Source organism: Falco punctatus (assembly GCF_963210335.1).
Source record: "Falco punctatus genome assembly, chromosome: 6".
NCBI classification, from domain to species: Eukaryota; Metazoa; Chordata; class Aves; order Falconiformes; family Falconidae; genus Falco; species Falco punctatus.
In genome coordinates this window covers 79918371-80416783 of record NC_137585.1, presented here as the reverse complement: position 1 = coordinate 80416783, position 498413 = coordinate 79918371, and the positions used below count along the sequence as shown (strand labels likewise).

The window sequence follows — 498413 nt, the reverse complement described above, 5'->3', positions numbered from 1 at the left end:
ATGAGGCATGGAGTTGGGAGATAAAGTACCGTGAAAGTACAAGACCTTTCATTCTGGACAGGCAAAATGGGCAGAAGACCACATTTTGATCAGCTCTTACATGGAAATCATAAAAAGAAAAACAGCAATACATCACAAGCTTGATGTAAGAACAGAAGAATAGTTGTGTGTTGGTGTTTAGTGCAACTCATACTGAATTTGCAGAGGTTAATTCCACAGAAACTCCAGACCAACTTCTTCAAAGCACTTCAAATTACATGTAGTTTTCAACAAAAATTATAACATCACACTAGAAGGAACTATCAGAAAAAACTCAGGCATGTTCATATCATGTTCTGTTTTGGGCCCCTCACTACAAGAAAGACACTGAGGTGCTGGAGCATGTCCAAAGAAGGACAACAAAGCTGGTGAACGGTCCAGAGGAAATGTCTTTTAAGGAGCAGCTGAGGGTACTGGGGTTGTTTAGCCTGAAGAAAAGGAAACTCAGGAGGGATCTTACTGCTCTCTACAACTACCTGAAAGGAGGTTGTGGACAGGTGGGGGTAGGTCTCTCCTCCCAAGTAAAAAGTGATAGGCAAGAGGAAACTGCCTCAAGTTGTGTCAGGGGAGGTTTAGATTGGATTTTTGGGAAAATTTCTTCACTGAAAGGGTGGTCAAGCATTGGAACAGACTGCCCAGGGAAGTGGTTGAGTCACCATCCCTGGAGGTATTTAAAAGACATGCAGATGTGGCAGTCGGAGACATGGTTTAGTGATGGGCTTGGCAGTACTGGGTTAACAGTTGGATTCAATGATCTTGTAAGGTCTCTTCCAATCTAAAGGATTCTATGATTCTATATGCTGCCATTTGGTCTGTAAAGTTAGTAACAACTGTAAGAATATATTTTTAAACTGGAAGGCACTTTTAAGACTTTTGAAATTGCTGATGCACAATAGGGGAAGTAAAAACATATTATTTCATTCAGAAGCACAGGATGCTGTGACAACCCATTTCTATTTGTACTAATGGATGAACCCCAGCGCATCAAAACCAGTAAAAACTTCTAGATCTGCTGAACTGTCATCTTGATCTGCCTTGCTACATAATCTATTGAAGTACTCACTGAGGTCTTGCTGACTAAACTTACATCAAATAAAGTCCTGAAGAAACTAGAGTCTGAGAAGGGGAAGTTTAAACTGTGGCCTTGATCACTTAAGAAAGGCATACTACTCATTTTTAAGCATGAATTCTAGAAGATTTGTTAAAATGGTGAAAGCCTGCTGGTAATAACCCTCATAATACCAAGATTTGTGGAGGGTTTTGCCACTTCAGACACAGCTTAATCAGAAATAAGAATTGTCCTGGCAGATAGGGCACCTGCATTAAAAAAAAAATACACTGTTGATAAATATTGAAGCTAATGAAAAAATCCTTGAATCAAGATCATGCAGCAATAGAACAGAACAGTTATCGTATGTAGGGGCACACTCTTGAACTTCACACTTCATAAAACATATTTGGTTCTTTGGAAGTTGCAGCAGAAAATAAGCTGGAGAAGATTTTCTGAAGGTTTCAGGGTTTGTTTGCCTTCAGTCTAGAATAAACGTGAGAGGAGTTAAGAGCCTGAGAATCCAAGTCTGACAAGCTTGCAAGGTTTATGTTTCCAAAGATAGTTCTAACTTCTTCCTCTTCATACTGTCATGTAATAATCCCAGAACAATGATATTATTGAGGTTAAAAGGGCAAAAATCCAAGACTGATACTTCTACGACTCAATAAAAGGCACATGCCAGCAATTTTAAACAGTGGAGCAACAAAGATTATTGAACCACCTAGAGCATAACAAAAAGTGCTTAATTATTTACTACTATTTAAAAGAGGAAGAGCTTCAGTTCCTGACAGAGCAGAGACTGGCATCTTTACTGAAATCTTACCACAAAGATCATGTAGCATAAACCCTGCCATGTGAATCCATGCAGCGCAATGAATCCTTAACCCACTGCTTTTTGAACATATGCTTAGTTTTATACATGCTATTCTTGCCTAAAATAATTCCATATGGGTCCAAATATTTTCTGATCTCAATGGAAAAAAAAAAGTTTGAAACAAAGACCACTGTTACTCAAGTTACAAAAGAACTGTAAGACTTGGTCTTTTTTTCTAGTCTTCATATAGCCTAAAATTGCCCCTGCAATTGCCTCTTCAGTAAGAAAGTTACCTCAATCTTCAGAATAAAAATCATATAAAAAATAAATAAAGGAGGGATAACTGCCCCGCCTTAAAGATACCCAAGGACTTTGAGCTCACTGCAGGGATAAAGGGGGCAGACAGTGCTCCACATGAGACAAAGGGCCAGGCAGCATACAATCCCCATCCTTCATGTAGTTTTCTCAGCATTCTCACCCCACATCCATTCCATTTCCAGAGGAAATGCTGAAATTCAGGTTAGTAGGTTAAAGCCTTGTGTTTAGTCAGGCTTCGGAAAACCTGTTTTCAAGCACAAAAGAACAAGGAATGGGCTCACTGACTACTGACTGACATCTTCACAAAGGATTTTCTCACAGCCAAAATGAGAAGTGATGTCTTTTTTTTTTTTTAAATGGCAGCTCACAGCAGAATATTGTGAGTTAGAGTTTAATTAAAAACCTTTCACACTGGACACAATAGAAAATCTATAAAATGCAGAAAATTTATATGGGATCTTGCAACTACTTGTGCTAAGCTAAACAGGTGCAGCTGTATTTTAAATAGTTAAGATTTTTGAGGCTAACAGCAAAACCTTTGAATTTGTGTAAATTTATGTGAAGCTGTGATTTACTTAAGTGACAGTAAGAGAAACCCACCATTACATAGCTATGGAAGATAACTGACTTCTTTTTTTCCTTTACAAAATACATTGTGATTTTTCTGCAAGAAAAAAAGCTTACATTACAGGAAGGTAAGACTCATGTTAGACAATCACAGCATAGCAGTATTAGTGACAAAGGAGGTATCAGCCTTCAAGTAGCTGTCCACAGAACTGGTTGAAAAAAGCATTCCTCCATTTAAGGAATCCCTGAGATTAAAGAATTCCAATGACACGTTTTAATAAAAAATGCTAAACCACCAGAACATAAGGCTTCATCATCAAGCCCAATTTCAATTAAACCTGCAGAGCAATCCAACACTGCACACCTCCAGATGCTGCAGGCCAAAAAATACTTCCCAGTGTTCTAGGAAACTTAGGGCTTAGTGTAAAATACTGGCTACCAGAGTTAACACTGCAAAATAAGGGAGCAAGGGACATTAAAGGTATATAAGGCAACTCAGCCCCCTGAATTTTCATTTAGTGATTTACTAAGGAAACAGCCTTTACATACTGAGGATATAATGGCTGATATGTAAAGAAATAAAAAGCTGGTCAACAAAGATTAAGGAATTTTGCAAAGACTTAACAGTGATGAAATTCATACTTCGCTATGTTCTGACCATGAACTTGAACCATGGTCTCCTACGCTGTAAGAGACCTACCTAGGTGATCATTCTCAGGTAAGTCTTCTGAGTTTGCTTTGCTAAAGCTGTTCCACTTGAAGACAGCCAAGCACTCACAGTCATGAGCCGCTTCATGGAGCCAAAAAAAAAAAAAAAAAGAAAAAAGGCAAATCCCCCAAACTTGTCAGGTATCTCAGTTTCTTCCCACAGAAGAACGGGAGAATGACTAATCTCACTATCTTTTTTGGTATGAGACTAGAAAGAGCTGGTAACAATGGGGTTTGATAGAAAATGAGAAAAAAAAAGACAAATTTAACAGCATTGAGCACTGAAATGACAGACTTAAACAGTTCTAAAGAGTTTATGGGAGAAAGCATGTTCAGATTAGACTCTAGAATCTAAAAAGGCTCTTTTAAAAGTTTATTTTTCTTTTCCTACTCAGGGCTTTCTATAATTAGCTAGCTACAATAAGGACTATTTTGTTGCTTAATGTCAGCTTTAAGTGGACAAATGTTACCCAAATATGCTTATAATCACCTCCCAAAACAGCCAATATTAGCAATATTTTTAAAGTAGAATTTGAACAAGCCAGGTATACATTAAAATAATAACAACTTACACATTGGCTTTATTACTTAAGAGATGGAAAATATTTGCGGATATAACAGTTTTATTTCAAACTGCATTTAACACAGAAATTAAAAATAGGAATTTAATACTCTACCCTTGGATAGACTTCTCCCTTGCTGGCATATAAAAAATTTAATTTACACTTCCCTGTACCAATATGAAAGGAACAATATGATCTATTCATGCACTCTAATGGGTTATAAATTAGTATAACCATTGAGGGGAAAGAACCAGCTGTGGGTCTAATTGTAGAGCACATGAAACAGGAGCAGACAACACAAGGTGTAAGTCTAAGTTATGAGATAGAAACTAAAAATATTTCATTATATTAGAGAAATGTAACATCTCATCAAATACTTGTTTCAGCCTCATTCATCTTTTCTCAGAAACAATGCAACGATAGAGTAGAATTTAGAGAACAATAAAAAAAATATGTATTTGAAATACTATATGGGAAAGACAAAGACTACCAAGCACTTCTGTTTACACTTGCATAATACATAAGAGGAAATGCTTTTGTTATTCAACATATAATTAGTCAATGACCCACGACTTTGTTAAGCTTACCAGGACTCAGGACACAAACAGATATTTACATAAAAAGGGAAGTATTTAACACATTTACACTGGTTTGTCATCAAAATGTGAAATGCCTTTGTCTTAAGACAATCTCTGTTTACATGAAGTTAGGAGACAACATCCAGTATATGTGGTCTATCACAAAATGTTCTGTAACTGTAGCTTTACTCTTTTTGTTGTGGCATCCTGTACAGGATCCCGGCTAGGGCTAGCAACCACAGAAGATCGGTCTGTCATATGCATTTGGCTGCATGAAACTGAGTAAGTTTTTATTGACAAATTAAGACAATCTTATTCTGAGAGAAATACAGTACCACTTTAGACTTTCCTTCTAGAGCTAGGAACAACATACGTGTACTAGCAAGAAAACTAAAGAACAGAAATACTTATGCATCCATTGGCCATACAATAATTTCATTTCTGAAATCAGTAATAAGAGATATTTTCAGTTTATTTACTCTATTACCTTTTAAGTTGTTTTTCTTATTATTGTGGTACTACCTACAGTCAGCTAAATCAGGATTCTACTGAACACAAGGAAAATTATACTGGCTTTCCTCAAACTACTTCCAGTTTGAAGGAAAGATAAAACAAATAAGTGAGACAAGCTTTCCAGTTGTGAGAAAACCTGCAACAAGAGGCAGCAGCATGAATATTAGAGACCCCTCTTTCAGCTCACCTTTTTCCCAACCTCAGACAGCTTTCTGCTTCTCTGAGTAAAGCAGACCTAATGCGCTTTTGAAAGAGTAGGCCCAACCAGTTAGGGCACACCTGGGATGGTAGGAGGATGCCTGGGATGCATAAGAAGAGAGAAGTCAGAAACAGAATAGACACTTGTGATTTTTAGAAAGAAGTTAAACAGAGGTATGGTGTGATTTCTTACCTCCTTCCTTAAGAGACGACAAAATTAAGAACATCAGTAAAAAAGACCAAAGCTAGAAAAAGCAGTAGAAGGTGGTGTTCCCTGAACTCCATATAGATGCTGAACAGTGAGTAGAAACACTGAAGGCTAGAAGAAAGGGAGTAACACAATTACCTTTTATTCTTCAAAGATTAAGCCACAAAAGGTAATGAAAAGAGATTTTTTAAATAGATACCATGCTGAAAGATACAGCTAAAACTCTACTGGCATGGCTGACACACCTTATTTCATGTATGTAATGATGGGGGAAAAAATACTATAAACAGTAAAACAAAAACAAACCAAAAAAACCCAACACCAAAACTGAAACCAATATATCTGTCTTGAGAATTGTCATAGGAATTCTGAATACTGTACATATGAGGAGGTTTTCCTAAGCCATGAGACATGTCTTTATTGTTCAAGCACCTTCTTGTCTAACTACAAATATTTGTACTCTACTACAAATGCCTAGGGGAAAACTCACTCTTAAACCAGAGTGTTTGTTAGAACATCAAGTGCCTGCACCCAGTCTAACATGTTCATCTATATTCAATGAATCCGAGTTGGTAGCTTGTCATGAATACTCTGCTTCAGCAGACAGGAAAAGCGAACAGATTCCATTGCAAAAAGAAGGCAGCCTTTCAAAAGCAAAGACATAGCTGACCCTCAGCAAGAACCCTGTTATTGCCAGAACAAAATGTTGATCTAATAGTGAAGAAGGAATATCCTCCATACAACACAGCTCACGAGAAGGGAATGCTGAAATTTTCTCTGTAGGTCTATCAGTTTTAAATGCATAGAGACCCATTGCTTCCTACTTGGGATATCCCCCTCGGGACTATATCCATGAGAAATTAAATTAAAATAGGTGTGGATCAGTGCTGCCCCGACAGGGGAGCAACTACTAAGTGAGATTTCCCTGCCCGATCCATGATTTTCAGGCACCGAGTTTCTATTAAAAAATATCCTTTGTGTTCTTCTAGGAGGTTGACATTTTTTCTGAATCATTCCGCCTAACTGGTGCCAGGATCCACACCCATCAGAGGCTTGCAAAACCCAAGAGTCTTCAGATATCATTTGTCTAAAATGGGCCTTTAGATCCTACTTCCTGCAATTTTATATATTTTTTTAAACTGAAAGAATGAAGGCAGAGAAAGGTAAACAATAGCCTATGTGACCAAACCAAATGAGATGTTTCTTAAGTTTCCACTACAACTCAGTAACAGATAAAGCACATGATGCAAACCCCAGCATAATTGATAGAAAAATCCCTTTTTTTACTTTTAATCACCTCTGGACCAATTAGGTCTACTACTCCCACATACCATGCCTGTGATTAACTTAATTTTCAGACAGCAGTTTCAACACTGTTAACTGAACACTACATTACCAAATGGAAAACTCTGCCTTTCTTTATATTTAATCCACTGTTCTCATTATACTTCTGTCATTGCTGTTTTGATCATTAACTGTGTCACTAGAAGCGGCTTAATAATTACTTATTGCTTCTAGAAGCCTTAGTATGAAATTCTTCCTTATTCCTCAGGTCTTCTAGAGAAAAAGAAAAAAAATCCATCCTTTTTTAATACCATCACCTGTTGAAAACTCTTAATACTATTCAAGAGATAGCTATACTTTTAATAGAATCTCCCAGAAGTATTGTAAGAAATACAGCAGCAAGATCAACAATTCAATAGAGCAATCAGATGTTTAGGTTGTTTGATCATAGCACAAGAATCCACCTATACTGAAAAGCAGTCTCTTCCCAGAGGTCCTCTCCAATAACAGTGTAACATGGCATACACTACTGTTTTGCAGAAAACTCCCCAAACAAAGATCTGCGCTTATCATCTTGTGTTCAAATTTAACACATTTCCTCACTGCACCTGCTGATAATTAGACATTAAATACTTCAGGTGATTAACATTATTCACTCACATCTGAAAATACTTATTCTGTCCCTTTATAAAAAGTTTAAAAATGTCAAACAGACCATGCTAGTATTTTTATATTTATAGGAAGTCAGGCATTCAAAATTCTACTTTAGTGTTGCAGTCAAAATGGCTTGTTTGCACTTGTATAGTTCTATCTTTGTAGAACTGGTGTAATAAACTGGGAAATTACAACAATTAATAAGGAACAAAATAAGGTGTAACTGTTTGATGGTGTTGAGCTACATGCTTCCTCCACATTTACAAAACAATCATCGCTGTAGCAAACCTTGAATGTCTAAGAATTACCTTCCCAAATCGTTACACATTACATTTAAACTTACATCACTGATTGCCATTGAAATCAGCAGATGAAGGTTCAAATTTACAAGATCACGAGTACATGTTTTTTCCCATTCTTTCCAGATGAGATTTTTTGTGACTAGATAGGAAAATACGTATTAAAAAACTAAGATATAAGAAAGGAAATAGACAACAAACGTACAAAAAGGAACATCCACTTGTTTATTCACTGCTACAAACAGGAACAGTGTTTTAAAGGAAGATAAACTTCAGTGTCATATTCAATGTTCAGAACCAATAAATCTGTAATGTGAGCAAAATTATCTTGATAGAGGAGAAAGCATGTGAAATTACACATAAAAATACACAGGACAAAGGACATCATATAAGTGATGTGAAATAATACAACTTGAAATAAACCAACACTGAAACACCAAGTAGGAAGGAAAAAAAGATAAATAATCAAGGGCACAAATAAGAAGCACAAATACCCCACCAGTTCTATGGAAAATACTCTGGGAACTCAGACTCAGTAATTCAACAACGTGGGGGTAAAGATGCAAACGGAGTAGCGAAATGTGTTAACAGAAGTGGGGTATATAGACCATGCAAGGTAGTTATAGTTACATTTGGCACTGCGGTTATAGCTCAGGCACTGAACATGTTTATTGGGCAGTACAGTATAAAAGAAAGATTGTGGCATAGGGAAAGACCTAAAGAGTGATGCAATCATTTTTTTTAACCTATAAGACCAAAATCTTCAAATATTTCTAAAAATGACAGTTTATCCCCCAGTCTACTAAAGACAAGAACTACAATAATTTGCAATAGAGAGGACTAGAAAAGTCTTCACCTTCTAGAGGTAGGGAAGTAATGCAGGTCTCCCTTTCAAGGCACACTGCACAAAATAACTGTCAAGAAATTCATAGGTATACTGCATTTTGTTTCAGTGCAAGAGTTGAGCTAGATCACTTCTTGAGGTCTGTTATGACAAGTTAACACCACATTTTGAGAATTCTTCCCCTGAGTCAGTTATGATGTTGTGTCAAGTATATGAACTCACAATCATCCTCAGATAAAGTCTTGTTATGAGCTTTTAAGAAACACAGGCAAAAAGATGTGGTCCCATTCTTACTCCTGGCAGAAATCGAAAAATTCTAAGTATGCAACCATCAGAGCACAAACAGATATAGCCCATCACATCTCAATTTACTGCCTTCCTATACCCCACGTATCACGTTAATGACTTAATAATGGGGCTTTTTGCAAAAATGCCAGCGTATGACTCCAAACAGAGATGGGATTTTCAGATACCAATCGAGAGTCCCTGTATTGTGTAGATGTACCGCATGGAGCTGCAGGCATAATGAGGACATGGTCATGGCTCACTAAGTCTTTGTTCACTCCCTAATCTAGCTGAAGAAAGTAAAAGAAAATTTGATAGATGGGTAACTACTCATCATCTCCTCAAATTGTTTAGCTTCTCTCTAAGTTCCCAGGTAGTGAACTTTTTCCTCAACAGCTCTAAGTTTCACAGACATCTGGACAAAAAGAATTTATATAGGCATTTAAGCTAGGTGCCTCTGTATAAAAAAGACCACTCACACTTGAGCAAGACAGGGCAGAAGACTCATCAGACTTTCTATTGGCAGCATTCAAAGAAACTAAATCATGTCAGCAAAAACAACAAATGGGAAAATTTACCTTGATCCAACAGGATTGTTTATTGTTTTTTCTCAAATAAAAATGAACAGTCTGAAATTAGACAGTACGGATACTAGAAGCAAGCACTCCCACTAGAAACCCCTAGGAACTATCATTTCATGGGGATCCTGCCCTTCATGCACTCCCAAGGGGAAAATCTTTGCTCTTACTCTCACACTGTATTCACTACGCCACCTTTTGTCTCACAGATCGGAGAAAAGTTGGAAGTAAAGTATCTTGGTATCAACCCAGGAAAGATGAAAGTGATCTGACAGGTCTAAACAAGCATGCAAACAGCAGAATTGTAATGGCATATTCTGTGAATATATACATACTCAATACCTTTGCATTATGGTCCCTGTGTTATCTGGGGCTCTGCCATTCTAAAATTGTCAGTTAACAGCCACGATATGACAGGAAATGAAATTAATGCTTCTTTGGTGTTGACTGTGATATGGTCTTTTCTACACAGTGACTTGCAGCTTTGTAACCTCGAAGTTAGAATGTGTTATGAAATGATTAGTGGATGTCAAAGGCAAGTAAAAGAAAAGACTGTTTTGTTAATGCATTAACAAAAAAAAAGTCCTGAATAACAAGTAGATGTTAAAAAGAAGTCATATTTACATACCAAAAGTACAAACAATGCAAGCAGGCAAAATATAATAATTAATTCTAAATTATTTGAAAGCATAAAACATCTTTAACACTGATTCCAGATGTAATGGAGAAATCTAATTCCTTTTTTCTAGGATAACTCTCTACAAGCCTAAATTACACTTAAAAGGTCACATTAATTACTTACAAATTAGTCTCTTTCAGCAAACACTGGTGTCTGCTCATGTATTTGTAACCAGTCATGCTATGCTGTTTAGGTTATGTAGATGAGACTTACATAAGGTTTGAATGTCATATTTAACACATTTTTGAAAATGTGGTTTTCCAGCATGTATTTCTTGGTATAGGACATCAAACATACATACAGAAAATTCCAAACTCTATCTTAAACTGGTTAGGATCAAAGTAAGTTTACAAGTATATTTAATAGTCCTGAATGATGCTGAGGCTGAGACTGGAACTTCCCTGTACTCACCACCTAAACCTATTCATAGTGTTTAATTACAATAGTTAGTTTTAGCACTAGGCAATTTTTCCTACAAAGAAATTATTAGCCCAAGTTAGCATAAATCTGGTGACGTATTTTCTTTCCTGCTATGTCTTCCCCTATGTCTGAACAGGTACAGTGATGGTTTTAGACTACAGTACAGAAGAACACATGTTTAGAAACATGTAACAGACTACCATTCTCCACCATTTTTTTTAAACAAACATCTGGCAGGGTGAAAAAAGCAGCAGAAATTTCATGAACTGTTCTACATGAATGACTGTAATGTACTGTAATGTTATCTTACAACTGAAGATGAGAAAATGGCACTATTATATTACAAATACAAAAACTAAATTTTGTTATCTCTTAGAACTGGAGTTCTTACTACAACTGTGCCAGCTACTGCTATCTTCATGGCTGACAATGAAACTTCCTTTGACTTTAGACAGTAGCATTTTTTGTACTAGGGGCTAAAGAAAGTGTATTTCTTTAGACTGTTGCACAATGACAGAAAGCTACATCACACAACCCATATGCCTCATTCACTAAGATTAATAATAATCATGATTTTTCTGCAAGCAGGCCTACGACCAAATTATCTTATTAAAAAGTAGGCAACAAAACTTCAGATTTGATCACCTTTACCGAAGCCAATTTGTAAAGCAGTACAGGTGAGTTTTATCCTAACACTGCAACAAAAGAAATGGGTCCGATATGAACAAGACCCATTAAATATCACACTATTGGTAAATGTTGTAGAAAACAACAAAATTGCTAAAACATTTTTTAAAATGTTACCAGAAGTATATGTGTTGACATTTATTAGCCTCGTATGATACACTTCAGAAGAAACCTATGTGACTTACAGATTCTTACCTACTACTTGTTACAACACTCGGTGCATTTAACTTAGTATCTCAGAATTACATAACTGCTTTACTTTGAAGATCTCAAGGTGCTTTGCAAAAGTTAACAGATTAGGTAAAGTATGCATAAGCAGGATGCTGAACACCACTGAAAAAAACAGTTATCTCTTCAATATATAGTTTTAAAAACTCTTTCTGATGTGCAAGCGTCCATGACTCCTATGGAAATCAACAGAAACCTAAATACCTCCATACATCAAACTCAAGGCTTTAAATATTATTTCTAGGTGGGTACAGAAATCCTAATGTAAAAGATCAGTAGCCACTCATTAGTGTTTACTGATAGTACAGTAACCACCCTACACAGCAGTAATTGCTACTCAATGCTTGTGAATCATCCCAGACCAGAACACTGATGTTTCTGGCATTTAATACCTACTGGGCAGCCTCCAAGTGCTACCTTGGAGGTATAGGCTAGGCTCAGGTTTGATAATGCCTTTAGTGAAGCAGGTTTATGCTGAGCTGTTATAATAATAACTCTTGGTAAACAGCTGACAGCACTTTACCTTCCTATATCTTGCTTTGCTTGTGTCCTTTGACCACACTACTAAACAAATAAGACTACAACTTCAGCATGAACTATACATATTTTCTAGAAAAAACTATTGTGGAATGATGTAAACATAATTTTTTCTCCTCCAGATTGCCATACTATTCCTTCCATCACAATCTAGTGAACATTTTTTAAAATGTATTTTCAATATTGTACTTTTTTAGTCCTGGTTCTTTTTAAATATTCAGTGTGTAAAGGCCTCAGTTCAGTAAAACACAAAAATTCCATTCTTAATGTACTGATCTGACCTTACTTTAGCCAAAGCAAAGCCTAGAGATGCATGTTGTGTTTTTAATGTTATCTTGTACAGAAAAAAGTCTGTAAACATGACTTCTTTTTTGTTTCCAAAAGCCCTATCAAAACTGTTCTGCAGCAGTCTCATCACAAGAAATGAAGAGATTGAAAAGGGAATAAAAATAAACATGGAAAGGAAACGTGAGAAGTTGTTTACATGTATTTAGCTTTCTTCAAATTTTTAGTTACTGATGTAACAGAAGGCTCAAGGAAAAAGAGATGACTTGTTGCACAATGGAGAAAATCTCAAAAGCTCTTCTGAATAGCCACTACTGCTAAGCTGCACAGGAATATGCCTTGTGTACCGACCTCCTCCTCCTGACACTGGGAACCTCCTCTGCCCTCAGCGTGGTAGAAATCAAATGTTACCTCTACTCTGAGTACAAAGACCAACTGCCTTTCCTTCCTCCTTTGGATAAGCCTATGTGGAAACTTCATAGGTACTGTATAATGAGCACAGCTTCCTTTCTAGCTGTGATGCTTTTAGCTCCCGGTAAAATTAATCAGGATCAACTAGAGAGGCAACAGACTCTCTCATGCAAGAGAAAGACTGAAATAGCATGCCTTGTTCTTCAGAGCTTGGATGGAAAGGATGGTTAAAAGCAGGAATAAACAGGGAAGCAGACCAGGTAAAAGCAAGGTGAAAGAGCAGTGTATTTGTATCTCTTCTGAAGCCTTTACACTTTATTTTCCTATTTGGATATAGTGTTGAACTTTGAAAAACTCCAAATCTAGTAAGAACTAGAACATATACACTGAACACCGCAAAGATAAAAGTAAAAAACCAATCACACTGAAATCCTTTATTGTGTATTTTTTCCCCACAGGATTATGATACAGACTTTAATTATATTTTCACCTGTACGTAAACCTGCCCATCCCACTCCAGGTAACAGAAACCAGGTATGTAGACAAAGTCAAACAAAAAACAAAACAAAACCCAACCAAACAATAAGATCACTAGGATCACTCATTCCTCAAGGACTTTTTCTGAACTCAGAATCACAAATTAGATATCCTCACACGCAGCTGAAATTTCAGCTTCCCAGGAAAATAAGATTTAAAGCACACTGTCTTGTGTCTGCTCTTCTACATGATAACAATAGTAAGAATCCCGTAAGTATCACTGCTGCAAGTTATTATCCATGATAGTTTGGATGATCTCATTAAAGGAATGGGTATTTCTAGGAGGAACACAGGAAAGAACTGTATGGGACAGAGGCAAGTCTGTTCATTGCAGAGTCTTACAGTCAGGCAGTTGGGATTCCACAAGTTCAGTGCAAGAGAAGTTTTGTAGGAAAGTGTTAGGAGAAAAAAAAAATCTAAAGCAAACAGCTGTTTTGGCAGCTTATAAATCTGCATTAACAGAGAAGAAAACATATCTTTGATAACCTGAATATTTCCAGTATATAGGATGATTAAGACTCAGGGCATTTTTACAGTACCAAAGTGGGTAGGAACTGCTGAGGATTTTGCTGCACAAATTAGACAGGAGGTATGGCTTTTAATATACTAGTGCCTGGTGATAATTCTGAGATTTCATGCTCTGAAACTAATGGTTTAAACTAGGAAAAGGTTTTTGTAACAAGAGAACCATTACAGCTATGGTAACAGCAACTTGAATGAAGGAGTTACATTACTGGTTAGAGACTTGGGGAGAAAAAGATGCAAATACATACACAGGATCTTATGTAACAACATGATTCAGTATGGGTACACAGGAGACTGGACTATAGCCATTTAAATACTAAGGAATTACTAGAGGGAGGGAACCTTCTTCTGCAATATCAGTAGTCATTGCTTTAGCCAAACAGTCAGGGCATCCCCAGTGCATAACTGCTTCCACCTGGCCAATAAGGAAGTCTTATGGCTTCCTGCTATTGGGCCAGCTGTGACAGAGTACCTGGAAATGATCACGAAAGTCTCTTCCACAATTAGACACTTTTGGGAAAAAAGTTTGGACAGTATCATAAGAATGGAAGTATAAGATCACTGAAAAGAGTGCAACATCTTTGGACAGTTTTCCCACACAGCATGTTCTTAGGATCTAAATGTTGGTATTTGTAACAATTTTAGTTCATACCGCTGGGGATGTGGACGGTATCACAATTACCCTCAAAGAGAAGAGCTTAAAGCAGATGTAAAGGAGGTGTTGACTTTGCTGGAGGAGATGAATGAGATAAAAGGAATCAGTAGCAAAGTCCAGTTAGCACATCCCAGGAATTCAGTAAGGGGCTGAACAGTTCCTCTCAGAAGAGAGGCTGTGAAGTCTTAGGAGCTCTGAATTACTAGTATCACTTTGGAGAGCCATCAACACAGACCACAATGTAAAACACCACCCTGATTTAATAAACAAAAGCAAAACAAGTCCACAAAATGGTATATGTGTGGGAGCTGTCACAGTGCCCAGAGACTACTGATGAGCAGCCCCAGCAGCTGTAAAAATAAGAGATAATCATAGACTTAGTATCTCGTGGTAAACCTATGATAGCAAGGCAGTTCAGTATGCAAAAATTACAATTAGATTGCATGTTCTGCTAAGAAAAAGGAAAAAACCACCACTCACCTAACGTGATAAAGCAAAAAAAAGCATTTGATTCAGTCCCTTTTTTCAAGAAGTCGTATTCCTTTTGAATTGGTCAGAGCAAAATAAGAATGTGGTGACTAACAAAAATATATGTGAATATACTGAACTATCTGGATAACCTTCAATCTTGATAGAAGTGATAAGTGATATATCAGAATAAAAGGTAAATGGGGTAGAAATTTCAAAGCACCACTTGATCATATAAATAGCCATTAGTATACTCAAACATTTGAGTTTCTAAGAGACAGCCATTACTATTAGAAGTGGCTGCCTGAGGATCAGCAGAGAGTGAACACCCTGAAACAAGAAGGTACTCACCATTCAGCAATATGATAACAAAGTGGGAGTACTACCAGTCAAGATTAAGGGGACGAAACTGTAGAACAGAGCCAAGATAGCAGAGGAATGAGGAATTTTTAACAGAAAGGATGCATCTAGTAATAGCAGGAATCATCTGCTATGGACTTGCTATACAGACCAAAGCTTCTAAGTTACATAGGAAGAAGCTAAAAATGTGCCTGACTGACACTAAAAAAAACCCAGAAATTATCTTCAACATCCTAACTGCTGTTCTAGGTTTTTTATACATTACTATGATAACAGATATTTTCATGATGCTGGTACCTAGGAGGTCCTGAAAAGGATTCAGGTTTACACCATGTCCATAAATTCCCCACTGATTAGTTTATGTGGTCTCCTTTTGACGATAGTTTAAGGCTTCTACCAGAAAACAAATTTCACAAACAGAAAAACAGTTGGTATGCAACCTATACTCAAGCTTTTGGCAGCAGATTTAAAGTTTTACATCACGTACTATCAGAAAGATTTGGCAAAGTGAACAGGATGAACATAGCTCTAAAAAATGAATTACCAGAAACAAACCAGCTGAAATTAAATGCTTTCCATCTATTCTAAGTCCATTAGAACAATGACTGAAATAACTATGAATAACTCAACTTGCTGTAGCGCAGCAGCTTATAACAAAATTTCAGGATGGCAAAACTAAAGCTGGTTTAACACAAAGGGTGATTTTACAGACCACAGAAAGGACACAGATCCCTTTAATACTTTTTACAGGATAAATGCCTTACAGTCCAGAGTGAAAGTCTGTAATATTAGCCCTTCTTTATACTTGAAATACCTTTAAAATAAAAGATACTACAGGTATATACAGGTCAGCTGAAAATTCATCCAGGACAACCTAAAGTTTGTTTCCCATTTCTTTCATGAATGTGACCTGTGAAATTGCAATCACCTGTGCTACTTTACAGGATATTTGGCAAATTATGCAAATTCCTGTATGATATTCTGCCTTTCACCATGGAACTGGCACAGCTGGTACTTCACCATCCCGCAGCTAAAAGTTTACTGGGAATTTGCCAATTCAGTAGACCCAGAGCTACTAAACCTCTCTGGGAATGATAAACTCAGAATTATTAAGTCCCTTCTTTCTGGAGCGCTTCTTGCTTGCACAAGGACTTCTTTCCTCCTCTGTATGAATAAATTAGGAGAACATGAAAGGACTGGATTCAAGACCTTTTATCACCTGTCCCACAGTTCAGTTGTTTTGTCAAAGAATCACTGAGTTTTCACTCAAAGTATTTTTGCCACAAATGAAAATTACATAAGAATAATACCGAAAGGGCATAGACTGTTATTCAGAGTAATAGCTGTGATAGAAAGCTATGTAGAATTGCACTTAAAATGCTACTGCTGTTAAACCTCTAAAGTATTAGCTGCTGTGTTGTTAGTAGAACGTTACTGCAGTAGTTAAGATTTACATCATTCTCTTTAAACATTTACCAATCCTGATTTTCCTCCCAAGAGCATTACTTTCCTAACATCAAAGCCCTTACATATTTGCTGATTCAGCCTTTTGGTCTGAAACAGAGGAAACTGAACTAGTTAAAATACTCTGGAATTGTTTGAATAAAAGATTTTATCTTTGCATGTATCAGTCCCACATGAGACAAATCATAAGGTACAGATAAAAACAGAGAAGAAATTCAGACAACTAATGAAATCTATTTAATATCAGAAGTAATGAGAGAAGATTAAAATTCAACTGGTGAATAAAACAAGCTGAATGCAAGTATGGCTGGCAAAGAGGCTGACTGAAGACAGACAGAAAGTGTATTAAGGACGTTCTATTATTCAGAGCAAAAGTAGGTTCTTACAAGAACACTGTTATTTACTGCACCCAGTGATTGCTATCCTTACTATTCACTGTATTTTCAACAGGTATGTTTAGTACAGGCAGACATGCAAGTACACGGAGCTAGACTACACACAGATTAGGTACTTATTTTAGAGTTGGCTTTTAGTGCTTGCTCTGATGCTCCTTGTGATAAAGGAAATTAACCCAAGATGTTTTCCCAGCTTGAGCCATCTTGTAATTGCCTCCTGCATGTAAAATGAGTACTGCATAGCAATAAGGAAAAGATGTTGGGAACTGTTCCTACCAGAGTAAGTAAAAACATACTGATATTTGGCAAATATGGATGATAGCCAGGACCTACCATACTGTCAACCAAAATGAAGAGTCTGCTTAGCTGAAAAATGTAGACAGACTTCAAGGTCACAAATGAACTAGAGCAAGAAGAATGTTGTGAAAAAGAAGAGGGAAAGTCCACACTAACAGTAACGTCTGATTTACAGTTCCAAGCAAACACACAAGGAGACATCATCTGCTACCAACTTCTGCATGATCAGCATGTTCACATTTGAAACAGCTACCAGGTACACGGGTTGCAAGGCTCTTCTGCACTATGAGTTTTTGCAGGTTGGGTTTTGTTGTTGTTTTTTTTAGTACTGGGGACTATCAGGCCTGCTACTGAAGGTTACTTTTTTAAAGAGAGGTGGCCTCTGAGCAAAGCAGCAGCATGCAGGTTCCATTTGAAGCATCTGTTGTGGGATTTTAAATTGTACATGAGATGGTGCAGAGAAAAGGGGGGGGAAAACAACACACCAACCATTCTCAAACCTTGAAACCTGAACCAGGACAAAGAAATCACAACTGTCAAATAAAAATAATTGGTAGCATATTTAAAGTAAGGAATCTATAGAGAGTACCACCATCAGTTAGAAACAACTCTCTTGCACTGCAGTGGGTCAACTGCAAAAAAGTCATGCTAAATTGACTTTAGAGTTCAGCAGCTATGGATATAAATTCTACCAGCAAGCCCACGTTCCATAACACAGCTGAGCCAAACAGAATACTAGGGAAGCTTGATCCTGGATACAGAAACTATAATGTTGAGGACTAGTAGACTCATATAGATACCAACAACCTAGATGATAATGCCATAATTTCTACTTTTCCTCTGGAGGCAGAAAGTGATACTAAAAATCTTCAGGCTAGTGATCAGAAAACTGAAACCTCTTCAGAATAAAATTTACAATTTCATAAGAACTGACATGGCTATAAAATATTTAATTATTTCATCCAGTAAATTTTTTATCTTCATTACCAATCTAACTTAAACAGACCTTTAGTACATGCAGGTAAATCCAAAACAAGCACATAAAGCTAAGCCTTTATATAAAAAGGTATGTATTACAGTTGACTCAAATGTAGCATCTTTTGTTCCAGGGGGGGTGTGTGACAGGAAAGGTTTTGCATTTCTATCAAGTTTCCAGAACTGGAAGTTTCTTTCATGGGAGTTCATTTAAAATGTTCAGCTAGCTCTATACCAGAGTTCCTCATTGTTATTAGCCTGACTTTCATAATACTTTTATGCAAACAGGTTTTCATACTTTACAGACAAGCAATTAAAACCCAGAAAAAACAGCTGTTAAAAATGCCAGGAGTACACAACTGAAATATGCGGATCATGTGGGTTTTTTCTAATACATGCAATTTTTATAGTACTTAATATGTTCTAAGCGCAGTTCTAGCTAACCTGCAAATTCCCAACATAGTAAAAGTTGCCTTACACAGGAAAAAATACAGTCATTGCAGCCACACTGCCCACAGCCCCAGCCACGGCATGCACCAGGCTGTTGTAGGAGGCGATGGAAGACATGGCCGCGGCTCTTGCGGGCTCCGCTGCCAAAAAGAAGAAAGAAAAAAGGAAAAGAGGAAGAAATACTTCACAAGCCACTTTCTAATAAAGATGAGTGAAATCTTTGTTTAAACGAATTTCCCAAAAATTCCATTTCTGTGCTGTCATGGGTGCAAGGACTACACTCATTATTCCATACAAGCACTTGCCTCTTCTCCAAGACCAGGCGTTTTCCCTTCTCTGTTCTCTTTCATTCAGTGGAAGACCAAATTAATTTCAGACTGGGACAAGGTCAGCGCTGAGCTCGAAAAGCAGTTTTGCCCGTGGATGAAATACAGAACATTGCTCCTCATCTGTTCTTCAAAGAGTTCCATGTGAACCTCGCGATGGGTAAGACATTATTACCTGTCATTAGAAAGAAATCAAACTATAATTCTGAAATTAAAAGTAATGCCCATGTATACCCAGGTGGGAGGAAGCAGGGTGGAATTTTAGCTCATTATGCTAACGATGTTCAACCTTCCCCTCATTAACTGTCACCACCACAGGCTTTGGCTATGTAACAATGCATGTACATACACATAAGTAATGTAACTGACTGCTATTAGGATAGGTGGCATTTTAAGAGTGTATTAACAACAATTTAATTTATTTATTAATTATTAATAATATAATTATTAAATAATTAAATAAAAAATTAAAGAGAGAAAACCTTCTCTTTTACCTTAGATTTACACATATATACTAATCAGAGATCTAAAGAGACAACCTCACACGCAGCCCGGCCAGGTTTAACTAACACCTCACAAAACAGCTGAGCCGCTCATAAGCTGCGTTATGTGCCCATATACTTATAACCGTGATTTTTATTGGTTTCTTTTACCTAACACTGTAACGCACAGACCGGGCTACCACCTTCACCTCACAAATTACAGCTACCCAGCCCCGAAACGGGCGCAGAGGAGTGTGTCCCTCACAGGGCTGGCGAGGGGCCGAGGACCCCAGCGCCCGCCCGCTGCTCCCACAGGCGCGCACGCAGCACGCGGCGGGCCGTCCGCGCGCCGCCCAGCCCTCCTGCGCGGGAAAGCGGCGCGGACGCCGCGGGCCACGTGACTGGCCGGCGCGGAGCGGAGCGGAGCGGGGGGCCATGGCCGGCCTGCCCTGGGGGTCCCGCGTCGTGGCGGGCGGCGACGAGGACGGCGACAGCGACGAGGACGGCTGGGATATCGGCGTCGTGAGGCATGAGCCTGAGGTGGGGCTGAGCCTCTGCTCCCGGCTCCCGCGGGCTGGCGGCCGGGTGGCCTCAGGGTGGCGTAAGGCGAGGGAGGGCGGTGTTGGCCTGAAACCGCGGTGAGGGGCGCGGGGCTCGGCGGGCCTGGCTGAGGAGGGTGGCCTCGGGAGGGGCTGCGGCTGGTGCCTCCTCTGATGATTTCCTAGCAGGGTAATAGCGTTGTACCTTCAACCCAGGAGTAAATAAAACCTAAATTTTGAGGCTTTGTCTTATGTAAAATCTTAATGTTTATTCAGAACGCTTCTCTTCCCCCTTAATAACAGGCCCTAGTTCCTGTGTCAGTATGAGAATAAACTTGAGAGCAACTGGAGCCAATAAAACTGTTGTCTATCATAAACTTCTGAGCGTTTTTTTGCAAATATGAAGGTTTAAGTGATTTTATCGCATCTAATGGGTGTGAGGCATATGGTTGTGTGAGGCAGAGGGAGATTCTACAAGGCTTTTTAGCCATCAGTTTGTTTCGTGCCTGGAATTGGAAGAAGGAAGTAACTGAATATTTGCAATATTCATGCTAAAGGTTATGGTCAGTTTTTCAGGGGGTTTCATCTTTAACTTGGTTCCTATCCAAAGGTGCGCGTTATTTGGAAATCATTGGCTGAGTAGAACAAAAATAAGGCTAAATTATTATATTGGCAGTTTCTCACCTCTGGTTTTCTAGACAGTGAGCATTTACTGAAATCTTTACAAAAGGTGTTGGAAAGATAGACTACAGTGTGCTGGGGAAAATTGTGTAAGTCTGAGTTGTCATGTTATGATTTCAAAACTTAACATGAAATACAACTTCTCTTCCCATACCCACTTCTGTCAACAAAGAAACTAGTGAATAGTCCTCCACTTAGCATTGTATGTAAGTGCTTTGTATAAAGTACTTGGTATGTTTTGTATAATGTAAGGTAATGCCACCACCAATCTTCAGCTGCATTTGCAGCTTTAATAGAGAACAACCCTGTGATGCTTTTGAAAGGAACTTGATTCAGGGAACTGCCTGATGCATAAACTAGCCTTCTGGTCAGGGTATTTTTCAGCCAAATCATTCATGATGCAGCAACACAAACACCGCTGTCACCACAGGAGTAGGAGAAAAGAGGAACGGTAACCCTTTCCAGCAATGGATTCATGCTGTACTAAGGCTCACAGCTAGTCATTTGAGCTCCGATGCCCCAAAGTCTAACTTTTATGTCTGATACATTTTTTGATGCAACCTGTGAAATGTACAAAAAAAGGTACAGAAATGTGTTGCTATGTTTTTCAAGTGCCAGAAGGTGAAAAAGAATTTTAATTTAAATGAATCACCGTTAGGAAAAACTGAGAGCAGTGTAGGAAGATAGCAGATCTGTTGAGAAAGAAGTTATTTACATTTTCAAAGAATGGAAACTTTCTGAAAAGTTAATTTTAAAACTTCAGTTTTACAGTAGAGCCTAAGCAGGTGTATAGAAGAAGGAAAGTTCTACCTTGCTCCTCTCCCACCCCACCTTTGCTTTGTCCTTGCAGAGATCACTAGTGCTTCGATACTGAAACCAAGTTTTTACAGTGAAACATTTACTAGGTTTTGACTTAACTTTTCTTTGCTGATCTAGGAGTTGGATCAAATGTTGCAGGCGAACAAGAATGAAGCTTTAAAGAAGGCTGTGTTTTGTGGTGATGTGTCATTAATTGAAGAACTCTTAAACTCCGGTGAGGAAAGTCATTTATGTAGTTGAATATTTTTAATTGAACTTGGCAAGAACTCTAAAGCTTCAGAGTTTCTAGTTTTAAAATAACGTGTCAAGTGCATGTAGGGATATGTGAATGTTTCCAATACATGATATAAGCTCTTACTTTAAAGATGGAATTACTTTTTCAGTGACTCAGCATGCAGTATTCCAGCAAATTCCTTCTAATTTATATTCCCTTTGTCAGTCAGGAGCCCTGAAAATTGAGAAAACTATAATGTGTGAACTATGAAATGTATGAAATAAACTTTGTTTTCAGATGCATCCTTAACCTGAACATATCAATTACTGAATTTGAGGTGGTTTAAACTGAGAGTGAGAATTCAGTGGGTAGTCTTGCTTTGGTGTTGGAAGGTTGCTGGGGGAGGTAGGGAGGGGAGACTGGCTTTCTTTGTTTTAATGCCCCCCCCCCCCAGTTAAGAAATTGCTTTTTTTTTTTGTCACTCACAGCGCTGTTAGGTTTCTGGTATGTGCTCTGTGTAATACTGCTGTCCTGGCAACATCAGTTGGACAAAGATTTTGTGATTCTGAAAGGTCTAATAGGGTTTATGTGGCATTTCTCTCTAAAAAGTAGTTTGTCTTAACGCTAAAAGCTTTTCTTCCTGTTCTGTTACTCAGTATTTGTCTGTAATGTGTTTCTGTTACTCAGTGTTAGGAGGATTGGATCACTTACTGGAGCATCCACAGCAATCAAAAACCACATAGCTGAGTTGACCTGCCTAGTGATAATTGTCAGGAAGTTCTGCTTCGGCAAGAAAGCAGAATATCGTAGCCAAGAGCTTGTTCTCCAAGAAAAAAATGTTTTATGGCTGGACAAAATTAGTTTCCTAGTTAGCAGTGATTTTTTTATGAGTTTTTAAACAATTACATTACTTGCCCTTTTAGAATACTGTTTGTCACTACAGTGGGGGAATGGTTTTCTTTTTAAAATAAGTAAAAAATATTGCACAGGCTGAAACATAGAGATGTAATACAGAGTAAAATACATCTTCTCCCTTGCTTTGAGAAAATATGTTCTTATTTATAGGTAGAGTGTTTAGGGGTGTCTGTGCATCAGATTGCTTAATTTTTTTGTAGCAGCCCTCCATTTTTAATTGCTTTTTTGTAGTCATACTGCAATATTTCACTTTCTGTGTTAGTGCCTGGTACATACTGAGCAGTTCTGTGCTGTCGGAAGACAATGATAGATGTCTGTAAGAGCATAAGGTCAGGCCGAAGATTCCTGTAGTCTAGTGGCCTGTCTCCTGAAATGCACAAGGTATTATCACAAGAGAATCTATGATTTCCTGAAAATACTATTAACAGTAAATTTTGACCCATGCAGTGCTGTCCTGCAAAGCAGTAGAACACAGTGCCTCTCTAATAGGAGGCCTTTCTGAAGAAAGGTAACATTGTCCTTCAGAGCATGGGTGCTCAGTCAGATTAAATCTTTGCCTCCAAAGTTGCCTTTAGTGTATGTTCAGTAGAGCTTGTAGGAGGCTCGCTACCAGCACTCAACCAAACTCAGAGTTTGTGTTGGAAGTGGATTACCTAGCAACAGCTGGGGCCATTCTTGCAGACAGTGCGAGAGCCTGTCTTCCGGCTTGCTTAGCCATTGCCTTAAGAATCTTTGTACAGAGCTCCTTTAGGAAATGAACAAGTGCAATATCTTCTCTTACCCCGACTATAAAATGGCAACATACTAAGAACAACTTGGTTCTTAGGGCGGCCCCCGACATAAGAAGGACATGGGCCTGCTGGAGCAAGTCCAGGAGCACCACAAAGATGACCAGAGGGCTATAGCACCTCTCCTGTGGGGCCAGGCTGAGACACCTGGGATTGTTCAGCCTACAGAAGAGGAGGCTTCAGGGAAACCTTAGAGCAGCCTTCCAGTACCTGACGGGGGCCTACAGGAAAGCTGGAGAAGAGTTTTGACAAGGGCTTGTAGTTCTAGGACAAGGGGGAATGACTTGAAACTGAAAGAGGATAGATTTAGATTAAATATAAGGAAGAAACTCTTCACTATGAGAGTGGTGAGGCACTGGCACAGGTTTGCCAGAGAAGTTGTGGATGCCCCGTCCTTGGAAGTGTTCAAGGCCAGGTTGGATGGGGCTTTGATCAGCCTGGTCTAGTGGAAGGTGTCCCTGCCCATGGCACGGGGGTTGGAGCTAAATGATCTTTAAAGTCCTTTTCAGCCCAAAACATTCTATGATTCTGTAAGCTTCTGAAGTCTGTGTCACAAAAAGTAATGTAAGTAGTAGGGTCAAAGACGACGAGCATTTTAGTCTGCTTTGGGAGTGGAATATTTAACACCATATAATTAATATGTTCATTTTCCTCAGATGGAATTAAAAGTTAGGACCTCATGACAGTTTAGGCTGATCAAAGATAGAGCTAGTCAATTCCTCTTGCCAGTTTTCATTCAGCAGTCAGTTCCACTCCTGTCTTTGCATGAGTGATGAAGCTCCTCTGATCTTTTGTGAGCTGGTGCAGGGAATGAAAGTATCAATAAACTATAGGAGTGAGAGGGATGTGTGCACAAATAATTTTTCAACCAGTCTAGGAACTCTGAAGGCTGAGTCAGATGAGAACCATAGCTGGCCCAACAGTGGGAGACATCAGCAGATCTGATGTAAGTCAGTTTTAAGGTATTGTGAAACCACAGCACAAACTGCTGACAGACTTAAATCAATATTGTCTATGAGAGAGAAGGCTTCTAGAATCGAGTGTTTTAGAACTTTTTCCTCAGCTAAATTGGGTGTGAATGTAAATGGATTCTAATATGAAGAGCTGTTCTTAAACTATTCAAGACCTTATTTTTTTGGTATCAAGCATGGAATTTTTCACCATAAAAAGCTGTAGATAGAGGTTGGTTGTAGTTTTTTGGACATTACCTTGTTAGCCTTTTTGAACTTGAGGTTACATTTTCTGTGTAAAACCAGCCTCTATACCATAACTATCATTAGCCACAGTCAACAAAATATCTGAAAGCAATATGAGAGAAACTGTGGTAATCACAGAAAGAGCATAATTCTTCCTTTGCTGTTCTTTTGCTTCACCATTATTTACATGCTTCATGTGATTTCTGCTGTAGAGTTCATCTGGGTCTGGAACGTATTTCTCCGCATTCCTAGTTAGAGGAGAATATTTATCTGTAACTCAGATTGTAAGAAAGCGTTGTATCTGCTTTGCCTCCTAGACATAATTTGTGAGATTATGTGACTGAAAAGCTCCTCTGCTCATGCCCACAAAGGAGGTGGAGGAACCCAAGGCCCATCATGGAAGCAATCAGTCCATCACAGGCACATCTGCACCAGCCCAGGGGAGCAGAGAAGCCCAAGGGGTGGCAGGAACCCAAGTTATGGACTCAGAGGAAGGAACTCCCAGGGCCGTCATAGGGCCCTTGCATCTGGGTGGCAGTGACTGTAGAGACAGGAGTGAGTGAAAGGATATGTCAGCTATAGGAGCTGGGTCCAGGGGTCAGAGGCCTGGTCTGTCTGTGATGCCAGTAGCTGGAGGAGGTAGATCTGCCCCAGAGGGGAGCAGGATGGGACCATTGGTGCTATTGGTGTTCATACGAGTGCACTGTCTGTCTTTGTGTGTGGTGTGTGTGTATGTGTGTGCCTGCTGTGAACACACGCACAGCACTGACACTGGTTGGACCTGGGGTTGTGGAGCTGCAGCAGCCTTGCCTCTCTCTGGCTATTGGATATGGCCTGATTTTTCACTAAAAATTTTTTTCTGGGCTTCACTGTTGCCTTACAGGACTTCTTAAGGCCCTTTTTAAATGCTAAACTAGCACAATTTACTTCAAGAACAATTCATGTAATGAGGGAGTCTGAGTAGTAACCAAGGGGAGACGTTTCTGGTTCAGTCAGCAACTATAACCATGCAGCCAAGAAGCAACACAACCATTACAGTTTCAGTTGTCCTTTCTTTGTCTTCCTTTAGGACTCAAGCTGGTTTGCATTGTGACTTTCACACTGTGTAGTACTTCAAGACAGTCACTACAAAGATGGCAGGAGACCACACAGAACAAACAAGCTGTAACACAGCTTAGACCATTGTACTTCCAGTATTTAGAGTTTATTAAGTCTCTATATGCCTGCCAAATAGATCTTTTGTCACTATTATTCAGATACATAGTAAAATAAAAAGCTTCAAATGGGAGATCTAGTTACATGGACTGCTTTTCTTAAGAGGAGAAGGGACTTCTTAAGGCTGATGGAGTGCCAGCTTTCTGGTGTTCCTTTCTTGCTAGTGTTACTTCAGTGGACTATTGGATATCAGACTAAGTTCTTGAAGTGACTCATCTACATGGAAGTTCAGATACGACTTCTAAGGGATGCTTGCTGGCTCCCCTTGTAGAACTTGGCTGTGGGCTTCAATGAAACAGTTTGTATACTGCAGACAAACTGGCATGCTGTGACGGTAAGGACTGCAGCTAGTATGTATGCATTACTAAGATTTGATCATGAATTCTGTGGCTTGCAGGTGTTTGAGGTGTTAGAACACTTCAACACCTGGCTTTCATTGAATGTTACCTCTGTTCTGATGGCTTCTACAGTTCCAGTGATCTTAAACAGTTGAAGAATCAATCCAAGAGCAGTGACCTTTTACTCCCTTAGCTTGAATGACTGTAAGTTGCTACACTGACTTGAGCATGTCTTTGACAAACTACCAAGGCAGGGAAAGTAAATACAAATTTTGCATGAGAAGGTATGCATGTAGCTTGACTGTCACAAATTTCTTAGGACAGTTCTGATTTTTTTTCAGAGCTGTCTCTTGTAAAGAAGTATTTTTGATTATCCATAATCACCGTTGGACTAAGTTGGAACCAGCTGATGGAAACTGTTCTGGAGGAAGTAATATTTGAGGAAGAATTGAAGGAAAGATGATTCCTCTTATTGCAAAAATGTATAGAGATTTTTATTTGAAAGTTGTTAGATCACTGTCTTGATCTGGTACTTGGTTCTTGGTGGATTTGGGGAGGCTGTCTGACAAGCTTACTTCTAGCCGCAAAGGAAGACATGGCTATTACAAAGAGTAACAAACAGATCCGGTGGTTGTGACTGAATCTTGAATAATCTTCTATTTCTTCTTTCTGTCGAACTAATATTTTGTTAGTACTGTATGCAAAACTTGTATCTGTTAGTTAATGATATTGCAAGGCAGAGAATTAAAGGAAATGTGGAGCAGGAAAACCCTAGTCACTATGATCTTAATTGCTTGACAAACAGTTTGCTGCCACAGCAGTCCACTTGGCTTGGCAGGAATCAAAATTTTTAATTTTGATTGAAGAAAGCGATTACACATAAGTGGAGAAAACAGAGATTCTGTGCACTTCCCTGAAACTTAAATTTGTTGGTTACATTTTCTTAAACGTAGTCTTTCTGTGGTACTTAACTTGGATTGAGAATTGAGCTTCCTTGCTGTCAGTTTTAGAAGTTTTCTGATGTTCTAGATAAAGTGTATTACAAAAATGGAAATGGTATAAAAAACTTTTCTCCCTAGGACTAAATGCAAACAGTGTGTAACCTTTGTAATGATACATATTGAGAGTAAGGTTTATAAAAAGCATGTTTATTGTGGTGCAGTTTTATGATTTCAGTGTCTTAAATTTTGATAGGTGTAGGCGTAGAATCTAGCTTTCAGTTTGGATGGACTCCCCTGATGTGTGCTGCCAGTGTGGCTGACTTTGCAGTAGTGCGTCTTCTTCTGGACAGAGGTGCTAATGCATCTTTTGAAATAGGTAAGATGTGAATGAAAAATACTGGCCAGGAATGTTCAGTACCAGACATTGTCCTATCCTCATTATCTTTTTACATATGTAGGGTGGAAAAAATCAAAGTTCACATTGGAACTGAGACCTAGACTAGCTTTCACAGTTTTGAAGGAAAAGTAGGAGTTTTAAAGTAAAAATCGTGTTTTTGGAACTGATCTGGAATCATTCGATGGGTTTTCTTGTTTTTCTTCAATCTGTCTCCCCACCCCCCACCCCAAGTACTCCCAGTCCCAACTACTTCCTTGTTCAGGAATTGTAGGATAAAGTTATATAGTTAAAACTTCCTTTATTACATGCTGTTATGAAGTACACATATGCAGAAACCAGCTAGAATCCAAAACAACAGGTAGCTTCCAGTTCATGGGAAAGTAACGTAGACTTCTCTGAAACAAGAGAATTTTTCTGTTAAGTGAAAACTTTTTTTCAGTGTGTTGCTAGATCACCTTTTTCTGCAAGAGTTCAGTGGAGCTTCTAAGTAATACCAGTTCCTCTGTCAATTTTTATGGCTTAATAATAACTTTTTCCTACTTAAACTGTGGTTAACTTGCCAGTATTTGTAATAGTAGTAGACTGAAATGCTGATGGTACAAATCTGGCTCTGAAAATTTTCTTGAACTTCTTAGCAGCTGATCAGAGTATGAGATTGCAGTAGGTTGTCTACACCAAAAGCAGTCATGCCCTTGAATAACTGGCCTTGTAGCCAACTTCAGAAAACTTCCATGTGGCTGCCTACAGCTGTGGCAGCCTGCACCTCGGACCTGGTGCTTGTTTATAGCTGTAGAGAGCTATAAATGGGGCAGAAGCTGCCGTGGACAGCAGTTTCAGCTGACTGGTTAACCAACATGCATGGCTTTTTTTTTTTTTTTTTTTTTTTTTTCAGTGTGTGTTCGACTGTTTGCCCTAAGTGGCACCTTGGTTGGATCAGGTTTCTAGGCTTGTTTCTGTTAGTCTGTGTAGGGAAACAGTAGCTAGGGCATATGCACAGCAGAGTACTGTCCAGTCAGGAACGCCGGTGCAAGTCGTTGATTTATGTGAGACCACATATATTCAGTAAAACTGTGCCATCCTAAAGTGGTACTAAATGTCACTAGTCCTGCTGCTTTTTTTTTTACATCAGCAGGCAATCACATAAGTGATCCTATACTAATTATCCTGTAATCTTTGAATCCTAATAACAGCTATACTGTTAATCCCCTTTTGTAATGTTTCAGTCATTCTTCGTAAGTGGTTACTTAATTTAACCCTTTCTGGTAGTTGTGAAGAACAAGGAGCTGATGTAGCATTCACTATGGGATGAGATCAGTGCCACATCCTTGAGAAGTAAATTCACTGGCTCTTCTGGGTGTTTCAGCTAAGCTGAACATAAACTGATCTTCTTTGCAGTCTCTTACCAGTTTTTATCTGCAAGAGAAACCTGAGAATTTTAAGGTGTTTCTTCCTTCTTCTCTTGCTGACATGTGTGAGCTATAGTTAACACTAACAGAAATAAATTTCCCACTCTTTCTCGATACCTGAAATACCAAATACAAATATAACTACAGGTTCTTCTTAAGTATCGTTCCCAAATTAATGGTGCTTATCACTACCTTTGTTCAAAGTCCTGCTATCTTTCTATTCATGTTACTGATAACCAGGTTAAACATTTTGAGTAAAAGTCTGTCAGTGTATCAGATAATTTACTGAAATGTTAATTGATTACTGTTAGGAGTTTAAGTGACTCTGAAACATAGTTTTTCATTTAACATACTGATTTATGTGTGTGTTAGAACTTCTACATGAGGTAGTTGAAAATGTATATTTAAAAACCAGACAAATTTAAATGTAAAACTAAGGTCTTTGGTTGGAGGGGTGGGGGAGAAGAAGTGGTGAGAAATAAAGTGGGGCAGAGGGGGATAAAGTATATAACAAACTTCTTATGTTTAAATATAAAATCTGACCTCAGTTAGCAATAAAGGTGTTAATATATACATGGTCTTAAAACTTCTAAAAGAAAGAAAATATGTTGTAACACTTCATGGTATGGTCTGAAGTAGGTACAGCTAAAAGTATACTTATTAAAACAGATGGTTAAAGGCATGTTTGAACTTGTGAACAAGTTTGTGCAATAAGCAAAACAGGCAGTTATTCAAATGGCAGCCTTCTAATAGACTCTAGGGCCAGCTAACTCACTGAGGTCCTTGAGGTGTGCTGCTTCCCATATCTCTCTAGGACAACCATGGGAAAGGAAATCTACCCTGTTCTGTGGGCAAACAGCAGTAGTTTACAGTTCTGATTTGTGAGCAAAGGTGGCATGTAACACCCAGCTGGCCTCAAAGCTGGAGCAAATACACTGGTTCCTCCTTTATGGACTGTGCAGATGTTCTTTAAATCCACATCTAAAACTTCTAATCCTCCTCCTGCCACTGCCGCACCCTGGTAGTCTAGTTGAGCAAACTTGTTTTTTTCCTGAAGCCCTATATAATAAAGCCTGTTACTTATACTGTCCTTTTTATGGGCCTCTTTCTCCCTAAAATTGATGCTGCTGTGTGCTTATAATACATTTCATGCACTTCTTTTATCCATTGCAGTTAACTTCCTGTAAGCTGTTTCTTCCCTTGAGCTGTGTTTTGGGGAGAGGTGGGGAGGAACAGGGAGTGAATCTACTGGTGTGGAACAAGATTTGAGTAATAAACATCTATAGATAAGCTTCTACTGGGGTTTTTGGGTACCTAAGAAGTGTCCTAAACTTCAGTAGGAATGGATGCTTTACTAGTGCCATTCACTCTCATCTTTTTGAGTGTCTTCGGTTCTCAGAAGGAAAACAGTTTTTTTACTCTTAAGATATTTAGAAAAGAGTATCAGAACACAATTAACAACTCTAGTAAATGTAAGGGCTTTTAAAGGAACTTCTGGATTAGCATGATATTTACATTTACGTATGTAATTCTCTAACTGCAAGTTTCAAAACAGATAAGTACACGGTGCTGATGGCAGCATGTACTGCACATGCTTCAGAGGAAAACATCTTGAAGACTGTAGAACTGCTTCTATCAAGGAATGCTGACCCTAACCTTACTTGCAGGTACCAGAAAACCCCAAGTCTGTGAATACAGCATAAAATGTAATACTAATATATTGCAACATTTCTATAGATGTAGCTGTTGTTGATTAAGATGATGTGCACTTCATTAGCTTTTTTGTAGCTTCGCTGCTGTCTGTATAAGGAGAGATTAGTGTCCAGATATTTATTTCTCCTACTATAGTCATTCATCTGAGTAAGGCTGTGATCAGTTTTATCAAATTTTAAGTATGTTCCTCAGCTGACAATATAAATTTAAGATAAAAACTAATCATAATACTTCAGTTGACTGCATTATAAGGGGAAGAAATATGTCCTCTGCCTTTCCAAAATCATACTGCCTCTTCTCTAAAAGGATGTAAATTAAATCAGTTATTCTTTATTTAAATTCATGTCCTCCTTTTTAGCTTTTTGTAGGTACTGCGTGTGAAAGGAATATAGCTAGCCTCCAATGGAAATAGAAAACTTCTCTGTAAATAAAATACATGTATTCCAGTGCAATCTCAAATAATCCAGATTAAAAGGAGATATAATCTCCTTTTAAAAACAAGTAACAGCTTGTTTCTTGAATTACCCTTTGTATCTCAGCAGTCTGAAGAAGAGCATTGTGAGATATCTGTAGTTGCCTAGTCTGATGCAGTGTTTCATTTTGCATAAAAAAGAAAGAAATTATGGCCTGACCCAGGATAAGATGTCTTCCCTCTGCTAGAAAAACAAGATATTTTTTGGTCCAATTGAAACTTTGTTTTTCAACTAACTGAAACTCATTTTTTACACCACAGTTCTTGTTATCGCATTACCTGAGATATGTGAACTGTCTAACCCTCTAAAAAGAACAGAATTGGAGGCCTGTTGGTTCTTATTAATAGAATTCAATTACTCTGGGGCCTGAACCTCACTGGGAGCATAGTACTGATACACAAGGAGGAAACATAGTTGTGCTGAAATGCCACTAATATCTAGTACCAAATTTAAATGCCATTCATTTATTTTTATCAGAAAGGTTAAAAATTGTTCATGAAAGAAGAGAAGGCTACAGACTCTGAAATAATTACACTTCTTGCTGTCAGATAGCTGGGTGGTGGGTTCAACATCCTGCTTTTAAAAATGGGAGAAGTTTTTGCATTATTAAACTTTGTCCTGGGTGTTTGAAAATGTAAGCCAGAGTACAAAGCTGCAGGTTTACAATTGGAAAAGCCTTTGGCTAAAATTTGAAGGGGGGGTGGAATTTGGGTTCTGACACGAGAGATGGGAATTTTAAGGGGAAAACTTTATAAGCTTAGAGTATGTTATGCATAGTTGGTCTTTATATACAAATATTTGTTTGCTATCTTTGTTTCCTGAGACGTTGTGCTAACATATGAGTTACACTTCCATGCATCAGATACAGTGTCCAGTTGTGGTTTTTTCACTTTCACAATAGTAATTTTTCTCAAATGAAAATATAAATTGACAATCAGAAATGTCATATTTGTACCAAACAAAAGTAGAAATTAGATGACAAGGTCTGGATTTTTCAAAAATCTTTGTGCTGCTTTATTCCTTTCCAGTATTTGACATTTGTGTATACCACTCCATCGTTAGATCTGAGCAGGCAGCAGCTGCTGCTTCTTGTGGGCTTCTTCCACTGTGCTCTGAAATAGGGGGATGAAATGCATCAAAGCATCTTCTGTGAAGATAAGGGAACAAAACACAGCCTCTACGTGGCACAGCAGTCCCATTTCACCCATTTCATCAGAGCAGGCAGGACGTTCTGTAGGAGAGCATCAGAACTGTCACTGAGTTGAGGTTATTGTGAGAGTACTTCCTGTGTTATCAGTTTACTGCAGGTGTTAAAAACAAGGTTCCCATTATTTGGCTGTCTCAGCTTTTAAGAACCAGAATGATGCTTGTCTTTTGTCCTCTGTCAACTGGAATGTGTGTGAATGCAGAGCAGAATACTTCACTTGCATGTCAGGTAGGGTTTACTATTTATCCTTTGCACTGTCAGGGCAGCCAGTAGACTTTTTTATTTCATGTCATCTGGAGATGATACACAGAAACTTGCAATGTTTTTGGTGTGATTCATGAAGCATGCATGGAGTGGGGAAGGACTAACGAGAAATAAACTCATTTTTGAAATGTAGTCTAAGAAAGAAGATGTGCTTAAGGCTGGAGTAGGTAAGTGGTTTCTTTGCAATAGGATAGAGTACTGAGGAGAAAGTATTCAGTAGAGTAACTTCCGATATTTTTGCTAAATTACAATTGGGAACTGCATACTGATGGCTGTAAAAACAGTTTTGTTGGTGAGAATGTGAAATATGAAAGCATAAGTGCTAGCTGAAGAGTTTTGAAAGAGGAGTAAGGAGCAACGTCATGGCTAGGTGAAACAAACAAGGCATTGTAAGACCTGCTCTCTATAGCCTTTGTAGAGCTACTGTAGCCTGAATGCTTCATTTAAGTGAATGCTACCTTGAAAAATTTGTTCTGCTTATCTTGCATCATTCACCTCCCTCTTGCTCCAAAATGTAAATTATATACTATATCCTTTTGTAAGGCCTGGAAATATTTAAGCAGTCTTTTTTTTTTTTTAACATCTCTTAACCTGCAGTGCTTTCTTAAAGGTACACTGGTTTTATTAATATTAAGCTATGATTTCTTTTTAGGGAGAAGGCATGGCCAACTGATAACCAAATTAATGCTGCTAAGGTTTGCATGTCATAGGTTGTTCGGTAAATATGGATTTTAGCAATTACATGCTCCAAGTTCTTGTTTACATAGAGTAAAAGAAACCTAATGGGTTTTCCAGTAAGCAGAGTATTTTGAGTTGATGTTTCATGCCAATAGCTCTTTGTTAGAAGAAGGTACAAATAGGTGAATGACTGAAACCTCCTTTATTTTGATATAAGCTCTTTGTCTCTTGTTCTGTATGGTATAGATGGAGGTTTGGTTTTGTTGTGTGTGGCTTTTTTTCTCTCACTTCTAAAATGTCTGGCAAAATTGAGTCCTGGTCAATGACCAAGCCTGTCTTCAGTGTTTCTGCTCTAAAATGATTATGAATCTTGTGTATGTTTAAAGGAAAGTCTTCAGAAAGTCTTTGATTTTCTTTTTTCTTTTTTTTTCAGGGTGAGTATTATAAGAACTAGACCTTTAACTGTCTTTTTTCATTGTACAGATTAAAAGTTGAGCTTGAAGCATACTGTAATGTACATGAATGCATATACATGAAAATACAGTCACTGCTCAGGTCTGATACTAAGTTGACTATGTATATTCACTTATGCTTACATTCAGAGCAGTTTTGAGGAATATCAGAAATGGTTTCGTGATGAAATTTTTGGTCTGTTTTGCCCTCTTGAGAAGACGATAATAGAGGGGGAAAATTTTCATCGCAATATTGCCCAGTTCTCTCTTCAGGTTGCATACTCAGAATAAAGCAATTGTGTAGCACCTCAATTTTAGCAAGATATTTATTGCTGCTGATAAGATAGTAAGTCTGTACTGCCACATAATAATTTCAGAGACCTTGACATCATTGTGTGATAGTTAACCATGCCAAATTACAAACAGTACGTTTCAGTAATGGTAAATAGCCCAGGAAAAGTTAAAGTGCTACAGTGCATTTTATGACTGGGCCAAGAAAATGAGAGAATTTAGTGCTAATTGAGTCAAGATCTTTGATCCACCTCAGAGCAAAAAAAACACCTTGTGATGTTATGCTCTATTACATTTCATGCCTTTCAGAGCGTTTTTTATTCTAGCACCATGAACTCAGGACAGAAAGACTTACTTTATTATGTTGGTCAAACATCAGTACAGAGGGACTAAATATAAAAAATTACATGCAAAATTACATTTACCAAAGCACTGTATTCATCTGGGCTATGTCCATAAATCTCTTCTCTCCTCTTATCTGAGTTAAGGAGAAGTCAAAAGCATGGTAAATATGTGAGTTCTGTGAGTTTGGAAGAGTGGCTTTTGAATGTAGGTGTTGAGTCTTGTTCATCAGATCTTTTGGTAGGAGGAAGGAGTCCAGATACTGAAGTTGATGATTGTACTTTTCCCAGTTAGTAGTGACCATACGGTGGTACTGACAGGCTCACAACTGTTAATCACAGTTTCTGGGCAGAGGTATAAAATACTAGGGGACAGTAACCACATCAGGTGCTATTTTTAACGGAGGCATTCTGACAGTGTCTCGTGGTGTCTTGGAATGTCACCTGAGCAGCGGTTGCGTAAAACGGAAAAAAAACGGCACTGAAATCTGTTAGCATTATATCAGCAACATTCTATCCCAAGTATATTAAAGTTCCTATCATTGCCACTAGTTTACCCTGATTATGGGTTATTTGAACGGGATTGGTATTACATGACAGGGAATTGCCCTTTCATTAGAAAGGTGGAGTAGATTTCACACATACGTGCTGAATTTCTGGACTGCAGACTTTACCCCCACTTTGAAAGTAAAGTTGAGAACGGTCTGAGAAGTTTCTGATTATGGGGATAACTTTTTTTTTTTCTACTTTACGTCCAAGTGTGCGTGTTTTTAGCTAAGCCAACTTGCTTGTAAAAATGTGGTGGAGTGAGGATGTAGGAGGACAGTGTAGGATAATTGGGAATGTCATAGCATAGAGTTCTGCCATCCCTATTGTTAATTTTTATGTTAATCCCTTTTATAATCGTATCCTTTGTATTTTTCTAGTCATATGAAGATGGCTTTGTAGCTGTCTACCTTCCCACCTCCGCGTGCTGTACAACTTACATAGATGCCGGTTTTTAATTTTAAAACAATCATGCAAACAGAGTTCAGAAGCAGGAAGGTACAAGAACTGGCAATAAAGCCTAAAACTAGGGAACCTGAAACAAAGATGTCAGCTTTTCCAGCTCAGCCTTCTTACTAGAGCTGTATGTTCCATTCTCCTAAAAAGTTCTGCTTCAAGAAGGTTGAGGACTCTCCTACTTGCTCCAGCAGATAATGCCTGGAAAAAGCATCTTGCAGCTCACAGTACACTAAAGTATGTTCTTCCACTACTACTTGATGTATAGTGTTTCCCACTTCACCACTTAAAACCCCAATAAACCATAAAATGGGCAAGTAGCTTTCATTCTCTTGCTGTGGACACACTATTACCGCTTCATTTCTCAGTTTCAGGCTTTTAATGTACAGCACTGGAGTGGTGAAACTGGCTCCAAAAGCTTCCAAAGAGACTTCCTGATTATCTGAAGAAGTGTTCAGTTTGAGGATCAGTAAACTAAAATATTAGTGTCTTGTAGCATCGTGTCCGTGCTTTGGGGTCTCAGTAAAAGATTGAGACTAAACCGTAAGGTTAAAATGTTTTCTACCTACTGTATTTTTTATATTAGTAATACACTGGTGTAGTTAATAAACATATATCCAGTCATGAGACTTCACATACATCTTGTATTTCTCAAGATCACCAACCCGAAATACTGAGTTTTCTATAGATATCTCCCCAGTGGACAGAAACCTGGGTCTAGATGGAAGATGTCATCTCTTCCTCTCCTCCTTCTTCAGGAATTTTCCAGGAAGATGAACTTTGTCTTGCTTGAGAGCATGATCCCAAACATAAGAATGTGTGTTTGTCAAGTGTGGTGAATCCTGCACTGCAGATTCAGCTTGGTGATAACAGACAGGTACTTGGGACATTTTTGGTGACATAGCTAGGTATTGCTGTTATCAGCTGGTTTTATCATGGCTTGTGGTTATCCAGGGTAGGAGGCTCCAAATTATGGCTTTTAGGACTGTTCCACTCAGCTTGCTCACTTGTGGTTATGTTTTGCCTGGTTTTTTTGACAGGATGAAGATGAAGTGAGCCTGTAAGAACCTCTGGTTGTACCTTTATGTGGATGTCACATACAAAGTTTTGGATCACCCTAAAAACTGAAAAACCTTTTGGTTTTGTCTTTTTCTCCAGCCTTAACATAAAAGCTGGGAGACCTAAAGATAAAAACAAACAAAAACCCCCACTTCATTTGTGTGAGACCAGCGAATTCCTTGCTTTTTATTTAGGTGCTGGCAGGAGACATAGTTGGAACAGACATCATGCTTAATTAATAAATTATTTATATGACTTTTAAGATTTATTTTTCTTTTACTTACTGATTGTGACTTGAGTATCATGTTCAATATGGGAAATGTCATGTGGCAAACTGTGCCATCCAAAAGGACTTCACAGGTTCTTGGACAAGAAGGTCATCTGCAAGCCAGATGGCTGAAATGTGGATGTCTGCATGGTTCGTCAAAATGATAAAAGGATTCTTCAGATCTTTTATGTGGATGCTTATCACTACAGCTTCTGTGTACATTTTTAGATTGCAGTAAGATGAACCAATACATTTAATTTCTTTTCAACTTTAGCAAGGAACAGTGGATTTTGCGTCTTTTGTATTTGTAGAAGACAAGATTTGTTTTCCCTAATGCTCTGGTCTCCCTCCTGTGGACATAGATGTAAATGAACCTTGCTTTCTGAAGCGGTGCAGCATGTGTCCAAGACATTAAATGGTACACCCTCATATACAGTGGTATGTAAATGCAGTTGCAGATTTATGCAGCTGTATGTATGTTTCTGTCCTGAAACAGCTTGTAGCCTTTGAAAAAAACATTAAAACGGAGTGCTGGAATTTTTGCATATTTATGTTAGTGGATCTTTTATATGTCATGTTTATTGGGTTTTACTTTAAAAATGGAGGAACTTTTTCAGTGGCTTTAAATGTCATTGAGGAGTTGCTTTGATTTCAGATACCATGTCTGCAGTACTGTACAGCTGTAACCCCTACATGATGTTTCTTGGAGAAGAATCTTCTGTAGCCAGTGAACTTTGTTCAGTATTTTTCCTTTGAAAAAGCAGGAGGTGGTAGTAGTGTGCAAGTTCAAAAAAAAAAAAAAAAGTTGAAAGCAGAAGAAACAAAAATGAAAACAGGCATGAACGGACTGTTTCTGCAGTCAGATGTAAATACTTCAAAGGTGATAGCATGCAAAGTGTCAAAAGCTACTTGCCACTGAATAGAAATATGCGCCGGAATGAGTGTTCACATTAGGCAAACAAATTTGATTTCTGTTGCTCCAGTTTATTAGGTTGTAATCAACTTCGGTTCATTCTTTAAAATACAGAGATCTATAGATCTCTGTATATGTAGATAGATAGATAGATACCTATATTGCTATCTTACCAGTTGTTAAGTTACAGGGGCAGATTGTAGAGTCTTTTTCTCTGTTTTTATGGTAATCTTCATAAGATCACAGGGTAATTCAGGTCAGAAGGGACTTCAGGAGGTCTCTAGTCCAACTTCTTCCGTAAAGCCACCTCTGCAATGACATTGGGCTAGGTTGCCATCTGATCTCGAAACCTACCAAAGGTGGAGACTACAGAACTTCTCTGAGTGACCAGTTTCACTGACTGACATATTAAAAATGCCTCCTTAAATTCAATCAGAACTTCTGCTTTTGCAGTATTGATGGACTGAATTAGTTATAGACTGATGCAAGTCTCTTCAATTCATGAGCAAGTTCCTTTCTCTTATTGACTGTATGTCTCGAAGGCCTGATTACCTTTCATTTTGTTTATCTCCAGGTAATTTACTGGTGTTTTTTTTTCCCCCCATCATAAGGCTCTTTCCAGTTTGTAATAGACTGGATTTTTTCCAGTGACCTTTTAGCTGTGTTTGCATAAGACAAAATATTATCCTTTTGTGAATAAGCAATAACAAGGAAAGGTGGGCGAAGTCTTAGAGCAATACTTAGGAAGGAGGCTGAAGTCTGTATTTTGAGACACATACTCTGGTATACATATGCTTTTGGGGGTCCCTCTAGTGCTCAATACTGAACTTACTATTAAGAAACAACATTGGAAAGAACAATCCTCCCTTCAAGTGTATACTAACAAGATAGAATAATCTTCTGACAGCGGATTTTTGACACAGAACTTTACATTAAAAGCAATACATGATAGTTTTTCAGGAAAAAATACTGCATTTTAAGAGACAATAAATTTTAATTGAACATCACTAGTAAAATACTTTAGCTTAAATTGATTACTTCATATCGACCAGAAATTGCACATTTTTCTCCTCCAATACTGCATTTTTTTTAAATTCTACAATCTTATTCCACCAAATAAGAAGTGTCAGGCGTCTGGAAAGATCTTTTCTAGCAGAAGCTTTTTGAGCAGGTTTTTTTTTTCTTCCAAAGTATGCAGAGCAATTCACAATGGTTTCACAATTTCACAATTTTACAAGCATCTCAATAGAAGCATAAGATCAATGGACTGTTGTCATCATGGTTTGGGGATATAAAAAAATGAAACAATAATGGGAAAGGTGGTGTCTAAGTACTCACTTCTTCAGCAATTGTAAGAAATAGTATATGTAGGAGAGAAAGAGTCAACACAAACACTTCTGGGAACAGAAAACAAGAATGGGATAAAGGACAAAAATATTTTTATAAACAATTAGTTTTAGTACTTGAAAAGTTAAGATTTTAAGTATGGTATTTTTATGTAATTCTCTGAAGACTACTGTTGGGCATACTTGGTGGGAGACAGGTCTAAATGTTGATAATATGTGTGTACTGTGTGCTGTGTCACTGCACCTGTGCACATGGGCAAGAGGTGTGTGACCTGTGATTCTTTTGCTTACGCTGTTTTTACCAGAGAGAGTTTTGCAAGTATGTAGTTGTTCTTCTTAATATTCTTCCTCTTAAATATTTGGTTGTGATCTACAGCTTGCCCTCCATGAACTGCATGTTTCTTTTCAGAACTTAGGATTTAAATTAAACTGCATATAGAATTCATCACTTAAGCTGTGTCTTTTAAAAATAATTTTTGAAGTAAAAATTAAAGTCTTTGCCACTTCTTTTTTTTTTTTTTTTAATTGAGGGGAAGAATGGGTGATTTGCTGATACTCACTGGTTTTAGTAGAGTGAAAACTGTTATGCCCATTCCCTTTTCTTTCAGGAAACAAATGACTCCACTGATGTATGCAGCTAGAAAAGGCTATCCTCAAGTTGTTGCTCTTCTTGCTGCTCACGGATCACACATAAATGCCCAAGATGAAAATGGATATTCGGTAAGCGATTTACTTCTGTGTTGGAATTAATGGTAAAAATTTTAAAAAGCAAAGCCCCAGAAACTTGCTTCTAAGTACAACTATCAGAGATACTCATCAGTATATTCTTTTGCTTTAACACCGCTTTGAGATTCTTTTGCATTAATTGTCTCCAGATTCTGCCATGTAAGAACTTACAACGGTTGCATTATTGACTGAACCTCTGTTCTCATTTGCTCCCTATGTAAGCTTGGTAAAACAAAATTGTTCTTTACAGGCATTAATATGGGCAGCACAGCATGGACATAAAAGTGTAATTTTGAAGTTGCTTCAGCTGGGAGCTGACAAAAATCTAAAGACGAAACGTGAGGAAACAGCAGCAGAGCTAGCAAAAATCAATAGACATTCAGAGGTATTTAATTTCTCTTTGAAATGGAGTTCTGTTGTCTACCTCAAAAATCTGTTCATTAATTTTATAATTTTCTGTGGAAGTGTTACTTTATTAACTAAATTATAGTGGCTAGTTGAATACTTTAGCTATTACATCTATACATCTATATAGACTGTTTTCTGTTATATTGCAACTTTTCACAGGATTTTAAATGCTATACAATAATGTTTTGGGAACCATTCTTTTTTTTATCAGAATCCTGTACTTCAGATTTAGAATACAGAGCAAGGGGATTATTCATGTTACTAATGTTGATATGAGAAGTAGAAAAAAAAATGGAAAAAATGTGTTGTTTTTTTCCTGTCTGCCAAAGTGTGTGAGAGAATGCAGGTATCAAACTAATTTGCAGTGTATAGTTTCTGATAGAATTTGGAAGTGAAAAGGCTAAAGCTAAGAAGGGGGAGAGTTGATACTGGCCGTCTTCAAAATCAATTCTTGGGAGGGAAGAAGGTGTAAAATAATGTAAGGTGGTCATCAGATCATTGGAAGAGCAGCCACTAATTAGCAGTGGGAGAGAGTGAGCTGCTGAAGACAACATATATTCTTCTAAAATAAATCTGTGTACTGCTGTTACCAGATGATGTATGGTGGATCAATCAGACCAGATTTCTATTTGCCTTGAGTAGCTCTTGCCAGTGATGTGGCTGTTTGCAGTGGCTCTTAAAAAAAAAGTATAATTCACTCTAGTGAATTGTAATTCACTTCACAGCTTTTTTCTCCCTTTCTCCCTCCCTTTTTCCCTTTCTCGCTTCTCCCTCCCTTTCTCCCTTTCTCTCGCTTCTCCCTCCCTTTCTCCCTTTCTCTCGCTTCTCCCTCCCTTTCTCCCTTTCTCTCGCTTCTCCCTTTCTCCCTCCCTTTCTCCCTTTCTCCCTCCCTTTCTCCCTTCTCCCTCCCTTCTCTCTCCTCTTTCTTTCTGTTTTGTTTTGGTTTGGTTTTTTATTCCCACCAGACTCCAGGGCTAGGCAGGAGCAAAAATGGTAACTATGCACGAAGCTGTCAGTGTAGGCTAGCAAGATCAGTGTCTGTGACTCAGTGGTCTGTTAGCTCAGGTTACTTGAAGGGGGTATGGATGCTTTCTGCCTTTGATAAATGACTTGTTCAGCAGGCTGTAGCCATATAATCTTATAACACAACTTCCTCTGACATGGAGGGAATACAGGCTTCTCACACTTCAGAGGTGGACTTCACTTGACCTGTGAAGCGCTGACTCTCACACAGTTACTGCAGAGTCGTCCAGATGGTATTAAGATATTTAATGGTCACGAGCTTCTTCCAGCTTGGGGGTCTGCTTTTTTAGGCTGTTGACAGCCCAAAGGGCTGTCATATAGACTGTCTACAGAAACTGTGTCTGGGAGGGGAGGTATTTTTCTTAATTATTGTACTGGATTTGGAGTGGGTGGAGTTATTTTTCTTCCTAACAGCCTGTATGATGCTGTGGTTTAGGTTTCTGACCAAAGCAGTGTTGATAACACGCCAGTATTCTAGCTATTGCTGAACAGTGCTTGTGCAGCATCAAGGTCTTCTACGTTTCTCACTGTGCCCCCCTGCTTCCAGCAAGAAGGCTGGGAGTGAGAAAGAGGTTGGGAGGGGGCACAGGCAGGGTAGCTGACCCAAGGGATACTCCATACCATATAACATTATGCTCAGCGTTAAAATGGGGGGGGGCGGGGGGGAGTGTTAGTGTAGTTTTTCCAAAGTAGCCATTGCTTGGAGACTGGCTGGGCCTTGGCCTGTTGGTGGGAGGTGGTGAGTGACTGCCTTTGCATCACTTGGGGTTTTGGGGTTTTTTTTCCCTTTACTTATTACTCAACTGTATCATCTCAACCCATGATTTTTTTCTAACTTTTACCCTTCTGATTCTCCCCTATCCAGCACCACACATACATGTATGTATATGTTGTATATGTATGTAAAACTGGCTAGTCACCTGAATTTCAGGGAAGTGGTTTCACTGTGCCTTTAGCTTTATTGAGGTTCTCCTTGTTACGCTGAATTTTCTAGTAACTATCTCAAAACTCACACAGGGGCAATTCAGTTTCTGGAGTCCGTGACTGCTGCATAGTGATGTCTGACAGACGGTTTGCTTCTTTAGTCAGTTGAAAGAATCCCAGTCTGTCAGATACAGTTAGCTTAGATTGTCAGTTATAAATTGCTAAGTGTTGGGTCCATTTATACACTGGAAACAGAGATGTTAAAATAATCCTATGCCTCATGCTTTTTTAGACAGATTATTGCCTTGAGTATGTAGAACTATTTTCTACAAACCACAAAAATGAGTAAGTTGGTGTATTGCTGCTTGCGTAGGGGTAGATGCAAACTTCCTTAGACTTCATTATATGTACTGTTTTGCTTTGTGTCAGTTCATTGTTGTGCTGGGATTTGATTAATTCAGAAATGCTCTTGATAGACTCTGTGGGCATTGTGTTAACTCCTCATTGTAGAGAAGTTAACTCCTTGTCTTAATTTCTCATGCTTTAGAGAAGAAGTGGCAGATGTTTCGTGTTCCCTGTAAATAGTAATTTATGGTAGAACTCTTTGTAGTTTTATTCCTGTGTATTTCTTTATGCATTTTGAGTTTGAATAATAATTAATTCATTTTGGCTCTTCCAGATACATAGTTTACTCTCTTTGGCTGCAAATCGCTTTCAAGGGAGATACCATGAAACAATTAAGCAAGAGGTTATGTACAAATTTCTGACAGCTGCCCCTGACCACAGAGCTGGGTAAATACACTATGACTGTAATTTCAGCTTATAAACACTCCTAAGAGACTGTATTTGTTCATATCAATGATTAAGTTGTACTGATATATATTGTTTGGTGCACTCCAAGAGTCCACAGTAAATACATTAATGTACTATTAATTTTATATGCAAGTTCCTTTGCATTATAAACAAAGAACATGCTCTAGATCTTTTCTTCCTCTTACTTAGTGTAAAGTATAGTAGAGCCAGGTTCCAATGGCACTTCAGTTCATTTCAACTCTGTTAAATTTGTATGCTCCCCTGTTGTGTTCTCCTTGTGTGATTATTTTCATTTGATGTTAATTTTTAATGCTTTCACTGAATGCCTGTTTTCAGCTTCATGTCGCCAGGAAGAGCTATGCCTTTTCTTTTTTCAGTGTATGTGAGAGTCAAAATTAAGTATGAACATCAGTTAAGCTCTAGAGCTTTTTGTATAGTGTGCCGCTGACCCTGAAGCTTGCAGGTGTCCTGTGACTGAAATAAGCCCCTGCTTCAGCAGCTTTGAAGATCTCTGGTCTTCTAGTACCCATCTGTACGTAATGGCCTCAGTGTTAGAACAGATCTCTCTCTTTTTAATAAGTTTAGGTTATTTAGGACATTTCCCAGGCTTTTTCTGGTATAAAGAAATAAACTTAACACTGTGCAGCAGTTATCCACGTGGATTTAGTGCTGTTGAAACATGACAGTGGCTAGAGGATGTTCTACCAGTGTTTGCGAGGTCTTGATAAGCTTTTAAAATAAGACAGTAAAATCCTGAAGCCTGCTTGAAGTACTTTGTGACAGCCAGATGTCTAGCTATGCAAATGTAATTCTGTATTAGGCAATTCTTGGGCTTCCAGGATTTCACAGTGTTTCAGTAGTCTTTTTCTAAACTTCACTGGTTTTCTCTGCATCTGATGAGAAACTGGTTTGTTTGTATATTTTTGTCAAGTTCAAGATTTTTTATATTTGCAATAGCTAGTTCTGATGTTTCATAACCTTGAGCATTTCTGGTAATTAGTAGAAATCTTGATTTCAGGAGACAGTCCCCTAGAGATACTAGATGTCTGGCTGTTAAACGCCTGCTCTTAAAAATACAGCTTATCCACTTCCACACAGGTACATACCCAGCCCCTAGTAAGCTGGGTTTTTTTCACCTAGTGGTGGTCAAGAGGTACACTGATGCCCGTGTTTACTCCCATCATAGCTCCTTGAGCTGGATGTCTCCTTCCTGCCGTTTGCCTGTATAATTTTCATCACAGGCATTCCCAGTTGTCTTCTGAAGTCCCTGTTCTTTCAGTTGCTCCTAATGCGTCATCTGGTACTGATATCAGTTGTGGATCACCATGCAGGGTCAGTGAGTGTAACTTTTTCTTGCTGTTACCATCCTTTTGTCATCCTTAGGTAATGAGTGTAGCTTCAGTCGTTGCTGTCTGCCATCCTGATTAGACAGTTGTCCTGACTTCAGAGCCCTGGACTGTGCAAGGAAATGCACATACCTCTCAGGAATTTGCTTTCTTCAGCTCCTGGATTAGGTCCTTTTCTGGTTCAGAGGCTTTCAAATTTTTGTCTGGATGTTGAATAGCCCGTTCTTTGATCTTGGGGAAGAATGTCCTTTCCTTGCACCTTTAACGGAACAAAAAGTCTTGAATTACCCAAGAGCTCCAAAACCTTTGCAAACTGGGCACTTTGAGTGCCTAAATAACAGCCCTTTGCCATGGCAGGTCATTCACACACTGTCTCCTCTTGCCAGTTGAAGGGCATTGGCTGTACATACAGTGTTTGGGTGTATATGTGAATTGCTTACTTCAAAGACTGGTTGTTGCTCTCTGTGTGTTGAGGGAGGAAGAGTTGAGCGGAAGATAACACAATTCTACACAACTTCATTGTAGGGATGATGGGTGTAAATTCTATTAAACTATTTAAAACTTTTTGTATTTTTTTGAAGGGATGTATTTTCATGAAGGCATGCTCACAGAATTATTAACTTACTACAGTGTGGAAGTTGCATAAACTCCTTCATGTGTGATTTAGGGTGTCCATCCTTGTAAAGGAATAGTAATACTTAAATACCAGAAATCCTGGAATGCAAGATTCACAATGTGCAAACCTGAAATATTTTTCACGTATTCAGAACAATTATCAGAGAGGTTTGGTTTTTTCCTGGGAGGGGGAGGTTGGTTGCTTGCTTTTTTTTTTCTTCTTTTTTTTTTTTTTTTGTTTTGTTTTGGGTTTTTTTGTTTGTTAATACAGGTTTTGATGGGAGCTCTTTGAGTCTTTGATGTGAAAAGCAGGCAGCCCATTTCAGGGCCTACAATAAGACAAAGCAAACTTACCTCTTTAACTTGAGGTTTTGGCAAAGAGTCCACTGTAGCAATTGCAGTAGTCCTTTCCGCATTGTGTATGATTTGCTTTTTCATTTAATTCTGTTCATTACAGTTGTTCTTCTGATTGTTGAAAGCTTGTTGAAAGTTAAATTTGTTTTTCTTCCTTATATCTTCATATCTTTTGATAGGATGTGGAATCAACATTTATATTTTATCTTTGTTTATATGTTAAACTCTGAACCTAGGGTGGGTTATACTACTTCCTCAGTCTAGCTTCCAAACAGTAGTCTCCTGACAACAACTTTCTTACTAGACTAATTTCCACTGTCTTTAATTACAGACATTCCTGTTTTCTTGATAACCTTTTTTGGTTTAAATGGAACCTGAAGGGTAACAGTTGTAAGCTGAATCCAATTTACATGGATGTTATCTGATAAGAATACAGTTATCTTCCTTAACTCCACCTCCAAATTTTTCAGGCTTTTGCAACACAACTTTAAGGTTCGGTTGGAAAATTTTGCTACTTAAAATGACATTTATTTATGAAAATAATTTTCTTTAGGTTCAATTCAACTCATTAGACAGAAAAGCCACTTAAAAGATTTTGATAGATAAAATTGTACCCCATGATGCTTGTGAGATACTACTATTATCAGTAGGTGTGTACAACTTCAGGTTGCTCCTAATGCTTTGTCGGGTGAGCTTTTCTATAGTATTCTGTTCTGGATGTCTCCCCACCGCTTCGATTTCCACTCTTTTCATCCCAAATCTCATTACTTATGTTTACAGTTCCTGTTCAGCTTTTGATGACATGGAAGTGTTTTTACATGGTCTTGGTCTAGAGTACATAATAGGATTACTGAAGGTAAGCCTGTGGTGTATCTGCTATCTGTAAAGTAACCCATGAAAGCAAAATGCACCTACAGCATAAAAAAAATTTCTATCACTACTAGTATATTAACTCAAATAAATGTGTTAAATTAATTCAGATAAATTTATTAAATATAAGTTTATATAAAAAGTGTTAAGTTAAACTGCAGTGGACTGAATTGGATTGCTTAATTTTGATTATGTGTGTTAGTCACCACATGATGTTTCTAAACTAGAGAACTCTCCCATTCGATAATGGTGTTGTATAGCTGGTTTTGCTTCTGAAAACTGAAGTAAAACATAACTGGAAAAAATCAAGTAAAAATTTCTTCTGAAATTCTTTTTGATGGTAGAAACCCCTTTGTTTTATGCAGGAAAGAGATATATCTTTAAGACAACTTCTGATCATGCAGAAAGATGAGCTAATACAGGTCAGTTTACTACTTTAGAACTTCATCTGGTTTTTTTCTTTTTTCTTAAATGTTTTAATATCTTAACTTCTCTTAACCTTGTAAGAATTTTTTTTTAATATCTGTTTGCAGACTTCAACTTTTTGAATTTTACTGTGACTATAGACAGACCTTTTCTAAAGTATGTAATCCCACAGATCAGCTTTGAATTCTGTGAGTTGAATTCTTGCATCTTGCTCTGGCTAGATCTGACTATGAAGTGGAATTCCCCAGTATTTCTTTGCTGCGATGATGTGGGAGTTGGGGTGTGAGCAGGAAATAGTTCTGTTTAAAATTTTAATTGTTACCATTTTTAGTATTCAAGTATGTTTTCCCTGAAAGGAAATCAGTGACAGGACTAGCAGTAGGTAATCCTAAACAACTAACTAAACCACATTTGTTAAATGTGGTCCTCTTTTGTGAGGTGGTAATTTCTGTTGGGAAAACAAGAACTCTCTTATATTGTGGAATCTTGTATCCCACACAGGTTTGTAAAACTTCACCCAAAAAAAAAAGTGGAGGAGAGTAGATTTGGTTTCTTACAGTTTACTGCAGCTGGGAAGGTTGGCATTTCACTGTTAGCCAGGACTAAGTGATGCATTATTACAAAGTTTCAGTTTCCACTTGAGGTAGGGTGGTTGCTTTTCCTTAGTCTTTACTGGAATTATTCCTGTGGGAAATGAAAGACTTCCTGTGCTTACAGAAGGATGCCATAATAAAATCCAATTATAGGAGTCTCTTTGGAACAATGTTCAGTGCTTCAGGATGAGGGATTCTTCTAGCACTCTGTACCTGGTCTGGGATACCAAAGATGCCTCATTAAAGTAGCTGCCTCAAGCCTGCACCCTGCTACTGATTCTAACCGTGTCTTCAGCAACATCTTTTTTCCTCTTATTCTGGCACCAAGCAGGTGTGTGTTCTAGCGGCTGGAACCAACATTTGCATACAGATGTTAATACTCCTTCAGGGTTGGTGTAACAAGTATGGTTTATGTGAAGTTTAGTCTTGTAATTGAGTAGAGTTTAAGAGTTTTGACAGAGTTCGGAAGTACTTCTGTGTTCTCAGAGGAAGCATCTATAGGGAGCTTTGTCAATTAAGAGATTTTTAAGAGTTCACTTAGACCTAAATATGCATGTCAGCATGTTCTGATGTTACTGCTTTTCTGAAGCCTCAGGATCATGCCCACTGAAGAGGATCCCAGTGTGGGCTTTATATGAATCTTAAAACCCCTGTTGACAAGAATTTTGCTCTTAGGTGAGATTTTTGTGTCTTTCATCACTGTGTGAGCTGCTGTGTTGGTTATAATTGCATTAAACTGCAAATCTGGCTGCGTATATGTTCATACTCATCACCTCTTTTGATGCTGTAATCATTATTTGGTTTTGTCCAAGGGACATTGCAGGAAGGGGAGAGAATTGTGGACTTTAATGAATGGCTAAGCCTTATTGTTCCTTCACCAGACTCCAACTTCTGTTTCTGTGTTCTAACGTGTTTGAGGCTCCCTATTTTAAAGAGGGCTTTTTTGGACAAACTGAAGTAAATATCTGGGGCTCCTCTTGCACAGGAAGATAATACCTATAGGAGCAGAAGTGTCTTGCCTCTTAGCTCTGCAACAGCAGGAAGCATTTCCTGGAAAATAAGTCATGCTTTGTGCATGGACATAAATTAATTAGTGAGTCTTCAATAGAGAATTTGAAAAATTACATAACACTCTTGGCTTATTAGCACTTCATAAGTTATCCTAAATTCTTGATGCAGTCTAGTTTTAGAGCTCTGCTAACAGTTTGTCCCCATACTACTGATAGAATAAATCTAATCTGTAACTCCAGAGTTAAAGTTTTTAGTGTGATGGCAGATCGTCAGCTAACAGCCAGCTATTTTAAAGAGCCTGGATCTTATTACTACAAAGATTAATGATGACCTCTGATGGATGCCTGTGAACCAAGCTGCTTTGTATCCGGAGAACTAGGGAGAAATCCTGTCACTAACATGAGACACTTGCCTTCATCAAACTATATCAGAAAGATATTTTCTCTGTAAATGTCTTTATCTGTATTCTACAACAGTGCCTAAACAATGACTCTAAAGCTGAAATCCTTGCATTCCTCAAGTTTATAAACTCTTCCATACTGAGACAAGTCTATTCAGTATACTGTGACATGTCTATTCAACATTTGAAGGTTTTTGTCTGATCCTATGCTACTCATAACACTCAGGTCTGGGTTTTTTTTTTTTTTGGGGGGGGGGTTGAACATTGGTCTCACAAGATAGCAATAGAAGTAATTTTTCCTCTGGATGCATTTAGGACTAGGAAGGTTCCTTTCTCTCATGTTTATTAGTTTAGAATAAATCTGCATCCTTTTCTGGATTTGAGAATGCATAATGAAAAGTTGACACATCAGAATTCAAAATATAACCCAGAAGTTTAACTTCATCATTAGAGAATTATCTGGTCTGTGTGCTTCCGTATCACAGTTCCAAGACTCTCCTTCCTCTGCCCTCCCTCCCCACAAGAAAGCATTTAATTTGGCAGGAAAATGTCAGGTTATTAAAAATAGTGGCCACTTGGGCAAGATGGCAAGAATGTAAGAGTCCATGTATAACTTCACGGCTTTTATCTGAGAAGCATGTCATCTTTCATGTGTTGAGGCAATCTGTTATTCACCTTTTCTTTTGTTTCCATCTAAAGGATGACAGAAAAATCATGTTGATGATGGAACATGAGTTTGGGACATGGATTTTCAAGATCTGGGTTTTATTTATGTATTTATTTAAGTAACGAATAAAATAGGTGATGTTAGAGTTGTGCCTAAAATCAAAATCTAGACTGCGCACAATTGTTTTACAGATACAAGCAAGTTCTTGTACACCACTTGTACTTTCTTAAAACATATGGCCACTTCACAATAATGTTTGCGTTATTTAGACTGTAGAGTATAATTAAACCAACACCAACTTAAAACCTTGCTTATCCATAAGGAAGAAGGTCTTCTTGCACTGTGAATGTTCCATACATTGATCACTGCATGAGTAGTCAGGTTCTGGATAACCCTCACGTTCATCAGAGGTGGCCTGGAAAGGGAAATATGTCTGCTTTTGGGAAGTAGTTCGAACTGGTCTATATATTTCTGTCCCTTAAGTTCTGCACCTAGTACCTCTGAGTTCAGAATTACTGTGGTGGTGGAAGGCTTTACCTATGATGACTTTTATCACATCCTTTACTTCCTAAACCATATCTTCAAGATGTGGTGATGCTCAGTCACAAATTCATTTGCAGAAGGATGAAATTGTGTTTTATTTATAGGGGAACAAAGTACAGTGTCTTCCTGATACACTAGTCAAAGCTGTGTCATGATTTGCTTGTTCAGGAATGGGAAGATGGAGTCAAAAGCAAACCCCACGTTCACCGTAGTTCCTGCTTTAAGCATGATAGTTTTAATATTAAAGAATAACTACCATTCTGTTCTTGGAAGAGCTCATTTGATTTGTTAAATCTTGAAAAGTTTTTCTTGAAAAAGAAACTTCCTGCTCTTGCGTAGATCAGCTTACTTCTGCATCATGAAATGACTGCTGTAGTGCTTTATAAGCATTAAGAAAGCATTAGTTCGTACCAGATAGGGCTCCACAAGGCAAACTTGAAAACTAATAAACAGAGCAAACGTACAGCTTGACATAATAACTTCTAGAAAGCCCAGATCTTTCTTTCTTAAGGCTGCTAGTGATATTTACCAAAGAAAGTAGAGTACAATTTCTTCAGGTACCCATGGCAACCTATCAGAAACTCAAAAGTTCTTGACACCTGTGTTTAAACTCCCAATAAATCTTGTTGGGATTTTACATTTCTGAAGAACTTACTTGTCTATAGACTTACAACATGGTTTTGAAATGTTTCAAGATGCACTTGTGAACCCAGAGTAGTATGTTACCTGTGATTTTTGAACACCTGGTAGAGAACCTGGAGGACTGTTTTATGGAGCCATGACAAACACTGAGCATAAAGAAACAATACTTTCACACAAAGCGAGCATTTCTCTAGGCACCTTCTCTTCCCTAGAATTGCTGCTTGGCACTATACAAGAAAGTGAGACTGTCTGGCTTTTTGATCTCTGATGTGTTGTCAGCCATTCATTCAAAATTCTTTCTGCAATAATTACAGAAATATGGGAGACTGCAGACACTAACATCTTCCAGATTTCTGAGGCTGCAGCAGGGAACTTGAGGCCCTCAAAACATCAGTGAGAGTCCCATATATTCTAGCTTCGGACACTGTGGGATCCTTGCAGTCTCAAATTCCAGAGTGGTCCACTCCTCCTGAATCCGGGTGCTCAGCTGGAGAATTAGGAACAAAGTCCTACTTGAAGCTGGCATTATGAGGTTTTTCACTTGTGTGGAGAAGCATCCTTAGGGCTGCTAAGATCAGAAGTCCTGTGTTGCACAGCGGCCTGTTAGACGAGCAAGGGAAAATACTGAATGTGCCACAGAGGCACTTCCCTTTTAAGAAATGAACTTTTTTTCTTTAAGTGTTCTGCAAGAAAACTCTTAGCCTACAATTTAAATATGAGTTAAATTTTCATCTGAAATAGTTGATGGATAACACAGCTGACAATGTTTTGTGTCCCAGGCATCACTTGGAGAATCTCAGTTACATAGTGTTTATCTCCTGAAGAAAATTCTTCAGCTAAAAAAGACAAAAAGCATTGAACACTTCAGAACTTTTCTGTTGTTGTTGGAAGCATTAACCAGGAATATAGAAGATGACCTGATTTGAGCTTAGGGACTTTATAAACTGACGTCAAGTAGTATTTGGGCTTGGTCTTAATTTGAGGTGAGAAATCTATTCTGAGTTTATAAGTATGCTGTCCTTGAGATACATAAAAAAGGCTGCTTTTACAGGCTGTTTCTTGGTAGAAACATCTGGCTGAACGTCTCTTTAACAGATCATATTCTCTCTACTGGTTTCTGATCATTCAAAGTTTTGGAGGTAGTATGAACCAACTAGATTTCTTTGTAGATGTAACATACTTTAAATGAGATTCTGTAAGAAAAGAAGGTTTTAGAAAGGTATCATATCTTATGAGACCAATTTCTCTAACTGGAAAAAAATATAAACCAAAAAGCTTGTAAAAGCCCTTCTTAAAATCTGGCCTCTTTCTGTAAAATTCTTCATTTGATGCTGATTTATATAGTTTCCATTCTTTCTGAGTAAAAATCATGATGATTGGTTATTTTGCTGTAAGAGATGACTGAGATGATTCTGAAATAGATGAGTATAACATCCTAACAACACAGGGATACTTACAAAAACTGCTATGAGTTTTTTTATAATCCTTAAACAGATTTTCAGAATATCCTGTGCAATTTCAGCTTGGCTTTTCCTCAGCTCTTGCAGTTTTGTTTTGCATCATTGAACATTTTCTGTGGTTTTATTTTTTTCTCTTGGCAGTTATATACATTGTATTTTTTGCAATAACTTTAAAACAACTTCTTTTGACTCAATAATTAGAAGCTCACACAATAAATGGTACTATACTGTTATGTCTAATAAGTATTAAAAGTGAATTATATTTGGAATTACTTTTTAAATTTAGATCGGCATTACAAATCCTGGAGATCAACAGAAACTCCTAGATGCTATTAAGGAGCTACAAGTGGAAGAAATAAGTATTGGAGACCTCCCTGAAGTGGTAAAGCTGGAATTGAGGTAATAACTGTATACCTAAGGAAATGGAAGTGAAATATGAACAATCTAAGGTGCCTGCATTTTTTTCTGTAACTCAAAGGTAAAATTCTCTCACGCCTTATCCCATGCATAACATTCATGAGGGTGTATGCCAGTTAGTGGATTATGAGGGCTGGTGATAGGTGTACAAAGAAAGCTGGAAGCATAGATTCCTGCTGTAGGTATCTTTTGATGGGTTATATTGCCATTTTATGCCATTACTTTGGCCATCTTTTTTAGTGATTGGTTCTTTCTTTGTACCTCAGACAGGGTTTCATGGCCTTGCTGTGCCGGTTTTTTACTGCCTGGTGTTCATATCATAAACTATGAAACTGGCTTCTTGGGTTCTAATATTAACTCATTCCTTAATTTCTTTGATAGGCTCCAATGAGCATTGGTTTTTTTATTTCTCTGTGGAAATGGGGTCTTGCCCTGCTTGCTTCTCCGTGCTTCAAGATTGTCATGGCACGGATCCTTACAAACCCCATATGATGTGGTCTCTGAAATTCTCCATCGTGTCTGTAGACAAGGCAGGCTCTGTTAGTCTTGCACTCAATTTTTTCTGATTGTAAGATGCAATAAAAAGATGTGTGAGAGGGAGAGATGCCTATAATTTCTGCATAGGAGTTTAATTTTCAACTAATAAATTAATTACTTGTACATGTCTGAAATCATAAATGCGACTGTTGTAGAGATGTAGGATTTTTTTCCTTGTTTTTCTCTTCCACTGGAAGCAGTTTTAATTGGCTTCCAAAAGACCCTTTTATTAAATTACAAGTGAAAAACTTACTGAGCTGTTTTCCTTATCATGGATTATATTTACCAGTAGAAATAGGTTTATAAGGAAACTTTTTTCAGAAAGTGTTACTCCTTCAGACTTTCATTCCAACTTGATATTTTTCCCATTACAGGTTCTTTTTTACAGCCTTAAGCATCAGCTCTGCAATACCTGTCATACTTCTAGTATAGCCTTGTACAGTCTCATGAAAGCCAGGCCTGAGATGAGAGGGACGTCCCTTAGCAACCTTATTAAACTTCATCAGTCCCCTAAGCCCTGGTAGAGCACTCCCCACATCCAGTTCAAAAAGTAGAATGAAGGCTATATTAAGCATGGAGTTGTCTTAAGATTTGTTTAACCTCTTATCCTCTATTTTGTTGTGTAAATATCATTTTTTCCAGAAGAGAGACATAGGCTTGAATTTAGGTTCTGTGCTCGTATATTCCCTCTTCTTTTTCCCAGAACTGTAGCAGAATAGCTCCTGAAAATAGGAGTATTATGATACTTCAATTTGCAAAAGTTTTAGAAATGGACTCAGGCAGAAAAGGGTGGCTCGCCTTTCAGAGGCTTTAGTCAGCTGAACCACAGTTCAACCACAGTTTGTTTAACGTAGAGAAGAGTGGTTTGGAGATACTGCTCCTTCCTCGTACCATAGCTGCATCACTATTAAGTTAGGTTCTCTGTGCTCGTTTCTCTCTTCCCAGTCCCACCACCATTTGCATAGCATTGTGTTGCCTTACTTGAAGTGGCCTGGCTAGCATAGTACTCGGGGAAACAACCCCTCCTTGCATCCAGTCTGCTCATTAAGTCACTTTATTCTTGGAAAAGTAAAGGATCAGTTCCTCTTTAAAGTGTGTGTATCTCCCTCTTGACAAGTGACCTGACAGCTGTGCTGCAACTCTGCTAGGTATTTCTTCCCCCTCCAGAATAGTGGGGAGAGATGTCTGCGTTATTTAGGTACCATAAGGCTAGACTCTTCATCACTTACATTGTTCGTTGGACCAAAGAATGTCCATACTTGGGTTCAAGTTCATTCTGTACACGTCACCATCCTTTAGAGGTAGCTGAATTGCACTGATTGTGTGTATTAGCCGTCATGTCATGGTGTGGCCCTACTGCAGCATTGTGTTTTGTGTTTTAGTTATGAGTCTGTCTAGTATATACTCCATTCCCATCTAGTCATTCTTACATATGCTGATTGCTCCTTATGCGGATACTGTGCCTGTATCTCTATCCATTACTGTGTTTATACAAAATAAGCTTTGCAGCCTGCTTGAGTTATGTTTTTGCAGCATGATGCCAAGTTTGAGCTGTAGGATGTGGGAGGACATGCAGGGCACTTGGGGAAGGTCTTGAAAGACTCCGGTGGACTGGGAGAGCAGGGTGTTCATGTTCTAGTGCGGGACTTGATGCTGCTTCTAGTCTGTGAGATTTCATTTGACAGATGGACCACTCAGTGGATAAGGAATCGGCTTCGGTGGTTGCAGTCAAAGAGTTGTGGTCAGTGGCCTGATGTCCAAGTAGAGACCAGTGACGAGTGACATTCTTCAGGTGTCAGTATTGAGACGGGCACTGTTTAACATCTTTCTTAGCAACATGGACAGTAGGATTGAGTACGCCCTCGGCATGTTTGCCGATGACACCAAGCTGTGTGGTGCAGTTAACATGCTGGAGGGAAGGGAGGCCATCCGGGGGGAACCTTGCAGGCTTGAGAGGTGGGCCTGTTCGAACCTCATTAAGTTCATCAAGGCCAAGTGTAAGGTCCTGCACGTGGGTCAAGGAAATCCCAAGCACAAATACAGGCTGGGTGAAGAATGGACTGAGAGCAGCCCTGTGGAGAAAGACAGGGTATTGGTGGACAAGCAGCTCAACATGACCTGGCAATGTGCGCTTGCAGCCCAGAAAGCCAACCATACCCTGGGCTGCATCGAAAGAAGCCTGACCAGCAGGTTGAGGGGGGAGATTCTCCACCACTACTCCACTCTCATGGGAACCCACCTGGTGTACTACGTTCAGCTCTGGTGCCCCTGATACAAGAAGGACGTGGACCTGTTGGAGTGAGTCCACAGCAGGGCCACAAAGATGACCAGAGGGCTGGAGCTCCTCTCCTGTGAAGACAGGCTGAGAGACTTGGGGTTGCTCAGCCTGGAGAAGAGGAGGCTTCAGAGAAACCTTAGAGCAGCCTTCCAGTACCTGACGGGGGCCTACAGGAAAGCTGGAGAGGGAGTTTTGACAAGGGCTTGTAGTGCTAGGACAAGGGGGAATGACTTGAAACTGAAAGAGGATAGATTTAGATTAAATATAAGGAAGAAACTCTTCACTATGAGAGTGGTGAGGCACTGGCACAGGTTTCCCAGAGAAGTTGTGGATGCCCCATCCCTGGGAGTGTTCAAGGCCAGGTTGGATGGGGCTTTGATCAGCCTGGTCTAGTGGAAGGTGTCCCTGCCCATGGCAGGGGGGTTGGAGCCAGATGAGCTTTAAGGTCCCTTCCAACCCAAACCACTCTATGATTCTATGATTCTCCATCAAAACCAAGTGTGTACGTTCAGAAGACAATCCAGGTGCAAACTAGTACATAGGCTGTAAGAGTGAAGAACTAAAGTTCCAGCACACAAGAGGGTACAAACCAGTATGATGTGGATACACCATAAATCCTGTTGACAGCACCTGTACTGTTCTTGTTAATATAGGCTTTGCTGCTGAGCGGAGGTAGTAGGCCAGGCGTCTAGGTGTCCGGCTGTCCAAGTTAGACACCTTTAGAAAAGGGTTTTGACTCTTCAGCAAGAGATAATTAGCTGCACTTTAAGATGACTTTGCCTAGTTCAAGCTTCATGCGGTTTTGTGCTAGAAATGTATGCAATGTATGCTTTTTTCAGACTGTTCTGTAGTGGTGTTTAGTATATACATTGAAGCAGAACAGCTTAAAAATGTGAACAGAGGAACTAAGCAGAGAAATATAAAAAGTTAGCAGTTCAGTGCATGTGTGGCCAAATACAATAAAAAACCTACATGATGTCTGGTGCAGTCTCACACACCGATGACATAGCGAATTTCTAGTACAATATGGGTTTAGAACATACGTAGTTCTCAAGACCAGAAAATAATGGATTGATTAAAGATTGTACACAAAATATGACAGCATTTCAGTTATGGCAAGCACTGCATAGTTTTCTAGAAAATGGCTTGACATGTATTCTAGGAATCTGACCTTGAGACTAAAATTATAGGCTATGTTTACATGCTATTATATAAAGATTTTACTACCCACTGGTTCAAAGTCATTCTGTGAGAAGGAAAATCAGTCATTAAGTCATAGAAAAACTAACATAGTAGGAAATGTTGAACTGATTGATTATAAACTCATAGTGTCTAGCACTGTTTAGCCACTGGTGTTTTGACAGCCATTAATTCTTTTAAAAAGTGATTCCTTTTTGAAAACTTTATTTCCATTTGCAAATATAAGAACATGTCACTGCAACAGATACAAAATTCTATGAAAATGGTTTTTAAGACCTATTATTGGTATAATAATGAAGTATGAGAAGTGTAAATGTTAGTCTTTCCTTTTTCCCCCCCTCCCCATTTCATGCCTATGACATATTTTATTTTTCACTGAGAATCCTTCCAGAATTCCTAAAAATAATTTATTTTGTGACAGAACACAGAAGGTACTGTAACTGATCCTAGCCAGCTAAAAAGTTGTTTCTAAGTAGAAGGAAATTTTCATGAACGTGGCTTGACTGTAGTAATGTGGGAAAACTTTCAGACTATCTCCAGATTTGTTTAATTTTTTTTAGGGTTTGTTTTTTTACCCTAAATATTCTGTTCAGTTTTTGTTCTGAAATAAATACTGATTTATTTTATAAAAACAAGCTTACAGGCTTTCTTACTTCCTTGTCCTCATAGAAACTGTGAAAAGTCTTGCTTTTTAACCTCCAGCATCCGTACTGGTGCTTCTATATATTTCTAGTTTAAGTGTTAAAATCTTAACAGTTCAGCAGTGTTGCAAATCACAGATGTCCTAGCAGTGGTGGAAACTTTGATTATGAACTATCTTGTGCCAAAGGTGAAGGAAGACACTGTGGGCTAAATTCAGTCTCTGTTTAGACACTTCCACCACACTGGCATCTAGCTTAGTTTAACTGTTAGGCAAATTCCATGTATACCATTTTCAGAAGCAGCAAGTAATGTGGTGTAAGTACGTTGCATATAGGTTTAGTAGCAGATTGCCCTAAGGAAAAGAGGAAAGTTGTGGTCTGAATTAATTTATTCAGCTTCTTCCATAAATAAAACGGGAAGTCCTGCAGTAGTAACTTAAAATTGTTTCTTCTTTTGCCCGTGCTTGTTACTCACATGAATGGCTTATAGCTAGTGGAAACTTTTCTACTGGAGATACAGGTACTTATCAGGAGTTTCAGGGCTTGCAATCTAACTGTGTAAAAGCAAACAGATGATTTTCCTTGCCCCCTTTTCCTCTGCCCAGTCAGTGGCAACACCTTTCTGGCCAGCACCATGACTTACAACTAATGCGCTCTGAGGCTTCCAATAAAATAAATTGAGTCAGTGTCATGTGAGAGCTCTAGAAATTTAGCATTTAAATTAATCTGTGAAATTTTTCTATCCTTTTCTCCATTCTTCAGAGATGCTGATCAAACTAATTTTCAGACTTGTCTTCCCACTTGGATTTGAGTACTAAGTATAAATTTTCTTCAAAGTAGGTAACATCAGATATTTTAGGCTTTGAGGAGTATATTTCCAGATCCAGGGGCCAAGCCAGTATTACTGGATTCTTTTTTCCTCTACTGTATTGGAGACTAAATGACTCTTAAATTAGTCATTTCAGTCCTAGCTCCAAAGTACAAACCAGATTATTTTTTTTCCCACATCTGCCTCAAAAATGTAAGCTGCAAGTCAGGAATATTAATATGTCAGCATAAAATTTACTATAAATTCTCTGTTTCTGGTGTTGCAAGACTGTGATCTGTATGCACACACGTGCTGGAAAACAGTGTTGTAGTTACTATGCCTAGTGTATTAAAAATTTGCTCATGCAGCAGGTAATGAAATATTTTCATTAATAATACAGGATTGGTGAGAGTTAGAAACAAAAGTGGAAGTTGATAGAATGTTTCCAAAAATATTCTGGGTGACACTTTTTCAATTTTCAGTGCGTCTTACCAGCTGAATATTCCAGATAACTTAATGATTTGTTTTGCTTCCCAAAGAAGGGGGAGAACAACCAAAAAATCCAAAAACTTGCTAAGGTGTTAAATGTACTGTTTTACTAGCCTGTCTTGAAACGACACTGGATTTCTTCTTTATGCAATGAAACTGCATGTTGGTCTCGCTCACTAGCCAATGTTGGTAATGCATAGATAATACTTAGCTTGCAAAAAGTTACAGCCTGTAACAAATAACAGATTAATGTTTTATTTCTGTAGTGAAGATGAATTCCTCAAGTTTCTTCAGAAGTTGAATAAGGAGTGTGCTAAGCTGATTGTTCCTGTACAGACCATGAATAATCATTTTCTCAAAAATTCTCACAAGGTATTCAACCAAAGAAAAAAAGATTGATTTAGAGTATATTATTCTTTTGTAGAATATTGTTCTACCTTGTAAAATGAAAAATATGAATACTTACCAGCTGTCTTGATTGTTATATAGTTATACAGAGCTGTCCAATGTTCTTTCGCTGAAGGACACTTTTGAAAATAATTTATTTCAAAGAGTTAGGCCACCCAATTAAAAGAGATAGGTTTGTTTCTTTGTGCTTCTCGTGATAGGGGACTTAAGGTGACAGAAGTTGCCCACAAAGGCTGATAGAGAGTAGTAGGTTATGTTTGCATTAATTATACAATGAAAACCCAGCATAAATACAGTTACAAACTTTTTCTGACACTGGCTTTTATGATATGTTAACTAAAGAATATTAAATAATAATCTACAGTAATTCTGGCAATTAACTATTAACAGGTAGTACTGCAGTGGGCACCGACTGAATGTTTTATTGAAGTCTGCAAAGACTTGGTTTGCAGTGCTGAAAAGCTGGGAGAAGAAGTTACTAAACTGAAGGACCTGGTGGAGAAGGTGGGTATGTGTGAGTGAGGCTGCTAAATACTGTGTCCAGGTTTCTGCATGCAGCTTCAAATGCAACATCCATCAGTGGAAGGTTTCGTACCTTGGTCTGCCACAGGCTCTTTAGCTGTAGCTTGGACATTGCATCCACCTCTCCCCTTCCACATTTCCGTGAACGGAATGAGAAATAATCTAGAATATTCCACAGCAGCATGGACAGTCTCCACAGAAAGGCACAGTCAATTGTTTTCTTTGTACCGCAGGAAAGAATTAAGTGCAGTGTATCCCTGTGCTCTTGGACAACCAGTGTGGCAGAAATGCCACTCTGAATACTTGCACTCTTACTTCTTAATTAAGGAGTCTTTTGTTTGGAATTATTGACTCACAAGGAAGATACTAAGGTTTTATGGACTGAATGGGAGGCATCCCAGATAACTCTGCCGAGTGACAAAAGAAGAGGGTGGGAGAGGTCAAGGCTAGATGTTAGCACCACATCAGTCATTCTCAAACCAACACAATGACACGCTCTTGTCAGATGGGGTCATTTTAAGTAATAGGCTAGTAAAAGGAATGGCTGCTGGGATAGAGTAAATGGAGCATCAGTGTCAGAAAGGAATCTGTTGCTGAACGAAGCCATGTGGATCTCAGACCTTTAGTATAATGCTACTAACGCAATTTCCTGTAGTTTAAGTAAATTTAATGTGATATAACAACCTTCTCCCAATAAATCACTTAACACCAAATACGGTGTTTTAAGAGGTAGATAGAGGCTGTGGCAAATAACTTTTTAGCTATTTGTGTACCTTTTTTCGCATATGCAGAAATCAATTGTATGTATATGTTTGCCTTCTGTATGTGCAGGCCAGTTACAAGGGCTGGGGAGATCCGAGTTAGGTGCCACTTGACTTTGCTGTCATCTGTACTTTGCTTCATCTTTAGCTGTCAAGATGAAGCATGGTGGCTTAGTGTTAAACAGGGGGTTTAAACATTAGCCTTCTAATTACTTAAAAAATTTAATTCCTGTTCTATTAAAATACTGTATAGTGGTTTATGAATTTCACTGATGAAGGCTTTAATACAAAACATTTGTGTGCTGCTTAATTTATGATGGGGCACTCGAATCAGTAGAGCACTGAAACATTTATTATGAAAAGTGCAAATTCAACTGAAACAGTTAAACCCCTTAGATAATAAGTTCATATAAATTCCCTTAAAATCCACAGGACTGTTTGCCAAGCTTAGTTATTACATGACTGCAAGCAGTATGTGTTGTGTCTGTAGCATAGAATTTTTAAAAGCACAGTAAATGCGGTGGCCTTCTAAGCATTACAAATGAAGGTAGGGAATCGGAACGTAACCCTGCTGCATCTCATGACAAGGCTCCACCCAGCTTCAACATGTACTCAAGAAGGCACTTGTAAGGTACTTTCCGCTCTCCCTTTAATTTCAAGGAAGTCTAATCTGTTACGTATGTAACTTGCTTTTTTAATAAACAGTTGTTTTAGTAATTAAATGACAAAATTTCTGGTTAAAATATTTTGATGATTGGAGTTAAAATGTTATGTTACTAGATGTTTGTAACATCTATTAGCAATGTGTTTTACTTCTGAGGAATTACCTGCGTAAACAGTTTTTCTAATGTGTATTGCAGAATGATTAAGCATCAGGTAAGGTAAAGGTTTGCATCTGTTTATTTCCATTGAAGTAGGGCAGAAGACAGTGAGAAAGAAATAATATCAGTTGTAGATACATGCAAATTCTTAGGACTGGATACTTTATCATATACTTAAGTTTTCACACTAACTTTTTTTTCTTTGTTGCACTTCTTACATGAACTTAACATCTGCCTCAGCATGAACAGAGGAATGACCCCAGCCAACTGAAACCTCCAGAAAAAGCACTCACCTTGGAAAAAAGATTAGTAAAAGTGGGAGCGGTGACATTGCTTGGGTTTGGGGTTTTTTTCTTTATAACTACATTAGTGGTAAAGAAAACCCGACTTGAAGTTTAGTGCTATGAGTACTTTTGGAAAAATTGGTTGCATTATGCTTCTGTTCAATATATGCATGTGAGCTGAGGTCACGTGAAATAGTTTTCATTGTATCTGTAGTATTTGCGTCCAGTAAGTACTTTGATCTAGACATAAAGTTATTAAAAATGAAAACTGCTACTTAAATGTATCTTAGGGGGTTTGTTTTCAAATTATTTTGTATATAGAATGTAGGTCTAAAATCTTGTCAAAGCTGCTTTTCTTTTTTGGCATAAAACTGTAATTATTGCTTACTAATTACTAGTTTCATTTTTACCTTTAGCTGTTGTTCAGATGTGAACATAAGCAAGTAATTCTGATTATATCACGTACTTGTGTTTAAAACTATGATGCAGGTATGTTTTGGGGGTTGGGAGGGTTTAAAATATTTTAATTATCTCGTGCAATTTTATGTTGTTAAAGATCTTTTCCCTTACAGTTTTTCATATGAATCTATCCTATGAAAAACTTCCCAGTAAGGTATACTTTTTTTTCCCCCTTTGTCACAATCACAGGACTGTAGAGATCTTGTTACACATTGCCTAAAAGTCATTTTCCACTGAATGGTGATACTCAAATTATGCCTGCAATCTGTTTCTTTAGGAATACTTACTTCTATTAAGGGTTTCAGCACAGGTATTAAAAGGATTATAGGAGTCCTTTGCTATAAGAATGCAAGCAACTCATAAGGCATAGCAACATGTTTTTTTCTTGGTCTGGTCTTTCACTACAACAACTTCATACTTGGAGTAATCTTTTCTTAATAGTGTCTCCACTTTAAAAGATGGAGTGAAAACATTAATGCCTGGATTTCATCTGATTACCAAACCAGCTACGTTGAGGAAAGGGAATTGGTGTAAGTTACTTCAAATCAGTTACGTTTTTGGAAACTTCAGTAAACATTTGTAAGAATGCTGAATATTTCTGAATGGACATTTTCTATCAAAATCAAACAAAAGGAGTCTAAAACATCTAAACCTCAATGGGTGTGTCATGCTTTAGAGTGCTCTGTTTTCAGAGATGCTGTGTGGACTCTTACTAATCGTTGATGTTCCTTCCAAACACTAGTAAGGAGAAGACAAAAACTTGAATGCTACTCCAATTGTTGTAAGTTGTTCTCTGCTTTTTTTGTTTCAGAAAACTACATTGGGTGTTAGTATGTTTTGTTGTTACTGCAATTGTTTTACCTCCTTTCCTCCCAGGTTTCTCCTTCAATGCAAGGAACATCCTACAGAGTGATGAGGCCAGAGGCAAATACAACATAAGTTGGGGTTTTTTTCCATTCTGTTCCCAACTTTGGGTCAGAGGGGATAAGCAGTATTCACCACCACCACCATTCACCAGCAGAAGTAGAGAAGTGCACCCATGCTATCAGCATACTGACTTGGACCAACGAAGTATAGAAAAGGAAATATCTTAAAAATAATACTCTATTTCTTCATATTACTTTATAATTATAAGGTGTATATGTAAAGTGTACCTTTATAAATGTAAACTAACAGGATGCATATCACAACAGGAAGAATCCATGGAAATACAATAATCTGTAAAGTGCAGTTTTAACTGCTTGTCATACACATGGAACCTTATATATCCACAGCACTCCTCCTCTAATGGGCTTGAAATAAAGCTCCAATGCAGTTGTCCAGTGATGGGATGGCTCACAAGTGTTGCTAGAACTTTGACACCTAACATCTTTTGGGTTTTTCTGTTGGGTGAAGGTGTTGGGGTTTGGGGATGGAGGAGTAGGCAGGCATTTTGATCTCACTCTGTTTCCAACACGTACTTTCTCTTTAGTTAAGTGGAATTATTTCAACCACTACTAAGATTTCTGTGATACTGCCCTTGAAAAGACTGTTACTTAGGTTCACTATTCCTCACTGCTCCACTTCAGTGAGAATTTGCATTAATGACGCCACTTCAAAGGATGTTGAGTGTACCTTCTCTTTCAGCAGATGCATTCCCTACCACTAGTAAATCTTGCCATTTGAGACAGTAAAAATGTGAATTATTTTTTTCCATTAATTTCAAGAAAAGGTCTATTTACATGGAGGCCTTTTAAGCTAACCTTGGTGGTCTTGCAGTTGGAAAGGAAATCTGCTCCAGAAAAGTTTTATCAGTATTTAACTGAATTATAGGTATAACAACGTGAATGATGATATTCCTATGAGGCGAAAAAATAATGCAGGATAGTTGCTGATAATTTTTTTTTTTCTAGTTTGAGATTTACAAAAAAATATTCTTTGCAGAAATGAGTTAGAAGTCTGAACACTTGGAGCTGACCTCCAAAACACAACTGGGAGAAGCCGGTCCTGTTAAGTTACCTTATGGATCACCTATTTCAGATGCTTATAATCATGATTGCAAACATGCATGTGAACTGTATTTTGCTTAAACATAGACTTTGTGCCAGCAGCATCCTTAGCATGGTGCACTGTTTAAGAACAGTGTTCAAAATGGCATTAAACCACATGTGAGAAGCAAGGGTCTCGGAGTAGCCATTTTAAGCTGTCTCATTAATTGGTCGGTTGTGAACTGTGTTGCATGAGTAAGATACGTTAAGAACCAAATAGGGAATATTTTAACATACCATATCATAAAAAAATTCGTGTTTTCCTCTTCAGATTCCAAATTCAGGCTTAAACAATTAGTTTCAAGGTCCTTTATTCACTTTCATGTTGTTCCAGTGTCTTTCAAATTCTATTTGTGAAGGTACCTGTGATAGGGCAGGAAGCAAAGAAAAAGATTCCTGCACCATCTGGCCCTGGAGCTATGCTGTCTAAATTCTCACCCCCACCAGCACCGGGTCAGAGAGCCTTCAGATGAAAATATCCATGCTGAGAGGCCTCCTTCTGTAAATCATCAAATTAAAGTCTATCCCAGAACAGTAAGAATACAATGATTTGCACATCTATGAGGGGATTGGAGGAGAATGCTAAAGAGCTTTGCATGCATTAAGCAGGTAAACTGTGCAGCCCTGTGAGGTATTGTTCTCCTCTTAGAAGTGCAAATTCAGATGCAGGAGGATTGAGTGGATTGGACCTGGGGCCAAATCCTGCCCATACATAGTGGCTAAAAGATGCAGTGAGGTTCCTACCTGCAATACCATTGGATACCTAACTTCTCTTGATACAGATGAATACTCATACTGTGGCCTTTCCTGAATCTTTAGACTGTTATGTAAAATTCGGGTCTTGGGTGTTCCTGTTGAGATCTAAAAGAACCTAAAAAATTTTATTTCTGATTTGTCTTGTCCAAGACAAGCTGCTGGTTGTATGTGTGGTGTCTTATCTTCCTGTGCTTTGGGATTTGCCCTGCTCTTTAAATTTGACTTGTGGAGTACCTGGCCTGTCATAAGGCATTGCCCAGTTATTCCTGTTGGGCACCAGTTGCAAATAATAGACCGTAATTTTGGGGGTGTGCATACTTGAATCGAGGAGTGAACTTTTTTATTACATTCTCCATTGACTTAAAGAAGTCTGTGTTTAGTTTTTCTTCTCCTAATTCATCCAGCTGCCTTGTTGGGGACAAGACTTAATGCTTGAGCTACACAGTTTATTCTTTTTCCTCTTGCCATGTTTGAATCCCTTCAGGTGTTCCCCAAAGCTGTAACCTACTCGTAAGTGTGAGCAGGTGTTTGCTTGCATTTGCCTTCTCTGTTCCAGCAATTCTGCAAAAATTCCAGGTCAGCTTCCCCGAGTACAACTTCTATGTTACAAATAAAGTACTACAAACGTTGCTTTGGATCTTTCTACACAGATAAAAAGCCTTGAAGGTCTAGCAGGTATCACAACTGCAGGTTTCTGCTTTTACAGACTTTTGCTGTCATTTCTTTGTTCTGGAGGCATGGGGGAAATGTGTATTTGGAAGTTTGTATGTCCCTATCCTAGAAATGGGAATTTCCAGGTAATGGGGCTCTGTACTTTACAGACCCGAAATCACAAGCAGTGAGATGTGAGATGGGTTATTACTGGCATTAAATGAATAACATGATGTGTATCCTTTAATAGCGGTTAAATTACTTTTAGTTTTTATCCTGATTGAAGTGGTGTGGTTTCACATAGTATAGAGCTGTAGTCCCTGGAAGTGGGATTCACAGGGATCCCTCTGGGATTGATTATTGGTTCTTTCGCTTTTAAGCTGTGCTGCTGAGTGTGATGTATATGGGAAGATGGCTTTACTTAAGGTGGAGTTGGGAGGGGGGTGTGTGTTCTGACTCATTATTCTCAGATGAGCCTTCCATGCCTTCAGCTTTTCTGAAAACAGTCTATTTGAATCTAGGAATACAGGTTTAACTATATTATTTTCACAATTTTATCGAAGAAACCCACCTCACTTTCATAAGGTGTGTATTCAAAGAATTGGGCTTTCGGTGCTCCTGGCTACTCCGCTGTCATCTGTGTTGCGCATGGCACGATTTCTTGACTGGATGAGAAACTGTGTGCTTAGTACTTGTTGAAGGCACATAACAGCTTTCTAAGTCCAGCCTACCCTTGCAGCAGAGGAGGCTGATGGCCTCTCCAGGGCTGCACTGGGAACAGCATCCCGCTGCCCGCAGGTTGCGGGTGTGATCCTTCCCCTCAGCACTGGGGAGGCTACAGCTGGAGTGCTGGGTCCAGTCCTGGGCTCCCCAGTACAAAAGGGGCATGGACGTACTGGGGTGAATCCAGTGAAGAGCCATGAAGATGCTGAAGGGCCTGGAGCGTGTGAGCTACATGGAGAAGGTGAGAGACCAACCGGGGATTGTTCAGCCTGGAGAAGAAAGGGTTCTGGGGCATCTTATCCATGTGGGTGAATACCTGGAAGGAGGACTGAAGATGTACCTAGGATCTTCTCAGTGGCACCCAGGGGTGGGCCAGGAGGCAATGGGCACAGATTTAAACATAAGGGATTAAAAATTCATCCCGGGTCAGACAGTGGAGTGTGTTGCCCACAGAGGTTGTAGCATTTCTGTCCGCGGAGGTACTCAAAACTGGAGTCGTCCTCGGGCAGCCCGCTGGCTGACCTGGCTCTGAGCAGGGACTGGGACTGGGGGAGGTACCGATGGTGGGTTGACCCTGGCTGGACGACAAGGTGCCCACCAAAGCCACCGGCTGGACTGGGGAGATAAAATGTAACAAAAGGCTCGGGCGTCAAGATAAAGACTGGGAGATAACTCGGCTGTTGCCATCACAGGCAAAACTGACTGAACTTGACAGTAAGTTAAATTGAATATCCATCAAATCAGAGTGGGACAGTAAGAAATAAAACCAAATCTTGAAACACTTTCCCCCCACCATTCCCTTCTTCCTGGGCTCAGCTTTACTCCTGAATTCTAACCCTCCTCCCCACCAGTGGTGCAGGGACGGGGCCTGGGGGCTGCGCTCAGTCCCTCACACGCTGCCCCTGCTGCCCCTTCCCCCTCAGGGGGGCTCCTCACACCCCGCCCGGCTCCAGCCTGGGGTCCCCCCGCGGGGCGCAGCCCCTCAGGCACAGCCGGCTCCAGCCGGGGTCCCCCGCGGGGCCACCAGCCCGGCCAGCAAACCTGCCCCAGCCCGGGCTCCTCTCCCCGCGGGGCCACAGGCCCTGCCAGGACCCTGCCCCAGCACGGGCTGCCCACGGGGTCACAGCCCCCTTCGGGCACCCCCTGCTCCGGCGTGGGGTCCCACGGGCTGCAGGTGGGGATCTGCCCCACCGTTACCCTCCACGGGCCGAAGGGGAAGCTCTGCTCCGGGCCTGGAGCCCCTCCTGAGCAGAGTTGTGCTCTCACAGGTTCGCAGTTCTCTGCCTGGCTGCAATTGCTGTTGGATGGGGTTTCATCGCACATCTTAAATACGTTGTCCCAGAGGTGCTACCACCATCACTGACGGGCTCAGTCTTGGCCAGCAGTGGGTCTGCCTTGGAGCCGGCTGCCATGGGCTCAATCCGATGTGGGGGAAGCTTCTAGCAGCTTCTCACAGAAGCCACCCCTTTAGCCCCCCACTACCAAAACCTTGCCATGCAAACCCAACATAATCCCTCAGGGCCTCTTTCAGTCTTGCCCATTCTGTCATTCGGTGTAACAAGAGAGTGGTTAATGGGGAGAAATAATGGATCCAAGGCGAATTCATGTAAGGCCAGCACAGAGTGGAGGACTTGGAGAGGGAATCTGGACAGCAATAAAGCTGGAATGCAGATGTGGTAGATGACTGTTCTGGAGAGGAAGACGACATTGGTAAGCTGTTGGTGTGGTTGCCACAAGTAAAGGAGCTCCTGTTAATACAGGTGGGTATCTCAGGAAAACCAAACAGGTCAACGTTTTACCGTAGGCTGGTAGCAGGGAGGGCTGTAACCTTCGGTCAGAGGGGTTTGAAGTACTCCTGGAGTTTGCTGTTTTCTCCCTGGCGTTTCTCTTTCTCTTCCTTGCTAATTGATCCAAGGTGTATCTGTTAAACTTAAGAAACTGAAGTTGGCCAGCAGCTGAAAATTGGAGTGTGTTTTTTCACACTGATTATGAAATATATGTTGAATGCTCCTCTGTTGCTTTTAAGACCTGCTGGAGTTACTAACTGGAACTGTAGTTGCCTCTGGGCAAGTAGTACTGTGGAGAAGCAGTAATGTACTCCAAGCTTCAATTGCCCATGACCCAAAATCTTTAAAGCCAAAAGCTTTTCTGATATTGGGGGTGGTTGTGTGTGTGTGTGCGCGCGCTGGTTGGTTGGCTGGTTTCTGTGGGGTTGTTTGGGTTTGGGGGCATGTTTTTAAGTTAAATTGAGAAGTGGGTGAATGTTGCTACCTCAAAAGTTGGTGCAATGGCTTTTTTCTGTTTTCTTTCAGAAACACTAGGTGCTTACATTTGGTTATACATCCGTGATCTCCAAGCTCTACTGAGCACCAGCCTGGAAGCCTGGTACCCTCTCTGCGCACAGTCGTGTCCTGCCTGAAGAGCGGATCTCGCAGGGTGCCTCCTAGCTTGCTTTTCCAGGATTTTCACCTGGAGTTGACAACTGAAGGCATCTTTTAGGAGCAAGGACTGTGCAGTCCCTAAGTTACGCAGCAACCTTCAGCGTGTGTCTTTGTTACAGCCGGCGAGGGCTGACCTGGAGCGGGGGCACCTCCGCCTTGTTAACGATGGTTCGCTGGTTGCACTATCCGTTATCCTGGATTTGCCTTACGCGGATGACAGCAAGTAGAAAAGTTCCAGAATTCCTTGTTCTTGAACTTGCGTCCAGCCCCGGAGGCATCGCCCCGCTCCGCTCCCCCCCCCTCCCCCGCGCTGCCCGAGGCGGTGCGGCGGCAGCGGCTCCCCCCGCCCGGGCCCTGGGCGCCGCCATGGGGCGCGTAGCCCGGCCCCCGCCTCCGGAGCCCACCGGCCGGGGGTCCCCGCGGGGCACGGGAGGACAGGGGGGCTCGGGGCGGAACTGTCCCGGCGCTGGTGCCCGTGGGGAGGCGGTGGTCGGACCGGGGGTGGGTGGGGGGGGGGGCGGCGGGGCGGCGGCGCTCCCGGTACCGGGGCTGCGCTCGGCGCCGGGCCGCGGGGCGTGCCGTGCTCGGTGCCTGCGGGGGAGCGCAGCGGCGTCGGGTCGAGCCCCGAGAGATGCCAAGTGCTGCTGGTCTTGAACAGCCGGGGTGGTCGCCGCTGTAGGCTCCGCAGCGGGTCGCGCAGCATCTGCTGGCGCGTTTGAACTACCCGTCCGCTGGTAGGGTTATTGGGAAGCGGCTGGCTCCTCGGGATTCCTTGCTTAATCAGAGGTGTTACCTCCTCCTGTTCCCCCAGTGTCTCTTGACATCATTTCATCCATCAGAGTTTCAGGGAAAAAAAAAAAAAAAAAAAAACAACCACCAACCAAAGCCGAACCCACCCAGTCTGCGAGCAGCCCGCACCAGCCCCTCAGTTTTGCTGTGACTGCAGGGAAGAGCTGGATCGGGGCAAAGATGAAGGATGGGAGCGGGGCTGAGCTCCTTGTCCTGAAGGATTTAGTGCGGGAGAAATCGAGGGGAATCCAGAGTGATGCACCGATCGGCATCCCCCGTACCCCGGGAGGGGATCTATAAGCCCTGCGGCCGTGCGTGGGGATGCGGAGGCACTTCGACCCACGGAAAATGGAATCCCTCAAGGTGCGGTTCCTCCTGCCGGTCACCGTTGCTCCCTGGGATTTCTTCTGCCCCCCGCGACTGACCTGATGTGGACCGAAGCGCTTCTAACATGAACTTTCTCTCTGGGATCTGGTGGTCTCTTCCCCTGGTCTTGGTCTGGGCGACCCCACCAGTCACCTCCTCATGGTGGTAAGCTGTGCAATTCCAGGAATCTTTATTTGCTCTTGGGGAAGGTGGGGTCGGATTAATTGTAAATTAGGGAAGGGAAGGGGGGCGGGGGGGAGCCTCTCCCTCTCAGGCTTGTACAAGCGGCGCTCGCCGCTGCCAGCTGCTCCGGTCCAGAAAGCCCGGCCCGAAGGAGAGAGGGATCAGACGGTCTCGGCATCTCCTTCCACACCCCGTCCCTGCGTCCCGGCTTAAGCACGGAGCAGCTGCCAGGGCTGAGCGGGTCTTTCGGCAGGGCAGAGGGGTGCGGGGGGGCCGGCCCGGCCCGGGGGGCAGCGGGGCACCTCCCGGGCGGCGGAGGGGGGGGCGCGGAGGAGTGCGCGGAGGGTGTGGAGGGGGGCGCGGAGGAGGGCGCGGAGGAGGGCGCGGAGGAGGGCGCGCCGGCGGGAACACGCCCGAGGTGCGCGGGTGAAGCGCTGCTGCTGGCAGCCAGCCCTCCGCGCCCCGGCGGCTCTGGGATTTGGCTACAGCACGGATTTTTTTTTTTTTTTTTTTTTTTTTTTTTTTTTTTTTGTTATTAATTTTTCTTTTCCCCTTCGTCCTCGCCCTCCCCCGGCCCCTCCCTCCTGCAAAGTTTCTCTCGCTGAAGTGCGAACTGCAAACTGCAAAGGGGTTGGAAGCCCCGCGGGCAGCGCGGGACCCGGCTGCGGGTGGTGGCGGGTCTCGGTGCGGGGCTGCGAGGCAGCCAGCTGCAGGACGGGTCCCTGGAACAGGGCAGGGTGGGAGCACAAACCGGCCCTTCAAACTGGGGACCCCAACCAAGCCCAGGCTGAAGAGTCTTGGCGTAGGAGAGGAGTTAAACCGCTTCTTACAGACCCGGGGAACACACTTAACCTCGACACCGGCCTGACGCGGGATCAAAGCCTGATTTATCGGGCTGAGCCTATTTCAATAAAACGACTATCTGTGTCCGTAGCCGTATAAACGTTATTTATTGCGATGGCTTTCTGTCATGGTGTCTTTTAACTGCCACTTAAATATGTATTTTTTTGGAAGGCAGGGCTTTAACGATTTTATGATCGTATAAAATAATGAAAATACAAGAAAAGGACATTTTCTTCTGTTTGATCCCTTCAAAAGACACCTATAGGAGTTTGGGCTTTATAAAAGGTACCTTTCGAAACATTTCAGGACTAATAGAGACCATCTGGAAACAGATGATGATGTAATTTATTTTTTTGTCAAGGTTTTTTGGCTTGGTTTTTTTGTTGTTTGGTTTTGGTTTTTTTTTAAGTACTGCACGGAGCTGTAATAGCGGGGTTTGGGGTTCTCCCAAACGCTTCACGTTATCAAAAAAACACGGCACCGGAGACTCATTTTGAAGGATTTCCACCAAAAAGGCAGAGGTGGCTGCAGCTCTGGATCCGCCTGAGCAAGGCTCCTGCCCGCAGCCGGGGTGCTGGGGACCCCCTTCCCCCGCAGCCGGTGCCCGGGGGTGGCCGCGGGCCCCCGGCGCTGCCCTGCCCCTTCCCTCCCGCAGGTACATGGGGGCCGTGGGCTCGTCGCGGGTGATGTGCGACAACGTGCCGGGCCTGGTGAGCCGGCAGCGGCAGCTGTGCCGCCGGCACCCCGAGGCGATGCTCTCCATCGGCCGCGGCGTGGCCGCCTGGACGGCCGAGTGCCAGCACCAGTTCCGCCGGCACCGCTGGGACTGCAACGCCCTGGAGCGGGGGCAGCGCCTCCTCGGCCGCGTCCTGCTGCGCAGTGAGTCCCGCGGGGGGCGGGGGGGGCCGCCGCTGCGGGGTCAGGGCGAAGGGGCTTGGCGGGGGGTGGGGGGGGTGCGGGGGCGCTGCCCGGGCAGCGGTGGGGCCGGGAGGGCAGCGCCGAGCGGTGGCCCCCGCCGGTTGCCCTCGGTCCTACCAACGGTGAAGCTTTGTTTGCCGTTTCAGGAGGAAGGGCGGGGGAAATGCAAAATTACCCCCGGGGGCTCACAGGCAGCCGGACAGCGCGTACCATACCGTGCCATACCATGCCATACCGTGCCATACCGTGCCATACCGTACCATACCGAGAAGCGCTACTTTGCTTCAAAACCTGCCTCGAAGCAGAAAGACATGGACAAGCTTCAGAAAGGGAGGGCTGGCAATTAGGGGCTGGCCCTGCAATTCCCAACTTCTCAGTTTTGGGGGACATAACAGACCCCAAACCCACAAATAAAGGGCTACGGAGAAGCTGAGGTGCCAGAATGCGGTTGGGCAGAGGGCCTTCAGCACAGCCCACCCCATCTGGGGACACCGGTACTCGGGGGGGCTGAAAGGAGCAGCTTGCATCCAAACAGGATCCCAGTGTGTTGGGGTGGCAGCCGGCAGCCCCTTCGGTGGGCCGGTTCCCGGGCAGGGCGTTGGGTGCTCTGCCTGCGCTGGGGCAGTGCCAGGCCCTCAGCCTTCTGCGGGGGGTGAGACAGCGGGTCCCTCAGATCAGGCTCCAGGGGAGACACGAGCGGGGACACATCCGATAGGGATGAGCCAGGCTTGTGCAGACCCCACACAACCGAGGTCTGCATTCTGCCTCCCACCCTGGGGGAGGATGGTTAAGCAGGGTGGTGTTGCTATCCAAAGGTTGGACTAAGGCATCTAGTGAGTCTTCAGACAGCTTTTATGTTCCTTTTGACTCAAAGAAATGGCTGAGATCTATTACCATGCCAGGCTGTCCCTACCCGAGTGATAAATGTGCTGAGATTTTTCTTCTATAATGTGTCTCTTTTCACCAAAGGCCACAACGGGGCACACAGCCCTGGTGCACAGCTGGTGAGGCTGACCCTGCCCTGGCACTTGTGCCCCTGAGATGTCCCCAGCACATTTTGAGACAGCCTCTCCAGGCTGTCAGCAGCATGGTGCTGGCGGGGAGAGGAGGAGAGTACCCCGGGGCCATTGCTCCACTGGTGGGGATGGGGTGGAGGTTAGGAGACACTGGGCACACTGACCTGACCAGTGGTACTTCATCCATGGAGCATCATTCAGTGCCAGGCTCTGCTGCTGGTAAGTCGCTGGTTTCCGTAACCAGCTTCGTGTTCCCTTAGCAATTATTAGTGAGTAACCAGTAACGTCAACCATCAGCTGAAGTTTTCGATGAGGTTTGTCTGACTTTCAGGAAAACATGTCTGGCAGAACATGGCCTAATTCTGATGAGGCTATTCCATAAAAACAGTAAAAATGCAGTTTTTCCAGAAGTGAAGTTTTCAGTGTTGGCTCATGGGAGAGAATGAGGCTTCTGAGCTCCACGCTGAGCCTGATCAGGCAGTGATTGCGATGGGAAACACAGCTTGATATTGCTCTAATTTGAAATGAGGTGGTTTTGATTAGTTTAATAAACTCAAACAAAACATTTCTCTTCCAGCAACATCAAGTCTTTCTTCTTAATTAACATTTTACAAAGTTTTGATGTTTCTGAGTACATTTTCTCAGAAGTAAGTCTTCAAAAGAGCACGACTTGTAGCAAGCCTCGATTTCTTCTGCCTGATTTTGAAGGCAGTGTAGGGAAGGCAGGGTTCACCCTTGTCTTTTTGCAAGCTTTTAGTTGCCACTTGCTGAAGGTTTGCACAGCACATGGAAGTCCAGGGCCCATTCCTATTTGAAACATGTAGATGCTACTGGAATAGAAATACTAAATAATAAGGTATATGGCGTAGTGCTGCCCCTCCAATGAGATCACAAATAACAGTCCTACTTTACTGTGCTAACATGACTTAAGGCTTACAAGTCCTCCAAACAGGTCTCACTGCTAATGGTCTTAGATACTGCATAAAAATCTTACTTCTCACTCTTGCCATGCTAAAAAACTTTTAAAGCATGAAAATACCCCATTACCATAAATAGTGTTGTGTGCCAAGATAACACAGCTCCGTATTGTAAATTACTACATCTTAAAATAAGCAATTACTACATTGAAATACGTACCCAATAGCCTAAGAGTAGGCATGTTCTAGAAAGAAATGCAGATAATCTTTGGTATAATAAAGTATCTTTGTCAAGAGAAGGGAAAACTGCCCGAGCAGCTGGCATGTAGAAGTCACAGCTGCCAGGCCAAATCCTGCCTCAAGCATGACACAACCAGTGCCATTGATTTAATGGAACTTGTTTGTGTGAATTACTGTTACTGGGCTTGGTTCTAGGCAGAAAACCTAAATTTAACTTATTTTCAGAAAATAACACCCAAGATTTCTCCCTACTGCCTTCTAAGCAGGAAAGTCTATTCCGAGTGCTTTGGAAGAGGAAAAGCTAGTTTCAAGAGTTCTTTGCAGTATTTTGCAATGTACATGTTGTTCCAGTGTCCCTATTTAATACTTTCTTAAACCTATCTCTGAAATAGCACTTCATATATTTTTCTAAATCGATGAAACATGATAGAAATACCAGCTGTCCTATTCACATATCTGTACAGAATAACCGATCCGTGAAAGTATATTAATCGATATCAGAAGCAAATGTTTAATGTTTTCCAACTCTAACACTATATTGATGAGCTTTTACCAGGGAGGGGTCCAAGTTTAAGCCATGACTAATTCTGGCTCCAGGGAATGTGTATTTTTGTGATTTCAGCCCAGTTTTATCTTTTGCTCAGCAAAAAAAGTCCAGGCTAACTGGCTGGAGTTAGGATAGCCACTCAAACTAACTGCTTCAAACATATTTAAAGTGACTTTTTTTGTTTCAGGTAGCCGTGAATCTGCTTTTGTACATGCCATCTCCTCTGCTGGAGTTGTTTTTGCCATCACCAGGGCATGTAGCCAAGGGGAGCTGAAATCCTGCTCCTGCGATCCCAAGAAGAAAGGCTCTGCCAAGGACAGCAAGGGCCATTTTGACTGGGGTGGCTGCAGTGATAACATTGACTACGGCATTAAATTTGCCAGAGCTTTTGTGGATGCCAAAGAACGGAAAGGAAAAGACGCAAGGGCACTGATGAACCTTCACAACAACAGAGCTGGAAGGAAGGTGGGTGTCCATCCAACAGATGCCTGGAGATGCTCTCAGAGAGCTCTGATGGGTCTGGGGCGGGTAATGGTTGGTCCTTGCTGACTGGTCTCAGCAGTCAGGAAGAAGTATGGGATGAGCAGGAGCCAGAGATGCTCTATCTGTCTCCCTTGGCGGTTCGGTGTGGCAGAGATCTCCAAACAGACTGAATTCAACTTGTTGACAGTGCTCCCGTCTGAGTCAGTTCAGTGGCTCCTTCTGTGGAAAGGCAAACAGGAACCCAAGCCCTTGCAGGATCAGTTTGGATGGAGGTTTTGTTTTGAGCCTAATCCTTATATTTGGAGGAGTTTTACTTTTGTTTAATATAGCATAGAAATTCCCAAGTAAGGCTGAAGACCATACTGAAAAACAGGCTTGACTATTAAAGAGCAATTTTGAAATAGCATTGGAGAAAAAAACCCATCCCATCCATTCCTGTATGTGCACAGTAAACCTAAACACAAAATGAGCAGAAATAAAATACAATTTATTCACTTTTTAAGAAAATATATCCAAAATATGTGTCCCTCCAAAAGGCGTTGGTTCTGGGGCATAACCTGCTCTAAAAAAAATCCCTTTTCTAAACATTGTATGAAAATACCATTCCTGAATTTCACAAAAAGTCTTTACTTTTTTTATTGTAGGTGAGTAGAAGGAGTAGTGGCCGGGTGTATTGCCCACTGCTGGTGCAAGGGCTAAGAAATACATGTATTAACATTTTGTGGTAGTAGCTATAAATAGCAAGAATCACAGAATCACAGAATGGTCAGGGTTGGAAGGGACCTCTAGAGAACACCTAGTCCAACCCCCTGCTAAAGCAGCTTCACCCAGAGCAGGTTGGACAGAGTCATGTCCAGGCGGGCTTTGAATGTCTCCAGAGAAGGAGACTCCACAGCCTCTCTGGGCAGCCTTGCCGGTGCTCTGTCACCCTCGAAGTAAAGAAGTTTTTCCTCATATTTAGATGGAACATCTTGTGTTGCAGTTTGTTCCCATTGCCCCATGTCCTGTTGCTGGGCCCTAATGAAAAGAGCCTGGCCCCGTCCTCTTGACATTCGCCCTTGAGGTATTTGTAGACATTAATAAGATCATCTCTCAGTCTTCTCCAAGCTAAACAGGCCCAGCTCTCAGCCTTTTCTCATGAGGGAGATGCTCCAGTCCCCTAACCGCCTTCATAGCCCTCCGCTGGGCCCTCTCCAGTAGTTCCCTGTCTCCCTTGAACTGGGGAGCCCAGCACTGGACACAGCGCTCCAGATGTGGCCTCACCAGGGCAGGGCAGAGGGGCAGGATCACCTCCCTCGACCTGCTGGCCGCGCTCCTCCTCACGCACCCCAGGGTCCCGTTGGCCTTCTTGGGCGCATAGTGTGTGAAATTGCAGTAAATACATTGTTTCATTATTCAAAATGTATTCAAAATTTGCCTAATCCACCACCTTTAAAACAATGCAGAAAAATATTTGATAATGCTAGACCAATCACTTCTAAAATGATTCACAGAGACTAGTTGTTCCTTGTCTTTGGTTTTCCTTAATATGTATTCAATAGGAAGTAAATTGTTCGTGTTCAGATTTATTTATTTTTTTTGTTTTAAAAAGTTCCTTTTGTAATCTGTAAGATTGTTCTATATTAACTAACTCTTACTAGAAGAAAAGGTCCGATTTTAATGTTTTGTACTGCAAGTAGATGATTTTCCCGACAAATATTTCTCCTTCAACATCTTTTCTCCACCTGTTTATTACCAGCAGGTGTAATTAACATGTAATATAGATAGATGAGGCTATTCAGATCAGTGATACGCATATGCAGTATTATGGCTGTATTTATTTTACTGTCCAAAAGAGACTGCAGTCTACAACACAAGCAAAGGCTTTATAGGGGTGAATGAGCTCCCTGATGGGAAGTACTTTCTGTAATAGTTGAGTATCTTATTAAGTTTAAAAAAATACATATGCCAAATAATACAGTATTGGTAACCAGGTAGTTTTTTTAGAAACTGATCAGGAGACTTTAATAAATATATTTGATTAAAAATAATCAAGACATTCTCATATGCTCTAGGACTGCTTTATAGAAAGGGATGCTGCTTTATATCCCCAGTGCGACAGTGTAGGTTTAGTTTTGCAGGATCTCACTACCTCAGCCTGCCCACAAGCCTGGCATTTGGAACTGGGTAAGACCAGCTGTGCCCTCAGCTTTTTCTCACCCCCAAAAAGGGGTGGTGTTAGGTTTCTTTTAAAACTAGACTATTCCAATTTTACTACTTCAAACCCACATAGAATATAAATCTATAATATTCCCCTACGATTCATACAAAATAATATGCTATGTATCACTATAGGAACATCACTGACAAAGAGTCCTGCATTCCTATGTGCTTCTTCCACTATTCCAACAAATTGTTTGAAATGCACAAGTAGTTAAATTGATTTCTACTCAGATATTTAAACCTAAGCATCTGCTTAAATCCCAGTTTTGTGTTAGCAGGGGCTGTGGGAATGTCAGTGACTGCTTTGAAGTAGTCATATCGTTTACAAGTTGGAAAGAAAATTAAAAGTACTTTGGTTTTATAAAACATTCTTGCTTTATTACTAAGTGCTTGACTGAAAAATGCTGCCCCGCTGTGCATCAGTCTCACTTCTAATCATGGAGCTTTCCTCTCTCTTACCTTCCTCCCACGATGCTGCTCTTCTTGTACAAATGCCAGAATGTTCATATTTCATGAACCCTGAAGGCATAATATTTATAGATCAAATACCCATATCTTCAGAATTAGCATTGAATTATTTATTGCCTATGAACCTATCTGTTGTTCTCCAATGTCATACGGATGGCTCAAACGTCAGAGATGAAGCTGAAATAGCTTTAATGCTACCCAGACATTAAATTAATGATGAAGGTGATCTCTCCAGTGCAAGCTAATGAAGGTCTTACTCGAAAATGTTTGTTAAATGGTTTATAAGCATTTTAAAGATACCATATTTTAAAATTTTGCATGTTTGATGCCTAGCCCAGGTACGATGCTTTGCACAGTCTCTGTAAAATCATTGAAATATGAAGTGCCTACGAGTTCCTGGGCAATATTTGAACCACTGTTCAGGCAAAGGGCAACTTCGTGAAGTCAAGCTAGAGAGGGTCAGCATGGCGATGCTTCAGCTGGAATGATGGGGAAAGGGTGTACCTTCGCCTACCAAGAGGCTGAGGGATTCTGTCCGCTTCCCAGATCGTTTCCTCCTGTCCAGCCTGTGTCCTAGCGTTATGGACCATCTCGGTCCCGGGGATGCCTGCCAGGAGGGCGGAAGGTAAGCCCACCGGCCAGAGGAGGAGGGGGTGTGTGGTTGAGTGAAGCATCCAGAGCAGACCAACCATGCGGGGATGACTTGATGCTACCAGTGGGTGTCACTACAGACCGTGATTTGGAGACCCGTTGCGCTCCTGGCACCACAGAATGAACGGGAAAGGGCCGAGAAGCATAAATTACAGTTTGTTTCACCTGTGTGTATTTTACTGCGTTTCTAAACAGGCCGTGAAGCGGTTTTTGAAACAGGAGTGCAAATGTCACGGTGTGAGTGGATCGTGCACTCTAAGGACCTGTTGGCTGGCCATGGCAGACTTTAGGAAAACAGGAGATTATCTGTGGAAGAAATACAATGGAGCCATTCAGGTGGTCATGAATCAAGATGGCACGGGTTTCACTGTGGCTAATAAGAGATTTAAGAAGCCAACTAAGAATGACCTGGTATACTTTGAAAGCTCTCCAGACTACTGTATCAGGGACAGGGATGTAGGTAAGCCTCTATTGTTACATGTGAATGGTTTTATTTCAGACATTTCTACTTTGAAGGCCAAAAATTATTAATTTTGCATGTATGTATATCTATATCTATCTATAAAAATACAAATCCATGCATGTAACCAGCAGGAAACAGGCAGGAAGATGTTTGGGAAGGATAGCTCTGTAAAAGAACAATAGTTCCTCAATGTCCCCAGATGTACAACAGCCAGCTGTAAAACAACAGAAGAAACAGTTCAGCAGTTTCTCCCAGATGCTATGGAGCCCTGGAGACACTGCAAGGCAAAAGCTGCTTTTAGGACAGGTTTGAGTTACGTTCTGGAGGCAGGTCCCTACTGTGCAGAGCCACATCTATCACACAGCTCACTTCAGAGCTGCCCGATGTAACTACAGCAGCCCCATGTTGTCCCCATGATACCACCTCCTGTCACATTGCTTCTCTTCCATAGTGTTAGGCTGCGGCTGCAGACTCCCAAAGGACCACATATCCTCCTTTATCTGCACGTTCCCCACAGCCCCCTGTGGACTGTGGACCCCCTAAGCTGTAGACACACCTCTCCCCCCCCCCGGTAACGTAGGAGGTACCAGCAGCTTGGCGCAAACCATGCTTGCGCCGGTCAATGAAGCTGTCAGCAACATGGTGCGAGGCAGCTGGAGGACATGCAGGTGGACGAAAGAAGAGCGGTTGGTGGGGCACAGCACACTGCATTGAGCGACACAGCTGTTTATTCCTCTTTACGAGACAGTGTTAGCCCCGTCCATGATAACCGTCGCATTTTCTGAAGGCTTGTGCCAGCTCCGGTGGGAAGAGGTGAAGTTTCAGGGCTGCTATTAACACTGAATTTTTCCGCTGTCAGAGATTTCAATAGATACACACTTAATGGTGTTACAGCATTCAAGGCACTGCCGAGCACCAGGAATCCTGCTAACAGTTCTTGACCCGTCTATAGTATTTCCTGATGTGGCAATTAAAAACTAGCAACTAGAAAACCAGAAATTTGGAGAAGAGAGCCAGACTGAGTAATCCATGAAAGATGTTGTGGAACTAATTAATAGGTTGTATAACACACCAGATTGCACCCGGTGTGACATATCCATAAGTATCTGGATAGCAACGCAGCTCAACTCTTTTTGGCACCACTGAGTATTTACAATCCAAGTTTACTTGGGATAAACATTGCAAAACAACTGCACTTAAATAAGAACAATATGTGAAATCCTGGTCGTGTACTATTGACTTCAGTGAACCCAGAATTCCATCCAGTACGCTTATGTTGTACAGCGTTTCTGGTTAGTTGAGTAGTCAAGGTAATTTTAAGTGTTATTTATGACTTTCGCAGGTTATACTTATTACCTGCACAAACACATATTGTTCCCTGAATAGTGACCAACACTGCAAAGTCTAATACTTTAATCCAAGTGAGTAAATGGGCATACTGTGCCATTGTGCAGAGACTTACTTGGCAGAGTAGGGCTTATTCAAAACTTTGTTTTGTTGAAATTGCCTTGTTCATTGTAAAACCCATTATTTCGTTCTCCCCAAAAGAAGAAACCATACATGCCTCACTTCTATGTCAAAAAGCTGTTTAATAATCTCTGTACTAAGCCTAACCTCATCTGTCAGTCTTGTTATCGTGGAAGAGGGTGGGCATTTTTCACCCCGGTGTATCATGCGCGCTTGCCCAATGCTGTCAAGGTTGCCCAGAGGTGGCAGAGACTGGCACATCATTTGGCTCAGCTCAGGATAAGGCTGTGGGTGAGGTGGTGGCTCTTTGCTGCCCGGAATTCAGAGAACATGGCTGTTTGGAAGAGCACATTTCTGGCAAGCTGCGGTAAATCTTTAATGGGATGCGGGATGCCCTGCTGCTTGTGTGGAGCAAAGAAAGAATCAGATGAACAAAAACTGATCTGGCTTTGGGAGAGGTAATTTTGAACAGCTGACAGCATTTTTTTCTTTCTTACCATTGGTTTGCCCTGTTAAGTGCTCCAGAGTGTCAGCCCTGTTAAATGACTGACAATGAAATGAGATTATGGAAGTCTGTGTTTGGAAATAGGTGGGGAGCATCTCGGCATCAGCTAAATCTAATACCACAGCACTGTAGTGGGTCCTTGAATACAGTTCTGCCTTTCATTCTTCTGGGGAATTCAAGCAATTTAGTGCTTCAGTAAAAAAAATAGCGGTATATCTGCAGATTGGTTAGTATTGGGACTGAACAAAGTATTCCCAGAGCAAACCTTACGAAGTATCATGACTTGACCAGCAAACAGCTTCACAAACTGTAAAATGACCAAGCCAGTGTCTTCTGTGGCATGGGTGTGCTAACACATAGGAACCAGTGAGTTAAAGGTGCTCAGGGGTTTTATCATCAGCGGTCTACCCAAAAAAAGCATGTACCTCATCTTCTGCCATCGGAGCTTTTAGTCTTCTCTCTGGTGGCAGGCAGTCACGCGAGGGTGCTGGGGCTGAGTGAACCCCACCGGGTCTGGCAGTCTGTCTAGGGGAGGCAGCTGGACGTACATGCATATATCACCCCTACAGCGTGTAAAATGTGGTGGGGTTTTTGTTTGGGGTTTGGTTTTTTTTTTTCCCCCTAGAAGGAAAAAAGGAGTAATTGATTTCAGGAGAGAGATAATATGTGGAAATCACTAATAGCAACTCAATAGCACGCGAACATAATAATCTGGCCACCCCTTGTCTAGCATTAGGATTTCACAACTTTTAGAAAAGGACCAAAAGAAGATCTTCAGAAGTGTTCAGAATTCACTTAAATCTGCTCACATTTGCTCACATGGATGCTGAAATAATTTTTGCTCACAATTTCGTACTCATAATTTGATAGAAACAGAGGTAGGACATCCCAGAGGGCTTTTGAAAATCTTGTCATGAATTTAAAATTTGGCACAATTTGCATGGTCTTCTCTTATATTACCATAATTTTCCAACTCCCAAAATGAATACATGCAAGCATATCCAGGACTGCAGTGGGAGAGACCTGTTAGAAATGATAAAGCTGTGAAGGGAACTAAGGTGATGGCTCTGCAAGTGGCAGTCCCACTGTCGCACATACTATCTTACCCTGAACACGGTACTTCACCTTCTAGATGCTCTAAATTATAAGCTTCTGTTAGAAACTTTTAATGTTTTACAAGATTGCAGGCTTGGCTGATTGAAAGCTGTTGCAGGTTTACCATGTTTTGAATGCACCGGTGGGCAAGCCGAGCCTGCTTTTGGAATAAACATAGGAGCAGCTGCAGCGTGGGCATCGCGTGCTGGCCCAGCCTTCCTTACAGGCTGCTCATGGAGACCATCACAGCAGTGTAATGTGGTCTTGCAAAGGGAAACATTTTAGACCAGGTTTATTAAAAATTAATTTGTACAGAGCTACCATGAAACTCTAGGCAGTGTTTGAGTGAAGCGTCTCCCTGCGGGGAGACCCCCACCAAAGTGTGTAGAGCAAGCTGAGCATGTTGAGGTGGTGTGTATGAGCAGGGAAGCCGTGTCCCCAGGCGAGGACATCAAGGCGGGGGGGGTGGGGGTGGTGAGCAAGTGGCAGGATGGTGGTGCTGTGCACATGCTGACTGTTCACAACTGTTCTGGTAGCAATGAGGCTTTGGCAATGTGGAGATGGTGGTGGAGCAGAGATGGGGCACCTCTGTGTGTAGATGATCTCAAGCTGCTGCAGCAGTCCCTTAGGACCTGCTGCAAACCCACATGCCATGTGCTTCAGGTCATCCATAGGTTTCTCCTGACACTGACATGATTCCTCTTTGGGCGGCGTCAAAGCCAGCGTCACTGCCTCTGCCTGTGCATGGGGTGGGGGTCGCGTACCTGGATTGCGGTGGCCATCTCCTGTGGCTCCAACAGGCTGGCAGGGTGCTGTGGCTGTGTTTGCGGACCCTCCACACCTGGTCTCCTGGTGGGTGGAAAGCACTGCGGAGATGCACGTGCAGTGCTGTGGGCAGCCCCCTGGAGCTGCACATTGGGTGACAAAATGCATGCCCGGGATGAGCTGCTTCGGGTCCTTCGCGGGGTTCTTTCTGTGTTAGTTTATTTCCCCTGCCGCCCCACGTAAGCCATTTGCTGCATTTTTGAGATGAACGAGGCCAAGTCTGGAGTGAAAGAAAAATGTGAGATTAAAATGTGGCCTGCAAAGTATTGCTGTGCAAGATGTGTTAGTGCTTGAGGTATGTAACCCATGGAGGAAAACCAATCCTGATCTATGTCAAAAGCTTCTCACTGAGTTTAGCCGCATACAGGCAGTCCCTGTGTGACTTCTTGGCCCGTATCTCCCAATTTATGCATTGCGAACACGTTGGGTGCAGTCCCAGCCTCCTGCAAGCTGACGGTGGAGCTTGCAATGACTTCCATTGCCCCAGGAGCCCCTGGGACCTCAGAGGTTATGACAGCTATCGGTGGCTCGAGACACATGTTTACTCTAAACTGATTCCAGATAAGGGGCTTTTATCAGCCCATTGCCCTCTCTTCGTTGCTGGCCTGGGAAATCCCAGCCCCCTCCCGACAAGGCTGCCTCCCTGTTCTCTCCAGCCCTGCTGTACGGAGGTTCCACATGAATCTTTCTTAACTTAAAACTTCTGGATTTGAAGTAGCTTCAGAGCTGGTTTTCTGTGAATGTTTCCTTTTTATTTTCTCCACCCACCCGCCCCAGACGCCTGTGTGGAAACTAGTTCATTGTTGTTGGGGATTTCACTGTTTTTGTGGGGTTTTGTAGGTGCATGTCAGATAACGAACTTTATTGCTTGAGGCCAGATTTTTAATCAATTGGAAGAGAAGGGAAAATCTCACTTTGTAAAGGAATAAATACATTTTACTGCTTTAGGAATGGGAAAAAATATTTTTCAGCTTACCACATGTTTGCTTAAGAAAACAACCGTGTAAACCAAGAAGAAAGGATTTGATGTATGGGCCGTAAAGTTGGTAGTATTAAAAGCTGTGGATGTTTTGGCAGGCATAATGTTGTGTGTCGGCATGGCAATTCCAACATGAAATAAAAACAAAGACTTTTTACAAGTTTGAACATACTCCTGCCTCTTAAGTGATGAGGACGTGCACTCCAGGTAGCAGGCAAAGATCAGAAAACTCTGCCTTGTTTTGTTTAGTGTCTTCTGCTGTCTTCATCACCTGGGTATCTCAGTGCCCCCCAAGGAGCCCAGTAACTTGCCTGGTTGCTTACTGTCAGCTATTGCTCATCTTCTTTCTCAGGAGAGAAGCTGCAGAGATGCTGAAGATGCTGTTTGAACTTTTAAAAAATGTTGGTTTTGCTCAGAAACTACACCTTTATATGAGCCTGTTTTCTTTTTGCCACATCCTGTGGATAATTTAGTCTCCTCTTGCAGTGCCACAGTAGATGTTGATGTTGTGTTGTGGGCAGTATCAGACGATACCGGCTTCTTGGCTGTGTGTTAGTGGTTGAAATAATTTTGGTTTTGAAGCCAGTGGCAAAACTGTTGAAACCAGCAGCTGTATCCCACTCAGGTTCTCCTTCACTGCTTTGTGATTTCCCTAAACATCTGGAAATGAGAACTTTAGAGTTGGAAACCAGCCTGTGCTTCAGCTGAGGGATGTGGTCAGACCTTCCTAGGGCAGCTCCTGCTGGAGGTGGGGGCTGTGGGGTCTTCCTTCACCTGCAGCAGCCAGGCAGCATGGCCCTGCTCTGCTCCCACTCGGGAGGCACGCTGAGGTGCACGGCGGCTTTGCTTCTCCTGCGTTGGAGGAGGGATGCCTGGCTGGCTGCTGTGCGACAGTGGCACAGCCAAGGCACCAAGTGTCCGGCTTGTGTCACATGAACCACAGGCAGACAGCAAAACGCCAAGCATTTTGAAATCTAAATCACGATTTTGAAATCACGGTTGCTGGAGATTATTGTTCTAGGCGTGTTGCATTATGTAGCCCAGGCGCACTGGGACCTCAGGGCTGGGGCTCGTAGCGGGGTAAGAGTGTGCAGGGCAAGGGAGGTGAGGGGGAACCTGTGCAGGGAGGTAAACTGGAATTCACACCAAATTCCTGATGCAGAACATTAATCATACGAGTCATGAGCTTAGCCTTTGCACGTTTTTTTTTCTGTCTGAGCAAAGAGGGCAGGACAAGCGTCTGACATTGCTGTGGGCTCACACAAGCATGAGCACTTACATTTAGATGTCCTAGCTGTTTGCACAGCACCGTGGATGGAGGAGAACGTGTTGGCTTGGAAGCAGGGTTTGGTTTTCTGCCACAGGCTTCCTATGGGACCACAGGTGGATCACATAGCTCTGCATCCTCCTAACTCCTCAGCCCTGCCTAGATCTGGGGCACCAGGGGCCACCAGAATTCTCCCTTCCCCCAGTGTGGAGTGATTCCTGAAAAAATGATCTGGGAAAGGCCCTTTGGCATCACTGCTTTGCCTGCCATGCAGGTTGCCCCAGTGCAGGTGGCCTTGCAGGGAGAGCTGCGTGGCAGAGGGCTTGCCTGTGTGGGTCGTTGCTGGTGGTACCTCTCCTCCTCCTCCCTGGATGCCCTGCACAGGACCCAGGTGCTGGCAGTGTCTGTGGGGACAGGAGACCAGGAGTTACTGCTGGTTTCCTAGCGCAGGGCATGCCTGATGCAACTCGTCACTGGTTTTTACATCAAAGTGAGGTGCTCCCTTAAAGAGCAGAGACTTACTGTTCAGCTGCCTCCCCAAGGATGCTGCGCAGAGTGCTGCTACATGGGCAGCAGCGTGAGCAGGCTCCTCGGAGCCCAAGGAGGTCGGTATTTACCAGGCTGCAGGTGCAGGAGCCTGTCTGTGGCTCCATTCAGCATGTCTTCTCCTCCCTCTGCCTTTTCCCTCGAGTGGCTGAGCACAGCTCTGCTTGGCCTGTGCAGCAGCACCTGTGCAGCTCTGGACCCTTGGACTGCGGCCGGTGTCTCCGTCAGCGAGCGGCTCCCGGAGCGGGCGGCCGTGCAAAGCTCTTCTGCTCTGCCCGCGGCAGCCCTGGACCAGCGATTTGATATTGCAGCTTTCCAGGTGTAGAATTCTACACGATGAATATTTAAGTATTTAAATAAATACAGGAAGGCTGAGATGCTTTCTAGGGACCTAAACGCTCATCCAGGACAGCAGCTGAAGCCTGCCCTGACTTAGATGCAAGAAGAGGAAAATTTCCCCCCACCATGGCTAAGAGGCTAAATAATGTGTCACATGAAAAAACATAGTCCGAGAAAGTGACTTTACTCAAGTCCTGAGACCACTTGCAGCCTCAGCGGTGGGCCCAGGCCTGGAAAGCCGTGCAGCCTCCCAGGCGCTGGGGACAGCAGGGGATGGAGGAACAGCGAATACTCGTATGTTGTGAGCTGCTTCAGTACAGCAGCAATAGTATATACAACCTCATAGGGGGGGGAAAAGATTAGCATTTATGCAACTTAGATTTTTAATAATTACAGATTAATTACAGCTTAAGTTTTATTAAGATTGGTTTGCTATCCTAGCTCATGCAAACTTGAGTTAATGTCTGCATGCATTTTTTTTCTTTAAGAGGGTAAATTTTTCATGGTTTATGTACACCTGTGAATACACTTTGTAAAATGTTTCCAGTTAATTTAATGACCGCAGTCAATACTTAGGGAAATCCCATGTTGGCCAATAACAGAAGAACGGCGCTATAATTTGGTCTAGGGAAAATGTCAAAACGATATCAATCTCATGGATATACGTGAAATTGATTTACAATAGCAGTACATAAGAAATTAGGTGAAGCAATGAGTATTCATGAAGTTTTCAAATTGCTGGTAATAATCTGTCAACAGCTGTGGTATAGGTCCTAAATTGTACCCTAAGGTAACTTTGTTAGATGAGCAGCGGCTCGTGTATGGTGCAGCAGCTCGTGTATGGTACAGCAGCTGTTCAGGCTAAAACAGGCCTTAAAGAGGCATTTTGTGCCACGTGGAGGTGGGCAGAGGCACTTTAGCCACTCCAGAGGGGTTTTAAGAACATGATGAGGTGTGATATGCTTCCCTACCCCTCTTTCAGTCCACAGCAGGCTATAAATTAATTTCTTCCAATCTCTATCAAGAGAAAGGAGAAGAATCCTTGGTGCTTACCCCACAGAGATGAGAGGTGCACAGAGCAGACAGTCTTCAGCTGCCACCTGAACTGTGGGTGGACACAGCAGTGATGCCAAGCGGTCAGGGTGCTTCTGCACTCACTTCTGCAGAGAATTTTAACTACCGGCAGCACAGTTACTCTGCCCGTGTGTCCCCTGCAGCCACCAAATTTATCAGTCTCCTCTTTCCCAGACCTCCCCTGGCCACCCAGAGCTCCCCTGCAAAGCTCACGCAGTCCCGAGCAGCAGGGGATGCTCCTCTTGGGTGCCCCATGCTACAGAGCCCTGGGGGACTGGACTGCGTCCTGGGGGTAGGAGGGAGCTGCACGGCTGCCTCAGGGAAGGTATCTGCTCACTGGAGAGGAAAAAGTGCTATGCAAAGATGAAGCAAAGCGCGATGATAGTCACAGAATCAGGCAGAGCCTTGAAGTGTGTCATGGTTTAACCCCAGCCGGCAACTAAGCCCCACGCAGCTGCTCACTCATTCCCCCCGCACTGGGACAGGGGAAAGAACTGGAAGAGTAAAAGTGAGAAAACTCGTGGGTTGAGATAAAGACAGCCTAAGAAGTAAAGCAAAAGCTGCGCTTACAAGCAAAGGAAAGCTAGGAATTCATTCACCACTTCCAGCTGGCAGGTGGGTGTGCAGCCATCTCCAGGACAGCAGGGCTCCATCACGTGCAGCGGTTACTTGAGAAGACAAATGCCATCACTCCGAATGTCCCCTCCCTTATTCTTCTTCCGCCAGCTTTACACGCTGAGCATGACCTCATCCAGTATGGAATATGCCTTTGGTCAGCTGGGGTCGGCTCTCCTGGTTGTGTCCCCTCCCGGCTCCTTGTGCACCCCCAGCCTCCTCGCTGGTGGGGTGGGGTGAGAAGCAGCAAAGGCCTTGGCTCTGCGTAAGCGCTGCTCGGCGATAACGAAAACATCCCTGTGTGACCAACACTGTGTCCGGCACAAATGCAGAACATAGCCCCGTACTAGCTGCTGTGAAGAACATGAACGCTATCCCAGCCAAAACCAGCACAAAATATTTGGTCCGTTTTGCTCCTTCTCATCTCTAGACCAGATTTGTAGGAGAAATTTGAGAATTTGAGAGGAACTTTACCTTATAGGTGTTTCTCTGGCTTGATAATGAATCCTGGGTGATGTCATGTCAAAGGATCAAATACATTGCAAATTATGTCTCCTATACTTATTTTCATATGCTTTCTGTCTTTCCTTAAAATCCACCTCCTGACCTTTACTGCATTTCCTTTGTAGGGTCCCTTGGGACAGCTGGTCGGGTTTGCAACCAAACCTCCCGCGGCATGGACAGCTGTGAAGTGATGTGCTGTGGGAGAGGCTACGACACCTCCCGTGTCAGCAGAATGACAAAATGCGAGTGCAAATTCCACTGGTGTTGTGCTGTGCGCTGCCAGGACTGCCTAGAAGTGGTAGATATTCACACCTGCAAAGCGCCAAAGAGCGCTGGCTGGATCTCCCGGACATGATGCACAGGCTACAGATGCTTGATGACCACAGCCCTTTTCCCTTCCTGGTCCATGCAGGGAATGCATCCGAGGTCTCTACTTTTACACCAGTTTCACCTTTGCCTTTCATTGCACAGAAGCTGCTGAATTATTAATACAAACTTTGAAGTATTTACCTCCCCTTTCTGCATGACAGTGTTGCTGCAGGTGTCTGTGCATAAACCGATGCATCTCTGGAAGGGTGTACTTCTGCCAGAACTCTTCCAACACGCATTTCTCCCCTGGACTCCTTGTGGCAATTCATTCCTGCCATCCAGGAGCACAGCAAGATGCAACGATGGAGCATTTCGTACAAAACCACCACCAACAACTGTGTAAGCTGAGCTTGCTCAAGCATCTTCCAAAGGATTTTGTGCTGGTCACAGTCATGCCCTGGATACTGAAGTGCTCGAGAATTTGAGCACCGGTTGGTAATTCCTCCATGAGAGAAAATTTGGGGCCAGGCTGGGTGAAAGGCTTTACTGGAGGGATATTCGTCTGTCCCCAGTGGACTGGAGTTTGCAGTAAAGTGTCCACCTGAGGCCACCCCGACCAGCATGAGCATGCTGCAGCTTCCCGTGGGGCAGCAATTGGCCCATGGGGAAAACCAAAGGAAACTGCAGGAGATGTATTCAACCACAGTATTTTCATAAACTATTAAAGAGTCAAAGCAAGTGTCTTAGTTATATATTTGCGCAAATTTGCCTTAAAAGCTTTTAAATCATCATTAATATTAACTATTGAGGTTTTTTTGTGATCTGAAGGATCGAAGAGAAAGTATTTGTTTCTCAGCTTGGTGAGAGCTGGGTATAGGACACTGAACTACCTAAGGATAAGGTTTCCTATTTTTCACTTACTGAATAAGCATAAAAATGTTTGCAGAAAGCTGACGTAGAAGGAAATACCTTGTCTCAGTTATGATCGGGTTTCTAAAGAATCTATCAAATTCTATGTTCTTTTAAATTTAATAAATCTATTAAATGCATTCCAAATGATACTTTCCATTCGGATGGGGACTTCCAAATCTGATTTTCTCTGAATACTTTCTGCAAAAACTTCTAGCTATCATTAAGGGTGTGCTGGCCTTTGAAGGAGGCAGTGACAGGTTGTGCCATGCTGGGCTGGCAGCAGTGCAAACCAACAAATTGCTGGAAAGATGTGCAGGCTCATGAGGCCCAGAAACCACAACCTCACTGGAAAGGAGCTGAGTCAGAGAGGGACCAGCTGCCTCTGCTCAGAGCTGGGACCAGCAAATGAGCCGAGATGAAAGATGGGTCCTGTGCCAGTAAGTATAATAAGGCTCTGGAAAAGCACCCATGAAGTGCAGAGACAGGCAAGGTAGTAAAAAAACAACACGGGAAAGGAGGCTGAATGAGTGATAGAACACACTGTAGCTTCAGGTAAAATTTCCATATGAAAATGAAAAAGAGTGGAGGAATCCTAGCAGGGGCAAACAGTGCATGAAAAAGCAGCATACAAGCAGCATACCGTGGCAATGGAGTGAGTATTCTGGTTATGTGGGGTTTTTTTTTGTTTGTTTTAAAAAATAATATGTAAAAAGAATGGAGGTTTGCATTCAATGGTCTTGAGAGAGCAGTCATTTACATCTGAAAGGCTTTGGGAAAAGTCTGTACTGTTAATATGAGTAAGTCATCCCCAGAAGGCACAGCTGGCATTAAAAGATTAGGAGGATCCAGAAAGCTATTTATTTGGACAATAAGATAATGTTTCTGTTACTGTATATGGCATTAATGTAATGGTCCCGGCTAGAAGTAAGAATAATCACGCTTCTGGGTATAAACCAGCTGCTGGTGGGAATAGCCCTGCCGGCGTGCTAGTGCACAGTGCGTGCATTGCACACACATGCACGTGCAGTGCAAAGTATACGCACTCCGTTCAGTTGTTATACTGTTGGCCTCATTACTGCTGGCAATTCTGGCACTGGGCTCGATAAGGAAAATTTCATACCTAATTGTATTTAAAGGTGAGCTCCAAGGAGAATTTTTATTATGATTTCATTGTGAAATTAAATCCGCACGTAGTTCACAGCCTGGGCAATACCACATTTTAAGCCTTAAGGAACTTAAAAGTAGTATATTATTTTAATTTTTTTTGTGCGTCAAGTTTTTTGAAAGACTCAGGGACCCTTTGAGTAGTCTACAAGTTTCCCATCTAATAAAGCTGAAAATATTTAAATGTTCTGGAAAAAAGGAAGCCTCATTCTTACAAGGGAACTTGTTCTAGGCAGTTGAATACAAGGTAACGCAATCAGATCACTTCTTAACTCCATCGTTTGCTTAATACACCAATAAACAAACCCACCTGAATTCTGCAGTCCCAGGTAAAGTGTTTCGGGGTCGCTGTATTAAAGATGGAACTTCTATTCCCTGACCTGGTCCTCCTCCTCCTCCTCCTCCTCCACCAAGGTGTATCTTCTTGCTGCACACTTTCCCCTGATCTCAGGGGCCTGGGGTTCCTGAAGGCGAAGATGGTGGCATTGAGTACCTTGGCCTTTTCTGTGTGCTTTGTCACCAGGTCCCCTGCCCCGTTCAGCAGCAAGCCCACCAAAGGTGTGCACAGCAGGCTGAATTTTGTATTTCACACAAGAGCCATATCAATAAGACGTAATGCAATGCCTCCATCAAACCTGCTTCACCAGAGGAGAAACGGAGTATTTTGCAGCGCAACAGATGTGTAACTGCTGAACTAGCCATTTATTTGATTACTTTTTTTTCCTGCATTTATGATTTTTAAAAAAAAAAACGGAGCTCAAGGTAGGCTTCTTACAGCTGTAAGCATTTCTGCTGCCTCTTCCATGAACAAAACACTCCTGGTAGCTTTTGCTATTTCTTAGAGGGAAAAGACGCTCAGAGATGTAAATATTTCTAGGAAAGGTACCTCCTCGACCTTCAGCTAATCAAACAAAGAAAGAAAAAGGGAGAAAAAGAAAAAGAAGAAACAGAAATCAGGCAAGGCAAATGAAATAATCCTCTGTTTTCTTCTGTGCAATAAATTTACTTATGTATTTATTCATGAAGAGGAAACAGTTGTCCCTAGGTAGACACTTTAGTGTCAGAATAATGTTAGCTGAGGTGAAAGGCTTAAAAGGCTGTAGGACTTATTTTTTAAAAATATGCAATCTAATTGAGGGAGTTCCCTTTAATTTGCTGTATGAAATCAGAATGTAGCATTGCTCTGAGATGCTGTTAGCCTGTCAAACTTTTTGGGGTTGCTCCCTTCCCACTGTTTTCTATTTTAACAAACTCTGCCCCCAAAAGTATGTTGAGCTGTTTTAGGAGAAATCTCACTTAAAAAAAAGTGTCATTTTCTTTTACCACAAGGAAAATGGGGAATGACTTCTAGGAACAGTGGTGTATGTTACAGCACGTGGGTATTGTAGCTCAAGAGATTGTGGTGCTGCTTCTTTTTTTCCTGCAAAACTATCTAAACCCAATTTGTGCATCTCACCCTGACCTCCCATCTCTGTGTAACCTTTGCAGATGTGAATTAGAAATAAAATACTGTATTTCTGGTGCTGTGCTGCACAGCTGCTGAAGGGCATCCAGCCTGGATGCCCAAATCACACCCGCGTTCAGCAAGCAGCTGGCGATCCCTGCCTGCAGGCTTCTTGCCCAGCCTCTCGTGGGACTCGGTGTATGGTGGCAAAGGGGTAGTAATCATTTTATTGGGGTTTAGTGAAGATCTGGGGCTGGGGAGGGTGCTTTTGCTAGGAAAAACTGGCTAATAATCCAGCGTGGCAGCATGAAGCGTACCCGTGCTTGCTCATCTCCGTGTATTTTGTCTCACATGCCGAGGAAGGCCTGAAGCCTTCATGTGCAGGTGACGGCCGCCTCTGAGGGCGGAGGCAGTTTTGTGGTCACGTGTAAGAGCCTGCAGGTTTCTCCTGCCACGGCAAACAAGACAAAATTAACTTGTTTTATTATCTGGAATAGAGCAGCACAAACTTGGTTTTGGTTGTGGTTTTTTTTTGTTTTGTTTTGGTTTTTTTGTTTGTTTTTTTGTTTTTTTCTTTAACAGCCCATTTGCCTGATTACGTGGACGTGGCTTCATAATATAAGAGCTCTTGTGTGGAAGAAGCAAACATACATGAATCAATATATTGACTGCTCCTCCTGTGTTGCTCCAGGGGGGCCTCCCTGGTCCCTCAGAGATGAAAAACCAGGAGTTCCACCCTCCCTGGTGGGAACAGCACGTGAGGCTGGGGGCTGCCTCGCACACATGCCTTGACCACAGCCGCTGAGGTGTCCAAGCCCTCTGTGCAGGGACAGCCACACCGGCTGTGACGCGGGGTGCGCGCGAAGGCTGCTGCTGCCTTGGGATGTTTACCTTCTGTAGGCTTCTGCAACACAGCAAAGCCGGTATGTTTTCCTCCTTTCTACTGGGGTAAGGATTTCTGTGCTGTCCCACTAAAAAAAGAAGAGTCGGTGTATTTGCTGTTTGCTTCAAATCACAGCAATTAATCACCAGAGGAAACAACAGCCTTCCACCAGGTGTAGCACTGTGGCTCTCACTCTGGAGCAGCTGTAAATCTACCTAGCGCGAAGGCCAGGTGACCAACTTGATTTACTTGACACTCCTGGGTGTCTCTCTTTTTTTGGTTCTATGCAACTTACAGTGTAAAGAAACACCATCCATCCAAATTGTATTAGGCTGTCTTTAAGGAAAAAAACCCAGGAACTGTTAACTTTTCAAGCTAAAAAGCCACCCCACCCCCACCAAATCTGCAAACTGAAGATTTGGATGACTTATTATCTGAACCAAATTTCCAGAAGTCTCATCTCTGCACTAAGCCAGAGGCTTTCCATCATTATAGTCACGGGCTGTGTTTGCCTTTTGATCTAAGCCATGCTGAACTTCACAGAAAACATGTCAGAGGCAGAAAAGCCTACGGCAACAAACTTTGCTCAATGAAAAAGAAAATCCTTTTGTCTGACTTGCCTAAGTCTCCCAGATGCCTGGAATTATAATTGAAGCTGAAAAGAGATTTTCTAGATAAAATCCATGGTTCATTACTGCTTATAAGGGAGATGGATACTAGACACGGTAGAAACAGAATTGCCTAAAGATATTTTTGAGTTCTAAAAGTTCCCCATCGTTCAAGGGAAGGATCTGATTCTTCCAGGAGTTAAGTATTTCTTTTTATCAGATTATTACAGATAGTAATTTCCACACATCATAATTCACATTATCTCTTCCTCTAACATTAGGCCAAGCTACTACCTTAGCTGGTGACAAACGTGAACGCTGGTATATAGCTAGATAAACACTGACATGCTAACATTTACATATTAGGACTGTTAATCAGAGCAATTTGTTCTTTTGAAATGTAGGGTATATAAAAAATGAACTTTGACAGGTTTTTCAGGTGGCTGGGGAGTAAGTGACACACAGCAGCACAGGACAAGACCTGACTATGCCTGATCCTTCTGATTTTCACCAACCTTAAATAATTCTGACAGCGCTGTTGAGGCAAAATGAATGAATACGATTATCCCTAGTTTTACAGCTAGAGATACACAGGAGCACCTGCTGTAAAGGTGTTCTCTGTAGCTGTTCTAGCAATTCAGAGGCAAAGCAGAGGAAACAAATATTGGCCCATTTCACACTTCCACATGTTGTCCTCTAGCAATCCACTGTCTCTAATCTTATGCCATGTCCCACATTAAATGCAAGCCATACTAATCTCAACATTACAGCGAATTGTTTTGCATGAATAACGGCCAGAGATGAAAAACCTGTATGGAAATCCCCAACAGCAACACACCTCACCAGTTTTAACACTTAGCTACGGGGCTCTCCAGTCTCCTGTGTCCTCCCTTAAGCCTCACTCTTAACAGTTGATTTCTCCTGATACAGGGATGTATTTTTTCCTCACAGCAAAGCAGTGCTTGCTTTAATGCAGTACCATTGCTCACCTGGACAAAAATCTTTCTTCTATGTAGACTAATGTATCTGCAATCAAGAGGGCAAAAAACAATGCAGTGCATCTCCTGCTGTTAGGAAACATTTTCCTTTTATACCAAATCCAATAACGAGAGTTTTGCCTTTTCTTACTCATATCCTCATTGATAAACAAACTTAACAGCTGGTGATCACAGTCCCTCGAGCTGCTCAGCATTTTTAGAATAATAAAGTTGAACTGGCAAAGTGGCATTTTTGATCTGTTGCATCAGGTTCATGCTTCCTTATCTGGGAAAGGAGTTGAAAAAAAATATATTTTTGAGGCACCTGTAAGGATGCACTTCCAATTCTTGACAGACAGGACTACTTGCTTCAACCTCCAGATCAAATTATTGATCTTAGAGCTGGTCTCATGCATCAGCAGAGGCGTCTGTGGGAAGTTACCATCCACAGTGGCTAAGTTACAAATGAATACACAGCACAAGGATAGGATTTCCTGAGGTAAGCACTAATGATGGAACACCAACCTCTCTACTAATTGTGCATGGACTAACACCAATTTTGCTAATGAGCTTCTGGTCTCAAGCAACAGTTTAATTTGTACAGGAAAAAGTACCTTCTTTTTCATACTTGAAAAGTACTTGCAATGCAATAAAAACTCAGCAAGAAATACATAAAAGCATGAATGCAATGATCACTCGCTACAGGTAAATTTGTATTCAGTTCTCTGCCATTACATATGCTTTGTTCTGTAGCCAGAGAACAAAGCACTGGGTTTCTGGAGGTACTTGAGAAAACAGTGGTGTGAAGAAAATCTGTCAAGTACGTGGAGTTTCCTGAAAATTCAAATGAGGATAAAATTGACCTCTGTGCAGTGACAGGAATCAGAAGCCCAAAGTGCCATCCAAACTGCCTGGAGAGCCTAAAGCTGCTTTAAGCAAGAGCTTTAACTGTCTAGAAGCCTTGGCTAGACTGTCTGTAGTGCTGAGGGCTTCACCCGAACTGAACTCCATAAGAAAAGGCAGTGATACAATTGCTTAATTGTAAAGTTATTAGTGTTTTTTCACTAACTGAACGGAAAGCCAAGCCCTAGCTGTGGTGAAGGAGATATACACCACACATGTTTAAGACCACAAAGTACAACTGGAGCTTTGAAGAAGAGGCCAAAAGAGAGCCGTGCTGCAATACACAAAAGTTTATTTTTAAGTTTTTCTTTTCTGAAGGCAAAATATAATAGAACCTAACATCAATGTATTTTGTACAACAAAACAGTTTTTGTATGAGAACAGACAATCCATGAAGAGTTTTAAAGTCTTAGAACTGCTTCCCTTTTTTATCATGCTTTCTTGTGGTCAACAAAAAGTTGGCACAGAAGATGTCATGGCAGTCAGTCAGCAGGCGTGCTCCCTCAGATCCTCGTCAGCTGGTGCCACAGACTGGAGGGCAGGATACTTTCTACTTTTTCCATCACAAAATTTAAAGGGGCAAAGAGGGTGCTGAGAAACTGCAAAGAAAACAGATACACATTCAGATCAAAATCCAGGAGACAAGACCTCATGAGAAAGCTGTCCAGTAAAACAAGAAACTTGCTGCATTCCTCTGTAAAATCCTCCAGCATGACAGAAATTACATAATTCATGTATAAAGACTTGCTGTCAAATTCTGAGCCTTGCATATGTAAAAGTTTCTGGATTTTGCAGTAAAGAAAGCAAGAGCTCCACTTCTATGAAGATCAAAATGATGAACTACAAAGGTTTTCACGTATCTTACATTCTAGACTCAGGCTCGTACTGAAGCCGCTAAAAGCTCTAACCAAAACCTACTGAAAGGAAAGAAAGGCTTTTTTCATAATGGCAGAATCTGACAGACCACCTCTCGGAGAAAAAAAGCGTGTCTTTAGATTCAGGTTTAAAATGGTTCTGGGTTATCTACAGAACTGCTATATACACTGAGGCATCGGTAATTGGAATTTATCTTACCATCCTCTGTTAAAGAACACAGTCAGCAATGTTGAAAGGTTTCAATATATTAGTGCTAGGACAGGCATATATGACAGAAATCAAGTAAATAGAAACCATTTTATCACAGGAAAAAAAATACTGCCAGCTACACATCTCAGAACTCAGGTACTCAAAGCCCTCCCAAAATTTTAGGAAATACATACTAACTGTGCTTTACATTAAATTTCAATTCAACTGTATACTTTACATACAGCTATGTCGGGGCCCTATACATGTGTATACATGTGTACCATACTATGCAAGGTCAGCCACCTCGAGACTGTGAACCCTGTGGCTTCTAACCATTTAGGCTGGCGCGACTTCGCAAAAAATAAACCGTTCTGTTTGAAACTGATTGGCAAAGAGTTGCAAAAGGTTTCTGTTTCAGCGACTGCTCTGCAGTCAGCACAAAACCTATAAACTCCACTTACTGCACTGATGTGTATCTGAAGGTAGGTCAGTATTAAAGCAAATCTAGTGCTGGATGTGTTCTCTTTTTTCACAAAAGAACTCTCTCTCCTGACAAAAGAGAGCACCAGACTTCTTATATAAACACTTACATCCCTTTTCATGTTTTGAATTTGTCCCATATATCTTCAGGCACTTAAAAGGATGCAGACACGGGGGTCTGGTCCCCTTGTAGTCAGCGAAGAGAACTAAGTGCTTCCGGAGAGTCATTCCACCCACTCCAGGACCAGAACTGCCCTTTGAAATTGTCTCTTTCCCCTTAGTCCCAGGGGCAGAGGGAGGCCGCACAGCTGGGCTTTGTCTTCTCCTGTAAAGCAAGGAGAAGTGTGGCCCAGTGCGGGGTGCTGCCCCGACCCGGCACAGCTCCTGACACAATGCTGGCCCATGCCAGTCAGTTTCTCCTCAACAAAGCCCAGGCAGAGTCTGGGGACAGGGCAGGGCAGGGGAAGTTCCCAGCAGCCAGCAAGGACAGGGCCACCCTGCCTCTGAAGGGAGAAGAGGTCGGAGGTACAGACATGAACTGTGATGTGTCACTTGCCTTTGGAGCCACAGAACAAACAATGCTTTATTACGTAATACAGGTATGTCCTTCCTCTCTAACTTAGGCTCCTAATCATCTCAAGTATGAAAAACGCAAGTTCAAAAATTGTTACAGGTCTCTGTGCTGCTGAAACACAGCTATATATGGCAGATGTATTTAAAACATTTCAAAATGTCCATATCCAACAGCTAGAGATTATATGGTATCAAGCAAGAAAGTACCTGCAAACAGTTTCACCGTTTAAGAAAACGGGCTCTGTGGAGAGTTTAACTGTAAAGATGTATGATGTTTACGATGCTTATGCATTTTAAAGACAATAGTAAGCATCAAACTATTTTTTCCCCTCTTGCACGTGTTTACATACAATAGAGACACTACATCACGGACAAGTTTTGTATCGTGGAAAAACCAGGTAACAACATCGCTGGTAATGAGATTTTCTCATAAGCACAGGTCGAAGGAAAAACTTCTGACTGAACAGAGTATTTCAGTTGTAGTGCTAAAGGTAAAGATGTCTAACGTGAAACACAGCTGAATTAATGTAACACCGATTAACCTAATCTTGGAGGTTGCAATTTCTGTTGCAAGCGGCTTAGCCCAAGTAGAACCATTCCCTCTGGTTAAGCTGTGACTTGTTTAAATAAATATACCCTTTTTACTTTGCCAAACGCAAAAGTCTCACCAGAGGATATTTTCTGCTTTTGAGTAGCGCTTGATCTGTGTAGTAAGCTTGCATCATCACATCTACTTGGATAAAACTCAGGTTTGTAAGCAGTGCAAATTACATACTTGTTAAATCAATGAAACAAGAATAATTTGCCTGACAGCAAGTTTTACTGCAATTCATAGGAATTTTGTTGCTAGTCAATTTTCTGTTCTTTTTTTTTTTTTTTTTTGCCTTTCCTTTTGACATAGACTGTTTCTTTTCACATGGAAATGAAAAAACCAGCACCAGCAGTAAAGCAACAACTCAGGGTGGCAGAACTGGTGATAGGAGACCTCTAAAAAGTTTGTTATTATTATTTTGTGTTTTAAAAGAAAACTATCAACTTGGCTATCTCAACCCTGGCAGAAAGCAGCTTTCTGTAGAAGGGAGCACCTTCTGATTAGCCCCATTTGATTAAAACAGATACACAAAAGTATCTTCTCAAGCTTTTATGCTGTGTGGTTGGTGTTTGCACAGAGGAAATGACTATTTATTGCTCAGCCCCTGTGATCAGATCTACATGTTCCCTGCCTCAGCATCTGTCAAGGTCCAAGCGGATGAAATACCTCCCTAAGCAAACCTGCTTGCTGAACTGAGGTCTCATCTATCATATAGGAAATACTGAAACAGATGATGTCAGTGATCTCAGGCAAACAAAGGAATCAAATGACAGAAAAATTAACTAGGCCCCACGTTTTCAGGCATGACTATTGACACAAATTATTTAACGTCCCCCTTGTCAACGCAACTCTCATTTTATTTAAGATACATTCTTATCGTTACTATGTTATGAAAGGACCAGCACTTACATATTTTTCATGACTTCCCAGATATTGTTATACTTCTGCATGACAATAGAAGAAATTCAATACTACCAAGACTGTACTGACAATTTTATCCAAGCCACACATTCAGAATTTTTTTCTGCTTGTATTCATATCTTAAGTGACTTTCAAAAGCCTTTTGTTAGAAAACCTAGCAAAAATTGAAACCACAAGCTATCAACATGCTTCTCCCTAACCGAGTGAAAATGCTAAGATCTAGTGTAATTTTAAAGTTACTTATATTTAGCCTGACAAAACAATCAAAGAAGAACTGGATTATTTCAATTTCATTATGGAAAGAGAGAAGCTTACTTCCAGGTACAACATTACAAAATTGGCTGGATGCAGTGGGGAGTATCTCAACTTGCTACTGAACTGCCAGGCAGCATTCAGAGCAGGTTCTGGCTTTAAAACATGGGTGCCCTGATGGAGTTTGGTGAATTCCATCCTACATGTAATCTCCCAGAAGAGGGAAGTAGCTTTAACACACCTTTGACTTCTGCATCCAGTGGGGGAATGCAGGCTGTCCTAAGGGACTGTCACAGTGGCACAGGCCACCTTTGGCAGTCTCACATGTGGGGGAGGTCCTCAGCGCTCAAGGTCTTCTTCTGCCTTGAAGAACCCAGTATCTTGAAAGACTCATGACAAATGTGCAAGAAGATGCCTACAGGACAGGTCAAAGCCAGTTCCCAACACCCAATCACGCTAACCTATTCAGTTTTTGTGAAATATGGTAAATATCAACTCGCCAGTGACATAAGCCTGGGCCATGATGGCGATATTGCATCTATACAATGGTTTGGGGATTGGCAAGCATAAGAGAGGGAATAATTTTGACCTATTAAAATTAAAGCGTATGTGCACAGTTTCACAATGTAATATACCATATCATAACGACTACCAGCCATACAGGGACAGGTCATTCAATGCACATAACCACAGCAACAGTCGGCAAATTCATCTTTTAGCTATTTATGAAATTAGTTAGTTACGAAGTGGTCTTCCCTAAAACTGAAAAGGAAGAGCCAGGGCTGGCCAACCTCTTCTGTTCTGTTCTGACACAGCTGCATTTCACAGAGATGTTTGTCATGATTTTCTTCAATCTCACCTGGGCTACTTTTCCCGGAGGAGACAACAAAATGAAACTTATGAATCAAAGGCTTTCTACAAGCTACTAAGTGAATGTCACAAGCTTAAATTCTGCCCTTTCTATGTACAATAAATCTCTTCTTCTGCATGTAGTGGTTTATCAAGATTAAGATATAGCTAAACCTATGTCATAATACACGTTACCTTACATACTAACTGAATCCATACAGGTTCAGAGATCTTAAGTCATCTTGCCAACTTTACGCACGTAATGCAGCCCACATTCCAATTCTATTTGTCTGTGCTCATTTTACTAACTAGGAGCTTTATCTGCTTGGACATGCAGAACTTAATAACCACATACAGAGTCTTGGGGTATCTATTCCATTAACACCAATGGCAGCTGCGCTTACACATCAGGGAATTAGAGCCTTCTAGTCTGGCTCTACTCCCAAAATTGCTTTGGAACCTGCAAGCTCCAGACCATGGAGAAACAATTACTGACACACCAGTGTAACTTCTGATATCTCTGATTGCACTCAGCAACCCAAGCCAGGTGAGTTAAGTGCATTAAAACATGCTATAATTTTCTCCAATTCCAGTAGCTCACTGCCTGTAGCAGGAGCATTAAGTACAAAATCTTATCATTCTGCCAGCTTCAGATGTATTCTTTGTTCAGGATACAAGGCTGACAAACACAGGAACAAGGCTAACAGGGACAGATTTGGGGTCATTAACTGGGACAGTATCACAAAACTACAGATTATACTGAAAGAGCCCCCAAACAAGGGTCATGCATTTCAATGACTTAAGGAAGAAGCCACAGAAAAAGTTTTACAAGGAAGTTTAAGATAATATGCCCAAGTTACACACTTACTGTCCACCAAACACCTACATATATGCTCAAGAAACAAGAGAAAGTAATAATATTTCGGGTAGGTTTCAGCACTTATTGCTGGTAGAAGTGTTACCTTTTGCTACCAATAATCTTACTTTCTGTTTTCTAGAGCTGATGAAAGGGAATTCTTGATACAAGAACTGTTGCTGTACCAGACCTCTGTCCCTCACAAGCCTGGGTAGTAGAAGATCTGGTTCACCTGCAAAGGGAGTCTCTTGCCATTTGCAAAGGAGTGAGCGGAAGTACTTACAACCTGGAATTTGCCAAAGCCTTTCAGCCTTGCCTCCTCTACCCCACTCCCTATGCCCCTCAAATCAAAAGCACTAAAGACATTAAAAACAAGGCCAGGAGGCTATTTTGGAAACACAAGACCTAAAAGAGATACATATATTTGAGAAAATATATTACAACAGAAGATTTTCAGTATTTCTTGGAGAAGGAGACAGGTATTTTTATTATTCTAGAACTGTAAGTGAATTTTTCATATCCTAGTACACTGCAGTAGTGGTGTTCTTGGTTTTGCAAAGGAAAAAGCATGTCTTAGCATAATTCATGGTCCTTCCCCTCCATCCTCCAGCATTTATTAATCCTTGATGGATTAAAATAGCAGAATTAGTAGAGACTTCCCTGAATGTAGTTAAGGAAAGTTATGAGGAAAATACTGATATTGCTTCCTTCATGGCAGTTTGGGGAAAGAAACAGAAAGTACACTCTATTTCTGCTCATACTAAGAGTCTCTACTGCACTGGAAAGCACAGCACAGTTGTTACGGCTCTACACAAAACAGACGGGTTCTGCAAGCCATTATTAGTTTATTTTACTGGATTATATATGAAAACGCAGATATTTTCTTCTCCCACCAAGCCTTTTTTTGGCAAAATCTCAAGAGATCTACCCTAAAACAAGAGCCATATAAATCAGAGAAGACAGACAGTAGTGTGTTTTACTGATTAACTCCCTTAACGTTTCTTCAAATGTCCGCCTGCTCAGACATATCTTGATGTTTTATTTATACTACTGAATAGGTAGATGTTTAATACTTGGCAGTATTTAGCTCAGCTCTTCCTGCTTCTGTGTCTATTTACCAGAAGAGAGCAGCCGCACAGAATACTCACAGCTTTTGCGAAGACCCCCATAAGCTCTGGGAACTGATGTGTCAGGAGAGCTAGCATGGCTGTGAAAGAACAAAGTCCAGCAGTGAAGAGGATGAAGAAGGGAAGCTCCTTCTTAGGGTAAACTGAAACTTCATGAAATGCTGTAGAAAAAAAGATGAAGAAAAAAAAGCATTATACATTAAAAAAGCCCCAACAAAACAAAACAACCAAAACCAAACCAACATTCTTACGTGGTTTAAACAGAGACACCCAAAGATGCTTTTGAAGGAAGAAATACATAGAAGGTCTGAAACATCAAAGGCCAACATTACTGTGTCAGCCATCTCACTGCCAAATAAAGATCATATTTCTGGCTTACTCTAGTCCTATGCACGTTACTTTTGCCTTCCTTGCATCAGCACTAACTATAATGCAGCTGTGCAACAGCTAACCCCAGAAAACTAACCTGCAAATAAAATAATCCAGTTTTTTTCCTGCAGGTCATTGACTAGCCACATGGCTGTATGATTGCTAATGCTAATACACAGAGTGCAGAAACATGCACCTAGGAGCAGCAGGGAGATCAAGCGTGCAGAAGCATGGCTGTTGATTGGTTTAAGCAGGCTGTAAAACTAGAGCCTCTGTAACAGTAAATTCTGAGGGTTTCATCTGCAGAATCAAGAAAAGTTATCCTCAAAGTAGGACATCTAAACATGTACTTTAAACTCAAGAGTTTCAGAATTCTCTGTATACTTACAACAATACAACTTTTGTAAAGTGTTAAAAACCTGGAATTTAAATTAATAATGAATTTTAAAGGTGTTTGTTAGTATACACTAAAAGGAATACAGAATTTCCTCAACTCTGGTATGAAAAATTGCTCACTGGGCTTTGGAGAAAGCAGCACTTAGAAGACTAAAAGGGTCAGAAGAGGATAATGAGTATTTTACTGGAAGGATATATCCCTTAAACTTATATGCTGGCTCAGACTCAAGGTGCAAATTTGGCTGGGTTGGCAAAAGGTCTCGTGGACTCTCACCTGTCTGCTTCACTCATTCAGCCCATAGTTTGGAGCTACGGTCACGACAAATGCAAATTTTGAAACATTTTTTCTTAAACAGGACCAACCCCTCAAGGCTTCCCATAGACTCAAATCCTATGATTAATTCATACACACAAAACATTACTCCATACACACAAAACATCACTCTTCCATTTTTCCTACTTTCTTTGCTTCAGTGACCAGCTCTGATCTCACTGTACTTGCAGATAACATAAGCAAGGGTAATCCAGCAATGTGGCAAGACAATATTCTTGACTGCATTCATCCAGAGTGGAGCAGTTTCCAAAACCAACAGCAGGAATTCATAATGAAACTAAAAATACATATGATTTGGGGGTCTCCTAATTCAATCAGTTTAAAAAGAAAAACACAGAGAATTTGCAACTTCTCTTTGATTTAAAATAAATTTAGAGATCAGGAAATACCAGATTATGGACTTCATAAGTCTAAGATATCTTGTACTCAGTTTTTTGCACTTGCTTTTGACGTAGGCTCAAACTTGTTGTTCTGGTCTGTGATCCAGTCACGGCAAAAGTTTTGCGATTGATATTTTTAATTCAGATAGCCTATAAAAACTTAGTGTTCTGATACAATTCCTGCTGGCTCTACTTTAAACCACACACAATTAAAGGGTGTGGACAGGTATGCAAACCCCCTTTAACCCACCTGTGTCTGTCACGGTATGTTAAACCCTTCCCTACTCAAACCCAAGAGATTTTGCAGTGAAAGGCATTTCCCATAACCGCTAGAGCAGAGCATGACTTGTCTGCATATGCTGTTAAAAGAGTCCCTCGCTTCTAACATTTGACAAGAGCCATTAGTTTTGCATCTAAAAAGAGAATGCTGAGCTATTCTGCATGACTTTGTCATTCCTAAATCTCCTGACACTCCACCCTCCCCAGCTCAGCATCCCTCTGAGTAAAGCGAGCAAAGCAGTCTAAGAGGTGTTGTTATAATTAGGGTGATTATAATGGGGTGGGGAGATATTGTCAGTTGCCAAGGATTTCTGTGCAGTACCAGCGAGAATGTACCGTGAAGGAGAGACTCGCAATGAGTGGATTTGCTGTATTATTCTCACCTAATGTTTACTCACATAGGGTCATAAAAAGTGGCAACACATTTTTCAGCCCAAACCAGAGAGGTTCTGAAAGAAAGACTGCAAAGAGTGCAAACGCCCTCGAAACAAGCCTTCACAGCAGAAGCAGGCATTTCATGTTTTGCAGAACAGATTTCTCTTTATTCTTTCTTCAGGACAGAGAGGGTGAGAGAAGAGTCTTCCTCCTTCAATTAACTTGTGTTTCCCCCTCTGCCCTGAGTCACTCCACAAACCCCTCTGCAGTTGTGTGCATTCCGGTTGTGCTCACACAAAGTCCCACTGTGAGAAAATACGTGTGAATGAAGTGCAACTGTTTGCAAGACGGGCTGCTTCGGGTCTTCCTCTGCATTCCTGTGCTTCACTGCATGCACTGCAATCAGGCTCCTTAGTTTGGACTGTAGTGCTTCTGAAGGGCTGGATCTGTCTTAATACCTGTAGCTTGCAAAGCACTGGGAATACTGTTGGCGCTTTTCTAACCCATGCCATAAACACATACAATAAATGACTGAGGTAATTTCACATCAATCTCTTTGTAATAGCACATAGATCATTACACGAAGAAAACCCTTTCTTGCTGTTTAAGACTGCTTTGCAGAAACCATCAGCATAACCTGTCAAAATAACAGCTATGTCAATGATCCAGCTGTCCTCAAGCAGGTTTGATCTTGCCTTGGAATTTAAGTAGCGAGCATGTCTACAAAAGACTAACAAGGCTGTGCCACGGTGCTTTTGGTTTGATGGGATATTACCCTAGATGAAAGTTCAGATGTATTTTCCAGTGACTTGGCAAGAGAGAATAGCAAGATCCAACTGATTTATATCTCTTCAGTAATCTCTCTCCCTGTCCCTACGCCGTCAACAACAATAAAGATAGCTAATCGTCATGAACTATGGCTAGCAGCTGCTTCTTAAACCATCAGGGGAGCTCCAGAGACTCACTGTCAACCTGATTATTCTAATCCAGCATATTCAATTTGAAAGGCATCAATGGAGATCACTGCTGCAAGATTCAGGTAAACAATTCTTTGATGTCAACGGTAAGAAGTGAAAAGTTGAACGTACATGGTAGTAGTTCTCTATCTGCAGTTTCTGTACAAATAGGGTAAGGGTAGAAAAGATGTCCTTTTTCCAGTGGATAGGGGATCATTCTGAAAGCTGAAAACAACAACATGCACAAGTTACTGCGAGTGTGGTAATCACTGCACATACTTCACTACATTTAAAATTTTGAAAAACAAACATAGACAAAACATAACATTTGTATTTGGTTGCAAACAGCATATAAATTGCTTAATGCAATGCCAAAATATAAATCTAAACTTCGCTTTTAATCCTGCAAACACTTATGTTTATCCTTGGGAGAAGGTTCATGAGCATCAAGTGAGACCACATTACAAGTACATACGTAAATGTTTGCAGGATCAGAACTCATTGCATTTAAAATTACATAGCCAAATCTACACATTTTGTCTCAAGCTTTTTAGGCTGCATAATTTTTAAATTTCAGGGGGAAGAAGTGTATCTAATGTAACAGGTATAGCCTACAAAAATGACCAGTCAAGCTTGCGAATTCAGGCCACTACTTGCAATCTCTGTGCATCAAGCATAATAGAACTTTTGCAAGGAAAAAAGTTTAGTACTTTTTTCCCACCACACTCCAGCAAACCAAGACACACTGACGACTCAAGCCCAGAGAACCAGTCTTCCAACGCAGTCATGTTTTCATTTTATATTTGTCAATCAAAGATTAATACTGAATTATTAAAACCAGGTTCCTCACATGCATTCTTTTTAAATGCAGCAGATCAAGTCAGGTTTCCAATATAAATCTTCAGGTCATGGATTAAATAATATTTAATCTTATGCATTTCTGAAATTGAAAATAATAACAGTGAGGAAGAGAAACAGATTACTAAATCTGGATGGTGATGATGTCATAGGCCTTCTAAGTGGGTTTATGGAAACATCAGAATAGTTGACTGAATTGCAGCTTTGCAATCAAGGCATCTTTTCCATTATCCTATATATTATTTTCACTGTTAAAATGTCATCCACGTGTTATCCTCACTACTCCTAAGAACATCACTCACTGAAGCAATATTTTCCTCCACAGAAAACCTAGAAGCACTGTATATTTTAGATGTTAGGTACAGCTAGCCGCCACATGGTAACACTCCATTATCTCTTGCTCACAAGGCAACTGAGAAATTGGTTTAAAATACCCAATACCCAGTATTTTCAGTTGTGCACACTGCAGTTACAATAACGTTATCTGTATTTTTTTGTGTAATTATGTGAGTGTATTTATTCTTGATTTCTATGTTTAAAGCAATAGTAAAGAAGGCAGAAATCCTCAAAGATTGTACACCAACCTGGGCTGTAATGCTTTTCCAGTATTAAACACACCACCCCTCCACAGCCCCCCAAAAAGCTAAGTATAAATACAATAATCCAAGCCTTGTATGATCTTCACAGGCAACAAACTTGAGTGTCTATACAAAAACATACATGGAAGGATGTTCAATGCTCATTACTTCAAAATCGCTAACAGAAGTTATTCCTTCTGATCTGGCTTAATATTTAAACAATCAAGCCTCTTCTGCTTTATCCTAAAGCACAGCAGTACTAAGATTCTAATCAAAATAAAAAGGGACGGTAAAGAGGTTGCTTTTACAAAAAAATGTCTGAATAAATATTCTTGAATTTCAACAGTCATCTTTGACATGAGACCAAATATGGAATATTTACAGCAAAACAGTTTTTTTAGCAATGTTATTAGCCATGGAAGAAAGTGCTCTGGTTCATCTGTATCAGTCTGTGTTTATCAGTATTATCTAATCCTGTGTTACGTAAATCAATTCAGGTAGCACAGAGGCAGTTGGCTATTCATCTGTGTGCTCATGGTAAGAGCTACCATAACATTTGAGAACCCCTAGGATTTTCTTCACATGCAAACAGCAGGAAACATGACACAAGTTTAGAAACGGACAGTGATGAACAAGCACCTCAAACTCTTGAGATGTGGTGACACCTGGACCAAATCCAGAGCAATCTTTCATGTGGCATCACAGGCTTTTTCAGTTGTACTATGAATAAAACTGTACTTTGATCAAATGAAGACAGAGAAGGAAACAACCAATATTCTGGTTTGCTGATGATCGTTGTTTTTATAACCTCACTTTTTTCAACTGTTGAATGCAATTTGGGAAAAATACTCTGCGAGAATTTCAGAGTTTAACAAAGACATTCCTGCATAAATTTCGTTAGAGGCTGTCTTAATTAGGAGTGACCTTATTCTCCTCAGAAGCATTCAAAATGTAACCCCCAAGTGACTGACTAAATGTACTTAATTCTGCCTCATTCCCACAGGGTCAGAACTGAATAGTGTCTATATGTGAGCATTACATTCCTACACAGGAGCTACTAAAGTGAGACTTGTGGTTATTTAAGCACACCGACAGAATAGTACACTTCAAAGACATGACAAGTACGTGAATACCTAGAAAGAAGGCGAGGACAACTGACCATGTACTCTGTGTAGGCTGTTGGTTAGAACTAGTATTTAATTCAATTTAATTTCTCTGTCACATTTCCACTGGTTTTAATTTAACAATAACAAAGAGATGCCAAGGAAACCTCTTGCAAGTAAAGGACATAAGAATGGCATAAATAGTTCACTCTTATCTGTAAAGAGTATTACAGACTAAGATATGGACCAAAAGTTATGATTATTGATTGGACCAGATACACTGAAACCATTAAAATCCAGGGGAGTCCTCATGTGTGAGCAAAATGTGAACAAAATTCTTGAGGACTGGTACACTGTTCATCTCTCTCTGAAATCACTGTGCAAAATGAACTGTGAATTTCTCTTTAAAGGTTATGCAACAATACTAACTTACACCTTACAGGCCACTCTACAACTATTAGCTAATAAAGTACATATTCAGATTGCTGGAGGTAATGAGGAATCCGTCAATATAGATAGATGGAAAGGCCCTACACTGCCTTCATTCACAGATGACTAGATTTCCTAAGTGGCAGGAGGGCTGCAGGGCAGCCAGCCTCCTGTGCCAAACACTGGTCCTTGTAAATAGCTCTTTAGGGACTCCCCAGCCTGAAAAAGCAAAAGAATCTACGCAGGATTCCCTGCAAAATATTGCTCCATAATGATGGGATAACAAGCCTTGGGCTAAAGGACTTCTGCAAGCATTGGGAGGAGAAGAAACACTCTCTAAAAGCCAGCCACTGAAAATAAGGCATTTGGAAGGAAGCTATGACAGAGAAAATAACAGACTGGGAGAAATGACAGCAAGAAAGAGCAAGCAGGTATGACAGAGAACAACGTAGCAGAGCAAACCACAGATGGCAGTGGTATGGAGTACTGAGCAAGGTGTTCTGTACACTTAGAAATAAAGCTATTGCTTCTTCAGGAAGCCTACATTGCAAATTAGGCAAGTTCAGGCCATTTCATACAGTGACGGTGACAGTAAGTCACTTTTACAATGAAGGTATTAAGTGTATTTCTGTAGAAATTAGCATGGTGACAAACTACCTTTTCTAACAAAGCTAAATGAGAATAGCAAATGGAGAAATGGTGGTATAATAACATCTGGAGAGGCTGAAAGAGAACAGAATAAAGCGCAGCAGAAAAGGAGAATTAGATTACATAAAGTAAAATCTGCATTAAAAAAAGCCCACAAAGGCTGATTAAGAACAGTACTTTTTAATTCTCTGAAACCTGAAAAAAGCACATCTCAAAAACAGGATACGACAGGTTGGAGGGTTAGTAATTGACCTCTGGAGGTCATCTACTCCTACCTCCTACTCAAAGCAGGGCCATCTTAGAAGTGAGGTTTGCTTGCCCAGAGCCATGTGTACCTGAGCTCTGAGTACCTCTGGGGATGGAGATCCTACAACCTATCAGCAACCTGTTCCAATGCATTACCACTCTCATTCTGAAAATACTTTTCTGATGTCTAGATGAAAATTCTCTTATTTCAATTCTGTGTGTATCGCCTCTTATCTTTCCACTGTGGTTTTCTGTGAAGACTCTGACTCCGTTTTCCGCATCATCTCTCTGTTGGGTGGCAGAAGACAGCAACTGGATCCCCTCTTCACCTACCAGATGTCTTTTCCAAGTTGAACAAAACCAGCTCCCTCAGCATCTTTTCCTACATCATATGTTCCAGTCTCCTACGCATCCTAGTAATCCTCCACTGGACTCACTCCAGTTTGTCAATTAAAAACAAAGTCATATAATACTGTTTTGTTTTATACCACACATTAATATTTATCCACCTATAAGGCACTTTTGTAATTTCCCCAATATCAAAGCATTCATAGAATCAGAGAATGGCTTGGGTTGGAAAAGACCTTTAAAGATCATGAAGTCCAACCCCCCTGCCGTGGGCAGGGGCATCTTTCACTAGGTCAGGTGGCTTGAAGCCCTGTCCAACCTGACCGTGAATGCTTCCAGTGACAGGACATCCACAGCTTCTCTGGGCAGCCTGTTCCAGTGTCTCACCACCTTTACTGTAAAAAATTTCTTCCTTATGTCCAATCTAAATCTATCCTCTTTCAGTTTGAAACCATTCATTCAAATGATGACAAACAACTCTGGAATGAGGAAGGTAAATTATTAACCCCTTACTCCCGAGTAAGAAAGCATGTCTCAGCTAAGATGGGAAATTTTGTTCAGTATTACACACAGAACACAATCCAAGACTTCAAAACCCTTTTTCTCGTTAAATGAAGTTTGTGTTTTCAGTTTGAAATTCAAATATTTCAGTGCTGGTGAGGATATAACTGACCTCCAAAATTCCCACATACTATACTTCACAAAAAGCTATTATTTTCTCATGACATTCAATAAAAATATTTGATCAGCTCCTTTGTAAGAAACGAGAATTACTTACTGCCTTCCCATGTACAGTGTAAGAGATTCAATGCCCCCTCTACTCTTTTCCAGTGTTGAAGGTGAAAGAAAGCATATGCTATTGCTTCACTGTCCCCTCTCTTCAGAATATGTTCAGGGGGCAGAATTAAGCTTTTCATTTCTAGTAGATACTGTAACAAAAAAGCAGAGCACAATTATTTCAGAGGTAATAAAAAAACCACAAAAAGCTGCCTGCAATTCTACAATGCACACTGAAAGGTCTATTCCCCTGAAGTACTCGTAAGTGTTTCATCAAATGTGTAACATCACCAACTGCACTTCAAGACAATTACCGAATTATTCCCAAAGACTAAGATATGCTGACAGATGGTTAATGTTCTGCTCTTCAGCTGTAGTAAGGGGACTACAGAGAATTTCAAAATGAGATGTCTCTCTTATCAAAGATGGAAAAAAGAGCTCAAAGCAGAAAAGAGAATCTAATTACAAGAGCTTTTTAATTAAAAATGTTTATAATAAAATGAAGGCGACATTAAGCAGTGTGACACACATAGTCTTTCCATAAAGAAACACGCAGTGCTCGGTTTGCACACAGGTTGCTTTATTGCCATCAGCTGGTGGCTGTGTCTAGGAACACACAAGGTTGGCAGCCACCGAAGTAGCTACCAACAAGATACAAAGTAAAAACAGTTAAAAAATGTCAAAAATACCTAGTTCCCAGAAAAAAAAGTGTTTGATGTTTAAGCTTGCTACTTGAAACAGTCATATTGAAAATAGTATGAAACCAAAAAGCGCCACTGACTAAATCCACAAGCAAATTTCCCCATTACTGTATTCCCCATAGCAGAAGCAGATGAAACACACGGAGCGCTCACGCCACAGAGGTCCTGGACATTATCCAGGCAGGTGATCTTTTTCCTCCCCCATACCATGAACTAGACCGCTACCAGTTCAGCAGACCTTATCGTATCACTGCTGTTAACCACATTCCAGTTAGCAGAGAGGAAAGATAGAGCGGAGGGGAAAGATACACCACTTGCTGGCATGCTGTACAAGGGAAGGAATGATAGACAGAAATCACAGGCTGCCAAATCGACTTCTGTTTGTCAGTTCTCCTCTGAGGAAGTGTAACGTTTCCCAGCTATGCACTGACTGCTCTTCAATAGTATAGGGAAGCTGTTGCTCCCTTGCAGGATGCCCAAGAGCAAACGTTCTCCCCACCAGACTGTTTCAGTTAACACAAAAGGCTTGATAAAAAGTTTAATCATCGGCAAAAAGAGAGTGAGTGTGCACCCCCTCCATTTTACCCTGTGCCTACACACCGGTCTAGAAGAAGGATGACTACAGGACCTAGAGACTGACAACAACCCGGTGAGTGCAGGCACCCACAAGAAGACAACCTGACACCAGAGGTGAAACTGAGGCATGGGTGATGTTAACCCTCCACAGCTCCTCCTGAACACTGCCTTTTGTGACAGGGATGAGCTGGTGAAGAAAAAAGGAGAAAGAGGGCAAAATAAATAAATGGGAATTGAAAATCAGCCTTGGGGAAAGGAAGAGGAAAGGCCAGAAGGAAATGAGCACCAATCACATGATGTGATGGAAAGCATCCTAGAGCTAGTCACCCCTTTGCCTGAAGGAGCCTGGAAGGAGCTAGCAAACAGGTCAAGGATTTGAAGAGACTGCGATCAAAACAGAGAACTGTCAAACCTGGAAAAAAAAATACTTTGAAGAGAAAAGAGAAATCATGTTTGTTTCTGATGCAGGTAACAGTATTAAAGGAGGAGAAACTGAATTAGCAGTGGGAGTAGTTAATGTGATACTTGGATTTTCTCTAAAGCCTTTCAGAAAAATCTGAGAGCTGCAGAGCAGGTGGATTAATGGAAGAAGCTGCAATTTAGTAGGCAGGACGGGGGATTAAGAGTGACAGAGAGAACAGAATAAAGAGCTGACAAGAGGGATGGAGCTGCCAGGCTTACAGAAGTACAGCAAACATTCTTAATTCACTGCCCTAATGAATGTGCCACCCTTTTAAAAACATACGTTATATCTGTTCAGCAGAATGGAATACAGCTGCAAAAGCTGCAGGTTTCTGTTTTATTAATTTAGAATACACGTCTTATTTCAGTGCTTTTTTAAAAAGTAAATGAGAAAACAAGTTCTCAATATTTGAGTATTTCAATTAAAGGAACAAAAAAAAAAATCCCAAACCCAAAGCCCTGTCATTATTTATAGGAAAAGGAAAACTAGGAAAGAATGTCCTATTTCTAGGAGCGTTGAGATGAAAACAGGTTATATTGATTCTTATGTATTGCTTGTTACCAGTGATTAAAAACAAATCAAGTGGAAATAGCAGATGGAAGGATATATCTTGACACTTGCAAATCATTCTTGTCCTCACTCACTTGTGTTGGCTTTTCAGCCTGCATTTTTCTCAGTTTCAGAATGAAAAACTTATTTTAAAAGTTCCTCAGATCAACGATGTGAAACGCTCCTCCCTCATTACTCTGTCACAGCTCCTTTCCCAAACAAAAAGTACAAAATCTGGTTTGGTGATAATCAAGAAGATCCAAACACAAAGCTGATGGATGGTTCAAGTCTCACTTGGGCCTCATAATAGTTTTTGTTCTGTGCACAAAGGTCAGCCATACCTTCCAGGCATACAAACTGTCAATGAATTTATTCTGGAGGCATTTCCAGCAGGAATGCTGATTGTACGCAGCCCCGGAGAGACCTCATCTGGAACACTGTGCAGTTCTCATCAGGCACTTTCAGAAATTTAAAGATCAAATTCTACAAGTACAGAAGAGAGCTAATCAAAGAAATGGCAAGCTTGCTTTGTGAGAGTGCACTTGGAAGGCCTCCATCTAACTTCTCTGAATAGGAGTACCAGAAAGGTACCTAGCTGTAGGTAGGGCTTCATTATTATCAAAGGAGAGATATGACTATCCATGAAAATCACGATGGCCTTGATGTCCTAGAATATCATATCCATTCAAGAACTTCTGTATTTTGAAGGAGACTTCAAAAGCCCAGAGGGCATTCAGATTCCCTGGTTTGCTGACAGGGCTCAGGGTCTACTTTGAGACAGCACGGCCAAGGGCAGCCCCTTTCCACGGTAACTGCAGGTACTGGCACCCTGATACTTGACAGGCAGGACTGAGTCCCAGCAACCTACAGGGTTTCTAGCAGGTTGTCATGAAATCATCACAGTCCTCCTGAAATATTTTGGATTGGACAAGCAGACAAATTCCAGGGAAATTCAACTAAATGAAAAACCCCTTTCTTCATTCAGTAACCTGCAGTCCTCATGCTGCCCACGTAACGTGTGAATCACAGTCCTGATGGACGGCTGCACGCAACAAGTATCTCCAGCTCTTGGGAAAATCAGCCAAACACATCGGATTGTAGTTTCCAAGAGGCTGCTATTGCACTTGATTAAAGATATTACACTAGACAGGTACAGTCTTCTCTCCAGCCACCAAAGACTTCAGTGTGGGAATCTGACTATTTATACCTCAGCATTTCCAGTCGAGAGCACAGCCCTTGTTGTTATAGGATTAACGGACACAAGAACCTACCACAACGCTAAAATTCACACTAGCATGAACTCCACCTGGCTTCCCAAGAGAAGAACCTACACCTTTTGACAGACTGCCTATTAACCGTAACTCCTGATACACTGACACCTCAGATTCAACCATGACCTTTACAATTTAAGTAATTAAACTCTGCTACCTTTTGGGAACCCTCTGTCATCCCGACAGGGCTCCCTACCAGGGTTCTGAGCCCAAGCGTGGTTCTAGTTCAGAGGAAGAGTTGAATAACAGGATAAATAAGAAACTCAGCAAAGAGCTAGCCATCCTGAAGGAAACGGAGATGCCAAGCCCAGCACATCTCCAACTGCATTCGTTTTCTGATGATGAATGAAGCAGTTTAACTGGAACAGGAAACAGCATGTCACCACCATCTCAGGTTATCATGTTGCTTTAAAAAAAGGAATCAGCTTGTCTTTTTTTCTTTTTCTGGTCTCTCTCTTCTCTCACCCCAAACTTTTTCCTGTCAAAAACCTGTATTTTAGGAGTTACAACAAGGGCAAAAGTATTTTTCATGTGCTTCCACAGAGCTTCTGGGCTGGTTACATGACATTGTGATGGATATTGCTCAGCTATAGTCATTCTGTACACATATGGTTATATGCCTTTTAACGAGCATTTGGAGGATGACAATGGACCTTGTACACATGACGTGCAACATGGTGGAGTTTATATTTCTCTTACATGAATTGATTGAATGTACATTATTTATTTCATAATATTGACAGCACTCTGGCTACTAATTCTCCTCTGCTGGGACAGCTTTTAACATTCCACATTAATGACCTATTTCAGTGCTCTTTTATAAAATAAATCGACCTATCTCAGGCAGATTTCCTTCTTTTTCCTCAGTTGTGCAATTTACCTCTGAAATTACAGCTCAGGCTGCAAACAGGCAACAGTCAACTCCTGCACCTGTGACAGCATCCCTCCAGGCCAGAATATGAGAATTTAACATTGTTTGGACAAGAACTCTCCTCCTCCCAGTGGGATGAACAGCACAAGCTTAAAACAGTTCCAAAATACTGGTTCCTACATGCCCAGAGAAGCCACTTGTAGGTCACCTTACAAGTTCTCATTGAATTGATGGCAATTAAGAACTTTAGCCCTTTTGCTGGAGATACAAAACCAAATCACTGTCTCACTGAACAGTTGAAAACTCTCCTAAACAGGTCTGGAATAGTTTCTCTCTAATATCATTGGGTGTGTGGAATAGATTAATTTCCCATCTGGTATTTGAATTTGTTTACATTATTTGTTTCTATTAGCAACTACAACTTACTAGAAACCACACAAGCATACAGACACAGTTCTTATAAAAAAAAAAAACAACAAACTAAGTAAGAAAGAAATGAGAAGGGATGAAATGGAGAACAGATAAATCTTTAAAAGTGTTTAAGTCAATTGTTTGTTACATCTTTTTAATATGTTTACAAACAAAACTGGCATGTTTTAAAGTAATATAAATATTTGTCTGATTCAAATGCAGAACACTTCAGCAAGTACTCTTTAAATCAACTCAGCTCCTGGCTTATAGAGCAAACCCATACAACTGTATGCAGAGCACACTTCTGACTCACTTTTAACAATCAGGTATACGGACCGCCGTCTGTTTTCTCTTCCCTTTGACTTTCCTGAATAGCTTGTGTCTCTTAGATCACAGAAAAGAGAGGGGACTTTTCAGAAGGAGTTTGAATGCAGGGAAAGAGCCTTGCAAACCAGTTCAGAAAGGGTATTCCACAACTGAAGAATGTCCCAGAAATAGCTGTAGTACTTTATCAGCATTAGCTTGGGATAGTTGCATTACATGTAAGTGGGGAAGCTCAAAACACATCTAAATAATATTGATGAAGCCTTGTGTGTGTATTTGTGTGTATGCACATACTTTTTTTCCCAGCCACTCCACAAATTATGTACTCTCCATGACATGGGATGCATTACTCTCCATACAAAACCCTCTGGAATTTCAGTGATACCCCAACAGTGTCAGCACACTTCCTTGGGACCAAAACTCCACAGTGCATGGCACTACACTAAAACAAAAGGTTACTAGTCCACAGAATCTCATTTAAGACAAAGATGTTGAAAAAAAGTGCAGACAAATCTTCGCAAACAAGTGATACAATTTGTTGTGATGCTTCTCATAGTGTAATTCACAGCTCCTTGCTTTGTTCTCTTTCCTGCTGTACCGCTGATTTCAATCTTTTACTGGTTATGTTTTTCTTCCACTAAAAAGAACCCTAAGAACACTTTGCCTGGTGAAGTGCTTTTTCTATCAGAAATCTCTGCCGAAATATAAAGCTGCAATTTGGTGTAGCTGAGTTGCTTCTGTAACATAAACAAGACAAACTGTAGATAGACATATCTTTTATCAGTCACACAGTATAGCTTAAAAAAATTAAGCCACTTTCATGAACGGAAACTTCTTTACAGGTAAGATGTCTTCAGCAGTCTTGATCAGTATGACAGCGGTCGCATTTTTACTACAGTCAAGAAGATCAGTGTTTACACACCCGAGCTGGCCTTACCCTGCACAGCTCAGCTTCCAGAAACAGCACAGCCAGGTCGGCTGCCCAGCTTGCTGGAGAGATCTGGCAGGCTGTATTGAACTCTGTATTGCCTTTTTTCACTTAAACCAAATTTTAGTACCTTCTTATGTCACATCTTGACACCAGTGTATTCCAAAATGAGAATTTATCACCTATGACTAAGACTTAACGGATTGACCTCTGGGAATTAAACTGTCATTGAAATGTACTCAAAAACGGAAGAAGCGACCTGCATCAAAAGAAGGTTATTTGCTGGAAGGCTGCCTGAAGAAAGACTGTCAACCATATTAGATCTCTGCAAAAGGCATTTTTGTGCAGACACAAAAATAATGTGATGCATAGTCATCTAGAACCAATGGAAGTGGGTGCCAACATCTTCATGACTGACTTTCTGAGAATTAACCCAGAAGCATGCATATGCAGGAGTTTCTATATGGAAGGCAGGTGCTTTTGCAGGGTTTCTCACCTCTGTAAAGTGGGAATCTGGGACTTTTACACTGTTTCTTCTTAAGCAGTTCCAATATCTTTGGATTACATTTAAAAGGAAGCGTAAGAAATATATCTGACCTCTGCAACATCACTATGGAACACTAGACTGCAATCTGGCCATAATCTCCAAGGGAAAAATCAGCACCATTGTAAGAATCCCATGGCAGTTTTACACAAATCTGCAATAGGTCACAATGGGAGACCCAGTCTCCCTTTATTGCTAAATGCAGATCAAGCAGCATCTCTCAGTGTGTGCAGAGTGTGTTCCTTGCATTCCCTTTGTCTCAGAATCTCATTAACAAAAATTTGCTATTTCCAGTTAAATGTCTAGAAAATGCATATCCAGTAATAATCTTTTTACATGATAATTCTAAATTTTAATGATTTGCACTGCAAATGGTAAAATCTCTTTTTAAGATAAACCAGAAACATATTGAACCATTTATTTCTCTTTAATAGTGCAGTTGCCTGCTTTTAAGGCTTCTGCTGGGAACTTTGCAAATGCTTTAAATCCTCGTCACCTTTGTAATTTATTTCTTCCTCAGTCTGAACAAGAGACTTATTAGTGTTTAAATCCTAAAGAAACTTTGAAGACTTATTCGTATTATTTTTGTGGCACTGTTAGATTTCTTGTGATGCTGCTTGCTAAAACTTCTCTCCATTTCATTAGGAACAAATTGGATATGACTTCAATCGTTAACTGAATGGAAATGAGGTGTAATACCCATACTGTGCATAAAATTATAGCCAAAAATATATTTTTGCCACCTTAATATCCTTTACCTAACAGCAGAAAGAATGTGAAATTAGTAGTGCTGCACATTAATCTGTATTAGGCTACACTGTTTTAATGTTAAAATATGAACTACAAAAACCCTAGGGTGTGCTCCTGTTACTACCTTGCTATCTTCCTAATTTGTATGTTTCACAAAAGTTGTCAATTTCAAAATGACGGACTTCGAAAAACTGAGGGAATCAATTAACAATGTGAACTGACTGAAAAGCTCAGGAACTTAAGTGAGAAAGAGGACTGGAATGTCTTTAAATCAAAAGGACCAAAACTAACACACAATCTGCATTTCACACATGGGGATAATGGTCAGAAAGGAGATTCAGCCTTGTACTGAACAGAAGCTGGCTAGTCAGAAGGAGATCAAAAGTGATGAATAAAAGTACTGATCTACAAGAAAAGCAGGATCTTGGAGGTCTGGAAGCACAGAGGTTATGGAGGAATGGCCACAACTTAGAGTAAGGAAGATTTTTTCCAAGGCAGTCAAACCGATGAAGAGCACACTCTTAAGTATAAACAGAAGTAGTACAAGCAAAAAGGTAGTAAATGAAGACTTAGCCTCAGTTTCATGGCAGTGCAGAGCATGAAGACAACAGCAGGATGGACACGAGGAGCATGTACAGAAGTGGAGGCCACTGCCCATGATCTCTGTCCCTGAACAGTGAAAGAACCAGTCCCAGAAATGGCCAGACTAGCATGACTGACATAAAGCAAAAAGATCCCCACTCAGAATCAAGTGATCCAGTGATGAGAGAAGTAAATGCAATACCATTCATTTAAAGAGGATGGAAACAATACGTGTTAATATGAAAACATTAGTATGCAAACCGTTAAAAAAGATTTTAATGGAAAGAATTATCAAAAGCATGGAGGTAAGTGAGGAAAATGGAACAGGCTCTCAAGGATTGCTCATGACAGGCTAAACTGGTATCTTTGCTTGGAAAGGTATCTCATTTTTTAGATAGCAAGGACAGAATACTCTAACTGGGCTTCAGTAAAACATTCAGGAAGGTTCACCCACAACAGAACTGGAACAGAGAGTTAAACAGGCACCCAGGCAGAAGAGAAATATCAAAGGTTGTGTTGGTGCAAGAACCACCAGGATGGAAGAAAGTACACCGAGTTCCACAGAAGCAGTCCTGGAACCAAACTTCATTTAATATTTTAATTTTATAGCTTGGCACAAAAACAGAAGATCAGCTAATAATACAAAGGGACTTATCTCACCTAAATCTTGTTGTCTAAAAATCAGGCTTTTACTGGAAAATTGTTGCTCCTTTCATAGTCAATGTAGAAACAGGCACCTCGGAGGGAAAGTCTGTCTAGAGATGTCTAAGATAGTTCCTTCTTTCCACTGCCTGTAGAGGAAGTCTAGATGATTTTATTAAACAAACAGCCTAACTTTCAGGTATCTAAACCATGCTATTTAGTGGTTGGCATAACAGACAGAGCTCAAAGAGAAAATATTTAATTCCTGCAATGCATGAGAAGTAACTTCCTGCAATCCATGTGTACATATGGCAGGGGTTTTGGGTTTATCTTGACCAGACTTGGTATTCAGCTGTACCTGATGAATAGGCTCCCTACATTAACACACACCAGTCTTCCACTCTGCAGTTAAGGCTGCTTACTTGGTCCACAGGTTTGTGGGGTGAGTTTCAGAGGCAGATCTCCAAGGGCCAAAAAGCATCTGCCTCTAATTTGCCTTTACAATGAACTTACAGACTGCAATACTGAGTATCAGGTGATGAAATAATAAAATACATTAGCTTTTAGTAGCCCCTGGGCAAGATTCTTACTGCTGAGATACATATCTAGAGAGGTGATTAGGGAATTAGAACATAAATCCCTTTTCTTACTTTGTAGTTCTCAGCAACTCCTCATCTCTGAGCTTTGCATTCTCAAAACTTAATGACAGGGTGCTGCATAAGGAATTACTAATGCAACTTTTATGAAGTACACCATGAACTCCAAACATGTTTCTTTGTATAGCATGCCAAAAATATATTCTTACATGTAATCATCAAAACAAATAAACCATGCTATTTTGAACTAGAATATTTTTAATGGATATTTTGTAAATAATAATCTGTCTTTTTATATGGTTCTGTCCTGCAGTGTAGCATTTAGTGGTGTCTACTACCACAATCCATCATGTAATTGTTGCTCACGTAGATGACTCACTTCAGCTAAAATTTCAAGTTGCACAGTCCAGAGCAGGAGACACTAAATGTGAAAGATCAAACAAAAAACCTGTGCATACTATCAACTTCTTTCCCCTCCTGTTGTTTGTTTCCCTTCCCACAACATCACTTGCTAATCTAACACAGAAATCAGGAGTTAGGTCCTCAGCAGCGTTAAAGCTACAACAATGCTTTCTCCATACTCACTTTTGGCACGTGTGGATTAAATTCTACTGCTCTGTGAATAGCTTCTACTGCATTCATCTCTGCAGTACTCAGCCCTCGCCTTGAGGCAGCCTCTGGAGAAAATCTACAAAAGCAAAGAAACAAACACATTAGCTCAGAAATGCTATTAAGAAAAAGCCAGAAAAGGAATCTAGAACATGGGCCCATGTAACCAAACTGAGTCAATTTCCTATGCTCTCCAAACTTCCATAGCAAGTGGAAACTCTGAGTGATCTATTACATCAAGGCCAATGAAAATCCCAGCAGAAGTGGAAAGCATGTTTGCATCTAATCATGGCAGAAAGTCAGTTCAAACAGTCCTTTCTCTGTCACTAATCTAAATTTGCTCTAGGTACCTTGCTAAGGGGCATATTCAAGGCTGAAGTTGCAGAAAAAAGAAAAGCAAAAAACCCCAACAATGCCGAATTGTTGTTGGAGGGTTTCTATTAAAAACAGGGTTGGGGAGGTTTTAGGGAGGTTCCCAACCCAATGCCCCTGGGTCAGGTTGGGATGGAAGCACGATGCAGCAGCAGTAGCGGGTGGTCTACTGGCCGCAGCACCATTGAGGGTAGCATGCCCAAACTGTGGGCAAACCATCTGCCCCAGTGAATGAAAAACCAGACCATGCAATCTCTTTCTCACCTCACACCCCACGGCTAACTCCAGAGCTGTACTTGGCAGGCAGACACCACAGGGAAAGCTGTGACAACCTTAGCCCTGCCCTCCCAAGCTGGAGTCGCTGTGTAGGGAGGAAAGATGTTGCAGTAGGTACTGGCGATCTACAGGATAAAAAGAATGAAAGAAAATTACTTAGATCTTGATGTGTACATACACTTTAAAAGCAAAAACTGTCAGGATGTCAATCAAGAAAATGGCTTTCCACTCTACTTGCTTTCCAACTTTAGGGAGGCATTTGACTCTCAGGTGCACAGACACAGCTCTGCCTGGGATTTGTGTGAAGGCATCTGAGCTCAGAATTGGGATTTTTGAGCTCCATTTCCCAAGGAGCTGAGCACCCTTTCAGAGCTGGCCAGTGCTCTCAAGTCCACAGGCATCAAGTAGATGCGCTCAGCACCTTGGAAGGTGGAGACCCAAGAGAAAACCGTAACAGGAATGAGCAGATACTTGGGTCTCTAAAAATATGAACATCATCTACCTCTCAGAATCCCTAACATAGTAACGCTAAATCCACCTGCCACTATTTAAGTAGATGAGCAGTCTTCTGGCAGCATTTTAAAATGACATTGCTACGAGTCCACTCACATTTATTTATTACCTTTCTGTTGTCAGGTTTACACAAAGTTGAAGAGGTTCAGCCACACAACACCTTTTACTTCCATCTTCATTATACTATCTAGGAAGCCAAAGCTCACCCGGACAGTATACATAAAACTAAACGAGAATTGAATTTACGCTATTTGTCTTCATTTCTTCTTCTGTAATATTTGAAGTGCAATGTTTGATCACTGCAATTTTTTCTCATATACAAAGTGATTTTATGAATTTACTGCAGGACTGAATTCTCCTGCTAACCCAGCGGATTGTTAGGGTGTGGGCTCAGCTAAGAGAAATCTCGAGTTAAATCAGGAATTTTGCTGGACAGTGGTTCTTATGCACTTACTTGTCAGAGACAGCTCTGGCTTTGAGCAATGCAGCTGTGTAACATATTGTTGCTGATTTTGGTAAGCTTATATCTGTTGAAAAGAAAGAAAAAATTAAACATCTGAAAATTTAAAAGTCTGCAGAAAGAAAAGTGTTTGATTGATACTTTGGAGTATCATGGCATACCCAAAATTATTATGTGAATTCGGAATACTTTCTGATCTTGGGACTTGTACTCCCATGTCACATGGATTTTAAAATTTCCACCCAATATACAGGCTTTAAAACCTGTGTTGATGACCACTGGAACTGCTATTTAAGCAGCAACAGGGTTCACTAGAGAACTAATTCAAAGAATGACATGACAGAGACATAATGAAAGAATTCATTACTTCATATGCAAATGTGTAGGTAACCCAGAATACATTAATTTTTCCATAGTTCACAAAACATCTAAGTAGTAGCTGAGGGCTATCTTATTCACTCTTCTTGTTTTCACTCAGGAGCAGTTGTCTAATATGACTATGTGGCAGCTATACAAGTTAAGACAGCTATTTAAGTAAGAAGGATTTGACTTGCAAGCAAACAACCATTAGATTTATTGCAGTTAAAGATCAACATTAAAATAAAGTGGTTTGCCTCTTAAGGAAATCTTGAACCAAAATATTCACCAGACAGTCTCTGGCCATTTTATGATGTTCCAGAGACACACAGGAGCCATAAACCTAACTTAACCCATTAGTTCAATTTAATTTATACCTGTTCTCTACTAGCAGATTAGCACAAAAGCATCCAAAAGGTAGAGACAAATGCTGTGTAACAGACTTGAGTTACAGCTTTGTTCCCACTTTTACAAAGAATTGACTCTCACACTAGTAATCTACTAAGCAGATACATATTATATAGTGACTGAAATATTGCAGCATTCAAAAGTTCGAGATAAAGCTAAATGAAAGGAAAAACAGGGAAAAAAAAGGCTGGATTCTGCAAACCCTTCTGCACACTGCAGTTATAGGTTCCTATTGTAAATAGCAAATACACAGCACAGTAAACACAAGGCACTGGAGCAGGCCCACTGTAGAAGTGAAGAGCATCTAATCTGACTATTGTTCTGAGAAATTACCTATCCCTCAGTTTGTCATTAAAGTTGATTTGGAAGATGAAATGATCATAGAGCTTGGTAACTTCAGCGTTAAGAGAAACTTGCAATTTACTGAACTCCAGTGCCTTGCAACACAGGGCTCCAAGAAGGAGTTAAAGAGGACAAGCAAGGCATATCTCAGCAAACCCCATCCTTCATTTATTAACAAACAAGTAGAACATTGTTCTGTTAGACAGAAAACATGGCCAGAAATGACTGAGGCACTTTGAAAATGCTACCTGTTAAATCCTCTCTATTGTCTTTGTATGCACTTGCACTTCAAGTATGAGATGTAGAGATCTTGTTGGAGGCTCCCCTGTAATATATTCCAACTATAATTTCACTGGAGTATGTAATTGTAGTGGCTAAAGTAATTAAAATCAACAGCACGCAAAGCAGTCTGGGTGACAGACATGTTAATTACCCCACTAATAGAAGCTATCGACAGACACAGATGTGAGCACATCTTCAATGAGAAGAGGAGAAAATATTTATGAGTGCCTTCAATAACCCTGCTTATACCAGGCTTTCCTTAACACCAGGAGTTAAAAGTTATTTCCAGTAAACAGAAATGATCTTTTCCAGAAGATACTGGTCTCTGTCATTCAGTGTAAAACTCACTCATTAAATAATAAATGGAGTGAAACACACAGGAATGCAAAAGAAAAAAACAAACACCAAGAAACCCAGCAATGTGCTGTCATTTATAAGGTTTTCAATGGGTCAAGATAATACATTATTTTCCTCTTACCTGCAAGCGTTTCTCTGGGCCATCAAGCCACTATTACCTCACAGGAAATATTTTCCTCTGCATCAGCCAAAAACCTAGTAATGTTGGTTCAAGATCTGACCTTTACAAAATTTTGCATGAATGACACAGAACAAAAGGTCTACCTAGAAGTCCCTGGAAATACATTTTCCCAGACAAAAGGCAAACTCCACATGTAAAAAGAGGACCAAGAAGAGAAAGTTTGCCCAGAGTTCTTCTCATAATGCAGTAAGAGCACCACTTCACTTTTCTATCTGTTTGAAGGAGCTGAAAACTAGGAGGAATCAAGAGGCCTGGAGTATATAACTCATGCAGCAGAGGAAAAACAGCTGCTATGCCAATGAAAGCTGCTTGCTCAATTTCATCAAAGAAAGCAGATATGCCAGCAAAAGTCAGAATGACAGCAAGAAAATGTGAATTCAGCTGTCAATACACGATCCATGAAGTGAAACAGTGAGACCACTCAACACACAAAAGCCCTCTAATCACATGTATAAAGGTTAGTTTCTGCATCAGGTCATTGATACTTGAATGGAGAATGTTGTGGACCTTGCATGGACCAAACTGTGAGGATTATTACAATTCTTGGCAAAGGGATTAAGGTATCATACGGTAAGTAGGAACTGAGCTTGATACAGTGTTAAATACACTAGAACAAAACACCGTATCACAAAACAGCTCCTTGAGCTGGACACGTGTGTATACAGACGGCAGGATAATCCACAATGAACTGGTGGTATCTCTAAGGAAGGGAAATACGGTGAGCTGAGGTAAGGCTCAGTACACCACCTGAGTCGTTCTTGCAGAAGCAATGGGATTTCTCAAGGAATGTTGTGTTCAAATCTGATCACCTACGGTCAAGAACAACAAAAGTAAACAGGAAGATTGGATTGTTTTTGTAAAAATCCAAGTGAAATGAAGTCTAAGTGAAGATAGAACTGTTCCCTATGCATACCCACAAGGAACACAGGAAAGAAGGGCTGCTTAGGTAAAGGATAACACTGGCACAAGAATAAACAGTTCAGAATTAAATTTAAGCTGGAGATTAAAAGAAAGTTTCTGAGAAGTGGATTTTTGAGGCAGATTTTCAGGTAGAATAATGGGACAAACCAACCAGGATGAGCTTGCTCTAGGATGGAGCTTGCTTGGCTCATGGAAGGTGTAATATCCTGCAGTGAATGCAGCAGCAGGGGGACCTGACTCACCCAGGAGGCCTCTTCCAGTACTGTGCTCCTAATAAGCAAGCAGCAAATATTTGAGGATAATACCTACAGTCCCTTGGCAGTGGAAGAAATACATACAAACGTTCATGTTTATGTTGCTGTGGAGATAGCCCTCCATTAGGTCCGTGCTGTTTCCCTCCAAAAGTGTTTTACTTTTTGTTTGCTTCATATTAGACTGGAAGTATTTGGTTCTCATATAATTTAGGCTTCAGCTCCAAAACTGGACCCTTGTATTTTAGACAAAAGCATAAAAGTTATATCTGATTACAACTTGAATATAGCAAGAGAATCAAGACTAAACTAGCCCTAGAAGATAAATCCTCTGTCAGGAACCAAAGTGAAGTTTTTCATAAATGACTACGTCCAGTTCTGTGAGCCATCTGGCAAAATATCTTTACATGTACTGTTTCCCACCCTCCTGTGATTACTTATGGAGCTCCCACAATGTGCTGAAAGATGTGACTGCTATTCTGTTGTCAAATCCATCAGGACATTTTTGCCTAATAAGAATGGATGGGTCAGTCTAAAAAAGGCTCCCCTTCTTCCTTATTGCTTGTATCTTAAAGCAGAATACAAAATAGTCTAGACTTGATTTATGACCATTTTCTTTCCATTAGCCCCAGTCAGCTACGGGGAAGGTTGGGAAAGTGAATTCTTACCAGTCATTTCCTTCTTAAGCAGTTGCCTGTGAGAGTGAACTAATGGAAAGGTGCCATGGATAGAGACTTGCAATGATAATATCACTACTTCTCTCATTCAAGATATCCACAATATGCCATATATGATCTAAATAGGTCAAGGGATCTATTGTTCTTATACAATAGCAACTAAACCAAGAAATGATGAATCTGGATATGGACTGGTACAACACCCCCTACCCAAGTTATCCAAAGGCCCCAAAAGTGGTGAGATAGGCATGTTGCAATTGCTTTAGTTGTTAATAAACGCAAAATCTCTGTCACTAATCAGAAATTATACCCTATTTTCACCCCAAAGTGTATGTTATTCCCAAACCAACAATATGGATTTCTATGGGCTTAACTTCAGATAGGTGAATAGCCTTATCAGCATTAATAGGCCTTATGTATTTGCTGAAATAATCTGTAGATTGGGGGCCGTAATTTGGACAGTAGTATCCTTACAGTCAAACTGCTAGTTCTTCTTCATATAGCACTGGAGAGAGACTACATTAAGCTGCTGGAATCATTCACGTATTTCCAAATACATAACTCAAAGTACATCAACAATCTGGAAGGAGTTATGAGAAGAGGTAAAACAAAAAAATGGTGGAATACAGGACATATATTAGGCTATGGCTTGGGGGTGAACCCCCTCTCTGATTTGTCTCTCCTTCAGCCTGTCTGTAGGCTCTAGTGATCGGCCAACACTTGCCCTGTCAGTACAGAACTCCCCCAGTTCTCTGCACCTGGAGGCCTGACTGTCAGCCCTTGCAGAAGTGGTAGGAAGCACTGCTTATGGGAAAGAGCGAAAGTGCTCTAGCAAATAAATATGTGCAGGTTGGATCAGTGATGACAGAAGAGAGACACAGTCGTCTATAAAGACAGAAACATTAAGGAAGAAAGTGAATTAAGCTGATACAAATGGTTAAAAGCAAGAGTAACGGGGTGGAATTCAATAAACTGAAGTATGAACTGAATATGAGGGGAAAAACACTTTGTCAAAAAGATCTAATATCCTGTAGTATTATCTCCCATGAGAACAGTCATTGCATTTTTCCATAAAACACGGTAGAAAACATGCTGGAAGGAGCAAATCTATGAACACAATGATCTAACGCTTACTTTGTGCTTGCAAAATAAAGCAGTTCCGATTCTCTGTACTTTTGACATTCCTCCTCAGTGGTGGGAAACACCTCAATCAAACACAAACACATAGCCACTGTGTATATTAAGGCCTGGATTTTGGTCCCCTGATAGAATGGGAAAAATGTTTCAGCACAAACAACAATGTTTATTTTGCCATGATCACAACTCAAACCTAAACTGTTCAGATACAGAAAGATTTTGAGGGTCACTGCTGATTGTAAACAATTCATACGCAACTCTTGCTGAGATGCGTATCTCAGTGACCAGGCAGGTGTCAGCCCCTTTGATTTGACCAAGTTCAATCTTAAATGCACATAGAGGGGAAGGAATAATTTCTCCTACAGGAGGTGAGAAAGAGCAAGATTAGCATAACTAGTTTAGAGTTTTTGTGCTTGTTCACAAACAGGAGAAACAACCCCCCTCCCCAGAATCATATGGCAAAAAAAGAGACCAGATGGTATGAAGAAGACACAGAATGGATGCAGAGACCTAACTGAAGTGACAAGTCATTTTGACATGGAGGAAAGAAACTGGTTCTTAGAAGCAGAAGCTGAAAAAGATATAAAGAGAAAAAAGACAAACTATTCTCTCAATACTGTTACACAAACTGGAGGTCTTACGTGATTTGCATCTCTTGGAGAAGGCAGACTAGGTTTTGGTACGATCTTAACTAAAAGGAACTTTAAGGTCTCTCTTTCAAAGAAACAAAAGGATTATAGAACAGTGTGCATAAGGTAGTGGCTGCTTCCATACTGCCATGTGCTACACCTTTAACTCAGAAGAAAACCCTTTCTTGCACTTAGAACATCTACCCAGTTAGCTCCACCAGGCAGAACGTCTTCTCAAAAATAGCAAACATAATCATGGTAAGTAAAGAAACTGATGGAGTGGAGGTGTGATCTCAAATGTATACACATATCCAAAAGTCCTAGAGACCATAGCTAATATAGCAGAAGGCTCCGTGTAGTTGTTCCTCAGTCTGCAACTCTGCAAAAGGGATGTCTTTAAGTTCAACGTAAACAGAATTTACCCATTTTGTACATCTGTAAGGGCAAGAAGAAATTGGACAGAGGGGGACTGGAGAAAAGAGAGTAGCCCTGAATACACTACATTTTAGAGAATGAATTTCTCTACATTAATTGTTGGATTTCACTAAGTTGGAAGTATTTCAAGACAAAGAAGGCTCTGATTCTAAAGTGTTTCTTCAAGGGCCTGCATTTTGATTTGACATTAATTTAAAGTAGGCTTCTTTGAAGTAAGCTGTTACTAAATAAAGAAGTGTCATAGCCTAGAGCAGAAGGATACTTTTTGTATTTTAAAATAACTTACTTTCTATGTAACCTTTGGTCTGAATTATCTCAAGTGAACTCTGAATTTGGGACTCCGTATACATGGTGACATAGTCTTTCTCTTTCTTTGCAAGGGGTTAAGTGAAAAGGGAATCTAAGGTGTTCCTCCTGCAAACCAGAAGGTTTGTAGTCTTATGGGAAAACACTGTCATTTAAAAAAAGGAAAGCAAGGACAGGTTTAGGGAGGAACCATTGCAACACTATGACTAAATACATAGACATCCAATCTTTCTAAATCCCACTTTCAATTGCCAGAAAGGTCTGCATTTTCACACAATGCCCAGGTTACCAGATAATAACAATTAAAGCAACTGGCTGCCCAGCAAAGTTAGTAAATCATTTGCTCTAAGCATTGCAACAAAGTGGACCTACTCCACTAGAAAACAATTCATTTAAAAAGCAAGGAAAGAAGTGCAGAGAAACTTTATCTACTATGAATACCAGAAGCTTATTCCATCAAGAATAGTTTCTTTAGCAGCCATAACTATTTCTGCTGTAAATAACATGAATATGTGTTAAATCGGAGCCAAAAATATTTTCAGAATTCATCAGTATTTAGGTCATCTGCACTCTATTGACAGACACTGAACTCTGAAACCATAATGATGTAGCTCAGCAACAGTGCATGCTGTCCCACTAATGAGGCTCTTTTTCCATGAATAATGAGTATAGACATCAGCTCTGTTGCCAGGTACATAATATAAACACAGTTTAACACATGGCTTTTGGTAAAGCAGTGTGTCTGCTTGCAGAGGCTGAGGTTTTGCATAATGTGATCCAACTATTTAGCCCAGGGTGGGAGCAGACTGCTCAAGGAAATAATTTGTTCATATGTTATCAAAATACAATAAATCAGGTTTGGTCCTAGTCAAAAAAAAGGCAGTGGAGTGGGACCAACAGAAACTGCAGATAGGAAAGTATAAATGAGTTCATTGTTTTATATTCCAATAAATCTTACAACACATGAAGCTGATGAGTTCTAAAATGAGCTGAGACTCCCTGAGATGGGCCTTCTGAGACTCATGAACTTTAAGAGTTACACCGGTTAAGCCTGTGATTGCGGAGTCCTTGTGTATACATAGTGTATACACACCTTTGTTCATATATGGCAAAGCAGGAGTTGAAACTGCATGGGTTCAAACAGACAAAGTATGAAGAGTTTTATTTTGAAAAGCCTCATTTGTTACATTTATGACCTCAGTTTTGACTACCAGGTACTTTTGAGAAAACAAAATAAAACAAAACATACCTTCAAGTTTTATCAACTTCCATGACACAAAGTGCCACCATGGTATCATTTAAAACTTGGGATCAGTGCTTTAGTATGCAAAAGCAGAGCTGGCACAGGAGTTTATTCTGAGATTTGGGAGGGTATGGCTTAATTTTCTGTTCTGTCACAGTTCTGCTATCTCCCAGGACTATTATCTCGTAACTACATTACAGACCAGAAGGTGCCAAGATCCTGTGGTGCCTGAGGCATGAAAATGGGCATTTTTCTATTTATTTGCTTCTTAACATGCCAAAAAAAGGTCCATGGGGAACTACACCTATGTCACAGGTACTACCGAAATACAAGAAGCTACAAGAAAAGACTCTGATTTTACCACTTTAACTGCAGATTTCTTCAGCCAGACTAAGCACAACCAAGATCTCTCCCAGAGTCATTACTGCTACTGGATGGCAGTACTCAGGGCCTGGGTGACATTTTGATCTCTGCTTAGAATGATTTGACTCCATAAAGACTTGAAAACATTCCAAGCTGGACTGGTAGCAGTGACTACCACTAATGTTGGCTGTAATCATCTGCATATTTAGCTTTCATCAGATAACCTCAGCTCTGTCATAGTCTACTGCATGGGTCTGAAATTTGGCAGGATGATCATGTTAGTATCAAGCCAATGGTCTATTACTAGCCTCATTAAAATTTATCTTAACTTTCTAAGTTGTAAGATGTTAGAAGAAAGCAGTTAGCACATATTCAGTGGAAGCTTCTGCAATTTTTTCAACTATACCCTCCAAAGATTCTTTGCTCATCAAGTACACACATCTCAGTGCTCCAATAAACTTACGCATCATCCCCTTGCCACTGTTCCATGTGATGGTACGGGGCCAGGTACTGGGCTGACAGTAAGAAGGCTCTGTCTGTGTGAGCTCTTACTGTTCTGCTTTTTGGCACCAAGGCAATGCAGCAGAGAATATCAAATGAGGAACCAGAAGCCACAGAGAAAAGGGTACAGGGAAAAGATGTCTGGTAAGACAGGAGTTGAAAAACGGGTGAGGAGATGTATCGTGACAACTCACTGCCCTGAAGAGAAGATTGGGATAGGTAGGAAGATTAAATTAGATAGGAAGAGAAGATTAGGAGAGGCAGAAGAATGGAATTGGGAATGAGCAGTACTGGCTGAACACAGAACATCTGGTAGGAACTGGGAGCAACCGAAAGCTGAAACCGACCATGCAAAAGAGAACACCACAATTCAGTAAACAAATGGGGCAGAAGACCAACTAAGGGCAGTCTGGAAAAGACAGTAATTCCTTCAAAGATTCAAAGAGAAAGAGGCCAAAGCACTGTGGATATAGGCTCCACAGCCCATACTGGTAGCCATTTATACAACAGTACCTCATCTTCCTTGTCAAAAACTTTGGAAGTGACAAACCTTAAAATCTCTTGTTCAGTGAATACCAGAAAGGCTGTTAAGAGCTAGTAATTAAAAACACTTTAAAGGCTACAAGATCAGCCTAGAGAAGGACTTAAGAAACATGAAAATTAAGGTACCAGTTTCACTTCATTCAGCTATTTGATTCATGCGTGTTATAAGCTCATTATTTTTATTCCTTTCATCAATTCCCTTACCATACTCTAGTGCACAGAGTGAGTCTTTTCTGAGGATGAATGAGGGCTGTGCAGTAACACAACAGGAAACTGATGGCTATAATATTTCTGATTCACTTGTTGAAGAACTTGGAATGTGGATAGTGAGTAAGTCAGGGACTGCAGGAAGAGGATGAAGAGTGGCACTGTGCAGGCTGATCAACACTGCTCAAGAGAACTAGATTGTATTTCTGTTTCTGTCACAAAGTTTCTACACAATACAAGGAATACACATCTAACTTAAACTAAACAAAGTATGCCAGTTGGCGTTTCTTACTCTAGCCTTTCTCTGTTTGAGATCCTGGTGTCTTGAATTCAAGTTCAAAGAGCTAGAGCTGAAGTCAGAAGGAGCTGTGATTTGAACATAAAAAGTGACGTAATGGTGCGTAAAACAATGCTTATTGAAAATTAATGCAAAAAGTGCACCTAGTCTTCTGGGCTTTCCAAGTTTTCCACATAAGACATGAAGTCTGCTACTCACTAGACTGCTGTGCAGTTAAATCAATTAATGTTTGTAAAGCACTTACATGCTACTAAGTCAACATTCATAGAAAAGTCCACAAGGGAACTGATAATACTTTCTTCAGACAAGGCTTGCATAGCATGCAATAAAAAGTCTGCAGAACCTAAATGGTCATTCTTTAAACATTACAGAAAGCAAAGAAAGCACTGAAGAGCTGCTGGCGAATTCCATTACCCTGTACAACTAATTAAGCATGGGTTGGCAGAAAAGATGCACAATATTTAATCTTTGGATTAAGGACTGTGTAAAGGCATCTATGAAGCTCATGCCAACCACCATAATTAAAGTGTTTTCTAAATTTTAAGAGTTTGACTTAGAAACATTGCTTCTGTGTCTACCATATAGAGAAAACATAAATATATATGAACTTACCGTCATACTTTGCTAAGACTGCCTGAACATCTGCATATGCTTGCAGTTCCAATAAAGCCTCTAGCAGGTTTTCATGGATGTTGAACATGCTGAGCAGAGGAAACTCCTTCATCAACTAAAATCAATAACATATAAAATGGTTAGATTATTAACATGAAAAAGAGGTTTTTGTTCAAAATACATTGAAATAACCACGTTAAACCCCCCCCCCCCCCCCCCCCCCCCCAGTTCTCCTTGTTCTTGGCTCTCTCCAGAACTCAATATTACCTCAGAAATTTCTGAGCTCTTGACAAGACATGCTTGGCATAGGATGTAATTAGTCAAATCCAAGAACACAGCTGCCTGAATACATAACTCTCCTTCAATTAACACGCTTCTTCAAGTGAAGAAGAGTTATCTTATTCTACTGGGAAAAAAAATCTTCCAACAATGTAGCTCCTGTATAACAGTAGTAAATAATCTAGCATGTCTCTGGTGTATTAGTGGAAAAAACAGAAAATACATTGAAAAAAATCAGAGTAAAATCAAATAAGAGAAGCTCACATATATGCAACTGTATTATCAAGAATGTGATATTAAGATTTCTAATTGTGGATACTTTAGAACACAATTACAATTGTGGCCAACATGAAAAAAAAAAAAAGACAGCAACAACAGGAAAAGTAATGTTTGTACAAATCTAACACTATAACTATAGAATGTGTCTTCTATGACAAACTAAATGAAATGAGTAGTTAAAATAATGTAATCCTTTTACATGTAAGCGCCTTTCTTTACAAAGTAACCCTTTGAGAGATGTCAGAGATTTGTTCTTAGACATCCTCAGTGTCAGTGCCTGCATAGATTCAAATGACTGAGGCTGATACTCTATTGCATCTCCTTTTTGAAGCCACACTTACTAGAAGCATCTATGGGGTTTTGCTGCAGAATTGATTAAATAATATTTTTTATTGTCAGAGTGATTCTCTAAAGAATAGAAGTGTTGAAAGACTCCTGCTTCCCTGTGTCCTCTTTATGGTTGTTATAGCCTTAACTGTCTATAGGATGTACATTCAGCACAAGAAGGCCCCACACAACATAGAAGCAGGATAGCTGATATTACTGATATTTCTTCATGAACTTGCAGGGGAATGCTATCATTTACAATCTCTCTGAGATGGTTTATAAGAACAGAAATACTGTAACAAGCCAAGTAAAGAAAACGATTCAAAGTCAGCCTTGCTGATTTGAAAATAATAAGCTGGACCTGAAAACTGTCACTTAATAAACCTATACCTTTGAGGATACAAAGAGATAAATTGATGACAACTGGCAAATCTTAAACTCACAAACAGGTAACATAAAAATAAGCCAAGATGGAAACGAGGGGTGGAAATTCACCAATACTTTAGAATATGAGAAACAGGTAATGCACTAGAGCTTCTTCACTCTGTTAAGGAAGAGACCTCAACAGGTAAACAGAGATGCAAAGTGCAAAGAATTTTTCCGTTGTGCTAATGGTCTGGCATAAGCTAATATAAGAACTATTCTGACCTTAAGGGATGAGTCTGTCTAAATTTGGCTATCTGGACAGTACTGACTTTGCTGCAGTTTGCGGATTATTAAAATATCAAAGGCAAGGACGGCAGTGTTTTATTTAATGGATTATATAAATTTCTGGTGAGAATCATGATCATTGAGACAGCAGCAGAAACAGCTCACTGAACTGTTGATGCTAGTGGCATGGGGATGGTCATAAAGCTCCTAGTTTCAATGTCAGAGCTAAACCTGTGAAAAAGGACACCAACAAAACTGGACAATTTGCAGTCTTTTCTCCCTCTCCATTTTTCCATAAAACATGGAACACAGGTTTTGGTGTTCATTTAGGTAAGTGTAAGGATTTGAAAATAAAACAAAAAAATTAAGTCATTGCCCATGAAGAAAAATGACTGCAGGTGAAAATTCACAGTTCGACTTATCAGTTAAAGATCTACCATAGAGCCTACTTCTCTTCATTCTTGTCCCTACTCACTATTGCATTTTTAACAATGGAAGCTACTATTTGGCAGGAAAAAGCATGACAGAATCTGGACCTATGTAAATAGTGATTTAAAGTTCAGAATGAACATACTGCAAAGAAACCCCTCCAAGGGATTAAGAAAGATTATCCCCACTCATTGAGAATGAATAATGGCTGGCAGAATAACATTCCCTCCACCAGTGAAAAGGGAAGAGCTTTAGATAGTTACAGATGTACCGTGTCCAGTAAAAGTTCTTACTCTGGTTCTCCATTTCTCACTGACATCACTCACTGATTATTTTTTTCTGTTTTAATTAGGTTCTGTCAGAGTGATAAACCTTGCCTAAGACAGCAGTAGAATAAAGGTCACTGACTGGACTGCCAGGCCTCCAAACTGACAAGTGTTAATAAGGTTTCATCTGGGAAAGGTTGAACATAAAGAATCCAACCCAGTTACGATGAACTCAGTTGATATTGTAGTTACAAAAATAAAACCCCTTTAAGTAGCCACTCAGCTATTTGAACATTGACTGTGCACAAATGACAGCACGTTTGCTTTAAAGAAAGAGAGGACATGAACTCCTTTCTCTGTCATCTCAGGATGTACAGTATATAGTTTTCACTCCAAGTCATTTTTCAGTCACAGTAAAAAATTGTTTTTTGAGAAACTTCCCAGAAAGTAAAGTCACTTAGATGGAATAATATTATGACAGGTCATCTTTTAGGCCTCATATTGAAAGTAAACGCTGGGGACTTAAAAAAATGCCACAAAGGTTGCAATATAGGCCTGTTGAATGGTCAGGGCAGGCCAGATACTGTGTCGTGCTGAGCAGCAACAGCAAGGGTACTGTGCGCCTGCTCCCCTTCCCACCCTAGCAGACGGAGAGGGAGGCTGGCTCATACCTACCCAGAGATGTAAAGATGGGCATGTCTTCCCTGAACACAAGATGAAGAACGCACCCTTGAGCTCCTCAGACCCGTACAGCATTAAGCTCTAATCCAGACCTGCATGGTCGGTTACCTCTCTGAATTGCCTGTACACCAACGCACACAGCATGGGGAATAAACAGGAAGAATTAAGAGATCCGTGAGTGGTCACAGGACCCATGATGCCACTGCAATTACACAGACATGGCGGGATAGCTCGCATGACTGGAATGCTGTCATGGAGGGCTACATACCTTTTAGGAAAGACAGGCCAGCAAGGGGGGGTGGTGGAGTTGCTCTTCACAAGAGAGAGCAACTGGAATGTATCAAGCTCTGCCTAGGTGTGGATGAAGAACAAGCGGAGAGATTACAGGTGAAGATTTAGGGGCAGGCCAACATGGGTGACACTGTTGTGGGTGTTTGCTACAGGCCACCTGATCAGGGAAAGGAGGTTGATGAGGCCTTCTACAGACAACTGGAGGTAGTCTCATGATCACAGGCCCTGGTTCTCATGGGGGAATTCAACCACCCTGCTGTCTGCTGGAAAGACAACACAGCCAGGCATGCATGGTCCAGGAGGTTCCTGCAGAGCATTGATGATAACTTTTTGATAAAAGTGGTGTAAAAGCCAGTAAGGCAAGATGTGCTCCTGGACCTTCTGCTAACAAACAAAGAATGACTGGTTGGGGATGTAAAGGTTGGGGGCAGCCTTGACTGCAGTGACCATGGATAGTGAAGTTCAGGATCCTGTATGGAGAAAGCAGGGCAACAAGTCGGATTGCAACCTTAGACTTCAGGAGAGCTAAATTTGGCCTATTCAAGGACCTACTTCGAGGAATCCCATGGGTTAGGGCTCTGGGAGGTAGGGCAGTCCCAGAGAGCTGGCTAATGTTCAGGCATCACTTCCTCCAAGCTCAAGATCAGTGCATCCCTATGAGTAAGAAATCAAGCAAAGGGGGAAGGAGACCTGCATGGATGATCAAGGAGATTCTGGCAAAACTCGCACCAAAGAAGGAAGTTTATGGAATGTAGAAAAAGTGACAGGCCACTTGGGAGGAATATAGGAATGCTGTCAGAACATGCAGGGATATGACAAGGACAGCTAAGGTCCATTTGGAATTAAATCTGCTGCGAGCCGTCAAGGTCAACCGGAAAGGCTTCTTCAAGTACATTGGTAGGAAAAGAATGACTAGGGAAATTGTGGGCCTGCTGCTGAATGAAGTGGGTGCTCTGGAGCATCCCTCTTATGAGGAAAAGCTGAGAGAGTTGGGCCTGTTTAGCCTGGAGAAAAGAAGACAGAGGTGATCTTATCAATGTCTACAAATGCCTTAAGGGCAAGTGTCAAGAGGATGGGGCCCGGCTCTTTTCAGCAGGGCCCGGCAACAGGACAAGGAGCAACGGGCACAAACTGCAACACAGGAAGTTCCTTCTGAATATGAGGAAAAACTTCTTTGCTTTGAAGGTGACAAAGCACTAGAACAGGCTGCCCAGAGAGGTTGTGGAGTCTCCTTCTCTGGAGACATTCAAAACGCACCTGGATGCAGTTCTGTCCAAACTGCTTTAGAGAATCTGCTTTAGCAGGGGGGGTTGGACTAGATGATCTCCAGAGGTCCCTTCCAACCCCAACCATTCTGTGATTCTGCGACTCTAATTTAAGAGGAACAGACCTTCCTTTGCACCCGAGGATTTATTTTCTGTGAAGTTACAGACTAACATTTACCAAATCATTTTACTTACAAATTTTAATTCTCTTTACATCTTTACCGTAACCTGACAAACGCTTTCATTTGAGTGGCAAGCACTGCACTTAAAGAAAAGATAAAGGTTCTTGTTATCATCTTTCTCAACACCATAAGATCTCAAGAGACAGTCATCAAATTCAACACTCAAGATTTCTCACCAGAGCCACTACAGCTTTTTACATAAACAGGAGTTAGGACTAAAAGTTTCATCATAAGATTTCAGTTAGTTGCTTTCTCAGCTGGTATGAAAGAGCTCTGCTCCACTGAGCAAAGCTTATTTTCAGACCATATGAAAACAGACACCTCATGGCTATGAATGTATTCCTTCCTTACAATATAAGGGTGTTCAGACAGTTATTGAACAGATCATACCAAATCCATGTTCACAAGGATTTTACTTTGAACTTGTATTGGTCAAAATACTTTCTAGTGATGAAATTCAGACTCGAGGCTGGGTTAGCCCATACTCTGTTCCAATTGCTCTGCCCATTTGGGGAAATAGATAAATATTTAGAAAGCGAAATTGTTTTTCATTGAAAGATTCATTAGGTATACTGCAAATATACAGAAATGGTAACTTTTGCAGATCATTAAGAATTTTAAATTTTTAGATAAATAGTATTTTGGGAGTATAAGTTTGCAGAAAAATTCTGGAAATAAATCTGACACAATTGGATATCTTATCACTGGTCCTGGGAGGGCCATATTCCCAGACTCACCCAATCCATACTGTAGGATGTAGGTTCAATTATTTTGTGACAGGTATGAAAATGCGATGATCACAAGAAATGCTTTATAGTACAAGGAAAACCACATCTGATTTAATGGATGAGAAATAAGTTTTGTCTCTCAAAGAACAGTTTAATGAAGAGGACTCCCTTCCCTGAGATATATTTCAGTCATCAGCACTTTCTCATTTAGATCTGATTTTTGAAACATTTTCAAGGAATGCAGATTTAACTTGCATCCGTTATTCTCCCTCTGATGACATTAACATCATGTGTCAATTAGCAATGGTAGTTTTTTGTGTGTAGAAACCAGCTTTAAGCTACAGCTTAAATGACCAGACCATAGGACTCATGGGAATACGAAGGTGGATAAATGAATGATCTTATATATAACCTGGCGTTGACACATTTATTCTCCATTTGCATTATGGCTGTGTGCATGGTCACATATTTTACAGGCAGTCCATGCAACGGTTCATTGCTGCTTATGCTTATATCTTCTCAGCAAACAAACTCAAATATTTTTAGATCAATGTATTCAACTAAATGGATTCATAAATATGAAAAATGAATTCAGTTTAAAATGAAGAATCCACAATAAGCAAACAAGGGAAATTCAATGCAAACAGTGAAACTTACAACCTTCGTTCCTAGTGTATCTGTTCCTGCAGAGGGTATCTGAAACGGTAAAATCTGTTTCCTAAAAGAGGAATGACTGAGGCTGCCATCTTTCAGGTGCAACTGTCCACCACCACTGAAGAATCAAGCACATAGTATGGATAGCACTGTTATTTTCACAAGTGCTTTGCATAAACTGCTTTCTGGTATATGACTTGTAATCTGTAAGAACTGTTAACTAACAAGGTAGATGAGGCAAAATTCCAAGCCATTTCTGAGTAGAAACCCAGAAACCTCCATTTCTGTGGGCTTCATTGTCTACAGCTGAGCTTTCAGATGTCTAAGCTCCGACTGAAGCATATCCTGGGCTTAAAGCATTTGCAACACGTCACTCCACATTGACCCTGTGATGTCCAATAAAGATACATTAATGTTTAAATTTTTGTCCTGGTCAGCTCACCTGGCAAGGACAGAAGGGGAGAAACATCATTGGCAGACTATGGCTAGCACACAAAAAGGCTCTGTTAACAATGCCAGGTGCTTAAAAATTAGGCTAGCTCCTGGTACTAAAACTGCAACTCATTCCAGTGCAGTCTCATTATGAGCTGGATTCATGTGATGTAAACAGACACTCTCACAGCTCTCAGAGTTGGAAAATGATCTGAAATACACTGGACCTACCTGAATTAAAGCTCTGCTTAATTACAGCAATAGTAGGATTCTGTCATTTAATGCATTTCTCCATGTGCTACATTCCTTTTGGCAGATAATTACTGCTTTGTTTGGAAGCAGCTCCACAGTTACTTTCACAGCTCAGAAAGGACAGAAGCTAAGAATTCAAATCTGCCAGATCCTGTTCTTTTGGAGCTTGGAAATGATTAGCAGTAGGAGCCACATATTTTTGTCTATATGTGGAATTCAGGGAATTTGACATGTCATCTAATAGTTGAATTTCAGAGTGTCAGAAAAGAGATCCAGATCCAGTTTACACTAACTGTGGGATGGCACAGGTATAAAAATTGCTGACATTCCATTTTTAATTTGCCAAATATGAGTTTAGTCCTAGTGCTCCGTGATCTTCATAGATAATATGACTTCTCTTCAATGCAGGATTAACGATGAGTCACTAAAGTGAAAAATATCTTATCTTTAAGGAAATATGCTAGAACATGCAGTCTTTATGTTCTCTTATAACTGGAGGATTAAAGCCTTCAGAGTATGACTTGAGTTCTTTAAGGAATATAATGATGAAAATACTGTTATTTGGACTGTGTCGTAAAAATGCATGTATTTCAGGAATAATGAGAATTTTAAAGGCAGATATGGCATGAAACCAGAAGAGTGCAAGTTGTTCCAGATGTATGTTTACTACTAATCACATCACATAAAAGCACTATCAGTGATAAATTGTGTTTGTTACATCCAAGATTACTAACTTCATAAAGCATTAAAATAAATCCCTCTTCAAAAACATTCCTTATTTGCATCATCCCAAAGTACTTCTTGAAGAACTTTCCCATATTTTTAGAAGTAGATTTTTACATGAAATTAATGAGGAAATTATCTTGTAAGTGAAAAATTAGGTAGGTGCTTCCAGAGAGGAAGATCAGGACAATACAAAGCCCCAAAACACAGAGAGATGCAAGAGGGCAGAGAAAAAGGAGTCCAAGTTACCAGGGCTCCTACCAAGACAGTGTTACTATATTCTAAGACTATGTTCTATTTTAATAGAGTCACAATGCAGGAAACCCATAATTTATATGAGAAACTTTATTATCGCATTTAGGTAGTAGTCACCAAATTTCTAGTTTTTAAGGGTCTTGCGCAGGATCACAGTTATGACAAAAAGTGAGGGGTCTGAGTCATGTGCAGGTAAACAGAAGGAATAAACATCATCAGGAGAATCACAAGAAGCCTCCCTTTTGTTTAAGAACCCACTCAAATGAGGGATGTTCTAACTTGCCCCTCTCACTTACCCTTAACGTGAATCTGTAGCAGAACAAACCACATTTGAATATACGGACATATGGAATAAAATCAGAATTTATCACTTGCTATTATTGCACTGCTTTGAAGTTACAACAAGAATTAACTGAAGATACTGCTCTGTACAGAAACAAAAATGTCACCATTCTCAAGAGTAGCACTCTTCTAAAACTTATGAGATTAACTGTTGGTCTCATTTAACCAAGAAGTACTTTTTCTCCAAATTTTAATAAACGGTACTTTAAATAACTGCTACAGATGTCAATAAAGCTAGAATCCCACTCAAGGCAGAGCAGCCTGCTTAACCTGATCTGTGTAACACAAGCCAAAGACTAACCTCGCCTCAAGCACAGAAGCATTTGGGAGAGACAGACAGTAGCTGTCCAGGCAAGCAGCTGCAGAATTTGTGTTGTTAAGTTGCTAGAGATCCTAACACCTTTATTGGCAATTAGTACTCTCTTGGTTTGGTACAGCTTGATAATTCAAGGTGCAGAACATTGTCCCAGCTATGTATTCCCATTACCCAAGTGGAAGTCAGCAATGCACACAGAAATACAGAATTTAAGAGAATATTGAACAGAAAATCTTATTCAAAGCCCAGCAAAAGAGGCTGCCAAGAAAGTATGCTAGATCTGCAGAACCGTCATACTAGCAAAATCACCAATATCACTGGCCATAAAAAGATAAACACCCAACATTCCCATATCATTAAAATTGATTTAGTGTGGTTGAATACCCTTTTGAAACCTTCAAGTGACATAAACTCTTAAACAATTTTAAATGCTCAGAGCAGCCAAAGTGTTTAAAGAACTCATTATGCAGCATGTTGATAAGCATGCAGCACTCTAACAATACAAGCTGCTTAGGTACTGATAATTCCTTAGTGTCTCCTGTGGCATAGAATACACATTTAGAAACAGCAGGTGGGTACAGAGACGAACACGTAAACACATCCAACTGAAATATCTTCAACAAGGTTCTCAGAGCTAGGTACATAGAAGTAGACTTCTAGGTCATTTACCGTGATCTGAAGAGTAATTCCTCAGCAGGTATGACTGATTCCAGAAATAAGTTGTACCTTTCCAACCCTTAAGAAGTGTTTTCGTTTCTATCCTTCTGCAGAGCTAAGGAAAGGTCTGAAGAGTCTCTTCTCTCCCTAAACCTCACTTGTTTCTAAACAAACCTGCAAAGCTGCAATTCCACTGTGTCTCAGAAATGTATATTTGTTAAAGTTACAAATCAGTCTTCAAAGGGGCACAGGGCCATGGACTGGCAGATAAAACACTCTAGAATGAGTTTCTTTCCTCTTCTCTCTGAAAGAGGAAGCAATTAAGAGCTTCTCTTCACTTTGCCTGTGCCTTCTGCGTGCCACCCTGGTGTTTCCTAAACGTACATCACCCTTTAATGAAAGCTTGTTCTGCAATCTAAATGTTCTCCAGAACAATCCCAAAAAGCTCGGATTAATTCGATAATTCACTTTCTTGCACAATACATTTTCACCTGGATACTCGAGGGACCCAGTCAAGGGAAATACCGTGTCAGACTGCTCCTGAATTCAGTATCTCAGTCACTGATCCAGTTGCCCACAAAGTACAGACAGAAGTGCCTTTGCACACCCTCCACATCATCTCTGCTTTTAATCAATGAAAAACATGACACAGAAATCCAGCACACTTCTATTTTCTTCCATTGTTAACAGCGAGGGAATCTGCAAAGAGCTGACAAGAGAGCAGCTAGTACAAAAGGCTACCCTTGCTCATCAGCGTGTAGCTACTTGGCTTGCAACGTTGTCCACAATAAAGATTCAACACGAAGGGATACTGAACATACCCCACAGCCACCATTAAGGTCTTTCACTTCTGCTCATACCAAATTGTCCAACATCATTTAGAACAAACTGGTTTTAAACCTCCTAACATAATCAGCAAAACGAATGAAACAACCAGCACTGTAGACTTTCTCCTCAGGGACAGTAAAAGCGATCTAGTTCCCTCACAGACCATACCATGCTCTATATAAACCAGAACAAAACAGGAATAACTCTGTTGACTAGACTGGAGTTATTCCAACAATCCACTAATCAAAATGAGATCACAAGTTAAATCAATATATACAAATAGTGACAGCTGCTGGTTTCTATAGCAAAATATAGTAAATAATTATCATCAGAAATACAAGTAAAAGCAACACCTATGAATGATGTCAATTACATGCTTCCATGAAAATTACAGGTTTGCAATTTGCATTAATTCAACCCAACTAAATGAATGACATCCAAGCAGCAAAGCCAGCAATAAAATACTACCTCAAAATTAATCACAGAAGGAATGGGAATTCCTACCCAATTTTTTAAAATTAACCCCCCTGTTTTTAAACAGTTTTTAAAAACAGTGTTTAAAAATATTGTTTTAAATATCTTCAATATTAAAGAATTTGATTTCCCTATCAGTAGTGTATATAACAAAAAAATCAAAATCTCATTTAAGTCACCAACAACTCATTTTCTTTCCATTAAGGCGTTTTAAGCAGGATCTCAGTTTTTTCTTCCATAAAATTAGACAACCTAATCCATCAGTAATGTCCTCAAGATGGCCTCATATATGCAATGAATTAAACACTCTCAAATATTTTATATTTTTCAAAGTAGAAAAGACTCACTACAACCCAATCATATTTCCCAGATGGTGTCATGAACCTCTTAACACTTCATTTCCATCGTGTTCCATGTCTTGAGAAACCTGTTTTCAATCTTTCAAACACAAACAGGGCCTCCACCCTCTGTCCCCTGATGCTAGAGTCAGCAGTCCCCAGCCAACATACTCTTCATATTCTTTTTAGGGTGAATAAATTCATCTCCTCCCTCATCAATCACACAGAAACCTTCAATGACACATTCGTGTTCTTCAAACTTCTTCGTAAGCATACTACTTATTTCTTCCATGAAAAAATGGAGGACATGCATTCATCAGAACTAAGTAACTCCAAGTCAGTTTCAAAAAAGCATCTGCAAAGCTTACTTGACCCTACTCATGTTCCCAGTGTGCTGGAGCTGTGACCTAGAGATACTGCTGCTTTTATATTTCATCTAGGGACCTGCTAATTCTTAGCTCTGCTTACTCACAACAAAGAGCTCTAGAGGCATCTAAATTCCGTTCTGAGGATTTGCCTCAGTGTCTGTATGGGGAAAAATACAGAATGCATTGATCTGAGTTGAAGCTCTAGAAGCTAAAATTCTATCCTTATACCTCCTTTGTCTTGCATCCTGTCCTTTCATTTTAGCAAAACATTCTTATTGAGGAAGGTGTTTTCCGTCCTTCAAGTCTAATGAACAATGACTTTGGGTCTTCCTGTCATCGTTGCCTTTCGAGACCCACGTTGTGCTTCAACAACACGTAATCTTCTATCTTACAGAATAAGCCGTTCATTACGATCAAAGATTTCTAGGTCTCCCCTTGCATAAGAAACCTAGGCCTCCATGGACCACCCAAGTCCCTGGATCCAGTGCTCTGCATACACAATTATCCATACCTATTGACATCAGCAGAAGGCTTCACAGAGAATCTGTTCCACACAGCCCTATCTCCAGATCACAGAACACATTCAGCAGCCAATAGTAAGCTCCAGAAGTTGCCATAATCATAATGTGTGACATTTGAATGTGAAATTCAAAATTTTATCTTTCCTGTGTATTAATGCCAGAACTTTGAATTCTAACATTTTTCCCCAAACATTTCAGTATTTGTCCCAGAGTGCCCGTGTAATGAAATTCATGAGGAATCAGTGGAACTACTTGGACTGAAAACAACACTTTTGAAATCAACATTCTCCCAGCTGACCACAAGACTGCAAAACCAGGTCTTTCTCATCCCTCTCTCCTACACTCCTAGATGTGCAATGGCTGTTTTTTTGACAAGTTCCTTTTCAACACCTCTGGTCTGGAAGCCTAGTGATTCTGGGGAGTGAGAGTTGCGTGCCTGAAAAATCCCAGCTAGAAACAGGCAACAAAGTTACTCAGCACTTGCCATCTGGTAGATTATTTAGGATGAGGACCTGCATTATTACAATGAATTCTGTAATAATACTTTTAAAAAAAGTATTCATGAGTGCTCCAGTTCCAGCAGAAGATGCTGGGTGCTGGATTCCAAGCTGGCAGACATACTTGCCCTATGGCCATTGATGCAAGTGCCTCAGCTCCAGAGAAAGCCACTTGCTTTTTACGTTAAAATTCCCACTGATTGCGGCGAGACTTTCCCTTTTCACTATGCAGGTTTAGGGACCATCCATCTGAGCTGCCTAAAGCACATTTTACAGGTGCTTCATTCTTGTCTGGGATTCCATTTTGTGCATTTAGAATTTAGGTCCTTCAGCGTAACTTGCCAGATTCATCTCTACCTCACTTTTTTTTGGGAGCTGGAAAACAAAGTATTCTTCTTTCTAGAAGAACACAGGAAACTAGTAAGCAGTTTTACCGTCAGCTGTCCAGAGCTCTAGGGCTCCATTCCTGCTTCTGTCACAGGCTTGCTACCTCAGGTAAGGCAAGTCACCTCCTCAAAGAATTGTGGTCCTAATCAACATCCAGGGGATCTAATTTGAAGAAACGCTGGGCATTTGCAGCTACCACTAAACTCGAGCATTTTACATACCTGAAACATACACTGTTCCTTATGTGGACAGCTTCCCCTCCTGCCAACCCCAAAGTAGCTAGTTTGGTGTTTTAGATTTGTAGCTTTGTATCTTACTGACAGATGACCACCACTGGTGGCTTCCCTGCTTACAAAACAGGGATATAGTCATCCTCCATCTCAGAGGGAAATCAGTTCATTATACATTATTTACTTGGTTTTGACTTCTCAGTAATAGGTTTTGCATGAATAAATAACACTGTCCTTAGGTTTAAATAGTGTGATGTAAGCAGTGCACACAGACAAACTGCACCTTTGTGAGGAGGAAAGAAAATACTTAAGACCTGTTCAATAAGGTAGCAGCATTCATTACACGCTTCAGAAAAAATGTTAGTAACTTCATGATCAAATAATTAAAGACTGCACTCCATTGCACGTGTACCACGATGGGAAATTCAGTCTGTATGGGCAACTGTCCATCTGGAATTTTATGACTTCAAAGTGTTGCTTTTGCAATCTTATAAATAAATGATCTCTTAACGTAATCTTTATGTACACTACACATACAAAATCACTACTAGCAGTGCCGCATGCAGGAGGAATGGATGCTAACTTGTAAGGAGATGCGTATCATTTCTGTGCTACTATTATCTAAGTATCACATGTGAAACAAATCCAAACTCACATCTCTCATCATTTTCACTGCTTCCCTGGTCCTTCCCAGCTTTCTTGCACACATTGCCAGCCTCCTCTTAATATAAACTAACACATTGGTGTCCCTTCCTGTATAAGAGGAAAAAGAAACAGCATTAAGATAAAAAAGATAAAACAAAGGTTCATTTAATATTCCAACACAAAAGGAAACATAGCTTTCTTGCCATTTTTATTTGCTATCATCAATGCTTTCACAATAATCTTAATAAAAAATTACCAAATTCTGCTGATTTGGAAGTTGCATAACACCACTTATAATCAGTGGAATTGCTCCCAATACATAGTGTTATCAATAAGGACCCATGGGTTGACCTTACACCTATGAAATATAAGCAGATCTAAAGGTACAGACAATGCTATAGGGTACAGATGATCAAGTAATCGAGTGAGGCAAGGAGAACCCCTATGGAGGTAACATTGGCACAAAACCCTGTGGTCACACACTGCATTCAATTCCTTACCAAATCACGTACATGCTTAAGAGAAGAGTATCCATGCAAATGCATATTCTATCCTGCCTTTTTTGTCTGTTACGATGTCCATGCTTGTTAACAGGAGATGTAGCGAAACAAATCTCCATCCTCTAACAGTCTTTTTCTTAATGATCAGAAGAAAAGAAGTATACCCTCAGCTTTCTGTTTACAGAGCCTTGTTACTCAATTATTGTCTTCAAATCACTCAAACCACTAATTATGGATGGCAAATGAATGCGTTGCAGGTAAGACAATCCTATGTGCTGGAAGATGCCGTAACAGCGAAGATGACAGAAACTAAGCAGCGATAATAATTATTCTCTTGGAGATTTCTTACTCATTTAATTTCTCATTCTCTTCCCTATAATTCAAATGTGAACTCTTAACATGCTTCTGGACCAACAGGAAATGAGCGGACAGCTAATCATCAACAAAATTACCACATCATGAAAATATAAGACACCTGCTACGAATTATCTTTCTGTATAGTATGCAGTCTGTGAAGACTTTAGTGTGTTCCTAACATTTTCAAGTCCTTCATAATAAGAACAAGATGTGCACTGAAAATATTCCAAGTACCTACAAATTGTTTTAAAACTGCGATTACAATTTTCAGATAGATTAAGCAGCAGGTTGAAAGGTCTGACTTTTTAGAAGAAAAAAATATATAAGGGAGGGATTTCTTTAGCTGTATTTTATATTGTGTAATTCCTTATCTCTGTATTGATTCCTACATATTTAATAAACAATTTATTAGTTACATCTGTTTCAACGTGTTTATTTAGTGTAACTAAGAGGTATACACTTCAGGCCAAGCTCCTTTTCAGTCTTTCCAGAAGGAATGGTCAAAAGCCATTTACTTACTATGAAATCAAGATAACCTTTCAGGTCAAAATTTTCTGAGGTGGCTAATGTTTTGGGGTGATGAACACATGCCACCTTAAAAAGGAGATTGCCTGTGCTTTCTGTTAACTAGCACCTTTTGAAAGAGGTTAAATTGGTTACTCAATACCATTATTTACTCTTAAAATCCACAGTCTAACATAAAAAACTGTATGGAGATGGAATACATGAATAAACAGAAATATAGAGCAATATACTGTTGGTCAAGCAGTTACATAGTGTTTTTCACCTGTAAAAGATGAAATGCCCACTCTTCATGCCGAAGTCAACTTTAAGGACCAGAAATGGAATGACAGACAGAACCATGGAACTGCAACACATCTGTCCATGGTCCTTCCCCTCTAAAGAAAGCTGAGCTCTCCACCTTTGTAAACCATGTGGAAGTCCAGCATATAATCAAGAAAACCTACTTGAAGACCCTGTTGTCCAAGGCAATGTCTGAGGCTGGACCTTCTCTAACTTCTGTGAGTGCACACTGACATTATCAAGGGGAGACTGGGTGGTATAGAGAAGTATGACAATCTAGCCCCTCCTGACAGCCCCCCTGAAGCCACAGGCAGAGCTGGCAGTCACTTTTTAGCCCCTTTTGCCCTGTGGCAATGCACTCAGTTTTGAGGTTCAACTGGTTACTTCCTCTGCCGTGATACTGAAGGTTCAGGGTGTGAAATTTCATGATGACAGTAGCAACCTAGTACAGACAGGTTACAAAAATATCATACTTAGATTTGCCTGCACAAACGTAACCAGGTTATCTTGGACACAAGCAATGTGACAGTGTTTAATTATTCTTTTTGTGTAATTTTCATAGAATCACTGTCATTTTCTGCACTCAGAATTCAGTGCACAAATTAAGGTTTCACAGACCACCATAAGCTAGAGCCTGAAAATCGTTTCAAGGGCTCAGCTGCTCTATATTCTTATCTTTAACAAAAATAAGTAAATCATCCTAAATACCGTTTTATAACCAACAAATGTTTAAAATACAACCCCAAGCTTTATAAAATCTCACATTTTCAGGTATAGACATGTGCACACTTTTGAAACCGGAGAACACAAGACAATTTCACTATGTATAATTTTTACTAGTAACCTTCAAATTATGCGAGATAGCTAGAGGCTGTGAATGCAAGTCCTGAGAAACCTGAAGATGCCCAAAGTATGTTAGTGCTTGTGCTTATGTAATTAATTGGTATTACTTTTGCCTGAAGTAGCCATCATAGACTAGAAATAACCTAGACTGATTGCTTTTTTTATCTTTTTGTTCATTTACCGGCAGTGAACTCCCATGTATTTTCAGGTTTACGAAGCATCTAATAAATATCATCACAGCAGCTAATTTTGCTTATTCAAAATTTAAAATAAAATAATAAAAATCTAGACTTTCAATGAGAGCACTGTATTATTCCAGTTGTTACTTTTTATGTTTCTGTGACCTTCATTAATATATGCAATTAACTTTTCAAATGTCACATTGGTTAATGGTTGTCATTAAATTTTACACAGAACAATGCGGTGTATATATTTACCCTCACAGCTGAAGGAAAAAAGCTGGTAAAGCATCACTTCACTCCTGTTTTCATTGTTCTTTACTGCGGGTTCACAATATGAGCCCACGTTTTCAAAATGGCTAAAGGCACTAAACACTAAAACAGTGTCCAGCATTTTCTGAATATCAGAACTGTTTTGGCTCTGCTACCTTTTCTTTTAAGTACATGTTACAGCATTTTCTGCTGCAACAAAGACAAGGTGCATCTGTAATCTGAGCATTGCTCATCTCAGCAACAGAATCAAGCAGAAACACTGAAACAGAATAGTCTGGCTCTAGGGCCATATTCCAGCCAGTGTTGAATACTGAGTACATAGTTCTGAGAGGGAAAAGAAAAAACCCAAACCCAAAGAACTCCCCAGAACTTCCCTCCATTTAGAAATGGCTATTCCATCCAAAGAAACTTACTGTGTTGGGCTTCATACTGGGCACCATGGTGCTGTAACTGCTGGCTGCGCCTGTAACAGCCCTCTCCAGCTTTCAGAGCTTGCTTGAACAGCTTCTCTGCTTCTACAATTGTTGTCGCTTCCTCTTCGGCCAAGAGTATATAGGCAGTAGCACACCTGCAAAAATACCAGACGAAAAACCATGAGAAGGTTGTATGAAGTAAAAGCTATACAAAGACATGCAGACTGGCAAGGATGTATGAAATACAGTGGCAATGGAGTTTTGTCCGTATACCTTTCTGATTAACTGTTCAGATGAATAAATATTCTGGCAACCAGACCATGACTCTTATTTGTAGGTACTGTATCATTCAGCCACTTGAGTACACCTACTGACAACTGCCCCAGAGAGTAAAGGACTGGCTCACTAAGCAATCATGGCTTGTATCACTAAAGCTCCTTCTGGAAACCAAGACCAGTTTTACGCACTATTGTTTTAACAGAAAATGCCTCCGTTGCTGTAATGGTATGAAAAGAATCAACAGAACTATAACACTTGCCATATGCCAAGGACAGATTACAAATTCAATTGTAAAGATTACAAACCAAAAACCCTCCCCCAACAAGAAAGCAGAATTTTTATGAATATGCAGAAAGGTGAAATGCACGGCGGGAGTCACCTTTTAGCTTTTAGCTGTCTAATTTAGATGTCTTAACTACCTGCCTCCATCAAGGTGCATCTTCACAAAGCCATTCATTTCACATGTTTAAACACCTCTCACACAAAGCACACTGCTGATAAGATTATTCTTTATACTGAAATAAAACTGGGCTGCAGCTGCCTCTAATTGTGTTTCAGAGTCACCAGCTGAGGAACAGGAAACAACAGGTCCGGGTGAAAACAAGATTCCAGGCACCAGTACTTTCTGTGGGCAACCTAGCTGAAAAGCAGCTTGGCAGAAAAGGTCTTGGGGGTCCTGGTGGACACCAAGTTCAACATGAGCCAGCGATGTGTCCTTGCAGCAAGAGCAAATGGTATCCTGAGCAGCATTAGGAGGACTGTTGACAGCAGTTTGAGGAAGGTGATCTTTCTCCTCTACTCAGCACTGGTGAGGCCACACCTGGAATGCTCTGTCCAGTTCTGGGCTGCCCAGTACAAGGGGACATGGACATACCGGAGTGAGTCCAGTAGAGGGCCATGAAGATGATTAAGTAACTGGAGCATCTCACATATAAGAAAAGGCTAAGAGAGCTGGGAATGTTCAGCTTGGAGAAAAGAAGGCTCAGGGCGAGCTCATCAATGTTGGTAAATACCTGAAGTGAGGGTGCAAAGAGGATGGAACCAGGTTCTTTTTAGTGGTGCCCAGTTACAGACCAGAGGCGATGGGCACAAAGTGAGACACAAGATGCTCGCTCTGAGCATCAGGAAACACTTTCACTGTGAGGGTGACTGAGCACTGGCACAAGTTGTCCAGGGAGGCTGGAGAGTCTCCCTCCTTGGAGATATCCAAAAGCCAACTGGAAATGGTTCTGTGCAACGTGCTGGAGGTGGCCCTGCTTGAGCAGGGGTGTTGAACCACATGCCCTCCAGAGGTCCCTGCCAACCTCAGCCATTCTCTGACACGTGAGTAGAACTGGATAGGCTTATAGCTCACTCCTGCAAAAGCCTTCTCTGCTACACGCTCTCTCAGTTAAACTGCTGTGCAGGAACAAACAATTCTTTTTGTCCTTCTGATGAAACATGTAAAGGACATTCTGTAAGGCACCAGGTTATGGAATTCGAGAATGCTGTAATCTCTGACAGCAACCTAAGGGACTCTCTCTGCTTTATGCACTTTGGCAACATATATACAGTTTGCCATGCCAGTAAAGCATCGCAGCACTGAGTTTATTTTGGGATCTCAGAATACTATGCTTCTTACTGAGAAAATAGATAATGGACTCAAAGACTAAAGTCCCACAAAATTACATCATATTCTCTCAGACTATGAAATGAATATTTCAGAAGGTGTTTATGAGTCCCTTCTTTCTTGCCTCTGTTCCGGATGACTGACAAACCCCAAAGGGAACTCTCTAGCCTATAAATGCATAGTTCGTATGCTCATTAGGAGACAACTTTATTAACACTTCGCTATGCTGATTCAAAGCCCATTGACATCAATGAGAAGACGCCCATTGTCAATGCTGCCCTAAGGATTTTCTGAGTGGCTAGCACAACATGCAGCTGTGCTTTTTTCCTCCTGTTGCAGGCCTTGCTGTGACAGGCCTGTAATCATCATTAAAAATTACTGTAGCAACCCCCCCTGCCTTAAGCTATCATCAAATGGATTTTTAAATGACAGGAAATAAATGTGAATGTTGTTGTCACTCACTCATTCAATTCCAAAGCTTCATGTGCTGCAGAAATTCGGGCTTGGGGGTTTCTCTCTCTCCAGGCTTTTTGCATTACTGTTCAATAAACAAAGCAGAACAGAGGCATATCAGTCATTACAGCATTAACAAGCAGAATCTACTGCATTATAACAACAGAATTTATTGTGCTCAGCCTGACTCACTCCACAGCACTCAGAGAGGTCAGTGATCCCTCAAAATAATCATAATAGTCATAACCAACATGATATTTTTGTCCCAAATACTCAGCTTTACTCTTTCATTTAATTAAACTCTTTTTCATAGGAAAATCTGGCTGAGAGATCATGCCATCTGCACTGTCACATACAGAGGTGAGAAGCAGCTTTTTCCTCTTGGAGTAGCAGATTCCACAGGACACAAAAGAATACAAGGACAGTTACGATTCTTATTCTAGTTCCTTACTGTGCTGTTGCTTGAGGTGAATGTTAAATGGAAACAACATCCAGGTTAATCAGACCGCCTCATAATTAGCCCATCAAGTTCAGAAACTAGATTCATGTTTATCGCATGTTAAAAAAGCACAGTATGTTCTCTTTTGTAATTATGCCCTCAGAATGGAGTGCCCAACTCTCAGTATCTCTCCTTTCCTAAGAGACAAAGATTTGTCTCTTCAGAGGCGAATTCTGATGATCAAAATCATTGTCGTGCATTTCAACATGTCACAGAACCAAAGCCTGCGTGTGGACTTAACAATAAAGGCTTAACACAACTAAAGCCACTTCTATCAAATTCAGCTGTAAATGTGTTGTTTCCGTTTTCTACAGAGCTTCAAACTACATCTGGGAATGAAACACAGGACTCAAGTTTTACATAAGCTCTCTCTCTTCTGTCCGCATAGACTAAATGGGACCTGGATAATGTAACTTAACATGCCACACTGCAGCCAGAGGCAAATTAAGCTATATATGTTTGAAGCCGCTGCAAGAAACAGGGAAAACCCCAAATCTTTACACTTGCAAATGGTACCTTGAATGACTTCAGCAAGAAAGCAGAACAAAATAGTGACACAAATTAGATAGTTCATACCTACAAAGATATTTGTTCAGATCTAGAATTCTACAAATACAACAGCAACGATTTTCTAGGCATGATCAGACTTTTGCCTTTCCTTATTCCCTAGAGAAATGATGCCTGACTGCATTTTTCTTGCACCAGTTTAAAACAATCATTAACCTATTAGCAAAACCAGTTGTTCACAAGGTTTCTTACTAGCATCTGCAGGCCGTAAATGATCCGTGTCACATGTAAAGAATGTCTGATGGTCCTGTGCTGAAAGATTCATATCATAGTAAGTCAAAGGTTCTCTCCCCGTTACCCATGTATACCTGAAAACATGCCAACAAAGAGACATTTTGGTTAATGAGGTCACATTTGGCAAAATGAATCTAGAAAAAAATCCTAGACATTAGAGATGGGCATAGCCTAATAAGGTCACCCAGCCAATCTCCCAACCAACACATGTTGCATTTCGCTGTACTGTGATGGAGCGACAGTAGTTGAACCTACGCTAATGAGGATGTTGGAAAGTACACACTGGAAATTGGTAACACACATATTCACACACTAAGACTACATGAAACCTAGATGTAATTCATTATGTTGTTTTCTACAACTGATTTGAACAGAATTACTGCCTTAACACTACCAAGTACACCTGGTAGGTTTTTCCTTTTTTTTTATAGGGTCACTAAAAACTGCAGAAGTAACAAGTGCATGAGCATGAATTTAAATTCCTTTTCATTCAGAAACATTTTACAAATGACAGAAAAAACCTGGCATGAACACATGTCCACAGTTGGTTTTGTTTGCCCATCTCTGAGTTAAATTAATGGATGTGCACAGCCAAGGTCCTTAACCCAGTACTATGCCCAAAACCGTAACGCTGTAGCACTTACCGATTATATTCAGCTCCTCTGAACAAATTTAAAGGATTTCGCCAGACTTTGCATTCTGTTATAAACAGAAACACACAATAATGAATCTCTCTCACATTACAATGGTACTTGAGGATTATCAGAAACATCGGTTATCTTCTAATGAGCCTCACCAAATGACTTATTTATAGGGGAAAAAAATATCAAGAGCATAGAGATGCAGGTAATCAGACTGTTCTTCCCTTTTAAAATAATAATTTAATTATAGATTAGTGTCAACAAACATAATCATTCCAGACAAATAAACACTAACAAAGCTCCAAACACCAGATGAAAAGATAATACTGATTAGTGCCAGGACTCACATTTACCGTAATGCAGAATTGAAGAGGGATCACACTGGGTTATTGCAGTGAAAAACAGCAATTAACTTGGTCCCTATGGACTTGTTATTTCCACAGAAAAAAATCAGAAAAACTGTCCAGTTAATACTGTAAATCACCGAGAATCTCAGTTACACTTGCCAAATCAAATTCCTCTTTAGCTCATGAAGTAAAAAATACATGGCAACATCTACTGACCTTACTTAAGTTACAAAGCATACTAGAGTTGACAAAGGATGTTGAAGGTGATTGGCAGAGAAAAGTTCGTTGCATTGCAAAGGTTTGGGAACACTAAAAGCATTTCATACATTTCTTTCAGGGGGAAAAAACCTGTCAATTCTTCACAATGCAGGCAGGAAGAAACTAGAAAATCCACAACAATATAACTCAGAATAGAACTTATCAAAACCCAACCAAACACGTAAAAATGAATTTCTATAGCTTTTGAAAAGTTGAGGTCTTGATTCTGGTTTTTCTTCCTTTAACACTAGACTTGTTCTCTTCATTTCAACAAAGACAATTCACTCCAGTGAAGCTGAGACCAGAACCAAACCCAATACTTGCACAAATATTCACTGAGAGGCAGTGTCGTTCCACCACAGATCTGCTACTGGATGACCCCTCACATGGTGCTCTGCAAAAACTCATCATAGAATCATGAATCGTTTCAGCTGAAAAAGACCTTCAAGATCATCAAGTTCAACTGTTAACCTAGCACTGCCAAGTCCACCACAAAACCATGTCCTTAAGTGCTGCATCTACCACATCTTCTAAATACCTCCAGGGACAGAGACTCAACCACTTCCCCGGACAGCCTGCTCCAAGGCTTGACAGCCTGCCAGCATTTCACCAGCTGCTTTCCAGTACCAAAAGTCAACCAGCACATTTTCCCCTACAAAATCTTGTGACATTGTTTCTACACAGATCGTAGAGACGGTTTTCTGGTGGGATATTGAGGCAGCAGGGTATCAAGCCTTCTTTATACGACACTGCTAAGTGTATGCCTGTTCCCTTTATGCCTGTTCCATTAAAGAAAGGGACAGAAATACAGAACTGCAAGTCAAGACCTTCTCTTTTCTCCTGAATGCAGCTCCCGTTTCTAAGTGTAAGGCTAAAGTGGTATGGAGAGAAAGCATTTTACAGAAATTATCTGCAGTAACATAATGACACCCAGAGCTACACAAACACTAGTGAAGTGGCAAAGGAGGTGGGTCCTCAGCTTGCTGCCTACATCACCTAAAACTATGTATGAAACAGAGACAGGGGAATGGGAAGAGGTTTGGGAAGAGCGAATGCATTGATTATACATCTGCATCTTTCAACTAACCACTTCAGGAGGTAGCTAATATTAGAAAGTTCCACTGGTTTACTCAGCAGAAGTGCTTGATCAACATTCAGCTGTTCTGTTGTGCAGCCGGACAGTACGGCTGTTTGACAAGCTTCAATCTGACAGTTTTTACATAATATGACTTTCAAACTATCATAAATATTAAATCCACATCAGCCTTCTCAGTTCCAGAGGTACAATTCAATGGTTTGGCTTACTATTTGCAACCAACAGGATTAGGCAACTATTTTATCACAGTGACACCATTCTTTTTGTTCATCTTATTTAAGTGGTTATACTTTATCCAAAGTATGCCCTACTTCAGCACTGTAGCAGGGAAAGGTGGAATTGGAGAACAAAAAGAGGAGGTGAAGAAGGGATTTTATTACCACCTCCTGTCCTGGGGGCAGAGTTTGACATCTGTCTAGCTGGTTAAACATGATGTGTTTGTTCTTTGTTGTTTTTGTCTTGGTATCTGCTGATACTGTGGTCTCAGTACAACAACCATGCTTCTGACGACTAAGCTATATACTGCAATATTCTACCATCGTCAAATATCTACATAGGAAAACGGGGTGCACCAAGTGAAAAAGCCATTTTCACCTTGTTGGACAGTGAAAGAAATACCCCAGCACTGATGCAGGGTAAACTGAAAAGGTTGCCTTACCTGTTATGCTACAAGTAATAGAACTGTATCCCGTATTTTATACAAGCAATTAGGATCTACTGAAGATTAATCTTTCAGCTCCTTGTTCAATGGTCATGTTTTGAGCATGCTATCTTTCTGAAGGCACAAATAACAAGCTATCTGTACAGACACACTATCCAGAGACACTGTGAGAGTCCCAACTCACAGACTCAAGTGCCAATGCACTGCAAGGAAACACACTCCTTAACTATTTCTTTACATCAGAAAAGTCAAGATGCTTGGGTGAACCTCATTAGTCAAAATACTGTGCCTTCTGCTTTAAAACAATGAGTTATTTCAGAGCTGCTGAAGTGTGACTGAGCACACTGATGAGTTTTCAGGTGTGTCCAAGCCATCCCATGCTTTCTGCCAGTTCATCCAAATCTAATATCCTGGACCATGCAGTGCTGCTATTCACAGCCTCTCCTCGGATGGGAATGACAGCAGCTGAATTTGCTGTGCTTAAGTAGAAATACTCAGCAGAAAGCAAGGGATTTTGAGGCCACCTATTTCATTGAACTTGTGAGTTCAAAGCTAATTGTTGTTTGCTTGTTTTCATGAACACTGAAGAGCAGAAATAAAATTTGCCAGGTACAGAAATAGGCACCTCAGCTGCTAAACAATAATCTTTTCTCCATAATCAAAATACATATTTTTTCATTCAGTTTTCTGCACTTGTTAATTCTGATATATTTTAAAAGCCTGCAGAGGAAATAAATTTAATGAAACTGTACTTGATTCTAGGTGCATATCCCTAATGAAACCCAAATTAATTTCTAGTATTAAGATTATGGCCTGTATGGCAAGCTAGGGCTGAAACAGGTGGTCTTCATTTCACAGATGAGGAACAAAAGCCAAGATGCTCCTGCCCTGACTTTCCTTTTGCAGTGGGCATCTCCAGCTCAAGCCAGAAGCAACACCACTTCAGCATCTTCATCACCCATGGGCTAGGTCTTCAAATCATCCCCCCCAGGTAGCTGAGTCACCCAAGCACAGAGACAAGCTCCCCTGGGACTCTTCTTCAGTCTGCAATGATCAGTGCTTAGGGGGCTGATTCATTTTAGGCAGGCTGGCCTGTCTCTCAGAGGAACCATCCTCAGGTGACCAGGCACCGGAATCAAAGTGCCTCAGCAGAACCCCAAACCCTGTGACCTGACTAAAGTGACCTGCAGGGATAGTCCTCCTGTGGCAGAGTTGCAACAGGACTCAAGCTGCCTCAGTTCACACTGACATCTTCCCCACCATCACATGAGAGCTGATTTCTTGTGATTTAACATTTCTTCACCAGACCCAAGTAAATATGTGTTCACTACAGTAATACATAAACGCACAAAAAAATGACAACTTGTACATGTATACTGGTCATGTAAGGCTCTCAAAACACCTCCTCAATCACATGCTAATTCATAATAATCACACACACTAGAAAAGAAGCCAGAAAGTCAACTTTAAAGGTTTGAATGGCTGAGTCAGACACCTTCAGCCTGACTTGCAGCACCCACTCCTTGCACTGAAGCTCCCAGCGGCTTGGAAGGCCTGGAAGCTCACAAACATTGCAAATGCCAGAAATCAGGGCCCCTAAACTGGAGGCCTTTTGTTAAAACCTGAAGGCGTTATGATGTGTGCAAAGTCACAAATCAAATCAGTAGCAGAGTCAGGTACAGAACAAGCCTTTTAGCTATCGAAAGCCACTGCGCTTCCACTTACTCGAGTGAAATCCAAACGTTGTTTACATACTGCTTCCATGATCTAAATAATCAAGCGACACAAAAGCAGATGGGCATTCTTCACATCTTTTTCTGATGTTTTTGGTTACAACTTTGTTATTATTCAAAATAATTTAAATAAAAACACTCCCTGCCTTTAGAAACGATATTGCAGAAAGAGCATGTGCATTTTCGCCGGGCTTTCAGAACACGGAGGGAACAGATGCACCGGCAACACAGCCTGAGCAAGGAGCACGGCATGGATTTGGAAAGATATAATTAGCCAGAGCAATTAATGAAGCAGCTCTGCCTTTTATTTGACGAGAGAACAAGTTTAAAGGAAGCCTCATCTGGTCTTACGGCTTCAGAACACGATGGTATTTTGTACCCCGCGCCCGCCCCGGGGCTGCTGCCACGCCGGGCCCGGGGCAGCGGTGGGGTGGGAGGGCCGGCTGCCCGAACCGGCCGCTCTGTCCCCCCTCGGGCATATAACGGCCATTCCCCCCCGCACTGAGTGAGCCAGGGCACGGGAACCTTCACCTTTACACCGCCTGGGAAGCCGAGGGACAGGCGGCAGCTGCCGCCGCCCGCCGCCCCTCACCTGAGACGCTCTGGCGGCTGGAGTCCGCGTCCCCGTTGGCGGCGCTGGCGGTGCTGGGCGCGCTGTTGTCCACCCCGCCCAGCAGGGGGCGCAAGTGGCTCACCGAGACCTGCTCGATGAAGGACGTCCCGTACTTGCGGAAGTACCACCACTCGAAGATCTGCAACAGACAGCGAGAGCGCGCCGCGTCAGCGCCCGCCCCGCCCCGCCCCGCGCGGCCCCGCCCCGCTCCGCCCCGCCCCGCGCGGCTCCTCAGCCCGCTCTCCCGCCCCTCAGCAGGGAGGAGGCGCCGGCGGGGACTCGGGCCTCCCCCCGGACCCTGAGGGAGGCACCGGCCGGCGGGGACTCGGGCCTCGGGCCTCCCCCCGGACCCTCAGGGAAGCACCGGCCGGCGTCTGCCCTGCCCGAGGAGCGGGCCGGCCTCTCTGGCAAGCAGCCAGCCTCCCCGGGGCATGCCGAGTTGGAATTTCGTAACAGTTCGTGCCGAATCCGGCAATTCGCTTTCAAAACCTGGTTTACAGAGAGTGAAAAATCTCAGTCTCGTCAGCAAAGAATGTTTTTGGAGTTTTTTGTTTTGAACAGGTTTTTTTTGTGGGGTATTTTTTTTTTTTTTTACCCAAAGAACCTTAAATGAAATTATTTATTTCAAAGGCGTTTAAAATTGTTAGGAGCATTCCTTTACATTTACTTTTGGGAAAAGAAAACCAAAAACCAACAGCCCAGCAGCTCAGCTCCATCCCGTCTGACATCAATGGGATGCTGCAGTCAGGAGTACACTCTCCCCTCATCTTCCCCGAGCTCCCACTGCAGTCAAGGGAAAAGTGAGGAAAAGCAGGTTTGCCTGTTTTCCCAGTAATGCTTCCAAAGGAATTAACTGAGTTTAATTAAAAAATAATAAAATAATGTTACTCCAGGAAGCTGAATCCTATTCCTTTTACGATTTTTTTTCCTAACTGCACTGTGTTTTGTTTGGTTGACTTGGGCTGATTCCAAATTTATTTTCAGGCTTTTGGTTCACCTAGCAAATCGGAAAAGAATTATTTACAGAGCTCTACTCGGAAGACCATTCCACAGCCTAAAAAAAAACCCTTAATTGAAATTGTATACATAAATATGTATCTGTGGTATTTTCACAGAGAAATTACACTTATTTCAGGAAACTATGTAAACCTGCAAAGGAAGACTATTTCATATAAACAGAGAAAAGATTTTAACTGTAAAAATTGTAAAGACACTTATAGTGAGTTTGTAAAATGAGTGTATTTTGCAGTTCCATCTTAATCGTCACCCAAACATCTATACACCAACAGAAACAAAAGCAAATCAAAGGGTTTTTGAAAAATGGTTATCTATTAATTCTTACTACAACTAGACACAACCAACAGCGAGTGAAATGATTGTGTTCACATCATTGCCACCATCAGTGTGCTGCCAAGCAGGTCCTGGTGGGCCACCCAGGAGCCAGCAGGCTCTGGAAGACCTCTTAGGAGTCCACCTGCTGCAGAGAGGTTCAGGCTGGGCTCCACGCTCTCCCACAATAGTTTCTCATTTTTAAGTTCTCTTGATCTCTTTAAATAATTGAACTGACTTCTGTGTCCATGGGATTGTCTGTAGGCAAGACATACTTTTTTTTTTTTTTTTTCCCCTCTCCCTTTAAAGCGTTCCATAGGGGAAAACCAGAAGATAAACCTTCTGGCATAGTAAGAAAATGTTCCTTTCCAAAGGATACTCCAATGCATTCTGCACTGGGGCTTCCCCTAACTTCAGCTATGTTGTTCAGGCATCTAGAGCACTCGTATGGAGGAAGCCTGGCCCTAGCTGCACTGGAATGGGGCGGGCATGCAGCTGGTCACCACCTGAGACAAGTTCACACAAGAGGGTGCAGCAACCCTGGAAATCACTTGGTCCCCAAAACAGTCTAATGGGTCTTCTAGGGCACATCAGCAACAAGAATGGATCAGTCTAATGAGGAGAAGACAGAAGGGCTATGTGAACACATAGAGGTCACAAGCACTGGGAAGATAAACAGACGGTCACAGAGAAACCTGAACAGAAAGACACCCAGCTGTCTGTGACCTCTACATCCCAGGCAGATCACTGAAACCCCACACAGCCTGGACAGTTCCTCCTTACACAGGCACCACGGTGTGTCTGTCACTGTACTTGGTCCACCAGCACACACTTGCAGCAGTGCCCAGGTGGGACGGCTGGGAGCTAGGGCCAGAATGTCGAGGCTCTGTCACTGAACACTTGCTCTGTGCTGCTGATACACATCCCCTGGTATACACCACTGCCTCCACATGCTGGATATGGGGGACAAGGAGCTGGCACAGGTAAGCAAGCTTTTTTAGCTGTTCTTATGCTCTTAGGCACACACCACCTACTAAAAAGTTTAGAATTTAAATATGATCTAAGAGAGCATCTTAACCTAAGCAGGCAGCATGTGGCTGAACATTACAGAAAGGCTGTGCCATAGTCACAGATCTGCTGTGAGCATGTTTCTGTTTTATCTTTGGAAACTTTGAGGCTTGAACAAATCAAGGCACCAAAGCCACAGTTCTACCTACCCAAGGCCTCAGAGAGAGTGGTTGTTAGGAATCGAAGATCACAGTCTTACATTGAGGCAAGGGACACTCAGTAAGACTATCACTGTAATGTAAGTGAGGGACTGAAGGCTGGATGGTCAAAATTCTTAGCAGTTATAGATGTATCTAACAAACTTTGTACTTTCTTTAGAAGAAGAAGTATAAAAAATTATATTTCAAAATGTGCTAATAAATTCCTGCTCATTCTTTCAATGCTAATCACCTTTTAGACAAAATGTCAGTAAAACCCAGAAGAGGAGAGCAAGCAGCACAAAAGCATGCTTGAACCCACTTGCCCTTCACAAATGTACACCGGCTGGAAAACTGTCACACTGAATTTCAATGAAACTGAGAGTACAAGCAGAAAGAATGTATATAAATATGTGGTCACTACTACAGTTCAGCTGAGTGACAAGAGCTTGCTAGAACATAGATACAACTGTAAGTCTGCCTCCCTAGATTTACATGTGTATTAATTACTTTAAAAAATGGCATTAAAGCTCATAAATGGTTTAAGGCAGCTTTGAAAAATATTAGCAATGTTGAGTGAATCCAGTGCCAGGAAACATCAGCCAGACCATACAGTCTCTTAGAAATTAAAGCCATAAATCATCATCATAACAAGCCTTTGCTTGGAGTCATTTGTTCAGGGTGTATGAGAAGGTAATCTGTAATCTGGTACTGAAGTCAAAACAATACATTCTCTCACACAATTTCTGCAACTTTCTCAGACAGGATCAGCTGTTTTGAAACCTGATTTCTATAAATCAAATTTGATTTCTAACTGTACCAGCCAGTTTGAAAGCAATGTAAAGTCAACAAGCTTTTGACAGTTCAGCAAATGAGAGATCATCTGGCAGAGTAATAGCTGACTATGAGGATTAATTACCCATTGAAAGAGATCTTGATCAGAGAGGAAATTAAAAGGAAAGATAATTTTTGCACCACTTCTGAAAGAAAAGGCCACCTCATTTCTGTCATATACATACAGTGGGAAGGGAGCTCATCTTCACAGACCTTGTCCCCTTCACAGCAGTGGCAAACTTCTCTGGGATCTTTCTAGTTGGTGCCTGTGCTTTGAAATCAGAAAAGGGTCAAAGATCTCCAAACCCTCAAGGGATCTTTGAAACCATTATGTCCACAAAGGCCAAGTTAAAACCCTGTTCTGAATGTTTCCAGCTTTGTGCATTTAAAAAGCCCAATCTAGAATTTTTACTTTTTAATCTGGTATAGATAATGCTTAACGTAAGAGTATTTGATTTTGGAAAATCCTTATTGTTAATTTCATGGCTATAAAAAACCAACTTGTAGGTGACAAATATATTTGGGTTGAGAGCTGGTTAATCATGCATAAGTCTTCTTAATACATTTCAAATACTTGCTTTGGACTTTTTTTTTTTGCTTTTGCTTCTCTGTGCAGGTACTTCGCTTCCCCTGTGCAATGCAAACATTAGTCATTCCCTTTCTTATCTCTGCTCTTGCAGACAGACAATCCCAGATTTTATTTCTCTCTGTAGCAACAAATCTATTCTGCATCATTTTGATATCTGATCTTCCTGCCTGTTTTTTCAGAACAGATATTCCATCATAAATGCATCAATTCACAAGGGATGATTTTGATAGTAGTTCTCACTAAACCAAGTAGTGATGTCTACCAGTGATCTGAATTATGCTTTTCTGTCTATCACATTTGAGACAGGCATCCTCTCTTACAGCGAACACCCTCTGTAGTCCTCTTCTAGTGTGAGTGCATTGAGCCTTCAACAGAAGCACTAAAGGATTTTGTTTGCCAGCAACTTCCACAGCTCCAAGTTCTCATTCAGCTTTGTAATTAGGGTTCCACATCTCAGAGGAGTAAGATTTGGAGCGCTCTTCTAATATAAGGGGTGGTTAACAACCAATCTATAAATAAAACTTACTCTCTTGAGGAACAGGATAACGATAGCACAACTTGATTCCATGGTTAAGCCTATTTGATACATAAAACAGGACCACAGCACAGGTTTGGCTGGCTCAGTCATTTGTGATGTTTTTTTGCTAGCACGCTGCCTGGCCTGTGCCAACTCTCCCAGGCAATGACTGGGCATGCTCTAGGGACAGCACAGCCCAGGGGCTGTACCTAGGAGAAAGTATAGAAAAGATCATCCTGTTTCGGTAGGCAAGTGTTTATCCGTATGGGTGTGATTATACAATGCTACTTGCCTTCTGACAAAGAAAGCCCCTGGTCTGTTTTATTTTAGCTGTTAGGGGTAGGCAGTGACTCAAGCAGATCCTCCTGTCCTGCTCAGCTTAGTTCTAGGAAACAGTACACCTCTGACCACGCTCTCAGTGTTTTTACCAACAGTCCTGAAGTCTATGCAGCCCCCTTCCTTCTGGATGAAATGCACCCATTTAGCATCCTCTTAGACTGCTGCTCGTTACCGAACCCCCACTTGTCTTAACTCAAGGAGTCAGCATGAGAAGATACATGCAGTGCTAACAAGCAGCTTGTTAAAAATAAATAGCTATTTGCTTACACTTCATCTACCTCTGGAAATACAAAAATGGGAAAGAAAATAATATATTGCCTGGACTAAGTATAGTACTTCTCTCAAATTAAAGCCCAGCTACTTAGGATAACTCTTTCTTATCTGTGGACTGGCTTACAGCCTGCCTTCCTACAGACCCCTTCCTCTTTCATCTGCTCCTTGACAAGTGTTTCCAGTTTCTTAGAACTTCCTATAAGGATTCTGCCCTCTCTGACCTGTCAGCCTCCACTGAGCAGAGCAGAAACTTTGAACAATTGCCACGTATCGCTTTTCAGCCACCAAAGATTGTCCCTGCACAATTGTCTTACCTTTCTGGAGCCTGTGGTAACACCCAGAACTCAGTCACCTTTCTGCCCCTCTGCAGCAGGCTACACAGAGGTATTGAAACAAGCAGAACAACTAGTATCTACAGAGAATAAGACAGGTCCCTTCTGTGTTATTCAAGTCTCTGACAGACTTCCTGGACTGGTACCATTGGTTACCAAAGGCTGGGACTCTCGCATACTATACGTTTACTTGAGTAGTAGCAGACAACCCAGCTGCTCAGTGCTAGCCAGTATCTAGACTCAGCACTCATGCTCCACCTCCATAGACTGGTTTTCTAATCCTTCTCTCAGAAAGACCTGGTATTTGTGCATTGCAGAATGTTTCTCATGGTGTAGCAGAAAACTCTTATTATTGTCCCAAGCTCTGCAGTAGAATCACGAGGCATTCCTGGTGGAGATTGAAGACTGGGGTTCACTTCTGCCTGTACTTTGTTAGAACGAAGACTCCATCAGTTTGTAGAGCAAATATCACGCACACTTGCTAACCAACATGTTAAATACATGGCCTTATTTGCAAATCTCAGTGGCATTTACATAGTTCCAGTTCACAGCATTTACTGGACATCAGTTGTGTTTCATGACAGATTTATTACCCTACCTGTGGAAAACCTTAGCCTCTCAAACACTGAATACAATGCAGCTCATTGTGTTCTGTGAGACAGAACCCTGTTTTTTACTGGATTAAAAGTAATTGTGGTGGAACCAAGTTTGCAATACAATATTTCTAATGGAGCCTGGGATTTAATTTGGTTCCTATTTTTGATTTTTGCCAAAAATAGTGCAGATAAATTGAACATATGCTAAATTGTTCATTTTAAACTATGTTAGTCAAGTAATTCTTGAGAATGCTTGAGACAGAAAAGTATTTTCTGTACTGTTCTAAGCTATCCCGAAAAGAAAAAAGGTCTGAAATCCTTGCTTCATTTAAGTCACATTGCCTGCAGCAAGGCCAGAATTTTACCTAAAGAATGAAAACAAAGTAAGAGACAAAATAAGATGGGAGAGTAGTGTTTTGCAAAGGAGTCCCGTAGCATGCAATTGCCCAAAGCTGAACTCTGCAGTCATTGCTTCACAACCCAAACATGAAATAGGAAAAGCATTCACTTTCTCATTGGTTACCACACTTCTGAAATGATGGAATTTTCCATCATTTCATAACCTGCAGTTCTGTGATTTCTCCTTCTGATTAGGAATTGCACCCAGCTGATAATGGAAAGAAATCTGCCAGACCATATGGTGGAAAATTCCAAGGAATATTAGTACATCTAGTCTGGAAAATACCCAAGCAATGTAGATATGACAATAGAATATTTATTTTATGAGCGAGTTTCACTTAATACCATGTAACAGGTGAATGTGTAGTAATGCGGGCAATACAGCATGTTACCGGGCCATTGGTAAACAGCAAGATTATTAAGAATAATTAATCTGAAGCACAATTGGGCTAGTGAAAGGCTAGCACTACCTTACTAGAACTTACTCAGCTGTCTTTCCTGATACGTGGTCTGTTCAACTTGCAGGTTCTTCTCTCCTTGACTGTGTCTGCTGAGTTCCTTTTCCATCATCCAGTTGACAGACCACATGTTCCTCTCAGCACGGACACCAGTCCCTAAAATCTAGGGTTCCTGGCTGTTACCTTCCTGGCCTATGTATCTTTTCCACACTTAGGATGATGGCATATGAACAGCAGGCAACAACTGATAGCAGTAGTGAAGGTCCACAAAAAAGTCTTTCAATCTTCTTTCAGTCTGTGTCTACACCTCCATCACCTCACTGTTGCTTCAGCTTGTTCATAATGGACTTTGTCATGCAGCATTTAGTGATTTTTTTCCAGTTAAGTCTAATCTCTTCCTGGGAGGCTTCTAATGCTGCCCTTTTGCCCCTTCCTCATATCACAGTCTTGAATACTCCTTGCCACTTCCTTCTTGTACTTTCCATCAAAGTACAGCACTCAGAAATGTCTTGCTCGCAAGTCTCCTGCTGAGCTTGCTCCTCAGAAATTACCTTCGTGACTACAGTATAAAATCTATCTACATTTGCAATCACGCACAGAATTAGTTACAGAATCTACAGAATCTACAGATTCTAATCTAACAGAATTGGACACAGAATTCAGTCACAGATAATTTAGTCTCTCTTCAGGGTACTTTGCTCCACTTTGATTCTGTAAGGTATTTCCATAGGGCACAAACCGTGTTTTTCTTGCAACCTCCTCCCACTGCCTTCACTCTAACAACAAATCTGGAATTGTGCTTGTGGGACCCATGTTATTTCTGTCATTCCTTCTCATCTTGATGGTGGGGTCCAGCCTTTCAAACATTTCTTCTTTCTGGCTGACAGTACTGAATGTAACATTCAGTATTTTCCTCCCATGCATTTGAGTAAGTTGTGCTGAACCAAATCCAAGTCTTACAGGTCTGGCTTCTGTTCATATTCTGAAAGATCTGCTGGTGTCTCTGAAGCTCCATCCTGTGCTTTGAGGATCAAACCATATGAGAATGAAGAATGCCCAAGGTGCAGACATTAAGTAATTGCCTTCTGCTACAAGGAAACCTCAGAACAAGGCACAGCAGCAGTGCACCTGATGCTTTATACCTGGCATCATCTAAGTGATGAGAGTCTCACAGGCATTCAGGAGTCAAGGACACCATTTCTTTGTCTACATCAACTACAGGCAACGTGTAAGTGAGAGGTGTGCGTTTCCCACACCAAACTGATAAAGTTTAATTAGGAACCTAGTTTCTTTCAAGTTTCTCTGAGGTCAGTAGATCTGAGGCAATGTGAACAAGCACCTAGCCATGTCTCTCTCTTTCCACTTACCATTACTGTAACTACACTCCTACACAATTGGTCTCATTGGTCTCCCAATTACATGCCTAGTTTGGTATGGTGAGGAGGGTCTTCAGCTTGTATCCAGCATATTTTAAATGTGTACAACTTGTTTTTAGACAAGGACCTAAGACAGATTGAACAAACAAGACTGAAACAAAGAACTTTTCCCTCAGAAGGGGAACTGTAGAGGGAGGTGCTGATGTCTTCTCCCTGATATCCAGTGATAGGAGGCACGGGAATGGTTCAAAGCTGTACCAGGGGAGGTTTACAGTGGACATTAGGAAGCATTTAGTTACTAAAAGGGTAGTCATACACCGGAACAGACTTCCTAGAGAGGTGATCAGCGACCCAAGCCTAGCAGTGTTTAAGAGGCATTTGGACAATACCCTTGACAACATGCTCTAACTTGGTCAGCCCGGACTTGGTCAGGGAGTTGGATTAGATGATCATTCTCTTCTCTCTTCTCTTCTCTTCTCTTCTCTTCTCTTCTCTTCTCTTCTCTTCTCTTCTCTTCTCTTCTCTTTCTCTTCTCTTCTCTCTTCTCTTCTCTTCTCTTCTCTTCTCTTCTCTTCTCTTCTCTTCTCTTCTCTTCTCTTCTCTTCTCTTCTCTTCTCTTCTCTTCTCTTCTCTCTTCTCTCATCTAATCCTATCCTATCCTATCCTATCCTACCCTACCCTACCCTATCCATGTAAGTAGAAAGCCAGCTGTCAGCAGTGAGGAGACAAAACAGCCCAGTATAACACCCTACATACACCATGCAGATTCTTAGATTTTTTTACCTCTGTTTGTTTTTATGAAGACTGAATAAAATCCAGAACAAATGCTCTGCTTTGGACTCCTGCATTGTGATGGTATTATGATTCATTCCACTGCATTGATTTGCACAATGAAGCCCTTGGGGATTACATATGGGAGGAGGGTTTTTTAAATGATTTAAAAATACTCTTCAGACCTTTAAGCAAATAGGCAGATATGTACCTGAAAGATTTTGAAAGTTAAGATCTGAAATAATTAGCTCTTGGAATCTTGGCACCAGAACTGGGTTCATTGCTAACATTCTGCTCGCTGTTTCTCTAGTAAGTCCTGCTGTAACTTTCTAAAAGGACCATGCTAAGCTGAGATAGTTGGTACCTCTCTTCTTTTTTACTGGCCTTTTTATTTCTGTAGTACTTGTCAATAGAAACACCAAACATGCAACCACTTGCTATGAATTACTATAGGGCTGTTAGTGGGGCACGTTGTCTTTCAAGGCTTGTTTTATTCGGAGGCATAGCACTGGAACATTTTCTATCTTTTTTTTTGTTGTTCCCACGGAAAAAGTACAAATAAAGAAATACAAATTTTATGTACTGCAGAAAGGTAAGTTTAAGGGAAAAAAAAAGACACCTATTAATCTGGATAAAGCCTGAAATCCCATTCTGGATAATGAAATCAATTTGTAAAGTGATATAATATATCTAGTACTTACCAAAATAAGTCCCGAGATTAATGAGGAAGTGCCTGTCAGGGCAACATAGAACTTGGGGGTTAATGTGTTCAAAAACATACTCACTGAAAAAGAAAAGAGAGGAAACCATGAGTACAAGAGCAGGACATATTCTCCCAACTGCTTTTCAACTACAGGTAAGTTATTACCTGAATTTTGATATAAAAGACAGTTTAAAAAACATCCTGTCCCATCTGCCTAACCTCTGATAAAGCACAGCACTAGATTGCCACACGCAGAATTCTGTTTTCACAACAGAGTCATTCACAAGGCATTGGAAAACAGTTGTACACACTTTTGGGTCTTCCCTATTCCAGTCAGCACTCCACTGACACCAAATTCAGGATTCCCCATGATATATGGAAGACATTTTATTATCTGCCTTTGCTACTCTGTTGCAGTTAGAAATCTTAGGCATTGATCACAATGTCCTGCATTCAACATTGTCTCAACATCCTGTATGACCTCAGTGAAACTGTCTGGACAATTTTTTTAAAGCCTTTTACTTCTCATTACCTTGGTTCCTTACTGATAAAGTAGTAGATAACAGCATTTCCCTAACTCATTACACTGCATCAAAGTTAGTGGACCACTCAGTATGCCAACAGTGAATAAATGCATAAAACAGATTAGGAAAAGACCTAACTGGCTTTCTGATAATTAGGAGTGAAAACCATGGTAGCTGTCCAGCTTATCTGAAATCTAGGGCAGAAGCAAAGCCAGACAAACTGCAAGGAATGGAAATTCCGTCTGTATGGGTTTCTGGAAATTAAAAGAGCTCTTCTAGTCATATACTGTTTTGGAAGCTGCTTAGAGAATCACCAGGTAATTGTGCTCAGCCTCCCACAGAAAATCCCTATGACTTTAAGAGAATAAAATAATATTTTTAATAGGTTTTGGATCACTCTACAGAAGGTACTAGAGAGAATTGAAGCTCTTTCACTAAATTCTAGGTGTTTAAAGAAAACCCTCAACTTCCCATCACCTCCATCTTCCACAAATTACAACATTCTGTGTTAAACTACATGGACAGTTAGAATATGTTCTGTAAAAAAAATCTACTAGTCTCATCCTTAACCAGTGCCGAAGTATTTCTCATACATATATACATATATGTATATACACACGCATATATTTGTATATATACATGCATCCATGACTCAAGAGGGAGCTGATAACAGTTAGCAGGTAAATTTAAAAGGCTTGTAGCAGACTACCAGTCATTACAAAATGCTGATAAAAGACCTGGATATGTAGGTGGAAGGCCCTCAGTTCATTCTGTTCCCTTTAGAAATGACACTTACTGAAATTAAATAATATGGAGCCAAAGAATGAAGAGAAGACGACAACAGCAGGATACAAATCATCAAACATATGATTAATTTTCCATGACCAGTAAAACAGAAAATTGTTTTCCAGAAATGCATCACTAAAAGAGATTGAAAGCCTTCAATTCGGCTGCTTTGTATGGGTTTTGGCTGCATATTTTTGACTTTTTTTTATTGTAAAAGCCATAAACTGTTAAAATGGAAGTGTCATTTTCTGCTCCACTGGAGTGGCATCAAGCTTCAAGCTGATATAGTAAAGAAATGGTTTGGTAGGTTTTAATTCCATAGTACATTTTCTTTCACAAATGAGCTGGATGCTAGATTCTCAGCTAGTGTAAATCAATACAATATTGCCAATTTTACTGATTTATGCCAGCTCCGGCTCAATAGTTGGGATTTTCCCACATCTTTTTTCTTTCCTTCCTCCTTTCCTCCCTCCCTCCCTCCCTCTCTCTTTTTTGGTCTTTTCTTTCCTTCCTTCCTTCCTCCCTTCCTTCCTTCCTTCCTTCCTTCCTCCCTCCCTTCCTTCCTTTTCTTCCTTCCTTTCTTTCCTTTCTTCCTTGCTTTCTCCAGCCCCTATACTGGCTAGGAAGAAGAATGGAGAGACTGAAATAGCTTTGGCTTCTACCAGACACCATCAATCCTTTACAAGAAACATTCCTCATTCTGGAATGCAAATGTAAGCCAAAGACACAGTCAAACTACGTCACTGGGGAAATTTCAGACCCTCAGTGAAATTACTTCATCTGCTTAGGTCAGGATATTCCTGAGAGAGAATATGGTATGATGGGATAGATGTCCATGTCCCCCATGTAGCACAGTGCTGTTGCAGTGCCAACAATAAGATGAAAAGTGAAGCAGCTGGAGATGTTACAGAAGTGCTTTCTCCATGGAATGCTGGAATTTTTCCTATTAAACTGAAAAAAAATTTCCCATTACCCTGGAAGAAATTTGATTTCCAAAGCTGTGAAGCCACCTAAGTCTCCTGTGTTTCAGAAGATTCCACGTGACAATATCCGTTGAATAAGAATATAGTCTATTTGCTTTAAATCTCTAATGTCTGTTTCACTAAGAAATGCTGCAAAGAGAACAAAGTTTCTCAAGCAGTGATCAAATACTCACTTATCATTACTGACTGCCATCAATAAAATTGGCTTTGGGAAATACATCCCCATTTGGAAGAGCCCTCTCGACAAATTAGCTCCATGGACCTCATCAATGGAGTAGAATGACTGAGGCTCTTAAAGAATGCTGTCAGCTTTATCACCACTCTTCTACAAGCAATGTATACTGATTTTATAGACAAATTCTGGGATTTCAGCGGAGACAGGATTTTATTTATCTGTCATTTACACCACTGCTACTATTTTGTTTGCATGCATACTGGTGCTCCTTCATGCTCTTTACTACAGGCTGCTACAATTCTTCACTTTCACAGCTTAGTCATGGAACTGGCAAGGTAAACAGGTATGGTGCTGGATGCTTTTAGATTGTATGGGCTGGACTCCCAGCTGCGTGGAACAGCTCAGTACATTTGCTGCAGCTGCACTCAACTACCAGAGCTGCTTACGTGGACTGTATCTTCCTAATCCTTTTCCCATCTTTATCCCACTCATTAAATATAAGAATCTTGTGTCCCATTATGAAAATTATCAACTTCTGCCAATTATTAACTACTCTCCCAGTCCCTCTGTCTACGTAAATATTTTTAACAAAAGCAAACACTTTCTAATAGGAAACACATCCCCAAAACAGTAAAACTAAGCACTGGAGGATCTGTGGTCAGACTATTTTTATTCTGAAGTCAATGAGAATTCATTGTTTCAATGGAAACTACATTAAGGCCTAGTTCTCATAATACTAACCCAAAAGTAAAAATTAAACCACTTTTGGGTTATCTGATCTATGTCATTATCCAAAAGAGAACATTTCTTTACATTCAGCATTCTCACACTGGAGAAATCATTATTATATTCAATATCTCTGTCCTGTAGTGGACTCAGGTTTCCTTCAGTCTGCTGCAGTAAACTAGAGCCATTAGATAATGCTAAATGTCCATCTGCCTCCATTTGGATAGCAGTATGTTTCTCCTCTATTTCCATTTGATGAAGTAGCAGGACTGAGACGCAGAGTTTTCTGAGAAATGACAGCTGAAGATACTCAGAGAAGATGACTGCAGAACAAAGAAGCCAAGCAGAATCACCAGTGAAAGGTGGTACTGTATGTCCTTTTTCTGAATTCGTAACACGCCAGTGTATACCTAATTATTTCTGTCCACAAAGGGAAGATGATGCAGCTATTCAGCTTGGAGTGTCATCTCGTCTGTAACTTGGTAGGACTTAAACAGGGCAACTAATGAGTATCTAGAGAAAGAAACCTGCTTGATGTTCCTACAGTGCCAACTCTTCTGAAATTACTGTCAAATCCCAATTATTTCCACAGGCTTTTGACGACCAATGATTTATTTTAGGTGTGTTAGTAGAGATGATGGAAGACAGTACGGCCTGTTTTGTTTTGGGTTTTTTTAAGAAAACCAGCATGACCTATAAATGCTGTCTAAACAAGACAAGCATGTCTGCTTATGAGAGGCTCCTGGCCTTACAAATGTCTACCCCCTCTTTCTTCCCTTCTGTTTATTGCTTTCATTTTAATCATGCTTGAATCATCCACAGGAAGGCACAATTTATGTTTCCAAAGGTGCCTAAGTTACATGGGCAAAGAATTCTATCCTATTGTATAGTATCTACGGACGGACTCTTACTTCATTGTTAACTGTGTATGCTCACAGAGATGAATTTACATCCTATTCAATTAATGCCAGACAAGGTAAAAAAGCACGTAAGTCATGTTTAATATTCCCTGTTGAGGCTAATCAAAAGAGGTGATTGAAATGTTCTTGAAAGCTGATCCCATTTCATTCCGTTATATATATTATTCACTGCCAATACTCGTGATTCATTCTGAAAACGGGAATAAACAAGAGAAGAAAATCCAGATATTTTTCAAGCAAGAAAACCCTCAGATAATGTAAAATGTGTCACTCGAGGTGACAAAACACTATGTCGCTTTACAAATTTCTTCAGGGAGTTGAGGCATTCAGATTTCAAGCATGTGAGGAACCACACTAGCGGGGAAATACTGGGGTTAAACTGCTCAAAGTATCATTGTGCTGCTGTATCAGTTAATTACATTAGAGGAACATTAGGGGAGGGAGCACTGCAAACTACCTACTATTCCCACACGTGGATCTACTAAAATGAGAGCCCCGTTACCTACTTCTGAATGTGAGGCTATGTAGCTTGCACAGTACAGTGCAAATAAAAAAAATAATAGCAACGGTACATAAATCATATACACAAACAGATCAAGCAAAGACAGGACCACATCATTTATGGCACTTCTAAGAGGAAATATAATTCCCTGAACAGAACATTGTCTTAAAATAGAGATAAAATTACATATATCAACAACTTAGTGTAAATAAAAAGATGCACTGCACAGAATTAAAAAAATCAAACATGAACAATCCAAATATACTGAAATACACGTAAAGACACGGGTCTTTTTGTGCCAGTATCTCTACGCTCCTAAGTGAGACAAGGTTTCTGGGTACAGCAGTAACTTTTATAGGAATGTATAGCCAGAAAACATAGAAAAGCTTTTAGTCACAGAGCAATTCTAGTGCATTACTGGTCCTTAAGTGCTAATGGCTACAATACTTGCGTCACTAAGAAGTTTTGCTGCACTTTCTGTCTCCACCCCTCACAGTATTTGCTTGGTATGCAGACCAATGCAAATTCTTGTAACACCAGTGCCAAGAGCCCAAATCCTTTAGACTGCTGACAAGCTAAGAAACCTATCGCTGCAGACCTTTGACACAGCAATTCAGCATCTTCTCACTGCACCCATCCATTCAAGCTGGTGTTCAAGCATGGTACAGAGGATGCGGCAGTGACTGGCCTGTTTCACAGGGGGCTTCATCATGGATTAAAGCAGCTCCCTGATTCAAAGCTGCTGCAGCAGTGAAGAACTCTTCTGCCACAGTGTCAGCAAAGGCTGCAGATTAAAGTTTAATAAACTTATGTTAATAAATGTATAAACTTCCCCTGAGTACGAAGTGCTGCGTACTCTTGACTTTAATTGAACTATTTATACATAACCTTTTTGAACCCTCAACCCATTCTACATAAGAACGTTAACAATACACTTCAGGAAAAGCATGCTAGGGTCAGGCTGAATATGCATTATGTACTATGGTGTCCTCTAGCTCAATATAAATACAAACCCCATCAGATTTAAAGCTAGCACAGTGCATTATCTCAGGAAAAAAACCCAAACTTTCACCATTTACCAGGGTTTTCCCTGGGAAGCTACCAAGATATTTTTTAACTTCTTCAGAGTTCTTGAAGAAATTACCAAAGAAAAGATAAGCATTCAAAAGTTTAAGAATGCGGCAGAGCGAGTTTCATTTTTACTTGTTCCAAATGCTATGCAACTTCCTTCTGTAAGGCCTTTTGTCTAGGTCCATTTTCAAATCTTGAAAAAATTTGTCACTCCAAAATGAACACATGGCCATTCCAGGCAGGAACAGCTGGTGTCTCTGTGCTGCGCACGAGGAAATCCAGATGCCCACTCACTTTGTTCAACCACCTACTCTTGTCCTAAGGCTGAATGAGAGTCACATTCCGACGTCTGGAGCCTAAGCTAATGGCCAGTGAAATTGTCTGTTGCTCTCTTCAAATGCTGGATCACAGCCCACGTGAGAGAAAATGGTGATGTGCCAAAAGCTACCTATTATTTCAGATAAATAATTAACTCAGATTAACTACATAGTTAAGCATAATCAATGTTCTGCCCTTACAGATATTTCTAGTTAGTGAAATAGAACTTTCTGGACTAAAGACCACTGCACTCTCTCTTCCATGTTTCCACATCTTAAATGTAGGTTTCCCCTTTCAACAGAGTATCTTTACCAAACCAAAAAGGAGAGCGAGTAGGAACGGTCTGCAGAGAAGTTGTGTATCACGGGAGAGGCTTTCAGCCACAAAGCACAGCCCAAAGAGAAGAAAGAGTGGAAAACAATAATACAGTGCCAGTTCCAGGTCAAAATAATTCAAATTCATTTACTCATAACTGAAAAATAATTTTGAACATTGCACATGATGGCAATAACATTCTCTCCACTTTGTGACCCAGTGGCCCACTAAGCAAATTATATCCACCACAGAAAACTGAAACAAATCTTAGCAAATTCAGTCCATCTTTTCCCAAACAACCCTGCCTGAGGATTGCTAGCAAATTCAATTTAATAATTCTCAACATTTTAATGCATTAAGTATCTGAAAGCCAAAGTAACACAATGACCAATGCTGGCCTCCTGTTCAACACCAGGTCTATATTCATGTTATAATGTCCAGAAGTTATCAGATCAGTAAAAATTCTGGCTCAGTCCTAGCAGGAATTAGTCTGTGCTGGTTCTGGAGCTTTTGGGACTTACATGAATATATTGTGTCCTTCAGAATACATTAACTATTCAGCCTGTTAGACAATAAGATTGCTCATCCCTACTGAGAATAATATACAGGCAAACATAACTGATAAGAGGCAAGAACCATCACAGAACTGAGGGCAGAAGTATGTACAGGTGAATCAAGGAAAACAGATTTGGAAGAACAAAACCCACTTAGACACTACTGTGACTTGGGAAACAGAAAAGAAAAGAAAACCAGATTAGAGCTAAGCAAGCATTATACAGTGATGAGTTAAAAGAAAATCAAAAACCGGAATTGTGATAAAAATAACCCGTGCAGAAAGAAGATAGAGACAAGAACAATAAAAGAAAAAAAAGACACGTAACATGAATGTAAATAAGGCTAGTTTTACTTTAGCAAAAGATGGTTTGTGATTCAGAATTACCTTTTCACTGGGAGAAATAAGACTGCCAACACCGACAACTTAGGTCATTTAGGAAGAGATACTGTCAACAAATTAGTCCCTGGTTCCAAATACAGCCTAAAGCATCATCTCAAAAACTAAGGCACTCAACACAAGATGTTATTACAGAGTCTTACCCACAGCTATCTTTTCCCAGAATTTCCTGCTAAGGTCAGCTGCTACACCTTCCCCCAGGAACAGGCAGGCTGGATGTAAGGCACAGGAGGCACCATACCCACCCCGAGAAAAACATTCTCTTGTGAATTTAAATGCTAAAAGCAATTTAGGATGGCTCGACTCAAGCACAGTATTTTGCTATTCTGTTTGTCTGAGACCATGACCTTGTGGATTTGGGGAGAATAAAAGTATGGAGGAAAAAAAGATCAACTTTCCCCCATGAAAGCAGCTATTATAAAATGCAAATCTGCTGCCACACAGTTGCCTCCGCAAAGGGACAGGGACAATTCCTCTCGCTTTCACAATGCAGTGGTAAGATGAGTTAATTACACAGCTCCTGTTAATTGCAGAGCATACGGCATGAACACCACCATTTTCTAATATATTGGCAGCAAAAATCCTGTTTCAAAAAAAACCCCAAAACCCACACAACGTTTCCATTTAAAGAAAACAAGGGAGAAACCATTTCCATACACCTTACAGCCCTTAGCTGCCAGGGACTGAACTACTCTGCATTTCTTTATGACCATCACAGTGTCCTAATGCTAAAGGCAGACTCCTGGTATTAATATATATAAATGGAAGGGAGGAACTGCGCCAAATAAAAACGAGGCACAAAGAAAAAGCAATGACATATTGAGTAGAGATACTAATATTTGGATTTTTAGAGATGTGGATGTTTAAAATCGGGATGTTGCTTGGTTCTTGGTTCCAGTCAAATTCTCTTGCAACACTTTCAAGCTCACTTCTTCTAAAACCAGGTTGCTTGCGAACTGATTTGAAGCGCTGTCATTATACATGTCTACCCTGAAGATTTTAAAGTTCAGGAAGCATATGAGTCCTTGTCTTGATTTTTACTTCAGTGTTGCACCGCCTGAGGAAGTGCTCTCTCAGGTTTGTGATCGGGGATTTCCTTCGCCGTGCAATGCTACAAGGTGTCTTTATAGGCAGAACCAGCCCAGATACTGGAGAGGGCAACTTCATAGTTAGCTTGAGGTTTCCTATTCTAATAACACACATATCAGCATGAGTGTGCATCAGCAATTTCCCCAATGCAAAAGCAGGGGAAATCCTGATGTGATGCTACAGTCAAATGAGGATGTACGTCTCTCAAGTGACTGCAGAGTTATCACCGTGTATGGGCATGTTTTACCTTCTTTTGGATAAACACCTGTAAGAGAAAGCAGGAGTATACCGAGCTCTTCAGAGTACAGCTGTTGCAGTTTTATGAGGTAGATGATTTTAAATCTTCAAGACACACAGCAATTGGGCTCTACTGAAAATCAATAGTAACATATTTCATCACAAAAATGTACCTAAGCATTGAAACAAAATGACCTTATTTCGCACTCTGCACCTCAAAGTGTTCAAATAAATCCATATATAAAAATTATTCTTAACATCAACTAATCACTCATGTAACTGAACTGATATGGCTTTATCCAGTCTGGACAGGCACTGTGAAGTCAAACTATCCCTTACCTTAACTGTTGCTTATTCTGAGGCATTACACAGATTGATGTGGTTTAGCCTTTCAAAGCTGTATTAAAACAAAAGCCAATTACTAAAGCTCATTATCTGGAGTCATTTAAGACAATTAATGGCTTTTGTTCCAAGTGCCACATCAGCATAGTTCTCTCAATGGAACAGGGTAAGTTTTGCTGCCTTCTTTCCTCCAGCATTCAGGGAGGTAACAGCTCCATTAAATCTTTTTGACTTTGGTTCATTAGCTGTCTAAAGAATACCCTAAACTAAAAGTTTGCCACAGTGATTAATTCCAATGCCACAGATAACAAAGGCTCACCCACTCTAGAGAGACAAATCATGCTAAGAGTTTTCACCACCAGCTACTGGCATTCCACAAAAGAGAAAATATCCCATGGGTTCCCATTATCCGGGAACCTCTCTCAGAGGAGCTATTCCCATGCTAAGACAAAAAGAGGCACATGAACAAAGCACTCCCTGCTGCCCTGCAGCTTTCTTTTGTGCCTCCTTTTGTTCCAAGCAGGATTTGATACGAACACTAAACCTACAGATACCAGCAGTGCTACATCTTCCATCCCTGCTTGTGCATCGCATTCATAGGCATAAAAAGATGAAGCCCATCATGCTTTGTGCATTCAAGAAAATCATCTCAGTAATGAAAAAAATGGAGAAAATATGGCTGAATTTTGCATCGACTAAAATTTTTACTATTTTTCAGATATATATTTTTTTAAATTCTGCAGAAGCATTCTATTCCAAACATTTCTGTTCCAGCCTTGTTAGCCTCCCTCTAAGTAGCACATCTATTTTGAGAGTCTCTAAGATGCTAATCTCTTTGCATACACGAAATTGCAAGGTGCTTCTTGGAATAGAGGTGACTGGAAAACATTTTCATAATTAGAGCCAGCAACCTCATGAAAACTCCATGGAGATCTACAATAGCCGATACCATTATCCTGTCATTGAAAAACTCATCTATGGTTCCTACTTAAAAAAACAATAGGGTGTTCATGCCATTTTTCTCCTAGGAGAAATTTCTACCTATGATAAATTTCTATATGAGGCAGGGATTTTTTTTCCCAGTAATTGATGGACTGGCTAATGTGGCACAAAAAGAAGAAGAAAAAAGAATTTTCCATCGAGTGTGATTCATTATTCTGATGTATCTAATAATCAGCTTTCCCCTTGAAAGCATTCTTAAAGCTGAGTGACTCACACAGTAATTGTACCAAATGGAAAAGAAGACAAGTTAAGTAGGTAACTTTTACCTCTCTGCCTCCATTTTGGGGTATTTCAAGGAAAGCACAGCAGCAGGTTTGACAAGTGCTGTATAGTTTCCATCGCCTACCAGTCTCTCGGGACACCCAAAACTTATTAAAATGGAAAAGGCTCTGCAGTAACTCTGTAGACAGAACTGCAATCTGCATTCAGGACCTTACTGATGAGGAGACAAACTCTGGGGGAGAATTTTGCATAATATTTTCAGTAGAGACAGCTCCAGAGAAAGAATTTCCAACCAAATGCATGGCAAATGGTGCGGCAGAGGCTGAAGGAGGAGCCCTCTCACACAACCTTACAGAAGTATAGCATGAAGTTAATATATATATACAGAATATACAGAAGTATAGCATGATCGTCTTGTGGCTGGGGTGGTCATCCTGTCCCTCTGAGCAGTGAGTCTCTCTCCAGTGTGATTTCCTCCAAAGGTCTCGTGTGTCTGCTAGACAAAATTGGACTGTCCATAGTTTTGTTTTGTTTTATGAGAAGACAAATAAAATGCCACTTAGACTACCTCATTAACATTAACAATGTTACTTGATTTAGCCTTTGATGAAAGCCCAGGATAAAAGGCAGCACAAGACACCCACTATTTTTCTTGCTGAATATTTGATGGTTTTAACTCCAAACATGAGCCATGGCTGACCTGGCTGAAAACAAGTGTGAAATAGCATTCTGTCCAATAGTGGCTTCTTTAATTTTCCTCTCTTCTGTTTAAAATCACTGAATCTTTTCAGAGGTGGGTCCCCTCATGAAGGTAGGAGAGCCTGCAGCAGGAGCGGGGCAGGACTTGCAGGCAGAACTTGGCAGGGCTGCGTTAGCGTCATGGAGAATGGTCACGACCTATCTCAGCAGTCAGGTCGTTCAGAAACACGGCACAAATACGCTAACCCCAGCACTCTGTGTTACTCAATGGCTACTGTCAGATCTCTTTTCCTCTAAAGCCAAACAGCATGGAGAGAGGAGTGAAAAATGGAAGACTAAATTACCCAAATGTAACACACCCGATAGACAAGAAGCTTGTACTAGAAATAACACCTGTGCAGGACTTAGTAAATAACCTGTGTTCTCACCCCTGTGGTTGAACCAGTCAGATACTGCATTGGCTCTAACTTCTGATTCAAAGCTGTGTTTGGAAGCTCTGGAAGCTCCCATATTTAGGTCCAGCCTGGAACCTGTGAAAGTAAATGCCCGTTTACCTGTCTGAATTCTCAAGGTGGACATCAAGGAGCTGAAAAGTGCACCCCCACATTTTAGTAAATAACTCCAGGAAAATATTCTGCATGTCACGTCACATCAAACTATAGCTGGATTCCAGATACCATGATGCAGAAAGCAGCTTGGAAAAAAAAGTAATTTTTTTGTTCTTTGTGATTAACAGGCTATGTCTTGGGTTTTGCACTGAATTTTGTGCATTGCCCTGTGAAAAAGATACTAAGCTAAAGGGAGGGCATGCCAGAAGCATGGCCATTCAGCAACACTGCCCTGCCCTTCCATGCATCATGCAGACTGGGCGGCTCAAAACCGGCAAGTAATGGCAAGATCCTCTTTGCAAGTTTCCCCCTTTTGAGTTCCTTAAAAATCAGGCCAAGATAGCTCAAATAGAATGTCTGCAATTAGAAACTGGTTTTGAAAGTTTGGGCGGGCGGGCAGTGAATCACCAGGGTGAGACAAACCTCAAGAGCAAAACTTTCCATTCTCCAAGGGTTGGTAAGACCTGAGCACTGAGCAGACCTGGCGACCACCACCTGCACTCATTTGTGAACATGACTGAACACTACTTCACTGCTGCACCCGATGTCCAAAGAAGGCCTTGCTGCAAAAATAGCCCATCAAAATGCTGTATTTTTCTTGCATCTGCTTGTTCCCCTTCCATTCACATTGTCAGTATATCTAGGACTTGTAACCATGGCTATGCTAATTCTCAGATACTGGTGGTTAATTATGATAAGCACTGCGTTGGGATTTTTTTCTGCTGGCCTTTAATTTGACTTACTCAGATCACTCCGGAAAAATTGTCTTTGAACTTGCCATGTTTTCTGTTAATGCAGTATCAAAAGTTTCTGGTTTTGTTTTGTTTTGTTTTGTTTTTTTCCAGGGGGCAGGGAGGGACACCAACAAAAAGATTCAACAAGTGGGAGACCTCACATCTACTCCCAGGTTTCCCTACACCTGTAGTGTACACCTAAAAAAAGGCCCTTGAGGAAGAGCAATAGCACTGTGATCTCCAAGTGAGCGGCACGTGGAGCCGATTTCCCTCTGAACACACACATCTGAATAAGCAACTGCTTCAACAGAAAAATCCAGAAGAAAACTTTAAGAATGGCAGAATACCAAAATCAATACAGTGATACATTCGAAGCATGCTCCGGTACAGAAAGCTCAAAGAGGGAACACAAAATTATTGTGAGAGACTACTTAACTTAATGCTTTTCAAAATGCCACTTGGCTCAGAAACAGAGAGATTCAGAACCTGCTAAGTGTGTTTAAGTGCTTGGAACTGTGGTATTTAAGTGACCAAAAAACCACTTACTGCTCATTATTCAAAGCACGCAATACCACTGAAAGAAGGGCAGCTAACTTTCTGGCTAGAAGTGCCCATTAGGAAGATGCACTTAGGGATATAGAATACCAGAGCAACACGGAATTTGCAATAGAGTTTGGCTTCTGCTCCCAGTTTCATGGCTGGCTTGCCTGCAAGTCTTTCAGCGTAATGTTTTGGGGCCTGGGTTCCCTGCCTGTGTTTTGGGAAGAGACCAAGGTACCATTTTGTGTGCAGAAGAACCAGAGATCTTTGCACTCAATTTATAGCTCCCACTGCTGGTTTCTTCACTTAAATGTCGCACCTTCCTCAACACTGGCAAAATGAACTGTTCTGGCCTTCTCCAAGGACTGTTTCCCGTAGTGTCACCCTCCAATCCAAGAAGGCGTTACAGAAAATAGTTGATTATATCCAAAGGATGCGCTTTCCAGTAGACCTGACCTCAAGTCCAGCCCGTCCCAGGACAGCATGGTGGTACACTACGGTGGTCTGTGAAGCAGACTTGCCTACCGTCACTACATAAAGGGGTTGGAATATGAACTAGAGCATGAGAGGGTACGTAAAAGTGATTATACAAAAAAACCCCAACACCCTTTGCAGCCTTAAAAACACCCTACAGCAGAAAAAGTGAAGACTATTATAACCTACTGTGTTGAATTTGGGTCTCCCTGTATTAGGCAACCATTTCTCTATTTTCTTTGTTACTTTTAAAAAAGAAAAATAGCTCCCCAAAGGAGGTTTCTCTGAGCTCTAGCAACATCAGCACTATTAACGAATGGGTCCCTCGAAGAGCTGTTTTTCATATTATACAATTAATATTTCATATGGTGAAGAGCTGCCACTGAGAGAAAGATCCCATATGTTGAAAATAGGAAGCGTCATAAGGCAGGGGAATTAAGAAAAAACATCTGGGCTTGTTAAGGCATTGCTGCCTGAAGGACACAGTGTGACGCCCAAATACCTGTGACAGCTCACCAGCAAAGCCAAGCCCAGAGTTGATACTGGCAGCAGAAGCCAAAGGCAGGCGATGCCATTAGGTCTGCAAGCTTGAAATGGTATCAAGAAATGTTGAAATGTTACTATTTTGTAGCCATGTTACAAAACTTTATTTGGCTGACATGCAGTGGGGCAAGATTTCTGCATGAATGCATCCATAAAGAAATATTAAATTACACTTTCCCAAAAACATTCACAAATTTCTCACTGAAGCATAACACTAAAAAATACATTTACCTGTTTTTCAGAACCCGTAATTTTTTTTTTCCCTTTTACAAGTCCTTTGCCTCACAGACATCTAAATTTTAGATTAAATAAATAAATCCAGTCCTCTTTTACCTGGGAGTTATGAACATGGCTTTGTGGGAAAAATGCACCTCTTGAATTGGAAATGTTCTAATAGGTTTTTAGACTTCTCCGAAATGGTGGTTTCCTTTGGCTGAAAAGTGAGACTCCTGAGGAAACTACTCCAGGTTCATTGCTCATGAAGTACGCTCCTAATTTGGATAATTAACTGAGTGCCACAGAGTCATTATGTTTTCCCTAAAGCTGAGGGTTTTTTTTCTGTAGGAGTTTTCCCAAGTTAATTTAATATTGTCAGTTTTCCCAGCCTAATGTAATACTGCCAAATAGGTAAATCCTTCAGAGATTAGTTAGTCTCAAACCAGAGCTAGGCAGACAACTTGCAGTGTTTTTTGCTGCGATTTTAAATATGCTGCTCTTACTGGTTTTCAAAAACATGGAAACATTTTTAATCCTAGGCGTGATTCCTGCTATGAGGTAAATCACAATAGGAAGGCAAGGGGACGTTGTTTAAAAAAACAAAGTGCTCTCTGCCCCATCTCCCAGTCCCACTGCTGCCAATGCTGTTCAGCTGCAAGAAAATGCTGACGGCATCGATGTATGCCAGGAGAACCAAAGTGCCACAAAATGCCGCTGACATTTTTCCGATACTGAAGTTTTGGGAAATGCAGGCGAATACTATAGAAGCAGCGATGCCAGATGAGCATCACTGACACAAAATTACAAGTAAACATGTATCACAGAAATTCAAATGAATAATTAAAGCAAGCCCTTCTGAGTTACAGCGTGCTGCCTGGGTGTTTGAAAACAAGCCTCCGAGGAGTGGTTAAGGAGAGGCCTCTTCACTGAAGTGGCCCAGGATGTTCTCAGGGGCTAGAGAACCTCCCTGGCATGCAGAGCAGCCATGCCAGGCAGCGCAGCTTGCCTTTAGCTGGGCTGCAAAGGGGAAACAGAATTTTTATCCTGCAGCTTCACACTTATTTCATATGGAACCAAGTAATTTCTGCCAGATCCTTACTGAAAAGATCAAATAAGCAGAAAAAAAGAAAGCAAAATCAAGAAATAAAATGAAACAAGCCTAGGATTCTCTAGTGACAGTCATTAACTGTACCATTTTCTTTCTGTGTAGGCCACTGCTGCTTTCCCTGTTTCACTCTGAGCAGATTTATTTTCGCCATGGTTATACTCTCTTTGAAATGCTGATCACCAGGAACGCTCCACAGAGCTGACGGGGAAAGCACAGCGGCTCTGCTAGCAGATGGGCTCATTAAGATTTGTTGCTCGAGGCCAGCATCAGTGGAAATGTTAAGTGCTCTCCATACATCAGATTAGCTGAGGTGGTTGCACGGGTCCAGAGGACTGAACTATTTGTTCCCCCACCTCTTCAGGGCACACCTATGGTTTCCAAGTTCATTTCCCTAGCACACCAACTTCCAGCTCATAAGGCCATTTCTACTTTCCTTCATGCTGCAGTAGTTTTAAAGCCTCTTCTTGCCTTCATTTTTGAGATGTGCATCCACTTGCTTGCCTCCATCGCAGCTCCTTCCTCTTCGAGTTGTAGATTCTGGCTGTCATCTAGCTTGATTTAGTTTCAATTTGCAATGTCATTTGAAAAAAGCAGAACAGATCCTCCTGTTCTGTCCTATCTGATCTGCATGCATTTGGGATGGGCTTAGAAAGAAGGAACCAGAGTGCAAAACTTCTGTTTCTGCCAGAAGTAGATAACAGCACCCGTATCTGAAGAGTTCAGCAGAAGTGGCTACTTTTCCTTATACAATCTAATCGTACGGTAAGTAATGATGGGTCAAACGAATAACAAATGCTGATAGGCAAAATCTCTAGTCAAAGTCCCCACTGACACAGAAAAATTTATTTTTCTTCTCCGAAAATAATTTTGCAAAGCTTTCCTTAAAATCAGATCTCCCTGTAGTTCAGCTGAAAAGGCAGGCAAGAAATTCCAGGAAAGTGGTTGATGAACAAACAGATTGGAAGGAGAAGGGGGAATGATCCGTAAATACAGACACTTATTTTATTTAAAGGAAGAATATAAAGTTCCTTTGACCTTGAAAGAGAACAACCCTGTTAAAAGGAAACTGTGCCACTGCCAATGGCTCTATTACAAGAATAAAGTCTGTGATTGATCTCTGTACCGCCTGGTGCGATGAAGGCACCATCCATCAGAATACCCCAGGGAGGTGGCATTGGCTGCCCCTTTCACTTTGGGGCAGCACTGCCCCTGTACAACTCCATCCTGCTTTGAAAGGGAGCCCCAAGAAGCTGAAACCAGTAACTGAAAAAGTTGCCACATGCTATCTGCCAAGCCCAGGTGAGGGACAACGCAGGCCCTCCCTGGACAAGGTCCTTTCACGGGAGTGATGCCACCCGGGCAGCACAGCTGGCAGGAGGAGCAGTGCAGGGGGACCCTGCCTTGTAGCAATGGGTTACAGTGCCCTGCCCCCCAAACCCCATGGATGCAGAAATCGCAGATTACTTTTTGTTTACCTTCACTTCTCTCCATCTGTTTCAAAAGGCATGTGCCTGAAGTTTTGACTACTCTTCCTAGATTTTCCAAACGTGTGTTAAATTCCTAAGAGTAGTGCCATTTCCCACGCCATCCTGAGAGACGTAGCTCCTCCGGTGCCCCACCAGGGAATCGGAGAGCCACGGTGCTCCTTCTTCATTAGAAAGAACTGAGAAAGAAGTTAAAACCAGTTCAGTGTCAAAGGGCTCAAGGTCTAACTCTGGTCCCTTATCATATGTGTGCGATATCTTGCCCTGGGCACAGTGCCTTTTGTGCAGGCGAGCTGCCAAGGACGGAGCTGTAGCTGCAGGTTCAGCAGTCACTGCTCGGGGCAAACACAATGGCATGGGGAGTTCATCAATCACACACGCTACACCTTAGGTAGCTTCATTCCTGACTCACGATTCAAAGAGTGAAACAGTAGGATTTATTATAACCCACCTTCTAATGCCAAAAGAGTACCTGTTAAAATATACATTAGAAACCCCCAAATTCACTACTCGCCTTTTTTTTCTTGTTCCTCCAGCTGTCTTTCCCCTTCATCCATTTCTCACTTTCCACGCAGTTTCCCAACTAACCTGTGCTTCAGACGGCCACCAAGGAGCAGACTTCTAGCCCAGGGGTTTAGTTTTCCATCTCCGATTAACGGTACCGGCAACTCAGCAGCTCAGCCTTTTTGCATAGCACCAAGCAGTCACCCGTACTATTACTTAAGCTGAGGGGTTTCATTTGATTTTTGTTTGCTTGATTCAGCTCAAGAACTGCTCCAAAGCTGTTTGCTCCAGTGGCAAAACCTTCGACAGCTCTACAGCTAGTGATACACACAAGTTACCAAGGGCAGTTGCTCAATGGTTTTCAGGCTCATGACTTCGGGCAGAATTTTCCCCCCTCTTTTTCTGAACCACGAAAAATGGGATAATTTACTGTCTTGCTTCAAGTTAAAGGGACATTGCCATCCTAAAATAATTTCTTAACAGGCACTTGGGGTTTTTTTCTCCCAGCGAACAGAAGAAGATTGTGTTGAGAGCTCTTGGTACTAAATGAAGAAGATAACCTATTTTACTGATGCCAGTTTTTTCCTAATCTGTTTGTCTGTAACCTCTTCTGGATGATTGTTTTCAGCAAGATACTTCCCTATTTTGGCCTTTCATACAACAATAAATGAAAAAAATCTTCCAACAGACTAGACTTCTGTTATCTATTTTGACATAGACATTGTTTTCAATTCATAAGTTACAACATTGTGAAAGCCTGTAAGAAATGATGACAGTCATTATTTTGGTGAGGATTTCCTAAAATGTTAATAAACACCATCTTTTCCACTTGCATCTTTTGACTCAATGCTCAAAGCAGCTAGCAAACAGAAATTAAGACTCTTCCTAATCCTGCAATAATAGCCTAATATTACGCCAATTTCCAAAATGACATGATCAGAGCTAAAGGCACTAAGAGGTGCATGCTGAAACTCTGGATGTCCTTTCTTTGTGCTCATGCTGAATTCTATTTTTAGATTTCTAGTCTGGTCTGAAGCCACTTTCTAAAGTGGGATTAATTGCAGCTGCTAGAGTGCAGCATAATAACAGCGCTTTCTAATATAAAGCTAATAGAAGAATAACTTCTGGATATCTAATAAAAGGAACTTTAGTAATGAAGTGACATGTGTAGAAACATGTCCCTTGCAAGGAAATGTGGGACTTGAGGGAACTGCCAGAATACTCCAGTTGTTTTGTTGTCGGTTATTTTGTCACTTCACAGTACAACATGAAACATCAATGAAAAAACAGCATGCAGGGTATGTTGCCTAGATTTGCAGTACTCGGATCCCTGCTTGCCTATCAGGAGAAAGGACTAAAAGCAAGTATAGGGAGAAATGAAGTACAGAAAGATCTTGCCAACCAAAATCTCCCAGTGTTTGCCTAATTACTCATTTTGCTTGTACTAAACACGTTTATAACACTTTGCAATTTGCCATCATATTTCCATATCCGGTATGTTATTTTGCCCAAGTAAATAGGGAAAATCCAAGAAAATCTAAACAGATTGCAGTATCTGAATGGACTGAATGACATTTGGTAAAGAATCAGTGAAGTGCCTGTCATCTCTTCCAAATGGTCTCTTCCAGTTAAGTTCAAGTCTCTTATTGTATTTTCCACCACCCTTTCGAAAGACTACTAATTCTTCCAAACCTCAACCTCATTTCTGTCTTCAGGCCATCACTATCAAAAAAGCTCTGCAAACACAATACGGAAGATACCAGAATTGGATGTCTATAAGAAAGCCTCTACAACTCAAAGGAAAAAGGAGCCAGAGTAAGTGACATGACTTCTGCTTTAGAAAGGCTTGCATGACTGGAAACTTCTTCGGTTTTTTCCAGCTGTAGCAACTGGTCTGAGCAGATTATCCCTTCTAATAAATTTTGCTTAGCACTTCAGTGTCCTGTCCATTGTAGATCTCAAACTGCATTGCTAAACAGTGTGCATGAACTTCACATTTTAGAAGGGAAAACACAGAAATAGAGAAAGACTAGTATAAACACTGAGTAGGTGGTTGATCTCAGAAGGGAATCACAGGGGAAACCCATCTACCCACCTTGAAGCTAGGGGAAGGTTTGCAACTGGCATTAGCAGGACCAGGATTTCATCCGAGCAATCTGATGCCTCTGCCATTTCCCTGGTAGGGTTAACATCTCCACAAAAATCTCATCCAGGTAAAGCCATTTTGCTTATTTTGCCTCCAGAAGGCTGCCATCATTATAGCAGTAAGCTATGCAGGGGAATAATTAAGTGGCTGTGGCAGGATGCACAGGTCTCGGATGGTATCTTTTCTCTTGCACATCAGTTATGATTAAGTCATATACATGGAACAGAAGAAAGCATCATCTGGGCCTTATTTCCAGGCAATAAAGATCTTAGACCACCCAGAAAGACAGACCTGATAGACAAAAAACCCATCTGTTTCAGAGCTGATTTCATTATTTTGTGCATCTGTTCTGTTCATTTCTTTTGATGTCCATACACTCTGCTTCACAAGAATCTTTTACTAATGAAATAGTTGTTAAAGAATAATAATTTGCTTGATTGACTACTGTTCTCTGTATTGCTGCCTTTTCCGGGTATCTGTCATGCTGCAGATGTTGGGAACAAGCCAGTCACTGCAGGGACTTTTCCAAAGAACCTTACTGAGATGCAAGAGCTCCTTGTTTAAAGAAAGACCTCTTGTGCCACCATGGGAAGACCATCCTTCTGCTCCCTTTTGGGCACTCTTTTTTCCTTATACAATTGTTATGCACTCGTATATAGATTTCTATTATATGATTGATGTGTGAATGCAAGTATGCGCATGTCTCAGTGAAGGAAATTACGAAGACAAAATGGGATAGCTGCAGTTCCCTTCTTTCTTCGTTTGGGTGCCTTCTAGGGTTGGTTTGGTTTTTTTTATTTACTACTTTGATGGTCATTTTCACTTCACTTTCCATTTTCCATCACCTACATTCCTGACATTGTCCATCCTAGTGAGGGACAAGGCTCTCTTGATATTGACTGTCTACAGTAATGCTTCAGTGAAAGGAGAGCTACTTAACTCCCCCTTCTTATCCTCAGGGGATGAAACCTTCACCCTCTTCCACTCTGACATTTGCTGCTGGCTGAGCGCAGCTGGTTAGAAATGAGCCCATCTATCCTGTACAGTCATTCACATACCTACTCTGTAACATATTAAGAAGCATCACACATTGATTACTGTACTTATATGCTAATAAGAATCTACAAGTGATTCACAACGACCACAAAAAATCCCTGCTTCACTACATATCCTAGAGCCTCATACCTGATACTACCAAAGCCTTGTTGATTCACTTTCCTCTAAGAGCAATACAGAACATGAAGCCAAAGGTGTGCTAAGATCACTTCAAGCCTTCCCAGTTCTGATGAAAAGGCAGGAATTTCCTGCTTTCCCGGAACCTGGAAAGCTGTGTAAGTCGAAATGCAGCATCCTGCAGGGATGCCTGGGGAATCACAGGGCAGCTGCCCAGCAGCTTTACTTTGTGATGAAGCTCCCAAGGAAATGCCCCTCTCCACCCTAGTTACGGCATCAGCAAGAGTCCTTGGGAAACACTCAGACAGCTGTCTTCTGCATAAGTTTACAGACAGGCTTTTAAGATCGCTTGGACATCTTTTACCTGAGCAGAGAAACTAAGAAAAGTGGTCCTCTGATACGTGATCGTTATTGGGCATGCAGGAGAGAGATGCCTTTATTTATAGTACAGAAAGCTTGAGAGGTGTTTATTTATTTAGCCATTGTCTTATATTGCACATCCTGGAAAACAATATATAAAGATGTCTTTGCAAAAAAGCTTAGAAAGCCAATCTGTTTTACTAAGACTTGCAACTATATCACTACAATCACACCTGATAGGTTCCTCCAATCTTACCCTTACTGTAATGTAGAATCTTCCTGCCAATCTCTATGCAGGACATTAGAAGTACAAATAGGTTACAGACACATATTTTATTTCCCCAGACTGTTTTTCACCTTCAGAACTTAATTTCATGTTGTCTTGTATCTTTCTGGAGAACAGCCTGGGTGACTAGAGCACAAACACGTGCACACCTCCTTCAGGAGAAACGCTTGAGAAATACCGTGATGCCTCTCCAGGCTGGTCAGAGCTTCTGGTTTTGGAAATTTCCTCCTATTAAGTATGGCCTGGTTTTCCATACATTTGTAGAGGGGTTCTAAGAAATACAGCTTAAATAATTTGGAGACTTCCTTGGCCCTAACTGAACATATTTGAAGATCATACCTCTTTTAGTTAAAAATAATCATAGAATCACAGAATCATAAAATCACGGCATCATAGAATGGCTTGGGTTGGCAGGGACCTTTAAAGGTCATCGGGTCCAACCCCCCTGCAATGAGCAGGGACATCTTCAACTACATCAGGTTGCTCAGAGCCCTGTCCAACCTGACCTTGGATATTTCCAGGGATGGGACAGCTACAACCGCTCTGGGCAACCTGTTCCAGCGTTTCACCACCCTCATTGTAAAAAATGTCTTATCGCTAATCTAAATCTACGCTCTTTTAGTTTAAAACCATTACCCCTTGTCCTATCACTACAGGCCCTACTAAAAAGTCTGTCCCCAAATAATGGCTCTGTCTTTACGTTACTGAGAGGCATATTGACTTTGGGTGAACTCCAAATATGAGCAATTACAGCAACCAGAAGTATGAAATGTTAGGTTAAGACCAATTGTTAGAACTTGCCAGGTCTGGTTCTTCACTCAGTGTACTGATATAAGCAATTTTTTTTTCCATGGAAGGAACAATAAAATGCAGGTTTATTCAGTGTTTTCAAATGCTTATTCAATTTATAACTGTGTGGCAATCCAAGCTCGCGCAAATTAGATGAAAACCAACTCGTTAAATAAACAAATTATCAGCATATTTCGATGATTAAATGGTTCTCAGAAGAGCAGTAAGAAGCAAACATAGATCAAGATTTTTGAAAATACCTTATAATTTTAGAGGTCTAAACCAAGGCACTTTAAAAACTTCTAATCTGAGGAACAGAGTACATCTTCAGTAGAATCCTTTGGAAGGTCTTAGACAAGGAGTTGAACTCGATGATCCTTACAGGTCCCTTCCAACTTGAGACATTCTATGATTCTATATGCTTCTATATGATTCTATAAAGCACCCAATAAAATGGGAATTAAAAAAGATCACTAAGAGTTGGTTTAGAAGAAAAGCAGCAGGGTTTGTTCATGGTATAACAGAAAATAAAAAGCCAAAACCCAACTGCCATCACACAACCTGTATCTATATATAACCTATATACAATATAAATGTAGCATGGATCTGAAAAAAACCTGCCCCTGTAAAGGATGGAGAGAACATCTAAATGCTATGGCAAGGTGTGTTACAGAGCGCCCTGAGCGACTGCTTACCGCTTCAAAAATCCCATGTGGTGCCATAGGACAATGCCATGTTAAGATGCTCATTTTCATTCAAGACAGCTGCAAAACCCTATTAAACACCTTGACAGACTAATTAGCTGGAGCATGGTGCTGAAGAACACTATTGCTTTGGTATTACTCTGCTAGCTCTCTCTCCCCACTGCAGAATATAGATATGCCCTTCACAGGAAAAACAGCTCTGCTTAATAAGTTCCAAACTGCTTCTGACTCAGTTTGTCCCTCAGCCTTTATACTAAATTCCTATCTTCAGCTTTTTGGAGCTAAATATACTGCTGTATGTTGAACGCCATAAACAGCAGCTGAATCTAATGAGGCCTGTATCCAAAGTCATAAAATAACTCAGATAAAATGTCACATCCATATTTATTTGAAATGTTAAAAACTTTCAGTCTTCTCAGGCATAATTAAAATTTATGTTCTGTATATGCCTTTCCCCTGTGGAAAAATAATGACCTATCATTTTAAGGGCATCAAAGCATGTTCGTGTGATTGGCATCTGATAGATTTCATTAAAGTCGTGTTTATTTGAAAAGGGAGATCTGCAATTCTGTTTCATGTAGGGCTCCCTCTGTGTATTTTAAATGTGTAGAAAGTGAGCATGCCTGTATTCTCCTTTTCTGACAGTAAATCTTTTTCTGGTATTAAAGAGCAATACACTGAAACAAGTAGTCATTACACTAATTTTGTCTGTAAAATTAACATACACAAACTTATTATATAAGTGTGTGTATGAATTATATGGATTTTGTATTTAATGGAATTAATTAGTGTCCATCTTACTGCCGGTTTCAGAGAGCTGGTTTAATACCTAAAAGGGTGCTTTGCTGTTCAGAACCTCCCCCCAATCTTTATCTTCAAGATTCTTCAGTTTTCTGTCTTGAAGTGCAACCACAGCAGCCTGCTCCCACCCACCGCTGGACCGGAACATCAGCCTACAGATGGCCTGGATTTCTGTGTGTGAGCATCAGCAGGCTGAGTACCAAAGAATAATGACCTGGGTTTTTTTTTCCCCACTGCTATCGGAGAGATACAAGATGTTCCCCTACTCAAATTTGCATGTCTTGCTTACCAAGTGTACTGCAGTCATTAGCTAACCACAGTTCTACTAATTCCCATATTTGAATGCTTTTTCATTTAGTACTTCCTGCGGCGACTGTAATTACACTTCAGGGCTCGTTGGCTGGGAAAGTCAAATGACATGATATGAAAGTAGTAAGATCAAAGCAAGTTTTCAATTCTGAATGTCAAATATACAGGAATATACTGTGAACTTGCACCAAATGAGACTGTCATTCTTTACCCCATAGTTAGCAACATATAGAAATTGTCCTTTCTAGTCTATTCCTTTTCCTTATATCTATTGGTTAAGTTATTATGCTCTGGTCATTTACTATATTGAACAGGAGGAAAAGGGCATATCAAGATAAAGTATGCCAGGACCCGAAGTATCTTCTACAAACATAAAAACAGGTTTTCAAAAGAGCTGTCTTTCAATGGTCCCGAAGCAAACCTTGCTCACAATCTGCAATCTTTTATGTGTATTTTATCACTATTATTCAGAACCATTGCTAGCAGCTGTATCTATTAATAATTGTTAATAATTACCATTATTATTTTGATCACAGAAAGTAGAGCTATCCACTTGGGATCAAAAATAAACTTGCATCTTTCAGGGACTTGTCAAGGTTTTGCATGTGGATGACACTACTTCAGTCACAGAACAAACACATAAATAAATACAAATGGAAACATAATTGAATATATTAAAATTAAATATATTTGTATGTTATATAAATATAATCCACTATGGAAACTGCTTTTTTTTTTTTTTTTTTTTCTGACAGTAGCTGGGCTGGTTCTGGTTTTCCCTACCGAGGGAGGAGGCAGAGTTAGTTTAGTCCATACAAGGTTGAGAGAGAAGAATTTGTTTTGTGTCAGGGGGAAATAAATGATGAAGGAATCTAGAAGTCTCATCACACTAATACATGACTTTGAATACCTGTGGGGAAGACACAGGCAGTTGCTGTGCTCAGTGTCTCCCCTTCTCCCAGTACTGAGTGTAATTATAGACAGCAGCAACAGATGTTGCCAATAAGCTTAAAAGGAGAAAGGGAAGTGGTGGGAATAGAAACGCAGTGTCATACAGAGAAAAACAACACGAGGAACACCTGAAAACGCAGTGAGTTTCTCTCCCCCAAAGACAGACTGTGGCAGCAGTGCCTATCTCCCTCCCACTGCAGTTAAACAGATGGTTGCAAAGGCTGTAACAGTACAAAGATCACAGAATATCCCGCAAAGCCATAGAAGGAAGGAAACCGGTAGCATTGCTTAATAGTCTGCTTATTTCACAGTCAAGTGGATTGCCAAGCAACTAAGCTATAACAAGTCCCATATTTAGGGGAAGAAATGTTTGTCTTCTGTCTGTCCCTGCTTGCAAATGGCAAGTGGAGGGCATTTCTAAGCCAGATAATTTGAGTACAGCATGTTCCCCAAGCCACAAGCCCATGCTGCAGAGCAGCCAGTGTTAATAACAGCAACAGTTGACACATGCACCTTGCCAGAGTCCAAGTTTATCATCACCACTGTGACTTTTACCCTCTACTGCTCAAAACAGAACAAAAGACCACCGAAAACCCCTGCAGTTACTCAGGAATCTCATATTCCCACGTTACTTAACATGACTGGACTTCTTTAGGATTACATAAATGACAACTCTTGATGGCAAAAAGAGCTTGATTTGATTGTCTACGCAAGTGCATCCAAAGCTGTTTGAGATGCATAGGGGAGCTGATACACTGACATAAGGCACAGCCAGAATACCCCCAGGGACCGACAGCTGGAGGCCAGGTGAAATAGGAATGTCCTAGGGCATCTGAAATGGCTCTAGATGCCTCATTTAGGCAACTGAGCTGAGCCACAAACAACACCTGCGTGTCTTGCACTATTCAGCTGCATCACCCACAAATAAAAATGGTTTAGTATTGCTATTAAAAAGCACTTAATATACGAGTACAAATATGTAGAGTGTGTACATTTGAAGCACTTCTTAAATCACTCAGAAAGATTAGAAATGTAGTATTCCTTCTGAATACAAGCAGACATTGAAAAGTCTCACCCAAGAGAATCATCTTGTAAACACAGCGTTCAAGCCTGAAGAAAGATGTGGTTACAGCAAACGACAGAAGACGCTAAAGGGTAACACTTCAAGACTCCATGTAGTCAGGCATCTATCCCAGAGCATCCTGCTGCTGGAGAAGGACAATGCAGTAACAAAACAAGCCTACAGGTCATACAGGTAAGTGTGGCAAAACGACCCCAGTGTGAGCCATCAGCACCTGTGACATTATTTCAAGGGTAAGTCTAGTTGGTCCATCTCAGCCCTACCAGCCCACAGGAGAAGACGTACTTATCTGAATGCTTTGATAGACATTTACTATCTCATTAGCGGCTTTTCAGGAAGCACCTGACTACCTTTTTTTTCAGAAGATATGTCTCTTTCCCTGGCTCAGCTCTCTAACATTGATGTTTTCCAGGATTCTGTCTAATGGTAATAGAATAAAATTCAAGGTGTGATGAAAAACTATAATGGAAGTGTACAAGTAGTACTACAGCCTAGGCTGTTATCACATTAATGCCCAGCTGAAATATTAAAGAATGGAAAAGAACTGTTAAAAAGTAATGATTTAAAACAATCAGCCAATTTTGAAACGGATTCTTTTTTAAATTTGCTGTTTTATTTCAAATGATAGAACCAAATTAATGACAAAATCACTGTTTTCCTTCAATCGGAAGTGATACTAAGAATCAAAGTAGAATTCAGCAATGGAAACATCCACTGGCTGACTGGTGTTAAAATTTGATTGGAATACAATTAAAATGTCTTTGCTTGGGAAATGACTGCATTTAAAGTTGCTGTTTTCAGTTCCAAATTTACTATACTGCATAGCCTTGACTCAATTCCTCTTTGCATCCCGAAACTCACGTTGACAGCAGAACCCCCCAAGCCCACAAGTGACAGCAAGCCTTCTCCCTGAAGGAAGATGTAATGTAAAAAGGTAACATCTAGCTTCTTTATTACATACAAGCTCTATGTAATAAACATTGTATGCATATGTAAAATGTATATTACATACAATCAGAGCACATAAACATGGTCTTTTTCTTTTACCCAGTAACTGCCACAACAACCACAGAACACAAAAACGGGGTTATCAATAACTGCAACATACAATTCTGACATTGCTTTAAGCAAATGCTGCTCTGCAAACACATCAGGTACCTTCTACTAAGTACAGGTCCTTGCTACTAAATGACTTTTAAATCTTGCTCAGAGCAGATGAAATTAGTGATTGGAATTGGAAGAAGCACCGCATTGTGCAGACATGTATTGGGGTGAAAGTGCTTCCAGCTGTGAAGCTGTTGTAGCTGAAGAGCAAATTCTCTTCCTTACCTTTTAAAGACGACCCTTTCCAGTCTGCTCGGAGACCAGAAAGTCCCACCGAACAGGGAACTTAACTACCTAACAGGACTTGATGCAAAGTCTTCTCTCAGAATTAGGTGCTTAACAAAATAATCCACCACAAAATTTCCAAGGAAACATCATGAACTGTAACTCCACAAATCAGGGTGGCCATAGCAAGGCCTGGAGTGTAAAAACCAGCCAGATGTGTTTGTAGCGGACAAAGTGAGCAACTCTGGTGTCTGAGATGCACCGCACATCACATGGAGCCCCATCAGCCAAACTACATGCAGTACCGGCAGTCAGTCACTAGCAGCAAATAAAAAAAGCGACAGGTTCAAGATAAAAATATGATACGCTGCTCTGAGCCAAATAACTGAAGGCCATGTCATAGATAACAATAACTCTTTTCTCTAGATGCCTGTTTGCTTCTCTTCTCCTGGAAGACAGGCTTGTTTTCCTCTTACTTCTCTTTCTTACCTTTTAAGGGATTCTATCAAAAAAGAGCAAGTCTTTTAGCTTCAGAACAGATTTATATCCACTTTCAAAATACTCAATGCCTGTTAATTGAAAACACAGATGTACCTTTTGGCTACCTACACTTTGGACACTTTGAAAGTCAGAGACCCAGTGAAGCCCTCTCCGTAGCAGATCAAGCTCTCTAATCCTGGTCTGTCCACCACAGACCGAGAAATGGCGTTTTTTAGGTTTACTGAATTAATTCAGTGCACCTTTTTATGTACAGGCAACCTATCTGGCATGCTGTATGGGCTGCAACAGAAAGGAGAGCATCACGCTTTTACAGCTGCGGACTGTGAAGACCAAGCTTCCTGTGAGAAACTGAAACACTGACTGTTGGAAGTGATCATACAGCACATGAAACAGTGGCCCGAGCAGTGCTTTCCTCCAGTCATCTTCGGAGTTCTGAAAAACAGGGAAGAAAATCGAGGCAGGTCTTCCAGTACGTTCCTACTGCGTATGCTGAAAATGCCAGATTTTTCAGAGTGAAGGGAAAACTTTCCAGCAGGAAAATCTTCCTGGGGCTATACTGGTGACGCTGAATGGGTGAATAGGCTTATGCTCAGAAATCCGAGTTCTGAATACAAGTGCCCATGGAGCAGCTGGAAGCTGCAGGAGATCTCAATAAGCAGAGACTTTCAGTTACTTTCTCTGAACTACACGATACTAGATCTAAAGCAAGCAATGGATTGAAAGGGATCTCACAGTAGTTGCAGCTGAAAGGAGGGGAGGCATCACTAAAGAGGGCATAAATGCATTCCCTGTACTCGCTTGTTCCTTAGAGAAAGAGAAGGGGAAAAATTAAATGGAAATGCCTTATTTTCACAGGAGCTGAAAATAACCCGGCAGCCCATGGGAAGGCACAGCTGGTACTCAGGCTTATTGCTGCCATGAAGGCTGAATGGCTAGCAGGATTAGGAGCAAGCCAGGCTCAAACAAAACAGCATCAGGCAGTTTCTCCTCTCCCCCGCTCCCACCCTACCCCAGGTCTGCTCTTTCCTGCTAACTACACCATTAACTCACATCCCACTATTAATTCAGCTTCAAACGGCAGGCTGCGCCGATCTGTGGACAAGATTACAGCTTGGGCTCCTGCCCATTTTGTTACAGCACAGATTGCTTCCTGTATTGAAGAGGGAACCATCTGGGAGGAAGACCAAATGCTCGGCTACTTAATTGGTGCTTTCAGTAAAACAGCCTATAGTCAGGATTGACAGACGGAGAGAAAAATCACAAAAGCAGCCATCAGAAAGTGAGGGAAGGAAAAAGGAGCCTGCCTCCAACTCCAAACTCTGAAAAGATTTGGAAATAAAGCAGGATTTGCGTCAACTCCCTCAATTCTGAATCACCTGGGTCGTCGCAGCTTCACCACACCAGTCCTAGAGACACTGGCCTATTTTCCCACCCCAAGCAGGAGCAGAAGGACTGGCTCCATGGACATTCCCACAGCAGTCAAGGACTGTGTGATAACATCTAGTATGGCAAATTATCTACCACCCACCTTCTCATCTAGATATTGGAGTAAAGAAAGACTGATGTCTTGCTTTTAATGTCTAGAATGGCCTCATTTACGAGAATCGCTTCAATAGCATTTCCAGCGTTTTCCACCACTTCCATTTTACATCTTAAGGATGTCTCTTGATTTCTTCATGTGAATGGCAGCAGGTCTTCTTTACGGAAGGGTGGGCAGGATTAAGCATTCCACCATCAATCCTGTTCACATCTGCCCCTCCTACCGCTTCTCTCACCTTCCCCCCTCTCTTACACATATATACTCCAGGTGCCTATTTGGCATATGAGATTTTAGCTCTCACACTTTTCAAATCCCCCACAACTCAAGAATTTACTATTCCAGGATATTCCATGTTGCAGTCTTCCTTCTCTCTTCTAGCTCATCACACCTCCTCAGGTTTTTTTGTTGCTCAAGAATGAAGATGATCTGACCTCCTCCTTCAGGTTTCCAACTGTTCCTCTTCTTCAGCCTATTTCAGTCTCCACAGATCAGACATCTAGCCCATACTTGATTTTGCAACAGCTTGCAGAATGTACGTTGTGCTCAATTCCTGTTCTTGTCAGAATCTCAAAAGTTTTTAAACCAGCTTAAGTTTAGTATTTAGATCCAGAACAGAACATAAACAGTAGGCTGTTTGGTGGAAAGACTAACTTTTATGCCGCCTTGAACGATGGTTTAAGTGCTGAACTATTAGATAACACCCCCATAAATTTAAGAAGGCCCTTTTTACCCTGCGCGCTCAGAACTGTTCGATGATCTGCCACTATGGATCAATAGACATGTCTCTAGGCCTTCCCACAAGCAAGCATCTCAGGGAAGAATGATTGGGCAATTAACACTACCTAGTACCCATTTTCTTGGCACCCTCCAAATATGTATCATTAGCTTTGTAGAAACATCACCAAAGGGCCCACTGCACAGCCGCAACATGAAAGAAAACAAAGTTATTCATCTGTTACGCTTAGAAACGGTAGTTCACCTTCAGCAAATGTGCTGAATGAACTTTAAACCCTTTATCAAAGGGCATTCATGCTTGTTAAGAAACCTGAGAGCACAGCAAACAACGTGATTATTTCAAGTTTCTGAAAACTAAAAGAAGTGTGATGAAAGACATTTTAAAAAACCAAACAATAAACCATGGTGATGTTTTTACATTAATATAACCTTGAAGTACCTTGATCTGCCTGAACCCACATTCTGATGCAGTACAGTTCATGGATATTCTTATTTCAGCTAAGAGGGTTTATTTCAATTAACCTTAAACCCTACAGCTTGTTAACTCCATCAAGTCCATCGAGAACCTCTGAAGGTTGTACCATCTTAATTAACCTTGTTAAAAAAAAAAAATCCACACTTTTATTTAAACCTATGTAAGGACACATACAAACCTTGTAAGAGATCATGTACTAGTTCTGAAAACAGTAATCACAGAAAAGACCGATCTCATCAATCAGCCTAAGCTCTTAAGAACACAGCACAAAGGTTTTCAACACCTATTTAGCACGGCTCAAACCACCTCAGCATGCTGTTCCCAAAGAAAAGGTGACCAGTGCCAACTGCCAACACTCAAACTCGACTGCAGTGACTTGTACTGTAGGAAAAGCGCCGTTGTTGACTTATTTTTGGACATCAGCATCCTGCTGTAGCTGGTGTGAAGTCACTTGCACAGAAGCGACCAGATAAAACTTTAGTCCGTGAAGGCTGTGTTTTGCCTTGGGCTCATGTGTAAGGTCCTGAAAAAAAACAACTTTAGAAAGAAAAAAGGAAGTTACCTCTACTTTTGCTCATAACTAGCACACCATTCTTCTTGCAAAGAATGAAAACAAATGAAATGTTAGAAAACAAGGTGATTTATAAAAATTTACCAAATAATTTATTGGCCCATCACAACTATCTTGTTCACCAATCATTCTGTAGTTTAATGTCTCAGACTGCTGTTCACAAGATTATTTTGATTAGATTTTATTCTGACTATATCCACTGATAACTTTTGCTGTTATTTGCCTGTCAGTCCTCATTTTTTTTCTTCAAAATTATTTAATCAGACCAATTCTGTGAGTTTGGATGCTAGAAAGAAGCACAGCCCTACAAATATGATTCAAGTTTAGGATTTAATAGTTGCACATCTTTCCCTTTGAAAGGTATTTCTAGATTGAACTTCTGAAATAAAAATGGGACTAACAGCCACGTTGTAGCCAATTAAAGCAACCCAAACCAACAACAAAGCAATCAGTAACCTAGAGCAACTGATTTTCAGAGTTGACATTCCAGTTTCTGCAAGCCAATTTGGCAGCATAATCCTCCCTTACCTGTCCATAAGGCAGCACATGAGTCAGCTGCGATGCGGGCTTGCCCGTGGTGCCCACAATAGACCTCCACCCTCATCTGTCACTATACAACGCTTCTGGAGATGAATGGCTAGTCCAATTTCCAGATATATGTAAGCTTTTGGGCTCCCCACACACAGGAACAACAGGAGTTACTGCCTGCCATGGAGCTGAACTCCCTGGCAAGAAGCAGTAAGACCACATCTTCACATCACCAATTATAGGCTATACGGGGAGAGAGCTCCAGGCTTTTCCTTCACTAGGAAACAACTGAGTCTGTTTTACAATCCCAGCGAAAACAAGGCAGTTCTGCTTTTAACTCACAACAGCTGTCAAAGTAAAAAAAAAATAAATAAATTTACTCACATACTACATACCTAAATACAAACTGGGAGCTTTTTTTAAGTCCTTCATCCATAGTTAGACTGTTCAATGACATAGAGACACCTCTTTCTTCTTGGTGCAAACCAAAACAGATTTGGAGTACATACAAATCAGTGAACTAGCGGAGAATAACTGAAAATGCAGACGCCATGTGTTTACTGCCAGACTCGCTCTACAGTGACGGTGGCTGCACTGATGTTCCAGATCAGAGTCACATCGCTTTGTTCCCCCAGGGAAGCCCCTTGTGTTTAAGGGGATACTATTAAATTTGGGAAGTCCATACATGAGCCTTTTCTTCTCGTCTTTTTTCATAATTCTGTGTATTTATCTATATTTTATGGAAAAAATAACTGAATGTCACTATAGACACACAAACACGTCATAGCCTAACTAAATGCCAGGCACGTAGTTCACTGAACTCCTGCAGTACAGGGCACTGATTTTAAATCTACAGCTTCATCCCTCTCTGACACGCAGCCAAGATCGGTAGGGACTCTAAGTCATTAGCATACACGCAATGCCCCAGAGCGAGCAAGCTAATGTCTCTCTGCATCCAGATGGATGCTGCAGGCTGTGACACGCAGTGCCCACAGCAGTGCCACCTTCCATGGCATGGAGGTGTATCCTAGCATAGTGAGAACCCCAGCTGTGAAAATATTTGTATCTACGAAGATAACTCTAGAAAAGGTCCTGTGTAAAGGCCTTTGATTACCTGTTCTTTGTGGGACCTCTCTCTGTTGTGACAGACTACCAGTGCTTTATCCTGGGTAGGCAACTTAATCTCTTGGTCATCATAGCTGTTGTGTCCCTATGGGCTGGGGCAACACCCTGTAGTCCCACTATAGCATGGCAACTGTAAATGGTACTAAAGATGATGCAGTATGTCTTACCACACTTGAGAAATCCTTCCTTTCACTGCCATCTCCTTGTGCTACCATAACACTCCTGCTGAAGCCTCAGAAAGACATCGCTAGCAGGTCAGCAGCTGTAAAGGAATCTGCTCCCCCTTGCAGTGCCACAGAGCATCTCTTCTGTCCTGTGACTGATTTGGGACACCATATCCTCCTGTTCATGCTTTACGCCTCTCACACTTGGGTGGTTTCTTGGAGGAACTTCCACTCTTGAATGTGATGCTTACATCTCAGATCTTGCTGCTTTTTATCTGGCTGCTCATCTCCACCATTTGGAGCTTTTCTCCATCCATCTGCACAGGCAGCCTGATTATCACCCTCTTCTCTCTGTGCATAGTAACCACAGCTTATCTGGATTTATCACTGTGGACCACACAAGCAGCAGAGGACACAGAGAATAGCCAGGCAGCTAGACCTTGCTGAATTACAGGAACACTTTCCCTGGCTTATTTAACCCTCTAGCAGATCTCTGCCTCTACTCACCGCCTATAAAACTTCCAAGGGTTTTTAGTTGGACTGTTCAGGCTCATGTCCTCATGGATGACAAAGCACAGCACGGAATCTTCACACACATCTTGGTATGTTTCTTTACCAGCTAATTTGACATTTCTGATCTACTGTATTCTCTTTGATAATCTAAATCAAAGCCTGAGAGTATTTTATCAGCAGATGGATGGATTGAGTGACTGGTTATTACCTCCATGCAAATGTAGTGGCAATTTACTGCCACTGCAACAGTCCCAGATACCTTACCAATGCAGCTGTCAGGAAAAAAGGTTAGCGGTGCTAGTATTTTCCACATTAATCTCTTTTCCTGAATGTTAATCCTTTTTAGGATTTTTCAGTATTGCTAATTATGGTGCTTTTCTTTTCTTTTTTTTTTTCTTTTTTTTATTTATATTTTCATATTTGTGACTGGCAGTATTTACCTTGCGCCCAGTCACTTCAGGGTCAGTGTGACACATTAAGTATCAGCAAGCCAGTGATTTATGCAGTTCAGGTTCTGCTTGGGATGCTATCTTCTTACAGCAGTTCTTCCTTTTCTTGTAGCAGAGATCTTACAAGTGAAGTCAGCTGCCATCTTCTGAACTCCATGGAGCTGTAATATATGTCCTTCCCCTCAGAATTTGCTTTCTAGGGTGTCCTTATCATACAATCGCTTACTACTCTTAAAAAATGCAGCAAACGCACTAAATGAATATCCGATCTCCTTTTTCTACCCCCATCCAGGAACTTCTAAAATATGTAATTGAGTACATTTTCCTTTTGCTGCACTTGTACAACAACATCTTATCAATATAAAGACCATATCCTCTTAAAACTCCTCGATGCACATTTTAATGGGTACTTCTACACTCGGACAAGTACAGCAGGGAACCCAAATGTGCAACAGCTTTCCAAGCTGTTTCTAGCAGTCAAATAAGTCGGCATTTGCTGGAGTGATGACATGGTATGAAACCATATAATCACTGTAGACTGCAGAATCACTGGGCTCGTACGTGGCACGTTAAACATGAGAGGCCAAGGGGGATGGATAAGCTTGCCACTGGCATCTTAGGAAACCTCCTCACGGCTTCTTAGGCTAAAGAAGCTTTTGAGCACAAGGCACATTCTTCAAGAGCTCATTCATTCTCTCATCCTTCCCTGCTCAAACTTTTACAAAAGCTATTGTAAGGGCTATACAAATGTGGAAAGTCCCCACTAAAGCAATATACTTTCTCTGAAAAGCTCACCAACTTTGTACCGCTTTCACCACAGGCTCCTGCTTTAGGCTGGAAATGCTATCTAGCATGCTTTGAGGGTCAGTCACCTCAGCATCCTTCGTTTCACTGCACCAAGGAAAGATCTTCCCAACCACTGGATTTCTCAAAAGAGGAACACCTAAAAATATTTCCCATCTAATGCTGGGAAGCAATGGCACATTCCTTGGTCTAGGCAGAATATGGGTTCACTTGCACTCCCACTCCCGGTTTCTGAGCATCTCAAGTTGATCTTTCAGCATAAGCTTCACCTTGATCAAACACAGCAAAGCTAGCCAGTCTTCCACTGAGCTACACTGGATTGTGGGTAGCAAGTGGTTTTCTCTGTAGCTGTACAGCTTACTTTCCTAACACAGAGCCTCAGCATCCTATTCTTTAAAATTGGAAACATAATAGCATTTCTAAGATTCTGTAATCTCTTCATTATAGACACTGACCTTCATATGAAAGGGTCTAAACAGTGACGTTACATCAGTATTTTCACCAAAAAGGAAAGATATCCATTTATCTTGAAACCTGGTAACTCCCTGAATCCCACATGCTCTTCTCGTAGCATTTTACAGACCTTTTCCTGGAGCTTCAAGGATCAAGCAGGGTGTTCTAGCTATGATGAAAGGAGAGGACTTAGATTGTTCCATGAATAAGTTTTTTTTACCAGGCATACACATTAATTGCCCCCAAATTATATGAAACTCTACTGCTTCTACCCCAGTTCAAACAATCCGACGCAGTCCTCACTGCATGTACTGCACTCCCTATCTGGGTCAAACGGCCCAAAGGGACGTTCTTTCAGTCGTCCTCGGGCATAAAGATTTATCCCAATCTCTGGTCCTGTAAATCAAACTGGTCAAAGATGAAGCTTGTTTTGATCTCATACCATTTCATAAATAGGCAGATGCTTTGAGATGGTATCTTTCACCGGCCCTAACTTGGAGATCAGTCCTGCTTTGAGGGAGGTGCTGGTCTCGTCAACCTAACTTATTCTATGATTTTTGTCTTCCATCTGAAAGATCTTTTGTCACCTTTGACCTATCACAGACCCCTTCCACTAATTATAGCTCACACTTTTAGCTACGGCAAGGACCAACCAATTCGACAATCTGAAAAACAAGGTTAGCTCATTCACTCCATGAACACTGAGATTTCTTCCGCGGTCGAAAAGCTCGCGTGTGGACACAGCTACACTGGAGACTAGCACTGCATTTGGTAACTTTGTATCAGATCCTTCCAACTGTTAAACCAACGAGATAGGAAAGGTGAAGCAAGCTGCAAGAACCAAATTGTCCAACACTGTCAAAAGCACGAGCCAAATCTAGCCTGCGAGATGTCTCCTTTCATTTTTTCTTTGTGGAAGAAGAAACGGCAAGGTGCACTGAGACTTTCCCAACAGCTGCCTGCCTGTAAACAAATTCAACTGCCGTTAGTGCTCCCTGAGAAGGAGGACTGAGCTTCATGCCCCTGCAGAAGCTCAGAACCTCCAGAACCCTCTCTTATCTCATGTTTCTGTTTTTTAAAAACACATTTGTTTAAAAAATAACAATAATGGCACACAGTAAATCCTCAAAATCTACTGTAAAGTAGGAGGTGAGATGACATTTTCCCCACAAATATCTTGACGTTTCACTGATGAATTCATCAAGTCTATCCCTTTCATAATCTATGTCTACTCTGGCATTTGATGCTGCTGTAGCCAAGCCTCTCTTGGAGGCTTTGCCTCTTTTGCCTCTCTTGACCTGGTTCTGCAATTTGTTCAACAGCCCTGACTCTATGGGGAACAGTGAGAACCTCAATAGCCAAATAGATGGGTGTAAAGTTACAGCTTCTGGTATGTTCCTGTAACCTCTCTTTGACGTAGAGTTGCCTGAGAAACCAGCAAAACATCATTGTGAAATTGTGGCTGTCACTTGATGCCAGGTACCTGTACTTGCTGTTACTACCAGCCCTGGAAATTCAGGATGGCAGTGGGCTATTTCTGCTCAAGAAAGAAGCCATGTCGTCACCTGCCAGTTCAGTGGAGCCCGCTCTCACCAATGCTGCCATCCCACTAGAGTTTCAACAGTCATGCCCCACCTCTCCTTGTGCCACTGCTCATTTAACCACCCTGTGACCCAGCCTGGGGAGCCAACTCTCCTGCAGGCTGGGGTGGGTACTGATGCTGCAGAAAGGAGAAGGCAGGCACACCAGCCCCCGACAGCAGCACTTGTGCCCATCAGATTGTCCTTGCTCTTAATAACTGATGCTAGGATGTCTCACTTCTCCACTGTTGGCTGCTGCTGTTTTACAGGGGTTTATAAAACTACTTTTCCAATCAAGTACTTTGTGCAGTCTTTCCTATTTATCACATTCTGGCTGGAAGAGGGTTTCAGGAAATAAATCCCCAGGAACAAAAGCACTTTCTGAACAGACAAAGCAGAAGACAGTACAGTGAGCCTGGGACAAGCACAGCAGCTCTCCCTGGCACACTTAGGTGGACAAGTTTTCTCCTTCTCCACAGCATTCCCCAGCTCCCTGTGGAGAGCAGCCTTTCAGCATTAGCTTCGCGGTGGACGAAACCTGCACTTCCCCCTGATTTTGCGCTTCTCCTGCCCTTTGGTCAGCTCTCCTTCAGTCCAAAGTTTCTGCTCTTTCCAGAGTGCAGCTGCTGACTGGGGCCACCATAAGCATCTCCCTGAACAGCACAGGCTGGAAGAGCACCTCCCAGACAACCTCCCATGTATCTCTCGCAGTTTAGCATTGCTGCTAGGTTAAAATACCCTAGCATGAACAAGCACAGCAGTACTGAAAACATCATGTCAGACTTTCACAGCACGGATCTGGGTCCTTTCAACAGTGCTGGGGTGAGCGGCGTACACGCGTGTGTGTGCTTGCAGCTTCGTACTGACTTACTCTGGCAGGGGTATGTGAAGCACATGTGGTGCACACTCTCAGACATGCATGAAATGGCTCTCTGAGCACCTCTTTGCTTGCTTTACAGGCTCTGAACGGCACCCTGTACCATTTCTCCCCATTAGACAGACAGATTTGGTGAAGCCACGTCACCATGACCTCCCTTGGCACTGGTGAGCCCCACTGACTGTGGCTGCTCTCACATTTCGCTTTCATTTGTGCCTGTGTCGTCTCTCCTGTAGGCCTGCAACTGCCAGTACTATGAGTTAGAGAAGGGATGTTTGGTGGTTGCAGCCCCTAGGCTTGGGGTTATTGCTTCTCTCTGAACTGGTATCCTTCTCACGGGGACCAGCCTGTCGCTTGTTCAGAGCGCCACCGCTTCCCCACGCAACACCACCTTCAAAAAAAGTCATTCTCAACTCAATGCTTTATCAAACCAAGTTTTATTTACCCCCCACAGAATACGAAACAATTATGGCGAGCAGATAAATCTGTCAGGTCAGCAGGAGAAGTGGCGCGGGACAGAGTCACCCCCCTCCCATGCATACAGCCCCCTGCCACCAGCCTGGTGACGCAGCTGCAAGTGGATCGACACAAAAGCACCAAAGATGAAGGGTCTCTGGTGCATACATTTCCCATGGCGATTATAAAGAAGACACGTGACTGATGGAAAATACTGGGCATGACTGTACGGCAACTACCCTGCCACAGCACAACCCTTCCCACGGACACTTCATGGGTTTTTGCTCTGTGTACTCTTTCCTCGCTCATCACGCGCCATAGTGTTCGCAGCTGTTTGTGCATGGCCTGCTGCCTTACCCCCCTTTACAAGCTGTCCTTGCCTGCTGTTTGTCTTTCCCTGCATCCAGGAGGCGATAAGCAGATGCCTGTGCTTCTACAATGGCCCTCAGCCTATCTTTTATCGCCCTTCTGACTGCTGTTAAAAGCAAAAAAAAAACCAAACAGGACTGCTGACTGACAGTTGATTTGACATTTAAAACATTTTGACACTGAGTGATAAAATAAAGGTTCTAAACCAGGATTTGCTTCTGAGCATTTTTCTTGTTTTTTTTAATCAGAGAAAAGAGAAATAAAAGCCTACGTACTAACTGTAAACAGCAGGATTAAAAAAAATATAATCGCCTCATTTCATGCCTTTTGGACAGCAGCAGAAGTGGCTTATGTTGCACTTTCAAGGACCAGATGATACTGTATCTCATTCATTTTTCACTTGAATTATTTTGTGTTTTAGATAAACAGAAATATTAATAATTGGTCGCACTGTTGTCACCCAACAGCTTGGAAATACGCAGAAGACAGGAGGAGAGGGAAGGACAAAAAACCCCTAGCTGCGACTGCATTTTGGTTAAATTGATTTTGTTACAGCTTGCTTTCTTTGCAAGCAACCCCGCCATTCCCCCAGCAGCGGGTCAGGCAGGGCTGGTTACGCAAGGGCTGCCCTGTGCAGGCAGGCGTGAGGGGCATCACCAGCAACCCCGCGCCCTGCCCGCCTGCCAGCCCCTGGCCGCAGCAGGCAACGGGACAGCCAGCCCCATCTGGAGAGGAACCCAGGTGTTCCCAGTGGCCCCTGGGGGAGGAGGTCCAGGCCTGGGCAAAGGTGCAGGGAGGACATCTGAACAAAGGTGGTGAGGCCACCACGCTGCCTTCATCTTTGTCAGACCGGGGAGTGCAGGCAGGCACCGGCCAGAGCCTCTGCTCACATCAATGGCAACTGGCCGTGTGGCATTTAACCCCCTTTTTAAAGGCAAATAATACTGGTAGACCCTTCTGGGAAACAGGTAGTGGCTGTTACAGAAGCTCCTAAATTGTGGGAACCATGGAAACAAAAGCAGCCACAGCTGCTGGCGGTCAAACCCCGTGACTTTTGCCCAAAGCCCGATGTGACAAGCAAGCCATTTACTAATGCACCTCCTAAAACAAGAGGACCACAAAACCCAACAAGGCTGGACAATTTGACTTGCCGAGTATGCAGTACACACTTTCTGCAAGAGGGCAGTTACGCCACTGACTATCTCAAAGCACCTTGATAAGCGTTCTGCAGACCCCATAGACACCCAGGTGGGGGGGGGGGGGGGGGGCTTACAGGTCTGGCAGGCTACAAACAGATGCAGCTACAACATTTGGCATCTCTGCTCATGCTCCACTGACCCAGAGCTGCAAATGTGTTTACACCCATGCATGAAAAATGGCCCCCCAAACAAAAGAAATCTAAAGGCACGTTTTGTTTTTACGAAGCCTGACCTTGACCAGGTGTTGTGGCAGAAGAAGGGGGGAGCTTCCAGAGCCAGGCAACGGGACTGATGAACTGTTTGGGAGCATGGGGGTTTGACAGCCAGGAGGACGTGATTATGAGGTATCCTGATGCTCTTATCACTTCTCAGGGAGAGCTGAGCAGCAGAAGTGGCCCCAGCCTACTGGCATGGAGACATTACACCATGCTGCATGTTAAAACCCTCTAAAAAAGCCACCACTTCATATTCAAATGAGGCACATTTTCAACATGCAGCACTATTTGCACACAGAGTACAGTGTAAATGGACTGTTTTCTATTTTTCAGTCACCTGATAATCACTGGATCAGACTGGTAACCACACAGCCGCACTGTCACCAGCAACATTATTTATACATAAACCCCCAGCCTTCCTTCGCGGCCAGATTTGCCAGGTAGGTAATTGTTGTTCCTGTTGAAGCAGAACTGGCTTGCTTTCAACGACATGTGTCTGCACTGCTATTATACAGCAGACTGCCTCAGTTAAGATTTTCCAGCACAAAGATTAGGACGAAAGAAATAAATGATTCTGTTATTCTGCATTTTTCACCTCATATTTAGAAATCCACCTAATTGTATTTTAGATTCTAGTTACAGGAGGGATCCCACGCAAGCCTCCTTTTTCCCAGAAACAAAAATGAAGCAAATACAGATATTCTTTCCCTGCTGATTAAACCATCTCCCCCAGCTCTCACCCATCTAATACTGCAGCATTCCCAGACCCCAAACATACCATCCCAGCTGCGCAGTCATTAGAGCATTTGCAGCTCCACATCACTGACAGATGCAATCTTACCAGCTAAAATATTTAAGCAAATCTGCCTTTTTCTCCCCATCTTTCAGCGGCCTGAATTCAGCAGCACTGACAGCCCTACACTGCCTCGCTGCCGGCATCAAGGATGCACCCACAGTTCGGAGGTAGATGTTTCCCCTTTCAGCATATTTCGCCCCTTCGTAAACAGGCAAGGACCGCAGCTTTTAGCCAGTGACCTACAGCAATGGGAATGCAAGTGTGGTGGCTACAGCGAGGATAAAACAAGTCCTATTCTCAACAGAAAAAGGATGTAAGTGGGATGCATCTACTTACATGAAGATTCAGTGCCAAACATGGCTGGCCCCAGATGCTGCTCTTTTTAAAAGGAAAGAAGAAAAGAAGAGTGGAAGACAGAGGGAGTGCAGGAGAGTAGGGATGAGACTGCTACACAGCAGGGGTCATGAAGCCAGACAATGCAGTCCAGGCTACCCAAGCTGCCAGATTCTCCTCTCTCCTTTCTCCTCCTCTCTCCTCCTCTGCTCCGCACCGCAGACAGCTTTTCCTTGCAACTGCAGCAAAGGTCCTTCTTCAGGAAGCAAAAAGCAGGAGCTTCTGTTTTAAATCCAAGAGATACGGGCAGGCCAGTGTCCTTTCCGTGATACCGGCAGGCAGAAATAGGTAGCAGCCACCAGATACTGCAATCCACAGCCCCTGCTCTCAGTAAAACAATAGCAGAGCTTATGCATACACTGGATGACGTCAGGACACTGCAAAGACTGACGGCTGCTAACCCAGAGGCTCAGAGGGGGCTTGAACGGAGCAGAGCAATTCAAATGGGAAATCCTTTGTCACAAAAAGCAGAGGACAAAGAACCAGACCTATATTTCCCTCTGTGATGATAAAGCCCCAACCTAGGGCTGTAACGCTAGCAGGAAAATATCTGCCTTGGATTCACACTCCTTTTCCCAGTTGCACGAGATGTAAAGTGTTTCTGTGCAAACAGAATACATTTTGGGGCCAAACGTCCTACAAACACTTATGGCGTTTTCAATAAAGAATAACCATGAATTTCTATTACTAACGCTCTTTGTTATTTTCCCTTCAAAGAAAAATTAAAATCCTGGGCCAATCTACACTTCAGACTTAATTTTCACATCCAAGTGCTAGCCAACTTCAATCTATTGTCAGAATACACTGCAGCAATGCAATGCTCTAACCATAATGAATAAGTCACACATCTAAATAAAAAAGAAAAACCCAAACCACACCAATTTCAGTGATAAAAAGGCATCCTACCAACCAAATAAATATTTTCCTTATTTCTTCTTTATTCTTCTAAGCCATCTAGATCTAGTGTTTCTTAGCCTCTGCGAGTGCATTTTTCAGCACATTGAGGTTATTTTTTTCTGATGCTCAGTAATTTAAAATTTTCAAATATAGAAACAAAGCCCTAAGCTGGCTCCTTATCTTCCTCCCGCAGACAAAAGAATTTGCCAGTCTTGTGCTGTTGAGAGCAGCCAAGCAGTAAGCTGATGGTTGGAAGCTACCAGACACTGGGGGCCATCCATAGGATGTATGTATGTCTGTAGGGGGGAAACCCAATAATATTTTTGCTAAGTCTCACTGAACAAGTACATGCAGTCCCCAGGATGGCAAGGACTGCAAAGCACTGCTGATGAGTGAGGAGAACAAAGACAGATACAAGTCCATTAAGTGAAGCGCTTAAGGAAACACACACACATACACACACCCCATTTCTGCACTTTGATGAGTTAACCATTCCCAAATGCTCCTGTGCTAAGGGTGTTTGTGCTGTTTGCCGAACACACAATGCCACCATGAGCCACAGGCTGGAAAATGAGTTACCCTGAAGGCTGGCAGGCCCTGCCACCCAAGGATCTCAACGTGCTTAAATCATTAGGGAACCGAGCCGGTGTTGGCTGGGGCCAGCACTTGCCCTACGAGGAGACTGGAAAGCAACGTATGGGCCAGAGCCACACCAGTCCCTCTGCTCCTGGGGATGAGGAACACAGTCCCTAGCTCATACAACGTGCGGGCCCACAAACATCCATACGGCCCCTCAAAGGTGCTGCGCGGAAGGAGAGAGATCAAGAGGCTGTACAGAGCCTGACCTCCTTGTCCTTACCCTCCTCGTGGGTGGCACCCGCAAGGCACACAGAGCTCCTCTCCCGGTTACCTCTCTTGGTGCAAAACACTCTTCAACTGTTTCCCTGCTTTCCACCCCACACATTGCATGGTCTCTGTGCTTTGCACACACCACGAGAATACTTAGGCCCACCAGGCTTTTGGGAGCGTTTACCTGCATTTCACCTCTGGAACAAAGCCATGGAAGAGGCCGTACCCTCGGGTGAGACGTCTCACAACACGCTCCCCAGCAGGCAACTCTTGTTGTCTCCACTGGCAGACAGCGCACTGGCGCGCAGTGACTCCAATCAACCCTTAGGCCGTGACTAACCAGATGTCCTCTGAGCTTAAGCACCTGAATTAAGGGCCTGGTTGTTCAATCATCATGAATATCTGCAGCACCAATATCATCATCAATATCTGAGCAACGGATGCTCAGCGCCAGGAAGACACATCCGCATTGTTTTTGATCACAGTGCTCTAATGACAGTGCCACAGATCGTCTGACAAGGACCATAGTTTTGCTGTTCCCAGAACTGAACCAGTTACTTTGACTATTTGAGGCTGGTCACACCTCCTTTAGTCAAAACAGCTTGACAAGAAGTTGTAGTGTGCGGAGCAAAGCAAGTGTTCTGGCTTGGCTTTCCAGCAACCAAGGCAAGTTCACAAAAGAAACAAGTCTGTTATGTACCGGTAAGTCTCTCAGCATCTTCACACACAAATCTCTGGAACACAAACCCAAGCGCACATGCAATGGCTGAAGAATAAGTTTAGCTCTGATGAGCAGATCTGAATTTCCCACAGCACTGTTTCCAAGGAAGATGCAAAACCTCAGGGCTTTCCAATGACATCCTTGAAGGTGTCACGGAGCCCAGGCGCTCCGCCAAGTTCTCATTACAGTGACGCACGTAGGCAGTCCAGAAGCCTAAACAACCCATGCGGTATCTGTGGAAGGATTTCGTAATAATCTATTTCATTAGTGTTAGGCTTGCCAGGTCAGCGCTTTCGCCTTGTGTGGAAGGTGACTCCTGACAGGCCACTGAAAGACTTTCCCTGAAATTCTTTCAAGTCTACTTAAAACACTTCATAAAATGACTTAAAGTGTTAAAATCTGTTTCTGATCTGCTGCTTTTCTAAGACCATAACCTTTTCGTTTGCTAACTGGCTAGCAGACTTAGAAATTTCTGTTCCCTCCCCTGAGTTCTGCTGTTGGTTTATTCTGCAAGAAAGGTCAACAAATTTAATCTCTTCCTATGAGAAAGTTTCACTCTCTTACACAGCAGTGAAACTAATGTAAATTACTGTACAGAGAATGCAAAAATGAAATCTCCTGCAAGTGCTGGCATTGCTGTGATTCGCTTACAATGTGCACAAGACATTGTTCAAGTGTTTTAGATTAATTTACAATGTAACTTCCATACACTTCTCCAGAAGCTAGCATGAAATATTTAAAGCAGCAAATACATATGCTATTCAAAGCTCTCTCCTATATGGTCACATTTTCCAGAGAAAGGGATGTGCTCTTGGAACAGATAGTTTTTATTCCTTAGTTTATCACTGCAGAAAAATAATGTATATATTTTACTTTGTTTTGTAAGGAAATGTGTGTCTAAACCCTGAAGCACAGTTTGCGTTTTAATAAAGAAGCTGGATAACAAAATGTTAAATTTTTATACAGATGTACATTTCTGCTTTAGAGTAATTTCTCTCAAGGAAACCAGTGCAAGCAGGAAATCTGAGCTACCAACAAAGGCAGGTTTGTACATGTGCCTTATGCTGATCCACTAAACCAGAAATCTTTACTCTCTCTTGCCACTAGAGAAACATTTCATTTTGAGCTTAACCTCCTTTTCCACAGGAGAAACCCTGTTCCACAGGGAACGGGGAACGAATCCATCCCACCTGTGAGGTTCTCCTGCCCTACTGCCCTAAGCAGCTCACCACAACAAGGGAGGTCTCACCTGTCTCCCCCTGGGGCAATGGAAAGGGTCCCACACCTTCAAGTCTCTAGACAGCAAGTAAAGGATAACCTCAATCCTCCTCAAAGATAGGTAAGAATTTTTATTACATCAGTTAAACTTTACCTTCCAAGTCCCTTTTGATATGATCTAAGAACTTAGAAATAAATGGAGCAACCAAATCAGCACTATGGTTAAATTAAGTATTTAAATAAGCTGCTATTTAAATGCCTTTTTAAAATAATAAAATATTAGAAGGAAAAAAGTGTGTATTTTCTACATGGAGGGAAATACCGGGAGGGTTTGTATGCTAATATCAGGGTAATTTCAAAGGATCTATGCCACAGGACTGCACATAAGGTGCACACAAAAGCCTCAAATGTCAGTGTGAACAGAGGTGGATAACAAATTAAAAAACAGATTATAAACAAATTGTCATCATTTTTTATGCAGCTCTGACGGACCACAAATTAGGATTAAGGCCGAGTCAAAATAAACCGCATGCAGACCGGCATCAGAGGGAACATGTGTGACCCAGAAAAAACACAAATATCCAAATTATATGCATAAAAAATAAGTTGGGCAGACTTAGAAGAGTAGTCCACGTTGCCGACATCGCATTACAATCTGCATTAATACTCTTTGATCTAATGCCAAAACTTCATGATTAGGAGATCAAATTTAAATTACTTCCCTGAGTAAACACAGTAAGAACATTAAATCTGACATCATAAATAGCAATGATTTCATCGTACATATGGGAAAAATCAAGAAGGACTTCTAAGTCTACGAGGGAATACCCACGAAATAAGGTAAGAAGGTGTCCAAAGAATTCAGCTGTTCATGTGAACGTGCTCTGTCTGGCCCTGCTTAGCAGCTCTGGAACCTGCCAGCCATTTCAACCCAACCTAGCCAAGGGACAGGAGAAACAAAATTATCCCCCATGCCATGTGAGAGCTAGGAATCAGATAGGGAACAGATAACTTGGGAAGGTCCCTGCGGGACGACTGAGTGAGTTGTTGAGCTGACCCCCTAGCAGACATAAAAGAATCCATAACATAACCAACCTAAACTGAGGAAAAAACTTAAAATGAGACTTTTTTTGTTTGTTTTCCTAGGTGGACTCTCCCGTGCATAACAGTGGATGCGCTGACATTGCAGCCATATATATAACACAATTGCGCAGTCAGTGGGGAAACCAAGTCCACTGGAAACTGTTTCACTAGTTCCACCGGAAAAAACTGTGGTCATTTAAGGATCACTGTTTTCCCAAGATGCAGCATTTTGGTGGTCAAGATGCAGCATTTTGGTGGAGTCCCAGCACTTTCTTCCAGGATTCCATGCAATGCTAGTCCTGCAGACTGGAGATATAAAATTCCTCCCTTAGAATAAAAAAAGATTAACCACAAAAATTAGTAAATGGCTGGATAACTTGATTATCATAGCTTTTCTTGAGAAAAAAGGCCTTCTAAGAGTCAATAAAACGATCCAAGCAAGAGACCCTCCTGAACCTGCAGCATGATCAGTGTTAGGCTGCTGCAAGCACAGACATCCATCAATGAGGCTCAGAGTGCAGGTTCTAGGCAGCAAGCCTGGACACAGCAGTTTCATTTGCTGAATACTCAACAGCAGAAAAGTGAAATTCCTCCTGGAAATGCAAGGCTCTGCTCTCGAGATCAAATAAAACAGACGTGTGGATAAGGGCCAGCCTGAGGAACAAACGCACGGTGCAGAGGAAACACCCCACCAAAGCACTTCAGCTCTGGGAGCTTTTAGGAGAAGTAGGCTCTTAAACTTGACAGACACCTTGGAAATGCTCTCCTAAACGAAGTACTAGAGAAAACGTTTGACATTTAGTCATGATAACAGAAGGCTTACCTATACAGTTAGAGGAAAATAAGGTTGGAAAGGGTGATGGCATTTGCCTTTCTCATGGCAGAGTCAACAGCACCAACATCCTTTCCACCAGGCATCAGTCACAAAGGAACACTGCAGAGACTCCCAAGTCCAACTCCATGTGGGCTCCCATCTTAGGATGTACAGCAGACCTTTACTAGGAGCTCACGGCACTTACCAGTTTACAGTGTTCCTCTCACAGCAAGCCACCACGTTGCCAGAACACAAAGGAGCCTCAGTAACTATGGCTGATGCCTTCTACCTGGTGATGGTCAACGTATGAACACCATGGTAGAACCATGACGCCAGATGGGCATGATGAGCGGTATCGGCAACTTAGTGGCAATTAAATGATCAGACATTAACACTATTCAAGTTTCTCAGAAATTTTACACTGGATGTGAGCCTCCTGCTGAGCAGACCACACTGCCTAGGACCAGGCTGGTGGCATCCCCCTTCCTGGCCCCTCCCCTGGAGGGGTGGGTGGTGGTCCCTGCAGAGCTGCTGTATTCCAGCAGCACGAGGACAGGATGGAGACATGGAGGTTGCGGCTCCTTATCTCCACAACGCTCATCCCAGGAAAAGGTCCTGGTCAGCATGATTAGAGAGGACTGATTTTCCGAATAGTTTTGTTGTCAGTTCAGCAGTTGCTAACTCCAGCAGTGCCTGTTTCTCTCTGCTGACTACACAGAGAGTATACACAGAGCCAGGCTTGAGCAGCTCAGATGCAGATTCTACATGTGCATAAATGTGCCTTCTGTGTGGCTGGGAGTTTTAGGGGAAGCATAGGAAAAAGGGAAGGTTATTCTGAAGACAGAGGCCCCATAATTCAAGGAAGGAGAAGTAGATCCCTACACTCCAAACCCACCTTGAACTGTGACCTTTGCTATGGGTTCCCCTGAACAGGTCCCAGACTTCATCATCATCGAGTCACCCAAAAAGCAGGTTTCTGCTGAGAGAGACATCATTTTGATCCCTGCAGCTGCATAAATCTCCATAATGCCACCGATGTCTTGGTACTTGGAAGCACTGTGACACTCCTCTGCCTTCAGTGTCATTAAAGATTCGGGCTTGTGTCCAGCACTAGGCAGCCCACAAAAGTTTATCGACTTCCATCAGCCCAGGCAGGAAGATCATGCTGATATCATATTTGCAGATATGCAAAGTGGATAAAATCATGAGGCACCAGTTCACTAAAGAGCAGGTCTTCCCTACCGTCAGAGACATTCCTCCTCCTGACAAATTTAAGCATGCAGATGCATTCCTTTCTTCAAGTCGAAGGGTTTGTGGCCCTCCTGACATAGCTGATTTGTTTACTTAACACCACCTGATCAGTTGTCAAACCAGACTGAAGAGCTTCATCTTGTAGTAGAAGAGCACGTGCATTTGGTCCTGCTCTGCCTGCAGGGTAGGCAGATCACCTCTGAGCTTCCCTCACTGATGCTTCATGAAACTTCAGATGGCTGCAGGCTCTGCTCAGCGCTACTTGTTGTCAGTGTTATTTATCCACTTTAGCCTCCGGCCCTGTTTACACTACAGGCAAGTAGTGTTTGACACCACTTATCCTTCGTGGAAGACGGTTTGGTGGTTGGCCAAAACACAATCTCAAGCACAAGAGAGCACAAGAGAGTGACTCACGTCCTGCATCCGCTTGATTAAGGCTGGCTCCACACCACCACTGCCCTGCTGCAGGAACCCGAGGGCAGAGGCTCGTGGGTCCCTTAAACTTCTGTCAAACAGCCTGAGAAATACATTTTGTGCAAATAGTTTTATCATGTCAAATGAAAATTCTCAAAAAAATGTATTCTGAAAAAAATGACAGACTATTGTGTCTTTCCTCAGCTCACACCAAACACCACTGGAAACAGTGCACTGGACGAACGTGGTCCAGTATGGCACCTCCCCTGATCTTGACCCTTGCACCTCTTTATACACTGGTTAAAAACAGACCGCCAGGCTTCATTACTTTCCCTGTAGCTAATTGTGTGTTTGATTGAAATTGGTACAACACGCTACAGGTAGGGAAAAGCAAAGGGTTAAGGACTTTAATAAGAAAAGGGTATGTGATATCAAGTGTCCAACTATGAACATACAGTCTCCCCTGGCATGCAGTGTCAGGACCCAGGGAAAAGACCCCAGTGGAAAGTCCCATTATGTCTTAACCATGGGCTCAACATGTCCCTTATGCCAACTATTTTTCTCATGCCTGTGCAGAGAGAGTTAAGACTCTTCTGGAACACCGCTTTCATTGTATGCAATAATTGCTTCTTACCAGAGCAATTATTTTCACAGAATATATTCTATGAAAAAAATAGTTCACTCAGTTCAACTTCAGCCCTCCATTACAATGCAAATGAAAGCAGCACACATGTGAATATGTATTTCATCAGCAATCTAACCCTTCACCGACTTTGCATTGTTATTTACTAGCTTGAATTAACATCAATTTAAATGCAGCTAGTTAGATACCAGTCGCTTAAAGGAATGCCAATAACTCCTCTTTTGCTCTGAAACAACATGGAAGATTTCAAAAACCCACTTGTCGAAATGTGCCCTACCTGTCCTTTGACAAGGGCCTGCCCTGGCGCAGGCAGCGGACAGACAAATGCAGCACGCTCACTGTGGAAGCCAAAAGGGAACTGGAATGTTTTACTTGCAATAGCCACAGTCGTAGTTCAGCTCTGCTGCAAGGTGCAGTAGATTTACATGCATTAAGCTACAGAGCCAGGAGATGTCTCCAGGGCAGGAGCTTTCTGGAGGGGTAATTTCCTGGTTAGCAAGCTGCAGTTAAAGCATTTATTTTTCTTTAAAATTGGTCTTTTTCATTTTTCTTGGTTTCTGTTGTTATTAGTATTGCCCATTTAAAACAGTGTGCTTCACTAGTTTATAACAGACAATGACTATGTCACCAGCAGTAAACATGAAACAAAACCAAATGAAATAAAAACCTACAGGACCAGGTGATGGACTATGTGGAGAGCCCCCTTGCAAAAAGTCATGGTGAAGTGATAAAACACCCTCTGCGGATGGTTCAAACAGAGCAAGACAGTCATGTCCGAAGGTCTTTACTCAAGCCAAAATCCAAGTTAGATGACAAGGGTATAATAGCAAGGTGGCTACTTGTTCCACCTACCCAGCCACAGCCAAGCTCAGGTCCCAGCCCTCCTCTTCCCAGACCTGCCCCGCGCTTCCTAACCCAGAGCTCTTGCTGCACCAGGGTTCATCCCTCCCCTTGGGGAGCACTGAGCCCTTCCCAATGCACAGCCAAGTCCCTCCTCTTCTCAAGCCCATAGGAGAACCTTCGTCTTCCCTCTCTTCTGCCTTGCTCCATATCTTCTGCTTTAAGCCTCCCCTAATGACCGCACAGAAGCACAGGTTACAAGGGAGCCCACGACCGCTGCTCAGGCAGGGCCAGCTGCAGCAGCTGGCTCATGGTTGCAACCACCTGGGTTTTGACTGTCTCCAAGGATGGAGACTCCACAAACTCTTTGGGCAACCTGCTCCGGTGTCTGACCACCCTCAGAGTCAAGAGGTGTTTTCTCATGTTTGGACAAAATTTCCTGTGTTTCAGCACGCGCCTGTTGCCTCTTGTCCTGCCTACTGGGCTCCACCAGGGACCCAACGTGTGTACCCGGTCCAGCTGCAAGGCTGCAGCCCCTCTGGCCCAGACAGCACCGTTCCTCACAATCTCCTGATCAAAATACCCTTCCATCTCAGCCAGAGAGAGGCACCTTGGATGGAAAAAAAGAGACAATAATGTGCACGATTTATTTAAATCACAGCACTTAAAGCAGATGTCCATCTAACTTGATTCTTTTTGTCTTCCTTTTCCTAAGATCAGAATATCAAGGGGTTTTGCACCTGACTTCAAAATAACTTCAAACTGAAACTCAGCCTTAACAGCTGAATATTTTTCAGGCTTCTGTAATCTGTCCAAGAGTATTCATGCAAGAAAAGTATTCTGTCCATCACTGCATTTAAAGTTAAAAGACATGTAATAAAGTCAGCAGGTTTTAAGGAGCAGGAAGCCTGGATCCGAGAGCTCAACACTGTGCCTTCTCCTAATGCAGAGCTACTGAAGCATAAACATCGATCTCTGTGAGGAACATTTTACAGTGAAAACTTTTGACAAAGAATCCACAGCTTCTGCCAAATTAAGATCCCAATAATGCTAATGATTAGCCTGAGTTAGGTTTTAGACTGTATAATAAATAGATTTTAATACATTAATAAATACTAGTGGTAAGCCACAGGAAGTGTGTCTTTGCTTTCCCCCTTTTAGCATCTTTTAAAAAATTAGAAATTGCAATACTAACAGGACTCGTTTGCAGACCTAACAGTACAGAAGTAACTTTCACTGCAGTCTAACGAAAAAACACAAACATGCTTTGATGACACAACAAAACATTTTGATGTCATCAAGCCCAATGGAACAGATTGTGTCAGGCAGTTCTGAAGCTTCTGCAGATAAAGGAAGATCATTAGAACCTTTGATTTCCCAAATCAAGGACTTTTCCATAATATACTTTGGGGTACTGCACAGTAAATGGGTAGATAGCAGTTCAGAAATAAGTAACAGTTTATATTTCTTTAAAAGTTACATTACTTTTTATTGTTTCTTGAAAATAATCAGACAACCAAATTACTTATTTCCCTTTGCTGTGAAACAATGGAAAGAGCCTTTCTGAATTTCCTTGCTTTGAGGCATCACTAACGTCAGAGAAAAATAGGATCTTCTTAACCAAGTCTTTGGTATTTTCTTCCAATTGACAGATGAATTACTATACTGTTGGCAACAAACAAAACTTTTCATCCTTTTAAGAAGAATCATTTTAGCTCAGGGTGAATACTGAAAACTCAGTTGTTTAATTTCCTTTCACAATCACATAAAACCATACTTCTGGCAATACTGTGGCATAATTTCTTCTCTTCTGCAGCAGCCAGCTATGGATTTCCGTATTTCTCAGCACCAAAAGTTCACAAAACCATGCCTTTAGAGGCTCTGCTAGAGCTGTTTTATTGCATGCAGTTGTGCCCCGGCACTGCTACCCTGCTTCCAGCAGCCATGTGCTCGCTGAGCCTGCGTGAGCCGGTGCTCCTTACACCCACCTTTTTGTGCTCACTCTCCTGAGCGGCATGTGGGGAACCAGGTCTGGGAACGGACCTGGCTGAGCAGAATGTGGGGAAGAGCACACGGTGAGACCTGCTGCCCACCCGTGGAAAGCTGCTCAGCAGAGCACAGCCACCACTGACTCACGGCCGCCTCTGCCATCTTTGCTGACCTGTGGCATCAGAGCGTTCCCATTGCCTGGGATGCTATTCCTGCAGTAAGTGTTGTCATGATCAAGTTCATTAAAAATACAGCCTTTGGTCACCTTTGTACCTCTACATACCAGACCAGCAGATCTAACATACTGCTCCCCAAACAGGCAGAACTCAGCCTTTGGATAATATAGCCTTTAGATACCAACAGACTGTGTGTATAAGCTATTCTTTTAAGAAGAGTACAGGTCTTACAGGAGATATAATAACATCCTTTTTCATTTCAGTGCTGGTTGAAGTCATTTCTGAATAAAGTTTGAAAAGAAACATAAGGTTCTCTAGATTTAAAGGTGCTGCCTAAACGGGAACGGAGTACTGCATCTCAAATGACAAGAGCTGGTCTAAAGGCACAAGGTAGTTCAGGGAAATGAAGCACATTCCCACGAAGGTGGATCCAGTGCAGTCTCTGAATTCCTGCTGCAGAGCGAGAGCTCACCAGGCATCTATCACTCACTCTAACTGTTCTGCCCTTCCAATTATTTATTTATTTATTTATTTAATTAATGCATAGAGTTCGCTGTCTTCAAGCCGTCAGCAGGACCTTAGGAGGGCTTTTGCCCTTTCAGAGTCTCAGCTAATTCCTCCTACTCTGAAAGAGAAACCATTTCTCTTTCCACTTTCACCCCACAGCTCTCAAGACCTCTTCCTACAGCCTGCACAACTGATGGGAAAATGTTGACTGCAGAATGCAGTGAGCCTCCTAGTGCCTCCCCTACCTCTAGACCCCCAGCCTGGGTAACAGCTTCCCAACAGCTCCAGTACAGTTTCTATTTAAAAGCTTCAGACCCTGCCAGAAGGAGCTGGGTTGTCAAATTTCAAGTCTGTGCTCTCTACAAAGTACTAACATGTGCTTCTGCAGTAATAAGTATTAGCTCTCCCATGTGGTACGCACTTGCCCTTTACACAGACATGATCGAAGCCTCATAGAAGTCTTCCTCCTTGTGCTCCCATTCCTCCCTCATTTTTAGTTCAGACACAACCACCTTCTGACTGAGACAAGGAACTAGTGACCACTCGAGGAATGGGGGACAAGCACCCACCCTGCCAGGGTCCAGAGATTCCTCACCAACCACCATCACTCACTCTGCCCCCCAAAAAAACTGCTCACATCATGAGCCTCCTTGCACGCCTCAGAGCCCACCTCCACTGCCTTGCAATGGACTTGGCTATCCCAGTTTTTCCATATCCCTGATTTTGCTTTGACAGGGAGCTAAAAAGCCTGCCTGCAAGTTGTTCTTACCGAAACTCACCTTCACAGGACTCAACAGACAGCAAAAGCCTTGTCTCAGAAATAACAGGCTAATGAAACCACTATGCAAGAGACTAACTAGTGTCATCACAGCAGTGCAACACAGAGCCCTTTCCAGAAAATAGTGAAGACCCCAAGCTAAATGTTGCTGGATTGCTGCGTGGCAGCAATCCACATATCAGACTGGCATCAGTTTCCAGGTCAGCCAAGGCTTTCACTGCTACAGGAATTCAAAATGTTTGTAAGACTACAATGCAGAGCTGCACTTCAAGGACCAGGCTCTGCTGAAAAGCCAGAGACCTGGCAATCAAAACACACTGTAGAGGAAAGACAGACAGTCAGGACAGACAGGTGTGAGCAACAGGAGAAGAATGGCAGAGGACGGGAGAAGGCTAACAGAGCAATATGGCAGGGAGCATCATCTGCCCTCTCTGTGCGGTCACAGCTGCCTGAGCCACATCCTGTGACTGGAGGGAGCATCAACAACAACCTCCTCCGAACCAGCACGGCCGTCAGAGGAATTTTCCCACAGTAAGGATCACATTCACCACTCCGTGCCAGGAACAATATTGCATTGTAACATCCCCAGGATTCCAGCAGATGGAAGAAAAAACATCCAACCTCAGCCATCAGCAAACTCTGAGCATCAGCTGACGTGATGAGAAGCAACGCTCTATTAGCTGCACTACAGCATGGCAGACTTTATACAAGTTGACCACATGGCCAGCACAGCGGCATGAACTCAAGTGAAGAATGGAGAACAGATCTTAATAAACTTTAAAAGGCTAATGATTAAGCAAACTGGCTTGACCTTAGCTGTAAACTCAAGGGAAAGCTGAAAAAGGACAGAACCCCCCAAGCATTAGACAAAAACAAGTGTCTGAACCTCATGGATTTACATGACCAAAAGGAAAAAAAAAAGAAAAAGGAAGGAAAAAAAGAAACAGAACCACTGAAGAAGATTTTGAAGCACTTTATTCACCTGTACAATCTCACAGATCTGTCAGTGGGAAGGGAACATGGTGATGGCCATGCAGACAACACTGCAAGCTTCACTGTTTAAAAATCCCACCACAGTATTTCCATATGTTTTTTCAGGGTTCCTTTTTTAAGCTTCCTTAATATGTGGCAAAGTTTATGTCCTCTTAAGACTCAGACCTTTTTTCTTATTTGTAATGGTCACTGTTACTCTTCTTCCTACACATTTTTCAAGTAATCTTTCTCAGCATTTGTATGAGAACAGGATTTCACAGCCACTCTGTTTTTCTTCCAGTCTGGGACTGCCCTATGTTTTCTCACAATCCTTACAGCAGGAAAGCCATAGCCTGCACAGACAGGAAAGCATAAATTATGCTATGACAGGTTTATAAGACTAATTCTAATAAATATCTCTCGGTAGCCTCCTATTCACTGTCTCCCTAGAAGAACAAGGAGGGGGTTTTCTGCTGGCAGCCTTTTCAGCTGTATCAACGTGTTTCATCTAAGCACATGAATTTCAACGACACTTTTTCAAGGAAGCCCTGACAGGCTTGCAAGCCAGGAGGAACAAGGAGACCCCCTCAGAGCTCCTTGGTCAGAGCACTGGCCTGGGGTAAGGCAGACCAGAGACTTGACCCTATTTGATGACTAGATGCCTTCAATCTGCTTTTTTTTACCTTGGATCACTGCGAGTGAGGTTTCCATCAAAGCTTTTTCCTCGACAAGCCCCTGCGCTGGCCAGTTCAGCTGACTCGGTGCCCAGCAAGGCAGGGGTGTGAAGCGGGGCGCCTGTCCCCCAGGATGCAGCCACCAGCACCCGCAGCCCAGCCCAGCATGACTGACTTCCTAAAGGTGCCTCACGTGTTCTTGCATCATCTCACAGTGTTTTGCTCAGGTGTGCAGAAAGTCTAAAACGCTACTCAAAGCTCATTTCATTTCGGTAGGAACTTTACACACATCCTATCTGCTGCCACTGGATTTCTGTTGGGAACCCCCCACAAACACAACATATTGCAGACAGAAAGAAATAACAGCCCTGCCAGGAACAATGTCCAATGCTATCAAAATCAGCTATACCATGTGCTCTTCATGTGGTAGATGTCTTTTTTCTCTCAGCCATCCTTTCATGATTGTTTATTGTACTGTTCTTATTGTTTCAAAAAACATTTCATGCCTTACCTACATGTATTTATTTAAATATTGGTTCAGCTGTGTCATTGAAACTCTTAGAAACACAAGTGCCGCTTTCAAAAGTTAATTAGGAACTTCTTTATTCAAGTACCATTGGCTTTCCTAGAAAGTCATGTCACTTGAAAACAGGATTTAGATGCAGGATGATGCGCAAGGAAATTCAGAAAAAACTACATTTAGAGCCATTAACCAGTCCAGTAGCTCACCTGTACCACTGACCCATACCCGTATCATTTGTTACCAAAATCCCTTATCACTGATATTCAAGTGAATGCTGCAGAGGCCAGAGAGGTCTGTGCGTTCATGCCCACTGAAATCATACAAACTATGAAGGTCTAGGATTAAAACCAGAGGCTGAAGGATGACGTCCAAAAGCTGGAAGCATTTAGTACTAAAGCACCTTTTGCAACACTCGCAGAAGAGTTTCTTCATATATTAGACTTGACACAGAACATACCAGATTATGGCATTCTACTCATAGACTAACTCCATTCTCTGTATCATGACCTCAGTACACAAAATAACCAAGTCTCAAAATAGCAACATGAAAAATAAAAATTAAAAGTAGAATGAATTTGGTGACAGAGTTCTTGCCACCTTTATCTATGAACTCTCCTTTTCCAATTATACAGAGAGAGTTGCACCACTTTCAGAAATATTGCGAGAGTCTTTTAAGTTTTTCCCTTATGCAAGACGTGCAGCTGGACTCCTTTGGCTTTCCATTAAATGCCTTTTACCAGCCCCTCTGCACTTTCCCTTTTCAGCCCACACAGAGTATCTGACCACACCCCCCACTTTCTGTTGTGAAACTGGAACATGCCCGACATTTTTTCCTTGGTGGACAATTTATTTTTAAATCCATGGCTAAGAATGCAGCATAATATATTTTAAAACAAATGCTCTTAGTCAACATTTCCATAATATTTCAACCCTTGCACAGGAAATATGATTCAGAACAGCAACAGTATAAAAAACAACAGTTTTCTATTAGCAAGTGTCCACAGCTCTTCATTTCAAATCTCAGCAATAATAAAAAACTGCAGTAATAAAAACTTGGATGAAGACTGACTCTTTGCAATAACACGAATAAACAAGTGGAGATCTGTCTGAAAGGACGCTGTATTTCAGTGGCACATTGTTCGGTCAGCTGTTGAAACGAATGCTTCAATTCTGCTGTCCATGTTAGGAGCATGACAGACCTAGGTATTCAAATAAGTAAAGTTAAATAATTAATAGGAGATAATATAGTTCTAAAACTAGATTGCCTTTCACAAACAAATTCTCACTGATTCCCACTGGTCCATTCTCTTAAGGAAGGTCTTCTATCCCAGATGAGGAGGCAGAAGGTCTCCTTTACCATAATTCCCTGTTACTTCTTAAGAGCACAAAACACAGGCACAGAAAGTGAGGTTAAATGCCTGGTACTTCTAAAAAACTAGCTAATTCCTCCTCTTTTTCTCTATAGCACTTATAAATAAAGTCAAGTGTGTTTTGTGTCAGTGATGCAGAAGGGTAGACGTCAGGTCTGAAGTCTCAGGTTCAAAATTTAAGGTTTTTTAAATTACACTTTTATAAATGCCAAGGCCATGGAGGTACCCCACAAGTCTGGGCAGGCAATTTTGGTCACAATCAGGAATTACTCCTTGCTTCCCTACTTACTCCATTACACTTTGGTGCAAAAGTGCTCCTGCCATATAATGTATAAGCAGATGAATCTCTCCACTGTACTTAGGGATCTTGTAGGTATTAAGATATTGTATCAACTAAACGTATCTTACTGTGTGCATCTAGGGGGGAAATAGGAAGTACTACTGCAAGTAAATTCCCATTAAACTGCTACATTTCTTCTTTCCTTTAGTTGAATTACTACTTTGGCTTTGCCCACTGTCATGATTTTTTGTTTTTAAGTTCTTTCTACTAAACCAAGTAGGAACAGGCTGTATGTGAAATAACAAAAGTTATGCTGCTATTTTTCTTATGAAATTATTCAAAAATACACACAACTTAGGTTCAAACCACAAATTCATGACCAAACATGGAAATACACTTTTATTCATGTTCCCATGAACTTTTACCTATAGAAGCCAGTGAGAAATCAGCCATTGATACCACTGTGAGCGGGTCAGATCATTCAGAAAAAAATGTAACAGGATAATGTCACCCTGGAATTAAATAAGTTCTGTAAAAAAACCACAAGTGGTAATCAAAACGTACAATGGTCTGATCTATATTAAGCATTTTCTCTCAACTCCATCAAAAGGTTAAAGACAGTTATAAATACACTGTCTTCTAGAACTGGCTTAACAGAGGCAACACGGGCAGAATCATGGACCGTGTCTGATGTTTAAAAGCTGTAACATTTGCTGCCCCACTGACACCATGGTTTGCCCAGTGGAAAGAACAGGATTTCTCTTAGAGAATACACTGCACGTGGTAATTTGCAGAAAACAGTATCCGTGTCTCTGTCTAGAATTTACGCATCCACAGATCACACCCTGTTTGAGTACCTGCTGTACTCTGAGGAGAAGAGGACATTCATCTTCAAGGCCATGGAGCTTCCAAAAATACCTGCCTTCCATGGCAGTACTAACAGGACATTAAATAAGAAAAGCAATTGCACCTCCATAGTTAATTTTGCAATTATATTCCCTCAGAAAACATACTGTCATCACTAATGTACAGGCTCTCACCTCATATTCCTGGCAGAATCCAGTAGTCTCAGACTCAGGGCTCAAGACAGAACCTCCCGGAGCCCCTGGGTTTTTAAGGCAGATGTCTCCCAGAGCAGGGGTATGGACATGCCACTGCCCTACTCATACCTACATGGGACAATCTATCCAAAGAAAGTGACTAAATGAAACAAGGTTTCTAGTCACAAATGTCTTACCTTGAAAAATGACATAAATTAAACACACCCTACCGGCTGGACCTTATCGCATCCTAAAGCCCAGGGTTTACCCAAAACCCCAAAACCCAACAGCCCTTTTTGCCTCTTCTGATTTTTGTCCATTAGGATAAAAGAACTCTGTTCCCATAGGACCTCCGTTTCTCAAAGGCATTTCTCTTGCTGTCCATGCAGTTCACAAAGTAGGAATCCATCTCAGCTCAGGAGTGTGGTTGATTTCTGCCAAATTGCACTGGGAGACTTTCTAAAGTCAGGGGCCTTGCTGGCAGAAAGCAACTGCTGCATTTGTATGGAAAAGCTGTTGAGTTGAACTGTAACCTGCTGTGCCAGAAAATGTCCTCTGGCCCCAACTGTCCATGAAGCATCACATCTGGGCTGAGACAGCAATGTTGTGAACCAGAACACAAGTTAACACCTTGGTTTAACTAATGGCTTTCATACACCAGAACAGAATTCATAACTTTATATGGGGATATTTCACACATGGTTATAAATAGGCCTAAAATCTCCTGAGCTGCTCACTTACTTTAAGGAAAAAAGTAACAATGATTCCTTAAGTTTCTGTTTCTGGTTAACGCTGAAGATGAGAAACTGTTAAAAAACCAACAGCAGAAAGAAGACAAACATCTGGTAAAAACCTGTTGAACTAAAATAGAGTCCTACATACTGATCTGAGATAAAGAAGCAGAACCTACTGTTTGGAAATCTCTTCCAAGATTAGGGACTCTTCCAAGTCCACCAAACTAGCAGTGAGTGCATAAAAGGTGTATGCATAAATCCTGGCTTTAGAGAAAATCAGTAATGGAAAAATTCATTATATGTCTATGTCATACAAATTAAGCAGTCAAAACCACAACACACAGTCACGATCTTGTTATGGGTGAAACATTCCTGTGTATGACTTTACAATGTCAAACTTTTAACATCCACAATTATCTATAATTTCCTGACACTGTAAAACACTTTGGCACCTTGTTGTAAAAATTTTCCAGAGACCAATTTCAGGATCATAGAACCACAGAATGGTTTGGGTTGGAAGGGACCTTTAAAGACCATCTAGTCCAACCCCTCTGCCATGGCCCGAGACATCTTCCACTAGATCAGGTTGCTCAAAGCCCCATACAGCCTGGCCTTGAACACTTCCAGGGATGGGGCATCCCCAACTTCTCAGGCAACCTGTTCCAGAATCTCACAACCCTCATTGCAAAAAATGTCTTCCTTATGTCCAATCTTAACCTACCCTCTTTCAATTTCAAACCATGATCCCTTGTCCTGTCACTACAGGCCTTGGTAAAAAGTCTGTCCTCTTCCTTCTTAGAAGCCCTCTTTTTATATTGGAAGGCTGCAATAAGGTCTCCCTGAAGCCTTCTCTTCTCCACACTGAACAACCCCAACGCTCTCAGTCTTTCTTCACAGCAGAGGTGTTCTGGCCCCAGGATGACGTATCAGAAGTGACACCCTAACACATATATTGTGTTTAATGGTCAGACAGTGGAAGGAGATTAATTTTCATCTCCCAAGTGTAAGACTCAGGAAACATGCAGAGAGAGGTGAACACAGTACACAGAGGAGAGCAGTCTCCCGGAGGACAAAGGGACACCCCAAAGGATTCCGGACAGCTACAGTGCAGTGACCAGATTTAGGTTTTTTGCTTGGCAAGCTCTCCTTCAGCTCAGGTAACCACCTTGCTAACTCATCAAACTTTGCAGCCTTTGCCTAGTAATTTGGACAAGCCAGACATTGAATTCCTCAGACTTTGCTTTCAATGACTTGAAATTGGCTTCGCAACAATTAACTCATGGTTATTGTCAAGCATCTGCCAGCTTGGCCTTACTCTCCTAGTGACAGTGATGCTGGATTACCCTTTTTGCTTGCCCCAGAGGATACCTAACACCTATTCACATTCAGCTTTCAGCACTCCCCAGGTTGCCCAAGCAGCATCAGACAGAAGAGTTTGCCCAAGGCTTCAACTACCTACAGCTCCAGAGGAACCTCTGATGCATGACAAACTAAAGCTGACAGCATTTTTAGTAAATAATGTTCTCCATTAGCTACCAGAGCTATAAAACCAAAGCTTCTGGTCAGTCAATGCCCTTCTGTTTCCATTTACGGTTAAGAATGCAAAAACTTGACCGTAATTTCTTTCCCACTTTCCTCAGCCTGTTCCAATTTTGGGACAGAATTCAGTCCAGTCAAAAATACTTTTAAACAATGTGGTTTATTTATAATCAGAAAAGTGGTCTTAGCAATCATCAAAATTACTAGAAGTTACTAAATTTAAAACACAATGACTGCATTTCCTTCTCTCCCCATACAGAGCAACAGATTGAGCAGAAAATCTGAGGGCTGCTGTACATAGCTCAGCAGAATTCCCTCCCTTCACGAACAGCTGCAGCTAGAGCCAGGAAAAAAAACCCCAAAAGCAAAAAATCTCAAACCAGCCAAACAAACATAATACTAGGAATGGCAAAGAATATGAAATAAATAATCTCTTTTAAGTATAGTAGTTCACTTATACTTTCTGAGTACTACCACCTACCCAAAAAAGATGACCGCAAAGGGAGATGTAGCAGTGGCAATAAGAACTGTTAAGATTAAAAGAATCAGTATAATTTGGGTTACATAAGATTTAAAGGAGAGGAGATACTGTAAGCATATGTAGAATAAAGAAGCAAAATTGCAAAAAAGCAGCCACTCAACAAAATAAGGGACAAACTGAGAAAGGTATAAGAAAACAGGCTTTCACTAAGCACATAGTTTACTTGCAATGGTCCTTATGAAAAGATGATGCTGAAGTCAAGAACTAGCAAAACTCAAAGTTAGAATTACAGTAAGACTATCCAGAAGCATAACAAAAGGAAAGCCAAGTGGCAACCTCACATGTGAAAGTAAATTAGAGATGAAGGAGAAGCTGATTACAACTGGCATCTGCTCATTAAGAGTTATTTTACACTGTCTGCTGCATCCGCATCTGGTATTACCTATTCTCAAGAAAAAAAATACACCACCAAGAGAAAAAAAATCAGTCCCCATCTCCCTAAGACAACACTAGAAATGCTCTGAGAGACTCCATCACAGAGGTTTCTCTGTTCCGTGTAGTTTCTGGAGCACAGCCGGCTAGAACACACAAAACCCCCTACACTGCTTGAAAATATCAAGAACACGTTAAAAACCTTGCTTTACAGGTAACAGGAAACTGACAATTTCCAGACTAACCTGAAGAAGTTTTCAACATGCATTACATTACGTTTGAACAGGAGCCTGTCTTGTCTTCCCAAGTTAGCACCGCAATCTGTCACACTTACTCCAGCTAAGGTCACACTCCACAAAAGCAAAATCAAGACTAAGAATGTAGTCTGACAGGTATTTCTGACTGCAGGTCAGGTGTTAAGTGATTTTTCACTGTGAATGGCTGTTGTCTCTGCTCTCCCTACCCGGGGTAACCCCCAAAGATCTGCTGGTGTAACAGCACGCAAGCCAATCTACACATCAGCTCTACCTGAGGGGTGGAATCATAGAATCATTTAGGTTGAAAAACACCTTTAAGATTATCAAGTCTAACTGTTAAATTGAGGTCACAACCACAACCAAGCAAAGCCACTTTATGGAAAAAGTGTTTGAGCTAACTGAGATCACTTCATCTTGCCACATCTGTCCAGATGCATACCTGCTTTTGCAGCACAAGTCTGCTGGTCAACAGCAATGAGGTGTTTCCCACAGAAGGCTTCAAGTACATTGGCCTTCACACTGCATGAAATCTAACCATTATTCAGCTGATTTTTACTCTTTGTTCTCCCAGGTCAGGGCTATATAACAGCCAAGGTTTCATCTGCCTTTGGAGTGAAACTCTCAACATTTTGCCTCCACTCAGATTTTACAGCAATACTACCAATAGGTGTTAATTATATTGCATAAGGGACAAAAAGAGGAAAATCACTGTTTTGGTAATAAAGACACTGCTTCTTAGTAACCTCTGGATGCCAGTCTCCAGCTTATTAAGCATCATTTCCCATTCTCCCATACAACACAATGAACTCATGTGTCTGACCACTGGAAATGAACTTTCATGGCAATTAAACACTATCCTTCCTGCCTATTTATTTTCAATCAAAGGACCTTTCCCAGGAAAGCAGAGAGCCTAGTTCCAACCAGAAGTAGAGGAAATGAAAATAAACGCTAGCGAGGAGGCAATACCTTTTATGTCATCTGCGATGGCTCCTCAAGGGTTTCACAGAGGATGCAAATATGGAAAGGAAAGCTGTTATGTTCTCACTCTCCCTACAAGCTAGATGTTAAAAACTTTTCACCTAAATTTGGTTTTAAAATTGTAAAAAATTTTTACACATAGATTTTGAACTCTTTCCATATCGTCTTCCATGTTCCTCCATGTGTCACAAATTTGGGAAGGGGCTGTGCTGACCTGGCTGAAATGAGAAAAAAGTAAATTCAAATACAACTGGAGGAAGAGCATGTGAGAAAGTTAGCACTCATTTAAGATCTGCAGAGTAAAGGAGAACTTGACACTCAAATGATACTGGTTAACGTTTGACAAATAAATCAATAAATCAGGCATTATTTGCCTTTTCCTTTACATATGAATTGTTTTTAATGAAAAATATGCAGTAAGCCCCACTCATACTTCACATTCACTTATATGTTCTCAGCTTTAGATATTACAATACAATTGGACAAATTTAGCCATTAAAAGTATTTCCATAGGAAACTACTTTACATGTAAATTTCTTTTAATTCTTCTGACCTTGCCATTGTTCAGCATTAGAAGATGTGGTAAGATAAGGAAGGGCCAAGGGCTTGTCTGCCCTTGTCAGCTATTATTTCAAAGTCACTGCCCTTGAAATTATTTTATACCATGTTAAATGCAAAAGAGAAAAAGCCTGAAATATATATTATGCAAAGAGATGTAGGAGATGACGCATCGGAACAGAAAGCCTATCCCTATGCCCTTGACATTCAATATGAGTTGCTGGTAGCTGTACAAATTTGTTTTCTTGTATTCTCTCTTTGAAATCTCTCTACAAATTTTAGTTAAGCTGCTGCCTCGATGGACATTAGCAAATATTTACAGCTGAGGTTGCTCTTACTAAAATACTTCACAGACAAAAATTTTAGGTATTTAAATTGCTTCTAGTATGCCTTATTACAAGTCTCCTTAGCTGAAGTCGTGGTTCACTTACAACAAGCCACATGCACAAAAAAAAAATTAATAACCAGGAAGCAGGTGGGGACCTGGCATTAACAAACCACTGAGACCTGCTCAGCCCTTGGCAACCTATCCTAAACTATACCTGCAGGGTTATTTTTCATTTTTTACCGTTTACATTTATCTCCAGTCTGTCTGGGTAAATCACATAAAGATGGGAGCTAGCATTTAATACACAGCTGTACAAAGACTGGTCACCTGAGCCCCAATGTAGTGGAAACTCCCCAAATAAGCCCATGGATAAAATCCCAATGAAGCAGATGCGCGCTATTCCAGGGGCCCCTGATGCTGAAGAGTCTGTTTTAACTGTCTGAGCAGCTGCAAACACCTACATTTTTGAAGGACACTATTATGTATACACAAAACATCAATGGCACTCCAGAGAAAGAACATAAAGCAGATGGAGAACAAACTGAATGAACAGAACTAGAGCTTGATTGATTTGATATATAAAAGAACAATGATTTATAAAAGAACAAGCTGCTATACAATTCTTTTAGCAAGGCAGACCTAAGAATCAAAGTAAAGCAACAACTTCTTTCCTGACAACTCCCTAATAAAAAATGTCAAATACTAAAAATGAGTGATACACATATTCTTATTTTATAAAGATGATATTGAATCAAATGGGGCATGTTTTAAGACTTGTATCAGTGTCCGTAGTTAACAGGTGCCTGAATGGATCAGCTGTATTTGGGGTGGGGGCGGGGGGAGCCACCACCTTTAATTTGTACATACACAAAACCAATACCGAGAAATATGTCTGAATGTATACAGAAATGGTCACACAGATGACACACAAGATCCACCTAATAACTACTGGGGAGGAGAAGAACCTCCAGGAAATTAAGCTAATTTTGCTGTTTGTACAGAATAAGCCAGCCAGAGACGGGCATGCATCAGGCTGTGCTTGTAAGGGGCTCCACAAGAAAGCGCCCTGAGCCATGTCCAGGAAAGGGCTGTACGTGCAGAGGTGTTCTGCACCAGCCTTCAAAGCCTTCTGCTGTGGGTGAGCCCGGTGGGACGGCGGGATGGCGCACCTCCCGCTGCCCGACCCGCTGCGGCTGCACAGCGCAGGCGGCCTGCGGGGACTGCGGGGCCTGCGGGGCCTGCGGGCAGCTCCTCCGCCATGGCAGGCTGCACCCACACCGCAGGATAAACTAGTGCGAGTTTTCCAAACCTTGAAAAATTAAGTCTGTAAAAATGCTTTGCGGCCTTAACAAAGGCAGTGGGTTGAGCAAAGACTGGTAGGCCGGTACCAGTTACCCCCTCAGCACTGTGAACTGTCCTCACGGTCTCAGCTCCACAGGTACCAGCACACAGACGCAGCACCCATCACCACAACTGTTTCAAACTCACAGCCTAGCTTATTTTGTGGTAATCACTTCAGGAAGATAAATATAAGAACTTTAGTCAGTAATTAGTCTTGATTTAGTCCTCCATTTTCCATTTTTTTCCTGACACAAATAAATTTTTGGTGGCCTTACAGCAGCCACCATTGTTCCTTCAACTTACTGCAGCCCAGGACCTGGGTCTCATGAACCTCCCCTTCCATCTGACCTTGCAAAAGCAATCTAGAGGATGACGTCGCAAGCAGACTTCCGAAAGTCAAAGGTGGGACTTTGTCTTACAACTACATCAGCTGTAGGACAGCCCTACAACTATATTTCTTACCTACCACATGACTGTGTTCAACTTAATACTTCTCCTCTGTGGGTAACCTGATGCAATATAATGACAGTTAAGGGTCTCCCCTTGCCTACGAAGGCACTCCATCACATTCACAAGTTTACTGCGGGGGCGGCTGCCTGTGCGCGCACGCGCCTGCCGTTGGAAACAGACGACAACCCTCCGTTAGGTCTCTGACACACAATCAGACCTATGGTTTTTTCATATTACCGAAGCCGCCTCTCCTTGCCCCTGGATCGCCTCCTGTCTCTTTAACAGGATGCCCTCTAGTGCGTGACCTGCACATGGACTTCTCCACTTTTGCCCACATTACTGCATATCAAATGCAAAATCTGTTCCAGACAGCCTAGGCAAGGCACGGTGCAGGGCCCAGCTCGAGCACTAAGGAAAGGAACTAACAAAGACAAGGGGAAAAAAAAATACCTACAAACCAACAGCACAGAACAAAAGTCTAACCTTACTGTTTCCATCTGAACAACAACCACTGGGAAATGCAAGTGACTCAAATGCAAGTACATTATTATGGCTTCTAGTTAGTTTTCTGCATGATAAACATCTGCTGAGTTGAAACCGTAACTTCATCCCCTTCACAAACAAATTCAGTGAATCCTTTCTACTGAACTTAAACTGCAGTGTGCCAAACAAGCAGTAACGTTAACGGTCTCTGTAAATCAAGATGCAGTTTATTTTGTTCACTATAAATTAAGAATAAAACTCAAATTTCAGATCATTTCCATCTACTGCCATGCAGCGCTGGCAATCCCTCGACCAGAGGGCCCCGCATTTTAAGAACAATGTTGAGGACCCAGATCAGCCAATGTTCATCTTGCTGAACTGCAGCATTCACAGAGAGCAAACACCATAACCAAATCTGTTTGAAATGGTGTGTATTTTTGGTTTATTATTATTTTATGGTGTTCTTACACCTCTCATTAACTTTTATTCCAAACTGACGGCGTAACTTCCTGCAAAAACAACAGCTACAATGCGCAGTACAGAATTACACTAGCATAAAAGGATACTGTGCCACTATATACATGTGCACGTAATATACTGTAGATCAGATATTTTCTTTCAGTTAGCAAAGCGCTTTCTGGTGTATTACTATGCTTATTATAAAGAGTATATAAGTAAGTGCATGTTAATAAGTAAACTAATGGCTGACTAAAGCATCTAGGTGATGAAATAGCATGGGTGCTTCTGAAGACATTGCCCTGTACATTTAATACCAGTCTGCATGTTTAAAACACATACCCCAAATAAACTAAGGCTTTCAACGAGAGAAGATACTTTTAATACCAATTTATTTTCACCTTAAAGACCAAAGGCAGATACAAATCTAAGGAAGGAGAGGGAAGGAAGAGGATGAAGCCCTTAGTTAAAAGGCAGGCTCAGATACAGCTGGTGAGGGCACACGTACACGGCACTGCTTCCATACACAAATAGAAAACACACCCAGAGAACTGCAGAGCCCATCCCGCACAAAACACATCACTACCTGCTCTGTTGAGACAACGGGTTCCCCCTGATCCTTACACAAGGAGAAAGTTTCTGAAAGGCTAAGCCCTGGACCCCCTCTGCCGCAGCCCACGGTGCCTGTGGGGGGATGTCAGCCCCCCTGAGCACTGCCAGCCCCTTTGCTCCCAAAACAAAGGCACTGGTGAGAAAAGGCTTCATAAAATTTCATTGCTTTCAGCATTCTTCTCCCTTAAATGATTCTCTGTCACATTAGATTAGAGAAGGAAAAGAAATGCAAAATTAAACAAGAGATTTCAGTTGGCAGGCCTCTCGTTATTCATTTACTGTTTACTATTGATTTTTGTCCCTGTGCAGAAGGATCACGTACGTGCACGCTGAAAGAGGACGACTGTGATTTACAGAGGGCTGTGTATGTAAGGGAGCACAATGGCTGGAGAGGCTCTCTGGATTATCTCTGTGCCGGTTTTGGGATTGTTGGTTTTGTTTTTTTAAACTAAGAAAGTCTCCCGTGTTCACCCTGAGCTAAACCACAAACTCCCCTGTAGCTCTACGGGTCCACTGCAAAGATGCAAAGAGGTTGTAACTTGGAGTGGAGGATCTAAGATGCTGGGTGATCCCCAGGGTGGCAGCTGCCCTCCCAATGAACCAAGCTGCGTCAGCATTTACAGCCACCGAGCTGCCTTACAATAACCGACCAGCAGCTGCTCTCACTTGCACCAACAAACAAAATGGCCCCAAGCAGCTCCGCAGCAAAGCTGAGAGTCCAGCGGGATACAAACCCACGCACTTCTGCCATCTATAAGAGGAACTCCACCGTATCTAGGGAAGAACAGATCTGTAGTGAAGATATTACAGGGTATTTATTTCAAGCCTGTATTACTAGCTCACCCAAGGGATGTAGCAAGTGATGCTGAGTGGCCCTGCACATCGCTGACTCTGCACCCCAACTACAGAGCACCTGTAGGGCTGTGTATTTATAGACCTAGACCTCAAACACAAGGGGACAGTACTATATAATTATTCAGAAACCTAAATAAAACAAACTACCTAATAAAGATGTTGTTCCAGAACCAGTCAGTGCCAGCTTGAATGTGGCCCATAGAAAAATTGGGATTTTTTGGTCTACTTGAGTTTTAGAAGACAGCAGAATATTACTTGAAACAAAATGCCATTTTCAGCTGAGTGATTTACTCATTACTGTTTTCGGCTTATATTGTGTAAAATTCATCACGTCAGAAAGCTTACAATACTTCGTAAAACTGAAAATTTATCTTGCAACTTCAAGAGCTTAAAAAAACGTGTGTGAAGAGAATTGACTAGACCTCTGTAAATAGAAAAGCACCTGAGAAACTTCGCAGTTTAGGTTTAGATAAGTCAGCTTTTTTAACACAAAATACACACTAAATATCTTTATTTAAACGCTGCCTAACCTGCACTGCTATCCATTCTCAGTTCCCTGATACCTGTGATGTTCCAAACACAGGAAGGCAGCGAACGTCCAGACTTTTTTCACATTGCTGGGGGGTGTTTGGGAAATTGCCCTCTTCTACCAGGACCTAAAGTCTAGGAACTCCCCCGGCAACACAGTTGTTTCATTAAGAGTCAGCAGGTACTTTGCTGACTGCTTCAAGGAGGCCAGAACCGCAACACAGACATTCTCAAAATAATTGTGGAAAGTTAAATTCCATTTCTACCTCACAGACATCAATCTATTAGCTCAGGCTTTAAAATAAAGCAATTATCAGGCATGTACAAGTAACACCCACAAGACCTGGGATGTTCAAAGATTCCCCTCTGCTTTGGTGAGGGCAAAAGGCACAGAAATAAAACTGTATCTGCTAAAAGTCAGACTGAGTTACACCTTAAGAGTTATATAAAAAAACCCTTAAGATGTATCAAAAATCAGAAAAACCAGTAAAATTACTTCAACAACATAAATAATGAGAGAGCAAAGTGACAAATAGGATACAATAGCCCTCAAAACGAACTGAATACTTATTTCACTTTTGAGTGGGAACAAAACTACTGAATGTGGAGGAAAAAAATAATAAAAAGTGCAAGAAAAGAGATATTGTGACAGGAGAAAGAGAGACATGATTCAAAGAGCTTAACATGTCAAGACATGGCTGAGTGCAAGATGAAGGGGATATACACAAACCACCTTACCGAAAGAAGTGGCATTTGAAAAAATTAAGCCCGGCATCAAGGCAGTTCTAATAAACTGATGAAACTCCCCAAACTATGCCAGAATATCTCATATTTTTATATTTAATATGCAGACCCAAGCTACTGCACTACTGACAAAGCAGAATTACGTGAAACTTCAACATTTTAAAGATAACGATAAATTAAGCAACAGAGGTAAATGAAAAATTGGATAAAATGCAAAACAAGTAAATCATGCTAGACCAACCAGATGTGTCTCTTTATTAAAAATAGCCAGTTTTTCAGCCAAGAAAAATGAGCAGCTCTAAACTGTCTGGATTTCAGCAAAGTGTTTGACAGTGCCATAGGAAGTTAGTTAAAACAGGAGACATGGGTAAGAGAGAAAGGAATTGGCAGAAATGGAGAAACCTGCAACTGACCTGGCAGCACTGGGCTATGAGGAGAACCCCTAGCTGCCAAATGAACGTTGTTGAACATTTTCATTACCAAAACCAGAAGGGTACAGAAGGTGGCTGGTATGAGCTGCCAGAGAAGCTGGACCAAAGTTAATGGTGCAGAGGGCAAGGGACCAGCAAGGGCTTCTGCTCACAGCTGACCAGCTGGTGTGACAGGTCCACACCTACTACGTGACCACATACTGTTGCGCTCCACCAAGGAGATACCAACACAAACCCAGGCAGTTTTAACCGTATGACTACATATCTTTCCAGTGCAAGGCAAGAAAGATTAATTAACTATATAAAGCAGTTAACAAAGCCTTACCTTAGCATACGATGTACAACACCGGTTACACAATTACAAAACGGGCAGAAAACTGAAGTAGACTATTACTAGTATGACCAAGGACATCCAGCCATTTCAGGAGAGCAGGCTAGAACAGCCTAACAGACTCAACCTCATAAGGGGAGGACAAACAGGGAAGACTCCACGTGAGTATGCTGGGAACCGGTCCCCATGGCAGTGGTGCGGTTCCTGAAGGTAAAAGAGTGAGCTGCCATGAGCATGAACATGTGCAAGCCAGCCACAAGCACAACTGGGCTGGAGTAAGAGCAAGGTTTCTATCCATCAAGAGTCATCAAGTTCTGGAAAAATCTTTCAGTGCGGTGGTTTATGGGAAGATAACATAAAGATGACAGAGGACTGGAGTCAGGGACCCAGAGAGCCCTGTCCATCTCTCCAGCCCCACACAGCACAGCTCCTACCCACCCCTCACACGAGGCAGAGGAGCTACACTACGACATCAAGGGTGAAAACCCTGGCTCCCGTATAGCCACTGACAAAATGCCCTCAACTGTAACACAGGCCAAATGCTCACTCACCAGGTCCAGGGAAATCTTGCAGTCTGGGCATCTTCAGAAGTCCTGGAGCTAATGAGAGCTCCTCATGGCTTGTGTTTCCCCAAGACTACATGGCTTTTGGGGCTGCTCCTAACACAGCTGTGATCAGCACTATAACTGATAACCACAGAGTCCTGGACAACAATTTCTGGAAGGAAATCCAAGTTAGGAATATGTAGAGCAATATTTATTGCTGGGGGTTTTTTCTTGTGTTTGTATCACTCATCCTTTGTTCTGACCCAAAGAGCTGAACAGACAGACACTGGGACCAGAAGGCACTTCTATGCCACCCAACACTGCAGCCTACTCTGAGCAGGCAGGTAAATCCATGAAGTTTAAGCAGTATCGAGGAGACACTTCTGGCTCCTGAAAGCTGTAGGTCTGCATCAGCGCAGCCCTGCAAAAGGCCTCCTCAGCTCCTTCTCTCAGCAGGGAGGGCTCATCAGCTCAGCTGCAGCATCACGCTGCTGCACAAAATCAGCTTCTGCTCGAGAAGTGGCTTGAGTAGCACTCTGTCCCCTTGTCCCCTGCACAGGGTATGACAGGCCAGCTGCACACCTTCTCCTACTGCGGTCTGGTTTAACCTTCTCTCTGAAAACTGAGGAAACTACTAGCCTGGGACTCTTAAGACGAGATTTGTATAAAACATACCAGCTGGCTAGGCTGCTATCAAGTTCGCTTCGGCATTAAAAATAGCAAGAGAAATTTCACATGGAAGATTAAGTGCATTAGCGGATCATATAACCTTGCTCGAGACAAAGCCACGCTGTAAACAATTTTCAGTCCTCAGCATGAAAGATACAGGCAGTGCCAAGAAAACATTTAGTTATGTGAAGATCAATATCTATGACACTCCCAGGTCACAAGCGTATTTTCTTGAGAAATAAATGGCAGCCTTACAACACAAAATGACAATGATAACATTTCTTGCGCTTTAAATCTGATATCTGAGTGTCTTGCCACTAAGCACAAGACCTAACATATCAACCCAACAGGCTTGACATTTAATAAGCCAAGTTTATTTCTAGAAAGTGAGCTGGAAATTAAATCTCATGGTTGAAGTTGGCACACGGTGCAGAAGAGGAATCTTACGATGGCTGCATTTCATTTTTGCCCTATAGCTTTCATCCTTCTAATTGGTATATTTAAGTGCACTTAATCACTTAAGCATTGAATCTACCACAGTGATAAATCTCCAGTTTAGACCCCACAATAATATATCTTTGTCTTCTCTCAGCAGCTGGCGAGATTTGATTTGGACTTAGAATTTAGGTCCTTTTCTCAGGCTTAACAGTAACAACTTGTTTGTTCTGCCTGCTGAAAGCACGATATTAACTCTTGTCTTTAAATGTATTATCGTTGCTTAAGCTTAGTGTTCTCAGTGTTAAAATTGGTTGCCCTTCTGCAGTGCCCAACTAAGAAACACACAGACAAAAAAAGATCCAATTAGCCTGTGCTGGGAGTTTACAAAGCAACTTTCACTCATTAGTATTTACACAGCATCACTGGTCCGCATGACACTTCACAGGCACGAGGACGAGATGGAGTTTATAACACAATCTTTCAATAGATGCCTCCAGCGCCACAAAGAGCTAATTGAAAAACAGGTGGAAGGGCCTTCAGACACCCCCTTTAACAGCCAACAGAGGAGTAACATCCCAGCAAGCAGCTCATGGTTTGGCCACAGGACCAAGCCAGGTTTTAGCTTAAATTCTTTGACAAGTGCCCTAAATGCGTTCCTGAAGTAGCTCCGGTAAAAACCAGTAACAACTAGATGTGACCATCAAATTACAAGAGGGGAAACTGCCTTCGGACCAAATTGGCTGGGGACTCTATCCCCAGTTTTGTTACCGGTTTCCCACAGTACCCTGGTAAACTACTTAGGCCCCAGTTGTTAAGAATTCATGCATATTACTTACGTTTGCAGCAAGCCCCTGGACCCATGCTTGCAGAACAAACCATGCCATTAAAGACTTGCAGGATCAGGGTCTCACTTCCCTGTGCCTTAGCTCTCCCTGTACAGTTCAACGTAACTCTGGGTTGTACTCAAAATACCAACAAATACCTGGAGCAGGGCCTTATTTTGTTAAATACAAAACACCTTCTTCAACAACTAGCCTTGCTACAAAAAAGCTGAATCCTGACTTGTTGCGGCTGCTGCACAAAAGACTGCATCTTCATCTTTTTCTGACGGTGCTGTTCATTTCTGTAGATTGTAGTCCAGAAGAAACTGCTCAGTCACCCAAAGTTAAGTCACCACTTCAGCGGGTTTGTTTGCTTTACCACTTGCCAACAAGCCAAATTAACTCTCCCTGAAGCGCAGAGCTTGCCAGCTGACCAAGCTACACGCACAGCCTTGGCCTCGGTGGGGACAGTGGCCCGGCACGTGCACAGAAGACCTGGCACATCCAGGGACTACCGGAGCCTCTGCGCTTGCAGAATGTACCTGCACACCCTCAGAAATTGCTTCCAGCTGGCTGCTGGTTTGGTTGGGGTTTTTTGTTAAAATCTCAGCATGATAGTGTTTTTGCTAGTCAGCTCTCCTGTTTATCATGGGCCGTTAGATTTCAGTCCCAGTTCCCCCACTACTGAGCTCAGCAGTCCTCATCACGCTGACAGTCTTAATACCACGATAGCCAAAGCTGCAAAGCCAGAGCATCACTCGCCATATAGCAGCTGGGTCCAAACACGTAAATCTCCAAATCTTTTAAAACATACTTTGTACGTGAATTCCTCTGGATTCAGCTTGCAGCCACCCATTTTTGTGAGATTTGTCTCCCCTGTATTAAAGACTACTTCAGAACCTGCTGGTTTGTTCCCACCGTATACTTTACAGTGCATGCAACCACCTCTCAATTCTTTGTTTCTATTAAAGTGAGGGCACTGCATGCAGCATCTCTCACAGCCAGGCTGCTGCTTCAGACCACTGATAATTTTGCCTCAATTCTGCCAAGTGTAATGCATGCATTTTAATTCCAAACATTTGGGAGTATGTTTGTCAACTAGATTAAGGCTCTTACTCCTCCTTAGCTACCATCAGGGTGCTTCTGTAGCTCCTCTGTGATCAGTCAAACTGTTTGAGCTTCCTTACGCTGGCAATGTGTTTTTGCTAGACTCCGCGTAGCTCCTCTCAGAAATGCTGCAGTTTTCAGAATCCATTTTAAAACACCGGCATATCGTTGCCCCCCAAATCCCTGTTTTATCCAACATCATCATCCTAATTCCTGTTAGGTGCTGCTCTCAAGGTAGACTTCACATCCTTCTGTCTTTCACTTAACGGAGAGCAGCTTTGGCACAGAAATATGTATTTCTCCCTCTTTTCAGTCTTGTAGGCACTGACACCACTTAGCACTACTTGTGTCTTTCACAAACGCATATTTATGATCTGGAGTTCTTGCCTTGTTTACACAATAAACACCTTGTAAATTAAACAAATTTAGAAAAAAATCTATTTTAATTTTTTCCTTTAATTTAGAATTGTAGTATCCTCGTGGCCTCCCAGACAATTAGGACCCATGACCTCTGTGAACAATGGGGCTTATGTTCTTTTGGGCTAAATTTATCCAGGCACTCAGCGGATGCTTTGGGAAAATCCCACTACACATACGCAGTTTTAGGAGCACTTCTGAAGATTTTCATCAGCACATGGAGGACGTTAGGCTTCAGTTAGAAGCTGGCAGTACAACTCCATGGCTGCGTATCAGCCAGTGTTACAGTAAGCTCACTCAAGATTTTATCAAATATTATTTTGAAGGCTCTGGCTTACACACTTCCCCTGAAATATTGGCTGCAAATCTTCTAGAGCTTTTGTAGTATGAAAGTCAGTTTCTTAAAGAAGTATTTTCTGAAAACTTTGCATTTGCTACAAATGCTACAATTTCCTTCATTTGATGCTGACTGAAAAATTAAGCTTAATCAAAAAATCAAAATTCGTGGAGAAATGCCAAAATTCATAGAAAACAAGTATCATTGTACACTGCATCCATCAGGAATTGATCTAACAAGTTTTGTTAGTGCCTTCCCCCCCTCTCCCCAAGAACCCCAAGTTTCATCTATAAAGATTTTTGTCAAAAATAACACACTACTTTCATGTACATCATATTCTTTTCCATAAAAATTAAAGGGAGAGTTTCCGTGCTGAAAATGCACATGCTTAAAACGGTTAAAATCTGTTTTAAAACAGCCTCTAGAATGTTAGTCTATATCCAGGTAACAACTAATTTTTTGCAAAACTCAAAAAGGCAGATCTCTAACACCCAAACCCTGTCTGGAGGCTCAGCAGCCACTACGAATGCTTCATGGTGCTGTAACTGATGCAACTGAAGACAGAGGTTAACAGTAAACAAAACACTGTTTACTTTAATTCCATTAGAGCTGCAGAAAACTTAGGAAAGGCTTCATTTACATTCTGAGAAATGCAAAAATTAAGTCATATGGGGTCAGTGGGCAAACTATGTACCTGTAACTGATTCTGTGAAATCCATATGGAGAATTAATGTTGACCTTGCCTGAAGTGGTCATGTATTTAAAATTTTACTTTCAAGTTCTTACCAAAAAAAAAAAAAAGAAAAAAGAAAAATCTACGCTGTACTTGCAGGGAGTTAAGAGTTTTTCCGTTTCCTTTTGGTAGTATCAGAGTTTTGCCCCAGCTTTTCCATGAACACACCACCACACTGACTTCTGTAGTTTACAAAGCAGACACTTAAAGGGAAACCCATCACAATGATGGGACATGACCTTGAAAGAGGGCCAAACAACTACGAGCAAGTCCACAAACGTAAATGTAATGGTCCTTCAGTATTTCTCAAACAAACGAAGCTGTTCACTCATTTTTAATCCATTTTGTGTCTTCAGAGAGGTTCTTGGATGAACAGCAAGCATTAGAACAGGTTGCCCAGGGACGCAGTGGAATCACTATCCCTGGAAGTGTTTAAAAAACGGGTAGATGAGATGCTCAGGGACATGGTTTAGTGGTGGACTTGGCAGTGGTGGGTTAACAGTCGGACCTGATGATCTTAAAGGTCTTTTCCAACCTACATGACTCTAAGATTCTAAGGGAAAGTGTTGTTATCATAATCTTACAGGGAACAGAGAGGACTTCTGCTGTGTCCTCCTGCCCATGTGTGCCCACACTCTGACTGAGTAACCTGGTGTTGGCCAGCACTGCAAGCGTTGATGCACATCAGCCTCTTCCTTCCCCTCTCCAGACGGCTGGCACCGTGCACGGCATTTCAGGCTGTGGGCTTTAAGAAAAGCCTATTCCATGGTCACAAATCCCCCACTATTTAAAATCCTAGGTAATAACTTGAGGAGCAACGTCACAATAATAATAATGAAATCATAATGAAGAAAGACACCGTGCTCCTCAGAACACAACTTTGTCACAACCACCAGCTCCTCACCAAGGTGATGTGGGCTTCCTCCTCCAGCTCTGGTTCTCTCGGCCCCAGCAGGACCTTGCTCGTTTTCATGCTGTAGGTTTCTAGCCCTCCCTTTCTCTCGATGTTCAACTGGAAACAGTACGCGGCCGCGCTGCGGTGCAGCTGAAGTGGGATGTCCCACAGAAAGCTTTTTACAGACACCAACAGAGCTAGACTCAACCCTGAGCTCATACCCATACCTTTATTATTCACACCTTTAGGAAACCATTTTTTTCTGGTTTCTCCTACCCTCAGCAACCCAAAGGCTTCCCCGCTGCCTGCCTCATCACAACTCAGTTGCACTTACTGCTCTGGTTATTAAATCTTTCTCTTGCACTTTGAAAGGATAAATAAAATAATCAGAAACTGTTTAACTTCTGGGACTCTCTCCTTCTTAAGATATGACTAGAAAACCAAACATGTAAGAAAAACAAGCAGGGTAGCACATTTTTGGAAGAGGTGTGCCTTAGTTCAGATTAATGTGGCTTTCAGAAATTGTGCAAGTGCCAACATGGGAGGAAATACAGCATGTTATATAAAATAATCATGTTTATTCTAATTATTTTGGAGTAAGATTATAACACCTGCTTCCTCAACTACTTATTCTGTATTAAATAAAATAAAATCTGGCATATTAAGTCTTGTCTCTTGGTATGGTACAGTTATAATCATCCAAAGATTGCTACTGATAAAGGATTGTAAGGTTAGATTTGCACATCGAGCTTCAGCGAAATGAAAAAAAACCAAAACCCTGAAACACCACGATCAGTTTTAACATCAATATTTTTATGTGACAGGCTAGATTTCCCTTTGATTATATCACAGTAATGTACTCCACTGAGGATACTGAAATTACATTTGCCCCAACAGCGAGGACTTTCAAGCCTGGAAGCCCAATGAAACACACATGATGTCTGACTTCCACTACCAGAGCTACCCAAGGCTCAGGGTGTGCACACCTGTACAACATTAAAAAGGGGGGGGGGGGAAGACCCCACACTTCATCTTAATAAAACTTCCCACTACAAGTGACCACTGGACTATCTGATGAAACTCTCCGTAACTGCCCCGACCACCGCCGTTGCACAGCCCGCTGCCCAAGTCCTGGCTGAAATCCCATTTCGGGCCACACGAACACCAGGGACTTGCGTTTTGCCAGCTGATTTGAAGACTTGCAGACATGGGAAACCCACAGGTTCCTTTAGCAGCCAGTCCATGGTTTGTTAAACGTTAATGCCCGATTATGACTAAACAGAGTTTGCCCTATTGCTTCCAGTTGTCAATTCTTACTATTTTTTTAATGGTTAAAAGGCTATTTATTTCTCCCCCATGGTAACACCTCCTCACTGCACCCAAGCCACCTCCCAAGCAAAATCTCTTCTTCTGATGCTTCCCTCCAGCCGTTAAATAATTTTTCCACTACCTTCTCCAACTTGTCAACTTCCTTTTAAAACCACTGACATCAGGCATGGGAAAACAAAAATTATACAGCAGCATGAAGTGCTAGTCCTTCTGGCAGGTACTCTCCCTTACATGCCACACTAGTCCTTCATATCACAGCAGCCCACTGTGGACTCAGGTTAAGGTGTTTGATCTAAATATCTAAAACCTTCCTAAATCACTATTTCACAAGGTGCAAATCCTACCTGCAGAACTGCATTTCTCTTACCAGCTGTCTAAGCCTGCGTCTGTGAAAACCAGTTTGTTTGACCTCAACTCACCAAGAGATCCAACTTGTTCTAGGAAAATGCCTGGTCATTGTTTCTAATCACCTTATTATTCTTTTACGTCCCACAGAAGTTTTATTAGAGAGATTTATACTTTTATTTTCACATCGCTGAGATGCATTTGATTAGTTCCCATCTGGGGCCAGCTGCTGTGGTAGTTCATGACCAACCTTAAACCAATGACAGCATCCTATTGTGATCAATTTGGAGAAAAAAAAATAATCCACAATAAGTCAGATCATCTTTAATCCATTCACAAAAGCTTTGAAAAACAAACCAAAACAACCTCATGTTATTGCCAGTGCTGATTTTTTAATAAACCCCATTTAGGAACAGATGATGCATAAAGGCCATATTGTGCCTATTGTTCTCCCCTGGTAGCTCATTTTCATCACGCACTTTGGGACTTACTGGTAATTTCTTCAGTCTTTTTAACCCCCTCAATGCTTAGAACACACAGCTGTGAAAATCTCTCCCATTTACAGACTTCATACTGTCATTTTCCTTCCATTTTGGGACATTTCAATGAAAACCAAGATGACTCAGCTGAAGACGGCTGGAGTAGTATTTCAAATGAGAACTACATCGAGAATTAGTTCATCGAAACTCAGGAAAAAATCAGAAGGGTTTGATTAGGTATCAGATGGGTGCCTGTGATTTTTTTCCAATAGCGAAAATGATAATATAAAGCATTCTGACATTTTTGCTTCACAACCATGGCCTGCAATGTTTACCAGGAACATAAACATTATATAAATTGTTAAGAACTCAAGCAACAAGAATTACATACTGTTCTAATCAGCATATGGCAATGTCAAAAGAAACAAGATACTTGTTCAAAGACATATTGAGAAAATTTGACCAAAACTGTACTTAAAAGTCATTTTTAATTGCATTTACGCTTAAAGTGAAAATTGCAGTATGCTGAACCTTTTTTTTTTAATTCTTCTTTGATGCTAGACTTGCCAAAGACTTATCAAATGAGAACAGGCCAGAAAGACAGGTGAAGAGCGCTCAGATAACGTTCAGCTTCCCAGCAGCAGGCATGCCACATGCGTTACATCTCATCTGCCTCCCAAACAAATAACCTTCTCCAAGGTGGGGGTAAAAATTATATGATCATAGAAATCAGGAAGGAAAAATAAGCAATTCCAAAATAAAGTCACAGCAGCCCAATTCAGACTGGCTAACACTACGTACGTTACTGCTGATTCAGTGCAGTAGCAGCGTACTTCCTTAGTGAGTCTTAACAGTCAATGCAAAGACTATTGCAACAGTGACAACCTTCCAGCAGACTTGTATGCTTACTATTTATTACAACTCAGAAGAATAAGCTGATAGCTAGTTTTCATCAGAAACATAATAAAAGTTGTAATCCTGTTAAAAAAAAACACTCGAGTGTAACATAAATTGTACAGGCAAAGATATTAATTCCACTCCATATACTCCTCAAATCCAAACATATTCCCCGTAACAACCAAGGTCCTTTCTCACCCTTCAAAAAACCAAAGAATTTTCCACAAATATAATTTTCCTTTGGAACCCCTGAAAGCCACATAAACTGCAAACCTGCTCCTAAGAAAGCTCCCAGAAAGAACGAAGTGCCCTGCAACTGAAGACGGGTCTTTATTTACATACTCGGTCTACATCAAAGATAACCCTGTTATGGAAATGCATTGAGACCAGGCGCATACGAGATGTAAATTAATTTTGGCTGTTGCTGACTTAGGCTTGTGAATTGAAGAAGCCACACGTTTTTGCTCAAGCCTCTGAAATTCCCAGTCAGAAGCACAAAGCATGACATTGTGGGGGGAAGCAGCAGTTTTGCTATTTATCATTTACGCGTTCAGTACTTGGAAATCAAACACTTTTTTTTATTATTATTATTATTTTTTCTCAGCGAGCTTGCCAGTCAAAAGTCAAGACGTTGACTCCCTTAGCAAAAGCCCTGCGTGAAACACAGCTCCCGAAAACAGCAAGCCTCGGCCAGGGCATGGGCCACAGTGTGCCCCATACCGCTTCGGTCATCCCTTCACCTGTACTCGGTGTGAAGGAGACAGAGAAGCTTCTCCAGTGCCTCCCAGCCCTCCCAGCCCGGCCGGCAGAGCACGGTGCGCTGGCACAGGGACCAAGCAGAGGGTTTTGCAGCATCCCTCGGGTAAGTGGCTCCAGCAGGGAAGGCAAGCAGGAGGGAGCGAGCGGTGGCCCACCGGCGGGTCACCTCGCTGCACGCCACAGGGACCCTCTGGGTGCCGCCGGGGCACCCACCGCCCGCTCCTGCCGCAGCACAACTACTTGAAGGCTCCCACGCCGGGAGGGAACCCCCGGCTGAGCTCTCCGGGCACTCGCGGGCCCTCCCTGGGCTCGCCGGACCGAGTAACAGTGCCTCGCGAGTTACCGTTGCCCACGCCAGCCCCTCACAACCCCCCCGCACCAGCACCCAAGGGGCTGCGGGAAGGCGCAAACGCCCAGAGCACCTCGGCCGCCGCCCGGCACCCCCTGCACCCCCCAAGGCGGGCGCGTTTCGGGGAAGAGGGGACACCCCTCCCCTACCCCCGGCCTTAACGGGACGGGAGAGCCGAGCGCCTCCGCGCCCCACCGCGGGTTTTACGCCGATCGCGGAGAAGGCGGAGGCGGTGGGGTACGGGGTAGCCGAGAGAGCAGCAGAGGTGCAGCCCCCCCGGGGACAGGGGAAGGGGGCGGGAGGAGAGCACGGGGGGAGGATCGCACCCTACCTGTGGTTAAATTGTCATTGATCTTCAGGGGCACCCTCAAGATGTACACCAGGAAGAGCATGATGAAGAACCACAGCGTCCAGAGGTAAGTCCAGGACCAGACGATACAAGACTTCAGCTGTTCCAAAAAGCCCGTCCCAGCTTCAGCCATGTTTTTGGAGGAGGGGAAAAAGAAGAAAAAAAAAAAAAAAAAAAAAGAGAGAGAGAGAGAGGGGAAGGGAAAAAAAAAAAAAAAGCGCACACAAAACCAACCCAAACCCTGCTCTCTGCTGCCACAACCTCCCAGCGTGTATTTGCGGGCTGATTCACGCCTCCCCGCGCCGGCTCTGCCCACCCCGCCGCACGCCCCGCCCGCCGCGGGGAGCGGCCGCGCCGCCGCTGGGCCCCCCGGCGCTACCGCCCCCCCCGCGCTACCGGCCCCCCCGGCGCTGCCGGCCCCCCCGGCGCCCCCCTCCGCGGTCCGGCCCGCTGGGACGCGCCGCTGCGCGCTCCCCGCCGCTCCGGCGGGGCGGGTGGGGTGTCAGGCACAGCCGCGCTCCATTGTAACTCGCCCCCGCCCCACTCCTGCCGCCGAGGGGCGGGCAAGGGAGAGCGGAGCCCAGAAACTTCCCCCGGCGGCCCCCAAATCTCGGGGGCAGGGGGGTGCGGGGGCCGGGGCGGGCCGTGCCGCGGCTGCAGCTCCGGACCTGCCCCCAGCACCGCTCCCGGCGCGGGCAGCAGCTGCATGATGAAATGCGGGGAAACAGCGAGAGGCTGCGGGCAAACGGGGCGAAGGAAAAAAAAAAAAAGAAAAGCAAGCCAAAAGGCCGTGCAACTTCTCCCACGTCTTTACGATTTTGAACAAGAATTTCAGGCGGTGTTTTCAACATGCAACAGGACTTAAAGCCTAAAAACGGCTCCTGTAGGATGGCTTGGCTTTTTTGTTTGGTTTGGTTTGGGTTTTTTTCAGTGTACTTGTCTGCAGGTCTTGCTGGGATAACATAACAGACTTAAAACTGCAGCTTTGCTTGTGTGTTTGTGTGGACAGTGCCCATCAGAGTCCTGAATTGGAAAACTCTCCCCCTTTGGAGGATACTATATGGCACAAGAAATACATGTGTCTCATTAAAACAGTGTGGATAAAGCATAATCTTCAGGTCATAAGCTTGTACTTTTGTGAAATATGTTTTTCTTCTTCCATGAGTCCCTTGATGAGGTATTTCTCCATGAAATAAGACCATACATACATACAGAATGGGACAAAAAATCAGGGGCCAGTTAAAATAACTCATCGCTACTTTTTTTGTTACACGGGTTACAAATATTTAAGTAGACAGGCACCATATACTGCAATTTGTTTTGATCTCTCTTCCACAATCTCTATCGAGTGGAATAATACTTCCCAGCATTTTAAGAAATGCGTTTCTAAATTCTTAGTGTTTCTTAAGCAGTACCATAAGAACAAAAAATCCCGGAGAATTTTTCCGACTGGTAATAGCCATTCCGTCCTGGGATTTTCTAGTCTGCCAATGAAAAAGTTATCATAGAGAAAAACATTGTAGCTTTTCCAGAATGTTTACAATACCTAAAACATTAACCAAAATAAACATGTAGTTGTACAAATGGATGCTTTCTGAAGTTAGCAAAGGCACCAAATTTGTTCCTCCAAACTGTGCTATGGGACTTGAAGCTGGATGGGGAGCACTGGCTGTGTCTTGTGCATTTGATGGTGACAGGATCTTCTGATGAACGGACCATGGTCCACATAGAATATTGGTGCAAGACTGGCAGAAGTTTTTCCTGCTAATAAATCACAAAAGTTTTAAGACTAGATTAACTACAAAAAGGTCATTTATAATTTAGTTCAATACCAAAGAAAAAAAAAACATTTCAAATATTTCGGCTTCCCCTTCCAGTTATAAAGGCAAAAAATACTTGACATAAGTCACATCTGAAAAAAGTCAACATTATTCCATCATGCAGTTATTTACAAATCAAAATATTCATCTTATGTTCTCTTATGTATTATAGTAACCAAAAAACTAAGCCATTTTCTCACTTTTATATTTTTTCCACTGCATATTTTAATATCCAGAATATTATTGCTTATACTTAAAAATTAAATATGATTATGTCCTTTTATGTACAAAAGGTGGAGCTGGTTTAAGGGGCTTTTAAAAAAATATCTTTATAATAAACTTTTCATATTATTAAGCTGTATTTTATTGAAAAACTGTAGTGGAATGTATTGGTTGCTTCAGCTATGCTTTGCTTATGTCCCCTGTATTACTAGAAGATCAAGACACTGTAAACTGTGCCCACTTAATGCATAGTTATTAATTTCATGCCTTTCTTCCTTTAAGCACTACTGTTTCTTCTTCCCCTGGAATTCCAGCAGTTATTAATATTTTCCAGTAATGTTATACATTTCACTCCTGGACCTCCAGTGTTTTTGCAGTGAGCATAAAGTACTTAAAAACCAAGCTGCGAACAGAGTCCACCTCTTTAGGCTCCCAGTAGCACACTTCTATGGATTCCCTATTGCTTGCTACACACAGAGATGTTAATAATATTAATAACAACATAAATTAACAATACAGAGGAAGAAGAAGAAGAAGAAGCAGAAGATAAAGAACAAGTAGAAGAAGCATAGGAAGCAGAAGCAAAAGAAGCATGAGCAGAAGAAGCAGCAGCAGAAGAAAAGGCAGAAGCAAAAGCAAAAGAAGCAGCAGCAGCAGAAGAAAATGCAGAGGATGAAGAAGAAGTAGCAGAAGCAGAAGAAACAGAAGCAGAAGCAAAAGAAACACAACAGGCGTGGAAGAATAATCAGACACAGAAGAAGCAGATGCAACACAAGAAGAAGCAGAAGAAGAAGCTGAAGAAGCAGCAGGTGCAGAACAAGAACCAGAAGAAGCAGAAGAAGCAAAAGAAAAAGAAGTACCTAGAAGGAGAAGAAGCAGCAGAAGAAGGAGAAGCAGCAGCAGCAGAAGTAACACAGAAAGAAGAAAAAGAAGCAGAAGGAGGAGGAGAAGAAGGAGAAAAAGAAGAAACAGAAAAATAAGAAGCCAAAGAAGAAAAATAAACGGAACCAGAAGAAGCAGAAGCAGTAGAAAAAGCAGAAAAATCAGCAGAAGAAGCAACAGAAGAACTTGCAGAATAGGCAGCAGTGGAAGCTGCAGATAAATGAAGAGAGGTGGAAGAAGCAGAAGCAGCAGAAGAACAAGCAAAATAATAAGCAAAAAAAATCAGAAGAATAAGAAGCAGCAGAAAAAACAGCATGAGAAGCAGAAGAACAAGCAGAATAAGTAGAAGAAGCAGAAGTAGAAGCAGAGGCAGAAGCAGACAAAGGAGAAGAAAATAGTAATAAGAAGAACAAGCAGAAGAAGGAGGGAAAAGCAGAAGAATAAGCAGAGGAAGCAGAAGCAGAAGAACAAGGAAAATAATAAGCAGAAGATAAGCAGAAGCAGAGGAAGAAGCAGCAGCAGCAGAAGAGGAAGAAGAAATAGAAGCGGAAAAAGACCAGAAAAAGAAGCAGAATAAAAGCAGAGGAAGCAGAAGAGGAAGCAACAGAAGTAAAAGCAAAAGCAGAGGAAGCAGAAGAACAAGCAGAATTAGAAGAAAAACAGGAAGAGGCAGGTGAAGAAGCAGCAGAAGAGGCAGGTGAAGAAGCAGAGGCAGGTGAAGAAGCAGAAGCAGGTGAAGAAGCAGAAGAGAAGTGAAAGTAACACAAGAAGAAGAAAGGGAAGAACCAGAAGGAGAGGAAGAAGAAGCAGAAAAATAAGCAGAAGCAGCAGAAGAAAAAGAAGCAGAACCATAAGAAGCAGTAGAAGAATCAGAAGAAAAAGCAGCAGAAGAACCTGCAGAATAAGCAACGGTAGAAGCTGCAGATGATTGAAAAGAGGTGGAAGAAGCAGAAGCAGAAGAAACAAAAGAAGGAGAAGCAGAATAAGGAAAAGCAGAAGAACCAGAAGAAGCAGAAGAAGAACCAGGAGCAGAAGGGCAAGAAAAAAGCAGAAGCTGAACCAGAAGGAGAAGAAGCTGCAGAAGAAGCTGCAGAAGTTGCAGAAGCAGCAGAATGAGAGGAGGCAGAGGAAGCAGAAGCAGATGAAGAAGCAAAATAATAAGCAAAAGAAGAAAAAGATAAGGAGCAGAAGAAGCAGAAGAAGCAAAAGAAGCAAAGGAGGAAGCAACAGAAACAGAAACAATAAGCAGAAGAAGTAGAAGAACAAGAAGCAGAACAAGACCAGAAAAATAACCAGAAAAATAGCAGAAAAAGAACCAGAAGCAAAAGCATAAGAAGCAAAAGCAGACACAGAAGAAGAATCAGATGCAGAAGCAGAAGCAAAATAATAAGCAGAAGAAGCAGCAGAACAAGAAGCAGTAGAAACAGACGCAGAAGGGGAATACGATGCAGAAGCAGCAGCAGCAGCAGAAGACGCAGAAGCAGCAGCAGCAGAAAAAGAACCAGAACTAGAAGCAGGAAAAAAAGAAGAAAAAAAAAAAGAAAAAAAAGCAGGAAAAAATTATGAAAAAAGCAGAAGAAGCAAAAACATAAGAAGCAAAAGAGTAAGAAGCAGCAGAATCAGATGCAGAAGAAGAATCAGATGCATAAAAAGCAGAAGCATAAGCAAAATAATAAGCAGAAGCAGCAGCAGGAGAGGAAGCAGAGGAAGAAGCAGCAGAAGCAGAACAAGAAGCAGAAGTAGTAGAACAAGCAGCAGAGGAATGACAAGCAGAAAAATCCCAGAAAAAAGCACAGAAAAAGAACAAGAAGAAGCAAAATCAGCAGCAGACGGAGAAGCTGCAGACGAAGGACAAGAATCAAGAGATGCAGACAGAGAAACAGCAGGAGAAGAATCAAGAGATGCAGACGAAGGAGAAGAATCAAGAGATGCAGACGGAGAAACAGCAGGAGAAGAATCAAGAGATGCAGACGAAGGAGAAGAATCAAGAGATGCAGACGGAGAAACAGCAGGAGAAGAATCAAGAGATGCAGACGAAGGAGAAGAATCAAGAGATGCAGACGGAGAAACAGCAGGAGAAGAATCAGAAGATGCAGACGAAGGAGAAGAATCAAGAAGATGATGTAGAAGAGGCAGAAGATGATGTAGAAGAGGCAGAAGATGATGTAGAAGAGGCAGCAGCAGCAGAGGCAGATGTAGTAGCAGCAGAGGCAGCAGCAGGATAAGAAGCAAAAGCAGAAGAAGCAGCGGAAGAAGAAGCAGCAGCAGGACAATAAGAAGCAGCAGCGGAAGAGGAAGAAGAAGAAGAAGCAAAAGAAGTATAGGACAAAGATGAAGAAGAAGAAGCAGAAGTAAAAGAAGTAGAGGACAAAGAAGAAGAAAGAGAAGAACAAGATAAAGCAGAAGATGCAGAAGCAGCAAGAAGAAGGACAAGAAAGAGCAGGAGAAGAAGAACAAGATGAAGCAGAAGAAGAGGAAGCAGAAGTAGAAAAAGGAGAAGGAGAAGCAGAGGATGCAAAAGAAGCAGCAGAAGAATCACAACACAGTAAGAAGATGCAGAAGCAGAAGAAGTAGAAGAACAAGGAAGATGCAGAAGAAGAAAAAGCACAAGCAGAAAACAAAGCACAAGCAGAAAAAGAAGCAGAAAAAGCAGAAGCAGCAGCAGAAGCAGCAGCAGATAAATGAGAACAGGCAGAAGAAGCAGCAGCAGCAGAAGGAAAATAAGCAGAAGCAGCAGCATAAAAAGCAGAATAATCCACAGAAGAAGCAGAAGCAGCAGAAGGAGGAAAATTATTAACATAAGAAGAAAAAGATAAGCAGAAGTAGAAGAAGCAGAATAATAAGATGCAGAAAAAGAAGAAAAAGACCAGAAAAATAAGCAGAAAAAAGCAGAAAAAGAACCAGAAGAAGTAAAAGCATAAGAAGCAGCAGAAAAAGCAGAAGCTGAAAAAGTAAAAGCAGAATAAGTAGATGCAGAAGAATAAGCAGATGCAAAAGAATAAGGAGATGCAGAAGGAGACAGAGAAGAAGCAGAAGAGAATAATAAGCAGTAAAAGAAGGAGAAGATAAAAGAACAGAAGAGGAATAAGAAGAAGCAGAAGATGCAGAAGAAGCAGCAGAAGCAGCATGAGAAGTTGCAGATGTATCTGCAAAAGAAGCAGAAGCAGCAGCAGAAGAGGCAGAAGAGGAAGAACAAACGAAATAATAAGCAGAAGAAGAAAATGTAGAAGCAGAAGAATATGCAGAAGAAGCAAAAGCAGAAGAAGCAGAACCAGAAAAAGCAGTGGAAGAAGAAGCAGAAGAACAAACAACAAGAAGTATAGGAAGCATAAGAAGCAGAATAAGTAGAAGCAGCAGAAGCAAAAGAAGCAGCAGCAAAAGAAGCTGTAGAAGAAGCAGAAGAAGCAGCAGCAAAAGAACCTGTAGAAGAAGCTGCAGAAGAATGAGAAGAGGCAGAAGAAGAAGCAGAAGAAGCAGCAGCAGCAGGAAGAAGAAGCAGAAGCAGCAGCGGCAAAAAAGAAGCATAAGAAGAAGAATCAGAAGCAGAGGCAGAAACAGAAGAAGCAAAATAAGCAGAAGCAGCAGAAGCAGCAAAAAACCCTGATGCAGATAAAGAACCAGAAAAACACCAGAAAGGGAAGCAGAGAAAAAACCAAACCCAAAACCCAGAAAAAGAAGCAGAAGCAAAAGTGTAAGAAGCAGACCTGTAAGTAGAAGAAGCAGAAGCCGAAAAACCAAAGCAGAAGCAGAAGTAGATGCAGAAGTAGCAAAAGAAGCAGAAGCAGCAGCAGAAGAGGATGAAGAAGGAGAAGAAAGAGCAGGAGAAGTAGAACAAGAAGTAGCAGAAGACAGAGTAGAAGAAGCAGAAGGAGTAGAAGAATCAGCAGGAGAAGCAGCAGCAAAGTAGAAGCAGCAGCAAAGTAGAAACAGCAGAAGCATAAGCAGAAAAAGCAGAAAAAGAAGCAGATGCAGAAGAAGCAGAAGCAGAAGACAAGCAAAATAATAAGCAGCAGAAGAAGATGACAAAGGAGAAGCAGCAGCAGAAGGAGAAGCAGCAGAGGAAGGAGAAGCAGAAGATGGAGAAGCAGAGGCCGAAGCAGAACAAGCAGAGGCCGAAGCAGAGGCCGAAGCAGAAGAAGTAGAGGAGGAAGCAGAACAAGCAGAAGCAGAAGAAGTAGAGGAGGAAGCAGAACAAGCAGAAGCAGAAGAAGTAGAGGAGGAAGCAGAACAAGCAGAAGCAGAAGAAGTAGAGGAGGAAGCAGAACAAGCAGAAGCAGAAGAAGTAGAGGAGGAAGCAGAACAAGCAGAAGCAGAAGAAGTAGAGGAGGAAGCAGAAGCAGAACAAGCAGAAGTAGAACAAGCAGAAGACGACGTAAAAGAAGAAGCAGAAGAAGCAGAATAAGTAGAGGAAGCAGAGGTAGAAGAAGAAGGAGAAGCAGCAAAAGAAGCTGCAGAAGAATGAGAAGCGGCAGAAGAAGCAGAAGCAGCAGGTGGCAAAACGGAAGTGGAAGAAGTGGAAGAAGCAGAAGAAGCAGAAACTGAAGAAGGGCATATCAAAACCCAAACCTCTGCATTAGGTGAAGAGCAATTCCCTGTTAGGATATCTGGACTCATAACCAGCTCAGTGCACTCATACAACAAATCACATTTCTGTTGTTCCTGTTAAAGAAGCATCTAAGTTGCCATTCAGGACAAGTTCACAGCTTAGGCTCTGTTTACCACAAATTATCTCTCTTTCAATTCTGTTTGAAAGGAGTATCAAGTATTAATAAAAAGCCTTAAAACTTGCATTTCACAAGTCAGAGCAGCAAACTATTCAGTACTATGAAAAGACACTATTTTATTAAGCGTCATCTGGCTCCAGGCATTCATTTGCTAAGTCAAGACATGACAGAATATAGCTGATGATTGGACAAAAATGATTTTGAAAAAAATATTTTACCTTTCTGCTAAGATTTTCCACTGAATTATCTCACTCATTTAAGTGTTTTCTCACACAGCCCTTCAGGTACCTCAGTTTCTACCTCAAAATAACACCTATAATAGTGTTTGCACTTAATTGGCTTGCTATAAACTGAGTTCAGGGTTCCTAGTTTTTCTTACGACTGTTGATGACTTTGCTAAATGAAATCAGGAAGTAGAAGCAACTAGAATTACTAAACAGAAGGTACAATGAAGTTATTGGTTTTTTACAGAAGGAAGAAATGCCCTTGAACTTGGGTCCTGGCAAGGTAGGACCAGTATGCAGCAAAAATCTAGTTTGAAAATTCTGCCCACCAGATCTTTTTATGGGTCAAGATCCAAACTAGTGGTGGTTTTAATGTTTGGGTTTCGGGTTTTTTTTTGTTTGCTTGTTTTTTAGTTTTTATTTTTATTTTTTTATTAATTTTTTTTTTTAACTAAACCTTAAAATCTCTTCTGTCTGAACATTTCAGAGATCAATAACTTTCTCTAGGCCCACAATGTACAATCCCCTTGGAGCCTGGCTATAAAATAAGATTGCATCAGCTTTCTTGGCAGCCGAGAAATGGGCAGGCACATTTGTCAGGGACATTCAGAAAGGGCATGAACAAGACCCACATTGGCTGCAGACATCTGTGAGCACTGGAAAACATTGTCAGCTTGGTTCAAAGGAGCCAGACATCCCTCTGACCTTCAGCTGATGCCTGGTTAGCAACTGAATCCAGCTAAGAACTGTCATGCCCAGCACCTTTCAGTCTAGATATTAATTAAAACACATACATACACGCACCTATGTATGCATGCATATAATTACATGTGTTTCTATATACACATAAATACATATGAATATAGTGCACTTATTAAACATATCAGATGCACATTAAACAATATCAGGGTTGAACTGGAGATGGCAGTCTAAACTGAAATCAGTGATGGTGAGAAACAGCATGCCAATGCGAGTGAAAGCACTGAAGGAGAGGTCATGGGATCCCGTACCCAGCACTTTTCAGACATACCGAAGTCTGAATAAAATGGCTTAAACACTACAAAAAAAAAATCTGTTTTCACCTAAAGCGTACGGTCCTTAGTCACAGCCTAGAGAACTGAAAGTATGCTAAGAAAGACTGAAGCACAAATTCACGATTAATTTACAATTTAATCAAAGTACTTTCATTAAAACAAAGATACTTCAAAAGTATGAAACTACAGACTTCTGAACAGTGTGCCCAGGCTGAAGTTTCTGTTCCCCATCTTAAAAGTGAGATATTATGGTACTACAGCAATATTCTTTGGCTTAAAGGAAGACAGTAATCTTTAAAAGCATGCCACTGTTACTAATGAAGAGAAGTCAAATAAGCGTTCATATGCCTCGAGCACCACTTGTCAAAAACCTTTAAAAAATCGTCTTCCTCATTACTTCCAAAACAGTACGAAGGTGGGAACATGGGGATGAAGCTCTGCCCGTTTTGTTGGTTCAGAAAGCAGGGGAGCCGAGTTTGAGGGAACCGAACCTTCAGATTCCCAGAGATCTGCTTAAACTGGAGGAGGATGGAGAAAACAACAAGGCGGCAAACGCCCCTAACCCCAGGGGTTGTCCATGGGCAGGGGGACTCTGCCAGAAAACAGGGTGACCTAGAACATGCCTGGGCAGTTAGTTGTAGGGGAGGGAAGAAAGACCACCTGAAAGTCATTTTACGATCTTTACTGACAAGAACATCAACCAACAAGCTGCCTTAATTGCAAGACAAGTTTAAACCGGCTCAGTTAAGGGTCCGGTGTCAATGCAAAGACCGGGCAAAGAAAAGTGTTACCAAATAGCTGGTGCAGCTCAGAGCAGTGTTTCAGTATTTTCAAGTAGTGTTAGAAATAATCTTAACCAGAAAAAGAACGCCAAGCCCTGAAACAAACAAACAAAACCCCCAAACCTGTTTTCTTCTTTTGCTTTTTGCCTAACAAATGACTTTCATCCCTAAAAAGAAGCTGGGAATTCTAACCTGACCATCAGCACACTGAAGCATCAGTGCGGGGTAGAATGGCCCATCCCAAATACACACAATTGCTAAAGCACATTGAAATGTATATATTTTTTCTAAATCTATGGAAACATCCCCCAGTAGCACTTACATATTTTTATGAAGCAAGTGGACATACACATTTATTGACACATTTTATGAAGTTCCTTTATAAAACCAGGTGGTGGAGCGAGGCATGTCAGTATTTGTACAAGATGGTATGTGCTTAGGATTCATAAAGGAGTCATGTGAGCTGCAAGATTCACCCCTGGTCAAAAAAGAGCTCTCAGCAGTCAGTCTGGCACCTGCATCCACACGTTCCATACATCGCAGGAGGCAAACAAGGCTGTGGGAGAAATGGGGAGGCAGAGACAGATGGTGAAAAGCCCAGAGGGAACCAGTGCTGTTGTCTCCCTTACCCATTTAGGTTGAGGAAAAGGACAAGAGCTCATTTCCCAACATTCATGCCTTGGACTGAAGCCAAACAGTAAATCTGCTCTTTCTTTTCTTAAGGAGATGCATTTGTGAGTGCAGAAAATAGAGAAGACACGGATTTTTTTTGCTGTTTAGTGTCTTGTCTTTTTTTTTCTTAAGAAGAAAGATTTTCGGAACGGTCTTTAATTTGCTGAGCATTGATACTATATTTAATAAATGAACCATTTTAAGAGAGAAAAAGATCTCACCTCCTCTGAAATCTGCAATTAGCAGAACATAGTTCATCTTTCTCCTATCACTTGTCAACATAACATCTTTACTCACTACGTATCAGTAAAAACACAGAAATCCACCAACAGTTACATTTCACTTAATCTCCAGAAACTCACATGAAGGAAATTGAGCGGTTACAGTGCTGAGTCATGTACAGATAATTATTGCTGCTGGAGGCTGGCAACTATTACAGAGAATAGGAACAGCTCTGACTGCAGGCAGACAGGGATGGAGCAAACAGTACATCCTCTACCATGGAAGCAGGTAGCATCCAAACGTCAGGCAATTTCCTTCTATCACAGATAAACCGTTGCAAAACCAGCTACCAAAATATCCTTTTGCCTTGCCTGACACAATTCATTCCTCCTTGGCTTGCTTGTCTCACCTCTTCACATCCATCCAGTACATCACAGCTGGGAAAACCTCTCTCTGCAGTCCATGGAGCCCTCACCTTCTTTCCCTCCCCACAGATGAAGGTCTTTGTGAGATCTTGTCTTCAAATTCAGGCTACAGAACAATTGTCTGCTTTACACGTTAGCTTCATCATACCCTACTTTCTTTCCTCCTTTGCCCTTCAGTCTGTTTTGCTTGATCTATATTCTTGCTGGTTCACCATGCTGTGAACCAGCATTGTCTCTTCTGCACCCAGCAGTCGTTCTTCACATCCAAATTCCTTTCTCACTGGATCCTTGCATTCAGTCCATCCCGCCGCCTCCCCTTTTGGTAATGATGCAATCACTATCCAAAATTACATTAACCTCACTATATTTAGGTTATAATATCATGGGAAAAGGAGGAACATATTTACTGATGTGTAGTGAAAAAATATACCCAGTAATCTCTGCCTGAACAGTTGACAACCCCGTCGTCAACAGACAAGATGTCATCTCTTCAGGAGAGAGTGTTCTGGAAAGGAAAAGCCATGATGGCCATTTCTTCAGTAAAAGCAGCCCGGCTGCAAAAGTGGGATTTCAGAATAAGCCTAGCCTAAGACTTAAGCTAACCCACCCTCTAAACACTCGTGAAGCAGCAGAATAACTCCACAGGCAGTGTTCCTCACTTCTGAGGTGGCTGGGGAATGCAGCCCCTGTCTATAAAACATTTCCCGCGCAGTTAGCAGGAGCTGACAGACCCTGCAGCCTGGGTGGCCCTGCACGTGCAGGTCCAGGAAAGAGAGAATGAAGCTTGCCACTGGTACAGACACCTGGGTTGCCCAACATCCTAAAAAAAAGCTTGGTATTAATGTTGGTGTTGACTTCATATCTTGCGTTGAAGCGGGATGCTCTCATTTGTTACGTCATTGATTTCACCTCTTAATATTAATCTGAACAGTTCATCTCTCTTTTCATCTACATTATTCAAATAGGTTGTGTGCTCTTTAGCCAAACCCAGACCCAGGTGAATTCTATGTTACAATATGCTTTTATGTAACATTTTTGTGTTTCAGCCTCCTGATTGTGAAGAACGCAGAAGAGTAAGGTGATGAAGTCCCACCTGGTCCGAGAAGATTCTCATCCTTCTCACGCCTGCTAGTGTTGGTAAGCCCAAAGTAAAATGACTTCCCCTGTCACAAATTACTGCTAGCTTATATCCCACTTACGATGTCTTATCATACAGTTCTGAATTTACTGCGCAGCCAAGCAAGTGTAACTAGAGGGCCTTAGCCAGGACCGTTACACACGCAGGGGCGAGGTGGCTGCCTTCAGCCCCAGGAAGCACCATGCATCTCTCTCTCACATACCCCACTGGCTCGTTAGAGAAAAAGGTGTGTTTGCACCGAAGCGCCAGTTGATACCTGGCAGCCCCATTATTCAGTACGTATCCCTGGCCTCATTTGCCGCCTATTATTGAAATCCTGCTGTAGACACAGTATTTTCTATTCTCTGAAGGCTTCTTTCATGATGCTTGCTACTACAGTACCAAGCACTTCATAGACCTCAGGCAGACTTTTTCCATAAACCCTTTTACAAACAGAAAGCTGTGAAGGAGAAGTAATAATACTAAATATAGTCACTAATATGTGATCTTGGGCATTGCTGAATACTCATGACATCATACTTGTTGAATTCCAGACTGATATCAGTTTGAAATAGCAAGTTTCTGCAAATCTGGGCTTCTCTGGGCTTGCATGCCCCAAGGTGAGAGACACGAGCAGACCCATAGCTAGGAGGTTTGTAAGGAGCGTTAAATGAAGACAAAATGCTTTTAAATGCCAGCATCTGCTGCTGTGCGGGCAAAAGGGTGGTGGCTGCGCAGCTGTAGAGTGAGAAGAGGTCTGCAGCGCCTGGGAGGAGGCACCAGGGTCAGGGCAGCAGGTTCAGCTCTGGCACCAAAATGCTCTGCAGTGGTTCTGGGTACATAAATGGACCATAGTTGTACTTGCACCAGAGCTTCATACAGACACAGACTTGTGAGAGGTCAGTGTCACTATGAAGCTCTTTCTCTCAGACTTGTTCTCCTTACCAAACGGTGATCACGCAAGGGCAGTGCACAGCCTCTCGCGACAGACGCGACAGAGGTGATGTGCCCAGCATCAGGGGTGCTCTGCACACCGCTGAGAGCGATACATGCGGCTGGTAGCTATCCGAGAGGCTTTTAATTCCATCCCTTCTCAATATACCCTGCCCTTTCCACACGCTGTCCCTTAGAAACAGGACTCGTTTTAATTCCTGCTTCCACTATTCAGCCATTTTCAGAAAGAGAACACTTTCTTCTGCTTTCCCCATTGCTTTTAGTAGAGATATTAATGTATTTTTCTTGCTCTCAATCCCCACAAAATTAGCTGTCAGACCTTTTCCATCCTGATTATATAGACTGCTCCCAAAGTCTTTATCTTTTCTATTTTGCACTTTCATCTTCTGTGCTCAGGTTTTAAATCCATAAGAACTCCTCTCTTACAGGCTAGCCCCTGTCTTCTCTGGATAATTGGTTTTAATGGCATACCTTCCCCTGTGCTGCTACGACAGGAACTCTTCTGTCCCCACCTTAGTTCCAGACAAAACACACACCTGATGAATCCTCCTTTACATGTGACTCCAGTGTTGCCTTACTTCACCTTCTGTTTGGACCCAATCGGTGCAGCTAAAGAAGCCAGTTTGTCTTCGTTCTGCTGACCCGATCAGTTACTCTGTGTAGCAGCTGGGAAGAGGAACAAGATGAAAACCCTGGTGGGTAAGCAGGGAGCTTCACCTATGCACTTGATACTTTCCTCTCAGCATTTTGAACCTTGCAGGCAGGCACAAATAGCCATTTTGAAGGGTGGTTGGGTTTTTTTTCCTAACAGTTTCATGAATAGACTATGAGAGATTCTGAGCAAAGGACACAGTAATAGTTGCTGCTTCCGTGTTTTCCACCACCAAAGACAGCCACAATTGTAGCAAATCCATCATCTGCAGTGAAAATCCACAGTTACAGGTAGCCTTGGAACCTCTTTCTTTTGTTGGTGACTTTGATTTTTCCTGGAACAGCAATCCCTGATTGTGGGATTGCCAAGGCTGCATCTGCTACTGCCCTCTTTCTCAACCTTATCATCTGTGTTTTGACCGAGGCATTGCGTTACCACACCGTGTCTGCAGCTACAATTAGAGTAGCAACTCTGCTATGTCTGGAAGGATCTTATCAGGAGGGTGAAGTATATAGTAGCAGGATTTATTCTTTGGAAAATTAAATACTGACACTCTCTACCCTCTTCATTTACATTCAGGTAGAGTAACTGATCACACCAGCGGCTGGTAGGACTGCAAGGCCCACGGTATCCAGCTGAAAGCGCTAAGGAGAGGTAGACAAGTTCTTAAATGCAAGATGATGGCTCACTGAGTTTAGTAATGAACTGGGACAGGAAACATACTCATTACTGACTTTAACAGATTCTTTTGCACCCAGAGAATCAGTTACACAGCAATCTCTTCCTTTGCTTTGCAGCAAAGCTCTGAACCAGACCAGCCCTTCAATTCTTCATAAGCATGTGGGATTTACTTTCTTAGCAGAATTTCTCAGGTTGTCTTCTGCAAACGAGCTCACTCCTGGCACCTGTGACAGTTAAAGGATGACAGTTAAAGGACTCTTCATACTCAGTCCATGCCTACAGGAACTTTCAACAGGCTCTTGAATGACACAGGCTTTTCTGATACTCTATGAGAAGTTCTGCCTAGCTTTGTGGAGGATACTACCTATCCCCCCCCCCCCCCCGAGAACTGCTGGGACATAAAGAAAATGCTTGCATAGATCTTGCATTAGCTACCATCCCATCTTCAACAGTGCATAGCAGGAGAGGTGAGATGGCCTTCAGTGCTTCTAAAAACAGGGTAAGTTCTCCTCCTGGACCCCTAGCTTCAGCTGCCTTGTCAACTCTGACTTTTCCTCCACATGGAAAAAACAGGCAGGAAAAAAGCATAACATGCACTTCCTAGCAGAAGAGAGCATGGCACGTTTTACCTCCCCAGTTTCGACTGACATCAACGCCTACCAGGTACTGCTAAACAAAGTGCCTGCTGTTGGCACAAGTATGTCAGATAACAAGGATCCAGCTTATCACCCTGGACAAGTTCACAGCAGGCCCTGACTCTTCATGCCAGAATGCTCTTAGCTCAGAATCCATTTGCTGGCTGGTCCACATCATTAGGATACAGAAAAGTTTCAGTTTTGTACACTCCCAGTGCCTACTTCTCAGTAGAGAAGGATAACATCAGGCACACATACCTAGCAGTTAGGGTTTTTTCCCTCCTTAATTTAGTACAGGCTTTAAAATTATAACCAAAATCTCCTAATTGCTGATTAAGACAATGCTAGAGAATATTATAGCATTCAAGGCCAGAGATTAGCATAAGGAAAGCCTAGCACTATGTTAATATCATGACAGCCTGCAATACCACAAGGACCAAAATGAACAATATGCAGAAAACCCCAAGCTTCTCAAAATGAACAGAAACCAAAAATCAGGATGTAGAGAAAGGACTTCACATGTTGGATTTCATGTAGAAATTAGAGTTGCTGGATTCATTCTTTAGCCTAAAAACTACAGAGCCTGGAGACGCTCTTCAGATACATTCAACATGTTGCAAAGAAAATGGCAACAAGCTGTTTTGTATGCCTACAGCCAAGACAAAAAGAGATAAAGATCCAGCAAGGAAAATTTTAACTTTTCCTACTACCCACCTTAATACTAATAATACCAAAGCCCTACAAAAACTTAGTGAGGAATTTCTTTCAGAGCAAACAAGTCTCTGTTCTGCAACATAAAGTTGAGATGCTCCTGATCCTGCCACACTGTAGAATAAAAAAACCAAGCTTTGCTTTTGCTTTCCATTCAAGTATTTCAAGATTGCCAACACCACTATTGTTCAGAAATCTTCCGGTCAAATATCTGAACTTTGGAGCCTATAACCACAACTGTTTTTTGGCCAATCGTATGCTTTTGCTACCTCATGTTCCTGTTTTCACAATGAAGTGAAAGATTTGCAAACCTTGCCAGTTTTACAGCACTGAAAGCTGTTAACAAAGCAATGTCATGTCAGAAAAATCTGCTTCCCTTCCTCTTTCTGCTACTTAGTTTAAAACTGCCAACAGCTCTTGAAAGCTCAGTTTTCTACTCCAAATGCTTGTGCAGGTATTCATCTTAAGTGTCACAGCAAAGCTGAAAATATATTAAAACAACATCTGTTCAGCTTTTGAATATTTATTTTGTAATGAACTTATTCCTTTTCCAAGCCTCTTTCCCTAATTTCCAAACTATGCGGAAGTTATTACTGCACAGTTAGACCAACAGATGGGAGAAAGAGGTGCTAGGTCACCATGCAAACAGCAGGTTATTAACAGAAGGGCCGCAGAGGCATTTATGGCAGCACCCTCAGGAGTTTTGACTGGGTTAAGACAGACAGTACTGGGACAGGAAAACAGCTCAAGCAACACCTGAAGCGTGCCATTGCCATTTGCAAGGCAGGGGTTCAGAACGGCATGCGTACCCAGGCAGGCAAGCAGGCAGCCTCACGGCACGGCGTACCGAAGACCTCTGTTAGGAGTTAGGAGTGCTCTGCCAGCCTCCATCAGACCTGCGCTCCTGAGTGCAACTTCAAACCGACCCTTTCCTCAGGGCTGCAGCGTAAGGCTCCCACTCTCCAGGCTGAACAGACTTGGTCGAGTGGAAACACGTCACCTTTCTTCCTCAAAATCACATTCTTGTCATCACTTTTATGACCTTACTGACACATCTCGTATTATAACTGGGCATACTGCCTTACCTAGGAGAAGGTGGTATGACTGCATCCCACATCCCAGGGCTGATGTTCAAGACCCTCGCTGCATGACTGGCCCTCTGGCACCTTCACCGCACAGCGAGAATCTAAACATTTCTGCCTTTGGGTACTCACCTTCCAGTACCCAGCTTCTGCAGCAATCCGAGGCAACACACACCACCATCCAGTACCCAAGAAAGCCAGCACACTGGGCAGGGAGACAGCTCAAGCGGGTGGAAGGAAAACATTTTAAATCCATGGCAGCCCAAGAGAATGAAAGGCAAATTATTTTTCCTGCACTTGAAAACTTGTGGCTGTGATTTTTCAGTTAGGTTCATAAACACTTCATTTGCAAAAGAACATATAAAACTGGCTAAAAGAAAACCAGGCTAAAAACATTTGCTCCAGGGAGAGCGATTCCCTTCTTTACCTCGTGGGACCACAGCGCTCTCTGTTTGAGGAAAGTAGCCTAGCTTCCAGGTGTATGAGAGGCAACTTTTGCCTTAGCAGGCAGCTGCACTGTAACTGGCAATCCCTCTGAGGACATTTTTACTTGCCAAGACAGAGACTGTGACCATGTTTTTCTGAACTCCTCCTTACAATGCTGCTTGTCTTGCATCCAGTATTGCGTCAAAGCTGCGGCTCAGCCTTCTACATTATCATTCCCAAGTAACTTCTGAAATAATCTGGAAGGGTAACTCAAACGTTGAGTTGCACACTGAGAAACTACTTATTAAAAGAAGTACTCTGAATTCTTCCACTAATGCCTACAGTAGCTGTACTCAGTATACACTTGACATTGAAAAATATTAAGCACGTTCAAATACAAAACTGAAATTAGTATTTACTGCAAGTCACTATTAGCTTGTGGTGGTGTCCCCGCAAACCAACCAGTAAAAGACTTGAGCAGGCGCATTTACAATCCTGTAAGCTGGAAGTTGTTCCAGATCTGAAGTTATTTCAGACTACAGCTGGTCAGGCAGAAGTCCCTACATGCTCCTCTTAGAGGAATAAACCAAACAGGTTTGCTCCTGCACAACTTTGATTTGCAAGGAAAAGATGCACAGAAAAGTCTAAATGTGTTTACAGAATATATCCTTTAAAGCAATGATTTATCCTCTCATAAGCACATAGATAATACCATGCTGAGCAATACCTGTTAGAGGTAAGCCAATCACAGCAGCAGAGGAAAACACTGCTAAAAAGAAAACCTTCCAAGTATTAAGCATTCATTTTCACAGAAGGAATAAAGTACATATTCACAGTTCCTTTCCTTTAGCTGTGAAAAAAAATATCAAAAAACCACCACATTTTTTGCTTAACCCTGATGAAATTTTCCCCTTTTTCAAAAAAGGAAAGTTCAGCGTTGACATTAGCACACAAAAATTGACACTTCAAGGTTATGAACAAACTTAGTTTAATCTAAACCTAGTTTACAGTTGCATCAGAAGAACAGGTTCAGTCTTGCCACTAAACAAATGCAGCAGAAACTATGTCCATGTCAGCAAGTGATTCAGAATGGTAAGAGTGGATGCATAGAATCAAACTGTTCAATGTCTATACCTACAGTATATACAGTCTGGAAATTCGAAATCTGAAGCTGGTATGATCCTCCAGACATCCTCAACACATAGATGGTTTCAAACTGCCTGAAAGAAACCCGCTGCTATGGACTCATGTCACCATTAGAAGCTGGAGGGCATCTGGAGGGCAACTGGTTCCTAGTTCAGAGAGAGCTCTCCAAAGGGAAATAAGCTTAAAAGCACCAAAACTGCTTTGTCAGCCAAACCAGTACTGGCAAGTGGGGATGAGAGGGGGATTTAATCCCGAACTGCACAAACTACATCACTGCCTTAGACGCAGCTGGAGCCATCCCCTAAAGCGAACACATCTATTAGGATGTTCAGTCTCACACAATACTTTTAACCCAGGGCTGAATCACCATTTACTAATGAACTGTGTTGCAGTGTTCCCAACGGAACCAGCCCACAGAACTATTATTATCAGCATGTAGAATCACAAGCAGCAGCAGTAACGTAATCAAAATTACAATGATATTGAAGTTTCATTCTACCTGCAGTATTGAATTTTCAGACATACAAAAAGGGGCTGCTCAGGAGAACCCAAAAGCAGAATTGCCACTCCTGTTGCAGATGTTCAAAAAGAACAATTGCTTACTTGCAGAAGTTAAAAATTCTTTCATATAAAGGGACACTAAGATGCATAAGATGTAATACACTTCATAAATGCAAGCATTTTACAAGTCCATATTACAAGCCATACTGTCTAGTACATCAACATTGCACAATACAAAGCTTGTCTTTACGTTTTAAAATAGAATATAACAAATAGTAATTCACATTAAGACAACTGCCACAGCAAAATTTCTTAAAGAGAAAGTGCTTCACTTACACAAAATACCCTAAAGCCTACCAAGCAAGCTCTAAAGTTCTCCAATTTACAAGGGGTAGGGGTAGAAACAAAAAAGTGCAATTGACATTCAAAACTGAGAGAAATCAAGAACTCCAAATGTGCCACGTGCCTCAGCTGATACTCAGGTTTGCTTCATCTGCAGAGCCATTACCCCTACACATGATATTTTTCCAAAATGGTGTGCTGTAACAGAACAGTTGATTTACTTATACCTTGGTTTATTGAAGCTATAACTTAATAAATTTGATGTTCAAGGTGTAAAATTACCTCAAACTAAAAATTAACACAACAGGAAAACATGTAACTAACACCAATCTACTTATTTCACCCTTCTGGTGCAATTGAACCTGTAGGATGCTATTCTTTGAAGATAAGGAATTAAGACTATCACAGGACTGAATAAACAGGGAAACACAGTAATACAGTACTTCACAGTAAAATACCTCTTTATTACGAATATATTCAAAACTAGCTTTTTATTTCAGGTAAGAAAAATAGCACGCTGACTTCTAGCCAGTGCTGATTCTGGTCATATGCAATATTCTAACAGTTAGAAAAGTTATTTGCAGTGTTGTGGCCCATTAACAGTTTTCCTAACTGTCCATTCACTGCCTTTTATTTTTAGCTTGTTCTAAAGAACATTTAGACTGTTCTGAGAACATTTCTTCTTGTTGAAGAAATTCTTCAAACAAGGTTTGTATTTAGATCTTAGTTGATTGACAGACTTACTTGACAGTGGCTCAGCATCTGTTATGAGCTCACATACAGCTCATATTAGCCTTCTTGTAAATAACAACGTGGTTCAATAGCTGATCTACGAAGGCAATTAACAGGGCAACTCTCCCGGAAGACTGCAGTAGAACAAATCCCACTCTTCTGCTATACAGTTTAGTACTGTAAAGTAGCAACAATTTCAAGGACTTCAGTTAGTTCTATACCCCTTTATAAGAGAGCACTGAAAAAAAGAATGTAGGGGTATTGCTATTACAATTCAAACAGTAAACTACTTCATATATTTTCATACTTGGTACAAGTTTAAACTCTTTCTCTTGCTATGCTGTAACTTAACAGTTTAAGGTACTTAATTGAATCATGCTGTAAACAAAGATATAAAACCTTTGTGTAAGCTTTACTGGTTTAGGAGTGTGCATAAATACTCGCCTTCTGAAAAAAAGCAGCTGTTTATTTTTCCATCATGAGCGTATAATTACGTAACACATTTTAAAACAGGTTTTCATCCAATTAAAAATGAAATTATGCACTTCACAGAAGCGTTACACAGCATCTGTAATGAAGTCTGTATTTTTTAGATACCTGATGTCCATTTTCAATATGAGATATATCAGACAGGGAAAGTATTCTTCAGACAAATGTATTATTTCTGGCCTTGTAATTTCTTCCATCCTCTGCAGCCCAGTATGAAGCTAGAAGATACCTGTTTTAAGTAGACTTCCATATGTAGATGTTTCTTCAATGCAGATGGAACAATGGATGATGACATTGCAACAATCTCCAAATATGCTGAGAATAGCCAATAAACCACAAGTTTGTGGATGTTTTAAGCAGTATTTAAAAAATATACAGAAGCACCAAAAATAGGCTCTATCAGGAAGTAATCTGATACTCAAATAAATAGAAAATTTGCATTTTAATGTCACATTGAATTTTAGTACATTTCAACCCAAGAAAAAAAATAAACTGACATAGTAATGAGTACAGGATTATATATATTACAATATGCCTTGTTATAATACATTTGTGGCTTTATCATAAAAACCTCAAGGGCAGATGGAGTTTGAGCTCATTTGAGTAACTGTCAGGAACAAAGCATTAAATGCATTTCTCAAATAAGTACTTTTATTTAATTTCAAAATCTTAAAGGAGTGTTAGACCTTGGCCTTTTCTTTAAAAAAAAAAAAGATTAGTTACTACGGAGCTAGCTAAGTAAGTATTCTGAAAGGTTTAAATGACATAGAAAATGCTTTTCCCAATTTTACATACAATGAAAGGATAGATGATTTCAAAAACAGCACCTAAGGCTAACTATGTTGACCTTGACCTAGAAATGCACATTACTGGTCTTCACAAGGAATCCAACAAATTTTGGAAGTTGTCTATTTCACATGAAAGCAAGAGAAAGGGTTATCATATGCAAAAATATTTTCAAACTGTTCTTATTATGTAATTGAAAACTAAAGGCATGGTCTCTTCATTATAAAAAAATAAAGGTACAACAGAAACTCTAAAGGAAGATATTCAGCTATACTGAAGCTGCAACCCTCTGAAAAGAAAGAAAAAGGAAAAAAGCCAATTAGCTAAGCTTTGTGCTCTAACCAAACTACTTACAGTGATTTTCAATGGCAAAAGCCCATGCTGACTGGGTGATTTGACAGTTCCAAATACTTTTTGTAATAATTTTTATTTGTATACAACGACACTAAAATGATCCAGTCATGCAACGTTCACTTTAAGCATTCTGCATCTCTTTTCCAATCTTATAGCTAAGGATCTTGTTCCAGTCAATCTTGGTGCGGGTAACCGGTAATTGTCGACGTAAGGCCTTGAAAGTAGTGTCCGACATAGTCTGGTAATTCTCACTGATAGCAGTCTGTTAAACACAAAGTCATACAAAACAAAGACACGTGAAAAACAGAACTAGGATGTTATATAAAAAGTTGAATGAATAGTCAGTTACCTCCTAAACAGGCTTACTGAAAATACGCTAAATTAAAATCATATTTTATGAAGGAAACCTGTTATATCTAGACTGAAACTATGTGAAGAAAATTGGTGAGACAGATCCAATAAACCTGGCCATAGCCTAGGTGTTTCAGCAAACCACAGTGTGGTTAACCAGCAGCACAAATAAAGTGCTGATCAGATTTCAGACAAAGTTTTTTCTGTGGGGATGGTAGAGTCAGGCCGCAATATCGTATGAACTTGAATATAATGCATATTATACATACTTAGGAAATTTGTGTTAAAGAACATTTTTTTAAAACTGACAGAACATGGCACCTGAAATTTACCTTCTGTTCAAGACCTAAATGAACACAAATCCACTTCTATAGAGGATAACTGGAACAGTTATACTTTCCTAACTTTAAAATGACTAACTGGAATGGATAATGCCTTTAGTCGTATTTTGCAAAGCTGTCTAACAGAGTAGCCTCTGAATAGAATCTGTACAAAAATTCCACTTAAGGAAAGAGATCAGAACTGTTGATATTTATCATGCTAGGGGCTTTTCTGCTCTCAAAAAAATTACTTCTAATGTAATGCTAAGCAGGTGCAGTCACCAGAAGGTATGGAAAGTTAATAGCAGCATGTAATCTATTTGTACGGTACTGCGTTATCTTAATATCAAAAGCTTGCTAATTATACAATACTAGCTTTAGTTAAGTATACGGTAATGTTATAAATGTGAGTAAGGATATAGTGTTTGTTTCCAACATACCTGATACTCATTTTCTGCAGCCTCTACAATTTTTATAAATTCCTTTGCTGTCTGGGCTTCATTCTAGGAAAAAAGCGTTTGAATTAGGTCTGATGTACAGCATGATTCTAAGCCCAGCTGGATTATGTTTTTTCCTATAGTTGGGAATGGTGTCAGGTAGACTCCATGAGAACACATGACCATTTAGAGGCTAAATCAAAACTGAACAAAACATTCATCTGAAAGGCATATACCACATTATTATTATTATACTAAAAAAATAAAAACAGTCAAACTGCAACAAGCATAAAGATTACCATGGCATTAATGAAAATATTTTGATTAAAAATTTTACGGCATGATAAAAAAGATGATTGGAACAGAACAGCATTTGGAAATACGACATTGCACACACACAAGTCTCTAAAAACATGTGAAGTATGGGTATTAGCATTTATCAATGTTAAGTTTCCAGTACAAGTTCGCAAAACTTAAAGAACACAAGCTAACCCAGACGTATTCAGAATACAACTGAAAAAAACCAAAACAAATTTGTTCACCTCTAAACATTCTGAATCTGGAGACTAAGCCAAGGCAAACACTAGACTTCATATACCTGGTCTTCTAAAAAAATCCCTAAGTACATCTTGCAAAATGAGGGTGCAACACACCACAACGTCCAAATTTCATCATGACTGAAACAGTTTCTTGGCTTCACTCCTCACCTTTAAGCATGCGGGTGCGTGTTTGTTGTAAAAATAAAAAATGACCCATCAGTCTATCTGGAGACAAATTAGCTCAAGTGCTTGAAAGAAGTCTCAATAGGAAGTAGGGTTCATGAATTTTGAAACTTCCAATTTGTTGTCAGAGACATTCCTAAGGGTGCTCTTGCAGAAGCTGTTAAAAGTTGGGAGCGTTCTTCCCCCACGTGACCCCTTGCTCCTACAAAGGCAAAGACTGGGAGAAAGATATGGCAGCTTCAACTACAACTACTTCAAAGTTTCAGCAAAACTGCACCTAGCAGCTGCAGCAGCGCTCCTGGACACTGCAGGAAGAGATGAAGGAGGAGGTAGAGACCAAGTAGAACACATGAAAGGATGCTGACGTTTCATTGAACTGAGGCAATGATTTCAAAGGCTCTGCTAGTGAAAGGAATAATTCAGGGGTATGAGGTCTTATTTGACTCAGACAGAAATGAAGAAAGTAACTACAACAAAATTATTCATAGGTCTAGCAACAAGAGAACTCTTCAGTCATTTTAGTTGTGCGCCTTGAGTATAAAATTGCTTCTCTGCAAAACAAAAAAGAAGAGTCATGGGGGCTCCTTTTAATCTACCTACCAATCCTTCTGTGTGAAGTAAGAACTTGTGCAGTCTCTGCCCTCTATGAAGCTCAAAGTCAAGGCTAAAAATTGGTAACCAGCAGCATACTTGCTTTGCTTCTAGTAGGTGGTAGGAAAGTAAGGTAAGAGATGTTTTTCTACTCATAGGTCTTCTGCAGCTTTACTAAATTGTAGAACAGGATTAAGTTTCTTCCCAATACAAAATGAAGCAAAAGCTATTGAAAGGAGAACCTCTTCCACATAATCTTCCCTGAAGCAACTCTTAGTTGAATGAAAGACTAAACCAATCCCTTTGCTTAGGTGGTCAAAAGTAATTTTATATCTACAGCACCAGAAGTGTTATCAGTTGGCACCACACTCCCCCATTCTTTATGGTGCTATTGCAACTGAAAAGCCAACAAGCCTTGCTTTATATTAATGAACAATGTTCTTTACTGATGAATTGAGCTTTTGAGCCAATTTGGTCACTACTAGTCATTAGCATTAAAATACTTCTACTGTTCACTTTTACACTTTCCCTTTGCCAGCTAAACCTCACTGGCTCAAGTTTTATTAAAGAACGCTCCAACAGAAAATCTTACTGTTTATAAATACAATCTCCAGTAGGCAAGAGGAGCACTATTTCAAAAGAAGTAGCTGTTCCTGTTGTAATGTTACCAACTCTTAAAAGGATACATCTTGTACTACTTCCAAACGACTGTTACTTCCACTGCCTGCTCCTGATTACTATAATGATCCATTTAGAAAGAAGTTAAAAAATATGATGCTTTATAAATACAAAGTGTGTTATGCTTCTCAAGATGAAGCACCTCTGAAAGGCTTTTTGTACAGAAAAGCAAGAGGCTGACAGCACCTGTTACAGACAGGGAGGAAATGAACAGAGAACACCCACTACTGCTTCTCAACTTGTAGCATTTGTATACTATTTTTAGCATACTGGTTTTCTCCCAGTGAGCAAAGGGGGTAAGCTCCTAAAGACTGTGCTACTTAAGTGGGTTATTATAACTCAAACCTCCTTCATATACAAAAATTAATTCTATAGGTCACTCTGCAGACCAAAGTTTAAATACAGCAGAAGTGCAGAAAGACTGACAGCAAACTAATTGAAGCTTTACCATCAAAGTTAGCTTATATAAGACACATACAAGCACACATTAATTCTATTTTTTTTAAACAGGAACTGCATGTTAAATAAAAGTAGTAAATATCACATACAAAATATTTATAAATTAGAACATTAATTCCCATTCATGCAGAACAGAAAAGCAGCCTACAAACTTCCGAGTTTTTTTAATCTTGCTTCTTTTTAAATGAAAAAGTCACTTCAATATATACACTAAAGTCTTTAAGATCACTTACAGACACTGTTAGAGAATCTTGTATGTCTTTATGGCTCACCAGCTGAACATTACCATCTTCATAATAGTGAACCTACAGAAAAACAAAGAACCTCATATTAAATGCTACAGACCAACAACATACAGCAAAATCAAAGTACTGTAGCATTTGTCATAACAACAAACCTATAGAAAACAAACAAAACCACACATAAAATAGAACAACAAAAACAAGTGGGAAAACCAAAATGTTGTAGAATTTAAATATTTTTATGGGGGAATAGCAAAGAAGCTACTCTGGAAACATTTTTGTGTTGATGTGTCTCTAGTACTATTTCATGCAAAGCAGTTTAGGTTTTGATTAATATAATGAAGATGACAACATACTATTTACGTGACCTTAGTAGAAACTTACGGAATGAATGGGCTATTCTAAGTGGTGAAAATACATTTAAAATGAGAATAGTTTTGGTGAGGCTTCATTATACTGTGAAGTTGTTTTTCTGCTTTACCCAAACTGTTTTCTAGGGACAGTGTGACATTAAGCTTCCCTTTCTAGATCTGCCTGGCTTTGGTATTTTCCTCTATTAGATATGGCTCATAACAAAAGCTGGTATTTATCTAGACAAAGGAGCTCGTGGGGACAAAGTTTGCCAAGGTTAGATAGCCAAGCAGAATGAAATCTATTTACTCTTGAAGTGTTAGATCTACAGAACAGCTTCCTTGCCTATTCTGCAGAAGGAAGAGACCAGTAAAACTCTACCCAAGCTAACTCAGTATTTCTAAATTCATTTAGGAAGGATCTGAAAACATTCAGTTTCTAATGCAACTGTTGGAAAATGGAAGCATGTACATTGTTACATGTAAAAATTCACAATAACTGATAGAGTTATACAGCTCACTGACATTTAAACAGGTATCCTCAGAGATTTTTAAATAATTTTGATAAAGTCAACATAGTCAATGTAGCTGATGTTATAAGGAATTGAAACACTTGTGTCTCACCCTCTTAGGCAAGATAAAATTTTAATTTGGAGATTAATGAACAATACTATAATTTCATATACATTATGATCATGTGTGCAAGAAACCCTCAATTTTATAAACAACAATAGAGAAAATACGACAGAGTAAGACAGCTATAATACCTAAGCAAAAGAAAGGTTTCCAACATGAGAAAAACATTATTTCCCAAGATTCATCTTACATTATTACTTTGCTTATTGTCAAATGCTTGTTTTTCAACAAAGGGTATAATCCTAAGCGTAATATAAGCTCCTTTTCAAATCAAACATTACTGGGTGAAAATTTGACCAGTCTTTTTCAATCCAGTTCTTAAAAGATGAGAAGTGCTTACTCAGTGCAAAATTCTGAGACTTCCCATGAAACAGCAGAACCCCAAAAAGTATAGATCTCCCTCCTTCTCTGTCACATTCTACTGCAGAGGGCTCAAACCTCCCCTGTGCTCTGAGACCAACATCAGCACAAACATCTTACCTGTCTCACTGAGTCACACTCTTGGCAAACACTCAGGCCTAAAAACTTAACAGGGATGAAGAGGCAGATCTAACTCTGGGATGTGTTATATCTTATACAAAATATGAGAAGTAACTGTTCTGTACTATACCTCACTGCTGACATCCTTCTAGAATGCTAGGTCTGGGTTCAGAAGACTACAAGAAGGATGATGTTTATGAACAGAACCTCTTGGAAAGGTTAACTAAGGAGGGATGAGAATAACAAATTATCTAAGAGATAAAAAAAATTAGTAACCAGTACACTTATCAGTTGTTTTCCATGCATAGTTGGAGCATGTCAAGCACCACAGGGACTTAGCTTTAGTAAAAGGCTCTGCTGTTGCAATTTACCCCTTACATATAATTAAAAGAAAATTAAACAGTGGAAGAGACTACGACAGTTGAGAATCTCCTCTACATTAGAATTTATTAATAGAATTAAAAAAAGGAAGAAATTGCACAAGTGACCTTAAAAATACTGAACACACCTGAAGATAGCAGGTGATGCTGGAATTTCCCCCAACTTACTCACAAAAGGTCTTACCAGAAACAGGGCAATGGCCATATAGCTGTCAAGGATTCTGCAAACACCACTGAAATTTCAGTACTCTGAAATTTCACTGATATTGCAGCAAATTCATATTCTAGAAGATTATTTTGCTCCTTAAAAAAATTAAACCACTTTTGTTTGCTTGGAGATGGTAAGAGGGAACACTCCCACACACATTGAAGAAATCGTACATGATTTCTAAAAATTTGAAACTGAGTTCAAAATTTCGTGGTAAAACAAGCAGTTCCTATACAAGCAAAAAAAGTAAAACACTTCATCACTCCCCAGAACACAGACTTTAATGAAAGTAAATAATGACTTGATTAATTATATGAAATAGTAATAAAAGACAAAAATCAGCTGGTGCCCAAATTGAGATGTTGATTAAAAGCTGACTAAATTCCCTGTTCAGGCTATTTTCTAGGCTACTGGGCTAACCTTTACGAGAATTAGGTAGACACCTGCCTGCTTGTTCTGGAAAATCTGTTAAGACATTTAACCAAAAGTGCATGCTGTGGAGAAACACCCTGTTTTGCTGCAAGATGGATTTAGGTGACAGTTTACTTTGATTCTCCCAAAGTCTTGAGAAGCCTACAAGGTACTTAGGGTGGTTTTACCATGACATTCTTGATCTGACAACATAATGCTTTCCATGATTTGACTATCATTCCAGTTATTACAAAGTTTGCCCCAGACTGGGAATTAGAAATCAGATTCAGGCTCCCCTGCTTGGACAGATCTGAAGACAGCTGCACCACATCCTGAAATAACATCACAGCCTCAGGCTACGGCTAGAAAAACATTCTGTTGCATCTTCCTTCTGAAGTCATCACCGAGTAGTAAGGAAGTGCAAAACTCATGGGGGCACAAAAAGAGCAGGAAAAGGGAACCTGACTATATCTAGTAAAAAGATAATAAAGTACTATGCTGAAAGCCAGACTGCACTAAGATTCTAGGCCCCGATCCCAGAATTGTTTTAATAAACTCCTGCAAAGTATGTGAACACATTCCAGGGAACCAACAGAAAGTCAAGTCCCCCTGCCTACCACATGACAGTCAGCCTTCCTTTGGTCTCAAGATTTCTGCATTCCTGCTTGGACAGTATCTCCTTTCTAAATGCCCTAAAGCCAACAGAGAGGGCAAATTCTGAATGAACGAGAGCTGGATTCAAAAATTTCAGATGGTGAAACAACCGAAACCAAAGGTTCCCACCCTATTGTTCAGAAGTAACATGCAAAACCCCTGCTATTATCAGTTAAAAAGAAAAAAAAAGTTCTACTTCAGAAAGGGCCTAACCTCAGGAAAGGCTGGTGTCACTGTGAATTCAAAAAACAGGAAACCAAAGAGGTATATGAGGTGACTACACCTTAGGAAGTCCTCTGAATCATTACATTAAACACATATTTTGCGTTTGTAAAAATTAGGTAAATATGCAATTAAGTCACTAACACGTAACTGAGTGGGCATCTCTGTTTTGCTTATTGGGTCCCCAAATTCTCTTAGAATATTTAATACACTGGCCTGAGTCTCCCTTCATAATAACTGGAGACTTTACTGATCAGGACACAGTTTGAGATAAGCATACCTGAATTTTCAAGATGCCAGCCACTTGAGTGGTTGAAGGGGTGATCGTAAACTTCCATTCTGACCTCCAACGGCCATTCCTTTAAAAAAAAGAAAACAGAAGTCAGATGTCACCCCACTGGTTAAGAAAAAAACCCAACATACAACTGATAGTCAAAGGAAAAGAGAGAATGAAATATGCTGTGCAACTACACGTGCACAAAATCTTTCCCTAAAGATTCAGCCCCATAATCAGTCAAGATGAGAACAGTTTCCCAAAATATTTAACCTCAATTTTGGATGTGGACCAAGGAGATTTATTAGTAAGGACCTTGTAACAATAGGACTTAACTTCTGAAAATACATGAAGCCTCCAAGGTTCCTTCCCTCCTTTATTACTAATTAAGCATATATAGTCAATACTTTGTGGTTGATCCAGCAAATTGTTCAGGTCCCAGAAAAAGTCACACTTCACATAAGGTTATGAAAAACATGAATGGAAGGAACATTGAGGTAACAAGACTTTCCACTATGCTGAACTATAACTTAAGTAAGCCTTTCAGCTCTTCTAGAATTTCTGTTTCAGAACAACTATTTCCTTCCAGTTTCCTTCCACAAATTCAATATCCTTGCCAAATTGCTTAAAGAGAGTTTCAAACATCTGGAAAACAGTATGGGGTGATAGTAGTTTCACCCGATTTCTTTCCTGTAGACTAGACATTTTCTTATTTAGTTATGAGGTTAGTGAATTAGAAGGTTAGTAAATTAGAGCTATATTTAGAATGTACTGCGTCTGTCTCTTGATTCTTCCTTTGTTTGCATTTAAAGAAGGGAAGAAGTTAATACTATATTGAGTTCAAATCCTACTAATGTTAGGTGTAGATTCCAGTGCATTCAGCAAGGGGAGAGATCAAGTCTTTAAGATTAACAGCTACTAATGAATCTATATTGACACATCTTCGATACTACCAGCATTAAATCAGTTATTATCATTAACTGGTTATTATTTCAGACCCTATCAAAATTACAGATTATTACTAAAAATTCAGACTAAGGCAATTCAGAAGCTTATTGGCATCTCTAAGAAAGTGAAAGGGTCACCCAACTCAGTGACACTAATGTCACTAGTTAGATAGCCTCATAGACCAATACATTAGTTACAAGAAAGTTACATGCTAAACTACATTTTAGGTACAATATTAGGTTTTAGATGCATGGGATTCAATGACTAGCTAACAGATTTGTTTGCTTCTTAGTCACTTTGTGGTCCTTGAACTTAAGATGACCACAGTGTTTCTACTCTGAAGTATCTTTTTTGTCTTTAAGATGCTATTCCAATAAACAGAATTCAAGGTCAGAAAGATCCTTCTGTAGGAAATGCTCTACATGAAAAATAACGTGTCATTACTTTATTTAGCTCTGCTGTCTTAAGATGTTTTCTAAGAGATTAACTGCCCTTCCTTTTCTTTAACATTCTTTACTAAACCACCTACCCTACTTTGTTGACAGTATTTCAGAAATTCATAGAACATTTTTCCTTTGGCATATATTGTTTTTCTATCATCCAACTTCCTTTCATGGTAGGTTGCCAGCCTTCCAAAGGCCTAAAAAGCTGGGACACCTTGAGAATAAATACTGGCTGTGGCTTGGGCTGGATAACCAGACATACAGCTGGATAACTGGTTAAATTTTAATACAATCCTCCATCCCCAAATCCCCCAAACCAATACGCATTTATTAAAACTTGCTAAGAATGAGAATTGAGTCTGACTATCTCCCTGTAAAACTCTCAGAAATGTGGTCAGTGTTTTCCCATAGATGTCTGACCATAACTTTATTACAGAAAACTTTCAAGAAAGATTTTTTTTCCATCTATAAAAGGTTGTTGCATATCTATTCCTCTTTTTTTAAAGGCTACAATATTAAACTATCTATTTGGAATACCAAAATTCATTCGTATTTCCAAACTAAAAAGAAAATTTGTATTATTTCGAGTTACTTTTAATAGTGATGTAAAACATGCAGACTTAACTTGCCAAGTTTAAGCCAGTAGGAAAGCTTATTTATTAACCGTGCAATGAAAATCTATGGAATAGTACACTGGGCAAATAATTTAACTGATACAGATGCATGCTGAAATTACCACACGTATGTTATATTCACCTTCAGCCTCAGAAAGATTTCTGGACTTCCATTCATTACCCATGGGACTGCTAAATATAATTTCAAGCGGATGCAGACCCACAAATAAAATAATAATTTAATACATTTTTTTCAGACAACTGCATATATTAGCTATCTTTAGGAGACACTCCCTTAACCCAGTTCTGATACTGTGGTATTTATCTCAACTCTGGCCAGTTTCCTTCAAGAAGCTATCCAAAGTTCATTCCAGACTGTCAAAAACATCTTTCAACCAAGTACAGGGACCAGGGGGAGGGAATCAAGCTGCAGTTTTTAAAGAGTTAATTTCATCCAAGATCACCTTTACCTACCTCGCCCAAAAACTAATGACTCAAGTCCTACAGTAAATTAATCTTTGGTCATCTTCTTTCTTTGAGACATTGAGCATGTTTTATTCTGTCAGTCACAAAGGAAGCAACAGAAGCAGAAGCAACTGTAGTAGGGAACACGGGGATTGGTATTGGTGCTGATGTGATGAATTGGAAAAGTCATAAGGAATTTTACAAAGTTCCCAAAGTTCTGCAAAGGAGATGCAGATGTGCAGTCTGCCATTTTACTTACCAAAATCAAAGAGATTTCTACATAATTTTGGCAGAAAAACTTGGGGTGGAGGGAGAAAAAAAGTCACATTCCAGATCCGTGAGCACCTTCTCTGAACTAAGGATTATCAGTGCAATGGCGTTAATGCAGTTATTCAGTTTGCTGTACTTTATTGTATTTGTATCCATACAGAAACTTACCAAAAATTTTTTGCTTGGAACTGATGGCTCTCTATGCATGCAATAATGGTCTGCTGTCCATCAATTGTTTTACCATACACCTTAATTAGAAATGACACACAAAAAAAACCAAACCAAAAACAGAGTTAAAGTTTCAGTATCTGTCTTGCTCGAACTGTTTAGATATCTAGTTCTGTCATTGTTACAGAAACTGTAAGATTTAATTTAAAAACCATTATGGTTCTTACATAATAATCCATACATGAGACATTAAAGTGTATACTACAATGCAGAAAAATTTAAGATTAGAAAATCCCAAGGTCAAGCATCTTAAGTTTCATATACTGCAAATTTATTTTTCTGCAACTATAGGCATTTTATGCCTATAGCAGTGACTGCTGTGACTATATATTACTAGTTGGGTTTCAGATACCAGTTACTCTACAACTAAATGATGATTTAAGCTTTTACTGACTAGCAGAAAGGTGATTAAAAGGGTGGGTTTGGTCCTCTGTTCTGCTTTATCCCCTAAAATCAAATAGTACTAAAAATTATCTCAGTGAATACACGATCTGGTTTCCTTTACAAAACCTGGAACTTTTTTTTTTCCTAGTTAGTTTCTTCATCAGGTTAATGCAAAGCACAGGACACCTACCATTAGATAAGTTTGCTGAACTTTAAATAGTCATAGGGCTCCCAACAGCAAATTAATGCTATTTTAGTCCAGAGAGTTTTTACTTTAAGATGTCATTAGAACGCACTGATTCCGGTGGTAAGAATATAGCACTTGAACATATAGGAGATGTGATGGAAAGAAAATAGTTTGCTTTACTGACAGTTTTGTCAGTAAACCAAGCCAAGTCAGACATAAGGATTTTTTTTTTACTTGTTTACTTTGTCAACTTGCAGTAGTCTACAGGTCTTAACGCTTTAAGAAATTTAAATATAAGTTCTTCAGAACTGAGATGCAAGTCTTCACTATGACCTGCAGTAATCACCCACTAATCATCCAATAGTTGAAATATTAAACTTCTGAAGCTTTCCCTCATTTCCCTGTATGAATCCTTGACAGAACTAAAATCTTTACAATTGAAATTGCCTGGTTTAGAAATCTAAAAAAAAATTGTAACTATTTGTATCTACAGTGGTACAGTGGTTATATAATTTAGTACTTACTGTGCAGACACCATTTGGGTAGTGTTCTTTCACATATGCTTTCATTGCTGTTTCAACTGAATTTCTCCAGGATTCTATGGCATTTTCAACTTCGTGGGGTCTAGGATCAGTAGCCTCCTTTCTTAAGTGATCAAATTTAAAAGAAATTTTGTTCTTGGGATCCAAAAATTTTCCATTTCCCAAATCACCATGTTCTGTTATCAAAACCTGTATTATAAAATTTTAGTTAATTACATTTCCTATTGAATAAAGAACAATAATACCATGTCAAATCTAATTATAGCCTACACTCCACTGGAGCTTACTCATATCCAAAGACTCAGATTTTTAAAAAAATATGGATATAGCAGGAAGTGAGGGCAAAGCTAACATGACACACCAACTCAATAAACCTCCCCTGAATCTTACCCTCTTACTGCAACAAACAAATGCAATATAGAAATCTGCATCTTCCAGTATTAAAGATGGAGCAAACTGCTTCTACAGATCCAAATCAGGTCTGACTGCATTCAGGTCAACACCACAGACTGAAATGTCAAGGTTTTTAGATGCCCTAAAGGATTACCTTATCGACTGGTACTATTGGAGGGCCATAACCCCTGTATTTTGGCAAGGAAGATGCACTTCTTTTCATTTTCTTGCCAACATATGTTCCAATACCAGAACATCTTTAACAGTTCAAGGAACATTGCAAGTATTTCATTGTATTCGTACCTGTTCATCGTAACCGTCAATTTTTACTGGAGTAAACTGGTCCAAGTTGTACTGTGCAAATGCACTAAAAGAGGAAAAAAAAACCAAAAGCCTGTATCAAGCACAACCTTTTTCCTCAGTAGCTGTAAGAGATTTAAATAATAGCTAATAATCTGGCCAATGATGCACCAAAAAATATCAATGCTTGATTATCTAGCAGGCCCAAATTCTTGAAATCATCTTGGTTCATTCAGTGCTCACATGACAGATTTCAACCACTATTACACAACGATTTATGTTCAAAAGTATCCTGATACAGACAAACATGTAAGCTTTACAGTAACTCATAGAAACTGAAGGAACAGATAAAGATCCACAGGGATCCAACCTACTAAGCCAGACATCTCCATTCTTACTGACAAAACTAGTTTTGGCATCAAAAGAATACAGTAGGTGTAGTGTTCTGATATTTAAAGGTAGGGTTCTAAGGAAACAGAATCTTACAGATGTTCTGTGCCTATAACATCTACCAAGAAACAGAAAATTAAATCCAAAGAGGTAAAGACTAGTTCCAAAATCCAGGTCATCCATTACCAAAACAGTTGCTCTAATCACTGGGATACAACACAGATCTCTCCTCTGCCAAAAATTTAATCTTGATCAAAGATGCACAACACCCAAAACAGGGTTTTACCTGCCAAGCACACATCTTTTTAAATAAATCGCTTACTGAAAAACATCTTGCTTTTACGGAACTGAGTATGTGGCATCTGGTACTTACTGGGCTGCTCCTTCCCTGAGAAGATTATCATTATTAAGCAGCAACCGAACATCTGAAAATAGATATTTACAACATAAAATTACAGTTAACTTGTTTCAGTCATGTAACAAATGTCAACACACTGTACGACCTAAACCACCCCATACAGATTACTATGTAGGAAATTTATTGCTTCGTATTTCATAATTTGGATGAACAAAGCGAGTAGTACAGAAATGGATCCCTTCCAACACAGTCTGGTAAGCAGATATAATTCATACTCTGAAGGTTGTGTGACAGCTCTAGGAATTTATCAAACTAGTTTTTAGAGAAGTTCTGAATGAGAACCGCACAGGATTCGAATGAATTCACTTTTAAGATGTAAACTACCGAATCCCTCACTCTATACTGATGGTAGTGGTTACTGTATTTTGACTACACTAGTACGGTATGTGTTGTGCTTACCGGTTTTTAAGCCTTACCATTTTTGCTCTCATTCCTTGATGACACAACAGTCAGAGCACAATATAACACACTACCATTTCTTCTACCATCACACAAGAAACATACAAATAACATCAATATTCAGAATGACTTAATATTTACTATGCAGTAAATTTTGATGTTACTTACTAGCTTATTATTTACTAGGCACTATTTTACTAACAAATCAATGCACTGATCATTAGTCTTGCTATTACATTCCAGACTGTACCTTGGTAGTCTTTAGAAGAGTTGAAAATGTATTTGAAGTATTCTTTCTTTAAGAACAACAAAAAACTCAAACCAAAACACCAAACAACTGAACACCCCAAACAAAAAAATCAAAACAACTCCACAAACTCAGAAAACCCCACGGCAAAGAGAATCATAATTTGCAGAATTGGAATTTAAAGCGTTCTCTCGTTTTTCAAAAAGTCAGTCTGAATCTCATTGAACACTGGTCACACACTTACCATGAAATGTTTTGTTATGTGTTTTCAAACATGTAGTATACTCTTGTTATTGAAGAAGTAGCTGAAACTATGAAATAGCTTAATAAAGTTTATAAAAGTAATGCTATAAAAAATTGTATTAACCTTCAGGGAGCTGGGTTAATGAGCTGCTCGCTACCTGCTCACTGCAAAAATGCAGGACAAGCTAAGTTTAAATAATAATCAGCTGGTCAGTTTAACTGAAGAACAAGGTACTTTAAAAACACTACATTCTTCAGCAAATTCAAGTGCTCTCCAATCTGACATTGACTAAAAGTTTAGTATACTAAACTTACTTATGTAAATAGCATCAGAGATATTTGCAAGCTACAGAACATATGCCTTCTTTTATGATACGTATGCCCACACATCTTGATGCAAGACAAACACAAAATTTTTGAAGAAAAACAACAATCTTAGGCAATGTTCAGGCAACAACAGTTGAGAGAAGCTAATTTCAATTTTCCTTTCAGTTCACCAGTACACTTGGTAAAGTGAAGTGTGCCCAAAATTTAAGGGTTAAAATAGTTTGGGTTAAATACATTTGGAGAAGATTAATATTCTTTCCATAACTGGCATCAGGCAGTAGTCCTTTGTATATGCAAGGTTAAGTATTTGTAATGATACTCCTTCAAAAAAAAAAAAAAAAAAAAAAAAGACTACCATTTTAATTTCAGCTGGTTTAGTGTAATTTCTCTTGAAAAATGTAATTGTCTCTTAAAGACCAGGAAAAAAAAGTACATGTGCCTTCTAAACAAAACCCCTAGCAACTGTTAATTCATGACTGATTGAAACCAGAAAGCAAGCTCATTTTCACATCACAAAGTGGTACTTTCCTCCTCTTGCATTTAAACTCCAAGCTGTTATTAAGCCAGGCTACAAAAAAGCTATTCTTACGGGAAGTGAACTGCTAAAATATAAGCTACATGAAACTCAGGAGAGTAACTGGCAATACCATTTTGGACATAGATGCTTTAGAAGAAAGGACAGAGCAGACAGATACTCACCATTGAACACCTCATTGAATTCCCCAGGAGGAGCATGAATTATGAATTTTGCTGCTATACGCACCTGAAACACAAAAACAATTATGTGGTTGTATAAACTTGTATTCATTCCTATTCAAATCAATGACGCATTGTATAACTTTAATACCCAGACATGAAATTGCACAACTCCCACTCTTGTGTATATTTGTTCACATTAAACTACTCTTTGTTTGAAACACAGAATATAAAGTTCCACTTTTTCAGACAGAATAGAAGAGATTGTGTCTGATGCAAGCAGACAGAGAAATGGAGTCACTCATGTTTTGTATTACTGGCAAAAAGGAAAAGATTAATATAAAAAATAAGATCAATAATATATTCACAATTATTTCAGCTTTCAGTCCATGGATGCCTGGGAATCAACACACATTCCACGAAAACCAAAACCCATGACAAAGATACTTTTGCACTACAAAGCTTCTCCTCTAATTTTACTACACATCCTATGGTTCTAAAAAGGCCCATAGTCAGACAGCAATAGATAAATTACACAAGCTTAAAAACACTTGCTTAGACACTAGAACACGTAATTTCACCTGCACCTACCTGTAAGGCCTCTTAGTACCACAGTATCAGCAGATAAAGTTTAAAAAACACTGAGAACTTTAATGCAAGTCCTTGAGCAATTGCCTCCAGCCACAACTTCTTGCAGCCAAGACGCAGCTTAAGCCAGCACTCCCACTAAAAGTACATGCATGGGCCCTGGCCTTCTCCCTTCTTGCGCTTGCCCAAACACTTGTACAACTGCACCGTGAGCAAAATTTGAAAGGTTATCTTCCTTTTTTATTCAGACTGGTTCCCTGAACTGGTTCACTGCACAGCTGCAGACACATTTGCTTGCAAAAGGCACATAAAAATGCTTTTTTTTTTCCATGTGAAGCAACCTTAACACTTTTCAACTATTACTTTACTTGCAGAACATCACTCAGCAGACTCGCTTTCATTCATTCTTCTTTCTTGCTTAAACTGTTAAGGGCATCCATTATAAAAATAAATAACTTAATGAAATCTTGGTTTCCTAACTTAACCTGACAAAAATTCTTATCCTTCACACTTTACAGTCATTTAAGCTCATGAGACATTCAAAGCTCTCTTGCATCCTTCATATGACATCACTATTCAAATACAGGATATTACCTAAATTATAGTTCCCATTTCTAACACCTTCAGTTACGTTTCTATGGAATAAAGAGCTGGGAGATTCAGTGCCTGCACTTTGGGCCTCCTGTCTGAAACGAAGACTTTTGAGAAGCACATACAACATTAAAAATACCTAAAAAATAACAAAATAATGCTTTACATTTACACATGTATAGGTATTTGAAACTACAGAACTGTCTGAGCATGCTGACCTGTAAATAGCTTTTTTACAGTCATAGGTAGTAATACAGCCAGTGCTTGGGCCCCAGGTTCTTGACAGGGCCCAATTTTCAAAGACTGGTCTCTAGAAGAGGTGGTTCAAGCTTACAGTACCCTGAGAGAGCGCTTAGCTGCCTGATTAGTAGGTGGTCAAACCCCAGTGAGATCCCGAATGACTAGTCCAGGCAACTTTCTGCTCACAAACAGTGAGCACATTGCCACTCAGAGATGGCTAATAGAAAGGCTGTCAGTTCCCAACTTTCTAAACCGAATGCTACACTTGAATTGCAGACAGCCCTTATCTGCTGCCTCAAATACCTGAACCAGACCTCCTCTTTCCATGTAAACATAATTTTGCATTATACTGAGATAAATGCCACCGGGTTTGCTCTTCTCAAAAGAGACACACAGAGGCAAAAGCATCTTCTTTTGTGGCAGCTTATTAAAGCACTTGCCCAGATTAAGAAGAAAGCATGACTTGATTTTCTCTTTTGACCCACAGGAACGTAAACTCATCTGCATTGGCTAGATTACCCCAGCCACCAATCTGCACACTTTTCCAGAGTGAGGACATACTCCATACCTCTCCCGCTGAAGTCAGGGCACTCTGTACACAGCTCAACACTCAATCCACTGAAATCCAAAGAACATGAAATATAGCTAACCTACAGTACTATTAAAGCACTTGTGAAGGAGAAGGAGAAGAAATGCTCCAAGGCTCTATTACCAGGACTTTTTATCAAGTGACTGATTAACAGTCTCTGGGATCAGACTGGAATTTAGGCCTCACACTTAAGAGCAGGTATTTAGTTGTGCTTTCAGCATGACTATCAGGCTGACTCCCAGCACAAAGTCAGATGAAGGGACAGTTTCTTGGTTCCTTGACCAAGATGTGAGCAGGACTGCTTACCCCTGCCAAGGCTGGGTTAGCTCTGGGCACATGAAGAAACAAGACTTAGAGACATTCTGAGTTCTGAAACAAAAGGAACAAAAGGTCCATCAGTTTCAGGCTGAGCAGAAGTTAAATGAGCAAAATTAAGCAAAACTTGAGTGCCCCAACTTCACTCTGAATAACTATGTGCTTTAAACTGATAATATTGGTAAAGTGAGATATTAAGTCTGTACTAAAACTGGAATACCACCTCATTTTCAGCTGTTTTCATAATGTAAAACTGGTTTTGTTTCTTTTTTCGTTAATCAGCAAGCACTATTCTTATCAGCCAGATTAGCTACAGTATGAGTAATATCCATTCAGAAGTATTCAATAACAACAGATGCTTCCTCAGAACGACCTAACCTAAATGTTACTTTTAATGAACATTTTACCAGTAAATTTGATTCCTCAATGATAATTTTTTCAGTGTGATAATCTGTTATAGATGCCACTTTTTATAGGACAGATAACCACAATCACCCAACTTTGTAATGAACATCTCATGAGCATTTTGCTAACTTGCCTTTGTGAAGCCCATTTAAAACTATTCCACATTTCTTCAGTAGTTAAACCAAATTATCTGTGGAGATGAGTTTCTGAAAAAGCCGTATTTCTCCAACTCATATATACATGAAGCCCATATAAAAGAATGAAATCCATCAGTCTCACTCACACTGACAGGCACTTAGGACTTTTTTTATTGCCACTGAGTTTTTCCAAAAATAAATGTTCTAAAAGAGACTTCTATTTTGCAAAACCAGGCTGATACCGAGGGATAAAGGAATACTTTCATGAGCCTCAATGTGAATTAAAGAATTAAACTGAACAAATTCTACAGAAGCCGAGAGGAAGATTAACAAAACAAAACTTCTGAAACATTGAGAAGGGAAGCATTCCCCACTGTATGTGTTCTCTTTATCTAATTTTCGCATTTTCATAGTCCTGCTTAAATGGAAGTCTGATATCAGTAGGTAAGAGCTAGTGAGATTTACTTTCTCAATTCAAGTGAAGTCAAATGCTACTCATCACAACAGTTACAAGCTTTTTGATTTTTATAAATTACACTATTTCAATTAAGGTAAAAATTCAAACTGAGAGGCTCAGCAAAAGAGAAAAGGACAGGTTTGTTGTATGTGATGGATATGAGGCATAATAATGCCTAATTCTTCATTCTGTTAGAGATTAAAACAATTATTCTATCAACAAATACCTACACTCAGTTACTAAAGTATTTGCAGGTTTTGGATTACACAAGCACAGAGGTAGCAATGTACAGAACGGTGTCAGTTCTACTAAGTGCCTTGTTCTCATACTTCTGCCTTTATTTTACAATCTAATTTCTCTCAAGGCATGACACCCATCAGATACACAGAGAGATCCTACTTCTTCACCTTTTCTAGTCTGAGACATTCTGAAGTTCTGTTTTATTTTAAATAAGCTATATTTCAATGCCTCCAAACCACTCTTCCTGCTCCTGGCACATCGGAACTGACACTGGTTGAAAAAGCCTGACCTTCTGCACTGTATGTGCCTATATATGGTCAGCAATATGTATGTACTCACAGCAGTGCAGGGGCTCCTCCTGCCGCAGTCAGCTCTGCTAAAATATGCTCATTCCTGATAACCAGCTAGGGTACACCTCACAATAACACTCAAGGTAGCTTGTGTGTCGTCGTTGTTGTCCCCCCTTCCCCTTTTTAACTTAACTGAAATACATCTGTGTTTGCCAGGCACCCTGACAGCTCACTCCTTCGATCAACCGCCAAACTGTGCAGAAAAAACATGCTGGTAACCAAGATGCTGTGAAACCACATACTTTGCCCTTGCTCTTTCCTACACATCACTTCAAATTCAGCTGTGAACTCCTCGCAGCTGGGAGACCCACCCTTCCTCTACATTCAAAACAGGTTAAAGTTTCTGCTTCAGAGCAATAAAAATGAAATAGTGAGGTAGATACTAAAAGCCCTTTCTATTTAAAAACTGCATGAAAATTTGGGGTTGTGGGGTAACAGAAGACCTCTACAATACTTTGTTGCTAATCACAGGAGAAGAAAGAGCTTCCAGAAGTTACTTTTATCAGTGATTACTTAAAGTGTACACCAAGCACAAAGCATGGTATAGCATGCATTTATATTCTGAATTCTTGCGAGCACCCTCACTTCCTCATAAAACAAATCTACTCACAGGAACATATGTCTGGCAAAAAAATAGATAAGAATCACACTTGGGAGAAGGGAGCTCTTTGGTTCTACTCTAGGAACAGTAAAGAGTCCAGAGAGCCCTATTCCCACAGTCATGCCTTCTGCTGTAGTTCTTGTGGGTTCAGGAAGCCTTTCTGCAGGCAGCTAAAGCAGACGGCTTTGTCTTGACCCACTGAACTCTATTTACAGGTAGCTACAGGCATTTCTCACAATTAGCCTGTAGTTACTGAAATATTAACACAGTTAAGCTGATTTGAACTAGTTAAGTTCCAATTCTCTCAAGACCCTGTGATTCACATTCACAATAACATGCAATCATTCAGGGATCTTGCTTGTACTACCTGGAGTGACACTGGACAAAAGACTTGTCTAGTTTTATTGAGTTATGAGTTTGATTCAAACTTGTGTTTTGAGTTCAGCTGAGCCATTATTTTTCAGTATGCAGCTTTACTTTCCAATGAACAAAAGTGTTCCAACATCTTCTATCAGTCACAGTTAATTTTACATTGACACATGTAGCACATCAAGGTTCAATCATCTTCAAGATACAATGCCTGATGCTCTGTCAGTACTGCAAACATCAACATAGTTTTTGAGTCTGCAAACCCTTCAATGTTTAAAAACCACAAAAAAAATATAAGGTAACTGGCTTCTCCTTTAGACAGGAAGATACTTGGTATTACTGGCTCCAACTGCTCATTAAATTCTTAGGTTTGATACTTCCCAGAATGTTACATCAGGAATTACAATACAGCTTCAAAAATAAAATAAAAATGAGCTGACAGTGTTTCCTAAGTGGCATAACCTGATCTAATATCATGCTGCTGTTGCTACGACCAATCTCCCCATCTCCTCCCAAACAAGCCCTGTGATCCATTTTTACAAATTCCTTTCTATCATCAGTGCTCATCTATTTATGTAAGCACCCAGAGAAGCAAACTGATCTAGCTGAAGAACAGCTTTAGAAGGTGGCAAGAACTTAGCAACCAATTCACTTACCAAGAGAGCTTTAAATAATTATTGCTTCTAGCTGCTACCAGTTTAGTAAGGTAAATAAGCCTTCAAACGGCTGGACAAGCACTGAAAAACATGTGTGAGAAAGGGATTACCCCATGTCAGCAGAAAACTGTCTTCTCAGCATCTCATGAAACCTCATCCATACCCATGGGTATAATTTCAAATAGTGAAGAAGCATCCTGAAATATGTAGAATCCCACACAAACATGGAGCAAAGGCAGTGACTGGCAGAGGGAATGAATACGAAAAGCAGTGTTGCAACACTGCTTTCCTACCAAGTTCAATTGAAAAACGCACTGTAGTATTCAATTCACTTCTGCTTCTGGGAGAGCTGAGGAAGAAAACACTGCAAAAATGTGGTTCTGTGGCACAGGAAAGGAGGGGCACATTCCATGCCTATGGCTTTGACTGAACAGACATTTCCTTCACAGTAATGCCTGAAGCTGCACTGCATCTGTAGAACACGTGCTATCCGCAATTATTTTTAATACACAGTATTTAAGAGTATGTAACAGCAGCAGCACTTAACAGTGGTGCAAAAGGTAAATCTTACATAGCGTGAGGTATTCTAGCTGCATTCTTTCTACCTAAAGCAGCAACTTGGATAATGAGGCTTATTTTCACAAAAAGCCATTTTGAAAGGTGCTGACTGTTTCACTGTAGGGTCTTTCAGCAGCAGTGTAAATATTATAAAAGTCTCCAACTTAAAATCAACTTTACACACCACATCATATTAAGGTGAAGGATTAAAAAATAAACCCAAACCAGGACTTCTGAAAGTCTTTTTATCAGGTACAGATAGCAAAGAGGAAGATGAAAGCAATGTGTGTTACTTGGGTCATACACAGGTCCAGCTAGAAAAAAATTTGAGAAGGTAAGTCTCTCCCCCATGCCATTTTGCAGTTACTTTTATTACTCATGACTATATCTAATTGAATACTTTTTTATGTCATGCACTTCCTATATTTTAATTTAGAAACATATTAAAAGAACTGTACTGGTCTCAAATTAGTGAAACAATTATGCTTTGTAGACATCAAAGGATCAAGATCAACCTGAAACTTCAGCTTCAGCTATCACCATCAATTACTAAAAGCTCTGAACTGAAAAAAAAAAAATTGCTTACAATTATAATACAGACAGTAGAATACATTATATTATTTCCCCCCATATCTATATTTCTCTGAAACCCTGTATCTTCTCAGTAGTTGGCTGGAAAACAAATCTAGAAAACCACACACATGCAAAAACGATTCTAAAATTAACAATAGCACTGCATGCTCCCAATTTATCATACAGAACATTCTTCCCTACAGCATCTTTACTGCAAGTTTTTATCTTTAACATAGTAGTGCTTTTTCCAGGTATGTACATGTAAGCTCATAATATGACCAACCGGGGGGGAGGGGGGGGGGGAATTAAGAACATCTCAGGTTCACAAGTTGGGCAAAAGTTGCTTTCAGTAACTTCCAAAGGGGCTTCTGAGAAAATTAAAAAAAGCAAAGGAAAAAAAAACACCCATGTGAGATGGAGGGAAAAAGAAAAAAAAGAGAGGATGAGGGAAAAAAAAATTTAGAGGATTAATGGGAGATGTGTCTAATAAAGTCGCATTAAGTTCCACTCTCAGGAGACTACATATTGGGTGCTTTAAAATAGCAGCATCTCTAACCAAATTCTTTGGTACCTCCTATTTCATTGTGGAGTGAAACCCCAACATATGTAATCAATCCAAGAAACAAAATATGGTTTTGAAAAGCATGCTGCTAGAGGCTAGCACTTCCTTTCTGAAATAGAAATCTCATACCTTTTGACAAAGGTCTAACGAAGTCGTTGGTGTGATGTAAATTTGAGTAAATCTTAGCCATAAAACCTTTAGAAGCTGAGCCATTGCATACTTTGCTTATGGATAAGATAGACAACAAATAATAAGCATTAAAATTTTTTTCAGAATTTCCTTGCAGAAGTCATTAATTGAAAACTGAACTAGTAATAAAATTTAACATTTAGTGAAAAGCGAAAGCATTAACTTCCGTTTGAGAAGTAAAAGCTTTAAGAAACGTCCAAGACTTTTAAAAACCAATAGCATTACCTCCCACATACAGAATCAGGATGTTCTGTTAGCCCAACAAATGTGCTCCACAGTTACAGCAATGAGACCTCTCTCTCTCTCTCAGCAATCTTTAGAGTGGCACCTACTATAACCTAAGCAGCACCTGGTTCACATTTGCAAAGCATTCTTCCACCACAAAGCCTAAATTTTTAAATTTTTAAAGTGACTCTTCCTACTACTCCAAGATCATTTTTTTACAATCAGGTACTCCAAGGACATCAAGCCTGGATTCAACAGCAGCAGGGAGAGAAAAGGAACAATATCAGAGTTTGCTCTATAAAAAATGCCTTTATTAGAAGTCATAGAAAAAGGTGTGACCTTAACTGTACTTCTTCTCCAATTCCAATGTCTTAAAATTCTATCTCAAAGTTACCTGTTAGTTTGAAAGTTTTAATGCCTTCTGTCAAGTTAAGAAAGTATTTGAAATATTTTACATTTCAGAAGCTTTTTACTTAAGGGTAAAAAAAAAAAGTAATTCCCATACGCTGAAAAATCTGCTTTCATTTCTGCATGAGTAGTTCAAACTCCTTTACACTCTTTCAGAAACTGGAAGTGAATATTGTACAGCACTGCCAAGAAGAATAAATTGATTAGCTAAATAATGCAGCTACAATTCTTAGCCTGTTCCTCTTTGACTGCCAAAATTGAAATCAACCAAAGATGGTATCTCACAGCAGAACTGTGTAGGTTGATGACTGTGTTGGCAGGCAATAGGACCTTACCTGTTATATAACAAATTATTGTCTCTGGTTTCATTATTGGATTTGCCAATAATTTGTTCTATTACTCTTCTCTATTGCTGGTTCAATTTGTTTCTCTCATCTACTTCAGCTGTGAGGTTTCCTGGGTAGCAACCTTCCACTAGAGTTCTGCGAGCACAAAGGCAGCAACAACAGGGCTTTCGATGGTCCTGAGGTGCCACTGCATTATGTGACACAGTAAAAGTCATAATCCACACAGAGTACCTAATTTCTTCAAACTACTAATAACAAAAGAATATATGAACTGCAGTTTTAGAAATCATTCATCTTATATTTAGAATAACAGGCTTCATTTGTATTAATCTTCAAGCTTCAGATAATTACTTTTAATTTGTCAAGAACACAGACAATTTTGCTTTGCCTAGTAACTTTCTATGGAGGTGCACAGGGAAGAGAGAAACAGCATTGGACACAAACAGAAACAAATATTAGGAAAAGTTTCTGACCCATGGGCGCAGTCAAACATTGCAACATGTCACCCAGAAAGCCTGTGCAGTCTCCCTCCTTGGATACCCAAAACTCAAGACAGCAAGTCCCTAAGCAACCTGATCTACATTGGCCTGCTTTGACGGAGCAGCATTCGAGTTACCTCCAGAAACTTCTTCCAGCATGTATGACTGCACAAATAAATGAAGTTATTATTTGCAGTTATATATACAGTGTATGATCACTCTTTTAGACAGTGTTGAACACTTCTGTAATTTCCCAAAGCAATTAAAATTTCAGCTCTGTCCTTCAATCTCAAGGGTATTAAAAAAAAAAAATAATTTCTAACCCAAGACAAGACACTGCAATATCTCAGAATGTACATAAAAATCTTAATCTTGGAAGGACTGCCATATTCAGAATTACATGTCAGTCTGAGAAACACTCCCAACTTCCTCATTCTTATTAAATAATTTCCTCAAAATATTACTGAAGCGTAACCGTTGAGTTTAACTTTACCTTTGTAAAAACAATTCCTTCCAGACAACTTCTGCTAGGTTTCACTTGTGGAAAAACATTAACTTTCACAGCTTTGATAATACAGTAAATGAAACAGAAGATGCTTAAAGAGTAACTGACTTATTTCACATTTAAGTATTAAAGGTTTTTCAACCTTTCACAGGAACCTGCTACAGCATTTCCAGTTCCATTCAGAATTTAAATGTAAACAAAAATCAGAGAGCTCACAAGGTCTTCCTGCTACACACACTAGCAAAGCTGTGCTTTTAAACATAAAACAAAGCATACACTGATGAACTACAAAGAACATCAAGGACACTTGCAAAACTATACCTTAAGTTTACCTTACTGATTACAGTGCAATTATACCCTGAAAAGGCTATTCAAAACTTGCTTCTACTCCAACACCTTCCACTTCTAATTGTCTACGGTATCCAAGTGTCATTCAGGGCAATTCTAGAAGTCAGAATTTAAGATCCTTCCAAAATGAACGATTTAGAGCACATCTTGCTTTAATACTTGTAAAGATTTTAAAAAAATGACATTTTTTGTCAGAAAATTCTGCTTATTGCTAATGTATTATGTTTAAATATGAAGTTGCATACGAGAGAACACATTTTACTGGCATAGATTTTTCATCTCAAAGACTAAAGAAACAAGTTTTCCTTAAACAATCTGACAAAACTACGCTGCATAAGACATCCACCTTCATCACTTAGACTTGCAGGTTTTGACACCTAATTTGAGAAGTTACAAAGTTACCCAATGCACTAGAAAATGCCTGGAAGCAGTGCCAGCTCATTTTCACAAATGGAACTACTTCCTCATCAGAAGAGAAGTTTTGCTCCAGTTAGAGCAAGCTGACTTACTGTCAAATCTCACCTTCCTGAGCAAGTGGAACTACTGAGACAACCTTACTGAAAGAGGTGTGGTTCCTTTTTTTAAAATCATGTTTGACAATTCCTGTATTTATATGCTCAGAATTTTAAGGAATGCAAAAGCTAATTGTGCGTTAAAAAACGAGATGTGTTATCCTTTCCTATGAGGATTCTTTGCTTTCCTCCCTGAAGGCATCCTGATTTTCTCAGGCTTTATCTTAACACAGCTATTTAACTCCTGTGCTTTGTACAGAACAGGATTCATATTAATGATATTAAAAAAATATCTACAACAAACACATCCCTTCAAGTCACCAAAACCAGACTGCAGAACGCTAGTTTTATGATTTAGATAGTTTTAGTCTTGTTTTGCACTTGCACTGTTTGTTAATGAATATTTACATTAGTAAATGCAATTTTTACAGTAACATCAGTACCTTCCATTAATCATTGCCTATATTCATGTTGATAAACTGTAGCTTTTATATTCACACTAATATGCTCATTATAAAACGTTTCATATATGCTTATTAGTCTGACAGCCTCTAGTAGGACAACAATTTCTACAGAAACTGCCATAAAATTAGAAGTACAAAACCCAGTTACTAGACTTTAATAAAACTACTTCAAATATGCTGGATAAATAAATAGGTTTTGCATTCAGAACTTGTTAGGTGAGGATGCATTATCCATAGGAAGGGTACAAAAGCAATGACTTCCCATTGCTATCTCTCTTAAGAGTTCAAGGCTTCAAGATTTCCACCTCTCAGACCATATTTTTATTTATAGACTGAAGCAAACATAAGCTTATGTTATTCCACCTATCTAAAAGCTTCTGAACTTTCAGTGACCTACATGAATAAAGCAACTGCAAAACAGTGTGTCTCAACAGAAGCTGGTTTTAGCACTGGAAAATCCCTTGTACTGGATGTGAAAGTCAGTAACTTTCACCGGCAACGGCCCAACTTCAGACCCGTGGATGTACACAAATCTTACGCACCATATTTACTACAGAGCTCTCAGATTATTTTTTTTTCTTGAAAAAAACTTCTGCAAATTTATCCTCACACTTACTATCATCACTGAAAGATAAGCAAGGCTTCAAAAATCTCATGCTAAAACGTGAATCCAAGGAACACAACTGGGTTCAAAAAACCAGTTAAGAAATCATGTTCCTTCTGGTAACTGACTCTCCTCTTCCCTTGGTTTTAAAGCTTCTTTAACTGAACTGTGACTCTGTTTTGCCACTATTGCAATTCATGCCCCTTCTGTATTCTCAATTATGCTAAACACTGCAAGTTTTAAACCTGAATTACATTAGAGCTAAATGCAGCCATCTTAAACTGACTACTAGATAGCAACAGGGAAGTTTAACTGCTAAAAATGGAATTGCTTACTGCCTTCACCACTCAAATCTACTGACTATACACAAAGATATGCATCAAAGACCTTTCAGAACTTGTATCACCACATTACTTGATCTCCTATGTACTTAGCTTTTACAGCATTATTAGGAGTCTGGTACAAAAAAGTGTGTTATTTTGTTCACCTTCTTCCCTCCTTGAATTTCAGCAGTTTCAACCAGTGTTCTAGTTACATCTCTATTGACATTATCCAAAAAACTATATAGCTATACCATCATCATCTGCGTCAGCCTTCAGTACTATCAGTTCCATATCACAGGAAAAAAGTATATGAAGGAGCAACGTGATTTATTCCCCATGAAAATGCATGTTAGTGTCTCTGACTCCACTCCTACATTTATTTATAGTCTCAACTGGATGGGTGAGAAGGGTGTGCTTTTCAAATGCTATCCGGCAGACTTTTTTTTAGCTCAGTAAAACTGAACATCTGAGATAACATTTTTATTGTAAAGTGATAGCACAACTTAAATGTATCAGAATTAAAACCTTAAGGCATCACAAGATCTGCATGGCTATTTGCCTGCTTTTCCAAGAGTTTGCAGTGTTACCCATCTTTGCTTTATTAGCCAAGAAAATATACTGCCAGGCTTGGAAAATTCCACTCACATCGGACAATCAATTTTACATGGGACTGAAGCAGATAAAAGAATCAATTTAAGTTTACAATGGCAGAGATTCTGTTCACTTATACCGAGCCAGGAAGAGTCTCTAGAATGTCTGCACCCATTTGGGGAGAAAAGAAAAACTGGTATTAACAGACAGAAGAAAGTTTGGTGACTTCATTAGTCACAAAAGCCCAGGCAGCACATCTCAGACCATACAGAGGCAAAATAAAACTGTCACTGTATCTTTTATTATTTGACTGGACAAGAGGCAATGGGCACAAAATGAAACACAGGAAGTGCCATCTGAGCATAAGGAAACACTTTTTTACTGGAAGGGTGACCAACCACTGGCACAGATTGCCCAGGGAGGTTGTGGAGTCTCAACCCTTGGACATTTTCAAAAGCCATCTGCACGCAGTCCTGGGCAGCCTGCTCTAGATGACCCTGTATGAGTGGGGGTGGGTGGTGGTGGACCAAAATGACCTCCAGAGGTCCAACCTCAATCATTCAGTGATGCCACGATAACTTGTAGTCTAAGTATTTTCAAGCATACCTTCTAGGAGCAATGTACTGGATTAGTTACTTGTATTTTCTACAACAGGCTAAAAGAATCATGGATTACCACATATACTTCTTGCCTATGTTATTACTTGTAGCAACAGAAAGGTGGCATTTAAATGTGAGTTGAGTAGAGGTGGGCACAGCCTGAAAGCCTCTTGGGGAAGAGAGAGTGAGATCCTGGTAGTGTGCATCTCTTGGCTTATCAGTGCACCTGTAGTTCTGAAACGTGGCCCCGCTAACCTGTTAATCTGCCTTACTGTAACCAATCAGACATTTCAGACATCCTTCTTCTAACATCAAAGAAGTTTGAAACATCATTTATTGATGTGTCCCACATCTAAGTCGTCTCACAGCTTCCACAGCCATGAAAACCTAAGTTTTTAAAGTTGAAAGTGAATACAACCACGCATTACATAAAGAGATGAGCAAGTGCACCATGCATACAAAACACCACACCCTAGCTCTGAAACAGGCAGCTGCCATGAAGCTGGGTCCGAGAGAGGAAGACAAGGAGCACTGATAACTGAGGAGATACCCTGCTCCTCGTGAGATTGTTATAGGAAGATCTGTCTTAAATCTAAAAAGTTTCTAACTGCCATAAAGAGTTCAGGCGTACATCTCGTTAACACAGACCCTTTGCTGCCTGACCTTACACCTCCCTAGTTACTGTCTCCTAATAGTAAGCAAACCAGCCTTCCTCACCCCATGCTCCCCGCTCCTTTCCTAAATCTCCCGTCCCGCATCTCCTCCCGCGGCCTGCGGAGGTGAAAGGGGAGGCGATGGCCGAGGCCGGCGCTGCTCCGGGGCCAGGGCCGCGGCGCAAGCCCCTCCGGGGGCGGGGAGGGCAGAGCCGGTGCTCCAGAGCCGCCGGCTGGCACGGACAGGGCGCCTCGGAAACGGGAAGTGGCGGGGGGGAGGGGAGAGCCCTTCCGCGGCTCTTCTGCCTCTCCGCGCCGTCCCCGCTCACCGTACCCCCCGCCACGCCCCGGGCAGGGGCAGCAGCGGGGAGCCGACTAAGCGCCCACCGCCTCACCGGACCCCGCGCCCCGCCTCCCGCCGGGCCCGCACCGTACAAGGAGCGGCGAGAGATGCGGCGGGGCCGGGCCGCGCCGACCCTCCTCCCGCCCCCCCGACTGACAGGCCCGGGCGCGGGGCGACGGTAAAAATGCGAACCACAGGGCGAGAGGTGAGCTCGCCCCGCGGCCTTCCCGGTTCAGAGGGCCGGCGGACGAAAGGGCGAGCCGGCTGAGCGCAGCACCCCCACCCACCCCTACCTTCTCCTCATCGGACAGCTGCTCCTCCAGGTCCGCCATCTTCCCGTCTGGCTCCGGCCGCCGCCCCCGTCTCCTCCCTCCGAGGCAGGAAGGGCGGGGCCCCCGCGCGCTGGGAGGTGCCGCCCCCACGCATGCGCGCGGCGGGGCCCGGCAGGGCGCGGGGGGGGCGGGGGGCAGTGGCGGGTGGTCGGTGGCCGGCTTCCCGCCCGTGTTGGTGACCGTGTCCGTGGGGCGGTCCCTGTCGCGGTGCTCGCTCGGAGGGAAGCGGAGGCCTCAGCCGGCGGCAGGGGGTCGCGGCAGAGGGAGTCGCGGGGAGCGGGGCGGCAGGGCCTGCTGCGCCCCGCAGGGCACCTCGGACGTGAGCAGCAGGGGTTCCTGCCCATCCCCCTGTGACACTAGCTAAAGGCGTCATTTCAGTCAGGTCGCTGGAGATTTGGGCAGACGGGACTGGGAGCTGCCGGGTTTCGGGCATCTCGGGGCAGCGGCCGTGGCCGCCGGGGCGGGGGCTGCCGTGCGCCCGGCCGGAGGGGTCTGGGGAGCGCCGTTTGGGGCCGGCCATGAGGCTGAGGAGAGGGGTCGTGTGACGTGGTTTGTGCTGTGGAAGGCTGGGCGTGGAAAAGGAACGTGGTGGTTGGGAGGAAATGGGAGAATAAATAAATAAGAAGGGGTTTTTTTTGCCACAAGAGTAAGAAAATGTGAAGAATGTGTGCCAGGGGCATGGTGCTGCAGCTAGACCGAGGGGCATTTGAGATGGCGGCTTGCAAGGGTTGCCTGGAAGAAGACATAATAGAAGTTTTAAGGAGAACGGTAACAGAGGAAAGGCGGCATTTCTGTAGCTCAAAAAACTATGTGGGTTTGAGGCCGGTGAAATTTTGTAAATTCTGTATCCTCTTACAACAGTGACCCAGGGGCAGATGCCCAGGGAGTGGCGATGGAATGAGGCAGCATGTGTTGGCATTTCTTGGGAATGCTTCCTTGCTTCCAGCAAGCCGTGGCGCAGAAGATGGTAATCCTTCTCAGTGGCTTCATCCTAACGAGGATTATTGAACTTCAAGGGTCAGGTAGACAGTGGGATGTTCTGTTTTGTTCCAGGGAAAACGGATAAGCAGGAGAAGCTGCTTTGATAAAGATCTGTTCCGGCAACAGTAAGGCAGCTGCAGACAGCATTCTGTAGGTGAAAAACTTCAGAGGACTGAAAAGGAAACCAAAAGAGGACTCAGATGACCTTTTTGAGAAAATCTTCGTGTTCCTTGGTCGAAAATAGAAAGGACATGGGAAACACTGGTGTTAGCCAAGTAGACTGGGTTTTATGGAACACTGGGATAAAGTCTGAATAAAATTGGAAGTGTGTAAGCTTCATCTCATTAATTTCCTGGACGATACAAGAGCAAGGGCAGTTGAGAAAACAATAAATAAAAAAAGGACAACTCTAAAGCATTATGAAGTAAATCCAAATGTTACATTCTTTGTAAGAGGTACATCTTTCAGTTTACTGCATATTAATGATAGGAAACTCAAATATGTAAGATAATTTGGAGCTTGAGAAAGATTGTATGATACATATATACATATCTATGGTATAACGAAGTTAGTGGGTTGATTCTTTTGTGATGTTGAAATTGATGGTTAGACATTGTTCTTCAGGATGGAAAAGGTAGAAAGGCTCCTGTATTATGCCAGTGTCCATTAGCTGTTTCAAAGTCAGAGAAATTTCAGAAGAATAAAAACTTAATTATTTATAGATTAAATTTCTAATTCATTACATATGGTCTGCCATGGACTACCTGATCTTGCTAGAGAATAAGTTGAACTTCTTAACAGTCTGTTCCTAACGTCTGGGAAGAATAAAGTTATTATTATTACTTCAAACTTAAGGAAATATGGTGGAGTAATTATATGTCCAGTAATAACTCTCTGGTGACATTTAAAAACCACATTTTCTTAATGTCGATCATTCACCCCAGTTGTGATGGACAAGGAAAAGCTGATCGCTGACTGGAAAATCACAGGTTTCGAGATACATCTGAGTCATCTTGGTGGGATGAATGTAGCCAGCTTCTAGTCAAAGGATCTTGTTATGCTCTAGAGTTTATCCACATCTGTCTGTCTTGCATGAGTATGTGCACAGGAAGATTAGTGCTGCCACGTGTACTATGGCAAATTTTTCAAGGCTATAATTCTAGATGCCCTAATAGGACTGTTGCATGTAAATAAGGGAAGGTGATACTGGATAAGAAGTCGTTACTGTCAAGTGGATATGTGGAAATTACAATGGCACCAAAAATGAATATATGAACAAAGGATGGAAATGGAAAAAAGTCAAAATAAGGAAAGTACAAGTTAGACAACATGACCTATTCAAGAATGTTGAAAAGAGTTTTAAAATATCTGTAGCCATGGAGGGTAAAGATAATGGACAATAGTTTATTCATGTCAGGAAGAAAATAAAGGACAACCAAACCTAACGTTTGATAAGGCCGTTGCTAGATGCAGAGTGGTGAAGTGTAGAGCTGAAAAGGTACATTTAAAGGATGTTTGGTTTTGGAACATCTCACATATATTATTTGGATTCAGTAATAAAAGGTAATGGTCTGTAGCAGGGGAAGGCATTGCACAACATTTGGTTTCATGCAACAGGACTTTATAACTTCCACCCAGGAGTCTTAAGAGTAGCTGAGGAGGTCTGTGAAATGCTTCTGTTAATTTTTAACATGGGATTTGCCAGCTAGGGGTTGTTGCCAAGGACGTTGCTTTATGTAATATGTATTAAGAGTATAGTTCAAAAATTTAGATCTTACCAAATAAATATGAATAGTTTTCTCATGAGTTAATGTATCTATCTATTGGATGTACCATGTTTATACCAGTTTTTTTCTGGAAGTTTGGTGAAGTTAGCGTGATGAAGTTGATGATTCAGAGGAGGTCTGTGTACTCATTGTAGATGCTAATGGGAGCCTTCTGTGTAAAGCACCCTGGCAGGTGCTTTACTGTGACCTTAGGACTTAATGGGAAATGAATAATAACACAGAAATAAGTACCGTTCTTGCCTTGTGACTCAGTGTTTTGGAGTGTTTGTGTGTCTTTTCAGGAAGAATATTGAAATTTCAGAGGGAATTTAAAGATGGCCTAAAAATCATCCTGAAGATGCAGAACATGTTTTAGGATGTGAGTCTTAAGGATGTCAAGATTAAGTAGTGACTTAGGTAATAGCAGTGATACCTGACTTAGTTTGGAATTTATATGCACCTTATCTGAAGTCATACATCTTTACTTGCTGTTTTAAATTGAATACAGTCAATTTCCAGCCAGTAAATCTTCTCAGGCTATAAAATTCACCCATGGTAGTGATCTTCTTCATGTGCCTGTGTCTCTACACCATTGATCAAAGGTTAATTTGCACTACAATCACATACAGAACAACAAAACATCCTTCTATTAACTAGCTAGCTAGCTCATGTCTTAGTAGATATCTAGTCCTGCTACATGAATCTCACTGTGGGCTAGCAGACCTGTTTGATGAGCAGTGTGTGGTTTACTGATGCAATGAGGGAAAAATGAATTGGAAAAAAAAGGCAGCTATTGAGTTCTATTTCATCTAATTGGAAGCAATAGAGCTACCAGTCAAGCATCTTGCTATTTTGTTGTACTGCTTCTGTCATTTCTTTCTATATTGACTGTGTAGGGCCAGACCCCTGGCCCTCGAGTGGCACTGGGAGGAAAAGGCCAGCGGTCCTTCCTGCATGGTCTCCCTGCAGGGCGGTCAAATTGGCTTGAGAGAAGTGCAGTTCCTGTGCTAAAGCCCCCCTGAACAAGGAGGCAATGGGATGTAGGAGTTAGCACAGCACACTTCCTCTGTGCTTCTGCACTGGCCCCAAAGACTGTAAACAACGCAAGAAAAAAATAATTTACATTTGCATTTTTCATATTCAAGGCAGGCAATTGGCATTTGACCTATCGCATCTATTCAGAGGCCAAATGGATGAGAGGTTTATTTGGTGCCGACTTGTTTAATCTGGAGGATGTACCGCGCTCTGTTTCCTAGGACAAAGGTGGACTCTGGCCAAGCTCTGAGCCCCACTCAGGTGGTGCTGCTGGCAGTGGGACAGGAGGAGTGCTCAGAAAGGTGTGGCGGGCTGTGTCCCTGCTGCCTGCTCCTGTTTGTGGGAACCATCTCCCTGCATCCCTGCCTGTTGGTATATATCCTCACATTCCTGCAGGTTGGTGGGAGGCATACTCCAGTTGCTGAGATTCCCAGATACATGTCAGATCTTGGGGCCTTGGGAATTACCTGCCAGTTTATGTCCGTATTTTGGGGGAGCTGGTGTTTGCAAAGCTCGCAGTTTGCTCTTTGGCCCTTATAGAACCTTAGCAGCAAAAGCAAGTAAGTTTGGTTTAGAGAAGTTTAATGTTAAATCCTTACAACAGTGTTGGAAGGAAAGCTGTGACAGGAAGAAAACTAATAAAGTGCAACTGTAGAGCAAACCTGAGACTGAGCTTCCTTCTTAGATAACACTTAGGATCTTCTGGGCCACAACAGACATTCAAGAGAATGATTCAGTAGCCTTTCACCTACTGTGGAGGTCCCATTTAGAGTCATAGAACAGCCCAGGTTGGAAGGGACCTTGAAAGATCCTTTTCTCCAACCTTTTGTGGCAAAGGAAGCATAGGTGAGATTATCTAGCGCCCTGTCCAATTGCATCTTGAAAACCTCCAGTGATGGGACTCTAGCACTTCCATGGGGAGTTGGTTTCAGTTATTGATTATTGTCACTGTAAAAAATGTCTTGTCTTATATCAAGATTTTTTTTAATACTTTAGCATTTACTGTCTTTTGGTTTCTTTGCTCATCAAGTTCATGGTCTTGCTTACTGTGGCATTTTTAAGATTGTCATAATATTCTCTATGCTTGACAACCATAATATTTTTACAAGCTTTATTACACTTGCATCATATTCTATGTTTTTCATAGACTATGTATGTCATAACTACTTAGACATAATTACAACTCAATATGTAGAGTGGATTTATTTGATCAGTTTTAGGTCACATTTACCCCAGAAGCTCCTTTTAGTTCCTCTTAGGATTGCATTCAGATCTTATCCAGGCTTGCTCTGTGACTTCCTACTCTCTTTCTATTCTCAGCTTCTTTCTCCACCCCATCCCCTCCAAGAATAGTCAGCTATATATTTTGCCTTATGTAATTTAAATTCAAAGTCTTACATTTGCCTTTCTTTGAACATGTACCTGTGTTTTAGGAATTAAATACCCATGTTGTTTCTTAGATTTATCTTAAAGTGCAGGCCAGTAGTTTACTTCACCGATGACAAGATTTAGTTCTCCCATCAACTGAGGTGCGTCAAATCTGATCTGCTTTTTGAAGAACTAACAGTGGGATTATTTATTTGTGATACAGAGTTTTTATTTAGGGATGGGAATGTGCAAAAGTAGGGTGAAAAAGAGCAAGTGTTGAGCATTTTAGAGGAACGAAACCAAAGGAAGGAAATACACCTAAGTCTTGTTGGCTGCCACTCCTGCTGCAGCAGATGTAAGGAGGTTGCAGATCTTTGAAGGCAACAGGCAATAGTGCAATAGCATCTGCAAAAACAACAAGGAGATGGTAAAGATGAAGTGCTGCATACCAAAACATCTCCTTTTGGTTCTAGTCAGTCCCAAGCTATCCTTTGAAAGGAGCAATGCTTATGTAATCCGAATTATGTATAGATTTTCAGAGGTGCCAAAAAAAATTCATGTTCTACTGATTCCGAAGCCTATAATCTTTATGCATGGTGTATGTGTCTGTAGGTTTCTCCTAACATGTTTGTTAAATCTGCTGTTTTGATGTTAACTATTTTAAAGCCACAGCGTTAGCTTTCAAAATGTCTCTACCTGCTGAATTCTTTTCTTCACCTGCCCTTTGACTTCTTGGGTGTATTGTTTGATAAAGTTGTCAGACTTGCAAAAGTGCTTCATCCAAAAGTCTCTGATGCAAGAATCCTGGTTTCCTTCTGAAATGTAAAATGAAGTGCTGTCAAGCAAAGTGACTGCTTATAAAACATCTTTCATTACAGAATATCTTAATGCTAATTTATTTCATTCTGATGCAATGTGAAGAAAAACAGCATAGTAAAAGTGCATTCTAAAAGTATTCTTGAAGTTAGCAGTGCATGATGGATTGCCAGGACTGAGCAATTTTAGGGGTTTAAATTATAGCACCAGAGTATTCAGGAAAACAGGACAACTAGAAAAGTCTTGTCTAACATTTTTTACTGTGTCTGTGGAAAAGCTGTTAACTTAAATGTAAGTGTGCTACAGTGATAAATATTTTATTAATAAATATATCATAGCCATGTGCTGTGATAGTAAAGAAAAGTATTAGTATGTCTATTTTACAGGCTGTTTTTCAAAGATAAATAAATTAGCTGTAGAGAGTACAGCTAGAGGGTTTCATTCATGTAATGCAAAGGGTTCAAACAATAATCAGGGACTGCAAAATCTGAGCAATCCAATCTGCTTGGTTTATGAGCAAAAAGCTTAAAGGTTTGCGAGTACTTATTGGGAGATCAGAAAGTTATTAATAGGATGTTTTGATATATTGGGATATTACAGGATTGATGGCCAGAAGGTAAAACAGGACAAATTCAGGCTAAAACCCCCCATAGTATTAATAAATAAACTTTGTATCAATTGTCAGAGTAGTTGACTGCTGGAACAATTTAACCAAGGCAACATTGGCACTAGTAATTTTAGACTGTTTTTCTTAAAGATACATTCTGGAGTTCAGCAAGGACTTACGGAGTCTTGTGGCCTGTGTTGCAGAGAAGGTAGCAAGGAAGATCCTGAAGCAATCCTCTCTCACATCGTATGGCATGACTCTCTGAGCCCTTTTCCTGTTCAGCAGATGATGGAAAGAGAGTCAAGTGAGAATGGAAGTGGCTCCGTGGAAAAGCTGAAGAAGAGAGAGTATAGTTGGAGCGTAATGAACTGGATCCTGCGAGGATGGTGTACAGAAGGGGATCTGGCTTTTAAAGGGGAGCAAAGAAAAAGTACCAGGGAAATTACTGAGGTTAGAGTGGGTATTGATGAAACAGGGGAGACGAAGACCAGGGTCAAGCAGAAGGTCTGTAAAAAGGTTTAGCAGAGTATTTGAAATGGGATTATTTGGGGAGGATTTTTGATACCTAACTTACGAACGCGTGAGTCTGAGCTGGTGAACCTTCCGCTCCCGTTACATTAACAGGGCGAAATAAACGCTCCAAGGGTGAGATTCACCTGACCTAGTTAAGACATCTGCCTTAGAGTAAGATTATTGGCTGTAATGAGGTGGCTAGTTCAGACCCAGCTGGCTAAATATTAGGTGCCTGTGTTATGACAGCCAGATCCCCTTTCAGTGTTAGACGATCAAAGGCCAAGAAGGTGAAGGACTGAGGAAGCAGGACAAGGGCTAAGGGGGGAAAAAAAAAAAAGGACAGCTGAAGTTACAAGGCTAAGGGAAGAGAAAGGGCTACACTTGTAAGTCAGCGTTGCTTTGTGCTCCTCAGCGAGGTAAATCACACACTTACCCACAAAGGACTTTGTACCAAGAGGGCTGTGTTTTAGTATGGCCTTCATTGCAGTTCCTGCATGGACATCAGGAATGCTGTATCAGTAGCTATTGATAATACAGAGATAGAGCAGCATTAGGAAAGGGAGAGGACGAAGGGGAGAAAAATCAAAGTGTAAGGGTTCTCCACCCCATAATGGCTGAAGAAGGCCTTTAAGATAACTGTGTGCCTTACAATAGCTCTGAGACTTCTCCACCTGAACCAGTCTAGCTTCTCTTTGATGTACATCATTTGTTTGCCTTTGTTCTCTACCAGGATAGGTTGAGAAGAGAAAAGTGGACCAGGAGAAAGCAGCGATGGTGCTATGAGAAAGCACATAAATCTGAGGAAAGCAAAGGGGCTGGAGCACTGGTTTTCCCAGCCATTGACTTGTTATAGGAATAGAGCAGCTACCTGATTTTTGAAAGCTCCATGAGAAAACACAAAAATTCCTTTCCTTCACTCCCACTGAGTCTGTTCCTGTTTATATATTTAGTTATTCCTTTCTGAGAAAGTAAAATGTAGTCTTCTAGCTGGATTTATTTACTTTCATTTTAAAGGAGACATTGTTTGGCAATTTTATTTTTCAACAGGAAATGGCCAATGTGCTGATTTGTTTAATGAAGTTGTGATTCACTGGAGGAGTCCAAATTCATTTTTCTTTTACTCTCTGTAGAACTGAATGTCTTACGAAGATAAAATCTCAATAAAGGTAAACCGTGCAAGCAGCTGTGACTGGAGGGCTGAGAATTTCTGTGCCTGTGTAGAGAAAAATGCCTCAGAGACAGTGGTACTTCATGCTTCTTAACAGTGGTGTGGGTCCTGAATTTTGATCCTATGTCACGTATTAGAAAAAGTAGGAAGAGGAGTTAGGATTTTGAAGTAAAGCAATGCAATTTTACTTTTGATTATTTGGCCCCTGAATGATGCACAGAATTAGTACTTGAGTACACTTGCTTCCTGACCTCAATAAAAGTTCTGAATGGTGAATGTTTGTGAAAATTAGGGCAGTGTCTGAATGTTGATGTGGGAACATAACTTCAGTCATCTACTTTTGAAATAGTTGCCATGTTGTGTATTGATAAATAATTATCTATTATTAATATATTAAAAGTTGTGACTTTTAAATTTTATTTTTATTTTATTTGGCACTGTTTAATGGAAGACTGGCACGGTTTGTGATGCAATCTGCCTAGAGCAGTCAGAACTTACCTGTGGCCTTAGAGCCCAAGATCTGCTTCCTAGGGAGAGCTGTCGTTTTTTATCTCTGCACAGGGATGCAGTGAAACCACCTTGGATGTAAAAGAAACCAAGGAATTTCCCTTACCGTTCTCCTTTAACAAAAGTTGTCCTATATATTACTGTAATAATTGATTGTTCTCAATTTTTAGGTGCTGTAGTGATTAGTAGGTCTCCATCTGACTACAAGGGAGCCAGGATTACACCCACCTGGGTTCTGAAGTTGATGGTGACCCTGGGCCTTTTCAGATAAGATTAAATTACCAGAAATTGAGGGAAGAGGTTACAGACAAATGGGCAGTGTGTCTGTTGGAAGGAATGCCAAGTTTTATATGTCTATACATTGTCTCAAGGTAGCATTTATTTTGTTTGACTTAAACTCCACAGTTTTCTTATTTTGAGGCCTCAATTTTGCACTTAATTGGGTTATGTAATGGTATAGAGGTATGTTGCAAGAGTAAAATTAGTATCAGAAGCATAGCAAAGCTCAATGCAGGAATTATCCATCACTGTATTTCATGCTTGCTTTGTACTCAGCTGTGATCAACTTCATGGGCTTTGTATTGTCACTCTTCATTCACTGGTTTACAAGGAAGGATCCCCGCCCCCAAGCATTTCTACTGTTGATTATGGGAATGGGATTTTCATTAGGTTAATAATTCTGTCTGTTCCTGAGAAGTTTGTAAAAAGGGAAAAAAGATGGCTTTTATTGTTACAGTAAATAGGGATATAGGGATGATTGGTCAAATTCTCCATCAACTGGTATGAAAGACAACTGACAAAAGTCAAATGCAGAACCGGAGGAAATGCATCCCACCATAGTGCCCCCTTCAAGAAGCAGTCTTTTGGTTAAGAACAACTCAAAAGTTACACAAAGATTAAAGGTCAGATTATACTACTATAATTTCTGCACGCTCAAGAAATGAACAGAAAGTAAAACATTATGCTTACTCTGAAAAAAAGGCTGTTTTCCTCTTTGTGGCTCTTTAGCGAGCATTTTCTGTGAACTAATTAGGAGTGGAAAATATTAAAACCAGAACTGTATCTTGTTAGTAATTTAATAACTTACTAAAGAATTTCAATATCTAGATTAACTGTTTTGAACCATATGAAATGCTTTTTATCCTGGAAAGGGAACAAAGTTCTATTCCGTGTGCTTTATGCTTTATTTTCTGTGGTTTAATCAGTTTTCTAAATTTTAGAGAATTGCATTTGCTATGTATCTGTGCCTGTTTTAACTCCTGTTGCTGCTGTTACAATGCTGTCCCTGACTGAAATGGATCATTAGTCTGATATGAAGCCTCATGTACTTTCTTTCCAGATGGTAAGCTCAGGCTTTTGCAATCTGTGGGAAGTTAGTGCAAATACAGCGTTCCACTTCCTTCCTCACCACAAGATTTTGAACTTCTGGTTTTAGTCTCTCATGTCAGATCAGTATATACAGCAAAAAAAGGAGTCTCATCCCTGTTGTGATGAGTAGGATGAGGTGATGAAGAGATACAAACAGAAGTGGGATATCCAAATATGTAAGGTAATACCATCTAGTGTGATGGAGAGGGCCCTCTGTTGTCACTATTCTTTTTCAGATTTTTGTGGCCCTCAAGTTGAAAGCCATTTTTTAGGGAAAGAGGCAAAGGAAAGCAGCAAGGAGCTTTTACATATGTTTCAAGTCCGACACAGAAAAAGATAAAGAGTTTTCTGGAAAATTTAATGGTGGCAGGATGTAAGATTTTGATAACCTATGAAAGACCTAGAAGGAATGATAATAGGCAGGAGGTGCTGAGACACAGGTGGCCCACTGTTTTCCTGTGCTGCTTGCTGACACAATGACGTGAAAAGCCGTTTCTAAACCTAGTTGAGCCTATTTGCAGATCTGCTGTAATTGAGTCCATCTTCCCCACGTGATCTTTGTCCTCACACAGTGCTGGATGTTGTTTTTTGGCTATTCCCTTGTGTAGCGTGGATGGTAGGACCTGTATGTGTTCATTTCTGGTAGTTTTTAGCCCTTACATGCTACAGACTTGTTTCTGGGTTTGGCCTTACCTTCCTTTTAGTCAGTCTTTTCTTTGCCCTGAATCACATCAGGTTGCTGCTGCCACCATTGCTCCTTACCTTGTGTGCTGGGACTTCTGTGTGTCAGGGAAGAAAGAGAAGATCTAGGAAAGGAGTGGGGGAAATGGGAGGGTGGGGAGAAGAGGGAAGCAGATCTCCTGTCATGTTTTTTTCCGTACAGCATATTGCCCTTCACAGTTTCTGTGCAAAAAGCCTGCCTCTTGTTGTGGGCTGTATTCCAGGGAAGGATTTTTCAAACGGGCTGTTAATAAACCCTCCATCTAGTCATGAAAGTCTGTTGCAGCCCTCTAAACTTGGCATAGTTGGGATTTTGTCGTGCGTGTGGTGGATGACCTGCTGGCCATCAACCCTGCAAGTGGCCGAGGCTGGGAAGGACAGTGGTGAGGGCTTGCTCCTGCCCATGGTGTGAGGTGGAGGGAAGCGGACTAAAATAGTCCAGGTCTCTACCAGCCCGAGGGTTTTGTTTTATTTTTTAACATTTAGGAGAAATTCTGTTAGCCAAGCTAAACAAAAGGGAAACCAAAACAGACACTGGAGTGGTTTCAGTAGGCATCAATGGAGTGGTTCCCCTGATGTCAGGGGAGGAGCCGATGAAGAAGACAGAAATTTCAGTCTCAGCTAAGCTGCAAAATCTGAAGGATGCATGCTTGACTTCTGTCCGTGCTGCACACATCTGTGTGCCCAATGTCATCCGAGACGTGCCCGACACTATGTCATATGGATTAAAGATTAGTCATACGAGGCTATGGGTGCAAAAAGCCCCACTGAAATATGAGTCCTTGGTGTAGAAAGGAATCTGAGGCAATTGGCGTAGAGATTGTAATCTTTCTTGTCCTGCCGCAGGATATACAGCCTGTATTTTAGGCTCCCTTTTGTAGTTTAAGGCAATCTATGTTAAGAGCTGACGGTGAATGTACATTAACCTAGTGCAGGAGCCAAGTATGATGCTAGATGCGGTGGGAGGACTCTACAGGGTTTTGGGAAAAGGAAGCCAAGTCAGTATTCAGTGTTCCTGAAAGGGAAGTTTTAATAATAGGGGAAATTAAAGCAGCCAGAGAGAAGTATAAAATTGGGTGGCAACAAAATGGGAGAGCAATTCTGTTGGATCATGACTTCTGTGAGAGCTCCTCACGTGGGTTGGACCCTGGCTATTCTAGGGGAGAGGGTTTAGAAGCAAGCCCTACGTGCTTTCAGTGACATATGAGCAAAACCAAGTTAATGGCTTACATTTTTCTGATAAAAATGATCAGTGCCACTAGCAAGGGGTGTATTTAGCAGATGCTAAACAGACACTACACTACAAAAAATAAAATAGTACTGTCCTTTGTTGCTTTCATTTTTTGCATATGTGTGTGCACTTAAGTTTTTGCATGTGTGTACTTATACATCTAATAAAAAGCCATGAAAGATATTCAGGGATTCTTATTTATTTTAGTGCATATTGTATAGTTACCATCTAAAGACAGAGGTGTTCCAGTGCAGCTGTTTTGAAACAAAACAGTTTAGAAACCTGAGATTTACTATCAAAGTAGAGCTTTTGTTTATTTCAGTTAATTCACAGTTAGTAGTTGAATCTACTAATCAAGTAGGTTTATCTTTATAGTTTCATGAATTATACAGATGTAAATATAATGTAAGACTTTCTTTGTCTGGAAGTCACGTATTTCCCCGATGGTAAGACTTGGGGCTTCAGGCATAATGGAGTGTGATAGTAATTTATCGATGTTTTTTCGTTAGTTAGGAAAGAGCTGAAATAAAGGATGCAAGCGGTTCTGTGGTGCTCCTGGGAGGCAGTGGCGCACTAGATGGCACTGTTGGTTTTAGTTTTACCGTTGTCTTGCTCTTCTAGGGAAACTTGTCTTAATTAGCTTCCTTTTGAAAACAAACATGCTGTTTCAACAGAGGGTCAGTGTACATTGTTCTGGGCTGCTGCTTTTATGTTTATAGTCATGTAATCAATATGTTGAAGGGTAATTAATTTTTAACTTCAAGCCAATTGTAGATCAAATGCCAGTGGAGTTACTGGGTGGAGACAGTTTAATTTCTTTTGAAGCAATGATACTGATTAGCTGTAAAGGGTTTGCACTGAGTTGCTAGAGATCCAGAAGACCTTCTGCTTTGAAATACTGGTGTTAACTTTAAAGTAACATTATTACTGTGATACAGATTAACGAGTTGTGGCATAATTCTGACAAAGTTCTTCTCATGTACTTGCTATATTTTGTCCTGTCAATTCCTATTTCAAAGCAGCTTTGCTTTGACTGTTCCATTCCTATCAAAGGAGTAGTACAAAGTCAACATTAAATTGATCAAGCTCACTTTCTGCTTTTTATCCCTTTTCTCTCATTATCTGTGTTCAGGGACTCCGGAGGGCCCACGGCTAAGGATGAGATGTGGTCCTCCATACAGCAGCATATAGGCTACTGTAAGAAACTGGGGGATTTTGAAATCTCTGCAAGCCGTGCTTGTGGGGCACACTGGTGTCCTGGCCTCTGTTCCCTTTCTCCTGTTGTCTAGGGCAGCTCTGGCCATCTCTCAGGCTCCTTACTTGGAGATGCTTGCTAGCTCACTAGTTCCAGTGCTTTCAGCCCATCCCCTTGATGCTTCCTTGTCTTCTGACTTTTCTTGACTGTATTTTCATCCATTCTCTCTCTTTCATCTTCTTCAACATTGAAGCAAATTAGAATCTCAACACTCAGCTTTGCGTCCCTGTCTTATGATTTTAACATCTTCTTCCTGCTCCTTTTTCACAATCAATGAATGGACCATGTTCATGGATAGGCTATTGATCACTTCTCCAGGTGTCTGGATTCTTTCTGATCTGGTGTCTGCACTTTCCATTACATTAAAATTTCACTGCAGACTCTGGCTATCCATTCTTGGGCAAGCCTCAGAGCCTCTCTGCTGTCCTCATCTTCCTTGATCTCTTGGCTGACTTTTGATACTTTGATCATTTAATTGGATTTCATGCCAAGTAAAACGATGAGCACTGGTTTAATCTGAAATTAAACTTCTGTTTAGTCTAACATTAAGAAAAAAAAAGGTCAGTTTAAGAATAAAAAAATATTTCCCTTTCTCTGAAAAAGCCAGCCTGTCATATTTTTGGGCTTAAACTATTGAGTTCAGTCTGGACCGAACAACAATTTCTGTCCTTTTGAGTCATACTTTAAGTCAATCTTATCAGTGAATGGGACTGTGTTACTGAGCTGTGCTGCAAACATCTCTAATTTCTGCTGGAACCAAGAATAGCCCTCAGTTTGGATGGGCACAGCCATCAGCTATTGAGACTTGTCAGATTTTTAACCTTTTCAGGAAGACAAAACACAGTAAGTAGGATAATGAACAGCAGAGGTTGGGGTCCATGCCGTTACATTTTCTGTTAGAAATTAATATTGTGACTAATAAAGGCAAGACTGCAGTTACTGCAGGAGACTGCGCTGTAGTCTGTGGTTGTTTGTAAGATACTAGATTAAGATCATGAAATTTATCCTAGTTTTGAGACAAACTAGAGATGGATATTTGCAGCATACAGGAAGACTGAAAATCCAATTATCATAACCACAAGAAATGAAGAGAGAAATCTATGCTGCCTTTCTGTCTGTCGGTTCTGCAGGAGGCATTTTTCCAGTGATCTTGGTCACCGTGCTTCAGAGTAGTACTTCTATCAAAACTGACCGTTTTGGGAGGTGATGCGGTGGCAGGGTAACGTGTATTTACAGCAGAGGGAGCTGATGTTCAATGAGTGCGTGCATGGTGCCTGCGTTTTTACTGCTGTGCCAGTCTTTGTACAGTGAAGCCATTACCAGTGCTTCTGTAAGCACTGCTGAAGAGGTATCTTCTCTCACCAGTTTGGGAGGGGTATCTCTGCATCCCTCGCCCACCGCCTGCAGTCGTGGCAGTCCTCACTGGCAGAGCACTGGTTAGGAAGAGGCACCTCCTGGGGACCCTGGGCGTTTTTCCATGCCGATTTGCCGTGAGGGAGAGACTGGCAATAGTGTTAGTGTAACATTGCGAACACGGAGTCTCAGCGCACCTCCTCCCTTACCTACCGAAGTCTAATGTTTCCATCTTTCCAAATAACGTAACTTCCTATTATACCGCAAACAATGTCTCTTTTGTGCTCTTTGCTCTGCTCCATGGGTTTGGCCTGGTTTCTGCCTGACCCATCTCATGAATAAGTGCTCAAGAAATTCTTTGATTTACAGCATTCTCTTTAGAATCTGTAGTTCTCTGGCACTGCCTGGCTGGATTATGCAAGTTATTTAAAGTTAATTCATCAAAGTTAGTTAAAATAGAGACAAAGTAAGTGTGAAACAGCAGAATACATATGCATTCAAAAATACGAAGTTATCATTCTTTTAAGTGAATTTCATTGGATCAGGCAGGCTAAGGGATTGAAAGATTGGGATTCCAAGTAACTTGAGTTCCTGCTCCTGGCTTTGCCGTAGCTCTGGGTGAAACCTGTCCTGGTGAGGCAGCTTTCCTGACTGTGTTCAGTGGTTCAGCTAAGGCACAAAAGAATTAAGTCAGGAAGGTACCTTGTCCCAAGACAAGTGTAGAATATGTACTTAAAAAAGAGAGGACTCAGAGAACTGCAGACCCATCTAACTTGTATAACCAGCAAGATCCTCAAACAAGTTATTAATTTGCCTTGTTAGCACCTAGAGCAATTGTTCTCAATCCACATTTGTTTGTGGACAAAACCTCTACGCACTTAATGTCTGCTTTTCCAGACAACTTGAATTATATCACTAGTGGCTTTCTTTAGCCATGAGCAACAGAGCTGCTGACCTAATCACTCTATAAAGTAGCACATTTTGAGAGTACCAAGTTCATCCTTGGCACCACACTTAGGAAATGTGGATAGACTGGAAAGAACCAGCAAGAAGTTAAGATGTTTAGAAAATAAAGGATATGACTAAGGGTTGAAAAAAAAATTACTTTAGAAAAGATGGGGTTAAGATGGGACATCTTTACTTTTTTTTTTTTTTTTTCTATAAATAACATGACAGTCCTTTGTTGGCTATGTAGCCAGTGTTGGGGCAAAAATAAAGGGGGGGGCACAGGAAGGAAGCTGCAGCAAGGAAGATTTAGAAGAGAAATCCAGGAGAACTTTAGCACTATACAAATAAGGAAGCCCTGAAATCCTTGTAGCTTGTACAGGTTTGTTTTTTTGAAGAAAACGCGAGACAAATGTTTTCTAAGGCAGCTTAGGTATCTATCTTTGGTGAAGGCCCTATCTTGGTGATGTGGGATGGCCCAAATGATCTCCTGACATTTCTTCCAGCCCCGTATTTCTGTGCAAGTGATTGGAAATTTATTGATGAAATGCACTCTCTCTAAACTGGGTAGTACTATTCATTATACTTCTTCTTAGGGTAGTTACAAAGGAAAACTCTTATCTCCAAAATTGGTTCCTTCTGTTCATTCTCTGGTCAGCTTTCCTCTTCAGGCCTTGGTGCTAGGCCTTATCATAGCAGGCTGAAATTGTCACTAGCTGTTTAAACAGAGGCGTGTTTGGTTAGAACCATCAAGAATGGAAACGAGGAGGCTTTTACAATAACATTTCTATTAGGGAGTCCTCCCAATGTTTCAGTATTCCCTAATCACAAGTAATTTTGGTATGAATTTCCTTAACCAGTCCTCCTCAGAGTGATTGATTTGTGGGCTGTATGCTGTGGTCAATTTCTGGGCAATACCTTCATGTCGGACAATGTACTGATGTTAGCTCAGCTGATCACAGAGGTAGGATGGATTTGCCTCTTTTCAACAGCCTTTTATCAGTTTTCCCTTGTCTTGAAATATAAGTTATTTTAGGTCTCTCATATTCTCAAAGTGTAGCTTGACTCTGTAGGAAGATGTATTATATATGCAATCTGTAGCTAAAGAAAACCTACTCCACAACATAGGCATCTGAAGTTGTGGATACCTTTCACATCCATGAAAAAATACACCACTGGCATTGTAAAACATAGATAAGGCAAAGCAGCAGCCCTCCTCGTTCGGATCCGCTATGTCTGACTGACAGCTTACTGCTCTGTTGTGCTTTACTACTAAATCGAAGTTCCCTTGCAACTGTGCAAGTCTGTCACTTTATGCTTAAATATTTGGAACTTGCAGTACATCTGGGAAGCGAAAAACCACTGGGAAGCATTTCAGATCTTGAAGGAGCTGAACACTTCAAACAGATGGCTTCTTGCCAGAGAGAGCTCTTCCAGCTTTCAGAAATGCTCCTCATAAAATTTGACCTGGCTGTCAGGGGTAGTATATAACTAAGGGTGGGTGGGTGGCGTGGCGTGGGGTGTGTAGGGAGGAGTGATATTAAACTTGTAGAAAATAGTGTTGGGTACCTTGAGCAGTGAAATCATTTGATCTCATTGCAGCCTCTTAATTTCCTGAACATGGCTGAAGGTACGAATGAATGATGGACAAAGTTTCTGTATTTTCATTCAGGTGGTGAAGGAAGTTTTGGTGGTTTTTTTTTTAATTTTCACTGAAATGAGAGGTTGTTCGTCTGAATTCAGGTTGAAAATACCAGTGTTGCTTATGTGTGTTGTACTGTATGAATGAGTGTGTTTTATAATATCTGCTTGGCAGACTAGTGCGTAAGTACAGTATGACACATATTCTAAACCAAGCATTTCATTAAGGAAGGACATTTGTTATTTTCTTTCAGTATGGGCCGTTAACCTTCATGGACACCAATTTTCCTGCAATGAAGTTACTATTTTAACACCATTCTAGGTTTTATGCAGTAAAATACAGGACTACATAAATTTTTATGCAGTCGTGGTAAGTACTGTAGGGGCTTTAGAAGTGAGTGCATGGAAAAAGTGCTGTGTTCATAATGCTTTGTTCAGTGCAGCAACAAGGATTTGTCTATATTGATCATCACCATCCAGCCATTATCATCCTGTTTAGGATTGTCTGCAGAAATTAATATTGGGTAGATATTTGCATGCAGAACCTCCATATCGTGATGCTTTCAGGTAGTGTGAAGATACTAGAGACAAGAGACAGGATGAAATATTTGATAAATCAGTTCTGATGGACAGAGGAACCCTCAAGTACTGCAGAGAGCCCTAGTTTCTACCAGATGATCCCAAATCAGTTTGCTGGACTCTTCACCAGAAATCAACTCAGCTTTGAGAAGAAACAAAACCTAATTCAAGATGCCCAGAGTGGCTAACAGAAGAGAATTTCTTTCATTTATCCAAATAGGCTAGCAGATATATTTTGAAGGCGTTCACTCTCCTAGATATGACATAGACTTAAACATATTTTAAAATAATTTACTTTGTATTTTTGTGGTGGTCTTAAGAAAACCCTGATGCTATAAATTAATATCAAGATACCTAGAAAATGTATTTTATCATTGTTGTTGCAGATGTGCAAGTATTTTTCCAGGATATTTTCAAGTAAACCAAATATTCACAAAAAGAAATAGAAGTAGTCCTGACATAGATGCCTTTTATTTACTTGTATTTCATACAACAGCCCAAGTTTACACCTGTCAATGAGGTGAGTTTGTTTTCATCTGCAGCTAGATGATCTTTATGGTCCCTTCCAACCCAAACCATTCTGTGATTCAACACTCATGGGGACTGCATGGGCCTGACAAACTTCTACCCTTCTCCCACCTGAATCAGAGCTGCTGTTTAAACATTCTGCCAATAGCTGCAACAATTTGGTCCTCAGAGGTGTACGGAGGACACAAGCAGTGCTGGAACATTTTTACAATTATTGAGCCATTGACCTTTGAGGGAAGTACTTTGAATACTGCCTCTTGTGGGCAGCTGGCCAGTATACTACATAGGCGTGGCTAGTAATTTAATAGGCAAGCTAATTTCAATTGATAATGTTTCCAGTAACTGAAAATGAATGAAGAAGCTATTCGGGTAGTTATATTTCTCAACAAAATGCAAAAATTACATGGTGAGACTGTTTTTGACTTCTGAAGATGGTTACCCCTCCTGCAGCAGTAACCTCTTTTAAGAAAAAAACTTTTCTTAAAGAAAACCATTGGCATACGATAGGAGTTGGATGCGACTCACTCCTTTTTATGTCCCACTTGCTGACTAGGGTATATGTGTTGTCACAACATTGCATGTGTTTGCCATGAATTCTGCGCTGTGAGCTCCAACAGGCTGCAGCTCCGCTGTCTTTCTTAGCTTACCTTCATTTTTTTTTCTGAGCTGCACAAAAGATAAGAGAATATACTACTGTTGTCTGGAGGCCTTCTTTGCTTCCTAATTACAGCTCAAACTGTATTTTTAGCGTTTGTGTTTGGTTTTGTCACACTTGCAAAGCATGCCAACTGCCCCAGGGAGCTGCAACCTCCTGGCAGCTGAGGTGTCCATGTTTGGGCATGCACCCTGAAGTTTTTGGCAGTAACGCTTTTCACATCCTAAAGGAGAATGTTCAAACTGTCATTTGTACCAGAGTGGGGCAAAATGTGTGCTTGGTAATTAGAACTCTGGCAAGTGTTGATACATGGCATTTGTAGAAATGCCCAGGGCCTCAGAGGCTCCGGTGAGGATGGCTTCCCTGTTGAATTGTTGTAGTGAACGTGAGAAGATGTTCAGCAGATACCAGTGAACCTTCTAACGGCACTACTGAGAGAGAAAAGTGCATGGAAACCACATTAAATAAATCACTCTTCTTTGCTGTTCTACCTTGGACTGTGCAAAGAAAATCCTATTAAGCCTGACCTAAGTTTCTGGTTATATTTGCTTAAATCCTTAACTACAACCATGTTCTGTTGTTGAAGGTGAGAGCCTCGTCCCGCTGCAGACCCAGGTCAGTCTGCAGCCCTGAGGCTTTCTGCAGTGACTCTGGACGTGGGGAGGAAGGGATGAGGTGACAGCAGGGGGAAAAGAAATCTGAATGTGCCTCTCCTCCTCCCTGTAACCTCAAATAAACTAACAACTGGAAACCCACAAGCCCAGCACGGTCTGCATGTCAGGCTCTCGTTTAAGCCTGATTGGGCTGGACCGCATCTGATCGCTGTGGAGCTGGGAGGGTCTCCCCAGGCTGACCTGGCAAGGATTTACCTTCGGCTGAGGGTCAGTCCCCACCCACGGTGTGTGGTGAGGAGGCTGCTGGCTCTGGGAAGGAAAGCACCCCAGTTAATAGCAACAGCAGCCAGGGAAGCAGCGTTCCTTACAAAGCAGAAACTCTGTGCCCCAGGAGGTTGTGGAGTGGCTACAAGTGCTTGACCTGAATCAGAAAAAGTCTGTCAGCATCCTCGTTGGGAGTTATCACACCTTGAGCACTAGCAGGTGGATGTGGATTTCAAAAGGCAAATTCAGGTTTAATGCCAGAGCACACGGGTCCAGGTCCAGGACAAGAGGCTGATCTCTGGGCCGGTGTCTGCCGAGTCAGTCAAGTTGCTCTGAGTTCTCCCTGCTGTCTGTGAGATCACAATTTCTTGTAAATATTTTTAGTAATTGGTTTGGCAAACTCCTAAGATTTACCGTGTCTTTCTTCAATGGTCAGAATACCCAGTTCATGACCTATTTGTTAAAAATCATGGAAATCGGAATTTCTCAGGAATAGATGTTCTGTTTAGTGAGTAAAAAAACAGGATCTGCATTTATCTGCTGTGATCTTTTTCTGTGATACAGTGTTATGGCTGAATTCCAGCAATGAAATTTCCAAAAAGGGAGTTTCATGTGTAGGTTTAAAATTATGTTGATGCCCTTTTCCAGTTGCTCACCTGTACTGCTTCTGCCACTGTAACAAAAATGACAATGTACCTTTCCACTTCATTTATTTACATAAGGCATGTAGGTCCATTCTTCATGATTGAATTTAACACGACAATATGCAAAGCCTTAGCAAAGCCATGATGCAGTGTACTGTGTTCCTTGATTTTTACAAACCTTTAATGTTGTTGGATGCATCCAAAATCTTCCTTAATATAGCAAATTATTTAAAACGGTTAATAGTGCCCTAAAAAGAATAAATGTGGGAAATCAAGAGGAAAATTTCTGTGGGGTGAGGATATCCCTCCCTATTTTTTTTTAATCTCTTGGCTTTTGTGTAGGGTATCTGTTACTCAACGATTTGCCCACGGGCCACGTCCACAGTTAATATTCATGCAGGGGGGAAGGCTGCCAGCCTAAGTCAGCTGGAGATCTGCTGCAGGGTGTACCTGCTATAAACAGAGTTACTAGGGTGAAAAACTGAGCATGGGAAGCTTGTGGTTCTGCTGACCCTTTCAAAAATGCAATATATAGCATCCCTTAGAAATCATGAGAAGCAATCAGAAGAATGTGTTACAAATCTGGCATTTAAGTTCGGACCATCATTTGGCTGTGTGTTATGCCAGTTTAGACTGAAGACCCCGGTATTAATAGCAGACTGTGGTAAAACCATGGAGATTTCTTACTGACTTTTCAGTGAAATTTTGAAAACGTAACTGACAAATAAATTAGATGTAAAAAATGTCAGACCTTTTAGCTGGATTTGGCTTGTGACGCAACATCCTTAGCTGCTAGCTTCAATGCCTTTTCTCCCTAAAATACACCTCGAGTTGAAGCCGAGCATTTACATTTTGTGCCAAGAAGTAAATGTGTCTGGAGAGAAATGTGTTTTGCTGTTGGTTTGTTTGATATTTAGAAATTAGAAGAGCATATAAATGCTGGTTTTAATCAGCTGAGACTTTGTGCGTTAAAATACATCTGAGTGAGTTAAGTATAAAACGTCTGCCTGAGGTAAGCCGCTGGAGAAAGGCGCTCACAGTGTTGTCTGGCTTAGGAGTGGCACAGAGCAGCACAGCTTGCAGTGTTTGTGGGGTACCTGCTTAACATGCACTTCACAGAAGCCAACTTGTGAATTCTGTGGGAAGCATCTAATGTAACCGGGAGGAAATGTGTGGGAGACGAGCAGGGCTGGTTCCTGTTCCCTCAGAAAAGCCAAGACCCACAGGGACCGCAGTGCCTTCTCTCTTCAGGTATCAACAGATACAAAGCACCTTGCAGACGTGAAACACGTGCTGGATGACCATGAGGAACACAGGTTCAGGTGCTTGATATTCCTTGTAGATCATGACTGATTAGGGAACTTGGATGCTAAACGCAAGCACGAGCATCCTTGTTGGGCCAAGGAGGTACTCTTTACTCTGCCTAAATTCCAAGCTTCAGATGTCACCTCTAACTCTTAAGTGCATGAAGAAGTTGAAGGCTCTGTGTGGGTGCAGCCTGTGGTTAGGCAAGAGACTTCCTAATCAAACAGACTACACCGTAGCTGTTCACGACAAATATTCTGCACCCTTCCCTAATCTGTTAATGGGTAGGAGCCTGATGAACTGCGTGTTTGATCTCGTGGTGCGCTCCCCGTATTTTTATGTTTCTGAGTTGTTTCCTCTCTCTCGCACAGTTCCGCAGGCTGCTCCTCCCATGTTAGTCACAGAAAGCATACAGACTTTTATCAGCTTAACAGGCAACTGTTAACAGTAATTACAGCACACTGAGTGTAAAGTATTACAATCGTTCATTTTAGTAACATGTTTATTAGGTCATAACAACAACTATAAACATAAGTACCATTTGCAGATATATGAACTTACTAACATCAAATCTTTACCAGAATCACGTATTCTTACAGGTGTCCCAGACACAACATTAACTTTATTAAGCAAAAGTTCATAAATAGTAAAAATGTCCTCTGTTTCACATTGCAGCGTTCCTCAAGCATGTATGTACAAGTTTGGAGTATCTTCTCCAAATCTATGTGTCATAAACTTCCTTAAGCTGTTTTAACAACCATAGAGATGACTTTTTTGCCTGCAGCAAAGCCTTTTGTCCTTGAGCAATCTACAATTAGTATTGCTCCCAGCAGACATGAAAGTTCATTTCTGAAATGAAAGTGGTGATGAAACACAATACAATATTATCTGCTCATGGTTTGCCTACACACTCTGCCCTCATTATAAATCTTTCAGTTATAACACTGTCTCCCAAGAACAATATGAGTCCCTTATACCAGTTCTTTATCCATACCACCTCTCTTTGAAGACCTTAAAATGGTTGACTTGCAGCAACAGAGATATTATACTTAGGGTGGAGTGTGTTTACAGTCAGTTCTTTTCCTTTTTAATATTTACACAGTATTTTTTTAAGGTTGCTACAATTTATGAATCATGTACGTTGACATATATTTTCTGAAATGTTCACAGTGCAGTATTTTGTGGCCTAACCAAACTTTGTAAATGTCATTAAAAATAAACTTTTTTTTTTATATAAAAATAGAATACTTTATATGTTTACACCAACAAACCCAGTTCTATCCTATACTAAACAAGCTATACAGTAGTATGCACAGAATTCCACAGGAACAGAAATGACATGTGATGCTTGCTCTAAAGCTATAGTACTCTTCCCTACCGAATGAAAGTTTTATTTACTATCTCTTTCCAAAACTGTTTCTCTGGTTGTAATTTCAAAATAAGGTATCGTAATTCACTGGGTTGTGTGATCCAAGAAGAGGCTGGGGGGCCTAAAGCTCTTTCTTCTTTTGGTCTTCTCAGCTCTTTAGGGCTGGCATGAAGAAGTTATCATCAACATTCCTTCTGTGGCAGTGTCTTTTTAGGTCAGGGCTGGATGCAACGCCTCCGCTCTTTACTCACCTTTGCCGACAGCTCTGCCCAAGGGTAGGTGGCAGAGCTTCAGCTACTCACCGTGTGACTCACCTGACAGCAGCTCCATAAAGTTGCCAGCCTGCCTGTCTCCTCTTCCTCTCTAGCATAACGCAGCCCGTACTACTACATCCCAGGGATAAGCCTGGCATTTAATATGGATGCCTTCAAGTTTTTATTCTGAGTGGTTAATTCTTTATTGAAAGAAATGGAGGCTTTGCATTTTTTAGCAAGAGATCTGTCGATACAGGCTGTTTGACTCAAAGAAGTGGTTGAATGTTGGAATAAAGTTGACACTAGGAATGCTTTAAGCTAGATGCTTTTCCCTTTATTTTATGTACCGTCTGACTACACCAGAGGACTGGCAAGGCTGACATACTTTGTTGATTTCTGTTAAGACATTTACCATGAGGCTGGCTCTCTTGGCTGCCTGTGTTCTAAGAAACCTTGTCGTTATAGTGCAAAAATCCAAAGTTGGGACTGTGTGGGAGGAAAATACATTTTAAACTACTGTAACTCTCACTGTTTGTCTTAGTCTTTTGTATGAAAACCATTTCTGCACTGCTCATTATCCTAACGTACGTGCACAGTAATAGTCCTTCCAGCCGTACTGATTGGTATTCTACTTTCTCCTTCATGGCATTAATGATGAATCTTTGTTCTTGGGTTTGAGCACACATGAATGAGAGCTAGTGGGAACTAGCTCTGGATGGTAGCACACAGCGTTTCCATTTGGTAAATTGATGCAGTTGTCCAAATACTTGGAAATTACTGTGATGGTTTATAGAATCCCATAGCCTTAAACAATGATATGATGTCCTTGTACTAGTGCAACTTGGGCAACAACATAAACATGTGCAACAGCGTTCTCACAAAGAGCGGGCAGTAAAAACTAGTGGACAAAATGTTTTGCTTTTTGTTCATACAACTAGGAATGAACTTCCCTCTATTTCAAACATACCCGTCATGTGTCAGCATCCATGTCTGTGTTGTCTTGTGATGATAAAAGGGAAGGATAGGGAGCAATGCACTTCACGTTGACATAAGTAGCATTCACATGAACATAGTGTTCCCCAATAAAAGTGGAGAAGATTGTTGATATTTTTGAAACGAGTTCAGAAAATGCTGGACGCATCTCAGGTTTTGGATGCCAGCACTTCAGCATGACTTCATACCTGCCGTTCAAATAAAAAAAGCGTTCAATTACAAAATCACGTAAAAAGGCAAAAAGCTCCCCTCTTTCCTCCAACAGTCTCACTTACTATAATATCAGAATATCAGCAGTATTTGCAGAAAGCTTTGCGAACTATTTACTTACAGTGGGTCGGGGCAGTATTCAGGTTGTAGCAGCCTTCTTCCTTGTAATAAGTAAACAGTTATATCAAAAGAATTTACATCAGGATAAGGTGGTGCCCCTCTTGTCATAAGTTCCCATAACAAGACACCAAAAGACCACTAAGAAAACAAAGAAATAAATAATAAGTTATAGGGTTGGAGGGCTTTACATTCCATTTTTAGAAGACTTTTTGACAGATTTAAGCGTTCAAATGCATGGATTTTCCCTTTGAAAAGTTATTTTACTGCATTCAGCTTTCTTTTAAGTGGGCTAATAAATGCTGTAGGGACTTGAGGAGCCACTTAAATTGCAGCCGGAGAAACTCAACTAAGTAAATGAAAGAAAATAAAAGCCCATAGGCCTGCTACTTAGCTGGCATAAATTGGCAGACCTCTTTTGAGGTTAATGGAGCTCTGCCAATTTACATGAGCTGATGATCTGACTAACCCTGTGTAAATACATACTGAAGAGAATACACATGGTGAAAATTCTATGCATCACAGGCTAATTTGAATCTGGATTGAAAGGAGAGCTAAAATAAAAAGTGATCCAGCCAACTAATGACTTCATCTTACATTTTTTTTTGTTCCTAAAAGGCCAGGTAATACTTGAGATTGCTGTAGGCAGTCGGTAAGTATTTATAAAGCAAATAAAGTCTTTTTCAGAACTATTAAATTTTATGAGTCTCAAAGTTAACCTGTTTTGTCAAGCTTTCCAGAGCCCCTCCTATAGCAGGGTTCAGCTCCAGCTTGGCTTCTTGGAATGTCCTTAGTTTCCCTTGGAGTGGGATTAAACTCCTAATTCTTTCCTGAGCAGTAACAGTAATAGATCATCAGGTTAACAACTTACTGCTTTGTGACTGGGACAAATACCCTTTTTGGATGTAGGAACAGTCTCTTATGTGAACTAAAGTTTGATTCAAATCAAAGTTTTGGGTTAGAGTAAGTCCATTCGTTAAATGGTAGAGAGATGCCTCAGGCAAGATAAGAGAAATTAACGTGTGATACAAATATGTTTGTATGTTACCACATCTGACTTTGTTGTGAACTTCTGAGTTTGTAAGCTTTCTAAAGCCATCCATTTCACTGGCAGTTTAGCTCCTGTTTTATTGTGCACACTGTAGTATTCCTTATCGTAGACATCTCTAGCAAGACCAAAATCAGCAACCTTGACAGTGAATTTTTCATCCAACCTAGAGAAATGACAAAAAGTATTATCTGCAACTGAGCAGGCGAGATTTACAGTGATGGTGGATTATAACGAGTGACTTGCATTTTTGAGACTGGAACTTCGGAAAACAGTACTTTATCTTGGATCTATTAACTAATGTAACAGTGAAACAAAAAGTGCAGCAAAGTATATTTGACACCCATTTAACACAGTTAATGAACTCAGGAAATTACTGATACTCTTTTGATAATATAATCTGAATTACAGTTCTTTTAAAGCAATTGCTCTGTATTAAAGGATTTTTGCTAATAGCCTACACATCCTGATTGAGTGTTACATCATTTCTCCCACAGCTGTTTCTTCATCCATACCCTTAGAAACTTCTGATTTTTATTTCCAAGTCAAGGCATTCCCTTTTCTATTCACTCTCAGTTTTGATAAGGAAGGACCCATCATTATCTCAGTGACTATATAGTAGCGTAGTCCTGTAACTAAGGATGCGTTTGGCATCTGGACTGGGAAAGAATGGTGATATAAGGTAAGTTCTTCTGGGATTACAGCTCAGCCATACCAGAAGATCTCCCTAGCTGTGCTCCTCCTATGCTTGGTGTTTGTCCCGACAAGCTGTCTCATTGTCAGAAAACAGATGTAGCTATGCCTAAGCCTACCCCTCATTATATGTGCAGACCTAGCCACAGCAAACATCTGCTTTCGGGATTCTTTACAGAATCACACAATCACAGAATGGGTGAGGTTGGAAGGGACCTCTGAAGATCATCTAGTTCACCACCACCTCTCCTGCCCAAAGTAGGGTCAGCTACTGCAGGATGCCCAGGACTATGACCAGTGGGGTTTTGAACGTCTGGAAGAACAGAGACTCCAGAAGCTCTCTGGGCAACCTGTGCCAGTGTCCAGTCACCCCTACAGCAAGAGCATTTCTTTCTATGTTTAAATGCAATTTTCTCTATTTCAGTTTGTGCCCACTGCCTCTTGGCCTGTCCCTGGGTACCGCTAAGAAGAATCTGCCTTTATCTTCTTTACTTCACCATATTAGGTATTTATACACATGGATATCACCCCGCTGCCTTCTCCAGGCTAAACAATCCTGTCTCTTTCAGCCTCTACATGTGGCATTCCCCTGTCTTGAATTTACGAGGTCTCTGCCTGGATAGCAATCTGGCCTGTTGAAGTCCCTCTGAAAGGCACACAATGATCCGCTGTTTTTACTCATGTAATAACTAAACCATTGCCAATAACGGGGTAGGGAAGGGCGTAGGAGGGAACTTCGATGGGGTAACAGGGGACAATTTGCCATAGCAGCTTCCTGCACCTCTTCCAGGATAGTGGAACAGAGTCAAGAGCCCATGGGAACTGTATCTGCATCCTGGCTTCCTTTCTGATGGACACTGCCATTGTGGCAAGGGTTGTGCTTCTGTGATTCTTGCCACATAGAAACACAGCCATTCAGTTGGCAATGTGAGACATCCTGACATTTGTTCCCTCCTCACCCAAGGAAGAGACAGTAGGCCAGAGAAATATCCTGTTGCCACTACTTGGACTTTGATTAGATGAACCAGGACTTTTATCCAGTAACCCAATTCCTTTCTTCTTAGGAAACCTGAAAATCATGTTGCTTGCAGCTTTTTTCCTCCCTTAAAACAACCAGCAGCTGTAAGCAAACATTATTTTTCAGAGACTGTTCAGGTGCACCAGTGTGCATCCTTTGAAAAAAACACTGAGAAATATGATGTCACAGGTAAACAACCTTTTTGCAGCCAGAGCTTCAGATCATGATATGCTAAAAATAAACTCTAATGTTTAATCCTGTTCCTCATTAATTCACAGCATAGGTGATGAATCTGCATAATAGTATCAGCAACTCCTGTATCAGTCTCTGTGTGAACTGAACTGTCTGGCTACCCAGACACTAGTAAGATTCTTTGCATGCTCTGATTTTTTAATGTTAATTTGTGTGTGCAATTGAGCCAAAGTAAGCTCATAGTTATGTACTTAAAGATTACTGTCAGGAGGTCTCACTGGTGTTTCTTTGTGTTTCTGTTTTTCTCACAAAATTCCCCTGTGTTCCTCTCCCTCCTGCTAGGCGTGGCAGCAGCGACGGGCTGCTTCTGAAGAGGTTGGGTGGAAGCACAGCAAGTTGAGACAACAGCAGTTTAACTTCCCTTAGGAGATGCCTTTTAAACTGTCTAACCAATGGTTTTGAGTGGCTACGCTTTCACCTCAGCTTTCCTTATTTCCCACACTCAAAAAAGCTTATGTGTAAGAAATGAGCCATTAGCAAGCTGAGTAGCTCATCAGTATGCAAGACAAACATCAGTATAACTATGGAACAGTGAAAGAACCACCCTATTTTGACTAAAAAAGAATAATCCTGGAAACTTTCATTTATCTTATTCCACTGTCTGACACAGAATAGTGTGATAAAATTGGCTGGAATTAGATGTCTGTACTTACATACAGTTTCTTGCTGCCAAGTCTCTATGGACAAACTTTTTGCTTGCAAGGTATTTCATCCCTTTTGCAACCTGAAGGCCAAATCCAATTAAATCTTTTACTGTTGGGTTCTGTAAAATACAAACATTTGTGATACAATGAATGCAGAAACCCAAGGAGCAGACTGTTTTTTGTTGTGACTCTCAGTTTTTGACACACCTATCTTGCCACCAGAATGGTCAAGACAGGTTGATACTTGTAGTAAAACTGGTGTAAGTTCAGGTCAAGTTCTTACCTCCAGTGAGGAAACACACTTTAAGAAATCAAAAACGCTGACAAGACTCCAGAAGAGCAGAGTTTGCAGCATAAGCAGCATGACCTGGGCTGGGGAAGTGGAACAGTATGCTGAAACCTCAGCATCACAGCTGATACACAAAATTCACATTTGTGAACTTAAGAGTAATAGCATGTAACTCAGCAGAAGGTGCTAACTATGAACTTGGAGCTCAACAGCTGGAAATGATCAAGAAAGGAGAGAGTCCTATTTGAGGCAAAATAAGTGCAAGCTGTCATCAGTATGATGCCATAGAAAAGGTAAATGCAACCTTAGCAGTTACCAGAGGAAGATTTTCCGCAAAGACTGGTAACTCTTTCTGGGGGTCTGCAAAGTAAGACCTTACTGAAAATGTTAAATTATTAAAATAAGTATAAAGATAAACCTGTAATTCTTTTATCCAGCAGCACGACTTGTTATGTAATAGTGAACTCCCACAGATTTTTGTGTTGTTGAAATTCCTCCATATAATTTTCTTCTGTGCAACAATCTCGTTCAGTTGTGGTCATTATTCTATTTATTTCAGGAAGGGCCATGGCACTATTCACAGACAAGGGATTTGTAGAATGAAAGAAGCTGAGAAGGGAAGAGGTCCCTACTCAGAAAGCTTAACTCCCCCAACAATGTGTCACAATGCATTTTTTTTATTTTAATTATACTGGCTATTGTTGATTGCCACACAGGCAGGGGCAAAATCCTGTTGGCTGAGAAGTCACTTTATACTGTCCTAGCGCTGTGAAATGGGTGAAATACTACAGCATAAGGTGGGCTTACACTACCTGAGGCAAGGCCTGTGGTCTCAGGGTTGCGAGAAAGCAGCGAGGCGTTTGAGAAGTCTGCAGTCTTTCAATGGAAATGGGGAAAATCTCTGACAATAGAGTACTCACAGTCTGTATAACAATTGCTGGTTTTCTTTCTTATAAGAAGAAAAATTATTGATAATAATGGGGCTGTGACACTAGCTGTACCCGAAGATCCCTCACCTAGGAGTTGGAAGAGCAGATGTTGATGACTGGCACAGTTGTGCTGAAGTCAACGGAGACATGCCAGTTTAAACTAGCAGATGGTTGGGCCCCTTGACTTAGATCTCATAAACACATTTGTTTATAAAGAGGCTTATGGATGGGAAATGAGAAATACTTATTGCTGATAATTTCTGGGAAACATTCTAGAGAGGAATTTGAGGGGGAAGGGAAGGAGTGGCAGCACTGTGGTTGGGCTCCGTGCCAGCCTAAGCAAGTGCTAAAGGTTAAGGTGTAGTAACAACAGCAAGTTATAGACATAATGTAATTATCAGAGCTTATAACCTGTGGTGTTGGAGCAGGGCGTGGCTAGACCTGAATTACCATTTGGTAGACCTCACCATGTACTTACATGAGTCTCATTCCTAATGAAGTTTCGAAGATCTCCGTGTTTCATGTATGGAAGAACGACTAAGGGGGATCCTTCACTGGGCAAACAGATTCCCAGGAGTGAGAGAACGTTGGGATGAGTGAAATCTTTCATTATTATTCCTTCTTTCAGAAACTGAGCTACTTCTTCCAGGTCTGTAATCCCTGAGAAATCCAGTAATAAAATGAGTTAATTAAAAGAAACCCAAACAAACTACTGCTCATTTCTGTACAGCATGTCATTGCACAACAAAGTGATAATGAGAAGTTACAAACAATCTCCCCATCTCCCACATTACAACTAGGTTATGTGCATCCATTTTGTTACCATGACCAAATAGAGTTGGTGATTTTAATTCCATTTCTCTTTTTCTTACTATGAATTATTTAGAACTGAATAACAACACTTGAGTAAAGCCTTTAATAAATGTTATAGTCTCTTCATGTTTTTCCAGCAGCTTTGCCCACTCTTAAGCAAATTAACTTCCAAACCCAAATCTTCAGTAGTCAGCAGAATAAGAAGTGACACTGCCTTTCCCTCATTTTCCCGTGTCCTTTTCTTTGTAAATGAAATATATGGGTATTTCATTTGAAGTACAAATATATACCGGTGCCTCATTGTAATCTAAAGTAATTGGAACTGCTCTAGAGATAAATCTGATCCAGCTGCAACTAGAAATCTTTATTTGTGAGCATACTTCACTGTAATTAATTAGTTCACCCCAGTTATCTTTGGAATTACGGTAACGTCTCACTATTAAACACGTAACTCACTATTCAGTGACTTCACAGCACAATGAATTTTCCTGCCATCATTATCCAGCAATGTCCCATGGTACACACACCCAAAATGTCCTGTGTGAAAACATGAGCAAGATTAGTTTTAATAGGTAAAAATAGCTTTTTTTTTTTTTTTTCCACTGGGTAGCAATTATGCTTTAAGAAAGTGATCGCACTCCATTTCTGTCCAATTCCCAACGCTTGTAACGTATACTTCATAACTAACACATAAAACTACCTTTACATAAAACCGTCATTACATAAAATGAAAACTCTATTTGCAGTGTAAGTGATATTTCTTGACCTAGATGGAGAGTACAAATAATGACAAGGCTGATGCCACAACTGCTTCATGTTCTTGTAATGACTATGCACACAAAAACCATGTCAGACCATTCCCACCATACTCTCCTGTGACACAGATGTCAAAAGAGGCCACTGGAAGGGACAAGGGAGCAGTTAGGAGCTGACATGACCCCTGGATCAGTCGTTGCCAGTGGTCTGCAAGCCCATGCCAAGTGGTCCACTCAATTGTTGGTGCACAGCGTTGTTGCACTTTCAGTGGGAAGTTGCAAAAGGAGGGTCACTGTGAGCTTACAGTCTCTTGGGTCTTGCTATTCCGTGGAAAATGTTAAGTATCAAAAGTGGTGTGTTGGCTATGAACATGAACTACTGATCACAGACTGACCACGTCACTAGGCAGCAGTCTATGGTCTCTGCTAGGGCCTAGTTCAGAGAGTGAAATGTCACTAAAAGATGAGAAGCAAAATTTGCCTTCTTTCTCATGGTCTAAGCAGTGACATAGACTGCCAGGGACACAGAAATCCTTCCTGATCCTGTGCTTTTCTACCAAGCAAATGGGGTAGTCTGTAGAACGCTACTATGGGGAAACCTGCTATGAGAAGTCAGGTTGACCTGTTCGGGATACAGAGAACTTTGAGCTCCAGACATTAATTTGTTCAAATCAAATTATGTACAGGTACTAGGGGCTTTAGTTCACAGATGTACTATTTACTGGACACTTTTAAAATACTTACATTTTTCAATTAGAAAGCCAAGTAGATTTTTGTCAAGTGTAAGCTCTGCAGAGAACAAGACTATCTGCTTAATTCTACTAGGTTCCAGTCAAAAGTGCTGGTCAGAGCCCAGTTGGCTTTGCTTTTGGCTTGGGTAAAGTTAATACAAAGTTTGTTTTATAAAAGCAACTAAAATCCCATCAGACCACAGATTGTTTGGAGCCTGGGCACAAATCCTAAAGCTTGGATTGGGTGTGTCTAAAATATTTTGCAGTTTGGCTGATTTCTAGTTATCAGAGAGGAGGAGAAAATTAAAAATGGTTAATTGGTGTCTTTCTGATGTTTTTCAACATTTAAAAAATGGGAAATTACTTGGACTTTTCTGAAACAAGAAAGAAAAGAAAAAGGCCCACCCTTGCTTTGGGGATGATGAAGTGTAATACATGGAAGGGAAACACACTGACTGATTTGTGGCTATTTTCCTGCAGAAGAGGCATTAGGAATATCATTTATAGCCAATTTTTTATCAGTATTCTGATATGCAACAAGAGATCTCTCGCGCATGATCTGCAGAAGTACTGAAAATCCAGCTTCTACTTGGGTTACTAATAGGTACTCAACAGTACAGAGTTTAATAAATGCCCCTAACAAATGCTGGCTCGGGCTATGAAAGGAGGGAACCTGCTTATGGAGATGCAGAGGGATAGGAATGATGGAAGAAACTGAGAAAAATAGGGGGCTTGCTATATCAGGGATAAAAATAAGGGGAAGTGAATCAGGAGCTATGCATTACTGCAGCTGGGATGAGAGGGGAATGAGGGGGAACAGAGTCTGGTAAGAGGAAACAAACAGTGTTCTCAGAGCTGGGGGAAACACGCGGAGGGAAAAGGAGTGTGTGCATTTCACCTAGCCCATGGGGAATGAATGCCCTAGTGACTGCTGGAACTTTCTGTGTTGTGTAGTGATCCTGCCAGCTCTCAGGCTCTGAGTTTAAGATGGCTGGTGCCCCTGCTTTGGCATACCCTGCCATTAGAGGTGTGCCTTAGTCTTGTGCAGTATTCTGTGGCAGCCTCACTCCTCCATCACAGCCTCACTTCTCCACCACAGCCTCATGGATCAGAAGCCCTGGCTGAGCTTTTCTGTAGCCTAGAAAAGGGTAAGAGTGAGGCAGTTGAGGGGGAACCAGCAAATCTCTGAGTTCAAAGGAGCCCTATTAATTGGCAGACTCTCCACCCTCTTGGTGTCTTCTCCAACTGATCAAATGCAGAACCTGTCACCTGACCTCAAGAGCCCCTTGGTTCCCCCCCTTGATTTGGTGCATGGGACGCAGTCCTGTAAAGAGGTAAAAGGCTTGAAAAACCTCCAGGCAGACACCTTATTCAGAATGGTTTATAATGAAAGGGCGTACAAAAAAGAAGAGCAGTTGGTAAGGTAAGAGTTGCAGTACCTACCTCTTCCTATTACTTCGCTGAAGTGCACAATCAGGCTGTCAGCACCAATAACCACATGCTGCACTTCTTTGACCAGGTCAGGATTTAAGGCACTGATGTCAATGTGGACATTAGTTTGGAGAAGTGGACTGGCTAAATCTGAGTCTCCGCTAGACAGAATCGGGGAGAGGTCAGAGTGAGGATACTGGGCAGGTCTGCACGATCCATTCTGAGACATGCTTGGAAACTGATCTGCAAGATGAACAGAAACCGTTACAATCCTTTCAGACTTCTTGGAAAACTGAGAGTTTTATTGCTTTGGTAAGCAAGGTTTGATTTTATCAGTTTGGAAGCGGCTTGGCGTTGCAGAAGTTTTGGTCACAAAGGAAAAATGAAAATATGCACTGCTGATCTGCCAAACTCCAGGAAAACCATGTCACTAGAAACTTAGGCCTGCCTCAGCCCTACTTTTATGAAAGTAAATGGCAGAACTTCCACTTTTCTGAGGGGATGGAACGAAGCCTTGTAACTTCTTGCCAAGTGTAGGTTATAGCATTTCTAGTAATTGGGAGTAACAAGAGTAAAATGGAAAAATTACAGCAATATGGGAGGAGGAAGTAGTGAACAATTAAAACCCTGAAACCTTTTATTATTGTCGTATTCTAATCTGGTAGGGAACTCTGCATTTCATGAAGGTTTCTAAACTGCTGGTGACTAGCTATATTTATCCAATGGTAAATATTCAACCAGGGAAATGCCTAAAGGTGATTCATATCCTGTAACTGCTGAAGATAATACAGTTAGTGCTACTCATGAAAATAACATGAGCCAGCTGATTTAGAATAGCAGAAATAAAAATGTTTCAGTCAAGCAAGGAGCATTTATTTGAGAAAATTATTTTTGTCAACAGCATGTTGTTCAGGTATTTTAAACTGCTTTCGTTGAAAAGATTTTTTCCTAGTATTTTGTGTAATAGAATCAAAGAACTAAGTTTAATTGACACCAATTTCAGTCTGTAATGATTGCTGTGGAGTCAATGAGCAGAATTTAGCCCAGGGTCAAAAAGAAAAAAAAAAGGAATAAATTTAACAACAGAAATTATCAGATATTTTATCACAAAGAGTAAAAGATGTTGTACAGACATGCTTTATATATTTATGTATAAAACTTGGGAAATTTTTATATAGTGCTGTTATCACTCCAGGTGCCAAGAAAAACTCGGTGCTGCTCTATCTAGAGGCAAAAATACAAACTCTTGCATTTACTAAGCCATATTTAGGTCACCAAGGGCAAATATCTATTTAAAAATCATGGTAAAATACCCTAGTCATGGTTGCAAAATAATTTTTACAGCTGCTGCATGTAGATCTGCATGTTTTCTAATGTTCCTGTCACTTTATTCTTTGACAGTAATTGATGTAAACATTCCTACAGGAACATTAAGTGAACACACCTTCCTGGGTGCACTCTCGGCTGTGCTTTGCTGGTGCACACTGGCCCCAGGACCACTGCAGATTTACCTTCCACCAAGGATCTCTGCATAGTTTTGTCTCATGTAGCACTTTCCCTTCTAACCAGTGGCACAGGCTTTGCTTTTCCTTTGGGAATCTTTCAATCAAGAAACTTCCTGTGCAAGCTGGCAGCAGCAATTAAAGAATCATAAAGGAAGCTTGGAACAGGCCTGGCTCTCAAACAGCTCCACGACTGGGCATTACCAAGGTGGAATAAGGATTTGGAGCGATTTCTATTGAGTTGTAATGGCAGCACCTGAAACAGTACAAGACTATGTCTACACCAAGACCAACAAATATCTGTGGTATCTCAAATATCATATGGTAACTTCTAACAGTTAAAGACTCTTTAATGGTAATCACAGAACATGGTCTCCACACATCTTGGCCACGTTCAGCCTGAAGTGGTGTGGTAAGTGCAGCAGAGTGATCTGGAGAATGAATACCCTTGCTAAAATGGTGATGTATGGCACAAAAATCTATTCAGCATAGGGTTATTCTTCCGTCATGCCCACAGGTCTGAAAATGAACAGCATGTTTTCTAAGACTGACATCTCAGCACACGTGGACCTCCACTCAATTTGTGACAGTTTTCACACCCCCTTTAGCTTAATTTTTAAAATCAGCATTTCTGCATCACACAGTGTGCCATTTTATAGGAGGTGCATGAACGGACAAAAGAATATCAGTTTACAAATCTCCATGTCCCATGTTGAGCTGACAGAACTGCTTTACCATGACTGTATGAACTCACTGAGACACGCTAAACCTACACCCACTCGATGCTATCCTTAAAATCGCTTTTTTCAGAGTGGATTTGTGCATGGTGTGATGGACCTTATGATAACACAAAATCATTCTACCCACTAGCTCCTAATAAACTGTGGAGCATACTTACAGAGAATTTTCACTAACAGCATTTTATATATTGCTCCAACCTGAGTAAAAGTAAAAATCCTTTGCACCTTAATCTTGGGAAGCACCTGAGAAGCTCAGTTCAAATAGTAAGCCTGTAAACACATGAAAATCCCAAACAATGCAGACACAGACAAACCAGATGAGAAAATGAAATTAAGATATTGATCACAACAGCTATCATCTGAAGACATATGAAAAGCAAGATGTATAAAATATCATCCATACAGATTCATAATAGAGGTGTACCTTCTAGAAAAGTTGATCTGTAATCTACAGATTCGCTTGAAACCATTTCTGTCGTTGGACTTACACTCCTCGCGCTCACCAGCCTGTCCAGGTGAGGAGTGTGCACCCTGCCATCATAGCGCACTAGGTCACTTCCCAGATCTGAAGGGGAGGGAGAGAAAGACAGTATGAGAAAACCCTTGTGTTTATTGTGTGCCAACATTCATTTAGGTATTTATTTCAGTTTAGATGTTCTGCTCTGCTGGGAAGAGGGTTGGGCTGTTGCTGAGGCAGACATGTGCAAGACCTGAACTTGCGCTATTTGTACAGCACAAGATTTGCTGTGACTTGTGTTAAAGCCCCACTCTTGGCTACACTGGAAGATCCAAATGAGCTTTGAAGCCTCCGGGGCCAGCTTCATGATCTGACCGTGATATTGTATCAGAACAAGACCTGGTTGTGTATTAGCTCCCCTCCTCCTCCCCCCTTGCGTAGTGCAGCAGTTCTCACTCGAAGGAAACCCAGACATGGGGGCCGGAGGGGAGGCACCCTGATCCGGGTGGACAGAAGACCAGCCGCTGCAGCGCTCTGTGTCTTGCACAAACTAGGCACAGCCTAGAGGACTACAAGGCAACTGGATGAAGCTGAAGTACTTGTGATTCCACACATGTCATTGACTCATTCCCTCTTCCAAGGCTGACTGGGGAAGAGGAGTTACTAAGTTTTCTACATAGCTCAGAGTTCCTCCGAAATCCTTCCCCTTTAGGCATAGTGTGGCCCTTCACCCAGCTCAGGCAAGAGCCAAGGGCCAAAACTCAACTAAACATTGCACTTGATTGTGAAACCTCTGCTGACAGGTTACAACAGGACATTGAACAGCAGTTAAGGAAAGCATAAATGGATGTCAGTTTTTAAAATCTAAGATATAATAACAGAATTATTTGATGAAGTCGACTATGATAGACCTTTAATTTGTTTCTTCTTCCTTCTCCAGAGGAAAAACACCAATAAGATAAAAATTAAAAGTGATGTTGAAACAACTCCAGCAATTAGTCCCGTGAAATTCTGATCTTGCCGGATCAGCACTTTTCCAATAACTGTTGACAAAACTTCTTGCTTCCACTGAAAAAAACACAGAAAAAATAGTGTGATGATTTCAAAAGACAAGCAAGAAGTAGAATATTAGTGCTAAAGTATAAGCTGATATGTCCCATATGTATTAAATCTTGATTTTGTAATGCTGTACTGTGATAAGACACTGGGAGTAGAGACATCGTTATATCGGTGTACGTGAAAGCAGATGTACATTTTTATGTTTCATTACATGCCTTCAAGAGCTCTGCTAGTGACACAGCTATGTACGTGCTACACCATGCACACAGCACACACTCACGCATGCACTCTGGATAACAGGGTCCCACTGCTACCAGATGTTAATTTAAAATACTAAATTCATACTTTTGCTGAAATGGTGCACAGAAATGTATGGGCTTATGGTTATATGGGCTGAAATGGATGTTAAAAAATTGCCCAAAAGTCTTTAATATGTGTCCTTCTGGCATAAATATGCTGTAACATCAAACTCCCTCTCTGTTGACAGCATGCCTGCATTTCAGTTCCCAAGGTCACGTGAGCCTGTCCCTTGCCAGCTTCTTGCTTGTCAACAGTTTAAAGAAACAAAACCAAACAAACAAACAACCCCCAAAACCAACACCCAAACAAACACCAAGCAGCTACCAGGGAAAAACCGTTTTAGGTCACACGGTACTAGCTCTGTTAGTCAGAATGCACTTGGCCATCTTTTCTCTTCCTCCTGTGGAATTCATTCCTCTGGGTACTGTAATGATGGATTTGCCCGTCAAAAGAGCAAATTTTCTTCTTCGCTGGGCAGACTGCAGTTTCTGAGGCTCCTTGCCAGTAAACAAGCAGAAACCTTATTTAACCCCTTTATGTTGTGTTCTTTTCTACATATGAAATACGTCACGCATATCTGTTTCTTAGAGGTTAAGGAAACATCATTTAGCAGAACTGACTGAATATAGTGCCAGTCCTGGTTGTATACGAAAAATACAAACAGTACAGAATGCAACATGTGCACAAGTATTACATGAAACTAGGCATTTACAGGTCCGGGAAACAGATACACTAAAAGGAGAGCTGCATCTAATTTTATAGGTTGCCTGATTCACCTAAGAAATTTAATCTGTACTTTTCAAAAGAAATTAATTTTAAAATAGATTAATATTTACTGAATTAGTAAATCAAATTAGTTATTACTATTTACTTAGATTGCAGTAGCACATAGGACTACCATTTACAGACCAGGATCCTATTGAGATGAATGTCATAAAGACATAGAAAAAAATAGGTGGTCCCTGCTCCAAAGAGCTTACATAGACTTTGATCTTAATCACACTTACATGACTGCCAAAGTTTCCGCTGTTTTCAGTGAATCGAGTACATGACAAGCAGATTTCAGAGTTTAAAAGTAATCCCATTCCACTGTGATTTTCCTTTTTTTATATTTACAAAACCCCCATCAAGATACTGAAAGATTTGTGTCTTATTCTATGAGTCAGTAGGTCAAAAGTGTCTACAATTTAAATTCGCAGTAGTACTCGGAATGACTCTAGTGAAACCACCTTTAGAACAATAGTGGAACTCAAACATTTATTCTAAGTGTCTGCATCTTACAAGAAGAATTGAAAGGAAATTACAAAAAGCAGACCAAAAAATCTTTCAGAAAGGATCTGATCCTCTTGACTGCAGCAGAATTTTTTGCTGAAATAAGGGCTTGTGAACTCCAGATTAAACCTACTCCATTATACCTTCCCGTTCCTCCCCGTATGGTTCCTTTGTGTTTGGATTAATAACCATGATTTTATTTTTGTGCCTAAGGCTCCAGAAAGTCTCTGCACAAACAGGTAACAACAACAATGATGATAATTATTTTTTATAAATTTCCATCTCAAACAGAGATAGGGATATCTCTGTAAACACAGGCTTAGGCTTAAATTTAAAGTTCATAGGTTCAATAGCGACCTTGTGAATGATAATAAAAATTGCATTAATATCTCATGTGTGGTGTAGCTGCCTCACCTCTATGTTCAGCTCACTATTGGATTTCAGGAGATCGCTGGGAACCGTACACAGAATTGATTCTGACTGCAGGAGGAGGTTTTCGCAGCTTTTATTTCCAACTTTTAGCACTTCTCCTTTAACAGCTTCTGAATCAATGTAATTTCCCTTGGAAAAAAAAAATCAATTTCACATTACATAACCATCTCATAAAAGTTAGGGAGAAATCCTTTTATTACCTTGGAAAATGTTTTTAATGGAAAAACAATTGTGAAATAAAAGACTAATGCAAATTTACATTGCCCTGTCAATAGCATGTATCGGGTTTTTTTCATGTAAACAGGAGTTTGACAGACAGGCCACAGGGTGATGATAAAGTTTACAGATAAGATCTGCTGTCACTAATACTCATACAGCCCATGCAGACTTCTAAAAATGTAAAAGTCTGAGGGATAAAACCTATTGGTCCTGTTTAGATTTTTGCACAAGAAAGGATGCATTATGTGATGCTGTTTATATAAAACTGGCATTATATTATGTTTAAAGTAAAGGCATCTCAAACATTTTGTTTTGCAAGTGGTTAGGGTAGCAGGAGCGAAGTTTTCAAAAAGAACTATTTAATTATAATCATAAACAAGCAAAAATCTGTTAAAATCAGGTTCCACAGACCAAAAAGGAACAAACCCTGGTAAAGATGACAGCATGAAAAGTGCACTCCCTACTCAGAAAACCTGCTTCCACCTCCCAGACTTGGAGGAAATATTACTCCCTCTGCTGTTGTGATAGTAGTGTCCAAAGGCCAAGTTCATGATCTTTTGTGCTCAGGAGTGCATCAGTATTTAAGAAGCTGCCCTACCCTGTGTACAGCCCAGCTTAAGATGAAAGGACAAGCACCCTAAGCAGGATTAAAAAGGGAGAAGGGAGGATGGGGAGTAACACTAATAAAGGCTATTTATGCGGGCTGATCTGGGAGCTCTTCACGAGAAGGGAGGAAGGCATCGTGGCTGACACTGCTGCAAGGCCTCGTACACTGGAAATAAAAGTAGAATCCCATTCTGAGGGGCAAAATATCTTACTCTGGCATATGTTTTAGGTCTGCTGCAGAATCAGACAGAACCCTGGGAAGATTTAAAGAAACATACGGGAGAGCCAGTTTAATGTCCTATTTTGACTGGTAAAGCCACACCTCAGGTAAATGCTTTTTAATTTTTGGCCAAAGCAGTCCATTTTGCACTCTATCTTCTGTCTACTTGGAGCCATTCTGTTTGCTGTACCAGGAAGCATGTGACTGACTGTTTATGGTTTATTACTATGGAGGCTTGCTGCATATTGTGAGCTATTCAGGTTCAAATCTTTCCTTTGAACGGTGTACCTCAAAAGACTTGAATTCGAGTTTTCCACCTTCAGGATAAATATATTATCCTGGAGAGCATGGGTGAGTGGCCTCTTTTCCTTCTACACTGAATCTTAAGATTTTTTAAAAACAATTTCTAAATTTTTTTTCCACCAAAGCTGATACTTATCCTAAAGGGGGGGGGGGGGGGGGGGAAATCATACTGATGTTTCCTAAGTTGGTCCTTTGCCAGTTATAATGAAGATAGTAACTTTTACTTACTACCATTACCATTATGTTACCATTCATATAATGTAGTTTCAAATATATTCACTATAGTATCTCAATGTATTAAGAGTTTCAAAACTCAGCAGTGGTTTTGCTCTTCTCAGGACCACCAAAATTTGACTACCATTTTAAGAAGAGGAAGAAACCGGCTTCTGTGAGAACGGGGAAACTATTTCCTATTTTAAAATGCATATTACTCGCTTCTTGCTGAGCAATGCCCTTGCACACAAGCTGGAGAAGCTCGTTACTGGGCTGAGCAGCTGTCGCAAACCAATCTGATAGATCAACTACCTCAAAAATGTAGAGAGATGGGAATAATCTGGGGTAAATTCTAGAAGCAGTAGAAGGACCACAAAGCCAGGCATGGAAATTTTGAGATTGGTGTCAGAAGAATTCTTGAGGTTCTTAAGCAGACCGGGTGGACTTGGGAAGAATGAGGAGTTACTGCGGCTGCACAGCTTCCACTGCAGCTTGCTCAGAAATCCCAGTTTCCATATTGCATTCTCTTGGATCAGATACTGAAAGCAACATCATTTTATGTGCAACGTGGAAGATGGAAAAGAGAGTGACCAACAAAGAGATAAGAAGAGTTCCTTAAGATTGTCTTATAAAGAATGTGTGGTCCTCTTCAGCAGACTCAGGTCTTCGGTTGTCCCCAACAGTGAAACACCAGAATGTTTCCTGGCCCTAGAGCTTCCCGTGTTGGCGGGAGACAGGAGCCCTTCTGCAGAGGTGTCTTCATGGTGCTGAAGCAGAGAAGTGCCTGAAGGCACTCTGCCATGACCCCTCTGACTGGGGTACGGTGGGCACTGAGAGACTCTGAAGAGCCATGTACTTGGCAGAGGCAGACAGCGATGATGTGGGACCTTGAGAAGCTTGGTAGTGTGGAAGACAAAAGAGCTGGCACTGAAGACAAGAAGGGCTGGCATTCATGGCACACAGTGCCCTGACTGTTTTAGACAGAAGACTTAATGCTTTCTTGTGTGTAACATTTTCTTACAAAAACATCTTATGGTCATCAGGGGAAACCAAACAGAATCTTTCAACTGGTACCCACTGTTATTTGATGGAAGCCAAATATGTCACACTAGATTAGTTTGATTGAAAAACTCGTGGTAAAAGCTCCCTCCACCCCTCTGAAACTCATTAAGAAAAAGATAAAAGAACTTTGGTTTGGTAGAACAGACTGTTCACTGAAGCAAGCTGCCATTTAATTTCATGCTGAGCTTGCTTAATTACTGCACAAAATATGACCATGAGGGATGTAAACTTGTGTGTGTATTTTTGAATGCGGGTACAGGGCAAGGGAAAAGTTTTGCCAATATGGCTTGTAATGATCTTTTGGCTCCTGACTATAATTTCTGAAAGTTGCCTCGCTGTTTTGACAGAAGCATCCCAGTATAACTAATTCTATTTAGTGGAATATGTTAAATTGGTGCTTGTTCATGCTTTGTTCTAGGAGACCAGCTTTCTCTAATGTTATTCTCCAGTCGGTTGCCAGGAAATAACCAGGGCATTAGGCTTAGGTAGACAGCATCTGCCGTGGGTGCCATGACTACAGGTGACATCAATACTAAAAAGTTGTGACTTTGGTCAGTTGTCAGTGGGACAGCTCTGAGCTAGCCTTTCTTATCTGAATGTCTTCTTCCCACCAGGAAGGCTTCTCCTTCAGGGAGAATAAAAAGTTCAGGAGTAAAAGAAAGAAGAGAGTTAAAAAAACCAACTATTTTTTTAACCCTCAGCCTCTGGAAAGATTATGGAGCAAGTCCTTATGGAAGCACTTCCAGGCAGAGGAAGGATAAGAATGTGGGAAGAGCCAGCACAGGTTTCCTTTGCGCACAGGGTGCACTTTGCCTGAGCAGCCTGATTGCCTTCTATGCAGAGATAACTGGCTCTGTAGATGAAGGGAGAGCACCAGACAGTGTTCACCTTGATTTCAGCACAGTTTGCAACACAGTCCCTCCTAGCAATGAAAACAAATTGAGATTATAAGGACAGGATGGATGGACTACAAGGCAAGTGAAAAACTGATGGTCCATCAGCTCAAAGCTTAGGAGTCTAACAAGTGGCATTTGTCAGTGGCTGATACTGGGATAAATACTGGTTTATTGACAACCTGGACAAAGGGACAGGATGCACTGTCCTTGCCCTTTCAGATGACATCAAATTTAAGAAAATGACTGAAACACTGGACCACAAGGTGAAATGAGGCAGCAGCGTGCCATTGTAGTGATGAAGGCTCAGCACATACTCCAACAGCAGCAGCAAAAACAGTACCTTGGAGGTGGATGGTTCTCCTCTGCTCAGCACTTGAAAGGCCACACCTGGGCAATTTGCCACGTTTTGAACCCCACAGAACAAGAGACATACCGGCAAACTGGATGAAGCCATAGGCAACCTGACCTAATTTTTAACTTAGCCCTGTTTTGAGCAAGGGCTCAAAAGACTACAAAGACCTCTAGAGGTTCCTTCCAATCTAAGTTATTCTATGATTCTTCTCAAATTAGTCTTCTTTCCAATCGGTTGATATGCATGACCTGGAAAATACTGGAAAACACTGCTATCACTGCACTGAGGCACTGAGCCATGCAGCAGATACATATTCCCAGCTCGCCGCTGACGTGCACACAACTCTTTCTAGTGTTCCTCTGTAACTGAACAAGAGAATTGCTCTGCACTGAGGAAAGTATGTCTTGTATGGCCAAGAGTTCCAAGTAGAAAAACAAAACAAAAAAAAATAAAAATCAGAGATTGATTATTCTTTGGAATCTGCCCAAAACACTTTGTGGAAACAGGTCAATATTCAGAGTTTGACTGCAACTCAGCATGGCTGACAGAACCTCTGAACCCTCTAATTTCCTGCAGCTCAGAAGCTCGCCCAACTGGACCATCTTGGAGTCAAAGACCTCAGGGCTTCAAGATTTCATGATTGTCATAAGGGAAAAGAGTTCTGGCTTACAGAACTACGGACAAGCTACACAAAGAGATGACCCCAGTATTAGGACTGATTCTCTTCCATAAAGCACTTTTTATAGATTGTATTCTATATAAATTATAGATATTCTATATAAATTACACATACATAATACTAATTTTTCATAAATATTCATTGCAAATTAGGAATACCTGTATTTATACTGTTTCTGCTTGATACTTAAAAAAGCACTAGATTTTAAGAAATCAGACTCTTGCTTTCTCCACAGCACTGTAGTAGATAGCAGCCTGTGCTTGCAAGGGCCCTGAATTCCTAACAGATGTTCCTCACTGCTGTGTAGGCTATTCTCAGTGCTTTTTTAAGAGGTGCTCAGCATTGACTTTGCATTTTTCACGAATCCATAAATATTTAGGCTACAGTGGTGACTGATCCTCATGAGTGACTTCTGTGCACAGGCCAGAGTTTCCCTCAGCTCTAGAGAGCTATAGCTGCTAGGCCACTTTCTAAAGAGAACTCCACATCTTTCATGAGGAAGGACACAAACCCATGTAACAGACCATGAGCCAGGACTTGCATGGAGACCACCCACTTCAGGTTCTGAGCTGCTGGCCACAATTAATCCTGAACTGGTGACACAGCATATCGCACTCAGAAGCTGACACAGCATGGTCCTCCCATGAGGATAAGGAAAACCCCTCTCCCACCCCACCTGATGCCAACAACCACCCTGGTATGCATTTTTGTTTTCAAATCTGCATCCTTTAAGTGGCGACAGCTGGGGGCTTGGGTGCATGCAGTACTGAACACACTGCTCTCTCTGCCCTTGCTTCCTTGGGGCTTCCTTCATTTCATCAAAATGTCTGTTATACACTATGCTGCTGCGTGCTTGCAAATAATTGAAAAACTTACTTCAGCATTTCTTACCTTGATTTCCAGAACGTTTTGGTTGCCTCTTGAGATGAACACTGGCTTTTCAAAATGCTTAAATACAGGATTATTTACATAATCAAAATCAAAGAACAAAGAGCTGACACCATCAAAAATAAAGAACACTTTGGTTACAAAGGGTGGTTGGAGGTTGAAGGCTTTCAGTGAAGGAGTTGTACAGCAGATTATCTCTGAACTAGAGCGGTGGCTACATGCCTGTAAGAAAGAAACAGAGGCAACTGCAGTAAGTACGTGCATAGGAAGTCACTGATGAATGTAACTGTTCTTTAACAATACACATATATTGAAAAAATAAACACCAGAGGTCTTGCTCTTCTTTAACCAAAGCAAAATTCTGATCAGTACTACACAGCGTTTATTTAGAGCTGGGAGAAAAGTACAAAAACTTCATGTCAATGCTGTTTGCACTCTTGTTGAGGAAATGTTCAAGTAAACAAGCTTCCTGGCCTGATTGTTCACAGCACTTTTAAAGTAAATATTTTGCAGATAATTAATGGAAAATGATTTCCAAAGCCAAGGACCATCAGGAGGCTAGCCTGATGTACTGAGCAGCCGTAATTCAGCTTACCCAGCCTATGTCAGTGTGATGGCCACATGGATTTCTCTTCCTTTTCTGCTACCAAAGCAATAGCAAGGGCCCAGAGAAGGTAAAAACAAGGCCAATGAATCTGACTGAAATAGCAGAAAACAGAAATAAAGCATTGTTTACCCACAGTGTAGCTAAGTTTCTGTATTTCCAGAGAGGCACTATGGAGTCTGTGAGAAACTGCTTTAAAGCCAAAGCCACCGTGGCATTCTGAATCACAAAAGCTCAGAAAGTGTATCTTCTTTCTAAAAGTGTATGTGTAAGGCCCCAGATGTGCAGCATTTGGTGCTCAGGTACACAGGTGTCATGCACGCCCCTCCTGGGAGTGCCGACCATAGGATGTGCTTCACACTGCATCTTGGACCAGCAGGAGGGAGATATTTGCCCTGCAGTGCAGTGCACGAGCTGCCTGACAACAGGCATGAAGCCACGCTTACCCCTCACTTTGCTGTTATTCCTTGTGAGGGCCTGCTCTGGCGGTCCTTCCTGGGGGGAACCTGCTGGTGCACCCACACTCCAGGAGACCTGCCAAAGCATGCATTGTGCCATGGGAGTGTGATCCAGTGCGAGATGTCTGGCCAGGGTCCTTCCCTCTATCCCATACCACCTTGATCAGACTCAAGAGACATACAAGTTGGACCCTGGGTCAGGGTCTCTCTCATGGTCACTCTGCCACGTCCTTCCTAAAAGGACTGCTGTGTTCCAAGCAAGGACAGAAGGGATTTGCAGGCAGCCTGATCTGAAGCTGAGTTTAGACAGTCTTCATGCAGTCAGGATTCATCCAGCCTGCATCCAGACACCTGCATTGGAGTTATGTCTAAACTGTCTTTATAGTCAACAGAGGGAAACAGGATCACCTAGAATGGGATTCATCTGATCCATTTTAGAAAACAGCTTTAATTAGATCAACGATGCTCTAGAAGGGTCAGCTTCTCTCTCTTGACTGTGAAGGTTTCTACATGACTAATTTGATTATAATGTCAACAGCACATCTACAAGCATCGATGGGAGGCACGGTGGGTGCCGGGCAGCACCACACAAACCGCAGAGTGGATTCTTTGTGATTGTATCACGTACTCCCTTCTCTGTGCCTCCCTTTCATGCTGCCTACTGTGGCTACGGTTGAAGGGCTTCTGCCACAGAGTTGCTTCAGCTCCACAGAAGTATTTCTCTTCCAGCTGTATAAACCTCCTGTAAGTAGTTCCCTGCACACTGCCTGTGTACACTCCCTGAACAGGGCCTGACAGCAGAGATTACACCTTTCTTTAAAAAAACATATAAATAAGAATGGCTAACATGTGCCCTGGTAACAATGGGGTTGGGGCTTAGCTCCTAGTCATCATAAATCTGACATTTGTTTTACAAGAAATTTCCCTGGAAAAGCAACAGTGCTGTTGAATACCTTTGTGCATCTAGAGGAGGCCAAAAAATACACATTTTTCTGTTTAGTTTTTCAAATTAAGTTGGTTCTCATTATAAAATGCTGCCTGAAGGAGCTGTGAAATTAGTTTACATTTCTGTCTAATATGCTAAATTAATGCAATGTAATTTTGCTGTTTCAAATCAGTGACATAACTGTTCAAGCTATATCAGTTATATACCCCCATTAGCTTGAAAAGTGGGATGAAATTAGCTATCTACAAATCAGCACTTTTTCTTATCACCACAGCAATTCATGTTTCTATGCATAATGTTGTGAAAGCTTGAATCCGCCAAGGGAAACATTTTCAAGGCTCTGAAACCAAACACTAGAGTTTTAGAGCTCTACTACAAGGGTTACATGTCTGTGAGCTGTAAGTTCAGCACTCAGTTAAATAATTTGGTGCAGCTCTCAGTGATGCTAATGGGACTTGCATCCCTGAAACTAACAGCCCGTTTAGATTCCTAGCACAAATGCAGAAAATATTTGTGCATCCCCCTTGACAAGAAGGTAATCTGTGGGACGCAAGACAAGGCAGATTTTCGCTTCATTTGCTTACAGTATTAGACTATTCTTCCTCTTTTGAATACCTTGTTATACACCATTGACCATATCTCAGGCTTTGCTATATCACATGGATCTAGAAATTCATTTGAATCAGTATGGTAATAAGATGCAACATTAGTATAATGGATGATCAAGCCATACTTTTCCATGAAATATGAATATTCGTAAAGGTATCTATCATATTGTGTAGATTCTAAAAAGGGATTACTAATACATATATAATTATGAAACCAAATATGTCAGGTCATCATTATGTTTATTTGATTAATGTAAATTCATTAGACTTTTTATCTACTGTAGAGTAGTGATATCCCTTAAATGAATAACAGTGGTATTCATAACTTTGTTTGTGGCTATCTATTAGAATCAGATACTTTACTTTATCAGGCTGGTCTCTGAAGCAGCAGCTTTCAGAAAATGGTAAAAATCTAATAATGCTCTTTGGAGGAGATGCAATGTGACTGATTGGTAAGGTCACAAAAAATCTTATTTGCAATGCCCTTATTGGTACATGATTTGACATGACATTTTTCCCTTGAAATTGGTTTTAACAATTGAAGAATATGATGGTTTAGTTTTCAAGAAATATTGGATTGAGGCTCTAGAAGGAAAAAACCCTAATTCAATAAATTGCCTTCTCAATTAAGATACTGCCTATCACCCAGCACCTTTAACTTTTATTTAATTAGGCTTTAAAATACATTCACTTTAAAAGCTAGGCCTACATTCTTCTTGTGACTATAATCTACATCTGAAGACAATAAGGAAGAAAAGATGTAAAAATTATGGAGCATTTTGCAAGCATAAGTAAATACTGTTCCCCAAAGGGAATAATAATCCGTTGCACGATGAACATGACTCATCACTTAAAGGTATGTATTCTTGTTTCATTTGTAAAATATGACCCTTGAGGCAATTAATTCAAACCTGACCTACAGAATCTGAACTTCACTGCCCAATTCATTTTTTTTTTCAGCTGATAGAAAAACAGCAGAAGTATGAGGAAGGATCTCTGAGCTCCAGAGGTCTCCCAGCAGCTGACCCAGGTAAGAGAGGGGCAGCTGGATGTATATTACAGGATCTGTAGCAGTCAGAAGGGAGAAAAGGGCCAATTTGTCCTTTCATAAAAAGTAAACTTTTGGACTGCCAGTGAGGAATGAAAGATGAACGAGGTTAAAGACAGACCAGGAGATTCTTCAACCATCTTTGCCAAAGGATGATTTCTCAATAGAAAGAGATGAGAATTCATGTCCATCTTAAGAAAAGCCCATTCAGACGGCTTTTTATGTGCAAGTGTAAGACGGAGCAGTGACACTCAAGCAGGGTATCTTGGAAGATTTTTCAGAGAATTCATTGGGTTTTGCTGACATTTCAGGTAGTGCAATGAAGAGCTCTAATGGTTTGGTAGCATTTTTATTCTAGTTGTCTTTTTGGATGAAGACCAGGGAGATAATATTTCTAGTCTATCGGATCACTGGACCAGAAGGTAGAGTAAAACTTCTCTTGCTCCTGGGTCTGAGAGCCAGCCCTTCACACGACACGACCAATATTGACTGGGAGTCTGAATTCTGCCCTGGGCTTGGGATGGTCAATGTACCTGCTAGCACCACATCCACAGAACCCTGGTGATTTCACAATGATCTAGACCTTTTCCCTGACACCATCTGCTGCACTCTTTCCCTGGCAGAAGACGTGCCTGAGATGCAGATTTGGCACAGAAAGAAGAGCCAATGGTTCCCCTTCATAAGGGAAACTCTTTGCTGGGCTTCTGTGGCAGCCTTATGCCACAGAGTCAACACAGATAAAGGACCCAACCCTGAGTGTCTTCGGATAGGTAGTCAGGAATACCTTCAATAATCATATGCTTACCATCCACAGCTTCCAGGATTATCATTATTGAATAAACCTAAGGTATTCTAGGTATTTTGATGAGTATTATGAATATGGATTGTTCATGGACTTGTAAACATTGAAGGAACTGTAGGATATTTTAAAATTCTCCTGTAATACAGCAGGAAATGGCATCTAGCAGGGAGCAATTAAGAAATGCTAAAGACCATTCAAGAGACTCAAGAAGTGATAATTAAAAGTCTGTGGAAAGAGATGATCGTGCATAGCTACAGGGTCTGTTGTTGAAGGTCATGCATTAAAAGGTGCTTCTCCCTAATTTTGCAACCTTGCATATTTTGGCACGTTCACAATTAGAAGAGATTAAGCAGTGGGAATATATATCTCCACATGAGTTATTGGATGGAATATTAAAAATGCTACAGCAAAGGATCTCCAAATGACCACTTGTTCACTACTGGGGAATCAATGCAAAGTACAGGCTTTCAAAGAGAAAATACTGGCCTCAAGTGCTTCAGAAGCAGAACCATGACTAGCACGACTTATGGCAGAGGCTAGAAGACACTTATTTTGTAATCAAGCTCCTGATCACACACCATTCCAAGTTGTGTGAAGCTTTTTTACAGGCACAATGCAAAGTGAAAGGAAGGAATGAGCTTCTTCCCTCCTTGTGCGTGTCAACAGGAACTGGATGTGTGAGCAGAAGTGAGAGGGTTTGTGTATCCTCATGCATTATCTAGAGCTGTCAGGAATTTATTCAGCACTGCCTAAATTCCTATTTTTTGTTCCTAGTCATAACAAATGGTCAAAAGAACTCATGAAATAGAAATTAAAAAGAAACACATTGCAAGTGTTGAAACATATGGTTCAATATCTCTAAAACATTTTTTCACTTGTTGAAATACCAAATTTGAAGAAGGCAAAATGTATTATTTTTATAGTGTTAACATAGTATGTAATATAAACACAACTAGTGTGAACAGAGTATTGAATGATTTTAAGGAAATTTAAATAAATATGAAATGAAAATGACAAAGTTGAAGCAAGGAATTTTTGCCTTATAGAATAAAACGTTTCAGAAATACTGAACTTCAAACATAAAAGCTGAAAAGCTCAACTTAAATGTTTCTTCTACAGGGCACTGGCATATTGCCCCCAAAACTTTTCAGTCCCAGAGAAAGTGCATTTCTTACAGGGAGCTGTTCCAGAAAACCTCTTACCAGTTGTACCACTCATCCTTTTCATCAGGATAGAAAGAAACAGGCAAAGAAGAGCAGACATTCCAGGACACATCTGCTGGCTCTGCTCCCTGAGGCTTTGGGATGCAGAGCATCCCCGACAACTCCTGCTGCTTACAAAAGCGACCCTCCACTCACACTGCAACTCCACCAGGGCTCTAGGCCACAGTTAAGCCTGATGGAGTGAATTAAGGGTCTGAGGACAGACAGCTGACAGGAAAAGGTGAGATCTTCTTTTAAACTGGGCACCACCAGTTTTAGGCAAATGGGAGAGGGTATGTGAGGTGGTTGAAAGAATGAGCAGAGCTCTAGGAAACACCACTTACCAGGAGAATTCGGAGTGGTTTGGTTTAACTGGAAAAGAGAAAGGTTGAATCATAATGTACTGCAAATATATAAAATTAGCAGGAGAGACTGGTAATCTGTTGTTTGTGTCCACTGAGGGTTAAAGAAGAAGATAGCTAATTAGCAGCTAGGATTTGTTGGTTAATTATTAGGAAGAAGTCTTTCCAAACCACTAGGTAAGCAGGTAAAGCAGCTCTCTCCAAAGCTTGTTTAAGCAAGGTTGTGAAATTTCTTTCACAAGGAGCTTTAATAACACCCTAGACAAATATCTGTCAGGCAGTGGTCTGCATACATTTGTCCTGCCGCAGGAAGTGGGCCAGGCTAGGTCTTTGTGGTCCCTCCCAGCTGTACTTTCCTTTGATGCTTTGGGATGTGTTTCAGTGCTGGCTTTGGTTTTCCCAAGAGCCAGAGTTTCTGAATGCTGACAAAAGCAGCTTCTTGGAGGAGGCTAGTGAGAGAAATCTGAAAAGAAAAAGGGCTTAAGTAACAACAACAACAACAAGACTCAGCTCTCCTCTAAGAAGCAAGATAGATAACCTCAGCTACAGGGCTTCTTGATCATTTTGGTTTATATTCTCCCATTTGTCTGGGTTTAGTCTATTCAGGACCACAAACTGGTTTCTCCTTTATAATGGGATAGCTGGTCATTGCAGTGCTCTGGAACCCTGCTGGAAATAGTTCCTCATCGTGGTTTATTTTTGTGAGGACCGGATGAATTTTTTTTTGCCATATCACTTATGCATAGAGCCCAGCATCTCCACCACAGGATGGGGCAGGCTGCAGCCTTAGGCATCCTCTCCCAGCAATTTCCTCAGTTACACAGTGCAGTCTTGTTTTGCCACTTATAAATCTTCTCCTTCTCCCTGAGAACTAATATCCTTCCTTGAGAAATAAGCTTGAGGTAAAGACTAATGGCAGAACAAATGGCAAGCAGAGATGGGCTGCCACAGAGACAGGGAAAGCCACCGAGTGCCAGAAGCCTTCAATTATAATAGAGCAAAATATATTGCTTGGGCAGTGTCAAAGTATAAAACATTCTAGATTATAATCTGTTTGAGGTTATATTCCACACTTTGTGCGGGGACAATGAACTTGTGTACAGCTGCTTTTACACTGGGGCAGATTCCTAAGAGATCAGCAGTGGTAGGGGACAGATACCTTTATGGAAAAGGAGGGTCAAACCTGCCTCTTCTTGTGTGTTGGCAAATATAATGCACACTGCAAGGTATAAGAAGAAAAAGGGAGACAATTCTGATTGTCTGTGTCCATGCCTTTTTTTCAAAAGCAGGTTAAAAGGCAGGGTGGCAGCAAACCACTGCTCAAAGGAAAGGCTGCTCCCCAATATCCGGGGGAGAGAGTAAACTCTACAGTGTTCGTTGCCTGGAGTTGCCAGTCACTTATGGAGAGTGGATTTAGTTCTTTAAAACTTCAGATCCTTTCAAATCTATTCAAATTCTGACGAAGTCCCAAATATTTGACAAGCAAGGTCTGAGGAGAAGCAGTATCGCATATTTTCACAGGGGAACCGAGAAAGCAAGCGAATGATCTTTACTTCTCGTATCCACACAAAGCAAAATCTAAAGAGCTGATTTCAGCAATGATCTTTTCTTTGGAAATCTTTTGTACTGGGAAATAATCATGCTTACATTACTCAAAACCTAATAAATTTTCAGTTTGGTTGATTTCACTGAAATGTTTTGCTTTCTGACTCATGGGTAAAGTGTCTTTTTGATAACATTGAACACTGTTTCATTGCAGGGGCACTGATTTTCAGATTAAAATCTGAACCCATTAACTTACAAGCCACGATTACATCCAGCTGAAATTCAGGTCCTAACACTCATAATATTATACAAATTAGGATCATGAAGAATATTATGACCTTGAAGCTATAAAAGACTGCAAATTTGCACACATACTGTTTAAAATGCTTTGAGCAAACCTAGATCTAATACTTGAAATTCAATACAGGAAATAGTGTATGATGATCATTAGAAATAAGCTGAGAATATGAACAGTAACGTAGCATGTCATAAAGAGTGTAGGTCAATTTAACTTCAGTTAGGCTAAATAGACCTTACAGGATAAGAAAACGTTGGAAGTGCAAGACAAATGTGCAGGCAAAAGCTGGCAGGAAACAGTTCCAGTACAACTAGCCAATAAATGTCATCTTTGCCTTATAAAAATTAAAGAACATCACATGGTCACATCTGAGTACCTTATTTAGATACGTGTATTATCAACTCAGGTCACAAAAGAAGGCTCAGATCCCTGACTGACCTGTTCGTGCACAGGTACCCAACTGTAAATGTCCAAACCTCTCTTAAAACTTAGTTGCTGAACTTTGATAAATTAGGAAAGATTGGCCCCAACAGGTAATTTGGCAATCAGAAATTCTTCAGAAAAATAATTTTGATTTTACGTGTTTTTCCTCTTTCTTTGATGTCTGTTCTATTTTCCAGTTATATCCAGTCACCATTTGAATATACTTCCTAGCTATCACAGCAGCACTCGCTATGTAATCTGACATACCTGTACGGCATTGTTCTCTGTTTATTCACTGAATTGGCATTGTTAAACTACAATATAAAAATCTTGTTAGCAGACACTGTAAAAGCCTTAGTTCTTTGGAAGAGGTTTCTTGGAAACTGTTGATCTACCCCCAGCTTAATTTCGCATTTGTTGTTGAGTTTTGCCTGCACAGTGGAAACAGTCTGTACGGAAAACACCAAAATGTCAGTGGAAGCCGTGGAAGTTTCAAGGTATTTTGACTGAAAATTCTGTGCCATTCACCACATGAAGATGACAAGGTAACAGATTGTCTTCTCCAAGACTGACTCACCACAGAGAAGTTCATTCCCAGTTTAGGTACAGTAATCACCATCTGAGGAAAGCACACTGAGTTCAAGTTGATTCCCTGAGCTGTGATTGTACTTCCACCACTAGGGAAAAAAAAAAAAAAGAGAAAAAAACCAGAAGATGGGTCGGATAATGATACATCTGCTATGATAATCTTAATTACAAATTATATTTTAGAGTAAATGACAACATAAAACCAGAATTAGAGATATACAGGGTGAATGCAAATACACAGCTGAGCAGTGAGATTATTTTTCTGAGAAACAAATTTTACGCTTGCTGTAGCAACTAATCAAATACAAGAAAAGAAAAATAAATTTTAAAATGGTGGTATGCCAGAATATAAGCCAAATGTGTACATTTTAAAGGAGGGTGTATACTTGTACTTAGCATTTGCCAACTTACTTAACTTATTGGTTTCAGTGGTGCTGAAAAAGGTGTCTTTTTTACTGCTGACATTTTTTTGGCAAAGGCAGGTGGCTTGGATTAGAGCTACTGAGACCATAAATATATCACTTAAAAACACACACATAATACCATACATATATATTCATAATATTTATGTAGCACTGGATTTAGACTATTTTAAAATCCATTTGCTCTCCTGAGTACCTCTGACTTGTCACATTAAATGATTTTCCTCACTAATCAGTTTAATGCCCAGATGCAGTATAGGAGACGCACTTTGCTGTACAGTAGGTATCTCAGCAGGACATCACAGGTATGCTCAGCCGCAGCTGGGAGTTACATCACATAAAGAAAAGAGGCGCCCTTCCCCCTTCTCCTTCACCTCTGAAAGGAAATGATCTGCCCTTTGCAGCTGCACCATAATAGAAGCAATTGGCATGGCAGATAGAGATAAAAATGCAATTTCTTTTGATAGATTGCTGCGCAGCATAGCCATTCTTCTTTCATTCATTACTTTTCTTATTTCTATAAGAAACTTTTACTCACCCAAGGAAAGATTTGGCTGGATGAATTTTTAAAACAACCGGGTCTTCCCTGTATGTGAAATGACCGCCTGCATCTCGAATAGCTTCGTCGATTCCTACCCTCACACGATATTCCTGGGGAATTTGTTGTGCCGGCGTGTAGCACTCCACAGTGCTTGCTGATACGCTGGAAGGACAGAAAAGGGCCTGCTTGTCAGCATTATAAAACATGTACTCAGTTTAAAACACTGTCCTTTAGTAAGCCCCAACCTCGCATAAGCTTGTAAAAAAATGCTGTAGATTCCCCCAACGGATTATCATATTGCAACAAAGCAGCATAGCATGAGGTACAGACAGAACACCCCTGCTTGGGCTCAAGATTCATCTTAATTTGGTTGACCTGCACCCTTCCTGCTGGAAGAGTGTTTCACCAGTGCTGGCAGCAGTTACATCAGCCCCTGCACCCTGCAAAGGCAGCTTCCAGTCTGGAAAACAATATTCCAAGTTTAAGGAGAAAGACTTGCTCTGCTGCAATCAAGGGATAACATCTTTCTCTTCCAAATCCACAAAATTTACTGTGTTAAAAACCTCAAGAAAAGGTACTGGTGGGGGATGTACCGAGATGTCCATGATGTCCTGCCCTGCAGGCATACTGACTCCAGGTGCTGCTGAGGGGCAGGCAGAAGGCAAGGAGAAGGGAAGAGAAGGTGAAAATTCAGGAAGAGCTGTATGAATTCAGTACAGCAGCAGTCTCTGGGATATTCACCTTTCCCTTGTTCTCTCATGCTTGGCCCTGGAAGTCCTCCTCCTCCTCATGCTGTGAGTGGACAGCGGAGGGGTGAAGGATCCTGAAGCACATGAAGTGTGACTACAGTGAGCAGGGCACATCAGAGGCAAGGTTAACAACTGACTGGAGAAGCAAATGAATTCTACCAACTGGTTTCAGTGATTTGGGCACAAACACATCCAGGAGCCCTCCAAGTGAGGCCATTCTCAAAGGATGTGAGAGATTGTCCCCAAATTAGACAAAAGGGGCATTTACTGACACTTCAGAAGCTTTTCACGGAGGTGGGATTCACCGTGTGCTCTAGGGATTAGTAATTTGTTCATGTATATGTATCTGGAAGCTTTTTACCATTTTTTAAAGGCAAAAAATAAACCCTTGATGTAGCCCTCAGAACTGGGGAAAGTTTCCCGTTTAGGTAGGGAGATACCTGCACTAAGAAACTGGCTAAGATCTGTGTAGAAGTCTCCAGACAGCTTGGGTGGTGAGAAAGAGGAGTGCTGGGGATGCTTCCTGTGTAAGTCCCAACTATGGTTCGACACCTAGAGGTCTACCTGACCAAAGCAATGTTTGCCTCTGAGCTGGCTGTCATCTCATGCCCACAGTAGATGTCTCAAATGGATCAGATGAATCATTCCCAAAAGGTTTATTTATTTGTCCATTAGTTGACCAGCTGAGATGATGACATCAACAAATGCCACCCTAAACTATTAAGTAGCCAGAAGTGGACAGAAGTCCTGAAGATCTTGATAGTGATTAAATATCAGACTTGAATACCTAAATCCTTTTCTTGATTTAGTCAGCTTTAGCTGATATGATCAAGAGCATATAATAAATCATTTAGCAGCAAAGAATAAAACTTAGCTTTCCCGACTTTGAGTCTGACATTAACAAATAGGCTATTGCTTCTCCATGTTTTCTGCAAGTGGGACGTTTCACCATTACAACTTTCCATAACGACTAGGAGAGACTCAAAATGTAGAGGAATTGCTGGACATGCTATTCCTGGCACACAGTGGGCCACATTCTGCCCTCGGCCACAGAGGTGACAATTCTGGAGCCACGCTGCGGTACCTGAAGACAGGACCATGCAGGATTTGCACCATGGTAGAATGGCTGCCAAACGCAGAACACTTGTCTGCCCATAGCAGAGAACCTGTGCTGGGTATTTAATGATTTATATTCAGCTGGGACCGAAGGCATTTCCACACAGGGCATGTCAAAGATTCTTGACTGAGCTCCTAGTGGACCCAATACAGAGCCACAAGAAATTCCGGCTTACTCCTCAAAACTATTTTGTATATACCAGGAATAGTCTCAAACTGACGCTGGTTCTGGTTTGGAGGCTGTTTGCTGGTAGCAGCACAGAAATAGCTGCTCCTTTGCATGGGATACAAATTCCCACACTGGTCAGGTTTCCACCAAACAAAACTGTAGCAAATAGTAACCTGCACCCGCTGGACACTCACTGGGAGCGGCTGCATGAACAGCAGCTCTTGCTAATACAAGAGAGGGGGCTGAGTGTGCGGGAGTCAGGCTGACAAAATGATGGGAAATGGGCAGCTTCTAGTCCATTAGAAGCCGATTTGCTACTTCTCTATGCAACCTTTTAATGAGGTTAATGAAGGCATTACAGAATAAATAAAGTCTACTAGGGAACTGTCACCGCTTCTAGAAACCTTTCAGACATCCTAAACTCAGGATGCAGTCCAGAACTGAATGTGTATTGCAGTTTCAATTCTCCAATATGTATCACAAGGAGAGGAAAGCGATGCACATTTGCGTGTATTTTTTTACTCCAAGCCATTTCAATATTAAAGGCATCACTTTTTAGTAAGTACATTACCTTTTCAAGGTGCACAGTTTCTCACCAACAAAAATCCTTCTGGATTTTCCACTGTTTAGGTATTTTCCAGCTATAGTTAGCAATGTTCCTCCAGATTTGGGGCCATAGGTGGGAGATATACTTGTTATTACAGGATTCTGTAGTGGGGTAAAAGTAAGAACAGTAGACTGATAAATTATTTTCAAAATGTGAAAAGGAAGAATCTTAGAACATTTATTAGCATTTCCATGTAGTAGTAATAATAAAGCAAACAGGAATATAGAATTACCATACTGGGTTAGACTCATGACGAGTCTCCTTCCAGTTATTACTGAAGCTAATTTTGACAACAAAGTTTTAATCATAGTGCTTACCACATATGAAAATGTACTGAATAGTGTTTTGCCATGTCCAACAGAAACACTACTGGATATATTGGAACTTGAATTTTTTGCAGCAGGAACTGTGCATTCCAGCCTTTGGAAAACAAGGAAAAAGATGGGATTACATTTTTTTTCTGACTTGATTTTTTGTATTAAAATATAATCACTTCAAACTCATAACAATGGAGGATCCACACTAAACAAATCAATCTATATGCGGTAGGGACAATTCAGAAATAACAGTTAAAAGAACTGTGGTCATCTTCTATAATACTAAATACGAACACTGTGGTGTTTATACTTGGCCAGAGAAAATAATTTTAGTATATCAAATACATTTCAGAAAAAAAGAAGCATGCTAGAGAAAACAAATACCTCCCATTCAATGGCTGAGTTGCTTTTTGGAATTTTCCTTTAGTGCCAAATTTTGGCAGACAACAAAATTAGAAAAAAATGCATTATATACACAAATTTGTTGTATAAATTTAAGTACTACCAAGAATGAAACTTGAACTTTTGAGGCGGCATGTGTATTATATTAGATTTACACAGTCTCATATATGAGCTAGTCTCCTTAAATCATTAAGACTGTTTGGAATAGCAGCGAGAGGAGTGCTCAATACTTCTGGAGGGTGACCTTTTTTTGCTGCTGTATCTATGCATAGGGAAGCTGTGCCATTATTTGCACATTGCGAAGTAGATGATAGTCATATGCTTTGAACTGAGAGAAGATATTCATTGAACTTCCTATTTCTTCAAGGCAACAACTGGAATAACCTCCATCTTAAACTTAAGCTATTATCCCACACTCCCACATACTTATTTCTGAGAAGGAGGAGAGCTGCAGCTGAGGGTCATAAGTCTCTGGATGACGAAATACCTGCATCTTCTCACGCTTCTCTCCAGCAGCTTCACAGATCAGGAAGATGGAGCTGACATAACAGCCCAGCCGGATCCTGGCCAAAGGAACCTGCCCCCTTTTCAAACCTTTGAATAGCTTTGTTCTCACCAGCTCCCACAGATGTTGAACAGCATTTCACAGACAAACCAGAAAAAGCTGCTGCACGAGCTATTGGCATGAACTAGATTTATTTGATCTCCATTTCCAACACTTTTTTCTTGGGGGGCTTACCAAACCAAGGGACTGTTTGCTGTTTGAAATTTCAGAATCGGAGATGACGCTTATAAACTGAATGCTTATATCGTAAAAAAATCCATACCACAAAAAGAACATCTGCATGAAAGGAAATTAGCATTTTAGGTTTCTTACTTGTTTTTGTTGCTGGATTTTGCTTCCAGAGTACAGATATGCCCTCCGATATGGACTACTGTATTTTTTAATTCAAATCTATTATTTCTGCTGAATCCAAAGTCCCATCCACACAGTGTCAGTTTTGTCCCACCTTCTAAGGGAGCACTGCTTGGGAGAATCTGTTAAAAAAATATTGTGTTAGTTAAATCAGGTTTTCTTGAACTTCAAATGGAGTTAAAGAATGTGCAAAGGAATAATTTTAGAAAAGCATTCCTTCTGGTAGACTATGTCCTACCATTCATCTTAATTGTTCTTCATCTTTCATTTGTCACATTATGAGCTTTCTCTGACAGTAGCAATAAATAACAAAACCTATACTAGAAAGCTTTGAAGGATAGTGTTTAGGGGCACTGAACAAGCTGTGCATTGTAACAATCTTTTAAATCCTACTGTTCTTGTCTTTCACATCTTATTTCTGGCATGTTAAACATACAATGTACTTATTTTGTTAGAAGCTGAATGCTGAACACAAAAGAGTCCCAAAAATGACCATTTTTTGTCAGCTTGATGAAAGTCAGGTTCAGAGTGAAGTAGCTTCAAAGACACCATAATCCAGTATCGAGTTGGCTGTGATAAAGTTAACGTGACTTCTGCTATTCTTTCCTTAAATCTTTTACATTTGGTCACCTCTAATTCCAAGTTAAAAATAAACTATCCCTCAGAAACACAGAGACAATCTACAAAGGAAATGCTTTTTTCTGTATATTGTAAATTGTCCTGTAAAATATAACAATGGTGGGAAAAATGTAGGAACACTATAGAAGTCTTACAAAACTCAGTAAAAGTACTGGTCAGTAATGCCAGTTTTAAAAAAAAATATCAAAAAGACATCGGTTCAGGGTTTATGGGGACTTTTAACAATACTGCATAATTTTGAAAACATACCAGTACCACTGGACAAACAACAGAGAATGAAAGACTAAATTTATACTTGTGGTCATAGTGCCTAAATGTCTTGGACTTAATGCTTTAGTGATAGTAATTTTGCCCCTAAAATGCAATACAGCTGTGCCTTTCAAAGGACCGGACTTAATTTTCAAGCTGAAAGGAAAGTGTTTGAGAGATACTTGGCTATTATTTCATCTGGAAATCCAATAAGACAGCACATTTCTTTTCAACTCTCTTGTAGCTACACTTCAAGACTCTCACAAATGAACTATTGTAGACAGAAAGGAGGCTGAAGCATACTTCAAAAGAATTATACCCTATATTCTATATGGGGAAATTTACTGCCCCCATTAGAAACCAGACAAAAAGTCTGATCTAAAATGCACTGAAGCCAGTAGGAATCTTTCCTATTTTAATGAGCTTTGAATCAGCTCTCAATGAGCAAAGAAGAGGGAACCTATGCAGGAACAACATTTTTGCACAAATCCCATAAAAAAGAAGTGCTGCTCACACAACCCCCATGGCACACAACACTGCAGCTAAGAGTGTGGAGCAGTACTGTACCCCATTGAGTCTGCTATTCCCAATTTAACTTTTCCTTATTTCTTTGGGGTTTTTCTTCAAAATCTGGATTGCCTTCAGATCCTAGTTTTCCACTCTACTTAGTATTTCAGCATACTGTCTATTTTTGGAGTAACAAAACCCTAGAAGAAACTGAAATTACTCTGTGGGGGTACAGGATGTCTCAATGTTTTGTACAATAATGCACTGACATGTGGCATTTGAAGAGTATGAAATGTAATCCGTAAGTTAGCAAAATACGTGTGTTAAAATCAGGCTTCATAAAGTCACAGAATTAAAATCGAAGGCACTTAACTGGTTTTGAGTGATCTTATCTGCCAAAAGAGACTTGTGATAGAGCCTGTATGCCTTGAGGGAGAGTAAAAATATTTACCACATTCTGCCAGCAAATTTAGGAGGCAAGACCTCTAAGCAGATAGCAAAAAATAAGCCAAATCTTAAACTTTTGTATTTAGGTTCTGCAGAAATTCCCCCAAAGTGTTTTTATTCATGTCTTTATTTTTGTTCCGTTTGTCCTGCATGATGAAACCTCTGAAAGTCAAATGTGGTTTCCCAGACTTGCTCTTGGGAGAGTTGACAGGAATGAACAGTGGACCTCCTGGACTTTGAACTCGGGTACAGGAACACATCTTCCATGTGCTTACATCACACAGGTAGTAACAGAAAGTAAGCAAACCTCAAATCAGTTATAAATGCTATGAAATTCAGTATTCAGGAGTTTTCTATAGCAAGGAAACTCCACTGATGATAGGGAGCAAGTCTGGCTGCAAGGCCTGCCATTCTGCTTGTCCCTGCTGGTCTCTGGATTCAGGTTAAGGGAGAGAAAGTTAAATTTTCTTTTTGGAAAAATTTAAAGCATTAATTTAAAGCCTTTAATGGCATTAGCCATTATGCTAATATCCACTCACATACTTTATAAATTGTTGGAAGAAAGTTATCTATTTATTAAAGTTTCAACGGCCCATTCATTTTAATTAAGAGGCAAGAACATGTACAGGCCACGTGCAATTACCAGCAAAACCTCCAACCTAAACAGGCAGCAGAAGGCCTGATGTTCTTGATACGCCTGAGACAAAAGCCAGCTACAATGACTCACTTTAAAAACAACAACAAACCATGTCAGTTTTTTAACCACAACAAAGAATCAAAAGGGCGACCAATTTATTTCTTCTTTTACGCCGTTCACCTTTCAGCGTGACCTGAACGCCGCATGCAGATGCCTGCAATTTGTTCCAGCACCAAGTAATCTCCGAGGAGACCCCCCCTTCCCGAGTTCCCCAGCTTTCCTCCACACCGGTGGCTTGTCCAGGCTGACAAAACACGCCTCGCTGTTGGCAGAGGCGGTGGACGGGAGCTGGGTATGGGGCAGAGGTGCAGGGTAGGAGCTGGGCTGTGGTGGGGATGTGTCCCCGTGCCAGCCCTGCCGCGCTGCCTGGAGCAAGGAGGGTACCTGGGCAGAGTTGGAGCTCTGTGCTGGGCTGGGGTGCGGGGCTGCTCCCCGCCATCCCTGGCTCCAAGGAAAAGTGCTCAAAGCAGGGCAGAGACGCAAAGGATCTGCAGGACTCCACAGGAAAATGCTGGGTTTCTTCGCTGCCATCCCTCCTGAGAGGAAGAGATCTTTTTATATTTTTTTTTTTCCCTCCATTGCACAGCACTCTTCGTAATAACCCAGGAAAAATCTGCTGAAGTCTTAGCTAGCTCAAGTCCACTGGACCAGACCCTCAGAGAAGCTCCCTGTTCCCCTCAGGTTAAAGCAGCTGTATGACATATCTCAAGCAATATGTCCCTCTGAAAGCTGGAAAATATTAGAGGGGGATTCAGACTGAATTTCAGGTACTATGCAAAGCAGGTCATCCTCTGTTTGTTAGGAAAAAAACAAGCTTGTTTCTCATATTTTATGTATATGGGTTTAAAGACAGATCAGAAGATGATGAAGAATCTGTTTTATATTTTTTTCAGTAATCATGTTAAATGTCATGGTCCAGTAGAGCATGAAATCTGTCTTAACAGCTAGCAATCCAAAGGGATTTAAGTACTCAGCTGCTTTTTTTTCCTTACAAGCCTTCTAGAAGCAACCTCTACCAACTTGGGCATGCTGTAATTTGAGATTGACTTGTAAGATACATCACTGCCACAGATCCATATTCATTACAGGGTAGACTGGGCTTCTGCTTAGCAGGCAGGGCTAAGCCACATGGGGAAGGGGAGCACCTGGCCAGCCCCACGCCTGCTCCCACCACCCCGTGTCCAAGGTGTGTTCCCCTGGAAAAGCCCTCCCGGTGACTCCATAGGGACTGAAGAGGCAGCCTTGGGGACACACCTCTTGATATAAACATCTCTGCAAGGGCTCCAGGCGCTTCATTCTTAAAACTGCTGAGTGCACACACTCATAATTAAAATTAAAGAGGGCTATATGAGCTCAGCACCTCTGAAAATCAGAAAGCAAGCAGTTCAGAGCCTTAGAAATCTTTCTGGAGGCACAGCAATATGCAGCCACCGCTGGAAAGTTTTGCCAAGAAAAAAACATTAAGGGATGCTACTTGTGCTTGAGCTGTAGGAAAGACAAAACAACCTGTGCAGGATAGATGAGTAGCTTGGGCCTGCAGAGGCATATAAAAATGTATCAGGATTAATTCTCAGTGTATCCCTTTGACTTGGTGATTCGTAGTCTCATACAAACTCAGGCGGAAAAGGACTATTCCATCATCTAATACAATCTTTTTGAAATAAATGTGTTCTCGTATAAAGGGAAAGTAAACTGTTCACATTCTGCATTAGCAATTTTTTTTACATCCCCTTCGCCCGAAGGTAAACAGCAATAGAAGGCAAGGCAAACACACACACAGACACACAGAAACAGACACACAAACACACACAAACATACGCCCTTTCCATCCATTTTGGGTTTGATTCTTATAATGCTTCATTTTTTTTCCATTTCATTTTGCCTGTCTTAGTCCTAAATATTGTATCTGAAAGGTGAACACAGAAAAAAACCACATTGTAAACATGTGTTTCTAGATTATTAGCAGCTTTGCCTGTCTACTCTTTAAAAGGTTGTCATAATCATCTGCCTGGTTGAAAGAAATACATCATTTATTTAAGAAAACCTTTTTTTCCCTCTTACTCTCTGAGAGTTTAGCATGTCAAGTTTTCATCTCCATTTATAAGTTGTATGCCCATAAAGGAAAATGTATTTTTAACTACACGGTGTAGTTTAAATGCACTAACGAAAGTAAATGGGTATAAGTGCTGCCAGAAAGTTTTATGCTTGTCCTTCCCTCAAGTTTTCTAGTCCGTTAACTGCCCTATAAACCTCTGTCTTCACAGCTATGTCACACTTCACACCGGATGATTCGGTTACACGTACAGCCGGCCAGTACGAATCCTGCATTAACCACAGCTAAATTAAAACAGGAACGCGCCGCTGTGGCTCTCTGCTTGTCCGTGTGGTTTTGCTCTTGCACACCCTGGATGGGCTTTGCCTGGCTGGCAGCAGCCTCCGGCTGTCCCCCTTCCCAGGGAGGGGTGCAGCTACAGGCTCACCCCCCTCGGTGGCGAGTGGACCCATGGGAACAAGGAACCAGGGAGGGATGTTAGGAAAAAACATCTCCCCCAGGGTGGTGTTTGAGGGATGCTTCCCAACAGGGAGAAATAACACATGTTTCTCCAGCACTGGGGACGGATGAGGAGCGGGGGCTGGAGACCTCCTGTGTTGGGTCAGGCTGTGGCAACTGTGGGTGGGCAGTGCTTTCCCCCACCTCCTCCCCTTGAGAGGTTCTGAGAGAAAGGCTGCTCCTTTCCGTGACTGTCCTTCCCTGTCAGACCCCTGCCAGGCTGGCTCAGACCCATGTTTCCCCACCACGAATGCTTTGCAGGGCTGAGGCTCTCTGTGGCAAGTCAGGATGACCAGACAGACCTGTCCACCGTGAGCACCTGAGCCCGCGGCATTCGGGGAGAGTACGTGCGTCCAGCCAGAGGCTTCATGGACACCGAGGCCGGGGGGAGTCAAGGAGAGCAGACACGTCATTTATCATAATTGCATAAAACATAAACAGAAGATGCCTGCAGAGTACAGGCCACATTCTTCCCCTAGAGATAAATACAAGAAATCCCCTGTTTTACCTCATAAACCCTAGGCAAGCAGGTCTCCTGGGTCCAGGTGCCGCCGGGGCACTCGGCAGACCGGAGGCACTGCTGGCTGCACCAGCCGCACTGCATGAAGGCAGGCGCCAGCAGGCACTGGCTGCAGGACCTGAAGTGATGGCAGCCTGGCCCCTTCAGCGGGATCTTCGTTATCTGTCGATGGAAAGACATGATGCACAAATCCTTTAATGCATACACAAAGCAGCAAGGAGAGTCTCTATTTATGCAACGTGCTGTGGTGCTGCTCAGATTTCACATGTGCAAGCCACGGTTCGACTTCTCTTTAGCTCAGTAATTACAGGATCTTATAAGTAATTTAACTGACATGATTTTAAATTCACTTGGGAGAAACCCTAAAGGCATCTTAATGTTATATACAGTTACTACCAGCATCTGGTGTTTACAGCAAGATAGCAGTTTTTGCTGATGGAAAAAGAAAACAGCAGTGTGCTCCTCCCTATTCTGCACTAGTTCTTGGAAAAAACAGTGTATCTCTGTGTCTTAGTTCATCCATTTGTAAGAACAGGCATGATGGCTGTTCCAACTTTGGCAAGGTTGTGTTACTATCTGTGACACACAGCACACAACTGCTCATGTACTTGTTTTTTAACCCCTATCATCAAAACCCCTATACTATACCTAAAATAGGAATTACAATGTGTATTATTTAAAATACCAGGATAGTTATGATAATAGTCACTCTAAATATGTAAGAATTCTTTTTAGTCAAAATATTAAAATGAGTATATGATTACATTACTATATAAGTACATCATACTTCTTTACACTTCAGTACCTTCTTTAAACTTATTTTGGACATTTTCTTGAAGATAACTCTTATAAATATCTCATAATTCCTAGTAAATGATTAATTACCAACTTTACTAATGGCTGATGTATTAATGTAAATTCTTATAGATCTCAAGGGGTCAAATTATTGCTAACTATTATGGTTTAAGATCATCTGTAATATTATCTGCTGATCTTTTAAACCTATTCTACGATGCATATCTACTTATGACAACAGCATATTTATAACAGCTCTTCATCTCTTATTAACTCTTCGTAGACAACATGCTAAATAAATTTTTAAACTTTACTACGAACACCGAGTCTCAATTTTAAACACACCTATGTAACTCTTGCACACACTCCCCTCCTTAAAAAGTTATAATGTTATGACACAAACCAACAAAAGCCAGGAAACTGTGAGCACTATTCTTTTCTTAAGCCATTGTGTGTTTTTTCTGTGCAAGCATTTGAATTAAGGACAGGGTTTCAGCCTCAAAATTTGTATTTCCTGGCTTTTGTTGTTTTATATCACAGCTCTTACATAATTTAAACATTTCTCAATACGAGGCTGTCAGTCTGTTTAGTAGGGGGGGAAAAATTCTTGGAGGAAACCTGTCCCTCCAATGTTCCCAAGGGAATGGCAAGGCTGGGAGGATGCGGAGCATAAAGCAGTGGTGTGAACAGTTGCTCTTACTGGAAGTTGCTGCTCTGAAGGCAGGTTTAGACAGTGCACAGAAGGATTAGATTATGAACCACTCACCTTTTTCCCAGTGACTACCAGGGTATAGCCATCATCTGCTAATGAATCCTCGACAACAACTTGGGGAGAGACGGGATAGGAGTCTAGCTGAAAGCTGACATGTGGAGCTGTGGGTTCTGAACGAGAAACCACTATCTAAGAAAGAAAGAAATTGGGAAAAATCAGCAGGCAGTGTGTGACACAAATGCATGTTGCTCAGTGGTCTCACATTCCTACCACTTCTCTGCTTGCATTAATTACTTTGCATTACATTGCATAATATTTTGCATAATGTTCCATCATGATCTGATTAAAGCACTATAAAATCTACTTTATTTAACACGGCAAAATCATGGCTGTTGGAGGATCCTCAAAATACACCGTATTTATTAAAATATGAAGGAGTCACTGAATGTTTTGTAGTCCTTTAATTTCAGGTATTTGTAAATCAACTGTAAAAAATGAAGATGCGTCATTTAGTCAGACCTGTACTTTTAAGAAAGAAGAACTTTATCTATGTCTATTTAAAAGAATCTTAAAACTCCAGGCCTTCAAAAGTCAAAGATATTTCCGTTTATTTTCACTTTGGTCCTTCAGTTTGGAAAGTAAATGTTAACCTGTGTCAGCAGTATCTGGTTTTGATGCACGTGGGCCCTTTAGAGCGCAAACCCACGGCAGGCGCAGGTCATCGCTGCGAGCAGTGCTACAGAGCCACAAGTACATGGAGCTCAGTTCCCAGAGCTGGTGAGGTGGCTATTGCTGCAGACAAGCTCCTTGCAAGACATTCCTGGGCACCTTGAGGTCTGGTTCCTGATGACTTCTGCGGGAGCCAGGTGTCCAGGACAGAGCACCCAAAGCATCTCTTAAACGACAGGGAGAGCTGGAGGATGCTTTGGAAGATGCTCTAAAACAGGAGCCTAATTTAATTGTCCTGGAGCCCCTTTGCAAGAGCTCTCTCTCTCTCTTTCACTTGATTTCAGGAGATCTTAGGGAGATTAGTCACACCAGTATGAAATTCCCCCACTAGTCATCTCTCTGCATCTTGAGTTACTGAAATACTTCTGAGAATTTGGCGCTTAACTTTACTACTGTAACTTTGTTGACTTTAATGGGATGAGTCATGGCTGTTAAGCAGAGGCATAAAGCATCTGCAGATTGGGGTGGATATTTGATAGCAAGATTTTATAGGCTTGGGCATGCAATCCAGAAGGATGTGCACCCAAATGTGATAGCATCAGGGAAGAAAGGCAGAGGATTGTTTACATGAGGGAAGATCATGTTCATGTTTCAAAAGCTGCATCACGTGTAGTTTACTTAAGGAATTTAGATAATCAACATTTGCTAGAAGTTGCGATTCAATGGGTTTCATTATGTAAAAAGATTGAAGGCATTCTGGAAATAACTTGTATGTCAAATGTTTAATTTTTCACTATAATGAAGCTTTTCTTCTGACTCCAAAGGCAGCATCAGAACAGCTAGGACATTGACTTACACGATTTCACTGGCTTTTTGCACTGCCAAGGTCTTTCAGCAAGATGGCTGACTCCAAAACCAGACTTAAGAGATGCTGTAATTACAGTTGATGTTTTGTTGTAATTCAAGACTTAAATAAAATATATGAGCGGTTAATTCATGGCGGTAAAGTGCTCTACATCCCAGAGGTATTTACAGTTTGGGGTACAAGAGGCTTTTTTTTTTTTTTTTTTTTCTAAAATGAAACTGGTTTTGTTAAAGACTTTGCTATGGGTTTGTGTCACAGTACAGAAAGTGCAGCTTTTAGAAATCAATAAGGCCTGATCGTTTTCAGTGACACAGAAGTATGGTTTCTGACTCAGTGTATTAGGGCATGAGGCTCTGTTTTTATATTCAGGGCAATGAAAAATAGAATGGACTGCAAAGCTGCATGAAAAAGCTTGATTAATGTTGGCATTACGGGGAGAGGTAACACCACAGCTGCAAATACCTTTTTAGTTGATCATTAGCCGTGTCTCATCTCGAATACCCACTGCTATAAAATGCTAAGAATTCTTTTCTATCATTAATCCAGGCTTCCTCTTATTGCCAAGCATTCTTTCTGATTGAGCCACAGTGTTAACCCCTTAAACACATCTGCGTTGCAACTTCAGAGCAATACATGAAAATTTGGAACCCATTTCTACAATCTTGGAAAAATTTATCCAGTCCTTTGAACACTGACTGACCTTTATTTGACTGAGGCTGATGGTCAAATCACCTGCTCAAAGGCCAAGTGAATAGACTTTGACCTCATGACATGCAGGGAGCTCAGATTACAATTCCTAACTCATTTGGGACTATGCAATAAAAGTCTGGAGTTTGCTTAGAACTTATCTACCAGCCTACAGTGCTGTTGTAACAGATACTAGATGCAAAAATGTTCTTTTTGGTCTATATAACTGCGGTTTTTGCATGCATCAGCCCAGTCCTTGAAATTCTATCTTACCCTTATCCAACATAATCCTGAATAAGAAAGCAATTTGAAGACAGCTTCTACAGCAGGCAGAAGAGGCTACTTAGGTCTCCAGCATCGTTCTCAGAAACCTCTGATTTTTATTGCTTGGGACTGGGCTGGTATGCATACAGTGTGGCTTTAATCTACCATGGATACGCCACCATACAGGGGCTACTTCTACCATGGAAATCATTCAGTACTACAGAAGAATTTGTCTTTACAAAGACTATGAAGTGCTGGTTTGGTTTTGGTTTTTTCTGGGGGGGTGTGGGTGGTTTTTTTTTGGGGGGGTTACATTTTAATAATTAATGTAATAACCAAGCATGTCTCCAGAGCATAAGAGAAATGAAAGTATATCTATGTGCCTGCACTCAAGCAGCTAGGAGAGGGGGAAGGTCTTACACAGATAAATAATTAATTCAAAGAAAACAAACAGACATTACTAGTATATGGTCAGTCCTTGCAATAGTGAGAAGTCACCAGAGGTGTTCTACAAGATGTCTGTGCTGGGATCCATACTGTTCAACATACCCATAAATGAGCTGGAAAACTGGTTGAGCAGTCCAGTGACAAAGTTTTCTGATGATCTGAAGGTATTCAAGGTGATAAGAATGAGGACAGATTATGAAGGATGGCAGAACAACTTTACAAAACAGCATGTCAAGGCAATAAAATGGCAGATGAAATACAACAAAGAAGATGAATTTAAAGTGGTATATGATAGATAGTTCCATGAAAACATAATTTCACTGCTCAGCAGCAGTAAAAAAAAAAAAACCCAAACCTCTAAACAAATAAAAACTTAGGAATTATTAGAAAAATAATAGAGAACAAATCAGAAAATAACCTGATGTCATATAAATTCATGGCTTGCCTGAACCTTCAATTCTCTGTGCAGTTCTGGCTGCCTCATGACAAAAAGAGTATGTTAAAATAGGAGAAGGTTCAGAGAAGGGTAACAAAGATGATCAGAAGGCTGTAATGAACGATGACTGAGTAGGGTAGGTGTGGATATGCTATGAAAAGGGCATAGAGAATCATGAGTGGGTAGAGACTGACCATTTACTTTCTTCTAATCAAACTACTAAACACCACCAAAAGACAAAAGTGAGAGTCAGGTTCAAAGCAAACAAAGAGTAAGACTTTCTAGCCATATGTGATGACCTATGGGACTCCTTGCTGAAGGATGTGACTGCAAGAGGAATACACATTCAAAGGGAAATTCCACATGTACATGGAAAGAGCTAAATAGACAAAACCCAGTAGCTCAGGAAATCCCCAGAATGGAAAATAGCTGGAGGCCTGAAGCAGAAAGTGTAATGTATGTTGCCTGATCCACTTGTCACCACTGCTGGAGACAGAGCACTGAATTAGATGGACCCTTCGTTTAAACCCATATGGCTCTTCTGATGTTCTTACAAATAACTCTTCTGAGAATCATATTCATTGTCAGTAACTGCAACCCCAGACATCCTTTGCAAAGCAAACACAGTATTTATGTCCCTCTATTTAAGAGAAAAACAAACAAGTATGAGGTCTTTCAGCATAGCTCAAAGTACTTCCACAAAGATAACAGCCAACAGTTAATTAATGAATATATTAATTTATATATCCTTTATACTGGAAGTCAGTGATCACTTAGGCCCATGATCATTAAAATAATTCATTTAAATATTCTTTCACTGCCATTCATTTATGCATAATACGGGAAATTAAGACTGTAATAACTGGAGTTGAAAAACAGCATGCAACAGCTTCTTTTAAAAATCATTTTGATGCTCAGTTCTGCTAGTCAGCAGGATTGAATTACAAATGTTACTGTCTACATGTTGAAATACCTTCTGCAAAAATGAGAGGCCTTCTAAAAGCAATCCCATCTAAGTATCATATTGTTATTTTTTTCCTAGATGTCTGGCAGGTGTACACCATTACCCAGCAGAGATAGGCTCAGGGTTAACTTTATTGTGTAACGCCTCAAATGCTCTGGGATATGCAGCATAGCCTTGCAAAGGGCACATATGTATCTCTCTAAATGCTGTATATCATTCTAATCCATGGAGAGTATAATGGATCTCCTCTGAGGATCTCCTCTGAAGAGTGTAAGCTTTTCTACTCAAACTGAATATTAAAACATGTGTGCTCTCAAAACAGTTATTTGGCACCAGGTGTTAATTTTGATGATATGGATTTTGCATTATGCAATATTTGATTTTATTTTTTTTCTGGGAGAATCAAGATACATTCTCTACCACAGAAAGAACTGCTATTATAAAACTGATAAAAGTTGAGCTATAGATACGAAGGTGTTACTTACCAAGAGTTTGCCACAGTTTTCTGTTCATTTAAAAATGATAAAGTGGGAAGGATTGCAACTATTCACATACCTACAAATGCATGTGTGCACAGTTTGCATTTAGCCTTAAATAGGTCAGACTGCCAGTCCAGGTGAATTGCTGGACCACAGAGGCAAGACAGCAGTGGGCACTGAGGAGGACATCCATTGCAATGACTCCACGGGCATGTCATCACTTTTTCCTCCTTCAGGCTCTGTAAGGTTTAAGGTCCATGCTCATGTATTTCTTGACCTCCTCACACTTGCTTCCAACATGGTTTCCCACTTGCACTGGCGGGTTTTGTTATGACTACACTTGTCCAGTGGGGCAGGAATTAGATTAGAAGAAGTCTGATCAATTTGAAGGTGGAAATGGCTCCCAGTATACTATGGGTATTTAAATGGATTTGAATGACCATGCTGAACGATGATTCTGTACAGAGCAAAGTACAGAGCAAAGAGCTCCGTAGCTCTTCGCGTCAACTCATTTTGGTGATCAGCTCAATGGCTCTGAGCCTCAGTTCCTGGAGAGGCGAGGCCTTACCACTTTGCTGTTTGCAGGAGGAGAGCAACGCTGAAGGCTTGGCTCTCTTCTTGCTGAATTCTGGGACACATTTTTCTAAGCCTTGACTGCAGTTACAAATAAAAAGCAGATGTGATTATTTTTGTCTATACTAATTTCTGTAGCATGCATTATGTTCCCTGGCATGTAATCTATGAAAGCAACTATGACACATGTTATTTTCTCTCTTTTCAGGGAAATGAGATGTGTGTTAAAGTTTGGTGGTGGTGTTTGTTTTTAATCATAAGTGTTCCTGGGAAATGAGTGTGACTATCAAGTGTTTGGTCTACTTGCATGTGAAAGCCAACAGATTCATACTCAGGGTGTGAAAATTTACCAAACCATTGACCTGTGAAAGCCCCGTCCCTATTCCTTATCAGACAGAATCAGGGGTACCAAATGAAAAGATAAGGCAGCAGGTTAAAGAAACTCCAAAGGAAGCTCTTCGTCATTCAAAGTGGAATGAAATTATGGAAGTCGTTCTCACCATGGAGGTACCATGAAGGACAAAACAACAAATAATTTCAAAATACAATAAGCAAAACTGATGGAAAAGAAGTCCATAAAGGGCTATTAAATGCCAGATATGGTGCAATTTCCAGCTCAGGGAACCTCTGAGCCACGGAGTGCCAGAAGCAGGAGAGTACTTGGAGAGGTATCACTGTGTGCTTTTACCTGCCTCATACTTCTCCCTTACCCATCTTAGCCTCTGTCAGAGATAGGAAGCTCTGCTCCTTGAACCCTTATTCTAACCCCATACATCTTTCTCAGAGAAAAATCTGGTTAAAAATACTGGGATATAATGGGTCCCTAGAATAAGGTATATTATTATTTTGTATTGTTATGTGTCTAACAAGTGCAGAGAGGCCCTGAGGAGGATGACGTGGCCTGTTGCGTGACATCCTTTACTCCAATGAGACTTACCTGTGCCATCATGCTTTGGTTATCGTGTCCTAAGCCATTTTCAGTCCAGAACCTGTTCAGACATGACAGTGCATGACCATGTTTCGCTAATGCTTGACTTCTCAGCTAGAGCTGGCTCATATCCATCTATACTGGACAGGACCGCAGCCAGCACGTGGCTGACTGCATCTCAGGCAGTAGGTATGCCCATAGAAGGACCCTGTCCTTTACCTCCAGAAGCAACAGATGGATGTCCTACTGGCCTGTGCAGATGAGAGGGCACATGGGGGAGCTCCTCACTCCACATGCAGCCAGTGCTGCCCCCCTGTGCTCTGGCAGAGTCAGAAGGATGAGACGGCCCTGCTGCCAAAACTGGATCTAAAGAGAGTGGTTGCCCACAGCAGCTGTAAAATGTACACTGAAAACTTCTTTATCCCTTCCTCCTCAAGGTTACCAACAAACAGTGCATTTGCTTGGCCTTTACCTCGGTGAGGCCAGTGTAGGGAGCACATGCAGTATTCCGCTTCCAAACATAGCATTATACTGAAAACCAGCCTCTGCATATATCAAAGGCATCACACTCTTGTTCACTGTCAAGGCCAAACCAAATGTGAGCTTTTCAGAATAAATCTTGTAAAACTTTCTCATATCCCACTCTCCCCAGAGCTATCAGAAAGATTTCCCCTTCCTGAAGAACTTTGCTCTTCATCACTCAAAAGTCACTCTCTGAAATAATACCAAGCTCCAGGCAGGAAAAAACCCCCACATATCACCTTGGAACTGAGCAAAAATAGAAGATATTTTATCTCAGTGTATTATGGTTGGCTTTTTTTGACAAACTCTAATTTCCAAAAATATTGGCTCGTAATGGAAGTGTCTTTTGCAGTTCTGAGTCTTATTCTCAGCATAGCTTCTTTGGCTTGAGTAGAGTAAGGCTGCTTTACACCAGCTGAAAATCTGATTCTTCAGCTATAGCAGTGTGACTGGGTGCTGTTTTCTAATCAAATAACCACTGTGAAATACCTGATTCACTTTGCACCCAACAGCTGTACTTTCAGTCTGTGTTCCCAGTCACACTCTAAAAACAAGCACAATAAGAAAGCCCGAAACAGCTGCAACTTCTCAACAGAAAAAAAAAAGGGGGGAAAAAAGCTTGTTGTCAGGCTCCAGCTTAGGAAGGAAGTAAAACCATTTTTCTTTTCCGTCTCATGCATGTCAGCTGTCTTAGAAAAATTATTACTGCTCTGTTTTGTAACAGAAACTCCACAATATTTGGTAAACTACAAACTCCAATCTATTCATGGCCAAATACAGATTTAACATTTCTGATGCAGCCAAAACATGCTCAGTATGTCAATGGGCTGCAATTACTCCCCAGGAGAGCTTTGGAATTCACCTCCTGGCCCCAATTATCCTCCTTAAAAGAACTCATGAATCTTCTGTATTTGGACCATCCAGATCAATTTTGTTTTAGATTTTGGCTGAAAAAATGAAACATTTAGTAAAGGAGGTTGTATTTCCTTTCCAGAATTAGTTATTTCCAGAGCTGTTTAAGCGAGTAGTTCTATTTAATCAAACTAAAAGCACAAGCAGAAAACAACAGGTGACTTATTCTTTGGTTGGATAAAACGTACCTGCTTTTTCATTCTGAATATTATCGGCTCCTCAGATGACTTTTTTTAAAATAAGGAAAATACAGAGTATATTCTGAGTTGGGTCATTAGCACAGTTTTGATGGGTAATACCATAAGCTTCAGTGGAATCACTTGTAAAGATAGGAATTATTCATTGTGTTATTTCTCTAAATACATCAAAACCCCAGAACAGGTAGCTATTGTCTACAGAAAGAAAAACTTTGTTCTCAGAAACTACATGTTAAAACTTCTGTTGACTTTTGCAGCAGTGCAGTGCTATAGTTGTATGGTAAAGAGAGAAAATGGAGATGGAAACAAAGTCAGAGACGATGGGGTGATAGGAAGGTAGGAAGTTATGAGCAGAAGCAACGCAAAAGGGGATGGAAAGATGACAAGAAAAAGAAAAGAAAGTGGTTGGCTGCTTATCAAATATAAGCAAGTATAATGGGACAATATGAGAAAAAATTTCAAATAAATTTCTCTCAGGTTGAGTATCAGTAGCTTGCTTACACAGCTTACTGGCTTACACAGCGCAGGCTCGGATCTTCAATTCCATTTAGGTAACATGATTGCTACATTTTAAACATCTTCCCCCCCCCCAAAAAAAAAAAAAAAAGTTCATAATTAAAGGAAACGCTAAGTTAATACAGCAAAAATGTGAATCAAATGTTCAATACTTTCACCAAGCTGTTTCATATTTGGGCACTTCAGGGTGCGGTTGTCAGAGGCAGAGGTACTGTTCTACTATTTCTTTTAATCTCATGGATGACTGCTAGTGCTGAAATTTATGTCACAAACTAAATTGCCCAAATATGGTAAGGTTTGGTATTTCAAAGAGGATACGAGATGAACTGGATTCACTGGAAGGACTGAGCTGATTTTCTAATTTTAGAACCCCATATATGAATATCTTTTTTCCTTTTGCTTTTAAATAGCTGGCATGAAAATATGTTCGCAAGATATTAATGCAATATAACCAGTTTTAAAATGGGTACCCTGATAGGTAGAATTTTACAACCAATTTTCTCTGAAAGCATACCTGTCTCTGAAGGGAGACAGTCAACTCTGAATAGCTACAAGTTACAAGGGGATTGCATGTACAAAGAGCTAAAAATACGAGTGCAAATGACCATGCAAAAATGAGGTATGTAATAAGTGAAAAACTGAGGATTCTTTGCAATATGTTCCAGAAGATTTGTGAATGAAACACCAGAAAAATAGAACATCATTACATTTCTTTGCTAAAAAATTTGGGGAAGTGTTTGGGATATCTTTCTGATATATTAAGTCATTGTTAGATTATCCTGATTTTTTTAACCCATTTTACTTCAGTAATGGTCTTTTAATAACTCAATTTTTAATGATCTCCATCTCATTGCAGTTAATAGCTGTATTTCCATAGAAACACTGCAAATCTGCTTTAGTTGGGCATTTGCTAATGAACATGTTTGAAAGCACTTCCTAGAGAACTATTAGTGGAAAAAAATAAAAAAGATTTAATGTAAGTGAACATTAAATTCTGCAAGAAGCTGTGTCTGCTGTACCCTACAGGCCTAGAATCCCTTTCAAGATCCTTTAAAAGCAGAACAAATATCTGGAGGCAGTGTCACTAAAGGCAGTCAGTATGCTTATTCTCCTGTTGGTTGCACCAAACCCTCAAAGAAAGAGCTCCTACTTATTACAATATGAACCCAGTGCTGACTTCCCCCTGTAGCTCAAGCCAATCTAATTCAATTATGAGAATATTTCTGCTAATGGCAATGTGTAGTTTACACAATAGCCTTTCTTTTGATCTGTAACTGAACCTGGAATGGGAAATGTATTCTGGAAATATTTTAATTGTTCCTTGAGTTGGGCAAACGTCTGAATGAAGTGTGTGGTGCAGGACTTGAATGAATAATTTAAAGAATGTTACAAATAAAAATAATGCTGCCTTGCGCTTTCCACAAAACTTCCCTAAAAGCTTTGTGACAGCCCAGAAGAAATGCTGTGAGTAAGACAGTAGTTGCTATTAACTGTATTTTGTAGATAAGGAAATGGCTTCAGAAAGGTTAAACAAATTGCTCACATTCACTGTTCGAACCAGTACCTACATTTAAGAACAGAGCATAGATGGTGCTGTGCTCAGTGCGTAGCTCTTAGCATTTGCCCTTTCTGTGCTGATGACAAACTGCAGCTTAAATTTACCCAAGGTCATCATGGGAAGTTTGGGTACAAAAAGCAGGGCTGTCACTGAATATTTTGTTAAATTTTTATCTTTTAGGGGGAAAGAGAAACACGATTTTCTCCAACTTTTCATCTGTCCTTTGTGGTAAATCACGCTGACCTCCTTCCGTGTAGGAGCATTATGGATTTTGCATTGTGGGGCAGGTTCTGTGTCCAGTCTGTGCAGAAGACAGAAGTGGAGCTATAGGATTTCCTTCGCCCAGAAAGGGTGCATGTACTGGGGACAATTTGTAACCCTACTTACTGCACGCAGTAAGGACAGGAAAGGAGAGGAAAGGAGAGAAGAAAGGGAAGGCTTGTTTTTATGAAAAGTTACATATGCCCAAGTATTTTCTAATGGAACATTACAGAAAATGCGAAAACTGGAAGGGCACAGCAACTGATAGCCTTCTCATGGGGTTTCAGTTAATGATGACCAGGGAACAACACTACTAGCTTAGATGACACTCTGCGGCCTACAGAGCAAGAAAGGCCAAAAACTGCCAATACTTCAGGAAGCCCAGTGGAAGACAAGTAATACTGGCAGAGAAAATGACAGTCCTTGGGTGCTTGGGTGCAAGAGGAATCCAGGCTGAGCTGTACATCCAGGCTGGGCTCAGTGGCAGCTGGAGAAGCCAAGCTCTCCAAGGTGCTCACTGCACGATGGCAGTGCTTGAAATAAGATGGGTGAATAGAGGGAGCCCTTGGTGCTTTCAAAGTATTTTCTATTCTTATGTTTGATTTTAACCACCAAGTTTTTAAAAGACTGCTGACTTTTGTTATTTTGTTTATTTTGTTAGTTACCTACAAAGAAGTCATGTAGTATAATCTACCTGTCTAATCAGTTATGTACTCGGTGGAGGGAGACAGGCTTCTCAGGAGGGTGATTTACCACATACTATGGAAAACATATTTTAGGACAGGAAGAATTGCTGTCCAAAAGAACAGGGGGAGATGGGAATGAGCAAGACCCCCCAAAATTAAGATGCACTCAGAGAAACTTAAAAGTAGGTGGAGGAGGAGCTAATCTCAATTCTACAGCTGTGAGTCATAGGCTAAGGGTATATTAGCAAGTAATCTGGTGCCAGAGGAGTGGATCAGTATATAGAAACAACTACTGCTGAGGCTCCTGCTTCTACATTATAAGCTGTCTTGGCATTTTACATTGAACTAGGTTCAGTCTGATCCTCTAGACCAAATGCTCATATGAAGTGTGTATCTGAAGCTGTCTGGACAATCAGTCACTGTTTCAGACCTTTCTGCCCCAGCTGGGGTTGCAGCATATTTGATGTGTACTCATGACAGAGCTTTCAGTTTAGTTTCCTTTGAAAGGAATCTAGTTTGTATGGACCAAAACTGCTCTGTGATCTGAGCCAGCTGGACTAAGTGGAGATCATGGTAGAACGTGCCCCAGAACCATTGCTCCAGACCACAAAGCCCATGTAAACACTTAAAATGCCGAATGCTCTATTAGGCACTTCGTTGGTATTCCAGAAGCTCTACTTTGCTCAGCAATTTCAATTTTCTAATGCCCCATTAAACCGGGATAACACTGCTCCTCGCTTTTCACCATCCCGCTAAACTCCAGTATGTTGGTTTTTTTATTGTGAAGGTGTCATAGTAATATTTACCTGCATGAAGTGACCGTCTGAAGTTCCCAGATTAGCAACGGTAAGGTTCCCTTTGGTGAAGACAGATATCGAAGTTAGCAGGACACTGTTGAACTGGCCCATGAACAAGTCAACCCTCTGCAAAGGAGTCGTAACTTCTAAGCGATATTCATCATCTTGTGCTCTGCAGTATGAAGCATTTCTTGAAAAAGCCTGTTGAAAATGAAGTACAGATGAGTACTGTCTTTACGAGTAGGAATAGATCTTTGTCAGAGTGAAGTCATTTAGCACAAATGCATTTGACCAAAAGTATTTAAAAATGTTTCAAACTTAATTGCTTCATCAGTTATGATGTTCCATGAGGAAGGCAATGACTTCTTAATGTTATGGAAATGTTTCTTTTAACTTTTTTTTTTATCTTCTCTGTTGGGAATAAGACATAGGGTCTTTATTTAACCAGATGATATGTGTATATGTACATGCATCAAGGTATCCTTTCTGTCAGTGACTTCCATAATGCTGCTGCTTCAAGGGTCTAAGATTCTTTGACTGCAGAGCCTGCCCAGTGACACACCTGCTTCTAAAACAGTGATACTTGGAAATTTTTTCTCTAAAAATGCTGCAATTTTTTCAACCTTTTATTGCATTACAATAACAATTTCCAGTATTCTTCTATTGTTTTCACCATCTTTTCCAGTGGTAAGAGAGAAAAAGGGAGAAAAAGATGGAGAAAGAGAAAAGGGAGATAAACCAGGAAAAATATGTTTCTGATTGTATATTTAAATGAAACTATGGGGAAGCCAGCTTTTTATAATTACTTAGGCGATCGTATTGATCATCTATGGCTCATGCTCTATTTTGTCCAATCTCTGTATTTCTTGAGTGTACTATAATAGTTGCTGCATTTGCAGGATTTTCTCTTTCAGTTTGGGAATAGAGAATACAGGTTTTTAATTTGCATTGGAAAAATTATTGGACAATACACTTTAAGTTCTCTCTTGAGAAGAATATAACCTGTTGTGCTGACAATGCAATAGTAATCTATTAACTGGTAATTTCATTACTATCGATACTACATCATCTGTTTTGGTGAGACTGTACAGATAATAACCAGGAACCCCCTGAAGAATCTCTAACTGGTTTAAATTTGGAAGCTATCTAGCACGTTCCCACTGTGACATACTTTATGAATGAACATGTAGGGACATTACAAAGGACCTTATGGTGATTCCTCTGTTGTAATCAATAGAGAGCTTCATTTTTCCCAATTTTTTTAATTGATTTGTTGTTGTTACAAATGTGTTTTTTAAAAATCTTTTAAAAAGTTTGAACTAAACCTTTTAAAGACAGTCAGAGTATTTCCACTAACTGGATCATACCCTTAAAGAACATGTAGTAGTAATTATTTTTTTTCTTCTTTTCTGGATTCTAGATGTTTTTCTCTCAAAGTACTATGAGAAACCAAGCAATGAACAAAGAGTTTCTTGCTGGCTTAACTGCTAAATTCTGGAAAAAAAACCAAGGCTTTGAAAATGCCATTAACAAAATGTTCAAGCTAATAGCTCAGTCCTTTGCTGCTGAATTGTAACATTTCTGAACTCTGCACAGCAACAGCACTGATGGGTGAAGTTTTTCCCTCAAAGTACTACAAGAAAACAAGCAATGAACCAAGAATTTCTTGCTGGCTTAACTGGTGAATTCTGGGGAAAACAACCAAGGCATTGAAAATGTTATTAACAAAATGTTCAACCTAACAGGGCAGTCCTTTGCTGTCGAATTGTAACATTTCTGAATTGTGCACAGCAACAGCATTGGCAGGTAGTTTTCTATGACCCCTAGGAGTTGCAGTCAGCACTGGTGCCAGTTTTTCTCCAGTTGCCCTGTCAATTTATTGTATTATTTAGGTAAAAACCTGTGTAAGACCAAGCAAGAGCAACTGAAATCTCTGTGCAGTGCCTTAATGATACAGAAGAAGAGCTTTTAGATTTAATACAGCAATGACTTAACAGTTTCGTTATCCACACGCTAAAGGGTTTGCTGTATTAGTTTTCACATTAACTGTTAACGTATGGTATGTTTTGCTCAATAGGAACTGAACTGATACTTTACATTAGGAACATTGAAAACACATCAACGGGCAAATTTAGCTTTTCTTTGCTTCAGTCACCAAACAAGCTAAAAGCTTTATTCTTTTGCGCTCATATCCTACCCAGTCTAAAAGTATTTCTGAAACATCTGTGCAAAGATTACTCATACAGTGAGTATGAACAGTTCAAGTGCAGAAAGATGTACAGTTTTCATGCTTTTTTAAATAAGGCAGATTTCTGAATTTACCCTCCCCCAATTTTGGGATGTCTGCTCTTTGCTGTAAATCCTTTTTTTTTTTTTTTTCTTTTCTTTTTTTTTTTTTTTTTCCATAAGCAAACAACTTTAGGAAGAGCCATTTTTGTGCTAACCCTAAAAAAGTACTTCCTTCTATGTAGTCATCTCAATACAATTTGAACATCCTGACATGTCTCATCAAACCCTGTTCAAGCTCTTTTTAACAAGTGGCTAGATTTTCCTGCTTGTTCCGACACCTTTCCTAGCTTCCCCGAAGTCAGTTCAGCCACAAAGTCAGCTCAGCCTTCCTCAGTGATGTTGTAATTTTGGGTATCTGCCCAAGAACCTGCAGATTGTTTCACATATGGCTCTCTTACAAAACCTGGCGCTTTATGGATTAACCATAATGTAAGGTTAGCTGTTTAAGAAATAGGAAGGCTTTCATCTTCGAGTAGAAATGCAGAGATTAAAAGACTACTTGGAAAACTAAAGGAAGATTGATAACATGGAAAACTGAGGCTAAGAAGCTGCTTTAAATTAACTCTTTGAAGCCTGAATCTCTCCCTTCCTCCCTCTCTCCCAGTATACACATAAGTATCCATTTTGGCTGTCAATGTGGAAAAATAACTGATGTCAGATGATGCACTCTGGATACTATGCCAAGTTCCAGTGACAAATCACACAACTATTAAAATGGATGATTTGAGCACGGGTACGTGCTTGGGTTGGGCTATATTACTTCTTTTGCAGGACAAGAGGTGCCAATTGCATATGTGATTCATAGTGAGGGCTTTATGAAGCTTATGTAGGTGTGCCACTGGAATGCAATGAGGTGTGGGCAAGCCCCGACTTTCAACAATGTCCAGAAGGGTAGAAGATAACCAACACTATCTTATTTGTTCATAGGGGAAGTTATGGTGTGTCGGAATTTACCCTGGATTCAGTCCACAGAAGATGAACACGCCAAAAAAGTCTCTAGACGATATTGAGCTGGGCCATCAGGAACTGTCGCTGTTTGGCAGTCAACTGATGATTTATATATCATATTCAGTGAGCATAAAAATAATATTTCGGACAGAGTCTGAAGCCAAAAGTGCAAAGCTGGAAGGAAATCTTAAAGCCACTAATGAAAATCTTAAAAACCCACCCAGTTAGGTCTGTGTCAGAACTGATCATAGAGTCTAGTCTCTAGTCTGAATACTAGACTGAGGGAAAAACTGTTATTTGCAGTGACTGCAGTTTGGAGAAACACTCCTCCAGGCTTGTCCTTCTAGACCTGGACAACACCTGTTCTCCTTAGTGAAGTGCAGTGCTCAATTAGAAAGTGATATTGTGTGTTATATCTTGGTGTTACGTTTTATGTCTTGAATAAACTAGAAATTTGACTTAATCACTGCAGGACAACCTATACTGTCTTGTGAGTGATTCAGAGGACACGATTAAAATTAAGATTTCGTTTGACAAATTGGAGTAATGGTCTGAAAGTAACTTGGTAAAATTTCCTACTGTCAGTTGTGAAATACTACAGTTAGGATGAAGAACTCAAGTGAAAGTATGAATAAGCAGGAGTCTATTTCCTGCTGGTTTGTTTATATGACTGTTAACTTGTTGGCTGTCAGGAATCAAATTCTTAAGTATCAACTTCTGCTTGCTGCTATGGATCCTGGGAGTCTCCCTCAGGAGAAGTGGACACCCCCAAGTGCTGACAATATTTATCCTTTAAGCATTTCTGTGACATAACATGGAGCAGGGGGGAATGAGCTACTGCAAAACAAACTAGATCCTGTATCTGCAAATGGAAAAAAATCCTTTTTCAAAGAAACTGCTGTACAAGTGAATGGATAGGTGACTCTACATAACAAATTGATTCCCAAGACAATTAAAACCCAAGAGTGTATGACTTGCTAATCTCTTCTGTCATGGAGGTCAGTGAATTAAGATGAATAATAAAACTACAGTTTTCAGGAGCGTGTCCTATTGGAATCAAGCACATAATGGTGAAGAATTTACATGTACGGCAGAGTCTGAAAAGGAAGAGTAACTGTGAGGAACATATAAGAACCTTATAAGATCTTCCTCGCTGAATATTCTTGTGCATTTTTAGCCAACACAATTTTGCTGTTCTTTAATACATTTGAGTTTTCTGTGTAGTTTGCAGCATTTCTCTTCAGGTGAGAAGTGCATTTGATCACTTCTCTCCATGTGAAATACAAGAAGTGACATTCTGGCCCCAATAACTCAGTGAAGCCAGGCTGTTGCCTGAAAGAGGATGAATGACTTCATCATCATCACATTGGAGGTCTGTCAGAGCGCTGGAGTTAGAACCTGTATTGTGTTTCCCAGTCCCATGTAAATAAAAGTGAGGGACATCATAAATTTTGCCTGCCTATCATTATTTTTGAAAGGAATTACTCCTTAAATTTCATAAACCCCATAAATCTTCCCAGCTGTCACACATTGGTCTTTTTAATTCTAGACTCAGTTAGAGATGACTAGTAAGATCTCTGTAATTACAGCTCTTCAAAAAAATAGGAGAGGAGAAAAATAACCAGGACAAACTTTTTGGCTTCTGGCACATTTACAGACTCTGTTCACTTCATGCCTTCTTCTGTTAGTTCCCTTGGCAAAGTGACTATCTCCCTCCTCTTTTCCCCCGTGTTTTCATGCCATAGCTAGTCAGAGTGAATAAAGTGTAATGGAGAAGAGGAGAAATATATAAATAGCTTTCTACTATGCTATCACAAAGGAGTATTTTTTCCTCTGCAATTTGCAAGACAGGAAGTTTGTGAAATGGGCAAAATTTTACTACTAGCAATTCTAAAACATCCTAGTCACATTTATTGTTCTCACTATACACAACTGTCGCAGGGTGTCCGAATTCTTTACGGTTATGAGCATATTCAATGATGATACATGGAAAAAATATGGACACATTTATTTTTTGGAAGTAATTGACCAGAAAACAATCTCTCATGAACTAACTCCAGAGCTCTGCAACAGACAGAAGAGAAGCCAGCCAGAACTGAGGAACATGAGAAACAAAAATTCTTTGGATGTAGCATGTTGGCTTTTGCCAGCATGATGAACTCCAAGTCCACAGTGACACTCTTCACCCGCTGGGTCAGTGTAACTGCCGTGTGAGTTCCCAAAACTTGCTGCTGCATTTTCAAGAGAAGCAATTACGGGTAACTAAAGAGGGTTGGCCGCACGTAAGTACTAGTTATATGTACTGTTCAACAGCAGGCCAAATGCACGAGTAGTGTTCCTTATTAGCATCGAGGTTACATTACATTCATATTCTCCCACCTCACTTCCTTTATAAATATTATCAATTAGGAGATTGTATCTTTCAAATTGAACTATTGCACCTGTTCGTATTGATAGGGTCAGTAAGTCCTCAGAAAGAGATATCCCAAGTGGATGAATCAGGTATTCCTTGCAGTAGGGACTGCACAGAAGCCAGACCGGAGCAGTCTGCTGGGGATACACAGCGCAGACCCCACCTGCTGCTCTCACAGCACACAAAGACAGCTGATTTCCATGTTAACATGGCAGTGACAGGTACCAGGTATGCTGAATTTCTCTTTCTTTTTCAAGATTTATTTTGTCAAACAACTAATGTGTTCTTCCCAGAACCGAGATCACATCACAAGAGAAAAGTTATCTGAAAATACAGTATTCAAAGTGCTACATGCTTTGTAAAAGATTTCTGCACAGTAGCACCAGACATCATTACCAAGCACTTCTTGTAATCCTAAGGCAGGGAAAAATGCATAATAAACGGAACAGCTCAATTTTGCCAGTGGACACAAATTTATGTGCTACACTATTCCCATAGAAGCAGCTCCGCTGTGCTTCTGGTTTCTTCTTGACCAGTGAAAGACACCTCGAGGGTGCAGGTGCTGTGAACTTGGCCCAGTGTTTATGGAGAACTGAACACACCTGGGGCAGGGGACTGGGTTCTCCTGTTTCTAAGAATTTCTGCTGAAGCTTTACTCTAAATGGTAAAAGAGTTTTTTCCTCTTTTTGTTTTAAACAAAGGATTGTTTCCTTCTTCTTCCTTCCTCCTCTTCCCAATTATTTGTCATGTATTTGAAAGCAATTGAAAGGGGTTTTTTTTAGAAAACACAGAAGAAGTATGTTCCTTTTCTGTGAATAAACTTTTCAAATCTCAACTGTGAACTAGGAGACTTGAAGAAAAAGCAAGCAACAGAAAACAGTCCTTTAACATGGAAACAAGCGATCCTAACTACGCAGTGGCCACTACTGTGTGCTGCTACCTACTGCCTGGAGGTGGTCCGAGTTACACAGGAAAACAACTATCAAAATACTACTTGTTGCAAAATAAGGAACAATTTAGAGGGAAATACTGCAGGATTAATTACCTTTAAGCTACACTTTCAACTTCAAGGACTTGATTTAGAACTCACTGAAGTCAACAGAAAGATTACACAAATTTTTATAACCCCTAGAGGAAGAGAAATCCTTCAAAGAACTCTATTGATGTAAAATTTTACACAGTTTCATGCCACTAACTCTTAATACTTGTTATTTTGATCCACTTCACTGCTAAAATGAGAGGGGTGAAGGAAGTTACTGTATTGGTGCTCCACTTAAGGTAATAGATAAAAAGACATCCATGTTAAATGTAATTAGTTAATAGAAATTACGATGATTACATGTTCTGTTGTCAAGATCATTCAAAGAGTTATTTGCTTTTGTCATTGAACAGTGCTGCATTAGTTCTCATAATCTGGTTAGTGCATTAGCACTAAGTAAATTCTATTGATTCAGCAGATAAAATGGACCTAAGTAATCTTTGTATTTTGCTGATTTCCTTTATATTAATTTAACATTTAACTCAGTATACAGATTATCAAAGGAGAGGTGTTGACTAATTACACATTTTGAAGAAATAAAATAATGCATCAGAGATACTGTGTTGATAAAAGCAGTTTTGCTGTACATTTGTTGTGTATTTTTCACATTCAGGTGCATTTTTCATAGAAGTCCTTATTTACATGGAAGCTGTGATGGAATAGAAAAACTGAATTCCAAGTCAGCCAGTTATCCTGAGATAATGCTGAGTGCAGAGACTTATTCCAAGATAACATTGCACAACAACTGCATGTCTAGCCAAAACAGTGGTGCAAGAGATATGTGGGATAGAAAGGAGTCCAGAAAGTAAGAGAAAATCATGCAATTTGCCCTAATTTCCACAGGCTGTGTATAAAAGCAGGGTAACATCTGCCTTAAGAAAATGACGATCTCATTATCACTTCCCCCAAGATCATTCCTCCTTAACATTTCATTGTTTTCACCCACTCCACAGACAGCGCAAGTAACATTTCTTTGTGACCTACACTTCCCTTCTGAACCATTTATGCCACAGATCTTCTTCCTTAGTAGTATTTATTTTTTTTTTTACTGGGGGATTTTCCTCTGGTTTTACTTGTAGGTTTGGAAATGAAGAGTAATTCCACTCTGATGCAAAAACTGTCTGAGATCAGGAACCCACATGCCACCTAGAAAGTTTGAGTAACACAACACTCTCCTGGATAATAATTACCTACTGTTGCTTCAGTGAGTAATAATGATGGCAATTCGTGGTCCTGAGTCAGAACAAGTAGAGTAAGTAGAGAAACTGCTGAGGTAAGGTTGGTGCTGAGTGAGCTGAAAGGCAGATGTCTGCTTTGTCGGGATTTATGTCTCTCCATCGTTTGGCAGCAGAACCTGAGGAAAATTGTTGACTTAGATGTTTCAACTACCTACCAAAGTCAGGTGGGATGAATTCAGGACTTAGATCTGCACTGCAGAATCAGCTTCTCTTCCTCCAGAACATGGAATTGTTTATAAAGAAATCCAAGCAGATCTTTCAGGAGGGGCTGACATGGTCCCATTGCAGAACAGCCATCAGCAGACTAGACAGGAACTTAATCTAGGGCAACAGAGCCTTAAAATTTGGTCTGAACTCAGGAAAAGAGGCTTAGATCTGAATATTACACATCCCTAGTGAGTGCCCTTAATGTTACATACCTACTCGTCTGCATTTTGGATATCTTTTCTTGTGGGATTATAAAGGGTTTTGTATTTGCAAGGTTACACATCATAAGGAAATTATTCTTAGTCCAGTTCTGGTCTTTAGAGATATTTAAGTGCCTTCAGAAACTCTGAGACATAAAAACCACATGACAAGATATCCGTGTTAGAAAGATAAAAATCACTTTCTGCCTGAAATGATTTCTGCACAATTCCAGAGAAAAGCAGCAGAGTCTCTCTTCCACACTAATAACCAATAGGGAACCCTGCCTTCAGTGGAAGAATTTGATTTAAAAGTCTGGAAATGGAACATTATTAGTAACTCTGGCTGATAAAGTAGTGCCCTTTGCAGAAAACGGGAGTTTAACAGATACCACTTTTTCACAGAGAAATCCTGCTTTCATCAAGAAGATGATAAAACACTCAGTAGCAGCACTGGGAGGCAGAGACAGGCCCCTAACAGGACATCAGGAGGAGGAAAACTAGTTTTTGCAGCACTCGGGGACTAACAGGTTGGTCCCCAAATTTCATAGCTGCAAAGATACCTACCACTCAGGGTGGTGTGGCACTTTCCAAAGAAACTCCCTCACCTGCCTTTTTTCTTGCCTTGCCTTTTCTCTTGGGAACTCCCTTGTGCCGGTCCCCACGTGGCTGGTCCCAGGGCCAGAAGAGCCTGTGGAATCTGCCCCACCCTGAGATGATACCCATACCCATACCGATGCTTATACCATACCACCTACACGTACCCATATCTCTACTCATACCCATATCCACACCCATACTCCCGTCATATGCAGCTTAACTGGAGTTCAGACTCTTCCTGAAACCCCTTATGCCATGCTATTTGCCCCAGTCAGGTCTTGCATGGCCAGGTGGGTAGATGGCCACATACCTGATGGTGGAGGGGAGCTGGGTGGTAAGCACACCCTGCCTCGCACTCCACCGTACAGGGCACAACAGGGACCCTTGGGGTACCACCTGGGCTTTCAGCAGACAGGCAGTAAGCACAGAACAGGAATGTGGATGCAGCCTGTCACCCTACTACTATGGTTTAAGCTTGTTTTAAAGGGTTTCAGTGCATATTGCCCATCACTCAGTCCCTCTTCATTTATCCTTCTGAGACATCAGAACCCCACAGAGAAGCTTGCACAAAATCTGTACGGGTGGGAGCAGGCTTTGTGCCCAGGCAGGGTGCTGTATGCCATTTGATATAACATTTCCAGAGGAATAAATGACTGAACCAATTTGACGGATTCTGGTTCCTGACTTTTAGGGAAAATATTCAGGCACATTCTACTCACAATATAAAAAACATCTCCATGCTGTGAGATTATCTAAATAAACCACATCAACCCTTCCTAATGAGAGAGATGTGGTGTTATTTTTAAACCTGCCAAAAACTTTTAAGCTAAATGGTGTGGGATATTACGGTTACAGGGCCTCGAAAAAGTTATTTGTCTCTATTTATTTTATTAAATATTCCTAGACATACCCTTAGGATGACAGATCAATAAGTGCCTTTGCGGTTTCCTGATAGAAAGCAGCAATTATTTTCTTCCATTACAATATAAGCATAACCCGATTTTACTCATCTATCATTTGTGTAATGGTAATAAAGAAGCATCACCATGTGTTTATTTTACTGTCACTTCTATCTTTTGTTTTGGTGATCTTCTATTTTCATTTCACGTTCTTCCAACTGTTTGTGCCTTTCATTTGACAGGACTTGTGAACAGTTTGTCTTGCTTTAGGACACTTGTTGGGACACGGTGGCAAAAGCCTGTCTGTGGTTTCTCTTTTCCTGTAACGTGAATGGTGTACTTCAGGTTTTCAACGGAGCTTACGTGTAGAAGAAACAGAGCCACAGGATCTTCACAGAGCTGAATTTGGATTTCATTTTTATAGGTGCTTTTTCATGGAAGCCAATAGTGATTGAAATTAGGTATCAGAGGACAATTGGGCCCATGACTGTTTAGCACGTAAGAGACACAGAAAGGCTAAACAAAGCCCGTAAGATCATGATCTAACTAATGACAATTTAAATGTATAGTTGAGGTTGTCAAGGCTAAACTCAACCCATCTTCCTCACCTGGAGAATCTCATTTAATCCATGATAGAGGTGCACACTACTGGACTGTGTCTGCAAATGAAGTAAGCAGCATTTGTCTCCTCATCTAAGTACTCCTCTGCTTTGAGGAGAACCACACTAGGGGTCATAGTGACTAACTGTGACCAAATAAACTCTGCTAAAAGCCTACATCCAGTTTTCTCTTTGTTGTGGGTGAGGATATTCCTAAACAGTGATTCAAAACTTTCCACAGCAGCTACCTTTCAGGTATCTTTGTCCTGACTTGGGCAATAAAACCCTTTACTATGACTCCAAATTTTTCTTTTAATTCAAAGCCAGTTTCCTCTTTGCTGTCATTGAAGTGACAGCCAGCTTTTCACTGAAGAAGATTATTGGGAAGTGCTAGCTGGTCATAGTTCCACTGAGGTACCTCTGAATCAATCAGATGTGCCACCAGATCTATTTTTCCTAACCCTGACTTCAATGACCCCAAGCTTTGGCTTAATATGTACTTCACTGAAACACAACTGGAAATTTATTTTGATTTTATAAAGTTTTCCATGAGCACTGGGGTAAGTGAAGCAGAGTTGTGTCTGGATTTATATCTTGTGGTTGGTTGACTTAGCTGTCCAACTGAGCTCTGACAGAGCATTTTCCCTTGGGTGAGCAATACCAGCTTCGGTCCCCGTGAGTCCTTCTGATGTTTATAAAGGGGCTCCTTAAATTTCATTGGTTTCCATAGCCTGAGCGTATACTGGATATATCCCTGGATTTACACCTGGCTTCGCACCTGGATTCACATCCTTGAGGTTTCTTATTGTTGAGGTTGTCAGGACAACAAACAGAAAGACAGGTATGCAATAGCATGACCACATAAACTTCATTCCTTTAGGAAACAAGGCTAAAAAAGAATAAATTTTGGCAAACACATCAAGATGAGTTGAACATTTTTTTTAAAAAATGGTTAAAATCCGAGAAGACTAAGTTGAGGAAGTGTTTTGGATGTTACATTCTGGTTTATGTTGGTCTAATTCTGCCTTTAGCAGCCTCCAACTAAACAGTCCTGAGGGACAGCCACTTAAAAAGACAGACTACCCAAGTCCAACAAAATCATGTGCAATTGTCTTGTGGGACTTCTTTTGATAACATGAAATGGCATTCATCAATCAGACTCTAACTGTAAATTATCAGATAGCACTCCCTTGCAAACACTGCTAAAGGCTCATTTTTCTTTTTAATGTTGCAGTTAGTGGTATACCATATTCACTGCTGTACTGTTTTCACTGTCCTATGACTTAATCGCACAGTGGTCAGTGCCTTTCACTTGCATCAGTGGTCTGTGGTTTCATTCTCTCAACATCAAAGAGAAGGATCATCTTGGCTACATTACAAAATGCAAGTTTTGAATTTTGCCAAAATAAACTGTGACAAACTCTCACAGTTTATAAAAGCTTTCTTTTAAGTTGAAGGTGACTTACAGAAGGGGAAAAATGGGTTATGCCTTCATGTACATTTTTATAATGTACAAAAAAGGGCCTAAGAACAGTTGAGGGGTGTGGGACTCCTTTTGTTATGACTATTTTATCTCCAGCAAAATCAAGGAATACCAGATCTGATATTCCTGACACAAGCATAAGAAATAATCTGCGTTCATTCTTCTGCCTGTTCCTTCCCTTCCTTCTCCTTCCAACCTTGCAGGTCTATTTCACACACCTGAGAAAAGCAGGCGTAGAAAGGATGCAATTGAAATCTGAAAAAATTTACAGGACACTTTTAGTGGAGCCTTAATGAGCTCTCTGGATTAAAGCAAAGGAAACTGAATGGCAAGGCTGAAGTCTTGATATTTCAGCGTTAAGCAAACAACCAGGACAAAAATTTCTGACTGCCTTTAAGCCATTAAAAGAAATCACAGAAACATTTTTCCCTTTATCAATTTAATGTAGCAGAAATCAGAGTTCTGATGACATTTCTTGCAAATGGGCAACTATAATAAACCGTCTGCAGTATAAGGCATTCAGGTCTGATATGCAAAGCAGCAGCAGACTCTGGAGAAGCTTTTGAAACAGGAAAGTACTTCCCAGCATGTGAAAAGTGGCAAATTATTCTGTCAATATTTTAATGGTATACTTTGCTATGAAAAGATCACCTTATGAAATGGGTTTATAGGCAAGTACAGAATGAGATAAGTTAAAGGCCATAAACTTTAAAGACAGTCACTCACAAATAAAACACCCCAGGAAAAAGGAAAAAAAGTGCTGTCAGAGAAGAACAATGTTAATTGTTAAAAACGAACTGAAAAATTGGGGGGGGGGGGGTGTGGAAGGATATTAAGACCTGAAATGAAAAATTAGGACAGCAATAGCATAGTGAAGAAAGATAAGAAGTTACTGTGCTGAATGTCTGCTAACTTGCTTTTAGTTCCTGAAAATTGCCTTTCCCTGCAAAAAAAGGGAATAAAATGCTATGCCTGTTGTGGCTGCTGTATCAGCACCCACTGGCAATGCCTACATCTGTGTTCAGCACCTGCGATAAGCAGTTGTCCCCTGAACGCCGAGGCCGCTGTGATGGTGCTCAGGCTAGGTCAGACCCCACCTCTGAGCACATTCCCACTACGGGGGAGAAGCCATAGCAGCTCTGTTAACAGATGCTTCTCCCCAGACCACCCCGTGTCAGCCCCGACAGTGACAAGTAGCTCCTTCTCTTCCATGCAAGAGGCTCCCACCTTCAACCAGGGCATGTGCCAGCACCCCATCCTGATGCCCTGTGTGGGTGGCCACGCTGAGGAGGACTCTGGTGGTACTGGGGTGACGAAGGCCTGCAGTTCCCCCATCCTTACCCCGAGCCATGCCGATGATGGGACATGATAGATCCCACCTGTCTCCAAATGCAGGTTGAGCCATTGCTCAATCCTGACACAGGCCTCATCTTGGCTTGCGAGGCCGAGCGCAGCCCCATCACCACAGCTCTGGCACTGACCTCTGGTACAGGGCAGCTCTAACCTTCCTGTATTTGAGGGGGAAATATGCCTCCCAGAGAGGATATTTAAAGCCCTGCTGCATAAGCAGGTACAATTCAAAGCTCTAGCATTTCATGTTTCAAAATAAATGTCAAAAATACCCGATTCCCAGATGCTGTATTTCCTTTAGAAGAGCTAACACCAGCCAGACGGGAAAAAATAACTTCCGTGTTTCCTTCAGTCACAATATTTCAGACGGTGGGAGAGCAGCACCTGAACACATGGTGTACAGAAAGGCAACCCTCCCATCCCAGACTACTGGTATCCGCATTCAAACACACTTTTCACAGACACTTCTTTCATTAAGGAAACTGATTTCAGTGGGGCCGTTTCTGTATCAGGCATGAGTAACTGTATTACAATCTGGCTCCTCATGGCATGTTCCAAACCAGCTCTTTCATTTTTTTCTAAGGAGGGCTGTGATTCAGCATTAACATAGTTTAAATATGAGTGATATTTTCAGGGACTCCTCAGTACACATGGCTACAAATGTTAATGAATACTTTTTTGAAATATTAAAAGAAATAACTGTCTAAATGTTCCATTTATCTGCATCCCAGTCTCTCAAGAAAAATAATTACTTACATTTTTTTTAAAAAAATAAATTTTCCCCAGTTCCACTAATACTTATTTAACACCTTAAGGACCTCAGCGATTTTCATACTCAGCTTAGAGGAACTAATTCTTACAGACATGAATCACGAGCAATGCGAAGTGATCTGAAATAATCAAATGATTTTGTAACTGAAACTGAGGGGACGGCTACCTGGCAATGGAGTAGGCAAAGACAGAATGAGAGTCCCAAAATGTAACAAATTAATTGTCACTTACCCTGTTCAAGCAGTATTTGCTCTCTTTCCCATAAAAGTGCTGGAGACATTTCATGTTCTGCTTGTCAACAATCTTGTTGAAGAACTCATTGATGGTTCGCACGGAGACGGCACAGACTGCAGATCTGTTGGTTGGTTCAGAAGAGTCTGGTTTGCTTTGTGCAAAAACACCATAGAGGATATCATCGTTCAACCCAAGGCCCATTTCGTGGGCTAGAGCTGCACCTGGCTTGCTTACATAGGCAGCCTGCAAAATGTTGAATACCTCCTTTCGGATGGATCTCTTTCTCCGCTTTTCGGTAAAAATACATTCAAGAGGCATTTCCATGTAAGAACGCATCTCTGAGTCTAAAGTGCAGAAGCGGATAATTCTAGTGTGAAAAGCTTGGGAGTCAAGTGATTCTCTCTGGACAGTCAGAAAATAGATGAAGTGATCATTTTCAAAGGCATGGACATACCTAACGGGATACGAGTCACGGAACTGAGGGAGGATATCTATGTAAGACTGATCTGTGAGAAATTCAAAACCATCCTGTGTTTCTTTTAACCTTCTAACTGATATTGAATGCAGCACATGGGGAGGTTGAAATGTAGATGTCACAGTATTTCCAACAAAGAAGTTAACAAACCTGTCCTTTTCAGTCACCAAAACTTTGGTTCCTAAAGTGCTTACAACACAGTCAGGACAATTATCTGCTTCTCCGTCCACCCGGGGTGAATACATGCAGTGTACCTCGCTTTCGATGTCAGCAGGGTTGTCAGGGTGAATGATGTGACGGTGGCAGATGCCTCCGGACACACTACCACAGCTGATGAGCTGATCATCATAGTAAGTTTCTAAGAGCAGTGCCAGGTTGACATTATCCTTCCATACGCTGTTAGATAAATTGGCTTTATCTTTGCAGTCTTCGCACGGCGCGCAGTTAGGGTTCTCCAAAATGGGCCCGGTCTTGTACACGGAAATGTTCTGGAGAGTTTCATTTAGTACATAAATCTTGTTGACTGCTCCAATATAAACATGATGCTTGTATAAAACTACATTCTGAATTGGTGTTTCTGCGATGAAGTTAGGAAGATCGTATTTTACATTCAAATTCATCTCTGATTTTTTAGCTGCTTCTTTGCATTGTCCATGGCTCCTCTGCAGCAAGGCAAACAGGAATACGATAAACCCAGAAGGATATGCAGTAAGAGACTTCATTGTCAGAGATTTAATCTGTCAAAATATATTTAAAGGAAAGACTGGTTATATTTCATATACTTAAACATCAGTTTATCAGTCAACAGAAATCCGTTTCTAGGCTGCATGTATTAGCTGAACTATTTCAGTCTAAGAAGTGTCGTAATCTTGCTTAGTGTCATTAATAGTCTGTGCTAGTAACTGCTATGATGACTGTTCTTCGTGGGTACCCATTTCACTGCTTTTAGAACAACTCACAGCAAGATTTTCTTACGATTAATTTTGCAGGACCCCTCAGTGTGTTGTACAGCAGCAGCAGAGACAACCACTTCCACATCAGCATTAAACCAACTGACTGATACAGTTTAGAAGATGGTGCACAGGTAGGTGAAAGCAAATCTGCTCAGGACACTCAGGACACAACTGCACGCAAAACAGTTACAGCACTTCGGTGTGTAGATATAAGATATTTGGCGAGTTTCTCAAGGGGCTGAGCTGGTTCTTAGCGCAGCTGCTCAAAAATGAGAAATAGAAAAATATGAAATAATGTCAAGATCTGAGCTGGAAGTGGGCTTCTCTTTCATTCTGTTGACATTTCTGATTAACCAAGGAAGAGCCTTTTCTCCACCAGACCAAAGGAAGAAACCTCTCTCTCTCTCTCTCTCCCTTCAGATCCCCAAACCACTGTCTTTCATAAGGGCCCAGTTTGGAAAAAAGGAATGTTTTTTTCAGCCAGCTCTTCTTGGAATAGTCATTTCCCCTAGTGTTGACAAGGTTTTGTAATATATTGTTAGAATATTTTATGCATCATGTGGTGCCTGGCATGTGCAAGTTTTATTTTAGGCCTTGTACCACAGCAGTTAAGTCACTCTGGTGAACCTTTACAAGATACAGGCATATCACTGTATTGTAAACAAAGGGGGATCGAGTGACCTACAGCCATTAACTGATGAAACAACCTAGCACTTTCCTTTTTTTTACTTCTCCACACAATTGTTTGATGTGGCTTGAAAAACCAAAGGCAGATGACTAGTACGATATTTCACCCCCTCAGAAGATCAATTAAATGAACTGTGGTTATGAGCGTTTCAGTGCAGTGTCCACACTATGCCCTGTCACACCAGACATTTTCTGTTAATGTCATGACACAGTTGTTAAGCCAAATTTAGCTTCTTCATGGAGAAAACAATTATGCATTCTAACAGCAATATGATCACATACTTTGGGAAAATACTTACAGCTTGGCTATAGTTAAGCAATTGTTGCTAACTGAGAAATGCTTATGACCACTGATAGGATTTAAAATAGACAACCTTGAAAATTGCAAACTAAAAATAGGAATCTGTGTTGACTTTTTATTTCATTAAGACTTTAAGCAAAATGAAATGATTACTATAGACCAGAGCTGCTTCAGACATGTGTAACTTCAGTGTTTTGACTAGATTGGTTAAAATAATCCATCAATAATTCTCCTGCATTTCTTGTGACATTTTATTTCAGCATCCACTGAACTCTTTTTGTGGCTTACCTCATTAATTACACAAAATAATAGGTTCTGGAAACAAAGAATTGTTCTTCCTCCATGCTATCTGATAATAATAATGATCCAGAGCTGGGGATAAAAATCAGAAACAGAGGCTATTTGCAAGTATTAGCTAGTAAGAACAAGTTACGCTTCTGGTGTTGAGAAATTAAGATCTTCCTTCAAATCAACAACATTTTCTGATATTAATTAGTGATAAAAGAATCATGGAAACAAATCAAATATGGTTCAAGGTTAAAAGAAAAAGAAAAGAAGAAAGAGCAAAGGCACCACTATAATTAGAAAATAGCCCCAGTACACAGAGCACTGACTTCTGTATCGTATAGGGCAGGAAACAGTTTTGTCATCCTCTGAAACTTGCTATTACAGAATTTTTCCTGATCTGTGCTGGGATGAAACCAAGAGTTTTCGAAGTTTGTGGAAACACCCAGCAGTCCCACCTGATCCAAGAACAACCGTGTTCACATCCCTGCCTCGCCAGTGCAAAGGTCCCCACAACGGGAGGAGTGGGAGTCTCGTCTATCGGTCTCCTTTCAGCCAGCACTTCCACCCCAGAAACTGCTAAAACTGATACATTCCTGCAGATTTACTTCTGACGAGTCAACATGTTCCGACAAATACCAGATTAAGCAGAAAATTCCAAAAGTGCTCTATTTCTGACACAATGCGGAGGCAGGTATATTGTTTACTGCAAGGAGTTTAAACCCATCTAACAGAGGTGGCACTGCAGTGGAGAGAGAAAGCAATAGGTGAGACAGCAGATGAGGATGAGGCTGATCAAGCACCAACATGGGAAAAAAAGATGCAAGGTTACTTGGCAGGCACCTACTTTGTTGCAGTGTATTCTGTGCTATGTTCTTGTTTTAATAAGTTTCCAAATTGATTTCCCACCCACTATGCCTCCTAGTCTTCAGTTTACAATCCTCCCCATTCTTCCAGTGTCCAAAAAAAAGAATCCCTAGCTGTCCCAACAGTAAACACCAGTGTGCACTGCAGAGCGATTTAGAGCCATAAATATTGTCTGACTAATTATTCTTTGCCTTAAATCACATCTTGGGATGTGAGGCCAGTATCCTTGGATTGGCTACTCTGCCTACACTTGGTGAAACAGCACTGGTTTGAATCTGTGCTCTGGAGACAGAAGATTCCTCCTTGAACTCCTTTAGCAAGCGAGATTGGAATCAAAAAGCTTAACAGCAAGAGCAAGGGCGGGATTCAGTGTAATGCAAAGAATGCCAGGAATAATAGGTACTGTAGTTCACCACTACAGGAAGGAAAATATGAGCAATAAAAGGAAAACAAGTAATCTTTGCTCTCATATTTGAGCTCCACCATTGTGTCTTCCTTTGGATGCTTTTGAGGTGTTTTAAGCATTCTCCAAGACAGAAATCTGCTGATTCCCACCTATGGGAAGCTCAGGCTCAGATTTATGGGCAGCTCTGGGGAGGATGGTTCCCCACAATGCATGTCTCCAAGACACAGTGAATCTTTCCTCATGGTCCCTGAAATCAGAAGGCACATGCTCTACTGTAAGACGTTTATAGCTTTGGGAGAACACAGGAGTTATGCGAAGAGTACAATGTGCAACTCCTTTTCTTGGGTATTTGTTTTTTTCACAGTCCTCACATCATATAAACTTCACTGTGCCTCTGTGAGACTCCCGTGACATTCAGTGCCTCTTTTTATCTGCATTTGATCCAGGGTCTTTATTCCACTGCTGCAACCTCCAACACAGAGCTGCTTTTCTGTAACCGCCACACCAGGTCACTGCAAACACACTTCACTTGAACACAACCTGAAGAAGCAGAGAAACTGGAGAATTAAAATTTCAGTCTCAGCTCTTGTCAAAGGTCCAGTAGTCCCAGTTCTCTTTAGCACACACTCAAATGTAACTTCAGTTGAATTTAAGCACTTGAAGAGTTTTGCTGAATTAGAACCAAAATACTTAGGCTACAGATACACTTTCTGAGTCCAGGCCAAAGAACTAGCTGCTGTCTATCACTTGCAGAAGGAAAACAAGTAATCCCTTTGTTTCTCTACTTGGTTTGAATGATGGATGCTGTTCATTCTTTTGTGACCTTCTCGTGACTTGTGTGTCAGTGTGTCTTTCATGTGTCTACAGAAGACTTGTAAGCTTTGGCCTGCAATAACTATCAGCAAGCAATAGCCGTGGATGGATTATTCCTTGTGTAAGAGATATTTTCAAAGCCTGTGTCATGATGTACTCATTCTTCCATCCCTCAGCAGACAGTAGCTTGTATAACTGATGAGAAAATGGATTTTGGTCAACCATTGCAAGTGGCTAGTAATGAGGTGTCGTATTAGTGTGCTTGGCAACCTCAAGTTCTATGTCCAATGGTTCGCACCAGGCTTCGTCTTGAGTGTTTGTGTACCATTAACAGCTTCCCAATGGCAATCTTTTTCCTACAAGTTTCATTCTCTCTAATTACAGCCTGGGTGATAATTTTTAAATATTGAACGTCATGTCTCTCCTTCACACTGCTTGCCACTGTACCAACGAGTCAGGCCTGGCCGTACTGTGGAACCATGTTCAAGCTGACATATGCAAGGGAGCCAGAAAACATGGTCATGCTTGTTTTCCTAGCTCCCATTTCAACAACTCAGGTCAAATTTAACTCTGATCACAAAAGACTCCTCAGATCTGCACAAGCTAAGACAACACGCTGACATGAAAGTGTTTTGTAGGTTGTTTCATGCATCTCATTTTTCCTTGCTTTATTACAGAAAAGGAAATGCGTATCCTATATAAAGCATGTTTGTACAAGAACACATTTAGTCCTCTGATCATTTCAGGTTAGGTAACAGCAGAGCCACATCAATTCATATTTCAAAAACTCTATTTTCAGCAAATGGTAGCCTTTTCCCCTCTTTAAGGAAATATTTGATAGTACAGTTTTGTATTTTTCCCAGTAGGACAGTACATCTTGTTACTTTGGGCTCTGACAAACTTCTGGTGGCGAATGTATACAGGATAACTCTAGTGATAACTGCTCCCAACATTTCAGTTTGCTTTGCTATCCTGGACCGAAATCTGTGCCAGTTCAAGACCTGATTCCCTGCGGATCAGAGGCCCTGCCATGGAGACAGCAGCATCATTTAACAGGACAGACAAATGAGACGGGGAGGTGATAACAGCTCCATCCATCCAACTTTAATTTGTTGTTGCAAATCTGTCACAGTGCTGGCACCGGCTTCAACAGTCTAAGCCCGCAGCGGACGTGTCTTCGTAAGACTTTTCAATTAACCGATTGTGTCTGTAGACAAGATTGGTTGGACATAAAACACTTCAAGAGGTTAACCTATTTTCTATGTCCACAGATTAAAAATGTTCTTAAGTCAGAATTGCTAACCTGAATTAGCTACCTTGAGTCAAAATAATGGACAGAACAAGGAAATTTGAGGGAGTAAGTCAATAACAAACACACAAATGAACTCCGAGTTGAATTCAAATGGCTAATCTGAGTGAAAATCCACATTCCCTTGTCTTCAGCACTATTTCAACTCTAGTTTAGGTTACTCGTCCTGACCAAGGTGGGAACGCAATTCTTCTACAGTGTAGTATGTATACTATCATGATGCATTTTCCCAGTGCATAGAGTCACAGGACTTAGTAGTGGTGACTTAGGTCATAAATTTATTCATAACAGTGCTGGGAGGTTTCTGTGGTGCTCCAAGAGGTGCACGTGCATGCAGCTAGCTGATGCTGAGGAACTGGTGGGCAGAGCACAGCCTAGGCAATTGCTGGAGGATCTACCATTAACTAAATCCTCTACATATTCAGTGCAGTCATGTGTGTCAGAAGAAATTGCTTTCATTAGCATGTTCAACTAATCTGTGAGCCTTTTCCTACAATATTCAAACACACAAAAAAAGAATCTAAATTCTCCCTGCATAAAATATACTCTTTAATATACATGGTCCATTACTGGGTCCAAAGTACCACTGTAATTCACCACAGCTATCAATAGAAGCATTTTTGTTCTCTGCCAGGTTTATTTTTAACTGCCATTAAAACACAAGAACACTAATCTAGCCTTTGCAGCGGAGAAAATGTTATTCTTATACTCATTTAGCATTATTTCTTTTTTGTCGGTGTCCTGCAGTGCAATAAAGTGTAGAGCATTTTCTTTGAAACTTGGTTCAGATCTTAACATCCTAAAGCCAACTCATGTCTTGGGTCTGTGTCACAACTGGATTTATTTAATCATTTTTTGTTGTGATGGGCTACAATGGCACTACAGGTTCTTTCATAATAAACCTCAGCAAACACTTGCTGATATATTTCAAGAGCTACACATTGCTCAAAAAGACTAATTTAAAAGGTGGTATAGAGCATTTGTTGGGATTCAGGGAATTTCACATGTGTGGAAGCGGTACCCATTCTAAGGGCTGAGGAATCAATTCTGCAAAGAACAGGAACTAGAAAAAAAGTTCAAAATATACAAAGAGTAATTGAAAAACAGGGAGGAAATACCCACAATAAGGCAGGTCCTTCGTTGTTTGTTCATGCCTGTATTTTCAGGTTAATTTAGATCTTGAAAATACAGGAGGACAGCTTTCCACATCTGGATGGGGGGATTTTTTAGAATTATTATATTGTTTAGCAATAGCACAAAAATAGAAAGTAAACTTTGAACAACACAACACTATTGATCCACTCCATCTGAAACGCAAGTCAGCAATTGTGGAGCTTCAGTAAGAAAATACCTGTGGTGCTGTTGTGGCTTTTCACACTGGTAGTAAAATAAATTCAGTTCTAGCACAGACTTAAGCTTGGTATCTGCAGCAAATAATTCAGCCTGACAACTGACATGTGAACATCTTATTCAGTCCAAGTGTTCAGTCCATGTAGAAAAGGAGCTCTGTGTGGGGTAGAGTAACATGTTATGCTTGTTACGGTACACGTCGTGACCAATAACAAAGGACGGCGTTGGTTTTGGATTTTAAGTTACTGAATACGGAGGTACTTGGGTTCCACTACCGATCTTTCATGTTTGGACAGACTAATTAATTTCTTAACATATTTTCGCCATATATGCAAAGCAAAGACCTTTATTGACTCTAGCCAGTTGAGACATATGCCCTGGTTCACTGAGGAAGTCACACAAGCTCAGGTAAAGATGCCAGCCGTTTTTGGTGTGGTAAAAACACCTTACAGTAGGAGAAAGCAGTTTTCTTGTATTTCCGAGCTGATCCTGTTAATCAACTTTTTGCATGAGTCTGAGCATTTTGTGGTTGTCTTGTACAGAATGGGGACAGTGTAATTTCCTTGGAATGCAGTTCCTCCTTTCGTGAAGAGCCAAGTTGGCAAATCTGGCTGCAAGCACAGTTTTAGCTCAATTCCCTTAACTACTCTCAGCACTTAGATTTTTCTACTTTATGCTTTATGGTTATAACATCTATCTACCTGAATTCTTGTATTGAAATGCAGAGCAGATTTTGGAAGCTTTTCCTGTCTTGTAAAGCTAACAGCCTTCCATACTGTGATAATTAAAGGAATGGCATGGGTCATAAAATGAAAAAGATTAAAAGGCAGATAGCCAGGAGTAACCAAGACAGCATACAGATTTGATCTAAATGTTCTACCAGCAATTATGAATGATCTTGATGCAGGGCATTTCCTGCAGTTTAATTGTCATTTGGTGCTAATGGTTCTTAGGAGTCCCTGAGACAGTAACTCTTCACAGCCAAATACTAATCTCTTTAAAAAGAAAAAAAATTAAATTCTGTACATTAATAGATAGTGATGATAAAGTATATTATATGAGAACTGTACCAAAGGATCTACATGCACACTAAATTATCAAATTCTGTTTTGCTGTCATAATAAATATAATAGGTATAATAACAACAACTAAAACTCAACAAGTCCCTCAATTCCTTCAAGGTGTGGCAGAAATACCTAGGATACCAAGCAAAAGAAATTATGCTGGCTCCGTTCTTTTCTCTGAAGAGCTGGCAGGATGGTGTCAGGCTCTTCTGCTTCGCAGGCACACATAAAGCATGCCACTGGGTACCATGACTTCACGCTTTTCAGTCAATGTGTCTTCAAGGGCCACGAGGCAAATTTGTGACAAAACCTAGGGTCAAGGATTTCCAACAGGTTGCTGATGCCTTGCTTGATACATAGCTTGTCACGCCAAGGTGTCACAGTCAAACTTTGTGCAGGGTCAAAGCGAGATCAGCGCATCTATAAGAGTAAGCTGGGCTGCCAGATTTGGGGAGCTCGCCCAAGGGCTGGCATGAGACCATCAGCTTTCCCTCACTCAGCCTGCTGGGGGTGGCTTACCCACATCAAGGAGAAACCAGGAAAAACCTCTGCTTGTGGACCTGTGCTGGCACTGCACAGGGGCTTTTAGGTTGCCTCCAAGCCCCCTCCCTGCATCTAGGAGATTTTCTGAGGCTGCTGAACCAGCCTGGCCTCGCACGGCCTGTTGAGCTGATACTACGATTTCTCCTCATGTATTATATTTAGTGCTGGCAAATAGACTGCACTCCTTCTATTCCCAAGCTGGCTCCACAGGCAGTACAACCGTGATTGTGTAATGCTGTGTTTGAGATAACGTGCCCCACCAAACACAAACCGCCTCTATGCAAAACTAACTCGGGTGGTCTTTGCCCCAAGTAAAAGCATGGTGCAAACCCTCAGAACAGCTACGAGTAAAACTGAATTGGCTATGTTTGTAAAGTGCCTAGTGAAAGTAATGAAGTCTATATTTACGCCTTAGCTTAGCAGAACACATCCTTTATCTGATACCAACGTTAATAACCTGATGGTCTACTTAGCTTCACAGCAGCTTTTTGATAATCAAACAGGAACAATGTCAAGGATAGTGCTTATTTCCCATCTGTGTTTGGTTAGGAGGTTATGACCTTTTCTTTTTAATGCTGACCTTGCTTTTGTCACTGCAAGTTTATGTTATTGCAATGCACTTTAACTGATGCCCTACTTTCACTCAGTTTAGAAACTGAGTTAATGATGGCTCATTGGCGTGACTGCTGCCTTGCTGTGAACCTGTGATTCATGATCTGCTTCCAAGGACTTTACGGTATTGGTGTTCATAAATCCCGAAATGGCCTGGGACCAGCCTATCTGACATCCTGGCTCTCACCAGAGGCAACAGTGTCACAGCTGCAATCAGCAGAGTGGCTGATCTGGAGCAGCCTCAGCTCCTGGTTTTTGGCAGATGTCCCTCAGCGAGGGTCCGTCAGCCACAGCTTTTATTCTGAAATATTGTGCTGACCTTCAGAAGATGCTGAAAAGCTCAATAGTTTGAAGAAGGTGTTCAGGGATGGCTGAGTGGTCAGAGTTTTTTCATGCTAATAGGGTCCTTTTTTTTTTCTGAACAGCTTTTCCAGCTGCTTTATTTACTTTCTTTCAGCTCGACCCCTCCCCTCATTTTGGGGAGACTTGGGGAGCCGAAATGTGCAACTGCTCCTTTCAAGGGTTCTTGTTTATACAGGGCCAAATACCAGGTTTTTGGACTTGTTCAGACCGTGGAGTGTGTCCTTTGGAAATCTGCAGCCAGATGCAAGGAGTTTGTGAGATAAGTAAAGAGGCTGTTTCCAAACTTCAGAGACTATTTACCTTTCTCATAGAGGTGACATGAGGATAAATTAGCTCATTCTTACAAAACACCTCCAAAATACGAAGGGCTCAGTGCCGGTGCTTGCAACAGGCACAGCAGCACTGCAAGGCTGAGCTGTAAGATGCTGCCTTCCATACAGGAGCTGATTTAAAACCGCGGTCTTCACCTCTGCAAGAACAGGTCGGCCAAAGGTCTAAACGCAGGACTAGGGCTTGGCTTTGCCCCCCTCTGCCACCTGCCCTCCCCTGGGTGCAGGCAGCCCCTGCCCACGCTCTCCTGCCCTTCTGCCACGAGAGATCCAGCATCTCACCCCAGTGGCCGTCCCTCACCCTCCTCCTGTTCGGGTGGGAAGATGCCAACAGCAGAAGGTGCGGATATGAATCCCCCCTAGGCAAAGCGGTCCTCACGCTTCAGAACAGAGCGGGCCGGGAGGAAGAGAAGGGAATGAACGTGGGACTGGAGGCTGCCTGTCAGCAGCAGGACCCTTCTGCGGTGCCCGGCTCCATCCTGTCTGGGGCCTGCAAACAAGCTTAGCTGGGAGCTGTAACCCAGCCAGGACCGAGGGCCTCTAACTGCTCCACGTGATTTCTTCTGTAGAGCTCACGCTCAGGTGAGATCCAGGGAATATTCAGCACAATGCGCAGCCACCAGCTAATCTAAGCACCTAAGAGCTTTGTGGCCAGCAAGTGTTAGCTTTCTGGATGCCTTTCTTGGACTTATGCCTTGAACTCACTCTAAACCCCATTTTAGATGCCAAAGTAGCCTCTCTGGATCTTACGCATAATTTTAAGCTTGGTTTGCTTATCCAAAAGGAAAATAAAATGGCAGTGGTGAATTTGGAAACATCAGTTAATGCATGTTTTTAATTTAGGACTTTATATTGCAACAATTGCTCCTGAGCATGAGGTTTTGTTAAGTAGTTGATACCACTGAATTAAATACTTCGGGCACTGAACAAAGGTCACTGTCATTTAACAAGAACATTTTCTTTTACATCCCTGCTCCTACTTAAAATATTCAAATTACATTGTATTACTTATTAGCACCATGCATGTCATGTTCAGATAAAAAAACTGGGCTACTCCTGTGATTAACAATTACTTCAGCAACTTAAATTTGAACAAGGTACAGCTGTTGGGGATAATGATGGGACAGATCTAACCTCTTATGCACCCGAGCTTTCACACAAAAGCCTGGTTTCAGACTTAAGGTTTGTCAGGGTAAGTTACGGTCCTTTACTGTGAAGCTGCTACCTTTTCCAAGACTCGACTCCACGGTCTTTACGCAAACAATATTCTAATCGATTCCTGTGATAGCTGAGCTGACTAAGGACTAGAAAACAGGGTGCCTAGAACAGCCTGAAAGGCAGATCTGTTGACATGACAGAATCTCAATATTACCGTATTTAAAATGAGCAATATATGATACAGGGTAAATACTGAGATATAGAAGGCATAACTTAACAAGGGATGATAGGTGCAGAAGACTATCTTTAAAACTCTTATATATTGTTAATGAAGATAATCATTACTCTTTAAAGAAAGGCTGAATTAACCTACACTGCATTTCCAAGTAACTAGCTAATGGACACAGGCATTATCTTTTCATATGTCTTTGAAACCCCTATAAACCATGCCTAGTCAAATATTTGACTGATGGGCTTTTACCCCTATTAATAGCATGTGATGAAGGTCTCAGTAAATAACCTACCTCCAGATTTGCCTTCTCTAGAAGGGAAAGGGGTACTTTCTTATTCTTCAGCCACCTCTTAAATGCTCCTTGCTGCTTCCTGAAAGGCTTTTTGTACTGTGAAAACAATTCACCGGTTGTTACCTTATTTTTGTGCCCTCCAGGGATTTTGGGCCCTGTACTCTCCTCAGATGAGCAAGCCCTCCCTTCAGTCAGGGGAACTCTGGAAGCCATTCATGCTTATCTGCAGGCAGAGGTTGGCCCGGCTTGTCTTTAGTTTATGAGAGAAGCATGGTATTATTTGCATAAAAGGAGTTCTTTCAAAGCATGTTATATGAAAACCTCTCAATTTGAAAACAAACAAAAAAACCACACAGCAATTTTCAGGAAGCAGCAAAGATGTCTCTGAGCTCTCTCCCAGCTGATTTTATCATGGCAGCTTACATCTGAAGAAGAACAAACATACTTATTTTTGCAGATGTGTTTTCAGTAGGAAAGAAAACTCCAGAGAACTAGCAAACAGTCCTTCTGACTGGTAATGACCATGCACAATCTTTTCCCTTTTCAGTCCTGCAGAAGAAAACATGGGATCCAGTTCTGCAGTCACAAAGTCATTAATGATTTTTGTGATTTCATGCACTCTGTGCTGACTTTACCTACCTCCTGTCTGGTTCTCATCTCTCCGAACTTCTATCAGCATGCTCCGCATTCAGAGCTCCTCCTTGTGTGTAGCTTGACATAGTTATCCAGGGGGGGGAAATAAAAAAAAAAAAAAGAAAAAAAAAAAAGGAAAAGCTAACTGTTGTTGGTCAGGCCTTTCTGACTATAACCAGGAGAGGGAGGGAATCATCCCTTTCTCACAAATGGGCCTGCCTTGCAATCCATCTCTTTTGTATATGTAAGATCAGGATAAAAAGGACACAAATCCAATGGAATTTCATGCAAAGAGTGGTAACTAAATTCTATGGGATTTAATGGAAGATAAAATGTAATGGGGTTTTAACATACTGCAGTACTGAAGCATGAACATAACTGACATTAAATTTCGTAGGATAGTTCAAAAGCTAACAGTAAAGTTCTCATGCTGGGTAGATTCAACAGGATTTTCCCGCTGAGGAAATCTGACTGACGAGCCAAGGTGGAGACCTGGGAAGATGTGGGGAATATCACAGGAGAGGACCTTCCCAGACAAGGAGCTCTTTAATCCTCTGAGAAGGCAGAAGGAAACGGTGAAATATTGCCACCATGCCATGTTCTCTGGTGATTCATACGTAAGGCCAGTGTTTGCAATACCAGGAAAAGGAGACATTTGGGGACTTCAGATTCCAGCTTACTTGTATCCAGACACCCCGAGTTTAACAAAAGGGACCTACATCCTGGCTGGGGCAACACCCCCATTTACTACTCTGAAGCACTGCAAACATGGACAAGGATAAAACTCTGCACTCTGTCCTTGAACACGTATGGGAGGGCAACAGCAAAGCAGATGCCAAAGTTTTCCTTCGTCAGAAGGGTTAAGCAACAGTTGAGATGAAGTTTTCAATCATCTACTGTGGGCTAAATTGCATCTTCAAACATGCACATTTTCCACTGATTTGAATGGATGGTAAACACATTTCTCAGGGTGAAATTTGGATTATAGTCTCTGATGCAAAAGTGCTTAATCACATAGGGAGCTCCATACAGGCTCACTGCTTCACTGGAGTCCAATACTGTTTGCATTCTACCTACTATTTAAAGCATTATTAATATTGTGATTGTACTATATTATTTTTTTTTTAGTGCAGCTTTGGGCATTTGTAAGAATGATATCAAATACCAAGGATTAACAAGAATCATTTTTCCCCAGGAAAAATACTGGCCTCTAATCCAAAGAGCAAAAGCAATAAACTTAAAGACTTTAAGCAAAGGTTTTGCAGGACAGTAATACATAACATTTGAAATTAGTACCCACTTTCCAGAAGTAGACAGGAAAACTGAATATAACTCCAGTAATTCATTTAACATTTTCAATGACATTAGGAAAGAGCAATTAATCAACTTTAGACATGAATTCAACTACCAACACCTTTCATTGTCTTCAGCAAAGCTGTCTCTCTCTGCTTTATTCTGCTTTCTCAGACCTAACTAACAGAATTTGGTATTTTTGGATGAGAAGACATATGTCATGAAGACACATGAAAATGATACAATAACACCCATAACAGATACAGGAAAATATAATAAAGATAAAAGGATATATAATTCCCATAACAGAAATCCTAATACAATTCTGGCTGTAAAACAGTCTTAAAGACAGAAATCCAAGCCCCAGTTACCCCAGCGTATATCTGAAGACAGATAAAGCTTGTGAAGTTATTTCAGTTTTACAGAGCAAAACGTTTTCTTTTCTTTTCATGCATTTGGGACAACTCACAGATTTGGGAAGCTTCTCAAAGGCTGGAGTTACTTGGAAATCTGCTACCTTTATCCTCATAGGATCATCCACGGAGGGGGGAACAAATTCCAGTATCTTAATAAATATTCTTAATCGTCTTGAAATTTTCATAGAATGGTTTGGGTTTGAAGGGACCCTGAAGACCATCTAGTTCCAACCCCGCTGTCATGGACAGGGACACTAAACCAGGTTGCTTAAAGCCCCATCCAACCTGGCCCTGGACACGTCCAGGGGTGGGACATTTTGGTGACTAGGCCAACCAATCCAAAAAGCATTCTTCTTCATCATAAAGCTAAAGACAAAACAACAAAACCCCACATATCTCTCTAGGCATTCACATGGCACAACAGACCTCTACCAAGCCTGAAACCGTGCTAGCCAGAATAGTTTCAATATAGAAAAAGCAAAGTAAATGAAAGGTGAGGTTCAGCACCCATCTCAAACAAACTAAAAAAAAAAATACACAAAGAAACTTATTTTCTGCTTATTTTAGGAGATAATGTAACTTTGGGATTCTAACTGTAACTGCTAACTGTTTTCATCTGCTCATTAGATATACTCAGAAAGGCTTTCTGTTTCCACAAAATTTATACAAAAATAAATAGTTCCTGCAGGAGCAATCAATTCATACAAATATTAATGATCAAATTTTCATGTGGAAAAAAAGATACCTCAATCTTCTATTAAAGCTGAAGGAGAGAAAATCCATTTTGCAAATACCATGCAGAGCTAAACCCAGCGTCCATGAAAAGTCAGTGGCAAAACTCCCCAGAACAACCATGAAGCCACTGGCTGGCTCACGGTTCCTACCAGGCAAGCAGCACAACCAGAAAAAGAGGTATAAAAAGCAAGTTGCTTAAAACCCACATGTGTTGTAGGTCTGAGCCCTTGTGGTGGGTGATAGAGGGACTGGAATTCAGCTGAGGGCAATGCTCTGCCAGATGTGGGCAGGGGCAGCAGCCCGCACAGCTGGGGCTGGGTGCAGACAACCCACACCAGGGCCATGTGGCTCTCAGCCCTGACAAATGCTCGGCGTAATCAGTCTATTAGTCCAGGTTTCTCCCAGTCCCAGACAGTTGTTTAAAATGAGCATCATTTGAAGCAAACCAGAAACCTTAGCACTGCATTTAATAAATAACTATAACTTTACTGCCTAAATTCAGGGTGGTCCAGCCTCATCGCTGCTATAGGAAAAACGCCTTTTTGAGTCTCACAACACCAGCTCTCCCCTGTGAAGGGGGATCACCTGCAGCACGTAGGGTGCAGAGGCATGCTACAAGGTCACAGACCTAGGCACCCCAGATACCATGAGGCAGGAGTATTATATATGCTTTATTTTTCGGTCACCTGCCCACATCTATACAGCTGAAAGCCCTTCGGGTACTACATGCAGTCCTCCGGCAGTTGGGTTCTCGCCTGGAAGCCACCTGTTGGGCTACTCTTAGTCTATAAAGAGAATCAGAAGATTTAATGGAACTCTCTTCAGTCACAACCAAAGCTATGCTTCTAGCCATTTTATAAAATAAATTACACATTTGGCAAATTTCATATCCTTATGCTGAAAGAGCATCTGCCTGAAGCCAAAACTTCCAGTGTGGGAAGTGAACAACTTACATTGTATAAAATTGTCAACAGGAGTTAATTACTTGTTGCCTAAATCTAGCTGTCTTTATAACTGTGCTACCTCAATTAACTGAATCTGCTTGTAGAAGTGTAACTGAGAGGGCCCTATGCTTCATCATCAACTCCAGAGCCATGCTATTTTGAACATAAAAGACCCGTATCCTGTCCAAAAAATAAACACTGGAGGTGACTTGCCATGTTGCCATTTTGGATTACAAAAAAAAAAAAAAAAAAAATAATACCCAGCCAACACACAGGGGAAGGCTTAATTCCAGCAAACACACACATAAACAGGAAATCTCTCTCCAGTCAGAAGGTATTTTTCCTTCGTACAATGGGGTTCAAAGATGTGTCATCATATAGTTTAAAACAATTGCTAAGGAACCTTACCATTTCCAATAGTTTAGGAATAGAGTTGGCTTCCACGGTCGAAAGCCTGTCCGAACTTGCATGGGAAGCACACAAACACTCACAAATATACGCTGGCTTAGGCCAGCACAGTTTTTTTAATCAATAAGCATGTCAAGCTGGGGGATGGGGAGGGGAGAGAATCAATTTTTCAGAAGGCAAATGGTAACAACTCTAGATTTAATCAAATTGCAGCTGCAATCCCTTACTATTCTTAATATTTTTGAAAGAAAATAGCTCCATGGCAAAGAATGAATTTCAATAAATGTCACATATTTAGTTATATTGCTGATTTTTTAAATTTATCAAGCTAGGTCACTGATCCTTCGCAGAAATGATACCCGTACATGTCAAAAAGATTCTGATACTATTTAGTTGGATAAATGTCAAAATGAAGGAGCTACAGTAGAGGAAAGCAACTTATATATAGATATTGTTATTTCTCTGTGACTAGAGGAAAAAAAAGATATGCCAATGTGACCCTTCAAAGAGAGGTTAAAGCCACAATGTACACAACAAAATGGATAGCTATCAAACACCATGGTGATGGCCATGGTGTGAACACTTGAGCAAAATGAAAATCTTCTGAAAGCATTCAGCAATTTTCCTTTTGCATGTATGGCCAACCAAATTGATCATGAATTCAAACAAGATCCCTTCTGCTGCCGATTGCACATTCATTTTCTTGGGACAAGCAGAAGAGACTATCATAGAGCTGTAGGATGCACAACAAAAGCATTTTGAGCCTATTAAACTCCTCAGCATTACAGAAACTCTTCTCTTATTGACACCTGCTTGAAAAATTAAATGCTCCGAGGCATTTGCATCCCCAGAGACTGGCGCACCGGGGGACAGACAGAGGAGAGGGGTTTCAGGGCATCCATTTGCCTCCCTGTCTGCACCACACGCACCCTGCGCCTAGGTTATACACACAGCCTCTCCTTAAAATCTGAGGGTTATAATCCCCTCAAATTCTTTATCTCCGCTTCTGTTTTCACTCTGATATTTGGTGTACTCAATCGCAACTAATTCAAGGGAAGTCCATCTGAGCCAAGGGGAGTCGGTCAGCATCCAGCCACATCAAGTGACTGAAAAAGATCACAGCACAACTAGAAAGTCTCAGAACAGATCAAAAAAAATGGCAATCTACTTGGGAACATTGCTTCCTTCAAAAGGCGTTATATCCTAGACCAATTTGGTCTGATAACTTTGCCTCTCCTTTATTTTTCTAATGTTTAAAATTGGAGGAAAACAATACTTTATCTTCTTGTACAACATCATAGTTTTCCTGAAGGCAAATAGCTTGGCAATTTGCTAGATTTGTTAATGCTAGAGGAAACAAGTTAGCACACATACCATGTGTTTGAATGCCTTTGGAAATTAGATTGAAACACTGATTTGATTTCCTAAAAGGTATCTTAAACAAGGCAAGGTTAGAGATTTGGAGAGTAATGAGAATTTGTGTGACTTCAAACAGCTCTACATAAAACAGACCTGATATTCTGGGGGGAAAAAGGTCACCTAATTATTCGTTTCCTGAAGGCCCTGTCTATACTACATTTCCCCTGGGTAAGGAAACTGATTTAAAAATGGCTTCTGCTAACGTGTTTGCATCGGTCGCTATGTATGAGATATAGATTTGTTAAAAACATTGCTGAGAAAAACACAATGTTTTTGCAAGGAGAGAACAACAGAAACCTTCCTGGCTTGGCTGTGGCAAAGAGGTGCCATCCAGAGTCCCCTGTGGGACCATGGTCCTGCCTCCTCAGTGATGGAGTGCTGCTTGGAACCATGTAGCATTGACCACGGGTGGTGAGCTGCATGGGTTTAATCACCAGCTACAGCCTTCGCATGGGAGGCAAAATCACAGGCTGTGGCCACAGCAGACAAGATGCACAGGTTGATGGCTTGGCCGAGGGTAACAGCCTAATGGAACACAAAATTGTGCCACTGTCTCGAAGGTCAGCCAGCAAGGCAGCCATGGAGATGTGGGAAACCTGGACAGAAGGGTTTCACAGGAACCTGCCACGAAAGTGTGGCTGCCACCCAAAATATTAGGAAGGTTTGTTTGAAGTAACACATGGCAAGCAAACCATTCCTTCTCTTTTGCGCCAAACAGATCCGGTAACTCCCTTCTGGGTTTCGCGCTCCTGTAGTTTCAGAGAACACGGCTCAGCTATTCTATTGCTTTCTCATTCAAGAAATGATGTGTGTTTCTGTACTGCTGAGAGCGCCCAAGCAGGATTTCCCCTACACTAGATACTCCACCAACACACATGGCGATGCAGAATCTCTCCTTGCTTTCTGCCTGAAGCGAATAAAGTCTAGACACATCACCACCGCAAAGCAGTCGTGGTACAAAGCAGATCAGCCAGAGGTCTGGGACTCCCACCGCTGCAGCTCTGGCTCTCCGGCTGCCCCAGCACAGCGTGTTGCCGGCATCAGGCTCCCTTTGCGGCTCTAAAGGCAAGGCTGCTCTTGCACTGCAACCAGCTGTGCCAGTTAGTCTCTGGAGTCCTGAAAGCCAGTTTTGGGAGAGGAGAAATTGAAAGCCTGCTGCCTAAGTTGAAAAATACAGAGCAGTCACTTGCAGATCACAGAAGAATTGAGAGTAGGTGGGTTGGCCCCTTCAGTTGTATTGGACCAGCAGGAAGAGGTTACAGGTCATCAGTTAAGGTACCAGAAAACTATAAATGCAGGAAAATCAGGATGGGAAAGGCAGTCCTGGGAGGACAACATTTGCCACTCAGTTTTGCATTCATAAGCTGTTCATTGAACCTTTGCTGAATTTTGGCTTTCTGGCTGGTTTGTCCTGACTCAGTATGCTCCTGTCCACCCATAGGCTGCACTGCCACCTCCTCTGAGCAAGTGACACCTCCACCAACCACTCTCCAGGCACAACATGAACAATTTAGTTTACCCAGGGGCTATCGGGGGGGGGGGGGGGGGGGGGGGGGGGAAGAGCAGAGGAAAAAAAAGCCATATAGGATAAAGACAGATAATTCATTCCTTCCCCACCAAAAAGGCAAAGAAACTGACTCTCTTTTCTGTAAATAGAGATTAATGTTTTACAAAATATTCCTTTTTCCAAATGATTCAGTTTATATTAGAAAACAGTCAGAAAAAGAATCATACAGTGCTGAAGAAGGATTTGGGCACACAAAGAACAAGCGATACAGTCATTCCCTAACTTAGTTTTCAACATGCAGCTCCTGCCAAAGGCTAGCTTTTTGCTCTCACAGTGTATGATCTGTAAACATTTAACCAGCTCTCAGAGGCACATGTGAGACACTTTATCTTGCCCGATTATGAATCCAAACGTCTCAGATCTCATAAAAAAAAAAAGACAAAGAAAAAAAAAGACACCATCCTCTCTCTGCTGATAGACAATGCAAAAAGCACCTGTAGGATGAAAACAAATGAACCACCACACATGGCATAGGCTCTCTGGAAAAAAACATGCATTGCAGCTTGAATAACCTCCTACAGGTTACAAACGCGCAGTTTGTTAAATATCACTATTACTTGACTATTAATCCCTATATTAAGATATATGGGCAAAACTTCCAAATTCTAAGGCAATGCATTTAGTATTTATAAAACCAAAGACCACCTAATTTAATGCGGACATGGAAAGAGTGGTGGGATGCCATTATACAGTGCGAATTATTTGCCATTTAAGCAAATTCTACTTTTGAAAATGGGAAATAAAAAAAAAAAAAAAAAAGCCCAAACCGCAGCGTGAGTGCAAGGAAGACTGTGAACGCCGCGCAGCCACGACGTACAAACCCAACTCGGAGAACCCCACGGGCTCACCCCCAGACCTCAGCCCCACGGCAAGCTGCCGGGCTGGCCACCACACGCCCGCACCTCGCAGCCACCGCTTCCGAGTTGGAACTTCCACGTTGCGCTTGCGGAGAGCCCCGCTGCAAGCAGCCGCGGGCGCTGCCGCCGCCAGCTCCGCTGCGCGCTCCTACCGCGCCCGCGGAGCGGGAAGGGGCGGGCGGGGGCAGCGCGCTCCGCTGCGGGGCGGCTGCGGGGAGCACTGCCCGCTCTGCCCTGCCCTGCCCGCGGCAGCGACTTCGCGGGGCGTCCTCCGGTCCGGGCGCCGTGCGGGTCCCGGGCGGGCAGGGGCGGCCGGTGCCGGCGGCCCCGCACCCCGGCTCACCTGCCCCGCGGCGCCCGCCCGGCGCGCAGGCTGCCGGCCCCGGGGAGGGCAGCGGCGGCCCCGGGCGCCGCGCTCCCGCGAAGTTCCCGGGCGGGGCACGGCGCGGCACCCCGGCCGCTCCCCGTCCTTCCCCCGCTCCGGGCTCATCCCGCTCCCCGCGTCCCCCGGCTCGCCCCGTCCCTCCCTGCGGCCGCCGGTCCTTACCGGAGCGGAGCGCGCTGCGCGCCGGCACCGCCGCCGGAGGGGCGAGCGCTGCACGCCGGCGGGCTGGCTCCCGCGGTGCTCGCCCAGGCGCCCGGCCCAGCCCGGGCGGGGCGGGGCGGAGCGGGGCGCAGCCCGGGGCGCAGCCCGGCACACCTCCGCGACCCCGCTCCGCTCCCCCCGCCCCGCAGCCCCCGCGGGCGCAGCCTCCCCGGCCCCCGCTGCCGTCCCTACCTGGGGGCGGCGGGGGCTGCGCGCCCCGGCGGGCAGGGGCCTCCCGCCCGGCACCTGGGCTGCGGGGCGGCTCTGCGCGCCCTTCCCTCCGGCGCCTCCGCCGTGCTGGTGGCGGCTCCCAGCGGTAAATCAGCCGGTCCCCGCGGCTCCCTCCGCCCCTCTGGCGCGGTCCTGACCTGCCTGTGACTCACCACATCGCAGGAGCCCGGGTGCGCGGCGGGGGAAAGGAGGGAGGGGGCGCCTCCTCCTCTCCCTCCCTCTCCCCTCCCTCCTTCCCCCCGTGCCTCCCGGCCAGGCTCGCCCAGCCTGCGGGCGGGAGGGGTGGCTGTCGCTGCCGAGACGGGCAAAAGCCACGGGGGGACTCTCGGTGGCCCTCGCCCAGCGTCGGGGCGGTTTCGGGCCGAGCGGGTACCGGCGGCGCGCGGGCACAGCCGGCCCCTGCGCACCATCAGGTGTCTGCGGCTGCCTGATGCTAAAGCCTCATCCCCAGAGGGCCGGACCAGGGCACCTCCGGGCCTGCCCCGGACCCCACCGGCTGTGTGGCAGCAGACAAATTCATCCCGTATTGCTCCTGACATGGTGTCAGTGCTGGCTGAGCTCTGAACGGCTGTCCATGCGTAATTCTGAGTAAATGCCCTCAATCCACACAGACCATGAAATAACTGCCCCCCCCCCCCCCCCCTTCCCCCCGCCCCGTGTGCAGGGTACTGAATGGCACGGGTTGGGGTCTCTCCCTTGCAAGGTTTCCTAAGTAGATGGTGTCTTCGTTTTTCTGAGATGCTGAGAACCTGACTCACCAAGCAGTGCCATGTACACTTGTGGGGCTGCTGAGAGACTGCAAGTCGCACCACCGGGGCCTGCACCAGAGGACCCATCTTTTTTGTGGTAATGAGTTTCAGCAGCTACTGATTTAAACCAGATTTTACGTGAAAGGCTCCATATTCCAATGGAAGTTATTGGAGACATCTATTTTCCCTTTGCATGCTTCCTTTTTTGGCCCCAACTCTGCTCCCCTTAATCATAGCATTTAAACCGATGAATGTTTTGCATGAGTAAAGTCCGAGGCACTGTAAGAAACATTGCCCAGTTTCATGATTAACCATGGGAAAAATGTCAGACCTTACATCAAAACATTTTGAAAGGAAAATTATTAAATAAAGTATTGTATGCATTTGGCTTAGGCCTGGGATGTCACCATGACGTGTACATAGACAAAGCTGTATATCAGAACAAAATACTTTTGAAAAGCAGTTAGCCATGCTATCCTGCATCAGCAGTGCTTTCACAACTTGTTTATCTGTCTTCTCCTTCCTATGGGCTTTTTGGCACTAGGAATAAAGACATCTAACCTAGCTATAAGCCAATTCTCCGCAAAACCAAATATGCGATCGAGGCAGCGTGTAACCTTTTATGTGTTTAACTCGTGAAATTCTTATTCTGCAGTATCTTTTGCTGACAACAGATAGCATGAAAGTCAGCCCATTTCAACAAGAACAGTGCAGTAAGACCACAGGTGAGGTTATACTTCTTGCCTCCTCATTTCATCAATGTTAGCAACACACTAAAAATTACACCAAGTGAAAATAAAACCAGTTGCTTCTCCTGCTCCCTGAAAGATAAAATTGCTGAAAAGTAACCAGCAATACAGATGTTCTAAATGCTCTGATCTCTTTCTTTGAATCCCTGGCAATCTGTCCATTTACTTCAGTGACCTTTTCTTCAATTAATACGTAGCATTAGTTAGAAAAGGGAGACTGAAAAGCAGCACACACAGCGTCAGCCCCTAGAGGGAAAAGCGCGGTTACAGACAGATTGTGCTACTCGCTGGGCTTCAGTTAGTGATCACTTAATCAGTGTGCGTCTATACAGTTACACCAGATTTGGAAGAATCTGCCATACTAGTTTTAAAAGAAAGTGATAAAGGGAAAGGTTTCAGTCTGGTGTTGGTCCTCATGAGGATAACTCCGCGTGTTATCTGTTCTTAGCCCATCCTCAGTTCTCCGTGCACCTGCCTGGGCTGAACGGCCAGCACCCGGGCTGTTATCAGTGGGACAGCCTGTGCTATTCTAAAGCTAACAAATGATTGTCACTAACATAAAAAGGAGAAACAGATGTTTCCTTTTCATTTTGACCATGCTGATGCCATGTTATTTTAGGTCAGCTGTATGAGACAACTACACTGCAGCCGGGTTTTGATAATCCTTGGGTACTGCCTTCACTGTGCTTGCAATGATACGTATGCCCCACAAACAACTTCTCAGAGTATTGAAGCACCTTTAAGGTTGAAAAAGCTTGAAAAAGAAACTATGACCTTCTTAATTATCATCCTGTTTTTCTTTTCCTTGCTTCTCCTGTCTAAAAGGAGCTGGTCCTCTGTACTGTTAAGGCATCTGGCATAAATATGATGGCGTGGCACATTTCAGAAAGCTGACAGCACTGGAAAAAACAATTCAAAAGTGTTAAGGAGAGTCTGTCGGGGTGATCTATTCTGCAAGAGAACTGGAACGCACCAGGGAGAGTATTGGCACGGGCTTCCCAGCCCTGACGTGTTTTGAGATAGGGAGCTGACGAGCAAACACTATCACTTGTCCAGGGATACAAACATACAGTTGCAAAAATTAATTGCAAGGCTACGTTTAAGTTAAACTTTCAAATGTAAAGATGAGGAATGAAAACACAGGATAATTTGTATTTCTATGTGTTGGCAGTAGTGCATTCCCAACAAACTAAGGGGCCCAGTTCAGTCCTGTAGGTTTGATTGAGACTTGTGCTTAGAGCCTAAGAAATGATTTATCATAACTACAGGTACGAAAATGGAGTCCAAAGACCAGATGCAGCTAGGTGTCCAGCTTCTACTTGATTTCTGTAAGGAGAAGATATTTAAATATCTGTGTAAATCTGGATCTAGCCACCTTTTTAAAACCTGCAGAATTAAACATGGCTCTACTACGTGTTTCTGCAGGACCACACTATACTATACGGTACCACAGCTGTATGGTACCATCAGTGGATTTGCTCTTTGTCCTCTGCTGCAGTCATTCACACCTTGGGGAGCTCATATAAAACGCAAATGTCATTGTGAGACTCCAGAGACTTCTTACTTAGCGGGGCTTACTCATGAGTAAATGACTTCACAAGGAGCAAGACAGTGGAAAGGAATTAATTTAATGCTTAAGAACACAGACAAAGATCTGTAGACCCGAGCTTAGTACTGGTGGGTAGCTGGTACCCTTCTGCCACAGTACTCTGCAAAACGGACTGACTGGCTCAGTCAGAGTCTCCCTGGAAGGCGATATACAAAAAGAGAGCCTTAGATAGTTCCACCCAACCCAACTGCTTTACAGACCAGTGATGCAAAGGTAAAATATTAGTGCAACAGCCTGCTGGGGTAATGTGTAACTGTAATTCCTGTAGACCCTTGGTTACTGGAAGGCAGCCTGGCTGCAAATGCCAGCGGCAGCTCAGGGAAGGGGTTGCGCCTGAGGCACATTTCCCTGTGACAACTTTGTCCCTTCAAGTCACTCTGCCACAAATCTGTCTTTCACTGTCTTTCCTGGGCTCAAAAAAAGAGCACCGTGGGCAGGGACAGACAGTATTGACTAGGGGATTGGGCTCTGAGAAAGCATGCCCGTGGCGGTTGTTCTGCCTCTGTGGAAACCAGGCCAGATATCATAATTGCTACTTAGATCTGCAGACTCCAAAGATTTGATCATCACTATGCTTTATGGCTATTTATTAATTATCTAGGCATTTATTAACTAAGCCCATAGATTCTGCAAACTAAGTAAGTACTTTTGGTTTGTTTGTAAGAGGGTCAACAATGACACCAGAAGAGATTTCAGCCTGTAGCTGAAGGTTGCAAAAGTCTCTTGCGAAGTCAGAAATAGAAGTCCACAGGTAGAAACACTAATCTCTAACCATTAAGCTACCCTGGGCAGTTCTCCATTTGTATAGAGACACAGACAGTAACCAAAGGTGTTTCCACTTACTGCACTGAGGATCACAGGTGATTTCTTTTCTCTAGTTATTGACTGAGCAAAGGGAAGCCCTTTAACTGGGTGGAGTTTTCCTCTGCATTTGTCTTTCTGGTTATAAACAAACACCATAACTGGCCATTCCAAATGGTGCAGGCATCAACTAGCTGGATTGCTTGAGAATGGAGGAAAAAATATGGATGGGGTTAGCGCGTCTGAAGTCTGGATTGCTACGGGTCTGTTGTGCTAGTCCCAGAGCCTCGGTGACCACGTGGGAAGCTGGTACATGAAGTTCAGGAATCCAGCAAAAATTAATCACTCAAAAGAATTAGTTTACAGAGAGATCAGCTCTTGAAATCCATCTGCTATGCAGTAATATGAGTGCTAGTGCCTGCAAAAGGACAAGGTCAGAGACCGAGGAGGAGGGTGGGCTCGCAGCAGCTGAGATTTACGTTAGTTTAAACTGAGGAGGTACCTCACCCTCCGGGAAGCAGCAGGGGAACTGGGAGGAGATGGTGTGGATTGCAGCACTGCTCCCTACCTTAGCCTTGCTTCCCTTCCTGCTGGATGCTGAAATATGTTAAATCCCTGAATGAGTGTTTCTGAACGTACAAAACCAAGAAATCATTTCGGGGATGGAAAGCTGAATGGTTTTTATGGGTTTATGCTCACATCCCTGAAATGGATGCAAGCACGGTAGCTCTCGGCTTTCCAGCACACACTGTAGAGAACTTTTCTAGCATAGCTGATTGTGAACCGCTTCAGGTGAAGCACAGCAGCAAAACCCAAACCCAATAGCATAGACATGCCACTTTGGCATAGTAGATTTGTTTGTATAACTGGAAACAAACCTGATGATATTAAACAGTCAGGTATTTACAAAGTGTGGAATTTGCTGTGTATTATATTCATATGTTCACTGTTATCGCACATAAAGCTGTTTTAAAATGGTCTCATAAGTGTAACTGTTTCTTGACATTCTTTCCAGTACATTTTAAATGCATTCCCCTCCCTTCCTTATTTTGGCTGCAAACCTGTTGTATTTGTCTTGTAGTAAAATCACTCTGACTATGATATTTCCAGGATTATTTTTGGACCAACTGCTAGAAAGTTTCTAGAAGTCTTTTCAGTCCAGTTCCTGTGACTCAAATGCAGTCGTTTTTTGGTCTTTTTTTACTGCAGTTTGCTGTTTGTGTTTACAAAGGTTGTAGCAGCCAGATCATTTGAAATAGAAAAATCTGCCTAGTTAAACGCACAGGGACAAATCCTGCCTCTAGCCATGTGTGCACCTGGTGAGCAGGGAAAGGGTGTGACTGTACTATTCCACGTGTGAGCACACGTGAGCAAACACAGTCCAGATTCAGCCTACTTTGAAGCAAATAAGCTTTGCTAGAGATAATCGGATGCCTAAAGTCAAGCACATACCAATGTTTGGCGACACCAAGTGCCATGGGCATTTGCAGTGGTTGTGCTCATCATTGTAGGTCACGACGCAGCTCCGCAGTGCGCCGTTTGCACAAGTATTACCATTGGTGAGCTCCTGCAGGTTGAAAGAGAACCATCACCTTCAGATTTCTCCTTTGCCTGAAAGCATCTCAGAGTGCTACTGCCTATGGTAATGCTGCTGTAAGCACTCTCAGAGGAGTGAAACTGAGACATTTGAGGGAAAAAAGGTCTTTTTATTTTCTGCTTGCTTACTTCTTGCATTTATAGCACTTTGCCTGTTACCAGATTAAGTCAAAGATTTTTCCTCAATTTTTTCAACATCTGAGAGAGAGGGGAAAGCGCTTTAGGAACAGAAATTATCACTGTAAAACTTCCATAAGATGCCAGGGAATACATGAAAAAGTAGATCCTGTATCAACCTGTATTTCCTTGGCATAATGTTGACCAGGTGTCAAGCAGAAAGAAAGGAGAAGCATTACAGAACATGTTTGGTAATAAAATCGGTTGCATACACAAGTGTTTGCAGACTTGAGGGTCTGCATCTTAGCTCTCCATAGCTAGCACAGCAGAGGTCTTTGGCAAAACCTTAGACCGATGTAGTTTCTAGTGGGAACTTAGCTGGCATGCTTAGTTTTGGAGAACTGTGTCTAGGTTTCATCGCCATCTTTTCACCACCTCTAGAGGCTTATCCGTGGAATTATTTGTTGATTTGAAAAACCTGGTCATTTGTGCACATATAAGCGTATCACATTTGTCTTCTACACACCCATGAAGGAGGACACAGTTCTAAAAACTTTTAGTGGCTTTTTACTTAATGTCATTAAATACGAGCGGTTTCCCAGGTGTGGTTTAGAATGTGTTGCATTTTATATACAATACTTTTTTGAGAAATTTTTAAAGATAGAGAAATGTATTCTGTGACAAAGCCAATTTGTTGTAAGTCAGGCCTGGATTTGGATCATTATCGTTAAAGGATCGACATTTTAGCATTAACCTTAGAATAACATTGTTGATTATATAATGATGTAAGTGTACGGTATTTGCCAAAGGCTGTGTTTCATATGGCTGGTTTAGGATACAGCCCAACTCATAAGAATCTTGATAGGAGATTATTCTTTTCAATAACTTTCATAATTTAATTAGGCACATGTGCTGATTATGAATCTAATACTATGGAGAATTAAGTCAACGTTAAAATCCCATTATTTTAAATTAGGCAGAAGCACACCCATAATGTGTAGCCAGGAAATATTTGTGCCCTTAACAATACATCTATACTGATAGCAATATGTTTCTTCACACACACGCACACACACAAAAGTAAAAATCAGTGTCCTTGTACTATTATTAAAATGTTACCATTTGTATTCCTTTGGAGCTGCGGTGCAGCATCCCGAGGGAAGGCACATTTAACACACCAGCAAGATCTCAGGTATGTTTGAAGTTTAACTTTGCGTTTGGGAACACTTTGCAATTGAATGAAACAAGGCATTTCTAGGTAGTACTGAGCCAAACCAAAAGTGATTACTTCAGCATTGTAATTTTATGTTTCACTTTCCTCTCTTTGCTGAGCATTTTTTAACAAAGACAAAATTCAAAGTTAAGACGTGGGTTTTGTAAGAACACCTTCCTGATTTCAGTCCTTTTCATGGATTTAATTTTATCTCTAAGAAGGAACAAAAGCACCCCACAAGAACTGGGCAGCCAGAAAGAGGGGACCAGTAGGACAAGACACATCCAGCTCAGGAGATTTAGCTGTATAATGAGTACATCAGAGGCGAGGAACTGGAAGGTGATACTTTTTTCCAAGTTAAATCACAGTACTTGCCCTGCCTGCCTGCCCAGCCCGCTGCAGAGGACCAGGGAAGGCTCAGGCATCATGTGCTGCTCTTCACCCAGCTCAGGGGTATCTGCCAGGCCCTCATAGATATGGTGACTGTGTCTGCCCTCGGTTTGGCAGGGGTGTTTTTAATAGCATGCTCATTATACAGAAATATTTTCATTTGACAGACAATTTAAATGATCCTATAAAAGCTGCAATTACCATCAGGACAAATCCAGCTCTGATTGACTCCCACGTTAGCTCCCAAAGTTTGACTCCCAACTAAGAGACAAGAAAGATTTTACCCTTTCTTTCTTCTTTCTTACATATGCTCTTCTCCCTTATGGCTGTCTCTCATGTTAACATGCTGAAGAACATCTCAAACTCCTGCTGTCTTAATCCTCCCCCAAAACCACTGGTGAGAAGTGCTATTAGCTTCATTTTACTGACAAGGGACTGAGGAACAGAGAAAACCACTGTCATGTCTAAGGTAAGACAGGAAGGGAACCTCTAGAGAAGTAGAAGAAGAAAAGTAGGTCTAATGCAGAATTATACTTCTGAAGGTCCAAAAATCCTAAAGGAAACGTTTTTATGATGCCTGAGTAAATCAGGGATGCAAGCCTTATGAAAATAAAATATCAGCTTTGAAACTAAGACCTTGAGTTATGAAGATAATTCTGCAAATATTCTTTTTGCCAATGTGGTGTTGTTAATCTATACATTAGTAACTTCATTGCTTAGCCAACTGCTCACATAACTGCTTGTTTTTGAAATCCAGAGTTTTTTGTTTGCAACCATTTCTTGAGAAACAAGAAAGAAATCAGAGCTATTTGGATCACCTGCCTTCAGCGTCCTGGTCACCAGATGAAGGAGGTCGCCTTGGTCAAGTCAGCTTGTGAGGTCATCTGGCCACTTTGAAGCATCCAGTCCACTTCAGCCTGTTCTCTCAGTCCCCTGAGAAATAAAGGATTAGTTCTGTGAAACTCTTAGAAGTTACACTGAAGGCCGTTTGCTGGGGTTTTTCAATTTCCTCTGAATGTGCCAGCCTAGGCAGATCTTTTACATCTTAAAGTAGTTTTTAATGCTTTTCTCAGAGCTCAAATGTACTGCAAACCTTTTCTGGTATGTGTTAGTGCTCTTTAATGACAATAATGATGTAATAACTGTTAACTATCTTAGAAGGCTGCGATGTGTCTCGTTGCACACATCCTATTGGCATTAATCAGGGAAGTGGCCTAATCTCAACCCAAACATGTCAGGGGAGTGGCTGGGGCGGAGGTGTGGCTGGAGATAAAAAGGAAAGGCTGCTCCTCTCTAGGAAGGAAAGGAAAGTCTCCAGCCCCATCACCCCACTGTGGGGTGGCCTCTGTGTTAGGGGTGCATTTGCCTTTGCCCCCACCTGGCCTCTCCCCTCACCTGGGCAAGACCCAGCTTACTTTGTGTGCCTTTGAGATGCTCAAGGTGGGGATCTTGTCAGCCTGGTCTTCTTTTATAGTAAACAGCAGCACAGGGAAAAGCATCTAAGAATGTAGTTCAGTGCATCTAAAATATGAATTGCTTTATTTTTCTTCATGTACTACATTCAAGATATGGATGTTTCCTATCTGAGTCTCAGTTATAGATGGGCAGTCAGACAAGAAAAGCTCAACTTGTTTGCCTGGGGTGCTAGGAGGGAAGCACCTAGGCAAATGAAAATTTCAGACCCAGTTAATTTAGGTCAGGTCTCAATGGAAATATTCCTGCTAAGTTTTGTTATCTCCAGTGTTGTCCAAGAGGTTTTGAATCAGGCCATTTTTGTTTCAAGGGAGAAAGCAGACAAAATCCACAGATAAAAATGTAACATCCCAACACTTATACAGCTCCTAAGTTCCTTGGCTCAGGACTGCTGATGTTTTTTTCTCATTGTGATTCATTAATGTTTCATTAAAGGGGTGGCAAATGAGATACCCTTGGACTACAGATCTATTTCTGCCACAGTAGTTTTGGAGATAGTTCTTAAATGGACACCAAGAGAGGCAGAGATTTTGGCTCATGGACCACCTTGTTTCTCTTCTGTTGTCTATATTCTGGCAGTTCCAGTAGTCTGATCGACGCTTGCTTTATGGGGAGCAGGTTGCCATTTTTAAACTTAAAAGTTTCCAGTAAGAGATTCCCTAATCCAACCTGGATGTTTTTTCACCAGCTTGAGTGTAAACCTCACATGCCTCTTTCCTGGATAGTCCCTTTGGCAGGGACTCAGAGCTGGTTCTGCCTGCCCCGATAGCCCTGGCCAGCCTTAGGGCTGAGCACCACTGCTCTGCATCCCTAGGGGTGGGTTTGAAAGGCTACGGAGGTCTCACTTAGACAGCACCTGTGATTTAGAGACAGGCCAGGTGTGAGCATCTGGAGGTCAGTCTGAGGTGGTGGTGTGCCTCAGGCTTGTAGCAGGACACAGGTGACAAAGCTCTGAGGAAGGCTGAAAGCTGTGTCTTAACCAGGCTGCTGGAGATGGATGTTCATAAAGCTGGAAGGCTCACTCAGAGGGGTGAAGTGTGTCTGCTGGATGCTGAGACTCATTTTAGATGTCTGTGTGTTCCCTGAGCTGGTTAATGGTATCAATCACACCTCCACACAGTGTGGCCTGAGCACGCAGGTCACATGTGGACACCTGCAAGTAGGCACCTCCAGGTGGGTGCCTTCATCACCAAGCTTAATCTGGAATAGCAAAGAGCCGGGACCATGGCTGAGGTGTCATGTGTGGGTAAGATTACCCTTGGAGGAAAACCAGAGGAGGGGATTAAAAGGCATGTGGAGAGCTGGAACAGGAGAGATCACATTGAGGAGTGGTCAGGAGAGAAGGAAGAGGTACAATCACAGATTCGGGTTTTCAAGAAAAGGACCATAGCTGCAACAGAGCCTAACCAGTTGTTTCAGAAGGAAGTGACAGGTTGAGCTAGCCAACTGTGCAGCTCTTGCTCGGAGAGGTGGCTAGGAAATCCCAATGCTGGCTCTGCAGAGAACAACTCCTTTTGTATGTCCATGGCCTCGCATCCCTGGTGTTTATTGAGGGGCTTGCTAGAATAAGGAAGGAAAACTCACACTGGATGTAGAAAAGATTGGGATTGATACACTGTGTTTAAATCTGATTACATTAATTAATCATCCTCCTGGGAATCCGACAGATCCTGACGGATGCGGTCTATCCAATCACATTAATCTTCGCAATGTGACGGCAACTCTGTGTGGGCCACCCGGCTCTGCTTCGGCACAGAGCCAGCAGCCAGGGTGATGGCCACAACCCCAGCCCTCGGGACAGAGCAAACCAGCCCATGAGCAGCCTTGCAGCGGGTGCTGTAAGCCAGGGAATTCAAATGAAACCACTTGCTAAAGTCACTATGACCTTTTCCTTCATTTGCAATAGAGATGCTGTGTTTCCAGGGGAAGGCTAGAACAGGACAAGGGTATCTCTCCCTTTAGATACTCTTAGCGGTTCTGCATTCTTAGTGTTTGTAAAAATATAATGCAGATATATTTGCACAAACATAGGGGGCTATTTTGTATTCCACTTTCTAAATAAGGAGCTTTTTATTAAAGAGATCTGATATTAGAGAACATAGCTCTAACATGCAGTATTTTTGCTAAATAACAAAGTCAAGGCTTTCTAAATAAAACTGAAATAGGGAGAAATTGCCATTCATTTTTTATTTTACTTCTGAGGACTGGCTGATATCAGGGTGTGATGTTCTGATTTCTGTGCAGGATATGATCACATCGGAATTTAGCATCCTTCAGAAGCCTTCAATGGGCACCCCAGCACTGAACATCCAGGACCATGACAGATGCTTCACAGGAAGCCAGCTCCTCAACTTTACACAACAGTTTCTGCCTTTTCTTGGGAAAATAATTTCTTGTTGTTGGGTTTTGGAAATTAAGGAGATGTCTCAAATACTTCCCCCAGTTTTTCAAAACTGAGGTGATAAATATCCCAACGACACGTAGATATTTTAAAAGAAAATTACTGTTTCGGAGTGCAATACTAAGAAAATCATGACACTGCCACCTCGTGGATTCTGAGGTAATAGCTACATCATTAACATGGTGGCATAAATGTGTGTTGCGTTTCATGACCAAATAATAGCTCATTTCTTACACACAGAGTTTTGTAATACAGAATCCATCTTTTTTGCAAATATTTATGCTTCTAATGGTGTAAGCAATTCCATAAGTTAAGTTCCTAACACTTCCTTTCTGTTTGAAAGTTAGGAGGCATACTCTCTCTTAAGCAGCGCTTTAAAAAGCAATAGTAGTCTAAACTTGCCAATTAGTTCCTCTGCAGCATCCACAAAAAATAACACTGCGTTGAGATGTAGTGATTCTAGCAAATTGTGCCGGGGGTTTAGTTCTTATAAAATTGTTGAAAGCTTCTAATTTAAGGAAGAAAAGACTTCTAATATAAGGAACAAAAGACTTCTCTATGTGTAGCTGTTCGCTGTAATGTAAACTGAATGTTATAATTGACCTCTGAGAAAGTTTGGGGTATGTGTGTCTGACTAATCCTTTCACCTGTAGTCTTCTGGTATATAAATAACATGGACTGAGAAGTGCTCTATTCTATTGGACCAAATGAATCAAGAAAAAGTGAAAAAAAGCAACAGAACCTCTTTTTTCCTGAAGGATCTGAACAATTCCTTCAGCACATCACCAGTGACTGTGTAGTGAATCAAGGCATGAGAAAAAAATGCTTCAGCTTCAGTGCTGTCCTTGCTTTTTGAGTTTATCAAACAGCATCACAATGCCCGGATCCTGTAAGTGTGGGAGCCAATACCTGAAGCACAGCTTCTTGTAAAATGTTGCTGCAGCTTTATGTGCAGCATGAATCCATCCTGAGACCAAACTATTGGCAGCTATAATAAACCAGTGATATCGATATTTGTATCAGGACAGCTTTTCCCTTTAGGGGAATGAAAAATAGCACTTCCGCATATTTAAAATCAGCTATGAAAACGCTTGTGAAAGAAGAGCTGTTGTGCTGCACAGACAAAGCAGAAGCTAGAGGAAGGGCCTCAAACCCCTTAAATAAACAGTGCCTGAAGACTGCTTTAGCAGAAAAATGGGAAAGCAGACACCATCACTGAAATAAACTCCATTATGGTTCATATTTAAGGCTAGACAGTGATTCATACTGTTTCACTAGACTCAGCATGCTGCAAAAGGCACTTGAAATAATTAACACTTAGAATTAAACTACTTAGATTTCACATCATCAAACATTTAACTTTCTTTAATTCTCTCTGCAGCTGTGATTTATTTGCATTTATTATTTTCTCTATTTACCAGTTCTCAGTTGCTTTTTAAGTTGCTCATACTTCCTTCTTCTGTAAGTCTGAACATTGGCTTATTGTTTTGGTTTTAGCTTTTGCATCTTACTCATGCTCACACTTCTGCTGGCTAGTTAAAAAAAAATGCATTACATCAAATATGGTCCTCAAATTGCTGAAAGGAGTTTTCTGTTGATTTATTTTAATCATTGCTTTTGCCTTACTTGTTATTCATAACATGCTTACTCATTACTGCAGTTTGATTGTTTAATATTGGCAAGAACATCACTAAATATATTTTTCCTATTTGTCTCACAAAAAAAATATTCATTTTGTTTTGATAAGGTTTAAGAAAGAACACATGTGAAGAGGAAGTCTCATTATATCTGAAAGCTTGTAGCAAGAAATACAGATTATAGTCCTCAATATGATAAGTTAGTTAACTTGTGGAGACAAAGGCCTGATAGATAATTTGAAAAGAATGGACCTGGGAAGTATTAGAAAATTCACCAGCTTTGACAATATGCACTTTGAAGGTATGGTTACACTGGCAAAATTCAGAAGGTATTAATGGCCATAGCAATGAAGGAGAGATCCAGGGAGAGATACTAACTCTATAAGTATATAAAAATTGCTACACTGGATTGGGACAAATTTCAAAAAAACCCCATCAAACTCTAACAGTCACCCACAGCATATGTTTGGGGAAGAAGCACAAGAACAAGGCAAACGTACAGGGATGTTTCCCCCAGTTTTCCTGCCCACTTTCCAACAGTGTGGCTGGAGGACTTTCGTAGCCAACTGCTGATTCCTCAGGCTTTTGTTTCACTGATCTTGATGGATATTTTTTCCATCCATTCTTTCTACCATGTTTTGTGCTTTTATATACTGTTGGCCTTCAGTGTCCTCTGCTAATGAGTTCCACCATTTAACTAGAATCTGTGTAGAAAAAAAAACACCCTCCAGCACTTCCTCCTGTATGTTTTAACCCCTCTGCCTTGCCATTTTGTTTAATCTCGCCTCCTGTATTTTTAGACATACCAAATATTTTTTCCTTACTTTTTTTCTCTGTGATACTTTCATTTCTTTGTACTTCTTACATTTCCCCATCATTGTCACTTTTCCAAGCTGACAAATATTAATCAGTTTAGTCTCTTTTTTTAACATCATCCTTGTCACTGTGTTCAAAACCTTTCTCTAGTTCCACAATGTTTTAATGAGAAGCTCATGAAAACAAATCTTTTCTGAACCAATAAAGTTTCCTTAATAAAAATCTTTAGATATGAGACTATATAGGTTTCTTTTGGAGTATGTTTTCATTCGAAGTTAGCACAAGAGTTTGTCACTCAAGTCTCAAAAGCTGAATTAATGCAAGCTGGGTGTGAACTGCACACCCACCTGCGCACAATTGTTTCTTAATTGTTTTTACAATTTATTGCATGTATCTGGCTGTGTAATTCCTAGACCTCGTGCTTTCTCAGTCAATTTGGGGAGAATCTGTTTATCCCTCAAGGGAAATTATGGGAATGTACTAGCAGACTATCAGCTTTCCACTGAGTTAGTCAGCATCCTCGTTGCAAAATACCAGGTTAAAAAAAACCCATGACTGTAGTCTGCAGTGGGATAATCTACTTGCTCTCAAGGTACTGCCAAAGGAGGGTAACAGGTTTTGTTTCTGTGTGTAGGTGGACTTTAGGGTTAAAAATTGAATAAGAGCTTTGGTTCATACTGCTGTGTCTTCACAGGCTATTCTGGTGAAGATTTTTACTAACCTTCTGAAAATGCTGCTGTTATTACCCTTCCTGTGCTTGGTATTTGTTGAAATAGTTACAGCGAGAAGATTGCCCAGAGCGCTCTTGGCTTAAAACCTGGGGTAAAGGCAAAAGATGCTGGTCAACACTTCTGAAGGGAGCAGGGGGCTTGGAAGAAACCAAGTGCTTTGATCTGCCTCCTGTTGGTACCCACCAGGGCTGTTAAGCTGACACAGGCCCCGGATTTTGTTGATGAGCTGCTTCGCACAGAGTCATCGTCTCAGAATTCAAAACATAAAGCTCAAGCTCCTGTAATTGCTGAAAATGAGATTCACCTCACCTAACTTTGAGAGTGTGAAAGCCTGATATGTAATGTAAACTAGTCAAATCCTGTCGGTAGTCAATGAAGAGAGACGGATCCATCTGGAGAGCAACCATTCTGCTGGCTTCAGGCATCACTTTTAGCATGTCCTTGGCAGCCCAGCCAACAAATGGTAGAGCTGACTTAGAAAGTTAGCATGAGGCTAGGCAAACCCCGTCCTGAGAGCCATTGTGGCCTGATACTCAAATGGAAAACGATGGAAAAAAATGTAAAGGTGACCAACCTACTTCAGCAAATGAGAAACCGAAGGGGAAAGCTGACACATAATCTGGCCGCTCCCATTATTCTCCTCAGGGCAGCTGGAGTCAGCTCGCAGCTGCACTCCTCACTCGAAGCGCAAAGCCTAGGAGCGGAAGGATGGTCGTTCCTCAAAGTCAAACATGTGCAGCCCAGAATGATGTGAATGTAAAAGGTAAGTCAGCAATGAGTCTCGGAGAGCAGGTATCAAAATATATCTATTTTATAGCAGGTATCATAAATATATATATATATCAGGTATCATAAATAGGTCTACTGTCTTGCAGCTGCAGCTTTCCCTCAGCATTTTCCAGAACTGGTATCTACTCACTTCCCAGCAGCTCTGTGGGTGGGCAGGTGGACATGTGCTCTGACGTGGCTGAGTTCAGAGGCAGGATGAAGTGAGGCACCACTAGCAGCATCCTCAGAAGGCTCCAAGTCCTCACCTTCATCGCCTTCCCCCAGGGACACACCTTTACCTGTCGAGGAGCAGATTTGGTCCAGGGCACTGGGAAGCTGCAAGGGGAGGCGTCACGATAAACAAAATGGTCCGTTGGGGCCGGCTTGTCCTTGGGGCAGTGGCTCTTGTCTCAAGGCTGACTCCCAGCACTGTGAAATAGAAACACACTGGTTAATGCAACACTTCACGTGAACTGAAAAAAAAACTACCACAATACTTCAGAGAGCGGAAAGATACTATAAAAGTCTGTTTGGAGGCAAGATGACACCATAAATTCCAGAAAGAACGTTACGGGGCAGGAAACTGAGAAAAGAAATAAAACACTGCAGGCAAAAGTGAAAGCCAAACCAAACTGTAATAACTGCAAGAATATTTTGAATCTTGTAACTGTAATTAACTATTTGAAGAGGTACATTTTTTTTTTTTTTTATGAAAGCAGGGAGGACTTGTATGATTAGGCAACCAAAAAACTAATTTGTTGCAGACTGATAACAAAAAAAAATTTGATGATCAATATCTGGGCTTTAAATGGTATTTTGGAGAAATCTGTGAGTTGGAAATAATTTTGGAAGTTCATTAGAAAGAGATTTCATCATTTTGCTTCATAGAAGCCAGCTGCATGGCTCTTGTTATACATTGTAATACTGAATTTTAGAAAAGAATGTTTGTAAATTTAAATAAATAGCATCTTTTAAAAAAGTAAGTTTTGAGGAATAAATTGGCAATTTTTGTAACTTAGTTTTTCATACATACATACATATTTCATTGTTCATCATACATTCATACATTTCATACATACAGAAATAACTGTTTTCTGGAGGCAAATATACTGTCTCCCAAGTAAAGGTCCCTCGTTTCCCCAAAAAAGTATTATTTTCAGCAAGGATGATGTAAATATTATTAAGATGGATACCTTGAGCTTATCACTGCTCATTTTTAATTAGCCTAAATATTAGTTGATTTTTAATACTTGAAATAAACATTAAAGTATGAGAACAGGAGTGATTACTGTCATCTCCAGTCTGATCTTGCCATTTTGATGTTCTGTTTTAGGAAGAAGTTCCAGGTAATAATTATGCATTTATAACTGACACCTTCCATGATGCATTCTAACCTGTGCTCTAGAAAACACAGGAAAACACACACAGAATAAAATTATGCAGTATGAGTTGTAGCTGCTCTACACAATCCGACAGAACTACCTGCAGGTCTCTTTCAAGGCACCTGCATGAGGAGCCACCATTATACTTACCCTGAATTCAATCTTTAACATGGGAAAGACATCCCAGTTTAAAAAGAACCTTTTCTTTTTTTTTTTTTTTTTTTTTTTACCCCCAAGTTCGTCTAAAACAGCACCAAGAGACCTCTACCTAGGTATTCCATAAAAAGCTGCACAGAGAGTGCTGTAAAACACAGCTTGGGACTAGAGGCATTGCCATCAGCATGTTAACATGCCAGTATTTTTTATTTAATTCTCCAAATATCCACACACACATACATAACAGATATACATGCATACACTTCCCCCTCCCCTCCCAGTTTTACTCGATGGCTACTTAAGTAGTCTGGCTTTGAATGTGAGGACTAGAGAACCTCTGACATTATATAGCTACATAATCTATGAAAAGGTGTTGAAACAGGGTCAGCACCCGGTAATATCCTCTCAGCCTCCAACAATTTGCAGATGCTAAGCTGTCATTATTATTTGTTGGCTTTTTGCATAGCTACAGTTCTGATTATGTTTCAGCTGTAAAGGTGCGATTAACTCCACGGATAGGACTTGCCTGCTACTGGCTATCCTGCCTTGCTTTTCACAGCAGCATTGCTTTTGCTACTGTAAGAAATACGTGAGGTGAACTTGTATTATTTCAGGCAGTCATAGCATAAGAAGTTTAGAGATTTGAGTTATTTGTAATCTTGAAACAGGGAGAGGTTGTTTAAAATTTTACTCCCTGGAGCAATGTCATTGTAAGTATGAATTTTTCTTTCTGAACAAGAAGATAACGACATTCCTCCTATACACTGTTGCACTGATGAACTGCAGTGCTCTGACAGAGGAACTCTTTCTCAGAGCAGAAGGATGACCTGCCTGGAACTGCTCAAGGGAGATGTGAGAAGGTACAAAGTGTGACTGTGCTTCTGTGGTCTGAACATGTTCAGCTGAATCTGGGCTAAGAGTCTTGAAAGCGTTTCAGAAGACAGCAGCTGATGGGTGGTTGTACTCAGGACTGAACTTCTTCATGTTTTACACAACGCAACGGAGTGTTCTTGGCAATAAGGAACTGCCCTTCTTGTAATCAGCTGCATTATGAATTGTAAAATTGCCAGGAACCTGGAGTATTTTGAACTGTTATACAGCATGCCTCCTTAGTTCGGTTGTCAGTACTCAGCGTAACTAAGCTAAAACCAGCTTGAAAACATCTCTCAGGACTGGAGATACTCACAGTGAGTATAGTGGAGACATATCCTAGGATTATAGCATCTCCCAGACATTGAGTGTTCAGATCTTCTCCTTTCTCAGGATATTTTTTTAGCTTGATCACATGCAAATGTTAGGAGGACAGCACAGTTTGCTTTTGTATTGTGACAGTAAAAATATACATTTCTGTCTCATATCCATCATAACATGATCCTCTGTTCTTGCTGGTATAACTCTGCTTTGGATAATTGTCAAGAGAAAGGGTAAGACAATAATCAATCGTATCATCAGAAGGAGACGGATTGTAGATAATCCCCCAGAGACTCCTGGCACAGGAGTTGGCAGAGACCTAGCCAGTACTCTACAGACTCCTTCCAGAGCATCCCATCCCTGGCTGCCAGGCTTCTTGCCTGCTCCTCTGAACTTCAATGCACCCAAGGATGAGTTACAAGCCACGCGCGCTCCCTGCTTCCCTACCTTCTGCGGGTAGGGAATGGAGAGTGGAGATGCTGGGACCACCAGACCTACTCTTCGGAAGTGGCCAGCACATTTGGTTAGACGTGTCACACACCACTGGTGCATCTCTGTGCTTAGGGGGGCAGAGGTCAGCTAACTGCTACCTTTGGGATGGTTTGACTTTTCTACTATAACCTCTACCTACAATGCACACGAATGGCAGTATTATTTTTTTTGTAGGATGTGCACTATATCCAAGTGGTATTAGCTTGATTTCAAACAGAAATTAAAAGGCAAATTGTACTGCCACAGATCTTACTATTTATGTGATAAAAACACCCTAAATGTGCTGAAATGAAATCAAATGGAAGAGTGCAGATGTTTGATAGTACATAGGAAAACTATAGAGTGCTTGGAGTTTACATTCTGAAGAGTCGGCTTGATGCTGGATAAAACAATACCGTGACATATTCCTGTTGATTCCAGTCAAGAAAATTTCTTCTGTCTATCCATAGTAAATATTAAAATGTACCTTTATTTTTTTCTCTACTACCAGCTTTATTCAAATGTAAATCTATTGACTTTAGCAGAGTTCTGATATTTATCTCATTTCCTCAGTGTATTTTCCAGTCTTATGCATGACTTCCCTCTCCTGAAAAACCCAAGGAAGAAAAACCCACCAAAGTTTATTATATGCAAACTGAAGCTCAGCATCTGCAAATTGTTGGAGGCTGAGAGGGTGTTACTGGGTGCTGACCCTGTTTCAACACCCTTTCATAGGCATCTGAGGCTAGCTTGTCAGATAGAATACTGGTCTGGGAGGACCTATCCATCTGACATGGTACAGCTTTTATTATATTCTGATTGCTACTCTACTGTTTAATTATTTGAATCCTCTCTTAGGGAGACTAATTTAATTAAGCTATTTTTTAGAGTTTGAAAATGCCAACATGAATAACAAACCCCAGTATAATTAATAATTATGATTCTTTTCCCTAGTAAAAGACCAACGAGCAAAATAAAATAAAAAAACTCCACCAGACTCCCTTCTTCCTTACTCTGCAGTGATATATGGCTAAACATAAGAAAGAGAAATGGTCAGTCCTTTTACATGTGACAAGAGAGTTTCTACTGGATTTATCACAGCAATACTCCTTTGACGAGCCAGAAATCATGGAGGCATCCTAGGGAAGAATTTTTGTTTCTAGAGAAAATGGTTAAGGTCACTGGGAAAACAAAGAAGAAAGCTCGTATTCATGCTGCTGCTACTAGAGCCTCGGATTAACATTTGGGGCTTTAACTTGAGCAGTGTCAAATACCATAGTGCTTAGAAGCAGAAGTACAAATATTTGCACTTAGAATTAAGGCTTTTATTCTTTTACCAAAGCATATACGCTTGTACATTTTGAAATATAGAATCACATATGAGACAAAACTAGCAGCCTAGGATGCTAGAAGACAGGAAGGTACCATGCCCAGGGTACTACCCTGTGGGCTGGAAGCCTGGGAACCTTGGCTAAGTTAGGAGCTGGGGTCACCCCATCCCATTTCTCATAACCAGTCTGGAGAGCTATCCTTCTCTTTTGGCTTGGTAGCTTGGCAGTCTGGGGACTCACCTGAGCTGAGGGGCATCAGCACTCAAATCCTTCCACTGCCTGGTAGGAGGGGATTCCAGATCTCCCATTTCCAAGGTGTTTCTGGCCATTTTCTCTTGTGCTTTTGCTTCTGTTCAGCACTGCATAAATATTTAGCATTGTAAGAGCAGCAATCAGAGGTTTCACGTAGTCTATAGGGGAGGCAGTCTCTGCCTCCTCTGAATATTTTATGCATGTGATCAGAAGCATCCTCAGATGGGAAGAACTGAGACTGCCTTTATGTAGATGACCCAGCAGTCCAGCTGATGGAGTTGGAAGGTCAAAGGCTGCCACTTCTGAGGAGAACACTCGTGACACTGGACCGCTGATCTGGCTGCATGTGGCTTTCTTGCCATTTTACTTCTGTTGACAGGAAAGCACCTTTGCCATCCTAAGTAAGTGCAAATAGGTACTTAATCAGAACATTAGTTAGGCTGCCAGCATCTTCATCACAGTATGGTTTATATGGGATTAAATACATTCCTAGCTATCAAGTCAATTCTCAAAGGCTGGGTAAAGACCACAATATTGTGGTGCTAGGTATGGAGCAGTGCTAGTAGGATTTAAATGGAAGATGTGTGCTCAAACAGTTCAGTGCAGCCAAAATGTAGGTGGTTCTGCAGACACGTAGAAAGGCAGGAGGGTTTTTTGTGTGTATCTAGTGTTAAATGGAGGTCTGAAGGACGTTAATTTGGGACTTCAGGAGTCTGGAAAATTAGTCCCTGTTGTGAAGACAGTAGCTGGAGGCAAAGAGCTTTCCCACGCAGCGTAAGTCAGACTGGGCACCCAGTTGCTTGGACTGTGTGCATGCCTGTTTCACTTAATGCAAAGTGTCCTCACAATTGTACCCACCCGGTTGTGGGCATCAAATGATAAAAAAATAGCTGTCTGACAGCCAGTTTGGTCTCTAGCTATTTTTCTAAGCCTACAAAGGAAATCTGGCCAGCACAGTGGGAGAGCAGCTACACCCAAGTAAACAGTCTAATTCAGAATTTCTGTCCTTTGCCTAAATGAAATGTGCATAGAAGGGACTCGGCAACCCCCAGTTTAGAGAGCTCAGGGTTCACAAACAGCAGCTTACTGCAGAAATACACAGTGCTGGTGAGGAAGGTGGTTTTTTTCTTTCTTCTGTCACCAAAGATGCAATGATCTTTCCCAACACATGATGTTTGTTCACCCTTTCTAGGCTGGCAATGCTGGCACTCCTGCTTTCTAAGGCTGTTCCAAGGAATAGCTCTCTTATCGCCCCGGTGGCTGTGGCCTCTCCCAAACCCCATGGATTATCCAAGGCACACAGCACAACAGGGTCTCCCAGGGAACACAGCACAACGTCCTGCAAACTGCCCCCCGTCACCACTGGCCCAGGCTGAGGTTACTTTTGCAGAACAATAGGCTGAGCCATATTTCACTGTCAGTGCGGTGACAAATGGTGGCCCACTGAGACTCTGAGGCGTATGTAACTTGGCTGGCAATCAATGGTAAAGGTCATGAGTTGTCATCTTACATCTTAAAGCTCAATGAGATGGTTTTGTGCCGTATTAGTCTCTGTGTATTAAGTTTCAGCAAAGAGGGGGCAGGGGAGGAGGAAAGAGATTTTTATCTGGAGTTAGGTGATGTTAAATGTTCTGAATAATTAGATAAGATTGTGTGTGTCAAACTCCGTAAAGAACAGATCATGTTTTCTGATAAAGCATCTCTGATTCCCTCTGCCTCCCTGCCCTCCAGTACATACATGCATGCATGCTCACACACACTTTTAAAGTGGTTTCAGGGCTCATTAAATAAGCCAGGCTGATAATTCTAGAAAACATCATTCTTTCTCAATGGGGCAATGAATCCATGCTCTGCACATTTTTGGAAGTCTCAAAAAGTAGCCAAAGTAGGTGAAAATTCACTTTCCATGGCTGAACCCTTTATTCTCAGCATAGAGCTTTTGAAGCCTGACCAAGCATCCATTTCCTGGGCAGTGTCCCAGGGCTTACAGCACAACAACTGCCACCACTTCAGCTCAGTTTACTTACAAAACTCCTCTTGAATTTCCAAAGTGGTGTGCAAATCTTACCAGGAATAGGCATATAAGGATGCACGTACCATGCTCCTGGCCCTATTTGAATGGAGCTTTGACCAAATCTAAGCCATGCTGGAAAAAACGGATGCTAGGATGTGATTATGCAGGGGTGTCCCCATAGGCTGCAACTCCTTCTGACACTGGAGGAGAAGCCAGGAGGGAGACTGGCCGTACCCCTTCTGTTCAAAGCCAAGTCCACCCCCACCCCAGGACTTAGCTTTTCCTAATGGAAAGAAGACGTCTTCCTGAGCAAAGTGGCATTTTGAACATTTCTTTTATTCATATCCTGTCACTTCCCTGGCTGCTGTCACATCAATGTTATTAAATTGGATTCTATGGTAGTTTATCAGGCAGAATGCCTGAAAGCTCTGGTAAGCAAACATATGACAGAGGTAGAAACACCAGGGAAATCACAAGAAAATCATTAAGATGAAGGACGTTTTAAAGACAGCGTCACCACTCCAGAGGTCTACCAGCCTGGGAAGACTGCAGGTTAGCTTTTTAGTTCATTACAACCCAATAAATCCGATGTCAATAGAAAGTATACCTAGGGATGGACTTGCTGTCACTCTTTCCAGACATATATCCTCTACAGCCAAATAAGTTTGTCATCTGCCCCCTATTCCCACATGGGGAGCATCAGTTCCTGTCTGCAAATTGCAGAGGAGCTGTTGTGTGGAGTGACAACTTGAGCATCCTTCTTCCATGGCATGGGTGGTAGGACCAAGCAGGGAGGCTGTGTACTGCTTTCCTGCAGATGTGTTGGCTGATGGCTCCCACCTGTCATGGGGTTACAGTTTCTCATGTAGTCTCACCGCAGTTTATTCCTCGTGTATCTGCTCAGCAGCAGTTTTCTTTGCTCTGGGGCCTGATTGCTATGGAGAAAGGTGGGGGGTGGGACTTTGGCTTGGCTGCGTGCTGTGGTGGGCTGTGACAAGAGCCCCAGGAGGCATGTAAATGAGTGCTCCCCTTGCTCCCTTGTGGCAGATTTAGGGCACCCACATGGCAGCCACGCTATGGCTGGTCATGGCATATTATGAAAGCAGAGTCTGTCATACTCTACCAAAACTGATGAATAAGGGAAAAAGCGTAAGCGGCCATTCATATTCCCTTCTACATTTGTTTTTCCAATACAAATACTTTACGAGTACAAGCAGATGAATGTTAGGCACGACATTGTTATTCGCTCCTTCAGGCTTATACTTGTCTCTGAGTCACCTAACTATTAGATGAAGAGCCATACATGCTAAACAAATACAGCACCTGATGGATGTGAACGAGTATGTAAGGCCTGAGGTCAGGGCAGGACTCTGCAGGGTGCGTGGAAAAAACTGCAAGATGGCACTCCCATGTAAGCAATTCTTGTAAGAGATGTTGAACAAGAGCAATGTCAACCCTTGCTCTTTCCTTCCGGGAATTTTACACTTGGTATTGATGCACCCTTGAGGAACTAAATACCATTTGAAAATATCCATACGTACGTGCTTAGTGCTGCTAGGGGAGCAGAGGGAGGACATGGAGGCAAGTGGGCACTTTCCCTTCCCCCAGCTGCCACGCAATGAGATGATGCAAACGAACAAAGCTGGTGCTTACAGCCTTAGCCAAGGAGAGTTTAAAATAAAGAGAAAGATAATACTTTTGAAACCAGGGCCATAATTACTATTTATTTCAACAGCAATTTGCCTTATTATGGTGCACAGCATTTGTTACCTAGGCAACAGGTATCTGTAGAGGCCCGGCTCAAATTAAAGTAAATCAGGCAAGATCTAAAGTCAATATCAATATTATATTTTAAACCCCAAAGACTAGGGAGTCAGCAATTTCACTTAAGTGTTGTGTTTTTTATTGTTGTCATAGGCAGACACGAGCAACACTATTTGCATCCAAGTCATACTTTCCTGTACTGTGCCTGACTGATCTTCTTCATACACATTTGAAAATAAAGTGAATTTTACAGAGTCCTGCTCTTTTCTGAGGAAATAATTGTGGGCATGGATGAGTGACATGCAATACACTGCTGCAGCTGTGTGTGGAAGAGGCGGCACTGATGTGTCTAACCTGCTATTTTAGTCTCAAGCCCTTGCTGAAGCCCAGACTCCACGTTGTTTATGAGCAGGTATGTGCTTTGCTGTGGGCTCAGACAGATGTTTGGCATACACCTGGGGAGGAAAGCTGGGGTCTGGTCACTGCCTTGGTACCTGCACCGGCTTGGGTAACCCGAACAGATGTGCATGGGGGAGGTCAAGCTTCCTGGACCAGTCCATGGCCAGAGATTATTCATGAGTTGCCTTCAGCACGTGCTTTGAATGAAACTAATAGACAGGGATATGTATGGAAAGCATCCATTCACGGATGGAGATCATGACGTGAAGCTCAATGTTCTCAGGCTCGTCTGCAAGCCTGTCTTAATCTCACAGTGTAAGCAGAGGCCAAATACTGGTTTATGAATTCATAAACAGTGTGCAGTTTGATGTTTTCTCATCTATCAGCAAATAAATTAAAAGACTGAACATTTGCAAGTGGGATTTAGGGAACAGTGTGCAGATATTCTTCCAAATTTAGCTTTTGGAGAAGAAAGGACTGTATTTCAGGACTTTCCCTTACCTGAGAGAACACTGGAAATGTAACTCATTAAAGATATAAAATTTTTAGGAAAGGAGTCTGACTCCAAAAGATCTTTTGGAGTTCAAGGCAGAATGAACATAGGAAGATAGAACTAAGCACTATGAACTATATATAAATGTAGTAATCTCTCTATAAATTCTGCTTTAAAAAATGCTAGTCAGCAAACACTAAGCTTGGAAATGGACCACTGATCATTCTAACCTTTTTTTTGCATCTCTTCTCATTTGCTTTTTGCTTTTTTTTTGGTGTTTGTAAGTACAGAACTTGTGAAAAAAAATCTGTCTTGAAAGTTTGAATGGGCCTAGGAGAAGTACTAGGAAGTCTGCAGTGAATAGCAATATAGGAAGTCTCAAATATTCCCCTCTTTCAGACAGCTCTGCAACTATAATCCTTTAATGGGGGATTTCCCCTGAAGATTATTGACCTATTATATAGATTTGACCAGCTATTATAGGCTTTCCTTTTCGGATTGGGCTTCTACTCTTGGCAAGCCACTGTCTTTGTCATCTAACCCTTCCTTAAAGTACCTCAGCCAGCCTTTCTCCATCCCAGGGCTGCTGAAATGTTAGGACTGTCGTAGCAATTACAGACAGACTCCGTGGCTGCTTCGTGGCCGCCTGTCCTTTGCACCCCTCCACCGAAGGCAGCGGTGGGGCAGGGTGCCAGCCTGTGGGGCTGGACCTTGCTGTCGAGACAGTCACCCACCTTCTGGTGAGGCACTTTAGGGCTGTGCCATTTCCTTTTATCCTACCTCTCACATAGTCTCTGGGAGTTCCGAAAAATCATTGAGAGAAAGGTCCCGACCGTTAGAGCCATTGGGCAGCAAATATTTTGCTGGAAAAACTTAATTAAGATGCTGCAATATGGCCCTAAGGTAGTGCCCACTTTCTGAGAGCTTTTACAAATTCATGGCTTCCAATAAATCCCACAGTGGCAAACAACCCCAGCTGCCTGATGTTGAGGGAAGAAGAGCTTTTTAGTAATCTTAAAGTACTTTGACTTGCTGTGACGCAGTCAGGTTTTTGAACATGCACTTGGGGAAGTTGCTTTGCTTTGTGCTGAAAACGTTGGATGCTTTTCTTGCTAATATGCATCTTGTCTGTTGATTCAGTATTTCTAATAATACCAGCAGTGCAATGTAGGAAAGACTGTTCCATCTTAATACAGATGGAGAAAGAGGTACACATGTTGAATCATTTGCTTGCTGGCAAAAGAAGGGAGTTTTAATCAGCTTTGGCAAAAATAAGCGTTTATTAGTTGTTAAGTTTCCCCTGAATCCTTCCTGATTACCTCCTTCACAGGGTCTTAGGGAGGTGCAGGACTTTGGAGGTAACAGGTTTTGGACGAGGTGTTATCACTGGCATCTGTGAGTGTTAATGATTAGCAAAGGTCCCCTGGTTCTTTTTTTCCGAGAATATCCTGGCCATGCCCCAGTTTCATAACATGCAAATTCCCCCCTTCAGTTTTAATAAGCCATTGAACTGTGTATGCCACTGGACTGTTGTTTTTGGAGCTGCCCAGAAATTATTTTTCTTAATGAAAATTATGCTTTATGATGAAAAATTAAGCTCATGTTTTCAATGGAAAATGTTTTTGTTTTGATACCTCAAGCATCTCCTGGGAGCGGTAGTCTGCATGCTTCATATTCCAAAGCCTTCAGCTGTGTGGGCTTCTTAAACAAACTGCTCCTCCCTTGACCTGCTGTACGAGTTCCCGGCTGTAGGACTCGTTATACGATATCTGGTCCAGCTAGGAAACCTGGGCAACGGAGGGGGCTGGAGACAGCTACAGCTTTCATGAACCACCACAGGGACAATCCTGAAATGTTTTGGGTTTTTAAGGGGAAAAAAAAAAAAAAAGAAAAGAAAAAAGAAACAGATGATTTAGATTTCTGGTAATCTGCTTTAAGAAAAAAAGAAAAAAAGAAGCTAATTTAGATTCCTGGTAATCTGCTGTGGTGGGTTGACCTTGGCTGGGTGCCAGGTGCCCACCAAGCTGCTCTGTTGCTCCCCTCTTCAGCCGGAGGGGAGAGAAAAATATAATGAAAGACTGGTGGGTCGAGATAAGGACAGGGAGATCACTCAGCAGTTACCGTCACAGGCAAAACAGACTTGACTTGGGGAAAAATTGATTTATTACCCATCAAATCAGAGTAGGATAATGAGAAATAAAACCAAATCTTCAAAAACACCTCCCCCTGCCCTTTCCCTTCTTCCTGGGCTCAACTTCACTCCCAATTTTTCCGAAGTCCTCCCCACCAGCGGCGCAGGGACAGGGCCTGGGGGCTGCGCTCAGTCCCTCACACGCTGCCCCTGCTGCTCCTTTCTCCTAGGGGGGCTCCTCACACCCCGCCCGGCTCCAGCCTGGGGTCCCCCCCATGGGAGACAGTCCTCCACAAACCTCTTCAACATGACTCCTTCCCATGGGCTGCAGTTCATCCGTTCCATGGAGTCCAGCCCCTCAGGCACAGCCGGCTCCAGCCGGGGTCCCCCCGCGGGGCCACCAGCCCGGCCAGCAAACCTGCCCCAGCCCGGGCTCCTCTCCCCGCGGGGCCACAGGCCCTGCCAGGACCCTGCCCCAGCACGGGCTGCCCACGGGGTCACAGCCCCCTTCGGGCACCCCCTGCTCCGGCGTGGGGTCCCACGGGCTGCAGCTGGGGATCTGCCCCACCGTTACCCTCCACGGGCCCAGGGGCACAGCCGGCCTCACCAGGGGCTTCCCCAGGGGCTGCCGGGGAACCTCTGCTCCGGGCCTGGAGCCCCCCTGCCCCTCCGCCTGCACTGGCCCGGGGGGCTGCAGGGACGCTCCGCTCACACAGCCTCACCCCCCTCTCCCAGCTCCTGCTGTGCAGGTTTTTTCCCTTCTTAAATACGTCATCCCAGGGGTGCTACCACCGTCACTGATGGGCTCGGCCTTGGCCAGCGGCGGGTCGGTCTTGGAGCCGGCTGGCGTTGGCTCCGTGGGACATGTGGGAAGCTTCTAGCAGCTTCTCACAGAAGCCGGCCCTGTAGCCCCCCTGCTACCTAAACCTTGCCATGCCAACCCAATGCATCCGCTTTTTGGAAAACATGAAATTTTGTCTGGTAAATGGCTAGTTCTCATCAAGAAGTTAATTTAGCTGAAAACTTGTCAGAAAGCAATGGGATAGAAAAGGTCTGCATATCATTAACTGATTTCCTTTGTTTCAGGAATGATGCTGATTCTGTCAGAGAACTGATCTGTGCTGCACGAAAGGAAAGTTTATAAGACGGATACTTGACAAAATTATAAATGACTGCACTTGAAATATATGCACAAAGCACTGAACACAATTGAAACAATAGGAAACCTGGACCGACCACCTGCACTTGGGTGATCAAACTCTTCTGCTGCATAGCAAACCTGTAGCATAAGCACTTCACCACCTGAAAATACTGAGCATTTCGCATTAGCCACAACTGCTTTCAAACAATTTCAGGGTGATTTTTGAGGTATTTGCACCAGAAGGTCTTGCATGGGAGGTTTTTTTAAACTTGCTTGGGTACTAGATTGTTAAGGCTTGGTGTGGCAGTCTCTTAAACATCGTGTTTTCCTGTCTGTATTCTCATTCTTACTATATGGTCTTAGATTTATTTTTTAAAATAAATATATTGACTTTTTAAGTCAGAACCTAGCTCATTTATTTTACCTACCCTACAGCAGCAGCAGGTCCTGACGTTGTGTTCTCAGACACCTTCCTCCCCTCCGTTTCAGACAGCTTTTCAGGTCCCTCATGTTCCTGTTTGCACAAGTGGGCCTTTCTCATGCTTTTGTGCACTTTGTCACAGGTCTCAATTGTCTGAATTAATCTCTGAGGATTTTCCTCCCCTTTTTATTGCAATGGGCTACCTCAGCCAGGTTTTGCAATGCTAAAAAGAACAAGCTGGGGAGAAGTTTCCTTCTATCCAAACTGTCAATTTAAAATCCATTGGTTTATGGTATGCTCAGTGCCAACTTTGCTTTTTTTTTGGTGAGAATCAAAGGTTTTCTACCTATAATGATATGATTTGCTGGGCCTTCCGGCTTTGTCTGAAATGCTTTATGCATTTATGATCTGTGTTAAACATGATTTTCATGTCAGCTGACCTGCTTGGTGAGGTATTCTCATTTCCTAGCTTCCCTGTGTTCATTTCTTTCTAGGCATATTCCCCACACACCTTTTAACCACTCAGAAGCAAAAAAGGCATTTTTTGGTCACTGGAAGTCAAGCATAAAATTTTTGTGTTTCAGGCCAATTAAGGACTTTGTACTACTTTAAAAGTAACAAGCATTGAGGAACAGTGAATTCACGGAAAATTGATGGCATATAGGCGTGCTAGTTGATTTTATCCTGAAAACAAACTATTGTGTCTTCCAAGATACCTTATGTCTTTTGTCTCTCCCTTCTCCTGCTCCTGTGAGACTGATGGAGCAGACGCGATTCATTGACTGACTCCTTTGATGTCAGTGGGATGAAAGTCACGACTGAATTGGGCTACGGGCTTTCAAGATGACTTGGTTTATTATTTTCTGATTGCCTTAATAAAGCTGCTGTAGTAAATCTAGAGCTGCCAAGATAATATTAATACAACAACTGTCTTTCTCATAGTTGTATTATGTAATTATATTGTGCCCAGGAAACAAGTGCCTTCAGGATATTTCGGGAGGCTGCTTTTCTGCAATATTCATTTTGATTGCTAATCTGACAGGTAAACCTGTTAGTTTACCTATCACGCAGTCAGTCTGGCTTCTTTTGTTAAACATGACTATATCGTGTAAGATCTACCTTTGATTCAAACAGCTCAAATGGTCTGAGGGGAGATAATCCCACTGTCAGTCCGACTCCGAAATGTGAGCATCTGAACTGCAGCGTTAGCTCCCACGTTTGCTGACTCCTTGGGACGTGACCAAATCTCAACTTCAAAGATGCTATATTTTTAAAGACATAGAGGTGTTTCATCCGCATGGGCAAGTCACGTTTGCTGTTCCCTGACTCCCGTCAGCTGTATGGATTCTGCCTGTGTAAGCTGTCTCACAGGGCTGCACATCCTGCACCACCAGCAGCAGATGCACTTGGGTGTCACTGTAGGTGCCTGTCATGGTTTTGCAGAATGACATGGAGTAAAGTATAGTAAATGCATATTGTGATTAGAAAATCAGTCGGTAAGGTACTACTAAATGGACCTTGGTGCCTTCGGAATAAAAAACTTAGTTGCTGTGCAGACACAGTTGGGAGAACAAATGAACCTTTCAGATGGTTTTCATTTACTAGTCTGTTCTGTCCAACATAGATATGGATGTTGATTCTTGCTTCCCGGCGAAGACAACTGAAGTGATTGCAAACCTCTAGGTATTTTACGTGTTTATTTCATCTTTTCCAAAAAAGTACCTAAACCTTCTTGAAGATCAAAATTAATCAATTTGTGTTTAATTGAACTGTGCTTTAAAAATCACAACATGTATCTTTACTCCTAAGGTAGATTTAAAAAAATCCAGAAAACATAACTACTGAGACTATAATTGAAGAGTATTTATCTTTTTAATCGCTTGCTGGTTATGTTCTAGGCTTAGCATCTAATATTGTTGACTGAATAGTCAACAAAGCATCAGCAAGATTTTCTTTCTAGACTCCTGTTTTAGTGCCTAAAACATAAATTACTTCTTACTTTCAGCTGTTAGCAATCCAGCCGATACTCTGTATTTAGTATGCTGAGTCTGTGGTAGAAACATGTCCCTGCACAGGCAAGTGTCTTTGACTTCAGTGCAGTATTAAATAACTAATGTTGTGACAATCTTTCAGAAATGTCATCACTCCTGCTTGTCAAACGGCTCTTCAACGCATTTACAAACCAGCCAATAGCAATGTGGCTTGTTAGCTCAGCTTAAATAGAGGCTCCAAAGATATAAATTCATTTACAGATCAGAAGGGACTTTAGATTTCTGTCAAGGTGGTTTTACAAACCATTAAACAAGCTGCCAGGCATAGGGGTGATCTCAGAAAAACCAGCAGGAGCAGCGGTGCTGCTCAGAAGAGGAGCCCGTGTGATTCCCGCACTGCAGCCCCTGTGTCCCTGCCGTGAGTGACAGCGCTGTGATGAGCTGCTCCTCCAGGAGGGTTTCTTCCACTTCGATAAATTCATAGGCATCCACACACCCTGCTTCTTCCTAGTTATTAAAAGAATAATCATCTGAATAGCCTTTCTACCCAGATTGTTGTACGACAGTGAAATAGGATAACTGCCCGTGGCCCTGATATATCGTCAGATTCCAGATGCAACAGATTGGGCAGCAGATTATCACTAACCCATCCCCATTTCAGCCTGGGTGACAGACTATTCTTTTCCATTAATATGTTGATTTTTTCCCCCAGTGAACAACAAAAGGAAGAATATGGGATGAAATAAGGAGGTGCGCGTGGAACTGAAGTTTCTTTTTATCACCAGCTAATTCACCTTTCTGCTTTAAAACCTGTGTACCACCTCCAGTGGCTCTGAAGATGGACTTCTTACAGCATCGTGATGCCAGCCTTGTATTTTGCCTGTTTGTATGTATTCATATTTAATCAGGGTATTATTGTGTATTTTTCCAGATACTACCTTGCCTGCAGCTATGGCAGCAGCCTTTTAGAAGACTCTTTTAAACTGCAATTAAATAAAATAAATGTACACAGAAAGAGCGCGGAACCTGTTCATGGAGGACAAGAGTATTTGGGATGCAAGAGGTGCTCTTTTTCTGTATTGACCTCTAATCATTTGCATAAACCACCTGCCTTAGTTTATGCAACTGTTAAATTATTATAAGAGCACGTTTCTCCCCCCAAGGGTTGTGGACAGGACTCATTAATGTTTCATAAACTCTTTCAAATGCTTTTGTAAGATCATCATATTCACCGTGGATCACACTAATGATATCTATTGATAAAAGGTAAAATACAGGTATTATCATACAATTCACTTTCAAACACAAATATTTTGATAGTGTGTAACAGTCATGGCACCTTTACAATGAGAAATCTATCGTAATTTTTAATTAAAACATTATTTCTAATTAAACCGGCATTAATTCTACAGCAATAACATTATTTTTTCCATTGATAAGCCAATCAAAATTCTGACATATAGTCAGAGATTTTGTAATTAAATTCTTTATAACACATCCCAGCTCTGACTCTGATTTTTATCCATCTCAGTACACAGCACTGCCAGCAGCTTTCCACAATAATTCAATGATTTCTGAGAGAGCAGCCATTCATTTCTAACCCACCCTCCCCACCCCCCATGACAGAAACCTTTCCTAACAATAAAGCCTGGATTTGCTTCTCTCTTCAGCCTCAGTTAAGAAGTTATTGCTTATTTCCAGTGACTCCTGAAATGGACTGGATGCATCTGTATGACCCAGGTGTTGACCACAGGCCTTATTCTCCCCTCCCATAACGTCTCCAGGTGGCTTGGCTGGGACCGGGGGAGTGTGGGACACCAGGCAATGGTGTACCTTTAGCAAAGGTGTGAGGGCAGGGTGCAGCGTGGCAAGTGTGCCAAGGTACACAATAACCCCCTCACAAGGCAATGAAAAGCCAGCCTAATTACCAATGCATACATACAGGCAGGAGCTAGAGTTTGTCCTCTTTTGAACCATGGAGATTTGGAAGATTTGCTACATTGCTTGAGTTTTCCAAAGAACTGTCTGCATTTTCAAAGGTGAAGTTCCTTCCAGAGAGATCTAATTTTTTTTTCTAGGATACCCTCAAAAAGGATCCCTGAAGGTAGTGCTTAGTACCTCGTGGAGGATGCTCAGTTCTCCAAAGCCGTGCATGAGGTGCAGACTGCATAGGCTCAAATAAAGTTTCAATGGGCTCCAGCAAAAAGTCAGTGGAATTATGGCAACAGCGACTTCAAAAATACATAAAACATCATTATATACTGTCTTCCAGTTGGTTTTTTTCCCCTCTGTTTTCTGTCCTGGGACTGCATAATAGATGTTAGCTTTGTTTAGACAAGGTTCCCCGAAGAAGTGTCTTCTGCAGAAAGGGATCTGTGCAAAGGTTTCCTCTCTACCCTACACATTTTTAGAGCCAGCTCTAAAGCAGGCTGGAAAAGGGAAATCCAGCTCTAGAGGAATTCCTGTATTTTTAGTTAGCTGATCATAGTGAAACATTTGATAATGCATGTTACTTGAAACAGAAAAGCTGAAATGGTAACAGTGAATTGTTTCAACACTGCAGAAATTAATTTGCAGCTAGCTTTTTAATTTACAATTCCAATGAAATTAAAAATTGCTGCAGAATATTTGGATTTAGCTGAAACACTGCTTTCAATGGAAAAAAAAAAACCCAAAAAACAATAGCAATTGGAATACTGAATCCTGCTGGTGATTTGCAAGGGTACTTGACTTTGAACCTGCTCTCTTAAAAATACCTTTCTTGAGGAAGCTTTGTTGGGTGCAGGTAATACACCCAGCAGTTCAGAAGGAAAGTTCAGCTCAGGTGCATTGCATTGTTCTCCAGTGCAGCCTTTCTCCCCCTGGCAGGGTGCCTGGGAAAGACAGGCACCCAGTTTAAGAGCTCCAAGGCTCCTGTTTATATGTAAATAAAACACTTCACTGTGGCTTTTCCTCTCTGGAAACTCTGCATAACCAGTTTTCACAGTAGGAAGATGATCAGCAAGGTAGCAGAGGATGTTGTATGGCAGAAAGAACATCGTGACTGCCCAGTGATGCTTCCTTCATTAATGCTTGGAAAAACAAATCTTGGCTCTTTAAGAAGGCAAGTAGGCCCAGCTCCACAGGGTTATCATACAGCCACAAGGTATGCTGGAAAGACAAAGAAGTTTTAAATATAGGTGCTTGCTATCCACTGGAAGCGAGCTGGAAAAAGGTTACCCTGTCCAGGATGAAGACTACATTTGCCAGGAGTCCACACCTGGAGAACTGCTGAAAAACTGTAGTTTTTCTAACTTAATGTGCAAGTCTATAACCTGTTAAACTGAAATAACTTTCAAGAATTCTGAAAGTAAAAAGTAACATCGATGTCGCTGCTTTATGAAAAGTACTGAGGCCCTAAGGAGGCCACTGCTTTGCTATTGACCTGCTGAATTAAATTTAAAAATGTGGGCCAGAGCTGGCCTAGAAATACCTTTTTTCTGGAGAGATCAAAGGCTGTGAATTTCTACAATATCCAGAAGAAAGTAATCGACCATCTACAAACTTACAAATTGTAGAGCATTGAAGATCGAACAGCCCACTCCTCCCCAGTCAGCTATGGGGATACAGCTGGTAAATAGCTCACAGAGTGGCCCTTCCTTTCAAAACTTCTCCTGCTCTTGTCTCTGAAGTACTTAAGGCTTTTCCCAGCTATATGGATGGCTTTCTGAACCTTTGACTTTTAATTAAACACAGAAGCAAAATGTTCCTTTGCAAGCCTCATGAACATGGAAAGAAACTTTTCTTGCAAGCTTTCCACTTTGCACAACACTCTTGAGGGTCTGCCAACTGTATCAACAGCAAAACAACACTGGATTGCATTTAACAGAAGTTAAAAATATGATGTGCATGTCCCAGAAACTATAATTGTGTTGCTGACCCTTGTAACACAGCTATGGCACGATTGCAATGAAACTTACTCCCTTTGCCTACAGGAGGTCTGCAGTTCCAACTGACACCTGGAGGTGGAAGTACCCTTAAAATTATGCAAATGGTGATCCAGATACAGCAAAATCTCCACCAGATCAGCTGAACCCTGCTCTGTTGAAGAGATGGAATGAGACAGTGAAGGGACTCGACTTTGCCCACGGCACCTGCAGAGCCTGAGCGCTCCCCCGTGAGCTGGATGCTGCTGACCTGGCAAAGCACCGTCAACCGAAAGCAACAGCAGCTCCTGTCACCTCTTATCTTCTCTGCAGCTCAAGGACCAAAAGTAAAAAGCTCACTGTAAAGGAGATCCGGGGAAGATGTCTTCTGAGCGCTTGACAGAATCTGCCCATGTCATTGCTATTCTCCCTGTACACCACAGAGGATGCAAACAAGCCCTTTATGCCATCAAGACAAGAATTTGGGACTCCTTCAAAAAATTGGAGCCTTAGTGTGAATGTGTTTGAGATGAATTCACTGCTGGGAGATGCTAGATCTTTCTCACTAGTATACTCAAAAAGAGCAAGGATCTTTGTTCTTCTCCAACATGGAAAGCCACCAAGTAACATTACTGCTGTTTTAATAGCTTTCCTACTGGCAATTCATAAGCTCATCGAAGAAGTTTTGCTGGTCAGCAAGATCAGAACAGCTTTGCCAAAGGAACAGACCTGTTCCCTATGGTGTTAGAATTGTATGGGCAAGATTTTGTTTTCTTTGGGCACATTGTACTCCCTTAACAACCAAAATAGCTCTCATGGATTTAGCTGCATGGAGGAACACAGAATTGTGCAGCTTCTAGCGTCACCCACCACTGTCATACACTGCCGGCTATGCTGGTGAGCAACCATCTCAACTGTAACCTTCTGAACAAGCTTGTGCACCTGGGTGTGCTAGGAAAGGTTTACCACAGGTCCATGCCTGCTCCTTCACTCCTCAACATCTACATTTTTTCTGTTAAGTTCTTCTATGATGATTATATCTTTGTAGCGCAAGCCGTCGTTTTTGCTTAGTTGAAAACAATGATTACACACCTGGTGGGTTGGAAGCTCCACTGTAACATTATCAAAGCTCACTACTGATTCACAAAAGAGGAAACCCAGCGCAGAACTACTTACCATTACTTTTCACTGTCAATGAGTCCAAAATGTATCTCATCTGAAGCGTACAGGCAGAGCTTTGGACTGAAGATTTGCTTTAAAATTCATCTGAAAAAATATGTAAGAAACTAAAACTGATATCTAGCCTCATATGAGAATACTGATGCTGATTCACACATGCCTAGAAGTGTGTGTGCAGAGTGCATGGTGTTTGCACTGAACAGATCTCTAGTCGTATAACTGAATGAAATGGATAAAATAATAAGTGTTTACCCTCTGTGACAACCAATTTTGCAAATCTTTTTTAGGATCACCAGGCTCTTAAAGCACCTGCAGAATATCTATCTGGTCTTCAAGGCCGCGGTCTGCTGGTGCCCCAAGCAGACCTCTAACAAACAACATCACTGAAAAGCCTCTGAGCATGAACACATCCTGGAAACTACAATTTGCATAGAACTGTTTCAGGATATTGCCGAACATCTTATACCTTAGGAAGGTGAGGACAGTATGAGCAAAAGGGATGGTCACAAGCTGCAGACTGCATCATGGATCAGTGCTGATGACAACTATTTGTTGAATGGGTTTTACACTTAACAAGAAGTGACTTCCAAAACTGTTCATAGCTCACTGATCTGAATTTAATTAGCCAAATGTGTCCTATCGTTTCTTTCAACATGGGAAACATGGCCTTTAGTGCAATTCTTATCAAGAGAATCAGGGTCCTATTTCTCCCCAGCAGACTGAGCTCTCTGCTGTGTTAACTAGGAGATCCCTCCATTACCTTGTATTAATAGCTCCAAAGTCCAGGCAATGAGGTTACCTAAATCCAGTAAATGCCGACTAAATGGCAATGCTAACAATTTAACAATCTAGTTACAAGTGGTAAGTTACAAAAGAAGTCAAGTTGTCTCTGTCTTTCTTTAGTTTTCCCCTTAATGGTCTCGTTAGTTTTTGTAGTTGGGCATAGCAGTTAATGGCCTCAGCAATAAATCCGGCAAAGTGAGGTTTTAAATCATCAAGGTAGATCTGTGCTACTCCTTTGTCCTGTTATTTTCCATGTTGACCTCTGCTACCTTTATTTGGGTCATGCTCCCTTAACTGTTTCGGAGTCTAACAAGCAAAACCTAGCTCCAAAATATTAAATCTTGACCACATACATGCCAAGTCAGAGAGTGCTCCAGGCTCTACAAAACAAGGTATCAAGGTCTTCCAGGATTACAGCAGCTTAAAATCAGAAGTGTTTGAAATAAGTGACAGTAAAGCCATGGTTTCTTTTTATTTGTCTCTTGCAGATCTGAATCTTATTACGCAGGTTTTGCCAGCAGTACCACGAGCGCCAGAGAGTCCTTTTTAAAAAATAACAACAACATAAACCCACCAGTTTTTATTTAATCATACGAGTCAAGGACCTGGGAGCTTAAGGAAGAATGACAAGGAAAACAAAAATCGCAATCAAAGCTCAAGACTGTTAGCGATGTGCCAGAGACAAACATTCTTCCTTGCGACTTCAGGATCTGTGTATTACGATAATAATCAGATTAATGATAAAGATCATTGTATTTTCTATTTTCTTTCTCTTGACAGCTTTCATGTCTGATTCACTGTGGTGTTTATTGTGTCCAGGGGTGTTCAGCCAGAGCACAACTGGAGTAAAACAGCCATGAATCATGCCCTCAAAGTGCTCTTTGCTGTAGCCGCTAACACTTTATAATGTTGTCTAGAAATCCAAAAGAATGATTTAGTCAAACCATGGCTTCTGTTTCATTTTTATTAAACCTGGCTCTCTGCCTAAACTCTTGGCATTTTGAACAGTGAACTTAGGCTAGAATATATTGCTTTATCTGGAACATTTGTAACCTTTATTGATCTGCTCAGGTAAAAGCACAGAGTAAAAGTTCTTTATTATTGATGTGGAAAATATTACTTCTCCATTGCTTTTCAGTCCACAAGCATCTGTCACATTTTCCTTGATAAATCCCCTTAAGAATTCCTTGTTCTGGGCCTAGAAATCCCATCCATGGTTGTTTTGTGGATCCAGGTGTTTTTCCATATAGAATCATAGAATGGTTTGGGTTGGCAGGGACCTTTAAAGGTCATCGGGTCCAACCCCCCTGCAATGAGCAGGGACATCTTCAACTACATCAGGTTGCTCAGAGCCCCGTCCAACCTGACCTTGGATATTTCCAGGGATGGGACAGCTACAACCGCTCTGGGCAGCCTGTTCCAGCGTTTCACCACCCTCAAACAGTTGAATTAACACTGGCTCACAGCACTTTCACCACCTCTAACTTTTGAATACAATCATTTTGCATGAATGCAGCTTACTGTGGTCACTCATCTTCTCAGAGCAATGTGGTCTTCTCCTGCAGCTTTGGTCACCCCCTTAGGGACCCCATGGCATTCCCTGCAGCAGTACCACGCAAGGGCAAGCGTCCCTCAGGAGAGCACAGCTGCTCCCCTGCCTGCTCTTCCCAGTGTGTATGTATTTTCCAGGGGAAAGTCAACTGGCAGCAGAGATTGCTGTGCTTCATATTCTGATCTTATCACCCCTCGTTTTATTGCCCCTGCCCCTCCTCTCCTGGGGCTGTGGGAGCCGAGGTTCCCCCTGCAACGGGGAACCAAATACCTCCACCTGCCCCAGAAGTTGTGGGTGTAATATCCCAGCTAATGATTTTTCGATTTTGTTTTTCTGCCTGGTACTTGATGTCTCTAGTCCTTGTATCTGACAATTTCAGCAGTGTAAGGAATAATTTTCATACCTGTCGCAAGCCCCGTGATTCGGCTGGGGCTGGGGAAGCTTGCTCGGTGCTTCCACCCTGCCAGGGCTGCTATTCCAGCACCCTTTTTGCTCTTACGACTTCTGAAGCAGAAGAAGGCTCCCAAGGTTTTCGGTCAGTGCATGGCTGTCATGTCTCATTTTGCCTAATACACATCAAAGTGATACCTTCGACAAGTGCATTTTCCTATGCCATTTGTTGATTTCTCCTTTCTAATTCCACCTGCTGGGACCCAAACTGTCACCACATCGGTCACCAGGGTACAGAAAATTTCACTGGCTATATTCTGTGTCTGAGTACAGGTTTTTTTAGTTATTATCATTTGAAAGGATTATAGATTATTATTTATCTATGTGTCTTTGGCATGTATGTGTATGCATTCAGGCCATTGGTATTAATTGTTCAATCCTGTCTGGGCCACATGATAAATTTGTGTGTATCTGTTTGCATAATGAGGGTAACATCATTACCCTTGTATAAACAAGGTGTGTGTGCCTGTACGCGTGCAAGCAGATTAATGTATTCATCTCTTCATATATGTGCAGCATGTTGCTGTCTGTGTTACACAAAGATAAGCTAATGTTGTGGTTTGTTCTTCTGCATGCAGTACATCTCTATTTGCATGTTAATACTTCTCAGCAGCCTGAGGTTTGAAATGTACATTAAGTAAGGAAGGCAGCACTGCTTCCCAGCGGAGAACATTTATTTTAGGTTTCCATTTTCATAAATGAATTCAAGATGATGCTCCACCATTATGAAAGAAAAAAACCCAACTGTTCCACCTAACTGAGCTGTTTACTCAGATTGGGAGCAATGCTATGCTCCCAGTGTGCTGAAGAACATCTCTGGATCCAGTGGGTGGGATCCATCTCACCCGTTGCTGGCCATCGTAAAGCCAGGCTAGTCCGAGAGCATCATCTTGGCTCTTTCTGTAGTCAGTGAAAAAAATACAGGTCTAGAGACTCCCTCCGTAGACATCCCATCCTACGAGAGATGCCTAAAGCAGTGGAGAGGACAGGTGTCTAGGGACAGTTGTTTGTAGTAGGCCGTTGAAGCTTGCTGGCTTTTGCTTTTCTAATGTAGGAGGAGAGCTTTATTCACATCTTTATCTGATGAGGTGAGTCCTGGGACTCCAGGAAAGCAAAAATAGCTGAACTGAACCTTAGCAGTCTTTATATGTTTCATGATCACAATTGCCCTTGCAAGCAGGTTTTTCAAGTCTAGGCATGGCCCCCACTGGATGAAAGGCATTAAAAGGAGTGGACTAGAATATATGAACTGTAAACAGCACAGGCATTTAATAGCATAGATCCTGGAGGGGAGCTTCAACAGAGGAACTGTGGATGCAAGACTAACCCCAAAGCCAATAAAATACAATCCCCTTGTATTTATAGACTTGTGTCTAATCCTACAGGTGAACGATGATTATCTTGCAGATGATGAAATCATCTGATTTCAGTCCAGGGCAAAGCCAACAGCTGATGCTTGTATTGCGCTGGGACTGCTGGGCAGACAAACAGGACATCAGTGCTGCAGCACTGCTAAGTCTGACGTGGAATTTAAAGCAGCTATTCCCAAAGGAGTATGAAGATGATAAATACAAACAATAGGATCCAGGCAATGAATAATCAATACCCAATTTGTTTATGACTTTCCTCAGAGTATTTGTGAAAAATAGAAATCCAAGGCAAAACTTGGTGCCTTTTCTAGCTGTTAAGACAGAAAACAAACACAGATTTGGACTAAACATAACTACGAGATATTTATTATTCAGTGGAACTGCAATACCAAAAGGGTCTTTGAAGTGTAATAGGATACTCAATTTCAAACAAAAGGGAAAGATATGAGCTTTGCCTTTTTTGACTTTGATTCGCTTGAGATAATCAGTAACTCGATGGATCTGGGGAAGCACACTCATTTACAGAAGAGTAATTTTTTATGAGTATCAAATTGCTGATATACATAAACATTTATAGAAGTGGCCTCTGTCTATGTTCTAAACCTCTCTGTTTAAGTGAGATTTCTTATATATGACCAACTTATCTTTGTGCAGGGTACCAGAATGATACAATTTGAGGGAAATAACTGCCAATACTTACTTTTAATGGCTGAGAATGTTGTTTGTTTGTTTGTTTATTCTTTTTTTTGTGTGTGTGAAAATTTCACTGGACTTTAGGTGGAGCTTTTGTTTTGGATTTGGCTGATTTTACTGTTCTAAATACAGTAGTGCTTCAGACTGACACTTTTCTTTAGGCAGCAATGCTTGATCTGTTTAGGCATGCCCCATAGCTGTAGCTCTTTGTTATACTCTCTTTTCCTTCTTTCCTCCATCATCCCACAACCCCCTCGGTGTCCCTGCCTTTGGAGATCTAGAGTATTATATTTCCATACAACCAAGCCGCATGTTCTTTTTCTCTGAGATTTGAACCTGCGGGTGAAAGAGAGAGTGAAGAAACATAATAAACATAATTGCTCTCTTCTGTTTTTCAGCCTCACCAGTACCTCTGCTCTTTCTTCTGTACCTTATCTTTAATGCTGTCATGCCTTGGTAAGAAGGCTTGACGCATCGGTTGGGAACTACTGCTTTTGGTGATGACTTGTTACTTTTTTTCCTTCTGTTTATCGCATCTGACACATCTAACTCGACAGCTTTCAGTTGCTGCCAGATTGTCAACACTGGACCCAGACGTTCCCTGTGCACAGAACGGATGCGATCATAGTTTTCCAAGCACAGCATCTCTAGATGAGCCTGCTGCTCCCTGCTTCTCTCCTCTCCACACCAAATATGCCTCAGTCTTTTCCTTGGAGGGATGGCACCATCGGGGGGGAGGGGGAATTGGCTCCTTTGCCCGCTTGCCCCGCTGCCTTTCGATTGAGATGCTAGCCTGGGAGTCTGTGGTGATGCTGGTGTTGGGATGTGGCTTAGAGCAGAACTGGAATGCCCGTTTCCCATCTGGTTCAGAGCAGCTGTCAGATGATAACAAATGCCAGTATCCAACGGCAGGAGCCTGCTTTCATTGTGTGTACATGTTTGTGTCGTGCTTGTGTAACTTCTGAACCGCCCCTTGTTAGGAAGCAGCTTTCTTCTCTTTGCTAATGAATGCACGGAATGGCTCATGTAAAGTTGCATATTACCCTGTGCTGTGGTTTGCAAACCCTAGTTTGCATTGCCCTGGCTCACTAGCTAAAAGGCCAAGTTAATGTCTATGTGTCAAAGTAATCCAATGAACTGTTAACTGGAAATACATTTTATTTCTATTTTGCAAAGGGATCTGGAAGAGATGGTGGCTTGACATCTTGACTAAGAATCAGAAATGACTGTGGTAAGTTCTCCCTTTAGCATATAAAGTGACAAATACCTAAAACATCAGCTATGATGTTTCTATATGGTGTTTTCATACAAAGCTTGCACGTGAAGCAGGCTACCTGCAGGGTAGTCTTTCTGCCAGGATGCCATCTTTTCAAGAGCTGTAGAAGTATCCAAAAGCCTGTAGCAAGCCCACAAAATGCAAACAGGTTCAAAATTTTCCCCAACAGGACATTTTGAAATAAAAAAGAGTATTTCTACCCTACAGCAGGTCAGTTTGGATCCCTGCCTAAGGAAAGGTGAGGACTATTTCAGAACTGAGCACGGGAAGCAAGAGAAACTAACTAAAAGGCAGGTCATGTTAAAAACTATTGCTGCTTGTTTGCAGTTCTGGATAAGTTCCAGACTTCTGTGAAGTTTTAGTTTCCTCAGGAACCGCCTGGGTAACGGGACCAGCTTTCCAGCGCTTACTCTTGCCCATCTGGCTAAGGGGCTTTGTGTGCTTGGCCGGGACCTGACAACTTTTGGGACTGCTGGTGTGTGGCACTTTACCAAGGAAAGCAGCTGTTGCTTATTGTAGAGCCAAGATCTCGCCCAGTCCCTGACTGTGAGCTTGTCATATAACCTAGCTCCATAATGGAGATAATACTGTTTGCCCTTCTTTAGAAATTACTTTGAGATCTCCAAAGAAAAGAGCTTATTCAAATGCAAAGCCTGATGCTTTTATTTATTAATAGACATTGTGCCAGAGTCACCAATCTGCTCCTGATGCCTAGCGTGGCTCTGAAAACAGAGGATCTGCCTGCTGGATTTAATGCAGCCAGCGAGTTGACTGGAGGCCTAGGGCTGTTTTGTGATATTGGAAGAAGCACGGAACAGCCAGATGTTAACCAGCAACAACTCTAGCTCACTGTTATCCTGCCTGTTACTCCTCTAAAACTTGAGCAAATGTGAGAGTGCCTAACCTTGCCTGCTGGCAGCACCGCTGCTTCTGACACAGAGGGCTGGGCTTCTCAAAACACTCTTTATTCCCTTAAAGAATCACATATTCTTGCAAAAAATAGTGGTTACGGGTGGAACTATCATCTCCCTTGGACAACGCATTTTATCTACTCCATAGGACTCACAGGGATGGCAGTGGCTGCTTTGTGCTGCACTGGTAAGCACAGCACAGGGCTAAAATGGGTTCACCTGGTGCATTGCCATTACTACAGCACTACCTGGTGTTTCGGGAGCCTCTGGCTCAGCTCAACCCCAGCCAAAATTTCCAGGGAAGTTGGGCAGAGAAGAAAAAACTGTGTCTTTTCAAGCTTGCTCTGGCTTGATCCCTCTGCTGTCAATGATTAGCAGGTGGGTGGTCTGCTTGTCTAATTTCGTGTCTTCTCTGTTCTCTTTTTGACTGCACTTCCCTGGTGTGAAAAGCCTGGTACTGATTTCAGTCAAACCACAGTTTGCATTGCTGGATCCATTTTTGCTGTCCTCAAGGGAGTGTTTTATTCAATTACTTTCCCTCCACACTTACAGTAACAGATGACTTTTTGAAACAGTCCCATCAGAATGAGAGCAGAGGGTACGTTTCCACTGGTAAAGCGGTCGACAAACTTCTGTTTTACCAGCTGAGATGTAAGTGGAAGTAATTTCACTAACATGCTTTTACAAACCTGGGTCCTGGAGCTGGTATGTTGCAGTCAATAGAATGTATTTCTCTTATCTATCTATCTATCTATTTATCTATCTATCTATTTATTTATTTATTTATTAATGTGGATTTCTCACTTAGAATTGACTTCTCGTATTAGAATATTGCCTCCGGTCACTGAAGCGTTTTCATCCCAGACATCTCGCAAGCTGATGCGTACTTCTAAACGCATCCTTAACCCCCCTGTGAGTCCGAGGGAGCACAGCAGGGCCCTGCCGCCAGATGTGCACTGGGGTGTTTTGAGAAACAAGTTGTGAGCTTAAGCAGGATCACATGAATTTCTTTGTCGAGCTCCGAAGCAGCGTTTTATCGCCGTTCCCAGCGCCGCAGGGGCCGGTCGCCGGGAGGTGGCAGCCTCGGCACGGCCATGCGGCCGCCGCCGGGCGTGTCCCCCGCCGAAATTCCCCCTCGTTAAAAATAAATAAATAAATAAATAAATAATAATAAAAAATTTTGCGTCTCATGTGTTGTCATGGATTTAAAGGAAAAACAAAGAGGTATTTTCCGGGGAAGGCTTTGCCGTGCCCCTGAACCGCTGCCTGCGGCTGCTCCCGTGGGCGAGGTGCCGCGGGACGAGGTGGCCGCACGGGGACCGCGGTGGGACACGCGTGGGGCTGGGCGAGCTCGTCTTGGTGGGCAAGGGCCTAATTTTCAGCGGGTTTGGATCGATGTAATTCATAAACGTTAGAACAAGAGGGTCACTGGTGCAAATCAGGAGAGAAAAAAAGCATTAAAACAAGTCCTGTTTGCCTTGCTCTGATTACTAATACCTTTAAATGATGTTCTGGGGGGGGGTGGGGGGTGGGGGGTGGGCGGCGCTTTTCCTTGGCTTACTTCGGTTTCCATTGAGGTAACTTGGAAAATTCCAACAATTTCGGTGGAAACAAACTCCAATAATCTGGAATTCTCCAAACTGTCCTTCCTTTACCAGAAAACATCCTTTTCCTGCAGTCGGGAGCACTCTATCTATCTTTCACAGAATTTTAATGCTTCTTCACTTTTGATGCTGAAAATATATTGCATCAGAAATAAAGCCCAGTGCAAATGAGATTGTACACTGAGTTCCCTACTGAAAGAGATTAAATTGCACGGCAGTTTAAATATCTTGCATTAATATTATTTGGTCCTTCATTTCATTTCTTTGATGTTTGGAATTTATTGAAAAGTCCAAGTTGCCCTCAGTTTAATGCATTGTCTTCAAGCAGCTGACATATATAGTAAATTTGGCTGGCTGGCTTTAAATAGGGATTTCGACTTCTTACTAGCAAATTCCTGGAGCTGTAAATGCTTCTTTGGTTTTCATACCTCTACAACATTACTGTGAATTGACAGAATCACTCAGAAAGCAAAGCTATTTTCGGGTGTCTCCCTGGTCAATAAGGAAAAATGTTCCTCTTGCAGAAGAAAACTGTTTCTCTTCTGTGTGAGTCATGATTCTGCTTGTATGCACAGAGCAAAAGATTTCCAGCTTCTCAGGCTTCACTGGCATTTGGAGTAGGTTTCAGCCAGCCAAGATTCACATGTGGAAACTAAATATGGTCATAGGGTTACACTCCCATTTTTTGCCCATTACTCAGGCTTCTGCATGGTGTATTTCAGTGCCTACTCCCTTTCTGCTGCTGTGCATCCCCCTCTGCTGGGATAGTTTGCCCATGGTTAAGGCTAGTAAGATCTTAGCACCAGTTACAAATAGCTAGTGTGCTTCATCTTCTTCTTAGGAGTACTATATAAATGAAGAGAAAAAAAACCCCTGTATTAATCCTGGAAGGGAAGCTAAAGGCTAGGTAACTTTCTAAAGCTGCATGCTAGAGGGTGTAATCTCAAGTCTTACTCGAGCTTTCAGCTGTAGTAATCACCACCGTTTTCATGGTAGAATCTGCCAAAAATAGAAAAACAAGAGGGAAAGAACATGTTGTTTTTTTGAAAACAAAACAGCCCATGTATTTTCAGCAACAAGAAGTCAGAGGGACAGTTTTATAATTATATACAACAGCAGAAGGGTTCTGATGTCATGGGAGCCAGAAAAATACATCCTAAATTATACTACATCCAGTGGCATTTTAAGGTCCCTGTGAGGATGTTCAACCCCTGCTTGGGAGCAGTCAACACATGTGGCTCGGGAAGAGCCGTGATGAACAGAAATTACTGGGGTCTATCAGCTAAACACCACTGACACAGCGACACAGATGCTGGAGAGGTGCTGGGTCCCTTCCCATCAACTCTCCAAGGGAGCCCTCGCTCCCTCCTCAGGCGCTTTATAGAGCCGTGTGGGAGCAGCAAGGGGCTTGGTCTCATCCTTTGGGCTCAGCTTTGACTTCCTCAAGAGCTCTGTGTTCTCCATTCATCTCAAAGCTACTCCGTGCTACCTGGAGACACAAACCAGTGGAGGGCTGACATTTGCTCTGGCCCCAGTTTCCACTTCAACCTCCATGCAGAATTCATTACAGAACGGTAATGGCACTGTGACCAAAGATTTATATAAATCAGGCCCATTTTCAGCAAGGCTTTTACACAGTGTCAAATGCGTAAGTTTTCCCAGCAAATTATAGAAGACCGTACTTGATTAAGACAGACTTATGGTCAGGCTGGAGTATCAGTTTGGTCAGGAGATACTTTGTTAGCTGATCATTGACTTTTGCCCTGTACAACCTCTGTATGACTTTGTGGCTTGCTGCAGTATTTCTGTTAGAAACCAAACCCAAGATTTTTATGGAACAGCTGTGGTGACTCCATGGATTAGCAGTTTTGAACGAGAAGTATCTTACACAAATTTTTCAGTCAAACTTTTTAGATTACACTTATTCTTTCCTGCATTTCTTGTTTTCAACTGCAAATACGTTGCCGGTAGAAGAAATGCAAAATAAATAATTCTAACTTTAATTAGATAAACAGAGCTTATTTCCACGAGAAGTGCCACAAACTAGAGAACCACAGAGTACAAAGTTTAAATGCACATTGGATTCACTGTGATCACATCACTGTTCTCTGGCTATGGAAGGGTTTGCATGGCAGAAGTGATTCCAGTTTCAGTCCTAGGTCCACACAACACAGAAATTACCAGAAAAATATATCAGTGTTGGAAGAGGTAAAAACTAAAAAATCCTGCAGTATATTTCTTTACCCTTTGAAAAGACATGGGATAGACATTTCTGCAGGGCAATATGGAAGTGTTTTTACTTCTGTTGTGCATACCAATATTGATTCTGGAAACAGACAGCTTGTTTGGTGAGAACTATTCCATTTCATGCCCTTTTCCAAAACTATTGACCTGTCTTTAGAAATATTCAGATGTGCTTTATGCCAACTATTTGCACCTGTTACATTCTTTATGCAAAATTGAGTCACTGACCGTAAAGCTCCTAAGGGACTTATGTTCTGCCTCAGAAAATCAGTTGGTGTTTATACATACTGAAATTTGATAGTATGTGCCATGTAAAAGGATCAACATGGCTGTCATCTGAACTGCAACTACCCATATATCCTTGGTTGACAAAAAACCTGCTATTTCTCAAGATAAAAGTGTCATTTCTTAACAGACTTTCATTGATAGCACTGTTTGGTAACCCAGCAGGACAGCTTAGTTTTGAGGAGCAATTTAAAATTTGCATTTGACATACTGAGTGTTCACAGGGCCACAGCAAGTAGCATCATATACTGGGGGAACTGGATCTAATTCAATGATATTATCTGATGACACTGGCTATTATCTGGCGGGCATTTGGAAACAAGGTATTAGGATTCAACAGAGAGCAAGAAAATGGTTACCTAGTACTTTTTAACCATTTTCAATGTGATTTCCTTAAAGGAATAAGGGCTTTTTGCTCCTTGCTGGCATTTGTAAACAGAGACAAAAAAGAATATAACCTCCACCTAAGGGAAGACTATGAAATACTATTGAAGAAGGAGAAGGGCAGCTAAAGCGTCATTCTATTTGCATAACCTTTCTATCCAGAATCATCTACGTAACTGCTTGAAGCTCATGCTGAAATGGAGGCAGAGTAGAACAGAGATGATAACAGAAACAGAGCAAGGACTTCCAGACTCCTGCAAGTTGTAGACCACCTGCAGACGTTGTGATGAGCTAATATGGAGGTGGCTTTGGAGGGAAAGAAATAACTTGAGCTGAAGCTGCTGAGCAGAGCATCAGGGCTCTGTGAATTCCCTGTAAGTCTCTTGAAACAAGTGGGGTAGGGCTGAGCATCCCTATGAGCTAGCAACATGTCTGTGTGACTGAAGGAATTCCTGGATATCATGGTGATGTAAGCACTGACAGTGAAATAGAGAGAAGGGCTAGCTGAAATGACAGTAGCGACCACAAACGGGCAATAGCTGAAACAAGTGTCATGGTTGTGGCTGTGAAACTGAGTAAAAGGTTTAGGTCAAAGAAGTACAGAATGTGCCTTTCATCATTGCTAATACAAATATATGATTAATTCAGCTTTGTTAATTCTTCCGAAGTTTATTTTACTTTCTTTTGTTTCTGTACAGGCTTGACCTTCTAAATGAGAAATATTGCTTATCAAGAGACTCCGAGTTGCGTGTCCCCAGGACTCGAGGTGAGGGTTCAGACTCAAAGCTTTTGCTAGTGCTAAGAGGAATCCCTCTGATTTAAGCCCAGTTCTTGTTGCCATCAGCAACAGGGTTGCTTTGAGTTTCAGTTCTCAGTAGTCTGTGATGCAACAGGTCATTGACAATTAAGATTTTTTTTTTTTTCCTTATTTTGGATGACTATCCAGCAACAAGATAATTTCAACTGTAAAAGGTTTTGTCTCTCAGCCAAAGAGTAAACTGACACATGAAGAGGTCCAAGTTTTTTGTAGAACAGCAAAGCTTTCCCCATGCCACTGAAGAGCTGGGTGGTGCTGGCTTTAACCTGTCTGTGCTGAGTACTGGTGGTTGGTCAGGCAATTCTGCAACCTAGAGTAGATCTGCATTTTCAGTGGCCTTCCTCAAAGGATGCTTGTTAGACATACAGAAAGGAATTTTTCAAACTATAAAAACGATGCTCCGAAGACACTCAAATTCAGACCAAAAGATCCAGTTCTGCTAAAATCTGACAAAATCAGCTCTGGCTTTTTGTCCTTAAGCAGCTTGCTTTCACAGGGTCCTTTGGACTGTTTCAGAAATGCAGCACAGATGAAACAGGCAGAATTTTAGTCGCTTCCAAACGTAGTTGATTCATTGTCTGACGGAGAGTAACAACACCAGCTCTTGTTAAGAGAAGACAGCTGAATTGACAGATGTCTGTAACAGTTGAATCAGTGTCTACATATCATGAAATAGATAAAATACTGTACAAGCCAGAAGATTAAAAGCCAGGAGATGACAAAGTATGAACAAACATCAAAGGCACTTGTCTAAACCTACAAGAACGCATATGCTGTATTCAGTTGTCAGTTCCTATTATTGGGATATTTACATGTCCTACAAGGAATCTGGACTACAGTGGAGGATTTCTGTCAGTGACATAGAGCATATCTATAAAATGAGTAGTCTGGCAAGGCAGCATATGCTTATTACAGGGAACACAGGCTAAGCACTGCCCACCAGCACATTTGAGCTGGGCTTTTGGTTTGCATGCAGAGAGTTTTCATGCACGAGTCTGACTGCTGCTGGCAGCACGGGGAGATTCCCTAACCTCTTTCCCTGTGTGCTTCTCCAGGATGGGAAGCCTTGTTATCTGCCCAGCCAGGCTCCTGTTGTGTGAATCTGGTCATACATACCGTGTCCAGGGTGTTCTGAGCTGATTTGTCAGTGCACTTAAACCTATCTGATCATACGTATGGTCATTCCCCTTCAAGGCAAGTCACACTTAAGTAGGAATTTGCACATCGTGATGATGCATCAATGCCTTCGTTATTGCTGTCTCTATTGGTGCCTACCACTGTGCTGTTCATATGTGCTCTCCTGCATGATTCTCTTTTGGTTCAAAATTTAGCTGCAAAATGTTACAGGAACTGAAGAAAGGTATGAAGAGTCATCCCTCTCCTTTTTTCCTTTCATTAGTCCCCATCTATCACCTCCAGATGGAAATGCACCTGCTGTGCACAGCTTCTCCTTGTTCCTTGAGTTTTTCTCATCCCATTTGTCTCCCTATATACCTGCTCCTTTTGATGATGTTCTTAATTTTGTTGTTCTCTTAGCACCAACTAGTTAGTTTCTGTGTCACTTTTTTCACTGGGCTTTTTCTGCCCGTAGGATTCCTGGCAACATGTATGTCTGGCAAGCTACATCTGGAGCTCTGGTTGCTGGAGATCGTCAGGCTAAATGTTTTGATGAGTAATCGTCACAGATGAATGCCTGTATTCTGACAGTTGCCAAAAAGTTACACAACTACAGATCCTTTGGTCCTTTAAGGTTCCTCTGAGCTGATTCTCTGGTGTAAAGCATTTTGTAGTTCAGAATAACTAGCCAGAAAGGTTGTCAGTGCCTAGGTGTGCTGTAGGCATATTCTATATCCTGGGTAAAGGTTCAGAGATAGGATCAACTGAGAAGGCTGCAGCTATGATGGCCTTAGATTTAAGTTAACCCCTGGGTGCCAAAACTGCACCTGAGAGCTGCTGTCAGTCTGCAGAAAATAAAAAAAAAAATATTCAGCCTAGGTCCCTGGTGTTCCAAGCTGGAAAACAGAAGTGTCTCTAGAAGTGCCAGAACTGGAGACCACAATGCCTTTATTTCCCTCTGCATTGACGACCACTTGATGGAAGGGAAAATCTGGGTTCTGAAGACTTTAGACCAATAAAGTGTCACAAAGCTCAGACAATGCTTTTAAGGTGACCTGGCACCTATTGGAAGTCATCATGCCACATCAGGGGTCTACGGCTAGTTCCTGCACAACACACAAGGAGAATTATCTTATAAAAACTGGATCCATAATAGTCAGCATACTGAGTGGTGAGCAGCTTAAGTTTACACCTGGGAGTGCAGTGAGAGGAGATTAACTTGCTTCTGTCTCAAGGAGTCAGATGCTAGACTACAAGCCTCAGAAGGGCACGATTTCCCAGCTTTTGTTAGTGATCCTTGAGAAAACCTGTCACCTTCAGGTCCTGCAGGAGATGGTGGCATCCAAAGGAACATCTCATTTGCACATCCCAGCAGTGCATAGGTGACCTGGGCATCCTTGCTGTAAATTTTACTGGCAATTATGTGCCAAGGAAATTCAGGTGTCTTCAGGGTAATGTAAATTCAGGTTCTCAGAACAGAAGCAAATTACTTACTGGCATTGAGCCTAGGGCCTTTTGTGGATTGTGTCTTGAATCAACACTAAAACGTGCCTTAACTATGAGAGAGCGAACAGGCTAGTCACTTTCTTCCCACTCTTGCTAGCCTTAATAAAAACAGCTACAAATATAATGAGAATGCTATGCATTTAGGTATTGTTGTAGCTATCAAATGTGCAGCATTTTACCACTGTGCCTTCAGAAGGCCATGACAGAATCATTGAATATCTTGAGTTGGAAGGGACCCATAAGGATCAAGTCCAACCCCTTGCTCCTCACAGGGGTACCTAAAACTAAACCATATGACTAGGAGCATGGTCCAGATGCCACCATGCATTTACTTTAAAAGACCTGGTGAGAGCCTGCTTGTCTATAAAATAAACTGCAGTGTGCATGTTGCCTACTCAAGTACTGCGCAAAATAACTGTGTATTGAAAACACTGTATCTAATTCTTAAGGTTAAGAAGAACACTTTATATTTCCTATCAAAGCCAGGCTGCTATTTAGCTGTTCTAGTTTATTCACATTTAAAAAATCCCTTCCCTTTTTACAGTTACATTCAAGTTAATGGTACAATTTAATAGAGAAAATCAAGATAGGATGGGCTAGTTGTACTATACAATTGAAATTTTAATTAAAAGTTCTACGGATGAAAGCAAGATAAAAATAACAACCTGTATCATATGGCGTCCCAGTGTCAGATAACATGAACTGAAAAAATCAAGGTTTGTAAGACGTAAAGATAACAAAGGTGCCTCTTTACCCCTCATCAGGAGATGAGGGAAAAGAAGGAGGGGGATGCAGCAGATGCACAAGACAATGAAAGCAAACAAGTGAACAGAGAACGGTTCCAGTTTAACTTAAGAGAGGGTCAAAAGTTAGCTTGGATGCAACTATGGAGATTCTCCATCATTAATAAACACCTATGGTTTGTCATTATATCTTGTGGCAACTTCATTTCAATAAACATACTTTAAAAAAAAAATCTGTATTTAGTTTGTTCTCAAACAACCAAATTCAGAGGAAGCAACCTCATAACCAAGCAGTTCACACTCTCATTTCTCAAAACTTGGGTGCTCCAGCTGGTTTTAATTGGAGTGTCCAGCTCCCCCATACATTGTCTCAGGGTATTCAAAGGAAAACAGTTCAGGCTACATGGCACAATTTAAGAACGGGTGACCCAGAGGATAAGAACAGTGACCAAAGAGAGCCAAGGAAGTTTTCTGATAGGAGGAAAAAGTGGTGCAGAGCCCACCCTAACCCACAGGTCCTGAAGCAGCTTGTGACCCTGACTTTCATGTCTAGCAGTGCAAGACCATCAACACCACATTTAGAGCCGTGACAGGAGATTGCCTGTTGCCATTGTCTAACAGCTAGTGCCTAGTCCCCTAGTAGACAAACCTGGATCTTGCTACGGGGTGTATCATGGCTGTGGTATTGGTCACCAGTGTCACTGCACTGAGAACCTGGCAGGAGCACAGCGATGAGGCTCACTCACAGCACAGCCCTGTGACTGCTGCCCTGCAGAGCAGCCAGGGTGAATCTGCACATCTCTCCCATAAAGAGTCTTGGAGATGTGACATTATAAATGGTTGAGATGAATAGATGTGTCTGTCCTGGATCTGTCAGGCTGTTTGCAAAAGCAAGACGTTTATCAACACCAGAAGGCTCATTTGCTTTACTTTCACATTAAAACGTCCCTTTTAAACTTTTTAAATTTTCTCTCTGCTACCATTGGACTATTAACTACCGTTAAATACACCATTCTGCTATTGGAAAAGATGACAGACTACCTTAAGCTGGTATCTGGCATTTGAACATTACAATATGGTTAACAGATCTGTAGACCAAATTGTAACAGACTGTTTTGTCGGACCGTTGTGTACTAGTTTAATGGTGGTACAGGTATTGTGCGATAACCCTACAGAAAAGAACTGTCCCGTCACAAGTTAGGCCTATACACGGCTGGATAAAAGTTGTCATTCCCCTATTTCCATACATTAAATGCTTAGGGTAATGAGCTTTTATTAGGAACAATCCTGTTTCCGCTGGACTGAAAAAGAAAGCTTTAAGCAATTTTAACTGCAGAGCTATCATCAGGGCAATCCATGACTGAATTCTGGATTCCCAGAGTCTTTTATGTAAAACAAACTATAAACAACTCATTATATCATGTTACCATTCTGTTTATTGGATATTAAAGTTGTCTACAAGTAAACTTCATTATCCTAATTGAAATGTAGGGAAACTGAGGAACACCAAGCATTTAAACAAGCTTAGGCTCCCTAATCAATGCTATGTTCACTAGTCCTACTGCCTACTTATTTAGCAGCAGAAAATATTTACTTGGCAAAAAAAATAATTTTTTTGTTGGGAAGAATCTTCCTGAGTCAGATCCTGAAGCCCAAATTGAGACCGTTTTGTGCTTTCTTTCTTGAGAAACAAATGACATTGCTTTCTGTTTCTTTATCAAGAAATATTGGGCTTTTCTTCCTGGTAACATTGGATTTGTTCACATGACTTTCAAGGGAAAAGAAGTCAGACAGGAGCTACCATTAAACGTCTTTTTATTGTAGTCTTTAATGTACATGCAGAATTAAAAAAAAAAAAAAAGGTGTCAGTTATATCTGTAAGCATATAACAACAATGTAAGTGTCCTGGATCAGCAATGTATTTGGATTAGGGACTAATAGCTGTAAGTGAACAGACATCTTTCAGGATATACAGTTTATATGGTAGATCAAGAAAGTTTTCCTCAGAGTGATTTTCCTCATAAAAAGATAAAATATTTCTTGTTTACAATCTCACTTGTTTCTCATACTGAAAAAAATCTATAATAGTACACTCTTCATTATGTACATAGAAAAACATAAAACTATATCCATACCAGTGTCTGTTTTAAATGCAAACAATAGTAGTTAATAGCTTTGTAAATTTTTTGTGCACCCTCCCCAGCACCCACCCCCCTCCCCCTTTAAAAATGCAGCATTTCTTAAAGTTTTCAATGCTTTGGCAGAAATTGAGCCGAAGGCACTCCTGTGTTAGGTAAAGCAATATGTGAAATATCAGCACTAAATAAAAAAGCTGTAGGTGTACCAGACAGCTCCATGCTCATCCCAAAGACCAAACCTTGCACACTCCGAGGTCAAGAACCGGCTTGCTGGAGATCCCAACTGGAGCAGGCTCAGGCCCCAGCTTGCTTTACAATTAAGCTGATTAGCCTCACAACTATTTTTACAAATGCTTCACGCAAACCTTATGAGGATACAGAGAGCATCTCTGAACACAGTATTATCACGAGGGCAAAAAGCTCCTGCAGATCACAGCATCAGAACATGTCGCAAAGGCTTTGCTTTCTTTGCACTTTGCGACATGGTAGATTCACACAACACCCTCTATTTAAGACTTCCTGGTGTTGCAGCTCAGCTAAAAATGAACAAACCAACCCACAAATGTGAAGTTTCTGAACCATCTCTTGTGATGGATTAGTTTAGACCCAGCAAAGCATCCTGAAAATAATCTGTGCATTAGTGGCATGCAGACTTCTGCTGATAGGGAAGTTTTGAAAGCTGATAGAAAAGTTTCTCAGGGGCAGCTCCTCCTTGGCCTCGTGTAGCTTGTGTTTGGCACACCTTCATTTTTCTTGAAACTCAGGGTCATCTCTGGCATACCTGTGATACGTATTTATATGAATACTTTGGAAAAAAATAAACCCCAGAAGCCTATGAGATAAGCACCTAAATGCTTGCTAAGGGATGTATCATACGTCACAGTCAGAAAAACATTTCCATAATGACCAGTTTTAGTTCTCAACTGCAGTTTGCTTCTGCAATTCTAGCAAAGGTTGAAAAACCAGTGGATGCAAACTTCCAAGATAGAATGAGACAGAAAGGCACTGACTGAAGCTTTTTATGCACCTGAAAAGCTCTCACATGTCGTTGCCTCCAACCTGATAAAGTGTTAGATTTTTAGGACATACATTAGTTCAGTAATTTGTTTACTTTACTAATTTATTCATAATGCACCATATCTGACCATGACTGTAAATAGCTGCAGTCAACTGACAATCCAACTGAAAAAGAACATTCTGCTAAAACCTGCCAGCTGGTCACGTTCATTCTGCTGCAATAGCTCTGTGCTCTTTGGCCGCAATAAAATGAGTGGCTTTATAGTGTTGGAAAGCATTTTTGTCGTTCTTCAGTATCACTGTGGATTTATCTCACAAGGAATGAAGGGTGAGATCAACCGGCATCCAACAACACTTCAGTCTCTGAACTGAACAGCCAGCAAAATGATATGCAGCTGGCATGGAAGAATGGCCATTTAAGGTTAGTTTGAAATGCAGACTGAAAAGGAAAAAGAAGTAAAAAAAAAAAACAAACCAACAAAGAAGCAAGTAGTCCAGTAAGAATAAACAGTAGGAAAAGAAACTGAGCAAGCATTTCTTTGTTTTGGGCCAGTATATCCACCACCAGTTGCTGTATGCTGCTTTGAGGAACACGAAACTGGCACCAAAACACTCCAAACAACACAAACCCCCCACCCCCTTCCTAGGCTGATGGCTCTCCTTGAAATGTCTCTCAAATCTCTTTCCGTACTGTGGCTCGGATGCTGCTGAACATTTTGCCTATGGCCTCAAAGAGTGGGTCGCAGAACGTGTGGATGCAGATCGAATAGACGCGGCTAATGCACTGGATCTCGATCAGGTAGCTCCTTATGCACGGCACCACCGCCCAGATGTGCAGGAATGACAAAATGGCAAAGTAGATGCCCCAGATGAGAGCCATAGGAATGCCAAAGATTGCTGACAGTAAACGGTAAAACCAGTATTTCGTTACAGTGAAGGTGGTAAAACTGGCCTTCCAAATCCCATCAAAGCTGTGTGTTCCCTCTGGCTCAGCAATCACATCTTCAAAATCAATCTGTAGCAAAGAACACAAAGTCAGGTCAGTCAGATGTTTGCATCAAGGATGGACTCCAGAAACACCTTCCCTGGAGAGCAATGGTCCCCTGCAACAAAACACCGAAACATGTACTTCCTACATCTTTTTTCATCTATACTATCTATACTATCTTTTTTTCAGTGACTACCAGGGAGCCTCAATGATTAGCTCAAAGTTAGACAGATATCTAACTTCTAGATGGAGATGTCCAAAAACCTGAATATAGTTTCCTATTCTCCTACAGGCCTAAGAGTGCCCTTAAAGTCTACCTAATAGGCAAGCCAAGTGAACAGAATCATCATGCTTTCATTGCCTGACATAACTGTTAACACATCTTTATGACTGGAATAAATGCAGTCAGTACTTTGGCTTTTTACACACCCCAGGCGTGTATCAATAAGATGGGTTTTATTCCCCCGATTTTTCCCCATCTTTCCTTGCATAGCATTGCTGAATTTTGACAGTCAATAAACACTGAGGCTAGCTATTTAAATATATACTTTGAAAGAGGCATAGATAGTTCTTAGTAGATGGAAAAATAAAATGCTGGATTTATGTCGGCATCAGGTGGAGCCCCTCCTTAGTCTGAAAGGGTGAGGGAGCTCTTTCACGTTGTTAAATGTTAAGGAGGCTCTTCACATTAGTACCGTTTTGTTTTAGCCTATCCTGTTTATGTGATAACACCCTCCTCATGAAAGACATGGCCAGGCTAACATATTAATATTTAGAGGAAACACAGTCTTCCACATTTTTCATAGTTTTGACTATTCATAAATCGTTCAGAAAGTCACCGAAGGAAGCAGAGCATTCCAACAGACATATTTTACAGCTCTCTGTTGAAATACTGAGCAATTCAGGAAGCTTAATTGTCATAATATTTCTATTAGAAAATTAACAGAATTGTGATGATGGTTCAGCTCCATGTCACACAAACATGTGTTTGATATAACCCACAATACAGGATATTTAATTTAGTTAGCACAACGAATTGTATAGGTACTGCACTCAACAGGAAAGAGAACATCACAACGCTATTCCTCTGCAAGGAACTAAATGACTGTTTAAATTAGATGAAAGAAAAAAAGAAACTGCATTTCTGGGTCTGGATCCCCAAGACAGATGATAATGCTACAGTAAGGGAAGATAAAGAGGAGCAGGGTAAGTATGATATGGGCCAGTGGCCACAGAAACTCGGGCAACAGTACCTTAGCATGCTGGAGGGAGGTGCTTATACGTGCACTCAGTGTAAGAATTGCTTACACTGTAGGAAAAGGCTCACAATAATTTCTTTTAATCTAAAATATATATAATAATTAGAAAGAACTCCTCCCTCTCCTGTTGAATCTTCAGTCACCTTCAAACGGAAGTTGCCAACAAAGGGAAAAATTCTATAAAACAAAAAAGATAATTCCAAAGCAAAACTGCACAGTCTAGGTGCAATTTGCTTGAAGGGCTTGAAAGTCCTTGGGTGGAAACTTCTGAATCATCTATGATATCAGATATCTTGAATGCCTAACATCAAGCTGGCTTAATTCAACGTATTACTGGGCAAAAACATCACTCTCTGCCAGTGCTTCTCTCTAGACATCATATAATGCAAACTAGAAACCTTTTCTTTACCAGCTACTCTGAACTAGGCTCTAGTGATCTGAAAGTGATCTACGATTCATTGGGATGGGAATTCATCGTCATCATCATCACCATCACACCTAAAGTTAGCGTTTGGGTTGAAATTCTGCCTCCACAGAAACCAGTGACAGACTTCGCGCCGGCAACACATCTCAGTGCTCCACACCTGTCCATACACGTTTGCAGAGCCAAAAGTCTGCCTGGACTTTCTGAAACTGAACAGCATGATTTCAAATAATAGCTACAAAAAGAGAAAATGAAAAGAGGGTGTGACTCATGGGTTTCTTTGCAATAGCTCTACAGGTATCCAGTAACCTCTGCCTCTGTAGGTCATGTGCATGAATTTTTGGTACAAAGCTTAGAAACAGTCTCCTTGAAATCAGTGTCTCAATACAGCATAGAAAGTACATTACAGTCACTGCTCAGTGAAGACATGAAACTGGAAATTATTTGGACACTGTATTTCAGTGGGTGCAAGACTGAAGCTCTGGTGGAAATAACTAATTCTGGGGAAGGCATCACAGGCAACAATATGCTCTCAGCTTTGGTTGTGGGCTTATTAAATAGAAAAGGTTATATCTGGGGACTAAACAATTGGCAAAAAATAGCTTTATGAAGTACACTGGCCATAAAATAATTACATGAATTGGTCATTAAAAGTTAGTGGCAGTCTGGTAAGACAGAGCAAGGAACTTTCCTGGATATATTGTTATCTTTTTACCAAATGAAACAATAAGATGTCCTTCTATCCATCATTGCATTTTAGGACTGCATCATGAAAGAGAGAAGTAAAGGTTGTACATGTATACAGGGAGAAGTCAATAGCATCTGCTGATGACGGCATCCAATTATCTTATTCTATTATCTGTTCCTGGCCCCTCACCCCAAAGATGTTTTCAAGATCTGTATACTGTTCACTGAAATCGATTTCATTCAACTGAGTACATGTTGGAAAAACATATGCCAGCGTTTATGGAGCAAGTATATTTCCTTTTTGGAATACACAAGCAAGCGTACTTATAGTACCTGTTTCTGCAGCTACTCAAAAGCAAACTTTCCATTATAGTCCATATCCCCTGTTAGCTCATTGTCAAAGCAAATGGGTGTTTTTGACTTACCATCAACGTTTGCCTTGAAATCAGATAGTAAGAATATGCAGATGATGGAAAAACCCAAGATGATTACAGCAAGAAAAGGTTGCTTCTCAAAACATGAAGACTGCATCATGGTTAAGCATAGCCCTCTCGTTCTAAAACTTCTGGGAATTTATTGCATGCTTCCCACCAGCTGATGTTGTGTTGTGATCCTTGGCAGGCCCACCTTGTGCACACAGCCATCACACAGCACTTCAGCGTGTCGAGGGCTATTCAGGGTCAAGCCTGAAGTCTTCTCATTTAGTTCAGTTGTGGTAGAGTCTATCTTGTGTTTTTTCAACTGGCTGATAAGGGAAATATTACATCTCAGCAGGAAAGCAAGTCTGTATTGAGCTCCATCAGCCTTTTCATGGTTATATCTTTAATTTAGCTAAGTGGGACCTATTTTTATCAGCAAAACATATTTTTGGCATGTAAAAAGAAACCATAGGCTAATGTGAACTTCCTAGAACTTTAAGTAACGAATGGCCTGTAATTTGATTCCTTTCAAAATAATTCATTATAATGAATGTTTTACTGAAAAATGGAAGCCAGTAAACTCATTGGTTTTCAAATCAAATAGTAAAGTCTCTGTATTGGCGATTCTCAGTACTAACGTTTTTAGCCTGGAGTGCACTCCAAGATGTCCATGGAGTTAATCCTGGGGAGCAGACAGAAGAATCATGCCATGTTACATTTCCAGATGGACAGCCCCATTCTCATTCCAGGAGATGATGCTAATATTAGAACATTTATGATATATCTTTGGCCAAGATTTCCCAGCTCAAGCCGTACACAGTTGTCCTAAAAGTACTCAGGAATCAACGTGCCTGTGAGATGATAATAGCCACCAACAATTGTCAAGAGGTTACTTTCTTGGAACAATTTCAACAGCTCTTGGAATGTTTCTACCGATGCACGGAAGCTGAATAGATGGCCCTGTAGGAATCATAGCTGATGTCTCAAAACCGTATCTTTCCCATTTCGTTATCCCTCATGTGACATGTCCAAATTGTTCCAGTTTGAATAAGGGAGATAACCTGGATACAAGATTAAAATGAAGCTGTTATGTCCCTGAAAGCCATAATAATGTTCTGAAATTATGTACATGTCAAGAGAGTCCAGCTACAACTGGAACACAAACCTCTGCAATGCTGTCCGAATCCAGAATTACCCACAGTAGTGTACAGTCTAAAGAAAGGCAAGGATTTGAGGTAAACTGAGTTCTTCCACTTCTCAGCTGCTATCAGATCACATACAGGTCCACTGACTGGGAAATGCTCTATTTATTTCACTGTTCAGGCAGTACAGATAAGTCCTTACGCTGCAGGAACTGAGATATCACCCAGATTCTTCCTGCATCAAACCACTCCCATGAAAGATCCTGTTTTTAACTCATAGGGATCAGTTCTCCACAGGCAGCAAGAGGAATAGGTGACTGGATGCATTTTCCTGGATGCATTTTGCCTTGCCCTGCATTACGTTTACTTCACTTGGATTACTCACTCCTCAGTCTCTCCTATTAATCTCCTCTGGTTTTTAGTTCAGCAGCACTCGGTGATGGTGAGTGTCATCAGGCTGATAACGGGAGTCCAACTGAACTAAGTAAAGTAAAAATAGGACCAACAGTAGAAAGAGAAGTGGCCAGAAATATGAACCGAGGAAGAAAGACACTCTAATTTCTGGAAATTAATCTAACTGGCTTGCAAGGTTAAGATGCTTTTCTTAGGTTATTGTTCTTGAGGCCACTTTTGCCAAAGCATCATGTGCACGTAGGTCTGTGAAGAACTCTGTTTTATCTACATAAAGGCACGCTTAGGTTAGGCACAGGTCTTGTTCAGTAGACTGCAAGTTCAGCATGCAGCTTGCTCCTGCAGAGCTGTCAGGGTGTGCTGTGGAATCGCATTGAGTTATTTGCCAAGCTAATGAAAATGCAGGCACGTTCACTTGTGACAAGGAGAGAAGCAGAGGAAATTTGTTTTGACCCTTTAAAGGATGCTAATAACTTGCTACAGCCTTCTGTTTCAGCCAAAGCTATTAAACACTATCAACTCCTGTCCCATGCCTACAATACACTTCCTGACTTCAGCTGTTCTTTGTTTCCTACTATTCAGTTTGGTAAAGCCAGTTTTTACATTGCTTGAAGCTTTTGTCTGAGTCTGCTATGAGAATTACCGCAGCTTCTTTTGCTCTGCATATGTTTATTAAACTTTTACCAGGAAATTAAGGAACCTGCTTTGATTCTAAAAGAGATTTATTTACAAGAAAGGGAAATGGTATGGGGAATTTATCTTCTTTTTCCAAGGTCTGTTTAAAGAAAAAAGCAATTAATTAAAAAAGCTTAGCAGTGTCAAGTTAACTGTTTTTTTTTTTTTCTGAAAGAAAACCCAGCTGACTCAAGAATACATGCTTTATATATGAAAACAGTTGACCTGTTGACCTTGCCACTTTAGTCCCTATGTATCAAAACCTGGCAGGCTGGAAAGGTATCTTCAATTCCAATCTCAAATTGCCTACTTACCAGTTATGCTTCTCCTCAAAAGGTTGTTCTCTGGGGTATGTAATATCCATTACACAGAAAAATCTACTGTGCTGGGTCTATCAGAAAAAAAATTAAGGCCATCAGCATTTTATGGGGGTTTTGACCTAATCTACATCTCTGTAACTGTAACTATAATTATTTAAATCTTCCTGTGTGGTAGCTGTGTGCTGCTACTGTGCTTCGCAGCATGCAGTTAGCATAGACAGGCACCACCGCTACTGCACTGAGGAGGAACCCAAATAGCTGCTGAGGATGCCTACATTTTTGAGTGCCATCAATATCTTTTGGAGTCAGTGAAAGGATGCAGAGAGATCCTTACTGGATCTCTCTTGACTGATCACTAATACCTCCAATCAGGCAAACCGTTTAAATACGCACACAACCTGAAAAATGTGAACTGTCCCACTGATGTCAATATGCTTACATGCCCTGCCAGACCGGAGCTATAGTCAATTCTGAATGTGTATTTATACAAGAAAGAGTCACAAGCTAGTTTTCTTCGCATTTTTAGCAAAGAGTATGGAAACTGTCTTTACTGCTTACCCTGTGCTGTGTTTAAACAGTTTTTTCCTTGATACCAAGAGAGTAAGCATAATATTGCTTCACCATATTACATTGTGCCCGACAAGACTCGAAACACATACAGAACAAAGCAGATGCAATTTCTTTTTTACGCTGCAATAAATGCAATTCAACGTCCTTTAAAGAAATACTCTATAGAAGAAAATGTGGAAAATAGCACAAAATGACAAGCCATTCTATGGCGTGAGTCACATATGGGAGGCGACATTCCAGAAAGGTGCAGCACTACCAACTCTGCAGAACGCTGTGCTGTGTGTTTTTAAAAATAAGAGAACCATAAGCACATGAGATCATTATTAGGTTTTGTACTTCCACATACTATTTGGAATTTTAAAATTTCCAGTTACAGTGCTTGGAGAACAAAGGCATCACAGCAGCAGGGGAAAAAAAATAGTTAAACAATAAACTCACAACCATTCTGTTAAATCAGTGATATCAGCTAAACACCTAAACGTTTTATTAATTCTTGGAAATACCATGTTGCCACATCTGCTGATGTTCGTCTTCCTGACCACTACCACAGTTTATCAGAAAATGATGAAAAGGCATATAAGGTCATTTCTACTGAATCCGAGGAAAGAGCATGGGGGATGTTGGGACTCAGAGGCGTAATGTTGCTCTTCTCTCTTCCCCCACCTCCCAAGACACCAGGAGACGCGTTCACCCTTTTAAGAGCATTCTGTAATCTCCACCCGGCAAATGTTCACCTGCAGTTATGTAGAGAAGCTGGTACTTTGTTCCTGAAAACACCGAGCTTCATGATGCCTAGATGTTCTACTTCCTCACTAATGGTTGTTTTCCACAGCAAACATTAAGTGCTGATAGGTGTGTAGTAAAAGCAAAATTCATTCTATTCCAAAGTATTTATATGAGCCTCAGACTATAGCATAGGTGACTACAAAACATGAACATCCAGCAGTGTTCAGAGATGGGATAAGTTCCATCCGAAGACAAGAAATCACCTTGACTATTGGTATGGTGGCCAGCATCTAACAAGGGAACCCCAAGAGTCACTCCAGGCTGGGGTGCAGCAAGATTAGGCTCTGCCTGTTAACCCTGAACTCTGTCTTCAGAGCACACTGCTCTTCTGGGGACTCGCCAGATCAGCGGGCACATCACTCACCCCTTTGCACAAAAAAAGAGATGCTATGAACACAGATGGCTAGAACCATCGTTTTTGTGTAAGGCTGGTTAAGTACAGAAAAGCAGCAAGTAATTCCAAAGTGAATGAAACCCTAAACAAGTAAGCAGAACAGTTCCACCCCAGTTACTCGTTCAAACTGACCAATGAATTGGCCTCACGTTCCCTGCCTCCCTGTGCCTGCTTTCTATAATACGGCAAGAAAAGTGTTCTCTTGGCAGGTCTCTTAATGGAAATCGTGAATCTTTCCTGAGTACTGCAGAGTATGCCAGAAAAGCAAACAATACTTTAACAAACAAGGATATTCATGTTGGAAAGTAGAGTTTAAGGACTACACTCTTGTAGCCAGAGAAGAAAACCGGTCTGGTCAGGACTGATACCTACTGCACACATAACAAATGTTCAAATGCATTATGAAAAATGATAAGTAATGTCATGACATAGAAAAAGGTTATGACTGCAGATCACCATGTTGCAAACTGAAAATCCCTGAAAATAGCTAAAAAATAATTTGCTACTAATTACTGAGAAAACAACTTCCTGTTCCCTGCCCATGCTGAATTACTGATTACATACCAGAAAAGTCCTGGTGATGGGCTTTGTTTTATCAAATGGGCAGGCTCATCAAAATCTGCAGGAGCACTCGTGAGAAAAATGTGACTGATGCACCAACGGGTCGGCGCTGTAGCAACCAGCCACTCTCCAGAGATCTCTTCCTGCAGCACTTGCCTGTCCTGTCTCACTATAGTCCTGCAGAATGAGAGACCAGCAGCTTCAAGGAGACACCTGCACTCCTCCAAAACACAGCAAAACTTCCTATGCAGGTGGGGTACCATGTCAGCCAGTTCCTTGGAAAATATGTTGATGTTGTGAGAGTAAGCAGTCAGAAAATAAAGTAACTATTTTCCTCATTGGAAACTGGGCTGCTGGGAGGTTATTGCCATTTTCCTAAAGAGAATCTCTTCAGAAGCTCTCTCTGGTTTATTATTTGGTTCATGTTCCACAGCTCCTTGTTTGATACAGTTATTTTAGCAAAGAACTCTGGTATGTTCGTGTATATGTACATCCACATGTGTCTGTCCACCTGTATGTTTGAAGAGGTATATTCATCAACATGAACACTGGGATGAAGTTTTGACTACACTAAAGATAATGGGAATTTTTTTATTGATTCCAGTGGGGTCTGCAGTTAACCAGAATCCAGAAACATCAATAAAAGTAGAGATGTTCTGTAAACAGATTTGTATTTTATACATATAATATAAATATATCCATATTATATTATTATATTGCCCTCAGTGCAGGTTTACAGACCTGCTATTAAGGCAATAAACCGCTATTAAGTATAACTTTTTAGAACTTACTCTAGCTTCATCCCTCCTAAATTTTGGCACTAATGGCAAATGGAAATATAGTGATTTTGGACTCTTCAGTAGTGCATGGACAGAGACAGGCATCTTTGGAGGGAGCCTTAGATCTGGAAAATGTGTTTTTCTCTATCGTTTGCAAAGGGAGTAAGGAAAGGAGACACTTAACTAGGTATACTACCCACAAACACATTCCTATTAACTGCTGCAATTCTTTTTGGCAAATCTGTGTAATTTGTTCTCACCTCTTCCCTCGTCTCAACCTGAACATGCTTACTGCTGACAGTGAGTGTGCAGTGATGCCCGGCTGTCTCTTCTTTCCTTTAAAGAAACTTTGCTAATGCATTTCTCCTGTTAGAAAGTTTTCTTTCTTATGGAAGATCTGAAGTTACTGATCCTTACATACGACGTAACTATTTCTTTAGCATTTCACAAAAATCAAGATATCATTAGTCTACAGTTTCAGTCTTGTCACAAACTGCACTAGAACAGACATACATGAACTCGGACTTCATAAAACAACAGAAGACTTTACGGCTCAGGTCTACAGGCGATATTAATTTGATCTTGAGGGCAAACCGATTATTTTTTTTTGGTAGCATTTGCTTGAATTCTGAGAAGGGATTTCAAAGTTGACAGCGGAAGTGTTGCAATCTGATTATGAGACTCCCTTAGGCTTTTTTTGAACTTCAAATATAAATACAGCACAGCAGGGGTTTGGACAGGGAATGTGATGCTATCACCTTTGGCTGTGACAGCATCTTCTCACTTCCTACGTACAAAGCTGAATTTATCAGTTCCCCCTTACTTGAAAATAAAGTACATGAGCCAGGTAAATAGAAGACTACTGACAAACCCGATCCTTGTACAGCCCCACTAAACATCTATAGCACAGCTCCTTGGCTATCTTGAATAAAATTGGGTCGAAGTTTCATCAATTAAAATCTCCTTAGAGTGGGGATAGTGGTACCAAAATTATTTGTCCTTCTGAATGCTAATCTGATGACATAATTTGACAAGAATGATATTGCATAAAATTCAAAGTTTGTTTTGAAACTATCAAAAGACGTTTTCATAAGAAATCTGCCAGAAAAGGGACTAACAGAGTTAAACCTGCTTCCCCAATAAATCAAATTAAATTAAATGGCAAAGCTTCTCTTTCATCTTCAAAATAATATCCTTTTTAGGTCAAGATGTTTTTTATTACCATCATTTTTCTGAAAAGAGAGATGGTAGTTCTGGATAAAAACACTCAAAAAAAATCATTGCTGATGTAGATTTCATTCTGCTGTCTGTTTATTACAAAGGTATTAGAGCTGTGGGAAATACAAACTTATCTTAGTTTAGAACTATATCTCTCTCCAGTTTTCCAGAGATCACAAATTTTATGGGATCATACACGTTCATTTATACTTTCTTCTCTCTGCTGCCTAAAATATAACAAAGATCAAATTCTCACTGGGAACCTTAGGGGCAGACCACCCTACTGTACACATTTATTCATCTTCCCCCCTGGAGAGTTTTGGATTTCAGGGTTTTTTTGTTGTTTGTTTTAGCCATCCAGAGTCTCTGCAACAGAAGACAGTATTTCTATCCATACAGTGTGCTAAAAATTATAAAATTATTCAAATTGTTCTTAAAATTTTCTAGCACATAAACTGAATTATGTTGAATTTATCAGAAACTAGAAGTATCTGTCTCCTCTGGATCTGAGATAGTGTTCAATAAATTCTAACAAAAGGAACATCCATGCTGAATGGTTGGCTCTGTCCCCATGACCATCAAATGAACATTTTCCTATGGAGTTATGAGTCATGTTCATCATGCTAAGCAAGAAGGCAGTGCATAAGGCTTTAATAATACTATGAGCTTAAACACAAACACATTTTTCTGAGAAAGAAGCTTTCATTAGAATAGATGCCATTATTATCTGTAATCTTATGAACATTCAGAAATTCCATGCCTGGGAACTCTATCGTGCAAGAAAACTGTTTTTCAGAACTCTTAAAACCTTGCTCAGACGTATGAACTGGCACTCATGATGACTCTAGTTTTCAATCTTTCACTCCTAGACTAGCCTTGGAAGCAATATTTGAAACAGGATTGTGTTGTGTGGGTAGCCAAAGTCAAATATTGGAATATTCTTGCATTTTAAATCTAAAACCCACAGCCGGATGACACAAAGCTTCAGAATCATTTCATTTAAACAGAGTTATGTAAAAGTGTCATGTCTAAACTATATGTACTGTCAACGAGGGAAACATTTGAGAGCCTTTTGAGAGCACTGCTCATCCCAGTCAGACCAAAACTCTGGGATGTGAACCTGCCTCAGAGGCATCTAACTTCCATCCCTACCAACAGCGAGAGCCCAGATGACAAGCTGGGATTAAAACATACATTTTATATTTATATTGATGTGTTCAAGCCTATGTACGTATCTGTTTTCTCAGGACTTTTAATTGCTGAAAACAAAGAAAAGGGGTCTGCATGAAATTTCACTCAATTCCTTGTTTTGGAAAAAGTGCCTGACTTGAGCTCTGCTTTTGCCTCATTTTACTATGTTGAAGAGCAGAACTCTGTTCCCCCCGGGTGGACACCTGCTGTCACATCAGTGATGGTCCTCAGTGCCTTAGCCCACCCCCCTGAGAAGAACAGGGGACAAATCCTGCTCTCCTTCCAGAGGTTCTGAGGTGCGGAGATGCGAGGTGTTCTGCCTAGTCATCTCTGTGCATCTTACACCCTGCTGAGCGCAACAGCGAGGGACTGTAATGGCGAAGGACTAAACAAAATGGCAAACTGCTTTTTACAAAAGCTCTCTTTTTATTAGGAAGCAGCAGAAATTGTAAATGGCTTTAAAATGGCTGAGTAATACTTTCCTCCCTAACGCCTGCATAAGGCTGTTATGGTATTTGTCAACATCTGACTAAAAATTCCAGACTTTTCCTTGCAGTACACTGGATTACCCTTAACTGCATTAGCCTTAAGTGGAAGGCACAAACACGTAACTGTTTAAAACTTGGTACAAAAGTTCTGCATCCTTACATCTGTAGCCAAGTACTGGATTTTTTTTTCCAGAGAGAAAAGGACTCCTATGCAACAAACAGCAGACAGACACCACTTGTTTAAAACAAAATCATAATGATGTTCTGGATGGTAGACCCGGCACAGGCACACCACCACAGGAAAAAACTGTAATCTGGCGGCACATTTGGTCCTCACTGGTCCCAGAGGAGGTGACTTTGCAGGGCTGGCTGCAAGGACCATCCTCATCCTGAGCAAGCTGAGAAGCACAAGCTGCAGAGCTGGCTCCCTCCTCTGCTTCTCCAAATGCAGTAAACTGCGCACACGTGACCACAGATACTTTGAGAAACCGAACTCCGAAGAGTTGGAAGGCTGTAATTGAGCCATACTGTGGAAAACACAAATATTGCGTTGGGAAGCAGGAAGGACAAAGGCTGAACTTCAGGCACCTTCAAGCAGGTCCTGGGTCATCAGGGAATGAATGAGAGAAAAAAAACAGCCATCAGCTTTCTATCCTGTTTGTAGCATCTTGTCACACGTAAATAAAACCTGTGGGACACAAGTCCAAGTGTAGCATTTTCCAGTGAAGGACATACGAAATAGGTACAACGGTAAGGCAAAACAGCTGCATAACCACCAGCTTCTCCCTCCTCGCCTCCCGCATGACTGGCCAGCTTCACAAGCCAGTGCCTCAAGGAACGGGACCACCATTGCACGTTCTCCTCCCGCCAAGGTGACGCATGAGGGCAGTCATACGAGGAAGAAACTCCTTCCTTTCCGCTCCCTGCTGAAGGAATTGGAACAGGAAGGAAATTCTGGTGATTTTACTAGATCGTGCTTCCTCCAGCACAGAGCTGCCAACTCCGCTGCCTGCGGCCCTCAGGTTCTCCAGGCCTCATTGCCAGCCCCCTTGGAACAGAAATCCAGTCATTCCCACTTTTCTGCAAACCTCCTAGCACTTAGCTTCCACTTGGTAGCTAACTTGAAGATAAAGTGTAAGCAAAGTCGAGGTCACCAATAACTTTGCTTTAAAGCTGCTCCATGCGTCTAGTTTTATTTATAAAAGGATCTCGACCAGGTCTCTCCCTCTTGCCTGCACCCCTACCCTGCTGCTGCCTGCACTCCCTGCTGCAGAGGCAGCTGTGCAGATGCCTTGTGTTGCACACCAAGGGAATGCGTCTCCTGCTCCTCACAAGCAAGGGTTATTTTTAAAATGTGCTATGGGAAGTATTTGAATGCAGACAACACTGAGGCCTTTTAGAGAGCTGCTTACAGAGCAGATTCCTAGTTCTCTGTCTAATCATTACTATTTCATGGCTGACTGATTTGTCCCCAGTTTCCATGCTATTGTGCCTCATAGTCAAGTGGCAAGAAATGCATTAAACGTTTGGTAAAAAGCAGAAGGTTCTGAATTTAGAAAAATGCAATGGCTCCAAACAAAATTGAGCTAGGCCTGAACCGTATTTCTGGCTTTACAACACTCCTGAACATTGTTTTTTCTCTGATTTTCAGTACCTGAGACTGAGGACTCCTGTTTTTACACCTTGCCTGGATGGTTTACAGCTGAAGTAAGAAAGGCAGATGCATGACAGAAGGGGACTACAGACTGATGGCTAAGGCAGGAACTGAACCTGTGTATCTACAACCCAATTCAAACCTGTCCCCTAGGTACTGGGTCTGAACCTTATTGCTACATCTAATAGGCTGAACCTGAAAACAGTGTCCAAATAAACCCAAATTGTGGCAAAATTCCTCTCTCTACTTTCCGGGTTGAACCTATCCATGAAATACTTATAAAAACCAAAGTGATTATTATTTATGCTTTTAACAAAACAGGAAAATGTTGCTTTATGATGCCCACATTTTTTACAAATACTGCTGGGTTTATGACACAAAACACACTCCATCTGGTTAACACCAAATTCATTTTGGTACATTCCTGTGTCTTGATGTGAGTACGTGCACTACCAGGAGCCCACTTCCTGACCCAGAGGCGGTACCGGTATTCTGCCTGTTTGCAGGTTTTCAATGAATGTGTTGGCCCGCAACTATTTCAAAACAACAAACTGAAAAAAATTGTTTTTTCCATTACTATAATTCTTACTTCTTAGCTTTCTTTTAGATGATTGAGTGTAAGAAAGCTTTCTTAATCATTGCTCCTGTGGGAGGCGGAGAAGGCAGGATGGGCTTTGTATGCTTGTTACTTTTAAGTCCGTTAGGAGTTTTTTCCATCAGTGGTATCCCTCTTTTCCCAGCAGGATCTTTCTTTCCCTAGTTAGGTTTGTGGACACCCAGATTCTGATTTGCTTGGGGGCTGTGACTCATCCTCAGAAGGTCTGGTTGCTTTGGGGACTTCTTCTGTTGATGTACGCAATAAGCCATGATGCAGTCTCATTCTTCAGCTCTTGCATTCCCTGTCTACCCAGCTGCTCCCCCGTGGGTAGAAGAAAAAATAATTGCTCTCTCCTTTTTTAAAAAATCAATCATTTTAATGGACGTTTTGTACCATTGGGTACACAGATGATTTTTTTCTAAGGAAATAAAAACTATGCCTTTTCTTTTCTTTCTAGATGGCAAAGCTGACAATGGCTCCTTAAAGATGTAGCCTGCTTTGAGGGATAAATGTTAGCATTGGTCCAGCATGATGGCTAGCTGTATTTCCATTTTGTGTTGCAGTCAGTGGAATCTGAGGTAACTCAGGACCTTACTATATTTTCTGCACAAAGCATGAATCATTTTACTGACATACATTCAGGAACCAGAGTCCAACCTTCTGATTCTCTGGAAACAATGCAGTATTTTTTTTAATATTTTTTTTTTCAAAAACAGGTCTTCCTGACCAACAAACGTGGTGAACTGCACACACTCTCACTACTGGGCACTAAATAAGCCAGCTAGTGGCTCGGTCACCCACTGCAACTCCCGTTTTCACCTAGGTTCTGACAAGCCCAGATGACAGCCTCCTCAGTTTTCACAAGCATAGTATAAAATTTGTCTGCCAAAAGAAAAATCAGCATTATGATTTTTCTGACCGAAGTCACTACAAGATAAAATCTCCATCGACCCTTTTTTGTCGAAAACAGTCTGACTCCGATTTAAAAGCCCAAACAAAACACCTAGAAAAGGGCCCCCTAAGGTTTTGCTTAGCTTGTTTCATCGTTTCTTGAGGGAAGGAAAAATGCCAAGGAAAACAAAACAAAACAAACCAACTACACACATCCAGAGGACCACCAGGACCTCTGATCTTGCCCCCACTTGGTTCAGGGAGGGTTCCCTGCCCCGCAGGCCGTGCCCAGCTGCGCACAGCGCGGGCTGCACCGGCCCGGTGCCGCCTCCCTGCCCTGCCCCTCCACGCGTGCCCGAGGGAAGGAAAATCCCTCTGCCGGTGCTACATCAGGTCACGCAGCCTTTTTACTCCGCTCCCCCGGTCCCGGGCGGGATGCGGAGCGGTCCCGCCGGCACACACAGCTGCAGGGGCCCGGCGCCGGCCCTTGCCCCGGAGGGACGCAGCGCGCGGCGCCCGGCGGGGAGAGTGCAGGCAGCCCGCTCCGGGGGGGCAGCCCGCTCGGGGGACAGCCCGCTCCGGGGGGCAGCCCGCTCGGGGGACAGCCCGCTCCGGGGGACAGCCCGCTCCGGGGGGCAGCCCGCTCGGGGGACAGCCCGCTCCGGGGGACAGCCCGCTCCGGGGGACAGCCCGCTCGGGGGACAGCCCGCTGCGGGGCACAGCCCGCTCGGGGGACAGCCCGCTGCGGGGCACAGCCCCCCGCGCTGCGGCGCGACCTGCCCCGGCCAGCAGCGCCCGCGGGTGCCCCGGCCCGCCGCCCGCCTCTCCTCTGCACGCTCTCCCTTTTCTTAACCAAAACCAAAAGATAGATAAATTACGGCAGCCCCCCCCCTCCACCCCCACCCCCAGCCCTTTCCCTCCTTCAGCAGGTGGAGGCAAGCGGTTCACGGGCTGCTGTCGCCCTGGCACTGCCCGCGCACTCCGCCTCGGCAGCACGGGCGGCTGTCGGGAACCGGCATCGCCCCTCGCCCCGTCTCGCCTCGGCCCCCTCACCTTGACCACGTCGTCGTTGAGGTGCTTGGGGTCTCGGTTGACCAGGTCGATCTCTTTGGTGTGCACGTCGCGCACCGCCTTTTCGCTCAGCTCATCTGCCATCATCTTGTTGTTGGGCTTGTAGATGTTGCCCTGCTCCCTGACGGGCGCCGTGTACAGAAAGCCCTGCGGAGAGGGAGAGGGAGAGCGGGCGGGAGGGGAGAGCCGAGCCGAGGAGGGCAGGGCAGGGCAGGGCAGGGCAGGGCAGGGCAGGGCAGGGCGGGGGGCGGGCTGGGGGCGGCGGCCCCGGGGCCCACGGGGTGCGCGGAGCGGCGGGAGCCCCGCTGCGGGCCGGCTCTGGCTCCGGCTGTGTCACGGCGGCCGCGGGGCGCACAGCACACCCCGCGGTGCCCGGCCCGGCACTGCCTCCCGCTCCCGCCGCCAGGCGGCCCGGCCCCGCTCCCCGCGGCGTTGCCCCAGGGCGGAGCGCCGCCGCCCCTAAGCGGGGGGGGGCAGCCGCGGCCCCCACGGGCAGCTCCCGGGGTCCCCCCGCAGCGCCGTCCCGCAGCGCCGTCCCGCAGCGCCCTCCCCGCGCCGACCGGAGCACGGCGCGCTCCCCGCGTCCTCTCCACCCCGGCGCCCCCCCCGTGCCGTCCCCACTGCGCTGATCCCACCGTACCGCCGTCCCCGCACGGCCGTCACCGTGCCCCCGTCACGCCTGCCCTCGCCGTGGCGCCCTCCCCGTACGGCCGCCACCACGGCGCTCTCACCGCGGGCCCGACTCGGTCGCAGGGGAAGAGACCCCCGGGACCCCCGCCCCGCTGTCCCCCGCCCGCAGGTGCCCGGTTGTCCGCCTTCCCCGCCGGATGCCGGCTCCGCCGCCGACCTGCCCCTGCGCCCCGCTCCCCTGCTGGCCGGGGGGCTCGGGGGGGCGCCGAGCCGCTGCAGGTACTGGGCGGCGGACGGGCGGCGGGGCAGCCGGCGGGGCGCTCGAAGAGTCCCGGCTCCGTCCCCGCGGCGAGCCCTACCTCCGAGTCTACGTATTTGGTACCGGACATGCTGCCGCGGCTGGCTGGCGGCTCCGCCGCGCCTCTCCCTGCGCTATAACTTGCGGCACCGGAGGCAGGAGGATCCCGCTCTGCGGAGCGGCCGGCCAGGGGGAGGTAGCTGCGCGGCAGACGGCTGGCGGCCGGCCAGGGGCTGCTCCCTGCCCTTGGCTGCGGCGGGCGGCAAGCCGCGGCGGGGCCCGGCGTATCGCAAGGCGGCGGGGAGCCGTCGGGGGTGGGAGGGGAAAGCAGCTCCGCTCCGGTAACCTGGGAGCTGGCGGAGCCGGTGCCGGATGCTTGGGCCATGCCGCGCGGGGACAGCGACACGGCAACAGGGTCCCCCCCGCGACCCCCGGCAGCAGGTCCGCGCTGCTGGGCTGCGGGGGGCGAGGGGGCGAGGCGGGGGGCGAGCAAGGAAGCAATGAGGAGATGGAAAACTTTAGTTGCGTTTCCACAACTCCCAGAGCAAGCGAGGCGTTTGTAGGGCTCCCTCCGCCCCCCCGGCACTGACAATGGTTCACACATAGTCATCGCAGCCCCAGGAACAATTGTGGAAAGTTGGACATCCTTGGGGTGAAGAAAAAGAGATTTTCTCAACTGGTTCATTTCGAAACTATGCAAATATTTCACAGTTCTGCACTTCAACTGTGCCATATTTTTCCCGGGAGGAGACTGACCCGTGCATATCTGCCATGCGTGTTAACCACGGGGATTTAATGTAAAGAGGAATGGTGGGACACTGACGTTTTGCAATGCTCTGTTCTCAAGGTCCGTCAGAGGCTCAGGGGCATATGTCGGTGTAAAAGCATGAGGATTCATCACTGTATTCAAGATGGTTTGGGTCAGGGTTGCAATGACACTATACATCTATAAACTATCAATTATATTGCGCCCCCCCCCTCCTTTTTTTTTTTTTATTTTGGTGCTTGCAGCCATCAGTTTTCTTTTAGAAAATCAGACTACGATGAAAGATTTGTAACAGTGACCTTATTGTCATGCCATTTAGCACAGAATTGCAGCAACAGAAGTAGAAAATTCTTAACCGCTGTATATGTGGCTTTGGTGATTCAGTAGAGAAATGACCTTGAAAAAACGGCTGGCTAAGATGGATGTAGGCTCACAGATGTAAATAACTTCACCTGTTGAAAATGCAGTCCATACGGGCATGTATTACTGATACGGTCATCAGTTAGCAGTGAACTTTCTTTAAGAGTTTATATTGCTCATAAACTTTAGAACAAATACTTTGGATGGATGTTTTCCAACTTTCCAGGTTAGCTGTAATTTTTAAAATTAACCTTTTTATTGATGCAATAATTCATTAAGGCCATCATTAAAATATCTTCAGCTGTCCAAGCGTTTCAGTGTGTGCATGGAGTCATATGGGTGTATTGAAGGACATAGTAGCTGCGATTTTTCAATCCATCTGAAAAAAACAATTACAAGACAGTTCTTTGTTTCCATACCTAGGAAAATTTTTCAATTAGTCAGTGTCCTGCACATAAATCAGAAGATTTTGATCCATCATTCAGTATTGCTGCATATCTCAAGGATGGCTGAAAAAAAGAGGCGCATTTGTTAATTTGAAATGCTGAATCGGTCTTGGAATGGTTTCTGCAGAACCACAGCGCCCTTTAAAAGAAATTTCTGAATCATGCAGCACTACTGCAGCTAGAAGAATATCGGAAGCTGGTGGAATTTATAAGCTTTATGAGACGAATCCCAGAACAGGCTGCATACAAACTGCAATGAACCATCACATCTGGTGAACCTTAGCAGTGCTCCCTTGAACTTGAACACCAAGAGGATGTCCTACAATGAAAAATGGCATGGGATACAAGTTGTAAGAGTGAGGAAGTTACATCTGCAGAGATGGATAGGGATAGAGCCGTGGCCCGTCGCCTCTAGCACCGCTGTATAAGCAATGCACATACACTTCACAACCAGAGGCTTGGCAGGGATGCACGCAGAGTTCTGCAAGGAGCTCCCATTACGTGCAGCACAGGAGTATAGCTTAGCTGCGAAGGGCCTGGTAAAGGCTTGCAGGAACCTTCTCAAAGTGCAAAGGCACTGGTCCCCTTCTCAGTTACTATGAATGGATTTATCCAGGGTCACCTAAAATTGCCAGGGGTTGTAGATGCCTAAGCTGGCCTTGGAATGCCACCCCATCTGTCTTTTCATTGGGTTTTGCTGTGTCTTTAGGAGCCCAGGTCAGCTGTTCAACAGAACTATATGTTTCCCTGGCTGGCCACCTCACTGCCTTTCTTCTTTCTCCATCACACCAGCCTTAGGCATTTCACGCCTAATTTGTAAAAAAAATTTATTGCTCCAAAGTCTTGCTTTAACTGAACTTCCAAACCTCATGATTACCTTAACTGAGAACTTACTCTAAACACGGAGCAAAGTTTGTGCAAGTTATGACCTGTTCTTTCCGTTTTGAGAAGAGGAAAGCCTTTGGTATGGGTAGGAAATATTCCTTCCCAGAAGCCAGCGAAAAAATACCCCAACAACAACAACAAAAAAAAACGAACAGAAAAAAAAAAGGATTGGACAAAATTCCTCAAAAAACTGTCAGAAAATGAGTCATGAAACTTAACTGGATGTGCATGACTGCTCACTGAGTGTCTTTGTCTGGTACCAAACACTCCCTCTCCCTCCACCCCGCACCCCCACCCCCCCTTTTTTTTTTAGGCTTGTGTAATATTTCCAGTTATGGTATTAGCAATACTCCTGATATATTCCAATGTCAGCAAGATCAGAATCAGCCCTGGGAAACTGTATTCTTTACGTATAATTTCCCCAGCAGCGAGGCTGTCAGATAACAGAGGCTGTCAGCAAGCAGCCTGCCATATGCAGAGCATTTAAAAACCTGAGGCTTAGGAGGGGAAGAACATTGCTTTTTTTAGTGTCTTCTGTTCAACTGCTTAATCACGTCATTTTAAGTGCATTTTTGGATGTTTTGCTGAGCTGCCAGAACTGTTAGTAGTGAGCTTTTATCAGCCATGCTAGCATCCTTACCCTGCCGCCTGATAACAAGCGTCGGGATGGGTTTAACATGCAGGCCAACGTTTTGCTCATTCCATTATTGACAGCCTTGTAGACCTGGAGGATTCATGGTGGTCATCCTGTCCCCGCTGTCCAGAGGATTTCTGTGTTTTATTTTATATGTCACTGGAGCAGAACTTTTCCGCTGGGATGGGTGCGCCTCGCCACCAGTATACAGGACCACACTTTCATGTATGTGTTTGTTATTTGGCCTGTTTGTTCCTGGCATCAAAGGCATCTCACATGCCTTCCTTCTCCCATCCTCTAGTTAGGAGTGATTTCCTTTTTCATGGAAGAGCTGCTGCCATAAAACATTTCACAATAGCCTGAGGGCTAGAAAAAGTAATCCAACACTTGAGAGACCCAAAATAAATTTTTGCCTGTCTGAGGTGTGCTAATGCATTTGGACTCACTCCGGGAAAAGCATATTTTGAGAAGTGCCCTATTTGCTGCTGTGCAGTAAGTGTATTTTAAGGGGTCTGAGGCATTCTCTTCCCTTCTTTTGGGATTCAGATTGGGTTTAGATGTGGGTAAGGTGCCAAGTTGCTCAAACGAGCAGTTCTGGGCATGGCCAAAGTAAAACTGTAGGTACTGAGGGGAGGTTACGTGAAAGGGAGGTGCCTTCTGAGTTTAGACATGTTCCTAGCTGGGTGGCAGCTGGGCAGGGATTTAAACACTGACTCTCATCTCAGTCGTGCGGTAGGTGTGTACATTTTTTATTAGAGCTAGTCCCTGTAGGTCTTGATCAAGACAGCTCGTAACTGCCTTGGTTGAAGAAGCAAATAGACTGAAAGCTTTAATTCTGCCAGACCTTGTGCAAATCGTCACTCTTTTCTCAACCCTTTTCAGTGTCAGATTTCTTGACAAATACCAAGCTGGACCATGAACATTGGTTCATGTTGGCACTGTTCTGTACCATTCTGCCAGTTCCAGCACATTACTAACTGTTCAGGTGTCTTATGGAAACACCAGACTGTGAGAACTAGTCTCATTAATGGGACTTAAATACCCACTCCTTGAGGCTTATGTAGGATGGGACTTTTTGTCACTGAGCTCTGCTGTCTAAGCGTTTCATGGCCAACCCTAGGTTATAGCTGTAGCATTGTGATAGGCCTGATTGATAGTGTGAAGTGAAAAGTAGGTCCACTGGGTGAAAAAGCAACTTTTATTAAATTGAGACAGTTGGAAAAATAGACAAGCTTTCCCCAAAGTTTGAAATAAAAGTGTGAATCTCTACATTTTATTCCGTTTAAGTCCCTAAAGTAGGATCTGATCCAGTGCCTTGTGAAGGGGTCCCCGTTTCTCTCACTTGCAGTTGGAGGGGGGAAGCCAGACAACAGACAAAACTGAACAGCAAACACAGGTGACACTCACCCCTGGCCTCAGGTTGTGAGAGAATCGTGTAGAGAAGAACTTGCTCCACTACCTACATGAAGCTCTAGTTGCTTCCATAAACCTCCCCAATTTCTGCAGCTCATGTAACTTTTTATGTAGCAGAGGAAAGGAGCGAAGCCAAGCCAAACGTTTTGCACTGATCAGTGCAGAGCGTCTTCTCTGGAGGATGATTCAGAGAAGGAACCTATCTCAGCTCCTCTGAACTGCCTCTACAGGACATTTTCTTTTTGTTGCAATAAGCTTAGGAAGGTTAGTGTCACCAGGCTAAAATTAGCCTTTATTAATTCTCCCCTCAGCTATAAATCTCTGCATGAAGAAAGCACCTCAGTTTTAATGCATAACTGCCAGTTTAGTATACCTGCTGGAGGCCTTCAGCTCTAATTTTCATGAGCACAGTGTACTAACAGACATAGTTAGTTAGACATAGACTAACAAACAACAGAATATCTGGTGTTTGACCTTGTTCCATTTCCATTTTTATTTTTAAAACCCCCAAACACATCTATTTTCCCATGTATTTTAAAAAGAGATTTAATACAGCTTAACAGCAACACTTTTATCTCTGCAGGTGGGGAACGATCACACCCTGTAAAAATAATGGACTTACTGTTCTTTGGCTTCCACTAAACAGGAGTGTGTGGTCTGAGGTCCCAGAGCTGTCCAGAACATCCCAGGATGTTCTGAACTTTTCAGTCAGTGTATGCCTAAGTGAGCTTTTTGGATAGGTGGGGAAAAGCTCCTCATTTACTAATAGATCAAAGTTTCTGTTAAGAATTTTTTTCAATTTATAAGGTGAACAAGTAGGGTAGGAAAAGATAACATACAAATGTAAAAGCTCTAGGATTGGATTAGAAGGATTTTATGAAATAGCTTTCATAAGGAGGCAGGTTAAATTTCTTGGTGAATTCAAAGAAAAAAGTCCATAAACACAAATCTGGGGTTAGTTCTATATGCTAGTTGTGATCTTCATGAAAAACAAGGTGCTGAAATATTTTGCGTGACAGAACAATCTCCAGCTTGTGATTATAAATCTAAGGCCTGCAGTAACAAAGGCAGGCTGTAATTGGAACATCTCACACTTTTTTATTTATTTATCCTCATAACTCCACCGTGGTCTACCCTTGTTAAGAGCAATAACATTTTCCCCATTCCTTTGCAGGGAAGAAGGTGCATCGAAGTAGATGACCTGAATCAGGTGTAAATTTTCCTACATTTGTTGCAGACAATGAGACTAAGTTTCTGGACTCCCTTGTGCCTAAATTCTCATTTGTAAGTTGCTGTTAAGGGATCAGCTGGGATGGCTTGTCCACATTTCAAACAAATTGGAGACGAACTTAAGGAACCTACCTCTACACCAAAGATGACAGTTCAGCGTCAGTGCCCACTCAGTCCCTGTTGTCCGATAATGCTGTAAGCTATTGACAGCTTTAGCTGTGGCAGAGCTTCGGGATGTCTGTCAGAACTGTCAAATCCACAAAATCCAGAGAATACTTGCCAGTCAGAGTTGCCCAAGGCAGATTCACACCTAAGTATTGGAGAGTCTGTACATATTCATGCTTCCTTCCACTCCTTTCATGGATGAAGTAAGCCCATTTGCCAAGCATGTAATATTTTAGCCTAAGCTTAACAGTGCATTCGGTATTTTCTTACATTGAAAACACATCTTCCAAAGAAAGATACTGCTATAAAACATGTAAGAAACTAACAGCTTTAATTACAAGCTTGCTTGAGTCTTGCAACAGCTAGAGAAATGGTGAAAAAGAACTAATTAATGACAAGCCTAAATAAAAATAAGAACAAACCGAACCCTTCTTATTGCTTGTCTGTGATAGCTAGAGCCAGATGACTTCAGTAAGCAATTTAAAAATGCATATATCCAGCAGTGCATAACCTTAAATTACATATTTTTCTCTAGGAAATGGCCTCATTCTCAATGTTTGGATCCAGACCAGAGTTCCCTCAAAGCTTAGGCTTTTAGAGGGCTCCTTTTCAGACACAAGAACCAGTACTGATTAATTGAATTTCTTTTTTTTTTAATGAATTCATCAAGGGGATATAGTTCCATGGAAAATATCTTTGTAAAAGTCCTTGGACATTGTAAAAGAAAATAACTCTCAAAAGAGTTCAAGCCTAGCCTTACCAATTTTTATTTTCAAAAGAGATATTTCTATTTTTAACGTAAGAAATGTATCTTGAAGAACACATCTGAACAAGCTAACTTCTTGCAGAATAAAATATTTCAGAGAAATTTCCATGGGCACTAATCAATAAGATCCAGTTTTCATAAGTCATATGAATCTCTCTTTAAATGGCACAAATGGTAAAAATATTTTTAATGTACAAAGATGTTTTTGATGTACAAAGAATACACAGTGTCAGCTAGCTTCTGTAGGCCAGTAAGTGAGAAGAGAAAATTCTGTGGCTCATCTGTAAAGAAAGCAAGTGCTGGTAAAAAGAATTAAGCATTTTTTTTAACATAGCCAAAATTCTGCAGAGACCTGCTTCAGAGAAAGCAATCATTCTGTATGGGCTTAACTACACACAGAGATACATAATTTTCTACTGTAATATGTTAAATGCAGTTGATAATAGTGGAACTGTATTGATGCTCATCCATTTCTCTTCCCTCTCCTATATTTTGGAAGAACTGCATAGTATTCTATGCTGTTTGGCATTTTAAGAGCTTTTTAAAAGTTGAGAAATCTGAAAAAATGAAGTAAAAATGGGAAAAAACCAACGTTTTATTATTTTATTATATACTTCTTGTTTGATAAGAAATCTGTGACATCATTTTAGAAAATAACATTCTAAATCACACATTTTACAATTGCAATTTACCATCTGTATTTAAAGAAAACAGCAGCATAAGCCCATCAGAAGGCTAAATTAATTTTAATGTACCTCTGCATACGTTCTGCTATTCTAGTTTACAAAGTCGTATTAGGTGCAGAAGAAAGAAGGCTTTTTTTAGGGATTAGGCTTTGTAGTAGTAAATAAGCAACATGGAGGGTCAAGTCACTAGGTGAGGAGAATTAGACAAGGATACCAGTTACACTCACGTGCCTTCTATAAAAGCTTGCTACCTAGTTAAAAGTGCCAGCATAGTGCCTACCATTTTAAATATCACAGTGTTCATACAAATAATACACAGAAATAGGCAGGGTTGCATTTACTACACCCCATTTTTAATAAAAAACATTTCTCATAAACAGATATTTCCAGCTCTTTTGCATAGTCTTGTATGAAAACTTATAATCTTTGCTTTTACACGTAACCATATATAACAAATATACCAGAATTGCATGGCAACACTTAAAAATCTACATAATTTAGAAATGTAAATTTTAGTTAATTTTTTTTTGCAGTCTCACCCTTACTGCCTAATAAGTTGGTTAGAATTCAAATACTATAGTAAATAATGCTTCAAAGAAAACTGATCAAGTGCCATTTACAAAGGTACAAAATATACAGCAAAGTTAACCTCTCATTAAATAAAATATACAGATTAGCTGATGTTCCAAATCATTAGCTAACACCTTATTTTAAGGGATAAACTTCTAGGGAGCTTCCCTCCCCCCACCCCCACCCCCCGCCAATACAGGAGAATTACACAACAGTTCCTTCCCTGTATGTTTATGCAATGAGTCATGTTCGTTTTAACTGCTGGTAGTACAGGACTGGGTTTATCATTCTGCATAGCAAGGGCCAAAAATGATCCCTGGTGGAACTGCAGTAAAGCCAATGCGAAACCCTAGAGATCAGTTTCACCTAAGGTATCGAAATATTTATAGTAATAATGCCAGTCATTATCACTGTGGTGGCTGTTTAACCTCCATGAGAATTCTCCTGTAATCTAGCAATCAACGTACCATTAAAATAAAGTGTTGCCAACATACTCCATGATCGCTCTGTTGTTAAAATAATGAGCTATGAAAACTGCCTACTTATTCTTAAACTGATCTCCCTGATAATAAATGAATTTTAGTAAAAATAGCATGTTCCCACTTAAACCAGCCATTGTAAATTAACAGTTTGGAATGGTAAGTGCTTATATGTTAGGTTAGCAAAGAGGTGTAACACCAGCTACAATTACGGCAGTGTCGCATCCCTGGTGTTTACTCTTGGTCCAGGTGTATATTAACCATGGCAAAGCATCGGCCTATGCTCTGAAAGAACGGTACGACGAAAACATCTGTCAGGCTCTTCCATATAGTCTGCACTGAAGGCAAGACCATGAGACAGGTTTTCACAAAAGGCACCACAATCCTGTAAAAAAGAAAATGTTAGATTTGAAGATTGCTGCTGCTATAGCACAGGGAAATCAGGACAACCAAACACAAGTGTGAGTTCTTATAAAAAAGGAGGTGATTTTATAACTCCGAATCTCTAAAGAAGTCGATTTTACGCTCTTGCAGTCGTTCTCCGTCCGTTTTATTTGCTCACAGCCTCACACCTGCACATGCAACATGATGCACATGGTGCTCTGGCCAGAATCACTTGTGTGCAGCACAGGGGACAGCAGATGCCAGCTTTCTTTTCATCATGATTCTGCTTCCTAATACATGTCTTTTACAGGGGTGCACTTCTGCGGTTCTCTCCTTGCTTCCGGAAGGGCTGGTCTAGGTGATACACTGCAACCCCCCTGCCACCCTGCTGCGCCTGGAAAGCAGGGTCATCCCCTAAGGACTCATTTGGGCTGTGGTCATATCTGAATGTGGGTCTTCAGGGCTTGTCAGAAACACCATGTTCCCCAGTTTGATTGACTGGGAACAGTGCTGCTTACGATCTGTTCTTGCTCGGCTGTCTCTGGTGTTTCTGTTACCCATCTCTCTCACACACCCAAATGCACAAGCACACATGGGCATCGCTGCTGCATCTCATTCTACCAATCTAATGTTACTGTTGCAAGTTGCTGCAATGGAGCAGAAACAGTAAAGCACCATCTGGCTACATGGTATTACTATGGTACAGAGTGACATGCCCAGCCGCAGAAGAATGGGATCTAGCTGAGCGTGTAAAGTTTTTCATTTGTGGATGAGAAACTAATAAACAATGAGGTCAAAACTCCTGGTCAGAGGAAAGATCTTTTTATTTAGCCAGGGTGTATACTTGAAAGTATAGTGCTTTCATCTCCTGAAGACTGGTAAGCATCTGGGGATGTTCTCTGTATGTCCCAGTTCCAAAGCAATGCCATTAGCGGTGACTTAAGTCAAACATGCTAATAGCAGAGGTGAGCCAGAAGTGCACATATGGGCATATAACATGTGTATTTCCTAAATTAGATAAAGAAGCTATAGATTGTCTTGATGAAGATGATAATCTCTGTTCTAGTTTGCTGTTGGATTCAAAATTTAAGATCCCAGTCCTGCATCCGCATAATTCCACTGTAGAGCTCTTGTCGACTTTGGTTGGAATGACAAGAAATGTTTACTTTACTATTTCATCATAGGTCTAAAAACATTTACAAGTATTGTGTATTTCCAATGAGTAGTGCTCAGAATAATAGTAGAAAAAAACCCTGGCACATTTAAAAAAATAGTTAAAAACCTGAAAATTAAAGAGTCAAAATTAATTATTTTCAGTGTTTATCTAACTAGATTCTCAGCTTTTATCATACAACGCAATCCATATACTAGTATGTCTATGCTGCACTCTAAGCTAACCCTAATGGATTTAAACAAGAATAGTTTTTCTAAAACCTTCTCTTCTTTTGTCTCTGCTGAAACAGCTAGTAATATACACACCGTATAGAACTGTGAGTGATACTGGAATAATGGGTCTCTAGTTTTAAACTGAACCCTGTAAACTATATGTTTTATAACCACCTATGGTACCACTGCATATAGAAGAGCTAATTTGTAGAGAATGAAATTAGGGCTTCACCTGTTAGAGTACAGCTGATAAACATCAGTAATGCAAAGGAAAAAAATATTGGTATTTCTCCAAGCAACGCAGGGAAAACACCAGAAATGGCTACTCAGATTGTGTTGACTTCATCCCTTTTCCATTTCAGTTAGTTTATAAAGGCTATGTCACTGCTCCTTTGCTGCCATCTAAAATTAATTTGGCCTGCATTTTTTTTAAATCTAACCAAACTGGAGAGAAGCAGAAAAGCTGACATTTCTACTCAACCCTCTGTCGACAGGATCACACAAAATACAAACTAAACAAATACCACACTATGCAGAAGTTTCAGAAGAAGATGTAGTGAATCACCAAGATGTCATTAGGAAAGACTGGAAAAACAGTGATTATACTACTTGCAACTGCTGTAGAGGTCGTTCATGCAGCATCAGAACTCAACCTTGATAATGTTAAATAAAATAAATATTAAAATGTTTTGGTAATGTTTTAGAATTGTTTAGCCCTTGCTATCCAATTTTATGGTAAATGTATGCAAAAAACAATGTATGCCAACTCCGTAGGAGGATATGTGAAATGTGCTAGCAACCAAAGCTAATTACTGTAAATAACTTTCAATTTTAAAATAAAAATCAGTCTACTTAGACAACAATTACTCAAACACCTTTCCACAGAGAAGAAAATCCTTTACACCCAAGAGAGCAGTAAAAGGTATTTTCTAACTTTTAAAATACGTGAGTGTGTCTATATATGTATCTACACATATGTAAGTACGCATCCTGTTCTGCATAGGATATGCTATCCTACCATGCAGCATTTTCAAATCATCAGAGGGTGTGCTGTACCTTCTGAAGAGTGATCTGGCACATACTTCAAAAATAAATAACCAAGCCCCATCAGAAGCTATGCATTTGTTTTTGTGACCTGCCAAATAAACATGAACATATACATCCTTCATTCACAGTGCTCACAGTCTGCACTTCTACTCACAGAGACAGTAACTGCTTGCTGAGTAATATCTAACAGTGGAAGGAAAGTCAGCATATCCCAAGGATATCAACATTTACTGCAATATTGGTACTACTAGTGTTACCACATGGTACAGCACCAGGAAGACGCATCAAAGCTCTGTTGAATTTGGCACCTAAGCTGAATGTAGCCAAGGTATTTCAACTACCTGTATGACCTCTCACTGAATCCTGCTATGTAGCTAAATCATAAAATAACCATCCTTTCACTAAGTAGAAGGAATTACCTCTTTTGGGAACTGTTAACCTGAAAAGAGCAAATTGCCCCATTTTTTCCATCTTATCCAATTTTCTATTCTTTCTGTTCAAGGCATGACATCTATAAAATGATACACATCAACCTTTCTCGCTTTTGTTCACATTACTTTTTTCCTGCTAATCCCTGAGGGAACGTTGTCGAGAACCAAACACCTCTTGGAAATGGCAAAGCATTAATCCCACACAAATTAAATCCCACTGATAAAAGTATTTTGAGTTCAAGGCAGCTCAACTTTTCACAGAGTCGGGAAACGTAGCCATTCACTATTAATTCAGATTGCCACTTCCAAGTGAAGAATCACATCCTCTCCTGTAAAGTTTTTCAAAATGGAAACTCAGACACGTGTTAACGCTATTTTTCAAATGCTATACTATTAATTAGGTTAAACTAACTAAATCCAAGTCTGCACAGGTACTACATCATGATTTTGAATTAAAAGTCTTGCATGGTTCTACCATACAAGCAAACATTGCAAACAGATGGCTAAATATTACCTAGCAGTTGCAAAGCTTCTTGTTGAGTCCAATTAATCCTCGGGGTATTTATGAGTGAGACAACCACCAAAGCCTTCCAGGACCGTACACAGTATATGAAGTGCATTAAAACCAAACATTATATATCTCAGGACCGGGGTAGGTTTGAAAAGATCAGATGAAAAAGGGAGCAAAGCAACATTCACCTACTTCCTCTTCAGAAGCCAAGGGATATATACTGGGCATGGAAGAAGAGGCATCAAGGCAACACCAGATCATAAGGTGGGTCTTTGTGGCATAGCTGTACTGTAATTTCTTTTGATTTCAGACAGCGCGTAGGGAGGTGGTTTTGGGGTTGAGTATGAGAGTATGAGAGCAAGTTCTGTAAATGGAGCTGTGGAGAAAGAGGTTAAGAGACGATGCATGTCCATATCTGCTTATAAGTCCCTGGTTACACCTTAGCACCGTGAATGGAAGCTCAGGCAAAGAAGAGCTCTGCACCTGCTCCAGCTGATGACAAGAGCATAAAACTGGCTGAGTCCTTGTGCTTTAAAGCCCATCTCAGATCCAAGACTGAAGTTATGGATCCTCAGATGAACCGCTGATTCTTAGCATGAATGTGCAACATACCAGAACACTATTCAGACAAGACTACAAAAAAGCGTATATAAAATTCAAGTGTTAATTTCCAACAGGTGACAAACATGTGGCTTGGAACAAGAACCAGTCCCTGATCTATAATATCATGATTTTGCATGTGCTGCCTCGAAAACCAGCAGTGTTCTGCTCATGTTCAAAAATCAATAACCCGAACAGCCTCAATCTAAGGACATGTTCAAAAGCTTGCTGATGTTCACAGAAAGATGTTAAAACTCAGTCAAACAAATTGTGCTGTGTATAGTCGGTGGTGAGAATGATAGCCATTCGAAAATCGAAGTATATTATTACATATTTCTTACTCAGCTTTCTTTTTGTTTTCCATGAAGTCTCATGCATTTGCTTCCTTCTTTAGCAAACTTTTTGCTGGTGAAAGACAACGTTTACTATTGGGTATGAGAGGGGCAACTCATGAGGTGTCCTTGATGCCTGAGGAATGCTGAATCAGACTTTCGTGGATTTCTAGCATGCTGACAAAACGGCAACAACATGTGTGACAATCAACAGAGCTTTGTGCCTAAGTGCTTCCAAAAATTGTTGAAACACCTTTGAATTTAGCCTCGGGAAAGGCTCCCCTGCAAAAGATCAACATCATCGTCTCACTGGTTTGGATGATGAAAGTGAGGCACAAAGACTTGATAAGCCCTCCTGCGAGCAGCCATGTAGAAGGGTGTGCCCAGGGTTTTCCCATGGTGTTTCAACAGCTGAAGACAGACTTGGAATGGAATTCCCTTCCTCTCACCCACCAAACAAGAAGTTACTGTTTTATCCACACCCAAATGGGGCTACATGGAGTCAGTACCGTGTGTTTAGGGTCCCTATACCCGTACTGCTCCCGTGCTATCCTCGCAAATGCAGAAACTTTGAACTCCTTACTCCCAAGAAACCTGCAACATGGAGAGCTGCAGAGAAGCTAACTTAGTCTCAGTGAGTTCCACCTTTGTGTTGGAAAAAATCCAGCTTGTGGTTGTGGGAAGATGAGGCAGTGCTGGCTTTGGATGGTAGCACTGGATGGGGTCCAAGGGGGTGCAGATAGTGCTACTGAGTTATGTGATTCTTTCACACCTGTCCCAGGTGCAAGAAAGATCAAGATGAAAGATCGCTTCTTCAGTGACAATGAAGGTAGGGAAAGGAAATTAGTTGTTGGGGAAGTGTGTTCACAGAAAGTCAAGGGAAACATTTCAAATGAAATGCTACATTTGGACAGTCCTATTTCGGATGTACTAAGAACCCACAGTTCCTGGGAGTCACTAGGGGCTGATTCAATAAACAGAAACTGACCTCTGAGTCCTGGTTCAGTGAAATTCATGTCTATATAGAGGCTGTGAAATCCAGATACAAGATCATTCTGAAGCAGAAAATCTTATTACAGTCTTAATAAATTTGGCATTGACAAATGCATCTATAGAAATTCCACTACTGGAAATCTAGATGCTCACCATACCCTTCTGCAGTCACATGGCACACTACAGCACAGTGACAGCTGACAGACCTAAAAGTGTGGGCATACCATACAGTGTTCACAGTAATTTTGGGACCAGAGAAGTAGCAGGTGGATAGCTCTAAATTGTGTTGCAACTCCCTTGGATATTAGGTGAACTCTATGCTCCAAAATTTGAGTTAAACAGTTTTCAAAGTGGCTCATGACAACGTCACCAACCCCAACTTCCATTCCACTTTCAAAAATTGAAATCTGCACCCACAAGATTGCAACCTTAGGTTCAGATAACCAATGTATACCCGTTGCCAGTTTCTGGATACTTTGTTTTCTGTAAAATCTTCTTCATGATGTCAGTGTTATCTAAGACAAATGAGACTTTGCCCAGAAGCCATGTATACAGAAAATCCTGGTTTGCAGGAATGACATGGATAATCTGCACTCATCCCTTCCTCTGCAGCCGCCTGGATTCTCAGTTCTTTCCTCAACCTCATTCTTTTCCCTGCCTTTCTTCCTTCTCTACAATCAGCTGCCTTTCTCATCTCAAGGTACCCTTCCCTGACATTTCGCCAGTACACCAGGTTTGCTGTGACTTGGTGGGCTACTGTATTTGTCTGTGAGCCTGGATCATGGCCAGAAGCAGCCTTCCTGAGCTCAGCAGGGTTTTTTTGCTTAGGAGAAAGCGCTCTGGGGCACTGCACCTAGAGATGCCCAGGTACCAGATGCAAGGCAGTGACAGTAGATTTTGTGGCAGTAGCAAAGAAAGAGTGAGCTGGGCCCTCAAAAGCTTTCTTCAGTCTCTGAGGAAAAAAGTGGAAGAAGTAACTGTACAGAGAAGGTGTCAGGTGTCAGCAATGCTTCTGCCCAGGTCTTTCATTTCAAATGGACATTTTAACAACTTCATGACTCCAGTTTACAAAAACCCAAGCAACCATTATTGCTACTCCAGCAGGCAGCCGAGGCTGGAACGTGTTGCAGTAGGTGCCGTACCAATGGTAAAGCGGGCTCTCTGCCCCGAGGAGCTTACACAGACATGACAGATTGCTGGTTAAAGCAAGGCAGGGAGCCGAACCACAGGGAAGACATTGTTTTCATTTCTCTCCCTTCAAATATAAAGCAGGTCACTAAGCCGCTCTGACTACCGGTGGCGAAGACAGCGACCAGCGGCTCGGCAGCAGTGCCCCCGGGGGAGAGTTGGTCTGAGCTGTCTGCAGAGCCCACCGGCCACCCAACGCACTTACCAGATGTGCAGGCAGCTGAGCACGGCGAAGACGATCCCCACAACCAGGGCCAGGGGTATGGCAAGGACCAGGGTGAGGAGCTTGTAGATCAGGTACTTGCTGAGCTCAAAGAGAGCGTGGCTGCAGATCCACACTTTGTCGAAGGAGTGGGTCAGTTCGGGCTCCGCGATCACGTCCTCGAACCCCAGCTGGAACGAGAAGCAGCTCGGCCATCAGGCGGGGCTGGGCCGAGGGGGCCCGCCGGGTGCCTCCGCCCGCCGCCCCGCCGCGGCCCCGCCGCCGCCCCCGCGTCCGCGTCCGCGCCCGGCCCCGCCGCCCCCGCGGCCCGGCGCAGCTCCCCCCGGGCGGGTCCCCGCGGCCGCGGCCGGCGCGCACCTGCAGGTGGGCGTTCAGCCCGTGGGGGTCGAGGTCCAGCTCGTCCTCCGCGCACTTCTCCGCCTCCGACAGCGCGGGGCCGCCGCTCCGCGGGAAGTTGTCGTCGTCCATGAAGATGCGGGTGTCCGCCTTCTCTGTCTCCAGCCCCATGGCGCTGCCCGCCGCTCCGCGGCTGCCGGCCCGGCCCTGCCCTGCCCGGCCCGGCCCGGCCCCGTCCGCGGCCGCGGCGCCCTCGGCCCCGCCGGGTTGGGGCGGAGCGGGGCTGCCCGGGACACGCCCCGCGGGGCCGGCGCTGGAGGCCGAGGGGAGCGCGGGTCGGGCCTGCGGGTGGGCGCCGCGGGCAGCGAGGGGCGCGCCGCCTGCAGCCCCGGCCGGCAGCCCCGGCCATCAGTCCCGGCCACCAGCCCCGGGCGCCAGCCCCGGCCGCCGGCCCCGGGCACCAGCCCCGGCCATCAGTCCCGGCCGCCAGCCCCGGCCATCGGCCGCCAGCCCCGGCCGTCAGCCCCGGCCGCCAGCCCCGGCCATCGGCCGCCAGCCCCGGCCATCAGCCCCGGCCGCCAGCCCCGGCCGGCTGGCACTGCGGAGCGGGCTGTGCGGCACAGCAGCGGGCGGCGGGAGGCACCGCGTCGGGGCTGTCGTGCCTTCGGCCGTGTCGGGTCCTGGCAGCTGCCCTCTTTGTGGCTGTAGGGGACACATGGAGGGCGGGGGGTGGCGGTGGGGGGGTGGCGGCGAGGGCAGCCCGGCTGATGCTGCAGTGAAACACCGCATCCCTCACTGCCAGCTGTTACCGTGCCCGCCTTGGGTTCTAGCTCCAGTCCATACAAATTATTTCCTCTGTTTTATCTGAGAACACGTGTTAGGCCGAAGAGTGCTCTATGTAAACTTGAGCAAATTGCTGTGATGGCTGTCGAAAGGATTTGATAATACTGATAATATTTGATAAAATGCAGCGTGAGCTGATGAGCTGTCAGGAGCACCTTGCTGCATTCAGTGACCACAACCACCTGCCACTCAGAAAAAGAAGTGATACTGCCCGGTCAATGAGCCAGGCTTGTTAGATCAAAAGGAAGCTGGTAATGGTCACTTTACTTTTCACCACTATATCAAATTAAGGATAGCTTCAAGCTTTGAAA

At 41.5% G+C, this 498413-nt stretch overlaps 8 protein-coding genes across 26 annotated transcripts; 3 read left to right on the top strand and 5 right to left on the bottom strand.

Annotated features, from left to right (window-relative positions):
* Positions 1–19670: 19670 nt before the first annotated feature.
* ASZ1 (ankyrin repeat, SAM and basic leucine zipper domain containing 1) lies at positions 19671–66972 on the top strand. The gene is made up of 13 exons (XM_080391056.1): positions 19671–20222; positions 21839–21935; positions 27582–27704; positions 30687–30798; positions 39747–39858; positions 40115–40249; positions 42899–43011; positions 46128–46203; positions 46583–46639; positions 52246–52358; positions 58596–58701; positions 59128–59241; positions 61082–66972. The coding sequence occupies exons 1-13, from the start codon at positions 20118–20120 to the stop codon at positions 61238–61240; spliced, it is 1422 nt and encodes a 473-aa protein (XP_080247182.1). The 5' UTR covers positions 19671–20117; the 3' UTR covers positions 61241–66972.
* Positions 66973–66995: 23 nt separating this feature from the next.
* On the top strand, positions 66996–94858 carry WNT2 (Wnt family member 2). The gene is made up of 5 exons (XM_080391057.1): positions 66996–69502; positions 71019–71242; positions 74189–74466; positions 78001–78265; positions 87610–94858. Exons 1-5 carry the CDS (start codon positions 69423–69425, stop codon positions 87837–87839), a joined length of 1077 nt encoding a protein of 358 aa, XP_080247183.1. The 5' UTR covers positions 66996–69422; the 3' UTR covers positions 87840–94858.
* A 101-nt stretch (positions 94859–94959) lies between these two features.
* On the bottom strand, positions 94960–246521 carry ST7 (suppression of tumorigenicity 7). Of its 14 annotated transcripts, none has more exons than XM_080391009.1 (17): positions 246115–246252; positions 213564–222634; positions 166339–166421; positions 160173–160253; positions 156599–156758; positions 151915–151969; positions 151229–151344; positions 149980–150055; positions 147630–147784; positions 144271–144368; positions 130964–131078; positions 120908–120980; positions 119269–119371; positions 109477–109627; positions 104621–104713; positions 101421–101560; positions 94960–95283 (listed from the first exon to the last, which is right to left on the bottom strand). In XM_080391009.1, exons 2-17 carry the CDS (start codon positions 213751–213753, stop codon positions 95188–95190), a joined length of 1785 nt encoding a protein of 594 aa, XP_080247135.1. In that variant the 5' UTR covers positions 213754–222634; positions 246115–246252; the 3' UTR covers positions 94960–95187. The 14 variants fall into 14 exon arrangements, with proteins under 14 accessions (XP_080247135.1, XP_080247141.1, XP_080247142.1 ...); XM_080391015.1 differs by lacking the exon at positions 246115–246252 and adding an exon at positions 223511–228508; XM_080391016.1 differs by lacking the exon at positions 213564–222634 and having other exon boundaries at positions 246115–246404.
* A 4400-nt stretch (positions 246522–250921) lies between these two features.
* Positions 250922–267434, top strand: LOC308066340 (uncharacterized protein; the record flags this gene model as incomplete). Its single annotated transcript, XM_080393471.1, has 3 exons — positions 250922–251221; positions 252045–252105; positions 253067–267434. The coding sequence occupies 3 exons, from the start codon at positions 250922–250924 to the stop codon at positions 253456–253458; spliced, it is 753 nt and encodes a 250-aa protein (XP_080249597.1). The 3' UTR covers positions 253459–267434.
* On the bottom strand, positions 267031–296869 carry CAPZA2 (capping actin protein of muscle Z-line subunit alpha 2). 2 transcript variants are annotated; one of them, XM_080391042.1, is made up of 10 exons: positions 296771–296869; positions 282660–282723; positions 280700–280751; positions 279940–280003; positions 279226–279432; positions 278071–278150; positions 275169–275247; positions 271539–271610; positions 268859–268921; positions 267031–268009 (listed from the first exon to the last, which is right to left on the bottom strand). In XM_080391042.1, exons 1-10 carry the CDS (start codon positions 296807–296809, stop codon positions 267869–267871), a joined length of 861 nt encoding a protein of 286 aa, XP_080247168.1. In that variant the 5' UTR covers positions 296810–296869; the 3' UTR covers positions 267031–267868. The 2 variants fall into 2 exon arrangements, with proteins under 2 accessions (XP_080247168.1, XP_080247167.1); XM_080391041.1 differs by lacking the exon at positions 296771–296869 and having other exon boundaries at positions 282660–282783.
* Positions 296870–319156: 22287 nt separating this feature from the next.
* Positions 319157–410456, bottom strand: MET (MET proto-oncogene, receptor tyrosine kinase). Of its 3 annotated transcripts, XM_080390998.1 has the most exons (22): positions 409545–409764; positions 388684–389898; positions 374429–374620; positions 362713–362847; positions 361140–361313; positions 355503–355663; positions 354224–354326; positions 353871–354007; positions 351263–351427; positions 350292–350391; positions 341422–341640; positions 335963–336109; positions 333829–333985; positions 332885–333025; positions 330231–330461; positions 327758–327838; positions 326967–327148; positions 325280–325389; positions 322664–322829; positions 321620–321756; positions 321263–321476; positions 319157–319521 (listed from the first exon to the last, which is right to left on the bottom strand). In XM_080390998.1, exons 2-21 carry the CDS (start codon positions 389881–389883, stop codon positions 321266–321268), a joined length of 4149 nt encoding a protein of 1382 aa, XP_080247124.1. In that variant the 5' UTR covers positions 389884–389898; positions 409545–409764; the 3' UTR covers positions 319157–319521; positions 321263–321265. The 3 variants fall into 3 exon arrangements, with proteins under 3 accessions (XP_080247124.1, XP_080247123.1, XP_080247122.1); XM_080390997.1 differs by lacking the exon at positions 409545–409764 and adding an exon at positions 409776–410456 and having other exon boundaries at positions 319157–321476; XM_080390996.1 differs by having other exon boundaries at positions 319157–321476.
* A 52161-nt stretch (positions 410457–462617) lies between these two features.
* CAV1 (caveolin 1) lies at positions 462618–486351 on the bottom strand. 3 transcript variants are annotated; one of them, XM_080391036.1, is made up of 4 exons: positions 481490–486351; positions 480483–480647; positions 470294–470370; positions 464996–468812 (listed from the first exon to the last, which is right to left on the bottom strand). In XM_080391036.1, exons 1-4 carry the CDS (start codon positions 482159–482161, stop codon positions 468767–468769), a joined length of 960 nt encoding a protein of 319 aa, XP_080247162.1. In that variant the 5' UTR covers positions 482162–486351; the 3' UTR covers positions 464996–468766. The 3 variants fall into 3 exon arrangements, with proteins under 3 accessions (XP_080247160.1, XP_080247162.1, XP_080247161.1); XM_080391034.1 differs by lacking the exons at positions 464996–468812; positions 470294–470370 and adding an exon at positions 462618–464989 and having other exon boundaries at positions 481490–482203; XM_080391035.1 differs by lacking the exons at positions 464996–468812; positions 470294–470370 and adding an exon at positions 470378–476813.
* Positions 486352–488681: 2330 nt separating this feature from the next.
* Positions 488682–497951, bottom strand: CAV2 (caveolin 2). Its single transcript, XM_080391054.1, has 3 exons — positions 497281–497951; positions 496906–497093; positions 488682–490213 (listed from the first exon to the last, which is right to left on the bottom strand). The coding sequence occupies exons 1-3, from the start codon at positions 497428–497430 to the stop codon at positions 490063–490065; spliced, it is 489 nt and encodes a 162-aa protein (XP_080247180.1). The 5' UTR covers positions 497431–497951; the 3' UTR covers positions 488682–490062.
* Positions 497952–498413: the final 462 nt, after the last annotated feature.

Bases quoted from the DNA above. Each gene is read 5' to 3' on its own strand.
- CAV2 (XM_080391054.1), bottom strand. From the start codon at position 497,430: ATGGGGCTGGAGACAGAGAAGGCGGACACCCGCATCTTCATGGACGAC. The intron at 497,094-497,280 runs GTGCGCGCCGGC...TTCTCGTTCCAG, and splicing joins GGCTGAACGCCCACCTGCAG to CTGGGGTTCGAGGACGTGAT. The intron at 490,214-496,905 runs GTAAGTGCGTTG...TCTTTTTTACAG, and splicing joins CTCAGCTGCCTGCACATCTG to GATTGTGGTGCCTTTTGTGA.
- MET (XM_080390997.1), bottom strand. From the start codon at position 389,883: ATGAAGTCTCTTACTGCATATCCTTCTGGGTTTATCGTATTCCTGTTT. The intron at 362,848-374,428 runs GTAAATATTACT...TTTCTTTCTTAG, and splicing joins CAGACGGTCACTTCATGCAG to ATAGTGGTTTCTCGTTCAGA. The intron at 350,392-351,262 runs GTGAGTAAAAGT...TTTTTTCCCTAG, and splicing joins CCAGCCAAATCTTTCCTTGG to TGGTGGAAGTACAATCACAG.
- WNT2 (XM_080391057.1), top strand. From the start codon at position 69,423: ATGAACTTTCTCTCTGGGATCTGGTGGTCTCTTCCCCTGGTCTTGGTC. The intron at 74,467-78,000 runs GTGGGTGTCCAT...GTTTCTAAACAG, and splicing joins ACAACAGAGCTGGAAGGAAG to GCCGTGAAGCGGTTTTTGAA. The intron at 78,266-87,609 runs GTAAGCCTCTAT...TTTCCTTTGTAG, and splicing joins TATCAGGGACAGGGATGTAG to GGTCCCTTGGGACAGCTGGT.
- ST7 (XM_080391009.1), bottom strand. From the start codon at position 213,753: ATGACACTGAAGGCAGAGGAGTGTCACAGTGCTTCCAAGTACCAAGAC. The intron at 166,422-213,563 runs GTGGGTTTGGAG...TTTCTTTTTCAG, and splicing joins AGCAAAGGTCACAGTTCAAG to TGAGTATGTTTTTGAACACA. The intron at 150,056-151,228 runs GTAAGAAACCTT...TTTATTGAACAG, and splicing joins TTTACGGCCTGCAGATGCTA to TAATGCAAAAAGCCTGGAGA.
- ASZ1 (XM_080391056.1), top strand. From the start codon at position 20,118: ATGGCCGGCCTGCCCTGGGGGTCCCGCGTCGTGGCGGGCGGCGACGAG. The intron at 21,936-27,581 runs GTGAGGAAAGTC...AAATTTTGATAG, and splicing joins TGAAGAACTCTTAAACTCCG to GTGTAGGCGTAGAATCTAGC. The intron at 43,012-46,127 runs GTAAATACACTA...TTATGTTTACAG, and splicing joins GCCCCTGACCACAGAGCTGG to TTCCTGTTCAGCTTTTGATG.
- CAPZA2 (XM_080391041.1), bottom strand. From the start codon at position 282,768: ATGAATACAAGTTTATACAACCACATAATTGTTTTTGTGTTTCAGGTG. The intron at 275,248-278,070 runs GTAAGTTTCTGT...TTTTTTTTAAAG, and splicing joins TTCCAAGCAAAAAATTTTTG to GAATGGCCGTTGGAGGTCAG. The intron at 268,922-271,538 runs GTAAGTGATCTT...CTTTTTTCCTAG, and splicing joins AAGATTCTCTAACAGTGTCT to AATGAAGCCCAGACAGCAAA.
- CAV1 (XM_080391034.1), bottom strand. From the start codon at position 482,161: ATGGCACAGTTGAAGTGCAGAACTGTGAAATATTTGCATAGTTTCGAA. The intron at 480,648-481,489 runs GTAGGGCTCGCC...CCCTCTCCGCAG, and splicing joins CCAAATACGTAGACTCGGAG to GGCTTTCTGTACACGGCGCC. The intron at 464,990-480,482 runs GTGAGGGGGCCG...TCTTTGCTACAG, and splicing joins TCAACGACGACGTGGTCAAG to ATTGATTTTGAAGATGTGAT.